The following is a 548,029-nucleotide window of genomic DNA, read 5'->3' on the forward strand; positions in this document are numbered from 1 at the left end:
TTACGAAACTACTCCTACACAATGGGAAGATCAGTAAACATACAATTGAGTAAGTTAACTAAATCCTGTAAGTATTTCCACATCGTCAGAACTAAAAAGGTGTCTGTATTAAGGCAGCGGGGCATTTCTGGCAGAACCAAACGCTCCTTTTCTGAAAGCAAATTTTGAGCAATTCAAAAAATATGACATCAACACCAGAGTAAGTTTTTCTCAAAACTTTCTGTTCTGACAAATTCAATGCCAACTTTTTTTCAGATCACTTATCTTTGTTGCCGATGGCCCAAAATCATGTGGAAAGAAGGTCGACCTGATCTTCCAATTCACGTTGAGGAAACTTCAATGCATCGCCCAAACCCTTGGTTTGAACCTTCGAATTGCATGACAGGGGATTCGTACGACATAACCAATAACTACATGCTACATCTCCATCCTTCCAAGTCAATGAATAGAAAGGTATGTTGAATGGTATTTTGTCGTTTTGCTACAACCTGTTACCCGACCAATTCCTTCCAATGATGCTAAGGATTTTCACAAAACATTTCTCTTTTTTTCAAACTTAATGCGATAATCTTGGAGAGTAACTGATGTAACTCTTGTGCCAGTGCAGTGCCCAAAAAACTTGAAAATTTTTTTAAACTAAAGATCTTTCCAGTAATTTTTGTCCATAAAATTGTTTTGTTACGTCCCACAGGCAAAAACACCTGTTGGCAGAAGTTTACATTTCCTTTTAGGACAAAGACCACGGCGTCGACGAACTTCGAGTAATGGATACGACGTATGGAGCAGCCGCTAGGGCGGCGCTGTTTGGAAGTCAGGACCTGGTTTTTCTGATGGACGAAAAAGAGAAAGCTAAAGATCGTAAGGAACCGAAAGCAGTTCTTCCCTTTACAGATTGATTTCAAACAAGAGACAGACATTTATCCAACGCCTATAGTTTCTTTATATAGAATTTATAAACAATTGTATTTTCTTGCGCAACTTTCTGTTTATATTTAGACCATAAGTATGTCACGGGAAGTTATAGCAAAATATTATTGTTTTATATGTGCAAAAAAATCATATTATTGCAAAACTGCAGCTTTGCAATTATTGTTTTAAATCCATGATTTGTGTCTTTATGGTTAAACAGAAGTACCAAAACGTATATTGTGAAGAGTCAAACCATGTGCAGATCTTATAAAAAACTTTCTTTAAAGGTATTGCGTTGGCCCAATAGTTACTCAGGGTTTACTAGTTCGAATGCCTTAAGTGGTATTTACAACGTCGGAACGCCATGTAAACAAAAAACGCAACAAATTGAATCGTTCAATCTTAAAGATTGTGACGACATCCTGGCAACGTTTGTTTTATGGAAAATATTGGTTATTTTGTGTCCGAAAACATGAGTTGGCGGATCCAAGTGAGATATTTCAGTACACGGGACTTCAGTCAATATTCTCGACCAAAGTTCACCTTCAGGCTCAAAGTCCAAGTGAAAAATGATCTTTTCGGGATTCTGAAAGGAAATATAATATTCTGCAGCAGTTTTCCTTTAATTTTTTTGTAGATTTACCTACCGAGCGAATTGAAAGATAATGAAAAATGGTTAGAATTATATGTAGTCGGGATCCGCTTGAAATAGCGCTTGTAACATTCGTTTTGGCATGTTCAGTTGCAAACACGTAAGACACAAGATTGGGCACAAGAAGAAATTCTCATTTCTGTTTGGTTAGAAACATCACAAAGTTCAAAATTCGTATATTAATTAGATGATCGCACAACTCTATATGTACGTAAGGGCATGTCGATGACAGTCTTTCTGGGAAGGCATGCACATTTTTTTGAAACGGAAACATACGTTGGGTTTATGGCATGGAGTACCGCTGTTCTCAAGCCTGTCTACGTGTACAATTACAGAAACTGAGTTTGGTTAAGAGCAGTTTGATTTGTGGAATTTTTTCAAGGTTTTGTATCATTCGTAATTGTACGTATGAAGGAAAGACCATATAAAGACCTAACAAAATTTAGAAGGCCTATGCATATCTACATATTTTAATTGTAGTATTGCATGATTACGCGCACCAGTATTATTATGTTTTGGCCATGTATGTCACTGAGAAAAACGTTTACATAGATCAGAGATTAGATATTTTTGGTCTAGGCTATTCATCATTTTTCATTTCAGATTCCTCATAAAATTTAATCTACTTTTTAGGTCAACTATACAAAGAAATGTTTTGTCAATCAAGATATTTAACAAAAACTGTGGCGATTGGCGTTGTATGTGTCATAACTCTTTTTGGCTTGTACAGTATTCTTTGCTACGAAAATCGGTAAGGCATAAAATTTGTTTCATTAGGTGTTAATTTGGGAAGTTGTGTCTGACAAACGCAATCCAGCATATTTTCCTTTCACGTATTATATTACGTTAAAAATTTCACAAAAGAGATTGGAAGCCGAAAATCCTCAATATTTTTGTAGTAGGATGAATACAAATACTGATGATCGGCTTACAAATATCGCTCAAATCATGCCTGGCAACAAAGAACCAACTTTAAATTGTAACCAACATTCCAGCAGTCCCACGCAGACGGAACTACAGAACTGCATCAAACCACCTAATGCAAAGACACACGTCATATGCAAACATTTGCCGTATACAGAAACAACATGTTCAAGTAATAAAGGCTATGAAAACTGTACTTACTGTATACGTAAAGATCAAAATAATTTCATAAATAAGTGATTGAATATTTTTAGGTAAGAGCAGGTGTCCAGACTGCGTTGTTCCAAATGTTGTCCACTATGTATGGTTTGGGAACCGGAAATTTTTGTTTCTTCATTATCTTTCTGTTCGGTCGGTATCGGTTTATCAGGTAAATTAAAGTAACATTGTAAGAAATCGAAAATAAAATCTAGGAGGTCGTTTTAGAAACCCGAAAAGATCATTTTTCACTTGGACTTTGAGCCTGAAGGTGAACTTTGGTTGAGAATATTGGCTGAAGTCCCGTGTATTGAAATATCTCACTTCGATCCGCCAACTCATGTTTTCGGACACAAAATAACCAACATTTTCCATAAAACAGACGTTGCCAGGTTTTCTGCTCAATCTTATAAAAAAGCAAATATCACAGAAAATTTGTTAATGTCAACAGCAATTCGTTTCAGAAATAAAATTATTTTGGAGCATGGTGGTATTTACTTGGATTCGGATGTTATAATTCTTAAATCGTTGGACTCCTTAAGAATGTATTCCTACACAATGGGAAGATCAATTCGTATCCAACTTTGTAAACTTCGGCATGCATATGCTGGTAATTCCCTCCACGTTTTTACAAACTTGTTTGTTTTAAGGTAATGGCGCATTTCTGTCGAAATCAAATGCTCCTTTTTTGAAGGCAAACGTAGAAGAATACAAGAACTACAATAAATACCAAAAAGTAATTTGTCCCTTAATAAGTTTTGTTCATGGCGTATTGCTTCACTTAATCGATTTAACATCAACACAGAATTTTGCATACCTCAGTTGTCAGTGGCCGAAAACCACGTGGAAAGAAGGTCGATCTGATCTTCCAATTCACGTTGAGGAAACTTCAATGCATCGCCCGAGCCCTTGGGTTGAACCTGCAGATTGCATGACAGGGGATTCGTACGACATAACTAATAATTACATGCTACATCTACATCCTTCAAAATCTATGACGCAACGGGTAGATCAATTGGTTTTGCGTATTTTAGTCAGAGAGCAGACAACTGACAGCACAAAGTCCATTTAAATATGAACAAATTCCATCAACAATAATGTCAGTAATTTTATATTTTGATGAGCTATGTCACGTCATTGATTATATGAGCATTTTCTATTCCGTTCAGGACAAAGACTACGGCGTCGACGAACTTCGAGTAATGGATACGACCTATGGAGCAGCCGCTAGGGCGGCGCTATTTGGAAGTCAGGACCTGGTTTTTCTGATGGACGAAACAGAGAAAGCTAAAGATCGTAAGAAACCGAAAGCAGTTCTTCCCTTTACAGATTGATTTCAAACAAGAGACAGACATTTATCCAACGTGTATAGTTTTCAAGAACGAAATTAAAATTAATTGCATTTTCTGGCTCATCATTCTGTTTACATTTAGACTTTACGTATGTCATGGAAAGTTATACCGAAACATTGTTGTATTAAATCATGTATTTAATACAACAATGTTTTGTTATAACTTATTTTTTGTAAGGTATATTGAGTTGTTTCAGTAAGCTGCGCAGTGTTTACTAATTTGACTGCCTTAAATGGACTTTAGAACGTCGGTACGCTAAGTCAGCAAAAATACAACAAACTGAATCGTTCAATCTTAAGGCTGCAAAACAAACATTTTATTTCAATAATAAATGACATAGTAGTTTCAGGTAACAGTTAGTTTCGCAATGTTTACTTTTTCACAACAAATAAATCTTGTTTATTTATTGCTGTCGGGCATTTATCTCAAAGCAACAGAAACATATAGCATAGCTGCAGGCATTTACTTGACGATCTCAGCTGTCGTATTCCGATTATTAAGTTGACTGGGATCACAGCCAATAAGAAAAAATGTTTCTTTTCGTGTCGGAGGTTTGATAAATGGTGATGGTCAGAATTAAAGTCGGGATCCACTGTAAACAGCTCTTGAAAAACCAACGAATATATTGCTGATGGTGGTGGAAGATGCAGAGCGCGGACGTGTTTGCGATCATATTTCCTCAGGACGACTAAAAGAAGCAGTACAAAATTTAGGTTACATACTAACCTACGTTTTGTCCTGCATCTTTTAGCCAAAACAATATCCAAATGGAGGTCCAAGTGCTAACTATACGGTGGCTGCAAAATTAACTCTCTATTAAATAAATTAGATCTTAACACCTAAGGTATAGACAAAAAGGTGGAACCAACAGAAAAAAAAAATTTGTTGACAATTTGTGATTAATTTTCTACAAAATCAGCCTCAAAGTTTTGGTCCATTTTCAGCCAGAGTTGCCTCATTCGCAACTCAGTGCAGTTCACAACCATTCTCGTCAGAATAGTTGACAGATAACTACTATTCACTAAAACACACACACGTCCGCAAGACTATCCAGCACACCATATAACAATAAGGAAGGAAAAATCAGATTAATTGCATTTGGTTCGATACTGACGTCACGAGCCTGCGAGCGTGTCGGACTACAACTAATTTACTGGTTAATAGCAGTCTAGCAGTCAGCCATGTGTTTGCACAAACACTACAAACCATCAGTATACATCAGAGGTCGCCAGCGTGAGTTAGGATGATAATCTGAGGAGTATTTGAAGAGTATTTTAAATTGCATCCTGTTGAGATAAGCTTGGTCGGTCTCATGAGTTAGTTACCAGATACGAAATTTTTAATACTCGACACGCACGACAATTTTTCTGAAGATGTTCGACACGCAGAAAAAAATCGATGCCCTGGTCCTGACAAAGAAGAAGAGAAAACGGCCTGGCTGTGCATTAAAACAGTTACAAGATGATTACCTCGATGCTGAGAGGGTTATGCTCAACCGCGAAAAGGAAAAAATGCAAGTAGCGTTGCTTGCCGTAGAAGCAAGCTACACCAAGGTTATGAACCTGTGTGAAGATATGTCCGATGAGGCCACGATGCCGGGAAGTGTCTCTCGAATGAGGGATTGTGTTTGAGGCTAGAACGAGTTCGACATTCGAGTCAGGCAGTGGCTGCGAGACATTTCAACACCGGTGCCTGTCTCGGAAGCCTGAAGCCGTTCCCCGCCCGCAAGTAGAACGTCGAAACGATGTGAATCCACTATTCACACTGGGAGCGTAAGATCTTCTAGGAGCTCGACATACAGTATTAAGTTAAAGGAAAGTCGTGTGAAGCTAAACCTTGCTCGATTAGCACGCAAGCAAGATGAAGATAGAAAAGAAGAAAGAAAATTGGAAGCTGAACGAGAATTAGATAAAAGAAAATTGGAAGCTGAAATCGCTGATCGCGAATCTCAACGGAAGTTAGAATTAGCAGAAGCCGAACTGAACGCATGGGAAGAAGCTACTAGTGTTTGTTCGTTAAATTACGAACCCCAAAAAGACACAGTGTGTCCCAAGACAGAGTCGCACGTTTCGTAGAGTCGCGCGTTTCGTGGATTTTGCGAATTTCGTTGTAAAGCAGAGTGAGGAAGCCGACTCGATATATGGGAAAGGTCTCTTTCCTTCAGTGAGAAACGGCTGATGAGTGAGAAACGGCTCTGCTGGACACTCATTCGGACAAAACCTTCTGTGAGAAACGGCTGATGAACATGTTGGATGTTGAGGTTAAAGGCGAACCAGTTTGTATGCAGCTCGGGTCGATCAATGCTGCAAAGGAGCTGAACACCGTAAAAATCTCCATGTCAGTGCTACCCTTAATGGGAGGAGAGGAGTTCAATTTACCGGAAGTGACGCTACCTGACGAAATCCCTGTTACGCCTGAGCATGTCCCAAAGTTTAGAACTCCTGTTCGTCTGCAGGGAGTAGCATCTGCAGGGGAGTACATTTACCGCAAATCAAAGGTGGGTCTGTCACATCACTTATTGGTACAGACAACTACTTAGTTCATCGATGTTTGGAGAGTCGGTTCTCTCCTGATCCGGAGTACCCGGACGCTGCCAAAACACCTCTAGGTTGGTTGCTAAGAGGTTATGCTCCACAGAAAACCTCCAGTGGCTGTAGTTTTCTGTTGCAAGGAATTGAACGTTTCAATTCCTTTAATAACATAAATGACATCATCGTAACCGATGATGGTGAAACTTATCCCATGCGAAGTGGTGATTTGGGGATGCTGAATACTTTCTCCAGTGGCTCCGGAGCAACAGGGAAGCAATGGAGTTTGGATTGAAGTTTTCAGCAGAGGACGTCATTGCATATGACATCATGGCCAAGCAAGTGGAACACAAAGATGGACATTACCAGTTACCACTGTTGTGGCGAAATTCGGCAGATGTTCTTCCCAACTCTTTGAAATTGGCACAGAAACGACTGTCTGGTCTTAAGAAGCGTTTGTCACGTGATTCAAGTTTAAGTCAATAGTATGTTAAGCAGATGAAAATCTATCTGGAAAAGGGTTATGCCGAACGGGTACCAGAAGAAGAAATTAGTACCGACGGTCGGAAGTGGTACCTTCCTCACCACCCCGTGGTCAACCCAAAGAAGCCGGATAAGCTTTGAATCGTTTTTGACTGTGCCGCAAAGTGCGACGGTAACTCCATCAACGATCACTTGATGAAAGGACCAGACTTGATGAACTCGTTGGTTGGAGTGCTTCTAAAATTCCGCAAAGAAGCCGTGGCTTTGGTTGTGGACATAGAAGCCATGTTCCATCAAGTACGCGTCACGCAGCAGGATCGTGACGCCTTCAGATTCTTGTGGTGGCCAGGAGGCGACACACTGAAGGACCCTGTGCCGCACCGAATGACTGTTCATTTATTTGGCGCGAAGTCGTCCCCAAGCTGCGCCACATTCTGCCTACGAGAAACTGCACGTGGATTTGGGAAGTTTTTTAATCCTCGTGTCGCCGAGGTTGTGAGAAAAAAACTTTTATGTGGACGATTGTTTTTTTCAATCCCCACAGAAGCAATGGAAAATAAAATGGTTGAAAATTTGAGAAGTTTACTGTCCATGGGAGGTTTCAGGCTGACATCGAGTGACGCTGTGATTACCACTGTTCCTATCGGAGAAAGGTAAAAATCAATCCAGAACATTCCGCTTGACGGAGAGGTACAGAAACGTGTTCTGGGAATCAGCTGGCGTCTGACGGGGGACGAGTTTGGATTTAATGTCGTCCTGCCGGACAAACCGATTACGCGACGTGGAATGCTCTCTGTGACAAACTCCCTGTTTGACCCCTTGGACTCTTTGCACCCGTGGTCCTAGAAGCAAGATTGATCTACAGGGACGTGTGTCAACAGAAGATTGGATGGGACGATGTCGTGCCGACCACGGATCAAGCCAGGTGGCGAAAATGGCGAGAAAGCCTATGTGAGGTAAGAATACCTCGTTTTTATCGAATGACTACCAATGCGTCCAAAAGTACAGTTACATGGTTTTGCTGACGCTTTGTCAGAAGCACAAGGTTGTGCTTGTTACCTGAGGTCGTAGATGACCACTCGAACGTTACGTACTCGTTGGTGATGGCCAAATCACTGCTTTCCGGTTCAGGAAGGCAAACCATACCACGACTGGAACTGAAGGCTGCTTTGGATGCAGTGAAAATGTCACGAACAGTAAAGGAGGAACTTGATTCAATAGACTGTCCTTGTCTGTTTAGGAGACACTCATCCATCGTGCTGCAGAGTTTGCACGCCGACAGCAAGAACTTTCCTATATTTTCGCGAAATCGAATTACACAGATTTTGAATCACTCAAGTGTCCATGATTGGATGCACGTACCATCCAACGAGAATCCCGCTGATGCAGCGTCTCGCGGTATTACTGCCAATGCACTGTGCAGTGGAATGTGGTTAACCGGTTAAAATGGCTGAGTCCGAACTCGTCAAGTTTTTGCAGCGTCAGCAATTTGCTGATTGGCTTGCATCGCTACCCACTGGTAAACTGCTGCCAAAATTTGCGCTCTATAGGCTCGACCCTATATTGAAGGACGACATAGTTCGTGTTGGCGGCAGTCTGCGAGGTTTGGCTACGAAACAAGGCTTCCGGCGATTCTGCCCAAAGATTGTCGCCCATCGGAATTAATTGCCCAAGAAGTGAACGCCCAAGGCGCGGGACATTCTGGTATCAACTACACATTGAGTATATTGTGCCAGCGTTACTGGATAGTGAACGCCCGAGCGACTGTTCGTCGGGTTATACTCCATTGCTTGTTTTGCCGACGAAGAAATGCCAAGTCAGGTCATCAGCTGATGGGAAGAAATGTCCAGATTGCAGGTTGACGAACCACCATTCTCACACATCGGTGTGGAATGGATCGGACCTTTGCTGATCAGACAACGCAGATGCGAAATTAAAAGGTACAGATGTCTGTTTACGTGTATGACGACACGTGCTGTTCATTTAGAAGTTGCCGCCGACCTAACTACAGACGCCTTTCTAAACGTCTTGAGGCGATTTCTTGCACGATGTGGTTTAATATCACACATTTACTCGGATAACGGAACCAACTTCGTCGGTGCTAACCGCGTTATGAAGGAAGACGAGGAAAAATGAAACCAAAATCAGATCTGCGTCTACTTGCGCCAGCGGAAGGTGAAGTGGTCGTTCAACCCACCAGGAGCAAGCCACATGGGTGGAGTGTGGGAACGGATAATCAGAACCGTCCGAAGAATTATGATGGCGATTTATCCTGAGGGAAAACCAGACGATTAGGCCCTGCACACGTTGCTGTTGGAGGTGGAGAACATCACAAATTCACGACTTCTAACTAAAGTCTCCCTGGAAGTTGGTGAAGACATACCCTTGACGCCAAACCACCTATTAAGAATTAACCCATCGGTGGGATTGCCGCCGACGACGACCTTGTCATGCAATTTGCAGGTTCAACCAAAGGGTTCGGGCGATGCATTGAAGTTTCCTCAACGTGAATTGGAAGATCAGGTCGGCCAACATTCCAGATATATTTGGGCCACTTGCAACTGAGGTAGGTAAAACTCTGCGATGAAGTTAAATCTGTTGCGTGAAGCAATACGTTATGAAGAAAATAAAGGGGCCAATTAATTTTTGGTATTTATCGGAGTTCTTTTATTCTTCTACGTTTGCCTTCAAAATAGGAGCGTTTGGTTCCGACAAAAATGCGCCGTTACCTTTAAACAAACAAGTTTGTAAAAATGTGGAAAGGATCATCAGCATATGCATGTCGAAACATACGTTCAAAAGGATTTGATCTTCCCATTGTGTAAGAATACATTCTCAAGTCGTCCAAAGACTTTAGAATCATAACAACCGAATCCAAGTAAATACCACCATGCTCCAAAAGAATTTTATTTCGTTTTTTCTCAGTGACATAAACTGCTAAATAATAATTGAAATGTGTAGATATGCATACTAAATTTTGTTTGGCCTTTATATGGCCTTTCCTTCGTGTGAATAAATACGGATGATACTAAACCTTGTAAAAATTCCACTCACCAAACTGCTTTTAACCAAACTCAGTCTCTGTAATTGTACTCGTAGACAGGCTTGAGAACAGCGGTACTGCATGTCATAAATTCAACGTATGTTTCCGCTTTTATACAGTGTGTCTGCCTCCCCGGAGATACCGTCATCGACATGCCCTTACGTCCATATAGAGTTGTAACAGCATCCATTTATTATGTGAATTTAAAACTTCGTCAAACAGAATCATAATTTCGTCATGTGTCCAATCTTGCGTCTTATGTATTTGCAACTGAACTTGTCAAACGAATTTCGATCGCAAACTAATACGCGCTCTTCATCGTCCACCACCTACATTACCAATCCATCATATGCAATATATGCGATGTTTTACAAGCGCTGTTTTTAACGGATCCGTCACCATCAAATTCTAACCATCACTATTTCCTCGGACACAAAATAAAAGGTTCTATGATCCGAGGTGTTTTCGTTATGGTGGGTTTTTCCTCGATCTGTAAGTTGCCGCAAAGCGCGACCGACTGTCTTAGATAGTATTGTGATCAACACTCATTGAAACATATAAACATGGTTTATTTGCTATTAATGTGAACAAACCAACATTACAAAGCTTTCTGTTACCTGGAACTGCTACTTTGTTTATTATACAAATGAAATATTTGTTTTGAAGCATTGCAGTTTTGTTACTTCGAATTTAAGAGTATTATTTTGTTGTGTTTTCTTTGACGTGACGTACCGACGTTCTAAATGCCCTTTCAGGCAGTCGATTTGGTAAAGCATGCGTGATGTCGTTGTCAACCCAATATGACTTCAAATAACTTTTTTTGTGGTTTTCAAACATCTGCACTTGGTGTGACACTTTAATAAACGTTTTGATCGGTATTTTTAACTTAAGAAACATACATGATGGACTTAATGCAAAAATAATTTGGCATAACTTCTAATGACACACGTATGGTCAGAGTGTAAACAGAAAGATAAGCAAGAAAATAGAATAGATTGTGATTTCGTTCCGAAACACTATAGGCGTTGGATAAATGTCTGTCTCTTGTTTGAAATTAATCTTTAAAGGGAAGAACTGCTTTCGGTTTCTTACGATCTTTAGCTTTCTCGTTCATCAGAAAAACCAGGTCCTGACTGCCAAATAGCGCCGCCCTAGCGGCTGCCCCATAGGTCGTATCCATTACTCGAAGTTCGTCGACGCCGTAGTCCTTGTCCTGAACGGAAATGTAAACTTCTGTCAAGAGGTGTTTTTGGCGCTTGGAAGACGTAATATAACAATTTTATAGTGATAATTTACTGGAAAGATCGTTGTAGCAAACGACAATATACAATTTAACATACCTTCTTCTTCATTGAACCGGAAGGATGTAGATGCAGCATGTAATTATTAGTTATGTCGTACGAGTCCCCTGTCATGCAATCTGCAGGTTCAACCCAAGGGTTTGGGCGATGCATTAATGTTTCCTCCACGTGAATTGGAAGATCAGATCGACCTTCTTTCCACATGATTTTCGGCCACAGGCAACTGAGGTATGCAGAAAACTGGGATGAAGTTAAATCGGTTAAGTGAAGCCATACACCATGAACAAAACAGATCAAAGGACAAATTACTTTGTGTTTATCGTAGTTCTTGTATTCTTCTACGTTTGCCTTCAAAAAAGGAGCATTTGGTTCCGACAAAAATGCGCCATTACCTTGAAACAAACAAGTTTATAAAAACGTGGAGGGAATCATCACCATATGCATGCCGAAGCTTACTCAGTTGTACATAGATTGATCTTCCCATTGTGTAGGAATATTTTCTTAACACGTCCAACGATTTTAGAATTAAAACATCCGAATCCAAGTAAATACCACCATGCTCCAAAAGAATTTTGCTTCTGAAACGAATTGCTGTTGACATTAACAAGTTTTCTGTGACATTTGTGTTTCTTTAAGATTGAGTCGACAACCTGGCAACGTTTGTTTTATGGAAAATGCTGGTTAATTTGTGTCCGAAAACATGAGTTGGCGGATCCAAGTGAGATATTTCAATACACGGGACTTCAACCAATATTCTCAACCAAAGTTCACCTTCAGGCTTAAAGTCCAAGTGAAAAATTATCTTTTCGGGTTTCTGATGGTAGCGCAAGTTCAATGGATGTTTAAACATTCTTATGTAATGTTACCTGATAAACCGATACCGAGCGGACAGAAAGATAATGAAAAAACAAAAAAATTCGCTTTCCAAACCATACATAGTGGACAACATTTGGAACAACGCAGTCTGGACATCTGTTCCCACCTTAACATAAAAAAAACAAAGACTCTGTAGAGAAATAGTTGGCTCCAAAATTGCATCATTTACTTGAACACGTGGTTTGTACGTATGGCAAATCTTTGCACACGACATGCGACTTTGCATTTGTTGGTCTCGTACAGATCTGTTGTTCTGCTTCTTTTGTCCCGTTGAGGTTTGTGGCACCCAATGTAGCTGCTTGCTTGGTGGTTAACTTGGCATGATCAGAGTTTATGAGCGGTATAGCTGTAATCGGATATGGAGGAACCCTAAATAGATGTTTATTGACTGAGGCTTTCAAATGCAACTATAACAAGGGCGCAGCGATTCAAATTACGTTGCTTGCAAGAAGACTGTATAGTATATAGGTGGCCTTTATATTACGTGACCATAATCGGGTTTCAAAACCATTAAAGAACGTTACACGTCTTCTCACCTTTTTTCGTAGTTTCCCCGTCGGAAATTCATATTAAGAAAGGAAAACCAGACAAAGATACTTACACCGCAAACTGCCACGATCTTTCCCAGGTATTTTAGCTTATAAACCATTTTCCTGTTTCTGGATAAGCTTTTTAAGGTAAAAGGTATAGCAGAATAGGTTCATAACTGGAATGCAATTTCAAAAGTTCTGAAAATAATCCTCAGATTACCAACCTAATTCATGCTGTCGACCTCTAATAAATACTGACGGTTTCGAGTGTTTGTGCAAACACAATGCTGACTGCTAGACTGCTCTTAAGCCAGTAAATTAGTTGTAGTCCGACACGCACGCACACTCATGACGTCAGTATCCAACACAATACAATTAATCTGATTTTTCCTTCCTTATTGTTATGTAGTGTGCTTGATATCCAGAATAGTCTTGCTGACGTGTGTCCGTTTTAGTGCATTGTAGCTATCCGTCAACAATTTTGACGAGAAGGGTTGGCAACTACACTGAATTGAGAATTAGTAAACTATGGTTGATAAAGGAACAAAAATTGAGGCAGATTTTGTGGAAAAATTAAGCACAAACATATTTGGACTTGTCTGTTGGTTACACCTTTTGTCAAATTTATGTATTTAGGTCTAATTTATTTAATGACGAGTTGATTTTGCTGTCACCGTAGCACTTGGACCTCCGTTTAGATGTTGTTTTAGCCTCAAAAAGCAGGACAAAATGTTGGTTATTCTTGTGAAAAAATGATCGCAAACACGTCCGCGCTCTGCATCTTCCACCACCATCAGCAATATATGCGTTGGTTTTTCAAGCAATGTCTCCAGTGGATCCCGACTTTAATTCTGACCATCACCATTTATCAAACCTCCGACACGAAAAGAAACATGTTTTCTTTTTGGCTGTGATGTAAGTATACCTAAAATTTTGAGTACGATAGCTAAGATCGCCAAGTAAATGTCTGCACTGTGCAGCTATCCTACCTCATCATGTGATCGCAACACTTCTGTAATATCTATATACCTACAATGTTTAATTGTAAAGACATAAAGATAGCAACAAGCAAATATAGTTGTAACAGATTACCGCTCGTACAGGCGCAAAAAATGAGATTTCCTAGAATAAGATCACAAATGTGCAGCACATATTTCATGCACGAATCGCCTTCCAGAATCCAAAATAGCACCCGTTGAAGAATCTTGTTCTATATAGACTTGATGTATCTCCGTGCTCAATGTACGCAAGCTTCTTGTAACTGAGCTAAGAAATCGAACTTAAGCACCTTGCCCAAATTTAATACCTACTCTGCCATCTCGCATTACTCCTTTCAATCAGACATGACAAAGTGTTTAAAGTGCAAATGACATGGCCATGACAACTTTGCGTAAAACTAAAGGTACATCTACAACAAACATATATCCAAAGTTTTTCGGCTTTTACGCCAACCAAAAAATGTAGAAAACTGCACGAAAAGTAGCGGCGACAAAAAATCGTAAACCTTTTTCGCTGAAGGACATCACATAAGGCGCTTGCGTCGAAAAATGCATTGTTTAGATAGGAGAAGGCGCCTTTTTTTGCAGATATCGAATAGTTTCAAACATTGGAGAATCCACAGATTACGTAACCTTAAAGGTCAGGACAGGGTTTTGCATCACACAAAAATATGCCATTGTGACGTCACAAACCAAAGGTTATTTGTCCCTAATTAACGGAAGACCATAGACGGGAATGGTTCGATAAGACGGGAATGGTGCGTTTCTTTGCTAAGTGACATTACATGACGCCATTTTGGATGTGATGTCATAACTTTAACCTCCCCTTTGTGTTGACTTTAATTTAATGATTCCAACATTTCTAGTTCTGAACTATATTGCGAAAAATACATTAGTGGTTGATTGTGGCGAATTAAATAAATCATTTATGACGCGAACTCGTAGGCAACGCTACTGACAGAATAACTGTGTTGCATAATGAGCTAATTTGGTCGGTTTTTCTCGGCGGTCTTTGCCAGGCTCAAAATTCAATTAACCTACTTCTATCTTTTGCTGTGAGTGGACAAAACGACTACGCTAAACTAACGGTTTGTTTCTGTCGTGTTTTCAAAAGTTCATGTATCACGTTATCAATCATAAATGCTGTAACAACAAGAACACCCTGTCCCAGTAACTGTTTTATTATTACACAACTAAATAACACATAATAGGTCGAACGGCGGCCATCTGTCTTCAGCTTAAATTAACATGAAATCCGTTTATTGCACTTGCTCACTTTTTGTCCCCTGTTTAATGCAATATTATGCTAAACCAGTTTTACAATGTTTTCCATTCCTACGCGTAAGGCTTGCTGCCAGCACTCGCGCACGACTGAAGCGCCTTCTATGACGTCACGCAACAATATCTCGCTTTCGCACGAATTCGTTCGCAGCGGCAAAAGTGCGAATTGGATCAGCTGTATTTCAGAAACCAGTCGCCGTATCAAGCTACTTTATTCGCCAAAAATGTTCTAAAGATATGAACATCTCTTAGATTGATTATTAACATGTTTTATTTTTACGTGCCATGTGCACTTTAATGGTCAAACGACTTAGGATTTTAAACAACAGTTTATACGTTCGTGAAAAACTAAGCGTTGGATAAATGTCTGTCTCTTGTTTGTAATCAATCATTGAAGGGAAGAACTGCTTTCGGTTCTTTGCGATCTTTAGCTTTATTTTCTTCGACCATCAAGAAAACCAGGTCCTGACTTCCAAATAGCGCCGCCCTAGCGGCTGCTCCATAGGTCGTATCCATTACTCGAAGTTCGTCGACGCCGTGGTCCTTGTCCTAAAGGGAAATCGAAGCTTACGTCACTAGGTGGATGACTTGGTCTCCATCAGAAAGTAACATGACAGTTTTATCGATAAAATTTACTTTGAACTATTTTAGTTTTGTGAATTTATTTTGTATTAACTCCACAAGCAAAAGAGTTGCTTTCGGCTAATTTCCAAGATTATCGTAGTACGTTTGATAAAGGCGAAATATGAAACTTTTTTGAAAAATTCGAACACCAGCATTTGAAGGAATTGGTCAGATCACCGGTTGTCACAAAAAGAGAAAATACCATTTAACATACCTCCTTGCTCATTGACTTGGATGGATGTACATGCAGCATGTAATTATCAGTTATGTCATACGAATCCCTTGTCATGCAATTTGCAGGTTCAACCCAAGGGTTTGGGCGATGCATTGAAGTTTCCTCAACGTGAATTGGAAGATCAGGCCGGCCAACATTCCAAATATTTTTGGGCCACTTGCAACTGAGGTAGGTAAAACTCTGCGATAAAATTAAATCGGTTAAGTGAAGCAATACGCCATGAACAAAACTTATCAAGGGAACAATTACTTTGTAGTATTTATCGTAATTCTTGTATTCTTCTACGTTTGCCTTCAAAAAAGGTGCATTTGGTTTCGACAGAAATGCCCCATTACCTTGAATCAAACAAGTTTGTAAAAACGTGGAAAGGACCATCAGCATATGCTCGGTACTTACTTAATTCAAAAGGATTTGATCTTCCCATTGTGTAAGAATACATTCTCAAGTCGTCCAAGGACTTTAGGATTATAACATCCGAATCCAAGTAAATACCACCATGCTCCAAAAGAATTTTATTTCTGAAACGAATTGCTGTTGACATTAACAAGCTTTCTGTAATAATTGTTTTTCTTTAAGATTGAGCAGAAAACCTGGCAACGTCTGTTTTATGCAAAATGTTGGTTATTTTGTGTCCGAAAACATGAGTTGGCGGATCGAAGTGAGATATTTCAATACACGGGACTTCAGCCAATATTCTCAACCAAAGTTCACCTTCAGGCTCAAAGTCCAAGTGAAAAATGATCTTTTCGGGTTTCTGAAACGACCTCCTAGATTTTATTTTCGATTTCTTACAATGTTACTTTAATTTACCTGATAAACCGATACCGACCGAACAGAAAGATAATGAAGAAACAAAAATTTCCGGTTCCCAAACCATACATAGTGGACAACATTTGGAACAACGCAGTCTGGACACCTGCTCTTACCTAAATATATTCATTCACTTATTTATGAAATTATTTTGATCTTTACGTATACAGTAAGTACAGTTTCCATAGCCTGTATTACTTGAACATGTTGTTTCTGTATACGGCAAATGTTTGCATATGACGTGTGTCTTTGCATTAGGTGGTTTGATGCAGTTCTGTAGTTCCGTCTGCGTGGGACTGTTGGAATGTTGGTTACAATTTAAAGTTGGTTCTTTGTTGCCAGGCATGATTTGAGCGATATTTGTAAGCCGATCATCAGTATTTGTATTCATCCTACTACAAAAATATTGGGGAGTTTCGGCTTCCAATTTTTTTTGTGAAATTTGCAACGTAATATAATACGTGAAAGGAAAATATGCTGGATTGCGTTTGTCAGAAACAACTTCCCAAATTAACACTAAATGAAACAAATTTTATGCCTTACCGATTTTCGTAGCGAAGAATACTGTACAAGCCAAAAAGAGTTATGACACATACAACGCCAATCGCCACAGTTTTTGTTAAATATCTTGATTGATAAAACATTTCTTTGTATAGTTGACCTAAAAAGTAGATTACATTTTATGAGGAATCTGAAATATATTAGAGAACTGATGAATAGCCCAGACCATATCAAACAAAAATATCTAATCTCTGATCTATGTAAAACGTTTTTCTCAGTGACATACATGGCCAAAACATAATAATACAGGTGCGCGACATCATACAATACTACAATTAAAATGTGTAGATATGCATAGGCCTACTAAATTTTGTTAGGTCTTTATATGGCCTTTCCTTCATATGTACTATTACGAATGATACAAAACCTTGTAAAAATTCCACAAATCAAACTGCTCTTAACCAACTCAGTTTCTGTAATTGTACACGTAGACAGGATTGAGAACAGCGGTACTCCATGCCATAAACCCAACGTATGTTTCCGTTTTCAAAAAATGTGCATGCCTTCCCAGAAAGACTGTCATCGACATGCCCTTACGTACATACAGGGTATCGATTTTTTTCTGCGTGTCGAACATCGTGAGAAAAATTGTCGTGCGTGTCGAGTATTAAAAATTTCGTATCTGGTAACTAACGCATGAGAACGACCAAGCTTATCTCGATAACAGGATGCCTGTACTTGCATAAGTTTGGAATACACGTTGAAATAACGACAAAACAATTAAAAACCTTGCATGTTGTAGGCTGCTATGTCTCTTTTAAGGTCCGATTGAACGAAAAATGGTACTTGTTTCGTTACAATGCCACGTGTACAATAACAATGCTCCATGTTTGTAAACAATGGTCTGTTTTAGGTTTAACGAGCTTATTCACTGAACGTAAGCAAGTTTTCGCTGGTTTTTGCATAGAGTTTGTCCAAAAATTTATTGCTGTTGCATTTATTTAGCAATCTAAACATACAAATTTATTTTGGGTGGGGATCCCAAGCGATGATGCCATTGAGTTTTCAACACTACGTAACCGTTCAGTTAAAAGCTGTTGTTTGATAGAGACTCGAAATACAAATTTCTCCCCAAAAATTTTTTGGCGTTTTGAAATCAAACGCCTTATGCTGGCACCAACGTCTTCGAACCACTTTTGCCACCAGTATGTGCTGCAAAAAATTGACAACTACATGTCAATAGGAAAATCGTTGGCGTCCAATCTTCGAAAAAAATAAAACTAGTGAGATCGATGTGAATGTTGCAAGATTGGCGTGACCGATATGTTGGACTTAATTAAGTTATTATAGTAATTCAGTTTATGGACTTTGGTAGATAGCAATGGTCTGTTGTGGTAATGTATACCGGTAACTTAACATTTATTCACGCCGCCCGTGTCGAACAGTGGCGTCGCGTGTCGAACACTTAGAATGGCGAAAAAGGCATAAATCGACACCCTGGTCAGGACAGGCATGTTGTGACGTCACAAACGGTTGTAACAATGATGCAGTTCGAAACTTGTGTGTAACGTGCTTTTTCTAGCCGATCGGTAGCGCTACACGTTGCACAGCGGTTCAGCACAAAATGTCTCGAAAAGCGCTCCTAGCTTCCCAGGTAGTCACCAAGCACAAAACACAGTTGTATTCAATATGAAAGGAATGACGGGCGCAACGTCAACGCGCCGGAACAGGAGCGGTTTCTAGTTAAAGAAACACAATTGTACATTCAATATACAGACAAATTCACACTATGGCAAATTCAATTGCACTTTCCGAACTGTTTTGCGACCGATCTTATTCCGTAAATTATCAGTAGTGACAACACATCTTTCATTTGCATTAGTATAATCCAGTAAACTTTTCAATTGTTGCAAAGCAGTCAACAAACTATTTCGCGTTTTGCAAATAAAACCTTATTAAAATAGAAAGTATTATTAAATGTGCCACAATAACTGGCAACACAACTAGCAAAGAAAAACAAAACCATGCGGTCTGCACGCGCACGTCTACTGCGCAGCCTTTGTTACATAATAACGAGAGTTGTGCCAAACATAGAAAACATAACGTGAAAGAATTAACGAAATTGGGTGTGGGAATCTACATTATCGGTAAGTGACGGGTGCAACATTTCGCATGAACATTGTAAAATCACTATGACGTCGTTGTATAGATTAATACACGAAAAGTTTTGGAAATCGGGAAGCGAGATGCAAGTGGAAGACTTCAAATGCACGTGGTAAGCTCGGAACGTAGCAAATATCGGTTGAACCAAATGGACTGAATTGAAGGCCGCATACCTGTGTTTTTATTAAAATACGTTTCGCCGGCGGGAAATGCCCACTTTGTAGTCCTCTGGCGGCACAATATAAAGAGGACGTCACAAAGGAAAGTTTTTCATAATTGTTTGTTGCTGTGTGCTCTGCAATGTAGCTGCAATTACTTTTTCCTCCTGTTGACAAATTAGAGGGCCCTTAATGAGTCACCAGTCCTAGGAATTGTTTAAACAGAGGATTTTTGGATTTACTTGCCATGTAGGTGCTTAAACCGAGTTTAAGCCAGGTTGTATCGCAACGATGCGAAAACACACTCCACATCCCAGCGGTTTGGAAGCAACCTTCACTATTGAAGATCTCGATGGTGGTTTTCTTGCCGAAACCCGGCCAAGTTTATTACACCCGAGGTTTTCGGCGAGACAATTTTTGGGATCTTGTCGTTGATCATTAGGTCGCTGGATGTGGTGATGCCAGATCTATCTTATTTGACAAAGTTGAAAAAGCTGATTGTTGGGCACTAAAACCCGGTGACGGCCCATCAGTCGCTGTTTCTCTTCAAGACAACAACATCATTGACTCGGAGCGACATACAAAATTATCACCAAGCAAACTCGGCCGCTCCTCTATTACAACAACCTGTTATCCATCTGGCGTAAAGGCTACCAAGTCTTCAGGGTACAAACAACTCAGTCCACGTAGTTTGATGGAAATCATCAACAGAGTTGGAAACGACTCGAGTAATGGCGTGGGCGAAGATTACGTGCCAGCATGTGAAGGTCCAACAGAAGTGGATTGGCTGGGAGTATTACAAGGCAGAAAAAGCTGCGCAACGTTCTCACTCCATGAAAAATCTTCGTCGAAAAGTAAAGGAATTTCCTGATCGGTTGATGCACAGTCACAAAACAGTCGTTCATTTTATCAGGTACCTCCAGTTGAGACACATAAACAGCACGGTGACGTAACCGGCAAAACACTTGAGAATGAAAAGACTCCAAATATCTCCGTCACGTTGGGTAAGCCATAAGCAAGGAGGATAATTGTTTGTGTTTTTGCGATGGTAATAAAATTGACTCATTAGCCGCCGTGTTGGCAAAGAACAAAATTAACGTCACCGGCGACCTACGGTAAGTTCGAAATTAGAGATAAAAGTGGAATGTACACTTGCTCAAAAATTTTCTCTTCTTCTTTGTCAGGACAGACATGTTGTGACGTCACAAACGGTTGTAACAATGACAGTTTGAAACTTGTACGTAACGTGCTTCTTCAACGGATCGGCGGCGTTGTACGCTACACAGCAGTTTTGGTCTTTAGCCCAAATGTGTTAAAACGCGTCCCAGTTCTCCTCGGTAGTGGCCAAACCCGCAGAACACAACAGACACTTGTATTCAATACAACGGAAATGACCGGCATAACATCAACGCACCAGAATAGGAACGGTTTCTATAAACAAGAAAGAAACACAATTGTATACGGTATACGGTTTGCAGACATTCTGGTACACTCACCAAACTGTTTAGCGACCGATCTATAAGCATGCCTGCAGGCACAGGCTGCCCGTTGCGAAATCACATTCACAAGCTGCATCAATCAAATGCCGGCAAAACTTCCAACTGTCACACAGTTGTCAGACGTATACATTAGCCACGCCTTATTCAAATAGAATCCTTATTTTTAAAATTGGTAAATACATGACAAAAAACTGCCAACACAACAACAAGCAAACATGACCACGCGGTCTGCACGCGCACAGCTACTGCGCAGCCTTTGTTATGAGTGTTGCGCCAAACATAGAAATCACAACAATAACGAAAAGAACTAATAAATTTTGGTTTGTGAATCCACAGGTGAAACCAACAAATTCAAATAGGTTTGTGCTTAATTGTTTCACAAATTCTGCCTCAATTTTTGTTCTTTTATCAACCATAGTTTACTAATTCTCAATTCAGTGTAGTTGCCAACCCTTCTCGTCAAAATTGTTGACGGATAGCTACAATGCACTAAAACGGACACACGTCAGCAAGACTATTCTGGATATCAAGCACACTACATAACAATAAGGAAGGAAAAATCAGATTAATTGTATTGTGTTGGATACTGACGTCACGAGTGTGCGTGCGTGTCGGACTACAACTAATTTACTGGCTTAAGAGCAGTCTAGCAGTCAGCATTGTGTTTGCACAAACACTCGAAACCGTCAGTATTTATTAGAGGTCGACAGCACGAATTTAGATGGTAATCTGAGGATTATTTTTAAGAATTTTTGAACTTGTATTCATGTTATGAACCTATTCTGCCATTAACGTTTGTTTTACCTCAAAAGGTTGCCTACAAACAGAAAAATGGTTTATAAGCTAAAATACCTAAGAAAGATTGTGGCAGTTTGCGGTGTAAGTATCTTTGTGTGGTTTTGCTTTCTTAATATGAATCTCCGACGGGCAAACCACGAAAAAAGGTGAGAAGACGTGTAACGTTCTTTAGTGGTTTGAAACCCGATTATGGTCACGCAATGTAAAGGCCACCTATATACTGTACGGTCTTCTTGCAAGCAACGTAATTTGAATCGCTGCGCCCTTGTTATAGTTGCAATTAAAAGCCTAAAGCAATAAACATATATTTAGGGTTCCTCCATATCCGATTACAGCTATACCGCTCATAAACTCTGATCATGCCAAGTTAACCACCAAGCAAGCAGCTACATTGGGTGCCACAAACCTCAACGGGACAAAAGAAGCAGAACCACAGATCTGTACGAGACCAACAAATGCAAAGTCGCATGTCGTGTGCAAAGAATTGCCATACGTGCAAACCACGTGTTCAAGTAAATGATGCAATTTCGGAGCCAACTATTACTCTACAGGGTGTTTTTTTTTTATGTTAAGGTGGGAACAGATGTACAGACTGCGTTGTTCCAAATGTTGTCCACTATGTATGGTTTGGAAAGCGAAAATTTTTGTTTTTTCATTATCTTTCTGTCCGCTCGGTATCGGTTTATCAGGTAACATTACATAAGAATGTTTAAACATCCATTGAACTTGCGCTACTATTAGAAACCCGAAAAGATAATCTTTCACGTGGACGTCGAGCCTGAAGGTGAACTTTGGTCGAAAATATTGGCTGAAGTCCCGTGTATTGAAGTAGCTCTTATGGATCCGCCAACTCATGTTTTCGGACGGAAAATAAACCGAATCGTGCCCAAAACTGACGTTGCCAGGTGCGAGATTTTGACATCAAGATATTAAAAAAACAAATGTATTTTTGTGTAAATTGATAGAGAACAAAACGGTTGTAAATAATTGTTTGATATGTTTCAGAGATCAAATTCTTTTGAAGCATGGGGGTATTTACTTGGATGCTGACGTAATAATACTTAAATCGTTGGACGCTTTGCGGAAATACTCCTACACAATGGGAAGATCTTTGGAAAATCTGTTAAGTAAGTAAATTCGCATTGCACATTAAAGTCGTTTCATTTAATTGTATTAAGGCAGTGGAGCATTCCTGGCAGAACCAAACGCTCCTTTTCTAAAAGCAAATTTTGAGGAATTTCGAAATCACGACATAAACAGCAAAGTAAGTTTTTGCAAGATTTCGCGTTGAAACGAGTTGGCTGTCACTAGTTTTCCTACAGATAATGTATCTTTGCTGCGAGTTGCCCAAACTGATGTGGAAAAAAACTCGACGAGATCTTCCGATTCACGTTGAGGAAACGTTAATGCAGCGCCCACAACCTTGGGTTGAACCTTCGAATTGCATGACAGGGGATTCGTACGATATTAGCAATAACTACATGCTGCATCTACATCCTTCAAAATCTATGAGTCAAAGGGTAAGGCTTTTCGGTGGCGTCGATATTTCGCTGCAACCAATTATTCGAGAAAAATAAACTTAGGCCATTTTTTAATACATTTTTGCACAACTTAGGGTCAAACTTGCTTTCTTGGTCAAAGACAAATACACATTACATTGATTAATAACGTGTTACTTCGAAAACAAGGAAATGGTTAGAGCGAATAGCCAATGCTGATATCCAGCGATTTCGTGAGAGCCAGTTGTTTCAAACGTGCACTGAGTCAACATATTGACTTTATTAGAATTTTTCTCCTAATATCATTCTAGTTTTTTAACGCAGTATCATGTCCTCCCATGAAAGCCAGAAGAATCGATCATTTGCGTTAAAATGTAATTTAATTTCCATTCTGTTTTAGGACATTAACCACGGCGTCGAAGAACTTCGAGTCCAGGACACGACATACGGCGCAGCCGCTAGGGCGGCGTTGTTTGGAAGTCAAGACCTGGTTTTTATGATGGGCGAAAAAGAAAAAGCCAAAGACCGCAGGGAGCCGAAACAAGTGGCACCCTTTCAAGATTAATGACGCACGAAGGTCGGCAATTTATCCAACTCTTAGTGTTTCTGTACCAGTTTAATCCTCGTCCACGTATATCACAACACAACTGCACGCGGACTTTTTGAAAGTGTAAAATAAAACCAACAATTTCATGTATGAGTTTATTTATGCTCACGCTTATCTTAAAGTGCATATGACACGTAAAAACAAAACATGCTAATAATCAAACAAAGAGATGTTCATAACTTTAGAACATTTTTGGCGAAAAAAGTAGCTTGATACGGCGACTGGCTTGTGAGATACAGCTGATCAAAGTCGAACTTTTGCCGCTGCGAACGAAATCCTGCGAAAGCGAGATATTGTTGCGTGACGTCATAGAAGGCGCTTCGGTCGTGCGCGAGTGCTGGCAGCAAGCCTTATGCGTAGGAATGGAAAACATTGTAAAACCGGTTTAAGCATATTATTGCATTAAAAGGGGACAACTGCAGAACGAAGTGCAACAAACGGATTTTGATGTTAATTTAAGCTGAAGACAGATGGCCGCTGTTCGACCTATTATGTCTTATTTAGTTGTGTAATAATAAAACAGTTACTGGGACAGGGTGTTCTTGTTGTTACAGCATTTATGATCGCTAACGTGATACATGAACTTTTAAAAACACGACAGAGACAAACCGTTAGTTTAGCATTGTCGTTTTGTCCACTTACAGTTATGTCGTTTCTGCTATACCCTATGGTCTTCAGCTAATTAGGGACAAATAAGCCTTTGATTCGTGACGTCACAATGACAAATTTTTGTGTGATGCAAAACCCTGTCCTGACCTTTACGGTGACGTAATCTGTGGATTCTCCTATGTTTGAAACTATTCGATATCCGCAAAAAAGGCGCCTTCTCCTATCTAAACAATGCATTTTTTCGACGCAAGCGGCGTATGTGATGTCCTTTTCTCCTCAGCGCAAAAGGTTTACGATTTTTGGTCGCCGTTACTTTTCGTGCAGTTTTCTACATTTTTTAGTTGACGTAGAACCGTGAAACTTTGGATATATGTTTGTTGTAGATGTACCTTTAGTTTTACGCAAAGTTGTCATGGCCGTGTCATATGCACTTTAACGATGGCAAGCAAATGGATGTTAAGAACTGTGACTTAAGTTGTGTCCGTCGGATACCATTCTTTGTTTAGAGTTGGTTTAGCCAAAGGGCGTTAAAAGTGTTTGGGGTTTGAATTAGCCGGTATTGTGGCAGGGAATTTAAGCAAAGTCCACAGTTCATATTTTCACAGAAATTACTGGTACAGTACTCTGCACTGCACCCGATGTTTTATTACATTATAGTCCTACGGTTTAGGTTTTCTCCGAAATGAACATGGGGGGCAACACTGACGTGAGCTTTTTCCTAGTAAAAGCATAGTTTTGAAGCGTTACTTACTTGTTTTGCTGAAGTAGGGCTTGACCTCAAACATCGCACTAGGAAAGGAAAATCCTTTTTCACTCCAACTCGTGTGCACGGCAGCGAGCATCCTTCCAAGAATTTTTCTTTGAAAACAAGGTTCCTAACTCCCAAGTAATGCCAATATTTCGTTCATTAGGGCAGTTGGCATCCGGTTACCTAAAGTTGGCATGTGGAGTAATTGTTGAGCTCTTTGCGATAGTGTCAAAGTAAAGGTAGTCAGCAATCCCTCTTTAATTGCTGCGTATTTGTCTTTTTGCGGCAAGTAAGTCGATCAAACGACTAGTGTCCTGATCGAGAGTTGACACCACGTAAAAAGACTCTGTTTCGTCAGCTGTCAATTTCTTCAAAGCAAATTGAGCTTTTGCTTGCTGAAACCAAACGCTTGGCTTTGACATACAAAACGTGGGAAGCTGGATCACGCCAAACTAGCACAAATGAAACATGACGAAAAAGGCAATTAATCCGCTTCGTTACAGTGCGGTAAAGTGAGCGCAACAACAGAACATTTTTCGAGTCAAATGACTCGCGTTGTTTTTATAAACGCTTTCTTTTACATAAAACATAGCGCTTTGGGGTATAATGATCAACAACAAATTAATGCCAAGTCTATTACGAAATTGGACGAAACCTCACGCTTGTGCTGTGGTAACAAGAATGGGTGCGTCACCAGTTTATGGCAGTTGGAAAATACTGACGTATTATGTTGAAGCGACAAAAAGAACTATGTTATAAACAACGCGCATTGCATCGAATCATATCAACATAACGTTATTGGATGCACTCTTATTATTTGATTGTTTGTTTAAACTCTGATATTTAAGAAGATATGAGTTTCATGATGCCAAAAGCAAATTTCAGCACTGACCTACACTTGATTTGATTGTCTTGCATGCAGTTTGAAGGCAAATAGTTATTTCTATATTAACCATGCGGATATTTTTTTTTTAAAAACATTTAAAACTTGTTCGACCGCTGCGGGGTATGTTTCCAATCAATATGAGAAGTAATTGTGCAATGAAGTTGTCTTTCCATGCGTTTAATACATGTTTTCACGTTATTTGAAATTACGTAGGCCTGTTGTCTCACACTAGATTCGTGTCCGATTTGAAATGGTTGATATGAAATGTAAGAATAGTTGAATAGTCAGTCAGGCATATCACAGCGTGTTAAATATAGGCTAGTTTACATAGAAAGGAGTTAAATGCCGCAGGCTATGCATAAAAGTAGCGAAAAACACATATAGCCAGGGTTGGCTGTTTATACATATCTCAGAAAGTTTAAATTGCTTTTGAAAATAGGGACAAAACGAATGTGGAGTTACCCAAGCTTTATAAATTGCATTGCCAGCAAAGAACAATAATTCCGTTCAGGGTATATATATATAGCGGTGTTACAAAGATGTTAGTCTCTGCAAAACTGTTTAGAATTAACATTTATACTCACAGAGTAAAAAAACAAAAGCGTTGGCGAGCGGGAAAAGCAATAACATAAAGGCTGCTGTACTAAACTTTATACGTACGTAACATGATTTAGTTTGCAATAATGATAAGATTGAGCAAAGTGGTTATGGCCAGTGCTATATGCGCTGTAGTCCTAACTTGCTATTGGTTACATGTAGCCTTTTACAAGTCACATCATAATTTACGGTAAGAATGTGCAATTTTATGTTTAGGCAATATAGTGATAAAAAACAATGTTACCATATATTTGTTGCGAAAATTTATGCCACAAAATACTTGTGTTTGTTGAAAGAAAATGGTAAGCAACACACCACGTGCGAATCATTTTACACAAGTATATATAGCCTATAGTGTTCGGTATCAAGTGGTTAGTGTTTGCAAGCATTTGTTGATTGCCTTTTCCAGAGTTCCCGAACATGAAGGTTTTGTAAATCCGGTAAAGCGGCCTTGGAATAACGATCCGGGTGCAAACGGGTTTATTCTGTCCGCCACCGAAAAAGCAACCACCGGTGAAAGCACGTCTGGTTCTGCAAATACTGTTTCGCAGAACTGCATGAAACCATCAAATGCCAGGACACACGTCATCTGCAAAGCATTGCCGTTCAGTAAAACACAGTGTCAAAGTAAGCTGTGTAGTCAGTGTACAATGAGCTCGTAAAGACAAAAACATCTTTTTTTCATTTTCAGATGTAGATACATGTCGAGATTGCGTTGTTCCGAACTTAGTCCATTACGTACGGTTCGGTAATTTCCCGTTTTTCTTTTATAATTATCTGTCACTCCGCTCGGTTGCCACGCATCAGGTATGTCAAATATCAAAAATTTGCAATAAAAAAACAAAAAATCCATGGCAATTTCGAACAGTTCAATCTTGTTTTCATAAACAGTTGCAACCATATCACACGAAAGTATTTGGACAAAAACCTTGTTAGGGCAACTTGGTTCGGTTTGACTAAAACGTAATAAACAAAATTTACATTCTTCGCGTGTCGCAACCTTGAAAAGTTTCACACGAATCAAACACCGCGAAATTTAAATTTTTGACAGAAACCTAAAAAAATTATCTTTCACACAAATGCGCCTCCTCGTGGAAAACTATGGTCCAAGATACTTTCCGAGGTCCCTTGTCTTGAAGTAAGTCACTTGGATCCACCAACTCATGTCTACGAACACAAAATAGCTAACGTTTACCATCAAACAGACGTGGCCAGGTGGTATTTTCCTCAATCAGAATAAGCTCATAAAAGTTGACCACAATACATTACAGAAACAAAATTCTTTTGAAGCATGGTGGTATTTACTTGGATGATGATGTCATAATTCTCAAATCATTGGACAGGTTGCGTAAATATTCGTACACAATGGGAAGATCAGTAAAATTTCAATTGAGTAAGTCCTGTTTATACATACAAGTACGTAACTCTCTCCCGTGCTTTTAGAAGTACTTTTGTTTCAAGGTAATGGGGCATTTTTGTCGGAACCAAATGCTCCCTTTTTGAAGGCAAACATGGAAGCATACAAAAACTACGACAAACACAAACAAGTGATTGGGTCCCTTCAATTTGTCCCTGACGATTTTCTTCACTCAACCCATTTACCCTTTTTCGTAGATTTTTGCCTACCTAAGTTGTCAGTGGCCGAAAATCATGTGGAAAGAAGGTCGACCTGATCTTCCAATTCACGTTGAGGAAACTTTAATGCATCGCCCAAACCCTTGGGTTGAACCTTCGAATTGCATGACAGGGGATTCGTACGACATAACCAATAATTACATGCTGCATCTCCATCCTTCTGAGTCAATGAGCGAAAAGGTCCACTCTGTATCAACAAGTTATTGTTTTGGCATAACTGTTGCGAGTCAATCGGTGTATTCAGTTTATAACAGTTGAAGCGGCCTGCAGATTTTTAAAAGTTAATAATATTTCAAAGGAACTAATTGTAGAAGTTTTGGACAATGAAAGTATTTCCGAATGCGCATTTGCATTGTTTGAATTGTTATGTATTGGGCGTTTGGTTTAATTATAGGTTTTGCAACATGAACATGCAAATCACTTGGCTTGTTATAAACCATTAATTTCCACGCGTGCCAAACTTGTTTATGTGTTTCTGATGATTCACACGTGTTAAGATTGAAATTAGTTTGGTAACTTATTATGTCCTCTACATTATTGACCTAAACTATTGATGTAGGTTCGTAACTACGACGTTGACAAACTTCGCGTCCAGGACACGACCTACGGGGCAGCCGCTAGGGCGGCGCTCTTCGGGAGTCAGGATCTGGTGTTTCTAGTTGGTGAAGAAAAAAAAGCCAAAGAGCGCAAGAAACCAAAAGTCGTTCTTTCGTTTATGGAGCGTCAAAGGATTCGTTCCGGTTAGTTTGTTGAGACATTCGGAGATTTTTCTGTAACACTTCTGAACGCAAATTCATATAACATGTACTTTGCATCACATTCTGCTAATCAGTGGGGAAACTGTGATATTGTGTCAACTATGTTTATGTTGTGTGCAATGTATAAAAAGCTTTGAGCGACGTAGGCTATTGACTCGAACAATTTTCCTTATTTCTGAGGTGAATGTTTGTTTCAAGAACACCCTGATTTCACTGTCCCCCAAATTTCGGTTCCGACCGCTGTGAGTTCTTATAAACATTGCCCTTAATCATAAGCCTGTAACATACGTCACAGAAACCAGTGCTTGTATTGCGTAATGTTTTGTGTGCAGCTTTGCACAAGTATTGCATAGTCCCATATAATGTGACCCAAATGATTTAGCCATCGAATATTCTCGAGTAGAGTGATTCATTCAACATCCTGTTTACCACATAAAATGTTCTCCTATGCTTATGACATTATTGACCAATCAGCTCTCAGTATGGAGAGCTTTAAAAAGCCCAGGTTAGACCGGTAAATGCATCATAATTCATTCTATTTGATTCCATTCGATTCTACTTGTTTCATCGTATTACTGCTACACTGCTATTATTACTGAGACTCTACAAGCTATTCGCTGGCTTGGGAATTATTCCCACAGCCTGATAATAAACTGTTTATTCGGATACAACGGTTTGCGGGCAAGGCAAAACCTTACAGCGGTGAGAACGAGGCAGAAGCAGATTTAACAATCAAAGAGACTCAATTCGCGCTCAAGCCATCGAGACACTGTTAAATATCTCAGAAACACTTCGAGTTATTTACAAGCCACAGGACTACATTATAAAAACTGTTTTTTCTGTTCTTTGATATTTGATATCGTCTGTACGTGAGTGTTGCTGAATGCGTTCACTGATTTTAACAGAAACTTGCACTGTTGTTTGGTGTCGGTTGCTGGCTTTAGCAGGTTTTATTTGTGTATGTCCCTGTAAGGTAGTTTCTCAAAGCTTCCATCCGTGGTATGGCAGGTTTTAAGTTGTGTGCAGGATGAGCTGTGAGGTAGTGGTGAGCCTTTTCATTTTAACCAACTTCCTATGTTGTTTTTTATAGACACTTAAAATCCTTTTTCTTTAAAAGCGAAATACATTTGTCTTATGAGCTACCGCAAGACTGACTGATTTTAGCCAAATAAACGTTTCCGTGATGGTGCTTATGCGCTTTTACGTTATGTTTTTAATTTTAAGAAATAGTTTTGTAACTTTAGGTGGATCCATAAAGCTCACCGTGCCGGAGGGGGGAACTCAAGCATGAACAAAGGGCCCCATACAGGTAAAAAAGGGGCCTGCTCTTCAGAGGGGCTTCAGAGGTTACCATGAAGTCCCATTTTTTGGCAATCTTTTCGCGAATACGACCTAAAACTCGACATTCCAGCAGCCGACAACCCATGGCACGCGTACCATGTTGGACGCGCAAGATATACTGGGACACCAAGTGATTTACAAGTTTATGCTCCAAAACTTTTGCATGCTTCCGGCATTGTGTTGCTTCATGAAAAAAGGTTAAAATGTGCCTAAATGTTCAAATGTTGTACGAGTTTACCTGTTAAATTTAAAATTTTTGTGCTTTCGAAAAAAAAACACCGTGAGGTGATGCTGTCGGGTAAGACAAAACTGACAACGGCGGCAAACTTGGAATAATTTATTTTGGGTCTAGTGTACTATTTTGAGATTGTATTACCAAATTCTTTTTGTTCGTTTTAAAGACCAAAAAAAATGTCAGTTGCTATAACAGAAACATTTGACAAACACTACATAAAATATGAAATTGTGTCAGCAATTTCGAAGTGCAAAGCGCATGGACTAACGGCCACTACAAAATGGTAAGGGCCATTTTTTGCGACTTTTACATTTTTTGGTAGACATACAATAATTTAGCATACGGGCCATAAAGCTTTATGTCGTAAAAACTTCTAAAAAAATACAGAAACAAATGGTCGGATTTGGTGCCTCCATCTAGTTAATAAATGTGTAGGCTATATGGTCTATATTCTATAATACACTTTACTATTGCAGCAAAATAATTAGTTTTTCTCTAGGTTGGCAGAGCTGTGTACTGCCTTGAATTGTTGCCCTCTGAAACCACCCGATGAGTACATATGTTCATACTACGGTTCTTCTGAAAATTTTGAAAGTGGTGATAGGTATATACATAAAGATGAGTTTTTGCTTTTGTGGATACCCTATTATGATAAACGTTTGATTCTAGCTTTTTATTTGACAAAATTCCACTTTTTTTGATACTTTGACCTGTTAGTGTGAAAATGTGCTGTTCAGCAATATTATCATAAAATTGTTTTTAAACAAGATAAATATTTTCCATTACACGTTAATGATATATTTTGACATGCGACTTGACCAGGATCTTTATTACAGTTCTGACAACTATCAGGAAGTTGATCGATACAATCTTGCCAAAGCATACTTTGATGTAGCTGAATTTGATCGGGCAGCCCATGTTGTAAAAGATGCAAAGCATGGTCCAACTTACTTCTTACATGTTTACTCACGCTACTTATCTGCAATGAAAAAGCACCAGCTTGACCACATTTACAGTCACAGTATGTATTTGTATTCAAGCAAACACACAGAAAAATACTTTTTTTCTGAAAATACTAAAAATTAATTTTCCGGTTTAAAGCTATTAATATCGATGAAGCTAACTTCATCGTGGGAGAAATAATCTTATTAACTTGATGACGACCAAGATCTTAAATTCTATAAAATCTTTACAAATAATGAAGTAAGAATAGCACTATAGTAATGCACTGTCTTATTTGATTTAAACAAGTTTAATGCATTGTTAGACTGTAGTATCACACGCTATAAAAGTGTAATTTTAAAACTTTAATTGTTTTGTTTGCATAGAAGTTGTTGATAGAGCCATGGGAAAAAATGATCACCTCAGAGTGCTGAGAGCAGAACTTTCCCATCGATATAAAGAGGGCAAAATGGACGCATTTGTATTATACCTCTATGGAATTATAATAAAAAAGACCTCCGAAATGTCAACATCTTTACACAGAAATGAGGCAATATCTATTCTCTGTGAGTCAGTGAGAAGATATCCAATGAACTGGGGAGCCTGGCATGAGTTGTCATCATTGGTTACTGACCAACAAATGGTAAATATATGGATTGCTGTTACGAAAGATTATTTTTTGCATATCTGTTAATAGTTGTCAGCGATGGATGTTCCCAAGCATTGGATGAAAGACTTTTTTCTTGCACAAACTCATGTCGATCTGATTAATGCTGAAGAAGCTTTGAGTCTTTACGACAATTTAAAGAAGTCCGGGTTTGCAGAGAGTTGTCACATCAAAACACAAGAGGCTATTGCCCAGCACAACCGGAGAGGTTGTTATACTTATGCAGTTACTGAAAAATGTACAAATTTAATACTTGAATGCATTTGGTTTATATTTTTTTCATTACAACCTAGCTGCACAGACATATACATACTTTTTAAATGTTCGATTTTATCAAGTCAATGTGATTATCTGTTCAGTATTCGATGATTCTATCATCTTGTTGGAAGAAGTAAGGGAACAGGACCCGTACAGATTAGATGATATGGACATCTTATCCAACATGTATTATGTTAAGGGTAGACGTGCTGACCTGGCCCACCTTGCTCATCAGTGCACTCAAGTGGACAAATATCGGGTGGAAACTTGTTGTATCATCGGTAAGTGTTTGTTCATTTGCATGCAAAAAAAAACAAGATCATTAACCACTCATTTATGTGCATTACACATGTTATATCTTTTACCAGGTAATTACTACAGCATTCGAAGTCATCATGACCGTGCAGTGTTATACTTCCAACGAGCTTTAAAACTCAACCCCAATTATTTGAGTGCCTGGACCTTGATGGGTCATGAATACATCGAAGTTAAAAACACGTCAGCAGCCATACAAGCTTACAGGTAAGATGTTTTCTCTCCTCTGTATAGTCAGTTGGGGTAATTATCGGACAGTTAAAGTTATGGGGTAATTAGTGGACACCACCGTAGAAAAAAAATATGGTTCCCTCAAACTTTATCTTGCGCATGTGGCAAGCTGGAAGCCTCCCATAGTTAAAAATACCATGTGTTATTTCTTCTGTGAAACACTAATAAAAAAAAATTGTAAGGGGGGTTTATTTCACAAACTTTTTCAAACTAAGTGGACATAGTAATTTGTAAGGATTTAACAGTGTTTTAATGATTTGAAATTTCTTTTATAAAACACTGGCAGGTCAAGCCCTGAAGTTTTCAATGAAGGTTAACTCAAACCTCTAGCTAGTCTGTCCTCTTAGAAAAGTCCGTCCAAAATTTACCCCATGCACATTTTTGCATTCAGGGGTAATTATTGGACACTGACACTACATATTAATATCATAGTACCAACTGTTTTGAGTGGTTACAGCTGGGATTATATTTAATATAGGAATGTGGGATGTGGATGTGGGCAATTTAGAATAATAAATTTGGATGATACGAATTCAAAGCTATTCGAATCCAAATTCTAATTTTAAACCGGATAATAGGATTTAGTTTTATAACTTTTCCTTATATTTCATCACATTAATTGATCACCTATTTTCTTAAATCATAAACCTGGCTTCAATGGCATGTAACAATTAAGAGATTTTATTACACTCATGCAGACCTTCGAAAACAGTCAATTAAATTATTATGCAACAAGCTGAAAAAGAATATGATGCAGTATTTTAGATTCGATTTAACTATTCTAGAATAGTGTGTTATTCTATAACTTCCCCTCTCTGTATGTAATGCAATAATCTTATTGGGAATGCCTAGAAAATAGATACAAAAACCAACAAAACTTTGGAATAGCAGGAATTTATGAGGTGCATAGACATTAATAAATCAGCAGTGTCAAGAAATTAGCAGACATAAGAATATTGGCAAATAAGTGAGTAAACCGTAATATGTCAGTGTCTGCACTTAATTTCCACATTTCATTGAACAAAAGGTTGTAAACCTGTTTTAAATTCACCTGAAACAGCATAGATTTGGCGAGTTTAGTACACTGTCCAGCAATTACCCCACATGTGTCCAATAATTACCCCAATTGATAGGGTAATAGTTGGACAGTAAAAACTATATCTGCCAACATAGTTGCAAATGACTGATGCTTTCATTTTAAATCACAGCAGTGATGAATAAGGTTTGACCCAACAGAAAGCAAAACGAAGTAACTCTAGATTTAATGTCAAAATTTGCAACGGTTTTGAAAAACGTCCGTTCGTTACCACATTTGACTATACTTTATTAAACGTAACAGACATATCGCTAGGTCTGTTCCTTAATATTGAACATTGAAGTTGAACAGATCTGAATTTTTTTTTACTTTTTGGGAAAGTCGGCGATGTTGCTCACGTATGCGTCCGGTGTTTATGCGGTCTGACGTGGTGTAGCGCACGACCAGCAAGTTTTGTCAAATATGTTAGACCACACCGCCATTACACAAGTCAAACTACACCGCTCAGTTAAAAACGTCATCATTTGCATCAATTATATTACGTGCTTACTATTGAATATTAATTTTTGAAATAGATCAGACTTTACCAAAAGGTACATGCCAAGACTCTTTAATAGGCGGGAATATTCACGCAACAGAGTCCAAGTACGTCGGAGTGTATGATTTCCTTTAAAGTGTATGAGTTCCACTTTAAATCATATAGTTATTCCACCAGCCTCGACCGTAATTTGTGGTTTATATTTGTAAAATGGAACTTGCTGACTATAAATGAGTTAATATTCCAGACCCAAATTCGAGTTCAAATCTGTTTTTGACTCAAATTGAAAAATAGGCACTCTTGCAACCAACCATCATTATCCTTAGGAATGCCGTTGACCTGAATCGTCGTGACTACAGGGCTTGGTACGGACTCGGTCAAACCTACGAGCTGCTAAAGATGTATTCGTACGCCCTTTACTACTTCAAACAGGTAATTCTATACACCGCATCGAGTAACTAAACGTAGGACAAGTACTTGGAATATGCTTTTTCTTGAATGTGAAGGTCTTAATTTTTACATGAAGTGTTTTCGTTCTGCACCGTCCCGTAACTTTAGTTTCGTATCTTAATAGTCGCATCGTTTACGTCCATTCGACTCACGGATGCTGATGGCGGTCGGCGAAACATACGAGATCCTGGAACGACCGGAAGAAGCAAAAATGTGTTATCGGAAAGCAATCGCAGTTGGCGACATCGAGGGAATGGCCAACACCAAACTTGCCAAGTCAGTAACCGCAGAATGAAGAGATTGTCTTCAATAGAGCCTTTTGTTGTATTTTCTCCGTGTATTTCCGATTTCACGCTGATACCAACCGTTAATTTTTCTCACAAAAATATTGGTATTTTGTCACACTTACACAGGGGTTCAGCTCAAATTGCACTGCATTTACATACAGTGCCATATTTTTATTTATTTCTTCCACCCGGCTGTACAAAGTATTTTAAATTTCCCTATCGTAGACTATACAGGAGTGAGAATTCGAATGAATGGGCTGCTCATTACTACGAGCGATTTGCGCGGCAATCTGAGGAGCGCGGTGTGGTGGAGGGCACAACGTTTCACACAGAAGCTTACCAGTTTTTGGCGCGCCATTACCTCCGGCCTTCAATGCTTGACAGTGCAGCGTACTTTGCACATAAATGCTGCGAATATCCCGAGGTAGATGCTATTGTTGTGTTTACATAGCATATGGTCCAGCGATTTTTTCAGCTGTCACATTGGTGTTGAATTTGAATGTGAAGTACGATTGAAAAACACATTGAACTGTAGTGTAACAGCACTATAAATACCATGCAACAAATATATGCAGTGAAAACATATGATAAATAGCATACAACATTCGTAGACTATTTCGTATCTTACCACTGTTGATTATTATCAAAATCCTCCTTTATTAAATCAAACAATAAATGTGACTTTCCGTCTCATTGAAATTAGGTGCGAGAAGACGGAAAAGCCATTCTGCGCCAAATCTCCCAGCTCCGAGGCATCGGCGATGCGAAAGATTTATCCGAACTCGAACTCACGCAACAACCGACGCCGGCCGCTCACATGCAACGCACGAGGGCGCACGAGAGCAGTGCAATGGAAGCTGATTCGCCGGCTGGAGGCAACGTGGGACCCATAAAGCTGAGCTTTTCTCCGGGACACGCAGAGTCGGATACGAGTAACTTAATGTGAACGTTATCCATCACCTCGATTTCAATTCACAGCATTCATGGATGATGACAGAGCTGCTGAAGAAGATGTGTGGCTGATGTGATGCAAATGGCTTTACGTGACGTAACATAGTTGGAAATATTTTGCACTTTTGGATAAGTCGGCAATGTTGCTCACGTATGCGTCCTGCCTTTATGCGGTGTGACGTGCTGTAGCGCACGACCAGCAAGTTTTATCGAAAATGTTAGATCACACCCCCATTACAAGTCAAGCTACAGCGCTGAATTGAAAACGATCATGTACATCTATCATATTAGATGCAACAGACCTATGAAAAGGAATAATATAGAAACTTACCGAAGATGATTACGATTCACAATTTTAGGCTGACTGATGTCTTGTTGTGTAGGATTTGGAGAAAGTACTCTTTGTGCTAAACAGTAGTTGGCAAGTATCTTGACATCGAAAATTGCCGCCGGGCATAACACGTAACAAACAATTGTTTCCTGCGGGCAAATGGTATTGTGTCTGTTAAATACGAGTTTGGTAATAAAATTTAGACACATGGACATTCACAACATTTTTGCATACATCAGGTTAGATAAGTACAGATAAAAGGACTTATGGGAGTATTTAGCAGGAATTAAATACAGCCTGCAGAAAGAACAATCCTCTTCTATTGGGTCTTGTACGGTTGACAAGTAAATACATTCACAGGTTTATTTGTTTGTAAAGTTTCCGCTGTAACTAAAATTCGCAGAAATACTCATAGAGATCGTAGTTTCCGAGCGGTGACGTAACACGCAGCCAAGCGGCGAGCGATGAGATAATTTGCGAAATGTGTAGGTGGCCGAAGTTACGAAGCTGTTTGTGCTTGTTTTAAACTTTCTTACGTTGATGTTAACAAAATTTTTACCTTTTGGTGTAAGGTTTGTAAAAAAACAGTTTCTTAAATCTCGGTTTTAGAAGCAGTAAATTTATGGTGGTTTATATACGCTGTGTTTCAGAAAAGGTTAGAAGATCCTCGGATCGTATATATTAATTTTCATCTGTTGCTAATCACTGAAACAAAGCAGCATGATGAATAACGTCATTCCACAGTTATGGAAGATAAGGGAAGTTGCTGACAAAGTGTGAGTATATAAATGTTTCATTAATTTCACTTTTTTTTGATAAAGAGATAGAAAAGACATTTAACCAGATTGTATATAAATCTGTCACTCACCACAACCTCAAATCATGTACTGTAATGAATTTGTTGCAAGTTGATCTTTTTAAATTTGGCCAATAGGCTATATAAATATTTGTCATGTTGTTTGGTTGTGCTAAATAATCCTTTAAAAAACTGTTAATATAATCTTTTGGCTCATTTTTCAGGACAAATGTTGTCATGAACTATTCAGATGTTGAGGCCAGAGTGCGCGAGGCCACAAATGATGAAGCCTGGGGCCCTGCTGGTACCCTAATGCAAGAATTGGCTAGAGACACATATATGTATGAGTGCTTTCCGGAGGTAATGGGAATGATGTGGAAAAGAATGCTCCATGAAGGCAAAAAAAACTGGAGAAGAATTTACAAGGTCGGTGTCATTTTGTCAGTTATAACTATAAAGTTATTGACTGATTTTTTAGGCTATAATTGTTTTTTCCAACTTTTTGAAAGGGATTAATCAACTTAGCCATTTTGCCATGCCCTGTAACAAAGTACACAAGTAAAAGCATGTTTCGTACAAAATCACATTTATATTTCGGATGTGACTGTGCAGTGCAACAAAACTATTTTTTGTTTACTTATTTTGCAGTCTTTGCTTTTGCTGAGTTATCTCATTAGAAATGGTTCGGAGAGGGTGGTGACAAGTGCAAGAGAACACTTATACGACCTCAAATCACTAGAAAACTACACATGTCATGGTAAGATTGTTTTAAGCAGACATCCCTTCTCAGCCCTAGTTCTTGTTCATCAAAATGAATGTTATTTTAACCCAGATGAACTAGGCAAGGATCAAGGAATTAACGTCAGGAATAAAGTAAAAGAAATAATCACCCTTGTTCAAGACAATGACAGGCTCCGAGAGGAAAGGAAAAAGGCAAAGAAGAACAGAGACAAATATGTGGGACTTTCTTCCGATGATGCACGTTTCCAAGCTGGAAAATACAGTAGGAATTAATGATTTTTGCTTATTACTATCTATAAACAGTGTGCAAGGATATTAATTTTATGTTCACATTGGGAGTTAGTGGATAAAAACCAACCAAGCTGCTTGTCATAGTTACACACATTAATGAAATGTCCCAAACACTTTTCAGGACACCCCGAAAATTCAGATTATTGTGAAGTGAAAAAGACTTATACTTCAAGTGTGATTTTTATCTGAAAATTAATTTGTCATGGTCCACCAAAAATGTATATACGATATAATTTTAATCAGTGATCTGTTTTAAAATTGATATTTTTAATTTCAAAAACAATGCAAAAAGTTCAAACTTGACTTGAAACTGATGAATGTAAGCTGCACCAAAGCTGGTAGTTTGTACAACCAAGTGCTTTTAGAGCTACATGGGTTTTGTGTAATTCATGCTCTCAAATACCTAAATCTGCCAATATTTTTGTCAATCAATAGAAGTATTTCCATCCAAATAGTATGTGATAGCTGCAAATTCACAGTGTCTAAAAAATAAAATAGAGTCAAGTGCTTGTTGCTAAACTGACCTGGGGGCGTAATTCACTTAAAACTGCTAATAGTGGTGCCACCTAGTGGTTTGGACTTTCCTATGTATATACAATGCTCTATGCATGTGGCTTATAAGCAAGAAGAGTTTGTCGATTTGTAGATTTTTCACCACCTCCTTCACCGGAGAGTGATGGGAGATACGGTAGAGGTAAGGGGCAGCATGAGTGTTTGTAGTCTGCTGCATAATGTTTAGCAAACTGAAACACCAATATGTGCTTTGTAGTGTGCCTACTTCAAAGCTGCTGCTAATTTGTTCTTGTGCAATCACACAAATGGTTTTTTTTATAATTTATATATAAAGTTAGTGATCTGCCTAATTTGTTGCAATCTGCATGCAATCTTATTAGAATTAGCTGATAGAAATGCTGACTACACAACAAATATAATTTAAAGATCATCAAATCTTCAAGAATCACAAAACTTGTTTTCTGCCTTTTTCAAGCAGTTGTTTTTAGTTTGTGTAAATGTACTGATTGTTGTCTTTACTTAATTCCTCCTGATTTATTTCTAACAAAAAATAGTAAGAGAAACCCATGTAAGAGCTGACAGGGCTTTTTGAATATAATTCAGTTATGGTGAGTAAGTTGTCAATAGCGGTGATTGTGACTTGGAATATGACTTTTATGAAGTAAATTGGTTTATCCATTTTCCCTGAAGTTGACAGCAGTCCAATTTGTACCAAACTATTTGATTTTTTTACACACGCCATAATATAGTTTGAACATGAAAGTGCAAAAATTATCACATAATGTTAATCGATTGTATTTGTCCAACTCCAGTGTGAAGTGCCATATAATATGTGCAGTGAGGACTCTTCATGTTAAGCTTGGCCCTGCTTGGAGCTTATTGTCAGTATTCTGTTTTCATCGATCATGTCATTCCTGTTTTGAAAAAGCTAAATAACTTATTTTGTGATCTTTAGTACATCTGTTTCTGTACTTTGGCAAGACCTCAATGCATTATGTTTTTTTTTTATTTTCTGTGGATATTTTAGCTTCTAATATGCATGCATCATGTTTGGCCATTTTCATTCATCATGTGTTTCTTTAAACCATTTCAGGCAACCATATTAAAAATGTCAGTGCATAAGTTTATCTGCAAAGATTCTTGTTTATAATGACTTGCACAATTTTGTTTTGCTTAATTTAATCAAATCTGAATTCAGTTTAGTTATACATACAGTAATTTCCCCACTATTGTCATCATATCCCATACCTCCATTAAACACACAAACCAGAATGTTTGTAACATAACAAATAAGCTTATTTCAACAGTGTAATATATGTAAGGTTTTTTTTAATGCACAGTGTTTTGCAGGTGGTGGTAGCAGAAGAAGTGATCGATCCCGCAATGACTGGAGAGATGCTGATGAATATGAAGATGAACCGAGGTCAAGTCACAGAAGAAATCGTAGTTCAAATGGATCTGTGGGATACAGGTTATTTTTTAATATTTCAGCAGCAATATATTTTTGCAATAGTTACTTATGGAGTGTAGCATGTAGCATAGGGCTGCACAACGGGGTATACTCCATCCAATGGAAAATGTCACTTATAAAATATTACACTATGTGCAGCATAAATTCTGTTACCTTACAATAGCTTCATTGTTTTAAGTGCCTTCACAATCCTAATGTGTAAAAAAGTGTTCTTGAAAGAATATTAGTTGTTTACAATAAAGTGTGGCATGTGACTTTATAGAGTAGAAAATATTTTGGCACCAAATCTAATTCTGTAGTATGAAGGGTGATTCTATTGGAAATATGCAAAAAAAAGCTAAATAATTTTCATAATGACCATACTAGTATGTATGAAGTATTGATGGTTAATTGACATGTTAACCACTCATTGACGGTGGAACTAGAGCTCTTGATTAATTCATTTTCAAAAACTCTGTATCAACTTCAAGTGTGGCATTTAGTGCCAAAATCCTTATTTGCTGGCATTAAATACAAGCCATTGTGATTCAGTGATGACTCAGCGCCGTCAGATTCTGAAAGCAACAATAGATACGGAAGAATTGGATCAAAATCAAACTACACAGACGAGGAAACGGTCACAAAAACAAGCACAGTCACAAAAACAGAGACAAGACGAAGACAAATGGAAAGCAGCAAAAAGGTATACTAATCATGTTTTGATTTTACTCGAGTTGGTCAGAGGTGTGCACATGAACAATGTAAACTACATACAAAGCATTAAGTGCAACAAGGTGTATAAACACTTTTTTATACTGAGCATTACATCACAAATACCTTTCAGCACCTTGATGTGTTTTGTCAATGCTCATTTGTTGCAAACTGTGTGTAAGTTAGTAATCAGTTATTTACTGTTGTTATATTACCCAGGTTGATCTCGGTGCTGCAGCCAATTACAAAGGTGATTCAACAGCTGGTGGCACCCAGGCCATCGCACCACCAACCCCAACTATCATTCAAGTGAGAAATCATTTCTATGCAAAATTAATCACTGTTGAGTTCTACCAGTTTTTTGGTGTGACCTACAATGTAATATAATTTACAGCACATTTGTTGTAGGTAGCATAGCCATGACCAAACATGTTTGACATTGTATTTTATGTTTCCTATGTAGCAACCTGTTCAGACGCAGCCAAGTGGTAGCAGTGACCTTCTAAATGACCTCTTCAGTCCCCCACCTGCGCAGGCTACAAATGTTGATCTCATCTTTGGTGTGTTGCTTTTGCCAGCTTTTCTGTGATTTTGACCTTTGCGTGTTAAGTTTTTGCTGGTGGGTTATAACTTTATTGATATTCATATATCTGTTACCCCACCAGGTGGTAGTAATGACCCGATGCCTGCAGCGGCACCTCCACAATCTCCTGGTGGATTTGCTGACTTCACTGGATTCTCACAGGCATCTGTTCCACCTGCCCAGTTCGGCCACCAAACAGGTATTATTACATAGTTGTTATGTGTTTCAAAGAATATTCAGAAATGAAATATAAAGTGTATTAAGCCTGACAGGTTTATGTACAACTACCAAAAAGCGAACTGATTATTAAGAGTGGAAGTTGTTCATTGTAACTTTGCACAAACTAATATTACTTTCTAATTTCCATACACTATTGCAAACAAATCTACAGACACTTATTGCGTCAAGCCAACGTTTAATAAAAGCATTGTAAAAAAAATAGACAAACTACCAATACATACAAATGATACTAGTATTGTTGTTGTTCCTTATATGTGTTTTCAATATCTTACAGCCACCCAACAACAAGATGACTTCGCCGCATTCCAGTCTACACCCACCGCCGCGCCAGCGCCACCAAGCGACAACCTTGACCCTTTCGCTTCTCTCGCCGTCATGTCGAACTCGCAAACGCAACCGTCGCAACCACAGGTGGCGCCGCAGAGCAACATGATGGGAACAAACGTAATGTCTCCGGTCGGCGGGAACCAACAGTTCAGCTCTCCTATGATGCCCACGTCTGGATTTGCGTCTATGCCCATGTCTGGACAACAGCAACAACAGCCAATGATGCAAAACGCAATGGGCATGATGGGCGGGTCAAGTATGATGCAGCCAACGGGTGCAGCGGTTCCGACCCAGCTAAACGGCACCGGTAAGTGGTGTTGTCAGAACCGTGCACAGACTTCCTGTCGGTGTATGGTGTTTTTGTCGTTTAACTGCAATTAGATGATTTGCAATTTCCTTGCGCTGCAGTAGTTAAGTAGCACTGACCTCCGGTCGTTCGTTACATTTTTTCCAAGATCTTCGTGCGTTTTGGGCCTGTTTGAACGAACCGCTTTGTTAACTTTGGGAATACGAAAGTTTTTAGTTCAAGGGCTGCCATGGACGTAAAACCGATTGGCCTAATTTAGTTCTCTGCCACAATGCTTAGGAAAACCAGCACCGACGAACTTTCGGGTCATATCTTAGCTTTTAATTCTTATATCAACGGTTAATTGCTAAAGTTGAGTTGTAAACTTTTCAATACAAAAAAAACGGTAACGCCAGTGATGCCCACCAACTACTACCACATACTTACACCACAGTTTTAAGTTTCAAAACGTTTAGTCGGTTCGTCGCGTGGTTTTCCGTCTCCGTACAGTAGTTGTTTACAATAACCCGACCTAACACTAGAGTGCAAAACCGCTTGAACTAACGCAATATGCTCCCGCCATGTTGTGCGCAGCATCACACAAGACCCAGCAACCGTCGACGATGGCAAACAAGAGCAACCTCTGGTCTGACGTCAAAGGAGTGAACATCAGCCTCGACTCGCTCGGCAAAAGGCCGTCGGCCCAAAAGCACCAGTTGTCCATGAAGCAACTGCAAGGTCTGTATGTTGCGCTTCACGAAGTGTTCATTGTGCCTACAGCTCTTCCTGTACGCCTCAATGCTGCTTCCGACTTGGTGATGTATTTGCTTACAGGCGTGTAGATGTCGAACGTAGCGTTACAGAGTTGTGATTTTGCCATTTAAAACCGCTTGATGTAGTTGGCCCAACCCATAAGCCGTTTTAACGTATTTTTACCTTTCAAAGGTTTTTGTGCTGTCCCTTTTCAGTTATTTCATATTATCAAACAAACGAAATAATCTTATTCTGCCCATCTACTAACGATCACATTTTTTTTTTGCATCTCAGAGCAAACCCAGCCTACCCACCAGTCCCCGCAAGGTTTGTCTGGACAAATGGCGGGCATGAACTTAGGAGGAATGGTATCGCCACAACAACAACAACCGCAGATGACGCAACAACAAATGATGATGATGCAACATCAGCAGCACCAACAGAAACTGATGATGTCTAGTGGTAAGTAGGGATGCACCAAGAGTTCGGTTTGCCGAAAATATTCGTCCAAAACTAAGGTTTTTATGATTATTCGGTTTCGGCCGAATATTTTTGCAAAATTCGGCCGAAATCGAAACTTTTTTACTGCATGCAACGCTAATACGCAAAGTTCAGTATAGAATAGAAATTTAGTTTCGGTTTATTCGGCCGAATTTATTCGAAAAAAAATTGCTGTTTCGGTGCATCACTAGTGGTAAGTTACGTTTTGAGAGAGTTTAAGCAACTCCAAGTTCGGTTCCATTGGATGACCAATGACATTTTTCGTACTACTTTAACATTGACGAATAAATGATGGTCACAAAAAAAGGGCAAGCGTCAAGTCACCATAACGACGCCTGTAAAGCAACCGCTGTAATTATTTCGGCCACTTCTTAACGGGTCGTTAGTCTGAAATCCCGCGTATCATCTGATGTTAATATTTACCAACTATTTCCTCTGTTTGTTCGCCCCTAATCAATCTCAGTGTCTTTGTTTGCACGCCCGTTAGCTGTGTTCTCGCAACGGGCGTATGTACGATAAAACCCAGACCATCGCTAATCTAATCTACTGCTGTGGGTCGACTGCTTTTCCATTGTTATGAAAGTTTGTTCTCACTTGATTTTTTTTTTGTTATGATGTTGCTTAACAGCCGTAGCGAAGATTGCGTAAAAAACTAATTTAGTTTCACTGCTACCAGGCTGTCTATTAGTTATACATACCTCCACTACTTTCACAGCGTTTTTTTTCGCTTGTGTAACATCACCCCCATCTTGCATACATGTACATTGTACACCTCACAAACTGTAACAAAAACTACAGAACTCTTTCCTTCTCGCGTGCATTTAGAAGAAACAACTGAGTTTACCCCTTACATTTCCACAGGTATGACCAACACCAGTTACGGCTCGCAGATGGGAATGGGACAGTCCCCAATGGGCGCACAAGGAATGAGGCCACAGATGGGAATGGCGCCCCCAGGCGGAAACATGTACGGCATGGGAGGAATGCAAGGCGGACAAATGAACATGGGATCGTATGGGTTTATGAAATAAAAGACACCTCGTCTGTTTTAACGCCAAACTTCTCGTCACCGCTGCTTTTTTTCCGGGGCTGGCGGGCGCGCGCGAGCTCTTGGTTGGTTGTGGTTAGATTTCGCCTTGCTTTTTCGTTCGTTCGTTTTATTTAACGTGTTTCATAGAGCGTTTCATTGTGCCTAATGCTCAACAGGGGCTACTTTTACTAGGGTGGCCAAGGTTAATGCGTCCTGAGGTCGGAACTAGAAGAGTCTCAATCTGTATTAGGTAGAAAAGAAGTAACCGCGTTCAATTTACCTTTTTCCTCTACAGTGACTCATGTGCAAGCTTAACAATAATATTGTGGCCCATCTAAGTAAAACAGTTATGGTCATGCTGGAAATCATCTTATGTTTAGAAGCCAATTTTCACACCAAAAACTCAAGTGCCGTTTTCTTGGCTGATCCTTCTATTCGCTTGGTGTTCGTAACTTTCTGCATTAGATACGCCGCCCACTTCCGATTTCTGACAATATTTTGCTGGAAACTTCGCAGGTTACCGAAAAGCCCTACGCGTATTTTTCAACCAAGTATATGCCCCTCTTTTTTCACAAAATTCTTGTTTAAATGTCAAACAATATGATAAGAATAAGTACAGGCTTGGACTATCTGCGTGATCCATGAATTTTTACGTTATATTGTTATTGCATAAGAATGTTGGCCAAACGGTCGTCGTTACCCCTTGTAACTGTCTCCTGTCAGTGACGTAGTGAAACCTCTTGCTGTGTTCGTCTTGTCCAGTAGAGATACAAAAACCAAATACTCGTAGCAAAATTGTTTCTTTTTTTTTCGCTAACTTCCATACGAATTCATAACCGTACTCCCAAAATACCAGTATTTTATTAACTTCGGAATTCTAAAAAGTCTGTAATACTTTCAGGCACCTTCCACACCACGAAACTAGCCTCTATCCGCCAGTTGCCCGCCCAATTTTCCTCTTGTATTTTAAATGCACTTTTCCCTTCTTGTGCGAGACATATATACCGACGTAGTTAGACATGACCTTTCCAGTGAGTCGTTTTGTGTAAATAACCCTCACATTGCTATTGTTTACCCCTCACTTTCTCGTACCCTCACCCAGATGGGAAATCTATTAGCTTTCTGCACCACACAACACACAGCGGTACCTCTGCGAGTGTATTACTCGAGTATGCCAACGATTGGCACGTCACGCTAATGTGATATTTTATGTGGTTTCCTGTGGAAAAAATTCAAGCCTCTTTCACTTTCCGTCTGACAGATTTTATTTCTCATCACATTTACTCCACTAGTGTGACTTTTCGTCCAATGCGGTGAGCGCCTCTTGTAAACGCATTTTTCCACTGGACAGTGTACAGAACTTCGCAAGGTCTACTCTGCGTAATCGAGTAATTAGCCTTTAATCGTCTTACCAATTGATCAATAAACGAAACATTGGGTGTGACATGATTTTGATTCGTATCAGAAAGCTATGACGAATTAGGTTTAAACAACCATGGCAGCAAAGATTGACAGATACCAAAATGGCAGGAAGAACTTCTACATTGGCTAATTCAAAAATATGTGGTGTTTTTCAAAAAAGAATATTTTCTAAAGGAGTTTCTGGAGAAAAATACTTCGCCCATCAAGAATACTTAAAACACGTGCTGCTTATAATCAATGAACCGTATCACAACACATGTTTTGTTGTTGTAAAGTGCAGTGAATACGTTTATCACATAGGTTAGGATTAGGATGGAAAGGTGAGTTTTGCATTATTTTACTCAACACCTTTTATCTTGAAATCGTTCTCCGTGCAGTGTTGCATTGGAGAAATTGGAAGATGCCGAACGTTATTTGCGAGATCTTGATTTAACTTCAGAATGGAAGGATGAAGTTGAAGCGTCTATTCTAAAACATTTGCGTTTTCTGCGCGGGACATGTGTGAATTCCAGAACAAATCAAAATGTAGTCTTGTAAGTGTTTCATGAAACATGTGTTATTTTTGGGAATCATACTTTGATGTCATTAAGAATTTTTTCTCACATAGATTCAAGATTTGTTTATCTTTTCGTCATCATGAATTTCACAATTTTTCAAACGCTAATATGGGGGCCTTTGTGAGACGAAAGGGTACAGCTAAGAACCAAATAATGGTTGTCGAGTAACATAATACATTTTCACAATGAAAAAAGTAATAAAAAACTAATTTATTTTAACTTCAAGAAATTCTGATATTCCTCAACTTGTGGTGAGCAGCCTGACTTTATGCTTAAAGGAATGGAACTCAAAATATCATAAATGTTGGTGAGATTTATGTCTGGTAAAGTATGACCATTGTGCATTATAGTTATTTAATTGTGCAGGTGTGGTATGTGGAACACAGTTTCTCGGCAATTTTGTAGCTGGCAATCTGGATTCTCAATATTTGGTATGGTCTCTGGTATACCCTTCAGTGTTAAGGTATAATTATGAGCTAGACATATATGGATATTTTTTGTCGCACGAAGTAAGAAACTGCAAGTAAAACAGATTGGTATTTGAAACAATAATGTTTGGCATTTAGTAATAATATTTCCAAATGCTGATGAGTTTAGTCAGTGCATTTTCGACTGGTGTCTGTTTTAGTTGCTATAGTCACTAATGCAAGTTCATGTAAATATGTCATGTTGTTCACTGTATATCTCTTTACTTGCCATATGTGTACCCCAGTCCACTGGTACATATCGAAGAGCTTTTGCCAGTTGGGATATTTCTTACAAAGCTAAATTTAGTGCTTTTATATCCCACCAGAGTATGTTGTGTTTTTGTTGGCAGTGTAGTTGCAGTATTTGTGAGTTAATACGGTTTTGAATTTCAAATGTTTATTCTTACATTTAGACAACTGCTATCTTTACTGGATGCAAAAATTTCTGAAATCACCTCCATGATCATCTACAATTGTTTGCAGTCATCTGAAGTGAACTGTGAAAGTTTTGTTAAAAACATAAATGATGGTGACAGTGGGGCAGTCTTTCTTTTATGTGAAAATTTAACTGTGGTGAATGATCAAGACTGGATGTATGTATTTGTGTGTTTATTAACGCTTCCATTGTGTGTGTATGTGTGTTATTTTATGAATGTTAAAGTATTTTTTGTTGTTTGGCAGAATGTTGTGCATTAATCAACACCTTATTCATGTTGAACTGTTTTTACCAAATGTCTTTGAATATGGATCATACAACTGCAGGTAAAAATTATTGAAACGTTATTTACACCTCAAGCCACTCTTATATAAGACAAGCTTGTCAAACAGCATGAAAAAACATTAACAGGTGCAATGTACTCGATGTTTTGTCACAATCTTGTGAAAATATGCCTAACTATGTGATAAAGTTCATGACCGACCAGTTCATTATTCAATCAGAAGGAATTGATAACAAGGAGAAATTTACCAACACAGTAAGTGCATGTTTTCAAATTACTTTACATAATACTGTGGGTTTTTTTTATCTGTTAACTTCATAAAATATTGGCATTTTGCCATGTGAAACAGAAAGCAAAACATGCTGTTAGTAATTTGTCTGACCTTTAAACTACACCCACAATTGCTGGTCTTGTTTTTGAAATTAGTACATTTTTGGTATTTTTAATTGGCACATTTTTTATACAGCAAGCATATGACTGATCATGATTTAACTTTCTTCTAGGATGAAGTATTGGTGACAGTGAAGGTGCTGGAGGTTTTGTGCGCAGTAACGTCCAAGGATGGTAGTATCAGAAATCTTTTTTCTGCCACAAACCTACTTCCTACAATCATAGGTATGTGTTTGTTTTGAAAGAATTTGAATTTGTTACAAATTCTCTTTTGGCAGCACACAGAAACATACCTTTTTGGTGGCTAGCGACAGTTTAAAGGTTGTGATTGATTTTACAATATTTGATAATTTTCTGATGGGAAATATGTTGTATTTATCAACCAATTTTCTTGCTTTTGAAGATGTACTGCGAAAAGTAACAGTCGCGGGAAAGATCGACACCCAGGGAGCTTTCGGTCTCGCGCAAAATCGCTCGCCGTCAGTGGGCGCTCTGGAGACCGCAGAAAATCCCGTGGCTGGTTTCAAAAGAAACCTGATACGAGTGATCGGAAACTTATGCTACCACAACCAACACAATCAAAATAAGGTTGGAATTTTAAAACCATTTTATTATACCTCAGTGGAGCTTAAATATTAATAAAAAATATGTGACCAATGGTACAACGAAGTTGGAAAGCGTTAGTGTAGCCAACTAACAGTCTCGCCGCACGTTTGTCAGTATGTATTTCGAAATGGATGTTGGCGGAGCCAGGGGCACTTCCTGTTGTTGTAGCCAACTGCTCCCGTTAGAGCAGTTACTGAAACGTTGCGCCCAACTTCCGCGTTTCGTTTTGGGTAAGACTGTAACACTGGATATTTATCTGCCATTTGCGCTCTCAAGTACCACAATGACACGTTTATTGCTTTGGAATAAATAAGAAATTGTGCAATCATTTCACAAATGCCCTTATGGCAGTGACGAGTTGCGCAAAACCGAAAAACAACAATAGTATCGCCCTACCACGCTCGATGCACGAGAGTATCGCGAGGCGCGCGTGATTATGTGCAAAACTTACGCTTCCTCGCTTTCTAGAATAATCGGTGCAGCAGAGCACGCCCGAAAAACCCTAGTCATCCCGCTCGTCAGACTTTCGTCCCAAAGCTGTTTACCAAACAACCTCGGATATTGTTCGTTGATCGATTGTTGACACCCACTCTTCCCCTAAAGCTCGCTGTCCTTCCGTTACTCCCCCTCTCCCCTCAATTCTGTATCTAAACCCCAGTGTAGCTCGCGTTGCCTAGCGGGTTTCGAACTAAGCTCTATGTTGTTCATTAGTTATCGCTGTCCCGCATGTTTGCGGAAGTGGAGATACGATGCGTGCGACGGTTTGTTGTTTATGCGTTGTGTTGTATACAGCGATATTACCTGTTAATTTGTGTGATTAAAACTGTTGACCACACCCTATATTGTTCATAATGGATAAGACTATTCTATGTAAAAAAATTGCTGCGAAGGTTCCAGCAAGCCTGAAACTTGTTGCTGTAAGAGTGGATACTAAATCATTCCTTAATACTCTGGCAAATGTAATCACGTGGACGTTTTCGTCCAATCAGAGGTTGCGATCTGACCACAGAATTATTTTTAGGTTCAAGGGTTCGCAAAAAGTGGCAATATATTTGAAATACCATTTAAACGTTTGAGCACATGGTATTGTCATTATGGGGAAGTTTAATTGTACACCTGTGTTGTGCATTCAACACACCAAACCTTACAGAATGCAAGTTTTCACCGAACTAACCACAAACGTGGCATGCAAATGACAAAACATGCAAATTCTTGCTTAAGGACATAGGGTTGGGTAATGTTGTAAGATCCAACGCGGAACCACTGAAGGAGGCAGGAACAGTGCGGCGGCACCTGTACGAAATCTCCACTACGTCAGCCAATAGCGCCCGCCTGTATGTATAATCAGTCACTGGCATAACGTAATCGCGGCTGGCGCTTTGTTTTGCTTGACATGAAAAAGAACCTACCTGTCGATGGCGGCTGACGCTTCGCCACAACTCGCATCTTCCGGTTTACTCTTGCATAAAGCAAGGCTGCGCGTTTAACGGCGGACAAAGTTGGTTTTGTTGCTGTGGAGCTCGTTTGGCAATCGCTGTTTTCAGTTTAGTTCCGCGTGGGTGTGGTTTTTGCTCATACAGTGTTTAGGTGTGTTTTGGATGGCTTGTGAATTTGGTTGCTTGTTTCTGTCTTTAAGTCTCAATGACGCTGGTATGTTTGTATTGTCAAACCGCTTTCCCGCATACAAAATATTGGATGGTGCGTTTCTGTGTGCGTTATCTTCCTTCTAATGCAGATTTCCGAAACTTGATGCAGAGAAGCTTCGTAAATTTAAACAAGCTGACAACTGCCTTTGTTCCCGCAACTTTGCCTGTAAGTTGTAGCGCATATCGCTCCATGCTCAGTGGATAGAGGTGCTTGTGCATTGTCGGGCGGCATACGCTTCCTCACTAGCTTCCTGCTTTGCAGCACGTTTTCCATCTATTGCTTTAGAGTTCTCCTCGTTAAGTTGTTCGTCTCTCGCTCGCGCGCTCGATGAGCTTTCCTTATGGGCACTGCTGCCAGAAGCGTTTGTTTCAGAGAGATTTGTGTGTGGTTTCTTACAGACTCAAGTATTTTTAGAGGTTTGAATGAATTTTGGGCCAGGGTAACTATTTTCTGATAATTAGAATGTTAATTTTGGAAGGTTTGCATATGCGGATGCAGCCATTAAGGCTTTCTTTCTGCTTGTTAAATAGTGAATTTAATGACGAAAATGTATGTGTGTTAAACTTGCTTAGTGCAGTCCTTTTTTGTTGAACTTCGGACTTGTGAGTTGAACGAATGACGTGTGTATATGCTGCAGTTGTCGCTATAGCCAGTCTTATGTAGAATATTACGCAGTCACAGTTTAGTTCCTATTCCGTAGATAGGTGCATCCCCGACGGCGAGACCCGTTGTGCTACAGCGTAGGCTTGGCGATTGTAGCACAAACATAAAGACGAATGTTTGCTACTATCACCAAGATCGGCGCTGTTATGTCTAATCTGCCTCGTCAAGTGAGTTTTAATATCGCTCCACTCATAGTCACAGTATTAAACGCTCGTATCGTCCCCATGTTAGGTACGTTGTGTGTTTCTACATGCCAAGGTAAATGGAGGAGTTATTTTCTTTTGTGTTTCAGATTCGGGAACTTGGTGGGATTGAACTGATCTTGCAGCACTTCGATCTGGATGACAACAACCCTTGTATCCTTTTTATGTCGTATTTTTTGCCATCTGTGTTGTTTCATACCAGCGTGTATTTAAAAGCGTGAAAAAACGTGCGTGAAAAATTTAAACGCCTGCAAAATGATGGCGAAATGTGCTGAATTATTGTGTGCCTTAAATATACGCGAGGATGACACAGTGCAGGCCCCCTAATGTACAACGTCCGAAACGTGTACTGTAGTTCCGCAGGCGGCTAAGGTCTATAGTTCCATGCACTCACTTAAAAACAGAATCAACGCCCAGGGCGTTAACTACTCAAACTCTTCAAAACTAACCGTTTGCATTTTTTCGCCCCCAAGTGTCAGTAAAACACGCCAACACTAAGCTATCAGAGTGCGTTGCGCGCGCGTATTTGAAACCCTTTGTGAGGTCTGCCTTCGTCTCTTTTACTTCCTTTCTCGCCCACCCATTGCTCGTCTGCCTGTGCGCACTCATATGCGTCATTTTCCGTAATGACTGCCAGCAACGCTGTCGCCGGCACAGCTGTGGACGGTGACCTGCTGGATTATTGGGAGGCTGGTGCATGGACCTTATTCTGTTAACGTTCGCTAACACCGGAGCCGAAAACTATTGGTATCGTGAAGTATATTAACGCAGCTTCACTATATTTTACAGGTGTCGATTTTACCAAATTTCTTATTAATTCTCACGAATTTGTATCAATCCCTGGCAAAGTGACGAAATTCTTTTTTTGCCGTGAATGAAAAATTCTTATGTCAAACCGTCGTTCAAACTCAACCCACGTGTCTTTTGCCTAATGAAAAAAGCAAATATTTTGCCCATAATCGCGGTGCGCCTTATCCCTTCTTGCGTTCCCGCGGTTTAAACCTTTACAGTCGCCGGCTTAATTCAATCAAACCGCCGGATTACGTCTGTCGGTTGTCAATTATCCGGTCTGCGCAGAACTGCCAGATAATATCTTTTGCTTTCGATCTACGCAAATGATGTAGCCGCTGAGTTAACTTGCATATCTTGTCAATAAAGTGGTCTAAACTACGTGCACTGTTTTCATCTGTTGTAAAAGCAATGTTCCTTAACCTTTTTTGTGTCCAGTCATTCAGCAATGGTCGGTTTTGGCAGTGAGGAACTTGTGCGAAAATAATCTTGAAAACCAGGTAACGTGCAACAGTTAAATATTCGTTAAAGTTTAATAAACGATTACAACGAGATCATTCTAACCAGAGTTTGCCGAAATATACTTTTAGTCATGCCTTTCCAGGCATTACATGAATAGACCTACAAGTGTATATTAGCAAAATACTGTTGTTTCATTTCTCGACTTAATGCTGGTGAACTCGTTCCAGGAGATTGTGGCGCGGTACGAACGACTTGCAGCCGCCGAAAGTCCAATCCTGCGTCGGGCAGGTGTCGCTGTTGAGCTGTCCGGTGACTTCAACAGCAATCGACGCTCGGCCACGTGACCAAATCTGCAAGCAATGTTTTCTTCGCCAAATTAATGGAATGTGTTACTGGGTGGGTAACTGGCAACACGGTACGGCGCGTGAACGCTGGATAATGTCAATAAATCCTTCCTGTTGTGGTTTGCGGCGTGAATTGCTTAATAAACAAATACATCCCGTCTGTTGTGCAATGTGTCGTGTATAACGCTTTTTGTGCATAGGAAATTTGCCACCAGGTGTAGGGAGTGTGTGAACAACAGGGTTAACGTACATTTAGTCGTTGCTGAAAGCTTACGTTTGCATAGCGGGGGCATTTAACCCCTGTTACTCTTTGTGTACGTTAGCCGAGTCAATACACACACTTTCTCGGTTCACGTGTTCATCTAAACGGTTTTGGATTCACCACTAACTGCATAATTACTCCTTACGCCATTGAAACTCTAAACGATTTCCACCGAATCAGCGGTTAACCTAAGCTTGTTGTTAAACTCTGCTTTGATCCTATGGGTTTGAGTCGATGCTTAGGGGGCGAAAATCCTGTGGGCAATTAACGAAGTCAGTGGCCTGTTGACAATTGCTGCAGCAGCTTCCAAATTAGGTTAGCGCTATGGGTGACAGTGACAAACGGTGTATGGTAAGAAGCTTTTTAAAACCGCCGTTTGCGCTGAAACAGACGAACTTTAGCTCCATACAAACATGCACCATAACCTTTTGCTGTTTTCCGGATGCTTGTGTTGTGTCTTTGTCTCTTGGGTTCAAATTACAGTAAAACACAAAAACCAGTCAAAAAACTGCGCATGTCAAACAGAAGTCTCGCGCAGAAGCGAAATTGACCTCAAATTTAATTTTCCGCTTCCCCGGCGCAGGTTTTTTTCAAGTGCAGCTGAGACACAGCAGATATGTAAAATACCATGGCCGCACTGTACTTTCCTACCTTCACCAACAACATCTGCAGCGCATCCACTGTTTAAGTTATTTCTAATTGGGAATTAGAAAAAAAAAAAAAATTTATTTGAGCGAAGCTGTCACAATTTTTGCATGTGACCGAAGTCTGTTTGACTTTCAACTTTTTCCAAAGCTTTTAAAGCCAGTGAAAGATCCAACTGGCACTATCAGTTTAAATCCTTATTTATTTTGCAAAGAATACTTCTGTATGCTAAGAAAGAATTATAAATAGTGTTTTTTTGTCCATTTTTATTCGGGCTCGCGTTTTTGTACCATTCACGGTTTGCGCCGCTCATCGAAAAGTGTAAAAAAAAACAAGGCGAAAATAAAACTGTAGAAAAGGTTTGATGAAGATAAAATAAAAAAAGTCTTCGAGCGGAAGGGTGTGAAAATAAAAGTTTCGTCATTTGCGGTGTACATTACGTCCATGTCTTTTATACGCAAAAAAGATGCACTCTATAAAATCTTTAGATAAATAGGAACCAAGACAAAATGGTTGAAAATATTTTAAAACGGTCGACAACAACTACATCGCACGCAACGGAGTCGCTGGCGTTTTACCATACCGTCCCAGCAGCCTCGCCGACTTATCTGGCCTCCTTGTACCCTGGCCTCGGCGTTGCAAGAGCTCCCTCGCGTGGCCAATTTAAAACCCAATGCTAACATGACGCAACATTGAAGTCACTCAGAGGCACGTATAGTTCTTCATTTGCGTGACACACGTGCTTGCACAATGCACAGAGCAGCACCAGAAAAAGCGACACTGGCACTGCTCCTCGATCGTATATGCGATCGTTCTGTATCCCCGGTTGCAGCAGAGGTGGCCGCAGTTCCGTTTACTCTTCTTCTCCCGGTCACATTGGCGACCTCGTGTGCCGAACGAACCCCAGCGATTGTTGTCTTCGCAGAAGGTGGGCGAGCTTCGGAGGTAAACCAACTCACGGTCGAGAGGTTTGTTAGGGAGAGTTGTCTTCCCCGTTTCCTTTGGTTGTTTTAACACGAGGGACAGAACTTTCTTGTTAGACGGATCGCGGTACAATGTTACTTTCTTTGCCGTCTTGTACTTTTGCCAGAGAATGTTTCCCACTTGACGGAAAGTTGGCAAGGTGATCCAGCATGTACTCATTGCACATGAGCCCGAAACACCGTGGCAGCGACACTTGGGCTTCAGGTTGCTGTTTACCACCTGGAAATAAATGTTTAACTCTTTAGATCGAATGTCCGAATGAAAGTTATATGCGAAAATGTACATATTGCAGAGGCACAAACATACAAGCCACAAATAAATTAGGCAAAATTGAGTTAAACTCAGTCGTTTTACCACCGATTATAGTGAAAAATTCAATGTCTGCGAGTTTAATCGTATGTACGATTAAAGAATAATACCATGCAGGTCACGGCATCATTCACTCTTACATGACAATCTCAGCACAAAAACACCCTTTTTATATCTTCTTACAAAAACACACCCTTACCCTCAGTCCTACGTGGTAGTTGTGGATGTTCATCAGTGAGCGGTCGTTTTTCCGGATTTCCCTCGCGTTGACGAACTTGGCCGAGTAGTTGTTGCCGAACCTCATGTCCGCCGAGCAGCCGCCCCACCTCCAGAGATGAACATCGCGCTGGACTTGTGTGGGATGCGGCGAGCGTCGCTTGGGCGCACGGCGATACCGCGTGGAACTCTTGCGAGGATCGCAGCCGCAACCACTGTTTCGAGTGATGCAAACAATAGAAATCAAGCGCGGCTCAGAAAAGTTTAAGGAGCTTTTAGGGCATTTTCAGGACAATTAGCGGTCGTGGTGGCGAGCGACTTGAGAATAAGTAAGAGGTTTGAAACAACGCATAATTGTGAAGCTCTTGTTATTGGGATGCATGGTGATCCTACAATATCCTGTTTTGGTCGTTTATTTTGTCGTGGGGGCTGCAATCAATGTGGTTTTTATTGGTAATACGTTGAAAGCTCTTTTCAAATATCATTTATTTTATGCCTTAAGGTTTGCTAACGTTTCGTATAATTGTTTTTATTTTAATCAATTTAGTGTTAACTTGACCATATGCCAACTCTTTTTACTGTGAAAGAATGTGTGTTGCAGAACTTTCACAACTAAGTTATTTGCCTTTTGTTTAGGTGCAAGATACTTACTTTATTTTTCCTCTTCCACAGGCAGTGACGATGGCATGTAATACCCCAGCTGATTTAATTGCTCCGTCGAAAGCTGCTTCCTTGGATGCTGTGAAAGAAACAGTATAAGCTAAGAGCGAGAAGTGGACGAAGCAGTTCTTCGAAAAGTAGATGCGTTTATATGTAATTTAACCATGGCACGAAGACTTGCAATTTTTACATGATTTAGGCGCATATATGGAACAACATAGCAGTTCTCCAAAATAACACAAATGTTTCATTTCACATTTCATGGTTTCCAACAGGTGTGGCAAAATAATCCAATGGCACCATTCCAATGCAATTCGAAGAACGAAGGACACAGACAAACACAGGAGCTCGAAATGAACAGTATTTGACCTGAACTTGGATGTTTATGTGTATAGCTCAGCAAGCGTGACAGCTTCGCGTGCTTTGCAATTTCGCGGTAAAATTCAAGCAAGCTCTTGTTTTCTGAGTTTGCTGTTTGTCCAAGGTCGGGATGTGTTGGCAAAAAAAATTACTTTTACATTTCAACTGCAAATTGAAACTCTCTAAATTCCTCTCTAGTTATTTATAATATAATTTCAGGCAAACTTTGATCAATAAAATTTGTGAATTATTTTTTATGTTCCTCTCTGGTTAAAAAAACGCTTATTACGTGCTGTTTTTGCAGTGCATAATTGAAGTATTTGCCCCCAATAAACGGGATTTAAAGGTTTGTTTTTTCTCTCTGTGCGACAGGGAGACCTGACAAGCATCTGCATGTGCGACGTGATTGATTTGGCTCGGTAGTTTTGAATTCGGCGACAACATGTCGTTTTGCTGCTGTCAATCTTGGGGCATAACATTTTTTCGGCGCGGGGATGCAAAAGCCAATCCTAGATGTGGAATGCAAAGATTTGTCAGAGATTTTGCGTTTGAAAGTGAACATTATGTATAGGTCCTTGGCCTTTCAACAGTGGGTAGGACTGGCAAAGATTAGAAATGTGATATCGCACTCTACTTGGTTACTACATTTGACACAACAATAAAATCTCTAATTGTTACACTTTTAATCGTATGTATTTTTCTTTGAATGAAATTTACACTTATTATCAAGCCAGTTGATTGATTTTCTTTGGCTTTCAGGTATAGCAACACCTCAAATGTGATCCGCCTCCCATGTACAGCAAATGCGTATGTTGACAAATTTTGGCAGAGATCTAACGGAAGACACGCCCACGTGGTTAAGTGCTGAAAGACGAAACTGGTTCAAGGCCAGAAAGACTTCCATTACAGTAAGCGGCCAACACGGTATTGCTTTCGAGATCGATTATTCATTTACGAATGGGGAACACCTGCGAGCTACGTCGTATGGGCGTGCGATACAGGCCAAGACGATGCACGCATTCAGCGTCTTGGGTGGCACAGCACCGCTGCGCATAATCCGCAAGAAATTCGGAGGTTTACACAAACACTTTGCCGTGGACAGCCGCGCCGTAACCGAACACACATGTTATATTGCATGCGGGTAACTTGGCTAACACCACAGGAACCTGAGTGGGATTTTACGTGAATTTTACTTCACGAGTCGACCAACAGCATAAAGCGGAGAGGGGGTGTATTTTTTTTTGTTGCATGGTAAATTAGTTTGGATTTTTTAAAGACGAATTTGGTAAAACACAAATCAATTTTGGGTCATTTTGGGCACAAAATGCTATTCAACATATTCTACTTCTATTAAAAACAGGTTCATAGCCACGCAACTGATCAAATCATTTCACAGCGGATTTGAATGTAGAAATAGACATTTACAACAGGAGAGCGCTGAAAAGCAACTTCGGCGTTTCTTGTTGGCAACACATGAACCCACACATAGTATCTCCAATCTTATTCCACAGCCCTGTTGTTTTTACATTGAATTCGCGCGGTTTTTGATGAAAAGTTCGTCGTCTTTCAACGGCTCGTATCTATAAACGTCTCATTTTCCCTATCAGGACTGATTGGCTCGGGTTCGTACTACCGATAAGGCCCTGTTTTTGGCCCATGTTCGACGTTCCGACGTTGGCTTATCGAAACCCATGTTTGATTTGTCGCCGCCACCAAAAAAACAGACCAGACTAAAGGGAAAATTGCATGGGACGCTTCAAAACGTTGGGACTGTGGTGGAACTGCATCCTTTGTGGCCTTGATCACCGATAGTTAGTTTAATTTTGGATCTACATTCGCGGACATGCGCTCGTGTCACGTATACCGAAAGGGTGGAGTGAATTGATATCCGTGGTTTTGGGATGAAGTGAAATTACCCATGCTTTCCTGAATTCGAAAAACTTATTTTTGTTTAAATTGCCTCAAAATTTACGATTAATCGTTAAATGTTTTACATTTACACTGGAACAAAATTTAATACATTTTGTTTTATTTGAATTGTGTGCCACCAAAAGCATCATTACATGTTTGGGGATCCCAAATTACCTTTCATTTTCTATTTCCCATAACTGTGGTATTTTGTTTTCTGTTACCCAAATTCTATACTGTAGAGAAGTCTTTTCTTCATATCAATTCCGGAAATTCCACATAAACAAACTCGCAGAGTAGAAAACTGGGGCAAAGCGTTTTGTTTTCACTCAACCGAAAACTGGCGCATAATTACTGTCATTTTTCAGTCACAGTCGGACTGAATAAAACGAATGAAAAGCAGGCCAGAGGTTGGATGTTATGGCGCCTATGGGGTGAAAGAAAACAAACAAAATAACTAATATCAGACTTTCATTACCCAGCTTCTCCTTACCTACATAGATTCGATTTTCACAGATATTCTTTTTGATGGTGTAATTTGAGGGAGACGGAAGCTTGTCCGATATAATATTTACTCTTTGTGAATACATTTTGTTTGTTTTAAGGGTTTGCTGGGCAACTACATTTACCATCTGAGATTAAACACCGTACATTTCGAACCCCCCGATTTTTGCGCCAACGTTTTGTCGTACATGCTCCAACTGCTGCTTGGCCGAAAGACTTATTGGAAGCCCATACAAGCGACTGAACTCACCGAGTCGAAGTTCAGGTCCAAACATGGAAGTATTTCCCTTTGTCGTACAATTCCATCTACTGTTGCGAAACTGGTGTCGACATTCCCTCTTCGCCATGGCCATTCCCTCGCTGATTTTTATAATTGCATCAGGTCGTTCTTCGCACATAGAAATTTGTGGCGGAGTGATACCGCGAATGTTGCTGCAGATCTCGTACTGATTTTGACCGTGCGCCGGCGTTAGAATCCTGTAATGTAATGCCAATTAATAATCACAGGTTACTCCAAAAGTGGTGTAGAATGCAAACGGTAGTCATGAAAACTGGTAATTTTTTCCCCAAAAACTTCGGAGCTTTTCAAAAACAAAGAAAGATGCAAAAATCGTAGCATTCAATACAACTATACGTGAATACATTTCAACTCCATATTTCAACAACTAAAAGCGGTCACAAAAAGCGCCAAACCCTTCAATACCAAGCATTTTGTGATAAATTTTTACTGGCGGGTTTGGCAGGTTAAGTTATTTTAGACCACGACAGCCGATGTTGTCAGCTGTGTTGCCTTCGCCGCTACGTTCAAAGGCGATTCTTGACAGAGCAAAAACAGAGAAAGTCGAGTTCCACGACTTCAGCTCGTCTTACGCCTAGCGATATTCCCGCATATCTCACAGTACGTGTTTCCACGACAAATATGCAGTCCCCCGTCCGCTAATTGCCACCCCGACCGCTTTCCTGTCTCCAGTTACCGCGTTAAAACAATTTTCCGACCAAGACTCCGCGACGGAGGAAAGTTAGCCGAGCCGCGCCCGTGCATATTTTGACAGCAGAGTTACAAGGCTTTTAGTAGTTACTATAGGGTTGCACTCCCAACCTGTCTCTGGTCGCACGCCACGCGTCCCAAAATAGTCAAATGCTTTTACAAGTAGTGGAGTTTCGTGTGCATTTAAAAATCAACTTTTTGGCATATGTGGTGCATATTATAAACTCTCTGCGGCTAACCTTAAAATGCTTCCAATATCCTACCGTGTTTTATTATGCGTATCGATTGGTGCCGGTTTTGCGTCAACATAGCGAAATATATTTTGCCACACACGAGGATTTTTGAAACCAAACGAATCGTGCTTTTCCCACCTTCATAATAGCAATAACGGGGCGTACTTCGCCGTTACAGTTCGTTGCCATGGCAAGAAAGCAAAGCTTGGCACTAAGTAATAGCCTAAACGCCATTGTTTTTGTCTGTGAATCGCCAGACGTGCCATGTGTCATTTGGCGGCCATGTAGCCAGGTAGCGCCGTGAAGTTTGACTTGACAGCCCGTCGAAGCCTCGGCAGGCCATGGTTCAGCGGCAAGTGGGAGTAGCCTGGATAACCTGATACGCATGGGGGCCGGGAAGGCGGATACGACAGTAAACAATGCACTTTCCTTGTACGCTTGCTCGACTACCGCCACTCACAAAGGAAGCAATGTGGTCTTCTGGCTTGCTCGGCTCATTGACACCAATGCCGCGGTCCGTCCGCTAACGCAAGTAATGCGGTAACGGTGTTTGGATGGACGAGGGGTCGATACCGGCGCAGTATCAGCTTACGCTCTGACGTAAATGCTTGGATAAATTCGGCAACAGTCGTGATACATTTGGGTATCGAATACACAGTAGATGCTTGTCTTTAGGGAATGCGGCCCACGGTTATGTACAGTAAACGTTTACACGTCGGCTATTTTTATTCTTTGGGAAGTATGTAATTTTCCCGCCACAGAACAGATGGTTAGTGTGCAATTTGGGTCTTTTGCATTTTTTTAAATCGTTATCCAAAATCGTAATGAACGTTTACTTCTTGTTTGAAAATATAACCGTGACAAATTATCAACCTTCTGTGCTGAAAGTAATAGATATTTGGTGATATCAAAAAGTTAAAGAATTCTTTGAAACGTCGTCACTTAAATTTTTTCAGGAACCAACAAACCGATCCAAACTAATAATTCAAGTCGCCGACGAATCCTATTTGAATCCAAGTTGTCACATCTGTTCGCGCGGCCCCATATACCGAATATTCGTGACGCGTTTTATGTTGGAATTTCGTAGATTTAGGGCCCGTGCTTGCTTGTCGCGCGGTTTGTACACAGGGGCGCACAGAAGCGGGGATTAGAGGCGGTTTGGGTCTTTTGTCGCGAGCTAAAACCTCGCCATGCTTTATATGCAATCGTCAGGTTAAGCGGCCAGATGAAAGCCTTCTGACGCTAGTAGGTATAAAACCAAAAGACTGGTACGATATGCGAGCAAGCAAGCGTTTTAGGGGGCGGTTTTGTGTTCTATCCCCAGCTGATGTGACCATGTGACATAGTCTTTCATGTACCGCGTTCGCTTAATATTAGCGAGATCGGCCAAGGAGAAATTTGTTCTCTTTTCTGTGACGCCACAACAGCATTTTTTGGGTTTGACAACAAGAATTCATAAAAAAATAATATGAAAACATACTACAAAAAATGTGTGTAAGCTGCAGACAGATGGCCACTGTTTCGACAAAAAAGGTCTCCTCAGTGCAGCTGGTGTGACTATAAGACGACTTTGCTGACCAAACGACCATATTACATAACATATTCGCATTTTCACTTGTCACGAATCGATGAAAAAAGGACAGAGAAGCACCGATCTCGTGTATTTCCAGGGAGTTTGTGGAACCGTTTTTGCGTTGTCACCAAAGTCAATATATTTTTATCCATCAACATGTTACAGATGAACATTACAAACGTCTCCAATTGCTCGGCGACGCGACGGCAAGTGACCTGTTGTGTTTGCTTAGTTGCTACACACGTCTCCGAGAGGTTGCGACACCCTTTCTTATCTCAGCAGAAAGTAACGATTCTGTGGGACGGCGCGTCTGATGCCCGGTTGTTGACATAAAGAGTTTTGCTAAAAACGCCGAGGGTTTCTGTAGCGACGAAACCAAAGAGAGGGAGATGAATTCTTGCTAATATTTTGTCTTTTTGTTGGAAATAGCTCCAGTTCCTTACTGGGACAGTATTTTCTTACTTGGGTTAAAAATTGCTCGTTCAAACATATTTTGTTAAAAACTACACGCACGGCCGTGTGGAAGCTTATTGTTTTTGTCTAGTTTTTAAAAAAAATATTTCGAAATTTGTCAATTTCGAAATTTGTTATTTGAAAATATTCTGGAAGTTGTCGCTGATATATTTATGCAAAAACAATGATTTTAGTGGATTTATGAATATTTTTTCATCGTTGGCAATTCTATTTCACGTCGCTGTCGAACTGTCGTGAATCAGAACTAAAAACGACTTTTTAGTGCTTTTGTACTTTCTCCTCTAACCACCCCTTACCACTACCCGAAGACTAACAATTTCACACGTGACCTAATTTTAACCCCGCTCCCGCCCCCACGTGTGATGAAAAGATGTCAAACCTTCTATTAACCCCGGTCGCAAGTTGTTGTCGCCAAAACTTACCCCAGCTGTCCACAGTGTGAAAATAGACCCCACGAAAGAGCAAACACCATCACTTTACAAGCACACGTGAGCTGATCTCACCAGCCCACGGACTTAGCTCGATCACGCAGATCTTTTGATGTGGCGTCGGCAAGCCGCAATTTAGCGTAATTGCAAGACACACAGGAGCTACTGAAGCGATGTTGCTCGCTGATTCGGCAGCGCGTAAAAAAGACACGATGCCGAATCAAGCTTAATTAGAAAAAAAGGGCGATGCACGTCTTATTCTCTATTAGTTGACAAAAGTTGTTGACAAATATGCGTCAACAGCATAGGTGTTGTTCCAGTATGAATTACCACTTGAACAAATTTGAAAAAAGAACAATTCTGACCAGCCACAGCTGATTTTTATTTTTGAAAAAGATTCTGTTTTTCGGTTTTACTTTAGCGATCTGCTTTTATATTATCATTTCATTTTGAGCAGATCAATGGACGCTACGCGTGATCTTCTCCCATGGAATACAAAACCACTTGAAAGGGGCATATTCGTTACTATGCCAAAATAGCCTGAAACTTAGAGAAGAACACAGCAGAAAAATGCTACAAAAACAACTCACAAAGTCGACATGTCTTGTAAACGTCTTTCCAACAAAGCAAGCTTACGTAGACGAACAATGCACGCGACTCTGACGAGAACTATATCTAAGCGACTTCAGTTTACACAGGTTTATCGTTCTGTCTCCAGTCATAACAGCAGGAACTTCATAGTTAAGTCTTCGTGATAACCTTTACCGTTTGGGTTGAAAACAGTGGATTCCATATACCGCGCCTGGGGGAGATTTATAGCTAAACGAACGATTATGATTTCCAAAACTTCAGGTTATTATTCTTTGCATGGAACTACCGCCCACGTATTTTTACCATTAGTATGTTCTTAACATGGAAAAGTTTGTTATGTTTGAACTCTGTAAAATCGGCCGTGCCCAATCTGGGCCGAAAATTGTTTGAAGGAGAATTACACATAACTACATGTACTGGAAATCAGAAAAGTGGTCGCTACCCATCCTCTACGCAACGTACACTCTCTCTGTAGACGCGGGGTTTAAGAATGCCGACTGGCCAAGTGTGTTTCGCCGGCGCGCGAATTTGTTGATATGGCCTTGGTAATTATAAAATAGGCCCCGGGGCCAGAATGGCGGGCGACTTCACGAGTATACACAAATAACGATCGAGATTATCCGGATTTCGCGCCTTCCCAATCGTCTACCGCGATTCACTGCTGTGTATGTGGTTTCTTTGCGGAAAATCTCGATCGTTTAGCGTGCAAATTCCGCGACAAACTGTTCCAGGGTCTTTTGCCCAGCGCGGCGAATTGCTCGTGCATATGCGTAAAACGACAATAACCAAACCGTTTGTTCGTCGGAGATGAATCCTCATCAAGCACCCTCACCACACAAACCGTTTACCACGATGCATATCACGGCTATGATATCTCGGGTAATTCCACTCCCCCCTAAATATTTCGCACAATGCGGCCAATGCGATTTGTATAAAAGGCGGACTCCACTTGCGTTACACGGGATATACGAATGTGACCTCATGAAAACCGACATGAACACAAGGGTCCAAAACACAGCCGTTTCCGATTTGCGACAGTGACACTGGTCAGAACAGGTGTTTTCGCATCCTAGGTGCGAAAAATAGATCTTGTGGGAAAATCCACAACAACGAGTTCGATCTGTGGGATTCGATAAGACGGTGAGTAATACACAATGGTGTCGACATGCGAAAAAAGTAATTATTCTTGGTTAAGTTCTCATTACTATGTATGTTGTTTGTCAAAGGTTGCTTAAAGGAATGCTGAACCAGTGATTTCTATATAGTAAACAGAGCCTGTATAAGTTGGGTTTTCATACAAGATATTTAAAGTAGATTGTGCCTGCAAACAGTTTACCAAAATTGTTGGAATTTCGTTTTACAAACTCACGTACAAGAAAAGTTAGTTGTTTTTGCAACTCGAACGATTGTTTTGTGAGTGGAACGAGAAAGTTTACAATAAACAGCCCCCGCGTTTTACGTCAACGAAAACTTCCAAAGACGCCTTGCCTGCGCTCGTAACATAACTTACGGTGACTTCTTCCGTGCGCCGGTCGCAATCATCTGCAGGTAAAGTAGAACGACGCAAAGGCGTCTCGAAAGCATTCTCCACTCGGCGACCACAAACCGGAGGCCACCGACCAAATTCCTTTCCTTACTTGGAGGTCGGAGTTTCTTTGAAGCCCTGACTGAAACGGTCGCAAAGCAAGAAATCCTGAAGACTCTTCGGGCGGAAAAGATTCTCGCGTGTTCGACTTAAATTGTCCGGATCTAGTTCGATGGCTCCTCGTTTAGCCTCGGGATCAGCCAAAGCCCTTTTGTCCGTCTGTCCGAAATTCGCGATCGGAGTAAGTTGAGTTCACAATTTTGCAGAATTCACCGAACTGTGGGGGATTCTTGCCAAATTCCTTCTTTATAGAGCTTGGCAACTGCTTTTTTCGTCACCAGCGCAAATACCTAAGGCGCAGGCTCGGAAGTGGCGATCGGGACGTCGGCTGGTGAAATCGATAAGATCCCTTTCAACAGGCAGTCAGTACACACGCCTAAACAACCCAATGTTGTCCTAGAGTGCCTGGGAAAAGTCTGATGTACACGAAATCAACATTAGTGACTTCACTCGATGTCCAGTGGGCGACTGACAACAGAAACTAACAAATAAACACCGCATCCATATAACGCGAGAAAACTGTTGATGTAGTGGCGCAAAACGGGTAACAAGTCTGTACAAGATGTTCCTGCATCAGAATCGCTAAAACAAGTCAGACGATATTGTTTCATTTCGCACTGCAATACAATTACTGCTTCGGCCTGACGTCTGTTTGTCATTTGCAAAATATACTTTGTTTATTGAGCGGAGGTTAGCATTTAACGCTTGCCCTTGGGGTACCGATTTCTATGCTACGTCACTTAATACTACCACGCATATAGAACCTCGCATCATTCCAACGCCTTGGTTCGAACCTCCCAGCTGCCCGGTATTTCCAAAAGATGTGCAACATTGACGTCACTCATACGTTTGCAACTGTTTAGTTAGACGATCGGCTGATCTCCGTCGTATTACCCGCCTCGATTTAATATTTCTTGTGCGTTTGCGGTCCGCGTCAATCACTCATTAACGGTTGGGTTTTGTTGCGTTAGCGGCTCCGCTGTAATACGCGTGAAGTTCACAACTCTCACGCATGTCTACAAAGACTAATGAACGTCAAGACGTCACGCAAGGGCGTGATTTTCCTCATGGGAATACGGGATCTCCTCCTTCGTTTCTCAAACCATAATAAACCGCCTTTTCACCTATAGCTTGTTCCAAGTCCGCTTAAGACGAAGATCGCTTTGTAACATGCCGTTGGGGCTTGACAGGGAAACGGTTCGCAAGACGGGCGAGCGCTGAGGCTACTACTCTACCAAGCAAAACACGTCAGTCAAGTTAATTGCCCTGCTAAGCCGAAGCAGCCCAGCTGATCCAACTGCAACAAACACAGGGAGAGAGCCAAGTAACTGCATGACCAAGCTTTTCACGATGGCTTTTTTCTGTACGGTTAAATACATTTGCTGGAACGCGGATAATCGTTACCGGAATAGTTTTCACTATATTATGCCTGTTGTTACCATACCTGGGGGCAAATTCTTTTTTTTCAACAACGTCACTACAAATTTTTTTTTTAAATATCTCTATCTAAAGAGATAGAGGCCTTGTCCTCGCAAACTAAATGTAAGATATAAGAACAATTAAACATGTCAAAATAAAACGTTGCTTGCATGCAGCACCCATTCGCACTACCGTAATTCTCCCATTCTTCAAGCATGAACTGCCGGCTACACGCCAAGCTTTCTTACAAAATCGTGAGCTTAGCAAGAAATTCCGAGGCCCAGCTCCGCGTCGACCTTGAAAGGTCGAGCGTTGCGAAAAAAACGTTCTTGCAACATCCCTCACGCTCGTACAATCGCATTAAAACCCCGGTCTCGGTCACTCGTTAAACGTAAACTACCTGTCTGCGGGCGATAGGGTGCAAACTGCCCGTTCATAAATCCGGCTAAGAGATCGGCTCGTCCATCTACATTGAGGTACCCGGAGCTTGGGGGCCGCACGGTTCGGTGCCAAGGGTGGACTAAGGCTCGTTGCCCAATCAACGTGGGTTAAGGTGCGGGAAATGGCCAACACTTGACCCCATGGGGTTGCCTCCGTGTGGCAGCCTTGAAACCTTTAAATAACTGACGCTGATCTCGCAAAATTGACACCCGAAGTAAACGCCTGGATTAGTGGTGCAGCGTTTATCTGTTTTGCGATAAGGCATGGCGCGTTAAAAAAGTCAACCGTGTTTTCAAGCCGCTAAACGTCTATCTACGAATGTTTGAACAAGGATTCGTTACGCACGATATACTGTTTTCAAAGCAAAACTAGTTGACTTTCTTGCAGCACCTCAAATTAACTAGTCGTAACTAATTGTTTAAGCACCCATCTAAAAGACAATAATCTTGCAATTCAAAGTAAAAGTTTCAACTCTCTAATGGGTGCTCCTGTGTAAAAATTCCTGCAGTTGCCTGTACACGCTCTGTACTCGCTGGTAAAACGCGGACTTACCGATTTTCATTCTCCGCAGACTGAGTCCTGCGACGCCGATGTATAACATCAGCCTAGGTGACGCGAGACAATATCATCGCCTATTCTGGCAAGTGCATCGTCGAGTCATCGCAAATCGGGCATTTTCGACCGTTTTTCGTTTCTCTACCTCGCGTCACCTGTCTCGCCAGGTGCCTGTTTGTGGGATAGGTCGATGACTTTTTTGTCGGGGTATGGTAAATGCAATTGAATTTTGATGGTGTTATACGCTGTGTGCTAAGTTTGAAGCTCTGAAACTGAAATAAATTCTTGTTTCTTTTTGTAATGTCCGACTTTGCAACGTTGTTTAGGGGTGTGGGGGTTATATTATGTTTTGAACACAAATTGTTGTTGTTAGTGAAAACCGTGCCTTTATTTAGGATACAAATAAAATTGTACATGAAAAAATGGTAACATGGACCTCACCCAGCTATCGCGCGGCTCGTACGAGAACATTCAATTGGATCACGCAAATCCAGTTCAGGACATTTCTCGGCGAAGTACACGAGCGATTAACTGGTCGATGCGACTTAGCATAAAAGCGCCGTTTTGCAATCGGATATAGGCTCTGATTGGCTGTCAACAAACTCGAAGCTTACTGACGACTATTGACCACAACTCGAAACCTCACAACATGGACACCCAGCCCTCTTGTCTTGAATGCTCAATACGACAAAAGACAAGTGTGAAAATGACGCTGGAAATTGCGTATTTCTATGGAGAATAAATGCCTTCACAGTAGTTAAACTATTTAGCAAGCGAGATTTTCTCTACAGTGAATACATGAATGTGATAAACGTTCTTCGCTCTATGCAAGTTTGCAGTTCGCGTGTAACTGCATTCGCGTGCTTTGTTCATTACGCAACTTATTTTTGTATAGGGGGAGGGGCCCTGCGGTATGGTTACATCACTGTAGCGGCTCCAATGCTGTCAGAATTGAGCGCGGGCCAGCACAAAAGTGGGCCGCCAAGTGTCGCCGCGGCCAGATGACAATGGTGATGGCTCAATGATGAAGTGAGCCACGTTTCCGACATTACTCGAAAGCCCTTGACCTTGAGATCAGTCCTCGCGACCAAGAGATGATCCGCGCCCAAATTTGGCCAGGTTTCAACGGCGCCGCAGATTCGCTGAATCGAAAGTTTGGCTCGATTTGGTCTAACCTATGTGCAGTTCGGGGTTTGATTGATTAGTATGTGGTAAATTACGGTATCGACACTATGCGGAGTTCGGCTTGAAATTTTTTTGACAAGTACCTGTTCAATACGGTTATGGCAGAATACAACGAAAAAACACTGTAAACCGAAGTTCCCATTTTAATGCTAAGTTTAAGAATCGTTGTCATGTTGGCCAAGCTTTTGTGGGAATTTCGTGACACGAATTGGCTTAGCGTAAGAACCAACAGTTTATTCCGTGTAACGCACAATCATTCGCACGACAACTAACAAAATTTAGACCGCATGTTAAATTGTATTTTTTGCAGTAGTTTTAACTAAAAAATTTGGCAGCATACTGCAAAAATTATGCTACGTTTAATCAGTGGAACGGCCATGCGGGCAAAATGGCGTGTCGACGTACCGTGACCAAACCACGGCTCCCGGTAACACGCATAATTCGTGGCCATTTGAAAATCACTTTCTATCGCTTTTTCGCGGCTTCAAGCATCATCCGATGGAACAAGACAAGTTAAAACAACATTAGGCCGCAGCACCTGCAGTTGACCAGCCATGTCGTAGCGAAGCAGAATCGCGCTCTGTTTGTTTATCATCGCATCAATGGAACTCTGCCGGGGATGCGACGCGCTTCGCAACACCCAGTTTTCGGTTTCTCAAGCCGTGGCCTAGGCGGCGGTAAAAGGAACGGAAATACGCCCAAAAGCTATTGCTACTGCCTTATTATAAATATGTATAAATAGTGGGGCACGACCCAGTTTGGAAGCCAAAGCTCAGAGCCGCGAAAGCCGAACATCGAGATGATTCAAGGTATTTCTTTTGACTTTCGCGCTTTGATGTCCGGCGCTCAGGCGGGACCTCAGGTGGGGGGAAGAGGGGGGCATCTTACCCTCCGTTTCCGTTTCGTCACGTGTTTTGGCCAAGTCGAAATCAAGTCGTCTCGCCGCCGCAGGTCGAGCCACTGTTGAACCGAAAACTAAAAGAAACTGCGTTCCACACACGCAAACGTCCCACACTCAGTGATTTTGGACAAACTGGCGCGCGTGCTTGATGATGCGGAATATGTTCAGCCCCTCACCTTGCTGCGCCCAGTTAGCACACTAACAGTGCTGGGTAGACACACGAGCACACATGTATGAGTTGCATTTTGCGGTAGAGTTTATCCCGGCGGGGCGTTCTCTCTCATTATCACCAGAACACAAATCATCTGTTTCCTGCACCTTTACAAATTTTTACTCATTAAAGGTTTTCGTTGAAACGTGTGTGAGGTTTTTCCCACTTCCGACACTTAACTTAAAAAGCGAATAAACTGATCAGACGTAGACAAAACGGCGACCAACAACATATCCTGGTTAAACTATACTCTCCAAACACTCGTCAGCAAATTGACAAGAACCATGTTACCACAGAAAGGAAATATACAATAACCTGACTCTTGCCAAGTGGCACACGCACGTATGCACTTGGCAAACGGACCCATGCAATGCGAGTAGCTATCATTACCATCCGTCACTCATCCCATATCACGATACTGACAGGAGGAAGGGTTGGCGAAACCCCAGAGGCACCAAGCAGTCGAAAACTAACACCGCCTGTTGCCCGGCTGCAGGTCATATGCGCAAACACGAAAGGGTGAGAGATCAAGTTCACAGGATACGGTGGCGAAGGGCCAGCTTTCCTGCGAACGATCATCACCCCAGTACAGAGAACAGAGACCCTATTTGCGGCCCTAAATTGTTTCTTAGACGGTCTTTGTGGGGGGCAGAAATAACGAGCTTTCTGCGTGACGCAGTTGACATTTTTCTGGGAGGAGTCTTTTGTAAAGTTCAAAGGTGACGTTTTTTGGCCGTAATTACAGTCTGAAATATTTGTGTTCAAACCTAAGAATCCTTTCAAGGGGGCGTGTACTGAAAAATCTGTATTTTGTGTTGGGAATAAGTGTGAGTAAGGTACACTTAGTAAAACAGATCGCAACTCGTTTGTTGGATCAGCCTTGGCTCGAAGCCTAAAAAGTTAGAGGTAAAGGGGGAACTTGGCACTCATAAACAGATAATACCAAACGCGTTTTGCTAAAACTGCATGGCGGTTTTCAGTGTATGCCTTATAAGCCAGAAATTGTCGGTTATCGGGAGCTTGTATAGAAATCGGGCTTTATGGTCTAAACGGGCGTGTCAAGCGGCAACGCTGATTACGTCCAAAGAGGGGTTTAATTAAATGCCGCCCTCCCGTCTCCTTTGGGTCGCCTGCCGGGCACAATAGCCGGTACGCGGTCGTCACGCTTTGGAATATCTTGGGGCCACTTTTAATTAAAATCGCGCGTCGTGGGGTCGCGTCGCCTCATTTCAATATCGCGGATGCCGTGTTTCCTATCGCTCAAGTTTAGGATTTTGGCGTTCGAGAATAGAAACGCTATCGAAGGAAGGCTGCCGATGGGGGCATCCTTTTCACACGCCGCCGACAGGAAATGAATATGGCCATTTAATATGCATTTGTGTGTAGTCGGTAGCTTAGGGCCGCTGGCTGCTTTGTTAGTGTATTTATGTTGTTGCATTTTCGCATGACGGAGACCACAAAAAAGGAATCTTACTGCCCGCAAATAACAGCGGTGAAGTTTTGTTTTTCCATTTCGCGTTTAAAGAAAGGACGTATTTTTTTACTTGCGAAGTATGTCAAGCAGTTAAAAAGGACGGGAAAACGAAGACAACTGCGTAAATTAAAAAAAATAATAATGATTTCTTCTTATGTTTTTTTTGGTCATTTAAACAAATTGCGCAACGTAACAGCTATTTGTTTCTCAAAGCAACTAATTGTAGACCAGGCTGTATATATATATATATGTGTGTGTGTCATGATGCAAGCGAAAGCGTTCGGCGTTCTGTAAGGGTCATTACTTAAACAACGTCACCACGTAGTTACTAATAAAATATACGTCATCAGAGCATTCACGTGTTCCGTTGTGGCATTGCTCTCTTGTGACATCTAGGAAATACACAAACGCACCCCGACGGAAAAACTGCCTTCTCGCATGACTTGATGCCTAAACCCCACTGGGGGGCGCAAAGGCTTTCTCAATTAGGATTCATTTAAGCATAACAAATGCGAAAGTACGACCAGGCGCTCGAATTGGAAGCCGACCCGAAAAGTTTTCGATTCCCTGTTACATTCCAATCTCTGGTCGGGCACTGCGCAGTTTGATTGGCAGGACTTGATGTGTTGTTTTTGTTGGAGGGATTGTTCGGCAACTCAGACCAGGTTTGTCCTCTTCAAGCTGCTATTTTAAAGCTCTGTAAGCCGTGATCTACGAAATGTTGCAAGTGTGATGTTTCGTTATGTTTTCATTTAATTCGCCGGGATTGAAACCGAACATTAGCATAACGTGATAACAAAACTTGGAACAGGCAGGACTAGATCTGCCAAAATATCCATTTTAAACACTGAGCCAACGACTTGACGACCATTTGCAAACAGAATGTTTACCCATTCACACACAGTTATTTCTGGCTACCCAAGTCGAAAACCACGCCCCAAGCTAATGCGCATGCCCGCAGTGCATGCTGGGATTGTGAAAATGTCTCGTTCGCATTTTTTTCGAAAACCGGCAAGTGTATGCATAGCGTAGGGCCGCGCCTTGAAACTGGACCGCACACTTGGAGAAGTCGGCGATGCACTCCGGCAATCCATGTAGCGACGTTTGGCCCCTCCAGGGCCAAGGTTACGTCGCCGCGGGGTGTCCAGTTACCCCTCGGGCAGTTGGTTTTTGGGCACATGAGTCCACTAAGCTCCCAAAAATGCGTACGCGCCTATGGGGAAACCCGACACGGCCCTGGTTGAGCCCTTGAGTCTCACGAAAATATGGAACCACAAACCCCGGGTGATGTAAGCCAAGGTGCGTTTGACCTGCGATAGGGAAGCACTTCGCGTATGGGAAAGATGGGTGCGATACACTTTGCCAGTCGCCTGTGACATTGCACTTGGCGTCGTCTTACGCGAAAGCGATAGCGAAGTTGCTACTCTCATTGCTTAATTTTCCCAACACGTCTATGAATTAGTCACGCGAGCTGCACAAACAAGCACTGTTCTAGCATTGGAAGGATGCGACCTTCAAAGGCTCGGCCATGGCGTCTTGCGCTGTGACCTCACTCGAACTTTGGCCCAAAAGATCGAATTTGTCGGTTTTTGCATTCGTCTTCATGTCGAAGACTTCCGTCACAGGAATATTTCAAGTTATGTTAAACTGTGTAACTAAGCGTGGGTAAACTTTAGGCTCAGAATATTGTAGTTTTCCGTGGGAAACAACAAGTCTCTACAAACAAACTGCTGATCGGTGTGTAAGTTACTGGTTAAATTAGGCACTACTGTGCTATCCTTGGTTTTGGACGGAAATCCCTAAATGCCACTCGTTTTGGATTGCACGACTCTCTGTTTTCAGTAATATTTTGTAAAATTAACATGATGTGCGAATAGCATACCGTACTTATAAAGGTCAAAGCAGGAGGATAATTTGTTTCTGTATTTACCACGGTTTGCAGTTTTGTAGACGTGCTTACTAAGTATTGTTTGAACAATGTGACCCCATTTAAATACGCCCTGGGCGTGTCACGTACTAACCCCATCCGCGGAATCCCAATCAATCGCACAGATCTTGAGTGTTGCCACGACAAGCACTCGACAAACAAGCTATTTCTGGCATTCCCCAGCACAAGTAACAAAGACGTAAATTCGCTCGCATTTCGCATTGTCAACATCTTAGGTAACGAACTCTTCACTCGCGCTAATGACGTTGGTCGGCCAGGTGCAGGATCCTCTACTTGCTATTCCTGGCCCCACAAGGAGTTGCCTTTCGCCAAGGGTGAGACTCAAGAAAAAGATTTTTTCAAGGTGTTCGGTTTTGAGTACTGGATCGATTTTTTTTTGACGGGTTGCGAAAGAAGCCGTGTTAAGGGCTGCTTGATTTGTTGCGTAACTATTTGCCATATACTCGTAAGTACAATCAAACTCTCTGGGATTAAATGTAAAAAAATCACAACGGTGGTAAACACATAAGCCAACTATTTTGTATGTTGCGAAATAAACAGAAACAACTCATGTAAAGGGCTAAGTTCCGGCTAAAAGTCCGTCTCATTTAATTTCCATATCACGCACATGCAGCCATACACACACCGATCAGCAGTAATGACATGGCATTTAAACTCTAACATATGTTAATCCCGCTAAGAACCCGGCAGCCGAAAAGTTCTTGAACCCTTTTCCAAGTTCAAGTGCAACAATCATAGGCTATGCATACATAGATACGTCACAGTTGCAAGGGGGTACGACACCCCCGCCATATATAGAAGGGTTCATAGCTGGAAAGTGTGCGTGACGCTGAGCCACAAAGATCCGGAAAGAAAGATGAACGGATGAGCGATAGGGCGCGTTTCCTGTGCTTTGTTATAGTTTTACGTTGCTGGCGATCAGTTTCGATTTGAGAAAAAAGAAAAGTGACTTTGATATCTTACCATGGAACTTAATATTGTATTTAACCAACAGAACGTGTTTTACGCGATAATTTGTCGTAACATTTTGCTTTTCTTTGTCAACTGAATGTCTCAATACACATTCTCTACAAAAAAATCACAATTTCAATACACACTTCGTAACCAACTCACCTGTTCCAGATTTAGTCAAACCACAACTCATTTGTAAAAGTCGCTCCCAGGTCTAAGCCATTGTCCATAGTTGGGTTGATTTAACCCCGCCAACTGGCATTACCTTTAGAGCACGCCCCGTATAGCTTGTGCAACAACCAAGACCCAAAATGACATTCGCGTGCGTTTCAACAATTACCCCCCTGCCAACGCTCCACCTGGGCGTACAATAACATCACCCACAGCGCGACGGAGGTCGTTTGTTTCTCAATAATACGCAGATTTTGAGAGCTCTAAATTAAAAACGGGTTTGAACTTCATGACGACATAGGTGACTGTTTTGTGTCGCAAAGGCGACCGGCAGGTGCTATTGCCGTGCACAAGCGCTATGACGTTGATATTATTTCCTCGTACGTTTCGAAGTTGACGAGATACATCGACGACTGACTCCCGAAGTAGAGAAAAGTCTGGTTGCGGTTCAAGCGTGTCTCGGGAAGGGTGACTGCATACTTTGGGATTACGGGTTTGCTTGCTTTTTAGGCGAGTCACGAAAGTACTTCGTATCCACTATTACCGTATATTTCGTCCGCACGGCGGTTTTGCGTGGGAGGGTCGCACCCGTAAAGAGGGTTTGTATCTAACTTGCGTTGTTGCTAAAACAGACTCATAATTTAAAAAAGGCTGCACGGGTATTTTCGTGTCCCCTTTTCTTTTTTACCAACCAAAACCAACTAAAATCAGCTCTTTTTAGCCAGTTGGCATAAGCACAAGGTATAAGGGATGTATTAATTTCCAACTCCTCTAGCGGCCGATCCCTAGCGGACAAGCCTTCCATTCCGTTACACGATCATTGCAAAGATCATAACAACGCCCACTGGCACGCAACAGAATAAATGCTCTCACAAAATCAAGCCCCAAGCCGGTTTCCCTCGGAAGCGAGTAGTGTTTGTTGTGGCGGCAAGGCGTGAACGTTAAACAGCAAAGGCACCTGGTGCTCTTTTGCGCCCCTCTTACTAGGCATTCTGCGGTGGTGAGTGACAGGGAGCTTGCACCGAGGGACTCATGTGTTTCGTGTAGGCGTGCTCGGTTCGCTGTGGCTGAACCAAGCAGATCGCCTTCCGTAATTGCTTGCATGCCTGTTGGGAGGATGGGTTTCGCGTGGGTAAGGGATCTGGGCGTGAAAACGACGCGAAAGCGCTACAACTCGATTGGCCCCACATGGGTGGTGAAAATGCGCACCGTGCGGCTGTATGATATTCGATAAAGTGGACGGACTTTTTGTTCCACAATTTTTCGAAATATGTAACTCTGTAATTTGTGTTTGATAAAATCAGGTTTTCGTGGGTAATAACTTCAGGTGTTTTTGAATATTTGCTGAAAATCTGCACATCTCACAGCTCATAAATATACAATTCCAACGCACTACACATTTTGTTAAAAATAGAAAATGGTACTCACAAGTCCTGGCACAGGAGCAAATATATCCAGGTCCGCAGCGTAGGCGAAAAGCTCTGTCTCCTTCCACTCCTTACTCTCTGCGATCTTCTGCGACGGTTCAACGAGACTCTGCTTATTCTGTTCCTCGTTTTCGGTGCATCGGCGCAAAGAGACTTCGTCGATGCCCGGGTAAACTTTGGAACGTCGTCAAAGGAGTGTTCTTGGCTAAAAAGCTTATTTTGCTTGGGCGCGATTAAATCGCGAATGTTTGACAGCATGTGCTTGGGTTGAGATCCCCGGGCTTCTGGGGGCGCCTGACTAACTGCACAAGGGAGGAATGGTTGGTTGAAATCCCTCTTCGGAGAGCTTTTAGCGTACCCGTACCCGGACGAGACAAAGATTGAATCTCTAGTGCGGAAGCAGGCACGCGAAAGTGTCCTTCTTAGCAGCAGCCATTTCGACTGAAGGTCGTAGACAGTTCGTTTTCGCGCCGTTACCAGCAAGGCCAAGGCCTCGGCGGCTTGATCTCGACCCGATATTGTGCTTTGATGTGAAATGCTCTCCCACAGACCGAGGCGTTCCATTCTGCTTGCTTTCTGGTTTCGCTTTCAGGCGACCCGGTGGGCATTAATTGCTTGGATCCGATAACTGGATGAGGGAAGCTGTTGACTCACTATGCCCCCCGTCAAGTTTCCCACAGTATCCGTGCAATTACCAAGCTATGATCCGATAATCCGTGCGACGCCAAACATTAAAATGCAAATCTGACTTTTGGTTGAGCTTCACTGAAGAATTGATTCAAGAACTTCAAGTTACTCAGCAGTGCTATATTGACTCAAAGTTTAGAAAGTTCTGAAACAAAATAAAGTGTTATTTCCTCGCTTAGGACATGACAAATTTTAATGTCAAGTAATTGAGGGTCAAATTTCACACATGGTTTGACATAGAATCTAATTCGGCGGAACTCGGGCGTAAATAACGTGCCTTAAAACTCTAAACAGATTCGATTAAAGGGAGTGAACTGGATATGCGCCAAAACCCAGTGTCGAAATCTTACTTTTCGTGCGCTATTATGTTCTTGTTTCAAGAGGAAAATATATTAATCTTCTCCAAATGACGAAAATATTTCTTTAGCATTTTGTGTTCGGTTTCTGATCACAAATAAATTTAACAGATTAAATATCAAACCATGTTCGTTTCTCTTTCCTTTTTGTAATTTATTTCAGCTTCGTGATGACGTATCAAACCCCAACCCTCAGTCAAGCGAGCAATGCCCTTTTGGCGGCATTTTGCCTAAGCGCCAAGCGGAACGAATCGGAATCGATCGGATCAAAGCGATCCCTTGTAATCAAACCGCGAACTCGCTCACCTGAGCTGAGCTAGGGCTGCACACACTCGTCTTCCTAGACTCGCAATTACGCAAAATTACATCCATTATCTGTGACCAAGCGCATGTTCTCTGATTGCACAGATACAACCCACGACGCCCCAGCGGTCGCTGAAGCCTCGTACTTGCCCGGAAACCTTTCGCTGACGCGTGCTACGCGGCCTAATACTAACGCAGGCATCCAACTTCAGACGCAGCCTGATTCACCGGGTTATGCGTCCCCGTGGGCACAAAGCCCGAACTTCTCGGGCGATTTACGTTTTCGATTTCAACGCACGACGCCGCGCCCTCGAGATGTCCGCTTTCGCCAAAGATTTGTTGTCACTTGGCGCCTGAATGCTTTTTACTTTTAGCCAAAAAATTTGCCCTCCTAATTTCGTGGACCCGTGCGCTCCCCTCACCCCACATGCCACCCCTGTCTCAGTCCCTAGGCTTTCAATCACACACAAAGCCCCATCAAACGGAACTCGCAGGCAAAAATATCTTGAATTGGCTATAACCGCTCACAAAAGACGGGGACGTGGAACTGAGGTTTGCCATTTTTGAGGTTATCAATACACTAGATTTTAGGAATCGAGCCGCGGGTCACGAGAGTTTTTGGTTTCAACTCTGAGCAACGTCAATGCCTGTCTCACTCGGCTGACAATACTGGGCGACGTCAACCCCAATTCTTAAGTTCAAAACAATGCCAAAAATAGCTGCACTAAACTTCAGCAAAAATCTTTAAACTCACAAAAATCCTTTCAATTTTCAACAAACAAGTCCCAAACAACACAAGCCCCGCCCTTGAAATAGCAGCAGCCGCGAGCAGTTGTGTCAACACCTCCTCACGAGGATTCCTGACTCGTTCTCGTTCAAGAATTTTTTGCCCGCCCCGGCACCACGCTGGGTCGGACGCGGCCCCCCTATTGTCTTCCACGGGCCCTCGCCTGCCGCGCCGCGCGCCCGAAAGCCTTGTTGATATATATTTACCCGACGACCGAGGCCGAAAACAAAACAATTCGATTAATGACAAGATTCGTTCCCAAGCGTTTGACCTATCAACTCGATTTCGTTGGAGTGCGGGCGCGGTTGCTTTTAACTCGAAGTGGGTCATGGCCTCCCATGTTTCGTCCTACTTCGAGGGGAAATTGCCACGTAAACTGCGGGAATCTTAGGGTTCTGATCTGACGTCAGAATTTTGTTATGGAACTTTTCAGAAAGAGTACATGCTTTGCAGAGTTTGACGTCAGTGTATCACAAGACACAAGGAAGTTTTTTGTACGATTTAGTAAATTTTTCAAAATAAAACAAAAACCCTCGCCACAAGAATACTTTCTATACAGCTTGACAGATCACGTTAACATACCTTAAACCTCGCTGAACAAACTTGAAATAGCAACATTTGTCTTCTACAAGTCTGCAATGCCGCTTTGCCGGGCAGTGGTCGCTAATGGTTTTTTAAAATAAACACGGCTTATCCGCGTAACCAAGCACGCACCTCCACAGACCAATTCACTGCAGTACTTTCGCCGCAATCTAATCCACCCACAATCCCAGGTCGTTATTGTAACTGCGAAGGAATTGAACGTCCCTTTGCAACTCTACACTCATCCCACACCGTCCCATATTACAAACTGCCAACTTTTTCGCTTCACCGCTTGGGGCTTTTGTTCTGCAGCATGTTTTCTGTGTGGCCGAATGCTCTTGTTGTAACCTTTTGCTGATGACTCTTTGCGAATATTGCACAAATACCTTTCAGATTGTGCTATGAATCTTCACTAGATCCCTTGTGCACAAAAAATAACTGTGTGCCGTCTTGGTCGATTTTTACCGCCTATGCTACATGATTTTAATGCGGCCACAACGTGAAAGATCATTCGACCAACCCTGTCCCTTTTTCGGCTGCCTTTTCGGGAAAAGTTCCTTCGCCTCGGTATTTGGCCAAATACGACGGGGGCGCTTAACCGAAACGCTACACCGGCACGACGGCCGAGATCAAATGCGGCGAAACGTCCTTTCGCTTCCCCTTCGTCACTGCGGCACCGATCCGGTGTCGAAATTTCGGCCACCTTGTCAACGCAGTCGTTTCCTGAAACACTTAGATATGCAAGCGCCCGCGCCCGCGGCAACAAAACGCACAATGCTTCCCTGCTAAACTAACAGCAAAGCGCTGAGCGCCGCCTTCCCCGTTGCCTGCATGGGCCCCAACAAGGGCGAGTCGTACACGGTATTTGCGGCCAATTGCACGCGGCGCTTCCACATTTAGAAGCACTGCAGTTTAACCCAACCCGGCGCTCGTATGTTTTGGTGTAAACACTCTGCCACAACAAATACCCTGGTTTCCACGGCCTGACGTCATTTGCCTATGTTAAGACTGGGATCATTGTTCGCCCGTTTTTTTTGTCGGAAATAGGTTGAAGTAAGCCAACTACTCTGCTTTACTGTTACGGGTAAACGCTTCGTGTGCTGGTATGAAATTTTGCAAAGAAGGTCTCAACCTTTCAATACCAAGAACAATAAATTCTGTAACCCATTGTTCAAACTGCCAAAGTTTTCCAAAGCAATTTTTGAAAGACCGGGATTTTTGCAAATACCATACAGCTAACCTTTTCCGCTTGCTGTGTCTTATGGTACTTCCAAAATTTTAACTAAACATCTCGACTTTTATATTTACAATGTTCTGATTCATTCTACTGCCTTGATATTACTTGAATCACCACAAAATGCACACTTCCTTACAGTTTTAGCACCATTTGCGTTTGATGTGAGCGACGCGTCGACCCACCGTCGTTCACATGGCCAGAGCGGTAACAGAACACGCTAATAATCGGTAAGCGCGAGAGGACTTCTCTCTCCGAAACCGGAGTCGGTAATCGGCGGATTGCTACAACGTTTAAGTCGCCGTCACCGCCTTCTGAGCTGTTTTTTTGCGATTCTTCTCAGACGACGTTTTTGACATATTTGCCATGGGGTTTGATGTGATGACGATGAAAGTTGAAAAATCGTAAAATACTAGATATATTTGAAATAAGATAACCCCGTTAATCAGGACGTCATTATCACGCATATTTGTGCAATGACGGACTCAAAATTGCGTATGTAGTGATTTTCGCGTGAAAAATGCCACACACGAAGCAACTTGCAATAGAATATTTTTAGTTTGAGTTTTATCATTGAGTGCAAAATTAGTGGAGTTAGTAACTTTGAAGAGAAAATGAGTTTACCTAAATCTATCTTTAAACCAATTTAAAACTAAAAGTCTAATTTTGTGCGTGATCAACCAAAAGCGAAAATTGTTCGTTTACATTTAACATAAGGTTAAAAAAGCGAACCATCGAACTTTTCTGTTTTATCCGAACACTCAGCCCTAATCCAAAATTTGAGGCGCACGTGTCTTAACATTCAAGTCATTATTAGACCACATTCCATACGAGCAGCAATTGTAACCCATGTTTTAGCACAAGCAAATGCACATGCGCACGTCAATCGGAACTCAGGTTCCTTATCGCATTCGCCAAGCATCAATTTCAGGGCTCTTTACTTTGGAAAGTGTTTCCATTTTTGACCGCGTTTCCGGCGGGCGGCAAAGTGTCTCTGGCGACCCTATAAACTGTAAAACGCCCGACCCTACTTGGAAGGGTTGAGAGTTTCTGCGTAACCAAAATGCGGATAAGCACAAGATGTCGCAACCACCTGAGACCGGGGATTTTAGGAAGTTCGTCGTCTAATGTCATGCGACCGCAACCTTTTTTTTACTCTTTGCAAAGTACTGCAAACTGTGCAACCAAATATACGTCTATTCCACCCCGGTTATGTGGCCAATCGATCAAATCCATTATTTTTGCTTTACAAACCGGAACAAACAACAGCAAGATTTGAAACTACCCAAAGCTTTTTTTTGTTTTTTTCTGATTTTTAGGATTTTTGCAGAAGTAAACCTTCACAATTTCTTCTGTATTTGTTACAAACTGCACCCGCAATAATTTAAAAATCCGCGGATTCTTTCGACATAGTGAACCCAACCTGAGTAATCTATCCACAGCTTATCCATACCACCGGCTCCCTAGTAAACCAACATTGCTAAAACATATCTTCGTGCGTGCCGCTGTCCCTAATCTAAAGTTGTTTTTCGCGGAGCCTGAACTTGAAAGCGACGAACGAAAGAAACAGTTTAGCTTTTCTGCTTTGGATCATCAAGCATCGTTTCATTGGACCGCGACCGCGTATGTTGTTTGGTCTCCGTCAGAAGTAGGCGGACGTTCGAGTGGTTTGCCTACATATTGCACATCGTGCGTGGCCACTCTGGCCGACAATGTAAACTACACGTGCGCGATGTCTCCGATTTGGGTTATTTTGTCAAGAGCTCTGACAAAAATAGATGCCATCGGGGATTTGTCAGTGGGAGATATAAATAAATTAAATAAATTAAGAGTTATCGCTGTATTTAGATGTTTCGAATGGCGTTGTCTATTTGTGATCACGTGAAATGTGAGTTTACCCATTTTTCCTTATTTTTTACATGCCCAGAGCGCAGGAGAACAGCCAAGTTAAAAACTCTATGTAAATTACAAAAACGGCTAATGTCTTAAAACCTGAAAGCATAAAATCTTGCTTGATCGTTGTTGGATTCAATCCAATCCAAAGGACAACACTTGCAAAATAATTTTAACATTCCAAAAGAAAACCAGGCCGCGTGCCATTTTTCCATGGTTGTAATTTATACACAGAGTTTTAAACTTGGCTGTTCTCCTGCGCTCTAGACATGTAAAAAATTGCAATATCGTGCCAAATTTGTCACGCGTGCCCTGTGTTGTTTATCTGTAACAGAATTACATCAGTTAAACTAAAACGATCCACATTGCGAACGTGAATTCGTGCCGAAATGCGTGCTAACTGTATCGGTTGGAATATTAAAACTTAAAAAAAAACGATCGCAGGACAGCGAAAAAAAAACAACCCCCACAAAAACGAAAAATATCCCGCATACAAGCTCCTCTCATCTTAGTTTGACAACGTCCGGTCTCGTGACTAGTTTAAACGAAACCGTCGCGTGGTGTAGGGTTATGCTCTGTCGAATGCCCGTAACCATCCAAAATCTCATATCCTGTCCTCTGCATAAGTTAGCCTCCGTATAAACGTGTAGGTCTCGCCGAAATATTGTGAGAGGATGCGGAAACCCTTGCGCAAATTGAAACTCAGCGTCGACCGGGTCTGCTGATGCCATTCTGTTACCAAAATACACAGTTGACCTATGTCGTCAGACTAAACATAGCCCTGCAACATTTGGATTACAAGTGATAAAAGGTGTTTGCCCGGCCGCAATTTGTTAACAACCGAAATATCTCCATTCCGATCGGCAATTAAAATCCTCGACGACTTTGTTTATGCGACTTTGCTGGAGTGATGGTGGTACGGAATAAATACATCCATTATTGCGTCCAAACAATAGGTTTCACGCTTTGGTATAAAACTGAAAAGAATTTTGTGGAGTTTTCTTTGTCTTAATTGCAAACCCATCGCTTGTTCATCTTTAAAATATTTACAATTATACTCCCTACAAACTTCCAACATATATAACTCAATAAAGTTCTATGAACCAATGAAACAAAAACATAAAAATTTCAAATATAGAAAGTTTAGTATTACAGTCAAAACCTTAGCTAAAAGATTATTCTACAACACGTTTGAGACCAAACACATTCCATTACAGTGAAAAAAGTCACCACAAAACCCAACTCTCGTCAAAAAGCCTCAATTTTTTCTGCTTTCTTACCTAAAGAAACCAGAGCACGCGTAAACGGCAGCAACATGACATCAAATATCGCTCAACGTCGAATGAAAATCGTCAAAATTGCTCGCACTGACTGGAGGCGAGACAACTCGGCACAAAAGCCCAGCCAAACCGACCGAGTTCGGCGGGCACGTCGAGTGGCCCAGCTCTCTCGCTGTGGAACCTCGGGACAAAACACGGCCACTTCATTACTCGCCACGCTGCCCTCCGCCTCTTCCAGGTCCTTCAGTGCTTGTCCCGAACCCATGTAGCTCGCATCACCGCCGAGAGATTGCTCCACTCGACGTGCCGCGGCCTGTCGCGAAAAAATCAGAACGTTTTTGTTCCCGTACTCGTCCCCCCTGATATTTTATTCGGTGCATCCCGACGTAACCGTCATCGATAAGGGAGTTTTTGTATTTCTGTAATGGAGTTTTTTCCGTTCGTTTGCTCTGACGCTGGTTAGATGAGTAAAGAAAACACTTTGCATGCTCACAGAATCAAACGTAAACCTATATTTATTCCGGTTCGGAACATTCGCTACATTAAAAATGGCCAAAATGTTAATTTAGTAAATTGTCTCATGATTGGAATCTAGGTAACCAAGTCAAAATTTGACAAAGATTATTTCGCCAACTTTGCTGATATGCAACTGCTTATACTTGGAATACGCATAGTTGCTTCATTTCGGCTAGGTGTCTTTAACGCACGGACATAAAAAATAAGAAACGATTTCATTGGTTTAACATTATCTTACATTTTAAACTATAGACAAATGCACTCAACGTCCACGGGGTTATAAGACTGGCAAAGAGCAAACGATACTTTGTCCTAACTATCGCTGCATCAGCGCAGAAAAGTCACGACAATTTGCCCTGAACCTGATGCTATCTCCGACCACTGCAAGATCACATTTCTATTCGATTCTTGATGCTTATATATAAAGCACAACGCTTGTCGCCTGTTGCCCAGGTGCGCTCGGGGTGTTACCTTTCATAACGCGATTCATATCGTCGTGCGCCAGGTCTCTCGGGAAGCTGGATAGCATCACCGTCGTGCGTCCCACGCATGTTCTTCTACAGACTCAATCCCATGTCCGCCAGAAGGGTATAAAGGTTGTGAGTTGTCCCGCCGTCCAAACTATCTCCCAAATAATGATGGGCTGTATAAGCCCGACAACACGCCGCAGAGCTTTTACAAGGGCTTACGGTCTGCACGAAACGACCATGTTTTGCCTAAATAAGACCTCGTGCCCAGTCCAAGCATTTTACAGGGGTTTATAATGCTGTACTCGGCGATTCAGCTCCCGTCGCTCAAAAAAATTCCCACCACGCTGTGGGAATTGCACTCCAACATTCCATACTTGCCCTGCTTCAAAGTTGTCAATTAGATTGAATCAAATTTATTTCACTACGACCGAACGCACAGTCAGCTCAGAAAGCGATTTGTCATCGTGTGTTCGAACACGCTTTTGAAGTTGATTTGGAAAGATCAGACTTGCTGGCTCCACCAATTCTCCTTCGAGCCGTTTTGGCAGATTGTGCGTCGCGATTTACCCTGAGTCCTGGGCAGATAAAACGAAACAAAAACCAAAAACGCTTTGGTTTGTTTCAACATATCTTAGCGTAAAGAGATTTGGACCAGGCTACCATTAACACTTCTACTCAAACATGATAAAAGTCAGAGTTTTGTAAACATTACTGTATGTAAGAAAACTGAAATATTTGGTGCTACCTTCTAGTGGTTTGAACATAATTATTACAACTGAAACATTTAAACACATTTTTCTGTCGCTGTAGAAGAAGAAAAATCTTTCCCACACAAGACAGCAAGACCTTTGAAATCCTCACACTGTGTAAATTACGAACTCCTGAATAAACCATCACAATATCCTGTCATTGTTACCACACGCGAATACAAAGATCACTGAACTGACCTTGACCGAGAGCAGTGTGTAACATAGATCGCCGACAACCCAACACGTCCGCGGACACGAACGGTCAAGTGGATGTGATGTTTCCGATTGGAATGTTTTCGCGCTGCTTGGAGCCATACCTTGCCCGCGCACGAGCGGTCATTATAAGATTTGCACGTCGCCGGGCATGCGGTTACTGTTTCTATTCTGGCGACGAGATCACATAACATGCGATATGTCAACAGGGTCGCGTATGTATAAGCAGGGCGTTGGCCAGAAAGATACATTGAGCATTAAACTTCATTCCATTGCATTCGTTTTCGGTTTTTGAACCAAAACCACTGAACAAAAATTATGTTTTTACCCTAAATAAGATTTTATGTAGTTTTTGGGTATTGACAAGCGGCAATACGGAACAGTGAAATTAAAGTTATGACATTTTTAACTCGTTATTAGCATCCACACATTTCGTTTTTACAATTCTTTCTTGAAAGTTTTTCTGAAAATGCAATATGCCAAAAACGTTTGGTTTGGCCAAGGCTCCGAGGCCGCTGCTTTTAACTCTGCATTGCAAGCAAACCGCTCCATCCATGTCACTAAGAATGTTTAGTAAACAATTCCCTCAGTTTTGAACCGCATGCAGTCATCACTGACACTGCAGTCATTTAAACTCAGTCTTTGCATGTTTCAAAACTGGATTGACGGGGCTCAAAGGCGATAAACATCCACATAATTGCTATACACACTTTCCCATGTTTTACAACAAGCCACCTGGGTGGCATCGCACAATCCCTGCCATTACAGCTCCCTATTCATTGACCGCCACAACCCAAAACAACAGCTAACAATCGGCTTCACACTTCCAAGGCCCCACTCCCACATGTACATGCTTCATAGCGGCTGCAGCAGCCCCAAACCACCTCGCAGCGATTGTAGATGGGGCCAAGGGTCCCCATGGGTGTTGCGGAAAGGGGGTGTTGACTTTTAATTCACCCCACGCCGCGCGGCGGCAAGGACAAAGAAAGTGTTGTCGATGACAAAGAGGTTGGCCCGAGACGCTCCACTCAAGCCTGTCGCTGTCCCGTCGTTGAAACGCAACCGCCGACAAGGTTTGACCCTGGCGTGCGCGCGGGCCGACCTTGTTTATCGTCGCTGTTTGTAACATCGTGTTGTTTAGTTGCACTGTGCGGCCCGCACGAGAGTTTGTTGTGATGTTGTCGCTCTGCACTGGGGCGCGGCCGTCGCAAGACATGCACAGAGTGTGGTTGGGAGCCTTTTTTTCGGTCTTGCAATGGGTGGAAATATTTTTGCAATTTCTTTAAACTCGCAGTTTTGCTGGAACTCGCATCAACGAGTCGAATTGCTGCGGCCTTACAGGGAATAAAATCTTGGGTTACACTGACCTAACGGAGTATCTTTAAAACAGAAAACTTTCTTACGCCAAAATGCAACGAAATATCAATCATTTGTGCTTTTCTCCGAAAGGAAGATATCAAAAATAGACAACATGCTTTTATATCCCGAAGGAAAAGGTTATGAATTTCATATTCTTTACAACGCATTGCAGTTTGAAACAAGTGTGTGCGATTTCTAAATTACATCAAAAAGAATACCAATGTTTGCAAGATTAAATCCGACACGCCGTGAGCACAAGACGTGACCGTGCAGCGGTTTTATTCCTTCCATCTCAGTCCAAACTGCTCGTCCCACGTTTTATTGCCTCCGCGTTAGCAACCAGCGTGCAATAACACCCGGGTACGGCGCTCTGCGCAAAACTGAAAGTCGCAATGGTTTGCGCGGCCGCTTTCCAAAACGGAAGCCCGCTCTTCGCGATGTGCCTTGTCGTGCTCGGGCGCACCGCTACAACCGGCCGCCCGCCGCTAAAAGACAAGCGAGGGACGTCGTGGGTGGTTTTGAGGTGATGGGGCACAAAGCGGGGGCCGCCAAGGAAAGAACAACCCCAGCGGCGGCGGGCACACGTGTCAGGCCATAATTTTACGGCAACGAATGTTGACAAAGGGTTCGCTTTCTAGCGTAAAGCGAGCAGGTGGCGGGAATTCAGGCGATTTTAATTTGACCGCCCTTTGCGCTCGACCCACGCTCAATGGGATCCCCACCACTCGCTTGCTCCGATTCGAAAGCCTCTTAAACGTTCCAGCGCCGCGCGGGACTTTTGTGCTTTCACATCTCTTTGAACTGCGACCTACCGTTTCAAAGTATTCCGGATTACGCCGCACAGAAATGCACGTCTTTTCGCCAGTGGATTGTCATGACCGTAAGTGGCTTAAAACTAGAATGTAGGAATTTTGACCGCGTATCCTTTGTTTGTTACACTTGTTATCTTGAGTATATTCCAATTACTATAAATTTTGGTGTCTATTGTACATGACTTGTATAACTGCAACAAAATCCAACCTTAGAAAGCTCTCTGATATTAGACTGAAAGGAAAGCTTAACAACAACTCACCAACACATCAGTTTCTAACCTTCTTTTAAACATTTTGCTCACGCAAAAGACCTATTTTGCGAGTCTGCAAATACATCACTTGCAAGAGTTCCGCGACAATCTGAAATAAGCAGATTTTTCAAACGAATTCGTTAGAATTCTTTTTCTCACTCTTTCCTACATACTTTGTATGTCTTCATCAAAACGCACCAAATCTCTCGAGTAACTTTGTGATGAGAACAAACAAGTTCGCTTCGTTTTCCCGACACATGTTTTACTCCAAATTAGATGACCCATGGCGCTTACACCCGCATAAGGAATTTAATTATTTCTCGCACCTCTGTGGCTGGTATTACCGGTTGTCAGTTGTTTTGCTCCAGCGAATTCCATCCGGAGATGCTGGGCGGCAAAATCCAAACAAAGCTGAATCCGAGCGAGAAAATCAATTTGGATTCCCTTGCTCTGTGCTTGCGTTTAGGTCGGTTCTGGTCGACGCCGTTTCCCATGACTCTGCGTCTCCCCTTGTAAACACACCCAGATGACAAAACCCAAACACGAGGATTCGCCCTAAACCCCCCTCTATCTGCCGCCCTTGTTCCCACCGGTGACATCACCAGTTCACGTGTATGCACAAACCCCCTTGTCTTATTCACCGGTTGGGCTTTGAATTTCTTTATATCCACGACCAAAAACGTTGGCCATTTGTTGTGGGTTTTCTTACAAAAATATAAAACCGCCATGTTTTGTCGGACAATACATTTTTTACAGACCTTCTCAACACTTTGCAAAAAAACACTTTGTGAAACTTTATATATTGCACCAGTAGCACTGGCATACGCAATTTGTTTCAATTTTGACCTTTTTGCTCATTTCATCGCATTTTCTTACGACTTTTATCCATACCAGCAACGCTTCCACCTGTTAAAGTAAAACTAATAGCAAAAAACACTGCACAATCACCAAATAAGCAATAAAACAAGTCACTCTGCATCTAAAGAAATTTCAAAAACTGCATCAGTAAGCACGGCTAACCTCCCTCCATACAAACTGGCCTCACCTATGGTGGTAGGTTCGCACTTCTCCACTAGAGAGAGTTTAATCCGAGAATGCGATCCGTCTACATCGAGTTGTCCCGACCCTAATTCGCATGACGTCTTTGGTCGCCGCAATTGTTTACCCCGATGAGCTCCCGAACTAGGCTCGCAACATCGCTTTCAGCCCCAGTCACGACATGCTGATAAGGTGCATTTTTTATCGCTGTTTATAAGAGTAGTTTTGGACCATTCACCCTGTGCCTTGCTAAATTTACATGATCGAAAGTTACCAATAAATCACAATTTCCGCGTGTGTAAATTATTCCTATTTTGTGTTTAGGTATGTTTGCAGATTATTTGTCCTAGTCTGTTGCAATCATTGCCTTTTTACCAAACTGACAGGACAATATTTACATGAAAACAAACAAATATATAAATTTAATGATTTTATGCAGGGTTGGTAATTTGCAATGCTTTAATTTATTTCCTCGAAATTCGTTTATTTGCCCCGACATAAGATGTAGATACACTTTATCGTCAGACTAGCACAATAGCTTTCAAATGCGCAGTAAAATACGCTTATTCAAATTTCGAACAAAGATTTTGGGCTAAGAAAATCCTCAACCTAATCTCAAAAATCAAACATGCGTAGCGCCAGATTTTCCTCCGCCCTACATTCACATTTCAAGTCGATTTACGCGGCCTTTACACCTTTCGTTCTTTTGCCATCATTGCAGCTCTCTATACGGCGCAAAGGAATCTTCCAGAACAAAGCCCCTGGCCCCATTGCCACCTAATCCCCACAATCCAGTTGCAAATATTTGATTCCTGGGTTAGGTTGGGCCCGTGATGGCCCTAACACAGAAAACTGTGGGACACCTTAGGTCTGCAAGCTGGTGTACACTACCTACACTGCCATAGTAGCGTTTGAGTCAACGACAGGTTGAAGAAAAGACGGGGATTTGGGATTGTCAATCAGCGCTTTGTTTTCTTTCGATTTTCGGCGTCAATATGAAAGCGGCCCTCGGTGATTTATGGTGTGCTTGCCACTGTGTGTGTACTGGGCGAGTCTCCCGTGCAGATAACGGGAGAGGAGCTCAGTCTGTGAGAAGTAGGTGGGCGTTAAACGCAGCGGCTTACTGCTTGTTTGATGTACCACCATTGCGAAGGCTCCCACCAGTTATGCTGATTCCGAGAGACTTCTGCTTCGCGTTTGGCTTGGATCGACATTGTTGTCTGATCTTTAAGGTCAAAATACTCACTATTTGTGGAGTTTTGACGTTCCTCCTTCTGGTTCAATGTTTTATTAGTTTATGTTTCTAAGCCACATCATATATCACAATAATACAACAAACTTCTGACTTTGTAACATGATATTTATTCCATTACTCACTTGCCAGTGACTATTTTACAGTTAGCAAATAAAATCTTGTATTTTTTAATTTTATTGGTAAATGTTTTAGCATGAGTTTTATTAGAATTGTTCATCACTCTACTGCCACTGTGCGGATGCTCTAAAAATATTAGTATTTAACATTTATTCTCTGAGGATGTGTGAATAAAAGAATAAAAACAACAGGTATTAAGTAATAAGGTTTTGTTTCCCACCAAAACCACCACGCCCTGTTCGGCAACATATTTTTAATTTTATGCGCTGTGTATTTTCTGAGAAAGTTGTCCGCATAAAATCCAATTGGTATTTATCCGGTTTAAGTTTACCCTACATGGGTTTCGAACGGTTGAGTTTCTTCGATATTTAACATACGTTTATTCCAGAGTAGTATAAATGCTAATGTAATAAAAGTATTAAACAAAAATCAGTGGGGGATTACGTATAAACTACACAACACAAACACAATCCTTATCCCTTCAACTATCTCGTTATTTAAATTCAAGACGTTCTGACAAGGCAGTGTTAAATATGTATTTGCTAACAAGTAAATCTCGCCAGAGCATGCTAACAGTTTAGGAGAATCGCACAATGACTGGCACGCACCCATGTGTTGCGTCACTTCCGGTCGCTTTTACAGTGAATAAGCCTAGCGAACGTAAACACTCGAGAGCATGCATTGGTTGGTATGCTTTGTAGTCGAGCAAAAATCACTTTTACAATTGATCAAACGCTAAGTTCGCTCGGAAAGGATATCGGTTGGACGGCATAGCGCGTTTTGCTTGTTTTGGGAAGTGGCTTTATTGTCGTGTACCTTGGGTCCTATATATTACACAGCCCCGACGTATCATTGTTTTTCATAGCAAGTCATTTCCTTTATTGAGTCAGCGCTGCGAAGGAAGCATGGAGACAAAGGCTAAGTTTACATTGAAGCTGCCTGATATACAGGACGGAGAGATGTCGTCGGACGGTGAAACTCGTGCCCAGCAACTCAATGCAAACCAACAGCAGCAGCCTCAGACTAACGGCAGCAGCCTTGAGCGCAAGTCGCCGTTTAAGCGAAGCAGGTCCAAGCTTGTGAGACGAAACTCTTACCCCAGGGTGCCTGAAGGTTTCTTTTCGGTAACAAGAACCATGTCGGTGGATTTTAATCTTCCCAACGGCGAAAAGCTGACATTGAATTGCGCTGGAAACCACACTGTGGGTCAAATCAAGAGTGAGGTCATGGTAAGTAGGTTTTTTGAAGGAAATAAGCAAAGATATTGAAAACCTGCGGTACGAATAACAACAGTAAACTTTAGTGTTCTGATTTTATTATGGGTGAAGTAATCCATTCACAGTGACGTAAGTATTGGATGTAACGAAATGTCTAAGTAAGTCAAAAAAGGTTGACAACGAAAAGGTGCCAGTCGTGTACAATAGTCACGTTCAAAAAGATTTTTTTTCATTAAAAAATATTCCAGTCTCCCATTTATTCAGGCCAGAGCAAGGGAGATCTTTCCGGCTTCCTATGAACAAGTGTGGGAGCAAGATGTCCTTCTCACTTACCGGAAAGACGACAAAATATACGAGATATGCGACGTTCACCAAACCTTCCAGACACTCAGGGTGGTCAACACATGGATCAACGCTGAAATGAAGGGGAGTCTTGATGTTGGATTTATTCCGTAAGTTTGAGGCGCGCTGAGTACGTGTTTGATTTTGAAAGAAAAATAACCGACCGATGCTTCATAGACCGAACAGATAGTGATATCAACGAATCAAAAATGCATTGTGCAGGTGGTCGATTGAACATCGTTACTTCGAAACTCGTGTACATAATTAAATCACACAAACTTCATAGCCTAAAAGAGTGAGGTTAAGAAAACCACCAAAACAAGAATAAAAGTAGAACAATGTGTTTAGGATTCAATGTAATAAGTTTCGTAAATTCTTACCTTGCCAACGTCTTTTTAGAAACGAGACAAACGAGGAGCGAATTTTTAACCTCAAGCTCGGCAGTCTTATGGGAGTTATTTGGGGAAAATACGACAGTTTTGCCAGCACATTGTGTGATGATGATGAGGTTTACTTGACAAGACGAAAGCTGACCAATGTCCGCCGGAGAGCGCTGCGCACACGACTCACGTCAAGTTATTCGATGGAACCCAATCTCGAGTACACGAATATTCCGAGCCACATCGCTGCCAATTTGTCCGACAACAAGTAAGAGACAAGATTTTGTTGGTGGTACATGTATATCTGATTTTTGTTTGAGCACAAGAAACTTAACATCTCGAAAAGACTCTTTAAGCGATAGTGATCAATTCTTAATACCGATCAAGTACATATTTCTAAAAATAGAAAAATTTATCGTATTTTGTTCCTATTTTAAACTTCAGTTCATTGAACTTATATAACTTATATACGTATTTTGCACACGCATACTAATGTCGTTTACATTGTTTATAACACAGGGTCACAGTTTGTGTGTTTGGACCAAGCAAAAGTTCTTCTACTTTTCAAGTGGGCATCGATGAATATCCAATCAACATTTTAAAGGAATTTTTTGAGAGGTTTGTCTGAAGAGAACGGTTTTTTACTTTTCGCATTTCAGTAGAAAATCTGTGAATATTTGGTTAAAATTCTTTTGAACGAGAAGGCATGTTGTTCTATTTTTTTAATTTGCTTCCACTCAAATCCAATTTCTCGGTACACGTCATTGGTGTTTTCTTCTTTAATGGATTTTTTAGTAGCACACAACCTTTCTTAAATTTTCATACCCGTTTCTTCAGTTTGACAAACGCGAGACGCGAAGTGTTCGGAATCCCTGAGGATGCGACACCAGAAAGCTTCGTTCTGAAAGTCTGTGGCCAGAGCGAATACATCTGGGGCCCGCACGAAATACTGGACTTTGCCTACGTCAGACACTGCGTGGCGAGGGTAAGAAATAATGGCAATATACCATTTTGATTGTGACTCCTTGTTCCAGAATGTCACACAAATATAGTCTAAAATGTACTTTCTACATATGTCTTTGAAAAATAAGCTTTCCACATACAGGCTTGTTTACATGTAGTTTGCGTAAATGGTTGAGTGATTGAAAACGCAATCCTTTTATGAGTTATATATGCAGCGAAAAGATCCGCAGCTCATACTCTGTGAACCTTTCAATGAATCACGTGACGTACCAGAGTCCTGGCACGATCCCTGGTATCTGGTGGACGACTCAACCGGTGTGACAGAAAATCATCAGCAGCTCACCCTGGTCGGATGCAAGAAGAATCACACAGAAATCGTGGCTTTCTCACTGTGGGACATGACAAGAAAGTTTCGCCTAAAAGTTGTTGGTGGGTGATTTTAATGTTTCCTATTTACTGATGGCATAGTTTGTTAAACAAGAAGAATAATCATATGTAAATTGGCGAGCTGCAGACAGGGGGTGTACACGCACTGTTTCGACTTGTAAGGTCTCATCAGTGCAGCTATTGACAGTGTTGTTGACAGTGGCACTGTGCGAGCTTTTACACTAGCGTGCACACTAATTTATACTTTGTGGTACCTTTCGGTCAATGTCGATCTGTTGGGTACCCTATACTGAGTATCAAACAACAGAGACGAACCAGTGTGGAGCGCACTATGGCCAAACGGATCTGGTTGGTAACCGATAGCGCTAAAGGCAAAAACACCAATATATGTGCAAAAAAAGCCATAATATTGGAATCATGAGTATATTTTCGCAAAAAGCAACTACGCAGATGAACGATACACAAAAGAAATAAAATGGCATGGGCACCGATAAAACCATAAAGTTTAAGTCAGCCGCCCAGTCAAGTCAGGTTATCAAGTTAAACAACTTTATTCATCGCAGGTATCGACAGTTTCAGCACAGGCAAAGATGCCTTTGCAACTCCTGACGAAATTTACGTCGAGCTGTCGTTATATAGAGGGCGCCAAAGACTCGCCGATCCGGTGGTCACCAGCCCTATTCCCTTCAACGAAGACCTACGGTAAACATGCTTCAATAAGCCGAGAATTTTTTTTCTAAAATCATCCTAATCCACTCAATTAATAAAACAATTTCTGGTGGTTTGGATCGGACCCCGCAGTCATAAAAAATGTTCGTATATCAAGTAAAGAGTTTTTATACCACTAGGATAACTATAGCAGTTGTTTAATGGAATTTATGACAAATGAAACACCGCAGGTGGTTTACGTGGCTTGAGTTTGACATCAAGCTTCGCAATATTCCGAAGGAAGCCAGAATCAACGCAAACATCATCGGCATCTTCCGCAACAATTCGAATCGAATCAAAACGGGAGTAAAGGAAGATGTTTCCAACAGCGAACAACAACACGTCATACTGAGCTGGGCGAATATGCAGTTACTCAACCACAGGTGAGTGCAGATGGTTGGAGAATGGTTAATACACAGATTGCTTTGCATCTGATGGTGCATTTAAAGTTGATATCCACAGATGTTTTGTACAACTTTCAGGTCGGTTCTGCGCACCGGTAATCAAGTGTTTAAAACCTGGCCACTCTGTGCGAGTGAAGATGTTTCTGTTGAAACTTACACGGGAACAACAGCTCCAAACGATTTTGCTCAGTCCACGTCGTTTGCTGCTGAACTCTACATAGAGGTATAATGACACAGAAAAGCAGATACGCATAAATCTACCGGCCAGATTTCGTGGATGTTTTTGGACAAACTGAGATGTATAAAAATCCACGCATGGTTATAATCCAGTACTTTCATAGCTTGATTCTTACATGCATCCGGTGGTCTTCCCGAACGGGGGCTGGAAGAGTGAGGATTCCGCTGAGGATCAGCAGGAAGCGGAACCCGTCCACGGATCGTCTGATTGGAAGAAACTGGAGGAGATTATTCAAAGCGACGCCCTCACCGAACTGACAAATGAGGATAAGCAAATCCTCAACAAGTATAGGTCGGAAAACAAATAAATAATTGGTGTTGGTGACAATAATAAGTTTTATTGCAGGCGACTGTTTCATTGTAACACAACAGTCAGAGCTGGATGCAATATCTGAAACCGTTAACTCGACATAAAAAAAATATTTTGCCCATAAAAGGCACAAACCTTTAAACACACATGACCTGTGTGTTCAGGTCCTATTGCAAGGAGAGAACTAACTCGCTACCGAAGGTGTTGCAGTCAGTGGATGCGGCCAGTTTGGACAGCATGGTCAAAATGCACCAACTTCTAAACCAGTGGTCATCAATATCCGTTGAGGTAGACAAGAGAAATTATTAGTATTTGAACCCACGAAAGCAATATTTAGGCCAATCTTGGTCATTTTGTTGCAAAAATTATGAAATTGATGTAATGTTAACATGAGTTTATAACTAGGTTGCGTTGGAGTTACTTGACTCCAAACATGTTGACAAGAAAGTTCGAAGCCTCGCTGTACGGACACTCAAGTCTTTGAGCAACGATAAACTCCTTGCCTACCTCCTCCAACTTACACAGGTACTGCTTGCATATCAACACATTCCTTTCTGCTTTCACTTTCATACTGGACCAAACTATCTGTAGAATTTCTTGCAGAATTGGGCAGATAATCCAAGTTAAACCATAGTTTGTAGATGCTGATAGAAAAAACTAGGTTTATCTAAATCAATTTAGTTATTTGGTGTGTCGTAAAGCTTCACGTATTACGGTTTGCACACAAAATTTTGTATATTTCAATTTTCTTTATTTTTTAATATCGGAAAAGCAATCTGTCAAATACAGTATGTCACTTTGTCCCAGGCACTCAAGTTCGAACCTTACCACGACAGCGCCCTCGCGCGGTTTCTTCTCACCCGTGCCTTGTTGAGTAAACGCATTGGCCACTATTTTTTCTGGTTTTTGCGTTCGGAGATCGAAAACCCGCATGTAAGTCAGCGCTACTCCATTTTACTCGAATCCTATTTGCGTGGCTGCGGTCCAAGCATGATCGACGAACTTAGCAGACAGACTACAGCCCTTTCAGCGCTTCAGAATCTGTCAACAAGGGTAAGTCGTAAGCAGAGATATAAATCACGCTGTCTTTGTTCTTCACGTATTTTGCCAGCTGCAATATCAGTGTTTATAAAGTTGTTTACCAAGATCGGTTGAAAACTTGAAAACTGTTACTGGTTTTACTTTGTGAACACCTTGTTTCTAACTTTCGAATAAAAAGAATGCCTACATTATTTATTTTGACAACGCTCACTTGATTATGACGGTCTTGCAACTTCAAAATCACTCATTCGCCTTGATGTTTATTTACTAACTCATATTTTGTATTTGCAACTTTAAAAGTTTACATCTTTAAAAAATGCTTATTAATCTTCAAACATTCAAAACGTCTTCTAAATATTCTACAAATGCAGCTTTCAAGTCGCACCGGAAAATCGGGCACCAGCAGTTCCAAGGGTGGAGATGGACTAAAAGACGAGATATCGAAAATTAATCTCCCCGATCGCTTTCAAGCTCCATTCGATCCCAGTCTTAGCCTGGGCCGCCTCATCGTCGATAAATCCAAAATCATGGATTCAAAGAAGAGACCGGTGTGGTTGGAATTCGCCAATGCTGATACATCGGCTGTTAGTGATAGCACTAACGTTGTAAGGTTGGTGAGAATAAAACGTATAGTTGGATTGGTTGGTTGCGACTTGTAATATCATTGTACAAAGAGAATATGAAACAAAATGTAGGTGGGGAGCTGATCAAGCAGTCTCAAGTCATTATGGTCTAAAAAAATTTAAACTGTCCTTAAAATAAAGTCTAATAAAAACAAAACTAGATCTCCTTAAACAACAGCATTCGTATTGCAAGCTGTATTTCCGAAATGGTTTGGGTATAGCGGACAGTTCTGTAGATATTTGTGTTTGGGAAAGATTGTGGAGCGTATGGGCGTCACTATAGTGTTCACGACTGCTTCAGTCTTATTAAATTTATGAACCATTTTTCCACATATGTTCGCAGAATTATTTTCAAACAAGGCGACGACCTTCGTCAGGACATGCTCACGATCCAGATGCTTTCGTTGATGGGAAAATTGTGGGCTGAAGAAGGTTTGGATCTCCATCTGTTGCCATACGGGTGCATGAGCACAGGTGACATAAGTTACTTGTATAACTTGAAGAAATTGACCGCTTCTGCGCTTTGATGGCAATTTATGAATACCGTATATGGACTTTCTTATACAGTCCTATCGTTTTGAGTGCCGTGTAAATAAAGATTATGACCAGTGCTTGAGAAATGAATTTTAGCCACATATAACCACAAACATATAAAACAGTGCCCACATAACTTTACTTTCTCTAATCCCAATTGTGCTTACAACAGGCATGCAAGTGGGGATCATACAGATCGTACCGAACGCCACGACGGTCGCTAAAATACAGAAAGAGTTTGGTGGACTTATCAGAGGCACATTCAAGGACGAAGTGTTGAAGAAGTGGTTGGAGAGAAAAAATCCAACTACTGAAAAATTAGACGAGGCGGTTGAAACATTCATGTTGTCGTGTGCCGGTTATTGCGTGGCCACCTACGTGTTGGGTAAGTTGATTAAGAAGTTTGTTCGGAAAATAATTGTTGAAAATGACTACCGACGGTTTACATTTTATTATTCTTTAATATTGTTGAAATTGTGTTTTTGTGTGTTTTACAGTTTTTGGCTTTCGCAGGCCGCATACATGCAAAAAGAAAAATCATATTCAGATTTTGTATTTGACCATTTGAAAATATTGCGTCCAACTTTATAGTTTTTCATTGAATATATGTTTGACACGTGCAGGAATCGGTGATCGTCACAATGACAACATCATGGTAACAGAAAACGGAAATCTCTTTCACATCGACTTCGGTCATTTCCTCGGCAACACGAAGAAGTTCTATGGCATTCAGAGGGAACGCGTTCCTTTTGTTCTCACCCCAGACTTTGCTTACGTTATGGGATCTGAGGACAGTCCCATGTTTCAGAGGTTTAAGGTAAAGATAGAAAGACCAACTTCCAATTGTGAAGGAATTTACTAAGATCTCAAGACAACTTTGATGCATAATTTGGTCAAGGAAAATCGCATCAACAACATTTAAAATGTTTGCACTTTTGATTTAAGGACACTTGTGTTCACGCGTTTCTCGTGATTCGGCGTCACGCAGCTCTTTTCATCAATCTCTTTCACATGATGAAATCCACCGGGATTCCGGAGTTAAACTCCGTTCGAGATATTCGTTATCTGCAAAACGTAAGTTTCAACTTCACTCTCTTCTGCTTTATCAAACAAACAACCTACAGCTGTTATTACTTCCGTAGACAGAATATTTGCGAAAAATATATACTGCAAACACAAAATTTAAAACTTAAAATATATCTCTACAGGTTCTTGTTCTCGACAAAACAGAACAGGAAGCCAGCAGCCATTTTCTGGCTGAGATCGCCGGAGTCTTACGCAAAAACTGGACGGTTCAGGTCAACTGGTTCGTCCACAGATTTGCGAGATCTGGAAGTTCGTGAACACATAAACAATAGCACTCCAGCACTTTCACTATTAACGAAGTTTCTGTAAATAAGTTTCCCACCGATTCTTGGACTCCTTTTTCGTTGCACTTTTCTTTGATATTTGCGCGGTTTCAGAATGCACTTTTTCTGCGTTACTTTTGCTTGTTAGTTTGTTGCTTGCCGCGCATGTCACTGGGAAGGAGATATACCAGTATTTTATGCCGTCAACCGCAACGTTTCATGCAGGGGAGTTCCACACACCTGTTGGTTGGTTTCTTAATTTGTTGCAATAAAAATATTATGATTGCATACATTTACTTGATTCAATTGAATCGAGAATGGAAAAGGACTACCTGTCGATCTCGCACCGTAGGGGAAGCATGCTGTATTTCCGTGAATAGTTTCGATAGCGATCCAATAAGTGTTTCGAATCTTCAATACAACAAATTTGCCGATATAAGTGAACAGTTAATTCGTCAACCAAGCAGCGCTTATTTAAAATACAACCTTCCTCCAGCACGGTAAGTTAGGCACGCAATGCCACGTTGCGCTCAAGTTTATTTGAATAATGCTAACCTGAAATTACTATGTACAGAAGGGAGCGACGAGGATTTTTTGCGGTAAAAGGGGAAAAGCGGGAAGGCGAAAAATACCAACATGAAAAAGGCGGATCGTGAAACAGTCAAGGAGTCGCTCATTTGTTCGGTGAAGAAACTAAACAAACGCGATCGAGTTTATACACAACAACAAGCCAACAATCACAACACGCGCAAAGAATGAGTGCAGACGGATAAAGAGCGCATGGATATGGCGCTGAACACAATGACCACCTTAGGGAGCAGGAATGAACACTAGGGGGCGACAAGGAACACGAGGGGGACGACTCACAATGTGAAGGTCGCATGAGACGAGTGAACCGGAATGCAACGGCCACCGAAAATTCATGAAAATCTGTCGTCAAGATGCTTGAGGAACAGCACCGGTTATGGTCATTTAGCAACACTTGGTGCTGAAAAAGACATTTGATATCTGAGATGAGATCTAACGAAAAAAAATTTCAAATCGCCATATAGCGACAATTACCCGTATGAAGACATTTGAGATTAGCCGAAATATACGAGATTCAATACTAAGCGGTGTGCTACCTTCGTCTATACCAGTGCTTCTCAACCAGTGGGTCCCGACCCATTGGTGGGTCGCGAAGCTATTTCAGGTGGGTCGCGAAGCATTTATGAAGGTTACAGTTTTCTATTAGATCACGAAATTATTGCATTATCATTACGTAACATCGTTTGGTCATATCTCATTGTGGGTCGCACAATAAAACTTGCATTAAAAGTGGGTCGCGAACTGAAAAAGGTTGGGAAGCACTGGTCTATACCTATAGGACATACTTCTTTGCATAAAACATATTTTGGAATCTCACGGTCTCAACAACTTGTGTGGAATTTTTGGGTATCTGCGAATTGGCAAGCGTTAGTCCGGCATATTGACATCCTACAAATCGGCTCCTTTTTCATGGCAACATTACGTGGTGATCTAAGGTCATGATTCGAAAAAAAGGTTGCAAGAGTTCGCTGTGAAACGCCGATAAGAGAAGTAAGATCACTAACGGGAACAGTGCACGAATCGGAAAACGCCCTCCATAGTCACGACGAAAAAAAAGCTTTTCGTGCACGATGTTATCCCCATTTTGTTGCTCGAAGCAAGTCCACGTAACAGGGAAACACCAGGAAATTTAAAAAATATAATTCACTCGCCCGTTGAAATCAACAGGTAGGGGATTGTCTTTACTTCACAATGTCTTTATGTGGAGGTTTAACATCTCCAGATGAAAGCAATTAAAGGGTGTTGCGTTACGTGTGACGTAAGCAACAGATGCACGCAGACGCGTGAAAAGTCGGCTGTGGGCCAAATCCAAACCACCGCCTTGTAAAAAGTGACAGATTGGCGCAAATACGATTAGGATAACTTGGTTAAAACAGAATCTGAGGAATAAATATAGACTTTAAAAACCGAATAAAAATCACAATTTCATGAGTAAAAATTCATTGAAACACTCGCATTGCGTTAAACACTATTCTATAGCTTGATACCAATAGTCAAGTGAAAATGCCGTAAAGATTGGACGTTTGCAATTGCAGACCTTCGTTTGAATCATTAGGGAGAAACCAAGCTTAACTCGCCATAAAAAAAAATCATCATACTATAAACCTAGACACACAAAAACAATAATCTAAACGCTTTTCGGCGATTGTTGAGACAGAGGACACCATCAGCACTGCCGCCATATAAAACAACTTACACAAGGCCATGGAGGATAAAAAGGAGCTACATATCAAAACTATTATTGTCCGTCTTCTTCGTATGAAAATCTTGTGATAGTTCTTCATTTGACAGCTTCAATGGACTTGGATCGCTTTTTTCTCTTCTGCAGTAGTTTATTATTTGCCGTATCCAGGTTTTTGATGGGGGTGACCTGGTCGTAGTCCACTCTCATTGTAGCTAGAGCGTTCGCCATTTCATCCTACGCAAAAAGCGGGTTTAACCTTGTTTTCAAAAGCACCGATAAATGGAGAAGAGTAAGTTTCATTTACACCGGGTACCTACACAAAGATTCCTAGCGTGACGCCAATCATGTTAGGAGACGAGAATAGATTTTTGTGGCTCTGTGGTATTTGATAGTTGGTATTTCTTGTTGAGTTTCTCAATTACTCAAAGCTAAGATTAAACGCCAAGACCAAATTTAGCGCAAGCATTATTTTTAGCTTCAATACAGGGAATTGCACCGGAGCAGAACGAAAGGGGGAATTGCGTCGGTGTCGCAATGCCGCTCATAAATCAATTGTCTTTCTATTTTCGCCGCTGTTGCAACCAACGCGCACAATGCTAAGCATATGCATATGCGTCATTCGAAGTAGCGGGCAACAGATGCGTCAGTCGCCGGACATGGGGAACGTGAAAGCTTGTAGCGAGGCAAAGGGGAACCCCCGAACGCGTTGGGGCAGAGTTTGGGCACTTGCTTGTGACTCAATCGCCTGTCAGTTAAAATTTGCGACGAGTTTTGACGTCGTTTCGCTGAATTGGTACACGGCACTCGAACGCGAGGTTTAAATGGCAGCTCGGTCATATCTCCAGTAACTTCAGCGAAAGAATTTCCCGGCTGCCATAAATATCGATATCAATGCGGCGTGTTTCTAGGAACGGTTGCCGATTAAAAGTTTCGACAGCGAAATATCCCTGATTATAAAAATAGTCGTTTTAAGCTGCTGTGGTGCCACTAAATTTCCCATGCCCTCGTTAAATTATTACTCGCGGCACTTGCATCGAAATTAGATATCGGGCTACTTTTAATTCAACACTCCCACCTTTGCCAAGTTTTCTTAATCTTGAGCAATACAAACTTAATTTTTTTCGGATCGACTAAAAGGCAGTTTTAACTCATTCTGAGGAACGAAACCAGGTTTTGTCGTATAGGTTTCACAGGCTTTTGTGGAACTTGAGTCTAACGTACCTGCACTTCTGGCCATTGTGCTTCCTCCTCTTTCAAAACTCTTGCAGAGAAGAGTGGAGTCTGAGGGACGTCACACACCCCCTGTTACAAAACAAGATCCACGTTAGTACACATATGTTTTAAGCTGCAGATTAATTATATTCAAAAAATAACAAAGAAACATTGCTTGGAAGTTTAAGATTTACAAACTGGCCGAAATCGACTAATTTGCGGTAACTGATCCAAAGCCATAGTGAAACCATAACAGACAGGCTCGGTGGTTAACGTAATTAAATTCCCCCAAAAGGCATTTCTCCAGGATAGTCAAGTCACTTCCCATCCAAATAACGCCAATTCAGCAGCGAACGATTTTCGTTTGCTTTAGTGTGGCAGTCACGCAGAAACGCTGGGATACCAGCAGTGGTTACATATGTTCACTCGCATCATCTTCTGTACTTAAATCCGTACATATCGAACTAATGCGGAACAACAATGAACGATAAAACATTCATTTTTTGTTAAAAAAATAATAGCGAACTTACCGACACCCACGGGTTGGTCATGAAGTCGTTGATGTTCATTCGCTTCTCTGGGTCGGTGTTGAGTAGTTTGCGAATGACGGCTTTACCTTCAAATTGAACAACAATGGGAGTTACTTCAGCTGGAGCGTGGTTTTGCGGTTGGTTACCATGCCAACCAATGTCAGGAAATTTAGCAACAGAAAAAAACGCCAGGAAAAATTGGCGTCAAATGTATGTTTTGTGTAAAAAAGCAACCCTGTGGTTGCCTGTCGATTTTAAACCATTCAATTCTTTCCACAACCACGCCCAACACAAACAAACACACCGAATTTAGCAAGCGGGGGAAAATCGTGCGCATTTCCCGCATTTTTCCGACACGAACATTTGGCTCGTTGAACCGAACATGTGTTGGTACAAGATTATCTTCCCGATGACGTAATACAGGGTCTGCTATCGGCCGCAGTGACGCATGAGGTTGATCACAAACTAACGCGTGACCCTGTTGTATAACTTCGCTACAGACAATATCTCCATCTTTCCCTAATTTTTACATATTTGTGAAGGAAGTTTTGTTTTGAATAGTTGATGGAGGAAAGACTTTTACGGAAACAGGTTCGACATGCACGGCTGCCATTTTATTGTATCGGCTGTTAATCGAACAATTTCGACATGGCAACATGAACTTGATATGGATCAACATTAGTGTCGAAGGATGTTGAATCCTTTGTTTTTTATCAAGCTCGACGAGACCACTGACAATCTCGTAGTACCGGTGGCGGTGTGCAAAACCACAAAACCTCTCGTGTGTAGGTGACTCAATTTGAACGAAAATCAAATACGGATTGGTTGACTTTCTCCTTGTCCGGTTGTGAGAAGGGCGCGACCGAAAATATTAGAGGTATTAACTTAACCGTTTGTCCGGATGTAAAAAAAAGCAAGGTAGGTTGTCAAACATTAGCAAATGCCTCGCGTATCGAGCGCCCTGGCACAGATGGGCTACGGAAATTAAACATCTCGTCATCAACAACCCAACAAGATAAGAGGCGTTAATCAAATTGGTGACATGTGGGAAACGTCCAGGAAAACACCCTAAGGATACTTATTGCTGAAGTCTGGACTTGCTTTCGAAACAACACATTCATGTTTTATGCAAATTCCGTCGACGCGACCATGGCCGGGGACTTGTTGCGCAATACAATTATGAGCTGACGTTTCTATAATTATACGATTACGTCGCCGATTTAACCCTCGTCATCCGAGCACAATTTTAGTCCAGTCCATGTGTTTTGCGCACAGGTCAAGTTCCGCGTCCCAGCGTGGCAACAAAACATATTACCGCGTAATGTTTGACCAGAGAGTCAGAGCAAGGCCGGATTCGGTGCCTAGGGCGACAAAAACCCCAACGCATCGAACAAGCGGAGACGATCTGGTCACGAGCGGAATACCCACGAGCAAGGCAGGGCGTCATGCTTTGAGCAGTTTTGAATCGGTATTTGGCTGAATAAGGTTTTGATAAAACAAACATGAAAGCACGCACATCCTGTTTGGATGATCTAATCATATGTTCGCTAACGAAGGGTGGAAAATAGATTTCTGATTAAACGAAACACTTAAAAAGATGATGGGTCCCTTTTTTAAATACACAAGAGTGCTGAGCACAGGTAAACGAGCGAAGAACTGTTTAGCTGGTTAAGGAATTGGTTGGAGTCGTTTACCACTTTGTTAGGAGACAAATTGCGATTAAGATACACATGTGTTCCTGTTGCCAAACTTGTACGTCACATCCCGTCCAATCTTTACCCGTTAACCAACAAAACGCCCTCCGTAAGCAGAAAATGAGACGGTTAAATCGCAAAATTTTGTTTTTTACGCACATCCCAACTCGAACTTGGAAGGTTGAAAGTATGTATAACGAAGGTGTTCGAACTACATAACTAAAACTACAAAACTCCTTTATATCTGGCATAAAAACATCTCTTGATGTTTCAAATATGCGCCACATTCTACCCTTACATTACCATGTTGCCGAAACAGGGTTATAAAAAAGAGGGTTTTTCGGGTTTACATCTCAGCATACGCACAGGTCAAAGAGGACAAACTTTTGTCTACTATACGATACGTAGAAGAGCGAGGCGCTTTTTGTACTAAGTTGTCTTAGGCCAAAGTTTTCTTTGCGCAAAGGCGCTAAAAGCACGTTGGGACTGGAAGAATAAAAAAAAACAGACATCCAAAGTCATGTGAGTTCAACTTACATTCGTCAGACACATTGCTCCACTCCGGGTCGGGAAAGGTGTATTGCCCGTTGCGTATTCTCGTCTTCATGCCAGGAGATATGGCCAGACCGTGGTAGCTGTAGAACGGCGGAAAGCCGCATATTCTGCAAACGCGTAATAATAGGATTATGAGGTGGTAAGCTTTAAGATCCGCGTTCGCGGTTTGAAATTATCGACATGGTATTATTTTGTTGAACAGCTGTTTACATTCCACCGACATTCAGGTAAACCTGTGGAAAAATTTTTTCCATGATAGTGGAGCATAGTAACACAATATATTCTGAAATGGATACACAGTTTCCAGTATGGAGTTGTTTGTTTGAATACACGCACACACTAGATAAAAACTTCTATTTGCGGTCAACATAAATAATTTTTTTCTAACGCTTATTTTTTTATGTTGGCATGTATTTGCGGCCAACATAAAAAAAGCGTTTGAAACAAAAACATGCAACACGTTTTTATTTAATAAGAAGTAAGGAGTTTTTAACACTCAACGTTTAAACAGAGCAGTGTGAACCATCCAAGGTATATACACAACACATTCACGTAAACTCGTGCTGCGGAAAGCAACCGTTGTTGTAGAACCACAACCAAAACAAACGGCACAAATGCGTAAAAATTGACCCGGACACGCAGGTTTATTTACACAGGATCAGAGTGGACCGATTACAGGTAGACACTGGGCTGCCTCCGGAAGACGAGGCGGACGAAGGTAAATGCGCAAAAGCACCTTTCTCCCTTACCTAAGGTTTGCGGCTTCTGCGCGAAACAGAATAGACTAAATTATATGCTGGCACCGAGGAAACTTCTCGTGTCGGGTGTAAACTATTTATTAGGGAGTGAAAATGAGATTTTCTTGAGTTTTTCTCATGTGTTTTGCATGGTTCACAAAGAATTGAAACTTTGATCAGGTTTAGATAATTAAACGCGTTGATGACATATGGAATGGAAGCAATTATAGACACATGCGAATTTATATGGACTTTCTTCTCTACCACACAAAGCAATGCAAATTTTCGAGTTTCGAAATTCTTTTCTCTGTCCAATTTGTGCACTAGTATTCAAATGGGATGCCAATTAACTTGTATGGTCACAAATACTAGATTAAATTCTCCACTAATGCAGGTTGATTAATTTTACCAATAAAATGTTTTTACTTCATTAAATCTACCTAACCAGCAGCACTTTTTTCACGTGACACAAGTTAACCATCAATTCAATTTTAAATGTTAGATTTTCAAATAGATTTAAATGCAAATCTATTTGAAAATCTATTTGAATAAGAACTGAAGATGCTTTAATAAAAAGCGAAACATGTTTTATAAAATCAGAAGCGTGGACACAAAGTTGTTTTAGTAACATTTAAAATTGATTAATTTTAGAAACAGATAGTCTCCCAATTCCCCCGTACAACAGAAACAATGCGTTACCTCATTATTTCCGGGGTAAAAGAGCAGAGCACTCAGTTTAAAATTATCAGTAATTACAGTATCCTTTTTTCGGAAGCTCATTGTCTGAGAACAATTAACCATACCACATTTGTTGAAACAATAAAGGCAATGCAAAGAGGTTTCCAATTTTGTGGTAATCACTAAAATAGGCTCTGGTTCAAAAGGGCAAAGTAATAAAAACAAAAAACTAAACTTAGTTAACTTTAATGTTGCAACGGTCGCAGCATAAACTCCAGAAAAACAATTGTAATCATGACGAGGAATCACCTGATGCACTGGGGGCGGCAATAACAACACATCAACAAAAACTGGTCGTTCTGCTTGGTTTTAGATTACCGAAGTGACAAAAAAACGGTTGTTAGTGTTTTACCTTACTGGAACAGAAGATAAGTAATTTCCAGTCAAGCCCGACCACGACTTGATTAATCAAAGTTTCAGTTCCGCCTGGGTCAAACCACACCGTGTGGTACCCTAGGTAACGATTTCAGTCACCATACAACGTTACAATGATGAGTGTTTGGTATTACATCAAAAACCCGATTTTGGTCTGATAATGAGGTTTGGGAACTTCATCTGTAACTTACCTTGCAAGATGTATTGAATAAATTTGTCTTTACAACAGCTGGGTGGCAATATACCAGAAACTACCCCAGACTTATCTCAAAACCAATGCGTCCAAATGAGGATAAGTAGAGTCAACAAAGGATGTCAACAATAATATCAACACATAAACGTCTATACATTATTATAAACTTCAGACGCATGTTTTGTACCAACCATAATGTATAGACGGGTTAACAGTACAGTCAATAAACCACAGAGTTATGTAAGTGTTGAACCCGATGGGCCACGCTCTAAAGAGGTGCTAGTGTATCGAACTGAGCGGAAGTTTTTCTAAGCTCGCTCTCAAGAAAGTGTAAGGACGCATCTTCATCATCGTTTCAACGCTACGACAGCTTGCAAAACAAACAAAAGGCGGAAGGCGGCTGAAAAGGAATAATGGGGTTGTTGAATACGATCCTGCGTACTCAATTCACCCACAGCTTCAAATATACACACACAACATTAACTGCGTTCTTCACAGAGCGTGCGATACGTGCAGAAGTGCCAAACAATGTGTTAATCTGTCACACCGCAAATGGGGTAAGCGCATATTTTGACACGACGACGACGTCATCAGAGACCGGCGAAAATGCGTTGTCTGATAGTCAGCAGTCAAACTCCAGGGGGGCAAAATAACAGAATACAATTACTGAACATGTTTATTTCAACGACTTTTAGGCAAATTTGAACTAAGATCATTTACTAACTGACTACTGGGGCAAATAAAACTGTGAAATAACTTCTGAGAAAACTATTAGCATTGAGGAGTTTTTCACTCACAACGAAGCAAATGGAAATAATACGTGGAAATTCCTTACGTTCGTAGAAGACAGCTAGGGTAGATTAGGCAACAATGTTTACTTACAAAATGTACATGATCACTCCTATCGACCACATGTCGCACGATTTGTCGTAGTGTTCTGGCCCGAGGACTTCGGGTGCTGAAACGCAAAGTGAAATGTTAGTGTTACTGCAAAAACCTAAGTATGCTGCATCTTAAGTCAGAAAGCATTTGATGTAAACACCGCTGTACACTGTACAAGGTTTGGTTATAAAAAAATTGCTGTCAAAAGGAAGAGGTTCTAAACGTAGAGTTTGTAACTGACTCTGCGCCCACGTCTCACTGATTTACGTTGAAATTAAAATTTTGCAACACCGACAATTACTACGACGTTTACGAGACGACCGCGCCTTTGCAAGTCATGAAGGTCAAGCGTTTCACACAAGGGCAGCGTGAATGCAGTCGCCGGCTTTTAACTCGTTTAGGAGCAAGGAAATGAATATCTCCCTACTTCTGGGTATTATTGGAAAAGTAAAAGTCCACAAGACAGCTTTTTCATGTATTAAATTGACTTCCGTTGCCACGCCTTAAAAGACGCGTTGCAGATGTTGACAAATAATTGCACGTTACTTTAAAATATCAACCACATAGGCCAAAGCTGTCACATACGATTATATTAAATTGTCATGTATGTCATGTATCATGACAATCGGAGAAATGCATTTTGCGTAACTGAAACTGTTCGATAAAAACTTTGTCTTTAGTATATTATATATCATAGTATAGTCGTTCTATTAAACCTAGAAGGCCAGCCCGTTAAATAATGCCTTTAAACTGTCCATCGTGCAAAAAACAAGCCATTTATTTAGGCAACCTAGAATGTTTTTTACGGAAAATTACAGGTCCATGATTCAGAACGTTGGGTTGGCAATTTGTATCCCCAAAAATCGATACCACAAGGCGCCCGATAAATATAAAAACGGTTGGCTTGGTCAAACAGAGTGCACGTCCTACCGCGAAGCACATGGTCGCCTTCTTCTGTTTTTAATATATCGCTAAATTTAGACGAAATCGATTGCCGCAAAAGTGTTGATTTTTCTTATCAGAAGCCAACACTGCCATGGAAGGGTAGGTATTTCCCTGCAGATTCTACTGTAATTTTACGTCATTCAATTGCTATCTTATCTATTAAAAAGGGGGTGAAACTGTAACGGGACGACGAATATCAGTTCCTATTAAGACATAATACAAGATAAACGGTAAAAAAGCCGATACAGACGCGCAACAACTATCGTCTGGGCAGAGGTTGGCAACCTCGCAAAGACCCAGTATACACTTTGTGCCTATGACGATATGACAAACAACATTAACCTTGATTTCGTAAGCATTTTGCGATCAAATCTACGTCAGCTTCACACTGATTGGACGGAAAAATTGGTACGACACAAGACTGGGTAGCAGAGAACAAACAAATTAACAAATAAGGGTCCGTAGCATAAATTTGCAAACCCTAACTGCAGGTTTCTTAAAACTTGAAGAAGTTGTATTTGTTTAAAAGCAAATGGAATTTTTTCATCAGAAATCTCATACCGTGGGTGATCGTACAGTCTAACCCATTGTCAAACGCTTTATAATTAATGCTTCACGAAATATAGTTTCACGTACCGACGTAATAGGGGGTGTAACATGGCGTGTGGAGGGCATTGATGCTGGTCGTGTGTTTGGCGAAACCGAAGTCCGTGAGCTTTAGGACCGCGCCGATTCCTTTGCACGAATACAGGAGGTTTTCAGGCTTGACATCTCTGTGCGCAATGTTGTTGTCATGGAGATACTTGATCGCACTGCCGATGTCTTTCATGATTTGGGCGGCCTCTGCGGGAAAACACGTTCAACATATGGGGATTTGTTTGCATGGAACGATGCGGCAACGTTGGGGCACAAACAAGGATTTTTACTTAAAAAAGTCAAAATGTTCTGAATCAGCATAACTTTATTAAAAGTAGCATTACAGTTTTTGCCGAAATAAAATGACAGCATTTGTTAATGACCATATATTGCAAAAGTTCATATCAACCGGTACTTCATTACAAAGAAGAAAAGTACTACTTTCGTACTAACCTCGCTCGGTAAAAGCGGATTCGGCGCGTTCCTGGATTTGATTGAATAATTCCCCACCGTGCATCCTGCAGACGCAAAACAACCTCGGTCACATGACGATACGTAAGGTTGGGTAATCATTACGTCATTAAAGGCAAACTACACACGTTTCTATGCATAAGGTGAGTATGGATCACGATGACAAGCATTCCAAATTGACATAATCATTGCAAAAGTTTAAAACTATAAATATATTGGTATGTACAGAATATCTTAGGTAAATATAAAGGATACGGCAGTGATTGCGTCTCCGGTCCTAACTTGCCAACAAAAGCTCAACATTATACATAGATTAGCAAAATATCTTCAGCGGAAAAATTTAAAACAGGTGTATTGTAAAAACGTTTGAAGAAAAGTGAATCGCTGTTATCGATATTTTCGGCTCATAAATTATTTTGCAGTCACAATTGTGAAGTAGTTGTATATAAACAATCTAGTGCCAATCGCATTAACCTAATGTTAGTCAAACAAAGGAAAATCCAACTTTGCCCCCAAAGAAAAAAACAACCATCAATGTGTTACGTACACCAGGAAAAACACGGGGAGTCTGCCATCGGACAATAACCCCACTTATCGCGGTAGCGTCATCACTATACACAGCACAACTTTGGCGTCGACTTACAGACCCAGGTGTTTTATACTCACGAAATGATGTAATGCGTTGAAAATAACGCAGGCGTTTCGTGCAAGTCGGTTTGTGAGTTTGTTTATGGAGGGCTCGCATACAGGGCTGTTGCTAAAATTGGAGCACCACGAGTCGTCTCTAGCTGGTGGTTGAATAGCAACTAGGATCGATGCGTTTAAGATCAACTGGACCTAATCTGGTGGTAATTTAATACTGAATCAATAAAAACCGCTTAAACTGTGAATAATAGTTTAATGCTGGTCAAATAATCAAACGAATTAAAACACACCGAATTTGTTTGCAATGAACCCTAAATACCAGGTTATTCACACTATAAAAACGCGTGTTCATCGTCATTACAAACACAGACATACATTAGAATGGGCGGGGCGGAATGCACGACGCATACAGGTCGTGCCTAAGGGCCGCCTAGCGCACGAAAGAGGCGAACTAAGAACGTTTGCTGCATCAGACAAACCACTGTTTCCTTTCAGTGGGTAGCGGTACGCGCGCGCTGTTCTGTGGATTAATCATTAGACGGCGGGAAAATGTAGGTTTCTGACCGTGTCTGCGTTTACATTGTATGACTACAAGGGAAAGCGATGGGCTATGACGTCACCGTCGGTTCAAGGAGGTTATTGCTGGTTGTTGTCTGGAATTACACCGCAAATATTTTAGGCGTTTAAATTCCAGATATAGGAACAGTCATTTGGTTGAGGTTTTTTGTGTCTTAATTTGAACTTTGAAGAAAATGAAGCATTCAACAAACTGGCATATTTGGGCAGTTGGTCTGATAATGCATAAGCCACAATGAAAATACACTATGCATATATACACATACATGGAATTCCTTATTTTGCAAACTCCATACATATACTCCACAAGACCAAAAACATGCGTACACTGATATTAGATAATGCAGAGAGTGTTTGTATTTGGATGCTGTAAGACAGTTTTAAAGTAGAAAAACAGGCAATGAAAAGGAAGCATAATTTCCTTTAGGGGTGCCAGGATTGGTGTTGACTCAGACAAAGTCATGATATGACTGCAATTACAAGACAAGGGAAAATCTCCTAGTGCATTTTACTTTCCATTTCTTGAAAGTAATTGTATATCATTCTTAGAAAGTGCAATGTCAAATCTAAGTGCGGCCACAAATCTCACCTTTCCATGATAATGACCAGGCACTTCTTGTCATGGAACATATTTTCATAAACATCTATAATCTTGACGATGTGCTCACTGCCAGAGGCTCGCCAGTGTAAATCAACTTCCCTTCTGGCTTTGGGACTGTCATGAAGAACCTACAAAGAAATTACAATGTTGCAAATTTATTTGTGCATCTTCGGTATTTTTACCATTAAATATACATAAATTATAAGATATTTATTGGACCCTACAAGCAAGGTCAATTGCACAAACAGCACAAATTCATGTTTGCTAATACCCAACTCCGACCACAAAACATAAGAACGTAGTAAGCCAACACAAAGCAACAAGAATAGAGTCAACAATTGGCAATAACATGTCATTGTTTAATATTAAGGTATATACAGTATTTGTCATTTACAATATGTTTTTACAGCTAAGAGCAGAGTTCCTCTCATATTTTTGTCATGAACTGTTACAAAATATTATAACCAATACCTTTAAAGCACATTTCTGTCCTGTTTTACGATGTGTGCAGCCAAGAACTTTTCCATTTATTCCAAGTCCAAGCACATCTGTTGAATTGACCTTGTAGTCCTGGTCAAGGGAGTGTTTTTTGACGTTTAACTGATGCATTGTGGCTGGCACAACTGAACTCATTATTATCAAGTAGGATCCTATGTAACTGCAGTTGTTGCAGTTTGATTACAGCTGCTGGCCTTTAGAAGCGTGAAGCATCTGCCATGTACTGAACCCTACTCACACCCAGGCCGTCTACCTAAACAAGTTAACAAATATAGAGCTATTGTACGTCATAATAAATACACTTTTTGTTATAATCCAGTCTTTGCAAACCTACACAAGGTGCCAATAATGTTTATGGTAAAACAACCTTACAGTAGAACAGTGGTTTCAAAACGTTTTCAACTTGCTGTGCACTAACAATGAAAATTTGCTTATGGGACTTAAAAATAATGTGGCAAAAGAGCTTCATGTGACTTTTTAGAATTGAACAACTTTGCCAACTCTTGAAAAATAACAAAAAATCACGAAAGTTGTGGGCTTGCAAACACAGAGCCCTCATCAATAAACTTTACAGGCCCCATAATTCATTTTGCCCATAGATTACTATTTATTTCATAAATAGGTGACATAATGTTAAAAAGCTTTGCTTTGGCACAAATAATTATACCATTGTAACGTTTATACGCAAAAAAAAACATAATAAAACGTAGGCTAACCGTAAAGTTCGCATTAAATTAAGCTACGCACTGGGCACTTGTTGGTTGGCATTATTGTCGCAAAAAAAACATACAAAACGAAACAGCTTCGTTTCCGTCTTAACGTTCAGGTCAGCAGCGCAGCGGCTCATCTTCAAAACTGCTTTGCGTTTCTCTTAAATGTTGTCATAATTGTGATGAAACAAACGACTTTGTCCGTGGCGCCAAAGAGCAAGGATTTTTTTCGTAAGATGTTGGCCTGTAAAATGTAATGATCATATATATGAGTGCCGAAGTGATAGGTTTGAATGCAAAATACCGGGAAAGCGTAGCAAAAAAATTAGAATCCATATTGGCAAATCACAAAAATAATTGACCATTTGAGGTGAAGCCAACAACGACACTTTATTTTTATTTAAGCGTTGCAACTTCTACTCTGTAAAGACAACGCGAATTTTGCTATCGTTCAATTGGATGTGACCCGTGAAAGGCTAAATAGCCTACCACTGCAATTGCAATGACCAATGTAATGGATATTGCGCTTTGAGTTACGAATATTTTAATCTTCCAAAGTTAAGTAACATTGTCAAAGCTCCAGACAAAAATTTATTTCCAAACTGTTCCACAGGTGATTTTACATTGAATTCGGCTATATACGTGTAGTACGGGTTGCAAGTTAATGAAAAATGCTTTAGGCGAACATTTTTTCAAAAAAATGCCGATCAAAGAAAATTTTCTTAAAAAGCCAAATTAAAAAAATCTTGTACTATTAATGTACAAGAAGAATGTATTAAAAAAAGAAAGGTCGTCAGTAGGCTTAATATTTATCCAAGTTTTTATCCACCCCATTAGTCGACAACTAGTCGTTAGGTAGCGCACGTTAGCTGACACAATCAGGGATTTAAAGCGGGAAAATAGAATCTATCGCTCTTTTGTTGGACGCTATCATCATTTCGTGTTCTATTTTACTAATGGTCAACGATCATATCTGTGGATGTGTAATGCAATAATATTGGCGATGAATTAATTCAGGTTATTCAACCATTAAATTAAAATAAAAGATATAACGTGGGAATGCCAGGTAAAAAAACGCATGAACTATGTAAAAAATATACATGGTATTCTCATGTATGCACCTGTACCGACTGTTTCAACTCGTGATAGGGCACTAATATTTTCATTGGAGAATATACAACTTCCTGGAAAACTTAGCGTTGTTATAGGTGGCTTAAACTGCCAAATGGATATTAAAGAAGGATTCCAGGTATATATGTATCTTATTTGATTGTTATTTTGCTGAGAAGAGTTGAAATTGACACTAAATTGCAACAACACTTTTGCCACTCTTTCGGCCAACATATGGCCTAACAAGTTTTGTTTTTTAAACGAGACTGATTCGTTTGCTAATCTCTCCCGGTGTTCATTTTTAACGATACTGAGGTTTCCTCACTAAAACAACGGGAAAGCCTCACTTTATAAGATGTGGCATAAAAACGAAATAAAATTTCCCAAAATATCTTCAGACATCGTGCAAAACTGCCAATGCAAAGGAGGTCAGCATGTGACGGCTGTGGTCCAACGGCATGGCGTGATTTTTCGTGGGGCGTTCACCTTTAAAAAAGGACGACTTGATACCTTACAAAACTACATGCAACACTCGAATCTTACCGACATTTTTCGACTTAGAAAAAAAATCGCCACTGTCACTATCCCGAATCGACTTTTTTCTTGTCGATCGCAGCTTAATCAGGGACGTAGTAAATGTTTACATTGTCCCAGGAATTATGTCAGATCACAGTGTGCTAACCTTAGATGTTGCAATAAACCCATCTCCGAAAGGAAAGGGCTACTGGAAGCTAAATACTATGCATTTAAAAGACGAAAAATACAGGGCAACAATCAGGAAAGTCATCAACAACTTCATTCTTGAAAACCTAGAAACAGACACAAATCCCCACACCAGATGGGACGCATAAAAAGCAGTAATTCGGGGTGAGTCGATCCGATTTGCGGCCGTACTAAAGCGCAAATTAACCGTCAAACATAACGCCTTAGAGAAGCAAAAAAACTTTAACCTAGAAAAGCTCGCGCTGCCAAAAATCACTTGCAAACAAGCGGAAAAACTGAATGAGGACACAGCAGAAGCGGAATTTTTAAATGTGATTAAAACCATGCAAAAAAAAATCGCCAGGCTTGGATGGCTTCCCAGTTGAATTTTACATGATTTTTTGGGATGATATCAAACTGGTCCACCTAAATGCATGAAAGTTTACGGTTGAAACCGGTAAAATGTCCGCGAGCCAATCTGAAGGACTCATCACCCTAATTCCCAAACCTGGGAAAGACCTTTTACAGGCCCAAAATTATCGCCCAATAACTCTGCTAAACGTTGACTATAAGATCGCCGCAAAAGTGATCAGCACAAGAATACGCGATGTTATCGACGATATCGTATCCAACGACCAAAACGGCTTTCTTCCACACCGCTATATATATGAACAAATATCCGGTTGCTGTTCGACATGATTGACAGTACGGACCATTACCGCGTTCCTGGGGCAGTACTGTCTTTAGATATTTATAAAGCCTTTGACACTTTATGGTGGTAATTTATCTACACAACTCTCTCTGCGTTCGGGTTTGGAGTCAGATTTGTCAATCTCATTAAATGCTTTTACCAAAATGCCTCTGCGAGGGTCACCAATAGCAACTTTCTCTCAGAATCTTTTGACATAGAACGTGGCGTCAGACAGGGAGACCCACTCTCCCCAACGTTATTCGTGCTCTGCATCGGATGCCTAGCAACTGCGCTTAGACAGGGTGATTTTGAAGGCATACGACTTAACGAATACAAAACATCCTTATTTGCGGATGATACACTCGTTTTTACTAAAGATTCTGATGCGAATTTCACCAAAATCTTTCACAGGTTGCAAAGTAAATGTGGAAAAGTCCTGTGCCTTTTTCATAGGTCCAAATCGCTCAAACCAACACAAACCATTTCAAAAGGATGGACTTCAATGGCTCTCGGAATCTATTAAGTACCTTGGGGTTATAATACCACTCACAAAATACAAAGATGAGGAACTTATCGAACTAAACTTTTCTCCGGCACTAAAAAAACGAACATAGTAATGAACCTTTGGGCGACCAGAGGATTAACCCTTCCCGGCAAAATACAATAGCTAAGAGTCTCATTATACCTCTATTGACATATAAACTGTGCGTCCTACCAGTGATCATCCCCAAAAAATGTATTTGTAAAATCGACCGAGCCTTATTTAAATTTATATGGGGCCCATCTTGGTAACGAATTAAAAGAGTTACCCTGTGTAAAAGTTTGGATAACGGTGGGGCGGGCATGATACATATTGAGAACTATATGTTGGCTTTAAAATTTAAAGCGCTCGAGGAACTATTTTGCGAGGAAACAAAAAATATATAACGGGTCTTCAAACTCCATTCTTACACCCAAACAGATTGGAGGCACTATTAAACGCGACGGTAGGCCCATCAAGTACAATTTTGAGGAGCCTCATCCCATTGAGAACCCTCCGTTGTATCATAAACATTGCGAAATCAATCCTGAGCAAAACCCCGACCACGCATGCAACAGACCTCTCTGGCTCAACAAAGCATTACAAAAACGCAGAAAACCCCTATTTCGAAAAATTTATAGACACGGGAGTAATGGCCCACAACGACCTTGGAGGCAAATATATAAAAATATACCTCAAACTAAATTAATAAGTTTTCAAATTAAGCAAATTAAGATCAAATCTCAGGGCCATTGTGACCAATAAAAAGTTAAAGGATCTGAAGTTTACAGAAACAGGTGCATGTGTCTTTTGCGAAAATGCCGAGGAAACTGTTTTACATTTATTTGTAAATTGCCCTATTGCAGCACATTACTGGGAAAATGTATGCAGTTGGCTCAGTGCTAAACTTCGTGTACCCTTGTATTTTTCTCCTGCGCATTTACTGTTCGGTAGACATCAAAATAACAATATTTTGGATGCTTTTAAAATTGCGCTCTTCTTTGTGCCAGATTTGTAATTTATCGATGCAAATACGCTAAGAGGAAATCAACAATAACAGAATTTGTAAATATGTTGCAAAAAAACAAGATCTATAGAACTAAACATCGCCAGTGAGAAATACCGTACCGAACCGAATTATTACTAAAGAAAGTGGCCCTACGCTGCTTGACGTGAAGCATATGCACGGTCCCTGCACTTATACCCATGTAACTTGACTCCGCATTGTGTTTAACCATTGTTTTTTGTCTTCATGCTTAGCCTTTTCTTCAATTGTACGCCTTTAGCGTCCTTTTTCAACAACAAAAAAGGACGACTGACCCTTGAAACTCTAACCACGTTTCAAGTAATTGGAAATAATTTGCGAGTTTTCTGTCTCTTCGTGTGCAAAAAGTCGTAACTGATCTCCTGGAAGTTATGCGTGACGGAGACGATCAGTAGGAGCCGTTGCGCAACCATAGAGTATACCTTGCTAAAACTGTTTTCGTATTCTATGGTTCAATAAATATGCTGACAAAACACATTCTAATGGGGGGGGAGTCCCATTACACAACCTCAACCAACACCAGCTGCAGCTTTTCACACTCATTCTGGAAGAATTCTGGCAGCGTATTTACCATATTTTTAAAGGAACAACATGCATATAGAAAAGAATTATTGAGGTAATTGGAAATCAACGCACGAACCTGGAATTGCAAGAAACATGCAAATCCACGTCAAGCAAACCCTGATAGTCATTAAACTAAGTGAAGATACCAAAACAAACACCAAATTTAAAATTATCTTCCAATACGTGGACATAAGTTGCGACCGTAACAAAACATGCGCAGTCCAAAATTTTATCCTCTGCACAGTACATAGAAACAATTCGGAAAAGTGTGCTTGGAATATTTCAAATCATTCTCATACTATGTTTGAACCAGAGCCATAGAGTTTTCTATGGACTTTGGTTTGAACCATCGGAACTAATTTTAGCACGAGGAATTGTTTTTATAAATGCATGTTTTACCTTTAAAAATTAGGTAAACACGCTTTAATATTCTGCCAGAATGAGTGTGGTTTTCTTGCTAGTTTTGCAGTTTAGTATTGGCGTGAAATAAAAGAAATTTAGGACAATGTGTGCATCAATAGAGTGATATACGTGTGCATTATGAATGTTTGTGTTTTGCAGGAATATCATCACAGATGGAGGTAATGGAACCACACTCTGTCACCAAGTTTCGTGAATATCTCCGCATAAAGTCTGTCCATCCTACTCCGGATTATGGTAAGACAATTCCCATGGGACCTATTTTGCCCTGATCTTAAAAACTAAAAATCAACATATGTTAAACACTTGCTTGTCTGCACAATAGGGTAAACGGCTGCAGAAAAATAACCTTTTCCCAAATTACAAACTTTCATAATACCACGAGAACACAAGTAAATCTGCAAATTAAATCATTTTTATTGTACACACAATAAATATGAGAACAATGGCATGGGTAAATGCTATGCCTGCAAACCTATTGGCATGGGTGTGAATAAAAAAACATGACGGGTACATTGAGTTAAAGGTGTGCATATTGTTACAGACTCTGTGGTTGCATTTTTGGATGAATATGGGAAAGATATTGGTCTTGATGTCAGACACGTTCAAGTAAGTATGCAATAAAAATGCTTTTGAATGCACATAAAAACGTCTACTCATTCATGCAAAAGGTCTGCAGTGAGGATACAAAAAACACAGTTGTCATCATGACTTGGAAAGGAAAAAATCCAAAGCTAAAATCTGTTCTGCTTCATTCACACACTGATGTTGTTCCGGTGTATGAGGTGAAATTAAACACCTATTTGCCCTGTAATAACTCATTGCAAAGCTAAAGAGTTCAATTTTGTCTGTGCATTCTGCAATATATCCAAATTGTTGTTGTTACAGGCACATCAAAACACTGTGTATTCTAGCAATCTACAATGTATTATAATTAATTTATGGGATGACATTTGATTATTGTTATAATTATTCAGGTGCAAATAAATTAAAGGAGTTATTTTGAAGATACAATGGCAATCCTTTATTGCTGTTTTTTTCATATAGACCGCCATTTACTTTATTTTTTTTAATTGGTTGTGCAAAAAATATTGTTTCACATTGTTTTTTGTAATTTCTTCCTTCTCCATTAGGACAAATGGAAGTATGATGCCTTTGCTGCAATAAAGGAACCTAATGGTGACATTTACGGTCGTGGCACTCAAGATATGAAATGTGTGGGTATTCAGTACCTTGAAGCAATCAGGAGACTGAAAAAGAAGGGGAAACAATTTGAAAGAGATATTCATTTAACTTTCATGCCAGGTTTTTAAACTCATTTTACTGCATCTATCGTAATCAGTATTTGTTGCATTTGCTGTTAAGTGTTAATTGAAAATCTGTTTCCAGATGAGGAAATAGGTGGCAAGTGTGGAATTGTGCCTTTTGTTAAATCGAGGGAATTCGATGAATTAAACATCGGATTTGCTCTGGACGAGGGCTTGGCCCACCCTGAAAACAAGTATTCTGTATTCTATGGGGAAAGGTGTCTTTGGTGTAAGAATTGTTGTATATGAATATGTGTTTTTGTCATCCCACTTGTCTGATCGTTTTTTCCACACAGGGGTGAGAATAAAGTGTGAAGGCAATCCTGGTCATGGGTCACGATTTATTGAAAATACTGCAGCTGAAAAACTGGTAGGTTATTTCAAAATAATTGATATGTTTCATGTTGTTTATTTTTGATCTGAAATTGTTAATGTCAATTTGATTCACTTAGTGTGGTATTCACAATCTCCGATCAACATTGATCCGCAATCCTGGATCAACCGATCCAAGATCAAGGATCAGAACAAGTTGGTATTCAGAAACCCAGATCAGTTGATCCAGATCTACCAAAATTTTGATCCGGGGTTTCGTGATACAACATTCGCTGTAGCAAAAAGTATCACGAATATTTATCAAATTTTTAAGGGTTGAGTAATTGTGCAAACAACAAACTGCACTGCACAAGTTCAACAGGAAGTAGGGTTACGGGTCTCGGGAGTGATTTGTTTTGACAGCAGTAGTTTTTTAAGTAGGCTTTGTGGTGTGAGTTTTTGCGGGAAGATGAAACATAAGGAAAACAAGCAAGTACAATTAATGTATGAGTGTGTGGGTTGGTAAATGTTTCTGTCCTTTGTTAACCATTTACTTTTACATTATAAAAGCTAAATTGCTAAGAGATTTATATATCTGGCATATGTTTCGACATTTAAATAGTGCAATAAACAACCATTCTTTGCAAGAAAATGCGAATTTTTGATTGTTATTTTGACAAACTTCTGTTTTTTTGCAGGTCCAACTAATTTTTATTTGCAAAGTTGTTTTGAAACTGTTCTAACATTCAAGGCCACCTTCGTCAGAGCAACTAGTAGAATATTTCAAGGCCAAGTGCAAGTTCCTGAAATAATAGTTGTGATAATTTTGTTTTTACCTGTTAATCATTGTGATGAATAAACTAAAACAAGCAAATAATTTTATTTCTCTTGTTAGTGATCAGTTATCTGTCATAAGAATCACATGAACAAGTTATAAATGCATTTTGTTTAAAAACACCAATGCACAAAATAAAACTATTGACAATGTAGTTTTTAAAATAAAAATTAGGATACCAGGGACTCGAACATAAAGTTCAGTTACGGCAAAAACCATACATTCCTATAGTGTAACTGCAATTGCACAATTAAATGTTTATAATAAATTCTCTGACAAGCAAAACTGTTATATTTTGTGCAAATATTACCATATATTCATATTATTCCGGGCATGTACTGTGTCTGTAAAATATTTGGAGCATGTGCTTGGAGCACAATAGAGTGTGTGCAAACTTTCTGTATCAAAATTAGCATTATGGGCAATCCTTGCTGGTTGCATCACAGTCAAGTGTTTTGAATTCTATGTAAAATGAAAAAAAAATAATTTGGAAATTGTATTGGTACTATCCAAAAGGAAATCTACTTTTTCAACTGGAAGTTTTTGACATATGTTGTGTAACAATCTAACCACAATCAGTGATACAACATCCTCTAGGTTAACGCAGGAAGTAATGCCATTGCCATAGCCATAGCCACCATCAGTGGCTGATTCAGCTTGGCTGCGAAGCCTATGAATCCTCTAGGTTAATTTTGAAAAGGTAATTGATAATAAATGTTCAGAAACTGGCCAACCCTAACGTTTTGTTGGTTCTGTAATATTTTTTACAACATAAAACATGGTAGGTAGCAACTAATTTTACTTGTGCTATCTAAATTTACACATTACATACAAAATTCAATACTTCCATGAAAAACGTTCGCTCATCAGCAGAATATCTGGCCGAGTCGCGTTATTACTTTTCTTTAGCCATTAATCAAGAAATGGCAATATTGATTGTCAACACAACAAGAAACAATTAAATTAACAGTCAAATGTAACAAAAACAACGCACAAAAGTAGGATTGATCCACCTCAAAGGTTTGAACAACATTTCAGATCAAAATGTGTCATTCTGATCTACGATCAGGTTTTATCCGAGTTTCTGAATATGGATCAATGAAAACTGATCCGGATTAATTGATTTGATTCTTGATCGGGGATTGTGAATATCACCCTTAACAGTCTGCTTGGATACTATACATTGGTTTAAAGTTAAAGAAAGGTTGTTTTGTATATCATCCTTGTAAGTAACAAAGAGTTATTCTAAATTTTTACTGGAAATTGAACTCTTGTTGGAAATGACAGTGTTCTGTGCATGTGTTTATGTAGAGAAAGATCATTGGGCTTATGCTGGATTTTCGTGAAAAAGAAAAAAATCGTTTGGAGTCAAATAGCACCTGTCTTCTTGGAGATGTCACAACTGTCAATCTAACAATGCTTGAGGTAAAATCATATATGAAAGCTGTTTGCCAATATTAGGTTAATAACTATTGCTTGATCATAAAGTTATGTATTTATGTGTGGTTGGCATGAATAATAATCTGGTCGGTGAAAAACTGATGTTTTAGGGTGGATTGGCTTACAATATAGTACCCGCTGAGATGGCAGCTGGATTTGACATAAGAATTGCACCAACCTTGAAACTTGAGGTATTATTACACCTACATCCTCGAATACAGATATTCCCAACCTTATAGAATGATTTAATGTGAGTAATATTTCCAAGTACCGGCCCCTCAAAAGGTGTGGCAGATGAATATATCATAAATAAAATCAACTACAGTTCTCTCTAGCACTTCATAGGAGACTTGACAAAAAAAAACAATGCCATGCAACTGTTGCGACCTGGATTCAGTTTTCCACCTTTTAGAAATATGCATAAACATGTGCCTAAAGTTTTTCGAAGATGAAAAGTTTTCAAAATTATGTAAATGTCCAATATAATAAAACTGAAAAATCAACTATTTGTAGTGCAATCCATACACATTGCACAATCATCACTGATTTTGCTTGAAGGATTTAGGGAAGATGTTGGATGCGTGGTGCAAAGAAGCAGGTGAAGGTGTTTCTTACACCTTTTTACAGGTAACAAAGATACAAGTAACTTATTTAAATTTTTATTGTCCTAACCATGTTTGTTATTAAAACAATATCAGGTGCAAAATATGTGATAAAGAGTTTATTTTTGAATTGTGTAAGCTGCAGACAGATGGCCACTGTTTCGACCTAAAAGGCCTCATCAGTGCAGCTGGTGTGACTTTCAGACAACTTTGCTGACCAAACGGCCAAGCAAAGACTTCCACTTTGTGGTGACTATACAATCACCGTCATCCATTGGGCACCACAATAGGTGATTGTACAGTCACCACAAAGTGGAAGTCTTTGCTTGGCCGTTTGGTTAGCAAAGTCATCTGAAAGTCACACCAGCTGCACTGATGAGACCTTTTAGGTCGAAACAGTGGCCATCTGTCTGCAGCCTACACAATTCATATTATTGGCTCCACTTTGCTTAGTTAATTTTTGTTTTAGAAAAATACAGATCAATCAACTACCTCCACGGATAAAGCTGACCCATGGTGGAATGCATTCAACTCAGCATGTGAAGAAATGTAAACATAAGTTGCAGAACCTCTTTGTGATAGTGCTGTGATTATGAGTTCATTTTTAAGTGCAATTTATGGGGAGACACTGTTCTAGTGTTTGTTAAAAACATTGTTTAAACAAAAAATATTTTTATCTTTAAGTAAACTTAACTAAAAAATATCATTTATAATGGAAACTGAAATAATTCCTTACGATTTCAATATATTTATATAAAGGAAAAACTGTCACGCAAACAACTTAGGGTTCTATACAGGAGTTGTTCAAAAATTATGTTTCCAATTTTGTGTTGGCCATAAGCTATCAGGAGATTCTGACAATACAAAATTTTATTTACCATTTTTTTGTCAGACTGGTGTCCCTAAATATATTTGTTAATAGTGGTGTGCCCCTGAGTTTGGAAATATTTCCAGCAGGAACAGACAGCAGGAAACTAAGAGAGGTATTTGTATATTAAAAAAAATGCATTAAATTTGTTTACATTTGCAAAGCTGTGATGAAAAACTAAGCAACCAAAATCTACTTTAAATGAGTCTGTTTTTTAAAGGCTGGATATCCGGCAATTGGGTTCAGTCCAATAAGGAACACTCCAATACTTCTTCATGACCACAATGAGTTTCTCAATGAAAACATCTTTCTTGAAGGCATTGATGTGTACTGCAAGATTATTCCATCTCTTGCTAATGTTCCTGAACATTAAATTTATGGAATGAATAAAGTGTTAATAGTGCAATTGCACCTCCAATTTGTAAATTAACTGAGTGTTGTGTATCAGCTTTATCCGACCCTCATAATTTATGTGTTCATATTTTTATGTGTGTTTTTATCAATCTTTGGCCAGATAGGTATAAAGTTAAATGTTTAAATTTGTGTTGTTTGAGTTTCAAGTGAAATCATGTGCCAAATTTGTTGTGTGAAAGCATGAATCTGTAGCTTTAATAACCAGACATGTTTTGCAGGCTAATGTTCCTCAAATAATAAGGTTTGCTTTTTGTGTAACTTCTTGCTTGTCATGGAACCATCTGAAGTTGAAAATACATTCACAACGAAACAGTTCAGGCCAAACCTAACTATGGTAAGAGCTAGAGGTTTTAAATTCAGTGAATATACATGTTCTAAGCTTTTTTTGCAGGAATGGGAATATCTTTCCTAGGTCGATAGGTGATGAGATTGGGTCAAGGTTAGTTATGTTGGATGTGAGTTGAATCTATTTGCTTCTGTTACTTATAAGTTAACATGATAATATAATCTTTGTACTTTTTTGAAGAACTACTGCTTATGTAGGCTGTAAAAGGAGTTAGCTAAAGGATTCTGTCAGACTTGCAGCTAAATTGTTTATTTATTTTATAAATTTGGTAATGTGTTCTCTAAAATATTGGATAAAATTACAGGCATATCTATAAGTCAATTCCATTTTTGTCTCTATTACAATATTATTGCCTCGATTAATATTTAAAGATTGATACATTTTATGCTGCAATATACCTGTGTGGATGAAAACGCAAGTAAAAAAACCTGTTTGACAAAACATAATTTTTGATAATCTGGAAATTAGATTAGATTAACAAGCTATTTTTCTTTAGTTCATTGAACTAGAAAAAAATTATGTAGTTGACTAAGTCTGCATTCAGTAAAAACCAGGTCAGCATAAATGTTAGTATAATAAGAAATGACAGAAAGTGTGATTGAATTTTGTTCTAAAAAACAGCTGGTGGATGAAAGATGAAACAATATACTGTTCATTTTTTGTGGGAAATGAAACTATGCAAATTGAACATACGTTTTGTAGCACTGTATTTTTGTTTATGTTATAGAAGTAAGCGGTTCTGTGAGATGTTTTAATTTTAGGCATTGCAACCCATGAAAAGTATACTTAAACTCTGAATAACACAAAAAAAATTATGAACATTTTGGCTCTGTTAAAAGTGTAGTGGAAGTGGATTATATTACATTAAAATCAGATGACCAAGTATTATTTGATATAGAAAGAATGGGAATAAGGTGCACTGGAGGATGTGAAGAAACAAATGATGACATATAGAACAAAAGTCAGTATTTAATACCTGGAGACAAATTAAGAGGAAAAATGAGGTTTCTGGTAAGTGTCACTTTTTCTTTGTGTGTTAACAATACAGTTAATGTAGGTTTGAATTTGCAGATACCCCTAAGAATCAATATGGAGGCAACCTTTTGGTTGGGAACCTTATTGCAAACTACCCATTATCAGTTGGAAGTCACAGTGGTGTTGCTTGCAAGAATGAAACTATTGTGTTTCTCTAGTGACATGCACAATTTATGAGTCTGCAAGATTTACATTGTATTATTGTTCTGCACTGATTGTTTAAAATACTGTTAAAATATTTCAGTGCTATGACTACAAGGCCAAAAATAATGACTACAGTGAAATATTACTCTTGCTTACAGATGGTCCAGAATTTAGAATGTGTTGGTGTGAACTGACTTATATTTAATGTTTTTGAGGTTGCTATGCCAGTATACATTTTCTACTACTTGATGTGTATGTCTATATAACTGAACTCTTATATTGTCTTACACTAGAGCTTATAAACCATTTTATGTTTCTCTTTTTGCAAAGCAATGTATTTTCAATATTGCTATATCCAAAAATGTTTCATGACCATTTTACAACATTAAGATATTTTCACATAAATATAACAAAAACAACTGCTAAAAGTATACATATTAAAAAAAGGATTTGCATGTTTGCAAGTAAAATGTGTTACCTAACATTGTTGGGTAGAATATTAGTTTGTTTCATCAAATTTGATGTGTGCAATTTAATTGATTAGCTGTTATGAAGTAGCTTTGTTTTTTGGCAGTTGATTTACGTTTTTTATTAAATTTGTTTAAAAATCTATGTGTAAACAATTCAGTGTATTAATTTACACAGTGTAACAGATTTAATTTATGTAAACCTGTTTCAAAAAATTTCATGGAGCCACAAGCTGTAACAAAATTTCGAGAATATGTCCGAATAAAAACTGTCCATCCTGAACCAGACTATGGTTAGTGTTTGTGACTATGTATTTTCATGCACTTCATTTCAATTTTCTGCTACAATTTGCAGACACTGCAATTAGCTTTCTTGATGATTATGCGAAAGATCTTGGTTTGGAGGTTAATCATGTAAAGGTATGTGAAAACAAAATACAGGTTAATTTCTTCAACAAATTGTTATGGTAAACAATTGAACTTGTAATTTTGCAATTTCTGCATGGTATGTCAATTCCTTGTATAGCAAACAGCTACTTTTGGGGTGGCTTTCTGAGGTCAGCTTTCAGAGTAAATAAGCATGATAATTAAAATGAAACAATTTGAAAAAACACCGTGTGTTTAGATTAATCAGGATGGTGTAAAAAGAACTATTGTTGTCATGACATGGAGGGGAAAGAATCAAAATCTGAAATCCATTATGTTGCATTCCCACACTGATGTTGTACCTGTTTATGAGGTAACAAATTTGTGCGAAATTATAATAAACTGAAGTTTTTATTACTTTTTTTGTTTATCCCTTTTTGTTATGCAGGACCAGTGGAAGTGTGATGCTTTTGCTGCAATCAAACAACCTAACGGTGATATATATGGACGTGGCACTCAAGACATGAAATGCGTGGGTATTCAGTATTTGGAGGCAATTAGAAGATTAAAACAAGATGGGCTGCAGTTTGAAAGAGATATCCATTTGACATTTGCTCCAGGTTGTTACAACATATTAAACTGCTTACTCATGTTTGAAAATTTTTTATGTTACAAAAACAGATGAAGAGATTGGAAGTGAGTATGGTGCAAAGGCATTCAGCAAAATGAAAGAGTTTTTTGATCTGAATGTTGGAATCATACTGGATGAAGGACTTGCAAATATCGACAACAAGTATACAGCATATTATGGAGAAAGAAGCCTTTGGTGTAGGTTTTTCTTTTAAAATATTAAAATCAATGCAGGAATCCTTTTTGATCATAAGGTTTAACTTCTTGAGTTTTCCTGCCCAGTGGCGCCAAGTCCGGGGGGCGGGAGGGGGTCATGCCCAATTTTGCACTGCGACATGCTGACGCGCTTGCTAGGAGTGGAAATTAAAGCTGTAAATAACTGGGAATGTCAGTAAATTGACTCGCATTGTGTGAAACCTGTCGTCAAGTGAATTGGATTGTCGTGCTTAAATTTGCCATTGTTGCCAAACATGTTGCATGGTTACCAAACATGTTGCATGGTTACCAAACATGTTGCATTGTTACGAAACATATTGCATTGTTACGAAACATTTTTATTTGCTTAACTTCAAGAAATTGAGAGTTTGATTTCTTGGAATTACCTGTATATTCTCCATGGCTGACAGAGACTCAGTAATGGATAAGCTCAAAATGGTGATGAATAATCCTAAGTCATCTGTCTCCACACAAAGCCGAAGCCGACAGTTCAGTCGCACCTTATTTTAACATTTTTGTTACTGTTGGTTAACTTCGTTGTTTTGTTGTTTTTAGAGATACCGATGATGCCTGCAAGTCAGGCAAAATATATATGTCGAAAAAAAATAATAAAGACAGATGACTTAGGATTATTCATCACCACTTTAAGAAATTGGGTCAAAAGTGGCCTCGTAATTGCAATAGCATTGGCTTTTCTCAGTGTAAACCATTTTTTGCGCTGCGGAACAAAAATAAAAATACTTTTAATACCAGGCTACACTATGTATTTTTTTTGTATGTTTTCTTGACCTCATTAACGCACAATTAATCAATATGTTTTTAGGGATAAGGATAAAAGCTGAAGGTAAGCCAGGCCATGGTTCACGGTTTATAGAAAATACTGCAGGGGAAAAGCTTGTAAGTTCGGAATTAATATATTCAAATTGTTTCATAATTTTTTAACCATTCTGTAACTCTGTATCCACTAACAGATGAAGGTCATCAACACCATGCTGAACTTCAGAGCTGAGGAGAAGAAAAAAATGAAACAAAACTGCCGTTGTCATCTTGGTGAAGTCACAACCGTAAATCTAACAATGTTGGAGGTGCAGTAAAGTTTTCTTACTACAAAACTAATCGCCATTATGTGTAACCTAAGCTAGAAAATAGGCAAATTCCATGGGTATATCAGGGCTGGACAATCCCTTGCCGAGTCATGCAAGGTGATTATTACCAGTTTATTTTCCAATACTGTTAAATTTATTTTAAACTATTACAATTTGAAAGTAATTTTAGTATGCAAATTCATTACCTCTTTGACATAATTACCAATAATCTTACTTGCAGGGTGGAGTTGCATATAACATAGTACCAGCGGAATTGCATGCAGGCTTTGACATTCGCATTCCACCTTCAGTTAATTTGAAGGTTGTATTATTTAAATGTGTTTTTTTGGACAACTGTTGCATATTTTTGACTTTGTTATTTAGGATTTTGAACAAAAACTTTGGAAGTGGTGCAAGGAGGCTGGTGATGGAGTAACCTTTGAATTTATACAGGTTTGTGAAGAATATTACATTATCCATTGTTTATAGAAGTGAATATTGTGAAATGTTGTTACAGAAAAGTTCCAACAGTGATCTGACATCAACTGATCCAAATAACCCATGGTGGAAAGCTTTTACAGATGGAATCAAGAAACTGTAAAACACAAAAATTCTGTTGGATAATTTTTAAAAATGAAGTTTTTTTTACAGGAACATTGAGTTAACAAATCAAATATTTTCTGGAGCTACAGACAGTCGATTTTTTAGAGCAGTAAGTTGTTACATGCACTAACAACTAATGTTTGTAACTAAATTTTATTGTTAAAATAACTTATTTCATTGCCATGGTTGCATTTCATAATTGTAACCTAAGCTCACATGTAGGCTGGCTTTCCTGCAATTGGGTTCAGTCCAATACGGAATACACCAATTTTGCTTCATGACCACAATGAGTTTCTGAATGAAAAGGTTTTTATGGAGGGAATTGATGCTTACTATGCAATAATACCAAGCTTAGCAAGTGTACCATCATTTTGATTAACATATTTCACTTCCGCATTGCTACTTTCGTGTTTATAGCTTTGAGTACAATCCTTTATGGTATGTTTCGCTTTGATAAAAGCTGTTGCCTAACACAATAAAATGTGGTACTTTTGTACTAAACTCCTTTCAATGTATGACACATCTGAGCTTATGAACCTGTTTATGCTTTTCATGTAGCTAAAAAACAATGTATTTCAATGTTGTGAAATGAATAATTTCTACCGGAGTAAGATTTAGACCAAATTCTGTAATATCCAAAATCAGTGACAGTTTTATAACATTTAGGATATTTTCATGCAAATGTAATAAAAAAAATTATTGATATGTGCACATTGAAAATAACACATGATTGTTGAATTTGTCAAAAATTGGTAAAAAGCATATTACATTGTTTTACCAAGCACAATACGAGCAATTATTTGGATTAATTAGCTGTTATGAATTATCTTTGTTTATAATCTGTTATTCATACTTTTGCGAAATTTGTTCCAAAATCACTTTGCAATAAGTCAAATACATGTATTTACACAGATTTAATGTTTGTAAAACTCTTTTTAAAATTTCATGGAGCCACAAGCTGTAACAAAATTCCGTGAATACGTCTGTATAAAAACTGTCCATCCTGAACCAGACTATGGTTAGTGCAGGTAACCTATGTATTTTCATGCACTTCATTTGTAACTTTCTGCTTCAATTTGCAGACACTGCGATTTGCTTTCTTGATGATTATGCGAAAGATCTTGGTTTGGAGCTTAATCATGTAAATGTATGTGAATCTAACAATGTTGGAGGTTTAGTAGTGTTTTCTATCTACAAAAAATTAGTACCATTGTGTGTAACCCAAGCTAGAAAATATGCAAATTCTATTGGTTTATAACAAGGGTCGGCAATCCCAGACTGAGGCATGTAAGGTAATTGATTGTTACATGCCAAGTGATTTATCAGTTTATATTACAATACTGTTAAAGGTATGTGAAAATAAAAAGAAGTTGATCTTTTAAAAAAAATGTAATGCTTTACATTTTGCATGTTAAATGGTGTGATAGTTTATTTGTTTGGCAAACTGCTAATTTTTGACGGGTTTTCAAAGTTTGTTCAACGAAGCATTTGAATATAAGCACGATAATGAAAAAAAAGTTTCACATGTGTTTAGATAAATCAAGATGGTGTAAAAAGAACTATTGTTGTCATGACATGGAGGGGGAAGAATCAAGACCTAAAATCCATTATGTTGCATTCCCACACTGATGTTGTACCTGTTTATGAGGTAACAAATTTGTGCAAAATAATAATAAACTGATGTTTTTGTTTTGTTTATCCCATGTTTGTTATGCAGGACCAATGGAACTGTGATGCTTTTGCTGCAATCAAACAACCTAACGGTGATATATATGGACGTGGCACTCAAGACATGAAATGTGTGAGTATTCAGTATTTGGAGGCAATTAGAAGATTAAAAAAAGATGGGCTGCAGTTTGAAAGAGATATCCATTTGACATTTGCTCCAGGTTGTCACAACATATTAAACTGCCTACTTATGTTTGATAATCTTTAAATACTACAAAAACAGATGAAGAGATTGTAAGTGAGTATGGTGCAAAGGCATTCAGTAAAATGAAAGAGTTTTTCGATCTCAATGTTGGAATCATACTGGATGAAGGACTTGCAAATGTCGACAACAAGTATACAGCTTATTATGGAGAAAGAAGCCTTTGGTGTAGGTTTTTTTTCTTTTTCTACATATTGACCAACTATATTTAAAGCTTGTGGTCATTGTTGTTATGTTTTGTGGTATCTGATTAAACATTACTCATGTTTTTAGGGATAAGGATTAAAGCTGAAGGTAAGCCAGGCCATGGCTCACGTTTCATAGAAAATACTGCAGCAGAAAAACTTGTAAGTTCAGAATTAACATATTTTTGTTGTTTCATAATATTTTTTAACATACTTGCAGATGAAAGTCATCAACACAATGCTGAGCTTCAGAGATGAGGAGAAGAGGAAAATGGAACAGAACTGCCATTGTAATCTCGGTGAAGTCACAACCGTAAATCTAACAATGTTGGAGGTGTGTGGTAGCGTTTTTTAACTACAAAACTAAGTGCCATATATGTGTGACCCAAGCTAGAAAATATGCAAATTCCATGGGTATATATCAGGGGTCAGCAATCCCTTGCCAAGACATGCAATGTCATTGTGTGTAACATGCCAAGTAATTTACTTGTTTATATACCAATACTGTTAAATTTAATTGAAACTATTACAATGTGAAAACAAAACTATTCCTGACGTTTTCCATTTTGACATAATTTTTAAACAGCATTACAATTATATTACCTGCAGGGTGGAGTTGCATATAACATAGTACCAGCAGAACTGCAAGCCGGCTTTGACATTCGCATTCCACCTTCAGTTGATTTAAAGGTTATATCAACTTGAACGTTTTTTGTTTTTAACTGTTGCATGTTGTTGCCTTTGAGCAGAATTTTGAAGAAAAACTTTGGGATTGGTGCAAGGAGGCTGGTGATGGAGTGTCCTTTCAGTTTATAGATGTTTGTGAAGAATATAACATTATCCAATATTTATAGAAATTAACAACATGCATTGTATACAGAAAAGTTCCAACAGTGATCTGACATCAACTGATCCAACTGACCCGTGGTGGAAGGCTTTTTCAAATGGAATCAAAAAATTGTAAAATTCAATTTTTTTCTGTTAATTTTTTACCAAAACAAGTTTTTTTACAGGAACATTGAGTTAACAAGTCAAATTTTTTGTGGATCTACAGACAGTCGATTATTTAGAGCAGTAAGTTGTTGCATGCACAAGCAACTTGTAACTAAATTCTAATGTTCAGAATAACTTATTTTATTGCCATGGTTGCATTTCACAATTGTAACCTAAGCTTACATGTAGGCTGGCTTTCCTGCAATTGGGTTCAGTCCAATACGGAATACACCAATTTTGCTTCATGACCACAATGAGTTTCTTAATGAAAAGGTTTTTATGGAAGGAATTGATGCTTACTATGCAATAATACCAAGCTTAGCAAATGTACCATCATTTTGATTAACACATTTCAGTTCCGTATTGCTACTTTCGTGTTTATAGCTTTTCAGTACAACATTTTTTGGTATGTTTCGCTTCAATAAAGCTGTTGCCTAACACAATAAAATGTGGTACTTTTGTACTAAACTCCTTTCAATGTATGACACATCTGAGCTTCAAGTTGTTGCCGCCCTAAAACACAACAAAAATTATGGTGCTTTAGAAATCGTAGGTCTAGATTGTAGATGTTAATGTACAGAAATTTTGAAGTGTTTTTCTAGCCCAGAGCCTTTAAAACTATTTCTAGCATGCCAAAACAAAGAAATTTGCAACAAAGAATTCGAATACATTCCTGCTCCTAATATGTGTTGTGACACACGAATAATTACTCCACCATTTCATGATGTGTGATTTAGCTTGTGTGACGCCTGAGCAGAAATTTGTTCAATTTTTAGGCGAGCGTTTATTTATTCGCAAAGATAAGCACGATGTTTGTGCTTTATGCGCCAGCAGCCGAAAGCACGTGGTTACGCACGTGGATCTAGGAACTGTTTGTTTACTTCGCAGACCGTGGTATTGTCGTTGTCACAGGGAATACTGAAAAGGTAAGGAATGCTTCGTTGCTCACAGATATTACTGCCAACACGTACATCTTTGAGAAAATGGGCTTTCTTTTGCGCAAACCACGAATCAAAGCCGATCAAGATACACGAAGATGTGCAAAAGGCCTTGCAAAACAACCAACCAGTTCTGGCTTTGGAAAGTACTATTATCACTCATGGCATGCCGTATCCACAAAATTTAAAGTTGGTCTATCGGTGCATATGCCTTATAATTGAGTTAAATTTACCCCACAATTTTATTTGCAGAACTGCAGTAGATGTTGAAAATATTGCCAGAAAACATGGAGTGATACCAGCAACTATTGGTGTTATTGATGGAACTATTCATGTTGGTAAGAATTACTTCAAAAATGTTTGCAAATGGAAATTGCTCTTTCTATATGAAGGTTCAAATAAATTGTTCTTGTTAAAGGCATGAAAAATGAGCAGCTAAAGCAGCTTTCCACAAACAAAGAAGCAGTAAAGTTGTCTAAACGAGACATTCCAGTTGCATGCACAAATATGTGGTCAGGTGGTACAACTGTATCGGCTACAATGCTCATTGCTCACTGGTAACAAATGACCATTGTAATTTATCTTAGTATGGCACTGCTGTTTAATTTCAGGTGTGGAATAGAAATCTTTGCCACTGGTGGTGTTGGTGGTGTCCACAGAATGGGAGAAAATACTATGGATATCAGCACTGACCTCAGACAACTTGGACAAACACCAGTGACAGTTGTTTCTGCTGGTGTGAAATCTATATTGGACATCCCAAAAACCTTAGAGTATCTGGTAATTCTAATTTTGTTGATCTTGTGTGCATATAGGTTTTTGTAATTTTAGAACTGGCCAGTCTAAACAAATTAGTATTTCTGCTTGAAAGTGGTTGAATATTCTAAATTTGTTACACAGGAAAAATCCAAGACAGGAAAAATTAGAACATTTTGTATTTACTTTCCATAACTTTATACTAATTCAATTTATCAAGCCATTTCTAGAGCTCCAAAAGGAGGAAAATACGATCACACCAGTATAAGATCTTTATTTAAAAAATTTTAATTTCGACTATTGGCATCTTCAGTTTCTGTCTGAAAACAGAAGAGCAATAAAAAAATAAATTAAATAATTAAAAAAAAAAACACAACAAAAACAAAATAAGTTATATTGCTTTGCAAAGACAGATCCGTCGGTTATCGATCTGCAAAGGCTGATTCCTGCAGTCAAATTTCTGACGTTTTTTTCTATTTATCAAGCCATTGTCAAATAAGCCAAATCCATTTTTTAAAGGAAACAGAGGGTGTCACTGTTGCAACTTTTGGCAAAACAAAAGACTTTCCAGCCTTTTTTACACAAACCAGTGGATCCCAGTCACCTGCAAATGTTACAACAATCGACAATGCAGTAAAACTAATTCAAATGCACAAAACTTTGAACATGCAAAGTGGTATTTTAATTGCTGTCCCAATTCCCAATGCACATGCAGATGTCGGTAAAGAAATAAACCGAGCTATTCTACAAGCAGTGGAAAAGTGCAGGTACACTCGATTGTCAGTATAAATCTGTAGTGTGGTTGTGTAAACTTCACATTAATCTATACAGAGAATTAGGAATTGAAGGAAATGCAGTGACACCTTACATACTCGATCAAGTTAATCAGATGACCAAAGGAGCCTCCCTCACTGCAAGTAAGTTGTTGTAATAATGTCATTTAAATAAAGACTTCTTTGTTACAAATGCCTGGTTTAGTTTTATTGATGTTATTTATTCATATGGTTGTGCAACTTTGAAAATGTGGATCCAAACCATAACTGCAGATGATAGTCTGACGATCACTACCCATTCAGTGATAATACTACACACATGAATTATGTGAATATATAAGACTGACTGTTAAACAACTTTATTCGCACGAGCTTTCGCGAGATTGATCTCGCGAAAGCTCGTGCGTATAAAGTTGTTTAACAGTCAGTCTCTTATAAAAGCAGTGCACAAGCAAGCATATAGTCATAGATCAGAGACAGACACGACAAACTGAAGAAAGTGAATATATAAATAAAAGATGGGAAGGAGTTCAAATTTATTTCCTTTGTATTGTGGTTGTGCATTTTAATTTAAACAAATTTGTTATTTTGGTAGTACCAAATATTGTGGCCATATTTTTTGCAGATATTGCTTTAATTAAAAACAATGTTGACATAGCTGCCAGGATTGCTTTTGGAATGAAGAATTTAAAACAAAAACAGCATTACACATCAGCGAAACATTCAGGATACCCAGTATGACAATGTTGTTGCATTTCACTCTTGCTTAATCATATTTTAAATTTTTCAACTTGGCAGGTTATTATTGGTGGCTGCAATGTGGACATTGTGTCCAAGTGTTTAGATGATATTCATGGTGAGGGACCTAGTAACCCAGCCACCATTACACAGTCATTTGGTGGTGTTGGACGAAACATTACTGGTATGACACTTAGACACATGACTTTTTCTGCTTTTTATTTTGTGGGTAAAAGTACAAATATCAGTGATAGTATGTATTGTTTTCAGAAACCTTGTGGCGATTGCAAAGTAAACCTGTAATGATCACAGCAGTTGGTAATGACCTTCTTGGTGACATGGTGTCAAAGCATTTTAAAGACATGGTATGGATATACTGTGATAGTTTTAATAGTTTGCAATAAGCCATATAAGGCTATTTAGGAAATTCAAAAGACTCAAGCAAGTCTCTGTCAAAATTCTAGATCAAACCATTTGCTACTTGTAGCACACTTTAGGATATGGTCAACAAAACAAAAAGAAATCATTCCATGAAGCCTACATTTAGTTATTGCAATGACAAGATAACACATGCACTTTACTTATGTTATGCAGGGCTTAACAGAACCTGTTAGAATAGACACACACAACACTGGTGTGTACAATGCTGTATTTAAGAAAGATGGGGAGGTGGAAGTTGGAGTGGATGACTCAGGAGTGCATAAAACGTAACCTTCTGGTTTAATAAAAGGATTATTAATGTGACAAAATCTGAATTGAAAAATATTCAACTAACAACAAAAAACAAGGCTTTGGCTTGTTTCCTACCGTATTTACTGAATTTGTAAAAGTACACAAAAAAGTAATTTTTCAAGGTTGGTAAAACACAAAATTCATAATTTTTAGAATAAATCAGGATTTCCTCGGACAACATGTTAATGAAATGTTGTCAGCTGGAATAATATGCGTGGATGCCAACATCTCTGCTTGTGGGATTGAATTTATTTGTTCGGTTTGCAAACGGTAACATGGTGTATGGTTGCTGTCGTATGTTGGTTAAACTAAATCCAAGATGCTTTATATTACAGCCATAACAAACCATTGCTGTTTGAGCCAACTGGTGAACTTATTGCTGCTGAAGGATACCTGGCAACAAAAATGTACCCCAACTCATTGACATATATGACACCTAATGTGGTTGAATTACAGGCAATGTACTGCGCAGAGACCGGGAAGGGTAAGATTTGTTTCATTGTAAAATCCTGGTTTTGTAAAATTTTTGTCTATGTTTTATGCAGTTGGGCTTATGCATAAAGGGATATCAGGATTGGTTAAAATGTGTGAAACTTTGTTGGATTCTGTTTCTTGTATTTTGGTAACAATGGGTATCAATGGTGTCCTCTGTGCTGAGATAAATGTAAGTAATCCACCAAGTGTTTTTTTATAATCTTTTAAGAAACAAGTCAAAATTTGACATAGTGTTGATGAAAATGATGGTATTGTTTTTACTAAAATGTTTACCACAACATTTATTTTTTCAAGTGCATTTTCTTAAATGCAGAATGGCAAGAAATCTTATAAAACCTACACCCTCTCCAATCCACCAAATTTTAAATGGCTCAAAGATCCAGTGGTAAATGTCTCTGGTTCAGGGGATGGTTTCGCTGGTGGTTTTGTTTATGGTATATTACAAGGTTTCAGCATTGACAAGTCAGTAAGGGCTGGTTTAACTGTCGCCCAGAGGAATTTAAGATCAAAATCTGCTGTTTCTGAGCAAGTACACCCACAAGATGTGCAATTGAGTGAAGATAGTTGGGCAGTAGAAGTGCTGCATGCAGTGTGACTTCCAAGTGCAATAACTTTTGATTTAATCACAAAACAAGGTGTTGGTGGACTGAATTGCTACAACTATTTGCTTATTTACTTTTTTTTGTGTAATCATGTGTTTCGTTTATGCAATACCCCACTTTGCAATATGTCTTACTTCTTTAATAACCTCCACAGTGATTGCCTACTTTTACGTTTGCAAATGGTGTTGTGCTGCTGGAATTTGGTGTAATGCTTTCTCTCAGATGCTATGCAGAAATTAATTGCCACACTATGTTGTTACCTAGGTTAGACTAACCCTATAAATGCATGCACAATAAACAGGCACTGTAAGCAGATTTCTGTTTTTTTATTGCATTGCACAATACTCTTTCCAACCCACCCACTGTTCTGAAAAACTTATGAATAAAATGTAATTTTTCCTGTTTGCAATGGCAACTCAAAAAATATGTTTGGTTGCTCCTGCAAAAACTACATATGCCAGGCCAAGGACTGATTCCAATGGTGGAGAATTAGCTAGAAAACTAATAAACATGGTTTCATTCTGATGTCCCATTGGTCGTTTGCCCCTTTCCGACATCACTGATGCGTGTCCATTCACCATTAACTCCCTCTTTCCACAGGCTTATCTGTACAAGAATAAAATAGGAGCTAAAGCTATTTAGATTTTAATATTTATTTTTAAGCATGACTGTAAAACAAATCAGCTTTAAACTAGCAGGTAATATTTTTTGTGCAAGCTCCATCAAATGCTTGAATATTCCAGTGTTGTTTGCGAATGTGTTTAAAAAAGCTTACATTTTTACGACAGGAGGTTTCAACACGACATGCCAATAAGTATATGTTAAGTGTACATGACAAAAATTCAACAATCCCATTCCACAATACGCTGTAACTAATACTTTCAACTGTTGTTGGATAATTTAATACTTGGCTGATGAAGCAAGCTGAGTGACTGCTAAACTTATCAACAAAATCGTTCCAACAGTGTTAAACCAAGAATAGAAAAAAATGCTGATCTTGCTTGAGCAATTGTCACAGTTACCTTATTGTTGCCTCCTGATACAGCAAGAATGTCACCGGTTATAGACCAGCTTACATGCCACACCACATCATCAAATTTGTATAAAAGTTTTGGTTGCCATTTGCTTCCAGTCGACCCATCAGCAGTCCAGATTATTACACGGCCATCCTGACCAAAAGTTGTTGCAACATTGCTTGAGTAATTAAGGACCAAACTCTTTTGTTATCATCAACATGTTTGTATATTATACATAAACTCAGTGAGCTAGTTTTACTTTCACAATGACAATTTAGGGATAGAAAAAAATAATTATAGTCAGGCAGTTCAGAATGTACCTGTGAGCAACTGGCAATTTTACTGCGAGGCAGACCAATCGATGGAGCCCAAGCACAATCACGAACCCAGTCAGTGTGGCTCTCTAGTTTTTCCTCTTCTTCCCAATGTCCATCCTTTTCACTGCAAAAACATTTAAGAACATATTCTCTTCAAAGCAGACATTTGTAAATATGTTCAAGCCTTGGAAAAATTATTTTAACCTTATTTTTGTTATATTTCTCTTTTATATAATTGTAGTTTTTTGTCTTTAGTTGAGTGATGGTACTTATCTTCTACACATTGGACATTTTGCAGTCCAGTTGCTTGCAAGGTTATAAAATATATACAGTAAAAATTCATGTCCTGAAAGGTACAGAAAGGTAAGTGGACTTGCAACTTACCACCAGATCTTTATAAGGTTATCACAACCACCAGAAACAAACTTCTTGGTGAATGAACTCTGCTGATTCGCAGAAGGTGGTTCTATAAGGGATCCTGGAGCCACGGCGGGAGCCCAACTTACAGCATTGCATCCCACCTATAACATACAGCTTGTGTAATGTTATGTATGACAAGCATTTGTGTTCATCTTTACAGTGTGAGCATTGTTGATTTTATTTGCCTCCCATTGGTTGTCTCCCTTATGTTTAAGCACTGAAACGCTTCCATCCGATGAACCACATGCCAACATCAAGCCAAGTTCATGCGGTGCCCAGCATACAGAGTTAACTACAAAGAGGGTGATTTTGTTATTATTTGAAACAAATTTTTCAGTACAAGTAAAATGCACCTGAAGATTCATGGTCAGTATATTCATACACTTTTGTCCACTGGCCATCTATTTCTTTCCAAATAATTACTTTTCTGTCATACGAACAAGAGGCCAGCAAGCGGTCATATTTTGGATGCGCCCAAGCTACTTGCCATACAGGACCTTCATGGCTACACAAAAAAATAAAATACATAAAATTTCAACAACTGGAATATAAAGTTTAACCAACCCTTGCAAAGTAGATAAAAGTCTTTGGGTACCATTCTTAACTTCAAAAATCTTGACAGTTCGGTCAGAAGAACAAGTTGCTAAGTGCAAACCATAGTAATCCATTTGTGCATCATGCTAAACAAAAGAATCATCATTCAAAATCATTACATGACCAAAAGAGTTTATACAATGCTGTACTTACAATCATGTCCTCATGGGCAGTGTCAACAGTGTTAATTACAGAAACCTGTCATGGAAAAACAAAGAAAGCACTTTCAATATAACAAAATAACACAGTGCCCACAGGGTGTTTCACAAACTTACCATTGTTGGTGTCTCCAAATGCTTTATCTGGTTGAAAAATTAACAGATAAACTTTGCTATATGCATGCCCTAAATGCCAACATAAAGAAAGGCAACCTAAATGTAAAATATGCAATGTTGGTGTCTTTTAACTAGACCCACTTAAAAGTAAACCAAGGGTGCCTGTTTACATGTTCGCTTGGTTTGGATTTGGTATATACCAATTTCAACCACCTCTCACCTTTGCTTGGCAATAGGTAGTTGGGAAAGAAGTCAATTGTTATACTTACTTGCCAACTTGAAACAACAAGTACAAGCACAAAATTATGTTTGCTCATTAACAGTACACAGGCTAGAAATAACATGCTTCTTTCAAGTTCCATTTTTTGTACAAAAGTAAAATGCAGAAAGTTTGTGTTAAAAATTAAAACAAATTGCATGTGAAATCAAACTAATAAAATATAAAAACCTGGCAAAATTGTTAAAAAGCACTTAAGGCAATTTTCAGCTCTTAAGCTGTTCACAAACATGTTATCGTCTTCTGTAGGGACGTTTTCGATAATCTTTATCACTGGGCGAATGGTCTGAAAAACTACGGTTCATATTCCTGTGTCTTTTTCTTCTGTTCTGGCCATCAGGGGTGTAATATTCATCAGACTCATGGTGGCGGTCATTATGCGAACGTTGTCGTGGTGTATGATTTTGATGTTGACCAAACCGCTCATCCATTTGATGGTCTTGCCCCATCCAAGGCGAATTCATTGCAGGAAGTTGCTGATAATAAACAGCATGCATTGGCTGAAAATTAGCATGTAGCATAGGTGAATTGTGAAGCATTTGTTCATTCATAACATGCATTCTCAGGTCTCTAGGTGGGCATTGTGGCCGTTCATCATTCACTGGTTGTGGACTTTCAGCACCATTTCTGCTTTTCTTTTTGTTGAGATTCAAGTGCATGTTGAAGAGCTTTATTCTATTCATGAGGTCGATTGAGTACTTTACAGACACTTCATGCTTAAAAGTAACAAAACCAAAGTTCCGCTGCCTTCCTGTTTTGTTGTCTTTAGGTATGCAAACAGTTTTAACAGGCCCAGCTTGTAAAAACAACTCGAACAAGATTTCTTCGGTAGCCTTTTCACTTAAATTACCGACGTACAAAGTACAATTTGTTTCTTCCATTTTGTGTCAATTACTGGCAAACGCAAGAAGATCGTGAAAATTTTTATTACGCTTTTTCCGACAAAAAGTAAAACCTAAGGTACTTCTTAAAACACTAAAACATATTGACAAGTCAAGATAATAAAAATTTTTTATGTGTTAAAAGAAGACAAACATACACACCAATCCGAGCAGACAATACACGTAATCCGTAATCAGGTACTGCGGGTTTACGAAACTTAATTCTCTACCAGTGTACGGCAACATACTTTAACGCATTACTTTGAGGCATAACAATTTTTTTTTTCAAAAATATTTACACCAATCATGAGCAATCTACATAAAAAATTTTTAACAAACATTAGTAAAAACAATATATTATTCAAAGCAAACTATTTCGTGCATATTTTGGGGAAAATGCGCCAAAAACGAAAGCAATCGAAAAATTGCCAAATTGTATGCACATTTGGCGACGTGTCAAATTAAATTCATGGCGATATTTGTACAAAGCGACATTTGAATCATGTAAAATCAGCAAAAATTAAGTAGTCACAAAACAAAAATTGTTTACACAATTTATCATGTTTTATGACATATATGAGTTATCAGATTTTCACAATATACGCAGGTACTTTCCCCTCATAAGGGAATTTTCCCCAATTTCTTCTGTACTATTTCCCTGTTTTTCGCCTTTGAACGCAGTTTTCGCTATGTCTAGTGGTGGTATCGCACCAAGCAAAAGTACAGTTTATGCATCGAATCTCCCATTTTCTCTGACAAATAATGATTTGAACAAGGTAAGCTGTTATCTGTAGAATTTTGTAATATTTTATGCACTTTTATTTAATTTGCAGATTTTTAGCAAGATGGGCCGAGTTGTCAAGTAGGTTGCCCATACACATAAACAATTGAATTATGCTTTTTATATACCTTCAATAATAATGATTTTAGGGTAACAGTTGTCAAGGACAAAGCAAACAGAGAAAGCACAGGTGTTGCTTTTATTTTGTATTTAAAACGTGAAGATGCTCACAAGGCCGTGGACATTTTAAATGGAAAGGAGGTACTGACATTGCAATTTAGATGTTTGCTAGTAAATTACACATTTATACAACTTGAATTTGTAGATTTTTGGTAGAACTATGAAATGTAGCATTGCAAGGGACAATGGCCGCACAAAAGAATTTATCCGAAGAAGAGAATACAAAGACAAATCAAGATGCTATGAATGTGGGGTAAAAAAATTTAATTTAATTGCTTTGTTGTATTACCTTGACCAAACAGGAATGGGTTTATATACTTCTAGGAGCATGACCACCTTAGCTACCAGTGTCCAAAAAACAAGCTTGGTGACAGACAACCACCCCCCAAAAAGAAAAAACGGTCTCATGTGAAACCATTTTATCAACTCAATCAGTATGTTTATAAATTTCCAAATGAAAACATAAAGTTGTCCAAATGTAAACATAAAGTTGCACAATGATTGTTGCACAGGACCAAACCAAGTTCTTCCAAAACCTACAACCATAAAGCTGCAGATGACTCAACTATTGAAGATGATAACCCTGAAGTTGAGTGGGCAGCAATGGAAAATTTAGGTCAAATCATTGCAGAAGAGGCAAGATTTTTTTTGTCAGCCGTTGTAACTTAACAATGCTTGAAATGCAAACTGTTTTATTTTCCATCATAGTCACATAAGGTTGAAATCAGTCAGAAACAAGGGCCCTCCATGAAGAAGAGGCAGTTCAAGAAAAGCTCTTACTTTAGCGATGAGGAGCTGGAAAGTGATGATGAATAGAAGATTGAGGAAAAAGTGGAATTTTTTGGAGTGCCTATTGAGGCTGAAATGGCTGTGCGAGGTGGCACAATGAGAATCAAAGAACGGTGTCCAAGAAATACTCTGATATCTACACAACTTTTTAGATTGAAAACATCTAAAAATGTATTACAGTTACACGATATATGACAGTAATAATGAGCTGTTTTGGAGAGAGTTATACAATAAATATATTATTTCACAAGTATTCATAACACACCCGAGTAAATTTTCTCTCATTAAAAAATCTGCCCAGTACCACCACACCACTACAAATACGCTCTCAAGATCAAAAGTCCATTTGACAAATTGGGCTGTTGTAGACCATTTGAAGGTCAACTTTGTGGCCAACCAAGTCTCTGATATTATCAATACCTAGTTTGATCATTGTAGGTCGTTCCAGCGAAAGTCCCCATGCAATCACATTCACATCTTCAGGTAGTCCCATGGGCCGAAGCATTTCCGGACGAAACACTCCTGAGTTTCCAATTTCTACCCATTTTCCCAAACCGTTGTGGTAACCGAAAATCTCCATTGAAGGCTCAGTGTAGGGATTATAGGCTGGTTTGAAACGGAGCTTGTAAATTCCCAATTTCCTGAAGAATTCCCGCAAGATACCCATGAGATCACCAAGTGTCACACTTTTGTCAGCCACCACACCCTCAACTTGATGAAATTCAGCTAAATGTGTTGAATCAAGAGTTTCATTTCTGAAAACCCTGTCAATAGAGAAGTATTTTACTGGTTTAAACTCTGCTTGTTGGGCCAGGGCATAAAGCATTCTGGAGCTGACTGCTGTAGTGTGTGTTCGAAGGACATTTTTTTGAGCCTCTTCAATCTTCCAGTTATATCTGTATCCCTGAGAAAAAAAATATTGAAAAATCAAAATATTTTTTATGTTGGAAACATTTCTGTGCCGATATTTAAATCATTATTAATTTAATATTTTTTTCTATATAACACCAACATAATATTTATTTACAAACCTGCGAACCATAACCCCCTTCAGAGTGAACCTTTTTCACTCTTTCCAGATACTCCATTGGAAACTGTCCAGAGGTAGCTGGTTCCTTGATAAAGAAGGTGTCATGTGCATCTCTTGCAGGGTGCTGCTGCGGTTGAAACAGAGCATCGAAATTCCAGAAAGAACTTTCAACAAAATTGTTTGTCGGCATTTCTGAAAAACCCATTTCTAGAAAAATTTGCCTGTATGCAGACCGTACTTTCATTAGCGGATGCAAGTGTCCTGATGAAGGTGGCACCCCCAGAGCATTGTAGTTGTAATCCTTGAAGGTCTTGTTCTTCCAGGAGCCATCAAGCAGCATTTGGGCTGTCAGGTCTGCCTCTGGTTTTTCCAAATTTGTAGTGAACCCTGTTCCTTTTTTCACATAAAAACTTTTTATTGTCGTCTCTGAAGCAAGCTTCCGTTTCTTCAAATCATTCAGAACCTTGGTGTCTATTTTTTCAGTTTTACCTTCATCAAGTAAAATCAAATTAGATCTAATATCATCTTTGACATTTTCAATGTTTCTAAAGCACTTTGGGCCCCCTTCACATTTCTTATCCACTTTAATCCACTTGTTTGACATGGCTTTGCTGAAGCCAATTTTTGAATTAGGAACTAGCTTCATGATTTCTGATTGTAATATTCCTTCTGGTGGTATTACAGAAAAAATGTTAAACTCATAGCTGCCATTTTGCGATATCTGTAACACACAAAACACAAAATATACTACAAGCAATAAAAACTTTGCATTGTAACTTTTCACGTCATACCTCTTTGCCTTCATGGGAAAGTTCCCATCTCTTTACACTTCGGGGCTCGACTTCAATAAGGTCCTTAAAGCATTGCAAGCTCTTGATCACACCAACAACACTTTGATGGTCTGTTTCCAAAGCCGCAGCAAGAACATTGGAGTCAACAGCTTCATACCCATCCAGGTGTTTTAATATGAGCTCCTGCAGATTCTTATCCATTATGAATCAAACCGAAACTTTAATGCATTAAATCTGTAACAGATAAACATAATTGACAACCATTTATTACAGCTAAAAGTAAAACATTATTGAAGTGGCAATAAACCTGTTTGGCCAATACCAAGCAGGCCTATTAGAGATTTTCACCAAATTATTTTATGAAATAGTGTTGCAAAAATACATACAAGTAAAGCATTTTTGACAAATAAAAGAGTTTCAAGCAAATTTATACAAATCATGGTTTTATAAACTTAGTGTTTTAGTTTTCTTCAGATTCGCTTTCCTCATCTTCTTCATCATCATCTTCCTCTGCATCGTAATCATTAAAGCTAAGACTGGACATCCTACCTTGGACGTTACTCATATATTCTTCAGAGTAATGCTTTTCCTTGACAGTGTAATCATTCTGACGTCCGTAGTCATACTGCCTTGTTGAAATGCTCATTGCTTTGCTTTCACATGTTTTATAACCACATTTTGGACAAGGGTATGGTTCATTTCGCTTGTACTTAAACCCTTTTCTCTTGACATGCTCTTCGCAGAAGCAAATCTTGCATTGCATGCATGTGTACTGTCCATGACGGTTGCATGAAACACACTTGCTGCTTTCACCTTCCAAAACCTGACAGGACGCCTGGTGTTCAAATTGATCGTCCTCACATAGGAACCCACCACAAAAGGCGCATTTGAAAATTCGTCCACCATGATCCCAAACACCTCTTTCACACTCTTTGCAGTCAGCATCAAGAAGCGGACATTCACATCCATGAGTTGACAGGCACTTTCGTCCATGACAAATCCAAGCTTCACATATATCGCAGATAGCACCAACCATCTGCATTCCAGTTGTGTGTTGGCTGCCGTGTTTGACAACGCAATCCGACGCCTTCATGCACTTCTGCTTGCCACATTGAGCACAAATCGGCAACTTTTGCACAGACATGCAGAAATAACAAAACGCGCGGTTTTTCTGTCGAATCCCGCATTTGTCGCACTCCATTGAAAAATTACATGGGCGGTCAGCGAGGGGGGTGTTTTCTCGCATGGCCCTTATCTGTCGTTGTCTCTCACTTTGCTTCTCAGCTTTTTTGCGAGCACCAGTCTTTTTCTTCGGCATTGTTTAGTTTGGCAGACTCACTTCACTTGTAGTAGTTGCATCATAAGTATTTTTCACATGCGATTGTTACATAGAAATCATAAATTGACATGTGGCCTATGACGACACAGTCGTGCTATTTTGTGTGGCCGTCAGCAGTTTTTTTTTAATTTCACAAACAGTTTTAAGCATTACTGCACAGAAATAGACATAATATTAAAACAAACGTTAATGCCCGATTTGAATGTAATGGGGAAGTGACGGATCAAGAAGTAGGCAATTGGGGCGATCTCCCCACCAGAACATGTCATGATAACAAACAAACGTTGAAAGTGGGACTGTTAGTCACATTTGTGCATTTGGTGGCAAAATGTTTAAAAAAAATAAGCACGTCTTTTTCTTTTCCGTTAGTTGGGTTTTCTAACCAGAACCTATTTGTTTACTTTAACCTAGCTGTCGGCAACCTCTTCCTCTAACTGCAAACCAAATCCAAATTCTGTATTTACCAACGGGTCGTATATTTGACCACAAAAAATATCGTTTACTGTTCATAATGTTTTCAAACCTCATGAAATAAGGCTATTTAACCCATAAAATATTTGGCCCCTAACTTTTCGGTTGGCTACATTCATTTATGTACAGTTGTTCCACTCAACAACGCACTTCATGAAATGTTCTGACGAAAACAATAACGTTCATTCGCTTACTAATAACGATGATACGTTTTTGTGCAGCTGAAAGGTCACGCAGTATGACATGAAATTTAAATTTGTGAAGTTTCTTTGAAAATCGAGGCATACTCAACGAATGACATACAAGTAATGGCTCGAAACGAGGTAGTCACATCAGTGCACCGTGACATCCCGTTTTGGTTCCTCTAAAGTTTAGAGTCTAAACTACATAGTACATTTATTCATTTACTTTCCCGCTGTGCACCGAAAGCTTGCAAAAAAAGTTGTTAAATTAGCTCGAACAATATAAATATGAGAGACGAGTTTGCGACGAGAGGTTTGCGTATTACAATTTTCACAGTCCTTATAGCAGTTGACAGGGTGTGTAATACTAATGTACAGTCCTTGGACTTTATGTATTATTTTACTTATTTTGTTTGAAAATGCTGTGTTTTTAGTGACATTGACTACGCCTAATTATAGGCGAAATGTAGCCTATATAAAAAAACGACCATAACGTCAAGTTACTTCGGGTTTTTTCTTTCATAACTTCTTCAGAAAAAAATCAGATAGGAAGTCTTTGTTGTACATACGACTTTTGATGCTTCTGATACTTTATCAAAGAGTTTAGAAGAGGGAAATTAAGGTTTTTTTCAAGAAGGAAGAAAAGAATTGGCACAAGCGAACGTTGGACGTACGTATGAAGCGCGCCTTAGGCTTTGACCAAAACCAATTTATCTTTGGCTACACTAGAATTAACGGATACACAAGTATAGTCGACAAGTGAGTCATTTAACGTGGCATGGTTGAGTAACTTCGTTCCAAGAAGGCGTAAGTTCCGGTGTTAACAAAGAGGCGTGTTGATCCGATACTTCGATACAACGCATTAGATAAGCTGTCGTAATTATACAGATTACCTAAATTATGGATACCTCTTCAAATGACAAAGTCAAATGTACTGCTCAATCCAAATCAACTGGCGACATCGCAAAGGAAGGTAGCGATCATGGTTGTGAGTCCCAGTCCAGTTCGTGTATTCAAGTTGTCGAAAACACAGAACAGCTAAGTTTAGAAGCTTGGACAGGCATGGTAAGTCCAGCTCTCTTTCTCTGCAACTAGTTAAAGCAACAACCAACTTTTTTCATCGATAACAGCAAGAAATGCATATCGGAGACAAACATATACACACCTCAGGATCGGTGTACAATGCCCAAGTCGTAATGCAGAACCCAATTGTTATGATGAATGCTGGCCACTGTGGAACTCTATTAGCGGAAATAAAAGAAACTGCAGTAAAGCTGCCTGTTACGTCAATACAGGACAATCAACCATTGTCAAATGTTGATCAAATATGTAAGTACTGTAATGTTTGTTTCCTTTATACGTTAATCGTATGTGGAGAACGATATTTTTTGTAACCACATTACTGACAATGCTAACACCTATTTTATTTATTTTAGGTACTTTTTTTTTATTTTAACTTTACCTATAGGTAGCCTATACTTAATATATAAAATAAAAGTGTATATATATGTAAACGAAAATTGTGTTTAATTTTTATTCCAGTGTGGAGCTTTTTCAACAATAAAATTGTTCCAAATGCATTTTTAGGGATTTGCGCGTAAAAGAATAAATCACAACATAAATAGAAAAATGGACTTCAGGTTAACAAGAAAAGGCCTGGCCCCCTTTTTATGGGAACCTATATACTTTCAATTTATATAATTTAACACGGTTTATGTTGAAAATATCGTTATCCATGTTTCAGGCCAAAACCTCAAGTCGTCGTTAAACGAAAGAGTGAAGACCATAGCCAGTGAGGAGTCATCACTTGCAGAATTTTCCCAACAACCCATTACACCTGTTGACCTCGCGATAGTCGGCCAGCCTCAACGATTAAACGAAAAGTACACAGCAAGAAAAACTGACAACACACACAGAAAAGATGTTGAGGTAACATACAGCGAAGAGACTGGTGAAGAGATTTCTTTTGAACAGCTTTTCACGCAAGCAAAACTAGCAGCCGAAAACGAGTCTCGGCAAAAGTTTCCTTCCAGCAATCCGGACGCAAGGCGTGAATATGTGGAAAAACATGGAAATGTCGTAGGCGTGGTTGGTCCAACCGGCATCGGGAAAACAACGTCCAGTAAGAACTGGGCATTGAAGGCGCTATGTGGTGAAATATTTCAACCCGTGTCGTTTATCTTTTATATTGTCGTAAGATTAATCGCGTTTCGAGAAAAAATGACATTTTTGCATTTTCTTTTATCAACTCTGCTTCCTGACTGGAAGTGCGTTTCCAACGTTACGCACGACATTCTTACCGCTATTGCCGAAGACAGGGACGTGCTTTTAATATTCGATGGTCTGGACAAGGCTGACTTCGAATCGTTCTCTACTTCGGTCCCTTTACCACCTTTGTACGCCAAATCAAAACCGGAAAACTTTCTGAAGCATCTGGCCGGTGGAAATATACTCCCACGCGCTAGAAAAATCTTTACCTCGCGCCCAGATCAAATGTACAAGCTCCATCCCTTGTACCGACCGAAATTTATCGTCCAGATACTCGGCTTAACTCCAAAATCACAGGACCAACTTGGACGCCAAATCTGCGGCCCGACTTATACTCATATACGGGAGCAAATGGTGCTCAACTCCAACACACAAGCGTTCTGCAGAGTCCCTGCCAATTTCGTACTTACCCTGAATTTCCTGATGAACTCCAGCGAGAAAATTCAACCTGTGTCGCTTACTCGCATTTTGACCTTCACAAGCTGTCAGTATTCAAGGACGGGGCATATGAAAAGTCAGGAGTGTCAATTCGCAGAACTGTCTACATTGGCTTGGAACGGCCTACTGGACAAAAAGCTGGTTTTCTATCCACATGACTTTCAAAAGCTTCGGATACGAATACGTTCAGTGGACACCTTCCTGGTAACATCAATTGCAAAACAAGCTAATCTCAAGCACCAAATTTTGAGTCACGACAAAGCATGCCACTTCTCACATCTCATCTGGCAGGAATATTTCGCCGCTGTCTACATAATGCTGCTTATGCCGTTCAAAAAGTTCAAGGGGCACTACAAACAGCTTTGCGAGATGGACAGGTGGGAAGTTGTTGTCAAGTTTTCCCTGGGCATTAGCGCGGCAGTGTCTGTGCTTCACGAGCTGAAGCATCTCGTTGCCGGATGTTCCCTGGATGATTTAGGCAGAAAAACGTCGTTGCTTAAGGAACACATTCTGACGTTGCTCAAACAGCGCAACAAAGATGATGTGGTCAAGCGGGTCCTGAGCTGGACCAGAGAAGCAGAAGACCCGGATATGACGTCACGCGTGTCGGATTATCTCACTGATCGAATCGAAAGGTCATTCGCACAAATTCTGCCAACCGATGTTGAAAACCTTTCCTTCGTACTTCAGGCAGACAGAAATACCAGAGTATGTGCTTAGTTTATTATAACTGTACGACAAATTTGTGAAGGGTGTAAATCGAATGGCACTTTTTAAAGAAATTACGTAGGGCAACTTTTATGAATTTTTTTCTCAATTAGGCATGCAAGTATTTATTTGTTCCTCATTAAATCGTAGGTTAAAACACTCGATTTGTCATGGAACAACGTGGGGTTGCTCGGCGCTTCATCACTGACAAGATGTCTCCATAATATTAACTCCCTAATTCTACGTCACAGCGATATCGATTGTCGTGCCGTGGATAAATTGTCGGAGGCAATATCAGCTTTGCCAAGATCGGTCAGTGGTAGCTTACAACCAACATTATGTCATAAACAATCATTTACAGATGCTGGAAACTACAAAATACTGGTTTGGTAAACATACAATAATAAGGGTAACGTGCAGGGGGATGGTTATATGTTGTTAAACCAAAGACAATGTGGCCAGCCGAAAAGAATTTTTTTGTATAAGCGATATGAGTGTTGGTTTTGGCACTGTTGGTTTTAGCTTTTTCCTGCCCACAGTATTTCCATCATGGTTGGTTTCCGGCGGGTTACACCTAGTTTGGTACCCAATGTCTAATGACGCTGACAAGATCGTTATAAGTCACATCATAGCTGCAGTTATGAGACCTATTGGGTCTGCAGCTCACTATGGTGAGTTTACTGTTTAATTTTGTATTAGATGATGGTTCTTGATCTATCATGGAACTTAATTGGAGACGCCGGGGCTTCTTATCTGTCTAGATGTGTCCACAACGTCAATCTTCTCATATTGTGTCATTCTCATATTGGAGCAGAGGGCGTCAAACATCTGACCAACGCAATAACAAATCTTTGCTTTCCAGTAAATACATTATACCTATATATTTTTTTGCGTTCGGATTTTGGATTATATTTGTGTATAGGCCTACAACCGCCTCAATTATCTGATTAGCAGTTTACATATTGTCTGTAGGCGAAATTTGTGTTGTAGGGCTAAATTGTTATCTCAACTGAACTCAGATATCTTTCATATAGATGAAAAGGTTGAATCTGAGTGGAAACAAGATCGGAGACGATGGGGCCATTTCACTCGCGGGATGCGTTCACAACCTGAAAATGCTGGAACTTGTCGACTGCGGTATTGCGAACAGCGGTGCTCAAATCATTTTTGAGAAGTTGCAAGCGGTCCCTGCACCGGTAAACTGTTTCTTTGTATATAAACATGTGTTTGGATAAGCATCCAAGGTTCGAATGAACGTAGTCCAAAACCTGTTTTTTGTTGCATAACCATTTTCATACACATGGAAAAAATGTTTTTGCGTGACTTACAGGCTACAAACTAGCTGTCACTTCCAGTGACAGTTTTGTTTCTGTTGTAGTTTCTTTAAATGTGATAAAAGGTGTTTTTATTCTCACAACACCACTATCAGACGTTGTTTCTACGTCATTCAGTTTTCGTTCTGTGTTGCAGATGGAATGTCTGAAGTTATCTTACAATCCTGGTATTACAGACGACTGTCTTAGCTCCCTGCTGGGTTGCACTGACAACCTAAAAATTGTGCATATCAGCTGGTGCTCTTTGACCGACAACGGCAAAAAAATTCTGGCTGCGAAGTCGCATCAAAACTGTTCACTCACATTTTAAGCAAATCTTACAGCACAATAAAAAATAACAAGATTTCTTTTGTCGTAAACATTATACATTTTGAAAAAAACGTCATTTTTCAGTTATTTTTTAAATGCAAAAAACTGTGCACTTTTTACTTTTTTTGCCATTGATAATTGAGATATATATTTTACGTAAATCCAATAAACTACTATTGCTCTTATGTGTGTGTTTGGCTTGGGAATATATTGACTGAATATGGCGTGACGATTGCAAGTTAGATTGTGACCCTTGTGACAAATATCTGCTCCACTTTGGCCCCAACTTCTGAGGCAGTAAACGATGGGAATGATATACCGAATAACATTATCACGACCACAAAGGAGCGTTTTTTAAACAGTGACAGCATATCAACACTTTTATTGTGGCAAAATGCAAAGAATGTTCCGGTGTTCTTGCAAATTACTTTTCAAAGTGCAGACTATATTGATGACGTTAAAAAGGATTTAGACATTTTACGTCTGCTATTTCATTTGCTAGTGCTGGCGGCCTTACATGTTTTGCAAACATTCAGTTGAATAATTTTTAGTTTCGATCAAATGAAAAGTAAAACGTGACTGATCGTTTTAGCGCATATTGAAATAAATTTATGTTTTGTTACACACCTGGTTCACGTGACGATGCAAGCGGTGCCAGTGTTATCTATTCCTTTTTCCTTGTGTTTTTCCTGCGTTTTTAGTGTTTTTTTGTGCGTGATGCTTCACTGTTGACATAACCCTGAAGAAGTCTCGCCGGATGGCAGACGAAACGTTGGTTTCCAATAAACACTTTAGAAACTAAGTGCCAGAAGAGCAATTCCGATTAATTATGTTTTGTTGTTGCAGTTCTAACTGATTTTTGTGAGGTGGGTGGTTTCTGCTAGTTTTGTTTGGACTCCCAAAAAGGATCATTTTCCACCTCATTTTCTTTGCGACATAAGACCAATTTAGCCATGAGATGCAGTGGTAAGACATTACTATCAGATAAATATATTTTAACTTCCTGGTAATATTGCGTGTGATTTTTCAGTGATATGTGTGGTATGTATAGAAATTAATGTTGTGTTTACATCTAAATAGGTTAACTAGGCCGTATTTTTTTAACAATGTCTTTGTCCATAGGTGTATTTCGCATATTGCTCGTGGGGGCTATCATGCTACTAGCCTGGTATACCATTCACCTGTATGCTCAGCTGTATGATCGGCTACAAACCAGCGAACACAAATCTGATGACAAAGTGGAAGTCATAGGTTTGAAACTTGTTTAAACAACATAGATGCTTGTGTGGAGTGGCGTGAAAAAAATGATGAGGAAAACTTTAATATTGAGGCAGACTTCTGTGTAATTGTCTTGCTAACTTTTGTAAGCACTGTAGAAAGTTTATCATCTGTGTTTGATAATTGTCCTATATTAATGTGTCCAATCTACAAGCTACAACTCACAAAAGAATATTGACCATAATTTTAAATCTACCTTTCTATTAATAAACTAGCAGGTTGACATTCTTCTGTGGTTTAGTGACTTTATTTAGTAATGTTAACATTTTTATCACATCTTCTGATTTTTGATGGCTGCTAATGTATCTATGTTAAATGTGTATACAGTGTATATTGAAATTACTACTTAATATCCAATCTGGTTTAAATGTTTAGTTGAAAAGAAGGCTGACCCAGTCAAAGTTGAAGATCCTGACAAGTTGGTTGACCAAGAATCGATCAAAAAAGCTGAAGAGGATTGGGACCAGAAGCAACAAGGAAACCCTGGTAAGTGACATGAGTTTCTTCAGTATGTCTGCGCCAATTAGTTCGTAATGTTGCAACATGTTGTATGATATGTATTGGTTTCCCATTCTCTGTGGCTTTACCCGAGCTTGTTAATATGGAATTATATCATACATTGCTAATGGTATAGCTCAATAGCTGCATTATGATTTTGATTTACTGTGTATATGGAGGTAGTATTACTGATAAACACTTCAATGCCAGGCAAAGTTAAATTTTTAAAAATGTTTTTACATTTATCAGACAATGTTCGTATTGATTCACATGTCTACTTTATTAGTTTCAATGAGAAAGCCACTGAAAGATCCATGCAAGGTTGATGTTAGTTGTCATGATGGTAAAGTCAGTTTTAAAATCATCACTGGAGCTGCTAATGTGATTGGACCAAGCATCTGTATAAACAACTCCATGTAAGCAGTTTCCAAGATTTTTTTATTGACATGTATTGTTAATAGATTTGGCAAACCTAAAAATAATATATAACAGTAAAATACTGAGCCAAGGCCTTTTTCCATTTTGTCAAATACAATAACTGATCACATTGTTTAAAATTTACACATATAGTAATCATAGTAAAACCGTAGTTAGTGGGTTTGGTGGAGCATTTGGTCAAACTGTGATTATCCTACCTGTGTCCTGTTGCAGTTACTGGTGCTACGTGGTTGTGTCATGAGTTTCTTCCTGTGGTTGATTCATTTGTTTGTTGTGATGGTAACATTAATTTGCCGTATGTGTTGAGATATATCATAGGGTTGCAAGTATTACTTTTAAATAATCACAATGTACAGCCAGTGTACACAACAAACTCTTGTAATTTCAATATTTATATATATACCAAGTTTAGGATCTTCCTTTTTATAAGTAATTTGTTGATAAGCATCATGTGATATTTACTTGATATGAAGTTAAATTACCAGCAGGTTGCTGACACAACAAGGTCTGAGTAAGCAACAACTAATTGATTTCTTTGGTTTAATGAAAGGGTTTTAAACTTTTAACTACTGAGCATTTGAATAGTAAAGAATCCATTTACTTAACAACTGCATCTATCACGTCATATTGGAGAACAGCTACTAGTTAAAAGAAAAGTTCTCATGCTTATTCTTAGAGCAATCACAGCCCAACAACACAAATAAAAAGGGTTTCAGAGCAACATTGACAAACACATGTGTATATCACTAGCACGATTAATTACTTGCACTCATTAATGACCAATATGCTATATCCATATTCAAGAGATTTATGCTCAATAACTAAAAAGGGGGTTGGCATTTTTATATGTGGTTTCATTTTTTTTTTGTGCTATACATAAACCTTTGTGATGGTGTTATTGTTACTAAGATTAATTGTAAGCAGTACCTTTGCAAATAATAACCAGCTCATTTACGCTTGAGCCAGATTGACAACAGGATGTAACCTTAACGTTTCTTCCTTCACATTTGTGTTTGTAACGTTTTATACAGGCGTGACGGGTAGGTTTTGTCTCCTTTTCTGACCATCTTATGTTATTATTCGAACAACTGGGCTACCGCAGAAAACCGTTATTCAATACGGGTGCACCCAGGCGAATATTATTTTATTGTCAAAACGCGTCCATGTGTCTTTGCAGAGTTATGAGGAATTCTCTGAATAACGTGGACCGTGGAATGAACGTGGCGGTTGTGGATGGAAAGACGGGAAAGTCCACAAAACAACTTGTATTCGATCTTTACGGAAAGGGTAAGACGTTGTGGAACTTGATTGTTTTGCGACAAACACTATTGAAAGAATTTATTTTTGTGACTAATTTAGTTAAATTTATGTGAAACTGCATCAACAGACAGCACAGAGCTCATCAACTTTCTTGATGCATTAAAACCCGACGAAATCATACTTGTAACCACCTACGATGATGCGGCGTTCAAGTAAGCCCGTTAATCAAATACATTTCCTTTGTTTTGAGCAAACGAAAGTACGGCTGTTTGATTTTGCTCGACTGTAGCAGTAGCCCGTCGGCTTAAAAGGTGACGAAGCAACCAACACTTTTGGTTATCGTTACATGCGTCATACTTTCAATATCAAGCGTGCTTGGGGTTTTCATATACACATGAGTGAATTCATATGCACACATGCAGTTAACATTATCAAATACCACCTAAAAACTCAGAAAAATTTAGTGTGCAACGATTCGGTAAATAAACGTCTATTGGCGTTCGATGACATGTTATATTTTATAACAAAAATATGTGGAAATTATGGATGTATAAATACATATATTACATTGGTCAGCAGTTCCTAATTATTTTCCAGACTTGACGACAAGGCGAAACAGAAGCTGACTGACCTGGGAAGTAAACACGCTGCTAAATTATCCTTCAGAGACAATTGGATTTTCGTCGGTGGAAAGAATATAAAAAAGCCAACAGATTTAGAACAGGTAAGTGTCAAATTGGTTAGAATGATGCAAAGAAAGTTTCATGTCAAATAGTTGCCATAGAGTTGTCAAAATAAACACTATTGGGATGTTTAATCTACATGGGTTATACGTGTGAAAATTGCCCACATCCTTCGCTTTTGTTGCAACGGTGCGTTTTTTATTTGCGCTGCCAGCTGACTACTAAATCATTTATATATTTTGCCTTCGTGTTATGTTTGTGCTGTTTATGACCTCATAAACTTGGGAACTATTATTACGGCGAAATAAGTGCGGATGATTAAGACATTTACTTTCTTGATTGTAATTTGTAATTAAAACGATCCGTTTGTGAGGTTATTAAAACCGTCCGCGACTTTCCCAAGCACATTTTACTATTTTGCTTCCGAACAGATTTTGCAAAACGACAAAGAGAAAAACAAGTACGGCGAATGGCCAGAGGCCTTTTCGTTGGAGGGTTGCTTGCCCCTGACCAGATGATGTTCCAAATGATCAGGACTTTGCCCTACACGCATAAGCGTAAAAAGGTTCCGACACCGTTACCAGAGGTGCGGTATCGCATCCAATTAACACTTTTCCACTATAGTTAGGAATGCTTGTGTATGCCCTGTTTACTTTAATGCAAGCCCACCCCTTGCCCGCAAACATGATTGTGATTATGTGTCCCTTGTTTGTAATTTCCAGAGAAATTAGCTCAGAAACAGTGTAACACTTTTCGAAAGTAAAAAACGCTGTTTGATGTTTAAGTGGGCAAATATTTCATTGTTTATGGGAGCCACCCATAAACTTTGCGCACATTGAAAGTTTGTGTTGCCAATTTTTTTCTATTGCCTCTCTTCATGGTGTAAGTTTGGCAAAGACTCGCAGGAGGTTTAGCATTTTGCGGTCATCTGCGTGATTCGCACTTGCGCGCAAATTATAAGAGATTGTAGATTATTAAATACCAATGCGGAATTCGGTTTTTCTGCAACAGATCGTCAAATTTATGCGCCGGCGTAGTTTTAAAACTGACTGCATGCGACAGCGACTTTGCGAGAGTGTTCTACCCACATGCTGTAACTATAATTTGTATGCTTTATTCCTTTCCTGCCTTGTCATTAATTGCGTATGTTAAATTCGTATGTTACGGCCTGAATGCTTTTTTAAGCTGGCAATTCACGACGTTGGACATCGAAGACATTCAGTCGCAAATTGTTTTTGGGCAGAAACGTCCATTAGTCGGAAAGCGTGTACCGTGTACTATTTATCACATCAATATAGTGTGCAATTTCAATGTAATAACAGTAGGTATAGCGTTCGGATTTAGGATTGGTTGTCTCTGATATTTTTTGTGTTCTGTTTTATTTCGTAACCTGGGTAGGTAATGCTCACTTCTCCAGTTTTGCATCACATTTTGACGTTCGACATTTTTATGGCTCTACCACGGTGCTTTCACCCCCAGGAATGTGGTGGGTGCATCGTTGAACAATTCTGCTGCTTACTCGGGGATAGCCCATATGTTTAATTTAAAGTATACGCTGTCCAAACCTTTCCACGCCACGTGCGTTCATTAAATAAACAATAAACTTGAATTATATTGTTCGTAAACGTCAACGACTGGATAACCTTTTTTGTATAACGTATACATCTACTGTGCAAATGTTTTCTTAAATCAAACCTAAATTCTATTGCATTTTTTCTTGTTCACTATGACACGTGATTTGCTGTATATCTGGTGGCAATCCCACGAATGCCGAATTCTTGACAAGAGTTGCTCGTTTCTCATGTAATCATTTACAATGATCACAGCTAAAGCGTGTGTTCGCAACATTTTCATAGCTTGTAAATAGCTGCACACCTGTCAGCAACATATCACAATTAATGTAAATGCTTTCCAGAATGCATTGTAATTTTGCCGGGAGCTGAATGCATTTTAAGTGACATGTGAGCTTAAAACGAATCGTTTTATATTTTGTTATGGTTTGGTTTAGTTGAGTGCATACCTATTAATGTTTGCGACAAAGTGTTTCACATGGAAAAAGTGCTTGTTAAATATTTGACCCTTTGCTAGTTCAAACGGAAAACTGTTGTAATGGACAATATATCTCCACTGCTTTATTCGGCTAAATTTTTGCCAGGAGGCCCTTATCGCTTTTCCATTAATACATACAAAATCTTTTTTTTGTTTGTTGTTTGCAGCAGGTGTTTTGTTTGCCCGCGCAAACAAGCATGTTCATATTTCAGTTTGGAAAGTAGGAAAAAAAGAAACTGACACAAATAAATATGGTCGGTAATTTGTTTTTCGTTGTTCACCAATCTACAGGAATGCGCACGCAATATATTTAGCTTCCAGCAAACCCAAGCTTTCCAAAAGGTAAGAAGCGACTGTGCCGGTCCGCGTGGCTTAACTGTCTTCACGTCACGCGTTCTGCGGATCAGATTTTGGTTGTTTTGCGAGATATTCCCTAACTTCATTCTTGTGTTGATCACTCAGAGCAAGCTGATCAACAGGAGACAAATCTTGTTTCAAAACCTCTCGAAGTGCCATTGTTGCGTAACAGGAGGTGGGGAGGCTGAATTTGATCCGCAAAGCTCGGTAGGGTCCGTCTGAACAATACGGAAACTTTGTAGAAGCAAGTCGAATGGCACGAGAGCGATCGAGGATATGTTGTAATAAAAGCCGAAGGGACAGTTGAGCATTTACAATATATCTGGGATGGGTCTAATATACAAAGACTTATGCTTACAAACAGATATATAGCATTACCTTCACCCTGTTGTTCTGTTTTTCCTTCCATTCTTTCCAAATCTGAAACCAGAAGAGGTGCCTCATAGTCTTGGTAGTTCACAAGATTCCATTCCACCATATCTGGCTTCACTATAAGCTTCCTGTATGCTCCCGGAAGTCGATATTCCCTGTTGTAATACCACAGATACAGAACTTAATGAACATGTGTATTGTGGAACTTTAACACTAACTAAAAACACATGTTGTTAAGACATGTTTATATAACAACACCAAATCTGGAGGACACCTAAGTGACCATGCTATGTTTCTAATGGTACAGTTAGACCTTGTTAATTTGAACTACTTGATTTTCATATAATATCTGTTTAGTGGGGTGTCCGGCATACAATCTCAAAAACAGGGTGAAGTATGCTTTTAAAAGTTTGGTGCTGCATAGCGGATTAGAGATATAAGATAATACAAATAAGCTAATGTTTTTTGGAATAGCAAAACAGTATTGACACTCATGTTACTGTTTACTAAAATTCAACTTACTTGACTCTATGGTCAAAGTCAGTATCTTGAATGTCATCCTCTTTTAGAATTTCTTCATACCAACAGTTCATGCCGCTACCTGGATACGTAATTTGGAAACCAGGCAAAGGCAACACCACATCATTGATGGAATAAGAAGACAGGTCATCCTCTTCCAAATGTTTAACTTCAATTACGTTATCTTTCCTTCGCTTTTTGGTTGGGGGCCCGCTGTCATCATCTTCCAGTGTAAGCCTGTGAAAGAGGAAATTTGTCAATAATTTTTCGAATAATGCTTTCATGGCAAACAATTTTAAACGAATGCTTTTGTTTCTACATACACAGTGACATGTAAATGATACACAATTAAACAGTTTTAATTGTTGCAAAAAAAAAACTTACTGTTGTTTGGAGTTGAGTAAAACCAAGTCTCCAACAACAGGTTGTAAACCACTGTGGCGAATACGTCTGCTTGCTGCTTTATTCCACACTAAACTTTGGTAGCTGTGAAGATACATGGTGCGCACATTTCTTGGCATAAACGTTAGTGCCTGAACTAACTGGGTTGTTCCTAGATAATGAAAATTATTGCACAGTCCAAGGTAACAAACCAAACAAAACTCACCATATTTTTGAATGCCCTGTAGCAGGAGTCTTTCTAAAGAATGTTTGCGGTCCAATGTTTTAAGTATTTTTGTTGCCTTGCCAGCTTCCCTCCAGCCCTTGGCAGAAACCAGGGCATCACCTTTAAGCCCTGCATGAAAAGCAACATATAATGAAGACATGCCACATTGTACTTGCACTCATATATACAGAATAAAACGCTAATACACTTTTGTGGCATATTCATGTTTCTGTAGACTGTAATTAAACAGAGTCAGTGTCACAAAAGTTGGCCATTAACCTGAATAAACTGCAGAAAGGATCTGATCAACAGCTTGATCCCACTTTTTCTTCAGAATTGATTTTCCAATTTCATATGTTGGGAGTGAAGTTGACCCGAATCGCTGCATTCCAAAGTAGTTTATGAAACCTAGATGCTCAAAAGATTGGACAGCACATGAAATATCACTTTCCTTGGCATCTCTTATGTTTCTGCAAAAAAACGTAATATCCATAAAAACATATTTTTCTACATTTTTATTAATTTACATTTACAAAAACATATTGTCTCTATATTAACACAACTCCTGTAAAAGAAGTATGTATACATATAACATGGCCCAGGTGAACATAAATCTGCAATACCTTACAATTGCTGCAAAGTAATTTCCACTAAGGTCTCCTAAACTTAAAGGTTGTGCTCCAAGACTAAAATTTCCAATTGTTAATTTTCCTCTTTGTTTTGTTAAAAACGCCAGTCTGTGGTATGGCAGAGATGTTGTGATCTCCTAAACAAACATCATAAACTATTAGAAAATATTAAAGCATATTAGTGTATGGTATATATATGTTTTTTGTAAAAGAAACTGTTTTTACCTGGACAGTTATTCCTTGCTTGTCTTTGTTGCCAGCGTATTGAAAAGCTTTCGGATGCTTTAAGGATAGTTTGGATGTGATGAGATTGATAGCACCTGAAGTGGCGATATTTTGCTTGTGCAAAACAAATCTGCAATACGTCTTTTTTTCATGTCTTTTGCGCATGTAGTGTCCATCACCTAATGTAAAGTGTATTGTCGTATACAAATAAACATAAAAGAATATTAATTTTTACCTTTGTTAAATTATTGAACAAATTGTAGCATAATGTACATAGTTAAGGAAAGAAATACATACAAAGCATTGACTATCTAGCTACCAGATTTAGATCTGCACACTTTGATTATTTTATTTCCACTCTCAGTATCGTCCACAGTTGAGCTTTCAAGGTTTGGGTAAAGGCATCTTATGGCTTTGTGAATTTCTGCTCGCCCTGTTTTGTCACAATCCACCTGAATTATGATTGTTTATGAAAATAGAAACAATTATTGTTGTTATTTGCTGAAATTACTAATGAATATACCGGTTGTCACATTGATAACTCACTGATATATGTGTACACAGATTTGTTAGGATCAAGCAATAGTTTTGTACCTTTATTAGAACCTGATTAGGTGATTCACTCGTATTTTGGTCTAAAGCCATCAACAACAAGTTGTCTGCAGGGTCAACAATGCTTGGAAGGACTATTTTCTGAAAAAAATTCATGTTCAACAATGTGTATTAGGCTTAGGTACAAAATAGTTGGGGATTTTACAAAAAATTACTTCCGATTCATTTTTATCCGGTGATGGAGGTGGATCAAATGTAGTGAGATGAACGACCTTTCCACAAGACGAGACTTCGTTCACCAAAAAATCTTGGCACCGAAGCTTCACAATTCCGACAAAACCTTTGGCGTTTCCAACAAACTCAGTAATTCCAACGTCTTTTTCTCGCAAAGTATTCATATCTTTCGCATTGCACAATCTTTTCACAAATACGTAAAATTCAAGGACGGTTCGCATTCGCAACGCATATTGCACGTGTTGGGTCACGTGATTAAACAAACTCACAACACATTTACCATCTAGCGGACATATTAAATGCATTATCTGTGTGTGTGTACAAGATAAGTGCGTCTTTAAAACTACCTTTGCAATGACGTTGGACACGGTGTATTTTGTTGAACGGCGTCTTTACAAAGCAAGAATTGAACACTTCAAGAAATTGGCAAAAAGCAAACGCCTTTTTGCGGTTACAAACAATCCTAGGTAAATAAATATTATTGAAAAGTGTAATTTCTAATGTAGCCTATATGCATTTTTATCTGGAATTTAAATCGTTTTTCTTCGGAAAAAAATAATACAGTGAAGCTAAATACTTGGTGGCACAAGAAAGCACCGGAAATGAAGTTGTTGAGTACTTGCAAAAACATCAAAATATTGAGAAAAAACTAATAAAGGACAAATTACTTGTTGATGTTCAATGGTATATTGAATGCCTGAAATCAAGTTCTGTGGTTCCTGTTGATAAAAGGCACATTTTGGAAATTATTGTGAGTTTGCATGAAGTTTGTTTTCCCTTTTGATTTCAAACATTGGTAAACGTTGATATTTCACATTTGTGACCAGAAAACCACAGACAGAAGCGAAGAGCCAACAACCAAAAAAGCACGGTTATCTCAGGAGTATTTTATGTATGCATGCCAAAGGAGTACTCCACTACATCATCCAAATTCCAGGCTCACAGTACGCACAGTGTTTTTAACAAATTTTTTTTTGGCTGATATATATAAAGAATAAAACTATACAAACACAATATATGTACAGTCATTTTGAAACCCAATGTGCATTTTGCAGGATGCATTGGAAATTTTGGAAGAACATGCCATGTTTCGATTGGACTTTAACAGTGATGTAAGGGCTCTAGCATTCCGAAGAGGGTCAGCAACGCTAAAGGCTTGCCCATATAAAATTACATCTGTGGACCAATTAAAAAGACTTCCCTACATTGATACCAGCAACTCTGCTAAAGCTGGTCATTGCAAGAAAGTTATTATGGTATATATCAAGCTATTATTATTATAAATCTCTATTTGAAAATCATAATTTATTTAATTTGGTTTACTGTTTTATTGCAAACATACTATATATCAAATCAAATTGGTTTAAAACATCACACTTTCATCCAAGGAAATACTTTCTGAGGGTTTTTCTGATGAAGTTGAGGGTATACAAAATAGTGATTTTTATAAATCCATGAAACTTTTCTGTGGAATTTGGGGTGTGGGACCGAGTACAGCCAAGAAATGGATTGACGGTGGATTGAAAAAAGTGGAGGAAGTGAAAAGCATGAAACTTAACAAAGACCAAACTGCTGGTAATAATTTTTAGAGTGACCAAGTGAATATGTGTTTATCATATGTGATTACTAGTTTGTTTTGTGCAAAGGTCTAGACCATTATGAAGATTTAAATTGCCCAGTGACGAAAGAGGAGGCTATGTGTGTGGAAAAAATAGTCCAAACATCAGCTATTGAAGTTAATAAAGGTACATATCAACGTTCTTTGGTTGACATACTTGGCATCGTATGTAGATTACACAATTAATTCAGTCACCAATAATTGTCAATTTTCTTAAAATATTTTGTATACGAAGACCATTTGAGAGCCCTTAACTCTTTCGGTATATTGGTCTGTAGCACGAAAAGGTGTGGGACTCCTAGTATAAAGCAATTGGTCACCAACTGTTTTTTTGTGGAGTATATACATTACATATGCAAAATTGAATAAAAATTAAGTCCACAGTATAAAAGCACTTGCTCTGCCATATGGTGACAGCCTGTAATAAGATTTGAACAAGTAACTTGAATTAATACAATGAAAAAAGGTTGCCCTTGTTTAAAAGATTTGGAAGTAACATTGGTTGGTGGTTTCCGGAGAGGAAAATCGTCAGGTCATGATGTAGATTTGTTGATATCTCATCCAATACCTGGGGAAGAAAAGGGAATCCTGCATAAAATTATGGACAGGCTAAAGGTTCATTTGTTTGTTGTTTAAATTTTTCCAGTAATTCTCTGGTTCATAGTAAGCGTGATAATAAATAGTGATGTACCGAAGCTTCCGTTTGTCGAATTTATTCGGTCGAATCAGCGGTTATGACAAAGATTCGGTTTCGGCCGAATAATTTGTTTTGATTCGGTCAAAACCGGATCGTATGGATAATTTTCAATACTTTGAAAGGTGTAGTATTTTGGGCGCAAATGATAGTATTTTGGGCGCAAACTTGTTTTTTTCCGCGTAATTGTGTATCACACACTATTACAAAAACTAACGCGGATTCAACAACGCCTTATGATTTGTTCAGTGACGTAACTGTAAAACTGTTACGGAGACTGGTTGTTATAGTAATGTAAGTTTTAGCATTTACGGACACTAACGACATATCCTTTAATAAAACGGGAGTCGATAACGCGTGACGTCACAAATGCTGCTGTCGAATTTTCGGTTTCGGGCCGAACTAAATTTGGGACGATTCAGTACAACACTAATAATAAAGAAGGTTTACATAATTATTACCATTGATTTTAATCAAAAAATATTCAATCGGACTCTGTTACATTTTCTTGTTCGCCAAAGATTATTCGTAATGTAAAGTAGGAAGCTAATGGTGTCCATAAATCTAGCTAATGCCTCAGTTTGTTTGGAGAACAGTTTTCAAGACTTTATAAGTCCCAACCACGTTATTTCAGGATAGTTTTCTGTACACCGACAAGAAGATGGCGAGCAGTACTACAACCCCCACTATTCCCCAATCATCAGTTATGGATCATTTCGAAAAGTGCTTTAGCATCTTCAAGCTTAAAAGACCGAATCAAGCTAGTTATGCTGAAAGTGGTTGGTTGTTCTATATTAGCAACATGTATTCCCATTCTACACATCCACAATCACCACAGAAAATGCAAGGATATTATGACATATACTGCTTAGTATCTTTTGCTCACTTGTATAAGGACGGTCATGGTTTATTAACCATTTTCTAATGGTGATTAGGAATACTGCAAAAAATTAAAAACTTTCTTTTGCAGAACGCAAGTGGAAAGCGGTGCGGGTTGACTTGATAGTAGTTCCAGCAAAGCAATTCGCGTTTGCTCTTTTGGGATGGACAGGGACCAAGGTTTTGTCTTTTCTGCAATGTTTGTCACAGCGTAACTCCGATTTTATACTGTTGTTTGTAGCATTTCGAGCGCGAAATTCGGCGCTACGCGAAGACGGAAAAGAAAATAACCCTTTCAAGTCATGGAATGTATCACACAGAAACGGTAGTCATTGTAAACCTGTTCTAATCTGAATGTAAACTAACAAATAGCTGTTCTTTAGAAGGGGAGTATTGAGGCCAAAACAGAGGAAGAAATTTTTGAAAAGCTTGACTTACAATATAGACCACCCTCCGAGCGTTGTTGTTAATTTTTCTTTTTTACGCCACATTATTTTTTTTCAACAAATTGCGCTTCGTCATTTCATTTTTAAATGGCTATGTAATATATTTGTGTACGAAACCGTCCATGAAATTATTGTCCATTAGGTCGTTATATACAAAGAAAACTGTATGGTGTTTGTTATCGACAGGCTATAATTGTCAATTTTCAAAGCATAAATTGTTCAATATGATAACCAGATAAACTTAACAGTGAACAAACTGTTATTTTTTCCTTGTCGTATATTTCTTTCTATATTTTTCCCGCAAAAACGAGATTTACCGGAATTTTTCCGAGGCTTTGGGGTTTTTTGCATGTCTATCCCAAAAGTTGTCCACATAAAATAAATAAACATCACTGGTATTGCGCAAAAGAAATATTGGAGGACTATTGACAACTACCAGCGACCGCAATACAACACACACAAATTAAATCTTCGATTGGATGGCGTTGATTTGTGATGATGGTGGATGTTTTGTGGCAACCGATTTGCAACTGACAATTAAGAAAATGTACATTTTAAAGCAAGAATATCACACTTGTTTTTAATCGACTTTCCCCTTGGTACACTTACAAATAAATACAAATATGCAAGATGCGTTTTTATTACATTTTTGCTTGACTTTTCAAGTGTTTGTCAGTTAAATACCTACGCAAACAAGTTCTAGTTTGCCTACTGAACATAGCAATATCACCATACAAGCAATTTCGTAATATTTATGACCTGATAATTAAAGACAGGGCGTTTGAAGCGAGTAAGCCAGTGTGTACTTTATTCAAAACAAGGTGATTTATATAATATTATAACCAGTTATTACAATTAATGCTGTTCGTCTGATTTGAATTCAGTTGCATAGATTTTCACAGATGGAGTTCTAATCTTCTTTGATGATATTCAGACTGTCCAAATATCTATATAGTGACATTAATGTTATCAGCAAAATGTACCTGATACAAATATTGCTTACAGCATTTACGATTGAGAAAAATTAATAAAGTTTACTAAACAAAACAATAAATTCAAAAATGGTTTTCACATAACAATGCAATAAATTTACATTTTAGGTGCTTAATGGTGCTGGTGTAGAAAATTTTGTAGAATTATGTTATAATATAAAAAAAAAACTTTGTCCGTGGAGCAATAACTATTTTCCCTCAACTACAAATTGCATCCATGGAGATGAACAGTCTTCCTCCACTACAAATGAGTGCCTCAGGGCCAATTGTTTTGGGTGCAAAGACATCCAAAGTAAAGAAACCCTCCATGCATGCTGAATTTTACCTCAGTGAACAAGAGATCTCGAGCTGTGATGAGATTCCAAGTCCAAATGGAAATGGTATATATTGTATGTGTCCTAATGTTTAATTTTAAACAATACAATAATTGATTTAAATCTTAATCAGAGAGTGGTTGACAATGAGCATCAATGTCTGGTCTTTTATAAAAAAAAAAACAGTAATATTAATTTCACCTAGTAATTTAGCACCATCAGTAAAAATAAAGACAGGCAACATAGGCTGACTGACTCATATAACCTTGTTGACATATTCTCTTCTACAATAGCATGTCAATTTTTAATATTTGCATCATAAAATGAACCGGGATTATATTATATATTATGCAGTAACTACAAAGAGTTGGGATATGTTTGTTATGTGCTTGCCTTCATATTATTAGAAAGTACCCTATTATTCAGTTAATGAATTCACTCCCTGTTTCTTGGGATATCCTGAAATGAAATGAGAGCTCATTTGCACACATCCTCACTGTGTTTATGTAACAACTTATTCTTGAATATATGTATAATAAGCTTATTTTCTACACCAGATGTTTGCTGCATGAAAAAAACATTTGTTAGCACATTACCACACCAGGTAGCTTTCAAACTGCACTGCATGAAGTAATGTTCCATCGTAGTATTTGGTGAATGGCTAGGAATAATATTTGCCGGCATAGATCAATAATGATCGCGCGCTTTACACTCTATTGTGTGGTCCCTTATCGTAACCCTTTGTTACAGGCATCCACCATTGCCGTGGAAACACAAAGTATATAATGGATATAACAGAACAAAGCAGGCAAAAGAAGGTGTGCCGCTTGAGTGACCATAATAATGATGTACCCCAATATTTGAACAACTCACATTCACACTCCTCTCCAACCAAATGTACGCTAAGAAGAGTTGGGACTTGCTTTGTTATGGTCAAAGAAACCCCAGCAACAGACACTAATGCGACTGGAAGTGTAACTACCTTACCAGGAGAAGTTGAAACTGATGAAGTAACTAGTTTTGTGCAAAGGCCTGCAGCCACAATGAAGCACATCAACAAATTTTGGAACTTTTCTCATCAAATGGAAGATCTGGAAAAAACTGAAAAATTTATGAAGTATGCAAGGCATTGCTTGCTTCAAATTAGGAAGTTTATACATAAACTACAGCTTGCAATTGCGGAGGAGGAAAAATATATCAAAAAAGTTCAGTCAGTGCTTTTTTACAATAAGTCACAGGACAATAATTCAACACATAAAGAAGTTTACCCAAATGGAAAATTATCTGGAGAATACAACTTTCCTAGTATTGAAATACAGTCCCTGCCCAGCAGACTAACTCCACCAAGGCTGGGGAAAGTATATGCTGAATTTCAAAATCACTTCAAGGTGTGGGATGACTTGTTGCACCATTGGCATGATTTAAGGTAAGTTTATGTGTAACTGGCCGCTGTGTAAGTGCATGTAGTTAATCAGGGTAATGTGTGGCATTCTATGCTCTCACCAAACATAGTATAAGGGATATATACCACTTATTGGGTAAAAAGTTTCTATGTTCATAACATATCGAAAATAAAATTTACACATCACAATAAATAACAGATTTGCCACCTACCACATGTATCCTAAACCCTGATTGTAATGTTTACAGAATGGACCTGTATTATGCTTCAAACTTACTTCCACCTTTGCAAAGTAAGATCAAACGCTACCAAACCGAGATGTTATGTTTAACAAGTTCCCTGATTCTGGTTCGTCTCAAGAGTTTAGCCAGCTGTGCAGTTTTTTCCACTGAACCACGTGGTGCCGAATATGATTGGTCAACATTGCTGGGTACTGGATGTCTCAAGCGCTTTTGTAAATTGATTGAAGTGTACAACTCAGCCTTCAGGTGGTTACAGTTTTTGTTTTGTTTTACCATGTTAAATAATTTCAGTCCAGTTATTTTGTCTTGACTCTTTAAGCATTGCTTCCATATTTTGACTTCTTTGTATTCTTTCAATTCAGAAAGTATTGTCAGCGCAGTCACCTCAGCCAATGTCTCCTACAAAACAAACAGCTCTCTTCCTCAGGATCATTAGATGAAATATATTCAGCTCGAGGTAAGTTTGTTTGTTAATTTGCTGCAGCGGACTGACAGACATTGCTTGATAAGGGCGTGCAAGAGAGAATCTGGATATTCCAAAACCAAAATAGAAATCCGAAATGAATAGTAATCATAAATATTTAATATATTTAATTTTCTTGAGTCTGAACTATTCACAGAGAATCCTACATGCAATGTTCTTAACTCATATTCATGCATTGGTGCTTGGAGTTACAGCTATACTGTATTGTTTATTTGATTTTTTAGCCACCTGTTATTTTTTTAACCTCTGGCCTGTTTAATCTTTTTATCTAGTCTGCCAGTCATGTAAATTAGTGGTGCTTAAGAACCCTATCCATACTGCAGTTGAATGTACATTTTCTGGAAGATCCAAAATAACTCTTTTCATGTTGAAGCTATAACATTTAACAATCTCCGCATTATTTCAGGGTCTTCTCAGATAAATCCAGGAAAGTTGCAAGAGTTTAGCACATCTAAAATTCTATCTGAACTGTCCAGCCCAGCAAAGCAAGCCCTTGGCCTCAGCATGTTGAGAATATTATCGTCTATCAACAGAGCAAGCTACCAGAGTATGTCAAGCAAGTGTTATAATTCACCACCTGTTGGTAACGTGGATTGGGGAATGATTGATGACATGGAAATTGGTGAGTTGTCGTTGAACATTGATTGTGCAAAATTTCATGACGTTTTCTACATTTGAAAATGGGACTCATCGAATATAGTCACAGGTGTTTGCTTTTTTTCAAATCTTAGGTTGAAATTTTGTAGTTCTGCAGCATGTTGCCTTTTTGAACTATTGTATTTCCAAATACACAAACAATGTAATAGTAAAATAGTATATATATATTATATCTTACATTTTTATAATTTGTCAAGATGAGGATGATGTGATCACACAGATTATGGGTCATGATGTAATTCACATTTCTGACAGCGATCTCTCAAATGGTAAGATGTAAAAAAAATTAATAGGTACTTTAAAAACCCTTGAATTTGCCACAGTTAAAATAAAATGCATTCATAAAAACACTTAAAATGTCACTTTAGATAACAGTTCATCAAATCATAAATACCTCGCAGACTGCAAACACTTGAATTTATCCATCTGAGATGTTTCCTGCCATAAAATTTATGATTTTCAAGAATGTAGTATGTTTGTTTTTGCAGAAACCCTGTCTGCTATAAAGCACCTCATGTATGGGCAAGGAAGCTTTATTGTTGCTTTTATGAACTGCCTGGCAAGTAACACAAGTCTGATGCGAAACAAGCTACGAAGCAAGAGTCCACGCTCAGTGTCTTCATCACAGGTTTGTCAAACTGTAGTGAGATTGTCAATATATCAGAACACATAACACCATGCATTGTGAACTTTTATGTTAGTTGTTTTCTGTTTTAATGCTAAAAAGTATAAAAAAAACATAACAGCCTTTAGGGAGGATTTATCCATGAAAAAGCGCATGCCAACTGGCATCAATCTGCAAAGTTTTTTTACAATTTCACAGCATTTCCCTGATGAAGCAGCATCAGCCATGAGCTCGGAGGACGACATAAGCAGCATAGCTTCATCATCATTCTTTAGTCAATTAAGTGGTACAGGCCCATCGGTCAGTCACCACAAGCGAAAAACAGTCCTTTGGAGAGATTCGTGGGACCAAGAAGCTGTCAAATCTCTGTCCAAATCATATATGGCTATGTTGGTCACTGAAGGTCCTGTGACAGCCCTTCAGCTTCTCCTGGATCGATTTGTGCATACTGAGCCATTGAACCAGCATGTTGTTGCACTAAAGCCAAGATTTGGCTCAGATTTTGGTTTTCTGATGCTTGATGCATTTATCAGCAATATGATAGCATTGGAGCTGTTGCCAAGGGATGTTTTACGAAGTGTGCAAAACTCAACACAAGCGTTTCTGATCAATAGAGGTTAGAAGTGTTTGTCATCTTTTAGAGAAAAACCTTAGTAAACAAATGTTTTTTTTTCTATTGTAAAGTTTAATGTGGAACATTCATAACAAAGGCTAGTGGCGCTCAAAAAAAAAGTCTTCATGTAGTCAATGCCTTGGAACATAAATGTACACATTTCTGTTAAAATGGTGATTTTGATTGGATAAGTAGCACATAATACACAATTTGTCAAACACAACCAATAGGTTTCATTTTGTCTTAGCACTCATCCACTGGGACAATAAGTTTTGTGAAGCACTGGCCATCAGTGGGACAGACAAGTGTGGCGCCCTCCCAACTCGGGCAACTCATCCACTAACAAAAACCGCCCTTGTCTACCAACAAGCTGTCCAAGCTCTGTTGGCCGTAATGAAGTAAGTGTATTAAAAGATAAGTCATTCATTTCAGTTAGTTTTCTGCCTGCCGACCTGTGGGCCGGTTTGTATCATATGTCTGTATGTAATTGGATTAGGAAATTCAGCCCTCTCATGTTACGTTTTAATAAATGCCCTTGTGTTCTGAAGGTATATTTATTATGTAGCCTACCATAGGCGCCTGGTTTTCATTTTTCAGAAGAGGGGGGGGGGGGGGCTATATTATTATTTTGCATTCCGGCAATAAACGATGCTGTGTATATCCACAATTAGAAACGACTCAGGCCATGTGCGCAAAATATCGACTTCGATTTCACAAAAAATCTCCAGTTTTCGTAAATGCGGTCCGCTGGCAGTCTATTTAAAGTTTTGATTGAGAATTCCAATCCAGCTCTTCGTTGCCAAGCAACCTCAGCACAAACACGTTCCTGTTGATCGCAGGTTCCATGACAGGGAAGATGTGACGCAAAAAGCTCTTCCGCGTCTTGAATCGACCCTCGATTCTTTTTACGTCTGGTGTTACGGCAAAATACAGCAATTCCTTGCAACCTGGTCACTCAGACCGCTGCTTCAGGTAGCCACCGCTGTCATGACATATTTTACCCGAATTCTGTGAAAAATTTAAAATCTTGCGATATGCATAAACGTCACGAGAGGTTTTTTTATAATATTTGTAACTGAAATTTTTGCTATCTTGTTTTTCTGGAGAAAAAAAAAAGCTTTTTAGTGTTTTTCAACAGTTTGATTAAAAAATATCTGAAACGAAGGAAATTCTTGCAGTTAAAACGAATGTAGCGCAAAGTGAAAACAATTAAATGTCGTCTCAAAGTCAAGTGTATTGCGCAGGTGTGTTTGAGTGATCTCGGCCAACTGACGTCAATCGGACTTACATGTTTACCGTTGGTCGAAAAATGTCACAACTTCGTCGAAAGTAGGCGAACCGAAAGTCCTGCAACCTTACATCACGCGACGAAACACCTCCAGAACATAGATCATATCATTACAAATATGCAGGTACACTTATTGTGAGGGTATTTTTGTTGCTCACCTTAACTAATGATGCACATTCCTAATGTTTGCACGTTTGTTGAGTTTAGGATGGTTGATTTAAGTAGTATGGAATGTATTCACATTCTTTTCCTCTTTATTTAGCGCCTGACGTAGTTTAAATTCCTTCTTTAACTGCTAAAGGGGATAAGGTTGTGGTGTATTTTATTTTGGGTCTGTTAAACTACCTGTATTTTAAATTTAAATTGTACTGCTACAATAGGCAAAACAGTTTATTAGTTTCAATGAATGCTGATATAATTTTTTTATCTTGATTATCCATTTCACATACAGCATATATTATGACCTGTGCTTACAGTTTTACATTATATCGTTGCTTGTTTTAGTCGCTAACTGGCGAATGCATGAGGATGTATAAGGAGAAGTGCAACCACCTTGCCCAGCGTTCAATATCTTTAACTTTTCCGCCACACAAAATGTGGAGACAGAAGACTTTAACTGGTAAGAACCAAACTTTTCAAGATTAATTTCAATAATTTCTCCCAGGAATAATGTTTACTGTCTGGCTCTGCTCTGTACCATTCTTGCAGTAACCTGGACAACTAGATAATTCAAACTCTCTAGTTTAGCGAATTAGAGCGAAATGTCGTTAATTCTAATTTAGTTTGAAAAACTCAGTGGGCTGTAATTCTGGTTTCAATTAATTTTTTGGTTTTATCATAAACGCTACTTTGTCCAACGGTTTTTTTTATTCCGTCAAGATTTCACAAACACTGGCGAATTGTGCATCACCAAACGTGTCAATCTTCGACTTAAAATCGCTGCCATTTTGATTCCAATGAAAATTATTTCCGATGTAGTATGAATTTAACTGAACTTGTTTATACACCAGTAGTTGGAATCTAATTTAGGGAAAACCGAAGCACCATTAATTTCAATTCCAATCTATTTTAATGACAAAATGTAGTTGTTCGAGTCTGGCAGTAAGACAGAGTTCTGTGTTCTAATAAGTAGATTATCCACTGTAAAACAAAATGCCACAAAATCTACCTGTTTCATCAGCACGTGATGCTCGGTGGTGCCAGATCTGTCCTGGCTCCTCAAATATCCAATAATACTCAAAAATGTAAACGCGATCAGGTTCGGTCTCGTGTTTTGCAATTTTTTCAAAATAGCTAATTTTAATTTCACCTAATAACATCGTCAGTTCAAGTGTATTCCGTTGTACTTCTGAGAAAAGAAGAAAACATCGCATGGCCTTTGTACCACTGCCGAAAATGGCCCTTTGTTCCACCGCCGAAAATTCACGCTGGCCGATTTAGCACGTACTGTGACGTATTTTTACGGTAGTGACGTCACAAACGGCCTCTGAACGTGCTTGTAATATGCGTTAAGTTCCAACTGGAATTTACCATTTGACAAGTTTTGTCAATGACGTAATACTGTCGACATCAACACAACATCTTGTTAAACGACCGCGTACATTTCCACCTCGATCATGTTAAATCACGTCCCATGTGCGTCATTATTGTTAAACTCAATCTTACATAAGCCTAATGTTGAAAACAGCCTCTACGCAATTCTCAAGTAGTGTAAGTATGAAAGGACTTATTGTCTGTGTTATGTTTGAAAGGGCGTGAAACTGTTGCGATGGGTTTAACATGTTTGCACACCTGGATCGCTTGTTGGATTCCATATTATTGCGCGTATAAGGAGGCATAAGCTTATTTCCAACTTAACAAATTTGAACTTTTCTGTGCCTACCCTTTGAAGTAGGTCATCGACAATTGAACTGCGATAATAATGGAAGAATTTTGTTTAAATTTGTTGTTTCTACATTTGTTGTTGACAAGTTTTGTAAGAAGTTTAGTTTGCAAAGTGTTGCTTCAAACTTAAATTAAAGCGTCTGCGGCAGTATAGTGAAAAGTAGATTGTCACATGGTGTCGCCATAGTTCTTGCATCATACGGGTGTTGTGACGTCATATGTTTGCGTCTACAATGGACAGATGCGCACGAGGTGCAAAACACTTTCAACGAATGCAAAAACAAAGTTGTACTTTACCATCGACTTATTTCTTGAAAACAACATCTAACTTGCGGTACTCAAATCACGATGCGCCACAGCAGTGTTTATCACAGCCATGCTGTTTTAAAATTCAGGCCAAAGACGATTAAAATCTTGAAATTTGAACTTGTATGATTAAAATTTTTGACGGGCATGTGAGAAAATGATTTTTTTTTCTGCATTTCCATGGGTTTTACTATCTCATTTTCTTAAATCATGTTGTTTTTCGGTGTACACTGAAAAATTCCCTCGGTTTTGGCTATAAATTATTCATACAAGTGTGTGGGGGTTCACTGCAACCACAGTGAAGTTCGAGTTCTTCGATTGATTCCTGGCAATTCTGATTGACTCATTTGTGGCATTTTATATAATTCCGACGTCATTTCTCAGTATTTTCTGTTTGCTTTTCACTGTTGCATGGGATTGGAAAATGTTTGGTGCTCTAATAACAGTGGGCATCGAAACACCATAAAGATAATTAAAACTATGTGTGTTTAGAAATAGCTGGTGTGGCGGTAATTATTTGTTTCCTTTCCATGTAACGAAAAACACTTTTTTGTGGTTGAACACGATCTAAATTCACTCGTGGTTGCGGTCGAATTGTTTGCGACTAAGCTATATGGTCCAATAAATGCTGTCGTTTTAACAACGTACAAAACTGAACTGTGACTATAGGATCTGCTGATGTGTCAGAAACAGCTTGACCAAGCATTTGTTTTACAAAATCCATTTTAGCTGAGCAATGCAAATGTTCGAAATGTTGCTGTTGGTGCATAAACACTTGTTCTCCCACACAACTCACTATCCAACCGTAGTTGAATTATCCTGACGAAATTTATGTCATTTAAGGTGTTTAAATCCTTCAAAGCTAAATAATTAAACCATGTCCATTTTCTTTGTAGATCACAGTTGTCCCAGTTCGTACATGGAGGAATCTGTACAAGCAGTGTTAGTTCCAGTTTGTTCGGCTGTACATGTTCTCAACTACCAGTGCCAACTCACTGCCATTCCCCCTGCTGTGTCGGCACTCCTTGACATCACAATTGACCACATCATCGACCACAAGATTAGGTTCAGGTGGGTCATGGTCCCCATGAATTGATTTCATCCTGTGCGTAACTGGCGTTTTAGGTAAATAGGGGCTAAGTATGCTTGATATGTTTATGTTGGCAAGGTTCCTCAAATACTCCATCTAAGTTATATCTGAAACTGAAACAAATCGCGGTAGATTTCTATGAACTGGTCTTGAACGGAAGGTTAAAATTCATTTCTTTCTAAGTGTTTTTTTTATTTATTTAGTAGTTCAAAAAAATGTCTTCGCTAGTATTTTGTTATGTATCGTTACATAAAATGGACATTTATGAGACAAATATGAAAAATCAACACATCCCACACCGCTATAGGTAACCGTATCGTCTGTAGCGGTTTCAAATGCGATCAAAACAGAAAACCGCTCGCCTACGTTACCACCACAAAGCCTTGTCACAAACGCTGCTCTGTTTTGTCAACGAAATCTCCACTGTGTAATTTTTTTGACAAAATCCCTTCCCCCGAAACGCCCCTCCGCTGTCGCAATTGTCGAATGCCGCTGCGGCGGCATCTAATTTCGAACCCTGCGTTTGTGTGTGTGACGTCGGGTTGGCATGTCGTTTAGAATACCGTTAGCCTATTTTTGCTCGTCTTTAGCCGGGCCCTATGAGATAAACTACTCTGCCTGTCGCACACTGAATTCCGATGTAAAAACGTTGTAAAAAAAGACTAAGCGCGTGATTCTTAATTATTGTTATGTTGTTGTTGTTTTGCCGACAATGTTTGAAAACAACCTTTAAACGGAAATGACGTGGCCTACAAGGCTTTAACAGGAAGAGTCACGTAAGCGAACCTTTAGATGAATGTATAAAAGTTTTACATTACAAACGCCCTGTGGCCGGCTCATCGCCATTTAAGTGCTGGCTATTATGTTTGTTTCCGCAATAAACTTGTTTCGTAACGGGCCATAAACCTGTAATAAACAATTGCTTTATTATTTATGGCCAGCCGGTAAAAGCTTTCAAATGTGTTATTCCATCCACTGTAGGTCATTTGGAAACATTGCTTCTGTTTGTTACAAAGCTATAACAAAGAAAATGCAAAAAGCGGGTCGTAACCGGATTTATAGTTGGTTAAGGCTTATAGTGCGACTGCTAGGTGCGCTGAAGTGACAAACAACCTATCGTATTTACTCATTCGAAAACGTTTTCTTGAAAACTTGAAACATTCGCAAAGCCGATCGTAGATTTCGTGGCGAACTGTGCGTCCGCCTGTGTTGGCAACGAACCGTGTTTGTGTTGTTCTGGGTATCCTCCCCTTAATAACCCCTTGTCGTTCCGTGTAAATGGTCATGCTTGGGACTCCTTTACTTCTTTTTACCACACATCAACTGTGTCGGTGGTTAAACGCCCTATAACTGTATTAAAACTAGTTTCCATTTATTGTTATATTCCAACCAAGCAGGTTTTCCCGTGACTTGACAGGAAATGCACGTAACACAGGTTGTATGTTTGACATCACCACTATTTGCGCAACTTTCCGCAACTGGAAGTAACCTCGTTACATGACAACACGCAGTACATACATGCGTGCACGAAGCATGCATTCAAACAACAACAAAACATGTCACGGTTTGCAACAAGCGTCAGTTTTTAAACATTTCGATGCCCGACATATTTTTCCACTCTTCTGTTTTCAACCAGCTGTAAACGTAATAGGGCGCTGAAACGATTGCCTATCAACTATGTCATACAACAAATATGCTATGGTTGTGTTTGTTTTCGGATGGGGTTTGTGTGCATGAAACCAAGGGAAATAAGTCGTGTCGTTTTTCTATTAAAATAAAGTCTAGTTACTTTTCTCAAACGAACGCGAATACGAAATGGCAGGTGAGCCCAAAACGTGACCTCTTTTATGCCCGTCTTTGTAGAACATCAACTACCAGGTTTCGTCTATCCTCCATGTGTCAGCATTTTTGTTACATGACGAATTTACATGATAAAGTTTGTCGATAAAACACAATCTTTTCGCAACCAGTGATACACCGACAGATTACTCACGTACAAACTTTGTCTTGTAAAGGCCATCCGTACCATACGTGTTCTAATTGTGCACTGGAGAAATGAATGAAACCCACCGTGTTTATAGTTGTGTACCCGCGTTGCATTGGAAATAGTTAATTTTGTGCTAGCTTCGTGTTTGCGCAGTCCGGACATACAGGACCGCGCCCATGTTTGCCTTGTAAACAACACCCCGATGATCTAACGTGTATGCGACCTCTTCACTGATGATAAGTTAACTCAGCAAACGTACCAAAAAATATTTTGCGATTAAGTTGATGGACCAACAAAGTTCCCATTAAGAGTAAAGCGCGAGTTACGTTACGTGCGACCAAAAATTTGTAAATTACTTGCTGTTGTTTGTTGCTTCCATGAAAGACGAGCAAACAAATAATATATTCCTGACAGCAGGGACTAATAACGTAGGTCGTAATGTCTAGGTTTTGAAACAAGCCTTCACGTTCTGCCGTTCTCTTTTCAATTCACTTTGCAATCATAGTCTGCAATCTCGAGCAAGATGGCACAATTTTGTCTGTCGCGCCGTAAATGTCCAAACTTCCGCTTATCTCGACCTGAATCCACACCATGGGAAAATTTTGTTCAGCAGGAGCGTCAAATATGGATCATGCGCTTGTTCCACCCTGAAATTTGTCAATGCCACCTTGTCTTACTCAAAAGATCCGAATTTTGTTTAAGCGATGACTAAAATTTTTTCGAAAATATATTCATGGACAAAGAATATTTACTCCCATCTGCTTGTTTTCCCGTAAAATGCCGTGGGGAAGAAGGAATTTTTTAACTACTTGTTATGTAAATTTGACCAAAGACAATTTCCCATTTAAGGATTTTTACTATCTCCGTTGTCTTTTACGACGACAACTTTTAGTTTTCCAACTGAGCGTTTTATGGCCTTGAGTGAATTCCGTTGCCAGTTTCGTATTTTTCAAATATCACAAGCATCGCCATCGGCTCTGTAAGAGCTTTTTGTCCAGCTTGTGTTTGAGTGCAACACATAATCCCCGGAGCGCGCGACCCCAGCTGTTAATCGCGTGTACAAGGACGTCCGCAGCGTTACTCCCTTTTCCTCATTAAACCACATCACTCCTAACTCAACATTGCACTGATCGCAGCGTACAAGGAGCCCTGCAACTCCAGCGGGACTTCGAATACGTGGCCGAGTTCGTCTGCTCGTCAGAGGCCAATCTGTGTGGGGGCGTGACGAGGGCGGTGCCCAACCTAGCCGCTGTGAAGAAAGCAATGCGGTCGGCTGGAATTCTACAGAGAACTGACGGATTCGGCGAAAGAATCGGTAAAGGATACGCGGTCAACAAAGCCAGAGGTGACTATAGTTTAAGTTGCTGTGTTTTATTTTCGTGTTTGCTGCTTTTAAGTTTCTTCATTTACACTACTCTTTAATGACCCCAACACCACTGGGTAATAACAAAAAAGTTAAGTGTCACATATATACGGTAAGTGTAGTGCGCTTCTGGGCAAGTATGTTGACGGCATTGTTCGACCAGAGGTCACATTGACATTGAATTTATATCTGGTGTCAATATTTGACAGTTGGTGGGACAAGTAAACTTTTGTGCTTCTGTAGCCACTTTAAATTGTCTTCAATGTGAAATTATGTAAAAAACACTGCTATACCCTGTAAAATACTGAAGGGAATTTTGAAACATTTTATTGGGACAAACTTTAAAAATGCTATTGTTTTGTTTGTAGGTCGCCGAACGTCTCGCGTCTCCGCGTTCAACGCCGATGATCCAGACCATCAACATCAAGATGAAAACGCCACGTTGGAAATGCAACTTCTCGCCCTCAGATTTCAAGGAAAGGCGGCTAAGAAGTGGTTTGCCCTCCCCTGCGCCGACAAAGCTGAGAACTAAACAACGTATTCGTGGCTCTGGCGAAAAGTTCGACTCTCAAGTTGCCGAGTCTGTCGACAGAGCTGTATTCCTGTATTGTGTTCCACTTGAAAGGAACCTTGGCCTGTTTGCTTTGTTCAACATTTGGAAGCGCTTTCGCTTCCTCGTTTTGTTGTTGGGGTCTGCATTGAGGATTTATAGGGTACTGTGTGTGTTCAATCACCACAGCTTGACCCTGCTTTCCCACTTCCCGTTTGTAATAAGTCACTTTGTTATTGTTGCCGACTATGCCAGTGAATTTAAAATTCATTACGCCGCAGCTGTACTTAATGTTCCTGGTTTGGATATTCTGCGTGAATAAGTACTTTCTTTAGTAAACCTTATTTAATTTTCGCCGAATATCATTTGTATTTGAAATAAAACGTATAGATAACGACTATCTATGCTGTTGTACAACTTTGTAGTTTTTTTATTCGCACAATTAAAGCTATGCCATATTATAAAGTAACACAGTACACATCTTCTTAGGACTTCTTGTATCTTCACATGAATATGAAGGTTGCATCAACCAAATGTTTTTTACGCAACAATTTCACGAAACCATTTTGACATCAAAACTGTGCTTGTTTTTGTGTTTTTTTATTGTTTTGTAAAATCTTTTTATTACTATTTCAGCAGTTTATGAACGTCATTGCTGTTCTCTGCAACCATGCGTTGTTCTCTGTCTCTGTTGCGTATTGTTTTACACTGTGACAGCGTGCTATCCGGTGCAGTATCGGCCTATGCAGCGTATCGAAGTTCTGCGTTTTATCGAGGCGCTAATTTGCTGCCACATGACCTACGGTTTTGCCGTTTTGTATGTCACCAATGTAAAACTTGAGTTTGAATAAATCTTTTTTGAGTCCTTTGAAGTCTTGGTTTAGTCGTTGGGTTTAGTGGAGGTGGGCAACGTAATGTAATTCAATGTGTCCCTGTACGGTTTGTTTGTCCCCTGTTCGGAATACCTGCTTTCGTCAGCCACAGAGACAAATGTGTTTGCTCAAGGGAAGGCAGCAAATTTATTTGACCTACATTCTGCAGAAAATGTCAGATAAGGATGGTTTTTCAGCATCGGCCTGTGCTGCTGGCGCGTTAAGTTTTGCAGGAAGAGAATCGTGAACGATTGAGAGCAAGAAATTACATTGATAGTGTTTTGGGGAAATGCGGTGCCTATTGTCAATAAAGTTTTATTTGTGCAATAAACACAAAAATATATGAATTACCTTGGATTGCACAACTTCAACCGCGCTTTCGTGCGGCTTAATTACGAATGATGTCTGGCAGGATTTTGTTTTGTGCCCTGCGCAAAGAAGCACCCGCAAAGTCTGAAAGCACAGCGCGATCACGCATGTAGAGCGTGGCCGCGTTGGAGTGATGACGAGAAGGCTTGAAACAAGTTCCTTCAGTTTGATGAAAGGACCAGAACGTCGCAGAAAGGTTGGGTGCTGGGTCTGATTGACGAAGTGTGTTCTACAGAAAACCTGGCCTGCCTCTCGCATGCGATTAAAGTACTGTTGCTCTAAAGGGCACTAGGCACAGGGAAAGAAAGTCAAACTTACAGCACTCATGTGGTTTTTAATGTTTGTTCGATCGTGGTGCTGTTTTTCTGTGCTTAATCATTGACGAAAATGTTTGCCAAGCAATCCGCTTGTTAAGTTTACACTCCATCATAAACAAGTTGTACCACAGACAAGCCTACATTAGAATATATTCAGTCAGACAGTGTATATGTGAATGTGGTATTAAATGAAGTGCCTGCATCATTTTTTGTAGGAAAGGCTACAAAAAGGTGCATATACACAACTAAAACTACCTTAGTCTGTTTGTGTTAAAATGAAGATAAAAATTAACCAGATTCGGACATATGATGATGCTGGCTTTCGAAGACGAGCCGCTTGTCTGTGTTTTAAAGCAGAATGTGAAACAGAGGTGAGTGAAATATAAAACCCAATGATGTAACTTTACCCCAGCTGACTGTTGTGTTTCAAAATAAACAGTAACATTTCATCCAGTTTAAAAGAATTCCTGTTTTAGGTCATGTTGGTCACAAGCAGTCGATTTCAAGACATGTGGGTTGTTCCTGGGGGTGGGCTTGAACCAGGAGAAAGTCCAGAGACAACAGCTAAAAGGGAAGTGGAGGAAGAAGTAAGTTGCAAATTTTGTTTTTTGGGAAAGACTACAGACAATATACAACTTCCATCACATACACTTTAATTTTCAGCTAAAGATTTTTTTTTATTAGCATACTTAAGGTATATATCAACCTGGGCATGCATTTAACATTATGTTTAACTGTGTTATGTTTTGCAGGCTGGAGTAGTGGGAGACCTAGGACGTCTACTGGATGTGTTTGAGGTAAGTTTTCACTTCTAGATTAGCCATCTTTGTTTATTTATGTGTGCAAATTCATGGTAATTTATGAGGTTAGATGTCACTTGCCTTGCTAAATTTTGATAACATCTATGTGAAGTCTAATGCACTTAGCAATAATCCAGACTAATTTGTTTTGTTAAATAATGTCAAATTTGTGGATGGTATCCAAATGAAAAAAATAATCCGATATATAAAAGTTTGCTAAAAGTTTTGTATCTGATAGCGAGGCTCCCAAAGTTCAAGCTTTAGATTAACGAGGTCTGACTGCATCAAACTTCTGAATGTGTGAAGACCCACAATTTCTGTGGATCTTTGAATGCAACAAATCGTCTCTGCTTTTCTCAGAATGAAGAGAGGAAAACACGTACCTATGTTTATGTGCTCATCGTCAGAAAATTGAATGATGAATATGAAGACCGTAAGGACATTAATCGAAAAAGAAAGTGGTTTACATTGGAGGAAGCCCTCTTGAAACTGAGGGAGCACAAACCTGTTCAACAACTGTACCTGCAGAAGTTAATCTGTGACAAGGTAAAACAAAACACACAGTTACTAAGTAATTTATTAAATTGGTCAACTAGAAGCTATTTTCATTGCCCCAGTCCATGTTACTGTATATTTATTTGTATTTAAATGAACAGAATCATCAGCAACTATCTGCAAATTGCAAACTTCACTGTGTACACCACAACGTCTCTAGCCTCACAGCTTCAGTTTGCCTGCCAGCTGAAGTCGCCAAGCGTGGCCAGGGTGACGAAGTTAACGACGATGTCACAAGAAATGGTATGGAAAACGCTATAAGGACTCCTTTAGCGAAAAATGCCTTTTGGAAAGACTCTGCCGTACTTTCCCTTGGGAGCGACCCCCACATTAAACAGAAAGCAGTTAACTCCAATTAATGCGGGAACGGAGTTGCAGCTTGTGCATGGTGTGCCAACAACAGGTTTTTATTTCATCGCGCGTTATTGTTGATATTTTTCTCCTTTTTCCTGTTATTGTTTTTTCACTTACTGTTATGGATGGAAATTCAGTGTTGTCATTGTGCGTTGGAGATCAGCTATATTGATGTGGGTGTGATTCACTATTTGTCACAAGTTTTTACGGCGGGAAGGTATTAATTCAAGCACATTGCAGTTGATCTACTACTAGTTCAATAATTTCGAAGCAAAACATTGACGCCCATATACGGACACAGCAACTTTCACGAAGTGAACAACCCCCGGGGTACTCTTGAAACATGAAAAGTGTCGTTGCCGAGAACATGCGTGTTTGATGTGTTGCTTCTCGCTTGCGTTGCGCTTGTACTCTCATTCCTCGAAACGTCAGTCGGCTGACCAATGGCACACCTTGCTACATGTTTACTCGCTTCGACGTAAATCAACACTTTCAAAACATGCGCTCAACGGAGGGCGAAGGCAACATGTCTAATGGACCGTGAATAAATATGTTATTCCTAGCTATGCTGGAATTCTATACCACCAAGCATCCCCATAAGTACTTTGTAGTGTAGTTATTTGCCCTTTTAACCACAAGCGTGTAAAAGTTGGCCAGCCGATCGACGCACAGTCGTACTGAGTGCGCACCCTGTCATCTCCACACCTCTAAGCTTTTTGAAATGTGTAAGTTTTCGCACCAGTGTCACACGCTTTGTTATATGCGTAGACGTTTGTGGACGGTCACTGTAGCCGCGCTTGCGATGGCGCCTGTTGCATGCTTTCCGAAATAAAATTAAACGTAATTTGCAACCACGGAACAAAAACAGTTGGTGGTTTACTACAAGCCATGCGCATTTTACGACAGAGAAGTAAGATATATTTCACCGTAAGATTTTCGCGATTATCGTACTTTGTGTGTGATCTGGATTGAATTCCCTCGTTTGACATGTGATGCGAGTTAGTTATCGCAGGTGGGAACCCCAATTTACTTTTTGCAAAAGTTGAAAATTCTTCACCAATGACCAAATGTTAATTTGGCGGCTCTAGACATCGATTATGTCAGCGTGGCGCCGACGAACAGTTAATTGAAATCGATTTGGGGTTGCCCCACTTGTTTAATTAAGTAGGCCTACAGCAGTTCAGTTTACTTTCATACCATTAAAAAGTACCGCACTGTTATTAAGATGTTACATATATGTGTAGAAAAATGATCAAGCTTACCAGCATGCGGAAGTACTTGCAGAAATAGGATACTGAAATCATGCATGCATTCAGCCATTGGCATTCCTAGTTGGTCGAAGCGGTTATGCCCTCAAGAGGGATTCTTCCCTGTTTCATGAAATATTATGTGTGGCCAAATCTGGAAAAAAATATATCTGCTGTCAAGTCGTTTTATTCTTTCGCGAGGCGATGTTCAAAACAAAAACTTATATTTGCTTCAACCTATAGAATATTAGACCCACATCACAACTGGCCACTGCTCGCAAACAACATGCAGTGTATTACAAACGCACCGACATTTATGGGAAATAATACAAATACAAGTTGAGACTTGAGAGGTGCATTTTGCCTATTCCACGACCGTACGGTAGAAGGTTTTGACTTAACGAGATCACGCGTTAATGACGTAGAGATTATGTAGGCATATCTGCTCACCCTTTTACTCTTGCTCTTTGAATTGAATTTGTCGTAAAATCACTTTTTAAAGTCCTGATACAGCATATACAAAAAATATAGTCACATTGCTTTGCGAAGATAATCACTTGTTAAATATTCTGATTATTGTCAGTTACGTGGACAAATTTTTAAGGCTATTATCAGTAACCCAAGTGAATGAGGCCGAAGTTGGTTAATTTTAGCTCGAGCCTAGATGGAGTTGAAATGAAATAGTTTTTCGATTACCGGGAGCAGGAGTGGATTGGGAGTAAAACAATTTCGACCCTAATTTTTGTATTTTGAAACAACTTTACTGGTAAAGACAGACTTTTAAAAATCGTCTGTTGGAGAATATCAGCAGTAGTCAGGTTTGGCGATCGCTGGAATTTTTTTGGCACCGTCCCTGGAAGAGTGAAGTTACCGTAGTGCCAAAAATCATTGCTTGGGCCAACTGGATCAAAATATACGAAATGGTATACGTAAGTGTTTTTTTTGTAATGCAGGCATCAAACACCGCGAACGGTTTGTATTTCAAGTCGTGGGCAAGGGCAACAGGCCAAAAGGGATTGTGCTTAGATGACAACCATCTTTTTATAAGTTTTTGATTGCCCCATAACAGCATTATTCAGTAATGTATGCTGGTACGTCAATTGCCTGTCTTTGTCGCTACATTTGCTAGAAGTTGTCCTTTTATGTTATAATTTATAGATATAAAATAAACCATATTAAATGTATAATATTCATGTAGGCCTGCAAGTTGTCAGGCAAATATCGGTTAAAACCGATCTCGAGCAATTTATATAGGCCTACTCTGTCAAATCAATTTGTCTCAAGTTTTTGAATTGTTAAATAGAAAATGCCTTTGCGCGGGGTATCAATTTTGCGCTTGCACCCAAACACTTGTTGGAGATACCAAACAGTAGCTACGAGAGGATGGAAACCAAGTGATTATGATGTGGACCGACGAAAATATGATAGAAAAGAAGTGCCCAAGTCCTACAGATCCCTCCCACTTTTGCCTAAAACGCCCAATATTCCACCAAAAGAAAGAATGAGAAAGTCATATTTAGCAAGAGGCGCTTGCACTGGAGAAAAAGCTGAACTTCAACTGAAGCAATTTGGAGTAATAGCCTTGAAAGGTGGACTGTTAAAGTTCAACCATTTACACAGCATACAAAGTTCTGTGAATAAGTTCATTAAGAACAAAGACCTGCAAGCTATTTGGCGTGTTGATGCACCATATCGTGCAGTAACAAAGCATCCATTACAAGCTGTTATGGGTGGAGGAAAAGGCAAAATTGATTACTATGTAACACCGGTGAAAGCCAGACAAGTTATCTTTGAACTTGGTGGTAGAGCAGAATTTTCTTTTGTTTACCCATTACTTCAACACTTAGCACTTCGTATGCCATTCCCAGCAATGGCTGTTGAGTATGAAATGCTGAAGTCCATGTATGAAGAGGAGCAACGCATTGAAGATGACAATGAGAACTTTTTTACATTTCGTGAATTGGTGACTAAAAACATGCAAGGGATTAAGGCGTATGTCACAAAAAATGATTTCAAATACTTTGGAAAGATGAGATAATGGTAGTAGATAACAACTATTTGTCTTTGGCATGATTTCGATTATTTTTTTAGCTGTATTTGCATCTTGCGACCCAAAGTGGGCATGTGGTTGTAATTGCCAATATTCATTTTCAGCCATTTTTTCTGATAATTGCAAATATTTGTGTTGTTTTAACTCATTTTTTTTTCAATTCAGGCAATTATACAAATTTTCGTAAAAACCATAAGATGACTGTACTTGAGATCTACTCCCATCCTATTGTCAGTCGTTACAAGTCCAGCTTATGTACAAAAGCAACTCTGTTTATACTTGTAACCTTAGTGCTGACATTTATACCTCCTTTACTGATTGCCTATAGAAGTCAAGGATTCTGGATTACAACGAACACATACACAGAGCAACCTGATATAAAGTTCAAAAAGCAAGCACTAGTTATTCTTGACACTCAGCAGCCTGGAGAATTTCTTGCTTGGAGCACTTACTCCAACTTTAACTCATTGCTGCAGAGCAATTTAAGGATTCCTATGGTCCAATCAACTGAAACTGATGTAAACGGCGATGGAAAATTTGACCAACTAAATTTTACCATTCAGTTTCCACTCTCAGCCACAGAAGCTGTAACTTCCATTCAAATGCTACTGATATTTGATTTTAAACTCTATCGCATGTCTACTTTTCAAATGGAAAGTCTGGCTTACATCACCCATTCATGTTTGACTCCAGGTGCCCTTTTCACATCTTCTGGGGACTTACGTATGTATCAGAAAACTCCACTTAGACACAGAGGCACTGATACCAGGTTTAACTCCAACATTATCAACTCCACAAGTGTATTTGCTACTGATTATGACCTGACAACTATACTTGGGGGCTACGCACAGCGCAACATTACAACAGTATATGCTCCTAGCTATCCAGTGTGGAAATCAGGGCGTGGAGCAACACAACCATTTAAAATTGAAATTATTATTACTTACCCAACAGAGACCATTACCTACACACCGGGTTTTTGGGAACTAATTAAGTGGGGCTGGATTCAATATGTCACAATTTTGCTTCTCTTTCTCTGGGTGTTCAAGAAAATTAATGTTGCTATTTTTAGCAGTCAGGTATTTCAGACAATAATTGAAAAGCCAAAATTAAAGCAACAATAAACTTGCACTACTACATGTACAATTTTTTTGCAGAGTACTCTATTTTTATAGTATTGTTTTATAGTTTTGAATGTGTGTTATTTTGCTGTTCAGCGGGCATGATATTTGTTATCAGGCTTTATGTAGTTTTGTACAGGTAAATTCGTTGTATTTTTGTAGTTTCATATATTTATGCATTTGCTTTATGGCAATAAACTTCAATATAACATGGAAATGTTGGGACACTTTCCTGAAAAAAAATCATACTTGTAGTTATTGCAACTGTGTGAATATCTATTTGTGACTGCACCAACATCAGTATGAGTTATTAGAAAGATGAACTATGCATTTACATAAGGTGTCGAGGATCTATTGCATGTCTAAAATTGCAAGCATATACTGTAAATTAGGTCGTGGCAAGAACAGAAATGTAGTGAATGTTTGGTGAACCACTTTTATCTGATAATTTAGTGTTCTACTTTGAAGGTTTAAAAAGTTTTTTAACAGTCGTTCGCTGGTTATATCGTATGGGGCGAAATCTCAAAAGTTTGCGGATGCTGTTCAATCCTAGGGCTATGAGTTTTGGTTAGTGCTCGGTAGATGGGGAAAATACTACACAGGGTCACAAAGTTTTCGCAAAACTGGATCCACATATAAGTTTGTATAAAATTAAAGTCTGTGCGAATTTAAATTGTAAGGCGTAAACCTGTTATTTTTTGGTTGTATAAAAGAATTGAAATACTACACTAAATTACACCGTTAACATTCACACGTGGATCGAGTTTGCAGGAAACTTTGTGACCCGGTCACCCGGTATAATAGTATCTTCTGGTGTGGTAGGTGGCCGTTGACACCTGCGGTTAAAAGCACACCGGCGTGTGCATGCATGACTGAAAACCACTGATCTCTACTAAATCAGTGGTGAAAACCGGTTTATTTGAGTTTCTATGTTTACAAACCTTGTAACTCGTGTGTTGTGGTGCTAATAATATTTTGCATGTATTGTATTCATTAAAAATAAAAAAAAAAAAACACTGGTCGAGCAATTAAAAAATTTATGACGCAGTGGTGTCGTTAATATTTTTCTGTGGTATATCATAGCATATGAGGAGTTTCATAACATAGGACGTAAAACAACACGAAAAAGCCGCATCGAAAAAGCAATCCAACTGTAACCAGTAATGCGAAGCGGCATTTGCGTTGAGCAAATACAAGCTACAGCTACACCCCCTAGTCGCGACCTTGTGAATGGCTGGAAGAGAATAGTTGGAGGCGTGTGCGTATCAAGCTATCGTGTGTCACATTGTAATGCTGCTGGAAAGATATGTGGTGGAAGTATACTGTTGTATAGTAAATAAATGCCAGTTTTTATGTTACCTACTCAGAACTTTTAAGTATTTATTGTCAGTAATTTGTCATATTGATTGAAAATGTCAGACGATCTATCAAAATCTCTGTCACAAATTGATTTGACCAAGCCCAGGTGGAGCCAACAAACATATGGTGGGAGGGCCAAACACTTTTTTACAGGTAACATGTTGAACTTTAGTGATAAATATAAAAAAGCAAATATCAATTTGGCAGTTAGCCTACTATGTTTATTTGAGTTTGGCTGCATTTGAAAATTAAATAGCTTTAGTAACAACAAATAATGGTAAATGAATAAATGTTAAAAGTTGCAATAATAACTTGCATTAATCTGTACATTATATTTGCCAATTTCCTTTTCAGTTACCAACCCCTTAAATGTTTTGTTATCCAACAAAGATTTGGAAAATGCAAAGCAACTTGTTTTAAAATCACGGTTAGTATCGTAAAAAAAACTTTCTTTTGAGTACAGTTTTCCCAAATTTTAAAATTTTAAGTGAAGGGACCCCTTTGCCACTCGGGACAACTGCAGAAGACCTATGGAAAGCAAAATATAGATATGATAGTGCTTATCATCCTGACACCAAAGAAAAGATGTTCATTCTGGGCAGAATGTCAGCTCAAGTCCCTATGAACATGTCGATCACAGGATGTTTATTAACATTTTACAAGTAGGTCGTGGTTATAGTTTGCATTAATTTTCATTATAAAACCTCAATCATGTTGATCTCTTTTATGAAGGACTGCACCTGCTGTTATATTTTGGCAGTGGGCCAATCAGACTTTTAATGCCATAGTCAATTACACAAACAGAAGTGGGGATGCTCCAATATCAACACAGTATGTTGCATTTTTATATCGCGTTTGTTAAGTAAATATTTTTCCAACTTGTAAATTGTAAAGTAACAAACGAATTTTATATTGTCTCTACACACATTGCATACTTCATATACCAAGTGTGCTTTTTGCAGGAGGCTGTTGACTTCATATACATTTGCTACCGGAGGTGCTGTTGCCACTGCACTATACCTCAATTCATTGACAAAGGTATGGATAGTGTAGATAAGGTTTTCTCAACTCGTTTGAGTCCTTGGATCACCAGGCCAAACATTGTGGACCTCCATAGGCTAAATTGAATATTTATAGAGGGACAAAACTTTCATAATAAATCAAAACCCAGTTGACCACCCATGGATCTTGATTTAGTGTGATCGGTATTTTTTCCTTATTTGTGTGCATTTGTCTACGTGAAAAAAGAAGAATTTAAACGACAAATCAATGCACAGTTGGCGGATTTCAATTTTTTTCTCGTCAAACAGTTTATCAAAAATCAAGATATTTATAGTGCCCAATATATTACAACAGACCCTACCGTCTTTGGTGGGACGTTACGTTCCCTTTGCTGCAGTGGCCGCTGCGAACTGCATCAACATACCCATGATGAGAAGCCGGTAAGTAACCGCGTTTATTATTATTTAGACGTCGTGTGGACTGTAATAAATAACGATGCGTTTGTTTCCGCTTCTTGCTTGCTCTTTCAACACGTTTTCGTGATGGAGGTTTTGTGTTACACCATGATATGAACCAAAGATTTATTTCCTGGAAATTTGTTATCTGAATCTGTTTATCTGAAAGAATTTGTTATCGATAACCACCTAAGGTTCAAAGCCGTTCGGTTCTCGTCAGTTCACTGCACATGTTTACGGCGTAATTAGACGGCTATCACGACGTGAAAAATAAAATTATCAAATTATCGAATATTAAAGTGGAGTGTAATGATTAAAATTACATGTTCAATAAACTGGGATTATTCCAACAGAGCAAAAAAAAAGACATCCGATATGACCAATTGACACCAAGTTTATGATATTTATCGCAAACGTGTGATTGGCGTAAAACATGTCTGATATGAAACCGCAATTTTAGTATCAATACCTGATAAAGTCTCGCTGAATGGCAGATGAAACGTCGTAAAAATACAGCACGTATATTTTATGCCAGAAGAGCAGTACGTTTTAATTTGGAAAACATGTCGTAAATTGTTCTTGCACAGGGAGTTGTCGGAAGGCATTCCGGTGGTGAGTGAAAGTGGGGAGAGACTCGGATCTTCGAAGAAAGCGGCTCGAACCGCGATTGTTCAAGTTATCGTCTCGCGGATTGGGATGGCCTTACCTGGAATGGGTATGCGTTACTAATGTACTTTCAGTGAATATGCGGTCGAGTCCACATTAAATCCAAATTTTTGTATCGATCGTAGAAACGACCTGTGACGCTACAAATAGCAGTTTCTGTTTTGCCAATCTAGTATATAAGCATGCTGCATTTAAGATTTTGCTCCACAGTATTGTGTATCCAAAATCTATGTTGTGTACTGGTTGCAGGTTGGTCGAACCTATAAACGTATGTTTTTTTATTTCAGCCATTCCACCCATCATCATGAACCGGTTGGTGAAAGGGAAGTTTCTTAAGGTTTGTGCCATGAACTCACATAACGTATTTGGTGTTGTACTGAAATGATAAATTCTTTGCGCAGAAATATCCATTCATGAACGCCCCCATCCAAGTACTTCTGGTTGGATTCACGTAAGTAATTACAACAAACAAAGTAACCGAGTTTCTTAAAACTTTGACCAAGAATCTCTCTGTGGTCCTAGAAGTTAAAATGTCATTTTTTGTAATTGATTTTACTACAAAAATGATGACATAAAAATGGATCAAGATGACGCTGTATTCAGTGTTTGAAAGTTGTTTTTGTAAATTATTTTAATTTTTTTACAGACTTTCTTTCGCCACACCGCTTTGTTGTGCGTTATTTCCTCAAATGAGGTAAATATGTTTTTATTTGTTTATGTAGTAGTGTCTTGGGTGCAAAATATTTGGAGTTGATAACTTTGAAAATGAAAGCCAAAGCTAAAATGCTGTTAATCATTATAGTAAACGTTTCGAACACTAACTGGGTTCATCATCAGTACTACAATGAGCGCATGCAAGAAAAGCGTCGGGGTAATAAATGAGCATGCGCTCATTGTAGTACTGATGATGAACCCAGTTAGTGTTCGAAACGTTTACTATAATGATTAACAGCATTTTAGCTTTGGCTTTCATTTTCAAAAATATTAGTGTCTTTACCAACAGATTTCTTTCGGCAATTTTTGGTGGTATAACTGTCTATCCTTTTATGTCCATACAGTTCGCTTGCCGTTACGTCGTTGGAAAAAGATCTTCAGGATGAAATTACAGCGAAATGTCCGGAGGTCAAAAGGGTGTATTTTAACAAAGGACTGTAAAATCACCCGGTGTTTCAAAATCCATTTTAGTTTTGTAACCCTTTCATTTCTTAAACAGGATTTTATCGAAAAACTATATTAGAAGGTTTTATCCAGCTATGTTTTTACATATGCACAAATTTGACATCTTTAGGTGGCTCTTTGCAAACGTACCTCTTGTGTGTGTTTTATAGCGTCGATAAGATCGTTCTTTCCGATTGCATGAATCATTCGTTTTAAACAATTCATTTTACCTTTTTAGGACAAATAAACATCTACGGTGAAAATCCTGTGTTTTTAGTGTGAAGGCGGTTGTAGTACATGGCCCTATAGAAATTAGCTCATTACTGGATAACACACCAGGAGGTTTCAGAGTTGGATGGGAAAAACCTGAGAAAATTCGTACTTAAACAATCAAAACTTAAATCCACTTGTTAGCTTCTACAGGAAGGGACATATATTTGCACAGAAAAAAAAGTAAATTTTGATGCAGGTAACATAAAATCATGCAAAAACAGAAAACAAAATGTAAAAATAATCGCGAATACAACAAAAGAAACTTGTATTGTTTTTCGCCAAGTATATGTGCGAAATGGTTAATAAATACATAAAACGCTTTATTCAATCCTCGACAATAGCAAAAGAGTTTGTCAAACGTTAAGACAAGTAAAATCAAAATTGCACAAAAAATAACAGGAACTTAATGTTGCAGCCCAGCATGATATAGAGAAGCAGGTTAAACATTCTAAACGCGTCTATTGAGTAGCGTTATCTGGTGAAGTGGACTTCGTTAGCATTGAGCATTGCCTCGCAAAGTCAAACTGCGGTTTGACCTTGAGTAACCGCACGACCCCGTCGCCACTTCCAGATTGGCTGGATTGCTCACGCCGTGCAAACAAATCTCCGATTGGAGTCCCTCTAAGTGATTCCCTTAGGCGGCGGTTTCGTCGTGAGCTCAGCGTCCGTCCTAGAGCATAGCACAGTGCTCCAAGCAACGCAACGCATGTGATGTTGGAGATTGCGAGCAGAGTTGGAACCATCCATGAAAATCGGGTTTCTTTGCATAGATTGAAAAAACACATTCGATGAGCCGGTGTTTTAAAAATGAATACCGCCCTATTGGAATTGATTAGTTTTCTTACGGCCGATTATTAGCTTGTCGTAACGTACAAGTGTAACCTACTTACGCACCACCATGCACGTAACAAAGTAAACCAACATCTTGTATTTTATGTGGCTATGACTATCAACTAATCAACTTTTGTTTTACATACGCACCTTTGCGTTTTTCATTTTTTGCTCCAGGCTCTATTGCTTGTTTCTTCACAGTGCGTTGCTTGGTAACGTGAATTGGACCCCTTGTTAAGTCTCTATGAAAGTCGGCACTGGTAAGCAGTAAAGAAACCAAGTCTGACCGACGTTGACGGTTCGAAGTGCACTGCACATAAAGTGAAATATACTTTAAACTAACAATAAACCGAAAATTCAGTTGTTGTCTTGATTTGATTATGTGATATGTTTGGAACAAAAATACAACACAATGCCGACAGCCATATGTTGTATAAATGTTTTTGCATTGGGCATATATTGTACTTATTTTCAGGCAGTTAACATTTTGGTTTTATGAACACGTAAATACGAGTTAATGAAAAATTATCCGAACATAAAATTAGTCAGAATATCAACATTTGGTAAAACCCAAATTTACTTTAATTGCTCGTAAGTTACTAAGTTGCTGGGAAAATATTTTTTTAAACATATACCTGGCAATGTTTTTTGCACAACTTGACATGGCAGTGAATATAAATGTCGGCAGTTTGATCGAGTTCAAAGACTTTAAACATAAACAGGCTTCTTCGTCCAGATCCATTCGACAGTATTTCGTGGTGGAACTTTGTCGATTTAGCAGGGCATCTAAAAAAATTAAATCTGAAGAAAAGGAGCCTGTTTGCTGACGCCAAATGTTTCTGCTGTGCATTAAAAGTGTTGACTTTGGTAAATTCTAATTGTTTAGTTATGAACTGAATAGGGCCAAACCAAAGGTTTTGATACAAACGGTGCAACAGAAGCTGCATGACGATGAGATCTGACGAAGATACATTTTTCACAAAACCCTATAAACCTCTAAAGTCTTACCGCTTTAAACTCACTTGTCTTTAATAATGTCAACGGAATAAAAATCTTTTCCTACAACAAACTGCGAAGATACGTAACAATCAAGCAAGGTCAAATGATATCCAAGCGTCCGGGCGCTTTCAACCGTGACGAACAGCTCTTGACCAATTGGAATCGAAAGCGGAAAATCAAACGCAGCGTCCTTGCTTGAATTTTCGCTGGGTAAAAATCCCCACACATCCATCTGGACGTTGACTGACCCGTTCACTGTCAAGAAGGGCTTCGGCTTGCAACATCTGCAGTGCATTGACGTTTGAATATTCTTGGTTCGGAATTCAAATACGCGTATTTTTTTTTATAAACTAGGACCCATGCAAGGTGCCACGAAATTTTTCACGTTGTTAACAAATCTTACACGGGGTTTACGAACGACTTCTCAATGGCCAGCCGCGGGTAGAAGCAACGAACATTCGCAAGAACGATCGGGTATCCGTAAAAGTTGGCCACCGTCTTCTCAAACCAAACTTGGTTCGTGACGACCGCCATTCCATCATCTGGGGAATCCCCGACGATTTTTGCCACAGTATCACAGCTGATAAATGGGGCGGGCAGCGTGAAGCTGAAAGCGTGAAGTGAAAGTTGTTTTCTTTTTCGAAAAAAGCAAGGTTTTTGTTGATAGGCCAACAACCTTAATATTTTTATTTCAAACAAGGATATCAGTCGAAGTTCAATGAGTTTCATTAAAATAGTGTCTTATTATCAAATTAAGGAAGGCCTATTTTACAAAATTATTCATTCAGTACATTTATAGTTTCGAAAAGCTGTAATTGCCTTTACATACCTATATTGAGCATTATTCTGTTTTGTGGTGTCAGAAACCGCTTTGCATTCTGCGTCATTTGGATTAAACTTGTTTGAAATGTAAAGGGCTGTAGTGATGTCATCAAATGTGACGTTGTACTTCAAGGCGTATCGATGCAACAACCAACTGGGCAAGGTTACGCGGATTTCATCGTCGAAGCAATGGACGCCGAGAGCATCTAACGTGCAAAATGTGCTTGTAGTCATTGATGTACTTTCGAACAAACACGGTTTCACTTACTCCATGTGCAACTGTCATTGCCTCCAATGCATCGATATTTTTTATCTTCAGAGTTTGGAACAAGTTGGCACGAGCAGTTGTTTTTACAGGGATTCACAATACAAGGATCATACTTGTCGTCAGCTTCACTGCTTTCTGTCAAAGCAGCAATGCATTTGTGATGATTCGTCGCATGCATGCTTGTTTCAGTCATCATTGCGATATAAACACCAAGAAAATCTGTGGCATGTTTTTCCCCTGCACTTTTTTAAGTTCATAAGAGGCATAATTGACAAGAGATAAATCATCTATGCTATGCTACTGCACAACAAGTTATCTATGTTGTACTAATTATAACATATAATATTACTGACACAATAACAGCTCACCTGTGTAGGCCACAGCAATCAAAAGAATGAACAACCTGCATGCATAAAGTTTGCATCGGGCCATCTTCAAACTACCAAAAAATACCACTGTTACCTTTGAAGCATACTTTGTCACTCGTAAGTTCTTACTAACAAAGTCAGTAGGCTACTGTAGTTGATCAAACAAAAACAGTGCTTGATTGAACCGCGGTAGAAGTGACCGCTGTAGTAAAAACGCAAGAAAACGCAGGCAAATAAACGCACCCACCCTAAGGCTCGTTGCGAAGAAGAAGTTGCCCTTTCGCAACTGCCTGCTGCATGGCCATTAAAAAGTTGCTTTTGGCCACGTTTCATTCAATGTTCATCCGAACTTTGTTGGCACCGCGTCTTATGCAGCCTGCCACAACCCAACACCTCCCAGTGCGACTTGCTGCTATCCGACAGCAACAGGTGTGTGATTGTTCAAAAATACTAATGATTTAATGTGGATTTGGCATTATTGGTGCTGTTGAATTGTTGAATAACTTGATATTGCTACATTGCTACCATAACGTATATAGTGAAAATCATACGTCGAAATCAAACAGATCCTGTAACAAAAAGCCAGGCTGATCCTGTAATAAAAAGCTACTGCTGTTGCTTTTTTTAGTATTCAAAATCATACAAATGCAATAAAAAACTTAAATGTATTTGAAGCATACGTTGATTCCAAATACGGCATTGCACAGAAATAAAAAGAGTAGCCAAGGGTTTTGAAGCAATTTACAGATGCAACGAGTTACCGTGTACCATACACCCCGTACACTTGAGTACCGTACGCCTGAGTACCGTACTCTTGAGCGCCGTACACATTTTCAGTAGTCTGTACGTTTCTGAAATATTTTACAGGTTAAGAAACAATACTGTATATGTTTTAACAAACAACAAAGTACAGGAGTACCTTTGGCGTCGTCTGTAGAAAAAGTACAACGTTATAATTACTACAGCAACAAATATGATGGAAGGAATAGTGGCGGCCACTGCTATTAATGTGGTGTTGTCGTTGTTTTTGTCTGCGACGGTTTTGTCTTCGACTTTTGGAACATCTGTGTATAAAAAATATTAAATGCGTCCATAGCAAAATACCAAACTTGGCATCAAAATTTAGAAGTCTTGCAAGGATTTTACAGTGATTCTATACTAGCGATGTAAGGTTTTGGAAAACAGAATTATTTCATTTTAAACAAGCATATGCAATCACACAATAAAGTGAGCTGGCGTGCGTTCAAGTATAAAATCTGCCGAGCTTTGGTATGACTACTGTTTTGAAATTATCAATACGCCGTCAAGCAGACACAAATGTAATCAGTATATAGAAACGCCATATCATGAGATTGTACAAAAGTTCAAATATACGCAAACAGTTTTACACATTCTAAATCTGAAAATATAAAGAGTAAAGAGATTGGAAATTTCTACAACCATCAAACAAAATCGTTAACTGCAAACTTTATGCTAGGAAAAGTAGCCCATATAAAAAGGTTGAAAGTCATGGAAAACTTACACGAGTACGACCTTTCACAGATGTACCTTGCGTCACTTTCACAATATGCGTCAACTAAATCTATATTTTTCTCCCAATCGCGGAAATACCCCATCGTAACGCAATTGTCACGAGTAACTCGATTATTTGGTTCATTCCACCTCCACATATTACTGGTATTACTTAATATGGTGCCGTCCGTCCATCTGAAGTCATACCCACCGGGTAAGGCCTTTGCACCGGTTAAGTATGAGAATGGATAATCTGCAAAAATACGACCATAATACCCAATACATGAGTGTCGGGTGTACATAAAATACAAACGACCAAAACATTCAGGTTGGGAACTACTGCATTAGACGTTCTGAAAATGTATACATGTTACCTATCGACTTAAGATCTGTGATATAGTCCGATCGTTGCCTGGGATTTTGTTTGAACATGTCATATAAACTGGTTGCCGTAAAGCTCTTTAATTGGCTTTCAAGGTGCCGACAGCAAACATTGGGTGTGGCAATGTTTATAGATAATAGAGAAAGTGTTACTTTACCAGTTACAGTCTCGATTTTGATTTCATTTTTGAGAAATTGCAATATTTCTGGTGTTTTGACATTTGCTAACTGTGCATCTCTTGCGGTACACGCACTTTCAGCTTGTGCATAGCCGGCAGCGTATGTTTCGCTGGAAATAAAGTACTCCAAATCTCCCAAGTGATGCCAAGTTTCAGCAGAAGTCTCTGTGAAAAATGTACAACTGGAGAACATGCACAAAACAACTGCACTTTTGACGACTTCCATTTTCGATAATTGCCATACACTGACGATGGTAAAAAAACTGCTACTCCATCGCTTTTAACTTTGAGTTACTTCACTCACAGTGAAATTAAAAATTGACACACAAAGCTACCAACAATCACAATTTCCCTGTCTCCAATATCAACTGAATGTCTTTATTGCGTCACAAAACACTTTTTTACACACAAAGGTTGAAAAAAGGGTACATTTAGATTTTCCGTTTGTCCAACGGGCCCTTTCTTATCATGCAGTGAAGTGTTTTAGTGTATGAAACCAACTTACTTATTGTGTCACTGTTTCTTATTATTACTTTCAAAATCATTGCACAAGCAGCAACACAGGTGCAACTAGGTAAAACATAATTTTTATGGATAATAGTAACAGCAACACAGGTGCAACTAGGTAAAACATAATTTTTATGGATAAAAAGTACTTATCCCATAGGAATTAACGTTAGGGATGATTTAAAAATAACTTACTGCGCATAAAACTTGTCCGCCAACCATCTGAACCCCGTCAAGCTAGAAGGTGCTTATTATGTTTTTGAAATGTAACTTACAAAATGCAGCCTAACCAAATCAACTGACAAGATAGATATTGTAGATTCTTGATGCCGTAAAAGTTGGCCACCGTCTTCTCAAACCAAACTTGGTTCGTGACCGGTCCTTCTAAAATGTGCTCGTGCAACTATGTGTCGATATGTGAAGCTATGTGCAACCATGTGGAGCTATGTGTCGCTATGTGCAACCATGTGGAGCTATGTGTCGCTATGTGGAGCTATGTGCAACTTTGTGGAGCTATGTGCAACTATGTAAAGCTATGTGTTGCTATGCGGAAATATGTGCAACTATGTGAAGCTATGTGTCGCTATGTGAAGCTATGTGCAACTATGTGCAACTATGTGGAGCTATGTGTCGCTATGTATCGCTATGTATCGCTATGTGCAACTATGTGAAGCTATGTGCAACTATGTGGAGGTATGTGACATACGTCATTAATGCCCGCAAGGCTTGGATGCCCAAAACAAGAAATTTTGGATATCTTGTTTATGGATTCTGCTTTTCTAACACTGAAATTTGAATTATTGCTTTTGAATTCCTTGTAGGCTATACAAGAAAACGGTTGTCCGCCTCCCGAACGTACTTACATGTGCGGCGCTTGGTAAAATGTGTTTGGCGAACCTTGTTTTATGCAATATAGACCAGGTGTATATGTTGTTACTTTATTTTGGCATTGTCTTGTATTGTTCTCCTTAGTTTTGTTATTGTGTCATCGATTCAACAGTGTGTATTCTCCACATAGTTGCACATAGCGACACATATCTTCACATAGCTTCACATAGCTTCACATAGCTTCACATAGCAACACATAGATCCACATAGCTCCACATAGCTGCACATAGCTTCACATAGTTGCACATAGTTGCACATAGCTCCGCATACCTCCGCATAGCTTCACATAGCTGCACATAGCTGCACATAGCGACACATAGCTCCACATAGCTCCACATAGTTGCACATAGTTGCACATAGCTTCACATAGCGACACATAGCTTCACATAGTTGCACATAGTTGCACATATTTCCGCATAGCAACACATAGCTTTACATAGTTGCACATAGCTCCACAAAGTTGCACATAGCTCCACATAGCTCCACATAGTTACACGTAGTTGCACATAGCTCTACATGGCGGCACATAGTTACACGAGCACATTTTAGAAGCGCCCGTTCGTGACGACCGCCATTCCATCATCTGGGGAATCCCCGTCGATATTTGCCACAGTATCACAGCTGATAAATGGGGCGGGCAGCGTGAAGTAAAAGTTGTTTTCTTTTACAAAAAGGAAGGTTTTTGTTGATAGGCCAACAACCTTAATATTTTTATTTCAAACAAGGATATCAGTCGAAGTTCAATGAGTTTCATTAAAATAGTGTCTTATTATCAAATTAGCCTATTTTATAAAATTATTCATTCAGTACATTTATAGTTTCGAAAAGCTGTAATTACCTTTACATACCTATATTGAGCATTATTCTGTTTTGTGGTGTCAGAAACCGCTTTGCATTCTGCGTCATTTGGATTAAATTTGTTTGAAATGTAAAGAGCTGTAGTGATGTCATCAAATGTGACGTTGTACTTCAAGGCGTATCGATGCAACAACCAACTGGGCAAGGTTACGCGGATTTCATCGTCGAAGCAATGGACGCCGAGAGCATCTAACGTGCAAAATGTGCTTGTAGTCATTGATGTACTTTCGAACAAACACGGTTTCACTTACTCCATGTGCAACTGTCATTGCCTCCAATGCATCGATATTTTTTATCGTCAGAGTTTGGAACAAGTTGGCACGAGCAGTTGTTTTTACAGGGATTCACAATACAAGGATCATACTTGTCGTCAGCTTCACTGCTTTCTGTCAAAGCAGCAATGCATTTGTGATGATTCGTCGCATGCATGCTTGTTTCAGTCATCATTGCGATATAAACACCAAGAAAATCTGTGGCATGTTTTTCCCCTGCACTTTTATAAGTTCACAAGAGGCATAATTGACAAGAGATAAATCATCTATGCTACTGCACAACTAATTATCTATGTTGTACTAATTATAACATATAATATTACTGACACAATAACAGCTCACCTGTGTAGGCCACAGCAATCAAAAGAATGAACAACCTGCATGCATAAAGTTTGCATCGGGCCATCTTCAAACTACCAAAAAATACCACTGTTACCTTTGAAGCATACTTTGTCACTCGTAAGTTCTTACTAACAAAGTCAGTAGGCTACTGTAGTTGATCAAACAAAAACATTGCTTGATTGAACCGCGGTAGAAGTGACCGCTGTAGTAAAAACGCAAGAAAACGCAGGCAAATAAACGCACCCACCCTAAGGCTCGTTGCGAAGAAGAAGTTGCCCTTTCGCAACTGCCTGCTGCATGGCCATTAAAAAGTTGCTTTTGGCCACGTTTCATTCAATGTTCATCCGAACTTTGTTGGCACCGCGTCTTATGCAGCCTGCCACAACCCAACACCTCCCAGTGCGACTTGCTGCTATCCGACAGCAACAGGTGTGTGATTGTTCAAAAATACTAATGATTTAATGTGGATTTGGCATTATTGGAGCTGTTGAATTGTTGAATAACTTGATATTGCTACATTGCTACCATAACGTATATAGTGAAATTCATCAAAATCAAACAGATCCTGTAATAAAAAGCCAGGCTGATCCTGTAATAAAAAGCTACTTCTGCTGTTGCTTTTTTTAGTATTCAAAATCATACAAATGCAATAAAAAACTTAAATGTATTTGAAGCATACGTTGATTCCAAATACGGCATTGCACAGAAATAAAAAGAGTAGCCAAGGGTTTTGAAGCAATTTACAGATGCAACGAGTTACCGTGTACCATACACCCCGTACGCCTGAGTACCGTACGCCTGAGTACCGTACGCCTGAGTACCGTACGCCTGAGTACCGTACGCCTGAGTACCGTACGCCTGAGTACCGTACGCCTGAGTACCGTACGCCTGAGTACCGTACTCTTGAGCGCCGTACACATTTTCAGTAGTCTGTACGTTTCTGAAATCATTTACAGGTTAAGAAACAATCCTGTATGTTTTAACAAACAATAAAGTACAGGAGTACCTTTGGCGTCGTCTGTAGAAAAAGTACAGCGTTATAATTACTACAGCAACAAATATGATGGAAGGAATAGTGGCGGCCACTGCTATTAATGTGGTGTTGTCGTTGTTTTTGTCTGCGACGTTTTTGTCTTCGACTTTTGGAACATCTGTGTATACAAAATATTAAATGCGTCCATAACAAAATACCAAACTTGGCATCAAAATTTAGAAGTCTTGCAAGGATTTTACAGTGATTCTATACTAGCGATGTTAGGTTTTGGAAAACAGAATTATTTCATTTTAAACAAGCATATGCAATCACACAATAAAGTGAGCTGGCGTGCGTTCAAGTATAAAATCTGCCGAGCTTTGGTATGATTACTGTTTTGAAATTATCAATACACCGTCAAGCAGACACAAATGCAATCAGTATATAGAAACGCCACATCATGGGATTGTACAAAGGTTCAAATATACGCAAACAGTTTGTTGCTGATGCTGCCAGGCATACTACTTAGTAATTATAAGCTCTCCTGGCAAAAAAACGCTTGTTTGTACGACGTTTCGTGAAACGCCAACACGGCGATAAATAGTCACGTGCGCGCAAAAAGGGCGAAAGAACCACAACAAGCTAAAAAACGGGGAGGGAGGAACACCATTAATAGAAAATGCGCGCCAACAGGACGACACCAGGGTCTAAAGCATAGCGCCCTGAGGTGCGAAAGACCATCACGTTCAACCAGGGGGCGTGTCGCGCTGACCGTTTATCAAATTGCGATAAACGGGTAGAAAGAAGGTTTCCCTCTTATCATTCAGTGCAGACCGATGTGCATTTATATGAACACACTCAATAAACATCCTCTTGTACCTGTCCTTTTCCCGGTCCAGAATTTCTGTATCCTCAAAATTAACCGTGTGTCCTGTTGCTGCAACATGTTGCGACAATGCCGTCCTTGCCACCTTATTGGGTTTGCCCAAACCTACTTTCTACCCGTTCATCGCAATTTGATAAACGGTCAGCGCGACACGCCCCCTGGTTGAACGTGATGGTCTTTAATTCGCACCTCAGGGCGCTATGCTTTAGACCCTTATCGTCCTGTTGGCGCGCATTTTCTATTATTGGTGTTCCTCCCTCCCCGTTTTTTTAGCTTGTTGTGGTTCTTTCACCCTTTTTGTCTTTTGCGCACGTGACTATTTATCGCCGTGTTGGCATTTCACTTCGATTATCCTGATGAAGGTTGGATAACGACCGAAACGTCGTACAAACAAGTGTTTTTTTGCCAGAAGAGCTTTTAATTACTAAATACGCAAACAGATTTACACATTCTTAATCTGAAAATAGTAAGAGTAAAGAGATTGGAATTTTCTACAACCATCAAACAAAATCGTTAACTGCAAACTTTATGCTAGGAAAAGTAGGCCCATATAAAAAGGTTGAAAGTCAGCCACCGTATATACTATGGAAAACTTACACGGGTACGACCTTTCACAGATGTACTTTGCGTCCGTATGACAACGTACGTCAACTAAATTTATATTTTTCGCCCAAACGGGGAAATACCCCATCGTAACGCAATTGTCCTCATTAACTGGATTATTTGGTTCAGTTCGCCTCCACATATTACTGGTATTACTTAATATGGTGCCGTCCGTCCATCTGAAGTCATGCCCACCGGTTTTGGCCTTTGCACCGGTTAAGTATGAGAATGGATAATCTGCAAAAATACGACCATAATACCCAATACATGAGTGTCGGGTGTACATACAATACAAACGACCAAAACATTCAGGTTTGGAACTACTGCATTAGACGTTCGGAAAATGTATACATGTTACCTATCGACTTAAGATCTGTGATATAGTCCGATCGTTGCCTGGGATTTTGTTTGAACACATCATATAAACTGGTTGCCGTAAAGCTCTTTAATTGGCTTTCAAGGTGCCGACAGCAAATATTGGGTGGGCAATGTTTATAGATAATAGAGAAAGTGTTACTTTACCAGTTACAGTCTCGATTTTGATTTCATTTTTGAGAAATTGCAATATTTCTGGTGTTTTGGCATTTGCTAACTGTGCATCTCTTGCGGCACACGCACTTTCAGCTTGTGCATAGCCGGCAGCGTATGTTTCGTTGGAAATAAAGTACTCCAAATCTCCCAAGTGATGCCAAGTTTCAGCAGAAGTCTCTGTGAAAAATGTACAACTGGAGATCATGCACAAAACCACTGCACTTTTGACGACTTCCATTTTCGATAATTGCCATACACTAACGATGGTAAAAAACTGCTACTCCATCGCTTTTAACTTTGAGTTACTTCACTCACGGTGAAATTACAAATTGACACACAAAGGTACCAACAATCACAATTTCCTTGTCTCCAATATCATCTGAATGTCTTTATTGCGTCACAAAACACTTTTTTACACACAATGGTTGAAAAAAGGGTACATTTAGATTTCCCGTTTGTCCAACGGGCCCTGTCTTATCATGCAGTGCAGTGTTTTAGTGTATGAAACCAACTTATTTATTGTCACTGCTGCTTGATTAGAATTTAACATTTATGTTGCAAGAATTCGTAGTATTGTGTAGAAAAACTTATTTTTAATGCATGCTTTAGTTACTATGCCATGTGGTCAATTAGTTACACTAATTTACTATGGTAACATTTTTGTTTTTTGAGAAAGCAGAAAAAATGCATTAATAAAATCAAGATATTGAAATAATCCAGAAGAAAAAAGAAAAAAAAAAATTTGTGTCACTGTTTCTTATTATTGCTTCAAAATCATTGCACAAACAGCAACACAGGTGCAACCGGGTAAAACATAATTTTTATGGATAAAAATTACTTATCCCATGAGTAACGTTATCTGGGAAGGGGAATTCGTTAACATGGAGCGCTGCCTCGCAAAATAAAACTGCGGTTTGACCTTGAGTAACCGCACCACTCCGTCATCACTTCCTGATTGGCTAAATTGCTCACGCCGTGCAAACAACTCTCCGATTGGAGTCCCGCAAAATACTAATGATTTTATTTGGATTTGGGATTATTGGATACGCTGAATAACTTGAGATGTTGCTACATTACTTCCATAACGTAGTAAAAATCATACGTCGAAATCAAAACATTACAATAATGTGATGTATGATGAAAACAACTTGAATGTATTTGAAGCATACATTGATTAGAAATACGGTACGGCACACAAGTAAAATGATTAACCAAGGATTTGTAGCAATTTTCTGATGCAACGAGTTACCGTGTACCATACACCCCGTACGCCTGAGTACCGTACGCCTGAGTACCGTACTCTTGAGCGCCGTACACATTTTCAGTAGTCTGTACGTTTCTGAAATATTTTACAGGTTAAGAAACAATACTGTATATGTTTTAACAAACAACAAAGTACAGGAGTACCTTTGGCGTCGTCTGTAGAAAAAGTATAACGTTATAATTACTACAGCAACAAATATGATGGAAGGAATAGTGGCGGCCACTGCTATTAATGTGGTGCTGTTGTCGTTGTTTTTGTCTGCGACGTTTTTGTCTTCGACTTTTGGAACATCTGTGTATACAAAATATTAAATGCGTCCATAACAAAATACCAAACTTGGCATCAAAATTTAGAAGTCTTGCAAGGATTTTACAGTGATTCTATACTAGCGATGTTAGGTTTTGGAAAACAGAATTATTTCATTTTAAACAAGCATATGCAATCACACAATAAAGTGAGCTGGCGTGCGTTCAAGTATAAAATCTGCCGAGCTTTGGTATGACTACTGTTTTGAAATTATCAATACACCGTCAAGCAGACAGAAATGTAATCAGTATATAGAAACTCCATATCATGAGATTGTACAAAAGTTCAAATATACGCAAACAGTTTTACACATTCTAAATCTGAAAATATAGAGTGAAGAGATTGGAATTTTCTACAACCATCAAACAAAATCGTTAACTGCAAACTTTATGCTAGGAAAAGTAGCCCATATAAAAAGGTTGAAAGTCAGCCAACGTATATACTATGGAAAACTTACACGAGTACGACCTTTCACAGATGTACCTTGCGTCATTTTCACAACGTATGTCAACCAAATTTATATTTTTCGCCCAATCGCGGAAAAAACCCATCGTAACGCAATTTTCAATAGTAACTGGATTATTTGGTTCATTCCACCTCCACATATTACTGGTATTACTTAATATGGTGCCGTCCGCCCATTTGAAGTCTTGCATCGGTTTGGCCTTTGCACCGGTTAAGTATGAGAATGGATAATCTGCAAAAATACGACCATAATACCCAGTACATGAGTGTCGGGTGTACATAAAATACAAACGACCAAAACATTCAGGTTGGGAACTACTGCATTGGACGTTCTGAAAATGTATACATGTTACCTATCGACTTAAGATCTGTGATATAGTCCGATCGTTGCCTGGGATTTTGTTTGAACATGTCATATAAACTGGTTGCCGTAAAGCTCTTTAATTGGCTTTCAAGGTGCCGACAGCAAACATTGGGTGTGGCAATGTTTATAGATAATAGAGAAAGTGTTACTTTACCAGTTACAGTCTCGATTTTGATTTCATTTTTGAGAAATTGCAATATTTCTGGTGTTTTGACATTTGCTAACTGTGCATCTCTTGCGGCACACGCACTTTCAGCTTGTGCATAGCCGGCAGCGTATGTTTCGTTGGAAATAAAGTACTCCAAATCTCCCAAGTGATGCCAAGTTTCAGCAGAAGTCTCTGTGAAAAATGTACAACTGGAGATCATGCACAAAACCACTGCACTTTTGACGACTTCCATTTTCGATAATTGCCATACACTGACGATGGTAAAAAACTGCTACTCCATAGCTTTTAACTTTGAGATTCTTCACTCACGGTGAAATTAAAAATTTACACACAAAGCTACCAACAATCACAATTTCCCTGTCTCCAATATCATCTGAATGTCTTTATTGCGTCACAAAACACTTATTTACACACAAAGGTTGAAAATAAAGTACATTTAGATTTCCCGTTTGTCCAACGGGCCCTGTCTTATCATGCAGTGCAGTGTTTTAGTGTATAAACCAACTTACTTATTGTGTCACTGTTTCTTATTATTACTTTTAAAATCATTGCACAAACAGCAACACCGGTGCAACTAGGTAAAACATAATTTTTATGGATAAAAATTACTTATCCCATAGGATTTAACTTTAGGAATGATTTAAAATAAAAATAACTTACTGCGCATAAAACTTGTCCGCCACCCATCTGAACCCCGTCAAGCTAGAAGGTGCTTATTATGTTTTTGAAATGTAACGTACAAAATACAGCCTAACCAAATCAACTGACAAGATAGATATTGTAGACTCTTGATGCCATTGCTGATACAGGTGCTGGGAGCACAGTCCTTATTTACGTAATGCGTGTATACGTTCAGTGCCATTGTCTTGGTCTGGTGGCCGGCTTTTTTCGTTGCGTTTTAATTGTCGTCTTTGACTCTGCTGCACGTGCTCTCTGTCTAATCTGCTACTTTCTTATATTTCATGTGTTAGGAGGCCGTAAACTATCGAAAATTGAGGCCCGTTGAACTGCATGCTCATGTTTAAGGCTTGCCTACGTCACAGTTTGATAAGTTTTGTTTAGTACGTTGTGTTGTGTCATGCATAAATTTTTATTGCAAAAAAACGCGTTTTTGGGACCCGCGTATTTCCACAGGGAACCTGTCACGAGCACTGGTATAGCTGTATAGAAAGCCATGTCCATATGTAACAAATATAACATCATAATTTGCTGTTTAGAGTTTTTTAAGCGTATGTCTACAGCAGTAACCAGACATCACACGCACACGCAAATAATGCATTACGTTCGGAAAGTAGGCATGATACAGTGAACTTAAATCACGTCATTGTGACCTTATTCCTTGAAGATTAATGGCATTGCGAATATTATTTTTCGTCAAAAATTGCAAATTTCAGCTTCGGGGTAACGGGACGACATAGTGTAAAACAACTATTGCACAAATAACTGCTTAAGTTGTGAACCCACGCATTTGCAGTACAATATATTGCTAGTTTCTTGTGCAAGCAAAATCAAATGCAACAATAGTTTGAAAAAGACTCATCTTTTCATGCGCAACGTAGTTTTTTCTTAAAAAAACGAGTGATGTATGTTGTTGTTCATCGAACATTCGATGCACGAGAAAACTGCTTTTGGGTCTGAATTTTTACTTCTTGTGCAATCGCAGGTAAACGATATAAAATAGGGCCTACAGTCAAAACAAGGACAAAAGTTTGTAGACCGTGTCAGTTACAATTTAAAATAGGTGTCTCTTCATCGTCATCATCGATATTTACAGTGTCAATTTCCAACCTATAGTTTCTCGACGATATAGGTAAAGTCAGTATAATTACCAGGAGGAGGCATCCGCACTGAAATCCGAGAACACCTTCGTTTCCCAAATAAATTAAAAATTCCCTTCCAATGATTCCCAGTAACATGGCAATAGTGCTCTGAATCCCGGTCATCCAGGTGCTCACGAAGGTTTCATCACTTGGGTAGGTCAGTTGGGTAATCATTTCTAGAACTACAACAATTGTGATGCCGATGAAGACGCCGTACAATCCGTTGCTGATAAACAAACCAAAAATGTTTCTGTACATCGTGCTCAGTAGAATCCCGATCGTCGAAACGAGGGCTGACATTTCGGAGGAAATTGCCAGGATCTTGTACCTCTTGAAAACGTCCACAATTTTTCCGCCGACCAGCAGTCCCATTGCCGCCCCCACAGCATATACGGTCATTATGTAGCCACTCAAAGTGTCCGGCTCAATGGTTTGAGTTAAGTTTAGGTTCCTCACAATTTCGGACATCATCAAATTTTCAACCAGGCAAAGTTGTAAAGTTAAACCCATGACTACGCACAAGACCAGGAACGACCAGTTGGTGAATAGCACTCGTGTCTCTTTCCAAAAATCTTTTATCGATGGTGACTTTCTAGTCTTTTGCATTAGTTTAAGTCGTTGTGCATGAGTTGGTGGTATCTGTGGCCTGTCTGTCAGTGTAACGGTAAAAAATATTGTTGTTAAAGCAGAGATTCCAAAGAAAGATCCGTACATGATTTGCAGCAAGTGTTTTCCCGAATTTAGGGTGTCATCACTTAAGATCTCTGTCGAACGTAAACCGTGGCTTGTTGAGTACACGAGATACGCTGGCAAGTTGTAACCGCACATATCTCCAGCGTACGTACCAATCACATTGAGGGCAATAGCGGTGCCCACCTGGTTTTCCCTAAACCAATAGGCAGCAAATGTTCCTGGGACTGCCATAGCTACTGATTGAGACAACCCAGAGAGAAATTGTCCTAGGACAATTAATGGAAATAAGGAGCGGCTTAGAAACGACAGAGTGACCAACAGCAAACCGATTGCAGAGGACCCGGCTACCATCAAAATAATTGTCCTTAAGCCAATAGTTTTCCTAAAAACTAACCAGGCCAAAGGCATTGTTACAAAGAGGGCGCTCAAGTTCCGTGCATTTGTAATCCAGTCCACAGTTGAGCGCGAGACGTTGAAAAACTGAGTGTAGAAATTGTTAATCTCGCCGTAACTGCTGAACGAAATGCCGGAAAAGAATTGGAAGACAAAGAGCCCGAAAAGAAATGCCCATCTTCGCTTGAAAACTTTCAGCTCATCCATTGCTGTAAAATACAGAGAATGATCTACTGCATGCATGGATAAAATTCCTTTAAAGCGGTGCTGGTTTATCTCTCAAATTTCTCACTTCTGCAACAAAAATACAGGCCCTTGTATAATCCTTTCTAAATTTATTCAGTTTATTTTTAATAAGGTGTCAAATTAAATTTCTACATTGAGAATAACAGGTAAATAAACTTACCTGGTTTAAAATACTATGTACGACGTATATTTGAGACAAATATTTACTTTTACACTTATTTAGATCGAAGAAAAAATGCCGGAGATTTAAACCATGCAGCTACATACTTACATTGCAGTTTTTCGCTGATCAAATCAGTCAATTTTAAGTTAACGTTAAGCGTTCCGCTACAATCTGCAACAAATGTGATACATTTACATTTCTACTTCGACGAAAAAAGTCGACAAAAACAGAAAAAACATCACTCAAAATGACACCGTCGTCCGGTTAAAGTTGTATGCGAGCATTGCTTAACCCTTAAACACTGTGTTTTCACAAAAGCATCAAACAAATGCTCGAATTGTATTCGAGCAGGGGTGTGGAACGTTCGCAAAACTTGACCAAAAATAAAACATCGGTATTACCTTCCCTAATGGGGCGGAAAAAAATCTTTCATACGCTCTTGTAGTTTAATAAACAGCGACTTGGGCGGCAGAATGTGAAACTTGCCTGGGTACAAAATGAGCTTGCACTGCATAGTATAGAGTCCATAGTAAGACAACATAATAATAATAAATGAGTTATCTTTGGTCAAAATGTACTCTACGCAAGCTTATTGAATATCAATCTTCTGCCTTTCAGTCCTTTATTAACCCGACGCTTTTCTGCAACCAGTTCAATGTAGAAGTACTGATGATGAACCCAGTTTGAGTTCGAAACGTTTACTTAGAATATGTTAACAGCATCCTAGCTTTGGCTTTCCTTTTCAAAGAAATCATATGGTGTTGCACAAAAATACGAATAGTTTGATTCATCGAATATCACTAAACTAAACGTATGCCAATTCATTTACAGATCTCACTTGTTCTGTCATAAACGTTTGTTTCTACATAATTAACGATACACAAAATTCAATCATCATCAGCCACGGTTCTTGACGAAGTTTTATTGTCCCGCTAAGGGTTGACACACGGTGTCGTTTTGCTCCAATTAAGTAACTCGAGGTTAGGTAAACCAAATTTGTCGCGGGCCAGCTGGCCGGAAGTTCCCCATATTTAAGTCTTAAACTCGCAAACGTAAGCGTATCCTGCAGTTTACCAAACAACAGTACTCAATTAAACTGACTGGGAGTAACTAGCTGTAGTTCAAATCGCAAGAAAAAGGAAGCAAAAAAGGCTCTTTACTCACTGCTAGTAGCGTTGCTGTAATTAACTGCTGTTGGTCCATTTAAACAGCAAGTTAGCATTCTGTTGCATGCCAATTTTATTGCTGATATTTGTGTAGGAATGTTAAATCAGGCACGTGCTGAAACAATACTTTGCACATAAAAGGAAAGAACTTCAAAAACATAACACTACATTTAAAATATGCATTTGATTACAAAAATCGTAACCCAGGATTTTTAAGCTGTAAAATACTCGTTTATTGTCTACAGCAGTGCCTCATTTAACAAACCAATGTGTGTGTACGTCACTGCCTTTGTTTAGCGCAAAAGTGCCTTTGTCTAGGTCCTAAGGTGGGTTTTCTTCATTTTGTTCAGTTCAGTGTTTCAGAAATTTTTTTGTCCGCGCAACCTTTAGTGCACACTAGACCTGCTTACACCGGCGTCTAAAGCGGGTTCGTGGCACGCTTCTTATCCGCTTCCCGCCATTATCCGAAAAAGCGTCACGCTAGCTAGTTCCAGAGCGGTAGTTGGACGAACTATAGCTTCTTTTTGCCCATCAGCTGATCGATATATATGGCGGCAAAGTCAAGTTTGGTTACATTTTTATCACGTAATTGTAATGTAGTTGGATATTTAAAGCGTTTTTAGACTTTTTTCTAAATTTTGAATCAAAATTACTAATTTAAATGTAAGTAAAAATGGGCAGTGACTTGGACATTTGGAATAAATCACCTTGAGACAATTGACTGCAATAGAATGCTATGATAAAAAGACTATTTATATAAGGTGTATGTTGTTGCACTTCTCTAGCACATATGCAAAACAATTCAATTACCGTTTTCTGAAATAGTGCTTTTTATTAACTATCATTTTTGTCCAAATGCCAGCAAAACGGAGTAGATAAAAAGTATTGAACAAATATTTTGGTGATGAATGGCAGTAAAGCACCACAAACAGCCCAAAAAAACTTTTCTCAACCGGCATCGCTTTTAATGATTATGAACTTCAACAGTCATTTCACTACAAACCCCATTTTGCAAGAACTTCACAGCACGTATATTGAGGCCCGAAGCTCGCTCGTTATTCTGTTAGTTCTTCATGGTTCAAGACACAAGCTCGCTCGCAAACCATTTAATGTATACAGGGTTATTGTTTCAGTCTACAAGGTCTTGCAACGACCTTACAATTACAAAGCTGACATATTCTACGTCATCAACATAAAGGCAACCGCCGAATTGGGCAATATGTTCAATGCATGCATGTGTAAGCAAATCCTGTTTTCCATGTGCACAGTAACTTGCTAGTTTATAGTATAGCGTCAAGTATTTCCTCTGCTTTGGACTGCCTGTGCTTGCGATCTAGTACTTGGTCATTCTGATTCTATCGGTTGTCACGTAAACTACTCATGTTAAAAGGACTGAAGTTAACGTTGTCTGCCTTGTGTTTTTCAGCCCCATGGCCTTTAAGGGTCAAGGATCATAAACTCTAAAATGACGTTAACTAAGGAACTCTGCGCCTAATCTACAGCGTTTGGTAAACAGTAAACAAATTTGTCGCGGGCCTGATAAAATAGCCCGGCGGCACGAATGCGGCAGCTGGCTGGAAGTTCGCCATATTTAAGTCTTAAACTCACAAACGTAAGCGTATCCTGCAGTTTACCAAACAACAGTACTCAATTAAACTGACTGGGAGTAACTAGCTGTAGTTCAAATCGCAAGAAAAAGGAAGCAAAAACGCACCAGTCCTCAGGCTCTTTACTCACTGCTAGTAGCGTTGCTGTAAATGGTTGCTGTTGGTCCACTTAAACAGCAAGTTAGCATTCTGTTGCATGCCAATTTTATTGCTGATATTTGTATCGGAATGTCGGATCAGGCACGTGCTGAAACAATACTTTGCACATGAAAGAAAAGAACTTTCAAAAACATAACACTACATTTAAAATATGCATTGATTCCAAATACAGTAACCAAGGATTTTTAAATTGTAGATTCACGTTCGTAGCGCTTTCATTGTCTACAACAGTGACTCATTTAACAAACCAATGTGTGTGTACGTTGCTGCCTTTGTCTAGGTCTGAAGTTGGATTTTCTTTGTTATGTTCAGTCCAGTGTTTCCCAAATTTTTGTGTCCGCGCAACCTTAAGTGTATACTGTTTCGGTCTACCAGGTCTTGCAACGATCTTATAATAATCAAGCTAAAATATTCTACGTCATCACCATACAGACAACCGCCGAGTTGGGCATTATGTTTAATGCATGTATGTGAAAACAAATCCTGAATCCCATGTACACAGTTTTGCCGTATAAACTGCTTATGTGAGAAGGATTGAAGCCTTTTTCGACACGCGGCGCCACTGTTCGACACGGGCGGCGTGAATAAATATTAAGTTACCGGTATGCAGTACCACGAACAGACCATTGCTATCTACCAAAGTCCATAAACTGAATTACTATGATAACTTTATCGAGCCCAACATATCGGTCACGCCAATCTTGCAAAATTTACATCGATTTTCCTATTAACATGTAGTTGTCAATCTTTTGCCGTAGATACTGGTGGTTGTTACCAGTATAAGTCGTTTAATTTCAAAACCGCAAACAATTATTTGGGAAGAAGTTTTCATTTTGAGTAATTATCAAACAACAGCATTTAACTGAATGGTTACGTAGTGTTGAAAACTTAATGGTACCATCGTTTGGGATCCCCACCCCTAATAAATTTTTCTGTTTAGATGGCTAAATAAACGCAATGGCAATAAATTTTTGGACAAAATCCATACAAAAACTTGTCAACACTTACTTTAACGTTCAACGAATAAGCACGTTATACCTAAAAGTAACCATTGTTTAAAAACATGAAGCATTAATTGTTACCGAACACGTGGCATTGTACCGAACATGTTGCATTGCTACGAAACAAGTACCATTTTTCATTCAATCGGACCTTAAAAGGGACATAGCAGACTGCAACATGCAAGGTTTTTAATTGTTTTGTCGTTATTTCAACGTGTTGTAAGCACAAGAGTCCTGTAATCGAAATAGGGCCTGGTCGTTCTCATGAGTTAGTTACCAGATACGACATTTTTGCTATTCGATACGCACGACAATTTTTATCAAGGTGTTCGACACGCAAACAAAAATCGGCGTCCTGATGGGAAGATTGAATAATTTCCAAACCAGAAAAAAGGCAAATTGCCAAATTTAAGCCCATGGCTCAGGCCTTTAAAGGGTCAAGGATCATAAACTCTGAAATGACTTTTCCTAAGGAACTCTGCGCCTAACCTACAGCGTTTGGTAAACAGTAAACAAATTTGTCGCGGGCCTGATAAAATAGCCCGGCGGCACGAATGCGCCAGCTGGGTGGAAGTTCTCCATATTTAGGTCTAACGTATCCTGCAGTTTATCAAACAACAGTACTCCGTTAAACTGACTGGGAGTAACTAGCTGTAGTTCAAATCGCAAGAAAAAGGAAGCAAAAAACGCACCAGTCCTTAAGCCCCCTTACTCACTGCTAGTAGCGTTGCTGTAAATGGTTGATGCTAATAAAATTAGCATTCTGGTGAATGCCAATTTTATTGCTGATATTTGTATCGGAATGTTGAATCAGGCACGTGCTGAAACAATACTTTGCACATAAAAGAAAAGAGCTTTCAAATACATAACACTACATTTAAAATATGCATTGATTCCAAATACAGTAACCAAGGATTTCTAAATTGTAGATTCACGCTCGTAGCGCTTTCATTGTCTACAACAGTGACTCATTTAACAAACCAATGTGTGTGTACGTCACTGCCTTTGTTTGGCGCTAAAGTGCCTTTGTCTAGGTCTGAAGGAGGGTTTTCTTTGTTATGTTCAGTCCAGTGTTTCCCAAATTTTTGTGTCTGCGCAACCTTCAGTGCATACTGTTTCGGTCTACCAGGTCTTGCAACGATCTTATAATAATCAAGCTAAAATATTCTACGTCATCACCATAAAGGCAACCGCCGAGTTGTGCAATGTGTTTAATGCATGTATGTGTGAACAAATCCTAATTCCCATGTGCACACGAATTAAGTGCTAAATCATGTTATAGCGTAAATTATTTTCTTTGCTCTGGGCTGCCTGTGTTTGAAATCTGGTATTTGGCCATTGTAATTCGGATTCTAAGTTATTTCTTTCAGTTGCCACGTAAACTGCTTATGTGAAAAGTTAACGTTGCCTGTCTTGTGTCTCCAAATTGAAACTTGGTAAGAATAAAATTATTCATATTAATTGGAAGATTGAATTATTTCAAAACCAAAAGAAGAGGAGCTTGCTAAATTTTAACTTCTTTGCTTCTTGGCTCAATTTACAATGGAACAGGGAAACCTTTTTTAACTGAAGTTTTAATAATTGTGACAATATGAAGCCTTTATTGCCTCAAAAATCACTTTGATTATGTTGTGCTGACAAACAAAGAATTGTCATAACTGTAATTCAAATATTTCATACCACTGCTTTTGTGTCCAAGCCACTTTTTCGGAAACTGATGGGTACATTTTCAAGCGCTGTGGTCCCTACAAAAGTATAGTGTTGACATTTAGTTCAATTGCAAGTGAACGGTGCAAAATATAATTCAAAACGGAAATAAACAGGCGACGTATTCATTGGCAACGTCAAAAACTCACTGAATGAGCAAATTTTCCAAAACAACCAACCCACGAAACCTTTAATCAACTCAAACAGTGAAGAATGTCGTGGATGAAAGAAAATGTCGTGGATTTAAGAACGAGCCACTTTCATGTACTGAAAGAGCAGGTTGTTAAACTGACGCAAGCAACCAACAGTTGGACCTTTGCACGTCTTCCTTATGACAGACATCGGTGAACGTGAAACAAAACTCTTTCCGGGACGATTGAATTTACTCAAAAATATAAACCATTATGTTTTTGTATTAGGTAAAATTTCCTAATATGTGAATAGTTTACTAAATTTAAGTTTTTAATAACTATTTGGGACACACCAGCCGTTGAATTGTTAGCACCCTTCTCGCATGGTCATCGCATGCCTGACGACGTACGTAACGCAAACCATGCATAGGTACTAGGTACTATTCTCATTAAAATAGAATCCCATTTGAAAATTTATTCGGCTTCATGGTTTGGCGCCATCCCTCTATATATTTGAAGGAGCCAGGTATCAAACATTTTTGAAATTAGGTGCCTTGCTTTAAACAGAATTTTCACGAAAGAATCCTACCATTTTATTTTTGTATACTATAGTATCTCACCTACAGGTAAAATTTATTAAACGTACCACAGTTTCGGCTTACTTTCAGTCATGCATGCTTTTAAAAGTTTGCACCAAACCATTCAAAGACGGCGAATGCAGCTGTACACGTTTTGTAGCACCAATAAAACACCAAATATGTCTTTTATCTGGTCATGGACTGTAACTTAGTTAAAACGAAATCGCTTTTAAACACACACATTAACTCCACAACACATAATTTCACTGGCCTGCAACACACTGGGACAGTTGTTGACTTTTCGCAGCTTTTTTTTAAAGAGCAGGAAAACTACACAGCACGAGAAGAGACCATTGGGAGGATATGTTACGTCACAATGCGCAATGTCTGTGACGCAAGACCATTTTGACCTTTACATGCTGGTAGGCATTGGTAACATAAATTATTAGAGCCAATACACAGCGGCGTCGCCAAGCGGGTTAGTTGACAAGACCGTCACAGTCAACCCAAGCTGCATCATTGAGGCTTAATAGGTCACAGCAGTATGCACTTCTTATTACCATGACCTTTTCTACCTTCAACACAAATATACAAACACCTGGATTAAAAACAATCTAACACTTAGAGCAGTGCTTCACAACCTGTTTGTAGTCTATTAAATCACCAAGTCTACAGACCAGTAAGTTAACTTACCTAGCCCTCTTGTTACGAAGTAATTAGGTTTAAAGTTACATAAGGTTAAAAAAAATTTGTTCGACGTAACAAGTATGAAAGTTTAGAAAAAAACTTAAATTTGCTTAAAATTTTCACAGGTCTTTGCAACCACACACTCCTTGGATGTCCGCGAAACCCATGCCGGTTGGAAACCACTGTCTTGAAATGTAATTTGGTATAAAACAAACATATATTGCACAATGGGTGGACCAACTCGCAGAGGAAATTCATACTATGAAGCCAAGTTAGTACCTGTGCAGTGGGGCAATGCTGTCTTGTTCAAGCAATAGCATGACACATTTTTTTGCTGACAGATTAAGGGTAGAAGAGATTCCTTACGTACTTAAAGTTCAGCGATGGATTAAGCATCAAAGTTTAGCGATAGAGTAATTTCTTAAATTGTCGCGTTCGTTTGTAATTCACGAGGTCCCTGCGAACGAACGTATCAGCAATTTTGGGGGGCTGTGGTATGTTTTACCCGTCATTAGGAAAAAGTTTTGGTTCAGTCGTCATTTTATGATTGTGTAAAGTGTTTCCTTTGCACCCAAAGCCAGCAACGTCCAATTATTACGTTAACTCCTTATAAAGACCTACCGGGCAAAGCCAGCGCTTACAAATAGATCGCTACAGTTCAGTAAACTCACGTGGGCGCGAACACAATAACATGCATGAATGAACACAAATATACGACAGATTGCACAATACTTCCAGGAGACAAACTTTGAGGAGCACGGCGGAAAAACTGCTGCGTTTTGAAATTTAGTGAGGTGTAGCGAGTGCCTTTACGGATAGCAGCAAACACAAGTGTCTAGGCGAAGTTTAGGAGAAGAAAATTAATCTTAAGTGAATCACTTTGTTGCAAAGCCTCCAAAACGTTTTCGAAAAAATTTGTGGAACGAAAAACCATGCATAGGTACTACGAAAGGGAGAATTTAGTGGAAGACTATTGCAAGTACAGGCCAACTTTTACAAACAAGGTAAAAGATATGGTTTTGGGTCACCTTAAACAAAAATCTGGCCGCGACGTGGACAAGTACGATATGCTGCTGGACGTTGGGTGCGGAGGCGGACAAGCCACGCTCGTTTTTGCACCTAACTTTCACAAAGCCGTAGGCATCGACGTCAGCGAAAATCAGATTGGTAGCGCTTGAAGCGTAATACTTATGAGCATGTCACGTTCCAAGTTGGCAAGGCCGAGAGCCTAAACTTTGAAGACAACACCGTGGATCTCGTGATAAGTGCGATGGCCGCTCATTGGTTTGATCTTCCAAAATTCTTGAAAGAAGTTTTTCGCGTACTGAAACCCGGGGGTTGCGTGGTCTTGTTTGGCTACCCAGCTGCAAATTATGCCCCAAAATCCTTCGTGGGGAACAGGGAGGAACTTTTTGTTAAGCAGAGGGATTTTTTTATGAAATATTTCACGGTGCCGCCAGATAGACACGAGAGCTACAAACGCTGTTTCGCCAAATACCAGGGCATTCTTGAGGCGATGCCAGTTGCAGACAAATGTCGTCTGGCTGACGTAAACATGACATTTGAATGGAGCATAGACAGGATGATTGGCTACGTAAAGTCCTTAGATTTAATGGATTTCTGCAACCGACAGCAGAACGACCAAATGCCTTCTGATAGCATCCCAGTGGCAACGGATGTAGAAAAAACGTTTGCTACAACCACCTGGTTAAAGAAACTGGCAAAGGAACTGTGGGGATTGGAAAATCAAAGTATTGATAATGTTGTCCTTGACGTTATTTTCCCAGTGTTTTTTGTTGCGGGCACAAAGCCAGAAACTGTAGTAAAACGTTAAATGCAATTTGGGTAAACCAATATTTTTAGAACAAGTTCTTTCGTACGAGCATTTATAAAATTAAATAGGCTACACATAAGCTATAACGTAAATGTATAAAATTTGACAAAATTCTAAAAGATTATTACATATGCAGCGTACCAAATGAATTCTGCCGGCTGCTACAACACATGACATAAAAAAAAGTAGCAGGTTTGTTAGTCATAGTGAGATAAGGCAATATCTCCAGACCCAAATTTTGTGGAAAATAACGAAATGATGGCAAACCACCGCAAACACGCTCCAGTTTATAATGTGTTCAGTTTCCTGGTTTTCGTTGCAAATAATCACCCAAATATCACATTTTCCTGCCGGGTCTTATCAGTGCAGCTGGTTGACTGACGACGGGGTTACCGAACAACTAGCCAAGCAAAGACTGCTGTAATTGTGGATACTTTGCTGCCGACGTCAATCCCTATTTTAGTGATCATATACTTTTGACAAAAATAATAACGGCTTACAGTTTTTAGCAACCAACCTCTTGTCACCAGTGACCAAACAGCTTCCAAAGCCGATGCCTAGAACTCATCAACAGTTTGAACAGAACGCTACATTGTTGTCTATAACCAAGCGTAAATAACAATGCAGAACAAAAGTTTTAACGTTTATTGAACAGAAAACAGTTGAAACGAAAAGCTGACTCAGTGGACGTGGGCAGTGAAAAATCATAATAGGGCGAAAAGTAAAACGACACACTGTGAAGTAAAAATGGCGGGCGGCAAGAATCAACATTGGCAAGTAGATTCAAATATCCGCCAACTGTTGGAAGTTTGTAGCATGCACTCCCAGAACCAACAGTGAAGGCATGCAAAGCAATGTTATGAACACAAAGAACGACATAGTGGGTATAAAACACAGGCAGTTTGTGGCGAAATCCAATCCAATCAGTCACGATTTACGAACAACAGGGGTTAAATTTGTCTCAAAATTTAATCCTCGCCAAGTTCAAGGTCTATTTCAAACAATCGTGTTTCGGTCAAGGGCTTTCGACCAAGTTTCGCTCTCTCGTCCAAGTTGAGTTCTGTCCCGGACGTAACCTGCTTTTCCAGCAATGAGATCTGCGAAGGTAGTGAGATTATTGGCTGTATTTAACATATTTCAGATCAAATGGACAAGCACACGCATGTTAATTAATTATAGGAACCACCAGAATGAATTAATTACTTCGAAAAACCTTAATACTGGCCTCCATGGGTATGTGTCTGGCCGAATCTACATACTCAGAATAGAGGAAAGCTATGAAAAAAGAATACGACGATACCTGTTTAAGTAACTTCAGAAGCCTTTTCTTTTCTTTCCGCAAAGCCATCCCGGGTTCCTCCACAGATTCGCTGCTCGAGGTAGCGCTACCTGCAACGAACAGTTTCTTACCACTGACTATCAACAACATTTCTAACTTACTTTCAGTACTCATGGTGTGCTGAGTCATGGCCTCCAGAGTGACAGAGATCTCTTTGTCTGCCTCGCGACTGACTATCACGTGATCGGCCTTCTGTGGCACGTGATTAGGTCCCGTACGAGGTCGACGTCCCAGACCTATACCTGTTCAGTGATTTGACCCAAACGATTTTGGTATCCACGATTTTTGTCAATCGAATTTTATAACTAAACGAATTTGTCACTAAATCATGTATGTGATGTATATAAGGACAGTGTCGAGTAACTTTTTATCTGGGTTTGGACATAAAAAATTTCCATAATTTTTGGCGAATTCTGAAATAAAAATGTTTTACCGTTCTCTACACATGACTGAGTGATTGGTTTGCGTGAAAAGTTGGCAGCAAGTTGTATTCCACTTGTTGGCCTATGGTTGGGACTGAAAAAATTCAATACTGTATTTTATTCCCGTGGATGGAGACATTGTAAGTGTAAAATGACTAATTTTACCGAACAGATGCAGAACAAAAGACATGCAATACTTTTATAATAATGCCTGGAGTATAATAGTTACCACAATACAGTATATACAATTGAGGAAACACAGACTTAATTTTCATGGAAAGACGAACACAAAAAATAATTTGCAATTCAGGTTGTAGGACATGCCCTATTTTTTTAACATTTCAAGTTTTTACCGATAGAAGTTTGAAGCGAAAACAAAAAAAAATGTTTCAAACCGTATTTGTTCTGAATTGTTGTCAGCGTATTTCTGTAAATTCTTTCCTCTACCAATACCAAAAGCTGGTCTGTCCTGTAGTGGTCTCCGTTCAGTTGTTGGGACTCTTGCATTCAACCTGATCATGTAGAATTTACAATAAGTATATACAGTTTACACTTCTCACAAATACTGAAACTACATCAATAGACAAATGCAGGAGTGCGCATCTCCAGTGGTTATGTGTGCCATTTGTATAACATACATCCATGAGTCAAATATTAGTGTGACTTTATTTATGAGTGATACATTTCGGCCGAGCTGATTCATGTTGTGCAAACAACTTACAACTAAGAACAACACAATATTTTCTAACATTCTAGGTCAAAATTAGCCATGTGCCATTGCCAAAACAATGTTGTGCCAAATTTGGCCTCTACACCCTGCATTGTGCACATCTGGTCAAATACAACAAAAACCTTTGTGATTCTTGCAGGTGTTGGTGAATTTCTTCTTTTCTTGTGTTGGCAGTGTTGACTTCCTGCATACTTTGTTGAATCTAAAGTATGCAGTGTTAAGCACTAAACAACAACTAAAGTTTTATTCAAATTTTTCTTTGATAATCCAGCTTATTATTTTATGCATTTCTTGAATCGGAATATGAGGGTTTAGTTATAGCCAGTGGTGGGATTTCAAAGTCTTAAGATCAAATGTGAGCCCTGACCGCTTGTAGCAATTACGCCAATACACTATAATAATTTTATTGGAGTACTGAGTTACCACTTACCACTTTAACTGATTATATGATTAATCTTACCAAGCATTAATATTTTCAATCACTGGCTGAATACCAATGCTGGCAACAACCCCAAACTTAGTATTACAAAAGGCAAAAATTATTTATTGACATAATATACAAAACCCTGATCATATTTAGTATGTTTACATGTGATGGACAAAATTGCTTGCTCTACATCACTGATATTCATGGTTTTTAAACTTGGTTATATTTAATAAAAACAGACAGTTGATAAAAACTCAAATGCTACAAAAAAACACAATAAAAAATATTACCTCCTCCTCCCAGTCTTCATTTGTACCAAAGTCCAAGTCTTCCATAGAAACATAAGGTGGAATGGAGTTGTCACCTCGAAGCTCTGCTTGTTCGAAGGCCATTCTTTCTACAAGATTGGCAATAAAAAAATTCTGAAGCCACAAAGTAAATATTTTACTCATATATAATATTACAGTTGGAATAGTTTTGTTACAATGCTGCATTTTTAACACCACAAGTGTTCAGCTGTCATTTTATATTATGCTTTCTTGTATTTCTACAAAAGCTGGTTTGTACATGAAATAAATATCCAGCTTGTGTCTAAAACAGTGGTTCTTAGTCACACACAATTTGCAAACCCAATGAGATACATCTGTTAAGATTAAAAACAACCTTTTTTATTTTAATGTAATAAATCAGTTGGTATAGAAGTCAGGTAGACATCGAACAAATCTTCGCAGAACATTACGTCATTTGGTGCAGCTTATACATAAATGTTAGAAATAGCAAAATGGCAACTAAATAGTTAACCTCATTGTTTTAGTTTAATTTAAATTAAGTGGCTAATATATATAACTTATTTGTCAAAATATTTGTAATTATGTAACTGATCAGACTATAAATATGAATTTTAAGATGTCAACTGTGTTTCTCAAAAATACATACCACAATTGATCTCATTCTCAAGCAGTCTTTTGTCTGGACAAGTGCTTATATGCATCTGAAGCTCAGGCTTGGGAATAATGTGTCTCGCATTGAATGGACATACTTTCTAAAATAATGATTAGCATATGTATCAACACTGACAAGTGAAAAAAAAAATAATAGGACACCTTGTCTGACTTCGGGTGGTTTTTCTTGCATTTTAGGATGTGTCTTACAAATCTCTTTGCAGTAATGCGGTGGACAGGATCAAATGGGCAAACAAACAGCTCATCCTTGTCTGTTTGTTGCATGTTCTGCTGGTACACGTACACATCCGGGCGCATCATTTTTACAATGTTGTGAAAAACTCAAAAGGTAAAAATTACATTAAAATCTGTGAAAAGTTGAGCAGTCACATAAAAATCATTGTAACGTATATTTTGGGTAACGGATCAATCAGATGTTAAACAATTCAACGTATGCCTAGAACAGGAATACACTGAAGTGTAAACTACACTCCAAGTAAAAACTTAACCGCAGCATCGTGATTATCGTCGAATAGGAGGTCAACATTGAAGAGAAATATATCCAATGACCTGAGAAATAGTATCCCATTAGATTATTTTATTTTTTCCTTTTTTTTGGAAGGGGTCAATTTTACACCACGCAGCAGTAATCGTAGACGCAGATTTAACGATACATGATGAATCTGTTGCTTTGAAGTTTTTCTTAAAAAGACAATTAAAAAAAAACATAATTCCAACAGTGTGTTTCTTGGTCAATTGGATTTCAAAGCAAAGTTTCCGCGTTGCAGCCATAGCGTTTAGTAGCGTCTTTCTGCAACAGAATGAGAAAATTTCGTTTCTTGTTTCTTGTTAGACGAATTTCATTATATTTTATGTTGTTTAATTTTATGTTACGGTAATGAAGTCCTCAACATGTTACGCCACTTTCGCAAATATGGCCATTAATGCTTTAAAAGACTTCCGGGCTGGTATTTTCTTCTTCTGAATTGGGCAAAACCACCTGGGCTTCACGATAGCTAAATTTTATATTAAACTGAAAGTAGTTTGTTATTATAGTGTGGTGGGACCAAACGGATTGTTTGCTGAATGAAATTTGTAAATGTTTGACTAACTGCGCAACAAATGTACGCATGTGGATTAAAGGGCAATCTCAGTTAGATGATCGCTATGGCTGAGAGCACGGAAGATTTAGGCTACCGTAAAGGATCGTGTTTGCACGCAAGCTCATGCAATTACCAGATAGACAGTCAACGAACCAGCATGTTTGGGAGATATAGCCTATCAGTCTCGGGGAATGTATCAGTCAAATAGTAAGGCACCCATTACAATTACAATTTTTAACAAAATTACGCTTCAATTAACACCTTTTTAGGAAAAAATGTTTGCGTTGTTACTTAGTTCAGACACATTGGAAGTCGAGTAAGGATTTGGGAAAGCGACTGGTTTTGAAGTAAAAAAATCAAACCGGCCTGATCGATGGGAACCATTTGCCAACGTAATAACATCTGCACAAATTTATTAGTGGAAACCAACTGGTATTTTTGTTGGATAGACACTTCTTTGTTGCGTTGGTTCTATCACGTTCCGCAACTATGCAATGGGACAAAAGTGTTTTGACCCTGATACCGGGTCGGCTTTACCTACAAACCTCGCGAAGTTAATAATTACAGAGCTTATCCGTTGTGATCATTGAACATCGTCAAGTTTATTGGAGGCGGTAACTATTTTTATTATGCAATTCTTTTTAATTTGTTGTTCGGTAACATTAGGTATGCGAGATGTTTACCTTCTGTTCAACGCACAAGAACCGCACAACTTTCTAAAACTGTCTTGGTTTGGTCGCTAATATTTGCTGTAAGACAAGCTTAGCCTATACACTGCTGGAGTAAAAATCAAAGCGATGCATTACAATGGTTCCAAATTTAGGCGCAACTGCACTTGGCTAAAATAGTTGGATCCAAATTTAATTTTGATCGATATATCAAGGCCAGCATAGCGGCTTTCTATTTATATAGTCATGCCCGAACCGAATATTATGTTCTGAGTTACTAATGCCCAAGGTTATTATCGCCACACCTTTTGATAATCGCTTGTTGCGAGTAGCGTTCTTAGACTTCCACGAGTGGATAGTTGCGTCATAAAAGTGGCAGAGACTTGGCGAAATTTAATTCTCTGTACGTCAGGAGATGCGCTTTAAAATAAATTCAGTGTTTAGCCAAGTGCCACGGAGGTGTGTAGGCAACTTCGTGGTAGGAACAGTACTATCATGGTAGACATGTCGTTGGACATCGAAAAGTCGATTTGAGTGCAAGGGGTTGACTGTACCAGACTGGCCGTTATTTAAATGTATACAGCACGGCAGTTCATTATTTGAGCATTCCGGTATTCAAAGCATAGTCTGGTAAAAAGCCCATTCAAATTTATTTTCTCTTCTGGCGAAACCCTCAGTGAATTTGTTGTGTTTATGGTTGTTCTAATTCTGAGGTCAAAAAGTTTAAATTTCATCCAAGTTTTGTTTGCACACGTGACAAGATGTCAGAAGTTTAGCAGCCCAGAACAATGTATTTCCTGGACTTTCCTTGGCAAAGTTTTTAATCAATCGGGAGGCATCGTGCGTGCGCTGACTAGATAGCGGCCGCGTAGGGTCGTTCTTAAGGTTTAATTGAAGCAGCATTCAAATGCTCTGTCTAGAGATACGCATGCTAACGATAAGTCAACTGTCTGAAAATTACCCAATAAGATCGACGTTTTACAATAAGAACCGAATAATGAAAGTTTATTATCGAAAAGAACAGGAAAACTGCATTATCGTGATGATGGAAATGTACTTAGACATCCCAACCACCGTTGTATTTTGCACACAATCGATGTGTGCCTAAACAAATATGGAGTGCAAACAGAATTTAGTCAGGTAGTTAGGCCTACATAGCGGAGGTAGATTGAGAAAAAGGACGTTGATTTAAAAGCCAAATGAAAAGTGGGTTCTTCGCCAGGAAACCAAATAAAAACGAAAATTTCACGATTTGTAAATTACAGCAAGATCCAAAAGATGCATTGCGTTTTAATTTTTCAGAGACACCAAATTAATTTAAAGATTGAAAGATTGTATGGCGGGTGGCGTCATGGCATCGAACGAAGACACAAAACTTGACGGGAACTCGGAAAAGTCGGATGAAGTGTTCGAGGTAACAGGCGAAGTTTCATCAGCGCGCGATGACGTAGATACTACACAATGCAACGGGGAAGTGCTGACCGCGGAGAACAATGAGGACAAGGAAACTGACTTTTGCCCGGAAGACGACAGACAGAATGCCCAGTTCACAGAAGCAGAGGTAAAATGATAGATTTTTCTCTAATTTACCAAACTGCGTGAAAAGGGTTGGGTACGGCGTTCCTTTGCTGTTCTAAAAAGTATTTTTATCTTGGTTTACCGACCAATCCACATCATACGATGCCTTTTGTGTGTGTAATCGGATCGAGAATGAAAATGCACATTTAGAAGTTTTGATTACGTATTCAAAACTTTTATATATCTTCCAGAATAGTTGGAACTGTGTCTTGTGTGCTTAGCCGAATCCATAAACCACGTGACACTGTATGCATGCTCAGGGGATTATGTCGGTTATTGTCGATGCTTGTTCGCGGTTTGATGCCGCGTTCGCGGTTCGAACCATCGAACTGTGTGAACCGCTAACGACCCCTACTAAATACATCTTGCTGCTGGTCACAAAGCATAGGTTTACCAGCACAAAAACAGTTTTTTTTTCGGAAAATAGTGAGACACCACAGACATGCTTCCAACGGAAAGCGAATGACAAAAATTTTCCTGTAAACGGTGGGCCACAACATAGGCTTTTACTGACGTCACATATGTTTCGATTTGTCAGCGAGCCCTTTGCAACACATCTGGGCATATGCGGTTAGAAAGTGTAATGAGAGGTCCAGCGACTAGAGGAGAAATTAAACATGTTTAGAAAATTTAACGACAAACCCAACAAGCAACAACGGGGTCTTTATAGCCCTAACAGCAACATTCAATTTTTGCAGTACGTTGAGCAGAACAAACGCCTTCACGAAGTGGAAGCAAAGTTACAAGAATACGAAAGAAGTAAGTTTAAACCAATCCAATAAATTGTATATCGAAGCTATCTACTTCTTTTGACCACGAAGAGAAGTGGTCAATGTTGGTGGCTTTGGGTTTGTGTTTACAGCGCAGCTGTGTGTAAGGCTGCTACAGACATATTGCGAAAGTAAACTTGTACGACGTGAAACAACTGAAACGTTGTTTTCAAAGCTATAAAAGTGATTTTCGGTTGAATTGTGGGATAGTACGCATCCTGTTTGATCAAGAGACACAAAACGTTGGTTATGGCCTTAAAACGAAAGTAGTGCGCTGTACAAACTGAGGGCGATGTTGTTACAGCGGAACTGTATTAAGTTTAATTGAAAAAGATTTTGATTAAGGATGAATTTAAAACATTTAGTGGTTAAGTTGCCATGGTGAATAAAGTCGCACACATAAACGACGAATAAACAGTGCTGGATTTAGGGTTAATACATTTTAACCCAAAAATATATTTCTGAACTGAGGATTTATAGTAATATTGCCCGTAAACGTCATGTCTTTATATTTTTTTCCAGGTTTCAATGCTGTCTCCGAACAGGTCCAACATGAGTTTGCTGAGATGCAAAACGAGATTCACCTTGAACGGCAAAAAAGTGCCAAAGCTGTTAACATCGCCAGCAAAGTGTACAGACAAAACACAATACTGAGGGTAAATAAAGTCGTAAACTTTGTAGAGCGAAAATTTCGATGTCTGTGGACTCTGCTGGTTTCAACAATATCCTTTACTCTATTTACTTTCACAAATGATTTACTGCCTTTAAAACCCTCGTGTCTCCTGCCATATGTTGGAAGTAGAGACGTAACAAGAACATATGCGAAGCGAAACTGAAAACTGAATAAAATCAAGAACAATGGGTTTGCGACACAAGTTGTTAAATAATTTGATTTGAAAGCACCACATGTACGTGGACGTAACATAACATTAAAATTTCTGTTTAAAATTTCAGTCGTCGAGATTTTCGCCCACTTTGTTATATTTCGTCAAACGTTTTTCGTGCTTTTAACAGAAATCGCGAAGATTTAGTTCGAGGAGTGACACGCGCCGCAAGTGGGCGCGAGAGGGTTCTGTCGAAAATGGCCTCATGGTCCCGGCGGTGGTCGTGTACGAAAACCAGAGCCTGGAACCAAGTTCTCCCGGCCCTACTTCTATATCCCAGGATGATCTTGATGACGACATTGTTGACAAAGAACTTGAACAATTACAAAAAGGTAGACTCTGCGACGATAGAGAGAACACATGTGAAATGTCACGCTCTTCTCTGTTTTGCATTTTCTTATTTGCTTGATACAACAAGATCGTTGCGCAAATTTTATTCCCAACCTGTCACTGGTTTAACGAAAGCGGAAGTGTTGGAAAGCTTTTGTTTAAAGACGACACTTTTAAATCAAACGAAAGTTACACATTAAAAAATATCATGTTTTCCACAGATACTAGTAGGAAGGACCTTCCCACTGAGGTAAGCAACACGATGCTAAAATTACTTTGGTATAAAAACTGACAAACGATAAAATAAATACAGAACGACGAACTGCGACGACGATTGGTTCATGCGGAAAATGAAAATAAATCGTTAAAGGAACGTGTTGAGCATTACAAGAAGCGTAAGTTTTTGTATAATCAACAATACTCTCCGACAACTATTGCAAACGTCAACAAATATTTTTACCAGCAACTTCCTTATTGTTTGGACAGAAAGTTAAACTGCTACGTGTTATTAAATCAAAGCATTTAAATTTTTATTGTGTAACCCCACAAAAAAGACTGCAGCTACCATTACACTGGACATTAAGCAAGTCATGATTTTGTCAAAGAAAATGTTGGAATTACGAAGCTCTGAACTTTTTAATTTGTTTTTTTTAGTTGAGGCTTCAGCTACAAACGAGCTGATAGCAATTAAAGACAGACTTGAAGTGGAATCTCAAGTTCGCAAGAAAGCTGAAACTTTTGCCGCCCAAATGTACGGAGAGAACAGATCATGGGAGGTTGGTGAAAAACTATTTGTTATTCGTTATAGAAACGTTTTCTGCAATTGTCTTTCATCCAAGTGCACGAGTGAAATATTTTAATTTTTGCTATGAAATAGAATTATTATCAGATTAAACTGACTTGTCAAACACGCCTAAAATACAACGAGTTCACAGCGTCAGAGCATGATGCGAAAGAAGAAAAAAGACAGCAGCGGGGAAGACTCGAAACTGCAGGAGGCGCTGGAAGAGAACAAAGCACTCAGCGAAGAGTTAGAAAAGCTGAAAATGGAGCACAGGCAGCTGGTGGGTTGCAATAGAAAAACAAATTACGACTTGTTCTCGCAAGTCTTTTTCCAACTTGGATGTTTCTTCCAGATCGAGGAAATGGAACAAACACAAGGAGCCTCGTCTACGGATGACAAGACACATCTTCTCAACCTTAAGATCCGACAACTGACCGACAAAAACGAAGAGGTTGAAGAGCGATGTAGGGAACTTGAACACAAGCTTGCGCAGCAGAGCAACGGCACAAGCGAGGTCGTCTCTGAGTCGAAAGTGTCCATACCACCACCCCCACCACCACCACCTCCCCCTCCACTTTCTTCAATTCCACCACCGCCTCCGCCATCAGGCAGTGTCGCATCAAAACCAGCAAGGGACCCTTTACAGTAGGTTTTATAGGGCAGAATACATCCAGCACTAACACATTTGTAATGTAATAGTCCGCACAAAACCTTTACGCTTGTTTGCAATTATGCCTTTGTTCTGTAGTTTTTTGTGTTAATCAAAAGAAACCAGAAATAAAAGCATTGGCCAATGGTGACCACCCGACAACTTCAAACCAAGCAATTTGCGACCAAATAATCACACATTTAGGTCGAGTAGATCCACAATATGACAATATGATTTATTAGTCTGTATCTAAACAAAAATCCCAAATATAGAATTTCCTTTAAAAAACGGGAACTGTTTTACATTAGCCTGAATTTGACAGCTGTTTTTAGTTCCAATTTGATGTACATTTTCATGCAATTTTTCATGATAAAGGGATTTGAAGGCCCTGGTCAACGAGCGAAAAAACGAACGTATGAAGAAAGCCGGTATGTCCCCAATGACCTCACCTGCGTCACCAACCAGAAGCCAAGGCTCCTCACCAGCGAGCTACGCTGACGCAATGGCTGAGATGATGAATAGGATAAAGTTAGGCAACGTTGCGCTGAAGAGTCCAAAGAGAAGAATGACAGATATGTCGGAGTCGGGGGAGTCGACACCTTCCACCGACTTGGAATCACCCGCGGCTGACGATACCCAGCAGCCGGATATTTTTGACAAGTAAGTTAATAGGGCGACGCGGGAACAGCTGGTGATTTTTGACGGGTTATATAGATTTAGGATAGGTTTAAACACATATCTTTATGTTTTAAGTTATGCACTGTTCGTTGCACGTTGCTGGTGTGCTGGGGGTGTTTAAAGTATTCAGCTTTGATTAATCTATAGCCAACCAAAAATGTCTACAGACAATTTTCCGTTTGTTGTCCTGCATGGTCAAATTAGTGCAATGAACAACTGTCATGTTTTAGTTGTGTATATACATTTTTGTTATGAATAACGCCAACAAGTGAATCATTTACACATTTTAAATGTTACATGCACAAACCAATAGATTTAGAATCGGACTGAAACCGGCAAACGAACGGAATCAAAACCGCAGAGTGTCGGAACCTGCGGCCCCGAGCAAGTTCTTCTTTCCAAAACTTCAAAAAGTCGGTTTATCGATGGACCAGAACAACGACGAAGAAAAACCCACCAACAAGTTCGTAAGTGGATCTGTTGTTTATTCAGTCCGTTTATTCCCAGCGACGTAAATGATGAAAATTTGTTAAAGTAAATGAAAAGACTTCCTACGGAGCCGTACGTAAGACATCAGTAAGTTGGTGGCAATATACTTTCTCGTGTTGTTATTTGTTTTATTTGACAAAATATGTTTGCAGGCCACCCTAAAGCCACCAAAAGTTGCCAGCAAATTTGATCGCGCCAAGTCAGGGAGTGTAAAGCACCCCAAAGAGGTTTCTTCCGAACTGAAAGCCATCTTAGACCGAAAGAGGAACCAGTCGAAGCAGACTGTTAACAAAGAGGATACATAAATGAAATGACATATTTAAACTGTTTCTGGACTTGTTTATAGAGTGAATGCAAAAACACTCTTTGAGCATTCATAAATGATAACTTTTCTTATGATTTCACTTTGATTTTCATTTGTAAATGACGATGTACATTATATGACGTTTGTGATAGTTTTCGTATAGCGGTGCGTCGATGCGAAACGTATTTGTTTTTTTACCGAACCAGCTACAACAAAACTTACGTAATTGACTTGAAACCCACTGACATCGATTTCTAACCGTTGTAAATACATATAACGCCTGGTACAAACGTAGACACACAAATGAAACATGGAATTTATGAAAGGGAAAAAATTATCTAGGTTTTGGTTTGCAACAAAAAAGCTGCACAAAAATGTATATTTAGGTGCAAAAACTTAAAAGTTAAGTAGTTTGAACAGAAAAGCCAAAGCAAATATTCTAGTCATTGAGCAGACGTTTCAAATAGTGATGCACCGAAACAGCATTTTTTTTTATTCGGCCGAAACCGAATATTCGGCAAAAGTTGCCGAATAAATTCGGCCGAATAAACCGAAACTAATTTTGGTGTCCATCTCTTTAAAATCGCAATAAATTTAAACAAAACATCTGCTAGAATGCATCTGATCCTATCATACAGCCTTTTATTGGCACTTAAAGAATGCTGTACCAACTTCGCGAAGTTGATTTCGATGACAATTAACAAATAAAACACATTAGTACAGTTTGAACAATGATTCTAAACTATACTAATCTTTGCGTATCAGTGTTGCATGCAGTAAAAAAGTTTCGGTTTCGGCCGAATTTTGCAAAAATATTCGGCCGGAACCGAATAATTTTTAAAACCTTGGTTTCGGCCGAATAAATTCGGCAAACCGAACTTTCGGTGCATCCCTAGTTTCAAACACCACTGTGTTCATCATCCGTGTATTTCTTTCCTCACACAACGCTAAAACGATTGTCAAGTTATAATATTTCATGTTTTGGGTCTTTTTGACATGTGGCACCCACGAATTCCAAAACCTTTGCGACTAATGGCACAGATTGGTGCATTCTACCAGAGCAGCTTGTCGTAACTGGTATCGACTATGGGGTAACTGGTACAATGCGTCCTTTAGTGAATCTGCCAAATCTAAATTCCTCCCAACGAAATGATTCGTTTCAGTATTACCCATGAAAACTGAACTTCCATGATCACTACGCACAAGAAGCAGACCTAACATTTAACGAATCGCACTTTATTCGAGTGGTGGCGCTCGAGAGCAAAGCGACAACAGCACACGAATGACGTGACAACGAACGCAAATCCAATACGCGTAAAACAATCAAAAACAAGAGCAATTGCTGCTGAAAGAACGGGGCAAGTCACAGGACGAGAGTTGGCAATAATAAAACGGTACGTTGAGCAGTTCGCAAGGCCGTTGAATTTGGTCCGCATGGATTATGCAAGTTAGTTATTTTGACGGCCTTGATGGGTGCAATATTATCAAAAAATTGTTTCTTTCTGTTTTCTTCACAGGGAAGTTCAAACGCACAGTCGCGGGATAGTTGAAATTCTCACAGCAACGCGTCAGGTTAAACTAATAAACTGGGAGCGGATTTTACAATTAAACACGATTTGGGGATGTATATATATATGAGGAAATGGGCGACCGCAGCCAGCTGGGTCACCCGTTCTAGAGAGTACGGCGGATTACCACATGATGCTGAACGCTCGTAGGCAGAGCAAGAAAACAACAAAACGTAACACGGTTAAGCAGTAGCAGCGGCGACCTGCAAGGCTCGCGTGCCTACAGTGTGTAAATTAAATAGTCACAAAACTCGTAAAAAAATAGCCCAAGGGCTGACAAACGAACGAAACAAGGAAACAAATAAGAAACGAAAGTTTGGAACTCAGTGTCAATGGCTACGTCACTTCCGCGACCACAAAACCTAAGCGGACATCTCGAAATCGTCGCCGCGCCAACGTAGTCCGTCGCCGTCCAATACTGTGACGTAATCGAGTGGTTGTGACGTTGCCGATCCTGGATCAGCGCAGACGCGATCGACCACGTCATCCAGAAATGTTGCAATTTCGTCGGTAGCGCAACTGCTGTGCACTGCACTCGACTTTACAGCAGCTGGGGATGGATTAATGCTAGTATGCGCCCATGTGATGCTCGGTTGGATGAGCGGTAGGCAGTTGAACGACGAGAACGATGGTGCTGACGAATGACGAGTCGGTGACGCGGTTGTAATAGATTTGAAAAGCGGAGAAACCGATTCTTCTTCGACAATGGGGAAGTTTCGTGACGTGTCAGAGGCAGCTGGGTGCTGCGGTGAGTCCATCAGCAAATTTGGAATCAGGTGATGCCTCTTGGGGTCCACGGACATCTCCAGTGGGGATTGCATCACGGACACTTCGACCTCTTTTTTCGACGCCTCCAGACTTTCGCAAACCTGTTGAAATTTTCTAGCATCCGAATTTTTTCTCTCGGTGTGCGGTGAACTGGAAGCAAATGCGGAAAGATCTGGTGTGGATCTGGTGGGATGCAGACGAGTGTGAACCTGTTTACCAGGACCCTCTCCTCCCGGAGGACGGGAGCTGAAGATGGATGCGCTTCTTCCGCTTGGTGGTTTGGAAGTACAGCTCTCACTCCTGGCTAAGGAGCTGTTGGTCTTGGAAGAGCGTCGCGGTAAAGAAGCAAGCAATGTGATTGGAGAAGATGTCAAGCTTCGGCTCCTCCTGCAGGGACTGCTGTTTTTGTTAATCACTTTGGTTCTCAACTGGATATCGGAGGAAGCTGGTTTAGGAGCAAAAGGTGGAACATCCGGACCATTTTCTTTGACAATCGTTGTGTTGCTCCTCCTCCTGGCCAAAGGCGATTCCAACTTTCCAGAATTCATTTTCTCTTTGCTTGAACTCCTAGTTACATGGTTGGTGGTCATGCTGCGTCCTCTCCATCCATGCTCGTCGCTCTTCACCGACGAGGAGCGTTTTACGCTGCCATCGGACGATCTGTTCGATTTTGCCGACGCGTTTCGGCGGGAGCTTGAGGACTCAGATCCCGTGGAAGATCGCTTGTTCTCCCGGAATTTGGTGACCGCTTCTTGTAGCGAATTGATCCACTGCTTGCGATCGTGCTCGTCGGTGGCAATCAATGTGTAAGTTGCGTTCATCTCTTCAGAGCGAACACGGAAAGAGTGTTTTGCTAAAATTTACAAAGCAACGCGTGACCACAGTTGAAAATCTTATACAAATACTTTCGAATATATTTGGTTGAGCTCGTTATTGTGTGATGTAGTTTTATGGTTAAATACCTTCGGCGTTCTTCTTTAATTACATCAGCGTACACAGCAATTAACGTAAGGACTGCTGTATCGCAATACACCACATCATGCTTACCTTTGTCGCTGCTTAAAATTCCACCCCTGAACGACCCACTGAGTTTTCCGCCCTCCTCCGTATCGATAGTGAGGGATTTGAGAGGTATCGGCTGTCTGTAAACCTGGTAAGTGAGCTTTCCTCCTCGTGTTGCGTTTCGCGTCAGAACAAGAGCAAGATCGAACAAAAACACGTGAAGTTTCTGTTGAATGAAAACAAGTAATTACTAATTGTCGAATATAAAACGAATGTTGAACTAAATTCGCTTTTAGTATCAAGTGGTAAATATCTAAGAAAATTTTGCCTTTTTTAGTTTTCGCTCAAAATACCCAGCCAGAACACTATCACGGAAAGTTTCAATTTCTATAAGGTCTCAATCATGGACATCCAACAAAATTACTGCCTCGTAGCGGTTCTGACTTACCGTTCCTCTGTTGGTCTTCAGCTGTCCCGAGCACAGAAGGAAACGACTTTCCTCAACGAAAGGAGTTTTTTGCTTATCATCCAAGTATTCCAGTTTACTTTGGAAGAAGCGAGCCTGACGCTCTCCTGTGAGGTCATCCACCCTCGCGATTGTGTCGTTGATAATATCAAGCTGTTGAAAATGACAAAATGTAAAAAAGAGTTGAAACAAACCGTTCAATTCGCTTATTTGGACCCAGAATAGTTGACATTGAAATAAAAGAATTTATTTTCAGGTCATTGTGACATGACAATAACGATCCAATGAGATGCACAGAACCAGGTAATTGTCAACGGAACATATGGCAAATATTACGCAATGCATTATGCATGTCCGATATCAGGCAGCAGGGGATGTCAGGCGGTTTAACGTAACCCATATTCCACCTCTGCAATATTAATTTCACAAAAAAGCAATCATGAAGTGGAGTCCCAACTTCACACTTCCGTGTACTTGTTGTTGGTCCAGTCTAAAGCGACTAATTTGTCACATACATATTAGTTTTCGACAGGCATTTCATAACCTTTGGCGGGTTACCTTCGACAGACCAAGACTAGCAGATGGTGACGTCGTTTGCCATCAATCAAGGACACATAATTGTAGGATTTATTACAATTACAATGGACAAATGTGCGTCGCGTCGCGCCATGATTAACGGAACGAGCGGTTTCAACCAAAATCGACGAGCGTGGGCAACAATTAAGCTACAAGTGATGTAGGCCAACTAAACGAATATGTTTAAAAATTATGTCAAAATCTAGACACTTAGTGACAGTTGACAGGAAAGTGGATTATGTCGTATAACGATGTCTGGAGTGTGACCGAGAAGATTCTAGAGGCGTCTGCTGCTTTCCGTTTGATCAAAGACCCACTAATACCACAGGGAACGCCCTCCCCTGTCGCGTCGCCGAAGACAAATATATAAACATTTTTTTCCAGCGTAAAAAACATCGTTTCTCCCGAAGGCAGTAAGTCACGTCAAAGACAGGACGCGCACACAAGTTGAAAACCCCAAGTACAGTTGACTAGTGTATGGAAATTTGTTTCTATTGTGGGCGAGCTCAAGAACAGGCTCAAATTACCCACAGCGCAGGGGTCTTTTCCGAGTAATCCGTTTCGCGAAACACACAGGTTCGACCGTGCGTTAACACAAATTAGGTTTTACATTAAAAGCCCTACACACGTTCGCCGATAACGGAATAAAAGAAAGCGTTTTAGATACAGGTCACGCAAAGGACTTAAAACGCGTCACATCCCCCGACACCCGGCAATGCATGGCTGTGCGTCACTGCGGTATCACGTGACTTAAATTGATTGTTAGACGCGAATTAGGTCAAAATATTACAAACGTGATAAACATACTTCTTGTTGCGCGTTGTTGGTAAAGTTATTAGCATTAATTAATTAGGTTCCCTTAAAAGTGTGCACACAAGACGGGTCCAAACCCCAAAGTGGTGTTGTAATGCACAATGTGCAACGCCCATAAGCAATAAACTCCAACTTACAGCTCTTTCTAGACGTTCGTAATCCGGGTGGTCTTCGGGCGTCGACTTGAGAATGTTTTTGAGAAGCAAAGGGTATTTTACGAGTCGTGAGCGTGGCAAGTCAAGGTATGACCAGAGGTCAAGCTTGCGACTGAACGGTGACGCCAAACAGCGCTGCAAGAAATCGCGCACGCGGGCCTCGCGGCTGATCACGGCGTCCAAGCACTCCTTGGCGTCCGACTGATTTGCGCAGTATTCTTCGTACGATGAAAGGGTTGGAAACTGCAATATAAAAAGTTATATGTTAAAGCAATACAGTATTCTGCACACAATACAGGCAAAAGGAAACGACCCACGCAACACCATGACGTAACACTACGCGCGCAAAACGTTGCGGGGAGCCTATATGTAAGTTACATTGACGCAAGTACCTTGATAGGTGGGCCACTGTAACATGTAAATGTTTTACGCGAGTTACGGGTGGGCCGGGCTAATTAAAATGCCGAAAAAAACACCTCTTTTATCACGATGTCGTGGTTATACCCGTGTGAGCACGCGCATGAAAAACGCATACATTTGGGACCAAGGCTTCGTACCCCCATACAGCGCAAGAATACCACTTACCCAGTCTATGAACACGTGACCGATCTCTTCGCTCCTTCCATCTTCGGATCTTCCACTTTCCAGGTGGTTTAGCAAGTCCTCGTGGAGAGGAAGCAAGCAGTCGAGTTTGCCGAAGATTCGATTTACCTCCTGCTCGGAAAGCATCTTCAGTGTCACCATTGAGTCCCGATAAGTCTTAAAAAAGAAGCAGGATAATTAGTAAGAGTAATAGGTATCCCATATCATAATGGTTGGATCTTGGGCAGGAAAAAGCACATTTGTGACAGTAAATCCACATATTAAAAATTTTTTTACAACTAATTAACGATACATATACTCAAGATGTGACTTCAGACAGTCATAAAACGGGCTGCTTGGTAATATGATTAAATCAGTTTCGCAATTATGCATCTAGCGGTGGAGTCAGTCAACGACTATCGGATGATATTCATAGATGATGCAACGAAAAATACGTCTCGGTGATTATCTGGTGTTTTCCACCATACGATCTTAGTTTTCGTGTCTCTAAACTACATTTTACATATTGCGCGGGCGGAACAAACCTTTTTATTCACTCTAGCAAAGGTAGACAAAAGGTCTATGTATGACTAACTTACAAAGTAGCCAAACCGACGAAAAAACAATAAAACACAGTGGTACAGAGGAACGCGGGACCCTGAAACCCATTGTCATGTAAAAGTGTTGACCTCACTGCTGTTTCATACACAAAAGAAATATTGTTCACACCTGCTTAGCAAGTCGCAAATCCTGCACTGTGTCGCATTCGCCCTGGAAGAGTTCAAAGATGGCCTCTTGACGTTTCAGTTCTACCTCGTTGAGACCAGAGTGATCGAAAGTCTCGCACCACAAGCGACTGCGTCGGTTTTTGTTTGCACTGCCGCGCTTTCCCGGCGTATTGTTTGAGTTCTGTTCACCATTGCTGGGTGCACTTCCTGGGGGACGGTAAGGTTTGAAGGCAGCCGGACCCGAGGATTCTTTGAAGCTGGATGAGCGCTGCGAAATGAAATAAGTGGTTAAGATACTTTACATGACGTAACAGAATAAACTCGCTACATCTTAAATAACATTCAAACGTGTCCGGGAGCTACTGCAAACGGCCAGCGTTGTGAGCATGGATAATCCGCACTGAGCTTACGATCAAGGTTTTAACGTATATAGCTAACCACAAAAATCGCAAAAGTTTACAATTCGTCATAAGCGCGAAAAAAAGCCGTATGTGCACCAAACATTACGTAACGATATTGGCATCAGAGTAAGATACTGTCAGTTAATCAATTCCAGCAGCGACCGAGCATGAGTGATGCAGTAACAGTTGCCTTATACGGACACGGGTTCATCACTTACTGCCCATGTGGTCACAAAACGTTCGCCCGAGCTTTAAACGACTTTCAGTGATGAAAGCAACACCCTGTAGGTCAAGTACCATGTAGAATTTACACAAATAACGTAATTTCGCGGGGGTTAGCATTGTTTGGCTCGTAAAAAGGTTTTCCCAAGTAGCTGCACTTTAAATTTGCTTTTGACCAATGCTAGAAATGGGGCCTTTGTTATTGTGTCTGACAAAAAGCTGTTTTAGGCACATTTAATACCGAAATTGTCTCCTCGAAAATTCGCTCTTCGTGAATGGTGACAATCTGCGTGAATGGTGACAAAGTCTTCATGAAGCCTTTGATGCTGCGCGCTGTGCTGTCGTTGATCAACATCAACAGTATTTAAACTTCCTAATTAAAATCAACGCACTATTGCGAAAACCTATACGTTCTCTGCAAAAATAACACACTTGAGTTCTAAACCGCCATGACCACAGTCTGTACAAACCGGACAATCTTTCACGCTAAACACTTTCTGAATTCGCTGAATACAAAAACAAATATCTTGAAGCTCTTTACTGTTGGTTTAAAACGGCTGTAGTGAATGGCTTATTCGTAAGTCCATGGAAACTGCTTCTCCTTTTCGAAACCAACTTCAAGTATATTCTTGATCAAAACCGTAACAAAAGCGTCACCAACCCTGGAAGTTGAAACTGATAATGAAACTGTGATACGTCAAAACCAAAACCTATCTACGATTTTCCATTTGAACCTGCCTTGGTGCATGTCCCCAAACTCTTAACCCCATAAATACTAGCTTTCCTAGTGAATTTTCTCGACATCTGTCAATCAAAACAGAGCGCATACAACACGCTTCCGATTGCTTTCAAATGCGCTGAGAAAATAAAAGGAAAAAGTCCCGTTTCTGGACACATGACGTACGGCTTACAGGCCTAGGCTCTAGATTTCTGTTGCCACTAAAATGACACACAGAATGGTCTGGGCGGATATGTCGGGCTTGTAACATTTCTAAGACTACTAATCTCACGACCTTCGCGGTTTGAGGCTCATCTCACGGCTAAGATTTCGTCCGCCCCGCTATCACGACTTCGACTAATCGCTGTTCGACTACCATCCGAAAAAGTTCCAACTATCCTGATAGCGTTGTTTAATTGGCAGCCTGGTGAGATCACTTGTACGTAATTGATAAAACTGTTTACAGTCGACCAGGAGCAAATAAAGAAAAGTGGGTCGTTTGAAGCTGGGGACTGCGGTGATGACGGTGGTATGCAAACCTTACGACTACGCACGTAGATAGTATGCGGGTTTCCAATTTGAGGTAGCTTTGCATGCAAAGCGGTGCCTCATGCAAACAGATCTGAATAAATTTATGACACACTGGTCTGCATTTCCGTCTAATATAAATACGGCTCCTAAGCTATCTACAAAGTTTCCTCATCTAAACAATCCGGGATCAAAATAAGCGCATGCGAAATCTTATATTTGCTGCTTAACAATAAGAGCTCTAAGATCAAATGCAAATTAACTGCTATTTTGAAGCGCATTAAACTCACAATAGCACCAACAAGTAAGACGTCTCGCTCGCAAACTCGACAAAAGACAAACACGCCTCGGGTGTTCTAAGGCGCCACAGCACACTGCAAAACGTGTGTTACGTCACAAACAAGAGGTAGACGACGCGCGCGTGCCAACCGCCCACAATTTACAACGTCAAAACAACATGTCCATTAAGCCTGTCGCGCTCGGTCACAACGAGCTTAATGACGGTCGAAGGAGATTGTGGTAACTGGTCGATCGCCCACAATCGGTGATGTCACAATGCGATTTGTTTACTGGCTCCGTTATGTGGGTGGTTTTTACCTGCGCGATTATCACCTGTCGTTGTTCAAAACACGAAGCTATTGCGAGGGCGCGCGGGTACATTTATAGATCATTATAACGTTTATCATTATTTCCGTGATACCCGCCAGTTTTGATTGCGAAACAAATATTGTCAGTCATATCGCTCTACGGATTTTAAATCACACACACTTAAGAAGTTTTCCCAGAAAAACGAAAGAAATGATCGTCCCTCTTCCCCTTACGTCATTCTCGACGACTCAAACGACGTCATCGCCTTGTCCAGCACGCACAAGTTACCACAAGCATGATGTTAACTCTCGAGCAAACCCTTTTAAAAAAACAAGCCCAGGCTAGCCAACACCATATGTCCGGCTATAGTTGGCAGTAAACAATACCTCGACCTTGGGTGACATATCACCTGCGTGCGTTCAAATTTTCGACGTATAATCCCCTAGGTTTCAGTTGACTGTCGGGTTACAAACGCGTCTCTTTAAGGGATTACGACGTTTATCGACAAGCAAAGCTTACCTGTATTTTCTTACTGCCCGGTTTTCCTGGGGAGATGAGGTTCGCGAAGGACGCCACTGACTTGCGTAAGGTCTTCACTCGCTTCGAGCTGGGTTCCTAAAAATATTTCGGGTTAGGTTTCACGGCAACAAAAACCTGCTAATGTGTTTGTGATCAAATTTATCGACCTATTGAAGTATGAAGACAAACTGAACATGCTTTACAGATCCCGATTGGGCTTTTGTTGGTGATATGTTCTTATCCTTCTATATTCACAAGGGGATAACCAGTGGTAAGCTTCGATATTAACCGTTTTTCTATTTATTTGCATCGACTCAAGTGCAATTTTGCAGCCAGTTGCTTGCAAAACTAGGCAGAGTCGTGACCTACTGTAACGTGATTAGGAATACACTTGGATATTTGCGCAAGAAGTGTCCATAAAAAATATTATATTTTACATTGTCAGAGTATACAGAAAAATCGACCCTGTCACGCTCCAGGGATTAGCCACAGGTTGGAATAGCTCAACATTTTTTTGTGGTTTTTGTTGTTGTTTTATGCGTTCCAAGCTGCATGGGCAACAATAAGGTTATTGTGTTCATGCGGGTGGCGGTTCCACAAGCACCCGTCAACCCTCCTCGCAAGGCATTTTTCTCCCATATACTTAAGTCGGTAATAAACACTGGTTCATCATCTAATACGTTCGTGTTTTGGCCGCAAATTCCACGATCTTCCACCAATTACGTCAACGTGATTGCTCGACGCATGATTAGTTGGGATAAAGGACATTAAAGATAACCGCGAGGGGACGCATGACGTCACACCACGTATTACGTTCCTAAAGTCGCGCTCCACTTGATAATTTGACCAATAAATCAATCGTTGTACAGTCATTACACATTTTGTTGAACTCATAAACTCAACTTATTCCTGGACACAATTGGAGAAAGGACTACTTGGGACTTCACCAACTTTCGGCATGTACCGATAAATTATGAGTCTTGGTGGAAAATTTATCAATGCCGAGAATCGAATGTCAGTAACTCGTCACGCGCTGCCAAAAAGCGGAAGCCACTTTCTGTCATTCTGACGTAAACGCAAAAGTAAATGCTCTTTCCGGCACGCGATGTCAATGTACTGCTGCACGATGACTCAACACGGCCATTAGACCTTTACCACATTACCACATACTGGTATGGGGGAAATAATTGTTTCAAATCCCGATCACCCTCTAAAATAGAGAAGCAAATCTTTTGAATGACGACGGCACGTATTTGGAAAGTCTATTGCGAGGTTTGAACAATATTTCAGCTGATTGCAACCGTCACGATATTGTGTTTAACGCACTAGAGATCATCAGCCATGCAACCACAACGATATGGGAGTTACCGAGCGTTTGTTACCAAAACAACCAAGTTGTCGCCAATTACGCCAATCGATGATTTTCTCTGCCTTAATTGGTCCAAAAACACAAACCGGATGAAGCGAAGCCACTTTGCTTTTACATGTGAGGCAATAAACAATCGACCTCAAACGTATTTCGTTGCCAGAAAAGACGGGCGCCTCAGCGTCGGGGGGAAAGCAGGTCAATTGTCCTACACCCAGGGGTGGTCCGTTGTTTCGTAAACGAACGATGACGTGGGCAGTGCTATCGAATATGGAATGACGTAGGTACCAGCGGAGATCGACAGATAAGGGCATTTCATAATCCTGGACGCACAATGTGGGCTCGTTTTGGGTATTGGCCCCGTGCGTAAGGTCACAAGAAAAGTTTGCTTGGCTCATTTCAGACCACAGGTGAACAAGCTGCGTTGGACTTGCGCACACCATAGAATTTCTTAAAACAACAAGGATAAATTATTTTGATAACTTTAAAAATGCATTTTATTTTCTGTGACGTTTCGAAGCGTGCTGTTTTTTAATTTAAGGATCTAGTTGGAAAATCCAAAAGCAGGCGGTTACGCAATTATGTTGGTAAACGTTGCAGAGGCTAACGAGGCGCCACCCTTTGAAAGAAGCCAAATCGGAAAAGACCCATTAAACATGACGTCAACTAGAAAAAACGATGACGTAGCACAGATGAATGCGAGGTTAACTTGATACCGGGATGAATTCCCCATGCTATAAGACACATCATAACGTAACTAACATGCGGCTCACTCTGGAGACTTAACCACAAATTCACCGGAGGGCTTGGTTTAGAGAACTGTCTGTGCAGTTTTGAAGGTTATGTCCAGCCTGTTTTACTGACAGAATGTAAATTTTTTATTTTAAATCAAGAGGCCTGCGCTGACTCAACAATACGAATGCGAGGAGGAAATCTGTTTCTGGACTGACGGCCGCCCAATAAACCTCATTTGCATTTCCTTGAAAAGATGAAATTGGGGTTTGATAAAATATTCTTCCTTCAATATGTTTCAGGGATTTGACACATGGACGAGGAAGCTAGTTCAAAAAATAATATAATGACAGAAACATCAGGTGACGAACCCCTGCTGTCCTTATGAGACCAAATTAAACTAGAAGGTCTAACGAAGACAAACTTCGGCTAAACATACACCTATTGGTTGCAAGTTAACTATGTTTAAGCAGAGACTGAACCCCATTGGAAGGTTTTTACACATTGTCCCACGTTTTAGTATACATCTTATTCAAACGTTCTATAACAGTAAGGGTTTAACAGAGTACTGTTATGAGTAGTTAGGTAATTGTTCCTTTATGACGTGAACAGGAAGTAAAAACGTCATACGAATAAGTCAATAGGACCGAAACAAGCATCACACAAAGCAAATCAATACGACTCCGAAAGTACCTATAGCTATCCCATATGTTGTTTGGTGTGGCCCACTAGACACGCATGGAACAATTAATAAATAGGTTGAATACGGAGCAGCAAAATTCGTAAACAACAATTGGCAGAATTTTTGAGGTTCATAATGACATGTTCTCGTTGTTGTTTGTGCCGCAGCAAAAAAAATCTTCAGCAAATTAGTAGACACACTGCAGGCTATGCCACTTATAGAATAATCCATTAACATTTTTAAATAAAAAAAGCGGAAGGTAGTTGTTGTTAACAAAAAATAGTCGATTTTGAGAGCATTTTTTTGTGCTACCCGCTTTACGCAAAGCACAGGAAAGTACATACCGGTACCAGGATAGCGTTAACAAAACCATCCCAAGTACAATTACCTGATTTTGACTCGACTTATTCAATTCGCTGCCTGATGGTACACTGTCGGATGAGGCCAAGTACATATCCAAAAATTCGTCATCGTCCAAGTTGAACATGTCTTTGTACGGTTTTCCACCACCGTACGTTACACCGCGCACGTCATCCACACTGGTACAGTGTGAGGAGTAACGTTGGTAAAGCAAAGCTTCACGGAAGCGAACTCGACCCTCCAACTCGCTAAAAGGGATGTACGTAGTCTTACTACCGGGCTTGGTAAATAAAGATGTGGAACGCCAGCGCAGATCGTCGGCACGCATCTCGCCGTACGTTGGCAAGTCCTCCATGTTGAGAGACATCACCTGCTTACGACGTTCGCTCGCAAGCATATCGGCGCTAGCTGACTTGGGGTTCAGTTTCTTGCGGCTTTGGTTATGGTGTCGGCGCAGCACCACGCCGGGATACGCTATCGCTCGCTTTATTGGCGAGTCAACGACCGCCGCGTCTGGCTTTGGGTCAGAAACGGCGGAGGAACGCAGACGCATTGAAACGTTGTCGGTTTGCGTCCGATCTGTGTCCGAGAAACGCACCGAACTTTTGGTGCTGCAACTAGAAACCGTGCTGTCTCTGTTGCGCGTGAATTCAACCGCCGGTGCCGCGAGATGAGGCAAGGAGGCGCACATTTGCTTGGAAATAGTCGATTTTCGAAGGCCACTGTCTCCATGATGGCTGTGATGATGGTCCAGCCGACGAGGTAGGGTTTGCGCCGATACACTGCTTCTCATCGCCCGCTGGTCAATGGCGGTCAGTGAGCCGCCGAAGATTGCTGAGGCGCCAATTGTGGAAGCGTCTGAAGTGCTGTTTGTGCTGTCATCGTATATCTCGCGTGATCCAACCCCACCGTACGTGGACGTGGAGTTGTATGAGGAAACGCTGCATGGGGTAGAGAACGGACGATGACTGGATGAGGATGCTCTCGTTCGGATGATGGTGGTGATGGGGGGTGCGGGAGGATCGGTGTCCACAATAGAGATCTGGTAGTCTGACAGTTCTCTCGACTCTCCACTGCCGCTTTTTCTCATTCTGTGACACTGAGAGCACTCGCTTGCAGAACTTCGCAGACTACAAGCATCATGAAATGTCACGGATCCAGAGTTGATGCGGCCAACCGACTGATGACGAGGAGTGACTTCCTCCTCCTCAATTCTGTCGCAGACTTCATAGGCACGGAGTGTTGAAGCACTTGCCCCGTCCTCCGCGATAGAAGAGTTAGATAAAGTCCTCTTCTCCTTTTCACTGCCGCTTGATAAGTTGGAACGGTCGCTGCGGATGGAAGACTTATCCCCTTCCGAACGTTTCTTGCTTCTTTTACCTTTCCGGCCCTTCAAGTCCTTAAGGCGGAAAGATCCACGAGCGCTCCCCGGGAGAGAGGATTCGGATTCTGCATCGCCGTCGGGCGATCGTGGTGCGTTCGATCGCCGAAAGAAACGGAAGATGCTGAAATCCATTGCAAGAGTTCTGGGCCGACGATCGCTGTGGCTCTGGAGCAACGATGGGTCTGTTCCTCGAGGCAAGGTGCAGATGGCAGGGGGAGCAGTGACGTTGTGGAGGTCGGGGCGTTTTGGTACAAGGACATCGCGAGGTTCAGAAAACTCCTCGAGTGTTTGGCGGCCGCCGAAGGAGTCCACCAACGACCAAGGCCTCCGTGAAGACCAGCGGCTGTGAGAGGAAGAAGATGCCGAGGACGCGGTTCTAGAACTGGACTCGGATCCGGGAAGGCGCGGGTCGCCGTCTTTGGCCTCGTTACCCTTTTTACTGGGCGAGCGCAGGTGGGAATTACCGTCCGAATTCACGGGACGAGATGGGCGACGTAGAACAACTCCATTTGAAGCCAGAACTGCATTGCGCCCGTTGTTAACCACAGTCAAACCCTCACCGTCTGGCAGCCTTTCTTCAGGAATTTGAAGATTTTTGTTCTTCTTGCCCCGTTTCCTCTGCTGCCCTTTCTTACGCGTATCCCCACCGCTAGTGGGCGTAGGTTCGCATATCTCCTTGCTGTCAAGGCTCGTGCTTGACTTCTTTTTCTTGGTACGGTTGCTGAAGAACTTTTTCATCTTCATGACAGAACAGTGATTGCTGTTTGAATGAATTCCTTTCGTTTCACTTGAGTGAGGCGGTTCTTTAGCACGCACAACAGTAAGTGCTTATATGCGCTGCCTAGTTCAAAATATATTGGCTATCGGTCGAAACCTGTATAATTTACACAAATGGTTTATCAGTGGAATCAACAGCAGAAGCATACGCTTTCCATGCATGTAAACAAAAAACATGCAAATTCAAACTACCCACGGCCTGTACTTCCTTCTGATGGAAGCAACAACAGACACGATGCGTATGCTGAGACACGATTTACAAAAATTGTCAACTATCCCCTGACCAGCAACAGTGGCGGATAACATAAGCGATCGGAAACCCAGCCAACATTGCAGAAAACTCCTCCAGTCAATGCACGTTTTGTGCGTCACGCCTGAAACCATCCAGGGTACCAGTTTTCAGTCAAGCGCACGCCCAAGAATATTCACAAAACCTACTGTTGAACTATGCAAAACAGATTTCCAAAGGCACTTTCGCTCGGCAATTCTTTTACGCAGCTGACTGCAGACAATTGTTTTGTGTACGCGGAGCAAAGAAAGAGCGAACTCGCGCGGAAGTGACGTCACAGTTAAGCCGGAAGCGAGGGCGAGCTCTCTGGTGTGACGTGGTCAGTGATCGGCGCGTGTTGCGTTGTTTACCACTGTAAGCAAACGCGATTTCACGGTGGAATGGACTATGTGGTTGGTGCTTCCATTCTGAACTGGTTATTTTTACAATCTATTCTTTCCGTCTATACTTATGGCCCCTTGGTCTTCCTCTGCCCTGTTGGTCGTTTATAAAAAAATATGCTGCTGTGCCTTGCACGCTATTGCTGGGTGTAAAACAGCGGACGCTCTACTAAAAAACAATCAATCATTGAAGTAACGTGAAACAATAGCGCGTGCAGTTATAACACAGCCTTGTTTGCTGTATTTTCTCCCGAAATGCCGAAAAGATTTGTCTTAAAACTAGAATGCGATAGTGATGATGAATAAATCACGCCTTAAGCTAGACACGCTAAGAAACTCTGGTACTGACTACCTTTAACCTTTAAAGCGCGGCCACAATTGCTGGGTCGCGTGGGCGGACTGAATCACTGACAACTTTCATAGTGTAACTTGCGTTTATGACGAACGATGACATTAAACAAACGAAACGGTCACAGCCCATGCGAAAACACGACGCTGTGGGGTTTTAGAATAGCGCGATGCAAATACGTGAGGTCTGTGTTTATAACCACCAGGCCGTTGTCACAGCCAACCGGCGCTTTCCTTTTTGCGGAGACACTCAAGAAGAGCGAACTTCATTCATTTTTAACGAAGGCTTCGCAGTTTACCGATCGAGACTCAATTGGGCGAAACGCAAAGAGTAATTCTCCTAACAGACTAGACGGCTTTGGGCTCCTGACGATATGAACGCGCAAGTATTATTCAACCATGCCCCATGGTGACTGACTAAGCTGCTCGTGCGACTTGTGGCAGCATTTCCTTCTATAAGCACAACCACTGTTCGTACAAACAGCCAAAGCAGAAATATCCACAGAGGGCATCCTTTAGACTTTAGAAGATTGTATCATAAGGTTATTTGGACAAAGAGCTGGTTTCCTAACCTAACAGACTTAAGCTAATAACTACGGACACTATATGTTTTAAACACCCTGTGAACTTTTGTAATCGATTCTGTTGGCAGTTCCATGGTTGTTAAGTAGTTAACAAAAACAAACAACAATTGGTTGTGACCAAACAAAACTAGATAGGTGCTGAAACTACGGAATCGTAATCTTAAATATAACAACAGTTGTTTAGGCTCCTTTTCAGCTAGTCGCAAAGCTCATACAAATACCTTGCAATTAGGTTCTCACAAATTGGATACAACATTGGTTACAACCCCCCTGACCAAAAAGATTGACTCAAACAGTATTTTCACAAAATACACCAACTAATTTCGCATCAATTTAGTTTTCAGTTTTCAAGTTAAACTAAACCAACTTTGCAAATATGGCAACGGTTTTTCCGATATGCTGCTATTGCCTGCGTGTGAATCAGGTTCTGGCGATAGCACGTTACTTCCCTTACGTAAGCTAAACTCTATAAGACGGGGTTCGTAGGTAATTTTAGTGACGCGCGCAAAACCCAGCTCAACTTTGACAACTACGCGCATGTTTCTAATTAAACATTACGGTTCCAGGTACGAATAAGTACGCAAGTGGCTGTCATGCATTTCTTGGACAAGCTCTAAACATAATGAATTATTGTGTACCTTACATGATCATCTTTTCGTTCAACCTGAACCGGGTATTTTTCAAAACACGGTATAATAAATGTTCTGTGACGTATTGCACTGCCCTTATAACCTGCTCTGTCACAAATCTGGTCGATTTTGTGAACTACAACACACATTCTCCAAGAGGTTTGCCTGCAACATGTCGCCTGTGACAACGTTTTTGAACCCCAGTCTGGCAACGTGAAGAAGTCCAGGCTCTAAAAGTTAAAGGTCACGTGCACACTACATTAGACAGCGGCACAAGGCGCGAGAACGTTCAAACAATACAAGCCGCGCTGTCATTCTCGACGAAGGCGCGATGCGCAAAGCAAATACTTTCGGCTGTGGACAAGGTCCAACTCCAACTCAACGTCTAACGGAAATTTAGTCTCAAAATACACATACACTCGCAAGTCGGCGTCTGGCGCGGCGATTATCAAAGGCGCGGCCATGATACACCATTGTAAGCGTCTTGCTCAAGGCTACATAGATGCGCTATGCCTACGAATGAACTATTTTTGTGATACATATTGAAATGCACCCGACCATGTCCGTACAACTGCACGCCTGTGGACAATAAGTTCAAGCAGACTTTAAAGGGACCCGGATGCGGTCACTTGAACTGTGTAAACTGAAACTCAACCGAGGCCCAGGTCAACCTGTGGGAACTGACAGTAGCGGATAAGGCAACATCTTGCCACTGTTTAGCGTTTCGACAGACAGGAACAACGCGCCCCATGAGATCACGTGCTGCCGAAAAAAGCGCTGTGGCCGCCGCACTCGAAAGGCGCTGACGTCATTCGTAAACAAAGACACTCTACTAATGGGAGGTTTGTGGGACTACAAGTAGGTAAGAATAGAAAAATCACTTGGTTGGGAAGAAAACGCCCCGCCACGTGTGTCGTAATGCTCCAAAAAGCGCCGCACAGCGCAGATTATGACATCAATAGAATTTAAGCCCTGGGGAGTTGTTACGCAGCAGTGATGACGTCATCGGTGGTTATCGCGTATTTCGCAAAAACGGTGCGATTGCTTTTTTTTACAGAATGAAAACATACATATGGGTGCTCTGTTCAAAGCTCTATTTTCATCATAAATAATGCAGTAAAGAATCACAACAGACGAAATCCAGACGCACTCAAACGCCCGCAGATTGTTCCGCTAAAGCAATGTTGTCGTACAAATGTTTGGAAAATAGCCCTGCCTTTACAGCGGAAGCGAGCAAACAGAATCACGCAGACAACCAGAGCTTGTGCAACGGGCGGCCCAAAACAAGAGCCTTTGCTGACTCAGTGCATTTATACTTTCTACTAAACAAGGTTGCACCAGCAGTTGCGATCAAACCTGCTTTGGACATTTTGCCTACGTGGTCCTTCTGCGAGACTCATTGCAACACATAAAAGGGGTTTCACCAGTGATTATTATTTTGCTTTTTTATAGCAAACCTTTACTAATCATTATCCAGACTGAAAAGGCGCTGATCATAAACATTCCCTTCTTGTAGTTACGTTTTGGTGATTCAGTCCAACGTTCAGTGTCGTAAAAACAACGGAGTACTTTTGGGCCATCTACAAGAAAAAATACTACAAAGATGGCAGTACTGCGACACACGTTTGGCCAATACATTCTAATACAAAAAAAAATAATAATTTGCCCTAAGTTTGCAACAGTAACAGTATAACAGTAGGATAATGGATTTACAATAAAAAAAATCCTAAAGTGCCAATAGCCCTTCTAGGGGTTCACAACTAAAACACAAATACTTAATATCCATTAAAAACACGTGATCAAGATAGTTAAAAAATCACTGCTGCAGTGTTCTATGATGCTGGTTAATCTGTACATCCACTTTGTCGTCGTACTAAATATCTTGTAGCCACGTACACTCCGATCGACTGTTTCTAAGTACCCAATGGCAGGTTACGTAGACATGGGGTATATCGCGTTTCAAAGGAGTAGACCGCCTGCGCGTTTTAACCAGGGGCCAATTTCTGTTTCTCGTAGCAGACGACAGATGGTAGGCCACGGTTTTAGTCTTCTGCTTAACTGCGGGACAGGGAACCCTTTTAACGCCTGTTCGATCAACTGAAATCACCCAATTCAGTTGTATTAAACGGAAGGGCGGCATTCCCCGTATTGTGAAACTGAAAAGTCAACAGCCGCCGTCGACCGCGGAATTTGGGCGATACCACAGTCACAGGTGCAATGTTCAACTCAAACGAGTGAAATTGTTTGTCTGTATGCGTTTATAACCGTCTCCCGGTATTTACGCATTACGTGTGACAGTGTAGGTCATGATGTACTACTGACCAGAAATATTCACTGAGCTGGAATACATTGCTGCGACCTTGTAACGACCTTAAAAGAGTAACAATAATATTTTGGCAGTAAATACACCATGTTTGTCAGCACTGTGCGTCTCCTTTGCTGCTGACAAAATTTAAATAGCTGGGTTACGCAATTGGCCGAGATACTAGCCAGGCAATTAAAACTGATAATACTGAACAAGGCTACTGCTGTAAGTTCCGTCTGTACACAATTGGACGACTACGCAAGCGCCGATTGAGCTAATTGGTCCACGATTTTTGGAGTAGTCGACTTAACAATTAATCACGTCAAACACTCGTATGTCATGCGAATAGCTCGCCGTACAACGCTGCGCGGTGTTTGAGAGCCAGGTTTTCGTCTGAAAACGTATCCAAAGCCATCTGGCGCACTCTGCAGGGTATGGTTGACGAAACGCGTCTGTCACAGTGATGCCATGCATGACTGGAGAACAACCGTGAGCTTCGTTGCCAGCTTTGCAATGCTTAGTGTTGTACCACTACTAACTGTACCGACTGCATAAATATGGATGAAGCTTTTAAACTAATTATCTGTTGAAATGTGTTAGTATGAAATTATGTTAATTTGTTGTTTATTTGCATAAGATTTGACAAGGTTTTGGCTGTGAGAGCTCCACTTAAACCCAAAGCTAAGTCACGGTAAGCTTATCACAACTTACAACCTCGATTAAATTTCGCGTGTCTACAAAAATCTGTCACTATAATACAATTAATGAAAGCAAAACAAATTTCCTCAAGGCCCTAAATCACTGTCTGCACTGGACAAAAAAATCACGTGACTATCGTCGAACTGATCAACCTTCCGGCATAAAAGACACCAAAATCAGGCAAAGGCAAAGCAAGACAAATTGAGTGATGAAAAAACTCACAATGGCTTTTGGGCTTCTTCCCTATGCCAGCCCGCCGAACGAATTGCACAATGATATCAAGCTGCCACCGCTCGGATTGGCGCGAAAAAACAGCGAACAGTACTTCTTGGAAATCGCATTGCAACAGCGGCTGGCTTGGTTTGATTCAAGCCAACAAGCGTGTTATACACATGTGCTGATGTTGGGGTGGGGCCAACGCAAAGCGGCTGTATACCAGTGTGTGACCTGTGCCAGTTTATTCTCTTGGTCTCTTGATTCACATTCTACATGTTTTACTCGTGTACTGCTTCTATTTATAGGAAGCAGTTTACTGTCACTTCGCGTGTGCCGACTAACATATGATAACGAAATTCCTAAAGTTGGCCCAATGTGGCTCCAGCCCCTAGTTATGCTCCCAATCACTTTCTTTCTTAACAATATTCAAAATTTACGGAGTTTAAACACCATTAGACTATTGCAAAAACTTGTGGTATATTAAAAAAATACTGTCTCAAATGCTGCAAAACTAAGTAACACAGATAATTTCATACGAGCAGTACAAATAAAACCTTGCTTTCGGAAAATAAATGTTGAACAAAGTTTTCTTGTAAGAAAGAAGACCAACACAGTATAAGCATACACCATCGTTTAAAGCTTCTTCGCCCACACAGCAGCATTATTTACACAATTTACATTCACGAGGAAGACTTAATTGCGTAAACGTGTAACTAGGTGCGTTGGGCTCAAATTTAAATTTAATCGCGGTCGACCTTTTATACCACGTCGTCCAAACCAACTACGTCACGACCGAACTTCTACAAAGTACCAAAAGCGCCTTACAAAGGGTTATTAAGTTACTGGGTAAACCGTAAAGGGGCACGTTTCGAAACTGTGCACTATTTTCACACTTCAATAGAGAACTCATTGTGTCAAGCTTAACTGACTACGAGATGCTTACACTAGCATTGTCCAACATCCCTGTTCTATTTATGATACAATGAGGCGTCCGATCCAAGATATTCGCGCCTGAGCTTCGAAATGTATCTTTGGAGACGATTGACCCAAAAAGCAAGTCGGCGTGGCATTGTCTCGAGCCGCAGGCCTTGGAAAGTGACGCGCGTTGATCCGCTAATTGCCGCTGTCCAATCGGGCGTTGACCGACGGAGACAAATTCATCTACGCTCCAAACTAGAGACCGTCATTTTACCCCCTTGTACAATAGATACCCACTGACAGACCCATCGCTACGTTTGCTACTTTCAACGCCCTGGTAGAAGAGCGGATACGTTGCAGGGAAAACCCTTCAGAAATCTTATATCCCTGATACACGGAAAGGTTTCACCACTGTTGCGTTTGTTCAAGCATTCGTTGTTCAAATCTAGGAGATTCAAAGAGCTTGATTGTTGAGGCGCAATACCCTGATCTTTAGCCCTGTGCGATCGACTCACGAGTTGATACGCATGACGTTGTTACTCACACTCACGGCTTTTTCATCGGTAACATACCCAGCAAACTATTTTTACAATGAGAAACCTATACCCCTACTTTCGTAATGACAATATTCTGAATGCTCCAATCACTTGGTTTACACCACGCATCTTACAACCTCTGCTACCATGAAGTGGTGAATGGCGTCGCCCCACTTTGTCTGAAGTGGATAAGATACCTCAACATGACCTAAACGATATCGCTCTGTCCTATCATTTGGCTGTAAGTGACGAATTAAAGCGATCGGTGACAAGCGACAAATGCTGGTAATTAGTAATTTGGAGCGGCTCGTTAAGTATTAAGTTAAAACCAATCCAAGACACAAGTATGCTAACAAGGTTGGGTGTAACAGCCCTTACTGCCTTCCTTAAAAGTACAACAAGCTGACTCTGCTGTACATTGTTGTTTTCGTATGATTCGTTCGTCAGTACCAAATTTCCGGGGTATACAAAATCGATTAAACTGCGAGTTTCACAAGCCAAAAAAAATCCAATAATACCAAACAGGCGTACCAAATGCGTTAGCTCTACATACACAGTAAAGACTTTAGTTGCGACCCTAAAAAGCTCTTTCCAAAAATAAACCGAAACCTCGTTTGTACAGAGAACGGTTATTGTCTATGAAGGCAGCGCCATTCTAATCTTTGCGGCCGCTCACTGCCCGCATGACCTCCGGTTCTTGTTGTTGAGTCGAGGTAATAAAATGCAGATCAACGCGGGGAGCGTTTCATCAGCGGCCATTAAATACGTTTACGAGATAACGTGCCGCTGTGACACCGAACAGCGCGAATATCACGCCTTTGTACAAATTATCATTTTTTTTGGTTTTTTACTTCGTTCAAAGAAAAACTATAAAAGTGCAGCCAAATATGGACTTTCTGACAGACCACACGCTTCTACAATCACATTTTTCTTATTGAAGCTTTAATGGTCATAGGATAACATAAGCATCGTCAAGCACCAAAAGTCAACAGGCCTGACGTGTGTTCATAGAGCCTAGTTTGGTCAGAAATTTTGAAGCTGTTTGTAAGCGATTGGGGCCCTGAGACATATTGTTGAAATAAACAAAAGGATCTGTCGTCATGGCAACGCCTACTGCCGACTATAGGTGCTACATGGTTTTCTTCCTTGTTTAAAACGCAATGGTATTTACACATGGATCGTTGAACTGAAATATGCGAATGCTGAGCGACACCTTTAGAAATACAATGGGAATAATTATACGCCTCGAAGGCTGTGTTACATTATTATCGCGTGTCTGACATTTACCTAAATGCGGGAGTGTCTTCAACGTGACATCCCGTCAAAAACCGCACGCGAATCGACAAAGAAAGGAAAACAATAATGTCCATCGCGTTCCACAAGACTACAACTCGCATGCGGTAATTAAACCAATTATGGCGAGGCCGTGTCAAGTGCATGCGGAAGCGGCGCATAGTTTGCCGCATACATAATGCTCCACAAGGATAGTGAAGGACAATCCACCGAACACCAAAACGACTGCAGGAATAAACCAAATAGGGTTTAGAGCGCCCCCTGTGGCATCATTTAAATATAGAGACATCTGTTCTGATTGTGGCGCACGATTTTAAACTTCCCGGATGTTATGGATCAGCAGCGTGAAGTCGACCCAGCTGTTAGCATTATTTCAGGCAACAAAAACACCTGTTGTCATGTAACCACACCGCAGTTGAAACAAAATGTTCCCCCTTTCTAATGCTTGTGAATTGATTCTGGGAATCATTTCCCATTCTGTTGCAAGTAGCCCTGAGGATTTCTATCTATCTAAGAAACTTTCGGTTCAGGCTGAAATCTGTCAGTCTTGTTATATTTCGCTTTGTCAAAAAGCATCATCAGTGTCTATAAAAAAGCAAACCTAATTTGCTTTACCCCTTTCTAATGGGCTGTATTTTTGAACTAATTGCTTTTGCAAATGTGTTTTAACTTACGGTTTACACAAACCAAACATCAGAACTTGTATATCAGTAGACATTCCTATGAGTGGCAGAGCAGGCAAAACATACATACAGTTCGCTGCGAATTTCTGGAACTTACTTTGCCATCATAACATACAGCTCTCCTACATGAATAAAGACAGCCTTCGTTATTTCATACTAGACAAAAAGGACCAAGCAAAACGTGGAACCGCTAATCAAGTGGGGCAGACATTCGTGACGGGGACCTTTTCTGACCAGAAAACACACGCCTCAATTCTGTTAAACAATAACACAACTCCTCAGTTCATACACAACAATGCGCGCAAAACGAACCGCAAATGAGACGCAAAAACAAAAGCGCAGTAATACACGAGGGCAAATAGCTGGAAGAGAGTTCGCCCGGGCGACACGCACCAATTAACACCAAGACACGAGTAGGAAATCCTGTATTTACTATGAGCGCTTGAAACGAGATTAGTTTCAATGTTGAGCGGGCTCACCCCTTCACAGCCAAACGATTCCGGACTATCGCAATCGTATTGATTGGGCAAGCTAGAGCTTTTAGGTCCAACCGACGCACATTGCTTTGATCCAATTAAAACAAATTCAAAGTGTACGAGTCGATGGCGCCACCTACAGGTAAAATCTCATCATCGGGTATGACCAATAAACCAGGTGAAATAATACACGGGTTTACATAAAAAACTGTTTTGTTATATATTTAACGTGATGCTGTGTAATATGTGAACATCTGGACAGTCGATTCTCAATCATAAACCTAATTAACCCCAAAAAGTAAAGAGAGAAAAGGAAGTCAGTTCGTTGTACTGTAAAGTATTAGCATTGTGTCACTACAGTAAATGCTCTACGTAATGGAAACCACAATATAAACCAGGGTCAGTGACAACATTGCTTAACAGGGTAAAGGGCATCGTTTTCACTGCAAGGGAGCGTGTCTCGGCCGATTCCCCGAAATCACGTGCGGGTGAAATGACAGACGTCTGTCCAAATCGTCTGCCGCGTGTGTTTATTTGCATTAATTGCAAAAACACGAGCACTTGGGACTGCACCATGAAACTAAAATAAATACCGTATTCTGCATGGGCCGACTTTCGCATCATTAACTGCTTTTGTCGAAATTTCGCCTTTGAACGAACCCGAAATTTCTTCATGCACAGATATTATGAACCCGAAACGGACCGAAAAAGTACTTCATCAGACTGTGGTCTAACTTGAGCGCCACTTCACGTGAGTCATTGAAGCCCTTTCGACACTGAAGTTGAAGGCCAGGCGCGCCCACAGCCTATTGACCTCCGTTTAAATCGCTAAACGTGGCTCGCGCGTGCAAGGGTTTTTGAGCACAATTGTCAAATCATGTCACTGCATCTTTAAGAAATAATGTAGGCGAGAAAAAAAAAATATTTGGTTTAAAGATACGACTGCATTTAATTGCCGCGAAATACATTGCAGTTGCACATTGCTAAACAATAAAAATACATGCAAATGATATTGCATAACTGACAATCTAACCATTAACATTAATCACAGTATGCAATTGAACTACGTAGAGACTGCTGGTCCAATTATACGAACTATCAGAGCGTTTGTCGCCCAAAATAAAACAAACGCACCAGCACAGAACTCGCACACTGTATAGGAAATATTCGACAGTTTGCGTGCAGGTCTTTATAGCTGATCGATGAACACAAACGCTTACGAAACATTATAACCCGAGCTGCGTCTGCCCTCAATCCTAATTAGTGGCTAAGCGACCGATCAACCGCGATTTGTCTTCATTTAGTCCGGTCTGTAGGGACAGAGATAAAATATGATACGGTTCACCACCCCAATGAACAGAGTACAACCTTACATCTGGCTGCACGCAGACACAAGCTGCCACAAACCTTTTTATAAGGGCGACACATTCGAAAAAAAAACTATCCACAGCGAATTTTACTTTATAACACTGTCATTATTAAGTATTTAGGCTTCAAGTCATCGATTTTTTTGCATAAAATTACTACAAATTTCTTCTGCAAACGTCATACGCAAAAAGTAAGAACAGAACAAACAGTCTTGACGGCCACATCACAGCATAGTCACAGCGGCCCAACTGCCCAAACACTTGAAACCTCGTGAAATATCAGAGATTTCAACAGGCCTGTCAATAAAGCTTGTTTACTTGACGACGCCGAATGATTCCCCGAATCACTCGCCTGTTTTCGAACGAATAAGGTTTTTTCACCTCTTCAGTCTGTAATATTCCACAGGGACAACACTTAAATTTCTATTTCATCTCTCAAGGCTGTTGTATACACTTACAATAAAACCTTTCGCTGTCATCTGTGCTTTCGTGTTGTAGCAACAACGCTAGTGACGACGTCAAAGCTGGGTGCGCATTACCTGCGTCACTCGCCATACACGTCGACGTTCCAGTGCAGGCTTGAACAAAATGCCAACCAAACAACATTGAATAGCCCAGGGGCAGTAAAATCTCCGGCATGTGGGTCACTCACCGAAACAAACGATATCAAAAATAGCCGCATTGACGCATGCCCCGTAACTTTTCATGGTGCTTTTTTTCAAACGTGTTTCAAACCAGCAAACAAACCTCGCCGATTAAAAATGCCACAAATGCTTTTAAAAAGGACGAACTTTGATGTACCCCCTGGTTAGCATTCTATGTGAAATTCTTAAATCTGATTAGCCGTGGGTGCATACCTATGTTAACGCTAATATGCAAAACCAAATATGTCCATTTATGAATAGCTATTGTAGCAATTGCAAACAAAGTATCTGTTAGAACCCGATTGACATCAAGGTGCAGATAATAAACATCGCTTCACAGATGAACCAGGGCCATCACGCCAGATGAACCTCACATGTAAATATTTTTCGAAGTCCTCTAAGCAGACTCTAAACCTTGGCGTGTGCGTCCTCCACCTATCGCACAATCGATCTCGGCCTGCCGGTGGATGATTGGTCTCCTCTCCGCCAAAGCAGGAGGGACGATCGCTATCACAACAACGCGATGTTGACTCGAGTCAAGTGACGGAACGACGCAATGCTTGGAAACAAGCCAGGAAAGGCTGGTGGCGCAGGACTGGCGTCGCGGGTGTGTTGACATGACCTGACGGGTACAGCGATTTTGCATTACTAGTGTACCAGGAAAAAACCTATGGCGTATACCGATACTGAGTAGAGGCTCATTGAAATATTGTGAAATGTAAAGTTGGGATCAATGGTCGATAACACATTCGGAAAACGGAACACCGGGGAATGTTTATTATCAGGTGAATCAGCTGTCAGGTAAATCAACAGGTATGTGTACGAGTTCTATTGTGCAGGATTACTGCTGTTTATTATTAATATTATCAATTTCGTCAATGTCGATCAAGTCATGTTAGACAAATGTAACACTCACAAGATGCCAAATGACTTAAACATGTGAGAAATCCCTACTGCAAACAAGTCAAAAAAGCCGGTGAACTTAAACCTAGTTTCTGATTTCTAATACAGCCTTTAGGAATAATAAGAACATTGCAGTTACCAACTAAACAAAATGTGCTTTCAGACAACCTGGATTTACCGACCGAATCATCCGAGAGAGTTTCAAGCACTCCACATAGCAAAACCACGAATGCAAAAAATCGATATTAATAACCGGAACAACGACCTACTTATTTCATTCTCTCCCAAAACTTAGCAACGAAACAAGTTAGGTAGGTATTTAAAAATACTTGCGAATTCCAAAAGTGGGGTTCACATGATGACATTCATTGGTCGCAAAAAGTTTACCAAAATACGGCATAGAACTCCGCCTGGTCCCTATGTATGCCAAGTTTGTTGTTTCATTCTGGGTTTTTTTTTGTGTCATTTGTCTGTCATTGACCCAATTTTTTTAGAAATGTCACAAAAAATAAAAGCCATTTTGGACACAATGTCCCAAAGGAAATTGGCTGGTAGATTATTCAAGTTGCTTACATTTTTGCGAACGAAAGTATTATGACGTAAATGACCAAAATAAATTGAAAATGTCCTAAATTTTTGCTGGCATTTCGGTCATTTGACAGAAATTTTTTAGTGAAAAAAAAACCCAGGTTTCATTATCATTCTTGTAATCCTGTTACATATATGAAAACTAGATGACTGTGCAACACCGAGGGTCGACGAAAAAACTTGAAAAGTGTCATTAGGAAAAAACAACACAGCAAAGCCCTTACACTGCAATAATAACTTGTATATCTAACAAAACAGACCCAACTTAACCAACACTTAACTGATACCCAACCCAACATTTAGAACCAATTTCTGATCACTGGACACACAACGTGGCATATGAAGATAGCAAAACACAACTTCTGTAGGATTTTGGCTTAAATCGTTTGTTGTTTGCTATCAACAGCTAACCTACTTTGAGCTATCTATAGTCAGCAAGCAGTGCATATACATAATTACTGCAAATACAATTTACCACAACCTTTTTTCACTGCACAATTTTTTCCAGAAATAAACGATAAAATTCCAGAACGACTTCATTATGAAATGCTGTGCACTGGTATACTCAAACAACGCTACTTCGGTTTGACACAACAGTGCAGTCAGCTGCCCGAGCGGTAATTCTGATTGGGTTGCATCCTTCCTGCTTTGCAACAAGCGAAGCGCGGAAGGCCGCGGGTTCAACGTGACAAGCTCGCCGCACAATTATAAAGCTTGGGATTTCACGAAGCTCGAAAAGCTCCATCAATTTGATGGAAAATCTGTGAGGGACTTTTCACAAAATTTCCCTGGTGATTAACACCAGAATCTCAGTGCACGAGTTAGTCAATAGATACCTATATACATTATTGGACAAACAAAAAATTGGAGCAAGGGTTCTGATTTCGGCGTTCTCGTGAAACAAGCCACAAGCAAATTTAAACAGTATTAAACCCCATAGTGAAATAACCGCTCAGATTATAAGGTTGCTTTTTTGGCAGGTCAGCAGCATGGCGCGCGCAGAGTTGTTTTTTATATGTACGCGTGGTACTGCTTCCCTCACAATTCTATTGACGGATGACCAGCTGAACGAGACACTATAATTCGACTGCAATTACGCTGAACTTCGCTGACCGCAAATGCATGCCGCACCATCTATTTACCTGTCGCCCTTCACAATAAACCATTCGGTTCATACTACCTCATCCAGTCAATTTTTCTGCCAACAGGCGTGATAGCTTCAACTTAAACGCTTGGGATACAGCTAATTACAACTTTAAAATTCTTGAATGGTATCAACATACCAGCAATCGTGCAGATTTGTGGTGATAGCTTCACAATGCAGACAGTGCACGATCACCTTAACAAATGAGTAGATCTCGATCAAGCAAAAAACGCACACTGCCCCAAGCGCCGCTTGATTGGCGGAATTCAAGACGCGTAATATGACGTCATGCCATGGAATGAACAGAGAAACCAATCAAGAATAACTTTATGGAAACACGCGACGATAAAACTGTTGTTTGGGTTTGGTCTTTCCTCAAAACAACATCAATTAAAACTGATTTGTACGGAAGCTGCAAAAGCAACCATAAGAGTGAACTTAGCTCTCAAATGACCTCAAATTGGAATGATAACCATGCAATAACAAAATAAGAGTAATGTTTGGTCGGATATGTGCTTTATTAATCACCTAACATGAAAGTAGTATTTAAAGCAAGTCATCAAGGACATGTTTTGAGTAATTGAGTGGATCAACAATCCAATATTGGAGACGGTTCAAATACTTGTTCAGAACAAATGCATGAAATTTGTGGGAATTCTATTAAATGCATAAATACACAACAAATAGTATATAAATCAAAAGTAACAGCTCAAAAACTGCAAATATTCTTTCTAAAAAGAAACTTTGAAACAATTAAGACAGAAATATTTTTGAGTTACCCCCACAAAATGGTTTGGTAATGTTTTTGTGTTTTCTGCTTGTGTACTGACAACAAACTGCTTGATGCGCATCCAAAGTAAAGTCAAAATCCCATAGCCCAGGTTTTCATGGTAATTTGATTACTTTAAATTGTTTCAAAAAGACCTCATGTACAATCACTTTTGATTGTAGGGCACTTTGACAGAATACTGTGGTTGTGTAACCACAACATACAATGTATATATATATCGTTAAAAAAACAATTCTTATTTTAACATTTTAGTTTTTACTACCTTAAATTCAGCAATGCTGCAAACACTCGTGCTATCATCAACTATAGGTTTTTTTCTCTTTTTTCGGCGATTGACCTAAAAAAGTAAAAAAGCGATTAATATTTTAAAACCCAAATATCACTAGTAACTTTTACCATGTTATTCCAGTTTGATAAAGGGCTCATAAATGAGGTTGTCCTGGTAAGTTTCCTCTGTCCTCTATAAAAGCATACAATGGAAATATGAAGCACAAATATACTTTGATTTGGGTTTTTTAGTCCAGTGGTTCCCAACCTTTTTCAGCTCATGGACCCGTTCTAATGGTATTTTTGTAAGATCTGTTTGAGATGTATGCCACAAATTTATGTGCTGTTGCAGTAGCAACTTTTCTCACACCCAGGATATAACACATTAACAATCTAGAAGATGCATTCACATAAACTGTGATTTTACATCTGACCCATCTGTAAGGTAACATATTTTACAGCCCACACAAAAGTGACCACTAGATGAAAAACACCATTTTGGTGTACCATGCATCACTTATTCGAGATGGTATAAATGATTATTTTTACTCAAGTAAAAAAATTGTAGCTTTATTCTGTTTGGCACAACAACCCACCCACTGGTAATTTTTTCTGGTGTAGCTGACATTGCAGTATGATTTCCATTACCCTCAGCAGCTTTTCGTTCCAGTTTCATGGGTGTTTGGTTATTAATGTCTCTAATAATTTAAGTAATTGTTATACCATTTGATGAAAATTAGATTTGTAACTGTAAATGTTTATGAAAAATGTATATGTTTGGAGTTTTGTCAAATTCCGGTATTATACAGGACCAACCTCCTTAGTCAGTGATACTGTATCACTGTTGGCTGTACTATTTCAAAAAAAAATTCGCATTAACTAGTGGATATTTTTACTTTTGTGAAACGGCGTTTGTAGTTTTGTGTAAAAACAAACTATTTTAAATGACTGTATATTTTGCTGTAATCAAGTTTTCAATAAACTACACAAGTGAACAAACACAAATCGCATTGCTTCTTTAGTTGTATCCAAAGATAACAATATTAGCAACGTTAAATCTCCCGCACTTTTTCAACCTTTGTTAATTATTCGTATACAATAGAAATCATTTTCGGTAGGTATATTTTCGGTAAAAATTTAGTCAGGCAACCTGCAAAAATAAAAAAGCAACAACATTTTCAAAAGATAAAAAACAGTAAACAGCTGCCTACGCATAAAATTTCTACAAGCGAAAAGGTTCGCTTGGAATTCAAAGAAATAAATGTATTTCAGAGGTTCCCAAACATTGCGTCCTGGCCCTGCGTTTTAATGCAAGCAAGGGCTTTGGACAAATAATAAACCCCGTAACCTGTTGCACGGAGCAAAAAAACGATTTATCGTAGGGATGATTGTGTCAACTTGCAGTTCAAGAAAGTTGCAAATCACTTATCTATTATGATCGTATGGTGACTTGATAGGAGCGTCGAGTATCAACACAATCAGCACTTTTTAAACAAGGAACCAGTGAAACCAAGGCTATTTACGTCTACTGCTGATTTAACGTTAGGGTATTAAATTGTACGTACTACCGAGCTCAGTTGTAAAACAAATAAGTTACGTGGCCTACCTTGGTGTATACAGGGAGGACCTGCCGAACTTCAAGTTAAAAGGCAAGCAAGGCATGATTAAGGGTGATTTATTAAATTTTCATTCAGTAGCAAACTAGTATATAGACTATGAGAAAACAGAACGGGCAAAAACGACACAAAAAATAATATAGCCTATAGCTTATACCAACTACTTATTTGAACGAAAACTTGGATTAGACGAACATCCCATGCTTGCATACTATCGGCGACACAACCAAAATTTGGAAACACAAATTACGCGTTTCGTAACAGTTAAGATCGCGTTTTAACACAAATAACCTGCTCCACTCTGGCAGTAGCACCATGCGGCATGCGCATGCCATGCGGTTTGCAACCTGGCAGCAGAATAAAGCAAAATTACTGAACAATCATTTTGGAAAAGTAGAAGAATAGTTAGTGTGACGTCATTTTATCAATAAGAAACCTCTCTATGAATGTGTTTATGACGACGATCTGACTTTTGTCGGGGCAATAGGCATCATCAAAAACAAATATATTCTACATTAATGTTTGCAGTGAGCAAAAAATATGAAGATGCACAAGAAAATATTTACATGCATATGTAGGCCCAAATGTTGAAATAACAATTTTGTTAAATGTGGCGCTAGTGAGAGAGCGAAATTGCCACGACCATACCAAAAAATGGGAATTAATACATGATTTAACCCTACTGTGGCCTCACTCACTTTCGGTGTGCAAATGTTTCCTTGGTATACTGTATACCATATTACACTTCAAGTTAGATAATGTTTCACTATTTTTTTGTTTTGGGTAACGTAATAAGTTTTATAAATTAAACGTTTTTGTCAGTCAGTACCGGTATTCAAAAAAGTGTCATGAGATGCAGGCTGTAATCGTCCTGACGATCAATAATTATCAAGATATTCGAGGAGTAAGAAAGTATTCTCATTGTTGAGTTTGGTTGCGTCGATCGTTTTTGAGGTTAGGATAGCAGAAGCCTATATATGGATGCGTGAAAGTTATAAGACGGATCGATACAAAAAGGCTCCTTAATGTCAAATCAAACATATAAGCATGTACTCTGTCTCTATCACATCTCATAGAAAGGTAAGCGCGCATTATATGTGCCTAGTTATGAAAATTTGACAGTTGAAGATCACAAATCCACGCCATTTTACATACTTTACAACTTTTCGGTGTATTTAAGTTTCTTTTTTTCGTAGGCCAGGATCAAAGATTTCCAGCATGGAAATTTTTTAAGGCTGGTGATGAACGATTGCAAGAATTCCTCATGTTTTCAAAGTGTACAACCACACCTATTAAGCCAAACCGGATTGCAACAACTACTATTGCGTCTCAAGGCGTGCAAGGGGTGGGGCAGCTCGTAAAACGCCCAACATTTTGTCCAATCACAGGTTAGTATTGGTGTCACGCCGAAGACTCCATTTTCATGAAAGTGGCTAAACCGGTATCATGCCCATGTCACGTCGGCATCATCACGGTTGGATAATTTGTTAAAGTATTGTTTTTTTACGTACAATAAAACAAACTTTAACAATTTTTTAAAATTATTGCTAAGTCAAATTATAATGGATATATCATTTATGTTCAAATTTAGCAGAAAAATATTTTTTTTTGTAAATTTTACTCCGATTTTTATGTTTAAAGTTAAATAACCTTTAACTCACCTTGCTCGTTCTTGCGCAGCTGCGTGACCAGTCGCATGTTGAGTTGAAACATAGGAGGTGCGAGAACTTTGCAGAAGTTCAAATGGTGGCAAAGGTTTGGCACTGTTACATCTGTTTTTGAAGTGCTAATCTTACACCCGAAGTGTATATAAACACGAAAATTTTATGCCAACGTTGTCATGGAAAGTATCAGGATTGCCGATCAATCTAAACATGCCAGTGTTTTTTTTGTAGTAGCTTACAGTTTCCTCTTCCTGCAGATCAATGATATGCATATTTATCGTGGCGGTTTCAGCAATGATTTTAAAAATATTCGATTTAATTCGAATTTTGTGTAAAAAGCATAGCATGAGTTAACAACGAAGTAGCATCGTCAGCGTGAATCGGCGTAATATACTATGTCGTGTCAGACCAACGGTCTCATTTTTATCTGTTTAGTTTCGGCACCCAGTGTTTTTTCAAAATTAATATTTGTTGTATTTTTCAGGTATATATCTTTAGTTTCTTAACAACTCGTTGCAAACTATCTGTCAATATGGTAATCAAGGTTGGAATCAACGGATTCGGACGCATTGGGCGCTTGGTAACACGTGCCGCGCAAGCCAACACAAATGTTGAAATCGTGGCCATCAATGACCCATTTATTGACCTTAACTACATGGTGTACATGTTCAAGTATGATTCAACCCACGGGCCATTCAAGGGGGATGTTTGTGTGGCAGATGGAAAGCTTGTGATCAATGGCAAAGCTATTGAAGTTTTTGCAGAGCGCAACCCAGCTGATATTCCATGGGGTAAAACAGGTGCCACATATGTGGTTGAATCCACTGGTGTTTTTACAACTCTGGAGAAGGCTCAAGCTCATATCAAGGGTGGTGCCAAAAAAGTTGTAATTTCTGCTCCTTCAGCTGATGCACCAATGTTTGTTATGGGGGTCAACCAAGATTCTTACAATAATTCAATGGACATCGTCAGCAATGCCTCCTGCACTACCAACTGTCTTGCACCTTTGGCCAAGGTCATCAATGACAACTTTGGCATCGTGGAAGGCTTGATGACAACCGTGCACTCCTACACTGCAACTCAAAAAACTGTTGATGGTCCCAGTGGCAAATCCTGGAGAGATGGCCGTGGTGCAGCCCAAAACATAATACCGGCTTCTACTGGTGCTGCAAAGGCAGTTGGCAAGGTCATTCCTCAACTGAATGGCAAACTCACTGGAATGGCTTTCAGAGTGCCAACCCCCAATGTGTCAGTTGTTGACTTGACTGTCCGCCTGGATAAAGCTGCATCATACGACAAAATAAAAGAAGTAGTGAAGGCTGCTTCTAAAAGTAAAGAAATGAATGGAATTTTGGGCTACACCGAGGATAAAGTTGTGTCCTGTGATTTCAATGGGGATGTTAGAAGCAGCATCTTTGATGCTGGGGCAGGCATTGCATTGAACGACAACTTCGTTAAGCTCGTTTCGTGGTATGACAACGAATTTGGGTACAGCAACAGGGTTGTTGATCTTCTTTGCTTCATGGATACCAAAAAATAAATGAATTGGATTGGGTTTTTACAGCCAGCAGAACTTAAACAATACATATATGCCTGTACAGATATTTGATTTCAAATGGACATACTAATACACATAGACTATATGATTGCTTTTCGAAATTGTACTTGGTTCAATTTAATGTAATGTTAAAGAGTGTTTTGCTTGTTTTCTTCAAAATACAAAGTTCACAACTTTAATACACGTGCAGTAATATTGAGTTGTTTTTGCAATGTTCTAGGTTCAAGTTAATTAAAATGTTTCATTGAATTGTTACATTAAAGTGTTGCAACAATGCCTGTGTGGTAAAATCTAATGGAGAAAGTTGAACGCGACTCTTTGCAATTGGCCAAGCAGTGGCTTGGTGCAGATCCTCAATTGCGGAGGGACCTTATTATACAATACTTACAGGAACAGAATTTCTTATTTTCATTACCTGAAATTCCTGTAGGTAGGTTGCATTCTTTTATCTCACTTTGAACAATTTATTTGGGACACACACAAAACACTGGCAAGTGGCAGTAAATGCCAACAATAACTTTTTTAATTTATCATGATAGATAACAAGTGGATCAATGTTCCTCAAAGCTTTAGTTCTGATGAACTGCTTGGTAAAGTTGTTTTATTGGATTTCTTCACATACTGCTGTATAAACTGCATACACATGTTTCCCTTTCTTCATAAGCTTGAGTCAAAATACACAGTAAAAGATGGGTTTGTGATTGTTGGGGTACATTCGGCAAAGTTTCCAAACGAAAAGGTAACCATACCATATGTGGAAAGTATTACAAACATGTAACGTTGCAATGATGTTTAACAGTGACTGGCATTCATGAAGAGTAACTAAAAACTAACAACCACCTTGCAGGAAGCAAACAACATTAAACATGCTTTGCAACGATATGATATACTGCATCCTGTTTTAAATGATTCGAACATTGAAATGTGGAATTCCTTACATGTAACCTGTTGGCCAACATTGGTTGTCCTTGGGCCTAAACATGAGGTAAAACAACAAAATTGCATTAAGACGTATTTCAACAAAATCTGTCATTTGTGGTTTAAAGACCATACGTTGCAAAAAGGTTATTATCTAAAAAATGGTTCAGGTGTTGTTATCTCTACCTGGAGAAGTGTACACCTGCGTTGTTGAGGCATTTGTTGATGAAGCAATGAAATTCTATTCTGATTCCTTAAACAACCATTCGCTGCCACTTGAATTGATTGAAACTGTAGTCGATTCTGGCCAACAAATTCCATCAAAATTCCAGTTGTGTTTTCCAGCCAAACTGTCCATCAGCAACGGTATGCGACTCTACTTCACATCCATCCACAAAAAAATGTACCTTCTGTCAATTTAGCGAAACTCTTAACAATTGCAAACATTACCATGATATTTACTATTGCAAGAAAACCATGTTTTAGTTGTTGGTCATCTTTATACAGAGAAACCGCTGGGAACAGAATTTTGAGAAAAACAGGGTACAGTATTGGTATTACATATAATTATATTTCTTCAGTTAATCAGCTTGGTATCGCGGATACTGGAAATAATAGAGTCATTTTGTGCAATAAAAATGGCCAAATTGCCCATGTTGTTGGCACTGGTGTTGCTGGAAAAAGAGATGGGGATTTTAGTACAGCCCAGTTCAATGCTCCACATGGTTTAGTATGGAATGGTTTGCACTCCCTATTTGTGGCAGACTGTGAAAATCATCTAATCCGAAAAGTATGTTACTGTATTATAAAGGTTTTTGCTTATAGTTTTGCTCAACACTATTGATTTGCATATTGATTTAACTGCAGGCAGCTTTTATCCGTTTGGGTAATCCATTTTTGAAAGGTATAAAGCACCTAAACTTTAAACACTGTTTTGGACTTTACTGCTAATTTTGTTTATGTCCACATATCATAAAATATTAGTGCAGTGTCAGACTGAAAATTAAAAGTATAGAATCCTAAATTTCAGTTTTATTCGCAATGTTACTTGTGTGCATTTAGATTGATATGACTGTGCACCGTGTTGTGACCATCACTGGAACAGGGGAGCAGTGCAATGACTTGGAAGGTGGAAAGTTGGGAACAGAGCAAGGCATCAGCTCTCCTTGGGATGTACAGGTGTGTATACATGATGTGAGGTTTATAGCACTAATGTGCTAAAACAAAAAAAGGAAAAGTATTTTACATTGAGAAAAATTCTGTCCTAATTTGTTACATTAATAAGACCAACTACACAGAATCAATCAATGTGAATTATTATAGTGTTTTATTAAAGACAAAACTCTGGTCATTTTGTGCAAACTGTATTCATTAAACCTCAGGTTGCTGGAAGTCCCAGCTTTCCAGATCAAAATAATATTCTCTATATTGCAATGCCAGGAATTCACCAAATTTGGGCATTTTTTCTCAAAGATGCCGACTGGCAAAAAGGTTAGAATACTTTTTATGTTTGTTCATTAGTTGTTAAGTACACCTGGTAAATTCTTAAACATGTGACATATAAAAGATATCATGCAGAAAGTATCAGGAAGTGCATGCATTGACTTCAGTGATTCACAACAACATAATGCACCCCTTCCATATTACAGGAAGTTGTGCAGCATTGATTTAAAGGATCAATATCTTGTATAACTTTGCAGGTACTGAGCATGAAATGATGACATGCCTGAGGTTTGCTGGAAGTGGCCAAGAAGAAAACAAAAACAACAGTTACCCACACAAGGTAAAATATGTTTGATTTGATAAAATCGCTATTAAGACAGTCTGAAAATATGGCATTGCAGACTAGAATTGAGATTTACATTTTTTATTGAAGTCAATCAACTTCAGAAAACTGGAATTGTAACCCCAATCTGGTTAGTTTGGTTTTAAATACATAACCCTCAAACTTCATGGATTTGCACAGGCTGGATTCGCACAACCATCGGGTATCGCAGTGGACAGCGTCAACCATAGAATGTACGTGGCTGATAGTGAAAGCAGCACTGTAAGAAAAATCAACCTCGCCAACGGGGCCGTGGAAGGAGTTGTCGGTGGCCACTTCGATCCATCTGTATGAACTTTAATTATACGTTGTGTAAGCTGCAGCCAGATGGCCACTGTGGCTTTTTTCATTCATAGCATTGGCTCCACTTTGCTTATCTTTAATTATACGTTGTAAAATATAACTCATGTAGACACATATACGTGGTGAATGCCCAAATTAACAATATGTTAGGGGTGGGTAATCTGTGTCGAGATAAGAAAGCGTGTTTTGCACGAATTTTGGAATGTTTACACAAGAAGGTACGTGCAATATGTGCGCGCCTCGTGTCCGGTTCGGTGAACCGGCGATTGTTTGAGGGCACAACTAGACCACGACGTGCGCTAGTCACGTATACTGTAAATTACGTAACTCCTAAAAGCAATTGTGACAATAAAATTTTAGAAGTCGTGATATATGACTTTATGAAGTTGCTTTAGCCTATACTGGTACTACTTAATTACTTTTAAACAATAATTTCTTGATTTCAGCAAATTTTTGTTTTTCAACAAAACGACAAGAATCTGGTGTCGTAATTGTATGTTTTCGTGCATAGAACCTGTTTGCCTTTGGTGACGTGGACGGCAAAGCTCGTGACGTCAAACTGCAGCATCCACTTGGTGTCGCATGGGATCACAAAAGGTCCCTGTTGTACGTCGCCGATTCCTATAACCACAAGGTTTGAAACACAAGCGATTGAAGTAGTGAATACAATTACTTTTTGTGTAACCAGAAAAATAAACGTTGTTGAAGCGATCATTGTGATTATCGTTGCTAAAATGTATGTGGGCCTTTGGTGGAAAGTTTGACTTTATTTTGTTCATCATGCATCCAGATCAAGCTGGTCGACCCAAGCAAAAAAACCTGCGTCACTATGATTGGTCCACGGTCTACCGATTTCACCGAAATAAATGATTTCAACCTCGGCAAATTTCCTGCAGTTGAGTTGAACGAACCGGGAGGGTTAGCGTTGGACAGCACTTGTGAACATTTGTACGTGGCTGATACCAACAACCATCGCATACTTATCGTGTCTCTTCAGCAGGGTATCGTAGAAGAGGTATGATTTATTTCACTACCGTCTGTTTCAGCTCACTGACACGGATGTAGGCAAATCATAACAGATCATATAAAGTCGTATTGCATGCACGCTGCATTTACAGGTGTAAGATAATGTGTGTGTGTTACTGGAAGTTTGGATGTTACGTTTTCGTGCCAAAGTGTTTGGAAGTTGCAGTAATGTCTCATTTTCATTCAATTTTACTGTATTGTTCAATAAAAAATTTTGCTCATAGGACGTTTTAGATAAATGCAAATGGTGACGAGAATGGCTGCATTTTTTATTTATTGCGAATATTAACCAACTTGCATTTTCCACAGCTTACACTGGAAGCAGACAGCGTGACTGTGGACTCAGTTGTAACCAACGACAAAAAACAAACATTCCAACGCCTGGTGAACGTTAACCGGGCATTTACGAAGCACTTGACATCGTACGACGTGTCGCCCCACCAAGTCCTTGACGTTAAATTCCAAGTCCAAGGCATAAAGCTTACAGACCAGGCGCCGTCGTCCTGGCAAGTTTCACTGCAGACTGAAGGCCATAAGTTGGGCTTGCTCGAAAACGGGAACTTCATGACAACTTCAGCGTCATTCGAAATACGCCTTCCCGTGAAAAAACTGCTGACTAATTTGATGACGTTGCAAGAAGTGGTCGATCCTACGGCTGCTCAACCGGAACGAGTCACGGCAAGACTGGGCATCGAGGCAAACCTTTATTTCTGTCTAGACGACACCGATTTGTGTACTCTCAAAGGAGTATTGGTCAATATCCCTTTGTCAATACATCCTTTTGAGGGAAATGATATTATGGACCTAACCTTGCACTATACCAAAGCCGAACTTTCAAAATAATCCTATCAAAACCATTTTGCTGTTTTCAGAGGTTAAGTTGTGTTCATTAAAATTCAGAGCCACAGAATGTGGTTGATAGGTATGGTTGAAATCAAAATAATGTAAGGCGGTTTGAAAAGAGGATTTTAACTTTCAAATTACCTTCTTTGCATAATGTAGTTGCTGCTGCTTTAAGTGCATAAGTACGAATCTGTCACGTGCCAGGTAGAATATTTACATTGAATTTTCTATTGAGAAACCGAGTATCTTTCACTTTTTTTTGAAACAATGTGCAAATACGAACTGTAGACTTCATCGCAAAAAACGACCAAAGTAAGTGCTGGCACTCTGCCTGAACCCCAGTGTAATTTCTCATGCTGTTCCGCTTTTCTTACTATCTTTATTCGTATGTGCTTTTAGCAAAATAAAAAGCAAACTGTGACGCTGTCGGATTTTGGCGTGGGGAATGTTGTAATTGTTTTGGTATTCAATATACCTTTTTCCTCGAAAAAGGCCTACGCACATGAACAATAAATACGCAAAGTCAAAAATTGAGGGTTATCGAGTCAAACGCCAATGTGAAGGTGATCTCTCACAGAGAAACCCCTGTCGTTTAGAATCGCAATCATCCGCATTAGGACAACGGTTTCCAAATTTTAAACAAGAAGTTTTCACTGCAAGCAGTTTTGTTTTGGAACGGTTACTGTCAAAAAGTGATGTATATTTCGTACGTGGTCGTGATCACCTGTAGGTTTACGTTTGTTGCATCATCGTAAATCTTGGATATGCAAAATGGAAGGATCTGTTTCCTACCATATTTTTAACCCGTCTTATTTTAGCATGTGTGAACCCATGGAGGTAAAATAAATTCTTTCCTGATGTAGGCCTATTGATTGTGGATAATATCGATACTGGTGCTGGTGTCGTTGTGTGGACATCGTACATTACTTTTACAGTTTAAGTTGGTAAAAGACTCATTTTCATGTAAAAATATTTAGAAAAAATGATTTTTTTGTTTATTTAAATCCAATCCCGTCAAATAAAAATAAAGTTTTAATAGCTGGCCTTAAAATTAATGCTGTATTTCGGACAATGAACTTGTGATCTCTATGTTATAATGACGTCAGACAATAATAACATATTGTGGAAAGCACCTAGTTAAGTTAAATAAGGAACTAGTAATGTAATTTGAAATGTTTGTAAAAATGTGTTTGTACTGAGGAATGGTATTTAAGAAACTAATTTATTAGGGAAAAAAATATTTTTAATAATTTGCTGTTAGCCGCAGACGCCTGCTAAAGTAAAATTTCGATGTTATGTTTAGTCAATGACGATTTTGTGCTGAAAAGATAGAAAAAGTTAGATAGTAGAAAAAAAACGATATCACAAAAGATGAATAATATTAATAATATGCTTCGATTTCAACTTGAGTCACTCAAAATTAAAATACTTGAAAGTTGATGCATGTGAATTAAAAGTGAAAAAAATTAGTACACAAAGCCAAAGGAAACAAATGGTTGTTAGTTAAGATATTCTATGCTTCACTTAATGTTTATAATTATAAAATCATTTTTCAAAACATCACTTGAGGTTTTTACACTCTATGTTGCAGAAAAACATACATAACATATTGATGACCAAAATCAATTCACCTTTGAAGTAATGAATGCCAACTCATATAACATTGACATTGTGGTTGAATGTGGCCAAGTGGAAGAAACGGTAAAAAGTATTTTTCACACTGTCCTGCTGCATAGAACAACTGGAAAATTCCACTACAAACATGAAGGGACCTATTCCATTGGTACAGTCGGAACAGAAGATGTTGACTGTGAATTCATTGATTTTACATATGTTTGTGTTGCGTCTGAAACTTTGAATAAGCTGGTGTCTGAACATGCTGCCCAGTTCTGTGAGCAGTTGCAAAAAAATGCTGGGGCTGATTGTGCGATGGGAACAATAACTTTGGAGTTCTTTCAAAAGAGGCGTAGTCGATGGCCTTTTAATGATGAGTCGGTACCGTGGGAGATGTGGAATCTGCATATCACAGAGAGAATGCTTCAGTCAGAAGCAGAGCGTACAATTGCCAGGGAAACAGCCGGTGCAAGACTGTGTGAAAAAGTGACGTCAATTGTTGAAGCTGTTGGACGTTATGACTTTGTGCCCAAAATGCCTACACAGAGTGACTTATCCCTTGTTTTCGAGACCTCCATGCCAGACGTCCAGCCATACCTGTTTAAAATTAGGTACAACTTTGGGGATGTGGGGTATACTAACACTCCTGACATCAAAGGCAACAATGTTGGTTTTACGGTTAAAAGACTTTTTAGAGACACTTTGACTCTATAGATGAGCTAACTTTGGATTTTATAAATAACATTGTTTTTGTCATATTTCTTTCATTTATTACCAAAATATGCTGTGAAGACATTTATGTTTGTTTTAAATAAGAAAAATACGTTTGTGGAAATAGAAACAAACAACATCATTGATTGGTAAAAAGTTTTGAAAAGATGAAGATTTGTTCTACACACATTCTTTGGTGAAATGTTTGTATAGTTTCTTGTGGCTATGGTTTTTCTATATATACCTATATACCAAAAAAATGCTAAAGTTCGTTTTTGTTGTCATTTAAATTAAAATACTCAACTGAGAAATTTGGCAATGTACAGGTATTAATAACATATGTTTTTTATTTTTCTTATCAATACTGTTTTAAGAGATAAAAACTGTAAGTTTTCCAATGATTTTTGTTGGTTCAGTGGTGACATGTGTTATTTCAGTTTAAATATATTTTACTTATTTGAATTTTTCTTTTAAGTTGTTGATAGGCAATGTGTTCCATGTGATTGACAACCATGACAGAAATGCTTAAAACATAGCAAAAGAAGGGTGTCCAAGCCGGTTCAAGTGAAAAACAGCACAAGATGTTTGCACAGACTGTTCCTGTGCTGTATGGAAGCATGACCCTCTTCCTTACTATCGTGCACAATGTATTCCTGTTGTACTATGTTGACATGTTCGTGTCAATTTATAAAATCGACAAAGTTGCATTCTGGGTTGGTGAGGTATGCCACAATTTTAATCTACCAGATGAAAATATATATTACTCAGTGTTGTTTGTGTTCTGACTCACCATTGTGACTGTTTCGCCCTTTCGCCATTGTATATTTGTTTGGATGTATGGGATAATGGTGAGTGTAACTTCCTTTAAAAGTACTGCTGTTAACTTCTAAACATTATTCAAACAATTTTTGCCAAAGAACCATACAGTTGTGTGTATGCATACGAAAAAATTTGTTTACAAAACCCAATTTTTTTACATTTAGATCCTGTTTCTCATCTGGAATTCTGTGAATGATCCCTTGTTTGGTTGGATTAGTGATCGAGCACTACTTCAATCATCATCCAGTAAAGGCATGCAGCAAGATGTCGTACAAAGCCGCTTAGTGAACTTGTCACGATCGGGTCCACTGTTTGCATTCTCCTTTGCACTGTTTTGGGTACCATGGCTTCCTCCGGCTATCCAGTTTGCGCTTTGCTTATGTCTTTATGATGGCTTTTTAACTTCAGTTGACCTTCAGCATACAGCACTTTTGGCTGATCTGGCTGTCCAGGCTAAGGACAGGTGAATACACAACGTTTTGATTATAGGCACATCAAGAATGTTTTTGAAGGGGTTTTAAATTTTTACGGAAATTCTTCTTTTTGCTATTACATATGAATGTGATAATGAAAAAGGTTATTTGCATAATTGTGTTATGTAACCGAAACAAGGCAAATAGTGCATTTTGGGATCCCGCTGGATACACACATGGATGTGATATTGCATACATACACTCAGACTCTTGTTTCACAAAATCATGCATTACTGTGTGTATTAGTCCTTGTCAAGAAATTTTTTGTATAAGCTTGATAAACCAATAACGTTAATTTTAACATCACCTCTTTGTTTCAGGGCCAAATTGAACAAGTGGTGTTCCATTTTTAGTGTATGTGGGTCTGTCAGTGTGTTTTTATCATACATGTTTTGGAACAAGCAAAACATTTTTAGATTTCAGGTACACACAAAACTGTGTTTACACATATAGTAACTAGTATAATATTTTATGTTGTTGTTGGATTTAAGGTGTTTTGTACTGTGCTTGCCGCTGTATCTGTCATTGGATTTCTATGCATAACTCGCATGCTACTAAAGCTTCATCTCTCCAAGCAAAGTCCAAACTCATACTTTGCTACAGAACAATCCAGCTATAAACGTAAGCAGAAAAAATATAATTTTGTATTATGGTTCAGTGTATGCTCTTTTTAAATGTGTTATATTTGGTTGATTAGGAAATGGAGGCAATGGAAACCAAACATCAAATGTCGGTCTAAGGAAGTATGTTGGCCAGCTGGCATCAAACCACAATTTTAGATGCTTTACGTCAATGAACTTGTTTCAAGTTAGTAAAATATGTGTTATGGAATGTTACAATTGGAAATATACATTGCTTTTATAAGCTCCAAACTTTAGTTTATTCATTTTGCTTGTTCTTAATTTCAAAAAATGCACAGTTACATTACATTTCCTTTTTGTAAAGGTATTCCACTGTCATTTCAACAGCAACTTTTTTCCTTTGTTTTTGGATGCGTTAGTGGGAGATGCCATTGCTCCTGGAATTGGACCTTTCCTTATTGGTAGGAAAATGTCAATACAGAGCATAAATTTTTACAGTGGTGCCACTAATTTTTGCTTGATGTTTTTCATACAGGAATATCGTTTGTCCTTCCTCACATAAACAACTTATATTTTCTTGGTCTGTGTGAGCGTCATGGTGTATATTTGGTGATCAGATGGCTCTTCTACATTAAACTAGGCCTTGCTGTGTTTATGCTTATTGTGGGTTCAAAATACATTTGGCTTTTATGCCTGTTCATAGCAAGGTAACAGTTTGTGTAAGTTCTCTTAAAACACTGTGCATCTGGCAATATAATTTTTTGTTTTGCTACATACGAACAAACTAAACCAAAAAAATGAGGTTTTATGAATAAACTTTGTATAAATTTTTGTGACAATTTTTAAGTAAGTATTGAAATAAAAAATGCCATGGAGCCTATAATGAAATATTGATTTTACTTCTGTGCAATCTGTTTATTTTGTGATATTCTACCATTTTCCAGCAATCGAGTGTTTACTGAGGGAACATGCAAACTGCTCAACCTTGTGGTCTCTGACTTGGTTGATGAAGATTGTGTTCGTTACAAGCGTGATCAGGCTGCCTCTGCAGTTCTGTTTGGCATGTCCTCTTTACTTGCAAAACCAGGACAGACTCTGGCACCCCTTGTGGGAATGTGGCTAATTGCATTGTGTACAGGTAATATTTTGACAAATTGAAATCCTGTCACCAAAAATGGTATTGTAAGCAATACTTATGTAAGCCACATACAAGTTATTTATCCACACAATATGCTGACATGCACACTGTGAAGTGACATAAATTGCACAAAGGTCTGTCTATTCTACCAGAAAGGCAGCATTAGCGAAATGCAATGTATAAAAATCTTCTTTCATGGCCAACTGTGTTTAATGTGTCTTTGAAATTATGGCTTTCTATATGATGTCAACATAGAAAATGTACGTTCTTCTTCAGGTGAGGACGTTTTTCAGAGCAACTCCGCACAAGTGAAAGCTGGTCAGATTGAAACAAACACAAGCGAAGGGTGGATGTCAAAACGTGATGCCTGTTTTTTGATACTGGTCTGGGTACCTATAATATGTTCCCTGTTTCAACTTGTAGCATGGAGTAGGTTCACCTTGAAAGGGGCACGTCTGAGTGAGATTAAATCCATTCGTATGCAGTTAGAGGACATTTGTGTGTGATAATGTTTGAAATTTAATTGTTGCAGTGATGGAAAGCGAAGATAATATCTCGTTTTGTATTTATGTTATGGCCACATGAGGTTGATTTTATCGCCACAGTAAGACTGAAATTTTCCTTTAACATGACGTTGACCGTTGTGCTGAAGCTATGCAAGTCAATCGTTGTCATTACCTTTTGGTTTTATTTGTTGTTTTTATTGATCTGATTTTATTTAATGATATTTTTGCTTAAATGCTTTTAAATTATTTTAACCTATCGAAGCAGGCCTATTTACATGTTGTGATTTGATCTGTAAGATGATGATGCTGACATGTGTGTTTGGCGTGTAAAGCTTACATTTGTGTATGGTCGTGAAACGTTTCAAGAACTTTGTCAACGCATTTTGTAATAATTTGCAAATGAAGCAAACATTCCCTGAACCCATTTATTCCGTTTCTTTTGCTTAATGAAAATAGTCAGCATCCTGTGGCAAAATCCATCCTAATACGTTTGATGTGTCTTTGACTTGGCTTGTGATTGCAGTGAATCGCCGAGATTTCCTATTTAACCGAGATATCGCTGTTCCAGCAAAATTTTTCTATTTTGGGAATGTTGTATGCATTTTTGTCATTACTTCGTGGCGTTGCAACCTTCGCGTTGATTTTGTGATGCCTTTTGTGCCTTGTTGGAAAAGGATTTTGTAAGTATTTTGTTTCGTGATGGTGCAATACAAGAAATGTGTGAATTGGACGTGGTAAAATACGGAATAATTTTGTCTTATTTGACACATTGTAGTCCATTTTATGCTAGGTCTTCTCACAGGCTGTTTTTATGACCTGGATTTATTTTTGTCTAGACTCTAGAAGTATTTGCCAGGCGTGTGGTTATAAAGATGGCATCTATAATAGCTTGTGCAATGTATTCCTACGTTGCGAGAACAACAACGGCCACCAATTCACAAGATCAAACTGAATTGAAGTAGTCCGTTTTTGGTGAAGTACGCTTTCCGCATTCCTAGGACCGGCCTTGGATACCACGATTAAAAACTAATCAATAATATAGGTTGACACTTTGAATAAAAAATAACATGTTTAAATTAATGCTTGTCTTTATGCCTATTATAAATGCGCACACGCTTGACTGACTGCCCTACGATTTCTATGTTGTAAACACATGGCAGCGCGTCCCGTAGCCGAAGAATAAGAAAGTAATAAGAGTGTAATTGCTCAATATTTTGTAAAGCAAAGCAAACGCAATTATGGCCAAGAAAAAGAAGGGTTTAGCCGACAAAGTTAGGCAGTCCAAGATGAACAAAAAATCATCAAATACGCTTGAAAAAGTTCGAAACAATCCATTTGAGATCAAAATAAACAAACAGAAGCATAATATCCTCGGAAGGAAAACAAAACACGACCGGGGTCTGCCAGGTGTATCCAAGTCGAAAGCAAACAAAAAGGTTGATCACAAAACTGTAGTGGTGTAACTGTTGTTAATGCCTGGTTGGCCTTTTAAAAGATACACCTTGTGTTGGTTTTACAATCTCTATACATTTTGTGACAGTATTTTTATGTTGCAGAGAAAGGACACTTTGTTGAAAGAGTATAAGCAGCGGAATAAGACAAATTTAATCAAGGATGAGCGATTTGGAAATGATGACACCCAAACTAGTCTGGAGGAAAAAATGCTGCAAAGATTTGCACTTGAGCGGAAACAAAAACATGAAAAAATGGCACAGTTTAAGTAAGTTGATTAATCATCAAAAAAGTCGTGGGTTAAAAATGTGGGTAGTATCTGGTAAGTGTTGATTTTCATGTTACCACACGTATCAAGCAAATAAAAAACAATTTTTCACTTTTGACAGTCTCAATGAGGATGAAGATCTCACACATTTGGGTCAATCACTTTCAAACTTAGACAAATTTGATGATTTTGAAGCAAGTGATAATGAAGATGACACTGGAATTATATCAGGTTATATTAGAAATGTCATGGATTCAATCTGCTAGGTACCTAAACATGATGTGTATTAGGGGAGTATGTAACTCATGCCCACTTTGGTGGTGGCATCTTCAGTAAGAAAGATTCCGTAGATGAGGAAAATCAAGCTGATGCTCCCCGTTCTAGAAAGGATGTAATTGACGAAATAATTGCAAAGTCTAAGCAAGCAAAGGTTAGTTTACTTTTTTCTTACAACTGTAGTCACTTGGTCAGACAAAGGTGAGATTACAATTGGATGTTGCTCTTCAGTATGAAAAACAGGCAACCAAAGAGAAGTCTGATGAATTGTGTGACAAGCTTGATGATACATGGAAAGATTTTGAGAAGTTGCTAAAGTCATCACTACGGACTAATCAAGGTAAATCTTGATGTGTAAATTTTTAATTTATTACATTTGCTTTCGTTCAAAGATAAAGAAACTGCTCGAGATTGCTCTCGACCAGATGAATATGATATTGCCGTCAGGCAAATGCTTTACGAAAGAAAAGCAGCTCCAACTGAGAAGTAAGTTTAAACAAAGTGAAAAATACTCCAAAATGCGCATACAAGCATTGTGCTCCTACATTAAAAAGTTTGCCGTAAATTTTTTATTGATCTGTTAAACTTTTCTGTATGCTCTGTCTTGCTTATCAGTCTTTGCTAATTGCTATTTATAAAACCATTTTTGTACTGAATGTGCGTTTAAACCAGGGCCAAAACAGAGGAAGAGCTGCAACTTGAAAGAGAAGCTGAACTGAAGAAAGAAGAAGAAGAAAGGTTACGAAGGATGCAGACTGAGTTTTCTGGTGGTCAAAACAAGTATAAACATCAATCAGCTGATGCCCTGGAGGAAGAGTGAGTTTCTGTTTGTCGGATACACATGTATATATATCTGACATTAAGCGTGAAGTTTGCCAATTATCCATGGTGGGGTGTGTGTGTGTGATGTAATCCTATCGACAAAAAGCTGTTGGAGATGTTATGTTTCTTGCACACCCCTTGCTGCGAATTAGGTCACTTTATTTCATTGATAGTTGACATTTCCATCTCAAAGATATTGCCACATAGACTTGACTGTAGCACAATATTTTCATTTCATGATTCGCATGTGTGTAAAACAGAGCCACATCAAGCTTGGCTAAATATAAAAAATACATGGAACAAAACATTTAGTTGTATTAGAATTGATGTTTTCACTATGAACTAGATACTCAACCTTTCCCATTCCAATCAATCAACTTCTTCCTTGAATGTGCTTCACCCACAAATATGAGACAAATGAACTCTTGTCGGTTGCATTACGGGTGTATTTGGACCAGTAAAACTAATCAAAGATGTGATTATGTCTCCAAAAGGCATTTAAAGTAAAACTTTACATTTCTTTTTTCAGTTACTTTGTGAGTGAGCCAATGGGTGAAGACATTCAACCTCTATCATTTGGGATGCATGGATCAGATGATGAACAATCTGTGGGTGATGATGAAGAAGTTAAGGTTTTTTGATCAAGATTATTTTGTCAATTTATACTGCATGAAAACATGGGCACTCTAGTCTGGGGTTAGGTTGATTTAAATTAGTATTCCATTCAGCTGTCGCCATCTTTGTAAACATGTTGGTTTTCTCCTGCTTGGATACAGAAATAAGATAAAACCTTTGTAAAAATACAGAAAAATGACAAGTCGGAAGATGAAGACGAAAATTTCCTGCAGGAAGAAGAATCAGAACTGGGTGATCTTGGCATTGAGGAAGATGACAAAGAAGAGGTTGACTCTAATCATAGTGATGAAGATGAATCAGATGACTACTCTGACATCGATTCTGGAAATGAAGATGATGCAGATCTTACAAGTATTGATACTGAAGAAGGATCTACAAAACAGAAACTGTCACCACAAAAGCAGGAGAGCAGGAAAATTACTACAAGTTTAAAGTGTGAGTTGCTTTTGAGTAAAAATAAACTACTCAAATTGTGTGTGTAAGAAAAAAAAATGGCAAAAGAAAAAACTGCTGGACGTGAACACAAGTAGTTGGTTGCAAAAAAAGAAGGTTCACATTATATAACAAGTTACCGAAAAATTCCACTGTTCATTTTATCATTTTTTTGCTTCCTAGTTCCAGTTTCCTATGCTGAGTTTGCGTCACGGATGTCGCTTTCTAGTGAAGAAACTGCTGCATCTTCTCTTACTTCCCAGCTGCGAAAACAATTTGCACCAAGCCTTGCAAAAGGAAATAAGGCCAGGATGGTTGAACTGTTTGCTTATGTGTGGGAACACTGCTGCAAGATGGCTTGTCACTCACCACCCCAGTTCAAAGTTATTGCCACACTCACAAAGTAAGCGTTTATTGTGTTGCTACAGTTCATTTCAACAACATACCATGTATAACTGGTCAAAAATCTTCCTGGTGGTTCTTTCTGTTATTAAGTGTAGTGTATCATGTCTGGCCATTGATATTTTTTGAAAAATTTATAAAACATTTTCTTTACATTGGAAATTTTGTTATATTATAATAGTTTATTAAACAAATGTTTTAAATCACTTTTCACAGGGTAACTGACAAACTGTAATGCTTGATATTTTGACTCAGGCATTTGCATGAACTTTGTTCAGTCAACAGTGAAGTATGCTGTCAATGTGTTGTCGAAAGGATGAAGAGATCTTATCAGACTTGTTTTCGTGCAAATAAATCAATTGTCCCATGGCCATCTTTAGATGTGGTGAGACAGCTCAACAAATTAGTGCGTTTTTTACAAGGAACGCAATATTTGGTTATCGTAAATGTTGTCACAATATGCAAAATGTTAGATAATGATATTGCCAAAAAAACTGGCATACACATTTTCTTTTTTGTAACTTTCTGAAAATTGTTTGTCTGATCTGGCCTAAGCAGATGAAACGGTAAATCTTCAAAAAATTATGTTTTGTTTAAGCTCATACAGTTCAAGCTCTTCAAAAACCTGTTTTCAACGAGCGACTTTCGCCACCCAGTGGTAACACCCGCATTCTACTTCATGTGCAATCTCCTCACCAAATCTTGTTTGAACACTGTTAGGTAAAGTGATGGACAATTATTTACCTTCCGGCTTTCCTGCTATTTGTTTTCTGTGCATTCCTGCAATATTGCCTACATGTTTTTTAGTGACGTATCCCGCGGCTTGTTCTTGTGCACGATGTTGTACGAATATGTTTCCTTCTCAAAACGCTTCGTCCCAGAATGCATCAACTATCTTGTGACAATCCTGTGTCTTGCCTTGCCCAGAAAATCTCATTTGGAAAAGCGTAAGATATCGTGTTGCCTTTATTGCTTGCCTTAGCAGACTGGACTGTTAATGCACTTCGACTTCGTGCAAATTGTATAAAAACAATGTTTATTTTTCAGGTATTCCTGGTGTCGCGTCAATTAGATTCAACAACAAAAACGTAGAACTTTTGAAATGGAGTAACGATACTACACAATTTCACGAAATCAAAAGACCGAGTTTACACTTGCTTGTTGCGTCATCAAGTCACAACACCAGTGATGCTGACAGGTTGTAGACTATACCCTACAATTATTGTTTAGGAGCAAAAAAACATGAGTTAATTACACGCAATAGAAAGGTCAAAGCTAATATTCTAATCGTAATAAAGCAAACATTTCGAACACTGTTGTAATATAACTAACTAAGCACCCACGAAAGCGGACAAGCCAATACAGAGCCCAGCGAAACAAACAGGAGTAAAATATCACGTGACAGAAACTATTCTCAATGGTCCTCTGCAGTGACGTCATCACCTCACAGCACTGGTGATCACCTCACAGTGTTCGAAACGTTTGCTTTGTTATGATTAGCTTTGTTTTCTATTTCATGTAATTATTATAAATTTTTGGATTATGTAACAGGTAATTTTTGTAAAATAATTTGAAGCTACGAATTCCTATTTTTTGAATGTTTGCATCATGTTTTGATCAGAATCGAGCTGCTCTCTGTCGCCCTCACGCTCACGACGAAATTTCTCGAGCTCTATTCCGCACTGACGTCATTCAAGGAAATTGCAGCTCCAGTGCAGCAAGTTATGGAAGGACTGTCAGACATGTGCGCACTTTCGCCACCCGCCATCGTCAAACTTTCCGACCACGTGTCTGGCTTGATTCGCGATTATGAAAACAAGCCACGAAAGCGTATTTCGTTCGGGAAGAAAAAGGCCAAAGTTCTTCGTCTGATTGACCCAAAAATCGAAGACACGTAAGTTAAAGCGGAATCTAATTTCAAGATTTACAAACTTTGAAGATCCTGCAATTATACCCAACGTGTTAAACGAGAATTGCTGTCAGGTCAACTGTAGTAAAACTCACCCCAGATTACCATTAAGTATTTCCCGAACTTGGCAATCCATTGGTAACGGACCTTCTGGTGTCCGTAGTGCCTTAAAGTCTGTAATATACTTCACCATTACTAAAAGTTAGATAATTGTTACTGAAACCATATCAGGGGGGAGCCGTTCCAGAAACGGTCCCGCAAAACCAATCCGGCTAAAAAGGAGCGGGAGAAGCTTCTACACAAACACCGTCGGGAAATGAAAGGAGCTGTTCGCGAAATACGCAAGGACGGTCGCTTCATCGCCCGACAAAAACAAAAGGAACAAGACGATTTGTGAGTTTGTGGTTTTATAGCTTCGTTTTCAATGCCAGGGTTGCTATTACCATGGATAAGTATGACTGTATAGAAACATAATTTTAGTTACCATGGCTATACCAACAGCACCAAGTTCAGAGACAGTAATTTTACCAAATACGAATCGGACTGTCAATGATGTTTTTGCCCGAAACCGACAAACATGACAAACTGTGAAAATTACTTTATCATGTTCCGGATCCCAATTTACCCGTTAAGCACCACCAGTTACGCCGGTACAATGGTGATCGTGTTTGTTTAATCTTGATATGAAGAGCTATGTGGGTCCAAAACCACCAGCTTATTTTATTCATGACAAACAACATGTAACTGCTCAGAAATTCATTAGCAAACGTTTCGATTGTATCCACAATCATTGTAAATGCGAAATGCAGATACAACCGTAACGTTTGCTAACGAATTTTGTGGCAGTTATATGGACTATATAATTTGTCTTGAAGATTTACAAAGCCGTAAGTTCCTAATTTTTTTGTTTATATTTTCAGGGATGCGGAGAGAGCTGCACGAGTTAAACGTCTTTATGGTTTGCTTTCAAACCAGGAAGGCGAAGTCCGTAATATCAAGCACAAAAAATATAAGCTTGAAATCTGAATACAACCTTGCTTCGGATAAAACGTGTGACCTTTTGTTTAAGTAGAGCCTTGCAGAAGTTATTGGTAGTGACGTCTTGTGCCGGATCCGAGTACCCGGAACCGGCCGGATATTTACCAATTTTCAATACCCGGGCCCGGCCGGATAATACACTTAATTTTACCGGATAGTTGGGAAAGCATTTTTGTCCTAAAAACGGACAAACATTTCGCAAATTACTCAATTTTGGGACCCAGTCTGTGATACTCGCCGACTTCAAATTTTCTGTTGTTTGTTATTAAAGTTTTTCGTGATGTGTTATACCATATTAATAAATGCCCACGCTGATTTGTTCCACTCATGATAAGATAACCTTAAAATAGCTTTCTGTTTGGCAATCAAACACTTTTGCCATACCGATAAAATACACTAATCGGTGTTAACAAACTGCCGGATCCCAAATATAGGAAAAGCCAAATACAGTTCTAACTTTTGCTCGGCCTGGTCTTATTAGCCAGCCTTTCTCACACATTTCGACCTTCGTCCACAGGAATGACGAACTTAAAAATTACCGACACCTGGTCTGGGTCAACCATGAAGTAATCAGTCTGGCAACCATAAACATTTCTTTTCTAGTACCCCAGTTCAAAATACATTTAATATAACCTCTAGCTCTATCGTTCGGATAATAATTAATATAATCCCACACCGGGATTTGAACTCAGGATATCCTGGGCACGAATCCCGATCAGGTTTTCTTCTTGGTATATGGGTCTAATCCTTTTGCTCCACGGGTGGTATTTAAAATAGTCCTCTAGCTCTACCATACGGGTGGTATTTAAAATACTCCTCTAGCTCAACCATACGGGTGGTATTAAAAATAGTCCTCTAGCTCCACCATACGGGTAGTATTTAAAATAGTCCTCTAGCTCCACCATACGGGTGGTATTGAAAATAGTCCTCTAGCTGCACCATGTGGGTAGGATTTAAAATAGTCCTCTAGCTCCACCATACGGGTAGTATTTAAAATAGTCCTCTAGCTCCACCATACGGGTGGTATTTAAAATAGTCCTCTAGCTGCACCATGTGGGTAGGATTTAAAATAGTCCTCTAGCTCCACCATACGGGTAGGATTTAAAATAGTCCTCCAGCTCCACCATACGGGTGGTATATAAAAATAGTCCTCTAGCTCCACTATACGGGTGGTATTCAAAATAGTCCTCTAGCTCCACCACACGGGTGGCATTTAAAATAGTCCTCTAGCTCCACCATACGGGTGGTATTTAAAATAGTCCTCTAGCTCCACCATACGGGTAATATTTAAAATAGTCCTCTAGCTCCACCATACGGGTAGGATTAAAAATAGTCCTCTAGCTCCACCATACGGGTGGTATATAAAAATAGTCCTCTAGCTCCACTATACGGGTGGTATTCAAAATAGTCCTCTAGCTCCACCATACGGGTGGCATTTAAAATAGTCCTCTAGCTCCACCATACGGGTAGGATTTAAAATAGTCCTCTAGCTCCACCATACGGGTGGTATATAAAAATAGTCCTCTAGCTCCACCATACGGGTAGTATTTAAAATAGTCCTCTAGCTCCACCATACGGGTGGTATTTAAAATAATCCTCTAGCTGCACCATGTGGGTAGGATTTAAAATAGTCCTCTAGCTCCACCATACGGGTGGTATTCAAAATAGTCCTCTAGCTCCACCATACGGGTGGCATTTAAAATAATCCTCTAGCTGCACCATGTGGGTAGGATTTAAAATAGTCCTCTAGCTCCACCATACGGGTGGTATTTAAAATAGTCCTCTAGCTCCACCATACGGGTGGTATTTAAAATAATCCTCTAGCTGCACCATGTGGGTAGGATTTAAAATAGTCCTCTAGCTCCACCATACGGGTGGTATTTAAAATAATCCTCTAGCTCCACCATACGGGTGGTATATAAAATAGTCCTCTAGCTCCACCATACGGGTGGTATTTAAAATAGTCCTCTAGCTCCACCATACGGGTAGGATTTAAAATAGTCCTCTAGCTCCACCATACGGGTGGTATATAAAAATAGTCCTCTAGCTCCACTATACGGGTGGTATTCAAAATAGTCCTCTAGCTCCACCATACGGGTGGTATATAAAAATAGTCCTCTAGCTCCACCATACGGGTGGTATTTAAAATAGTCCTCTAGCTCCACCATACGGGTAGGATTTAAAATAGTCCTCTAGCTCCACCATACGGGTGGTATATAAAAATAGTCCTCTAGCTCCACTATACGGGTGGTATTCAAAATAGTCCTCTAGCTCCACCATACGGGTGGCATTTAAAATAATCCTCTAGCTGCACCATGTGGGTAGGATTTAAAATAGTCCTCTAGCTCCACCATACGGGTGGTATTTAAAATAGTCCTCTAGCTCCACCATACGGGTGGCATTTAAAATAATCCTCTAGCTGCACCATGTGGGTAGGATTTAAAATAGTCCTCTAGCTCCACCATACGGGTGGTATTTAAAATAATCCTCTAGCTCCACCATACGGGTGGTATATAAAATAGTCCTCTAGCTCCACCATACGGGTGGTATTTAAAATAATCCTCTAGCTGCACCATGTGGGTAGGATTTAAAATAGTCCTCTAGCTCCACCATACGGGTGGTATTTAAAATAATCCTCTAGCTGCACCATGTGGGTAGGATTTAAAATAGTCCTCTAGCTCCACCATACGGGTGGTATTTAAAATAATCCTCTAGCTCCACCATACGGGTGGTATATAAAATAGTCCTCTAGCTCCACTATACGGGTGGTATTCAAAATAGTCCTCTAGCTCCACCATACGGGTGGCATTTAAAATAGTCCTCTAGCTCCACCATACGGGTGGTATTTAAAATAGTCCTCTAGCTCCACCATACGGGTGGTATATAAAAATAGTCCTCTAGCTCCACTATACGGGTGGTATTCAAAATAGTCCTCTAGCTCCACCATTCGGGTGGCATTTAAAATAGTCCTCTAGCTCCACCATACGGGTAGGATTTAAAATAGTCCTCTAGCTCCACCATACGGGTGGTATTTAAAATAATCCTCTAGCTGCACCATGTGGGTAGGATTTAAAATAGTCCTCTAGCTCCACCATACGGGTGGTATTTAAAATAATCCTCTAGCTGCACCATGTGGGTAGGATTTAAAATAGTCCTCTAGCTCTACCATACGGGTGGTATTTAAAAATAGTCCTCTAGCTCCACCATACGGGTGGTATTTAAAATACTCCTCTAGCTCCACCATACGGGTGGTATTTAAAATAGTCCTCTAGCTCCACCATACGGGTGGTATTTAAAATAGTCCTCTAGCTCCACCATACGGGTGGTATTTAAAATAGTCCTCTAGCTCCACCATACGGGTGGTATTTAAAAATAGTCCTCTAGCTCGACCATACGGGTGGTATTTAAAATAGTCCTCTAGCTCCACCATACGGGTGGTATTTAAAAATAGTCCTCTAGCTCCACCATACGGGTGGTATTTAAAATAGTCCTCTAGCTCCACCATACGGGTGGTATTTAAAAATAGTCCTCTAGCTCTACCATACGGGTGGTATTTAAAATAGTCCTCTAGCTCCACCATGCGGGTGGTATTTAAAATAGTTCTCCAGCTCCACCATACGGGTGGTATTTAAAATAGTCCTCCAGCTCTACCATGCGGGTGGTATTTAAAATAGTCCTCCAGCTCTACCATGCGGGGGGTATTTAAAATAGTCCTCTAGCTCCACCATGCGGGTGGTATTTAAAATAGTCCTCTAGCTCCACCATACGGGTAGTTTTTAAAATAGTCCTCTAGCTCCACCATACGGGTGGTATTTAAAATAGTCCTCTAGCTCCACCATGCGGGTACTATTTAAAAATAGTCCTCCAACTCTACCATGCAGTTACCATTCAAAATAGTCCTCTAGCTTCGCCATGCGAATAATAATTATTGTAGTCCTCTAGCTCTATTAAAATATCTATGATTCCAGAAAAATATTTTTTGTGTCATGTATTCCTTATCCTAGGTTACCGAATACTTAAAAGAAAAACTTGTATTTTGATGCCATAAAGAGTGTAAGTAACTTTCAATTCGCGGTCCTGTAGGAACTTTGTTCCATACTGGTGGAAATTTCTGTTCTGGAGTGACTTTTATCACGAGAGCATATTAAATGTTGCTTTCTCACGAGGTCATGTCTTTAGCTGTGAACACTTCCGTTCAATGCTGTGGGAAAAGAGACAAATGCTCTCGTAAATTTTCTCAGTGCTCTCCAACCGCGCGGCTGAATAATGTCTGGAAAGACGCTCCGTCACGGCAAACTTTGCTCGCGTCACACAAATTACAACATTATTTATTTTTTTAACCCAGCGATTCAAAATGATTTTATGTGTTACACTTTTGTGCTTTAATAAAATGTCCCTAAGCGCAGCTTTTTATGGCATTAAAATAGTTGATTCTGATTCAACTTGTAATTAATTGTAAAAAATGTCCCTAAGCGCAGCTTTTGATGGCATTAATTCGACTTGCTTTAAAAAAACGACTCAGCGTGTGGCTCGCATACAGTATAAAAATAACGTTTGTGGAAACGTGATTGGTTGACTGGAAACCACGAGCCTGCATCGGTGCTTCCACCCCCACACAGGATGTAACATGATCCGCGGTTTGACATCATTTCATAAGGCACATGTCTCTATACTTTGTGTGGCCACTGGTTCAGTGTGGATGGGCCTGAAACAGTAGGGTGTGTATTTTTAGAAACCCAGCGTGAGACAACTTGGACAAACTTATTCTGTAAATGTTTCTGATAGTAATGTAAGGTAAACCCATATCCCTATTTTTGATTAACGACCGAAAGGTTAGTGAGGACATTTTTTCCAGAGGAGCCCTTTGTCAATTATCAATATACCTGGCAGCTTCAGTAACAAATTAGGTATGCCCATCTTTAGTGAAAACCTGTGCTAGTTGCGGTATAGAGTATATGGTGTTGTATATTTGCAAGAATGCTTGTGAAAAATGTTGGTGGATTGGCTTTTTGTAAAGACGCGTCACTTACTGTAGTTAGTTTTCAGGCAGCCTGTTTAAGTCCGGCTTTATAACACGTGTAGCCGTGATTTCGTTCCATAATCCTATAATCTCGCAGTTTTTTGATAAGAAGGACATTTGGCGAACAGACGTGACACACATTGTAGTGGAACTTTAATAAACTTTTCAATCAACTTCCGTCCTTCTTAAAGCGGGGTTGGCGTCTCTAAGCACCAATTACTGACGTTTTGTGTGTCCAGATGTTCATTGGTTTGTCTCTAAGTGTCCACCACCCTGTGTTTAAGTTCCCATTGTGTGAGTTAAACTCCGGTCGGCCTTTTTTCGAATCTATGGGTAAATGCAGAAACCAGCCACGACTTTCAGTGAAATTAACTCTGTTATCATTTCGCAAAATGTGAAGTTCCGAACCATAAAAAGAGTTCAAAATTTTTTTTCGTGTAGAATTGGAAAAACAATCGCATCACATAACACACAAAGTAAAAATAATGGAGCAAATACTCTAAAGCACTGGGCTGAGCGGGAATCGTAATTAGGCCATATCGAATTTTTAAAAGCTTTCTTGGAAGTTATGTAAAAAAAAACAACATGTGAAAACACGCGCTAGACAGACAAACCTAAATATTGCGTGTGAGCATTCTGTGAACCACCTTCAAGATAATCACCACTCTGACGAAACTTTTGATTGCAGCTTATAGAAGTTTGAACGGTTTACCGCGAAAATTGCGCGCGCCGCTATTACAGATGTTCAATGAAAGACCATTGTGTTGTCTCGATGTTTTCGTTGAACCCGAGGTGCAAGGAGTTCTACACACCCGTCTTATCGCTGGTATCAGTCTCGGAGCAGTATAACAATACCACGCTAATAAGGTTTAATCGCAGCGCTTTCTTCCCTAATGGCCTGTTTGCTTTTGTTAACGCGCACATGCAAGATAACCTCGCATTGCTGCCGATTGATAATAGTCGGCACAATCGCTGTCTTGATCGACATCTTTGTGTTGCAAAGCTTTTGTGTCGATCCTCGAAAGACACATATCTTCGGGCTAAGTGGTTTTACAGCCTTTTTGTTTTTATCCACGCATGGTTGGGTCCCTTGTGCGAATGCAAATTATGTGCTTGTCGTTCGGCGTGAGATCAATTTAACAGTTAACTGTCTTTGTGGTCGTTCCAGAAAATGCATTTCTGCAAAACCGAAAATCGACCGTGTTGATTTTTTTCTACTATAGGTGGTTTATTTCCAAGAATAAATTATTTTCTGTTAATCGCCTTAGAAGTGCAGTTTAAAATGAACGAAGACGACAAAGTGCATTTTGATGACAAACAATCCTTTTTTTAAACTGCAAGGTTTTCCGCATACAAAAATCAACAAAAGGTCAAGGGTTCATATTTTACCATATTTTGGCGATACTGTGACAAAAAGTCCAAGAGTCGATGGACTGTTCTCGGACAGGTGCAATCACTTGTGCAGTTATTAATTTACGACAGGTGCGGCGATCGCAACAACAAACATCCCATTCCATCTGTAGACGTGTGGCCACAAACCCTCTTATGACGCAGTAGAGAGGTAATCCACTTGCTTCCTGCCGTTGTAGAAGATAACATCTATGCAAAAGTTTTATGACACAGTAATCCGGGCCGAGACTCGGTTGTCGATGTCATAAAACGCCGCAGGATCGTTCATTTCAGTGACCAACCCCATAAGACGACCCGCGCCGTCTTTTAAGAAGATCTAGAGCGCGAGAAACAATGGATGCGATATTGCGCGCCATGTCGATCAGGTCATAATCTTTATATTGCGTTATTTCTAAAACGCCTTTGGTTTGGTAACGGCTGTTGGTTGAACTTCAGAAGGAATTAGTAGACTTCCCTGTGATAACTGCCCTTTACACTGGAATGAAATATTACCGAACCAATATTCTATAAAGAGCCCAAGTAAACATTGTAGTGGAATTGTTTAAATCGTCCAGGGGCTTGCGCCAATCGTTTCCTGGAAGTTTTACGAGGAAATGCTCCCCACTCACCAAACGACCTGCTTTTCTTAGACGTTTTGCGGAAGGAAAGACATCTTGCCGTTATCCGCGATACAGTTGGTCATATCTTAATCAAATTTACAAAAAAGCAAAAAAAATACACTGCAGAATCACCATTAGCAAAATTGTAAAAATTCCAGTGCATTGGAAGCAATGTTAGCGTGTTTGTTCGGCAAGGTGATACATTTACCGTTATCCTGCAGGGCTGATGCAGGTTCGATATGGTGTTATTTATTTTTTGCACCGGAATAGCCCTTTCCGAATTGCCCGAGTTTCTCAACGCAAACAACTTTCTTCGATCCTTGTGTACGGCAATAGATAGCTTGTGTTTAGCTTTTGCCCGGATGTTTCAGTTTTCGCGGCTTCGAGGCGCAGAAAAGCGCGAGTGGCGTTCATCCCTCGGTGTTTGCAGAAGATAACCGAGAACCGAAAGTGTGGTTCCAGGATTTGGAGCGTCGCCACCCGTTGTGGAAATATCTCACACAGTAAATAAGGTTACTTGGCTGCGCCTTGCCCTGGTCATGTTCATCAAGCTTCTTGCGCCTTTAATGTTAACATCCTGTGATTTTGGGCTGTCGGGGACGCGCATTTTCTGGCACTGTTTATGAGATTAAACCAATAATATCGAGCTTTTTGAAATCTATTCAAATGAGTTTTTGCGGAGTCGAAAATGTATCAGTCGCTTTTTTTGTTGTTTAATATTTGAGAACGGATGAAAAATTTTCCTAGTAACGTTGTGGTTTGAATTTTTCTGCAGCTATAATGTCCATTAAACGTTTTATGACCTCACAAAGCAAGGCGATCTTTTCCCACCCTCTTTGCTCGACGCGTTGAGCACGAAATCCGTTAAAATTCAATTAACAGCGTTCCCATCACGTTAACGCCACTGGTCGGCAACTGCTTGCTGTAAATGTAGGGTGTCGCGGATCGCGAATCAACGAGGCCATGCGGCAGAAGGCGAAAGCATATGTTGCCCTTCTATAGTCCTAGCGAAGCTTATCTGCGAGCGGAGAAAGTCGTAGTCAACGGCAGATTGTGGCTATTGTTAGTCGACAATCTGTGCACCTGTGACAAAACAATTGTGTACCTGAGCTTTTCTCTTGTGGGGTGAGAGTAAATTTGAGCTTCGAAAGGGGGGATTGTGCTGCAAGGCTTGACCAAGCTGGCGAGCGTTATCAGAGCGAAAAAGGCAGCGCATTGCAAAGCGAAACCCGGCGCCGGCGCGTTATCTGCAGCGCTATGAAAACATTGCAACTGTAGTCGCGTAGAAAGAAAGACAGCGGGCGATATAACGACTGCTGCAAGTGCAGCGACCAAGCATTCAGCTACCTGCTGTTGAACTAGCTGGGTTCTCATTGTACTTTCGGCAAGGTTGTAATGTACATTTAATTTGTAGTAAGGTGCAGAGAAAGTGGCTAGCATGTCTGCTAAAAGACCGAGTCGACTGACTTTGCAGTTAGTTTGATGGAAACGGTCGTGCAGGTTGGACAGTCAATCTGTATTGTGGAAACATTTTCTGTCAGTTTGCAGTTTACGAATCAAGTTGGTACCGTGCGATATTCATGCGACACGTCTTGCATTAATTCTGCAACTTTGTCAGTCTTTAAATTAAAAAAGAATTTAAAAAAAAGGTAAAAAGAAATAACTGAGCACAAATGCAAGTCTCTCGTTTTTGTAACGCACGGTATTAATATTAGCATGTGGACGTTGACAATAAATTAGCTTAGATTTCTCTTGGCATACGATCAGTACAATGGAGACACTCAGATGTGCCAACCGACAAAACTTTTTTCTTCGCGCGTGACGTCACGACGGGTAGAGTAGGTGCGCCAGGTAATGTTGACAAAAGCGATTTGGTGCCGGGCTGCATCGCGTTCGGTTGCGTTGCGTGAGCTTCCTTTCAGCAAATCCCGCAAGGTAAAAGAAGGACGAGGCCAATCGTTAAACTCAGTTCTCAGGTAAGCAGGCAGATCTCACGCAGTTCAGGCAATCTGGGACAAGGGCCGAGGAACTAGTTTGTTTTTCGGCAAGCCATCACAATAGGACAAATTCAGTTTCAGCGTTGCCAGTCAAAGGTGATTCGATTCGCCTCGCAGTTGGCTACTTTCTCGTTGCATATCCGCGCCACCAAATTGGAACAGATTTTGAGTATTAGTAGCAGAGAAAGACTGTGAGAACGGTTCATTCAACAATGAGGTGTTTGCGCTGAACAGCTATCGATATCTTAGTATAAAGATTTTAATTTATTCACTGCTTACCGATCATAAACGCTATTTAACATGCAATTGAATAAATGTCAACTAGGTTATCTTGAAAAGCGTGTTTAGTTGAGTTGTGTTGACACAGTGGCAAGCAAATTGAGCGAACAGCCCTTTCTATTGAAGTGTCCAAAACTTTACAGAAGTTATGTGGAGCGTGTCGTTGAGGCTGTCGAGTGGTTCGCGCTGCTTTGTGATGAAGCAAAACTGGCTCCACTGTGGCCGGCAGATGTTCAGTGCATCTGACATGACCAGTAGGTCTGTTAGTGCCGGTTTAATTTTACGTTGGATGTCGATACTGGCAATAATATGGATCGATGTGAGTCATTTGAACTAGGTCACAGAAGTTTCACTTTTGGGATTATCTCGCAAGCGTGTGTGTTAATAATGCAATTTATTCCTTTTTGAACAGCTTTAATCTCTAGAGATTTCCGTAGTATTTATTAAAACTTTTTATGACCGCAACTCAAGTTTGTTACCACACACAAAGCTAGTGGATCACAATCGACAAGGCAAGAAACCATATTGACAAGTGTCAAAAATGACAGACTCTGGGTTTTCCTCAGCGGCCTCAAACAGATCAGCACCTTCCTTGGTTAAGCCTTCGCTGCTTAACGCTTTTGTGAGATCATCTGTTGTCAATGATGGAGAAGACAAGGAAAACCACCCAGCCTCAACTGGTGGTTTGAGTGGTCTGCCAAAGCCCAGTGCATATTTTAATACATCTGCTACCCGACCGGTCATCCCAAACAGGTAAATATGGCTGCATTACTTGAGTATATATTAAGTATATATAGTCTGATGATTGTGCACTGATATATATGGGTAACACAGAAGCGAAAATGCCATTGTTTCTAATGTACACTGCTAAACTAGTTGTTGTTTTTGTGCTTAAAAATTGTTGTATGTTTATTGATTTATTTGTAATTTCCCAGGTTGCTGTATGGCCGAAACCATGGTGGGTACTCCCCTGGTCTATATTCGCCAAAAGAAATGTCACCAATGTCCAGCTTGGCTTTTGACTTTCGTGATCTGAACACCAGGTGGGAAACTTTAGAACGGTAACTATATGCAAGTGCCTGTTTGCTGTTGTGATGTGCTGCATGTCATTGTATCATCAAGCCTAATCAAACAAATTCAAAAATGTCGAAAACCTATCTTAACAATCTTTACAAATGGATATACTTGATGTTTCTTCGCGATATGTATGTCTATGATTGGTTCTACTTTCGTAATAAACAATTTCTGCATGAATGGGTGGTATGGTTTGTTTAAAGTAGTGTTGTTTCCATGGTGTTATTAAGTATTTACTTTTTGCAGTCAAGAAACATCTGACACACCCAGAAAAAGATTGTCATTGTCAAGTGTGTCTAGTGTTGATTCACCATTGGCCAGCAGCCTTGGCCAGCCTTCTCCGGCTGGGGTGCTCTCTTTTGCTTCACCATTAGTCAACGCCAGCCAAACCAGTGGTAAGCCTATGTTATAACTAAACATTGTACTTGTCAAAACCAAGTAAAATGTGCTAAAGTATTTGTATTGTTTTAAATTTTTAGTATATTGGAATTATTTAGCAAAAATATATTTAGACTAAATAGAAAGTTGTTAGAATCCACATTGCTCATTGCAGTAATATTTTTACACAGCAAACCAACAGTTTCAGGCCAGATAATTTTCAGACAGGTGCACTTAAATTATGCATCTGTTCTAGGAGGTGAACTAGACTGCCAGGATAACAGCTTGCTTCCATTGTTAGCACACAATAGTGTAAATGACCAGGTGGAGGACGTATAACCGGCGTTAGGTTTTGACCAAGCTGCCCCAGTAATTAAAACCAGTGCAGCTCATCCTGATAGCAAACGAATCCAGCTGATTGTGTCAAAGTGAGCGTAGTTAGCAAGTACGCAGGGAGTCACAAAATTCCATTAGCTTGGGAATTGTACCAGCGAAGAATTTGCTTAACCGCATGCTTTGCGGCGGCGATAAATCGGCCCTCCCACAATTTTGCGGGACATTAGCGCTAAATCGCATTTAATTGCAGCGACATTGGAAACATTGTACACTGTTTCGATTTCTCGAGTAATGCGATTTGTAAAATCCGGCACAACAATTCGCGCGTATAACGTGATCAGCACAACATATTTCTGTCGGCACCAGGCAACACTAAAAAGCGTAGCAACCGATGGTCGGCATGCACAAACATTGTAACGAGGGTCGTGGTCGATGATGCGAGCAATAATGTGCAGTTGCGACAGCTGCGTGCGACAGTTGGCCCAAACCACGCGCATGGGCACTTTTCCCTTGTGTCATGTAGCGCGTGACATATGGTTAAGTGATGTATTGGCATGGCTGTCTTGGTTTGGACTCAAACCTTCACCTGCTGCTGGTACATTATCCCATGGCAACCATCTTAGTCACGTGGAGCTTCTAATCAGCGAACCTGTGTGTTGGGCGACTGGCGTCGATATTGCACTTGCGTTGTTTATGATCCACGTCGGAAAAGGCACTTAAAACGTCCTGTCAGCAGTTCCGCGACACAAACAAGATCGGCTTTTGTTTGTGTAAGTCGGTGTAAACAACATCCCTTGGGGCACTGGCCACTGCAAAAACACGTGTTCGCTTGTGTATATTTCAGCCTGTCGTTTTGCCCCTGCAACCGGAGCTGTGGGTTTGTGTTGCCGAAGCGTATAATAAACTATTCCGCCGTTGCGATAAGAAACAAAGCGTCGTAATGTGTTTCGCGTCTAATCCCCTTAACCGGTCGGCTCGGTCGCCTGCATGTCGCGTACGCTTGTAGGAAATACGGGATGAAATGGCTTTAGAATGGATTGGGAGCGATTTTTAATTGTGTTACTTTCGCTTGCGATTGAAAACGCTCAAGTGCCGAGGAAACGCGGTCAAATCGCTCTATGCACACTGGCCAAATGTTTGCAAACACTTTCGCTTGGTCGCTAAGCGCTCGCGAAGATCGTCCTCGGGTGGGAATTGGTCAGGCTCACGCCTAAAGATTTTGTGTAAATACCGCATGTGTCTCGCATGTAGATGGTTGCCGCTGCAATAACGTTGGTCTCAACGCCTGCTAGTTTGTTGTTCCTTCTGACGTCACAGTCGCACTGCCAGTACGTCATACGCCTAGGCCCAAGCCCAGACGCGTTAGCGTACCAAAAGCCAACGTGCCCAGGCTGGCTTCGCGCTTGATTCATTTTAAATACACAAGGGAGTAGTCACTTTGAAGTTTCAAAATTGTGAATATGTAAGTGGTATTTTATGCAACTTCAAATCGCAACACATATACCAGTGGACCTGCCAGTCGTTAAACACTATACCTTGTTATTAGAAAACCTGCTTGAAAACTGTCGCATTTCGATATTTATGGCCTTGGGCTTTCGGGCGTCCGTTATTGGAACATTTTCAAAACCGAAGTATTCGTGCACGGGCGTTTACGCGGCGATTCCGAATATTTCAGCGCCCACGCGATTTTGTATTTCGCGCGCCCGTGCCTTGGTATTTGCTCAAACACGAACAGCGCGCGGCGGTTGGCGTGCGCACCGTGGCGTGACGGGGTGGATCACAACGCCCAGGCGCTCGTTTTCTCTTCTCTCTCTCTCGAAACTGTTCATTCACAAAGCTGCTCCGGAAACTATTCAAGAGACGGCGCCTTGATACGCTATCGTAAAACGTGCGATGGTTCAAATTTTTGAGCCTCGCGTTTGTTGAAATTGTTGTTTGGATTGGGAAAGGTGCGGTGCGGGAAACAGAAGCAAAATTGCGTGGCAAATATTGGCGTTAAGTAATGTTGCCTTAACTCGTAAAACAGCTGCCTCGGCCCCGTTTACAGTGTGATTTTTGGCACGCCACCTTCGGTTTGCGCCGGTATATTGAAGTTTGTCACATTGTTGCCCGATGGGAATTGCTTCACGCCCTGTTAACCGACAAAACACGTTAATTGCTAATTGCCCACCGCCCGAAAGATTCCTGTCGTCAACAAATAAATACCGCGCTCCATTTGCCCTATTGTATTTACTGCACTGTGCGAAGGTTAATTGACCCCAGTTCGTAACACAACAGCATCCAATGGTGACGCGAAAAAGAATAAATATCATCATGCTGTGAGTCGGTCCTCCGCAATTTCGACCATAAATCAAACATTGAAGATCTTCCTCGACTCTTGAGTGAAATAAGCCGGGAATTATTGCGTTTGCGGCGCTTCTAATTGCTCGTCGCTTTGTTAATCATGCTTTGTAGCGAACGGGCCATGTTTATTCGCTCGACGGCGACCCACATGCACGAAATAATGGCGACATTTTCATCTTTTACAATTGCTAGAACGTGCGCTTGGTATCTACTGTTTTCCAGCAGTGTGAATTTTTGGTCACCGTGGGATGCCCCAGTCAACACAATACATTCACCGGTGCGTCAAAAAAATCGTTAAGACGAATCAATTGCTATCAGAAAGCTGGCACGTATCGAGTGTCCGAATTCCTTGAAGTCCCTTGTCGACGATTCCTCCATTGTACGTCGCTTAGCATCGGTTACTGAAGCGATCAACCGTCTCGCGATTTAAATCGGCCGCGCTGCCAGCCTAGATCAACAAACTCCCGATCCCGCGTCACCAAAGTGCGCGTCTTCGGCAATGCCGAGGCAGGTCACAACTTGGTCATTTCGCAGTCTCGATTTTGAACGAACACAAAAAACCTTCGCGGTGCGTTTGCGAGCGGTGACGCGACGCTCTGTGAAGAATGGTATTTAGAAGTCGCGCGATTTTACTATACTCTTTATTCCCACATTTCAAAACCCAAGCCGACGTTTTACGACCTTCATTTACCTTTTAAAACGTTCCGGTGTCCCTTGCATCTGCTCCGATTCTTGGAAAATTATTTTATCGTTTAAAATTGGTTCACAGAAGCGGTGGTTTGAGTTCGTAGAAGTCCTGCATGTACGTTCGCAAACGATAATGAAAGTCATAGCGGCCGCCCGTAATTGTCATGGACAAAGGGGATGAGGTCATGAGGCAGAAGTTCTCCCTGTCGTGTAGGCCCGTAATTAGCAACGTGGGAAACGGAAGCTGGTCAATTATTTCGCCACAGCACCAGACCATATCCGTTGTTTGGCGCGTTTTGGTTGATATCCACGTGATTAAGGTGGTCATGTAAAATCCATATCGGGTTTAATCTAGTTACTGACGCTGCTGCGATCCATTTCCTAAATGTTCCCGCTACGAATTTCTTCCTGTGCCTTGCACGCCATGTTTGTTAACACATAACATGTCCATTGTCCGGCGCATTACCCGCTCAGCGCACGTGAATTTGCGTCGGTTCGCGAAGCTGCTGTCTGTCGGTGGTTCCACACGTGTGCGCACCGTTTGTTACGAGCGCAAACCGGAAAGCGCTGCACGGTCAAAACGATTAACGCAACACCGCCAATTACATTCTCAAACAAAGGCCCATCCTGCTCAAAACCTCAATCCCAGACCACGTCCACCATCACCATGTATTGTCAACGTTTAGTTTAACGATTGTTGGATGCAGGTGTGCAAAAAGGAGCACTCAAAGCGAACAGGCAGGCAACGAGAGGGCGCCAGATGTTCAGGTTCCATTTCACTCATGGAACAACGACCAACAGAAGTGGCAGCATTGATAGTCAGCAGTGTGAAAAGGCCTCATGCTCAACCGGTCAAGGTCATATGAAGGGCGAGAGGTCAGCGAGCTATGGTCCGCCGGTCGGAAGAGCAAAGGCCTTCAAACGATCGCTGAAGTTGAGCGGTCAAGTGTTTAAGCCGATTTGCGAAGGTGCTTTGAATAGGATCGCGCAGTTTGTTCGGCCGCTTCAGACGGCAAACACAGAATAGGATGTAAGGTTCTAAAGAAAAGGGAGTTGTTTCAAAGTTTAAACTAAAAGGAGATACATTCCCTAGACAACAGCTCGATTTGTAGTGAATCGTAGAAATAGTTCGAATATACCACATGATAATTACAACGTATGTCAAAGCCATGAAATGGAATGTTGTTCCACGCGTGTTACCACGTCTGACGTTGCTCGCAGAAGGATGTTTCGCGGACGGTTCTCCACTTGCTCTGCGGGAGCGCGACGACAACCTTTGCGAGCCCCTGGGCCTTTCCAGTGGCAACAAGCTGCGTCGCTTCAAATCTATGCCTGCCACAAAGGTAAGAAAACTATGCCTTATGTGCTGGGATGTAGCAACTCGAAACTAATTCATATTTATTATATAGTCTCGCTTTCGTCTTCGCGCGATGAGCAACGACCATCGAGGCGGCAAAGAGAACAGTCCGCTTCTACAACGAAATCAAACCCAGAACCGCTTTGGTAGCCCCATGTCACCCATGGCCACCAGCCCGGCCGCAAACGCCTCTTTTCGGCGCCCAATGGGTCTCCTGATGTCACCTAATATGACGTCATCGCCTATGGTGCCGCACTTTACATCGAGTTCCTCGTCGGCTTTCAGTGCAGTGAACCACGCACAAGAAGAGGCGGAAGAAGAGCCTGAATTGCGTGTGAGCCCTCGGGACGGGAGTTCGACACCTGAAAAGAGCGTTGTTCCTGGCAGTATCGCGTCGTTGTCAGCACGCAATGTCCCTATGCCTCGACCGTCGTCGTCTGTGCCGTTTTATCGTGCCAAGTCTTCGCCTTGCTTCATGAGCGACGATGCCGTACCCCAGATCCGCGCCAACAAGCGTTCGTTGGACTCCAGCGTCAACACATCTCTGGCGTGCGCGTCCAAACGCGTGAAGTGCAGCGAATCAATGATCGAGAGCCGCTCAACCCGCCGCAAGATGGCGTTTGGCGCAAAGGAGCGCAAGACGAAGTCAGCCGACGCAGCTTTCTTTCATTCCTCGCCAATTTCATCCCTCAAGGCCAGCTTCCGGCCAATTTCGGCTCCTGCTCAAATGGTAAATTTTCACTTAAAGGTTTTAATGTTAAGCTTTATTTCTCGGTCGTTAAAATTGTTTTGTTATGTAGCTTTATGCTGGTATTCAAATAGAATCAAAATAAACAAATGGTTCAACTTCCACAGCTCGGTGTTGATGATGACGCGCCGCTCTCTCATTCACGTCTCTGCAGCACCAACGACTCGGACATCGAAGATGACGTCATGGAAATGTCGTCCGACCCCGACAACATGTTGGAGGAGATGCTCAACGAAAACGTGCGCGACGGTGCGCAGAACGCTTCGGTGACGTCACAAGCTCCAGCCGGCCTCCACGGCCTCATCAGCGCGCCGTTGTTGTTGTTGGACGATTCAAAGAAGGAGGCTGACGATTCGTTCGCTAACTCTTTGGTAGGCATTTATTCACATTTGTCTCTTAAGAGTACGAAATTTCGCAATCCATGCAAATATACAAGTGATAATTCTTATTTTTATGAAATATTTAATCCAAAATTTGTTTGTAAGTATTTGTAACCTTGCACACTTACACTGTACTAAATTGTAATTTTGTTTCTTCAGCCGAAACCTCGCGAGCTCTTTCGCTCCCCTTCAGCGCCCCCAGTGGTTGCCTCCCGTCGCGCTTTGCACGCCCTCAAGCGGGCGGAGATGCGGGCTGAGGATTCGAACACCCCTCTGGGCGTCGTGCGCTCACGTAGTGCCATCTTGCAGGAGTCCGTGCCTGAAGTCGCGTCACCATGTGGTATGACGTCATTGGATGGCGACGACGAACATAACGCGTCCCTTAACAGGTTTGTTGGCAAACACATCAGTAACATTACTACCTCAGTTATACCGACAACTATGATGCTCAATAGAGACAGAAGATTTTGCATTCATTCAACCGACGAACTTTTTAAATAACTTTCCATCTACTTCAATTCATACTGGGCCACCATTTTCGACAGTTATCAAAAAACTTTACATTTTTATGAGCAGATCTCGCTCATATAACGAACTCGACGTCATGCGAGCTGTCGAAGTCGGTTGCAGTGATCCCAACCTGATTGGCGACTTCAGTCGCGTCTGTTCTCTCACCACCGTCCAAGGCAAACATCAGGACCTCAAGTACATCTCCCCCGAAACGGTGAGCCGACTTCGCGTTAAGAGTTGCCCGGGCAACGGTTCGGTCGAGCAATGACTTAATGCGTGACGCGATGGGCTGTAGTTTACGGAGTTTTACTGTATAGCTCATCTCGCTGGTGAACAACGAACACGATTGTTGCTTCGAGGTAATTGATTGTCGCTACCCATACGAATACGATGGTGGCCACGTGCAAGGAGCCAACCACATTTGGCAGGAGGAACAACTCTACAAGAGGTTGGTTGAATTAGATTTTGTTTTTCTCGTTTTGTCATAAGAGAAAAAGTTTAAATAGTGCGTGGTTCAATTCGACTCGTACAAGGACTAACCGTTTTTTGCCGTTATCCAGGTACTTCCAAAACGCGAAGCCACTGTGGACCTGTCAAAAGAGCGGCAGCTACAAGCCACCAGTGCTCGTCTTCTACTGCGAGTTCAGTTCTGAGCGTGGCCCCCGCATGGCGCGTGCACTTCGAAGCAAAGACCGTGAGCTTAACCGCTATCCTCATCTTCACTATCCCGAGGTGTACGTTCTCAAAGACGGCTATAAGAATTTTTTCTCTGGGATTGAAAATAAGGTTCGTATTTCTCATTTTCCAGTATTTCTTCTGCGTGTTAAACTTATTGAACCAACAGATGGGTACATTTTTGTGTATGACGCGTTTTGGTATGTATTTTAAAGTGTTTTACTATTTTATAGAAATACTGCAACCCGCAAACTTACCGCCCGATGGCGCACGAGGACTTCCAGCGCGAGCTTCGCATGTGTCGCGTGAAGAGCAAAACTTGGCACGGCGAACGCACCAAGCACAATCTCTACAATCGGCTCAAACACCTGTAAAATGTTACGTAACTGCATTGTGACGTGATAGACCGAGGCCGACCGAGGGGATGCATTGTGACGTAGTCGGCACGGAGGAAAGGCCGCAAAATACGTCGACGTGGTGGATTTGCTTTCATTGCCCATATGTGGACAATACGTGTAGTCGTGCCAAAATATTGTATTTCTATTTTTCCCTATTTACTTTTTATACTCGACGAGCAACCTTTTAGAAGCTTTTTTTGTTGCAACGTTCGCTTTTAACTCACCCGCAGTTCGTCTCGTCTTCTACCCCAAATTCGCCGCGGGAGATTTTTCGATATTTTTATATCCATCCGTCCGTTTCACCAACTTCGCATCTATTCAGATTCTTGCAACGCGCCGCCCTATTTTATTCAACCTAAATATTTTGATATATTGCGTGGGTGTTTGACGTGCAGGTCGCGTCATTCCCCTGCGCATGGCAAATCGCATCGTAACCGAATCATTTGAAATTCGCCACACGAAACAAAAGGCGGCGCGACCAAACGAGCAAGTTATACGTTTCAAACAACAGTTGTGGGAGATTTAACGGGGTGTTTTCTGTTTCTAAGCGTTACTTGACATGTACCTGAGGCGCTGCGAATAGATATCTATATCTTAGAGAATAGAAATACCCTGTTCGACTTTGACATGGGCGTAATTGTGCGTCACAGTGGCGTCGGCGCGATTACGTTTCGTTGAAGCTGGTCGGCCTTTTCGTCATTGCTCTATCCTCCTATTTCCTTCTTTCAGCGATTGGAACCTTTTTCCATGCATGAAACTTTTTAAATCGCTGAAAAAACACGACTGCAACTTTTTACCGACCTCAGCGAAACAAGGGTAGCGCCGCAAACGTCGATCTTTGACGATTTGGCGAACGCCCACTTGTCCGAGCCCCATAGTGTAAAATGCGTAACATGGTGGTATTTAAATAATAAAATGTTTTATCACAACTTTTGTTTTTCGTAAAATCAATCATTAAGAAAGGGGAGTTATAAGGTAATGTTGTAGAATCAGTGCAGTCGTCATATACAGCTTTCCAAAACTTTGCAAGAATTTTTTCAAAGCAAACTGGTCTATACGTATAAACAGGAAACAATTCCCACGCCCGAAGCATCTGTCTTTCGCCTGCTGGCTTCACTGTAGTAAAACCACTAAGTGCAGGCTTGTTTGTACATAGAATGGCATGAAGGCCTAAGTGGTTACTCCTTTGTGTTTAGCTTAAACTATGTGCGGCAGTTCAGGAAGTGTTGTGCGCGAAAGTTTAATTGTCAATGAATGAGTTTAGTCCTTTGCTAAGGGGTTGCCTGAATAATGAAGCTTTGCCAGGTAGATAAGGTTTATGAGATTCAGTAAAGACCTGGCTTGTTGCATTATTTTGCGGTACGGAGTTCTTGCTCCTGTAATCTTTTTTTGTAAATTGTAAAGAGAACAAGAAACTTTGCCGATTGTTGGAAATAAATCTATTTAATCTGTTCTTGGTTATTTTTTTTTTCTTGTTTTCAGGCTTTTTCAGTTAGTCAAATCTTTATTGAGGATTGGCAATAATGAGACTACCCATAACTTAGGAAGCGCATAAAGGCTGCAAGGGTTATTCACATGGATTCTTTTGCAGAATACTTTGGCTGAACATCAATCATGAACTTAACTAAAAGTGACAGCATCCGCCATCAGCAAGACGGGTCTAACAACGCAAACATAGATGTGATTATGGCTATGATTGGGCATCCGCCTGTTAAAAACGATGTTATCAACCAAGTGTCTTATGCGACTGAATACACACCTCTAGTCGTCATGAGTATTGCTGTACTTGCTATGATCGTCTGCTACGCATTTGTGAAAGCCTGCAACCGCATGGACGAGGCGGTTGAAAATTCTGAATCTTCGTCAGTTAACCTGTTGAACTACTGCAACAATTGTTGTACGTGTTGTAGACTGAAAAGCAACAGTGAAGGTGAAAGAGACGTGGTCAACTACGGCGCCACGGAAACTTTAACTTTATTTCCCTATCACCAAGATTATCCAAGATAGTGTTTTTATCCGCGTATATTTTCAGCGCTTGCAGTTATTAATTGCACCATACTCTCACAATAAGAAGTTTGCAACCATAAAATTGTTTTATTTGATTCTAATTCCAAATACACAACCGTTCTTAAATATTGGAGCCATGATTATTGTGCGTAATCCGAAGTATATTAGATATAATAAAATGTTACAGTGCTTCGAATCAGTTGCGCTGAATTTTTTGCCGATTTTTTTGTTATTTTATAAATTGCTTTGCACTTCTAGCAAACAATAATTTTCTGAAGCACACAAAAAGATTCCCTGGCGCTAAGGGGCAGAAACGAGCTTAGTTTTTATTTTTTTGGATTTCTATGTTGGGCATACCATCCGGCTGGGTTTTCTTCGTCGTTAGCTCGCTGCACTTGTTTTACTACATAGTGTGTACTACTACCTCGCACTCGCCGTGGAGGCGTAGTTGCAGTTGCAGTTGTTGCAGTTGTTGCAGTTGCAGTTGTAGTCGCAGTTGTAGTCGCATCTCCCTTAGCTACTGGACGCGGGTAGTGTATAGTGAAAAATACCAGTGTTGCCAGATAAACTCACGGTGTAAAATTATTTTTGGGAAGATTAGGTACAAAAATTGTTTTTTGTGCAAATTGTTGATGAAATAAGTGTTAGTTATTAGGAAAACAATAAGTTTGAAAAAAAAAGTTCCATTGTTTTCATACAGAGGTTTATATGTGCTATATTACTAACTGCCTATATATACTGTAGCAAGAATTGTCAGTTCATAAACATGCCAATAAAAGCCACACAGTTTGTGACAAAACACATACCTTACTAACCACATTAGTTCGTAGCTAATTTAATCACTGCACTTATAAATAATTGATTAGCCAATGTGGTTTGTTTTCAGTCATTTCTTAACTTAGCTTGGTGATGTGACTGAAACTGTAATGGATTTTGGATTTCTTGGTCTCAACAACTCATCATCATACAAACCTTTGGGATAGTAGAAAAGTATCCACCAATCGAGTCTACACTAGAATGAGTGCTGAGAGTGGTCAGGTTTGACATTTTTGTTCAGTTTAACATTTACAAATAGAAATATAGAGTAGAATAGAATTATCAATGGGTTACATCCAATTTCATTACAAACCATTTGTAATATGTCATATTTTATTAGGCAACAGTTTCCTCCCAAACACAGCCATCAAGTGGCAAACTTTCCTTTACCAAAATGCTTTCCAATGATCATGGTTCCAAGGAGGTGACAAGGAAAAAAACAGTGAAATATGAAGACATGCGAGTGCATAAAAAGACTAAAAACAAGAAGCATGACAAAGCCATGGTGCAGGAAGCACAAAAACGAATCACAAAAAGCAAGGAGTCCCAAGACAAACAACTGGACTTGAGTCGACTCGACTTAATTTCTTTGCCAGCTTCAATCAAGGATTTGTCCCATCTCACTGAGATTTATTTGTACAAGAACAAACTGTCCAAAGTCCCTGATGAGGTTGGCTGCCTTATAAATTTGTCTACCCTTGCCCTGTACGAAAACCACCTTACTACATTGCCGTCGTCTCTTGAAAACCTAAAGCTTGTGAAAATGCTTGATTTGAGGTAAACAACAAAATATACTCAAGAGTTTTTGTTACACTTGAAATTTGTGAAGTATAATATGTTATTTTTTTGAAAATGAAAGCCAAAGCTAAAATGCTGTTATACATTAGTATTAGTAAACGTTTCGAACACTAACTGCGTTCATCATCAGGACTACAATCAGTACTAGTACTAGTATCATCAGTACTAGTACATCAGTACTAGTACATCAGTACTAGTACATCAGTACTAGTACTAGTATCATCAGGACTACAATCAGTACTAGTATCATCAGGACTACAATCAGTACTAGTACTAGTATCATCAGGACTACAATCAGTACTAGTACTAGTATCATCAGGACTAGTACTGATTGTAGTCCTGATGATGAACGCAGTTAGTGTTCGAAACGTTTACTAATACTAATGTATTACAGCATTTTAGCTTTGGCTTTCATTTTCAAAGTTATGAACTCCAAATATTTTGCACCTAAATAATATGTTATGTTGTTTTAATGCTTGGAAAAACTATTTATAGTGTACAAAACTGAATTTTGTTGTAGTCACATGTTTACAAGGTTTTATCATAAACAATTTAGCACACACTTTTATTGTTGGCATGCTTTAAAATTTTGGCAATTTGCATCTATTTTTACTGTTGGCAAATTTGCATACAGGTTTGTGACATTAAGCGATAAACAACTTGGAAACCATAGTGGTTTTGTTTAGTTTAACTGCTCATTTTATTGTAACATAATGCACTTTTTTTGTCAAATGTTTTTACACGTATTGTTTTACCAGGCATAACAAGCTAAGGGAAATTCCATCTGTGGTTTACCAGATGATGTCACTTCGCAAACTGTATCTGAGGTTTAACAAAATCACCACCATTGACCCAGCCATAGAACAACTGGAAAATCTTGAGCAGCTTATCATTCGTGAAAATAAAGTAAAGGAAATTCCAGCTCAGATTGGTATGTATAAGCACTCCTGTAAAACTGTTTATGGCACCGCTGTACCAACTCCTGTTATGGCTCAGTGAGTGTAGAAGTGTGAGTAGGCGGTTCATCGTTTAGAATTTGTTCCTTTTAATAACCTGAAATCACTCATTGAATGCAGCAATTTAATGTCCCTGGAGATGTGCCTAAGCTGTTGCTGATGTCATTGTTATAAGGTTATGCAAGTTTGCGGGCCTTACTCAGCCATTAAAGTTGTGTTAACTTGCTGATGCCCATTTACCATGTTTTCTTTTATAGGAAAGTTATCACAGCTGGTGACGATAGATGTATCCTACAATGAACTGGAGTCAATTCCCAGTGAAATTGGCCACTGCCGTCTGGTGACATTCCTTGATTTGCAGTATAACAAACTTACTGTCCTTCCTGAGTCAATAGGTATAAATTACATACTTACATTTATTTGACAGCATAATCTCAGTGGTATTTAACTGTGTTCATTATTGTCATTTGAGGTTGAAAAGTCTTTTTGTACACAGCAGAATTACCACATTTCGATTAAAGTTTGGTATTGTTTTGTACACACAGTACGAGTTAAGTTGTTTGTGGTGAAACTGCAGTAACATATAGTTTACACTGTAGGTTGTTGGTTACAACTAGTACTGTTAGAAAATCTTCTTTTTGTGATTGGCATGTCTGTGACAGCTTCGTGTGAACATCATTAAAAGTATCTGCTAACCTGCCATTAACTCTTCCTTGTAACCCACAGGAAACATGGTCAAACTAAGCAGATTGGGTTTAAAGTACAACCACCTGATCAGTCTGCCACGATCATTACAAAACTGTGTCTTGCTTGATGAGTTAAATCTGGAAAACAATAACATTGAAGCTCTACCTGATGTAAGTTATACTTGCTGTTACAATATTCTTGTGAATTATTTGGTAATGTAGTTTTATGTTGAGAAATGGTATATTGTAGGGTTTTCTGACAAGCCTCACGAACCTGAACAGTCTGACGTTGGCCAGGAACAAGTTTTCTACATATCCTGTTGGGGGACCTTCCCAATTCACTTCCCTTGTATCATTAAACATGGAGCACAATCAGGTTAGTGGTAAAATGTTTTGTGTATGCACATAAACAAGCTTGTTTAATCGAGCTTGAACCTCCAGATTAAGTTTCCTTTGTTATAGTTTTTTTTGTTCAACTAATGAGCATTTGACTTTCTTGGTACAGAAGGGGCAAAGAACTGTTCTCGGTCACCATATATTTTTCGTGTCGGAAACATCATTAGAATGCAGTCTTTAAAATGTAGTTTTAACTTGTTACGAAATCCCCTTTTGTCTCATGTATATTTAATGCCTCCACACCATAAGAGGATTAAAGGCAAAGCTAATTTTAAAGCGCCCCTATCCTTAAATCATGTTTGGTGTAATTTACTTGTTTGATATATGAGGAACACTGAAGTTGCGAAAGTTGTGTTTATTACGCATTTGTACATTGATGATTGGTGGAATGTTAGCAGGTGACATAGGGGCAGGGCATTAGTTATTTATCTTATGTAGATATGTACACATCATTGCTGTAATATGGCGAATGCATTTATTGTAATGTTAGCCTTGATGTTTTTAGTTTGGAAACATACTTTCCAACATTTTATACTCTACATAAAATTACTATAACTTTTTGTCCGCAGTACAAATGGCTGTAATGTAATTGTACTTTTCTTTGTCTTGTAATTAGGCAACAGCATGTTAGTGCTTTGCCACAGGCCATATTCTTTTCTTGCTCTAGCCCAGCTCAATTTGCTCATAATGATAGAGCAGAAACATGAGCCATCTTGGCAGAGGTGACAATTATGTTGCACCAGTGAAACTGGCTGAGTTTTGCCCAATAGGCCTTGTATTGTACCAGCCAAATGGAACATATATACCTTTTCTTGCACACTCTCAAACATTCTTTTATCTAAAATGAAAGTGAACTGTCTTGACCGTTTCATAGGCTTGAATGTTTACACTTGTATGTTATTTATGCCCTTTTGTATTTTTAAACACAGAAGGCATCCGATAGATTAAAAATTTATGATTTAGGTCCATGTTTAGTGGAATATGTGTGTAATTTTAAATATATTTTTTATGCTTTTTTAATATTATTCATCACTAAATTTTTTGTCAAGCATTTGTTTAGCTGTAATATTATGCTTTGCTTTTTCCAGGTTAGCAGAATACCGTTTGAAATTTTTTCGCGTGCCAAGCACCTCTCCAAGTTGAACATGAGAAACAATCAGCTTACCTCATTGCCCCTCGACGTTGGCTCATGGAAGAGCATGGTGGAGCTATGTCTTAATACCAACCAACTGACCAGGCTCCCAGAGGACATCGGAGAGTTAGAAACCCTACAGGTGAGCTCCTTGCAGTTTCTTTGCCATAATTATCTCCATTGTGGGTATTTATGTGCGTTCTCCATTTTGAAAAATACCTTTTCCTGTTCTTGATAAATGCAGCTGACAGCATATTGCACAACCCCTGTTAGGAAACGTCTATCTGCTGCCAGTTTGAGCCAAACATGCTAAAATGCTATGTTGTTGCTTAGTTGCTATGCGTCTCTTCATATATGTTTGCTTTTCAATACCTTTGTCACAAAAGGATGGATGCAAATTATGCAAATTATACATGAGTATGTGTTAAATTGAGTTTCCCTTGTCAAGTTTATTGCATAGTCATACGACATTTAATATTACTACAGATAAGTAGCTAAACGTACTGAGGATTTATTAAGTGAAAATGGCATTCTGATTGCGGCGGTTATTCACATTCTATTCCAATGGCAGCAGAATGAATAGTTAAACAGGTTTTCAGCTCCTTTCAGCCAGCCCAAGCACAAATTCAGGCCAGGCCCCCCGAAAGTGTAAACAATATGAATAGGTTTATTGCCGCATCACAAACCCGTCTGCACACAGCCCAGCTGCGAGCTGTCCGCCTCTAAATTCAGCTATAAATAGAAACATACGAGCCATAACCACGCATGTGATGTCATAGACCCTGTATTGTGATGCTACGGCGGTTACGAAGCTGTTGCACTTTTGGGTGGGTGTACGCCTTGGGTCTTTTGTCGCTCGTTAGGAGGAAGTGGCAACGGTTGAGGACTTTTTTGTTTCGGTTCGTTTGACAGCGGTGCCTATGTGTTAAAACCGCTACATTACGACTTACTGCTGCTTACGATTCAACTGAAGACTGTTGTATTTTCTAATCGCTTCGTCGCTTTTTGCGGCTGAACAAACTCTCTCAAATGCGCTTAAAGCGCTTTGGGTGCAGCCAGTTGGTGTGTAAATGAATGGCCTCCAAATAGGACCACCCCACACAAAACTTTGAGTTTTCTTTTCCGACTCTTAACCCATATGAGAAAATTTCCAAGCCATTTAAAAATAGCAATTCCTTCTTGCAGTTCACCAAATTTGTATCACTGATGCGTGTAAGGTGTAATCGATTCTCTATCAGTGTTTAAAAATATCGCCCTTTAATGCGTGTGTGGACGAAATTACTGTCCGTGCGTTAATTTCTCTCCCGCGGCGCGATCGCTTGACCCATGCCTAACGCGATTTCACCAAGGTTAGCAATCGGTGCAGACCCCACTTAGTCGAATTGATGCGCACATCTGACGCAAACGGCTGCGACATTTCCTCTGCTACGGTGTTTTATGGAACCGAGTGACGTCAGGGACTCGTCAGTGAATACCAAAGTTATAAGCGGACATCGCGACCTGAAGTCTCGTGACTTCTAGCGCTGTAGTTCCGCATGTTCCTAAAAGTTCGCGCGCCGCTTTTTTCACGTGCGCGAGGCCTTGAGCTGTGGCTATTTTCGTTGCTTTTGGTCTCGCCCCGCGTACGTGGCAAAAGTTAAACGAGCAATTGGCGGCTGGTATTTGGCGTGGTGCACCAATTGACTTGCCACGCGAAAACTGGTTACTATGCGAGAATGTGCTCAGGCGTGGTCGAATTGATTGCAACTGTTCTTGGCCCGACCAGAATAGGACACAGCCCGAACCTAAGTCTGACGGTTGCAGGTAACAATCGGAATGATTTGGTCGTTGCTGGCAACAAAATAGGTTGAAATCGCCGAACGTTTTTCACAGACACGGGTCGCAGACTTTCTTTTCAACAACCTTTTCACTATGACAAAAAGTCTTTGTGTGGTGTAAAAGTGAGAGTTTTTCCCACATTTGCCACAGTTTGTTCGTATAGCAAGGACGTCAAAGGTCTGGTGGAGAATGTTGTTCTAGTTAGCATCGACAAAGTTGCGCGGTGTCGGCGGTGTCACTTTCGACTGGCGGTGCGAAATCCGTGTCATCCACACAAACCCTGCTTTGTGCGCTCGGCGGGAAAAGGGATTCCTTGTGCATCGCATCACTCCTAAAAGCTGTGGAATCTTGTTTGCTTTGCGCGTCGAAGCAAGCGTCTTGAACAGCTCGGAATGGCGACCAAGTCAACAGAACCTTTGCACACTTGATTGAGATTTACGGTGGTTTATAACATTGGATGTAAAAGAATATATATATTTTGGGCGCTTGTCTGCATTTTAATTGCTGATAAGTAAGAATTATATTTGAAAACAGTCACACATATACTTTGGTGCGTACATGTGAGTTATGGTGTTGCAGGTTATATGCGATTATACGGTAACATAAGTTGGCGCAAACTACAACGGACGGTTGCCATTTCTAAGGGTTGTAATTCTAAACTCATATATCTGTGAACAACTACCAGCCTTGGTGCCAGAAAAGCGCGAATTACGAACACTGACCTCACTACTGACGTTTGTACAATCGACCGCCGGCGAGCAAACGGCAACAACTGGCGAGTTCCAGACAAGCTTACAATTGCACTGTTACGTCACAATGCATTGGCGCCCCGGAATGTTTTTGTATGGCGGCGAATCTGGGCTTTTAGCAAGTGGGGAGAAAACCGCCGTTGGCCTGAATTAGCGTTTTACAACGATTTGCCGCCACTTTTTCCGTTCTTTAACTTAGCGAAAAATCTTTCCAGACATCGTTGCCCGTAAAGAACTGGGTTAAATGAGAACTTCTGGTGAAAGCCCCTGTGCGGACCGTTCATATTTATTCAAATATATATTTTTTTTACCTCGACCCCATGCGATTGTGTTTCAATAGGCATGGGTGCTCTGAAAAACATTCATTACGTCCAACAACCAACCTCAGCTCAACCGAAAAAGCACCCGTCACATCTTAATCGCGTTAAAACAGAGTCCCAAATCCCAATTGTCCCTGAAGACAGCGAAGTACTTTAATAACAGGGGCCTTATGCATATTTCATGGCAATTACGGTGAGTGGCGGGCAGCCGACGTAATCATAAGGCGCTTAGTCCCACCCCAGAAGTCACGGTAAATCCAATATCGGTTCGTCGCACGTTTGATTTTTAATCTCGAGTTTTCTGTTCTATGACGCAGATGCTCCTTTTGAAAGCGAACTTTAAGTGCAACGCACTTCGGTAGTCGGACGATCATACCTACTAAGCATTACCGAACCGTGCAATTTCCGAGCAACTAATTTGTGCTCGTTTCCAAAGCACTTCTCGTTCGGCCTTGATCGTTTCTTGGCCGAATACCGTTTATTTAGCTGTTTTTTCTTGACGAGTTATTAAATATTATGCACATGTTCATTTTCCGCTTCGGTGAATGTTACTCAAAAATGTATCATTAACAAAAAATAATGCAAACCTTGAATTAAAAGTAAAAAAATATTTCGCGGACCATTTTGATCTCCTTGATTTGCAACAAACAGCAAAGCAGTAAATTTTTACCGACAGTAGGCGATAAAGTTTTAACTATCTCCGTAAAAACGTGTTTGCACATATCATAACCTGTCAGCTGTGATTAATGTCTAACAATTCAATGTAACTCCTCATAAATTTCCCATATCGTAAACCCCCGTGCCATTTACCCCCATGCCAAATGTTAATGTCTTATACAAGGTCGCTCTGGGCGTGTCTATGTCAGGACGTGCTATTTGGCAAACAATGTGCTTTTGTGGTTGATTTTTGATAAAAGTTTGTTAAGACAGAATTGCGAAAAGGAAAAATACCAACATATATCCGCATGTTCGTGCAACATTTTAGAAACTGCTGAAAGAAAGTATGTAAAAACTGCCGTTACACGTGGTTTTGTTTTATATTATAAGGTGTTGATGGTGAGTAACAATCTCCTTCGACGAATTCCATCCACGATCGGGAAGCTCGTCAATCTACAGTGTCTCGATTTGGAAGAAAACCAGCTGGAATCACTGCCACCAGAAATCGAACATCTAGCCCAGGTAAATCTGATTATGATGTTTAAACGTTTACCTGATGTTTGAGGCTCTTTGTTCACGGTTTTCCACAACATTTTATTGTGTACTTACTCAAGAGCAAGCAACATAATTTATCTTTGATTATTTGTGTCGTTGTAATTATATGTAGGTTTAACAATCAAGCGGGGTGCTTAAAAAATACCTCCCTCGATTTTTTTGTGTATCGCTACCTTGATAAGTTACCCGTTAAAGAATTCGTCATTGTCGGTGGGCGCCACGGCCAGGATTTAAATGTATTGTGGTTCATTTATTATTTATTAATATTTTTCTACACTTTCGGTTGTGGTTGACATAAGGTACAATCGATTTTAATAAATCTACTAATCCCCAAAGATATTCAATACAAATTAACTTCCTGAATTTTTCACAATCCACATTTTCAGTATTCCAGTCAAACCGGAAAATATTTCACAATTTCAAAAGTCGATATTCCGTTCCCTCATTTCATCAAACCTAAACCTCTAACTCATTTAAATGTCACTCATAGTGGAACTTCTTAACCCCACACCCGTTACGCGGACATCATGGTCATAAATTTCAAACAAAATTCCAAAGTCCTTTATTTTGTATAAACCATGACTTATTTGAACTAAACATGTAAAAACATAAACTTGGAGCACGGCCTTGAGATAAGAGCTAGGAACGGAACAATTACATAAAGGTGTTCGTATCACCGATGGTTATTTGTTATTCGCGCGACAGTGCGTTGTCTAATTAGTCTGATCATATTGTTTAACATAATTATTTTGTATTATTTAATTCTGATTCGCCAAAAATGCCTTCCTTCTACCGCGTTTATCATTTTCTTTGCAGTTGCGAAAGTTGAAGTTACAGGGCAACAAGCTGACGGTACTTCCCCGAGGTTTGGGCCACCTCGCCAATCTCACTGTACTTGCCGTCGGCGAAAATCAAGTCCAGAATCTGCCCAACGAAATTGGTAAGTATACCACAAAACCTAATACCTAACATTGCGTAGACACTGGTCTTTTTGGTTTGTGTCACGTGAATAATATTTGGATACCATTGGTAATGCAAAAATTTTATCTATTCATTAAATTGTTTATGTTGTACGGTTCAGTTTTCTTAGCTCCAGTGTTGCAGTAGCGCGATTTTAATGCACTTAGTCTTACTGTGTTTTGGTTGGGTATGTGTCACTGATGTAAACACTAATTTCCTTTCGTTGCCCGAAAATTAGCTAATTATAACGACGACCAATTACTTCCCTGAATTTGACCTGAACGATTGACGAGATTAATGTTCATCATTACCATTTCTACATTCAACCTCGCGTTATTCTTACAGGCAACCTCCAGAGTTTGGAGGAACTTTATCTCAACGACAATCCGCTGCAAGTACTTCCATTCGAACTGGCTCTCTGCACCAAGCTTGCTCTTATGTCGGTTGAAGACTGTCCTCTATCTCAAATCCCCCAGTTGGCGGTAGAGGGCGGGCCCAGCACCATTATGCAGTACTTAAGGGTGCAGGGACCTTATAGAACTATGGTCTAACCCATTTTTTCTGTAGACCTATATGAGTCGGCTGCGGAACAATGTGAAAAAGTAGGCAATGGCACTAACTTGCCGTTTACTGAATTATATCAAGGACATATAACTGTCCTTACTTGGCTTCGTTGATTTGTTTTTTTCGTTTCGTTGCAGTTTTAACTGAATTTCAAAGAGGTTTTCACAGCGCTCAAAACCAACAGTCGCCTAATTTTTCTTCTTGGTCTGGTAAATGCTTGGCGAATCAACTTTTTCCATCGTCAACGGTTTTATGTAAAGGATTTTATGACCCCACATCATGAACAACACGAAGACTGCCAGTTTGCCAGTGGGTCTATTTTTGTACGTCGTAAAACCCTGTAATTTCTGCATCGCAAGTTACAAAATCTCATTACATTTCAATTAATACGAAGCCTCGGTTTTAAAGGCGCCAAGAACGTCAAAGAAACAGAAACATTTTTACCAAAGCAAGTTCAACAGCCTCTAGTGTAATTCCGTACCCCCATCAAACTCACCTCCTTATAATCGCTTTTTGCACGTCACGTCATCAACAAAGTTCGATCGAGCTCTTTGGTGCCACCTGCCGCCCTGTGGTCTTAACAACATCAAACTAAATGAAAGAGGCTGTTGGAGGTTTCGTAAAAAAAATATTCCGAATAATTATTTACCATAACGGATATGTTTTTTGGCCCCTTGACACCAACCTTTCACTTGAAAAAAACGTATCGCCGCTAGCATCTTATTCGTTCGTTTGTTCGTGCGTTCAGTCATGTTCTTTACTAACGTCTTTTGTACGCGCCTGCTGTGTTCGCGCCTATTCTTAACTAATTTTATTCGTGCAGTTTTGTTCTTTTTCGCACCAAACTCATACAACCTTGTTTTATGCCCGCCTGGATTTTAATCACCCCGTTTTTCTATTTGTTCGATCCACAGGTTAATATGCGATAAAACTTTTGATCAGCGACCTGTGATGGCATGTCTCTTTGGATAACATTCCCACGCTGCTGGCCTACAATATATCGACGTAATAGTTCTAAACCTAGCGTCATATTTTCCACCTGAACTATTTCGCATTAGCCAAAATCCGGATAATGTGTGGTTACTTTGGTGCACATCGCTATCCTTCCGCCAGATGGCGTTGGTGTGTAATACCGATCTTTTTCACAAGTTAAGCGATTGTATAACAATACCACACTTACAATTTGCCAAACCTTAATAACGTGTTACAGGTTAGTAATCCTTAAATCCACTTACCTTCGTCTGGCATGCCCCAATTTCGCGATCAAGTTCCATATTTTCGTCCCAAATTTGAACTTGACAATGTCGTGTAACTAGGTATTTGGAATGCTTACACCCATGCACTATATTTGCGGGTTGATGTTTTTAGCGACATGCCCGACCACATTCTTCCTGGCACCCTCCCAGCTATAGTGTTCAAACCGTTTCGTGTAGTTTTTAAGCATTTTTTGGATCTCGCTTGCCTTGTTTTAATACACGAAAATACTACTTTCGGAAATGCTGTCTTGTGAGCCACGGGTGGAGGTGATGTTGCCATGAAGCGGAATATGGACTTGCGTTCATTTTCGACTTGAAACAATCATCGGAAAATTCGCTCTGCATAATGCATGAGTCACTGATTGTGTTGGCATTTGGACCTTCTAAATAGGGCTTTCTTTTCGGGAGTCCATTGTTTGCAAACAATCCCACTTTTGACTGGGTTATTATGAGTAAATGCCGTCCTTCCGCGTTTTGTGTTTGCGAGGCGCTTATATAGCATAGAGTAATGTTGCGTGGGTGCAACTGCCTGACAGATGCAGCAAGCTCCTTTAAAGTTGTTTTGCAAAGGTAGACTCAGTGTAACGTCGTTATGTGCTTGTATGTTTTAGACAAGGTAGTCGGGGCCCATTAGGTTGGTGCACATAAAACCGAAACGTTATATTTGCGAGATCAACTTGGCTGCAATGGAGAGTCTTTTCGGCGAAAACTGGTCGGCAAGGAACATATTTCGACGTTTAACATGTCGCCCTGGTTAGTGACATCTGTAATTAAAAAATGTAATAAAACGGAAGTTATAATACTATGGAACATCTTAAGTTGACCATAAAACATGTTGCTACACGTGTAGACTTTTTCGACCTAAGTTTGTAGAATCATGCATTCGTTGATATTGCTGCATATTTGATGTCCAAATAGAATTAATTATAACACGTATAAACACACTAGCGTGTGTCCTCAACTTAAGAGTTTTTTATAATCTGCTATTTGCTGCCGCATCACAGAAAAATGCTGTCCAGAAAAAAAACGGAACAGTCGAAACGTTACGTTAGTCACGTTATTTTGTAGCGATCAAGAAACGGAAAAAACCCAGGGTGGGGTTCTTTCCATTGCCTACTGGCAAGATTGTTCCTTTTAAGACCTACGTGCAGGAAATGGGAGAAACGCCCGACCTCCTCGAGGCGCGCCCACCGGGCTGGGATGAAAACAAGGAGGAGAGGAGAGTAAACAGAAAAACAAGGTTGTCATTGCTGTAACCTTATAAGTGCGATGCAGTGTTCAAATATTCACGGTATTGCTTCCTTGTATACGCATTTGTTTCATGAGCGATGAAGTTATCTTCACCGTGAAGTTTTGCGCCATTGCCTTTGCATCACAAATCGGTATTTATTTTAAATTTACGGAAAGGCCAATTATAATTTAATCGAATTTTATATTTCTACCCAAGAAGCCAAGAACTATTGTTGTTTAAATTACGTTTCAAAACTGTCTGCTGATTTGCATGTCGTTTCCTATGGCTGCGGCGTAACAAAATAGAATAAGCGATCATTAAAGCGCACTGGCTAGTTCGTTTGCATTGCGTTTTTCTTCGCCAGGAAATCGCTGTTCAATTCAATCAGCTTCGCTTCATGGGCTATATTCTTCTTCTCCTACGGCTACCATCAGCTTTCCATGATGCAGAACTACCTACATGAGAGTCAATTCTTCATGCAGATCAAGTACATGCCCGACTTCATGAACACCTATGGCCACGTACAACTGGGCGCCAAATACGGGTAAAAAGCATTTTATTGAAGCGATTTTCACCTGATTAATAGCTCATCCCGTTTAACAAATTCACGCCAAATTTACCCTTTTCGATACACGTGAAAATATTGCTATAAACACCAGGGTCCTTGAAAGAGAATAATATGCCGGTGCGAGGCCCCTTTTCTTTTAAAGATCGCATGAAATTATAGGTGGAACCTAGTCTTTACGATAAAAATCTCTTTGTCTTGACTCAAATAATAATGTCCGAGGGCCCCACTTGCCTCTTACGAGCCCCTAGATTGGCATGGGCCCTGGCGCCCTGCACCCTTTTTGTGGGGTCCTGGTCACACCAACTTTATACACTGCAATGTTAAAACAACTAAGAAACTTTAATTAAAATACAAAACCCTTTAACACACAACTCTTGTCATTAGGATTGCAGCAGTGTCTGCTGCGTTCGTGCCATATTTGATTCGATCATTCAAGGACAAGTGGATATTGTTTGTTTCGACCGGCCTGTATTCCATGTTCATCTCATTGAGCTTCCTGGACGCCAAATACACGATCATGCCAAGTATGGATAGAATAACCTTATTTGTTATGTTTTTGTCACTCTGTGTTATACATTTAACAGGTGGCTTCCTGGCTGGTTTGGCTTGTATGCCTTTCACAATCGCGTTGAGCATGTACATGGTTCACCTTGCACGTAGACTGGGTGATCTCAACCAGAAGCGTCCGTACAATGGTAGAAAATAAAATGCCTATAGTTTCGTGGTGTTTAAACAAATTTAAACAACTTGCAACCGGTTGAACTATTCCTTATGTAAGATCGGTGACATTACATTAAATAAGCGTTTCTCTACTTCCGCACTTGTTAAAGACATTTGCTTAATATTAATCGACTAATAAAGTACGGAATAGTGCAAGCTTTTGGTATCAGCATTTGCCGAAAGCTGTCACAGTCAAAGGTATTGTTTCCTTTGTATTGTGTTTCATACCTGAAATTTCACCATACGTATTTTTCACAAGGTATACAAGGCGATTGGTTGCTGGTCAAGTTTAACGCGTTCTGCTTCGTCGCATGGTTTTGGGGATTCGCAGCTGCTGCAGGGACCTGTGCGTACGTTTTTCACGGCTCACTTCGAAGAAACGACACGTGTAAGGCAATCTTTCCTTTTCTGATAAAAGTAGCTAAAAGGAAACAGCTTCAAAAGAGGCGAAACCGCTTCCGTTTCTTGTAATTCAACCTTCCCATTAAAGTAAAAAAATGGCCTTCCTTTGTTTGAAATTTGCGTTGGTGGCTCACCTTAAATGCTACACAACTATAGACGTGTACGCGAACAATTTGACGTGCGGGACGAAATACTGCGATAAACCGTGGCCGAACTGGTGGGATGTATTAATGCAGCAAGACGAGATTCCCCAAATCAACAACTACTCTTATGCCAACATGTGGGTCCCTTGAAAATAAATGATAAAACGAAAGACTAATCATATTTGTAAGCTAAAACGTAAACAACAAACAATGGTGTAATTTTAATTCGGGACATATTTTACAGCGCAAATGCTAGTTGTGGAATTATAGCTATGATTTTCTTTCTGTTCGGTTGCTTGGAGGGGCAAACCGCCAAGATCTGGTCTCACTTCAAAGACGATAAAGGATTCGAAGTGAATTTTAAGCTGGGTTGGAACGCTGTGTTTAGCTGGTCACGTTCTGTGCTTGCTCCTTTCTTCATTTTTATTGGATGGTCACTCGATTTTATCTGCTACTCCTTTACCAGGGTACGCTTTGGTAAACATATTTTATTGTCCAATTATTTAAAACGTTTCGTCAGAAACGAGACATATTCCGAACTATTATAGGTAACGGTTTTCTAAACGGTAATTTTTCGATGTTATAACTCGATGCCTAACATTCTTTTTATGTTCCAGGCTTATGTAATATGTTCGGTGGACAGTTGGAAGCTTTTCGTGGGTTTGGCGGCTTTTGGCCTCAGCGCTACTGTGGTTGGTGGCGCTGTACCCTGGTTGATTGCACGAAAACATTCTGTGAAACTCTTAATATTAATTGGAGGTGGGGCTTGCTTAACTTTTAGCCGACCAATATCTTTCAGCATTGCATGGCTAAACAAATTATATGGTACACGTGTCGCCATCTTGATAATAAATGAACCAAATACTAATACGCATACTATACGTCATAAAATTAAGTGATATTTAATTGAATAGAGAATACCGTACCTACTATACCATTGTTTGTAAATTTGCTTACAGTTTTGTGCTACGCCCTAATTCTTGGCTTTCTGGTGTTCTGGCAACCGGTTGCGGCGATAGAGGGTTACAAATATCCGCACAGGCAGCCACAGGTTTGGGAAAGGATCATGTTCTACGCTGTGCCCGCAGTGTGGGGTATAGCCTTCTCAACCTTGAATTGTGTGATCAACAGTAAGAAGTGTTAACCATTTTGTTTTTGAGGATTTAAAGCGCATTCTCTAATGGTATTGTTTTTTTGCAGTGAAAATTGAGTTTGAATACCGCGACCCAGACGAAATGCTGAAGATGTTCACTGTTTACTACCACTGGAGGGCTGTAGGTGTTCTCATCGGTTGGGCAACCAGAAACTCATCCACGTGCACAAACGTAATACATTTTGGAAACGGCAATTTGTGGCAATATGACATAAAATACTACTTAATATGTTTCAACAGTCTAAATTGTTCGGCCTGATTGGAACATTTGCCGTGGGGCTGTTGTTGTCTTTGTGGTACGAAAAACGACGCCTGAAAGGCGAAGATGCGATCAGGGTGGGGATAATGTTGCAAAGTTAATTGTTTTCCAGCAACCTCTCATAATCATGATTTGTTGATACTCATTTTCCTTATTTAACTTAATCGGAACGTCCAGGTATAGTTAAGAGTCAATAAATCAAACCTAATTATGTACAATTAATCTTATTTTGTTACGTTTTGTATGTTTGTGAACAGCTTGAAGACATTAAATTTGTACGTTTTGTTCCCAATCCGAATCCCGAAAACATGGCCAATGAATCAGATGTGGCTGATGAAGGCACATCCACTTCGGATGAGGAAACGCCAGGCACGAGCAGAAGAAAAAAGGTATGTTACGTTCCTTGCCTTTGTAATACGTTCCACTAACGTTCGAAACTTATATCTTGGTGCATATTTGACGTTAGATTAAATACAAGCGAAGACTGCCACCAAACGACCCAAGATTAGGCCAGGCGTGGCGCACTCCTTTTGTTCCCCCACATCTTAATATCCCGCGCAAATACATCACTCCTGATGGCAACATCATGATCATGCCCAAAAACTGTAAACCGCCGTTTGAGGTTCAGGTAAGTGCTTAGATGGCGCATTATTCAGTGTGACGTAAGCAGAAGCAATAGTATTATATTCACATAAAGAGCCATAAAGCATAGTTTTCATGTTTCATGTAAAATATTTTGCTGAAATTTTGACAGGACGCTTTTGATGCTAACACAATGCTGAACACGAATCTGGAACATGTGACTCTCGCTGCAAGAAAAGTTCCATTTCATCTGGGCTACGGTGGCGAGGCCTTGTTTTTCGAAATTGACGAGCTTCTCGCTGATCCCAGGGTTACGATTCCAAGCAAATTTGACGAAAGGGGCGACATTGTCCCGGGGATGGAAAACGAGCCGGATTATTTGGAGGAACACCAAGCGAGCAACCCTAAACACAGGATCCCAGAACGGTTTGAACCCATCTTGGTCAACCTGCGAAGAGAAAGGGAAGATGGCGCCAGGAGGGCAGTGGAGGAAGAAAATTTGAGAAGAAGAAACTTTACGACAACAGACGAATCAGTCCATTTGCTCGAAGATGAGTAAATATGTAAACCAGCTTCCTGAAGCAGTTTATTGTTAATTAAAAAAGCATTAGCGAAGGTGAAAGGGAACCGTTTTTGTATGCACTTTTTGTACAGTATCTTTCGGGCAGTATATTCTCATTGCGTTACTGTGTTTTTCCAGTATACCCCAAAAAGGCATTTAAATAATAGTAAAGGACAACCACTTTTCGCTGGAGGCAATACGGTATGTTTGATCTGAAAGTCTGTTATCTGTTATTGAAAGTTATTTCTTTTAAGATGTCTGTGTGAGATTGTGATTTGTTTTCTGCTTGAATAGTTTTGAGATTCATGCTTGCCTTGTTCTCTTGTTCTATTCTATTCTATTGTTGTGTTGGATCATGGATGTCTGTTACATATTCGAACACTTTTCTTCACTATTCTTTGTATTTGGTAACAATATTTTCCGTCACTTGGTACATATTTGTGTATGTACGATATTGGGTAAAACAAATTTAGCTGAAAAACCTTTCAATCCGCAATATCGCAAACGGCAAACGGGTTGATTCTGAAATGTTACGAAATGCATGTTATATACCATTGTTTTGTAGATTTAGAAAACTAAAGCGACTTGTTTGGTTTACTACGATTTTAAATTGTGTGCAAACTTAGTAAAAACGTCCGTCATGCGGCGAGACGAAACGTCGAATAAATACAGCATGTATAATTTTATGTCAGAAGAGCAATATATTTTTAAATTGCAATATGCCTGGCAGCAACAGGAATTTCATATTAGTACTTTGTATTCTTGCGTGTTCTCATGTAATTATTTTAATGTATTTAAAAAACAACATAACATTAGAAAACTTGTTCAGATTGGTTTGTTTATATCAAGAAAATTAAGTATAATTATTATTTCAACAGATATTTGTGGCAATATGAATCACTAACTAACTAAAAGCAATAATGTTGGTATTTTTATGTTTAAGGTAAGTTTTACAACTTTTTTCATTGCAACTTTCAGATACACTATTATACTGGTGCTAAAAATCAAATAATCTACCCTTTATCATTGCTTTTGATCTAAAACAAACTTTACCAGGCACTACTCCGCTAATTGATTTAATTATGACAAGCTATTTTGGACTTTAACCGCCAGAACCAAAGGTCAGCATATTTGTTTGCCACACACTTTCTCATAACTGCATAGGCACAAGAGACAGTTGTCTACACTAGCTCATTTGTAGTTACTTGTACTATGATGCAAAACTTTCAGTATACTTATGTTACTCCTGAAGGGCTGGGCACTGTTGAGTACAGATCCAGGTCTTACAGCTGTGGTGAACTTGAATCAAAGCAGAAACAGTTGTGGAGCGGTAATGTTTTGTGGAGAATAAAGCAACCTGTTGTTTCCCGACCATTTCATGATAGTAAGTATATAAGTGTAAGAGAGCTGACATGTTCAAAATGAACAGTTAGCATGTGTCAAATTATCTTGCATCCCAAAATATGTTTATTGTTAATGTTACAGGACAGCCTACAGTCAGTGGGTATCACCCCAATTGTGAATCAAGATCTGCTGCCTGGTGCAGAAAAGTCGGATCCGGTGTCTGTTCTGCTGCTGGAAAAGTACAGTCTTGCAACATAATGCCTTCTCTTAAACTTCAAGACAAAATCAGGTTATACTTTGTGCTGTAATAGCAATTTTGTGTATATACGCTTATGCTTTTTTTGTAAATTTCTATTACAGTTTAATATACAATGTATTTCCTCAACAGGTATTTGAAGACAGTTCCTGGCTTGTTACTTGTTGTTGCATTGTCAGTTGCACTTTCAAACTTATGGCTATATGAAGCAGAGACAGTTACTCTTGGTATTGGTGCAACTTTTATTGTTATCAGCGTAGTTGTCATTTACTTGGAGTACTATTTTGCATATCAAGCAGGTAGGACACTCCACTGGCTACATTTTTACAAAATTATGTTGTACATTTCACAAAATAAGAATTGAAATGTATTGATAATGCCAAAACAATCATTGTGTATGTATAACTGTAACCATGCCTGTAACATATACAGTGGTATTTGGGTAACATTACTTGGATTATATCATGGCGTGATCAGTGACATGTAACTCCATTCCACAGTGAGCCAACTTGTGGTGAAGTTTATATTCATTATCTTTTTACCAAAGTATATTTGTTTACATTCATAGGTTATTGCTTGTATGTGAACTACTTCTGGTGGAGTTTGCTACTGAGTTTATTAACATTCGGACGTGAATGGTACAGGACATGGTGGTATGATGATCGTGATCGCCTCGCTGACATGTTGATTATGACCAGCACAACCATCAAATGTTGTTGTGACTTTCTGGACAGGTTTTTTAAAAATGTTACCTACAGGTACAAATGGTATATTTTATGTTTTTATTTTAACTTTGCAATTTGCATTCATGCAACCTTTTTTTTAGTTCCATGTTCCTGTCTTCTACTGAAATATTCAGCTTGTTGGGATTTGTGCTTGGGGGTACTTTCTTTCTTAACCTCTACACCAACATTGAGCTTCTAGTAATAGTTGTGGCTTCGTCACTTGTCATCATAAACTTGCGAATGAAGTGCATGCTCGCATTCGTGTACATATCACTTTTTATCATAGTTTCCGGTAAGATACTTTCTCAGTATTTACTTTTTACAATGTTTTTCTTTTGTTGTTTAATTTATTAATATGAAATTTCAACAAATAATATAGATAGAGAATATTTATAGGCATTATGCATTTAATTTACCCTACTGTTACATCTAAGTTGTTTTTAGGGATTTCTGTGTTTGACAACTTTCAAACCTCTCTCAATCCTTATGCACTTGTGTGCTTTCATGTCCGATTGTTTGTGATTCCATTGATTGATTTCTACTTCTCTCCATTATCTGCTGTGGAGCGTTGGACATGCTCATTTAGATCAGGAAGGTTTGTGTTAGACATGAAAATCCTTGTATTACACATTCCCATGATAGGCTTCATTTGAAAAATTTGTCCCTTGTTGGAAAGTTAGCGTTGCAAATTATAATAGGACTGCAATAAAAACTTATTTGTTTTTTGCAATACTTTTAAGTACCATATATAAACCTAGGTTTTTATTTAGATTTTACCTTTACTCAATATGTTTACTAAATAAAACTAAAAGGTTGCTTTTTTAACGCAGATGTATGCAGTTTATGGTTATATCAACCTTATTTCTCATCGAAGCAGGTTTTTGTACCCTTGCGTTTTATGTAAGTGTGCGAAGATGGTCAAAATAAAGACTGTGCAATCAAGTTTTTTTTTGCGTTTAGGTTGTGCGACTTCATCCTGAATATGAACTTGTGGTAGTTGTTCCAGTTGTTGGTGTTAGTGGTATATTGTGGCTCTGTATGCACATGGCTTATTTTGCCACTGAAGTTTTGCTTAGTCGTAAGTTTGCCGAATGCCAAGATTTCATGCACAAGCTTCCAGCATCAGCAAGCGGGACCAGTTTGTCTCACATTATGTCCAGCAGAGGTCAGTAAAGAGCTTGTTAAGTTTGTCACATTCAAATATAATGAAATCATGCGTGTTCATCGCAGGAATAAGGCAAGTGTGTTTGGTCGGACAACAGACCGTTGCTTGTGCTTTTCTCACGACCCTGGTGTTTGGCGCTGTTTGTTGGCGGCGAGAGGAGGCCTTTTATCCGGCTGTTTTGCTTGTGGTTCTCGGCATTGAGTCGTGTTCTTATGGACGTACTCGCGAATTGGCAGTTAAGCTGGGAGGAACATGTGCTGCTTATTCTCTGATTACTCCAACTACTGTAGTTAAGTAAGTAGCCACATAGTAATTTGTTTCTAAGCAAATTTTCTGCGGTAACTGTTTCTGTTGATATTATTTTACGATCAGCAAGTGGAGCCAATAACATGGTTTTTGTGAGCTGCATGCAGTTGGCCACTGTTTCGACCTGCAAGGTCTCATCAGTGCACTTTATTATTTTACGATATTTGTCATCTTAAAATTTGTTTCTAGTCCGAACGCTGCGGTTACAATCCTACCAGCCGGTTCTTTAGAAAAACAGAACAACCGGGCAACTACCTTGATTACAGCATTGCACAGGTAAATTAAAATAAAATATTCAAAAAGAATTGCACGAAACCATGTATCACGCCTATACGAATTAGAACATATAAAACTTCGTTTCATATTGTTGTAGATTTTTTGCGCTTTACCTCATCGAGAACCTTGGATGTGATTACGTCACTGGCAGCATGGCTTCGACAACGGCTGAAAAACGACTTTCTAACTTGTTTGGAAAGCGGGTCAAGGACGCCAGTGGTGCGCGATTTGACACGTATTTATTTTACTTCAGTGGACTGACAAACGAAGACGGTTCTCTCGTACTTGGAGGTAATACTGTTTTAAATACTTATAGTCAAGGACCAAACACTACAAAATGCATTTGGTTTAGAGGGAGCTGCTTTAACACCCGATCACGTGATCGAGATGTGGCGAGAAAGCTGTTGCCAAGACAACCGCGCGACGCGCTCTCGCCTGTTGTTAGTTTTGGACATTGCCACTTCACAGCCCTGGATGAAAACAGTCCGCAACTTACAGGATGACTACGTCGCCATCCAGACATGTCACATGACGTCATCAAGTAGTGACGTCGAATCCTGCGTAGGTGAAATGCCGCCAGAGCCGGGAGCATTCACGTCCGACTGGATCCAGTGGAACTGTGACGTCACAAACGGACTATGTGGGCCCTCGTGTGCCTGGCAGATACCCGACGATGTAAATCACGTGATCCGCCCTGTTTATGCGACGTCACGGCGTTGGACAGACTTTGCCTTAAAGGTGCCGCAAAACGGCGAAAGGCACAGTTTGGCCAAGCACTGGAGTTCGCATTATCCCACAATTTGTCGTCCATGTTTGAGCTTGTCGGCCACCTGCGCTGCCAGACTGCGTCTCGTGAGAATGCTGGGAGCTCCCGGTCGTCGGTACAGACGTCTGAAGATGCGTTGGCTGCCACCACATACACTTGATACTGGACACGGGTTTAGGCTCGTTCGATCATAAACTGCGTACTATGTAAACCCTCTGTTGAGCGTAACTATGTTGTTTGTGCAGTACTGTGAATGTATCTATACGTAGTTGCTGTGTCGCCTTCAAAATAGGTTTGTTTCAGCTGCTATATGGTTGCCACTTGCTTATCCCGTTGAAATACTCATTTCAAGCACTTGCCTGTTATTATATACGAGAAATTTCTATTGCATGTACTTATGGCTTTACCTACATCGGTTTGTCACTTTCTTAACCAAAACACTAAAATCAGCAATACGTTTAGTGAGGGCCATGTTAAGTTCGTGGATTTCGATTGAACCCAATTGATCTTTAAATATGTGTACTTAAACCTTGTATGGTTCAGGGCAGAATTCTTTGATATATAGTGCGTTTGGGCTCCCACATTCACGAATTTTCGCATGACAGGTTGGGCACAGTGACACTTTAAACTTTGATTGTTAGTTCTTTTCGTGATTGATGTTTTTTGTCCTATGTAGAACGTAGTTAGCGAGTTGTTCAATTTTTTTATGTCGACAGTGCAATGCAAATTTTTGACGGTGCTTGGCTACGTATAAATAAGCCAATTGTGACGTACACTTTTATGTTTCTATTTACACCTGCTTGTGCGAAATGTTTACACGCCTTGGTAAAAAAAAAACAATACATATATTCGGCTTTTGCAATAAACAACCTCCACGTTGCCGTGATAAGTCAAATTCAACTAAGCTTACATATGTTGATGTGATGGAAGTAAATAATGCTGTGTTGATTAACAACAGGTGTAGGGTTTAGATCAGTAGTTCTTTCGAGCAGGGGTGCTCGCAAATATGTTCATACGGGTTACGGGAAAATGGCTAAATTTAATGGTTAAGGCGAGTGTTTGTGCGATATCACAGGCCTTATATACCAAATTTATCTAAATTTTCCAAATTAAAGAAGCTTGTTTTGACTCTAGAAAAACGGCACAGAAAAAATATCGACACGATTTCCATGAAACTAAAGCAATACCAGACAGCTCAATAGAGAAAGCCTCTAATAAACTGTATATAAACAAAATGCATGCACATAAGGTAATACGTCAGCGATAAGCCTTGATTATACTTCGAATCGCCAGCGCTAGTGGTAGCGCTATTAGCATTGGTATTAACGCTGTTGGTGCTGGTAGTAACGCTTTCGGAGGCGGTGCTTTCACATTCTTGTTTTAGTTGGTTCGCATTTGTCCTAGAAATGGAAGCTCGATCGTTCAGATCTGCAAAAATTGCAAAGTTACGATTTTAAGTACTTTCGTAAATTTGCTCCTGAAGTAGAAACAATTTATGGAGGAAAAATGTCATTTAGTAACGCCTCTTTGACTATAGTCCAGACTAGACAATAACAGTTAACAACAAATAGTTCGGATTCACACAAGATAGTAAAGCTTTCAGCTATTTGACGTTAAATGCTATGGAGTTTTTTATTGTATAGATGATGTTTGACGTACCTTTAACTTGCACTGATAGAATTACGTTGCCGTGTTTTAGGTAATACCATTTGCTGACAATGTCTTCTGTCTTCATAAAATTATGATATCCTAAACCCCTGGTTGCTCCCTGAAAGAAACTCAGAAAAATTATTTAACCACAGGGAATACTAACGATATCAAGCATAGCACGAATGTTAACAATTATGATATATTTTTTCAACCATTCTTGTCGCAAAAAAATAGCCCAAAAAAGTAGTACGATGGTCACGAAACTATTAACGAACAGACCGTTAAAATACATTTTATCCAGTTGGTTTTGCTTACTGGCGTTGGTTTGTCCCACGCACTATCTTCACTGTCGGTAACGAAGTTCCTGAAGAAGTTTTGTCGGTTAAAAACTTCGGAGGACTGATCGACAATCGAAAATTTAATAAAACGGTTACTGAAGGGCCATTGTAGTGTTTCGTCATTGACTCCTTCTACTAGCTGGATAAAGATCGACATGTACCCACTTTGTGCGTTTCGGTGACCGTTTGGATATACCTGAACAGGCAGATATACAGGTGTAAATGTTTTAAGATATCGTGAGCTCTTTCGAAGTATGTACCAATATTCTAAAAGCATATCCGTCCTCTGTGTAGATTATGTCGCTCTGTAACCAATCACCTTTAGGGGTGTTGCTCAGAACTTGCGTAAAATTTCGAATATAAACGGATGCCGTGTCACAAGCACGATCCACCAAGCTGACGTCATCAATCGCAACAAAATCTCCTTCATCTGTAGGAAAATTTCCAGGAAGTCAGTTTACATTCTTTTTGTGTAAATAATAACTTGTGTGAAAATATCAGGACAATAAAAACTATCTAAAACCTTTTGTGTTAATATAATAGTTTTTATAGGGCTACCTTTACCACACGCATCTTACTTAGCTCGGCAGTGAAAGAGAGTGTGTAATTAGAAGTGGACGATAATGTGGTCCTCATTGTTTCCCAGTTACCGACTCCGGAGCCCGCTATGCTCAATAGCGACGTGGTCACAGTATTGTTACAATTTGTTTCTTCCAAAGTCACTCTGAGCAACAGTTATCGTAAAAATAATTTCGAGACACTTAATCTGGTGTCGCAGATCGCAGTATAGTTTTATGTTTGAAAAACCCACCTGAGCGTAGGATTCTGGGAACTCATAAAATAGGAAAATTCTAGGCATTGTTTGTTGAAGGTCGTCTCGTATAAGGGTGTTCGTAAAATCATGGCACTGTTGAGAGACCCGCTAGTTCGTTGCGCCAACACCACACTACCTGGAGGAAATTTGTTTGATTTAAACCGACGAAGGTTAATTTCGTGGGTAGTTAGACTCCGAAAGAACATACTTAAATTTCGTTGTAAATTTTATATACACAGAATAAAAGGAAAGTGATCAGGTTACCTTTGTTGAATTCTCCGTAACTCCCATCTGTTTGCGGAAGGGATCCATGAGATTCAGAGATTTCATGATACTTCCAACCCACGCTGGATGTCAAAACATATCCACAAATTGCCGGGTTTTCAAAATCACATAAATATGAATATCTCGTTGTGTCCCCTGTCAAACCAACGATGTACCACGATAATTGGGTTAAAAAGAAAACGACTTTGTCTGATTTTTTTGTCTGCACAAGTGCACACAATATCAAGTTTCTACCTTTCAGTTTGGATTTTCTGCAGCTTACAATCATAATTTTTTCATTCAAAATAAAAAAAGTACGCACTTTTCAAGTACAAGACCCATTAAATAATTTACGAATATTACACTTACCACAGTTATACATTCGTTCAATCTTAGTAAGATCACCATGGCTGAGAGTAGTTGTTGTACCAATGATGTTTTGGAAGTACAAGTTATTGGTCGTTATTGTTGTAAGTCCATTTTTGCTGAAATTCAGCAATACGATAAATGTTAGGAACAAATTATCAAACAATTCTGGACCAAATCAAACAAAATAAGTCTATGGTTATGCGGAATGACAAACAATTCAAATTACCTAAACGCGTTGGAGTGATAATGCATCAATGAATAGTAATCGTATGGAACTCTGTGGGAATGTATCACGTTTTCGTCATAGTCGTCAAAATTATGCTCATTTCCTGCACGAAAATGCGGCCTATCTCTCACGTGCATTAACTTCCTATGAATAAAACGTATTACCCGACTGCACGTTGGACAAATTTATTCTGACGTAGTCGTCGCGGTCGGTGCGAGATTGTTCGTGAAGGAAACCAAGTGCATGGACGATTTCATGCTGTACGATAGCAATATTTTCGCATCCCCTACCGATTGAAATGGTTTGTGGGCCTCCTTGGCGCCCGACATACGAATAGCACCTAAAAATAACAACAAAAATAATAAGTTTCCTAATTTACATCACGCAATGTTGCTGGCGGTCTGCTGGAGGTTTAAATAATTCTACGCAAGGATTTGTTTTATTAACTGGCTTTTAAAGTTGTTTTTATAAAGCCATGGTAAAACTGGGATTTCATTTAAAGTAAAATTATAACAAGACTAACAAACCGGCTAACTTAGATATTAACAAGACATAAACAGCAGCTTTTCGGAAATAGTTTGTTGTTTTTTGGTAAAAATGATATTTTATGACATACTAAGCCATATTTAGCATAACGTACGAATATAAGTTTAAAAGAATGTAAATCCTATGCTTTAATCTACTTTATTACCCATCGCCAGAAATAAAATTCAGGTAATCAAACTCAACCGTCCCTTGAACGAAACGGAAACATGTTTTCAATTCGAGGTCTTCGACAGCTTCCAAGATCGTTCCAATTGCCTAGTTAATGTTGTATAAACAGACAGTAAATTTGTGGGATTCAAAAACTAGTAAAATTTGATCTGTGAACCTGTAAAGGCAAGCTCGAAGAGAAACGCATGGCTATAGTTCTGCTCCATCGCCTTTCTTCGTCAATTAATCCGTTCCGCGTCATTGGTTTGCCCTTTAATACGTCATATCGACGCGGAGCAGCGTCTGTTGCAGAAAAGAAAGTGCTCTTACTAAACGCACTTTATCCACATTTGCTGGTTTTAACGAACACATTTTTTTAAATAATTGTGATATTTTTGGCTTTCTTGACAGTATTGAATACCGTAACGTTAACATTATGATCGGTATTTTTTCTGCGCAAATCATGTTGCTTAGGGAAAACCACGTTATGTAATTACTGAAACCCAAACGATAAACAAACCAGCTTCAACTTCTTCCAAATGTTCAATATTTCGCACTTTTAGCACAGACCCCTAAAACAAAGATTGGAGTATAAGAAGTAACGTTTGGTTGCACATAAAAAGCTAAACAAACATGCATCATGTTACATAATCAGACAAAAACAGGGGTTTCTTTATTGTACATACACAGTATTTATGGCCCCGGCAGCATACATAACTATTATTCATTAGAAATAAGTGTAGCAGGAATACACAACACAGGGCACTCCATTGGTTTATAGATGGCACGCGGGCTGACTTATAGTTATAGGTTACTTTGTTAGAAAATTCAACAACGTTCCATCAAGCATTTTTGCAAACAGGCTTTACGACATTACCCTTAAAAAAGGTCACACAAATGGTGGGCACGCGATATATTGTGCTCACTAAAAATTGCAAGCATCCCTGTTTGAATTGTCACCTCAGAAGTATAATATAATCTACAATACCTCTGTTAGTCCAAAATGTCTGATGGAAACAACAAGAAAAACAGACAGGAGATAATGAGTCTTCATTTTACTGTGTGTACAGTGCCTACACTTAATCCCTGACACCTTCGAATACATGACAAACAACTATTGTGCATGTTTGAGTTGCAAGATTTTCACAGAATCACATACATTAGTACAGTACAGAGCCTGTTTGTATTAACAAAATTCTAATCCTCCAACTCTAACAAAAAGTAAATATTTAATCCCAGCACTGTACGCCAAAAAACCCAACCTACACAAAGAAACAAAAGTAGGAGAAATGACTTGTCAAAATATAACACAATGACGGCCGGATCGGTTGACAAATTGATTGTCCTGTGCCTGTTACACCATCAAGACAACGAGTAGATCATATTTCTTTTTGTCTCAAAACTAGTTTACCTTTCATTTTTACGTATGTTGTTTGTATGTATATCGGTACACACGTAGTGCATCTGCAGTGCAGAATAACGCTAAGTGATTTGATCTGATGAGTAAAAACTTAGATCAAATACATAAAATAAGTTCGCGGCGAATCAATAACGTTCGTTTCTACTGATATCCTATGATTGACCACTCGCGCTATTCTTCGAACTCCCAGCTCGGTAGCTTTAGCAAAAGATTAGTTCTCCTAGAACAGAAAAACACGACTTTATTGGATTCCAGGCAAACAGTTGCCTGTCGTAAAAATTGGTACCGAGACTGTTTCTATCATCATCAAATTTATTAACTTTCTCAATGTGCTTTTAACTATGTCCATTGAATGTTTGCGTTGAATGCAAAAAAACTCCTTGATTTTAAATTTGGGACCAATGATTTTCATATTTTATTGTCACTTAAATGTTTCCCAATAAATATATACACACCTGCTTTTTATGTTTCTGTATTCAGCAGTTTCTGGTTAACGTTTTTGTACCGAAACGACACATAACTGTTTCTTTTTTTCAGCATTCAAACCACATTTTTTACTATGGAATTTTATTTCCACCGTGCCTTCGGTAAAGTTTTGCAATGCATGTGCAAAGATTGACATCAGGTGCGATTCTCAATGCGGAACTCGGAAACGTTGGTGGTGGATCGTCGCGGTTTCTGTTTTTTCGAAACCGCTGCCTTGAGGCACTTTTCTTGTTATTCCTGTTTGTGCGTTTCAAGTGCATTAAAGTCTGTACTGATTGTTCGGTCGAATTGAGGCCAGTTTTTTAGGTCGAAAACTTGTTTGTGAATCAGTGATGATTCATTTTTCGGGTGGTTTTAATCCTACCGCAGGTGCTCGAGAAAAAAACCCGAAAATCATGTTTTTTTCCGCAGCGAAACTTTCGGTTGTGGGCTTTCAAATGAAATAATGCAACAAACATGCAACTTAATTAAATATTCGGTGCTTCATCTTTCCAAGAACCTATAGTAAGCAGTTGATCAGAGATGAATTGCATGTCTACCCCAATGCAACAATTTACCATTACAAGAATCACCGACCCAGCAATAACGTAATCAAGACAAGCGTTGCCAAATAATTATAAAATTAGAATGATTAAAATTGGCGAAATTCACGCAAAAAGTACGTTGAATGTCAACAGTTCAAAGATGGCGAGAAACAATTTATTTTCATTTGTAAATACAAGAATTGGTTGCAAGGCTTAGGGTGAATTTCAATAATCGTCATCTCATAGACTTAAATCGTGCAAAACTTAGCACCGTAATGCAAACGTGAAAAACATTTTTTCTATGGTTATGAGATTGGCACTGAAAACTACCTTGCGGGTATTTCGATTTTGCGCAACCACGCGGTCGGGTGGTCGCTGTGGGAAAATGCGTGCAGCCAGAGGGGAACAAACACGAGTAGCAACGCAGTATAAAAATGGAAGAATCATCACCAACAAACCATATATTTGCGTTCGCATAACAAGTGTCTCAAATTTTGTTTCAATTCCGTCGTGATGGTTTTTTCTTGTGAAGCAAGGAAAATGCGCCTCATGTCGAATCTATCTTGCTTCGTCGCCGGTTTGGTGCTTTTATCATCAACTGTCGGACGATCAACTGGTCAAGGTAAGAAAGTAAGGATTGGGGACATCAATAGGTAAAAAATATAAAAATTAATTTGAGAAAACCAGAACATTTTGACTCGAGCGATAGTACTACACACTATACTCATTGGCTTAACTGATAAAACGTCGTAGGCAACACCTTGAACTTTTTTTGTTATTATAGTGCGCTCCACAGTGGTTCGTCGTCTCTGTTGTTCGGTACCTAGTATAGGGTACCCTGCAGATCGACGTTGACCGAAAGGTACCACAAAGTGGAGACTAGTGTGAAAGCTAGCACAGTGCCACTCAACAGCTGCACCGATGAGACTTTACAGGTCGCATCAGTGCGTGTACACACACTGTCTGCAGTTTTGTTATTATATTTTGCAAAAATTCACAATCTCTGTGGCGGTTTGCATAAACGTCTCCATGCCAGCGGTATAAACATAAGACGACAAAACCGTGAGTTAGAAATCTTTGTTGAGGCAAATATATTTCTGTTTCTGAAAGGTTACTCGAAATACATCGCAATCTTGTTTCCCGATAATATGACCTCGGGCGTGACGAACTTTTATCGTTACAAATACGATTCAAGAGATCAAATAGAAGACGGGGGCCACGATATGTATGATTATGGAAATCAGGTATAGTGGGATAGAAATCAGTCAATTTAATTTCAATGGAGGGAATTTTGAAATGAGTTCAGTTTATCTATGCAGGTATTTTTTATTGTGGACGGCAACAAAACAAGATTCCATTACAACACTGTGCAAGTTGGGTAAGTTAAAATTATTACAATTGTGTCTTAGAAATAAATTCTTTCAAATTTGTTCATTAGACTAAAGTAAGGATACCAAAGCGCGACCCTAACGGCGTCCCACGACGAAGAACAAAAAATTACTTTAACATTTTCAAACCTATACCTCTATGCTGGTTCACTTTGTAGATTTTCAAACCTATATATGTATGCTGGTTCACTTTGTAGATTTGATAAGTTTTACAGTCGTTCGTTTAAAATAACTGTTCTATTGAAAGAGGTCGCGGGCACAACAAAGTTTTGAAAGCTCCGTACCAGAACGTCACAAAATTATCTTAAATTGAGGTGGAAAATTTAAACAAAATATGCATTTTTTTCAATTTTTTAGAGATGGCTACAACTTCACATCAAAATTGTGGTATCCATTTATTGCTTATTACCACGTTGTGACGAACGACAGCCGGTTTAGAAACTTTTCGATACAGGTATGTTTTCGATTCATCGTGAAAGGTTTGTGTAACGTCCGTTGAACGCGCCCAGGTTCTTGGCGCGGAACGTCACACGAGGCGGAATTCCCGCAGTTAAAACGCGTATCTTTAATGGGCCTCAAACTCGCTCACTCAGTTGATGTTATTCTTGTTATCGAATGTGCAGTACGCACTCGTACGCATGATAGAATGTATTCGAAGTGTAGACGATACAGACGTCGGGAGGAGACGAAAAGACACGTAGGACACGTGGACCCTTAGAACACGGTTTCTACACAGAAGGCAATGTGTCAAACAAATACACTTCACACGTAGCAAAGTACAGCATAAGGTTCACCAACTATTTGGGAACCGGGAAAACTCTGGACCACAAAGACGGTCCAAGCAGTTACTGTCGCACACCTAAATGAAACAAGCAACAAAAACGATAATGCGCCACTATGACGTAACACACACAATGCTTACCGATAACTTCAGGCGACAGAAGATTGAATACCACACGCTTCACGTGTGTACAAAAGCAAGAGAGTACAAGACGGCGTCAACACCGTGTGTAAACTTAATCACATTAACAAGGGCACCTATACTGTTCAGCGAACTGACTTCTAAGTCATCGCAGTTAAATTTGCCAAAGTTACAATTTACCGTTTTCGGTTATTTGGTACTTCAGTCGTTTCACACATATGTACAAATAGATTCACCAGAAAATGCTCGCTCGCAACACAAAAAACCTTTTGCAGAATAAAAATGACGTAGCACTGTGCCGCACAGATGTCGGACACAAAAAGGACAGAACGACGTTGCGTTGTCACTTAAAACTTGGTCTCTTATTATTACGTCACAGACCGTATGAGATTGCAACACACATTAGTGTAGAGAAAAATGCGCATTCATAGAAATCGGTAATCATACTGGCAAACAAGATGTAACAGTTTGGGTGACGTTGCGAGTAATATAGTTTTTATTATTGTTTACATATAACCTTTTATTTTACATTCTTACCTTCAAGCTGTGATGCAAGCAATTGATTTTTCTGTAACAATTTCACTTGACATTTTGATACTAATCTGTGGTTAGTTTGTAATTCTAATCAGGACATAATGGTATACTTGCTTGTTTATCGATATTTTGTGAAGGTGAAAAGTTGTGAGTAAACAGAAGATAACACAGATGTTTAACTTTACAGGTCGTTTCAGATTTAGGAGCCGACGGAGGCGGCCAGATGAACGAATTCTCCGGCTCTGTAACGGAGAGCGGTCAACGCCTTAATTATTACGGGGTTCAAGCTTACGGCACAGATGACGCTTCAATATGTGAAGTTTATTTCGTTATTCACCTGGTAAACGATTAACACAAAGAATTAAATTTTTGCCCAATTGTTGATGGACTTGGATTATGTAGACACAAAATGAACCTTCGATTAACGAGTTATTCTCCGTGGGCATAAACGGAACAGCAAAATGGAACAACCGATTTGATGTATATGGCTCCCTACAAAATTCATTCGTCGGCTACACGCTACTTTCTAAGTATTATTTCCATCTGTTTCTATCAAACGAGTTTAAATTTTTATACAGACAACAAGACAACCTAAATAGCAGCACGAATCCCTTGCAATAAGATCGACAGCAAATAGTTCATGTTTTCAAAACTCAAAAACTATATTCTTGTCGAGTTTTAGTATTGTACAGGTCATGATAGCATCACAAACCAATGGCTTAAGCATCTTTAATTTATAAGCCACGGCTGTATAAAAAACATCATTATTCCGACTTTAGTTTACATCTCACCAGCAGTGCGATTTTCGCAAATAGCCTTACTTGTCAAGCAAAAGTTTCCAAATGTTCACATATAATTTGCTATTTTGTCAGTTTGTGATAATAAAATTGATAAATAGATTGTTGGCTTCGTTTCAGACAACCAAACGCGAAAATACAAACAGCTGAGATTGAATCTGTCTTGAGTAAAGTGCTTCTTGTGTTTATATCGAACGCCTCAACACCAGTCTCCCAAGCCACCATTGGTAAGAACTCGGCGATTTACGTTACTTAATAGATGTGTTGCCATAAAGCATTTGTGGTTATCAACGTGTACAATTTGAACAAAAATATAACGTTGTACGAAAGTAAATTGGCCATAAAAAGTCAATAATGCCGCAAATGTGACTCAATCTTGTTGACTAGATTTTAGTGACATCCTTCGGCAACGATTGATTAATAATTTGCCACTGGTATCATCGTCAGTTGAAAACTTTTACAACTATCGGTACGATGGCCATTCTAATTTTATTGATGATGGGGGTTATGACATGTATGACCGTGGAAATCAGGTAAAATGTTTGTTGTCGATAATTGACACTGACTTTACAATAGTAATACATTTTAGGTGTCACTGGCAAATTTTGGAGAAGTTGTGTACAATAAATCGTACAGGTAAGAACTATATTCAAGGAACAGGCATAAGTGATTAATAACATGGCAATCCATTGACAGTTCTCCGGGTTACACTTTCACCACCGTTGCAAAACATCCGTTCACAGCATTTTTGTACGTGGATGGTTCACGGAGCATAGATACTTTCATTGAGGTACAACTTGGTAGCCTCATATGACCGGCTTCAGAAGCAATAACATAAATTAATACTGATATCTACAAAAAGTGTTTTGGGTCTAAAAATGGGTAGGCAGTAAATGTATCACTGTTACGACATTTCAAAATATTTTAAAATACTCAAAATTAATAAACAAAAAAAAATTACAATAAACCAGCAACAACAACCGACCCGTTTAGCTCGTAAAAAATGCTCGTACAAGGCAAAAACTTTTTTATGTAAAAAACAAATTTTTAAATATTTTCTCAACCAAAATAAACTCCCTGTAACAGAAAGTGTATTAGGTAAGCTCCAACCTGGGAGCAGACGGGAGTGGAACGTTTCATATCATGGATGGAAGAGTTGTTTATGGACCTTACCTTATGCTATACAACGGAACGCAAGTCTATGGGGCTGACGACCCGTCCGTGTGTGAAATCTACTTCAAATTTGACCTGGAACCGGTAGGAATCTGGTTTTGCAAATAAGAATGATATAATTGAATTCCAATCATTTGCGTTATGAAAGAGTTGTTGCACTCCATTTTCGCAGACCAGCTCACCTGTCAGGAAATTACGACTGGATGTCTTACAAACAAACCGAGACATTTCACAAAATCGAGCCTATATTTCTACTTCAAGAAAAGCCATTTTAGGATACACTCTTCTGTCCAAGTAATTAAGTGTGTAAAACAAGCGGTGAACATCTGTTTTAATTAACTGAATAGGACACAGTGTAAATACTGAAGAAAAACGCAGACAAAACTTATTGTTCTAATTTAGTGCTGGCATACGAAATAAACATGTGACGTAAGTAGTCGTTGGTTCGTTGTTTGCAAGGCGCAATGGAGAAGAGATCAGCAGTGCAGAAATCGAAACAGCCATGATGCAACTTCTGCAAAGTTTTGTTGGATTAGCGGTCACAAGAACAGGTAAGCCTTTAAAATTATTGATTGAATAAAATAATTTTCTAACGCGATCTCTACACAGAAACGGCTCCTCCATTGGTTGACACAATTTCTGATACTGGAAGCGTTGTTGCAGGTAAAAAGTTACTCCTTCAAAAGAAAATTCTTGCAAAGCCAACCATACTGTTATGTTAGAAGCCACCAATGCCACGATTGAAGCTTTGCAGGATTCTCTACCAGCAGTTGTGAATTCCATCAACAACTTCAACCGTTATCAATACTCAAACTCTTCAATCGCTGGTGTTGGAAACTATGTATGTAACTGGTTAAAACCATTTTACACGCCTCATTGTCATTTGACTATGCCTATGAAAGGTGGTTTCATTTTTTGCTCATCATTAATTATTTTGTTTAAAAACCTTCAGGTTGATTGCATCGATGGCGACATTGCATACAGAATATCTTACGGCGTCACTTACGGGTAAATGTCCGTCCAAAATTACTTTGTAATGCTCTGACATAGACATGTTTATGTTTTTTTGTATACCAACGATAGCCGCATGGGAATTGAATCGCTGATAATAACGTTTTTCTTTTGCCAGACAATCAGATTACACCTTTACGTCTGTACCAGGCTATCCTTTTATTTCGTATTTTACCATCAACGCCGATGGCTCAAGCTTCCGTTCGTTTGGTATACAGGTATTATAGATCGTGTAAATTGAAAGAAATTTCCTGTACATTTATTCCAATTTCTATCAAATAGGTTGAATTTGACTTAAGGACAGTAGCCAGGCCCATCTACGGGGATTCGGACTTTGATCTTACAAACAGAGGCGTGAATATGAAAGTCAGAGTCTACCAAACGTACGGTGGATCTCGACCTTCTATAGTCGAAGTGTATTTTATGATACTGCTTAGTGGGGTGAGTGCTTTACCGTGACGTACAGATAATTTTTTCCAGGTTTATATATTGTTATTAGCAACATAGAATCTCCCAGTCCCCATGCAAATGTTTCTCTAACACTCGCTTGTGAAAAAAACGAAGAAACTTACGATTTTGATGTGAACCACGAATACCTCCGAGTTTTTCCTGTCACAAATAATCCATCTAGTTCTAAACAAATTACAGAATCCAAGCGACATCAACTTTGAGCTGTACATTTCCGGTCGAGATTCTAGCGAACCGAATCGAATCAGAATCTCCGGACCCATCGGCCAAACAATATTGGGCTACACATTGTTTTCGACGTAAGCTTACATAGTCGCAAATTTAACACAAGCATTCCAATGACCAATGACTAAATGTTACAAATTGTTAATGTGGTAACACATAGTCAATAACGAATTATAGTGATGTTCGATAAGTTGTGAACATTTCCGCCTGTTCGTAAATTCCAACTTGGTTAAAGGTGCACGATGACTTTTTTGATGTGTAGAAGTGCCTTGGTTTGTATGTGTTTCAGTGAAAACCTATTTTTTGTATATTTTGCAGTTCCGACGGTTCCGGTACATCGATTCAGGAAATTCGACAGGCAATGACTATTGTGCTTCAAACCTTCACTAACTCCCTTGGTATGTTAAAATTATTTAGTTGTAAAATTTATCTCAAGTCATTGTTGACTGGGCTTTTGTGGTTTTGTTTTTAGGTTCGACATTTATACAAGAAACAACAACCACTACTACTACAACAACTGCTACAAGTAATCAACCTCCAAAAATAAAAAGTTTCAAAATTGTTTTATTTAACTCGGTGTTGTAAAACAATAAACAACGTCAGCCAAAAAAACTTATTAAGATGTCAAAATTTTCTGTTTTACTTTTGCATGCAAAGCGATAAAGGACTGTATATAGGCGTTACGTATTCGGCCCATTGTATTGACGATTTGCTTCCAAAAAATTTTTTCACAACTAACTGTCCACAACCGCTAATTATCGTTCTACACAGTTTCCAACTGATTTTCTTTTAACCACCACTTTTACTTATTCCAGCACCATTTGTGCCCCCAATCCTGGATATATTGCAAATATTTGCTGGACCACAACTTCCACAAGGTAATTAGTCAACAATTAAAATATATTAGTTGGTTTAAGCCACGGTTTCTTACACTTTTGAAAAGCCCCCTGAGATTGACGAGAAACTTGTTGTTTGTGGATGAGCAGGCGGCCTCTGGCCCTTGCACGTTATTGTAAGGGGGGCACGAAACATAAAAAATGAGAAACACTGCGTTTATAGCCAGTATTTTAAACCTTTGCTTACAATCTCTTATATATGGATTTTTGTTCAGACTCGGATTTCTTGCCTTCCTGTACTGTGCAAAACTTGACCAACTCTCTCTTCAAATGCGAAACATTTATAAACGAACCTGTAAAATATGACGGGCCAGAAACCTGCAGGTAATTTGGCAATGAACGATGTGACTTTTACACAATTTTTGGCGAAACTTCGGGAACGAAGACTATTTGTTTTTCATATAGTTCTGTGTTGGGCAACGTGTTGCAGTGCATGGCGTTTCAGGTATACAAATGCACTAAAGGGGAAAAAGCAAACGAGCTGGACGGTCTTAACTTGGACAACTTTAATTCAAAGGTAAAATTGTCAAACACATATAGCTGTTGGCATTTATGTTCCTAAATATTTTTTCAACAATATAGTTTCATTGGTTTTGGAAGAAAGTTTAGACGTGAGTTAATTTTGGAAAATAAATAATCTCATCTGTTGTTTAGGACTAACGTTATTGCGCTAATAACTGTCGCCTTTTTCAATAACCAAACATTACCATTCCTTAACAGACAAATACCATAGTTTTTCCTTCTTTTTTGTTCATTTAGTGGCTTATGTCACAACTGCGTGGATTTGTGTCTGACCCGAAGGAAAAAAATTCCATGCTTGAAACATTTTGTTACCACGCGAGTCAGAAGTTATTGTATCCCAGAAAAGTTACCGAATATCCAGACCTGTGTAAAAGCGGAACCATGAACGATTTGTTGAAAGAAGCAATGGATTTCATGTACCAATTTTCTTGGGCCAGAAACAGACAAGAACTTTGCAAGTAAGACAGATGTTTGATGCAATTCAATCTCTTATCGTTTGTAGCACTTTAGATATAAGGTGCAACAACTTAAGGCATACAGAACCAGAAGTTGTACTTTGTTTCTAACAGGGCATATGCACCTCTACGAAAAAAGCTGATTAATCTCAGTCCAAACCAGTGTCCCTTCAACTTGGACAACTACATTTCCAACCTGACTTCTCGTCAGTATGTGAACGAAGTTATCCGCATATTTTTCAAGACGCTTCCAGATGTTGGGCAACTTCTTTGTGAAGGTATAAATTCAACTTTTAATCTGAAGCTTAATTATTTATTGCTGATAAGCCAACACAAAATAATATTGTGATTTGTTCGAAACTGGGTACCTGTAGTCAATATTAATGCATGATAAAATTAAAGCAAGGAACTAATTTATGGATAAGAAAATAAAGAGAGATAAAATTGTGTTGTCTATGATCTGATGGTGGCTTGTCAGAAAACTCCACAAGTAGGAATTATTCTTTTATTTTGCAGATTCCCCTGACAAAAAATTGGGCGAAGCCCCCTTTTTTTTTTCGTTCCACAAAAGAAGGTACGTTTTGGTAACAGCACAATTTCCATCAAAATCGTGGTTTCTAAATTACAAACTAACACTTGTGTCCTGCTGGGATACCTAGATAGTATATCTAACGTTTTCATGTTTTATTAGCGAAGTAATAATGATGGTTTACAATTTGTTGCAGTGATGAACAGCATAAAAGTACACAACACAAACTTCTCGCAGTTTTGTACATATCTCAGCCTCCAGTATTGCTTTCACGGTGTATCGCTACTGAAACAATTGTGAAATTTGTTGTCAAAAAAAAGTTATTCAATAAAATATAATCACCCGCATAATTTACTTTTCATACGTCAGTTACAAACACAGCGGGAAGTTAATTTTGAAAACGAATCAAATAATTGAATGCTTATGTTGTTAACCGAAAGGCAGTTTTCTTCTTGCTCATGAAAGGATGGGAGAATTTGACTGTGCACAATTATTAAAAAACTTGAAATTGTAAAAAAGCACCTTTATTTTACGCGTCATGAAGCGAATGTCGGCAAAACGAGCGACTTAGGAGAGGAAGTAGGAAAAAAAGACGCGTAAGTCTGCTTCGGCGCAGTCTACCGACATAACACGGGCGCCACACTTAATACATTCAAGTACATAAATTGCGTTTCTCCTTCAGTAAAACTAATTACAATATTCGCGTTATCCCGTAAACCTATATAATTACCACGACACAAAACTTTGAAAATACAATACGTAATAAAACAGTATCTTATTGGTAATAGTTAGATGATGTACTCTCATTGTCTGTATTAGGGCCCAACGAAGCGATAGGATCTGACCAATGGACTGAAGGCTTTCTCAAAAATTCTTCTGTTGTATTTATATGATCGGTTTCGGCCGCAGGTTCAGCAATTATCTTGCGTTTGGCGCCTGTGCTGGCAGTTCGAACGTATTCTCTGAGAACCGACCATTTGGAATTATATTTCTTCCACTGTTGTGACTCTGCAGACTGCGCCAAACGATCGCAAAATCCCTTGATCTTCATGTCCACCTCCACGCTTGTCTGTTCGTTTTGAAAGTCTTTAGATATTACTGCCGCTGGGATCGCTGTAGTGGGATTCTTTCGAACTTTGGTTGCGCTTGCAGATGTTAAAAATGCCGCAGGAAGAACTCTGTTGCTCGATATAGACAGTCTTTGTCGCTGTTGCATCCGCTGAAGCTCTAGAAGTGACTTTGCGGTATTGGAGAGTCGACAGGAGGTTCTACGGATTGGAAGAGTTGCGCTGGTCGTTGACGGCCGCAGGGAGTCGCCGCTGAGCTCTTTATCAAAAAATCCTCTGGCAGTCCTTGAACTCTGCACAAAAGCAACAGTTGGCTTATTTACATGTTGCATACAATATCTTTATTTCTTGCGGCGGAAACTGAAACAGACGTTTTAGTTTCTACTTAAATTTAAAAAGTTCGAGTATTAAGTATGGTATTAGTTTCAGCAACGCTTTTGGGGCGAGCCTTTATTACCACTCGCACGTTGTTTATAAAAAGACGACATAACTGAGCACCTGCTGAGTTTGTACGTTACGTCGTGACCCAAAGTCAAAGCTGTCGAACTCGCTGGGACCTTTCATACTATTTTTTCGCTGCTTCCAAATCTCTCGCTTATTGGATTCGCCATCCCGGATGTTGGGCAAAGGTGGGGTCGGGTTGTCGAAAGTTTGTTGAGTGAGGAAAAACGACTGAGACTGTTTCTTTGACGTCTCGACCAACGATTGTCGCAGGCGCTTTGTATTTACCTTCTGCATCATGGCTTGCGAAAGGTAAAGATCAGAAAGTTCCTTCAAGCAAATAAATAACTTTCCCGTAAAAGATATCGCGAAAATTAGATACGAAATGCGGAATCCGAAAAAAATAGTTTATGCAATTACACACATTTAGTAAATTCATAGAACAAAAAGCCCAATGTCACACAGAAATCAAAGATCCGTTTGTCCCACAGCACTGCCAAACTACTATTCGATAATGATATTGGATTATAATCTTCTTCATCGTATCCCAACAATATTTTTGCAAAATACTTTGTATTTTGAAATTAGCTCATTGCACAGAAACCCCTGTTGTAACATAAAATTTAGATTTTCTCTTTTACCTGAATGCGTTGCATCGCTTCTCGGTCCCTGGACGCAGATATTCTTGCGTTTGACTTTGAAGTCGTCGAGTTCTGGTTCAACACATCGATGACGTAGTCACGAGCGGCCTGAGTTCTGTTGTGCCAAATTTCGTCCGCTTTTGGTAAAATACAAACAAAGTAAGTTGCTGCCAATTACGAGAACAATAAGTCACACCTTTCATCTGGTAATCTTGGTTGATCGCTTTTAACTTCTGTTGATGTTCGCCTTTCCACAAAATGGCGTTTTTTGTTATTGCATATTTTAGGTGGGGCGAGAGGCGTTCTCCATCGTCTGTCACTGACATCGCTACAGTTCAGATGTTCAATGTCTATGTTTACAAGAATTTACAAAGCGAAAATTGCAATGAATGTTTTCAGTAAAATGTAGTAAAAGCAAAAACGTGACAGTGAAATTTGATTTGATGTCATTGGTTATAAGTCTATATATTCTTGTGGGAGAAATACGTTCAATAGCCGACGCTTGTTTAGCCAACAATTATTTTATGTGATGGTTTTCGTCAAAAAAAATCATGTTAGTATTATTGTATAAACACGATTGCCAAACTAAGTCGTCTTCACTTGGCTTTCGTAAGAACTATCAGCTGCACCATTACTACCAATATCTGGAGAAAACTTGTCCTGTCTCGGTATCTCGCAAAATCAACCACGACACCACATATGCTTGCCCTGTTTCAACTCGATCCAAATGCACTTGCCAACATCAGCACCACTGTTGTAGTGACCGATGTGTTGACGGGTTAGCGTTTTGAAATTGCGACTTATCGCTTGTTTGCTTTGCTCGGCGTCGATTTTGCCTCGTCGTCCCAGCGTTTTCGCCTTGCTGTTTTGTTTTGATAAACGCGGACAAAGTCATTGTTGCGATCTCCCCAAAAGAACACGCTGTTTGTTATCACAGGGAGGGGGTGCTGCGCTTGCTTATGAACCAAATGCTGTAACGCCAACATTTTGGTGCGCAAAACTAAATAACAAGAATTTGTTAATTTTATCATGTTTTTTCATGTAAACCCTTACAATTGTTTATGTTTAGCTGCCTCTAAAATGCACGAAACTCACATTTTACCTCCTTTCTCAGAGTTATGTTTAAGTTTATATATATACAGTGTACTGAAGTCGAATAATTTCCTCACCCAACGACCCTCCAGATTTAATAAGTAGAGTTTAGGCTAAATGCGTTTTTTCCAAGTTCTGAATACATGTTTTCTTCTCACTCGAACAAATCGTAAAACATGCTCACATATCTTTTCTGCACGTTGGTTGGTCGTGAAGGCACCTGGTCAAAAGTTTTAGCTGCGATATTGGAACTGGGAATAATGGCCAGGAATCGACGCAGTATTTGCAAAAGATCAACAGTTATACTTACGGACAAAGCTGTGTCAATAGAAATAGGATTTTTGTCGCCATTTGTCTGGCCAACGCTTAATCTTTATGGTTTTTTGTTTACGCAAGAGGGAAGTAGTAGAGGGAAAACCTTTTGTACAAATCTTTGGGTTGGCAATTCACGTTATTTTGGTGAGCAAAGCGAGAAATGCAGCCTGGTACAATGGACCAACACGTTACACCATAACGACGGTTTAAAATGAACTCTCAGTTCAAATGAGTTTTGGCGTGCAAACATTGACAAATTGCCAAGATCAGAAACTAGCTATGCAAATATGTTACTCCCTTTATGCGAAAACATTACAAAGGTTTGACTAAAACCAACAGTTGCTTTATTGTGTGCATGTAAGTCTAATTTGTACACTGAACCTCATGACACGTCTGGACAGAAACCAATGCGGTTTTAGATAACATTTTCCTTATTAAGGTTGCACGACAAAAGGAGAAAGCTATGACAACATTGCGGAAGCGCTGTATAGAAACGTTATTAACAATATAAATCGATGAAAATAGAATATCAAAACATAGCGACCGCGACGAATTCAAGGTCACATGTAAGTCATAGTCGTGTGACCAGCAAATGTGACGTCACGGGATTTGGTGGATCTTTCCTTGGTTGACAATTCACTGATGGTTTTTAAGTTGGAAGAAGGGTGTTTTCCACATCCGTGCGGGCCCATGCTCTGAGCGGGAAGATGGCAGCAACAACCGACGCTAACCCCTGATTGAATAAGGAAAGGGAAAAATATATCAGACTGTTTGGCACAAACAGTAAATGAACAGGAAGTCCTTGGAAACATAATTAAAGACGGCAACTGAGCGTGGCAATATTCATTTCATTGCGATCCATTTTTAATTTATATGCTTTGTTTTCTCGTATTTATGATGATTCGTCACCTGAACCGCTACGACTTGCAACGTAAGCAGCCGCCACAGTGGCTAAAACTGAATCCCGTCGTTTAGCAGCTTTCTTTCGTTCACTGTAAAGTGCAAAAAGCAACAACATCACATTTTTAATGGACCCAGTCTTTTGCAATAACAACCTGCGCCAGATCGAACTTGCCGCCCAGAGAAAAACGGAGGCTGCGTACGAAAAAGCAACTGATCCCCAACCGACAAAAATTCCATCTGAAAGTTCCATTGCTTTACCTTCGTCCCAAGCCGAATTAATGACGTCAAGTCCATACCAAGTGCTTGCCACAAGCGCGAATGTTCCTTAAAATAGTGTTGTAAACTGGACAGAATCATTCGGTTAGTTATTTACATACAAAACTGGGTAACTTTGTCAGAAGCATGCGTCATGGGACCAGTTTGCCCCTCGCCAAGCACAAATTTTTAAATAGGATTTCAATACAATGTACAAGTTAGCCATGTGTGAAAATACCTGAGACGAACCAAACGAGTGAGCTCCATCGTGTTAACCTTTCTTTAGTTTTGATGGACAGAGATAGAAGGAGAATACACTTCATGCCAAATACGTTTAGAATGAGACCAACGAAACTGAGCAGACATGCAGTTATCATTAGGCCCCGGCAAACTATTCGCTGCGCTGTAAACAAATAGGCCTAATGAAGAATTTTTGAAATCTTAGAAACCTCGGAAGAAGAGATAAATAAAATTCATAAAAATAGCCCACATTTATTCAGCAACGATTATTTTGTCACTTTTAACTTGAAGCCCATATTGTTCACAACTTTATCTAATTCACCAACGACTCTCCCAAGCAAAATTAGGCATCTTTGCTCGTGCAGGAAAGTTTGCCAAACATATAAATTTATTTGAACAAATAATTTCCAGGTATATACACCACGCTTTGTAGTTTATCGTATTCACAACGCCTACAAGCTTTTTAAATCACAGTTTATTTTTGTAATACCTCCATGGGCACCCAATAACGACCCAGAAAGCCATTTTCCGCACAATCCAGTTGAACTACAAAACTTCCACAGTCCATAACAGTTCTCATACGGGGATATCTAAAATCGAATGTTTTTTCATAATATGAATAAAAAATAGGGCTCTGGATATGTGATGTATGACTAATATCGTTATTTTCGTTCAATCTTAGAAAGATTAAATGAAGTAAGAACAGAACACGAATAGCTTACCGATGCTTCCGCGTAGCTAACATACCAGCAGGGCGTGATGGTAACGAAAACATATGAAGAAGCAGCCGCCAAGCCAAGGAGAAACCCGACAACAGTGCAAGTTGGTGCTGCACTGTTCTGACATTCCCCGCTTCCGTTCATGCTCTCACACTTACACGTTGGCAGCAAACATAAAATACTTCGTTGACAATTTCTAAACGCGTTTACAAACTAAAGCCGTCGGCATAAACATAGAAGCGCAAATGGTTAGGTTGACTTTCCTTTCTTCATCTCACACTTTTCGTTGAAGCGCTTCGCGACACGGCGCTAATGGCTTGTTACGGGTATGTCCCCACCAACATGGTTAAAGCCACACACACTTTCGACTCGATTTATTATGAAGTGTAACATTTTTTGCAGCATATATGAAACACCTCGTATTATTAACAACATTCTGGTTTACAACAAGCTATTTGGATATTTTTTCACAATCAAGACCTCAGTGTGATTACAATGGTACTAATCAAGATAAATACGTAACCCACGGAGAAAGAAGTTAATTTTGAAAGAAACAATATACCTTCTACTTCATCTTCAGCATGCTTAATCTGATACGCACAAAGCAAAAAGGGAACTCCACAGTAACATAAACTAGTACACTGAATAAAACATGCCTTTCACAAAATTGTTATATGTGGACGGACTGCATTGCAAGAAGAATTCCATTTCATATCTGCTTCTCCTCCCACTTTTATGGTTTGTCATAGCAACCAATGTGTGCTTTGAGGGCCTTTTCAAGATAGATGTTTTTACTTTAATCTGTTTGCATTTCACTTTCCATCATATCATGATACTGAGATTTCCATACCATGATGTCCGACTTATCATACAGCTGTGAAGAACCAATAAATAATGATCAATCTTTGCTACTGCAAACAGTATCATTCACAATATTACATTAACACTGTTTTGTGTACCTTTGACACAAATTCAAGTATTTGCCGTTTGCCAATTTCATGTTCAGTTCTCAAGCCCCATCTGTATTCAAACTGTGGTGGGTCACAGTTTGGGATTTTAGTGATGTCCAGGTACCTTTAAAAATTCACGTATTTGATATCTAATGTACAAGAAAATGATTAGTAAGCTAGTTTTTGCATTTTAAACTAAAGTGCATAGTGAGCAACTGCTGCATTTGAGAAATCCAGAAGTCATGTACTTTGTCCAGCAGCAGAGCACATACAACAAAATTACATATTTACATTTGTCTTCCAAACTCTTGATGCAAAATTTTTTTGACGTCACCAAACAAAGCATGTGGTTTGTCTTTGTGTATTCCAAGGCGCTTAAGAGCATTCCAGAGGGGCCCTGCAATAATTATAAACACAAATCAGTTTTACAAAAAAATCCCCAAAATATTTGTAACCCTGAAAAGCATTACCATCAGACATTGTGTTCCCAGACATAAAAATTAGAGTCAACACAGTAAAAAGCAATCCTCTTTTGGCATTTCCTTTCCTACAGAAATAAGAAAAGGAATATAACAAATTTAATCTGTCCAAATCTTTGCCAATTTTAGCAAATATTTGGGGTTTGCTTGAAAAAATAAAAATGATGCATACCATTTCATGACCTCATTTGTATTGCTGAAGTCAAGCAAAGAGACAAGAATGTAGGCTTTTTTAGCTGCTTCCCCAATTTCAACAAGGTCCAATCCAAATATATCTCGAAGCTTTTTTTCAACGAGTTTCATTACTTCTGCATATGATGACTTGTGATCCTATTATTTCAAATGGATTTTGTATAATACAGCATTCACAACAAACCCACATCTGGTATTTACAAAAACAAATACTACTTAAAAGTTTGTTAAACCATGTGCTTGTTGTGGCCTAGCTGGAGCTGATAAGTGTGTTGTATTTGTTTTATTTCAAAGTATAGTTTGCATACCTTCATTACATATTTATTGATATCTGCTCGTTTGATTGGAATTTTTCTTTGTTCCCATACCAGAAGTAAGTGGACGACTTCATTTGCCTGAAAATGTGACATAGTTCGCTACGGTAATTCCGAAATACGTTAGCTTTGGTGATTTAAATTTATACCTTTCTGTGAAGTTCACTCGAACCAATGGCTTGACTTTGACTCATGATACCACAAATTGGGCAACAACTAAGAGATCCACAAAATAGACTCAAATCACAATCAATTAACACAACCAAGCCCCAAAAGAGCAGAAGAGAGCAAAACGTTGCTTGCAATCTGAAACTTGTAAACAAACGCTCGTCTCATGCATTGCCACTTTTAGGCGCAATGGAGCTCCGGCCTTCGGGTCCCTTTCTTGTGTTTGGGCCGTAACTACTAAACTCTACCATGTTAGACCAATCTGTAAAAAGAATATTTTTGTACTGCTCGTTTTTAATCAATTGCATTAATTTTGAAACAGCCAAAACTAAAGTTGCCTGGCAAACTTTTTGCCTTTGCTAATAAAAAGCCGTCAATAGGTTACGTATCAAGTTTCCATACTATTATTGTCTACCGCAGGTTGAAGGGTGGAGGTAGGAAGCAAACGCAATTGTTCGGTGGCCAAGCCCGAAAATTCAAAGCGTTAAATGAACTTCTCTGCGACGAAACAAACAACGCAAAAATCACCAGACACCATTCTTGCACCAAAATAGATCAGTGGTATTTTGAAATTGGTCGGTTGACTCATCCAGCAAAATTATTAAGAGGCTTATAATTGGGTCTGTAAATAACTCTAATTGTCTCAGAGATATTTAACAGTCGGTAGCGTGAGCGCGGGATGAGTCTCGTGAGCGCGGGATGGTTGTAATTACTCCTTCCACCTCGTTCTACAAAGTATAATCACATCTCGGATAATTTCCCGTTTTATTATTGTATTGAAATCTGTCAAATGCTTCATCAAAACGATACTTTACAACCTCTGCAATACGAACGTTGATTCTACCAGGTTCAGAGTTAATAGCAGAATAGCAGGATGATAGAATTACAATAGAATAAGTAGAATGAATTTACAGGTACACCCTGGACTTTTTCAGCTCTCCCCACTAAGAGCTGATTGGTCAATAATGCCACGTGTTATCATGAACCACTTAAACAATCTAACACAGGAACATAAAATACAGGATATTGTAAACTGGCGCATCGTGGTTATGTGGTAAACAGGATATAGTGATTCACAGGTGCTGAAGACGAATGATTCTCTGAGTCACTGCGACACATTCTGGGGGAGCACTGACGGAAGGCGATCCATGATGTGTTGTCTGGGACGCATTCAAATGATTAGTATAATACAAGAGTAAAAATCATGAGCTATAGGGGAACATTTTATGTGGTGAACGGGATGTGAAATGAATCACTTTATTCGAGAACAATCGATGGATAAATCATTTGGGTTACATTATGGGATTACGTTTACACTTGGGTCGGAACTTGCGAAATATCCAATGCCTATGGTAACGGACTTGTTTGGAATTGCAAATGCTTGTGCAATGCTGCAAACGAGATGAATTATGCAATGCTGCAAATAAAACATTACACAAAATAATTGCTGGTTTCTCTGGGAATGTTACAGGTCCATCCTCTCAGAACCCTCTGTTGCGTCATAAATGTGGAAAAATCCATTCCCAAATGTGGCAAAATCTATTCCAAGAACCTACCTCAATGACTTTAATAAACCCATAACAAACGCGGTAAAACGTTTTTCTTCAAAAATTTTACTGAGGCGGCGGTAAATGCACGCAATGACCTGGGGAATACCTGATTTAGGCACCAGAGGGATGTTAGTTGACAAAAAAATCGCCAGTTAACAAAACTTTGAACGTGGGTTACTCAGCCGCCCTACGAGGTAGAAGCATGATTTTTTCACACGTAAATTTGGTTTGGAGCCAAACACGGTAGATTTTGTAAAACTTCTAAACTTAACATAGCTAGTCTACCTCAGGAATGTGACTGCATCCTTAAAAATATCCTAACATACGTTGCAAGAGTACAAAGTCTTTTGTACCTGGCTACAAATTAGACCTATAGGCTACAATACCAATGTACCCACGAGGTTCATGGTATTGTAACATACGTCACAGAAACTAGTGATGCACCGAAACAGCTATTTTTATATTCGGCCGAAACCGAATATTCGGCAAAAGTTGCCGAATTAATTCGGCCGAATAAACCGAAACTAATTTTGGTATCCATCTCTTTAAACGCAATAAATTTAAACAAATCATATACTGGATTAGATCTTATCCTATCACACAGCCTTTTTTGGCGCTTGAAGAATAACCTCGTCTTCTGTACCATAAGTGCTTATAGTTGATTTTTATCATAAAAATGTTTTCCTATGCTTAGGTCACATCACACCTATGTTCTTGTATTATATTACTTCGAGCGGTTCGTGATATCACGTGACATTATTGACCAATCAGCTCTCAGTATGGAGAGCTTTAAAAAGCCCAGTTTAGACCGGTAAATTCATTCTATTTGATTCCATTCGATTCTACTTGTTCTATCGTATTACTGTTACAATGCTATTACTACTGAGACTCTACAAGCTATTCGCCGGCTTGGGATTTATTCCCACAGCCTGATAATAAACTGTTTATTCGGATACAACGGTTTGCTGGTGAGGTTCAAACCTTACAGGATACTCTCTAGATTTGGCGAATTTACCATGGCGATTATTTTCCGAACGTCTACATAAAGTTACAGTGGAGACCAAATATCGAGCTTTCAAGTTAAGCTGGACCTAATGGCTACCGAATATATATATATCTCGTATTGATCGTTAAAAAATGCTTGTAGTAACTGCACTTTTTATTCAATCCTTCAGACTGTCGCCAATCCCTGTTTCGTTTTCTCGTCCCTTTCACTTCCCTTTTGTTTTACAATCACCAAACTCGCACCTGCACCGTCAATAACAACCACTGCTTGGAACCTCTATTAATTCTTTCTCTCTTCTTTTACACCTTCGTCCTTCATAAGCCGTCACATCCCCAATCATGTGGAGAGAGATATGAGATATATGTTGTTATGTTAACAACCTGATTGTCGCATAAATACTGAGGCTTTAAAATACTTACTGTACGAATAAAACATCGCGGATTTTTAGTTACGTTAATCGGCGAGACATATTATATGCTGTGAGTTAAGTTAGCCGGCAAATACACTGTCAAGATATCTATACATATATTTAAACTGGTAACAACCGAGAATATTTTTGTTGCGCCTTATTTGGAGTCGGACTGTTATTATATAAAGGTTCGGTTTTAGTCGCTTTACTAGTATTGGAGTTACTCTGAGTCAGATAGCGCATTAATAATATTAAGGCAATTAATCGAACGCTTTAACCGTGACTAACAACAATTAAAAGAATTTGAATTGATCGCGGCGGGAACAGGAGTATTTTTGCAAAACTGCATTTTGCATTTATGTATCGTCTAGTTGTAAAACAGCACTAAAAATTAGAAGCTGTTGGCGAAGTACTGTGGCAACTTCAAGTTCCCTGCATTTTTCCCCACAGCTGTTATTCGGCGTCTATCTTAATAAAACAATTTACGAATGGTTTTCGAACTGAGCACTTTTTAGTGCCTGATAAGTTACCTGCAGAAATATGTACACCATGTCGTGCACACATTTAAAGGTACAAAAAAAGAATGCACATTGCTAGCCAGAAAAACACAAACTACATAGAAAGTGGTTGTACACTACCAACGTTATTTGTTTTTTTGTAGATTTATCGTCTTTATGCTTACATTTTCTTTCTTCAATTCGTAATTTACGGCAATAAAAAAAATACAGTGTTACACTCAACATCCTTCGTTGCAGCAAATGTATTGTGTTTTGGGGACAATGAAAAAATGAAATACTTACAAAAGTTGCATTACTTTACAAACAAGTCACATGAACTTCTAGGTAGGCAAAACTGCATCAAAGAATTTTAAATGAAATCCATTAAAGTTTTTGGCGAAAAGTTGGCAGGAAACTTTGCAAATAGATACAACACTATAAAATCAACCACTCAAGTTTAACAGAAAAAATTACCACACCAATTCACAGGTATACACTCTGATTTTTGCAACACTCACAAATAGTATTGCTGTCAACAGGAAGCATTCAAAAGCAGCATGAAGATAACGAATATTGTATGTGCATAAGTCAGTCAGGCAGTATAAAAAAATCATCACACATGTTGACAGAGGAGCACCTTGCAGCTGTACAATTTACAATTAAAGATATGACATCAAATTCTCCATACTTACCACAGAATTACACTTGCTGCAACCTGGTACTAATATAATGAAATGCAGCCTGTGGTTTTTTAATAAGACACTGAAACAAAAAAAAAATGTTTACAATCAGTTTTGATATAACTTATTTTTAACCCCACATTTAGAAAACATTGTAAAAAAACAAAATAATTTAGCTTTGCTTACATCACAACATGTTCCACACATGTCTCCAACAGTTATGATGTGTAGATTTGAGCATATCATTCTTGCAAATACCGAACAGATGTACAAACTTAGAACCATTTGAGCTAATGAAACGGCGAAGACCACAATGTTCAGTGCAACTAAGGCCTGGAACTGATGAAGTAAGACATTTTAAGTATATAATACACAAATTATTGGGCAATGTATACGGCTACACCTAATAAGGACATATACATAGATACACAATCATCAGAGAAACTTACACTCGAACGGTCAGCACTTGAAATTGCAGCAGCAAAAGCCAAACTTACAGTGATAAGGTTAAATATTGAAGAGAGTATGGCACTCATAAATGTCCATGTCAGCTAAAAAATATACAATGTTATTTCAGATAGACAATGATTATTACTGTCTTAGTGTAACAAACCAGACATGAAGTAAGTCTTATTCCACATATTATAATGAGAATTCCTGTTGGAATCACCTAAAAATATTGATGAATAATATAAGTGAGCTGTGGGTTAATTTAATGCAATTTACAATGAAATTTTAGCCTTACAAAAATACTGCCCCAAATTCCAGCACCAATATTTGTTAAGTGACATCCACTGCACCAGTAGTATCCCCTTGACTTGCTTACAGAAACTGCAGCAATTGAAAAAGCAATTGTCACAATGGCCAAAATAATTGTGGTGATCTAAACATATCAAACAAGTAAGTAATATTTGTATGTACAATGATTATTTGTTGTCAGTATAAAATGTATTTTCAATTATACAAATCTTTCCATATGGGCGCAGTATAGTGCTATTGTAACTTGATTGCTAGACATAGATACACTATACGTACACCAGTTGCTTTCAAATGTTCTTGAAAATTCCTCTTTCTCTGATTAACAATTACAAGCCCCTCTTCGGTTAAAACTGTTTCATGCATGATAACCTGATATGTAAGTTTACCTGCATAAATTTGAATATTACAACAATAAGCACTTTGCAGAAATATTTGGTTGAAAAGATATTGCACAGTACTGAAGGTTCATCCCATACCGTAACAAATAACATAACAACATGCCGGCGATGCAGCAGCTCGCATGTTACGCAAATTGTTTTGCCACACATTTTTTAGGGATCTTGCGGTATTTGGGGAAATTTGTAGGATTGATACTGAAAAAATAGGCAAAAAGGAGGTAATATCAAAGTTAGTCATTTCTAACAGACTTCCACCGGATTTTTAAATTTTTGCATATTTAAAGTCCTTTTCCACATTTGTATTACAATGCTGTATGGCTTTCATTGCAAAATGTCCCTTATTAAAAAATTTAGCCCGGTTATTCCACAAATCATACTGCGACCTACACACAAAGTGCCCAATTAATTTTTTCGTTTACGACAAAGACAGCTCCGGAGATTGCAGTATCTAGATGCAGAGAAACCACAGGGATTAACGAAGTTACCATACAGTCAGAGAGGCTTATGTGAAAGAAGAATACATTGTTTTCTAAAAAGCATTTTTTTCTTTTCTTCACTATTCGCATCCGTGTAATGAGATTGTTTTACGACGCTGTATAACCATAGTTCGCAAAGTGAGTTTATTACACAACATTATTTCATTTTAAAAAATACACAAGCACTAACAATATTTACATTCAAATTCATAATAAAACATGCGAAAACAGTTCCACATAGGAAAAAAGTATTGCATCGAGCCCACAACACAAGTTCAAGAAAACTGTTTACTCCAGTAGCTCGAAACAAACTACCAACAATTCGTACAGCAACTCAGGTGCAAGGCTACATCACATCAATGATAGTGCGTGTTAGTATAGGTTCAATACTACTGACTGCAGTGACAGCAAACATATGTAAAAGAAATGTCACGTGCCGTCCATATTTTTAAAGAGTGTGTTTCAAGTAAACTCAGCGCCTACTGGTTCCTCCGAATCCTGAAGCAGTTCTTGAAGATCCCGGTGATGAACTGGATGACCTAGAGGACGATCCACTTGAGCTCGACCATGAACCACCTCCCCCTCCCCATGAACTGCCCCCACCTCCCCATGAACCCCCCCAGTTGCTTCTGCCCCAACCTCGGCGACTTCCCCAACCATTGTTGTATCCGCCGTTGTACCCATACCCACCATAGTTGTTGCCAGAATATCCTTGGTTGTTTCTACAAAGCAAGACATTAACATACATCATCAAAAGTCTCCATGCACATAAAAAGTAGCTTGTGCAGTATTGACGATTTACCAAGTTTACACTACACATCAACAAAAATAAAGTTTACAATTTGTTCTATTTGAACATTTATTGCACAATGTTCAAAAACGCAGAAGTAATGCCATGCTTACGCATAGCAAGGCGGGATCGGCCCACTGCGCTGGCCCTTTATATTTGGCGATCACAGCTCTAATATTCTGATCATTAGGTTCACAGGCTTCGCAGCCAAGGCATTGCAGCCAAGCTGGATCGGCCACTTTTCCTGACAAGTCAGAGCGAGATCTGAAAAATCAAGCTCCCGGTGAGGTTTGAACTCACGACCCTGGGCTAACCAGGCCCAACGCTCTGCCAACTGAGCTACAGGAGCTCAGTGGCTTCACGGGGTATATTGTGGCCAAGGTACACTGGTGCGCAAGCGCACAACTTGTCAGGCGACCTTCACATTGGTTCAAAAACATAATTATATCTTAACTGGAATTAAATAACAACAGTATTACCACACATAATATTGTAATATCAAAGGAAAGAACACAACATACCTTGAACCAAACATGTACCCCGCAAGACTACCCAGTCCCATGCCACTCCAGAATCCACCAAATTGGCCAGTATTGGTGTTGGGATTTTGATTTTGTGTTCTTGTATAAGTTGGGGTTCCAGAATAAGACGAATGTGTTGCATGATCAGAAGCTGTTGTGGCTTCGGAGTAGGAAGGCGGCCCAGTTTCTGAATTTCACAATTTGATACATATAAAATTTAGATCATGAGGTTTTCAGGCTTGGCAGCCCAGGCAATGCAGCCCAGCTGGATCAGCCACTTTTTCCTGACAAGTCGGAACAAGATTTGAAAAATCAAGCTCCCGGTGAGGTTTGAACTCACGACCCTGGGCTAACCAGGCCCAACGCTCTACCAACTGAGCTACAGGAGCTCAGTGGTTTCACGGGGTATATTGTGGCCAAGGTACACTGGTGCGCAAGCGCACAACTTGTCAGGCAACCTTCACATATACGTAGGGGATCTCTACCACCGTATCAGATGACGCAGTAATATTTCATGCAATGGCATGATAGGCAGGATCGCCCCACTGCGCAGGTCCTTGCTTGGCGATCACAGCTAACGTATCGCGATCATGAGGTTTTCAGGCTTTTCAGGCCCAGCTGGGCTGCATTGCCTGGGCTGCCAAGCCTGAAAACCTCATGATCGCGATACGTTAGCTGTGATCGCCAAGCAAGGACCTGCGCAGTGGGGCGATCCTGCCTATCATGCCATTGCATGAAATATTACTGCGTTATAAAATTTAGATTGACAATTTATGATGTCATAAGTCACAACAACCAACCTCTTGTATATTCAGACTTAAATCCATATGAAGGTGGTGCAGATGGTCCAGGCCTTTGTGATGGTGAAGGCCCATTGTTGGGCATGCGTTGGTGTGGAGTATCAGCATTGTTGTCTGCTGTCATCTTTCGAATCAAGAAAACAATAGCGACAATAATGATAATGAAGACAAACCAAGATCCCCCGCCACTATTGGATTTGTAAGTGTTTTGTTGATAGTAACTGCTTCCATATGATCCCTCATTCTTGTGTTGTCGCTTGTGGCCTGCCTCAGTGTAATCAACAGTGTACTCAAGGCCACAGGAACCTGAATTTATCAAATGTACATCTGTTAATGCACATAATTCAAAAATGTGTTTGAATTCACCTTTTAGGACATATGGATCATTTGGATGGTTGTAGCCTTCACAAGAAACCTGAATTTTTCCAAATCTGTATGAGTCATCCATATCAGCTTTGCACTCCCACTGGACATCAAATCCGTCAGACCCAACATTTTTACACTGTAAATGAAGCATGAATATAAATGTGCCTCAGAAGCAATATATTTAGCCAAACCTGCACAACAGAAGGTGTAAATTTTGAGCAACCAGCAGTGCCACCAACACATTTCATTTGAGAAACAGGTGAACTACGTCGCCCCGTTGTCATCCGGTTTGGATACAGAGTTATAGCAGAAACATCCCGCAGCAGAACTTTGTCATCCTCTGAATTTAACATACAATGTTAAGTTAAAGAACTGTCAATAACAATAAGCTGATACGTACCACTTCCCATCCATCCATACGATACCACGACCAAAAGACCAACCAGTACAAAAAGGCAACGAAACAACATATTTTGATTTCCACTATAAATTCACACTAATTTCTTCTATAATTCGATACCACCACGTTTTATCTACAACAAAAAAATGAGCATGTCGTTATTGCCGTATGGTGCCTGTGCCTCCAAGACAGGAAGCAATAGGCCTATATATCCAATATCCTTAATTTAAGAGCAGCACTGCGTCTTGACCAACATTTCTTCAAAACAAAAACATTATATTTCTTCAAACCATTACATTCAACAACTTTTGCAAATGCGGGAAAAAATTTATTTAATCTGAAATATAGGTGGAAAAGGACACGTCAGTACAAACGATTTCTGTCCTACTACTTGCATCAGCTTCTTTAAAGGCCAGTCATACAAAATGGAGAATGTAGTATTTGTTTTATTAGTGGCGCAGTCACGCGTAACGTTCGTACTGACGTAATTGTCACAAAGACTTTGTATCCCTGCTGTGGTTATTCATCAGCCTGGGTCACATGTGTATAAACTTACCTTTTAATTGTTTACAAGGTTTCCCCCTTCTACTTGCACAAAACGAGGCAACGGCAAGTTCATATGCCGATTTTTACACCAAACAAATTTTATTAGTTGGTTATTACCACTGATCTCTATCGAACATTTTTCAACCAATCGGTGCTCAATCCAATGTCCTACAGACACAGCGATCAGTCGTTATTGCAAGTTATCCACCCAAATAGTTGTCCAGGAAGCTATATCGTTGATGGTTTAGCACATGTTTTATGCAGAGGTGAAAGTAAGCCGGATCGCCGTTCCAATAAGAATTCCCAAATAGTTATCAGAAGCATAAATATAGTAAATTTATTCAATTTGTAGACGAAAACACGATGGTTTATTTTTTTTGGGGGGTAAATTTATTCGCTCCGGAAAGAAGTTTTTTACTTTTAGCACTTGTTTAAAGAGATGTTATTACACATAGAACTACTATTTACGAACTTATGGAAAACAGAAAATGCGCTTGGCATTCCTATTCAAGGACTTGCAACATGTTTTGCTGTCGCGAGTTTGTTGCAGAATGTTGCAATTGTTCCTCGTAGCATTTTTAGGAATTGTTTAACATATAAATACGGGAGGATATGACTCAATCGTTTTTACACAATGGACAATTGTTTTGGTAAAACATTATTTAATAACCTGTTGTTTGTCAGCAATGAAAAACAAGTTTTTGTTGATAGAATATAAAGATATAAGCGACTGATGCGCTGCATGCGGTAGCAGTTGAAAATGTTCTAAAGTGGATAAGGAACGAATCTATATTACCAATTCGAAATGAAGATGATAGGTGTATTCGTACTTCTGCTCCTTGTGTGTTCCGTCACATCAAAATGGTAAGCACTGTCAACTTGCAATTGGTTTTCACAACTTTGCAATTGGTTTTCACAACTTTACAGGCTACCCAGACCAGGTAAATTACTTGATTTTGACCAATCTCAACTTTCGGAGAATATTGAAGAGGAGGAAAACGATATACCTCCTAACAATGGGTAAATTTCAAGGGTTGTTAAGATTTTGTCACTGCGAAACCGAAGGAAAAACGAAAAACGACAAAACACTTATTGTTATTACTGTTGTTGTTTTTTGAAGAGCAATCGGCCCTACAGAAGAACTGCCTATCTGATCGGGTTCAAATACTTGTTACCTGGGAAAACATTCACCCGGAAAAGTACAGAAAATCATCAATTGGACATTTTACATTCTGCGAAATAAAACCAAAGAGACGCTAGTCGACAAAACTTTTTTTCCAGTCGACAAAACTTCAAACGCACATAACTCTGCTGTTTCTCAATGGATTCCAATAATTTTTTTGGCAAGATTCATATATTGACACAAAATTTATGGAAATGTAAAAAGAAATATTAATTTCGAACGAATTTTGTAACGTATATTAATATGCATGGTCATAAATCCGCTATAACTTTTTTCATAGGTCGACAGGAAAGATAATTCTACCACTGTTGGAAAGCTCTTTAAAATCCCTTTACAGCGATACCAAACTTGTCTTCTCATTAGTGGGGGAAATATGTTTACCGACCGAATATTAAATATTACCGTCATAACAAAAATCAGTCTTTTGCTTGTAACTTTGGCTACAGTTCAACAGGAAAGACAATTCTACTACCATTGCAAAGCTTGCACAAATACCTTTCCAACGACACCAAACTTGTCTTCTCATTCACGGGGGCTATTTGTTTACCGGGCGAATATTGTTCATAACCTCGCCCCCACAAAAACAGTTTTTCGCTCATAACTTTTTTTCTAGCCACAGCAGGAAAAATAATTTCACCACCATTGCAAAGCTCATTGAAAAACCTTTCCAACGATACCAAACTTGTCTTCTCATTAGTGGGGGAAATATGTTTACCGACCGAATATTAATTATGACCGTCATAAAAAAATCAATCTTTCACTTGTAACTTTGGCTACAGTTCGACAGGAAAGACAATTCTACTACCATTGCAAAGCTTACACAAATACCTTTCCAACGACACCAAACTTGTCTTTTCATTCGTGGGGGAAATATGTTTACCGGGCGAATATTGTTCATAACCTCGCCCCCACAAAAACAGTTTTTCGCTCATAACTTTTTTTCTAGCCACAGCAGGAAAAATAATTTCACCACCATTGCAAAGCTCATTGAAAAACCTTTCCAACGATACCAAACTTGTCTTCTCATTAGTGGGGGAAATATGTTTACCGACCGAATATTAATTATGACCGTCATAAAAAAATCAATCTTTCACTTGTAACTTTGGCTACAGTTCGACAGGAAAGACAATTCTACTACCATTGCAAAGCTTACACAAATACCTTTCCAACGACACCAAACTTGTCTTTTCATTCGTGGGGGAAATATGTTTACCGGGCGAATATTGTTCATAACCTCGCCCCCACAAAAACAGTTTTTCGCTCATAACTTTTTTTCTAGCCACAGCAGGAAAAATAATTTCACCACCATTGCAAAGCTCATTGAAAAACCTTTCCAACGATACCAAACTTGTCTTCTCATTAGTGGGGGAAATATGTTTACCGACCGAATATTAATTGTGACCGTCATAAAAAAATCAATCTTTCACTTGTAACTTTGGCTACAGTTCGACAGGAAAGACAATTCTACCACCATCATATGTTTGTGTAATATGTATAAAAGTATTTTATTTCTTGCAAAAATATTTATATAACTTGTGTGTAGCAAAGTTGTTTTTGAAACATATTTCCCCCACTAATGAGAAGACAAGTTTGGTATCGTTGGAAAGGTTTTTCAATGAGCTTTGCAATGGTGGTGAAATTATTTTTCCTGCTGTGGCTAGAAAAAAAGTTATGAGCGAAAAACTGTTTTTGTGGGGGCGAGGTTATGAACAATATTCGCCCGGTAAACATATTTCCCCCACGAATGAAAAGACAAGTTTGGTGTCGTTGGAAAGGTATTTGTGTAAGCTTTGCAATGGTAGTAGAATTGTCTTTCCTGTCGAACTGTAGCCAAAGTTACAAGTGAAAGATTGATTTTTTTATGACGGTCATAATTAATATTCGGTCGGTAAACATATTTCCCCCACTAATGAGAAGACAAGTTTGGTATCGTTGGAAAGGTTTTTCAATGAGCTTTGCAATGGTGGTGAAATTATTTTTCCTGCTGTGGCTAGAAAAAAAGTTATGAGCGAAAAACTGTTTTTGTGGGGGCGAGGTTATGAACAATATTCGCCCGGTAAACATATAGCCCCCGTGAATGAGAAGACAAGTTTGGTGTCGTTGGAAAGGTATTTGTGCAAGCTTTGCAATGGTAGTAGAATTGTCTTTCCTGTTGAACTGTAGCCAAAGTTACAAGCAAAAGACTGATTTTTGTTATGACGGTAATATTTAATATTCGGTCGGTAAACATATTTCCCCCACTAATGAGAAGACAAGTTTGGTATCGCTGTAAAGGGATTTTAAAGAGCTTTCCAACAGTGGTAGAATTATCTTTCCTGTCGACCTATGAAAAAAGTTATAGCGGATTTATGACCATGCATATTAATATACGTTACAAAATTCGTTCGAAATTAATATTTCTTTTTACATTTCCATAAATTTTGTGTCAATATATGAATCTTGCCAAAAAAATTATTGGAATCCATTGAGAAACAGCAGAGTTATGTGCGTTTGAAGTTTTGTCGACTGGAAAAAAAGTTTTGTCGACTAGCGTCTCTTTGGTGAAATAAATGCCTAATTTTTGGTTACTCAGAAATTCGAGATGTTTTTTGCTTTATTGAGGTTTAATAATGTAATCAGGCGTTTAGCAACAGACTCTAGTACAAATGAGGAAAGAGACCCCATAAAACAGAGACAATTACATGTCTGTTATAGTTGCTAAATCTTAGCTTGCATTGTTTCTAAAAAATGCACATGTAGATCCACACGCTATTCATTAGTTTATGTAGCGACAACTCGAAAAGGTAATTTAAGTATGTGATGGCCATATCAATTGAACATTACAAGCCCTGTTCCTGTGGAATAAGGCTACAAGCAAAATACACTGAGCCCCAGCAGATATGTTCCAAAACTAAAGACATTTAGTACGATCCACGCGGATCTTGTGTGTCCGTGGTTCGAAAAGCAACCAAACATTAAAAACAGTTTTGAATAAAACATTGCATACTTGCACATTTAATTGTCGTTATTTATTCACAATCGTTACGCTTCACTTTCCATGGGAACTTATACTGCACAATTCTTCTGGTTGTTGTGTTTAATACGATATTTCGCGGTGCGCTGAGTTCCTCTCGTAAACGAAGATATGGGTTTCAAAATTATAAAGTTTGTGGATGCAATTAAATAACATGTAGTCTACCACATAACTAATGCAATATTCATGTTTTTCGGGAGATTTGGAAGCATGTGTGTTGTCGTTCGTTATCTTTGAATGCTAAACTACTTTCTTGAGTCCAAAATAATCCATGCGTGAGCGTGAGTGCCTGCACAAGACATAAGTTTCTTGCCACGTTAGGTAAAAATGTGTGACCGACTAGCGTCAATGGTCGTTTTAGATTGAGGCAATGCCGAATAGGTTCACAGCAGTTATTTCCAACATTCTGTAACTAGTGACGCACGCATGGGGCGCATTTAGGCGCAGGGGACTTGTCTTACCAATGTTTCAGTCGGTGAGTAATATGATCTGTCCCCACACCGAAAATCTATAATTTAAAATGTTTGGTCTTTAACTCCCTCGAATGTTTGAAAAGGTTTAATTATGGTCGCTTTCTTTGGATCGACGGATTAGTTGAAAGAAATGTGTCCTTAACTCATCGTTTGCCTCTCGTGAGGGTTCGTGTATGCGCTTTCCAGTCCAATGTCGCCAATTTTGTCGTAATATGACCTCACCGTAGCGTGATTATAGTGACACAGACAGCAGAAATGTTAGGTCATTTTGTTCCAACGGAAAATAAGTTTAGTGAAATTATGGTTTTGCCGAAGGTTGCGAAAATAAGTGAATGCTTGGCAAATACTCCCATAATTTGGTTGACAATTAGACTCTGCGTGACGCAACAAAAAAAACTTTTCAAAAACGAGTAAGGTCATTTTTCTGTGATGACCCTGTTTTTCTATGTAAATTTGAGAGGCTCAAATATATGTATAAAGCTGTATTCTCTTATTTATAATTTTTCCGTTACCAAGATACACTTAGCCTCCAGAGAAAGGAGCTTCGTCACGCACCATTATGTATTTCAGGCGCCTTATGTGCGTGTTGCAAACCACTGATTATGTGTACGGACAAAACACATTTTGTTGTAGAAACAAAACTCGGCGTGGTTACCGACTAAGGCATCGCTGAATCATCATTACTGAGCTAAAAATAAACGCGAAAAGTGCAGAATGTAGATTATTAGAAGTTAGACTATTTAGGTGCAGCAGCTTGACCATTTTAACAAACAAGTTTCAATGATTTGTTACTGTGTTTTCCTAAACACAACGCAAACCCAAACACACTCATAAACAGTGGAAGACCTGACCTGATCGTTTTTAACTCTCCTTGAATATTCGACAAATCAAAGATCCGCCGAATACCACCGAGCAGCAATACAAGCGAACTACCATTTCTACAGACGTTTAACCATATGTATGCGATAAAAACTTTCTGCTAAGCGCGACTGCGCAATATGCACAAAATTATACAGTGGTGGTCAAAAATAGGTGTGGCCACCACATGATGTGGCATATGACAAATCATGTTATAGCCTTTTGGGATAAGCTAGTATACGTCTTTCTTCATGGTTCAGGAACTACGTATTATGCCGAGTGATCACAACTTTGCTGAAAAGTTTTGGAGCCGATTTTTCTTCTTCCCAAAAGGTCAAACGTCTACTGCCTAGCAAGGGATGTAATCTAGCACATGTTATTTTTACCCACAAGGGAGTGGAGTCTTTATTAAAATGTTATCCTCATTCGTTTAATTTTGATGTTTTTACTGTTGTTCTCAAACGTGACAACCTTATTGTGCAAGGCAAACGTTGTTATGTTTAGGTGTAAGTGATTGATAGCTATAGCAAGATAGCGAAAAGGAAATTCCGCCCTAAAATATCATGATGTTACATACGGATGTGCGTCATCGACCCGCAACCTGAGTTTTGGTTAAAATGTCGACGAATTCGTTCGTGACCTTTCGTGAGCTCATAGACTTCAAATACATTGGTTCCAAGGAACTCCATGCTTGAGTGGACACAGACAGATAGTGCGAGATAACAATTCTTACCGTTTTCGCAGACCGGTTTCTTGATACAGCAAACGACTGAATTCTAAACAGGGTTTGATGTCAATAACAGGTTATTTTGAGAGCGTGTTAGTTTAATAGAAGTCACAAATGGTTATAATTCTAATTGTCTAGCTGAGTGTTATGGAATCATAGACCCAAAACAAGATGTTTATGAAGATTTATCGGTTTAATGATTTTTTGTTACAGCATATCTAAAGTTAGTGTTACCCTTTACTGATTTCTTACTATACTTTCAAATTTAGCATTATGTAAAGAAACTTTGTGCAAGATGTTGTTACGAGTTTTAAACGCTTGCTCATTCTTCTTTTGTTACTTCTTGTTGAGCAAAGCAGGTATGTAAAACGTTTTGTATTTGCTTCAATCGAAAAACATAAAAAATCTTTCAACATTAAAGCATGTTTGAGTAAACAAATCAAATGACCTTAATAAGCAGTTGGTGGTTAGCAGGTGTCACGCTAACATAATATGCCGTCATATCTGTTGAAACACGAGTGTTTTGCACAATTTCGCTTTTTAGGGTTTCGCTGTCATATTACTTTGAGTAGGTGCAACGTTGTTTTTCACTTCCCTTATGTATAATGAAAATAAAAGTGACGACCCAACAGTTTGAAGGTTGCATGGTTAGAATAATTGCGGTAGTGCGTGCACGCGACTGGAAAACTTCGTCATGGTTCACAAATTCCACGTGCAACTGCAAACACGGTAGCAAGGAGTCACGGATATCCTTACATTTACATGTACACGTGTTGTTTGAATGCTCACGTCAGGGTTGACCAAACCTTTTTTTACCCTGTGCTAATTGTTTCACATTTCATTCAGATGCATCATAACAATCAACCATTTATTTTCTATGTTAATGTTATGTTAGATTCTGTTTTAGCAAAACTCTCTCCTATGATTATTCAGAATCGAACAAATGCTTTGCCAACGAGACAGTGAAAGTATCAAAAGTTTGTGTATGTTTATGCAGCAAGCACCACGCTGGATTTGGTGTTATTGGTCGATAGCACCTCGTCCATTAACAACCCTGACTTTTTAATCTTAAAGACAGCTCTTATAAATACGTCATCCAGCTTTGAAAACTGCATTTCCTCAGGATTACAAGTTGCAGTTGTTCAATATGGAAATCAAAACGTGAGAAAGTGGGTGACTATGCTTTTAACGATTGAACACAAAAACAGGGTAAATAACTTACATTATTTTTATAGCATCGATTATAGAAATGCGGCGTTTTACCAATCGCCAACAAACTTTGGGGATTGCAGAAACGTAAGTTGCTTCAATGACGCCATAAACAATAATATGCCCCACTTATTGGCAGCGAGTACTTTCACATCAACGGCCTTACAAAGAGTGGTTCTGGTAAGCATATTTGAAAAAAATTGTGTGGGGGTTCATTAAATCATGTTTCTCATTAGATTACTTTCAACCAATCAGCGAACAGCAACTCTGCGCAAAAGGTGGTGATTCTAATCACAGATGACCCAGCTATTGATTTCAGTAGTGAACCGTAAGCTTCAAGAAAACTAGTGACATACATTTGGAAACCTGCTATTATTTTTTATTCGTAGTAGCAACCTTTTACAAACCAATAACGTAACCCTTCACGCGATTGGTGTTGGACCAAACATAGATACAGGACAACTTGAATCCTATGCGAATGCGGCGTCGAGAGTTACAACAATCGCCAACTACGCGAATCTTCAAAGTGCTCTTAGCAATACTTACCAACAAATACTACCCGTGGTTGGTATGTAACAAAACTGTTAGTAAACAGAAACTTACATACATCAACCCAAACCTTTGTTCAATACTGTAGTCACAACAGCCATGACAACCGTCGCCATAACAACGGCGCAAACAGACGCACCCATCACGAATGCAAGTACAATGGGAATGACAGAAACAACACTTCACACAGCAATGGATACAACATCATTCACAGCAGAAAAAATGACATCTACTGCTGAAGGTGTGTTTACAACAACGACGAAGGCGAAAGCATTGTTACTGTTTTCGCCCTCAAAAAGTACCATAAAAGACAAAAATATTATTTGCCGCTAAGTTATTATTTTTGATGCTGTTTTACTAACGGCCACAAATGGATTCCGACAGAGACGTTTCATATTTTGCAAAATAAGAAGTGTTTTCAACGACTAAAGTCTTGTTATATCATAAATAATTGAATTTATGACCAACATTGGTTAAAATTCATAAAAAGGTCAACGATAATCTCATTGAGTGCCAGAAGAACAATTCTGATTAATAAGTATGCCTGGCAGCAAAAATAGCAGGATCATCTCATTGATTAAAGAAAAGATTTAGAAATGTTTGCAAAAAATTAAGGACGTATAATTGCGAAAAAAACATTAATCAGACTCAGTAGGCACCATAAGAAGGGACATTCACACTTATATACCTTCATCAACCCAAACCTTTGTTCAATACGATAGCCACAACACCCATGACAACCGTCGCCATAACAACGGCGCAAACAGATGCATCCATCACGAATGCAAGTGCAATGGAAATGACAGAAGCAGCACTTCACACAGCAATGGATACAACATCATTTACACCTGTTGCAGCGACATCGACAACAATTGTGACACAAGAAACGAACACACCCACTATAACTGACGTCACGTCCCCAACAAATGACATCATCTCAACTAGTCTAGAACTGACAACAACAGCGGGAGTAGTTAACAACACAACAGCTACTCAGGATTTACCGGCCGAAACAACAGCAACTGTGCCGAATACGGATTCTACTACATTGAGGATGGCTACTGATTCATCTACAGCAACAGGTGTGTTTACAACAACGACGATGGCGAAAGCAGTGTCACGGTTTTGGTCCTTACAAAGTATTATAAAATTATTGTATTGAGAGACTAAAATTGGTGAAATGGTGTGATTACCAATATCTTACCAAAACGTGATATAGTCTGACAACAATATTTAACTTTAATTTATGATGCTGTTTTACCAAAAACATGCACATATGCCCAAGAAAACTTACTGTTGCACAAAATAAAAAGAGTTAGATTGTTTTCGAAATGTACAGTAATTCATGGAAAAATCTGTCTGGTGTTAAGTACAGTTGTGCGTCACCGACCCAACCTCGGAGTTTACAAGTAAAATATAACGACGCTGACGTTCGTGACCTTTTAGGCGTGAACGGAATTGTGAAATTTGGCATCGCTTAATGTAAAGCTTTGTGTAAATGGCCACAAACAGATTCTGACGCAGACGTTTCATATTTTGCTGAAGAAGAATTATTTTTTAACGACCAACATCTTGTTATATTAAATGATTAAATTTATGACCAACATTGGTTAAAATTGATAAAAGGTTAACAAACCATAATCTCATCCCATCACGGAAATATTGGGAAATGTTTGCATAAAATTAAGGACGTAATTGCGAAAAAACGTTAATCAGACTCACTATAGGCACTGTAAGCAGGGACATTCGCACTTGTATACCTTCATCAACCCAAACCTTTGTTCAATACGAAAGCCACAACAGCCATGGCAACCGTCGCCATAACAACGGCGCAAACAGATGCATCCATCACGTATGCAAGTACAATGGGAATGACAGAAGCAACACTTCGCACAAAAATGGATACAACATCATTCACAACAGAAAAAATGACATCAACAGCTGCAGGTGTGTTTACAACAACGACGATGGCGAAAGCAATGTTACTGTTTTCGCCCTCAAAAAGTATTATAAAAGTCTAAAAACATTATTTGCTGCTAAGTTATTATTTTTGATGCTGTTTTACTAACGGCCACAAACAGATTCTGACTCAGACGTTTTATATTTTGCAAAATAAGAAGTATTTTTTAACGACTAAAGTCTTGTTATATCATAAATGATTGAATTTATAACCAACATTGGTTAAAATTCATAAAAAGGTCAACGATAATCTCATTGACTCATGAAGAGATTTAGAAATGTTTGCATAAAATTAAGGACACATAATTGCGAAAAAAACATTTATCAGACTCACTAGTTACCATAAGAAGGGACATTCGCACTTATATACCTTCATCAACCCAAACCTTTGTTCAATACGATAGCCACAACATCCATGACAACCGTCGCCATAACAACGGCGCAAACAGATGCATCCATCACGTATGCAAGTACAATGGGAATGACAGAAGCAATACTTCGCACAGCAATGGATACAACATCATTCACACCTGTTGCAGCGACATCGACAACAATTGTGACACAAGAAACGAACACACCCACTATAACTGACGTCACGTCCCCAACAAATGACATCATCTCTACTAGTCCACAACTGACAACAACAGCGGGAGTAGTTAACAACACAACAGCTACTCAGGATTTACCGGTCGAAACAACAGCAACTGTACCGAATACGGATTCTACTACATTGACGATGGCTACTGATTCATCTACAGCAACAGGTGTGTTTACAACAACGACGATGGCGAAAGCAGTGTCACGGTTTTGGTCCTTACAAAGTATTATAAAATTATTGTATCGAGAGACTAAAATTAGTAAATGGTGTGATTACCAATATCTTACCAAAACGTAAAATAGTCTGACAACAATATTTGCTCTTAAATTTATGATGCTGTTTTACCCAAAACAGTCACATATGCCCAAGAAAACTTACTGTTGCACAAGATAAGAAGAGTTAGATTGATTTCGAAATGTACAGTAATTGATGGAAAAATCTGTTCTGATGTCAATTACAGTTGTGCGTCACCGACCCAACCTCAGAGTTTACAAGTAAAATATAACGACTCTGACGTTCGTGACCTTTTAGGCGTGAACGGAATTTGGAAATTTGGCATCGCTTAATGTAAAGCTATGTGTAAATGGCCACAAACAGATTCTGACGCAGACGTTTCATATTTGGTTGAAGAAGAAGTATTTTTTAACGACCAACATCTTGTTATATCAAATGATTGAATTTATGACCAACATTGGTTTAAATTGATAAAAGGTCAACGATAATCTCATCCCATCACGTAAATATTGGAAAATGTTTGCATAAAATTAAGGACGCAATTGCGAAAAAACAATAATAAGACTCACTATAGGCACCATAAGCAGGGACATTCGCACTTATATACATTCATCAAACCAAACCTTTGTTCAATACGATAGCCACAACATCCATGACAACCGTCGCCATAACAACGGTGCAAACAGATGCATCCATCACGAATGCAAGTGCAATGGGAATGACAGAAGCAACACTTCACACAGCAATGGATACAACATCATTCACACCTGTTGCAGCGACATCGACAACAATTGTGACACAAGAAACGAACACACCCACTATAACTGACGTCACGTCCCCAACAAATGACATCATCTCAACTAGTCTAGAACTGACAACAACAGCGGGAGTAGTTAACAACACAACAGCTACTCATGATATACCGGCCGAAACAACAGCAACTGTACCGAATACGGATTCTACTACATTGACGATGGCTACTGATTCATCTACAGAAGCAGGTGTGTTTACATCAACGACGATGGCGAAAGCAGTGTCACGGTTTTAGTCCTTACAAAGTAGAGAGAGACTAAAATTGGTAAAATGGTGTGATTACCAATATCTTACCAAAACGTCATATAGTCTGACAACAATATTTAACTTTAATTTATGATGCTGTTTTACCCAAAACAGTCACATATGCGCAAGAAAACTTACTGTTGCACAAAATAAGAAGAGTTAGATTGTTTTCGAAATGTACAGTAATTCATGGAAAAATCTGTTCTGATGTCAATTACAGTTGTGCGTCACCGACCCAACCTCAGAGTTTACAAGTAAAAATATAACGACGCTGACGTTCGTGACCTTTTAGGCGTGAACGGATTTGGGAAATTTGGCATCGCTTAATGTAAAGCTATGTGTAAATGGCAACAAACGGATTCTGACGCAAACGTTTCATATTTTGCTGAACAAGAAGTATTTTTTAACGACCAACATCTTGTTATATCGAATGATTGAATTTATGACCCATAAATCCCACTAAGTGTGTTTATAGAGTAAGAGTAATAAATGTTTGTGTATGTTTTATGCAGCAAGCACTGCAATGGATTTGGTGTTGTTGGTCGATAGCACCTCGTCCATTTCCAACGCTGACTTTTTATTCTTAAAGACAGCTCTTATAAATACGTCATCCAGCTTTGAGAGCTACATTTCCTCAGGATTACAAGTTGCAGTTGTTCAATATGGAAATCAAGACGTGAGAAAGTGGGTGACTATGCTGTTTACGGTTGAACATAAACCAGAGAAAATGGCTTTCTTTGTTCGCAACACACAGATGAAAATCGATTGTGCGACATTCAGAATAATCCATTTATTTGCATTGAAGAAGTTAAACAGTTAAACAATACGCATTCACGCTTGCTTTGAAATTTTTAGGAGACTGCTTTAACAGTGAGATTCATAAAGGTAGCTTAACTCCGCCCATGACGATTCATCAATTAGCGTTTAAGAGTTGCTTCTGTTTTAGTTCGGTATGCGCTATAAGTACGCAGATTCAAGCTTGTCACAGTTTTTTAAATTTTTTTTACATGAGCAATTACATTATGTTTACAGCATCGATTATAAAAATGCGGCGTTTTACCAATCGCCAACAAACTTTGGGGATTGCAGAAACGTAAGTTGCTTCAATGACGCCATAAACAATAATATGCCCCACTTGTTGGCAGCGAGCACTTTCACATCAACGGCCTTACAAAGAGTGGTTCTGGTAAGCGTATTTGAAAAAAATTTTGTGGGCTTCATTAAATCATGTTTCTCATTAGATTACTTTCAACCAATCAGCGAACAGCAACTCTGCGCAAAAGGTGGTGATTCTAATAACAGATGACCCAGCTATTGATTTCAGTAGTGGCGGAAGTGCAGCGTAAGTTCCAGGAAAACTGGTGGCATACATTTTTTATTGTAAACATATCTGTTTAAAACGCTATGCAAGTATGTAAAATATTCTTTATGTTGTTTTTCTTTGTATTCGTTGAAATCATTGCAAAACCATAGAATGAAAAACAAGGCAAACAAACACGTATTTACAGGGAAGTATTTACATTCAAAATACCACACATACAAACGAGAATCACGCAGAATGGACTGCGGCACATTCCACGAATCACGCGGCTGTGGCTTGCAAGCGCACTGTTGCAGCCATGTATATGCAGTCAGGCGTGACCACAATACTTTAGATACACTTCGTTTTGCACACTGTATTAATCCTGCATTTAATTTTTGTTTATAGAATCAACCTTATACGAACCAATAACGTAAGCCTCCACGCGATTGGTGTTGGACCAAACATAGATAAAGGACAACTTGAATCCTATGCGAATGCGGCGTCGAGAGTTACAACAATCGACAACTACGCGAATCTTCAAAGTGCTCTTAGCAATACTTACCAACAAATACTACCAGTGGTTGGTATGTAACAAAACTGTTAGATTCAAAGTTGAATGTTATATACATCAACCAAACCTTTGTCCAATACTGTAGCCACAACGTCCATGACTGAAATATCAACAGTCGCCAAAACAACGGCGCAAACAAACGCACCCAGTGTGACTACAAGTACATTAGGAATGACAGGAACAACATCTCCCTCAGCAGTAGCAACAGGTTTGTGAATAACAAGTTTATTACAAATAGTAGAAAACCTGAACTGCAACAACTGTTGCGGAAGCTGCTGGTTTGAAAAACGACTGCTAATGTTTATCAGGAAATACAACTGGTAAAATGATAAAAACTACAAGTAGAACCACATCGGCAGCGCCAATATCGACAACAATAGTAATACCTGCAACGACGTCCCAAACAAACGACACAATCTCAACTAATCCAGACCTGACCACCACAGTAGATGCAACTGCCAGAGCAACAGCTACTCCGTCTTTACCGACCGAAACATTTGCGGCCATATTAAAAACGGAATTAGCCACAACGACTATGGCTAATCATACAGAATTTACCACCCTTATGATAACACCTGCCAGCAGCCCAACACCTACCAAGGTTTTGACAACAACAGAAACCGCTACCACATCAAGAACACAGAGTGAAACGACGTTGGCCACAGATGATCAGACTACAATGGCTTCCTTGTCTACTGATATAGGTATGATTACATAATGCTGCAAGGTTTCCCAACTTGTGATTTATTGACCCCTAATGGCGCACAGCGACATATTGTTGCGGTGTGCAGCGTTCTTTTTTGACACCACAAAAATATATGATTTTCGCACCAAACATGAAAATCTACTTTTTTTTATTGTGACATAGGTGAAACGACACTAGCAGCAGTGAGTGCAACAACATTTCAATCCGCTGTATCTTCGCCTAAATCTCCAACATTCGCACCAGCAACTGATGAAAGTATAACAGTAAAAGCAGAAACCGGTTTTTCCACAACGTTCACGGAATTATCACCTCTCGCGACATCAAGCGCAAATGTCGAAGATTTATCCAGCGCAAAACCTACTAATACTCCCACGCTACCTGCAGTAGGATTTACATTACCAGTAGGCACCGGTACAATAACGTCAAGCACACAAACGCTTACATTCCCTTTTACAACGATGTCAGCACAAGCAGCAAATGTAACTACATTCCGTCCAAATACAATTGCACGCACGGTACAAGTGACGCAAGGTAAAGAACTGACCACGTCAGAACATGCAACTGCCTCAACGAGACTTCAAAAAAACTCCACTACGTTTCAAGTAGAGACTACTGCTTTTCCAAGCACGAAAAGCTCCACGCCAAAACCTTCGGAAGTTTCTTCAACGGTTGAAGTACGGACGCTTACTAACCCATCAGGAATCGACACGACAGATGAAGCCACCGCAAAATCAACAACTTTACAAACATCAGAAGATGTGGTTGATGCAACAACACCGACAACGGTCCAAACAAACGAAACCAGCATAACCACAAACATGACCACAGCGAAAGAAAATAAAATTGTTGAAATGACAACAGCAACAAATATGCCGATTTTTACAGCAGAAATTCCAAGCAATGGCACCACGGTTGAAGCCATAGTCACAACAATATTAGGAACTAACAAAACAGCTATAGGCGTTGTAATGACAACAACAGATGTTGGTACATCACAAACTACGTTGGTAACAGAAAATCAGAGAACCAATTCGACAACTGCTGACCTGCAGACATCAACAACAACAGCTGCAGCAACCAGCAAAGTAGATGGTGATATCTTGACAAAACCAACAGTGTTCGGAGAAACCACTGCCACCTCACTGGTAACTGTTTCTCCGACTACTTATCCATTCCATCCGAAAGTAACTACAGCCACCCAAACCTACGGACAAACAACCGCACTTCACCCTACTGATGTAACTGTTCTAGGCACATCGGATTCTGGCACAAACACACAGAAAAGTTTTGCAAGTCAATTACCTGGGGCAACAGATACCACAACGGCAGATTCGACAACAGGCTCCACAAGTGACATAACAACAAATGGAGCAGCGCAGAAAACTAAAGCACAACCTACTTTTGCAAGTACGCTGACACTAATATGTCGTTATGTAGTTATAAATGTGAAATGTTCAAACTCACCTTCATGTTCGGAAAAGAAACAAAAATTAAGAAGCACAGTGTTCAACGACGTGCGACAATTAAAGCGATAAAACTGTTATATCCAGCTCAGCAAATTGCGTCCACTACAACCATGAATGAGACAACAACCAAAACGCCAACCCAAGTTGCAATTACAACAGTAGTAGCAGAAACGAGGTATGACCCGACAGCCGCTGCATCAACAGGTACTTCATGACAACGCATCAATATCACTGATATAATTAGAAAAATCTGCCAACACAGATATTTCTACACATGATGCGACGCATGCGGATATTTTAACCTCAACTGCGTTTGGAATGCCTACAACGGCATTTCCAGACGCGTTCCAGCAGACTGGAACTACATCAAAGACTTTAAATCAAACAGAAAAAAATCCAGGTACAGTCACTCCCGCCGCTGCAACAGTAGCAACGTCTGTACCACCGACAACGAACGTATTCGCAACGTCAAAAGCGACGGTGTCACAAATAAACGATGCAATCTCAACTAATAAAGAAATGACCACTGTAGTAAAAACAAGTGCAAGCATATCTAGTGAGGTTTTGACAACTCCAGCGACTGATACTACAACAGCAACGGAATATGTCGTGTCAACGATGACTACTGCTAATCAAACAATGTCTAACTTTAATACAGAACCAGGTACGAATACAAACTATTTTTGCAGAAGATAAATAGCATAGAGATCAGTTTTGATCAAAAACCTTTGAACTTTGAAAGTTGAGAAATGTTAAAACACTTTTTGTATACAACAGACCGGATACAAACAACAGTGCATACAACAACAATACCAACACCCACTGCATTTGAACGAACTGTAACTTCGGCTGAAGCAACCACAGGATCGACAACTCGGTCTCGATCAGATGCATCCACACTTGTTGCACGCACGACAACAGCAGAAGCAGTCATGAGCGTGTTTACAAAGATTACGTCCATATTTCCTCTGGAAACCTCAAGCGTAAATTCCAAAGATCCAACAACCAGAGCAACGACTGAGAGACTTACGTCACCTGAAGGAACGAGCGGAGTGTTAGCCATTACACAAACGCCTCTAGTTTCTTTTTCCGCGGCACCGACACAAATACCAAGTAAATCTACATCTGGTCCAACCACAATCGCTGCAATTCCAAGCGATAGTGCTTTACCAGTTACAAAATCTACCGCAATGCCAACCCTTGCCGTAACAGAATTATCCACGTCGTCAACAGAAAACCTCCAGTTTTTGACGTCCAGTTTTGCAGTACTGGGAGCCACGATGGCAATCGAAACTGTCTCTTTTGGGTCTGAAATATCGACTAACCCCGCGCTTGTCGACATTAACACAATTCCAAGTGGTGAAGGGACACGAGCTATTAATATATCTACGACAGTCGAAATAAGACCTTCAACGAAGGCAGACCGAACAGCCGCCGCCACTGCGAAACGAACAACATTCCCAACGTCAGTGGATATGGGCGATGTGACAGCATCGGGCACAGTCTCAACAAACAAGAGCTACATGACCACAACGAATAAAAATGTATTTGTTGAAACGACAGCAGCAACAAGTAAATCGATTTTCACTGCAGAAATTCCAACCAGTGTCACCACGGCTAGACCTATAGAAGTGATGGCTACAACAGAATTAGATCTAAACAGAACACCTGCAGACTCTGTAATGACAACAGCAAATGTCACTGAATCACAAACATTGTTTTCGGCGAATTCTCACATGCCGACAACGGGAAGAATTGCTGCAGACGCAACACAAACCATCGTTGTACCTGCTGCCACAAGCAGAGCAGACAATAATGTTTCAACAAAATCAGCAATGTTAACCCAAACCACGCCCATGACAACAGTCCCTTTAAACACTTTTTCTTATACATCGAAAGTGTCAAATCCACCTGTAACGTCCCAAACATTCACGGATTCAATAATTGCGGGTGCGACTTCTGGCCTAAACACACCTGATACAGCAAATGCCACCCTTGCCATCACAGCAGTCACGACCAAATCTATAACAACTCCCACAGTCCCGATTCAAACAAGCCCCCTTTTTACGAATGCAAGCACGATAAGTCTTGGTGTGTTGTACAGCAAGTATTTGTGATATTTCTACTCATGATATTTGTTACTTTTGAACATCCAATACCACATGCACCAGCATGGCAAATAAAATAACTCGCGCTTATCAATTAACAAACCAAACTTGTTTCCAGCCCAAAAAACAGAGACTACAACAGTCACGACAGAGGCAACAACAAAATCTGCAACTACGACCGAAGCCACGAAACCCAGCACCGTTGCAAGCACAACTGGAGTAACAGAAACTACACTTCTGGTGACTACAGCAGCAGCAGTCGGTACGTTAATACTGATTGATTCGGTAGTAACCTTCGCCAAGGAAGATATATTTACACAACTATCGATTGCTGATATACATAAGCATTTAGAAGTTATCACAGTATTTACTGCAAACACTACAGCAGCAAATAAATAACACTAATTCGAAAATACGACAGGTACAACCACACCGGTTCCAGAAACTACAAAAACCATGGCGACAACGATCATAACAACAGACACAACTACGCCGCTAACAACACAAGGAACTAGTGCCATACCCGAATCTGCCACAATGACAACTTTTACTTCCACAACAGGTACGGTAAAAATCGCTCTAACGAGAGAATGCAAACAAACACTACAGTATTCAATTTCTAAACTGCTAGTATAATATAAGGCTATGGCTACACATGTCCAAGAAACTTTCTTTGCAGTTAATAAGAAAAGAAACATTACCTGTTTTTTCTTGAAGTAAATTGCATGCGTTTTATACCCCCAAAATGGTAGTACTCCTTTACAGCATTTACCCAACTGGATTTGGTGATACTGGTGGATAGCTCTTCATCCATTAGCGGCGCTGATTTTCTGGGACTTAAGGAAGCTCTCACAACTACGTCATCCATATTTGCAAACTACATTTCCACAGGCTCACAAGTTGGCATTGTTCAATACGGAAATCAAAATCTGATGAAGTATTTTTTCATTTGTTCTGAAACATTGACCTATCTTGCATGTTATATTACGTTGTTCATTAAATGTAACAAATATATTTCGGCAAGATTACAAATTTTAGAAACGTTGAATTGTTTAATTAATGACTACCTGCACATGATCTCGCGTTAGCAACCCTGTTTCGGTTAGAACGTTTTGTTTTGAGACGTGGTTAAAGTCTGCTGTTTCGAAAATACCAAACGAATAACATTTATACTACCTTTTGCAGTATCGACTACACAAACAATGCGTTTTACCAAACGCCAACAAATTTGGGGGCTTGCAAAACCGTAACTTGCTTCAATGACGCCGTAAACAATAACATGCCCCATTTAATGACAACAAGCACTTTCACCTCAGCGGCGATACAAAGGGTGGTTCGGGTATGTACATTTAAAAAACAACCATTGTCGTGTGCCAGCTAATTATGTTTTCTCATAGATTACATTTAATCAATCAGCGAACAGCAACACAGCAGTTCAGGTCATAATTCTGATAACAGATGGCCCAGCAACTGATTTCGATGTGTTGGGCAATGAAACGTAAGTGCAAGACACTGTGCGCGATTTCTTTTGAAGTTTGCGGCATTTCCTTCACCCAAATGCTGTACACAGCGTTTTAGTTTGGTACAATATTTGGTCAGGCTATCTTATATGAAAGATCAATTGTCGCAAGTAAAAAATGCAGACATTAGTTGGATAAAAACGGTGTTGTATTATAAAGAAATAATCAACAGTATTGGTGCTTCTTTAATTCTTGCCCGCAATATTCAACAGTGCAAGAAACGCAAAGGATTAAGGATATATTTTAATCGATGAAGAATACAGTTCTGTTTATGCCTCTGTGAACGTTTACATTTCGATAGTAGAAAACAAAAACACTTTTTATTTTTAGTTCTACCCTCTTAAGATCGAGTAATGTCATTCTCTACGCCTTTGGTGTGGGCCCGCACATAGACACCAAACAACTTGAAACATTTGCAAATGGAGCGGCAAGAATTGTAAATGTTTCAAACTACGATATTCTCCAAAGTGCTTATACCAGTGTTTACCAAGGAGTTTTTGGTATGCATAGTTACAGTGTTGTGCCTTGTGGGTCAAATCTAATGCACTTTGATATCCTCACCAAGTATTTTTTTTAATGTGGTATAACAGCATTAATTGAAGCACCGACCACCGTTACTACATCAGTAGCACCGACCACCGTTACTACATCAGTAGCACCAACAAGTTTACTCACGATAATGACGTCAACAATTCCCTCGTCAAGCACAACAACAGGTTAGTTTATATTGACGGCTTCGCCGTTGACAACATTTGGGCTACAATCAACAGTGAAATTTGCACAGCAATCAAACAAAAAAGCAACCTTTTAAAGCCCTGCAAAGGCGCCCCGGTTTTTCAAAGAGAAGTCGAACACAACTCACCAGTGCATTGACAGAAACGTATTTAATCACAAAAAGGGCAGCTAGACACCACGTTTAACCTGAGCATATTGAACATTTGCCATTGTTACGACACACTAACTGTTTCAGTGTTGACAAATAGCTCCGATAAGGATAAGCAGAAATATAGCGCAATCAATGAAATAAGACATAACAAACCTTACTCTGGAAACTTATGTGCCAGTAACAGGAAAGTATTTGTGGAATTTCCCCAAATTTAAACACACGCACATACATGTACAGAGAATTTACAATTAGTCGTATTTTACACAGCTTCAACTGCTGGAGTCTTAACGCGTCCGACGAGTGCTCCAACGACAACCTCTGCTGCTGTCGCGACCTTGAAAAGTGTTTATGTCGTCATAGTCAGCGTGATAATATCATCAATTCGTATGTTTACTTTTTCTTAAATTTCGTTATTATCTGTCCTATTTTGGCACTTACGGTTATTACAAATGTCAATGAAACCTTTACTGGTGGATAACATGATATTTTATTTCTTTTGTATATGCAATTTGTTTTCTCATTGTGTTTTTTAATGTTCATTATAGCAAGTCTCACATTTCCGCATAGCTGTTTCTTTAACGCACCAGTTTCGCAGGGGTAACTACATTTAAAATATAAGTTTCATAATAGATGTAATTAATATTGCCAACTCAAAACAGCTGGAACTTTAAATGATTTCGTGCTTTTGTCTGACGCAAAACTCTCCTCGTTTAGCGCTTGTAAAGCATTGTTGCGTCACAATGAGTTTTGGATAGTAGTAACTGTACCTCATACAAAAAAAATTATGGATCTTGCTACCAACTACGGCCCTGATGACGCAGGAGCAATGAGTCTGTGGGAGGCCAAAGGTCTTTCAAACAGTTGATGATGACTTGCAACGTGTAAGGCCGCACACCAGGAAGTTTTTTAATCGCAATAGCTTTATTCTATCTCTTGTGACGAAGTAGAACGAAACAGACCCAGCGTGTGACAAGGTTACCGTACCGCGTAAGTCAACAAAAAACCCATCCATTTTAACAAAAAGCCAGTGAATAATTTCCTATTCACCAGTAACATGTGTTATCACAACTGTTATAAAAAACTTGATTCTTTTGTGCTTGAAGTAATTTTTTTAAAAAGTACAAAGTATAGTTAAAGTCATCTCGAAACATTGGGGAATTGTTTCCACTATCAATCCGAAACAACGATAACGGCAAGCACGAACGCCTTCTAAACCGGCTTGCGCACCCCTGTGGGCAAAAGAAAAAAAGGCTTTTATTCAAGCTGGCAAAAACACTGGCCTTTGGCAATCAAACAAACGCCCAAGCGGTCGTTAACCGTGCAGCAATGCATTGTTTGTAAGTTGGTGCTGCTATGTATTGAAAATTCTGATGAGTAAATATGATTTTTTGCCGCTTTTATTATGCTATTGTATTTGCACGATTGTAGTCAATCTAATTCAAATGAAACTCTATACAGTTCTCAAAAGTAAAATTTCTTCTATTGTTAGTATTGTAGTAAATGCTTGGACAACGGAAACTGACCAACTTTAGCAGCACAAAAAAATGCTGTACCAGAGGTGCGTTTTGTTTGGTAATGGGTTGTCATGTACGGGAATAGCGTGAGAGGCAAAGCACCAATTACAAGATGCACTCGTTCAAGAATCACAGTGTGGTGAAATATTAATTGCATGTTTCGCCGACTTTCGCGTGTCTGGTCTTCGTGCGGTGAAATGAACTCGACCGAGGTCAGAAAAAATTTTGTTCAATTACAGCTTTAGGGAAATTCTTTGTCGGTTTGTCATTTTATTTTATTCTCGGGGCGTTTACAAAAGTAATATAAAACTTGCCAAATCACAAAGTAATTGCGTTTGACAGTGGTGCTTGCTTCACAGTAAAGCTGCCCAGAGAAAAAGATTTTTCAGATTGATTGATTTGGTGACCTGTGGCTATGATTGCGACAGAAAGACCCCCTAAATCGAATGTTCGGAAATCTGTGCAAAACAATTTATTTGTTTTAAGCAAATACCGGACGGCGGCAAATATTTTAATTAGTCAAACCTGCTATCACGTCCGTAGTTTAAATTACCACCGGACCGGGTGGTTTTTGAAGCTGTTCGCCTATGAGCTTTGTACTCAGAGCCAAACTGCGCTACTCGGCCAAAATAGCCTCAACATGAAACGGATAGTTTTTTTCGCGCAGCCGTTCGCTTTCGCGCATGTATTTGCCTAATTGAGTGTAAGGGCGGATGCGAGGTGGAGTGCGATCTTAAATCCTCGCACGCAATATTTGAGCTCTTCACACGCACATGTCAGAAGAGCGACGGCGATGAGACGGCTCAAAGGTAATAAACTCGTTCAACAGGTCGTATTCAAATAAGGTAGCTTATATATACGCAAACCTACTGGCAATCTTCGAGAAGGTATAGATAGTTATTGTGTGGGGGGTGCTGAGGTATAACGAAACGTGATGTGGAGTTGCGAGATGTAAAAAGTAAATGTAATGGTCAAGTCTGATATTGAAGAGCGTAAACACCAACTAGTTTGCAAAGTGGTAATTAGTTTTATAACTAAACAGAATTATTTTTCTGTGTTTACGTGAATTGCCGAATCAGCTCCAATCACGCGTGACGTAACTGCAATGGTCGCCTTTTTTCGCGTCGGATTAAATTCTCGAAAAATGTCTGCGGGTAAAATGTAAAAACGCCAGATTTGTTTGAGATGCGACGGCAATGGTTTTGGTCCGTTATTGTGGCTGCATACGTTATAGGTCTCAAACTGATTTTTGTGGATCCGTAAAGTATGAGTTTAGATTTGGGTGAAAGATTTGCTGTTGCGTAAATAAATGGGTCATTTAAGGATAAGCAATATGGGGGTAATTAAAACTATATTGTTTGTCTGTGCAGGTCCACAGTTTCCGGAAGATACAAAATATACAAGTAGGTCATGGATAACGGTAGTGCAGAAATATCCCAGGAGAGAGAGAAAAATGGATCCGATCTGGAGAAAATACCGGTGAAAACCGTTTCAATTGAGGTTGACAGAACGAAGGAGAGCATTGCGCCCACTATATCCTTCCATGATATCCAATACAAAGTCAATACAAACGAGGGTTGCTGTTCCAGATGCAAACCAAAAACTAAAAAGATTTTACACTCTGTGAGGTCAGGAGCCTTTATTTTAGAAAATTTTCTAATTACCATTTATTTAAAGTAATTTCGAAGTTAATTTTGTTGGTGTAAAAGTACTTTTTTGGTATTTTTTTGCATTTTGCAGTGGAATCATGAAACCGGGTCTGAACGCCATAATGGGGCCAACAGGAAGTGGGAAATCAACGTAAGTTTAGTTTAAAACAATACTGCAATTCGGATCTTACAAGGGATGTTAATTTTTTTAACATTACGTACAAACCATCACGCAGCGTAATACAATTAAAATTAATTTTGCAAGGTAATGAATTTTTCTATTGTTTTGTGCCTGAGGCAGAAGCTGTTGCCACGTCTAGCCACAATTAAATAGTTTATCACGCAAACCGCACTTAACAGCTACCATGGCACAGGCCAAGACGTATAAAATTCCATTGTTGTGACAACCATACATCATTGAATGCTGCACTTGCAAAGCAGTTAGAAGATACTGTGTTCCTGCAATGTTTCACATCAAAATTGTTCACACAGTTGATGTCTTTGCAAACTACATGTTTTAGTTTCATTCTACTTTGTGACCCCTGTCCTAGATCAAATTTATAAAACACATGGTTTAGCCATATGGCAACTGGCCGCATGGACGAACAACTAATGTCCAAAACTTCAGCCAAATTATCGTACATGATTTCAGGTTACTTGACATTTTGGCAAACCGGAAGGACCCCGCAGGATTGACTGGAGATGTTTTAGTAAACGGTGCCTACCTCCCCAGCAATTTCAAGCATTTTAGCGGCTACGTTGTACAGGTTCGTTACGTTTCAATAGCGAAAAAAGCTTTAAAACTTTTTTTCAATGTACAAATGTAATGAATTGCATAAAAAATACTTTGACAAAATTTGAAATCAGTCAGGGTGTTTGTAATAGCTATATGTATACCAAGGGCGATTGTACTGTCAATACGTTACATGCGAAAAGAATTGTTTCTTAAAAGCAACACCAGCAGCGGGCAATGAACAGATTCAAAAATCTACTTCAATAAATAAATTTATGCACGTTCATTGTCAACGGTGATTTCCCTAAAACATGCCTCAGGCACGCATAACTCAACACTTTTCTTACGCCGCCAAATCCGTCCTATCCCTGTTTGCGGTATCAACAAATCACGACCTCTTTCTCCCTTGAATGTCGGCGGCATCGAGCATGGCGTCCAAATTGATTAACTTGTATGCTGATTTATAACTTTTCCTAAAAATTTAAGATGGTAATCGCCGTTTACAATGAGAAAATCGGCAGTGCAATGTTTACGATTTTGAGGTAAAACATTTCATTTGCATTTTGGGAACACAGGAGCTCTGTTCAGTGAAGTTGTTTGTCTGTAGAGCAACCTGCTAAAACCATTTGTGTTAAACACAGATATTTGCACATGTAGGTGTATAACTCTTTCAAAGAAAGTTGGACGCAATAATTTAACAATATCTTTCTAGTCAAATCTATTTGTCCAACAGTGTTTTACTACATATATGTAGATGAAACAAATTTGCGTTTATGTCGAATAATTTGATTTAAATTTTCGGCGACAAGTACGCGACAGTGGTTGCACGTGTTAACCTGCTTATAGCCATGGCCACGATTACCGCCTGTGGTTACATAACAATCGTAATCTTTCACCACGTTTTATTTTATTTAGCAAGACATATTAATCGGCACGCTTTCAGTGCGAGAAAACCTTTGGTACTCTGCCAATCTTCGCATGCCCAGAAGCGTTGGGAAAGAAGAAAAACGAAAAAGAGTTGAAGAGGTTTTGTTTGATCTCGGGCTGACCGGTTGTGCAAACACCAGGGTGGGTTGTGTTACATGAAAATTTGAGGTTGTTTATACATAGGCGTATGGTAAAAGGGAATTAACAATACAAACTAATTTTTTGTTTTTCGGCATTTTATGACATACCTTTAGCAACACGATGCGATACTGCATACAAAAAACATAGCCCATTTACTAAAACCATACAAAGCAATGAGACGCAAAAGTCGGGCTGTAACAACCACTGCTGCATTATCACCATGCATAGCAAATAATTCACTTTTGAAACTGTGTTAGATCGGAAATGAAATGATGCGAGGTGTGTCAGGAGGAGAAAAGAAACGAGCCTCCATCGCCATGGAACTTATCACATCTCCTTCTGTGCTTTTCTTGGATGAACCGACCACAGGTCTGGATGCCTCCACAGCCAACGCAGTAATTGTTCTCCTTAAAAGGTACGAGGGTAAAAAGGTCATTGATAAATTAACGACACAACGTACAGCCGGACGCACTTTATCAATGTCTAAAACAACAAGCCTATATTTTGTAATGTGTTTAAGTATTAAAAAACAAACGTTGTTTTTGACTCCTTGAAGTACTTTTTATTTCATCCTTTCATTACCAGGAGAAATAAAATGTTTCATATGCAGGTTGTCGAAAAAAGGACGAACAGTTGTTTTATCCATCCATCAACCACGTTTCTCGATATTTCGCCTTTTCGACACTTTGACGCTACTCTCACAAGGCCACATTGTTTACCATGGACCTTATGACAACGCCTTGCCACATTTCGAAGCTTTAGGTCGGTTTGTGCTTGAGTGCTGTTTTTTTGTGGCAACCAAACTTGGATAATGTTCATAAAACAAAATTATTTCCCCCCAACTCGTCAGGTCTTCTGGTGAAATGTAAAATGGACTCATTAACATAACGTGATTTGTCCCCTGCTTGTTGGCAAGTCTCAGCACATGCATTCAAACTGCTTGTACCGGCATGAATAAATCTAATTTTACATTAATTCTGCAGGTTATCGGTGTGAAGAACATAATAATCCGGCGGATTTTTTCCTTGATGTGATTAACGGCGATTCGACGGCCCTTGCTACGTCACTAGATGATGACGCGGGTAAGCTGCATTGGTTGTTCATCTTGGGGTTAATCTTGTTTTTCATGATACGTCAAATGTTTTCAATTGGGAGTATAGATGTCAAACGTTCACAATAGTTTTTCAAAACAAATACATTTTGTACCTCGAAGAAATCGTGGATAAAAAAGATGAGACGTCTGCATCAAGAATAGCATGTGACCTGGAGGCCAAGTTCAATTCGTCACAAGTCTGCTCAAACCTAAATGAGGAGTTGAGCAGAATCGACGACGCCACCAAAAAAGGTCAGTATGAAGTGTGTGGCTTCGTGTGCACTTGAATTGTGTCACACGACTCATGCAAATAGCATTTAGCCTCAAAACAGGGGCCCACAAGTTGTTTGTCAACAAAGGCGTGTATTTTCTATATTCGACGAGTTGCCAAACATATTTTTAACAGCTCGTCATTCTTTTACAAGCAACATTGTTAATATTTAAAAAAGTAGTTGATTACCTCTTATCAACAGAAAAGAAACAGCGGCGTTCTTCTTTGGTTAACCAGCACGGCTACGCAACACCCATCTACTATCAGTTTTTAATTCTTTTAAGAAGGTCGTTTATCAGCATGATACGAAACCCAATGGCGGCAATTGGAAACGTAAGTGAAGACGAGGAAATGTGATCAAACCTCAGACATATGTTTGTACACTTGATATAAGTCTGAAACAAATTATGATCTTGTTGCAATGTTGCCATGGTTCTCAAAACAAAAGACTTTTCTTCGTAGTTCGTCATCAGTATGTTGATCGGGATTCTGTTTGGCATCTTCTACTATCAGGTGGACAAAGACCCGGTCACAGGACCACAAAACAGGTAAAGTAAATTCGTGCATTTCTCTACCACAGAATATTCACGCAACATTTGTGCAGATTCGGCATTCTCTTTTTCATGACCACAAACGTTCTCTTTACCTCCATCAACGCAATTGAGGTGTTTGTCAGGGAGAGAGTAACCTTTAAGTAAGTGGCAACTTTATACACGAGTGAAGTGAATAATTGTTAACTTACTCTTTGCGGTGGATCGAAATGTAAACCTACATTTTATGACTGCAGACACGAATACGTTTCCGGTTATTATGCAGTGGCCCCTTATTTCTTGTCGTCATTAGTGGCCGATCTCCTTCCGATTCGTACAATAGCACCGATCATATTTGCAACTATTACCTACTGGATGGTTGGTAAGTACTTTTTGTTGCTGACGCTACCAGGCATAAAATTCAACAATTTCAAACCTCTTCTGGCAAAAGTAATTTACTTGATCGACGTTTTAGTCGTTACACAGCCGACTACAGGCCGTGTAAGTCTCAGGTCTATAACTGTAGTAATTGCTGGTGCACTGTTTTGGACAGACTGACTTACAAACAACTTTAAAGGTAGTTGCAGAAATATGTTTCTATAGTTTCATTTGCCGAAAGCAATAAACGTGTCTTTTTTAAACCTAAACAGTATGTCTTCTTGTGCAGCAATGCCATTTTTGAAGTATATAATGGGTGATCATATCTTTCCTGTAGGTCTGAAAGCGACAGCTGGTGCATTTTTCACCTTCCTTCTTTATATCCTGCTGACCGGTTACGCTGCAGTGTCAATTGCTCTCTTCTTTTCATCAACATTCAGCACCTACGCCGTAGCCAACATTTTTACAACTCTTGTTTATGTCTTTTCAATTGTAAGTGCAATCCAACATACTTTCTCCACAGAAAAGAGTGTTTTTGCCCTTTGGCAATTGTTTAACGTTATTGATGTTGTTGCTCACAACAAATTTACGTAAAAAAGAAACAATACAGACATTTTCAAAAATTGCCCCCAAAATTAAAACATTGGGAGGGTGAAAACATTTAACAAAAGGTTTATTTTTAAATGTTTTCATGGCGTTGTGAACATAGTTGCGCAAAACAACTTCACCCTCCGGACTTTTGGTAGAATTTATCAAGTTGATTTGTTGTTGCACAGATGTTTGGTGGACTTCTGCTGAACGTTGACACGGTGATGTCGTGGATTGGGTGGGTGAGATACCTCAGCATTGCCAACTATGGTTACTCGGTAATGGACGTTTTCATTTGAATAAAATTAAAACATGATTTGTTTTGAAAACTTTTGAAGGTTTTGGAAAAATTAACCGTTATTATCTTATGTGAATGTCTTAGTACATACTGTTTATAGGGGCTTAGCGTCAACGAATTTCGAGGACAAGTTTATAGTGGATGTTCCACCGATCCCACTGCCTTGTCGCTAGGATTAGGACAAATCTCTAACAACACATTAAATGTTGGCGGAAATTTGACCACAGAACATTGGTGAGTACACATCAGCTCAAAATTATGCATAAATCTCGACAGAGGAAAAAATATGGTTTGGCGCTGTTTATGTTTTATGTGCTTGTTTGGAAATGTGTTATGGTTAACTAAAAGCTTATGGGCTACTTGAAACTGAAACTGATCCCAATTGTAGATCTTAAAATGATATGGATCGAACACCGCAACATTGTATTTCACTTGATTATTAAAGCAATTTATTTTTTCCTTAGCGTCACAGTTACAGGAGAAGAAATCATCAGTAAGCAGCTGGGCATCGGGACGGACGGTCTGGTCCAGGATTGGGATTTGTGGAAAAATTCAGTAGCTCTCTCTTGTATCACAGTGGGCATGTTAACTCTCACTTATATACAGCTTTCGAGGACAAAAGTTACAACATAAACTGACACACCATAAATAACTAATTTTCGTACATATTCATAACTGTAGCGTGGCTGGACTTATTTTAGGGGGTTAACATATCTTCGCTTATTTTTCGTCAATTAATGGTATTAACTTTTAACAACCCAGTTGTGCTGAAATTTGATGCATTTTCTTCGACTGGTTTCTAACGATAGTTGTTTGTACACAGTATAGTATGATGTCCCTGTAATTGCCAAGTAGACATTTGAGCTCATCACTCTCTTACCGTGCTACATGTGTTGTTTTAAATTCGGCTAACTTGTGATTACAATTAAACTACCGAACTATTACGGTCTCTTAGCAATTAAAGATCGGCATTGCAAGGCATCAGGAAAAAAGTAAAACAATGGAACTGGGAGCGATCAAATACTTGACTGCGTCTACATCGATTGCGCAGCAACTCACTTCCCAATCCCTTACCAGAAACAAGTTAAAATAAAAATTTCGAAAGCGGAAGCTATGATGTGACTTGCTTTCCTTACAGCGACCTACGACAAAGTTCAGACCCCAATACAATAAACACTTTGGTTTTACTGGAAATTCAAATATGCGGTTTTTATAATAAGTGAAAAACAAGCACTAATGCAAGTTCTACTTAGTAACGGACGATATAAAATATTCGCGAGTATTTACTGAAACAGGCGGGGGAACGTTTCGCCAGCTAATGATGCGGAACTTCTGAATATGTCGACAAACTGTATAATGTACACGGGGACGTGAAAACAAGGCACGATTTAAAAATATCAAAAGAAAACCTGGAATTAATTATATCGAGATACGAACGAAAAAGGCGACAGAGACAGGAGACAACAGCAGGTACCGAAAATGCGAAGCACTAAAAAATCTTTGCGCACAACATAACTATAATAGGCCTTAGGCGAGATACAACTACAGCAAGTGGACATTTGACACAAACCGTGTACAGTCAACAAAAATATATTGCTGTGCATGCGCAACGTTTCCTTTTCCTTTGTTTTGAGGGAAGTGCATTCTGAAGAACGTGACCCAAAGAATATTGCATAGTCCGACACATAAGGGAGCCCAACTGCACAATGTTGTATGTGTTTGTTTTAAAACAGGACGGGTGTGATCACGTGCATAGCTGTTGAAGTACACTGAATCCTGCCACAATTTTAAACTTTCACAATGAAAACTACGATGTTCCATTACAACATTGCTTGGTCATAAATGACTTGTATAATCTACCTAAAAAAGGAATAATGATATGGTACCTATGTGGAGGTCTAACAAACGAATGAAGAAATGCAAAATTTGGCCCCAAAGCAGACTTTCGCATATTTTGCAGACGCACTTGATTGGGGCCAAACAAAAAACAACAACTTGGCGTACAGTGCACTTAATATCACTTGATATATAGCGTGACAACAAAGCGATATCCAGAAATGCAGCGAGTTGACAATAAGATAGTAACACAATAGTGTAGGGCTGTAAGAGTTAAGTGCATTTTCATTGCCTGGCCGTGCCCACGATAAAGATTGGCGAAAAATGCTATAAACAAATGATAGAACGTTTGTGGCCACAGCGCCAAAAGAGCAAAAAACGAGCTTGAAGCTAAAAAACGGCCGTTGTTCGCAGCAACTAAGTTCCAAAAACACATGAAAAATCAACACATCTCTCTTGCGCCCTCTGGCGAAGAGTTAACGGCGTGCGTGTCGTCTTGGCGGGAATACTTTCAAGGGCAGCACCTTTAACCGACCGAATGATGTCATCACCGTGGCGTCTGAGCACCCTTGCGGTTTTGCGGGTTAACGAAGCTGAAGCCTCGGAAAAGGTCCTGGTCAAGACTGGCGATGACGTCCTTGTCCGCCTGTGACGTAACAATATTTGGTTATAATAACCTTAACCCAATGATGAAAGCATGTTGTTGGGACAATGGGATGACATGCTGATATTAGCACGTTATAAGAAGTTAACATTTGCAAGCAAACTAGCTCACCTGCGTCAAACGCGTTGTGGCGTTGAGAAATTCTTTGTCGAAGTTGCTGTAATCGCTCGCCGACCTCTGTTAATATTAATGGATGGCTCTAACATTACGTTTACAACTTTTCTGTTTATAAATCAGTGTAGTGACCTGGTCAAATTTGAAGTTGTTTTTATGATTAGTCCATTTAGTGTTATTGTTTTTCAGACGCTTTTTAAATCATTTTATTATTATAAGCAAAGTGGAGCCAATAATATGATTTGTGTATGCTGCATACAGATGGCCAACTGTTTCGACCTAAAGATAAGACATTATAGCTTACACAATTCATTTTATTATTGTTTGTACTGTAACTAAGGAACTGAAGATGTCCACAGGGCGGAATATATATTCCAAACAACAGCCAGGGCTGATCCTGTTGTCAAAAGCTAATATTGTGTAAATATTTTCTGTTTATAGTTGCAATTTCGTCCAACGAAATGAGCAGAAATCCGCCCGCGAACTTATTTGAAAATTTCTCCTCGCGTTCAAAAGCCATAAAACGGGCATTTAAAAATTGAATGTTATGCAAACATCATGCTTGATGCCACAGAAACAAGGTGCGTGATAACCAGGAGTTCACAACACATAATAACGTGCTTACCACTTTGGGTTTGAAAGGTGGATCGATTTGACGTTTTTCGAGTTTTTCGAAATCGATTGAACTGAAGAATTTGTGTTCTTTCACGTCACTGACCACCCCCAAACGCTTCGTGAAGTTTTTCTCCAACAACTATTGAACAGGATTCACGTTATTATTGTTTTTGGCAAATGTGTATGTAAAGTTATTCCTATTTTTAAAATTTAAATCAAAATAACTGGAATCACATTCGGTTACATTAAAAAATTGCAAAACTTCTTTCTTTCGATAAACATAACACATAACTGTCCCAGAATTTAGTGACGGTTTTTACAACAGAAATTGCTGTTTGGTTTACCTTCTGAACACAATCGACGGCATCTCTTGGCATCCAGCGTGGGTAAATAGGTTGTTTTTGTTGGATGGCGTGGAAGAGTTCCTCCTCATCCTCGCCGTGGAAGGGAGATTGTCCAAGGAGCATTTCGTAAAGGAGAACTCCACTTGACCACCAATCCACACCGAAACTGTACTTCTTCCCTTGTAGGATCTAAACCACAAAACTTGTTGTGAAACAGCACAGAAATCAGTCGTAAAACTGCAAAATCTTCCAAAACAACAAAAGCTGCATAAATAGTCCATGCCAAGAATGAGTATTTAAATGACTAAGAGTGTGAAAAACGGCGCGACCATGCTTTACCAAGTGGATTTATATAGTTAAATAAAATCCACTTGATAAAAAAAACTTAATGGTTATAGGTTTTTTAGAAGTAATGTACACGAGATTCGAAATTCCAATTGCGTTCCAAAACAAAGTTGCGCATGGGCAAATGGTTTACAAGTGAAAGTACTGGGATGAGTTCGTTGAAATGGCGAACACTGGGGTTGTAACGATCTTATCAAATATTTGTTCGCTTTAAACGATTTTGTTGCAAAAATATTGTGTTTATACAAGTCTGTTTTTAGTACAAAAAAAATAATCATGTTGGGTCCTGCAAACGGAATTTTCCACAAAAACATATATTTATTTTTCATGCAAGTTTGGGTTAATAATACATTGGCGACCAAATCATTTACCGGCGTTTCGCGACATTTTAGGTCACGGAACGTTAACTTGAAAGTAGTTTGTTTGTTGTTCCAGTAAAGTTTAATGAACTTTAAATTTTAAAGTTACACAGTAAAAGCTCTCACTTCCTTACGCTCGATTCAATCAACTATTGTTCGTATTAAAGCACAATGTATAACATGCAAATAATATTGTGCTTAAAAAAAACTTTTATGGACCAGTACTGCTTTCTGATATTTAAATCGTGCGGAAAGAAACACACTCTCTCAGTTTAAAGAGCTGTGTTTGTTATGGGGACTGTTCTGGAAGATACAAGGTTACGACAAAACGATTTGTTTGCTTTGTGTGGAAAAATATGCCTTCATAGTAACACACAAGATGTATTCCATTGTTTTAAGTTGTAGTTCTCCTAAGGTGGAGCATTCATTTTCCCCGAGAATTGACACTATGCATTTATTTAAATTTTATTATATTTTTTACTTTTAGCAATTTTATTTATTAAACAAACTCGTATACCTCGGGTGCAATGTAGTCTGGCGTGCCACAGAATGTTGACGCTTTGTTCTCGTCATTTGTTCGTTCTCGACACATTCCGAAATCGGCAATCTTGGTGTGTCCGTCACAGTCCAGCAAGACGTTGTCCAATTTCAAATCCCGATAAACAATTCCTATTATGTATACAAGCAGAAAGCTTTAGCAACTTGCTTAAAACGAATAAAAGGCGAACTATTCTAAACTTCACACGTTAAAGGCAAATGCCCACACCATTATTAATGTTCAAACGCGTTAAGTCACAGGCGCGCATTAGTAAATATTTGTCCAAATACTTGACGGCCTTGCGCAATGTTTTCGGTTGCGAATGAATGCCCTCAGTGCGAATTGTTGATAAATCAGATTTCTGTCTTCTACATAAACTTCCACGTTTGTCGAGTGAAGTCATATTGCTTTTGAAGCAAACGTTTACGGTTTCAGCAAATTTTTACTACGGTCAAATATAAAGAGGCCAGAAGATTCCATTACAAAAAAAAAAAATTTACCACTTCCTAAATCCTGTATTCAGGTCAATTTAGGTAAAAGAATTATTTTAATAGGATTTGAACGGATGTTAAGCGAAGAAACTATGCCATACATAGTAAGCAATAATAATCCAATAAAATAAGTTCACATCGTGGCATCTTGATGCTTGTATCGAAACCAATCCGCAAAGGATTTGCAAGCAGTCTTCATTCTTGTCAGTATCGAATTAGTAGATACAAAAGCTGTTGTTTCACATATCGCAGTTAAAGGGGATCAAGCTGTTTTTTTTGCATAGTTATATGTTTGCAAACCAACAGTGTCCAAATCCAACACTTGTTTTTCAAAAATTACGTTTTTACAGTAAGAAATTGGGAACTTTTTCACGATGAAAATGAAATATTTTACCTTTCGAGTGAAGAAACTGGAGGCCAAGAGATATTTCGGCGGAATAAAACTTCGCCCTTTGTTCAGTGAAACGTCCACTCGCCTGAATATGAAACATGAGATCTCCACCATTCAAATACTCCATCACGAAAAACAAATGTTCCTGCACGAAACAGATACAATTAGCTTAATGTTGTTTGATTTCACAACTCGTATGAGCGAAATTAATGACAAACGAATAAATGACCCTATTTTTTGCAATAAAACATTTGGACCACATAGATACATTTCTGCCAACGTTGATTTGCAAATATATTTGCTGTAAATAAGAGCCAATAATATGAATTTTGTGAGCTGTAGACAGATGGGCACTGTTTCGACGTACAAGGTAATCAGTGCAGCTTGGTGTGATTATACGCGATCTTGCCGCACAAATTGCCAATGCCAGGTGACCTATTGGTCAAAACAGTGGCCATCTGTTGTAGGTCACAAAATGTATATTGCTATATTTGCATGAAAAAAAAGGAAATGAATAAAAATTGATCTAAAAAAACCTTGGTCTGGAATGTGCAGAACAGATGTGTGAGGTAGGGATGCGAACAACCGAGAGCCAGCACCCTTCTCTCCACCATCGTACATTCGATGTCGTCATCTTCAACTACAACGTCTTTCTTCAATGCTTTAATGGCGAAAAACTTGGATTTTCCTTTCAGTTCCGCCAGAAGTACCTGGAATTAAACGCGCAATTTAAGGACCAGATTATATTTTGCACTATATTATGTTGCAACAATGCAGTGTTGCCCAGGCCACTTCTAGAGTGTGCAAACCTTGGAAAAATAACAACAACAACAATACAATAATAAACATCGGTCGGTGAAACTTTGAACAGCTTGCTTCATGTAGCAAAAAAACCCGATGGTCATAGCCACAAAATTTTAGTTTATATTAACAAAGTGACGTTGTTTTCTATTTATAGATGCATTGCATGAAGTGACCGGGACGCAAACTTCCAATGACGGGACAACAACAACTGCACTGCGCTTGCCCCAAGCAGTTGTCCAGTGCATAAATACTCTTAAAACGTCACATCCCGTCGGCACGAAAGCTGCATATTTCCAAGTGGGCAATGGCAGCAGGCAAAGGACGATTCTGAACAAACTGGAAACGATGAGGCGCGTAATTTTGTGCGGTTTACTGAGCAAGCACATTTTGTCTCTGTAAAGTTGTTTTGCGCCATTGTACCGTATATTTATGGTATGCTACAACATACGTTAATATCGGTTTGCATCATTTACACTCTCTTTTGTATTTGGTTGTTTCTCTGGTGTGAAATAGTAAAGTGAGAAGTGGATGGAGTTTGCATAAACGTGATGACAACGCAAGTCGGTAAATACGCGTGGGAGGGATTAAGAGTCACTTCAAGCTCATTCAATGAATGGAGAACTCAGTCCACCTGTCAACATATACGCCCACAATAAAGCGCTCAAAACAAAATAGTGTTTGTGGAGAAAGTTTACCAGTATGCAATAAGGGGAACTTATAATACAAAAAGGTTCTTCTGGCAACGGAACCTGGTTCAACGAGACTACTAAGAAGATGACCATAAAAAACCCTTAACGCAGGTGACGACATATCTCCAAACAGCGAGCTCATATTATTCTACTCAACCGGACACCCAAACATCAATTCCCAATATAAACGGGCTTTTTACTAACTTTGACAACTGTAAAGCAAATGTACCCACACGAATGGAAATAAAAACGCACGTGATGGAAATTTATTTTAGGAAACAGAGTTTGACGTACTTGAGTTTCGGTGGTCGAGATCGTCAAGACGTCATCAACCAAACCAGATAAACACTAACCCCACGCTAAGGCTGAGTTACGCCACTCGAGCGTGCCAGAAAACCCAGCAAGGTCGCCGACAAAAATATCCCCCATATAAAGTTGCGGCTATTTTAAGTTTTACCACTTCTATAAAAGTTCCATTGCGCTCTTTTTTTACGTAGCATGGGCATTTGACTCACCGAGCCGCAATCTCATAGTACGCCGAAATGTAATAGATTCCAGGGGTCACAAGTTTGGAAACAACGACTATGAGTCATTTATCCATACTGTGGCGTCACTATCACCTCGAATTGTATGCACGTGAAAGCTGGAGCCGTGCCTACTGCTACATACTGCTTGCGTTACAGTCAACAGTTACTGCTTACGTAACAAAGCGGATACATTGGCTAAGCGTGACGTCACGGTACGTGAGGAGTAAGCTGGCGTGAATAACTAAACCCCCATATCATAATGATCCCGCTTGCAGTTCCGCATAGGCCAATTGGTCGACTTGTATGGTATTTTCGCGAATAGCGGTTCTAACACTTGCGCCAGGAGAAAGTAAGGCTGTAACCAGATTATTAAACACATCGATATGCTGATGCAGAGACATGAAGTGCAATGGCCGCTTTTTTACAATTTTGTTTTGCTCAGCAAATTTTGTTTGTCGTCAACTAATACCAACAAACCCGACAGTCAACAAAATCTGCATTGCTTTCCATACGCATATATCAATAACTGGGGCTTTAGTTAAACATTGAATTACGAAAGTGTTGCAATGTTAATTAGGTAAATGAAAGACATATTGAACTTTACCGAAAACGTTATTACCTGGGCCGGTGGCATCATAAAGTCGATTTATCGCAAGTAGACAGAACACGTTGTTTAACCTGATTCCGTGGGCTAGAGTGAAACCACGGGTAGTATATGGAAATACTACGAGGTTTGACGCGAGTTTTTTTAAGCACCACGTCATCACGCTAATTTTGTGAAACCCACGATGTCACTTTCCAAAACACCGGAAAGCGTGACCAACGGAAGACAAGACGAATACAGCAGCTTAAAAATGCAAATTCCACGATTGCGTTTGGTCCCATTGCCACGCAAAATTTACAACAGTCCATACATCATCGCCCCATACAAATCGGGGATATCCAGCAACCATCCAAACACACACTGTTTAGTTTTGTTGTCGCTCCACAATGCTAGAGTGAAGCCTAACGACACAGACGTTGCTAGTGGGCAGATAACTCACAAGTCATAGACCTGATAAAATGGAAACTTCTTGGCGATTGTTTGCTTGGCACCGCAACGCGCGCTGAGAATAGATCGAAAAACCCCTCATCGGTGTTACACTGCAAGTAATGTGTGCCCGAGATAAGGTTTGTTTGGTAAGTGGTAAAATCAGCACTTGCAATACACATGTTTTGCCCGCCAAGCTAGCGGTGCAAAAATATGTAAATGCATCCAAGGCAATGGGAGGTAACCCCTGAACCATTCGGTGGGCGCACACCTTATAGTAAACCGAATTAGAGGGTTTGGTAGGAGCGACAAAGCAAATTACGCTTTCATGTAGACACGACTGTATGTTTGAAATCCTTTGAATATATATATATAGAAAAGGCAGACAATTTAAAATATTTGTACAAAGATTACAATGTAATCCTTTGAACATTTGTCTGTACTAGTGACAAAAGCCTCGGTAAATACAAATTCCGTGAATGGATAAGGAAAAGGCTTTCGCTTCACTCCATGGCATTTGCCAGACTACGACACGCTTACGCCATCGTATAAAGCAAACACTAGCAACGGGTCGCTTGACTTGCGTTGACACTATGTTGCCACGGCACAAAAAATGCATAAGTATGTTGCATAGGAGGTTTATACGCATGTGGACGATTGAACGAACAAGCAAGCAAGCGGAAACATAGTCTTGAGGGCTAAATAATTACAAATAACAATAGGTATGTTTCGGTGATACAAACACTTCAAAACCAATGATTGTAAACCCAAAGGGAATCCTGTATACCAAATAAAAAAAGCTCGACAAAATTCCATCCGACTTTATTCAGGCTCCTCACGGGCTACATTTTAAACCTGCATAACTGTGCCAGTCCCCGAAATAATCAGTTCACCAACCTTTCCAAAACTGCCCTTTCCAAGAACTTTGAGAAACTTAAAATCTTCTGATGAGTATTTCGGAGTTCTGGGAGCAGGTTTTGGAGCCTGGCGCGCAGAAGGCCGTGGAGCTGCCATAGGAAAATTGGGTGGAGCTTCATGACTAACTGGCCTTTGAGACTGAGATGTCCAGAGTTGGTCATATTCGGACTCCAATTGATGAAGGTCTGTAAGACAACAGTGGTCAGGGCAGTTTGTAATAGGAAACTGCAATATAGTATGATGATATGTTATTTAACACAGAAATACAAACAATGAATCTGACAAAAAATTTTGTTATTCTTGTTAAAATATTGCATTTGTATTTATTCTGTCAAACACACTAAATTGATCAGCAACTACATAACATTGAAAAATTATGCAAATTTTAAATGCTTGAAAAAAACTAGCAACTTACTTCCCATTGAGTTGGGTCGTTCATGTGACTTCGGAGCTTTGAGGAAAGTGACATCTTCATAAAGTCCTTGTTCTGCATTTTCTACTGGTAAATTGTTGGCTGGCTTTTCCTGTAATATAGGGTTTTGTAGGAATTAAAATAGTTCAACTTTATTCAAAGACACAATACAATTTAATTAAATGATTGGACAACAGAGAATTTAGTTTTATACTTCTACTGCATGCATTGTATTGAGAAGAATATCATGCAGGCATTTCAAACTTACAAGAATTGTTTTCAAATAAGTGCTAAAATCGGTGGTTGAAACATAAAAAACAGACGGTGGTAAACATTGGAATGCAAGAAATCACCTCAACTGATGGAAGTTTGTTGATTTTCTCCAAAGCTGCTGCGAGAAGAGCTTGGTTTACACCACATGTGTGAGCCATTTTTCGGTAGCACTTGTGGTGGGCATTTGTGCCACATTCTATCAAAACATGTTTTTTTGAAATATTGAGAAACAGAAAGAAACAATGTTATCAATAAGGTCAGGTTGGATTATCTTGTGTGCTCAGTGGACCCCGACAATTTAGCATGTCTATCTACGCTTTCAGGTGGTGTAAACAGGAACACAAAAACACTACAAGCATGTCACAAGTCACTTTTTGCCACCCCTATGTAAAAGTGTATTACAAAATGTGTAAATCAATTTTATATCATTTAATAAACATAGGTATGTCGTAACGTATGTTGTTACTTATGCAAGTGGTTTTTGGTAAGCTTGCCTGAAGTCACATGGACTCATTAATTGAGATTCAAATCTGGAAAGTGCCTTTGTTAGGGACTATAGTCTGTGTCTTGACTATATTTAGAGGTGTAGGATGGAGTTATTCAGAATATGTAGCAGTATAATTATGACATCACTATACATGGGATTTGTCATAAAGCTATGATGTGACATGGTGTATGTGAGCCAGATGCAGTACACAAGATAGGCTGCATATGTTTAATAAAGCACAACCAAAATAAACCAGGGCAATTATAACTGCACTGTGGGTATTAATCATTTTGTTGCATACTTTGACATGTGCTTCTACTTTGGCTAAAATCTCTTAATTTTTTGTGGATAGACAATTTTTAGGATACATGCTACTTATTTTTAGCCACTAAAAATAGTTTGGGGTTATACAACTTCTATATTCCAGCAAAATTAAATGTTTTACAAGGTACATATGTTGTTTTCCTACTAAAAACTTAGGACATGACCACAAAGTTTAGTTTCTCCTCAAGACATATTAAAGTGGGTTATCTGAAAAAAACTTTTGCACACAGACCATGATTATCACCCCATAAATGTTGTTTAGACTTAAATATAGATAGAGTCCAAGTAACGAATGCTGCAAAATGAGATGTTGCACTTACCTTCACACTGTACACCTTGCTTCATTAGACCATAGAGCATCGAGCCACAGTGGTCACAAAATGTGAATTTCATGTAGCTGTGCACTTTGAAGCGATGGGGCATGTTGATTTTGAAACGTTCCTTCAGATACTGTAATCATGCAATCCAACATTTAGCAAACCGATTGGCCAATATGTTTATGTTTTTGCAATCGAAATTCCACAACTATTAATTGCATTTAGCCAATAATTGTACAAATAAACAATAATAACATATCAATATAACAATGCAAATGTACAAGACAGCATTATCCAAGTCAAACAGAAAAAAACGTAGTAAACATATTGGATCCAATTCATCCAATGTATTTGAACACCCATAAAAAAGCATAAAGCACAATTTACCATTGTGGTGTCAGAACGATGGGCAGATTTACTGCATGTGCTAAGTATGTGCAGAGTACATTTCTTGTGGAGAGCAATTGCACATTCTGCAGACAGAAACCAATCATGCAAGTAAAGAAATATAAACATAAGCCAGTTTGTTAGTATATACATGACCAGTTAGTTCCACAGTCCAATGTATAGCTTGTCAGTGCTTCTGATACTACACAGAATCAACTGCCACAGTCTCTAATTTAGGTATGAAATGGGATAAGTTTAAAATTAACACAAAAACAAGTTTTTAATAGAACCAAATTAACAAGATCCTGTATTACACATGATGACTGATTCTGGGAATCACTCCCCATCCCTGACCCATAGTTGCAACGATTTCCACCCATTTTGATTCTTATACACTGGATATGCTTTTGTGCGAAATATATTTGACTCACACGAAAGCCAATAGATTTTAACCCATATTTTCCAACAATGCCTGTATACCACAGTTATAATACTATTTAGTAATGATTATAAGGCACTGGGTTGATCTGAAGTTGTTGGATAACCCAAGTCACCCAGCAATTGGGTAAAAAAGTAATGAATGGACCGTGCACAAATGGTTAACAATATAAAAGTGTGTTTTGCAGGATTTGGTGGTTGAGATTGAGAGAATAAATCTATGTTAACATGAAGTGTGTGTGTGATGAAATGTGTCATATATTTTTCAGTTCTGTTAGTACGTAGGGGGTCAGGCAAATTCAGGCATTTTGAAATAAAGCGAACTTAAAACAGTGCCGGGATGCAATTTGATGAAGAATATTTACTAGATTTATGTCGTGATCGCATCCCACACAAACACCAAGTATTCTTTCCTTGCACCGCTTGTGCATGGCAGCCTGACAAGCTTCGTTAAAAACAACAACAGGTCGATTGTAAACAAAGTTGTATGTTACATTGCTGATAGACATGTGTTTGCTTAATTAGAGGTGCTATAAGTATGGTTACATAAGTAATTACAAGTAAGTGCTCTTAATGAGTTATCTAATGTTATTTCTACAGACTTAGACGCTGTTAACATTTGAATTCAATGCCTTACATAAACCCACATAATTATATATATATATAACATTTTGTATCATCTGTACCCATTTTGTATGATAAACCCTGAAAGTTTAAAGTGGTTATGTATAGTGATGCACCGAAACAGCTATTTTCATATTCGGCCAAAACCGAATATTCGGCAAAAGTTGCCGAATTAATTCGGCCGAATAAACCGAAACTAATTTTGGTATCCATCTCTTTAAACGCAATAAATTTAAACAACACATATACTGGATTAGATCTTATCTATCACACAGCCTTTTTTGGTGCTTGAAGAATAACCTCGTCTTCTGTACCAACTGCTTAAAGTTGATTTTTATCATTTCTGTGAAAGTCAACAAATAAAACAAACATATTCGTACAGTTTAAACAATGATTTTGACCTTTTCTAAACTTTGCGTTTCAGCGTTATATGCAATAAAAAATATTTCTACAAAATTCGGCCAAAACCGAATAATTGTGAAAACCTTAGTTTCGGCCGAATAAATTCGGCAAACCGAACTTTCGGTGCATCCCTAGTTATGTACATGTCTCTAATAATTTTACCAAGGCATTGCACTCAGAAAGCGTAAAACCAAGTCACTCAGAATCAGTAATAATCCTACAATAATTTTACTTTTTCAGTTGGTGACTTAAAATGAAATACATAAATGCAAATTTTAATACCTTTACACTGGTAGCCCTGTTTGTTAATTCCCCACATAAAGTCTTTGCACACAGAACAGAAAGTAGGTTGGTGAAAAAATCTCGCCGTAAGTTCGTGGCCCTTGACAATGTGAACTTTCGCTTTTTTAATAGCTCCTCTTCTTGCTTGTATGGTGCGCACAGGCAGCTCGTCTTGTTGCTGTTGAGACAAGTCTGTACAAATCCAATAAAAGTGTGTTTGACTATTTTCCAGAGTTGCACATCAACATTACGTAAAAAAAAACATTTGTTTTCTATTCAGAATTCTATGTTGCATTATTGAAAGGAATTATGCTCAGGTTTCACATTTTTCACCATTACACCCGGCATGGATTTACTTTTAAAGCTGGCAGCCGGTTTGGTATTTCACAGTTTTGGCAGCCACATAATATTGCTTGATATTTAGTGCTTATTACAGTCCATCGCCATCGAGAAAAAAAACATCCACTACAGAAGTGAGTCAAGTGTTTTCCAGCGGAACTACATAGAGCGACTAGTCAGAATAAATTCATGCAGGCAACTTCCTGTATCAAGCAAATACTTAGTAGCTTTCATGCTAATGTGTTAAATAGCTTGTAGTTTTGGCGCATTTTGGCATGTTCCCAAGTTTAATTTTCATAGCAGGACACAGCAAACATAACTTCATGGCTGAATTGCTATTGTTTTGTACAATTCTATGAGCTCACCTTCCTGTTCAACAAACAGTTTGACTTGAAGCAGTAGTCGACCATCTGGTTTTAAATCCAACTAAAACAAAGCATAAGCATAGTAAGGATTTGATCCCCAACTACATAGCTTGTCACACACCAATAGAGCAGTTTTAAGGCTTCATTAGCATGATTACATATAATATTATCAATGACATGACAACTTTAAACCATAGAGGTATTTACCCAAACATCAGTTCCTGCGCCTCCAACACTTTGGCTTTTGCACTTGTCTGCCAGCATTTGCAAGCCAATATTGCATTCACTAACCAATTTGTCTGGTTTGGACATTAGCACCATCTGTAACATACACAAGGTTGGTAAAAGGTGATCACAATAAAGGTGGTCACAAGTAAGTCAGATACTTTTGTAAAAAAGTTGCACTATACTGTGTCATTGAACCAACACAATAAACACATTTTATGTGCATTAATCTACTTCACAACTTTTTAATCTAGATTCTGGCCCTAATGTTCTGGGAACGACTCTTAGGGTTCAACCAGCTTTTAAAGATAGATACAAACTTAAAAAACATATATACAGCGAAGTGAGAAAACCAGGAACAGTAATGTATTTAATCATGACATTTAAAACATTAAATTCTACCATGTAATACTGAAATATTCTGTTAACTGCACTACATCCATATGCAGAATATATATATGTTATTAGAAAATCTAAGTTTTTTTCTGTGTGTACAGTGTGGACTAGTTTTTAAAGTTTTTTAGGTAGGAGTTCTGCACTACTCGCCTAACTACCTCAAGGGCTCCATGCTGTCAAAAAGGTTGCACTGATCTACATTCATTCCTAAAGCATTTCCCCACAGTAACAGTCAAACACAATTATTCGCAAATGACTACTAATTTACCTGATTGTAAGTCAAATATAAACGAAAAAACTATTGTTTAGTGCGAAAGTACTATTATTTGTGCAACCCGGTCATTTGTAAGCTGCGAAGAGTTATTTTACTGTTTGTATGGCTTACAAAAGAGGTCGGCTTAAACTTTTTTATCAACAATGATAATTCGACTGCTGTTTCCTGTTCATTGGTTTAACCTTTGCTCTTTCGTGTATATAAATCACAGTTTACAATTCAAAAATACAGTATATCCAGCCCTGCTGTCATGATTTAGTGTTGGAGCTATACAAACCTGGATCACTCGACCATCTTTCAAGTGTGAATCAAAACAACTACCCCATTCTGGATACATCGTCTTCTTTTTTTGAACAAGTGTCCCTCTTACACCTAAATTAGGCATAAGTTAAAAATGATTCCAAATGGCAAATGTGAAGGATTTTTTGTCTTCCCTTAATATTAACTTCACAGTATGCTATCTTTAGCCACTGTATTTATTGTTCTATAATATAAATTATATTGCTTTGGATCAGGTGTTAGACTAGAAGTAGCCTAATGTTAAATCATCTATAGTTTTCAAGTAACATTTTATAAATAAATAGGCCTACTGCTAAATATTGCACAACAAAAAACAAAACAGACCTTCATTGCCTCCCAGCATGCATTCCTTTACATTTACAGCAACGAACGGATCAAACTTGAGACCATTTTGTGTAACAGAGATGCCTGGTTCACATTTGACCACCTTAACTCGAAGAAAAGGAGCCATCCCACTTAAAGAAGCAGTGCAATATAAATCCAAATGACCAGACGGTGCTTATTCGAAGGAAGAGATACAGAACCTAAATTTACGTGTATAGTGACCTGTTTAACAAACGAACTTATAAACAAACTGCCTTATGCTCCAGGCTCTTCCTTATCCGTCCGTACCTTTTCTCAAACGCGGAACTACTTCGCTCGCATGCTAGTAATTTTTCTGCAAAGCCTTTGCCTTTTTCTTAAAATGAGTCCATCTTTGCCCTCCACTTTCTTTATTATACGTCTCTTGTTTCGTCACAGAGTACACAGCCTTTTTCGAGCTCTGCGTTGGACGTGATTCACTTTGTGATGAATATTCAGCGGAATGACATCATTTAGCACGTGACTGTTGTGATTGAACAGGGAAAACAAACTATTTTAGGATTTCAGATCAAACAAATGCGTTTTTTTCTGATCTGTATTAATGTGAATTTTTTTATTACCGCACCCAAGAGAGATCATTCGTCCGTAGCTCCACTTCACGATTGTGACGCCTTCTTTTATTTTTCCTCCGCCTCTCTCAATTTGTGTTAAGTGCGCCGAAGGTTGATGATGACCAAGTCATAGGATTTGTACGTTTTAGTTTTCTATGTTTAACGACGACCCCAGGTCAACGTAGCTGCGTCATCTTTGCATTTGATGCCTGTGAATCGTGTCAGGTGCAGAAAGTTGTAACTGGCAACTGCATGTCTAAATTCAGCTAATTTGCAGAACTTTGAACATTACATTTACATATTTGATTCATTACTAGTCCGTATGTTGTAAGTCATTAAAATGGGAATTATGGTGCAATTGTTTAATTCAATCCTTATTTTAGCTATAGTTTAAAATTAAGTAGTATGATTTAACTAGTGAAATGGAAAAAAAGAGTCCCGATTCATCAAAGAAGAGTGAACAAAAACCAAAGCGACCTTCAGATTTTTCACATGTAAGCTAATTGCAAAATTTCAAATGTAAATTCACTTCCATTGTTTTATTTTACGAATGATTAAGTACAGTTATTTTATGAAAAATAATTTCCCCTTCTCCCATATTGTAAAATATAATGATATGATTCAAAATTTTCAGGATGAAGTGTCACAACAGGAAAGTCAATATCTCACTCGTTGCACAAGGTTCAGACTTTCCACTGAATATGAGGTCTGTTTTTTTTAATTTTAGCTTACTAAAACAGCATTTTGACATTTTTGGTCTGTGTTATCAAAAGACTTTTGTTTTAGTTAAGCATATGCAATTGCAAGCACATACTTCGCATGACGATTGGTGAGCGTCATTCAGTGGTTAACCCCCAACGCTGGTTGTGCAACACCTGTTTTACCACAGAATCTGTCTGGGCCTGTTTGAGTTGCCCTAATGTTGCCTGTGGCAGGTTAGTTGCATGTGGTTTGTGATTATGGACATAGCAGAATCCTCTTACATTTACATATTCAATAAACACAACTTTTTTACACAATTTTTTTATAAATAAGCAGTCAGGTCAGATAACATTTGGGTTTTGCACAAAAACAAAAAAGTGTTTGAAAGGAATAACCATTGTTCTTAAATTAATGGTTTTTTTGTTGCAGATTCATTCATGAACATGCTCTAAATCACTTTCAAGAGTCAGGCCACCCCTTGGTGATAGATGTCAATGAACTCTATGTTTACTGTTATTCTTGTGATGACTATGTTCTTAATGACAACAAGTCAGGCGACATCAAAGTTCTTAGGGAAACTCTGCAGGTGTTGTATAAATGTTGATGTTCAAATTACTAAAACAGTACAAGTATTTTTGGGGGTGACAGTTGCAATTAAAGCTGAAAACCTTTCAATGCAGTAAATAGTTTTTGAAAATGTTCTGTTATTATCAAATGTTTGATTTATTGGTGTATTGCTACACATTTTAAATTGATAATTTGTCATTAACAAAAAGGTTTGTTTTAACATCGTTTTAAAAGGCACCCTTTCGTTGCAGGCTATAAGGTACCAAAATTTTACTGGGACAACCAGAAGTGGGCACACCTTGAGGACTGCCACCATTAGTGCAGATGAAGATGTTCAAATGCGGCGTAGAATGCAGCAACAACAGCTTGACAGAGATGACAGGCTATTTACTGCCATTTGGCATTCCAGGTAGTGATTTGTGTAAAACCGATGTTATGTAAAATTTAAGCGGGTTGTTTGTTTGTTTTACCCTGCAGAAACTTATTTTTCTGTTAGGTTTGTTCGTCAAAGAAAGACTTTCCGAAACTGGTTGTTCTATGTTCGAAACAAAGATAAACTTGTTGCCAGTGATCATGAAGACCAGAATTTTGAAGTTGAAAACAGTCATCCACAGCTCAAAGACGCACAAGAGGACTTCATTGGAAAGATTGACGAATGTCTTTCTGAAGCTACAGGGTTACCAGTTAAATCAACTTCAAGTTTATCTGAACTGGAACCTCTTCAAAATATGGCCAATCAAGAATCAGAAATAGAGACTGAAGATACTATATGTAATTTTGACAAAGGAATTCAAGATCAGTTAATGTATAGTTCACCTACATCACAACATGGGCATATTTCGTCTGTTTCAAGCTCCATTTCTTCAGTGAAAACTGAAGACTTTAAAGAGAGTTTGCCGGTAACCTATTCCAATACAATTAGTGAAGGAGGTGGAAATATTAAAACAGATGTAATAATTTTGCTGACGGATCACATACCTGTTGAAGAATCACAGAAAGACATTTGTCCAGTCATTTTGGAAGAGGGTAGAAACAGTGAACCTTCTGAAATAAAGCCTAGGATGTCACCTGAAAAGGAGAAACATGAACTCCCTATTACAGATAATTTACCTGTAGAAACCCAGGAGAAAACCAAGCCTTTTGTTGAAAAAATAGCTATTGTAAACTCTCGGCCCAAACGTGCAAATGCTGCTAGTCGTTACAAAGAAATAATGACTCGACTTTCCCAATCTGGTGATCCACCGAAGAAAAAAGTTTGCCTGTCAGACAAGAGTCCTGAAAAGGCAGCGGAAAGGAAGGACAAAGTGGAGGATACATCGGTGAGAAGAAGTCTGAGGTTGCAGATACGTGAGGAAACAGCAGCAAGAAAGCGACGCAGACACATTAAGAAGTAAGTGTTTGCTGTTTCCCTGCACTGCAATTTCCTGTTACATTCCTGTCAATACAACAAATGCATGTGTGGTGGTGTAAGTATCAAATAATGTATGATATACCAACTGCTTCAAAGTTTTGAATGTCATGATGTTTCTTGGTTGCATGCTAATATTTATTGTATAACACATACATACTCGAATCACATTCGAGTCGAATGTTTTTATCACAGCAAATTTTAAGTTTAAGTGAAAATTTTAAGTTTAAGTACCTATCTAATTAAGTGCTTTAATTTAACTATTATTACCAGAAAAAGGTCACTATCTCCAACTGCAAGAAAAAAGAGAAAACCAAATGCCACTGTTCCAAAATTGATGGTTCCTCCACGTTCAAGGATCTGCCGGCGCGTCACGTCTGAGAGTGGGAGCAAATCACTGTATGACAGTGTCCCAAATCGGGCTGTGACTTCCCTTATTCCTGGTGTTACAGGACTACGAAACCTGGGAAACACATGTTATTTAAATTCTATTATACAGGTCAGTTTAAATCTTTGCAATCCATAATATCTGCAAAGGGTGCCTAGAAAACTAGAGATGGAAGAAAAAAACAGCAACCTGTTTTTTTTTCTGTCAATTCATAGATTGTAATTGGAATTAATGTTGATTGACTAATTGTCCTGGCTAGCTTTTCTGAAGTAGTTGCCTGTGTTGTTATTATCAGTGTACAATTAGTTGTCCTATTATTATTTGGTGAAATTTCTTTTTGCACCAAAGTTAAACATAGCACATATAATTAATGGTTGATGCCTAGGTGTTAGGTCACCTCCAGAAGTTCCGCCGATGTTTGCTTGCTGTTCGTGATCTTGATATGGATGAATACACTGTGTACCAAGATGATCAACAGCTATCACCATCTACTAAACTGCGAATTGCAGGCCGTAGGTCTACCATAGAAATGTATGAAAGCCAATCAACCACTGCTTCGAAAAAACTGCTTAAAATGCAAGCAGGTATTTTTTTTCATCCAATTTTGACCAGAAAATAGTTTCAAAATGATAGTGGGAATATTGAAGTTAACCTTGTTGTTTCATGCACAGCAAAATTGGGCCATTATTGTAGTTCACAAATGTTAAATACATTATCTCGCTTTCAATTTTCATGTAGCATGCAGGAAGCATAACACTAAAGACAGTTATTGGTCTTTTTCAAAAGTGTCAAAATACTGCCAACATGACCACATACGTAATGTCTGAAAACAAAATTGTTTCAGTATAAATGTGTTTACAGGTCTCAATGGAGGTCAAGAAAGTGGAAACAACAACTTAGAAACTGATGTCGGAACACTGTTTAACCAGCAACAGTTGTGTAGTAGTTCCACCCAAAATCCACTGTCCCTTTGTCATGAGTTGCACGATCTGTATCACATTATGTGGTCTGGGAAGTGGAAATTGGTTTCACCGTACCATTTCTTGAGTTCAGTGTGGCAACTCATTCCCTCATTCCGGGTAAAACACTGTCCATGTCTATTTCTCGGAATGATGCTGTGCATTTTACTATATTTATGCTTAAAGTGAAAGCCTTTGTTTAATTGGTCGTTCCCAAGTATTTAATATCAGTTAAGAAAGATTTTGAAAACACTAGGTGAAGAAAAAACATGTTATTATTTTTCTTGCCCAATTCTAAAAAAAAACATCTAATGAAGGATTGTTTGGTCCTGAGCAATAGTAACCCTACTTTTGGTGGCACCTAATGGTTAAATAATTTTATGTAGGGGTATTCTCAACAAGATGCACAAGAATTTTTGTGTGAACTGCTGGACAAGATTGTTTCAGAACTCGAGCGAAGGCATGTTGCTCCAAGAAACAGGCTTTCAGCTAGAATATCTAGAGTAGGTTTTAAGGAAAATTATCTTTATCCAGCTCTAACTGACCAATTCTTTTTCCCTTAAATTCCTAGACAAATTTCAGACAAAATATACATAGGTAAGCTGCAGATTGTTACGGCCTAACATAGTGGTTCCTAACCGGTGGTATGCGAACCACAAGTGGCAGGCAAAAGGCGTCCAGGTGCTTCGCAAAACATTTGACAAATATGTTGTATATACCATAAATTTTTTAATAAAATGTAAAGGTGGTTTGTGGCAACTGTGCAGGACTTGGAAGTGGTACATAATAGAATTCCTGTTGGGAACCACTGGTCTAACGGGCCTTATGAGTGCATTTAGGTGACTCAAAGGCTTATGTTACAGACTGGCCAACCGAATGTAGACATTTTAACATTGCGGTGTCTGCCACTTACTTGGCTTTATACTGATTGTGTCTCCAAACACCCCATGTTATGATTAAATGCTATATTTTCTCTGTGCAGGTTGTCCACACAGTCTTTGAAGGTAGATTACACAGCAAAGTGAAATGTCTTCAATGCAATCATGTTTCCAGTACCATCGAACCATTCTGGGATTTATCACTTGAGTTTCCACAGCGATATCACACTTCAAACTGGCAAGTGCAATACATTTTCACAAAATATTTGATCTTACAATGTGTAATTTATTAGCCTTTACTGCAACCGGATTTGTGCTAATGATGTGTATTGGGATGCATTAAGTTACACTTGGTATGAAAAATCACATGTAAATACCATAGACAATACAACATCTGATTATTCAACAAGAAGAACTACACTAAATGTGAAAATTAGGAGCAAATTCAATTATGTTCGCAAATTCAAATATACTCTCCTATTTGTTATGCTATACCCATTGTTTATCAAAAGAAATGAATAAATTAGTTTGTGACAAGACATCCTGTTAACTTTATGTAGCTGACTTACGATTTCGTGAAAGGGTCCATTATAGCAAATAGTTTGGAAACCACTGCCTTAGATACTTGCCATTGTAGTAAAAAATTTTAATTAATTTTGTATATCTAGGAACATTGCTTACGGATATGTAAATCTTATAGCCAATGAATTTCAGAGCAGTTACAAGGGCTATATTATTTGCCTTAATAACTTTACATAAATAATTGCAGGAAGAACCACAACAAAGGTTGCTGCTTGCAAGAAATGCTAGACAAGTTCACGGAGGCCGAAAAGCTAGACGGCGGTTGCGTGTACAGCTGTACATACTGTAACGAAACAAGACAAGGAGTCGGCACCGCCCGTCGCCCTCGCGTCCGTCGTCTGTCACACCGGAAGGTCCAGAATAAACTGACCGAAGCCGAAAAGCAAATAAAGATTACGGAACTTCCACAGGTTGGTGATTATTGTGTAAAATTGAACCATTGTTTTGTGACAATCGGATACGAATACAGGCCTTGTGTTACCAAATACATGCATTTATTATAAGCTTGTCTGATAAAAATGACGCATTTTTACATCACGCTGTTGAAATTGGAGGACGTCACAGCCGATGTTATAGCGTGGTCTTTACTGTAGGCGGAAAACAATCTGTCTCGCTTGACGCATTACCTACGAAGTTTGTTGGTCGTTGTAATTCCACTATGTTTATTCGCAGATTCTGCGGTTTCATTTGAAGCGATTCCGATGGAGCGGTCGGAACCACAGGGAAAAAATTACTGTCCCTGTAAATTTTCCCTCTGAGTTGGATATGCGTCAACATTGCTGGGTAGGTACTGCGAAACATTCCATATTTAATTACTTACTGCATACGCCATGTTTCTATAAACTAGGACTCGTTTTATGTAAATCCCAAATGGCACAACCGATTTTGGTACAATATAAGTAATTGTCTACCACACGTACAGAAAAGTACCACGTTTGTCAATCCACAGAAAATCCCTCCTTATAATACAAAAGCCAATGTGAAAATATTGCTTCCTACGTTTCCTATTTGAAAATTTCGCGTTTAACAATATAACATTTACACGATATAACCGTGAAAGTGACTTATTCCATGCAGTTTGTGTACATGGCAAGCAATTTTGCTTTCAGGGGCCGAACGAAAATCAATCAGGGGCGACGACAAGTGGCCAGGAGTTCATGTATGATCTAAGTGCTGTGGTGATTCACCACGGAAGAGGTTTTGGTTCCGGTCATTACACCGCTTACTGTTGGAACGACGTTGGAAGTGCGTAAATTGAATATAATATATTATTGGCTCCACTTTGCTTGTATTTGTGATTTAATACTTACATCGGCGATAACTTTCCTCTCTGCATGGCAAGGTTTCTATAAAATTAATACCACCCTCTTTTTGTGTAGAGTTCTGGGTCCACTGCAACGACTCGAATCTCGAACTCTGCTCAATCGACGACGTCATGGAATCTCAAGCCTACATTCTTTTCTACTCACAACGCGGCTTGGATCCACACCCGCACCTCTTTACACCCCCGCCAACTCCGGATTTGAGTCCACCGCCCTCTCCCAAGGCTCTCGTAGACGGGGATATCCCTCCACCCACCTGAAATTGGACATAGCGGTGGGTAGTCGAACGTCGACTTGTGTGGTTTGCAGTGGGAAGGTTTTGTGGAAACGACCTCTGGGTGGTAATGTACAGCACGAATGCTTTGAGATCGGTGGAATGAACACATGTCGCCAATAGTCTTCACTTGCAGCTGTTACGTGTCTGAGGTCCTTGCTTCGGAGACAGTGACGTGTGGTTGTTTCAAAGGCGACTTGCGTCGACATGTAATTCCTCCTTTTTTTAATTAAATGAACTACTTTATGGCCAGCATAAACAGCTTTTGAAACCATATAGTAAAAAAAAATAATTCTGTGCGTGACGTAGCAAATGCACTGTAGTTTGTGTTCGCATCCACACAGACAAATTGTTGTCTGAAACAGCAACTTATTTTAAGGGACAGGTTACAGGTCACCCGATTTACTTTTTTTTCTTGCCAATCCTTTCCTCTTAAAGTGCTATTTTGTTATTAGCGACGTATTTTTCGCCCTCATCCTTTTATCGACCAGAATTGGCGCTGCCAAATCATATTTCTAGGTTTCTCCATCAAATATAATCGTAATACGTGACGCAATGTTCGTATGCTCTGTGTTGTGAGTTCCAGTAAGTTTTACGTATTGCAACTATATTTAATGACCAATACGATAAATGTTAGCCATAACACTGACAAGGATATTGTAAGAAGAAATATAAAACAATCAAAATAATCCAGCAGTGCCGAACACAAAATCTTCTGCCACGAAACTTAAACTTTGAGTGAACTCTTGTAGTACCAGGTAATTTGATCTGTATCGTATAAAGAACTGAGTGAAGGCAAACGGTTAATACACCTGGATGCAAGTGCGGTTAGGCTTGGGTTGTTTTAATTGGGTCAAGTGCGGTTTTAGAGGAAAATCCTTCGTGATGCGAGATTTTTTCAGAGAACGCATGAGATTGTAGGGGGAAACCGATCTTTCCAAACGGAAATCCTTCTTTCCACTTTGGTGCGCTCACCATAGGCGTCGATTTAGGGGTGAATGGGGTGACATGTGACCCCTTACAAACAAACAGGGATGACAAGGTATGTATTGTCACCCCTGGATTTCGTTTTAAATTAAAAATTATTGTCAGAGAAACCACATACATTGTTATGGACAATACTCTCCCCAGCACGAAATAATTCTTTCCCGCCACCAAAGTGATTTTTGTTGTCGACGTCTTGTGACGTAATAAGCATGTACTATCTTACATTCTTCACTTTTCGGCCAGTGTAATGTTGAGGCTGGTGTAATGAGTCTGTATGTGCTTATAATATCCTTTTTGAATAGGTATGGTCAGAAAATCGTTTAAAATCACAATTTAGGAATCGGTTTTGAAACTGTCGAAATAAACGTGCATATTAAACTGGACCAACCTTATAAGCAACTACCAGTTGGAGAACTGTAAGGTGGAATTGAGAGAGTGCTCGAATTCTTCATACATTATACTATTCGTTAAACTAGTTTCCAACGACCTGTATTATCACCGTCACAATCACGACAAACACAAGTGTCTCGTAGATTGTTACCCAAAGCAGCAGTTGTTGTGGCATAATGGTAAGAATCGACATTCTTGCGTAATAGATTTTTATGTTGATTACTTCATAATTACTAAATTTGCAATAGACTCAGTGAAACAAAAATGTGCCGGTTTCAGTTAGGGGATCCGTAGTTGAAGTGTTTAAAACTTAGTGCTACAACAATGTGGTTCGGTGTAAAAACAAACTGACACGAAATGGAATTTGCGTCGTTTGCCTATGTTTAGGGCGATACAACTGACGAAATGTTTTTTGCGTATTTCTAAAACCTGGTAAAGTCACCCTTAATATTCTACAAAACGTTAGAAAACCGACGCCCATGGCGCTCACCCTCTATGTTTCAGAAACTAAAACATCGAACATTGCACAAATGTAAAGTGATACGTGATTTGCATTTTTGGCACGCTCGATTTTGTGCATTTAATTATAACATACGTCTGAGCATTTAGAAATCATTGAGTGTTAATTTTTAAATCTATTTTTATGAATTTAATTTAAATGTGGACGCATTCATTCATGACGAGACAATATTTAAATATGACGTCACAGCTTAACACAGTGTATCAACAAATACACGTGTTTCCGAGAAAGCGAAAATGATTGCAGATGCATCTCTAAACAATGAAAAACAGTGGATTTCAACAGAGTCGAGGACTTTGTCGGAGGAAGAAATTCAACTGTTACACAAGCAGGTGTTCACTTTTTTGTTTCGTGTCCGCTCTCACGATATAAACGTCGGCTGTGTAAAAATTTAGGACCGAAAACTTGTCACCGAATTCAAACAGCTCAAGCTTGAAGCCGAGGCGGGAAAGTTTTGGGACTTGTTTTACAAACGGAACAGCACCAACTTTTTTAAAGACAGACACTGGACTTCACGTGAATTTGAGGAAATAAAGACAGCTATATCTTCTGTAGGTTATTGAGGCCTAAAATATCAGGTGTAAATCTATCCAAATGTGTTTTGTGTTACATTTTAGGACAGACAAACAAAACTTTTGGAAGCAGGTTGTGGTGTAGGAAATGCATTTTTTCCACTGGTCCAGGAGCACTCAAATTTGTATGTTTACGCATGTGACTTTTCTCCACGTGCTGTTCAGTTTGTAAAGGTAGCTATATCATGTGACATTATCAGATAATTTATGTTTTGTCCTTTTATCTTTGCCAACAGGATAACTCACACTATGATCCTGAAAGATGCACAGCATTTGTTTGCGATTTGTCTTGTCAAAACTTGACAGAAACAATTCATCCCAACAGTGTTGATATTGCTACACTGATATTTGTCTTGTCTGCAATTCATCCTGATCGGTTCCTGTTTGTTCTTCAAAATATAATAAAGGTATTTGCTGCCATGATATATGATAACTAGTCAAGAAGCTGCAGTAAACAGTGTTATTAAACACCCATTACATTGTAAAATATTGCGTGCATTTTTATAGGTTTTGAAGCCAAATGGTCACCTGCTTTTTCGTGACTATGGGATTTATGATTGGGCTATGCTGCGATTTAGTCCAGGAAGCAAAATTTCTGACAATTTTTATGTTCGCCAAGATGGCACAAGAGCCTATTATTTTACTAAAGGTGAATGGTACATTAGAGATTTTGTATCTGATCATGCAACTTTTTATGCTTGCATATTTCAGAGCTACTGGAAAGTATGATGTCGAACGCAGGTTATGAGGTTATCAGCAATGAATATGTTTTAAGAGAGACTGTCAACCACAAGAAAAACATTAAAGTCCCAAGAGTTTTTTTGCAAGGAAAATTCAAAAAGCTTAAAAGTTGATGTTTTTATCAAGTCAATTAAATATTTTTTTATGTTTTATGATGATACTATTTCAGACTTTTCAATATTTCCCTTTATTAAATGCTGCAATGTGTTTAAACTTGGGAGTTGGTTTCAAAGTCAATCTTGTTAGTTTATTGGAGAAAATTTTAGAAGTACGTGTAACATAAAAGAATTAAAATAACAGTACTGCAACAAACAATGTAATTTAAGACTGGACAACACTGCATGACACAAATTTTGACATTTCAAATATGATTGTAATCATACATAGTTACATGTCAGTCATGTATACTTCACAATTATGGCATTTCCTTAAACCTGTTTTGTGGAAAGATCCCAGTCATCAACATTGTAGTCATCCATGTCAATGCAAAATATAGAGACATGATGATCATACACATGGGGTGGATGTGTTGTTGGTGGGAAGACTTTAAGGTACATTGTGGTAGAATCATTTAAATATATTGTGCAACTTCCATTCTTATTAAGTTGTGTGAACATTTGCTTCAATATGTCTGTAAGGCATTGTAAATGTTTGTGTTTTAAAATGATTAAATTGGGACAGGATTTCCCATTTTACTTTTGTGGTTTACTTACTGGGCACAAAAAGCAATACCTGGAATCTTGCTTTTGGTTTTCTCGTTTGACACAAAATGGTCTTCAGCCTCCACTCTAATCATGTATGTTGATAGTTTCTTTATCAACGGAATATAAGGTGAACTCCTGTGTTCAACATCCAAAACCAATCCAAAGTTAAATAAAAGTTGAGTTCTTGGATAATGGGGGCTATTTAGGTAAACTGGACACCCAATGACTTTCTTCCCAACTGCATTTCTATCAAAATAATCAATGTACATCATACACAAAAAAGTAGTCGAATAAAATAAAAAAAATTGTGAGAAGTCAAGTATGTGTAAAAAAAATTTGCTTACACTTTAATAACTTTTTGTTGCATATCTGATTTTGGTATGATATAATTAATAATCGCCTCTCCCAGATCTTTTGTCATACATCCTTCAGGATACCGCAAACAAAATTTATCCAAATCATATTGCTTTCAAAAACAAAACTAGTTTACCTGAATTTAGTTGCTTTAAATAATATTTGACAATTTTAAAAGCGGGCTCCACACTCCCGCTTTGCGCCGGCGGATTCTTTGTTTGTTTCATTATACGCCGGCGTGCGGACAAGCGTGAGTGTGACCCGGCCAAAGGCAATTGTTTCAATGTCCTGAGCGTACGCCCGCACGCCGGCGTATAACATTAAAAGGACTTTGTGCTGCTGTCAGTTGTCTGCTTTCTGACCAAAATACGCAAAACCAATTGACCTACCCTCTGCGTCATAGATTTTGAAGGATGTAGGCTAGATGCAGCATGTAATTATTACTTATGTCGTACGAATCCCCTGTCATGCAATCTGCAGGTTCAACCCAAGGGCTCGGGCGATGCACTGAAGTTTCCTCAACGTGAATTGGAAGATCAGATCGACCTTCTTTCCATATGATTTTCGGCCACTGACAATTGAGGTATGCAAAATTCTGTGTTGACGTTAAATATGTTAAGTGAAGCAATAGGCCATTAACAAAACTTATTAAGCGACAAATTACTTTTTGGTGAGTTGCACGTGAGTTGACAAGCGGTGTCAACGTTCCCCCTTTTTTCTTTTTCTTTTGTGCCCCTGCGTGTTTCAGTGTGATTTAATTGTTGCGTTATACCTGATGAAGTCTCGCCGCATGGCAGACGAAACGTCGTAAAATACAGTACGTCTATGCCAGAAGAGCAGTACATTTTTAATTGCAATATGCCTGGCAGCAACAGGAATTTCATACTTTTTGGTATTTATCGTAGTTCTTGTATCTTCTACGTTTGCTTTTAAAAAAGGAGCATTTGGTTTCGACAGAAATGCGCCATTACCTCCAAACAAACAAGTTTGTAAAAACGTGGAGGAAATTACCAGCATATGCATGTCAAAAAGTTGGATACGAATTGATCTTCCCATTGTGTAGGAGTACATTCTTAAGGCGTCCAACGATTTAAGAATTATAACATCCGAATCCAAGTAAATACCACCATGCTCCAAAAGAATTTCATTTCTGAAAGGAATTGCTGTTGACATTAACAAATTTTCTGTGATAATTGTTTTTCTGATTCGAAAACCTGGCAACGTGTGTTGAGTGAAAAATGTTGGTTATTTTGTGTCCGAAAACATGAGTTGGCGGATCCAAGTGAGATATTTCAATACACGGGACTTCAGCCAATATTCTGAACCAAAATTCACCTTCAGGAAGTCCAAGTGAAAAATGATCTTTTCGGGTTTCTAAAAGTAGCGAAAGTTCGATGGATGTTTAAACATTCTTATGTAATGTTACCTGATAAACCAATACCGAGCGAACAGAAAGATAATGAAAAAACAAAAATTTTCGCTTTCCAAACCATACATAGTGGACAACATTTAGAACAGTGCACTCTGGACAAGTGTTCTCATCTAAAAATATTCAATCACTTATTCATGAAATTATTTTGATCTATTCTATTCACACAGTAAGTACAGTTTCCAATAGCCTATATTACTTGAACATGTTGTTTCTGTATAGGGCAAATGTTTGCATATGACGCGTGTCTTTGCATTAGGTGGTTTGATGCAGTTCTGTAGTTCCGTCTGCGTGGGACTATTGGAATGTTGGTTACAATTTAAAGTTGGTTCTTTGTTGCCAGGCATGATTTGAACGATATTTGTAAGCCGATCATCAGTATTTGTATTCATCCCACTAAAAAAATATTGGGGATTTTAGGCTTCTAATCCCTTTTGTAAAATTTGCAACGCAATATAATACGTGAAATTAACATATGCTGGATTTCGTTTGTCAGACACAACTTCCCAAATTGACAGTAAATGAAACAAATTTTATGCATTACCGATTTTTGTAGCTTGATACTCGAAGAATACTGTACAAGCCAAAAAGAGTTATGACGCATACAACGCCAACCGCCACATTTTTTGTTAAATATCTTGATTGATAAAACATTTCTTTGTATAGTTAACCTAAAAAGTAGATTATATTAATGAGGAATCTGATGTATATTAGAGAACTGATGAATAGCCCAGACCAAAAATATCTAATCTCTGATCTATGTAAACGTTTTTCTCAGTGACATACATGGCCAAAACATAATAATACAGGTGCTCGAAATCATGCAATATTACAATCAAAATATGTAGATATACATAGGCCTACAAAACTTTGTTAGGTCTTTATGTGGCCTTTCCTTCATACGTACAATTGCGAATGATACTAAACCTTAAAAAAATCCACACATTAAACTGTTTTTAACCAAACTCAGATTCTGTAATTGTACACGTGGACAGGCTTGAGTACAGCGGTACTCCATGCCATAAACCCAACGTATGTTTCCGTTTTTAAACAATGTGCATGCCTTCCCAGAAGGACTGAACATCGACATGCCCTTACGTCCATATAGAGTTGTGCGATCATCTAATTGATATACGAATTTTAAACTTTGTGATGTTTCTAACCAAACAGAAATGAGAATTTCTTGAAAAACTTGTGCCCAAACTTTCTGTCTTACGTATTTGCAACTGAACATGCCAAAACGAATGTTACAGGCGTTATTTCCAGCGGATCCCGACTACATATAATTCTAACCATCACTTTGTCCTAGGACACAAAATGATACGTTCTTTGATGCAATAATTTACAGAATAAAGTTGTTCCGTATATTTACGATATTCTGCATTGACAGGGGCCTAAAGAAGGATGAATGTTGCTTCTGCTACCGATCGCCTACAAATACGTTGACTTGTTGTATCGCCGTGCAAGATATACGCAAACTTGTTCCAACTTCGCTATTTGGGGTCACTACAGTGTCACCATTGCATGTACCTTGACATGTCCTGATTAACCTTGTACGAAGTTGTATTTAAGCAATGCGTGTTCTCTCTCTTTCTAGCTTTGCTCTCTGTTTTTTTTAAAAAATAAATGCCTGACAGCAAAAAATAAACAAGATTTATTTGTTGAGAAAAGACAAACTAGCGAAGCTTACAGTTACCTGAAGCTACTACGTCATTTATTATCGAAATGAAATGTTTGTTTTGCTGCTTTGAGATTGAACGATTCAATTTGCTTTTTTTGGCGTACAGACGTTGTAAATACCACTTAATGCCATTCGAATTAGTAAACCCTGCGTAACTACTGGGTCAACGCAATAACTTTAAAAAAAGTTTTTTAAATGATCTGCACATGGTTTGACTCTTCACAATATACGTTTTGATACTTCTGTTTTACTATAGAGACACATATCATTGATTTAAAACAATAATATTTTGCTCTCACTTCTCAAGATATATGTATGGTCTAAATGTACGCAGTAATATTACATGCAATGGCATGATTGGCAAGATCGCCCCACTGCGCAGGTCCTTGCTTGGCGATCACAGCTAACGTATCGCGATCATAAGGTTTCGGGCTTGGTCTAAATGTAAACAGAATGTTGCGCAAGAAAAATCAATTGTTTATAAATTTGTTCTAAAAAACTATAGGCGTTGAATGAATGTCTGTCTCTTGTTTGAAATCAATCTTTAAAGGGAAGAACTGCTTTCGGTTTCATACGATCTTTAGCTTTCTCTGTTTCGTTCATCAGGAAAACCAGGTCCTGACTTCCAAACAGCGCCGCCCTAGCGGCTGCTCCATAGGTGGTATCCATTACTCGAAGTTCGTCGACGCCGTCGGCTTTGTCCTAAAAGGAAATGTAAACTTATGTCAACATGTGTTATTGGCTGTGGGACGTAACAAAACAATTTTATAGACAAAATTTACCGAAAAAATCTATATAAAATTTTCAAGTTTTTTTAGCACTGCACTGGCACAAATGTTACTTGGGTTACTCTCCTAGATTATCGCAGCAAGTTTGAAGAAAAGAGAAATGTTTTGTGAAAATCCTTCATTTGAAGGAATTGGTCGGGTAACAGGTTGTAGCAAAACGACAAAATACCATTCAACATACCTTTCTACTCATTGACTTGGAAGGATGGAGATGCAGCATGTAGTTATTGGTTATGTCGTACGAATCCCCTGTAATGCAATTCCAAGGATCAATCCAAGAGTTTGGGCGATGCATCGAAGTTTCCTCAACGTGAATTGGAAGATCAGGTCGACCTTCTTTCCACATCTTCTTGGGCCATCGGCAACAAAGATAAATGATCTGAAAAAAAGTTGGCTTAAATTTGTCAGAACAGAAAGTCTTGAGAAAAACGTACTTCGGTGTTGATGTCATGTTTTTTGAATTCCTCAAAATTTGCTTTGAGAAAAGGAGCGTTTGGTTCTGCCAGAAATGCCCCGCTACCTTAATACAGACACCTTTCTTCATTTCTGACGATGTGGAATAACTTACAGGATTTAGTTAACTTACTCAATTGTATTTTTACTGATCTTCCCATTGTGTAGGAGTAGTTTCGCAATGCGTCCAACGATTTAAGTATTATTACGTCAGCATCCAAGTAAATACCACCATGCTTCAAAAGAATTTGATCTCTGAAACATAATAAACAATTATTTACAACCGTTTTGTTCTCTATCAATTTACACAAAAATACATTTGGTTATTGTATATCTTTATGTCAAAATTTTGCACCTGGCAACGTCAGTTTTGGGCACAATGTCGTTTATTCTGCGTCCGAAAACATGAGTTGGCGGATCCATAAGAGCTATTTCAATACACGGGACTTCAGCCAATATTCTGAACCAAAATTCACCTTCAGGAAGTCCAAGTGAAAAATGATCTTTTCGGGTTTCTAAAAGTAGCGAAAGTTCGATGGATGTTTAAACATTCTTATGTAATGTTACCTGATAAACCAATACCGAGCGAACAGAAAGATAATGAAAAAACAAAAATTTTCGCTTTCCAAACCATACATAGTGGACAACATTTAGAACAGTGCACTCTGGACAAGTGTTCTCATCTAAAAATATTCAATCACTTATTCATGAAATTATTTTGATCTATTCTATTCACACAGTAAGTACAGTTTCCAATAGCCTATATTACTTGAACATGTTGTTTCTGTATAGGGCAAATGTTTGCATATGACGCGTGTCTTTGCATTAGGTGGTTTGATGCAGTTCTGTAGTTCCGTCTGCGTGGGACTATTGGAATGTTGGTTACAATTTAAAGTTGGTTCTTTGTTGCCAGGCATGATTTGAACGATATTTGTAAGCCGATCATCAGTATTTGTATTCATCCCACTAAAAAAATATTGGGGATTTTAGGCTTCTAATCCCTTTTGTAAAATTTGCAACGCAATATAATACGTGAAATTAACATATGCTGGATTTCGTTTGTCAGACACAACTTCCCAAATTGACAGTAAATGAAACAAATTTTATGCATTACCGATTTTTGTAGCTTGATACTCGAAGAATACTGTACAAGCCAAAAAGAGTTATGACGCATACAACGCCAACCGCCACATTTTTTGTTAAATATCTTGATTGATAAAACATTTCTTTGTATAGTTAACCTAAAAAGTAGATTATATTAATGAGGAATCTGATGTATATTAGAGAACTGATGAATAGCCCAGACCAAAAATATCTAATCTCTGATCTATGTAAACGTTTTTCTCAGTGACATACATGGCCAAAACATAATAATACAGGTGCTCGAAATCATGCAATATTACAATCAAAATATGTAGATATACATAGGCCTACAAAACTTTGTTAGGTCTTTATGTGGCCTTTCCTTCATACGTACAATTGCGAATGATACTAAACCTTAAAAAAATCCACACATTAAACTGTTTTTAACCAAACTCAGATTCTGTAATTGTACACGTGGACAGGCTTGAGTACAGCGGTACTCCATGCCATAAACCCAACGTATGTTTCCGTTTTTAAACAATGTGCATGCCTTCCCAGAAGGACTGAACATCGACATGCCCTTACGTCCATATAGAGTTGTGCGATCATCTAATTGATATACGAATTTTAAACTTTGTGATGTTTCTAACCAAACAGAAATGAGAATTTCTTGAAAAACTTGTGCCCAAACTTTCTGTCTTACGTATTTGCAACTGAACATGCCAAAACGAATGTTACAGGCGTTATTTCCAGCGGATCCCGACTACATATAATTCTAACCATCACTTTGTCCTAGGACACAAAATGATACGTTCTTTGATGCAATAATTTACAGAATAAAGTTGTTCCGTATATTTACGATATTCTGCATTGACAGGGGCCTAAAGAAGGATGAATGTTGCTTCTGCTACCGATCGCCTACAAATACGTTGACTTGTTGTATCGCCGTGCAAGATATACGCAAACTTGTTCCAACTTCGCTATTTGGGGTCACTACAGTGTCACCATTGCATGTACCTTGACATGTCCTGATTAACCTTGTACGAAGTTGTATTTAAGCAATGCGTGTTCTCTCTCTTTCTAGCTTTGCTCTCTGTTTTTTTTTAAAAATAAATGCCTGACAGCAAAAAATAAACAAGATTTATTTGTTGAGAAAAGACAAACTAGCGAAGCTTACAGTTACCTGAAGCTACTACGTCATTTATTATCGAAATGAAATGTTTGTTTTGCTGCTTTGAGATTGAACGATTCAATTTGCTTTTTTTGGCGTACAGACGTTGTAAATACCACTTAATGCCATTCGAATTAGTAAACCCTGCGTAACTACTGGGTCAACGCAATAACTTTAAAAAAAGTTTTTTAAATGATCTGCACATGGTTTGACTCTTCACAATATACGTTTTGATACTTCTGTTTTACTATAGAGACACAAATCATTGATTTAAAACAATAATATTTTGCTCTCACTTCTCAAGATATATGTATGGTCTAAATGTACGCAGTAATATTACATGCAATGGCATGATTGGCAAGATCGCCCCACTGCGCAGGTCCTTGCTTGGCGATCACAGCTAACGTATCGCGATCATAAGGTTTCGGGCTTGGTCTAAATGTAAACAGAATGTTGCGCAAGAAAAATCAATTGTTTATAAATTTGTTCTAAAAAACTATAGGCGTTGAATGAATGTCTGTCTCTTGTTTGAAATCAATCTTTAAAGGGAAGAACTGCTTTCGGTTTCATACGATCTTTAGCTTTCTCTGTTTCGTTCATCAGGAAAACCAGGTCCTGACTTCCAAACAGCGCCGCCCTAGCGGCTGCTCCATAGGTGGTATCCATTACTCGAAGTTCGTCGACGCCGTCGGCTTTGTCCTAAAAGGAAATGTAAACTTATGTCAACATGTGTTATTGGCTGTGGGACGTAACAAAACAATTTTATAGACAAAATTTACCGAAAAAATCTATATAAAATTTTCAAGTTTTTTTAGCACTGCACTGGCACAAATGTTACTTGGGTTACTCTCCTAGATTATCGCAGCAAGTTTGAAGAAAAGAGAAATGTTTTGTGAAAATCCTTCATTTGAAGGAATTGGTCGGGTAACAGGTTGTAGCAAAACGACAAAATACCATTCAACATACCTTTCTACTCATTGACTTGGAAGGATGGAGATGCAGCATGTAGTTATTGGTTATGTCGTACGAATCCCCTGTAATGCAATTCCAAGGATCAATCCAAGAGTTTGGGCGATGCATCGAAGTTTCCTCAACGTGAATTGGAAGATCAGGTCGACCTTCTTTCCACATCTTCTTGGGCCATCGGCAACAAAGATAAATGATCTGAAAAAAAGTTGGCTTAAATTTGTCAGAACAGAAAGTCTTGAGAAAAACGTACTTCGGTGTTGATGTCATGTTTTTTGAATTCCTCAAAATTTGCTTTGAGAAAAGGAGCGTTTGGTTCTGCCAGAAATGCCCCGCTACCTTAATACAGACACCTTTCTTCATTTCTGACGATGTGGAATAACTTACAGGATTTAGTTAACTTACTCAATTGTATTTTTACTGATCTTCCCATTGTGTAGGAGTAGTTTCGCAATGCGTCCAACGATTTAAGTATTATTACGTCAGCATCCAAGTAAATACCACCATGCTTCAAAAGAATTTGATCTCTGAAACATAATAAACAATTATTTACAACCGTTTTGTTCTCTATCAATTTACACAAAAATACATTTGGTTATTGTATATCTTTATGTCAAAATTTTGCACCTGGCAACGTCAGTTTTGGGCACAATGTCGTTTATTCTGCGTCCGAAAACATGAGTTGGCGGATCCATAAGAGCTATTTCAATACACGGGACTTCAGCCAATATTCTCGACCATAGTTCACCTTCAGGCTCAAAGTCCAAGTGAAAAATGATCTTTTCGGGTTTCTGAAAGGAAATGTAATATTCTGCCGCAGTTTTCTTTTATTTTGTTTGTAAATTTACCTGATAAACCGATACCGATCGAACAGAAAGATAATTAAAAAACAAAAATTTTCGTTTCCCAAACCATACATAGTGGACAACATTTGGAACAACGCAGTCTGGGCAAGTGTTCTCACCTAAAATTTAGTAATAGAAAATATTTGGCAAATGGTTTTGACATTGGCTCAGGATATGGTTTTCATCAATTACTTGAGCACTTTGTTTCTGTGTACGGCAAATCTTTACATATGACGTGCGTCTTTGCAGTTGGTGGTTTCACGCAGTTCTTGAAATCGACTTGTGTTGGATCATTGGGGTGTGGTCTAGTATTCAGTGTTGGTTCTTTGGGCGTGGTCATGACTTGAACATATTTATTAAGTTGAACAGCAGGACTTGAATATAGATCTCTGTAAAAATATTGGTTGCTATACTACTTTTAATTCCAAAGTTCGTTACGTTATCAAATGTGTGAAGCTATCAAATTACAGAGCCTGTTTCCCAACTATATTCTTTATTTATAAATAATTATGTAACTATTGATCTATACTATCTCACCGTTGTTTGTAGCTTGGCCATCGGAAATTTCTTTGAAGAATGCAACAATACACTGACACAAATAGTATGAAAAGTGCAAAGTATTTTCTTATGTTTAGTAATTTATTTCTCATTATTCTGTTTTGATAACCTGAGAACGGAAACCTCATTAGAACATTAACATATGAGAAGAATTTCATTAAATGTTATTATAAGGAAATTTTCTCGTTTGATTTGTGACTACAACAATTTTTGGATGCGTATTCATTCACATTTTATTGAGGCTGCTTCATTTTGATGCGAGGCAGAAAATGATTTTTTTTCGGAGCTGTGGCAAAAAAAGGCGATTTCAACATTCAACAGCAGAACGCCAGATTGATATTGTTCGTTTATTGTTAAAACAAAGGTTACAGGTAATTTGTATTGAAATGAGCGAAAGTATTGTCGCAGTAGTGTGGAGTTATACAATATAGTTATTACACAAATAGTATTGTCATTTCGTTTACAGATTTTAAGTTTGAAACAACTTTTAGGCTAATAATACTATATATTGATTTAGAGAACATCCATAACACTACTCTAATTTCAAAGTACTTTTTTTGTCTATATTGTGTTCTACAGTGGTTCGTATTGGGTGGTTTGCACTTAGCACGGATTCCACACTTTACTGCGAAGTACCGTATAGTGGAATCACCTGCTGATTTAGTTAAAACAATGTGCACTTTCTGCAGCTCACTACTCATAATGGCTTATTTGCTGCTGTAATTTATGGAAAATACACCTTAAATCGAAAGCGTAATACTACCTTTGCAAACAAAACCTCTGAATAAATAAGCTTGTTTTTGAATAACAATTTGAGCTTGTAGGGTACGCGGCTGCCATGGCAATTTGTCTCGATGATGCCAGCGGAATGAGCTTCAATGAAGGTCGGCTTCATTCCCTCAAAACAGTTACACACACATCTAAGGCGGTTAACACACGAACACAATTCCAAACGAATGACGCTGCAAGCTATATCAATATGTGAACACCAGCTCTCCAGTAGAACCAGGAAATTTATTTTGGTTTATGCTCCGACTACTTACACACTTGAAAGTGAAACTTAACTGAAAACAACGTGCATAGACGCTGATCTAACAAACTGCCTTCCTAAAAACGCAACTGACTGCCCTTAAGCTAGTAAATTGTTTGTAACTATAGCCACGTGCGCAATATTTGTTGCGTCCGCAGAACACAATGCAATTAACCTATTCATGTTTCCTCATATTAACACAAGACATTTTCCTGATTAGTCGAGGGTTGTGGGTGTGCGTTATAAGCCCGACTATACTGCTGAAAGACAATACATATATTGTGATCAGTAAAGCTTAACATTTTACGTGCCCTGTGTTAATTCTTTTCGCACCCTGTTAAATATTGTACAAGAATGCAGATTGTATAGTAATGTGATTAGCCCATTTCCCTATAAAATCACGTTTGTTCTCTCTTATGACCAGTGCGTGCTGTTGGTTCTTTGTACGTGCTGTTGGTTCTTGCTTTTGCAAATACAAGAATGCAATATTGTCGACGAGGAAGGATTTCGTACTTAACGAGTTCACGCAGTCGAAAAACGATCCAACGAAAAAACTTTCGAAATGCGGAAGCAGATGGAAGCTCAGCATGCAGCGCAAGAAGCACAAGAACGACGCCATCAAGAGCAGGAGCGAAGACATCAAGAGCAGATGGAAGCTATGTTACAAAACAGAGGTGAAGCTATTGCTGCCGTCGATATCGGCGCATACCCCAGGCCATTTCTAATTTCAAAGCTTTCGATTCCACAACGGAGCTGTGGCAGGATTATCTATCCAGGTTTTGCATTTTTCTCAAGGCTCACGAAGTTTCGGAGACAAGAAGAGCACGCTTTTCTGTCGAATCAAACCGGTAACGTGAACAAGATTCTGGCCACCTGGCATCGTAGAGCAAATCGACCAAACAAGCAAACGATTTGAGGATGAAAGATATTAAAGCCTTCATGGATGAACAATATGATCCCAAGTGTGACTTTCCGTCCATTTCCGACCCATTGGACGAAGCAGTAAGGACTTCATCTGCTCTGTTACCAACAAAGCTGTTCTGAAAGCTGTATTCAAGGTAAATATCGGTGAATTGTTGATTTCACGGGCAATTCATATGGCCACGGAGACCGAAGATGCTGCTCGTGTTGCTAAGGAAAACGTTTTCGGTCTGAGACGGGATTCGTGAACAAGGTGGAAAAGTGATGACTAGGACTGGCTTAGATTTCTACTTAATCATCCAATCAAGATGTTTTTTTTGAATATATATATTTCGCCTATGCGGCATCCTAAGTATTCTAAAAACAACAAGAGTAATCGTAGTGATTATCATCAATAGCACACATCAAGACCAACATGTACACACTTAACCTCTAGACCGCCATCCTGTACCAAAACAAATAAAAAAAAGTGGACAAGTTTCGCAAAAATTACAGTAAGCCTTATATTCAAAGGATAATGTGAAAAATAAAGGAGTTGCATGTTACCGATGTGGAAAGAAGAATCACCTTGATTCGAATGCCGTTTCTGCAATTTTGCAATTTTTGCAAGCGGAAAGGTCATCTACAATCGGTTTGCAACAAGAAAGGCAACAGCACGGTCCAACGGAGGTGTAGTAAATTTCTAATAGCGTGCTAAGAAACGGTGATGCACCAGAAACACCAAAGTTGGAGGTACCGGTCCTTATGAACACAATGTCCTGCTCGCTGGAAGTAGATACGGCGGTGGAAAGCAACTTTGTATCCAATCCTGTGTGGAAATTCTTGGGTTGCCCACAACTTCGAAAACCGAATTCGCGCTACCAGTCCGCAACAGCTGATCCATTCTCTGCCAGTTCTCGGCTATTTTACGGCTAATGCAGATATGCTGACCCTGGGAAGACGGAAGTAACGTTTCTTGTTACTGGTTTTCCTCGTCTCAACCTTCTAGTTCGTAGCGGCATCAGGCAACTGAAAATTTATCTTGACCTTCTTCTCTATGGAAGAGAAGAGGCATCGTGACTAGTTAACGCCATTGATAACTTGCAGAATGCATGTCGAACACTTTGTGAAGAGTTTCCACAGTGGTTTGAATCTGATTGGGTTCTTTTTAGGGTTACAAGCTCTATTTCTAAGTCTGGTGCATGTCTAATGTATTGCAAGCCAAGAGCTATCCCATTGCCTTGCAAGTGGATCTAAGCCAAGTGTACGACTCAGGATTGCGCGGAAGGGACAAGCGCCCCGATCAAGTTCAGTGAATGAGGACCACCAGCCGTACCAGTTCGTAAAGCTTTGTTACCTGGTCATCCAGGAAAAATTTGTTCTTCATATATACGACATTCTGCATTGACTGGGGGCCTAAAGTAGGATGAATGTTGCTTCTGCTACCGATCGCCTACAAATACGTTGACTTGTTGTATCGCCGTGCAAGATATACGCAAACTTGTTCCTACTTCGCTATTTGGCGTCACTACAGTGTCATGTACCTTGAGATGTCCTGCGATTATCCTTGTACGAACGTGTATTTGAGCATGTGTGTATTCTCTCTTTCTAGCTTTGCTCTCTGTTTCTGTTGCTTCAAAATAATGCCCGACAGCAATAAATATACACGATTTACTTGTTGTGAAAAAGTAAACATGGCGAAACCAACTGTTACCTGAAACTACTATGTCATTTATTATCGAAATGAAATGTTTGTTTTGCTGCTTTATTGAACGACTCAGTTTGTTGTATTTTTGTAAACTTGGCGTACCGACGTCACAAGCGCCATTTAAGGCAGTCAAATTAGTAAACACAGCACAACTTACTGAGCCAACTCAATATACCTTTCAAAAAAACATTTTATCAAAACATTGTTGTATTAAATGCATAATTTGTTTTTCTTTAGTTGATCATACGCAACTCAATATACCCTTTTTTGTGATATGCACATACGCTTGACACTTGAAAATAAACGTTTTGATGCGTATAATAAACTAAAGAAACACAAATCATGGATTTATTACAACAATGTTTAACTTTTCATGATATAAGTCTAAATAAACAGAATGATGAGCAAGAAAATGCAATTAATTTTAATTTCGTTTCAATAGTCTATACTCGTTGGATAAATGTCTGTCTCTTGTTTGAAATCAATCTTTAAAGGAAGGAACTGCTTTCGGTTCCTTACGATCTTTAGCTTTCTCTTTTTCATCCATCAGAAAAACCAGGTCCTGACTTCCAAACAGCGCCGCCCTAGCGGCTGCCCCATAGGTGGTATCCATTACTCGAAGTTCGTCGACGCCGTAGTCTTTGTCCTGAAACGGAATAGAAAATGCTCGCATAATCAATGACGTGACATAGCTCATTAAAATATAAAAAATACTGACAATATTGTTGATTAAATTTGTGCATTTTTAAAAGGACTTTGTGCTTTGTCTGCTCTCTGACAAAATACGCAAAACCAATTGATCTACCCCCTGCGTCATAGATTTTGAAGGATGTAGATGCAGCATGTAGTTATTAGTTATGTCGTACGAATCCCCTGTCATGCAATCTGCGGGTTCAAACCAAGGGTTTGGGCGATGCATTGAAGTTTCCTCAACGTGAATTGGAAGATCAGATCGACCTTCTTTCCACATGTATTTCGGCCACAGGCAACTGAGGTAGGCAGAAAACTGGGATGAATTTAAATCGGTTAAGTGAAGCAATACGCCATGAACAAAACTTATTAATGGACAAATTACTTTGTGTTTATCGTAGTTCTTGTATTCTTCTACGATTGCCTTCAAAAAAGGAGCATTTGGTTTCGACAGAAATGCGCCATTACCTTGAAACAAACAAGTTTGTAAAAACGTGGAGGGAATTACCAGCATGTGCATGTCAAAGCTTACTCAGTTGGATAGGAACTGATCTTCCCATTGTGTAGGAATATATTCTTAAGGCGTCCAACGATTTTAGGATTATAACATCCGAATCCAAGTAAATACCACCATGCTCCAAAAGAATTTTATTTCTGAAACGAATTGCTGTTGACATTAACAAGTTTTCTATGATAATTGTTTTTCTTTTAGATTGAGCAGATAACCTGGCAATGTCAGTTTTATGCAAAATGTTGGATATTTTGTGTCCGAAAACATGAGTTGGCGGATCCAAGTGAGATATTTCAATACACGGGACAGTCAATATTCTCGACCAAAATTCACCTTCAGGCTCAAAGTCCAAGTGAAAAATGATCTTTTCGGGATTCTGTAGAATACTTCCAAGTTTATATTGCTGTTTTCTTTTCTTTTTTTTTGTAGATTTACCTGATAAACCGATACCGATCGAACAGAAAGATATTAAAAAAACAAAAATTTTTGTTTTCCAAACCATACATAGTGGACAACATTTGGAACAACGCACTCTGGGCAAGTGTTTTTACCTAAAAGTTAATGGAAAATATTTTGAAAATGGTTTTGGCATTGGCTTAGTATATGGTTTCCATCAGTTACTTGAACACTTTGTTTCTGTGTACGGAAAATCTTTACATATGACGTGCGTCTTTGCAGTAGGTGGTTTCACGCAGTTCTTGAAATCGTCTTGTGTTTGATCATTGGGATGTGGTCTGGTATTTAATGTTGGTTGTTTGGTTGTGGTTATAACATCGACAGGTTTAATGAGTTAAACATTAGTACTAGGGTGATGAAGCTGTTTGAAGGCAACACATACACTACTAACAGTCACAGTTGTCTTTGAAACAATTTCATGCATAGTTCATACTAGAACGTAACAAATATGAGTACGGTATATTGAAAAAATCGCAGAAAAGCGTTTCCCTTTGTGATATTTGCAACCTAATAAAATTCGTGCAAGGAACACATGCGGCATACAGGTTTAATTACTTTCGTCAGTAATGACCTCTTAAATTGGCACCAAATAAAACAAATTTTGACGCCTCACCGTATTTTGTACTTCGGCATTCTAAAAATACCAAGCAAGCCCAAAAGCATTATGACACATACAATGCCAACCACTACCAATTTCCTCAAGTTAGATTTATAAAACATTTTCTTGTTCTGTTGACCTGAAAAAAGAAGGAACGTAGTGAACGCTCATTTTATCTTGATTACAAAAGAGAGTCAAATCAAACCTGATCAGGATTCTTGGCCAGGATATTATGGGTTCGAATCCCAATGTAGTATAAAAAAGGAAAATCAACTAAAAAAAATAGCCTACCTGCCAATACAGATTTTGCGGCTCTGAGGATGTTTTAGTGCAAAAAGGTCTACTAGGTCTTTGTAGGTCTGCGCTGATGATCGCCCACGTCTGCAGATGGTACAGACAAGCTTCGAACTGTATTTTAACCTGATCTTAACCAAAGACTGCGTTTGTGATTGGATAAGTATGCAGGGTTGAGAGTCAACAACAATACATGAAGCACGGATTCCGATGAGACATATGTTTCCGTATTTGTCTTCCACTACGAGCGCACGATCAATCATATCCTTACACAGATAAATCGCACGCATTGTATAATTATCTCTTTGTATTCACGTTATAAATTAGTAATGTTTGCAATCAAGGAGAAGCAACATTTTGTGGCTTGCGTGTCCTAATATATGAAACCTCTTGTGCGTTCTGACAAACGTGTTGTTCGCATTCGTGCTGTGAACCATTCCGTGAAATTTGATGAAAAATCGCACTTTGCAAAGTCTACATTTGAACAAATGAAGTGGCATGTGCAATGTATACTGTTTCAAAATGTAAGTTGTTTTCTTTGAATCGCCTATTGTCTCTATGGCTAACCGATATTCAGTAACAGATTAGCACAAAATATTATAAATAATCCTGAGTCGTCTGTTTAACGTTTTTTTGATATATATATTTCGCCTTTGCAGGCATCATCAGTATTGCTTTTTCAAATAGAATTCATTTCAATTCACAGTTCAATAAAATCGTAGCTATAGACACCTGCGAAGTATTAGGGTGAAAACAGTACGTCAGAAAAGCACTTCCATTCCACTGATTTCTTTTAAAGCAACTAAATTCATACACAGAGTTCAAATTTGTTAAATCAAACGTCAACATAACATGTTGCAGTAGACATAAGCAAAGCTGCAATGTGAAGAACGTGAGTTTAGATTACGGTAAATTCCGAATTAAATCCGAAAAGGAATAACAGATTTGCTTAACAGTTTTTTGGTTTATGTCATTTTTTATCAAGAATACAATTTATCATGTTGGGAAAAAATATGTAATTATGAAGTATTCTCACACTTGTGATGTTATGCTTGATTGCTGATTCCAGAAACTTGATTATGAGAGATTGAATGCTGACGTCGACAGTGACGCAATCTGCTATTCAACGAAGCGTTACATTGACGTAGGAGTTTGTTTGTTGTCATTTATCATTCGGATTTCGATCGCTGACCTAAATGTTTTTAATTTTACGGGAGTTTCTCTAAAATATCGAAGTTAGCAAGGTTATCTTTGTCGGTGTGTATTGATGGTTGTTTGGTGTAGGGATATTGTCTGGTGGGGTAAGGAGAGTTAAGGTTATCTGTGTGTCAGTGTCTCTGCGCTTGCGTATTGTTCTTGCCATCTCGGGAAACCCTTGATATTTAAAGGAACCCAATACCATACGTGTTTGTTTATCTTTTGGATGGTATGGATAGTAAACAACTTTTTTAACTGATTGCCTATTTCTATTAAGGCTGTGCAAATTGTTATAGTGAAGAATATGTTTTGCATTACCATACTTGTTCGTGCAATGATGGACGTATTAGGTGGCGCTTAACTCTATAGTTAGGCGTAGAGTTCTGTGAACCTCACTTAACAGTATATTGTTTGTTTTAAAGGCAAATATGCCTCAACAGAACCCATTTTCTGTTACCTAGTCTTGGGACTCAGGTTCTTTTTATGGCCTACATGAACTAGTTGTTAACAATCATATGTGTGGGCCTATGTTTCACTTCAAGCACTGTATTCCCACAGTTACTATGGCTTGCTGCTAGTGAGAGAACCAGGTTCTGAAATGTTTGAAATTCGACCTCTGCTGTTTTTTGCAGTCACATACCAAACTATAAGAATTACAATATTTTTTTTATTGATTTTTTAGCATATTGTAAGCTTAGTATTGCATAAGCAGCACACAAAAACTATGGAAAAATCAAGCCTTAATATAACATATAACCAAATGAATGAGTTGCCATTTGAAGCATGTAGAAGAGAAAAGTTTACTATTACGGTTCACTGCTTTCACAAAATGAAGCTTTCATCGAGTGGACAAGGTAATGAAACACATTGTGTGACATCCAACTGTTTTGTACGTACTAGATGCACTTTCCAACTCACTTCATATTATTGTGCCAGGCAGAAAGTTTCCTTCTGCAAGAAGTGGACATCGTGCAGTAGCGAATGATGACTACATGTGGGTGTTGGGTGGATACAATCCTGACCAGGGTGGTGTGGGACTTGCCATAGGGGAAACTTCACTGTTCAAGTAATTTACATTCTTCAGAATAAATAGTACTTAATGGAGAAATTTAAATAAACTTTATTTACATTGAAGTCAAAACACCTAAACTGAACAATCTTAAATTGTAAATTATTCCAGGGAACTTTGGAAATACAATATTTCAACAAATGATTGGATACTGTTATCGAACAATGAAAACATGCCTCATGAATTAGCTTCTCATTCAGGTAAATTAAATATACAAGAAAACAGGTTTGACAAAGAGCTTGCCTTGGGTCGCAGAAATCAGACCAGACCAGCATCTTATGTTTACCTACGTCTAATGAACAATTACATGCAAGTGTGCTTGCTGTTTGCAATTTTTGTTCTAAATTATGTGCCATGGCAGTAAAAATTATCCTTTGATAGTTTTATTTTATTGGGATTTATGATTGGTCGCAGAGAAAAAGTTACTGTGTATTTTTAGCTATTAGGCACAAGAACCACATGTTAGTGTTTGGTGGAACTGGGTTTCCATTTGGAGAGCAAAGTAGCAACAGACTATCAGCATGCCAATTGAATTTGGGAAAATGGCAACTTGTGGATTGTAATGGTTCAAAGCCAGAGAAAATATATGGCCAGGTAGTTACTCTGCACTATTATTTCTAAGGTTTCCTGATGGTTATACCTGTCTTCTGCAGGCTATGGCTGTTATAGGTTCTAGCTTGTTTGTTTATGGGGGGACAACTGGATATATCTACAACACAGAACTGCATGAGTTAAACCTGCGTACTTTGATGTGGCGAAAAGTACAACCAAGAAACATGAGTGATGAATTGCCTTTGGAAAGGTTTGTATATATTTTTAAACAGTTAAATATATTTCAATGTTCATGTATTTTATTTCTGTAAGGTATCGTCATGAAATTGCATTTGATGATGATCACATTTTTGTACTTGGCGGAGGAACTTCCCAAAGTGTTTATTCTTTAAAAGATATTTATGTGTTTTCAATATCTGAAAATGTCTGGACATTAAAAATTGCCAAAGAGGATAAACATTTAAAAGGTGGGCATCATTTCAGCTTTGGAAATGAGTTTGCATTTATTTTCAATTAGATACATAAAACTCTTTTTTGCTGTCATTAGAATACCCCAGGCCAAGGCGGTGCCACAGCTGTGTCCAGTTAAGAAACAATGCATATATTTGTGGTGGCTATAATGGGGAAGAAATCATTGGAGACTTGTGGAGACTAAATCTTACTGACTTGCAGTGGACAAAGTTATCAGACATGCCAGAGCCTGTTTACTTTCATTCAACAGCAGTTACCACGGTAAACACAAATGTACACTACGTGATGCAAGTTTGGGTAATGTGATGTAATCCAATGGCTTTGTTTTCATAGCAGAGTATTATTTTTAAATGTGGTAAACCAGCCTTTCCTTTGTCAGCCATTAATTAATGTCACACCCAACTTTTACAGAATAGGTCTCTTCTATACCATGGAAAAGCATAACAAAAAGTCATTCACTTTAAATCATTATAGTATAGTCTAGGCCAGGGGTTCCCAAACTGGGGTCCGCAACGACTCAAGGGGGTCCGTAATGATATCTCAAAAACAATTAGTACATTTTATATGATGCACAAGTAGTAATTCATAACTGGATTGGTTTCACAAGCTTCATAATACATACATTGTACAATTACTCTAATTTTGAATGGTTCTTACTCTATTGTTATATCTTACACAGATGTTTAAAAAAAATTTTCACACTTATCGCTATTTTGATATTGTTTGTAGTATTTTCAATGCTGATTACATTGATTACATGGGGTCCGTGAAGAAACCGGTATACACAAAATGGAGTCCATGGCCAAAAAAGTTTGGGAAACCCTGGTCTAGGCTGTAGTTTATGTTGGGCCATACATTCCCACGATTAAGCGGAGATTGCACCAATTAACTTTTCACACAATCGCTTACCAAACTATTGTTTCTTGTGTTTTGTCCAACAGGAAGGATGCATGATTGTTTTTGGCGGAGTGTCCTGCATTATGCCAACGACCAGGACCAATGCATGCTACAAAATCTGGCTTGAAATTCCTTCATTGCGGACCATCTGTTGGTTAACACTTCTTTATTATAATCCCAAACTTCTTCAAATGTCCAGAAGGGAATTGCTTAGCATAGGCCTCAATCAAGAATTCATCAACAAGCTGCCTTGTCCCGAAGGGGCATAAATGTTTTACCTGCCCATGTTTTATTGTTTTTTTTTGCCCATTGTGACAAGATTTTATGAATTTTTTTTATCTATTTTAGGCCATCAAGTACACTTGTCTGCTGTTTATTTCTGTTTTTTTATATTCTTTATTAAGGTATTTTCTTTCATTCTTTAGAACAAAAAATAGCATCTTTGTGCCTTGAATCTGTATGTCCCACTGAAAAATATGCTGCAGATGCAATATCATACCATGTTTGTTTTGAGTTATTGCTTAATTTTGTTTATTAAGCAGCTTGTTAAAAAAAATTAATAAATTCATTCATGGAATTTGTAACTGACCTCACAAACCGTTACATGGTAAACCACTAAGCATTTGGGTTGCTGCAGTACAAAGGACAGTAAAATGATGCAATAAACCAATGTTTTAGTGAAGCAAAAACGTTTTGTAACCTTTCAATACTGCAACAGTCCAAATAAAAAAAATTAACCAAGGTCATTTGGAAATGGAAGCAGCCCCAATTGCCCGTTTTGTTTCGTTAGTCACTGCTTTACTGTCAGTTTGGTCTCCGCTTTCAACTTCAAGCTTCGTTTCTTTGTTAGCAGACAAATTGTCAAGATAATCTGCATTGTTTTTAACTTCTGAGTCAGCATTTACATTCGACTCCCCAGAAGAAGACTTGTAAATGTCTTTATGCTCACTGAGACAAGTTTCCCATTTGACAAAATTGTCAAAGCACTTGTCAGCAAAAGTTGCTTCGTCTTCACGATTCTCCACCCAACACGAAAAAGCTTCACGGAAGTTAGGTCCACATGGTCCATTGGGGAGGTTTCCCAAGCATGGGCACTCCCAGTTTATTTCGCCACTTGGGAGGATAGCACCTGTCATTATTAAAATAGAAATATGATTTTATGAAGGTCCAAAATACATATTAAACCAGACAAATTAAAAAAAATTATCTGTCATTAAGGAAGCATTTTACTTGACTGGTCTAATGCTTAACATCGGTTTCATTTAAGTTTGCGATGACAGTAATGTTAAACCATGAACTGTGTATGGCCTGTTTTTCAGCACAAATCAAGATTGAGAACCAGTCATACTGCATGTATAATATGGTTCATAGCAAAGCATGACACTGGTATTTTTGGGCAATGAACAAGATGTTTTTGCAGTACCCTGACGGCATGCAATTGGATAAGCCCCAATGGGTCCATTCCTGATCACAATCCAGACTGGAAAAAAACTTTTGCGAAAATTTGCCGATAATCCGCGCAATATTAATGAGCTAATGCATTAACATACGAAAAAACGTTGCGATCGTCCGCGCAATTAACGATCGCCGAAACAAAATCCTCCACGCAAAAAACAAACTTTCCAATCTGGATCACAATTATAAGGGAAAATAAAAAGACCGGACACACAAGTGTGACGTTTGACCCAATAACATCAAAAATTTCGATGTGTTACCCACCAACGTTGCTTCTGTCTATATCCTCGGGATTATCGGGTAGAAGATTAACTGTGCTGGGGGTGGACAAATACTCCTCTGTTGCAAATATAATGACGTCTTTGCCTAATAACAATGTCGTTATAGTGTAGTTCGTAGATATGTCTTAGCAACTACCCGGCTTACCTTCTTTTCGACAAAAAGACATTCTTCCGATTTAATTCAATATCGAACAGGAAATTTTATTATTCTCACATGTTTTCCGACCTTTAGAAATGCACCGTCACATATGGTAAAACTGATAAATGACTCAGCAATATTAACGGACAACAAAACTATGCTATTGGCCAAAAAAAATATATTTTCTGAATAAATTGCATTGTAACTAGCATTCAAGTCTTTAAAACGTACGTTATCACTATTTTTGTGTCTCTAATAATCTCATGATATTCGAAAACCGCCCCTGACGCAAACATTATATAGTACTTAATAATGTTTCGAATGAAAACATTATATTGCAATTAAAATATTTTTAAATTTTTTAATACCTAAAACATACTAAAATATTGCAACAATTTTGTTTGAATGTAAAACTCCCCAAAATTTTTTTTGTACCACGTGACTCACACACACGTCTGACGTATTTTTGCAGGCTCAGTCTTTTTCAATTTACCACAACAAGTGAGTTGGTTCGATTTTTTTATCTTCAAAAATCAAATAACTCAACAAGTTTTGGAAGTTTTGTGCATTAGTGATATAGGCAATCGTTTTTTAAGTTTGTGGTTTCAGAAACGTGTGCTAATTCGACGTTTAAAATATAAATTGGTGACATGTTTTCGTCAGTATGGCGGACGCTGCACCAGCCGGTGGATCAGGAACTCGTGGAGGTTTTCGAGGAGGATTTGGAGGTCGTGGACGTGGCCGAGGAAGAGGACGTGGCCGTGGAAGAGGTCGCGGACGTGGAAAAGATGAGGACAAGAAAGTTAGTAATTTATCATGAAATACTTGAAACAGTTATTTTTAACTTTTAACAACACTTGTCAACAAACCAGTTAACCCTGTTACGAGAAATATTACAGCATGTAATTTTTAAACAAAAATATGCGTTGAATAATGAAATTATATCAGGTCTTTGGATTTAGCCAACACCAATACCTTATCCAGTCACAAAAATATTAATAAAATCAATGTATTGTTTCTTGGGACCCCAAGAAAAATTTAAAAACCGCAGCTAGAAAACATGCACCAAAGTAAGGTTTGTCTGGAATGCTTCTTTGTTTTTAGTGGGTGCCAGTTACTAAGCTGGGAAGACTTGTGATGGATGGCAAGATCAAGTCACTGGAGGAGATCTACCTCTTCTCACTTCCAATCAAGGAGTGCGAAATCATTGATTTCTTTATTGGTTCCTCGTTGAAGGACGAAGTGTTGAAGATTATGCCTGTACAGAAACAGACAAGAGCTGGTCAAAGAACTCGTTTCAAGGTAACTGTTAATCTTGAGCATGCTTAGTGCGTTTAAAACACTTTTGTTAAACTTTTTTGTTATTGTTTTCTTTTAGGCATTTGTGGCTGTTGGTGACTCAAATGGTCATGTTGGTCTTGGAGTGAAATGCTCCAAAGAAGTGGCCACAGCCATTCGTGGTGCCATTACTCTGGCCAAGCTCTCTGTTATTCCTATTCGTCGTGGCTACTGGGGAAACAAAATCGGAAAACCCCATACTGTGCCATGCAAGGTATATATACATTTCTTGTGCTTTACTTGTGAACAGAATATTTGATATGATAGCTTAATTGCCAATTAAGGACCCGTGCAGTGTGATGATCATGTCATTGCATGAAACATTACTGCATTGTGTTATGTTCAATACTGTTAGAAAATGTTGTTGTGCCCAACTGATTTGTGATTGGACTCTAATTCAGTTTTGGCCAAGTTGGAAATGTTGTGTTTGTTACAGGTTCATGGAAAATGTGGTAGTGTCCATGTGCGACTCATCCCAGCACCCCGTGGTACTGGTATTGTGTCAGCTCCTGTACCAAAGAAACTACTGAGTATGGCTGGCTTGGAAGATTGCTACACTTCAGCTCGTGGACAAACTGCTACACTTGGAAATTTTGGTAACCCACAAACCTGTTCAAGTTAAAATTTGTCTGTTTTGCTTACTGGTTAGTAAGCATGAATGTTCATATCCAGGACAAATACACCTGTATTCTTATCATTATAGGTACATATCAAGACCTGTAAAAATGGTACAACTAACTATACCATTTTTACGGTATAGTTAGTTGTAAATCGAACATATACAGTAAGAACTACACCCACTGCCAGTGGGCAAAGATTAAAATGTTACAATTTTAATGCTTAAAAGCATACACTTCTGTAATACATCAACTCGAATACAAACTTATTTTCAGCCAAGGCCACTTTCAACGCGATCTCAAAAACCTACAGCTACTTGACTCCCGACCTGTGGCGCGACCAGCCGCTAACCAAAACACCCTACCAAGAGTATACTGACCATCTCGCCAAGACGCACTTGGTTACAGGTGTCCAAAGACAAGAGGTTCGCAAGTACTAAGACGACGGCGCAGCCCGGGGGCATCACCGCATCTTATTGCTGTCGGCCCCACAATGGCGTGTAGCCAAGTTTTTGTCGCTTATGAAATGCAAACTTTGTGTTAATTCCCAACCCGTTTGATTTCGACCGCAAGATTTCTTTGTTTGCATACAATCCGACCGCCGGTTTTGTTTTCGACAGCTATCTCGGTTTTGGCGGGTTAACAACAATCGCTTTACCTTGTTTTTCATTGAGCCGGATTTCAGTTTTTCCGTCTTTTAGTGACGTCTGCTCCTTTGGCGAAATACCTAACACGGTCCTTGGTGCGTTGTGGTTTGAATACAAAGTTGCATCTCAACGTTGCTTGACATGTCGAGTAAATGGGAGGCAGCTCGAAGGAGAACCGGTTATCTGAGCATTCTGAAGCACGCTTTGAAAGTAAATGGAGGGAGTAATAATTTATGGATTTCGTTACGGAAGTAAGCTAAAGTATACGAGCACATGAATATCTAGTACCTTGCCGTTGGATTATTTAGGTGTATTACGCTTTATCCGCTGGAGGTATTTCTTCTGATGTGTGTCTGCTGATTCTAAAATTAGTCCCCGTTGCACCCTTGGTAGTTGAACTGAACCCTACTCATGTTATGTTTTCTTAAGGTAAAACTTTATTAACCATTAACAAGATTCTGGTGCCCGACTGTACATGTGCTTTGTGGCAGCAGTAGGTACATACGAAATCCTATTCATCAAATCTGGTAATCACTGAAACTAGCTGTTCAGAAGGCTAAACATGCCGACGCAAAGGTATTTTCGAAATGCACAGCAAAATACAAGGAACTGAGTTTAAGGCTATTTGGTCAGTTTGTGGATGTTAGATTTGGTGTATAGTTTTTCAAGAATGACCGTGGTGTGTGCAATGATTTGTGTTTAAAACCAATAGCAAATGGTAGGGGACAGACAAGAGCAAACAAGTCAAGCGAACTACTTTCTTTTTAAGAGTAAACGGTAATAATTACCCGCATGACAAGGCCACCTAAATTGTGTGTTTTCTAATGGACTGCAACGAGATTAACATAAAAATAAAAATGTCAGAAGGGAATTGGCGCACATCCAAATATGACTGTAAAATAGGTATAGCCTATAAATTTGAAATTTGGCCACGTCGTTTAGCACTGAATAAAATAGGATCAAAGTAAACAAACAACCAAATCATTCAAAGCAGCCAGTCATGACATTTTATTTGGTATATTGGAAATCTCCAATTAGACTATCAGTTTAACTTGGTTATCTTGTGACAGGGTCACGCTGCATTGGACTCAGTTAAAGTGTGCCAACGATGGGCACAGAAACATTGCAGAACACTTTGTTAAGATAAGTGGGTTGGACTTATGGATCTTGTCTATTTATAATACTACGCAATAGTCGGTTTTCAGGCCCAACGTAACTGATAATTTACATCTTGCTGGTGCAGTTTATTTGAATTTACGTTTCGGCAACAAAGTAAACTCTATCATCATCGTGCTGACAAAATCAACAGAATAAACTTACTGTTGTGCGAAAGATTGACATTAACAAGCAAGTAACAGACATCTTATTTCGAGAAGAAGTTCTTTTATACTAGTCGCGATTGTGCTGTGCACAAAAAGAAGGCGTGTATATAGACGGAAGTTTTTTTCAGTTCAATTCTTTTCCACGCCCAAACGTATAGTTGATGCAAACGATTCAGATTGCCATTCTTTTGTATTTAAATATGGTTCCGGCAGAATAACCTCGCGCTCAGGTTTTCTATAGAATCCCTAATCAAATAGCTAGGACCGACGAACGGCGTTAAACCAGATTCTTGACAGATGTTGATAAAAACCAGAAACAATTTTGGAAAGTTTGGGACTTCACCGTCCAGCATTACACCCGTCGGGCAACAGAAAGTGATGGCTTTTCCGGCCGCACTATTAGTTCAATGCTTAATTGTACTATCACATGACATTAACTAACCTTTTTGACAGTAATGGACGTATGTTTTGCAGCATTTGGAATATAAGGCAACTTGAAACAATTCTACTAAAGAAGATGCATGGCCGACAAACCGTAAGTATGATTTATTGAGAAACGGATTTTACTGTGCGTTAATATTCAGGTTGGCAGACAACAATTGACTCGCATATGGCACATATTTACATTCAGTCTTGAGACAAACCTTTTCCCCTTCCGATCTTGAAGTTCAAAATAGCACGGGCAGCTTTCGCACGTTTGTGTATTTTGATTAGTGTTAAGGACGTATATGTTTACAAACCTGATATCCGGTAAAACAGAACAAGTTGACCGAAGTTAATTGACAGGCATAGTCTTGCTATGTCCCCGACAGTCAAAACCATATGGAAGTTTACATATTTTTCCGAGTTGCTTGAACTGCTGGTTGCCTGAACATGCAAAAACGCAACCACATAAAACGGGTTACGCCTTTTTGCTTTGTTTTTGTCAATTTTCTCTCCAGCTTTTTGCTCCAAGTAATATCTACTAAACGGAATTCGGCAGAAAATGTGTTTTGGAGTACCGTACTCACTTTACAAAGAACTAAATTTGCGTGGTATTAGGAAGCAAACCGCAACTCAAGCAACGGAAAGTCATAACATGCCAGCAACCTTTGCTGAGATCATCGCAAAGCGGGTCACGGGCCGTATAGGAGCCATTGTTTGTTGTTACACAGTTGACGTAACATCCCAGATTTTATAGGAAGGACGAAGTGCGGATTTAAACTACTTTCGATTTACCGCGTTCTGTTATGTGACAAGGTTTCATTCAGGAAGATGGATTTGCGTTGTGTATAAATATGTTGTCGTGATATTAATGGCGAAGCTTTGTCATCGCAATGAATGATTGCAATGAATGCACCCGTAGTGTGTAATGGAATATGTGGGTGTATGCTGCTGTGCTAACAAGGAAATAGATCGCGCCATATAGGCTGTTTTCCTGTAGATTCTGTACATAAACTAACCAATGGTGCTGTACAGAATGTGGCATTTAAATCGCTTACAGCGGTGCCTAAAATCAATCAAGTTATTAAATTACGAAAATAATGCTACATTGTTACCTCATAGCTTGCGTTGTATGTTAATTTTTAAGCGACAAAGCGTATTTTATGACTCTTAAGAAGCAGAACCAGGCCATTAAATCGATTTTTTGTTCTCAGTTAACGTATACGGTACCTTGAATCCTACACAAATTGACCAAATGTGCTTATTGTTGTAATGAGAAAACATTACCAAACCGAATTTTCCATTGTCTTTCAGAACAATAATGCAGCCAATTTTTTGTCGGTTTTATGCCTAGAATCACGAATTCTCGGAACCAAACAGGGTTGTTTTCTAGGTCACTATACCGATATTTGTTGCCAAACTACGGCAAATAGCTTCGAACATAAATGTGCCTTGCTTTCAATTGCGAAGATAAAGATGAAAGCCAACCCAGCAGATTGTAGAGTAATAACTTTGCTGTTGGTTAAGGCGTGTAATGGGCGTTAGATAGTTACTCTTTGTACTTCTTGTGTAGTCTGTGTGCGTGCGTGCAGTCGACTTCCGCGTTAGGGAGACACATAAGATATGTAGCGGCGTCATAGCCGGTAGTGCCACGTTAAAATTACTGAACCTAGGTTAAAGTAAAGTATGCATATAAACTCATCCACGTGTTCTACTGCGAAAATAGCTTTCGCAAATTTAATTACAACTGTCGAAAAATTATTATTGTTTTGTCTTTAGCCTTACGTGTATCACGCAGCGGTTTCAAAATAGTTGTTAGTAAGTCCTTTGACACAACAGCTGTAAAAAGCAAAGCAGGAAGTCAACATCTTCGCGTGGGAGGGTGTTTTGTGCACTATCAAGTAGAGGAAACTCAGTTGTGTTAAACAGAATTTAGCGTTTCGAATTCTCGGTATTAAATTTGCATCGGAAGTTGGTAGTTCGCCTTGTATTCAGGATTTTTTGTCCATAATTACTGCATTAGCACAGGTTATATGTTGCACAATCTGCTGTAGCTAAAAATAGTGGTCTGCTTTGTTAGTTTGGTTTGTCAAAAGAAAAGGAAAGTGTCTTTATTGCACAAAAACATATATTGGGCAAGTTTGGTGTTTGTTAGCCCTGTTTATAACTTTGATTATTAGCATACACTTCGCCACGAAAAGGGGCAATACAAAAGCAATTCAGTCCATGAAATGATTCATGGTCACAAAGCGCGTGGACTCTGTATTGCGGCGCCCACCTTTGTGAGTCTACACCATTTCACATAAGCGCCGCGCTGCATCGCGCAACCAGTAATGCTCCTATTGGCGATGATTAAGTGGTTATTGTTGAGTCATCGTGCCACAGTGTGATGCTTCTCGGTGCGACGAAGTAGTTCCTTGTGTGCCAGAAAAAAAGTATATGTTATCAGCGATAAAATGTTGTAACCACCGTTGATGGGCCTGCAGCCCTTATCAACGTAATTTTTTCCTCGCCAATTGCAAGCGTATAGAAGTGAAACGTGGGCATTTGGAGATCAATATGGAAAAAATTCATGTTAATGAAAAAATGCCAGTTTTAGCGTACGATGTTATAGTGCTTTTATTAGTAGCGTAGTTGCAAGCATTATGTATGTGCTGCTTTGTAGCATCCAACATGTGCAACTACTGAGTTTTATCTCTATATTTTCACTTTGGTCTTACTGTTATTGAACTCCATACATTTAATTCCTAAATTGCATTCGGTTGCAGCTATAATGCTTGGAAGGTTTTGTTGACAACGGTTATTGTTTTTTGTACAGCCGGTTGTATCTGATCTTGTTAAAATGTGGGGACAACCAGGGGCAAAACCATACACCCCCAACAAGCCACCGGTGAGAGAAAGTTTATTTTAATTTATTTTTTACCCCCGCTCTTTGTGCATGGCATTCAATCCCGCCTTGTGTGATACTGTGGATTTTCTCGGCAGACTTTAAATAAACCATGGGAACAGAAGTCTAATGATCAAGAGGATTTTAAGCCAGCACCTAGAAAAGGTTTTCTGAACCAAGCACGCACTGGTGGTGACCCCGGTCGCTCGTTCGGCAACACCAACAGTTCTGTGCCAGCGTGGAAAAGAAATCAGGAAGAGAACGAAAGAGGCGAGAAAATGACCGGTGTGATAAACTCGATAATTGGAGGGGACCAGATAATTAAGCCCAACTATACCACAGCACAAGTTTGTAATGAATACATTGTTATTGTAATTTCAACGGAAAGATGCTGCAGGTGTAAATCTTTTACAACGGTTGCTCTTTAATTATCTGTAACTGTGGAGTTTGTTCGCTAACGACTCATTTATGGTTTTCGCAGGCACTACTGACACGCCATGGAAAAGTGACGGAATGAAAAATCCAGAAAATCCAGACCCACCCCGAAAACCATGGGAGAAAGACCAGCAGCAAAGTGGCAACAATGATCCGCCGTGGAAGAAGCCAGCAGGCGGCAATGCCCCTTGGAAGAAAACCCCGACAGAAGGGGAACAAAAACCGGTTTTGGCCAACAAACCACAGATTAATAAAAAGTCTTGGATGGTTGATAAACCTGAAGAAGAAAAGCCTGTTCCGGCGTGGAAGCAAAAACCACCGACAGCTGAAAACAAGCCTGTGCCTTTATGGAAGCAAAAGCAGGCCGAGGCTGCTGCTGCGACCGCAGCAGATGAAGAAAACACCGTACCCCCATGGAAGCGAAAAACCAACCCTCCACCTGCGGAAGATAAACCAGTTCCTTTATGGAAGCAAAAGCAGGCCGAGGCTGCTGCTGCGGCTGCGGCAGACGAAGAAAAGACTCTACCCCCATGGAAGCAAAAACATGACCATCAAACCGCTGATGATAAACCCGTGCCTTTGTGGAAACAAAAGCAGGCTGAGGCAAATGATATGAAGCCTGCTGTGCCTTCGTGGAAGCAAAAGCCAGCCCCTCCTCCAGCGCAGAAGCCCTGGATGAAAACAAATGAGGAAAGCAGGGAAGAGAAAACAAACCATTGGAAAATACCACAGGTGCGCAAAAGAAATTCTGATATTACGTATATGAAAAAAATATGCTCATTCATATGCAAATGCCACTGTAACATTTTGTATGCTTATTATTGACGTAGTCATATTTTTACATAAATAAACACAACCATAGCTTTTAGCCCTATTGCTTTGTGTTTCAAAGAAGTTTGGCCAATTTTAAAATAGGTTATAAATATAGTTTTGTTAGAGGCTTCACCTTTAGGCGCCAAATATTTGTGTTTGGTTTCTTGTGTATGTCGTTTTCATTAACAACAGGTAGTGGAGAAGCCTAGGCAGGAGGAACCCGAACGACCCCCAAAACCAGCGTGGCAAATGAAGAAGGACATCCCGCCGGCTACCCCACCGTGGAAAAACCCTCTTCCCTCGCCCCAGGAAAGAAACACCTGGAACTCGGCAGATAATAATGACGTTTATGACGACACAGAAGCCGATTTTCAAGCAGAGCTGCCACCGCCGATCGGGCCTAAAGATATTGGTTCGTTTCGCATTAACCGTTAATGAACAGATTGTATTTCGGTCTTTGCTACAGCGCTCTGTTTGTACACATAAGAGAAAACACTTTAATTCTCCCCTTGTACTATAGAAACTCCGCCAATCAATCGTACGGAACGAAAATCGTTTCTACATAAACCTGATAATGCAGGTAATTGACACTGGTAACAAAAATTCAAATCATTCGGTTGAATTGCCTAAAACTAAAACTTGTCTAACTGTGTGGTGCAATAATTTGCATGCCGATATTCCTATTTCAATGGGTTTGTTGTTGCTTTTTTTTTGCAAAAGTTTAATACAAAACTGCCTGCTATCTACAAAGCAAACGTACGTTCCAATTCTTCCAGGGAAGTACCGAAGAAAGCCGATACCGAACCACATCCTCAACAGACCTCCGCCAAGCAAACCATCGAAGCCTTTCACAGTTCAGCTTCCCGGAAGGCCACCAAGTACGCACTCGTAGTTTGGAAGCATATAACCTCTTACACCAGCCTAGTCGATGATGTATATTGTTTTCCAGGCACTAATGATTTAAGTGTCGGGTCACAACGCGCGGACAACTAATGTTAAAAACGTTTAATTTGTCATGGCCTTTTTTATTTGAACGTTTGTGAGACTTTGTACAGGAGTCACTTGGAATGCGGAAACGTAATTGAAAGATTTCGAGCGAGAAGTTTTGGGTCAATGTCATAACATTTGGTAAAAATGAGTGCGCTTCATAAAAGTTGCGAAACTCCAACGTCAATTCATTTCTAAAAAACGTCAATGTCTTTTGTGTGCATCGTCATAACAGTTTGTATGGGATACTGCGTCGATACTTCATAAAATTTAGGTCATAAACCATTGCTTGAAAATCAGGAAGATTGTAGTGGATGTGATCGTGTATAGAAATTTCCTGAAGTAAAACGCAGTCGCATGCCGAACATTGACAATAAATTCCATATTTGTCGAAAGGAAATCTTGGACGCAAATCTTTGCCTAATTCGGACGACCGCGAACTCCCACCGCCACCCGGAGCTATTGGAATGCCTCTTCCTACCCCGCCAGGAGGACAACTTCCGCCTCCGATTCCACCTGGTGGCCCACGTGATCGTGGACTACCCGTCCCACCGCCTTCACCAGCACCCAGCAGTAAGTGCTATAATATTGCCTAATTTATATCAAATTATACACAAAACTTTTTTAAGTTACTATATATATGTACAATAACATAAAACATAAAATGGCATGGTAACAATAAAACCACAAAGGGTGTTCCATGTGGAGATGGCAAAAAAGAATAAGTTTGTATGTTATTCATTTTTGCATAAATAGTGGATAGCATTTTTAGCAAAAGCACACACACACATAGTGCTAATTTCCAATAATTTCCTCAAACTAATAATATTTTTAGGTGGTCCACCTCTTCCGAGTCGAACGGGACCTGCCCTTCCACCTGGTAAGACATTATATACGTCACAAACATGTTACCCTCAGAAAAAAAGACTTGACCTATGACAGCTTCTAACAATTTTCTCGGATATTTTTTTACCTAATCCCCAAAACATATTTCCAGTGCAATTGTTGTGGGTTCACTTGGTATTCCAGTCAAATAAGCAAATTTCACTGCATTTTTTGTCTGTAACTTAACTGCCATTTTAAACTAAACGTTTCCAATATCGTAAAGGTCGCAACCTTCCCCCGGAGCCCATTGCTGGCAACGATATTTACGACGATACGGCAGAAGAATTGAATCCCGATCAACCACCGATTCCCAACCGGCCGCCTCCGCCACTAAACAAACAACCATCAGCCGACATAATGCGAGTTTCTAAATTTGTTTCAAATCTAAACCTACATAAAAATCTTCATGTTCTGTAGCAGCACTTTATCCTATAAGCTGTTTAAAGTTGTATGCCCTAATAACAGATATGAAAATATAATGTAAAGATAGCAAAGTTCAGAAATTTGCTGTTGAAAGTCTTTATCATTAACGTTCAGACCCACTTGGGATGATGAAGACGAAATAGACGAAGCTATATATGACGACACACCTGAAAACGGACCACAAGGAGGTAAACAAAACTGAATAGATATTGCTATTGTACTGAATACATTTTGTCAATAACACCAATACAGTTAAATGAATGCTGTTTATTTTAGGAATGATGCCAACGTTCTCTGGCCCCGCGGTAAGTCAGAATTCGAACTATCAAGTTATTTACTCAAAGTAACAAAAATTATGTTAAAAGGAAAAGTTTATTTTAGATATTGAAACTATTTCGAAGCTAAAATTCAAAATCACATTCTCTGTAAACAGTTTGCTTCGTGCAATTGTCATTGCCTTCCTTCTTTAAAATCTATAAGACTTTCAACAATTTTCAAAACAGCTGGAAAGTGTGAAGCACATTGTAAGTTACATTACTTTTCTGCACAACAGGGTGATGATTTTCACGAGGATCCCAATGCATACCAAAGGCGCAAGGATCTGCAGGCCAAAGCGTACGTTGTACTTGTGATTAAATGCCACCCACCTTGTCGTAATTACCCCACTCACTTGTCTTGCTTTGCAGAGATGCAGCCAGGGTCAAAGAGGAAGAGAAAAGAAAAAAAGAGGCCGAAAAGAAAGAAAAAGAAATGAGAAAGAAGTTTAAGGTTTTTCGAATTCGTACAAGCAGACTAGCTTTTCTTGTGAAGGGTCAAACTGCAACAAATAAGTTTTTTCCTGACCGCATTCATTTGGCCGCCCGCGTATTCTTAATTTGTTGAACGTTTGGGCTCCATTATATCTGAAGTTTGATTTGCAGCTTCCCAAGGAAGGTGAAGTTGTCGCGGAAATGACGGGATACGCTAAGTCGAACGCTCGGGGAGGTGGAAAAGATCTTCAACTGCAGACACAAGAAAGAGTCGACATAATTCGAACCAAGGACAATCCCAAAGGAAAATTCCTGGCACGAAACGGAGAGGGAATTTGTAAGTAAAAACTAACAAAAAAGAAAAGATTCACCCCACGAATCTCGCGATTTAATAAGGCAGTATGTTATGTTATGTTTGGTTTTTTATAATTACCTTGTAAATTTTCTTTAGACGGATACGTGGAGTCGGACAACATACACATCGATTACGACGCCCTTAAGAATACAATGCAGTCCCACGCAAGGTGATAGCATTAGTGTGCTTTAAATTGAACTGTAATGCATTCGTCAAAAATGCTACTGTGTTTTGTATATATTGCCAGGGCTTCCTTTTCATCCTCTGCTGCCCCGCCGCCACTACCGCCATCTAACGGTTATCCAAATAACGGGGGCATGGAAGGCGAAGCGATCTATGATGAAACAGGTACAGCTAAAAAATTCACATAAAAAAACAATAGGATTTTAATACATTATTAAAAAAACAATAGCTATTTTTTTTTGACAATGATAGTTAATTTTTTGGTCAAGTTTTGAAGCAATTTTGCTTTAAATTTTACAATTTTATGTTGTTTGCAGCTGATGACGAACTGGTGTATGAAGAGCTATAAAAAGATTCATGTGCATTTCACCATGTCGTTTTTTTGAATTGGTTAAACCTGAAACTTGTTTTATTTGCAATTCCATTATACAATTTCTTTTTTCATGTTCACACGTTTTGAAGTGTATTGTTATTGTGGCTTGTGTTTCTATGTGATATAATTTTTGTTTCAGAAGTCAAGTAACCACACTCATTTTTAGTCGTTTGTGCATTTGTCAGCATTGAAAGTGTCTATGTAAGGACTTTCTGCGCCCCATACTGAACTACGTATTCACCCAGGGCATTAATCCGAAGTCATGCAAATGCCTAATTACAAGTGTTTATATTAAACCTTGCCATCTTTTAAAAAATACTCGCTTTGCATCAACTTATGGCAATATTAAACTATGACTTAATGTATAAGTAACATGATTTTGTTTCATAGAAATCAATACACTAAATGCAGTCACAACACTTTAACAAGGGTGACAGGTAGGTATCAGCAGCATTTTTATTATTTTTAAATATAATAAATCTTACTAGTTGAATTTACTCTCTCCAAAAACAGTTTTGTTGTGACAAAGCACTTCTATAGACATACACAGGTCATAAGAGTTACAAAGATTTGCGCACAACAGGAATTCAATATTTAACAAAAAATGTTTGCTTGTCCTCTAATCCTTGGATGGGGAAGCCATAGGTGATGCACTCTTTTCCGACAAGAAACTTAACCACCATCCGCTTCACCGTTATATTTATGGGGTAACTTCTATGGAGTCTGCTAGAAACTGCTATTGTTTTTTCTCTTCGTCATCAGACACTTTGTCCCAATCTTTCATCTCATTACCCATCATGTAATCATCTCGGAGTACACTCCATGCTGGCGGTTCCTTGACATCCTGGAACAAATATAAAAACAAACCTGACCAACATATATACAAATATCCATTGGTGACTAAAGCAAATCAATTTCAGGCAGTGCTAAATTACTTCTCTGTTTTTATGCAGCAGCTTAAATGTAAAAACTCTCAAGTGGTTTTTGAGATAATTACATTTACATTTTGCACACTGTTAAAGTTTCATCAGTTTTTGTAGACTTACATTTTGTAGAGGTGTCTTTTGTTTAGTTGCAGTTCCGTCACTCAGCATGTCCATAAACTTTCCCTTATCAATTGATTTAATTACTTTTTCTTTTTTGCCCTCCGTGGATGCCTTGGCCAACTTTCCCTGCACTTCTTTCTGATGTTTTGCAATTGCATTGAAGAGCTGAATGACACCCCTAGATAAAACAAGCAAAAAGTAACAGTTTTCTGTGGCCGAAAAGTTGTAATGTTGTCCAAAAAAGCATGATATAACACAACATTCTACTTTGTGGCTGTTTTTCTCAGCTCTTTTTCATGTTCCTCATCTTTTTCATTTGGCACCACTCGATACATATTCTCCCATTTTCTCTTTTTGTTCAACTGTAAATACATCACTTATTGTCAGAATAGCCTAATACTCAACAAAATGTTAAATTGCCTCATTAAAAAAATGTCATTGCTAATTACTCAAAATACTTGGTTAATATAAAACAACATTCTGAACGTGCAAAAAAATTCAGATACCAACATACACGTTTTCGCCGAGCTTTTTTTTCTTCAGTTTCCTCTTCATTTGCATCTTCGACCGACTTGGCTTTGACTAAAATAGCACTGTCAGTGATGTTTGATGGCTGTTTTTTTAGGACTTTTGCCATGGCATCAGCCCAGCCCTCATTTTCGGCATCTGACATGACTATCTTATGAAGCTACAAAGAAAACCTTGCCGTTAAAGTAAAGAATAAACTTTAAAAACAGACAGTCAAAACAGAACGTGCAGATCGGATTTAAACGTTGCTATCATCCGAATATGGTTACCGAATCCAAATACTAACTGCCAAACGATGGTGCTTAGCCCAACGCTGTACAAATCACAAAACCGAATTTAGCGCATGAATATAGACATTAAAAAAGAATTACGTCTCTGCAGAAATACAAACAATTTTTCACCACCAATTAAATATTTGGATTTGGCTAAAAAGCAAAAGTTATCTGTCTACATGTCTGCGACTGGGATGAAACAAACACTTGTTTCAAACATATTTTTCGTGTATGACAAATATAAAAAGTTTTTAAAAGATGAAATCCTTTGAAAATCTGAGCAACATATTGGATCAAAATATCCCCATTTTTTATTCTTCCAATGAGACGACATATAACGTATGAAAACGAGATGGCTTCTCTCCTGACGTTCTTTACCGATACTACGTTTCTCTGCAACAGCCAAAAAGCTAGCTTCGTAAAGCAAGCATTATATGGTAAAAGTTAAATATTTATAAATACTTTTCATGCTCAATTTGTAACCTTCATAAAAACAATTTTCTATTTACACGCCAAGTCTTCAGTTCTTTGTGGCGAATAAATACCCAGTAAATATATGACCCTTCTACACATTTGGGTTGGCCACACAACTTCGTACACGAGTGCGGTGTCAGAACTGCAAAGTTTACTTTAAACGATAAGGGGAATACAAATCGTTTATTTAAAGCAGTCGAAAAAATGGATATTCTTGAGTACACAAAAGGTTTTCTCACAACAAATATTTGAAACATTAACTAGGAACTTCACACTGCCATGCAAGACGTTGAATGCATCACGAAAACGAGCTTCGATGAAAAACAAGTCATGTCTATCGCATCAACCATCAAGCTCTCCAGACATCAATGCATCCTGATAAGATTTTCCACCTTTTTCTTCTGGGAAAAGCTTTATAAGATCATCAATTCGAAGAATGGTGATTGCCGCCTCAGTTGCCAACTTAATGCTCTTGCTCTTGATGAGTGTTGGTTCAAGGACTCCAGCTGCTCTGTTGTCTCTTACAACTCCTGTCATCAGCTCTAATCCAGTCCACTTCAGATTCTTTCTTTGTGGGTTGCTTTGAGCTTCATTGTGGTATGCACGAAGTTTGGCCACCAAGTCTGATGCATCCTGTGCAGCATTGATTGCCAAGGTTTTTGGTATAACTAGGAGTGAGTGAGCAAATTCTGCAATGGCCAATTGCTCTCTGGAAGCCACAGACGTAGCATAATTTTCAAGAAAAATAGAGAGAGCAGCCTCTACAGTGCCACCACCAGGAACAACACTCTTAGATTCAAGCACACGCTTAACCACACACAAGGAGTCGTGCAAAGCTCTTTCCATTTCATCACAGGCTACATCAGTAGGTCCACGGAGAATTATGGATGCTGCTGATCTCACCTTTGTTCCTTTTACAAAGATTAGTTCATCATCACATATTCTCTCCTGCACGACCTCTTCAGCGTGACCAAGTAGGCTAGCATCGAAACTCTCTTCACCTTCCAAATTGGCCAATGTTGAGCAAACTGTGGCACCTGTCGCTTTGGCAACTCTCTTTAAATCACGTTTCAACACACGTCTTACTCCCATTGCTCCTGCTTCCACAAAATACTTCAAATTCAGATCATCAATTCCACCAGTTGTCAAAATAACATTGGCTCCAGCTGCCATGATCTTGGCAATACGTTCTTTAGTGATGTCAATCTCACGCTTTCTCATTGCCTCCAAGTTTTCTGGGTTGTCAACAATAATGTGAATACCCATTTTCATCTTGGTTTTTTGAAGATTAAAGTCGAGACATGCAATCTTTGCACCTACAATTTTTTGTGGCATTGCTTGTGATGCAACTGTGCAATTAATGGCATAACCATTGACCAAAATGGTCTCTTTGGCACTCTTTCCATGGGCTTTAAGGACATTTACAGACTTTATAGGATATTTTGCCACACCTTTGGAATCAACAAACTTCACAGCATTAGCAGCATCGACAACCATGGATGCAAATAAATCAGAATCTACTCCGATAATTTTGGATGACATTGAAGTTTTGGCACAACTAATGACAATGTCCCTGCTTAACTCACTAGCAGGAATGGTTAGATTTTCATTCATGTACTTAACAGCTTCTTTGCATGCCAAACGGTAACCACTGATGATAGAGGTTGGATGAATCTTGCTTTGTGCAAGTTGATCAGCATTCTTTAATAGTTCTGCAGCAATTAAGACTACTGATGTTGTTCCATCTCCAACTTCTTGGTCTTGCAAATCTGCAAGCTCACAGAGTACTTTTGCTGCTGGATGTTCTACATCAAGCAGTTTCAGTATAGTTGCTCCATCATTTGTGACAGTTACATCACCAACATCATCAACCAGCATTTTGTCTAGACCTGCTGGCCCCAATGAACTCTTGACAATATTGGCTATTGAAGAAGCAGCAAGGACATTTTGGGTCCTTACATTTTTGCCAGTTGTACGCTCTCCACCAACTATCAAAGGGGCTTGCGTTTCTGCACTTGCCATTGTTGGTGATTCTCAAGTTATGACTTAAATAAAAAAGTTCTAAAAAATAAACTAAATGTTCAAGTGTGTATAGTAACAATACTCTTAAAATAAAATTGATGTGATTTATATTCCTAATTTTTTTTCCCAAAAAATTCTGTTGGATCCCAGCACAATATACCACACTGAAACGAAGAATTGTAGCCAGCAAAGAGAGATTACGAATAGTGTGTCTGGTATTTTTTTTAACCACCAGTAACGGTAATCGTCCGATACACAACACGTTTTAAGCACAGTATTATATCTTAACTTCAGGTGTAAACCAGTTACGGACATTTACACAAGTAACACCAACAGAACCCACCCGCAAACTACTCGCATCTAAAAACCGTTTCAAACTAACGCAGCCATAGCAATATTCGAAGCATGGGTCCAACGAGATTAGTCTCGACACAGCCTTGCCATGGTTTCTAGAAACTTCTCATAGAAATAACTTCTCAGCAACGTTGGAGTGCCGCTTCCAAAAGTGACTTTCACAGGTCACCCAGTTCAGTTCACTTTATTCCGCAAAACAACAATAGTAGCACTTAAATTAATTTTGGTTTTATAGTTTTCCGAGGATACAGAATTCCAATGTTTTTTTCACAACGTCGCAGCAAACCACAAAAACACTCGAGTGTGTTGCGCATGAAATACGATTGATTTTTTCGAAAAATACAATCTTAACCTACTGAATTCCAATTTAAAAAGCCATAACAAACTAAAACTAACTTACACTGAAAACTATTTCAAGCCGGTACAACAAAATGCGGGCTGTTCCCAACTTCACAAGTCATCACCCCCTATAAAGTGCATGGCCCTATTAACACTGCTATGATATATTTGTGCATGTCACTAGAGGGAAAAACATCCCACTTTGAATTTATTATTTCGCACTTCAACTTCAATTCACCAGCAGAGGAACACAATGTCAAGTTCAACCCATGTTCAAGGAGAAACGTAGTTGTCGAGCAGCAAATCACGCCATAGTTACAAAATGCCATTGAGCCATAATGCTTGAAAAAGAGCGAACGCATCGGGTGAATAACCAGTATAGTAGCCGGGATACTGGTACAGCAAAGGGGAACAATCTTTGTACAAGCGGGTTGAACTTGGCATCGACCATACGTTGATCAGTGTTCTCGACAAATTCGAAGAGGTCCAAACCTAAAATGTGAAATGCGTTATATTAACGAAGTTACTTGTAAGTAAGTGTTAAAAAAATGAATGCATGAGTTCAAAGGATAAGCGGAAAATTACTGTTCCATAAAATTTTGGACGACTGGCAATCTATAGTAGCCTAATTGCTCCAACATAAACCTCCGCACGGAATGTTTGAGCGCATGTTCTGCTCCTACAATGAATACTTCACGTAACCGTCCGACACCAAAAATCGCCCAATTATCGACCTTTTCAAGGTAATGCCTTAACGTACTTAATTCATGCGATCAAAAACGCAAAAAGGTTCTTTTACCATATTTTTAACGCCTGTGTTGTTGGAAAGGTCGGTTGTGTTGAGTTGAAACGCCATGCCGTAAAAATCTTTTCCGTTAGAAGCGATTGCCTGACCTACAAGAGGTCGAGGAAGAACTTGAGGTGTCTCCTGCAAAAGATTAATTATTTTCTAGTATGAAAGTAACAGTGTCAACAATTTTCAAGCAAAGGATGCCTACTTTGCCAAAACTAATTGGGTTTGTGCACTAATTTCCAAAAGTTACAATAATGGTTCCGCTCTAGACCTCATAAAAGAAATCGTTTATCAAAATGAGCATCTCTAAGATACTAAATATCCACATTTTTATGGAGCTTTTGCACTTGAGCGATAAGGATACAGCCAAAGGTTCACTTACCCCATAAAGGTAAGTTGCATGACTATGAAGTGCACCAAAGAGATTGACAAGCATTTTCCCCCACGTTCGTTTGTGGCTGTATTTTTCATCACATTGTAGCACCATAGTATGGAGATACGGCTTATGCCAGGATGGTGGAAATCCTAAATATGCATGAATGGATTCACGAACTTATTTTGTCATGATAATCAAATGGCAGAAGTCACCTTGCAAGGTGATTTATATTAGAAAACTTCGGTCCTAGTAGGATTGCAGTACATCCCACTGTGAGGGGCCAACATTTGTTTTTTTGTTAGCATTCTGATTCATAATGTAGTTGACAGCTTTTCAGTAGAAATATACTTACTTTTTTGAGCTATTACATGTATCATAAAGTGTTCCCTTTAACAAGGCGGAAAACCTCTTTACATTGCAGGTGACCAACCAGCACAACATGGCAACTATGCAAAGGCATTTTCCAGGAATATAGTTGATTAATTGAACATTAAATAATGGTGATTTGTACCTGTGGTATGTTGTGGTGTATAGTTGTGAGTTGGCTTTATTCCACTGATTGGCAGCTGAGGGTAATTGGAAAAGGCTACTTTGTTTTTAGTATCATCCACCATCTTTTCATCAGCAAACAATGGCAATGGATCCTAAAAATTTAAGGAAAACACATGTCAAAGCATAGTATTTTGTGGAAAATACCAACATGTTTTTAAGTAACAGTGCAACATCTTATTCCATCAGATCAGATTAAACTGTCATGTAAAATTTATAAGTTTGCAATACACTGATCATGAATAGCTTACTTTGGAAAATACTTGCATGTATGGTGTAAGATCTAATGAGATTTTCCACTGCTTTGTCAAATTCAGCAAATCCACATCTTGTAATTCCTCCAGCCCTGTTATTGCATCAAACAAGTATTGGAAGAATGTAAGCTGAATTTACTGGTTGTCAAATCAAACAACTGCAGATTTTTCTTCATCAAACAAAGGTCTGATAATTAACTATTTGCATATTTTTACACAAACAAGCATGAACTTTTTTATCAACAGTTATTCGTCTGTGCTTCTAACTCATGTTAGTAATAAATAATATGTTACAATTTTTCTTAGCTACATTTTTGGGAATACATCATGGTAACAGAAATCAACACACAACAATAACACATATGTAGTTGGTAACGTTAAACTTCACAAGAAAAAAATATTACCCCTTTCAAACCATGTTTTACAACGTAAATTTGGTACATTTGTCCGGTCAAAAAATTTGTCCGATGTTTGGCAACCATGTGTGTCACTTAACCGTATAAAATCCAACAATATCTGAGGGCAGTATCTTAAACATAAATGCACATACACATTAACCAGGATTAGTGTTATTGAGAACAATGCACAATGGAACTTGTTTAATCTGGATTCTGTTTAACTAGATATAAATTTGAAAATTTTTATTTTAAGTTATTTAATTCTGATTTTTTAACTCCACAAAACTTAAGTTGGTTATATTGGTAAATTTAAATTATTGTTCCTTATTTTGGACATATTTGGCAAAACTCACCTTTCCTGCCTTGGTTTTTGGTATTCCATCTTATACCTTTTGTATTTATTACTTCTATCAAGCATGCAGGGATCAAGATCAAAGAGAATGGCATTTTGCATCACCTAAATGTTCACAAATCAGTACAGAGTTAATGCTTGAGGTCATGTAATACCATCATTAAGGTGGAAAACAACATAACAGTTAAACCAGAGTTACTCAGTCTTTATTGGTAGGTGACCCCTTTTCATGATTGTCATTAGTCTAGGACCCACTTGTAAAACTGGCATGGGACTGTTGGCACAGTTTTTTTTATTCTATAGTTTTCCATATATATGCCGTTTTGTCTTAACACTGGGATTGTCAGCAAATTGCTAGAGCATTTTCAAGCTCATTAGGTAAGTTATTTGTATTGCAAACTTACATGTTTTAGAAATTTTTGAAAATACTTATGGTCCCCCCAGATAACAGCTTGGTGACCCATGAGGTGGTCTCCACCCCCAGGTTAAGAAACTCTGAATTAGAAAAACATCAAGGGTACAGAAACCTTAATGACATTGTCCTCTGGGTTTGGTAGGCTTTCTTTTAGCTTCTTTATTTTGTCAGGCAAGCCCCCGGGCATCAAAATGCTTTTGGTGAGTGACAAAACCTGAGGAACACCTGTAGTAGTTTCGATGTCATCTGTTATGTGGTACATAGGTTCCTCATGATAATCTTGTCTTTGTTTAGGATGAATTTTTGGTTTGTACCTGAAACCAAAATGATTTGTATATATATTTGGTTTTAATATTGTGACCAAAAAGGGATTAAATGAAAGTTTACATAGTCAACAAAACATACAAATAAAAACCATTTTGCATGCGGTGGCCCAGAATTCCTCTTTGCACATTTGCATGTGCATACATATTGTTTTCAAACAGACAAAAAAAAGTTCACAAAATAAAAAAGGGGGTCCTTGAAAGTAAATGACGTCATGTGTAATGTACCCAGGCAAATATTGTGCAAGCTTTTCCTCATATTCATAATCAATGGTATGTTTCTCATCGTAGTCTGCAGGCTTCCAAGCCTTTGGAATTTGAGCGGGGTTAAAGTTTACCTGTAACAAAAGTAGACCTTAAATTCAAAACTTGTCTCATTCCAATTTATCAAAGCCAAAATGTACATACCAGTCTCCACTTGATAGGCCAGCGACGACGTGCTTTTTTAGGAATGCCACCACCTTGGTGCTTGTGACCAGCACCATAGAAAATTTTGTTTCTGCATGGAATTACAATAATGGGATGCACAAAATGGTTCAAGGTCTTCTGAACTCCATGGTGAATATGAAAAATCTGCCGTCTGGGAACAATACCGCTCATACTATCCTAAACCGTTGACAAATCAACCTTAATGGGTGTTGATACCAACGATAACCTTACTAATTTTACTTCATGCTATTATAACTGCAAGCAACATTACCTGTAAAAAGAAACATTCATAGGACAGTTCTCAGGTTATCCACAAAATATTGTCATTACAAAGATGGAAATTGCAAGAACCACTTCATTTCAAACTAAACACAGCAACAGTCAGTACGAATATCACATATATACTATAAAATATGTATGTATGACCAATCTTCTGCCACACATGCAGAACTGAAATAGTTGTAAACTAAGGTAATGTCATAATATAGGCGGATATTTTTCAGCATTTTTTACATACTTTGCAAAAGTGGCTAAAAAGCTGGGCCTAGGTTTGTTTTGTTTCATAATCTGATGACGTCTTGGGCTTAATTTAGGAGTTTTCCAAAGTTCATAAACAGTGCTTACATCTTGAAGCACAAGGACATCTGCCCCATATGTCTCTTGAAACACAGCAACATCTCCCACACCACTCTTCCCTTCAATAATATGATCAAGATCTGGATTCTTTGGATCTCGAAAAACAATTGGACTTCCATAAGCAAGTGACTTTCTTGTGTCATTGCAAACCACCACACAATCAGATGGCAGAATTTCCATTAGAAAAGGAAGCATTTTCACAACAATGTTGGGATTCTTCAAGCGACTTATATTTATCCATTTCAACCTTGGAAAAACACGAAAGTAGGAGAAACCCTCAGCTGAAACCTGAGTGCCGCTTATGTCCAAGTATTCCAAAGTGTCAGCAACAGGGTGCAAGCGTGACATACATGCATTGTCAAACAAAGGACAGTCTGCAAAATTTAGGTACCGAATGTAGCCCAACTTTTCCATGTGCATGAGGCCAATGTAGCTAACTAAAGTACCCCGCAGGTCAACAGCTTCTATTGTAAAATCTTTTCGTTCAGGTGTTCGCAGGTTTTTGTGGTTGTCAACCCATCGGTCATCCGTGACTAACTTTAATGCTCCACCTAGTCTAAATACCAAATATCCCGCAGCCCATTCATTTCCATGTTTTTCGCACAGGATATCGTCAAAATTGTTTAGTTTTGCAGATAGAAAAAACTTGTAGGATTCAGCACGCTCCCATGTATTATCATATCTTTCTGGAGATACAAACAATCTCATGGTTCTTCCAAACCCAGTCCAAATTTGATCTTTATACACTTGGCCCTTCTCAGTTTGCCAAAACCCTACTTTTTCATGTACCTCATGGATAAGGTCAGGAAATTGGGGTTCTCCATTCCAAATGGTCACAGCATTTGCATCTTTGTTATTCTTTGTTTTTGTCACTGTTGTTGTTGATTCTTCATCACGACTATGTTTTATTCTTTGAAATGTTTTCTGATTTGTGGACAGATATACACGCTTGGGTAATGTCATGTAAAAAGATCTGTAAACTTGTATAGACTGATTGACAAGATGCAAGGAGTGTTTTCTCTTCACAAACAATGATAGAATATCCATTCCATTGGTAGTTTTTTTTTCAATAAAAAGTAAGTTTCAACAATCACATGTACGTTGGCGTTGTCTAATTGATGTGTGCAATAACATGTAGAACTTATTAACAACAACACAACTCAGTTAAAAAAAACTTTCCACGCATGAACTATAACATGCCTGCTTAATAAGGTGACAGGGAACCAAAACTGAAAAAAAATTTGAAATAACTTTAAAATCGTGCTTTAACATTTTTGAAGTGTAATTTAAGCAAAAGTATAATAAAGGAAATATTTATAGTGGGAACCATGAATATTAAATATTGCCAAATTTCCTAAACCCTGCATGTTCTGACGTTCATTTTGGAATTCTACTCGTTTAACCGACCGCGAACGCGGACACACCGCATTGCCATTGAATGACCGCATGACGAATATACATGGAGTAACCCCTGCATGAATGAAAATATGGGTGCTACGTATTTGCATAACTGATTTTGGCCGGGAAACTTTAGTTGCAGTTGCACGAAAAACGAAAACCAATGCTAGTCGTGACGTAATGTTACCGAACTTCTCTTTTTAAATAAGTCCGCGATACTGCACTCCATAGAAACACTTTTTCTGACTCGGATGTCATCCATGTGCACTGTGCACTCAACCAAAACAAATAGCCGTTCTGGAATTTTGGAGGCACAGTGGTATCAAACTTTGGTCTAATAGCTAGGGATGTGCAGGGTTATTCGGATTCAGCTGAATGATAGGTGTTTTTCGATATACGGCCGAACCCGAAGGTTACCCTAGGCACGCGTCGAAGTGATTATATTTACGACACGCCAAGTGATTTACGAGTTCGTACTGCTGCAGCTGATCAAATGATTCCCGGTCGGCTGCTTTGCTGAATCTAAAGTCTGCTTGCGTGTTCTTGCTGTTAATACTAAATTCGACTCCGAGACCAGACTTATTTTTATTAATTGAAAGACACGTTTGAAAAATCAGGTGGCATAACTTTAAATTTTTCGCGTTAGTGACTGAGCGAGTAACTTTTGAACCACAAATTCCATCGCATAGAAGCGTGTGCAACAAATGCTTACATTTTCTCTGGGGCCGTCCAAATAAGGGCTCAGCTGTATGGCCGTCAAAAAGTATATTGACTCATCTCGTGTAAGAAATAATCTGTACTTATTCAGGTACATGTACGAATAATGAGCTGGCCTAGCAATAGCAATATGCCACAACAAAAGTGGTATAGGAATAACCAATTAAAATCCTCAATGCCAATTATTGGAATAATGCCAAGTTTTAAGACACGTCACACTTTATACTTCCAAACTGGAGGTGATCTTCCTAAAAATATTGGACTTACAAGAGTTAGGCGTATACCCTCGTAAAAATTTACGCAACAAGAAAATGTCAAAAGTAGACGAGGACAGAGTTTGTGGCACTATAGTAGTAAAAATGTGTTTTCGAATAAGACAGCAACAAAAAACAAACAAAAAAAGTGGTAAATTCAGTTTAAGATAAATTCATGTCACAAAAAAATGGGCCAAAACTTAAAACCATGCGTGAGTTATAGGTTAACCAGCAGATTCATGCTCCAACCAGCCATTACAACCCTAGCTAAAATAGTGCAAAGATTACTTCTAAAGGGACGTCAGTCGTGCTTGACCAAATACCATACGCTGGAAGTCATGTCGTCAAGACCAGGGAAGGTCTAACTAAGGTATTCCGACATAATGAATGGAAACTGTATCTGTGTGATCTTGTTACACGAAAGGCGTCGGGTCCCTTAACTGCGCCGCGCCTTTGCTGTGCATATGGTAGACTTTCTAAGTAAACAAAATGGCCAGGCTTAGATTCCACAATTCACCATTAAGTAACGTCAAACACGTATGTCAAAATAAAACTAACGTTTTAGTTACATGAGTTACTTCAAACTAAACAACCCCCTTCTTGACACAAAAAGAATATAATACACACATGCATACTGACATAACCATGAATAGGCGTTTTACTTGCATAGCATATTTAGCATAGTGTAGTTTCATAGACAAAACATGCTTTAGAGCAGTTCGGCTTTAAACGTATAGTGACTTATTTATATTGCGTTAAGAGTTTTTTTGCTTGTGTTCGTCATGGTTATAGAGCGAAGATTCATTCTCTATAATCCACTACGGAATTCACACCTGACAAAGCAAAAGCGATCACGTCTGGGTCACCAGCACAGCTGACCAAATGATTCCCGGTCGGCTGCTTTGCTGAATCTAAAGTCTGCTTGCGTGTTCTTGCTGTTAACACTAAATTCGACTCCGAGAGCAGACTTATTTTATTAATTGAAAGACACGTTTGTAAAATCAGGTGGCATAACTTTAAATTTTTCCAAGCGCGTTAGTGACTGAGCGAAAACTTCCACCGCGTGCCAGTTGTTAGTTAAGTAACCGAGACTGGTTGGATGGCAAAGTAAAAATGACAGAGAATGACAACGAATTGAGACTGAGAAAAGTGCGAATTTAACAACTAACAATGAAGATAAAGGTTTGTCATCGAGCCGGATGCCAGAAGACTGTGGGAGTTCTGTCGGAAAGCCTAACACCGTCTGCAGCCTTCGGTCCGTCTGTGTTCCAAATGTGTGAAGAATTAAGTACAGAAACATGCGTGTTGCTACACTGCAGTACTTCGCTTTGCACCTGGGATTGTGGTGCGAGGGGAAGAAGGGTCAAAACGTCCTAAATCTGGAAATTGTAAACAAATTTTCCCAACCAATGAATATATACATATATATATATACTTTAATGTGGCGGTTGCGACGAAAAATAGTTTGGCATGCGAAGTCATTAGGCTAAATATGACACAATCTTAGAAAACGCAGAAGTAATGCCATGCTTGCACATAGCAAGGCACTGCGCAGGCCCTTTATATTTGACGATCACAGCTCTAATATTCTGATCATAAGGTTCACAGGCTTCGCAGCCAAGGCATTGCAGCCAAGGCATTGCAGCCAAGCTGGATCAGAAACTTTTCCCGACGGAGCGATATCTGAAAAATCAAGCTCCCGGTGAGGTTTGAACTTACGACCCTAGGCTAACCAGGCCCAACTCTCTACCAACTGAGCTACATGAGCTCAGTGGCTTCACGGGGTATATTGTGGCCAAGGTACACTGGTGCGTAAGCATACAACTTGTCAGGCGACTTACAATCTTAGAAAGTTGCGACTCCCGGTCAGGATCAATATGCAATACATGTTGGTTAAGAAGTTTTATTTTACTAATTCGCACTGATTTCAACGAATTATGATCCTTCAGGAAGACCTCAAATAAACTTAAAAAACTTTTTTGTGTGTTCTGTTTGTGAATAATATTCGGTAAGTGCTGATATGCATTTCCAAGCAAATCGAAAATGTGGTACAACCCCTACAGCAGAGGTTCTCAAACTTGTTTTGTGAGACAGCCATGCCGAATGAGGAACCTTTTTCCCTCAGGTTAACCTTAAAGCATTACGTCACCGTTTCGGAACTGTCAGTTCGTACAATTACTGTAAAATAGCATTTATTTTGAGAAAATAAGAACTGCAACAATGCATCATTGTTTTTAATAACTGAATCGGATCACACTAAATCAAACCCACAAAGGTTTGTTTTACCGTCGAAACTTTTACCTTATCTTACATAAAAATACATACATGCCTATATTGGCCATCCTTTGTAAGCGCCCTAAAACATTTCCTACTTGTGTAGTTTCAAATATCGGATGCATACATGACATGACAAAAAAATTACCGAAATTTCTCAAAAGGAAACCATTCTGCTTGGTTGACCACGTTACAGACAAACATGTGACGGTGAGTCTCTCGAAAAACTTTTTCGGGGTATTTCCCGGGTGTATGGAATGGTGAAATAACGGGAAAGACCCGCAAGGTGTTTACCATTACTTTTTCCTGTCAGCAGTGCTACAAAAGGTTCTGCATTCAGATTCAGTGTTTAACATTGGTGAGGACAAAAAATAAGAACATTAGGTTTACATGAACTGATTATGAGCAGAATGATTATGGTGATATTAGTATTGTTTGTCGTTATGAGGTTAGTAACACTCTTCTGTAGCATTATATATTAAATTCCACAAAGCGATCTGTGAATAGTTCAGCTAGATTTTTGTTGAGAAAAATATATTTCGCCTAAAAAGTCATCATCAGTTTCTCCAACTGTATATTCAAATAGAATCTTTTTAGGCGAAATATATTTTTCTAAACAAAAATCCATCTGAGCTGTACACAGATCGCTTTGTGGAATTTAACATATAATTATATTGATACTGTGTGCGATCGACAGCCTGCCAGGGTTTTTAAATTAATCCAGTTTTTTATTCATTTATCACATCTTTCGTAGCATGTTATTTCATATTTACGCTGTTTACCTACAATTATACTTTAAGACCCTAAATTGAAAGCAGGCCTAGAGTTTCAGAAGCCCTAATTTAGATGAATGCGCTATGCCAAGATAACCTAATATAAGAGTAGGCCTATATTCCGTGTGCGTAAGGCAAAGATTGTAGCACTTTGCCAATAAATAATTTGATTCGACTGGATCAATCTAAACTACAGACACTAAACATAATATTTTCGGAATTGTATAAAAACATTTTGGCTGTTTAAAACCTCACAAAAAAACGATAAAGATGTTTCCTAACTAAAGTGTAACTGATGCTGCCAGGCATGTTTTATTGCTGAATACTGCTCTTCTGGCAAATTTTATTGTATCGACGTTTCTCGACGTTTCGGCTGTTATGCAGCAGCCTTCATCAGCCATAACATTGTCCACATTGCTTGATTCGCATTTTATACCCTCTGATAAAAGATGCTGCATAACAGCCGAAACGTCGAGAAACGTCGATACAATAAAATTTGCCAGAAGAGCAATATTCAGCAATATTTCCTATCTTTTAGCGTACTTCTGGCGGGAGTCGTTTACAGAAGAAATGTAGATGAAAAGTGCAGAAGATCAAACAAAAATGTTTCAAGTATTCGGTAAGCAATTTTATTCTTAAAAAACTAATGCAAGTTATTTTGCAACAAAAAATATGTTTATTAACGACGATAGCTTACTTTAAAGCAGGCCATCAACTTCAGACAGCGAGCATAGGAATGACATAGTGTGTGTGATGTCCGCGGAAGTCATACAGACGGACAGCTACAACAACAATAACAACAAAGACGACGATTGCCACCTACCTTTGTTAGAAGGCGGCAAAGCGAATTTGAACGAAATCAACAACCTTCCAACATCCAAACTAACAGTAAGCTAACACAGGTTGTCGGTTCTAGACAAGCATTTTCAGGTTGATGTTACACGCAGGCATTTACTTTAAAGTGGACTTTATATACAATAAAACCTTGATTTGCTTTGTAGCTGAAACAGCCAGAGTTTAGACAAGTTGTTTTTATGGAAGTGAACGAGTGGACGAAGTTGGTCATGGAAGTTGTCTGTTGCGGAACGGATTTACAAGTGTCAGCCTTTTTGTCTAATATCAAAACCAATTCTTCATTGCGAATCTTTACAAACCACAAAATATTGAGGTAAGCTTTGAATTTTGTGAAATTCACTGCTTACTTTTAATCTGCATCGCACAACATCGCAAAGTTACATTTTCATGCTTTTCTAACTTACAGAGTGAGCCCGAAATTTCATTTGTGTGTTGGGGTGTGGAGTGACGAGGTCGGTATACATAAATTAGAAGATGGACGAGTGTTTATACAAAGCAAAGATGGGGAAACTCCGGAAAACAAACAGTTGTGGCTTCGAGTGAGCGTAAATCATCGGAAGAAACTTGAACTACCTTTTTACATTGCCGACATATAACAGAAATGGAACAAGCAAAATAATCAAACAATTCAGAAACATGTAATAATGACTTCGTGTTGGAGTTTTTGTTTCGTTGTAATCTTGTGGTGATTGTAAGTGTTGTTTTCATGCTTACTTGCTATATTTTTTGCTTGATTTTCAATGCTCAGACACATATTTGATTGCTGTTTGCACTAGGCGTTGTTTTTTGGTATATATTGGGGAAAAATGTCCGCATGACTTTACTCGAAAGGGATTTACTTATGTATAACTGCTGATTTATTATAATTGTGTAAGTTTTTTATTACTATTTCTTCTACATTCTTTATTGATTTATTCGTGTTTACAGTTACTCAAGTAGGATATAGTTGTACTATATTAGGAAAACTATTCTAGCTGCAACTTTTTGAATATCTGTTAACATTTTCCTGCAAAGTCTGTTGGCCTACGTTAGGCCGAAGCACGGCGATCCATTCCTGATGTCAACTTACTCGAAGCGCAGGTGGAGTTTTTTCTCGTTTTCTTTGTTTTGACAATACCAACAACTGTGTTTTTTAAGGTTGCGGGACCAAGAAAAGAAGTTAGTTGTAATCGTTAAACCACACAGAAATGAGGAACCGGACGTGCTGATATTGTCGGTCGTATTACTTAACCGAGAGAAACAGACGAGCGACTGCGACGGAAAAACTATATTCACTACACACATAAAAATAAGGTAACTAGGTATTTAAGGTATTTAAATTATATTAGAAATAATGTAATTGAAGTCAGAGCCCTTAAGAGAAGAAAATGTGCGGTGCAAAGACTTTGGTTGGGAGATCACATAAAATTACAGGCAGTTAAACACCTTTATAATGCGCGTCATAAAGCGAATGCCGGCAAAACGCCACATGCGCGAGATAATAGAAAAGAAAATGGGCGAAAAACCCACTTGGGCACAGCATACTGAAATAGCGCATGCAGATTCACCTCTTTAAATTAGCATTGTTAACTCCGCCTACGACTTGAATACTTCGCAGTAAGCAGTCATTTTTTGTGTCAATACTTGGTGTTAAGAAAAATTGTAATCAGAAACGCTGTAAAATTGACATAATAACATAAATGACAAGAACTTTTGTTTATTGTTTGAAGAAACGTTCGGACCACCAATGAACTTTTGAAACTGCGTCTTGAAAGCAAAGAAGTGGAAGTCGACCCACCCGCAGTGCAAGACATAGACGTCACTGAACGTTCTGAAAGGCAATTTCGCATCAGAAAAAGAAATGGAAATTCGATGGAAGCGAAGCAAATATTCCTTTTCCTCGGCACATCGAGATACCTAATACACCTGTCGCACAATCAAGGTGTCGTTGCTTTTGTTTCGTGATGATAACTTGCTAAGGACTGCACAAGTGGTCCAAAACAATTTGGTCAAATGAGACAGTTACGAAATCAAACGGCTGTTAACCATTTTTCCAGATAAAAACAAGAAAATAAGTTACATTTTGGTTGGTCCTTAGGCGACAAATAACACCTTGAACTCAAAAGAAACGCGACAAGTTATTTACCATAGAAGCATGTTTAACATGCTGAACGAAAACATTGAGCAAAACGAAACTAACTTTACCTTTTATTTTAGTGTCAACAATTGAGCCAACAGAACAATCACCCCGGACCACCATTCAGTACACTTTGAACACTTCGCATGTAACCACTGCTAATATCGGCCCTCAAGAACGAGTGGTCGTATGACAACTAAGAATGACGAAGAAAGTTGTGAACTGGATACGAACAAGTTACTTGTGTTGCTTTTTTTTAAGAATTTACTATCCACCAAATCTTGCGTTTATATTTGCGAGATCCGGTATTCGCATCAGTTGCCAGTCAAAGCAATAAGAGTTACTACTTATAGTTTAGATAGATGCACGCAGTGTTTAAAGTTTGTTACATTTCTAAACATGACGAAAAGGTTGTTCATGATGCGTTATTTCTATAACTGACCAAATGATTTTATAATCTGATGCCATACTGAAGTCGCAACCCAGCGATGGGTCGCATAGAGTTCACCAATTATCACACAAAATACTACATTCAACTTTATATGTGAAGGTTGCCTGGCAAGTTGTGCTCTTGCGCACCGGTGTACCTTGGCCACAATATACCCCGTGAACCCACTGAGCTCCTGTAGCTCAGTTGGTTGAGCGTTGGGCCTGGTTAGCCCAGGGTCGTGAGTTCAATCCTCACCGGGAGCTTGATTTTTCTTGCTCCGACTTGTCAGGATAAAGTGGCTGATCCAGCTAGGCTACAATGCCTGGGCTGCGAAGCCTGCAAACCTAATGATGTTCAGCTGTAATATTACCCAAACTATACGTTTCCACACTCGAATGTTCATTCAAGAGGAATGTTTTTCCGCAAAATACACATAATATGCTTTGAAACCTTAAACTAATGCTTGGAATATTTTAGTTCATTGATTTTAAAGTTGTGTACTTCGTTCGATTGATAGGTGCGTATGTTTATTTTGCCTTCTGTCTTGCTCATTACAACATTTAGAAAGTTGGTCATTAATGTTTTTTTACAAGCCCATAAAGTATTTGAGCCACGAAAACAAGTTTATCTAGTTGCCATGCAGCGTGGGGAATAAATTGCTGCTTAAACGAGTGGCCTCGTTCGTTTGGTTCATGATCCGATTTTCGTTCAACCTGTGACCCCCCTGTTTTTGACCTATGGACAGTGCGGGTAACGTATGCCCACATGACTTATTCGAAGAGGATTTACTTATGTATAACTGCTGATTTGAATACCATTGTTTAGTTTTTCATTACTATTTGTTCTATATTCTTTATTGATTTGGTTGTATCAGCAACGCGCGAAACATATACGTGTACGAGTGTTTCGGTTCTTTTACTTATATTGTTTTCCATGTGGCCATGTATGCTTAATGTTGTGTTTCTTTGTATTCGTTTGATTCATACTCGCTAAGACATTCCTGCAAATTGATTGCATATTTTTATTTGAGACAATCTTTCCTGTTAAAGGATTTTCGGATAATATTCGCTAGATCACCAAGTGAGTGGTCTTCGTAGCGATCGATGGCATTTTAAGCATCTACTGAATGTGCGACAGAAAAATATAGCAAAGCAAGCAAAAGCTGCAATTTCCTATCACATCTCATGCATTTTTATTTAAAACGAAAGTGGTAATTGCATTCGCTAGAAAACCTATGTTCTTTTTTACTTTTAAACGTTAATTTTTTTAAGGTGGTGTTTGGCCATTTATCAAATCAAAAATTTTGTTAACCTTGTGTTCGAAACCATGCCGAAGTCCTGTTTACACAGCAGGCAAACACGGACCTTTACAGAAACCGGGTGACGTTCTTGTATGGCACCGTTTTTTTAGATTTGCACGAATGAGTACGGACATGTCTGGTCTTTTGTTCACGACTTAGATCAATTGAACAACTTCTGATATTTCTTGTGCTATCAGCGCATCAAATGGATAATGTGATAAAAAAGTTATTAAAATCCGCACCACGCGATTGTGCAAAAAGGCGTGTGGGCAGAGTAACCACGTGCTGCCAAAGAGTCAAATTGAGCATTTGAATTTAGGTGATCTACTAATGCTGTGTAAAAACCTTGTACAGTTCTACACAATAAACGCAAAATATATGTTTAATAACATTTATGAGACAGTCGTTACTCCACATTTTTTGCAAAGGAAACATAGAACACAAACATGTGGTTAGTAAAAAACACAGCACAACAAAAGTTAAAAACGATATTTTGGACCAAGGACAGCTCCTTTACTCAGGTCCTGTTACCTAGGCTACAAGGATCAACTACTGCACAGCAAATTCCACGCGTCTACCTCGCGATAAAAAAGACAGGAAAATTGTCACAGCAAACATCCCCAAAACCTAGAAGAAAAACGGGGCAACGTGAAATGACGACCTCCAGCGGCAGTTTCAAACAATGCGTTTAACTTCTATGAAACGCATGTCAATAAAATACTTTTCACCTCCACACTGTTTGTCGGTTGTTTTAAAATGCCGCTGGATTCTAATGTTAGTATTCTACGACTACTATGAAAAGATGCTAAGGCGACACAGTGACTGAAAAATGAAAGTTCTCTGAATTGTGTACATACATGGGTAACGATGATATTAGTGTCGCAAATGTTGACGTGAACAACCGATGACGTGAGCATGACGTAATGTTGCCCCGGTGAACTTGAAACGGTACAAAAATAACCCCCCACCCCCCTTTGCCAAAAATAAAGAAAGCACGAAAAAATTGGTTCCCAATATAAAAATCCCTTGTGCAGTTAGTCGTCCAGGCCGCAGAGGAGGGCGGTTCCCCGCTTTATCCAGTGCGACTCGGGTCTGTCGGAGGGAAGGCGAATTGCCAGGACATAGTTGGTTGAGTGGCCTGTGGTGGACAATGTACCCTTGCGCTCGCTAGTTTTGTACACAGGGCAGTTGTAGTCTCGCCCTGGAATAAAGAAACATACGTAGATCTTGTGATGTATAAGGTTCAAGACTGGTAGGAATCGAGTAACATTAACTCCCCATATTGACTGTGTAAAGACCACATGTTTGTTGGACTTAAACTTGGAAATGAGCCTGAAATGAATTGGAAGGACTGGGTTACCTGTCTTGATGTTGTCCACCCGGTTCGGCTTCAGCCAAATAATAGGAACGGTGTCGAACAAGACTTTTGGATGTTGTTCAGCCAAGACACCCCTAAAAAAGAAAATATCACATATTTAGTCTAGGAATTTTTGCCGGAGTGATCTTTATCCAAAAATGGTGTTGGTAGAAAACTAATTTAACTCTCTCAAATAGCACTCGAAGCTGCACCACGAACTGGGTAGAGCACAAATAACGAGATACAGTTACTCAGACTTAAGATCTATGTTTACAACCATTACAAAGTAAGAGGTCGTACGTCACCGGCATTGTGATAAAATGGGAAATGATTCCCAGCAAAATGGATTAACAACAACCAGCATAATTGATATTATTTTTAATCTTGTTATAACTAATGATGTAGTCGTTATACCTCTGCTTAAAAAATAAAAAGTTTTGCTTACTTCTTTCTGTCCCAGCGGGCTCCGTCCAGGAAAAGACCGTGAATGTACACGCCGTCAGTGGGCGCTCCGTCGCTCGTTTCGTCGAAAGGCAAAACCTCAAACTCAAAGTCGAGTTTGTCGATCGGAATCGTATATTTCCTTGCGTAGTTCTGACGAGCTCCGGTCAAAAACGCTTGCGTGAAAAAGAATCCTGACACCCAGAACACGACCGGTTTTCCTTGGTCGTACCAATCCTGCCGGACAGAACCGTATTATAGTTGTGTACTTTTTGTAAGACTCAACTAAATTAAACAAAATAAGAGCAGATTTTTCCGTGTTACTATTGTCAAAAAATGCGAGAGTAGCGTGAAGTTGAGTTCGCTGATAAAGGTAGGCCAATTTCTTTGCAGTTTTAATTTGACAACAAAATCACCAACAGCACAAAGTATGATGCAATTTGTTTGTAAAAAAACGATACCTGAAGGAATTTGAGCCTGGCCAGGAAGTTGGTGATATAACTTCCAAGCGGCTTCAGGTTGGGGTAGGATTTCTTCATCCACAACTCGGGAACTTTACCGATCAACAAACTGCCCGCGACCTTTTCAAGTTCGGCGTTCATCACAACCAAACCTTTGATCGCCTTACGCAGGTTGATGAGCGTTGATCGGATAACCCGAAGCAAGCTGCATAAGAACAACAACTTATCATACAACAAAGTTATTAAAAAGTGCAAGGAATATGGTTTAAAAAACCGTTCGGCCAGTTTAATTATTTTGTTTTGCATCTAACAAAGCTAGAAGTGGTTGATGCAATACAATTATGTTTACGTCGCAATGGTTATACTGGCATCCAATATAAAACCGGGCTAAGCCACTATTACAAGTCGAAAAGCGAGATACAAAAAAACGTTCTGTTAACAATAAAATGGTGTAAAACTGCATAAAGTTTGCGAGTAATTTCCTTACTTGTTAAAGCGTTCCATCTCTTGTACAAGTACAGTGTTCATGCTCTCCTCGTATCTAACCGGATATTTCTCAAGGGCCGTCTCGATGTCATAATCTTTCGGCAACTTGTTGAGAATATCGAGAGCAATTTCGTTCAAAGTGTCATCGGTCTTTCCACCTCCGCTCCCCGACTGTATTGAAAGTAAGAATTGAAATAAAAATTAATTGAAGACATGCTATGTCTAGACAGATCCTTCGGTCACCGACTTGCACAGGTTGATTCCTGATGTCACTTTTGACATTTTCTCTACTATATGTTATGCACCATTTATGGTTATGTCTGAACAGTACTTATCACATCTAACATTGCGACAGTATAACGTGGTTACGTCACAATGAGAAACGTGAGTCTCGGCTTACTTGAGAGCCTAGTGATAACAGAACTGAGTCAAACAGCTGCCTGGTTTCCTGCAGTTCCTTAGAAATGTCGACGTTTTCGTGCATTCCGAACACGTCAGGTTGTTGAATAATTGGAAATGCCTTAAATGTTGGAGGTATAGGTTAGTTTATGTACTAAAACTTACTGAACGTTCGTACAATTAACATGAATTAATGACATACGGTGAGTTACTGATTTGCATGGTCTAAACCACATTAGATTATTCTATATTCGTTTTAACCCAAATAAATCCCTTTCAACACGTAGCGACCATACCTTAATGAATTCCACATACTCGTCGTAACTCATTGAAGGCGGCACGTAGTAAGCTCCGGTGGGCGAGATCTTATATTTGTGTTCGTGTACCAGAGATGGACAATAGAAATCACGCAGAATGCTCCTAAGCAAACGGCGATCCCAGTCATCCGTGACACGGCCACCGTAGTTACATTCGCCAGTCAAGTACGTCACAGCCGTAAACGGAATTTCCTCGTACTCATTGATAAAAATCTGTAACAATGAAGTGGATTATTATAAGTGAGCTAAAGGAACAATGTGATACTTACTTAACCTAATATATTTCCAGAACAACAACAGCTGAAGAATTACGAAAAAGGGTTGAATTATTAAAAAAATGCCTTTCTGGCAATATTTTACAATACAGTTCTCATTCAAACTGTGATTCAAAGATTGTGAAATTCACAAACCAAGTTGGACTTGCCTGTAATTGCCGCACACTGATCCTAAGATCGGATTCGTTAAATCCGTACGGAATGTTCCACCCGAGTGGTCCAAACTTCCTTCTCTCTTGGACCAAGGCGTGGAAAAAGCACAAACCGAATAAAAGTTTCTCAAAAACCTAAAAATAATTTTACATCTGTATTTCACGAGCTTTTTGTCCGCCATTCATCTGCTTTGTCATGTTGGGCGACAAATGACTGCATCATACTAATATATACTACATGCACTTGTTTAGATTTGGTCGGTTTGAGTTTCCGCTTACCGAGGATTTTTCGCCACAGCTGGCAAAGAACTCGGGATCCGATATGGGATCGGTGAGATAAGATTGCAGAATGTTCATCCTTAGACCGGTCGGAGGTTCGTTTGTCATTTTCACGCTGTTCTGCAGGATGGTTACTGGAAACTGCGAAATTAAAAACGAACATGAATCTACTAGATAATATCGGATGACACCATGATGTTGTCGCAGGTTGGTATTGCGGATGGAGTCCACACCAACCTGCATAGCAACATCATGGTGTCATTCGATGTTAAAAGTCTCTTCACCAAGTTACCTTTGGAATTTACTATATTTTAAACATAATAAAAAAATATTGCTCCAACACATTTAAGTAATACCTTTCAAAACAATTTACAACTCTATCGTGGCTTACAATATCGAAGACTGCACATCGGGGAAGTAGGCATCAGTATTCATTTAAAAGCGATTTCAAACACAACTCTATGAAACGTTCCCTAGAACAAACATGAAAATGAAAGACACCCATACCTTATCGGAAGGATAACTGGTCAACCAAAGCCGGAAGTCCGGATGTATCTTATCAGGGTTAAATTCTTCACATATCTTTTCCATGGCTGGCATCCACGATACCGCCAAGTGGCAATTCTGCAACGCCACCCACGACCCGTCCTTCACCGCGTTATCAATCATCTTGGCCGCGATTGGACCTTGACCCTGACCCAGGGAGATGGCGTTGAACTTGTCGCCTTCGAATCCCTTGTCGGCGGCGAACTTGAGCAAGGCTTAGATGTAAAGGGAGGTTGGGTTGGTCGAGATATCGCAGGTGGTTTATGAGCGCGGGGTTTATATTTTTTACGGGTTCTTTGGAAAAGTTTACTCATTTGAGATTATTTTAGACAAAAAACTTTAAATCACAACTAAGTGATACTGAAACATTGAAATAAAAATGACTGGTCCTCACCAGCCATGGGGTCGGCGCCCGGCGATAGAACGAAGATAAGTGGAATGCTTCTCGCTGAGTCATTGTAGGATTTCGCCAAGTCGAAAGGCGGAGGCTCCACAAACTTTCGACCAAGTTTTTCGAGCACGAATTGGCGGATCATCGGAATTACCTGCATAAACAATGAAACGTGTTAAAACATTGTGTCTGGGCCACTGAGCGCATAAATCCACGCAATCGCAAGTACGCAGACAATAAATAACAGAAAAACGCAAGTTCGGGTATTTGCTTTCATCATGTAACTTTTACTTTCATATATAATGCTTCTCGAGCAAATCCGTCTTTCAGCTTTTGCAAATGAACTCAAGAAAAAGAAAACAGAAACATTCCCGACGCACACGCATTTTTGCAATATAGTTTGTCGATGTTAGTAAAAAAAAGTCCGCTCACCTTATCGGGTCGGAGACAACGTATCGCGGTCATCCTCTGGAATTCGTTCAGTTGTCGGTCCCATGGAGTGGGGAGAGTCGCTCCTTGAGGCTCGGTAAGGTCGTAAACTTTTCTCCATTCCTGGACGTGATCCTGGAAGCTGTCCCTGATATTACATTGTTCGAATATGTTACATCTCGATGTACTGACAGACGTCTGCAGCTTTATTACGATGCGACTTACAGAAAGCCATGGAAAGCTCTGAGGTCTTTCATGCGACAGATTTCGTCCCACGATTTATCGCTCAGCCATGACGGGTCGGGGTTTGGACGCTTGTTCTCTAGCCCCACCCCGCCGGTTAGGAAGAACATGAATTCATCTCGCGAGAGGTCGCCTTTGGCCCTATAAAACACAAATACTTTTGCACATACCAGGAATAGCGGCCAAGACGTCAAACCAATATACCAAGTAAAAAACCTAATCGAGATTTAAGGATAATTGAATTCGAAATCCGATGTGGTATAAAACAAACATGCTTTTTTATAAAAAAAAAATTTTTTCGACCATTTTCACAGACGTTTAGAAGTTTGGCTGGAAAGAAACGTTTGACAAAATCATAAAGGTTTGCTTACAGTGTGAGGTTGACGCAGAGCACGAAGGAGAAGAGAAGTTTGTCCTTTTCAAAGAGTGAGCGACAAACGTTGCAATACAAGTTGTAAGTGAAGTGGTCGCTCAGATAACGGAGTCGCTTCTCCAATATCTTTGACTTGTTGCTGTAAAAATACCGGAACACGAAATAAAAATTACCCTTCAAAAAATATCTGCGTTTAGGAAAAATTGTTATTCGGTACTGATGCTGCCAGGCATATTAATAATTAAAAATGGTCTCCTGGTAATAATATATATTTCTCTAGACCCTTCGATTGTTATACAACCAAAAAAATTATTCAAAATATAGGATAAAGGTTGGGTAACAATCAAAACGTCGAGAGAAATATATATTATCGCCAAAAGAGCATTTTAAATAATTAGTGAAATTGTTGTGTTTGTCAGCGGTATCAACCCGCAGGCAAAATACAAACCTGTCCTGAATGGAGTTGATGTAAAGGTTGACGAACCAGGTCAAGGAATATTGGTACATAGGATCAATGTTTGGAAGGTCGGTTATGCTGAAAAACAGGATCGAGGAATGTTTTGCGATTGGTCGATAGCCCTCACGTGACTCGGCAATTTTCTGCTCGGTGGTGTCGGCGATCTACAATAGGAGAAGAGAACTTTGTAATCTGCACTTGGAAAACGGATAAGAATCCGGACGCAGTTTTTAAAACTTCAAAACGACGAAGAAACATAAGCGAGTTATCCAAAAATGTTGGTGACAGCACTCGTGTATAAAAGATTTGAGCAATGTGAAAAGGAGTTAATATATACTGGACGTCCACGTTGTTATAATACAACAGTAGTTTAAAACCATATGATTTTCATGACAACAAATAGTAAAAAAGCCCCCAAACCTTCTGCTTTTTCTGAATTTCATCAGAGAGAACTTTAGAGGAATCGAGGACGACAATGGCGCTTTCATCTTCCAGGATGTTGCCTTCTGAGGATGAAAGTGTGTAAAGAATCTTGTCCTCAATCTCCTTCAGTTGCTTTTTGTTGGAAGCGCTCTGCAGAATCAGGAGGTTTCTTTCCTCCTCCAGCTCTGGTCTGTTTAATAATTGCAATAGAAACTTAACGGCCGTGTACAATTTGGTTGATAGCTTAGAAGCATTTGTCATAAGTTCGAAATTTTAGCGTCCCTTATTAAACTGGTTGAGTTAAAAGTTTTTACGGACAGTTAAAATGTTAGTTGCATGGCTGATATCAGAGTTTTACAAAGTAAAAGGCAGTCTCGCATGTTAATCAACTTGAGAATTTTACAATAAGCCCAAAACTAAAGTCACTTTTAAACAACCTTATCACAATTCTTATCACCTGTCATTGAGTACAGTTTATTCATGTTTAACAGCAGAATAAACATGAAAAAACACTTTACAGAAGGTATAAGCACTTCTAAACACTTTTTTCGGTAAAATATGTTTCCGCAATCTGTTAAAAAAATGTCTCACCTCTCCTTGGCAACCACGATTCCGAGAAGTTGATCTTCCAAACCCTCTGGGGTGATCATGAAGTTGAGGAGGGAAACTTTGGTGGAAAGCTCCGGGAGATAATGAGGATTGCGGAGTTTGGTGGTGATGTAGAAACGGAATTCAGAGCTGTATTCGATTACATTTTCACCGAGTCTAATGCACATCACACCACCTGTGCGAAAACCGCGAGTAAAAATAATTGATGTACGTAACTCATTCAATTAATAGTACTGATGATGAACGCAGTTAGTGTTCGAAACGTCTACTCCACTTAAGATGATTAATAGCTTATTAGCTTTGGCTTTCCTATTCAAAGAATATTTGAATTTGGTTTTAAAATTACCTGAATTCAATCATATACCGAAAATGTAAACGCATTTGCCCGAGGGTAAAGTAATCATTAATCAACAATGTATTGAGATTTTCACTTAAAACTTAATATTAACTAAAATTAAATTATTAATTGTTTATTGCCACTGCCGAAGGTTAATCGTTATGCATTGGGTTACACTGTGCTGACATAAGTAAAATACACCCCCGTTACGAGAACATCCAAAGCGCTTAAACACCTTGTTTGAATGTCTGCTTCAGTAGCAGAGGTTCCAACGACGGATCCAACTCTTCGGCGACGTTTTCGAGTAGCACGGGTGTCCCAAACTGAATGGAGTTCTCCATAACCCGCATGTAGTCAGCGTTACTCAACTTGATAACACTCAGTTTGTTGTCGCGTTCAGAATTTTTCACCCATTTGTTTGCTTGGCCCTGAGGGTCGATCATCAACGGCCTGTGTAGAAAAAAGCAACGTTTGGTATAATGGTGGTGAAAATGACTTTTAGTGTAACAAATTTAAAGCTTTAAGATCTTGTACGGTCTGAAATATTCTCGCCAAAACGTTTGGACGTCGACTATTTTCGACCTACGCTTGTGTTATCAGGCATTGTCCGCTGCTTTCGACCATTATAGTAACCTGAATACTGGCGATCGAAACTTGCATTTAAACCAATCACAAGAAATAATTTAGTGCAACATGAAATGGTTTTTATGTTTGTATAAAAATCACTCGGTACAAACGTCAAAACATTCTAGTAATAACACCGTCTTACCAACGACGGGAATTGTCCACGATCACCCCGTTGTCTATGGAGAAATTATCCGTTGGAAGCCCAGCAATATTCCATGCCCGAATCTTAATCAGGTCACCCAGGGTTGCGCTGAGGGAGAAGTTGTCCGAGCACGTGATTTCGTGTTGCTGTTACGTCACAAAGAAACACATCAAACAATCATTGTAGTTTCGCAGCAGCACACTATGTACTATAAAGGCAATGTTATAATCGGTGTAATACCTGACACGATTTTGTCCAATCGTTTGTACATCGTTTTCGGAAACCTGCAGTGAAGGCTCCGAGATATGCGATGACTCCAGAAGAAATAAGCACGTCGCCTGTTTGTATTAAATGTTAGTGTTAAGTTGTAAATAGACCATGGGTCAAGTTATAATGGAAAACATACCCGTAAGGTTGTCGTATTGAGTTTGCAGATCCTTGGCCGCCTGCGTCCACCTCGTCTTCTCCCCGCCTAAACCTCCAATAAGTTTCTGAGCTCGATCCAACTTTTTGGAACACAGGTCGACCTGAAACGAGGCTTAGCTGTAATATGGTTTCGGCAAATTCATGCAAACTGACGGAGCAGCGACATTAATAATATATTGCCCACATTCCACACAACAAGTTCAATCAAGGTAAATATGCCATGACGGTGCACAATGTACATCTTATAAATAACTTACTTATTGTACAATAGTTTGCAAAACTAACCTGTGTTTATTTTTAATAACAAAAGTTTAATAAAAACACCAACCTGAAATTCGAGTTGTTCCTTCTTCTCTGTTGCCGTCTTAAAATTAAACTGGAGTTCGGCCAAACGATCTTGAACTTCCTTCAGTTCAGCTCTCTTCGCATTGAGGATCGCCATTGTTTCCGATAAAGATTGCTCCGCTTCAGCAAGCTTGATTTTCTTCGGTGCAACAACCTGTAGAAACACGGGGTGTCTCAATGGAAAGCAACACAGACATAAACAACGAAAGTAACCCCTTTGTCACTCGTTCACAAGCACTGATAAACCATCAAACTGGTGAAAAATCTGAGTTTACCTAAATACAAACTACTAAATAAACGCATAAATCCGTTAGTGCTCAAATTTTATACGAAATTTTCTATGGCATACATAAAACGTTAATCGAATATTTGTCAATGAATTTTGACAAGTGATCTGTGCTGTGAATATGTTTTTCAACACCATCTGTCTGAACACACCTTTGCCACTCGGTCGTAGACTTCCATTGCGAGAATCCACTTGCACAAACCTTCGGCAGCCGAGGAAGCTTTGACAACTTTGTTGGGATCGAAATCAGGGTTTGTCATATATTCGGCTCGAATTTTCTTCATGATGGCAACCTTTCCACATAAATAACAAGCATATACTTACACATCATTCGACACAAGTACCTCGTGAAAATGTTTCGTGATGCATCTAAACGCAAAATGTTTGCAGAAAGTTTTACGCTTACCGGTATATTATCCTTGTCATATTGTTGCAGAGCACCCAGAAAGTTCATATCGCCGAGCAGACGCTTGCTGGGTCCCCAGTAGTCCAATATTTTCTCACCCTTGCCTGAAGGATCCGCGATCTTCTCTGGTTTGACGTCACGCATGACGCAAACGGCCGACATGACGAGTTTGACGCCCGACGGAGGATTTTTCATGGACTTTACAATCGTGATGTCAGCAGGCTGCACAAAAGTTTGGGATTACAACATACGACTGTACATACAAACATAAGCAGCCTTTTAAAGACTTGTGTGCAATATAAATGACCTATTGCGTAACTAAAAAACAACTTTGCGAGCCTACAATCTTAAACATTCACGGCTAAAAAGTGTGTTTACTTTTAGTGTCTTCAAAGCAGCCATGGCGGCTTCCAAAGCCGGAATCGCTTCAGCAAGGTCGCTCTCGCATTCATCTTTTAGAGCTTTTGATTCGGCGGCTTGCTCGTTAGCGACGGCTTCATCAGCTTGCACAACCTTTGTACGTTCCTCTACCACAGCCGTCTCTTTTTCGATCACCTGACAATCAAATTTGTGTTAGTACAACGTCGCATTGCTCGTGAAATTAGTGAGTACAGTTTTACAATTTTACAAAAGTTGAATTTGTAGTACACTATACCTAAAATCGTTTCAAATCAATAATCAACTTTGTATAGACCTGCTGGAAAAGTGAGCACTAACATCACCAATAAGTGTTTTTTTTAAATTCTTACACAAGTAAGCAGCTTTGAAACGTCGCAAGTAACTTACAATCAACAGCTTGCTGTTCTCCTCCGCGGTGACAATAAGTTGAGGTTGCAAATCCTGCAGTTCCTTCTGCATTTCCGCAACTTGCCCGGCCGCAAACTTTAGTTTGTCCAAACCACCCATGTAACGTTTCTTGGCTTTCAGCACAGCGTCTCGCTTTTCATTGAGCAACTTTTTAAACGATGCAATCAGCTCCAAATACGATGTGGGTGTGACGTAGTTGTGACGTCCCATTTCGCTCAAAAACCTACACGAAAGTTTTCATTTATCATAAATTGTGTTTTAAATCATAAAAGTACTGTTGGGCAATTTAGGGGAAGTTCCGAAATTTTGAAAAGAAGTCAAATCTATTTTTATATTTATGTCAAGGAATGTTACTTGTATAATGTGGAGAAACTTACTGTTCGGATAGAGTGCGCGAGGAAGTGTGAAAATGTTGGCAAAGAGGAACAATCTCCGTTCTCTCGTGGTCAGAAAGTTCAAGGGTTTCCAGGAACTTGTTCGCCACAAGCTCCAAGGCATCAGCTGGCCAAGGCTGCGATACCAAACAAGTTAAATGACCACAATATTGGACTTCCAAAATCTTTAAGGAGTTTACGCTATGTATTTGTTATACGAGAGTATTTGCCACCGAAGAATATATTTCTTAAATTTTCATGGTTGTTAGGAAATTGCGCCTAAGATTTCGCCATTAAGGAACAATAAAGCTGCTCTGCTAGTTTGTAAGGCAAATAAATTCCGCCTCTTTCTTAAACCTAATAATGGGAAAGTAATTCATATTTACTAACCATACAAGCACTGTAATCACACAATAACAAGTCATGCATGCACGTGTTCATATATTTGCGCACCTGGAACCAATCAATTGTGCAGCAATTGATCAAGGATGGAAACTGACGAAGACGATTTCTGAAAGCGTCGCCGATTGGTGAGAAGGCGATGATAATGTGAAGGTTTTCTCGACATCGACTGACGAAATACGCGAACATGGAGAGGGGACTGAAGTCGGCGTTCTGTCCAAGTTGTTGGGACATGATTGGGCGCACAGCCTAGAAAAAGTTAGGCCAATGTTATCTGTGTTCCGGTTGCCTGAAAACACCCCAAAATACTCGTTTAAAAATACACAAATTTTATGACGGGCAGAGAACTATGTGACGATGATCTGATCAAAATAACACAAAAATACACTTTTTGTTACATTTCTGTTGTTTTTGTTCTATAGACTGACTTCAAAAAGATTGAACTTTACTTTACAGTTCAAAAAATATATTTTTATTTTCTAATAAACACGCGAGCTTTCGCGAGTTCCTCTCGCTTCATCAGGTGTCACAAAACTGATACGGTTTATTATATATGTACATAAAAAGATTGAAATTTGTATTCGAAGTGAGATTGTAGATAATAAAGGTTCGGCAACCTCCATAAGTTCCTGCTTCTCATCGACGGCAAAGAGGTTTGCCACTTCACCAGTATTCAGGAGACTGTCAACATCCTCCAGGAAGGATTCGTCTTTGATCTGAGTGTCGGTGAGAAGGAAGACAGTTTTCTTGCCCTGCGCCCCAGCTCCTCGGAGTAGAGTCTGTGAATACATTCGGTCGTAAACGAGGAACAAATGACGTAAGATTATAAAAATAAGGTTTCATCGAGCAAAGTTGCAATTACAAAATTATTTGATGTAGACGACAACAAGTGGGCTTAAAGACAGGAAATCCAGACGACTCATTTTGATGTTGAAAACATCATTTATTTTTGTATTTGTTTGTGTAATACAAAACCTTTCATCCTTAACATTTATTAAATAGCAGTGGTATTTCCCAAATGGCATCAGTGCTAACCTGCCGCTAATTAACATTTAAGGCCGCCTTGACATTAACCACCATGCATTATAACAAACTATTCGCATGACAACCTACCTTGAGGTCCTCTTTCCACTCTGGAATGCCGTAACTTTTCGAAATCTCCGGTTGGAAGATGATCATTTCGGACATGGCTGCGGCCAAACGTGTGAGAGATTGGCGGCCACTTCCACCGACGCCAACCAAAAGGGCGTTGCCACCTGGTGACTTCAACACACGGGAGATACGCGACAAATGCTCCAGCAAATATCTAGACGAAAAAAATCAAACGTAAGTTTTTGTGGCTAAGTTAACAGAATATGTACTCGGCGCCTTAAAACCTGTAACGAGTGTGTCAAAATACGAATATGCAAATATAATGTTGCTGTTGCTGCCAGGCATATTATATTTTAACAGTCTGTTCTTCTGGACCATTACCCTGAGGAAACCTTGCTGGATGGCAGGCGAAACGTCGGTGAATACAAGTTACGTTTTAACGTGTCAGAAGAACAGAATATTAAAAAAGCACCTGAATACGACGAGGTTCATTTGCGCCTTATGGGTCTGGTTGTATTCGTCCAAGCTTAGTTGGACAATGTTGGTGAACTCTTCGATGGATTTAACTTCCTCGTACATTCTGTCCTCTCCCTGGGCGTCGATGTTCATGTAGTCGCCAAACACCAGGGATCTCATGTCATCCTCGCACAGCTGTAGACACCGAAACGCTCCTTTTAGTAGATTCCAACGCGAAAGTGCATTCTCCATTAACTAAGTGTGCTCAAACTGTTACGTTCGAAACCTTAACCAGGCCGCTATGTAATAGTTGCTGTAACATTACCGGCATGCCAGGTTGGGCAAGGTGTTCAAACAAAGTGTCGTAATTCTCCTTGAAGTTGTCTTTCACCAACGTTCTTGTCAAGTTGTAAAGCCACGTCCGGTCGCTGTCGTCCACCAAACGATCGTAAAACACGCGGAAAACCTCGTGCACGAAAAGTCTGTGAAACACAGAGCGAAACATAATAAACTTCGTTGTCATTTCCCTACAGTTCTTGCGAGCAGTCAGTAACATTTATAGGTGGACCATTTATGCTGATGGGTATGCGATGTAGTTTTTATATGTTGTACCTGATAAAAGTTTTCTTGTTTTCGATTTTTTCCTTTTTAATCACCAAACAACCCAGCACCACACGTGAGAAATCTCTCAGGTTGAAAGTGTAGTGGGATTTTGCGGGAGTGGGAAGAAGGTTCTCCATCGCCTCCTTGTAAACCTGGCGATCGCAAGCAAGAAATAAGTGATGGCAATTAACATTGTTCACGGAAAAAAGTTAGGTTTCCCAAAAAGGATTAAACAGTATTTGTCAATATATTTGTCTTCACTGTATTTGTTTTAAATACCAAAGTGACTGATTTTAACTCGAAAATAAATGATTCCGTTCTTGTGGTACAACAGTACGTAACAATCAACATTTTATAAAACTCTTTGGCGAATACAAACCCCACAACTATATTATACGTCACTCCTCATGCTTACGTGCGTGGTGGCGCTGACAATTTGCTGCGAGATAACGAGCAAGTCGCTCGGAAATTCGTGAGCCTTCATGTGAAGCGACATCAGGGTGCTGAATATCTTAACCATGGTATCGTCGTTGAATTCTAGGGTTGATACGATGTTGAAATGACGCATGAAGCGTTGCGTCACCACGTTGCGAGCGCCGCCTGGTGGACCCATGGCTGCTACTATTATGACGTCAACCAATGAGATCTTTGTCGTGTCTTTTAGGTCGTACCTGTTTGATGGAGTTGGTCGACCATTCAATGTTTTGGATCGATTCATATTTTTAAAAACGAACATTTAAAAAAACGCAAAAACGCTTTTTAAACAACTTTGCTACCTTCCATGAATTAAATGTGTGATTTGAAGTAGTAATGTTTCATGCAATCGCATGATTGACAGGACCGCCACACTGCGCAGGTCCTTACTTGGCGATCACAGCTATCGTAATTTGAAGTATATTCGTTGAATATAATTATCGTACCAGTTTCCGTGGTCAAAATATTGCCGCAGGAGTTCGATTGGGGGTTGAGCTCCGTAAACTTCCCTGGCTGGCATGTTCATGTCGTCAACGAAGATCACGCATTTCTTACCCATTGGGGGTCCATAAACACCTGCAAACACATAACAGATGCACATAATTGCATATGTGGGATGCAGAGAGATTCAAATAACAGAATACAACTAAGCACCTTTACGCCTCTTGTCGAGCTTGGACATGATGAGACCTTGCGTCTGGTTCGCGGTAGTTTTAGCCGAGAAGTTAACAAATGCTGGTAGATATTTGTCCTGGGGTAGGTTGTTCATCAGTTTTTCCTTCACGTAAACGCTTTTGCCTGAAAACATGAATATGTTAATTTTGGTAAAAACATGTAGTGTGAGGTAAGATGCAGAGCTGCCAAAATGAGTGGCGACTTTAGAACAAGAAAGGTAAGTTGCAAAACAGGTACATGATATTTTGTATAAAACAAAAACGGTTCAGTGGTAATGGCAAACAAACGTACAAAGTTTGTAGTATTCATCGTTACTTCATCAAAAGACAATAAACTAAGATCAAGGAGACAAAAGTAGAAAAAAACTAACCAGTTCCGGTTGGACCGACGAACAAGATCGGACGGCTGTGGCTGATGCAAATATCAAGCAAGTAAGCTGATCTCGCCGTGTCCATAGTAGGCACAATCACATTCTGTATATTAACCGACTTGTCGGCAACTAGGTCGGAGCCGCGCAACAAGTCAGTCCATTGACACCATTTCCCCCTTCCGTTCAGCTGGAAGAAGTAATCGTGGACTAAACCATTATCCGGCAAGGGACATTCGAGCTTTCCGATCGAGGAAGGGAGTGGGTGGCCCTCTAACTTGCCGGCTTGAAACTCGCGCAGGTAGTCGCTGAATTTGTGGCGCCCATCCAGGTCAACCACGGCCGCTACAGACCACACCAGTGAGAATAGGAAAACGCTCTGCCAAAATATCAAATTTGTTTTACACTGCATAAGTCAGTCTGGTTTTCAGGCAAACATAAGCCTAACTTCTTAAAAAGATTCAAAGAATGTGAAGTCAGGTTTTAAATTCCTTGGGGAGAAATGGCATGTTTTATACCTGAATCCAAATCCTCATATTTTTGTTATCGGCTGCATTTTCATCGTTTGCGGCGTCGTGGAGTAACATTTCAAACATGAACATAAGACTCCGAATCAAGTTCGCTTCCTGAGATGCCAACACCTACACGAAATAACAGGAACATCAAACCGTGTTTTTTTGTAGTTGTTGTCCGAAATGTTGTGTTCAAATATGAACTAAAGCAATGACACATATCTAACAAAACATCATCTTTTGGGAACAAAAGTTGTTCAACGTGCTAAATATTTACCTCCCTGCAGCTCTTATGCACAAATCTAAGACAGGGTTCAAGCATGGTTTCAAACAGAGCTTCAATCAACTTTCCGTTGTCATCCCGCAGCACTGGAGGAAGTTCCTCGAGCCAAGATACGAACATTGGTCGCCAACCGAGTGAGGACGGTTCCAGGTAAATCATACCACAGCGGCTTACAGTGGCAGGCTATATACAAGAAGATTTATTTTGAATAACAGGGATTTATTTCGGAAGTTTTGCAAGCTTTAGGTCAGTAAATGACCGCGGTAACTTTAGATATGACCTTACATTGTTTGTTGAATGCATAGTATTTACTATCTACGTATGTTCACAAGAAAAACATGCTAACTTCATTAAACACGCTCAGTGGTGCAAATTGCAACAATAAATATCTTTCCCACGGAAAAACCAGTAGTGTTTTAACACATTTCCTCAACAGAAAAACCTACCGACGCCTGCGACAAATCTTGTGTCTCAAAGATGAGACTCATGGGCGGGGACATCTGGATAATTTCACCGGACATGAGACAGAGCTTCTTGTTGTCGTCCAACACAGTGTTCATGCTCTCAATCCACAGAGTGTCGATTGGACCATCAAATAACACCCATTTCCTATCGGGTGTGTCCGTACTCGAAAACTCGCGAAAGGTGTTTGCCACGTTGCCGTCAGTCCACTGTTACGTCACAAAGACAGATAAAGATAAAGCAGTTTAACGTACAGTCTACTACTGTGGGTGCAAAACTAGACTGATATCGCTTTACCTCGTGAGAGACGGCGTCGAATTCGCCGAAAAGTTGTCCCATAGTGACGGCCTTCGGGTTTATTGTTTTGTAAATGACTTTATCTTCTTCATTCTCCCCTCTGTCGTGCATGAAAGTAAGGGCGTCGGCCAATACGTGAAGGCACTTCGTCTTACCGGCGAATGGATCTCCCACCAACATGAAACTAAAAGCGTGTCCACACGGTTAGTTGGCAATACACATGTGGTTTAAACCTCCAGGTACACATTCTTTTGTACATCAAGCATGCACATTATGCGTTGCAGTATGTTGGTTTAGGATAGTTATGATACAAAATTACATTTTCCACCTGGTGGCATTTCTGCACATTCGGCGAGGAACTAAATTATTTGCATGATAAGAATTCATGAAAGCAAAAAAAAAACATCGGTCTGAATTAAATTTGGGCGAAGCTAAAAACTGTGCGAGAAACTGCGATAGAATTCTGATTGTCACTGCTGTATTTTACCCGTGTCTGACGATCATCATCTCGTAGGTCTGTATGATTTTCTCAATGAAGACGGGAACTGGCTGGACGTGGTGTTTGTGGCAAGCTTCCTTCGCTGCGATGAGGAAGAGATCATAATCCGCCTCCGGAAGAGTGACTCCAGGAAAAAGATCGGACGTTATACCGCGGAAGAGCGGGACGTCGTGGGAAAGGAATTTAGGAAGATTTACATCCTGGATGGAGCGGAGAAGCTGCAGATAAAAGTAAGGAAATTGAAGAAACATGAAGTTTTGTGATAGTTGTCGCAAAAGAGGGGAAGTCCAAGTTTAATTTTTCATTTAAATATATTGTAGAACGTGCATTTAACTTAGTTACCGCTTGAACCACGATCATATTTTGCATAACATCAACAAAAAAACAAAAAAGGGAAATCAATTACTCCAAACACATCAGTGAAAATTCTCACCAAAATATCCTCGTTCTCGTCGGGAAATTTCAACTTCAGGTTGCCTGCAGCCACAAGCACGGCTTTAACAGCTCTCATCCCGTAATCGTAGTGGAACTGAGAAGAAAGCTGTTCGGAGCACAGTCTGTAGGTCATCACAATCTTCACAGAAAGGTTCCGAGCATCCAGAAAGCCGCACGAGTACAGTGAAATCTCGGCGATGAGCGCGTAGTCCGGTACCATCATCGCCACAGTACGGAAAAGCACCTGGTCGTGAATGACAGGATATATTAAAATGTATACGTTTAAAATCAGTTATATGAATAATTGGGAATAAAACCCACAAAGTCGTGCAGATTAATGTGAACACTGTCAGTTGAAAAAAAATGTTATCTTGTCCTTATTTCCGATTAGTAACTGAGTTGTTTCTTCGCGAGATATGGTTAAATTCTGCGCATCTTTAATTTGCCACTATTATGCAAACGATAAATCTACATTGAAACTTACCTTAAGATTGTCTGGAAGTTCTGACCGTCCGGCGTAGCCGGGGTTCATGGTGATGGCAACGAAACAGTTTGGTTTTAAATTTAACTCTGAACCCTCGAACAAGAACACATCGACGTGTTGTTGGATCGCACGTTGAATGCACAGCATCTAAAATCGGAATCGTACGACGACTTTTTGATCAGCACCATTATGAAATTTATGTTAATAAAAATAAAAAATAAATAATTCGCGAAATGCGTTGGAAAATGTGGGTTTTAACCGTAAATAAACACATTGGTTGATGAATGTTAACATGTTTTATAACAACAAACTACCTATACTTTTTCTGTTTGGCAGCGGTGAAACAACGTGTATGAAGCAAGGCGAAAAATACACGGTACGACTGTAAAACAACAAGACAAAATAATTAAACGAACCTGCTGTGCGATGACACTCAGCACTTCGAGTTCAATTCGGTTGAATTCGTCGAAACAAGCCCAAGCTCCTGACGAAGCAAGTCCTTTGAAGAACTTCCCCATGGCAAGATAGTCGAGGCCGTCAGAGCAGTTAAACACCACGCACTGGTAGATAAATATTGACGCGAATAAAGGTGGAGTTTTTTTTTTCACAAAATGTTGCATTAACAAATATACGTTGTCTTGTGGCCCACAGGAAAGCATTGAGAACCAACAAAATACAACAGTTTTGATTTAGATTTTGTCATAACTGACCTGTACAGCCAATGCTTTGGCCAAATCCTTTGTAGTTTCTGTTTTTCCCGTCCCAGCTGGACCTTCGGGAGCTCCACCCAGATTCAAGTAAAATGCACCCACCAGTGTTCGGTAGCAACGATCAGTCAAAGGGGTGATGACAAGCCTTGAAACGTGTATTACATTCTAAAACTATTCAATACAGAAAACAATCCACGTGCTGGCCGTAATTGAAACCATTGCATCCAATTTACAAATGGTTTTTATTCACACATCTCACCTGGGGGAGTTTCCCAAGTACTCGTACGCATATTTTACGTCAGCGTTAATGATGTGAGCACGGGCCTGGTCGTTTTGCCAATAATAACGAAGTTGGGCGAGCCAGTTGAAATCGTTGTCAGCGGATACGCCTTAAACACAGCAAGGCCCTTTAGCTGGTTAAGCACAGTACAACTTTGTCGTGGTTACCTTGTTCAACCATCTCGTGGATGACGTCACGTGCGTGTACGTCGATGGTGACGAGGGCACCGAGAGTGATACGAGTCTGTTTGGCGAGTTTGCCTCGGACCAGGTTTACGATATGACTTAACTGCGCGCAAATAGAATGTCGGGTTTTGTTGGTTATTCATAGTTGTGCTTTGATTGTTCACAATGCAATACATTGCAAAGATTAAAACTAAGAGTTGAAGTTAAAGAAAGGGCCACATTCTTTCTCAAATTAATCTGGACTAAATTCTCAACATAGAATCAAAATTATTCTTACTTGTTCCTTCAAAACGTCAATGTAATCCTTAAGTCCCTGCAGCCCGTTGGCACGCAACGCCTCATGAACCTCGGTGGTCCAATGCATTTGAGACACATAGAGGACGACCTGTCAAAAAACATAAAAATAAATATATTTTCCTACCTGAATATTGCGTCTTGTCGTATAACCTTGCACACAGAGGCATACCAATAACATACAATAGAAGCTGTCTCACTTTTACGAGTCTTAGTAAAAATGTTTATGTTAGTTTGTAATTTGTAACTCTCATTTTTCGAAATATGTAAACACCGCTGTGTACCTGGCCTGGCCATTCCGTTACCCACTGATGTCGTTCGACTTCTGGATACGCCTCGTTTGATCGAATTATGACGTCACGAACGGATTTGAGCATTCCTTCTTCAACCTAAACAGTAAAAACGCTTCAGTAATTTTTCAGTAGCGATTTGTTGATTAATTATTGCAAAAAATGTATAAAAAAACATTGCTGCACACTGCCAAAAATACTGGAAAATATATGTTTGCTTTGCTTGAAACGCATTAAAAATCCGAAACAAACAGTTTTATTATGTTGCAGCCATTACCTGCAGCAGCCATTTTTCGACAGACCCTCTTGCCGCTGACGTAGATATGAGATCGACAAGCTCCACTTTCTCCCCTTCACTGCTGAACATCGCCTTGATGTCAAGGTTGTCGAGGAACTGCAGCTTAGCGATACCCTCGAAGCACTTCTTGAGATGAGGTTGAACTCTGGTGGGATCCTTTGTCTCCGAGAGGATCTCAAGCATCTCATCGTTCGAGAGGAAGAAGAATCTGAGAGAGGAGGAGGTTTAGTAACGGACAATTGTGAAGAATTTGTTTAGTGGTAAACCGTAAAAAACAATAGTTTTTGATTCAGGTTAACGATGGGATGTATTTATTAGTTGCACGTGGTGGAACTTGGTTTTTATTGCATCTGCAATTCACTTTTAGGCAAAAAGTTTCAAAAGGATGACTTGAAAAGACACTGGTTCTTTGGTTCCAATCAGTAGACTCTGCATGGTATTAACTTCCCAAAAGTATGAATACACATATTAAAGCGAATGAATCTTCCCCTTTTTACATATTCTGTCGTTCATACCGTGAGAAGAAGAGACGTTTCTTTTCCAAATATGCGTTAAGACCCTTCATGATTTTGTCAAGTAATCCGTTGCTGTCCAGTAACTTCTGTAGGAGGCCTTTCATGGACGTTGCGGCCATCACCTGTAAACATGTAAAAAAGTGTTTTTAATTTTAGGTTATGTAACACGTACGGAATATGTTTCCCTGAATACGTGACCAGAATATTTTTCCCACATAATAAACCAATAAAATTGACACTTTGTGTCACACATCTCGACAAGTTGTTCCCTTCGTTTCATTTTTTGCCATAGGACCAATAGTAGTAAAAACGGTCGACTTAGCAAATTCACAAGATGTTTGGGGAATTGTTTTGAACATTTTTGGAAATTTGCGATGACGTATTGCCATACCCGGTAGAAATTCCAAACCGCACAATGAACTCACGTGTGGATCTCTAATGACGAATCGCATAATCTCCTTCCAGTTTTTGTCCACGGTGGTGAAAAGTCGTCCCTCCTCAGGCATCTGCTGCATGATGTCTTCCGAGCTGAAGATGGGCTCCAAGTAGAGCCACTGTGCTTGTACTTTGAGCCACTCGTCCAACGTATCCTGAATGTTGACCAAGCGTTCCTCCCACAGCTGTGGGCGAGAAACCAAGTTTAAAAACACATATATTTTTGCTTGGTTATTATATTGTGAAGAACTCTTCGTTCTGTTTTAAACCAGTTTATTGGTAAGGTCGGCAAGAAAGCATTTGTGTGCCAAAAAAGCAAAAGCATTCTCAAGAGCCTGCAGTTTTGTTTAACGAGCATTACCTTTGTTTCATCTTCAAAGGGTTTGATGAAGGGGGACCCCCTCATGGTTTGGGTTTTGACTATCTGATCATCGAGTGTTGTCTGAATCTCGTCGAGGGAAGATAAGATCGACACTCCAGAATCCCGATATTCGAGTGTGTTGAAGCAAATCTCGCCCCAGTCTTCCTTCATGCGCGCGAGCGCCTTCTCCAGTGAGAATTCCTATGGACAGAGAAAAATCGACCATATTACGCTCACATTTTGTGAAAAGATGCGCAAGGAAAGGTAATATGCGCGAAATATGAAATATTATTTGAAGTCAAATCTTTGCCAACCGATTTTATCCACAACACGATGTTGGTGCCAATAACAATTCGTGTCTTTAAAGTAGTATCAAGTATTTTGATAACCTGATCAGGGTCGAAGCAATGCTTGATGATAACGAAGGCCATTTACGAAAAGAAAATGTTGCAGTCCTTGACATTAGCTTGCACCTATGTACTTGTAAAATGAACATTCATAAACAAACCTTGCTTGCGGCGCCACTGATCGTCTCAAACTCGTTCATAAACGGTTCGAGATTTTTCTTCAGCATTTTTCTCAGCGTAGTTCCGGCATCCGGAGTCAGATCGTCACCATATATCTCAGACATCTTCACCCAGTGACGAGGTCGAATACCGGGGTTGCACATAGTCGAGATGAGCGGAATGTTTTCCTGAATAAACAACTCACTGCAGAAGACTATGTAGTTGACGCACGTATAAAAATATTTTGGTTTTACGAATCTAAATAAGGTATGTGAACGGTAACTCTACAGACATCTCTTACGTTCATCGGTATTGGAAATAATCGTTTACAGGTGGAAAGAAGATTAAAAGTAGGCAGTGAAACAAGTTCTATTTGTTATGAAACGGTCCTCAAATGCGTCAAAGTGTGGTCCATACGTAAATGTACAAACTTTCACCATTTTGTGTATAGTCTTACAAGTCATGATGCAACACAGAAGCAAATACTTTGGAACCCATTGGTACAAATGAAATACCTTAAACTCTTTGACGTCATCCATGATAGCGGAACAGAGTTCAAGGATGACATCTTTCTTTTCCTCCTCAGCTTCCTCATCCTGTCCAATCTTCCTCCTTCGAGGAGCATTTTTTCTCTTCTCTTCCTCCATTTTCTTTTTCCTCAGAACAAAACTCTTGTTTGCTGCAAAACAGGATTTTTAAGACATGTAAGGATATCTTTTGTCATAATTACCATACACAGTTGGTGGAGATAAAAAAGGTTTGGTTTGTTTGGACAAGGTGAAAAAACGCACAAACATTAGCAACTAACTGACTATAAATATTATGTATTGACGAAATACAACGTCCACCGGTTATTGAACGCCGACCCACCTTTGTAGATTTCTCTCCAAAATTCGTCGACTTCACCTTCGATCGCTTCACTCTCCAGCTTCATAAACTCACCATCCATCCAACGTTTCTCGGCTTTCTGCCACTTCAATACTGTGCTGTACAACTTCTGGAAGGGTTCGATTGAAGTGAGGATGTTGTCCACGAGAGGATAACTCGTTTGATCCCACTTGAAAAGCACCTCTTCCTGTGGTTGTAGAAATGAAAACACGATGAAAGGTTTTTGTTTGTTAAACGAAGTTTAAACAAATATTTTGACATGTGCCTATTGTGGTTGACGAAACCTGCAAAAGTATCATTTTAAAAAGAAAGGACGGCCACAGAAACGCATAATGTTACAACGAAAGGTTTTAAGTCCCAAAATAAATAAAGCCTGCCAGTCACCTATAGCCAAGATTAAACGTACAGTTCTACTATAAATAACAAGACATTTTACGTTAGGAATGTACGCTGTGAACATCACAGTTACCTTGTTGATGAAGGAGATTTGCTCTTGTGCTTCGGCAAGTCGCTTCTGAACAGTGCGAGTGTCATTCACGTATTGTTGCATCATGTCCAGTTCTCCACATTCCTCGAACTCGCTCGCTCTCCTCCATAACTTGTTGAGTTCCATTTCGACTCGTTCGCGTTTCTGCAACAATTCCTGCTCGCCGGCCTTCTTTGAATCTTCAACAAGCTGAAAAATATAGGGGGGGGAATGTAAATATTTGGAAAATGGGCATGCAGTAAATTTTATTTAAACGATTTATTTTTTTCATATTTTACATCCTGACCCACAATCTTAGCCAGAAAAAAATACACATGTCACATATTGTGAGCAAGGTTTAATGAAGACGTTGTTTTTACATTGAACACATTGGCCGAGCAGACTTCGATCGAAGTTTTAAACTTATTCTTATCGGTTGTAACTTTATAAAAGGGGTTACTCAAGCCACAAAATCAACTAGTTTTTATGTAGGTGTAGTATCAGAATCATGAGTCAAACCAGGGTCCAAATAAACCGAAGCACTGATAGTAGACTGAATATTGCGCACCGTTTCGCAATAATTAATTTTCACATTATATATATGCTCAATATTCATTATGTCTGAAGACCACATATAAACACCAAGCGACTCACGTCATCGTTTTGTTCAAAGATAGGTTGGATTGTTTTCGGCCACGTCATCACGGCGCTGTTAAGTTCGACGTCTTCCTGAGTAAAGATGTGGACATCCAGGAGGAAGCTCAGCCTCTTGTGACTCTCTCCGATCCTTTCCTTAAGCTCCGTCACCCCTACGGATAATAAGATATTTACGAACAGTGACTTTTGCGACCTTAGGTATATTGAGAGCTTGACATAAGTTTTTCCAGCGGTAGAGTGGAACCAAAGCGAATTTAATTGTAACAAATTTATTGTACCAGGAAAAATTAATGAAGAAAATATTTCGCAGGAAACTTACCGGTGGTTCGTGCTTCCTTCACAAAATCGATCATGCTCATCATCTCCTCGCTGTTTTCAGGGTGTTTCAGACATCGCTGCTTAATTTGTTCGAAACGTTTGCAGATGCTTAAAACAAACAGCGAAGTCAGTAACACTCACCTTGCACACAGGCATCGGGCTAAGTTTAAATGCAATCCCGACATCAAAACACACCCACACACACACTTACTCCTCATTGTCGGATCTGTGATCTTCCGTGAGTCGGTCGAGCAATGTGTCTGCATGTTGCCTCGCGTAGTCAACAAGTCCACGTTTGATGTCCTCGCAATCCAGACGAACCTAGAAACAAACAAGCTTTACTGTGGCAGTACAAACTGACATTCTTCATAAGTTATTTTGCACCAAGGCTACAAAAGATGCGACACGATAAACTGCCCACCATGTCGAAATGAACAATACTGTCGAGGTCCATAATCTCTGCTGCCACCATGCGGAACTGGTCGATGTAAGTACAGTAATCTTTAAAAGAATGTTCCTCCGATTTGAACTTTTCAATATCGGCAGCTGCCTCGCCGTTCACAAGGTAACTGTATTTCTCCACTGAAAGCAAGTGTGTTGTTGCTGCATTATATTTGTAATTGAAAATTTACATTTTCTTATCCTGATTTTCACATAAAATATATTTTTAAATTATGTTTGTAAACAAATCTTTCAAGGTGATTGGACTTTGCAAAGCCTTTTCTGTGAATTACTTGTGGCACGCTTACCAAAGAAATCCATGTGTTCCTGGACGGACTCAAAGTTTTTGCTTACTGCTCTTCTCAAGGTCACCTTCACCCACTTCGTAAGGTGTTCCGCCACTGTGGTGTCCACATTCACTGTGGACGACGAGCCAGAAAGCCATGATTGTACGGTGGGAACGCTGTGCATACTTCCGCTGATCGTATCTGCAACGAACAGGATGCATTCCTCCAAGTCCTGAAACGAAAATATTATGCTAAATATTGTCATGTTGACATAAAATTATCGTAGTATAAATGCTTGCTTTTCATTACAAATGTCTATGTTCGATTAAAAAAACATTTTCATGTATCTAAGACAGGAAGCGAAAACCTAACATACATAAACCATCCTTGCACAAAATGCTTTGGTCGCTTCCAACATTTTCCATGTGTTGTGGTTTTAAATAATGATTTCTTTCCTCAATGTAAATGGAAGTAAGTTTACCTGGGAACTGGGATAGAATTCCATTTTGCCTTCATCAAAAGTGAGTTCCATTTTGAAGATGGGAAGTTTGAATTTGTATTCCAAATCAAACAGTGACACCCAGTGTTCGAGAGATCGCGCAACGAGATCTTTTAGCTGCAGAACACATTACAAATACATGTATGCGAGTCAATAAGCAAAACAATACAAAACGTTGGTACATACACAGGTAACTTAACAAAAATATTGTTTATTAACCGTGAAGTTTGGGGTGCGCTTTCTGATGGAGTTGTATTTTGGAAAAGCTAATGTTCACAAAAAACTCCATCACAGTAAAATATGACAGGTAAAGCGTTTATGAAAACGGGAAGCACTGAAAATGTAATTGTCCCCATGCAACAACATATGTCCAAGGGACCAATACGACGATAACAATGAAATACAAAAAATAACAGATCAAGTATCTGTCACAACTGTAATTTAAGAAAGGGTCGTGGAACGTTGTATACATAAGGTTAAAACTGAGGGGTGATATTTCGTTATTACAACACGTCTACGAGGTGTTTACAGAAAATTAATTTGCAGAACCATAATCGACAAATCTCTAGGCAAGTCGTCTATATTGATGCACTTTGTTTTTTAAAACTTATGTAACCAATTTACCTGATTGGAAATTAACGTTGTGACACATGAATAAAAGGAATCAAGTTTGTCCTTTTTGATCATTTTGAACTTCTGGTCATCGCTAAATACGTTTATGATCCTGGGATACCACCTCTGCATCAAACGATCCTCGGATTTTTCGCATTCAATTGCTACATGGTTACGCAGATGTTCAATATCAATGGGTCCCTGCGTTCTACATCACAAGATACAGTGTGATTAGTTTTTACCCACAAATTGGGGTTCATAAAAACAACAAGATATGTGTAGAAGAATACAATATATGCGTGAAGATGAAGTCATTCAAGGTACATTACCATGAAGTAGGTAACTTAAATTACAAGTTTTAAAATATATATTGGTGCCTTAATGAGCAATTTTAACAATTGTTTTGTCTTTCAGAAAAACAACTGAAGAATTTATAAAAGGTAATAATGTTCAATGCTAAACAAAATGGACTAAACCCAAAACAATTTCACAAAGCCCAAATAAAAGAGCATTAAATTTAAGTATGCTACTCTCGAGTCCCAAAGTTTGTTTTTTTACCTCAGATCAGACAGATCCACCATGAGGATATACTGTAGGTTTGTCTGACACATTTGCAGAACAGTTTGCATAGACTGATGGGTAATCCATAAGTTGGCTGCAATATCATTTCTAGCTTTGACGAAGGTGTTGTGCCAAGGACTAGAGTAATCAATTCCCCTGATAGGAAAAAGTTTGGTATAGAGTTAAGCTAGATGAGAAAAATCAACAAAAAATTAACATAAACAAATAGCCATGTCACAACTTACAATAAAAATGACCATTTGAAACTGTGAGTCAAATTACACATAAGAAACAACACTTTTAGACAACCAAGACACATTAAATAGTAAAAATTGACCTTGATTAGATAAGGTCTTCACCAATTAAAAGTATGCTTACATTGGTTCAGAGGGTGGAGGTCCGGCTTGCTCCTCATCCAGCCCCTTTACTGATGGTTTCAACAGCACATGTTGAACTACATAAAAATACAATTTTGTGGTTAAGAAGTAAAACCATTGGTTGGTACAAAAAACTTATTGGAAAATATTTAGAAATGAAATGCATTTATCAAGAAAACGTTTAATTTGCTTGAAGGTCAGTGGTAATAAGAGGAAAAAGGGCATTTAACACCTGAGGATGGATATTACATAACAGCTCTCACCCATAGACTTTTTGGAACTTGCTTCAAAGTCTATTTTCACTTCTGCGAACGTGTCATTTATCAGTTCCTTCTGCTGCTTAGATTGTTGCAAATGTTGTGGAACCTTGGCCAAAATGGAATCCAGCCAATGTTGTTGCAAAGGTACAACTGGGCCAGATTCAACACATTTCTTCATGTACATGTACATTTGCTATCACAAGAAAAAAAAGTCAAACATATTAACTGTTAACCATTAAACATTCTCTTACCCGTCTCTTTCGTTCAACGCTCATCATCTAGAATGCAAGAAAAAATAACTTTATCGATATTTATTGTTTTTCACTTATACAACTGTAGATTACAAAAGATAAATGCTGTACATACCGCAGTTGGCATATTTGGCTCTGATTTTTTTGTTGGTGCTCGTCGAACATACTCAGCTGTTTCTTCAGCTGCCTGTTCGGCCTCCTTGATACTAAGATGAAAACAAAGAAATCATAGCATTTCAATTAGGACAAACCTTAATATCTATTTCTAATGAAAATTGCTTTGTAGGTTATACGATGACCTAATTGTCATGGCTGTATTTACATCTCCTCTGCAAAACCTTCCAAAGCAAATGACTTATATCTCAAAAAAAGCTCAAATCTGAAATGTTCACGGCAGAATATAATATTGCCGAAGATTTTAACAAAGTCACTTTAATTGAAATTTAGGATTTTAGAAGCAGGAATTTATTGAAAAAGTTGCATAAAACCTACATTATGTTGTTAAGAACTTGTTGGTAGTGTTTGCTTCTTCTGTATGTCATCAGTTTGCTTTTAGAAAAATCTCGACTTCCGCCTCCCCCTGATGCCATTCCATTGCGCATTGGAATTGGTGGAAGGCGTTGGCGATTGGAGCTTTTCATTGTACCTCCATTGCCCAAAGAGTTGGACATCTTCTCTTTTGAGGAAGATGCCATACTTTGTGGTTACACAATAAACTTTATATCATTATGGACACAGAATAAATATTTTTTTGTTGTGAACTGCAAGAAAAAGACTTTTATATACAAACCATATAAAAAGCTACCTAACAAATGATGATCATCCTACTCACAAAAAATCATAGGTTACTTGTAACATGGGCACCTATAAACAGGACTTAAACCTCACATCTGCAAACTTGAATGTTACTACACGTCTGCATTTAAAATTACAAAACGAGGATTTGACAGGAGGTTATTTAAAAATGTAATTTTAAATGTGAAGTTTCCATCTGTGTCACGCACAACAAGTGGCATGGGAAAAGGAAAGATTTCAGGAAGAAAATATTAAATCTTGTCACACATCTGCATATTAGTAACCCTTTCTATTGTAAACATAGGCCTACACCTTTAGAATAGGTTTTAAGACTACTCTGTAATTTGGAACACTGCATAGAACAAAACTTGGACCATGTTTCTTAACTGGTCCACGGCCTCCAAACGCATATTGCGCACATTTTAGAAACTTTGTTTGGGCTGCCTTCAGCTCGATTTATATCAAGAAGATAACAGTATTTTTCAAATCAAATACTTCCTGTGCAAAACGTATACTTTCGCCTATTTAAGTATTATTTTTCTGTGAACCTGTTATTATACATAACTTAATGTTAGGTTCATAAAATCATCATAAAAGTTGTTTTGAAATATTACCTATCCGCAAATGTAAAATGGTTGAGAATTGAGAACCACTGCACTGCTTTGTTGTGAATATTTAATAAGGCCGTTGTTAGTTGTAATATTTACAAAACACACTAATTTCATGATGAAAGACGTCGCCAAACCTGTTTACAATATCAATAAAACCAACGCAAATGTAAAATCCAGTGTTACTTTTCACAGTTTTTCGCATGATTCGTTTCCTTAGTTACTGCGGAGAGCTCTGTAGCGCTACATGTGGCAAAATAATTTTTGAAAGGGATAAATGCACGGGGTAGTTGAAAAAACTAAAAAAAAACTTTTTTTGCAATCCCAGCTTTAAATGAAAGGTGTATTATTGTTAGCTACCGCCAAACAGACTGAAATACATAAACTTACATTATAAAATAAATTAGGAGGTCAAGAATGATTTTATTCATACCAGCTTGGATATGTTTTGTTTTTGGTTGCATCGCGAATTCAGTCAGCATTGGTAATAACTACTTTTAAACGTCAATTATTGTAATTTGATTGGGTCATAAACATGCAAACACTACACTTTGACGTAACTTTTTTGTCAATTGTTTTTTTAATTTGTATTCACTGCGACACACCTGGCTTCGTCTCGCGACGCATCAATGTGCCGTGACACGCCGTTGCGGTACATGGCAATGCAATACACAAGTGGATATCCCAAAAAAGTTGATAGGCTATCTAAAAAAACGTTTCGAGACTGTCATTCGATCAAAATCGTCTCACCTAAACTGTGGAATCATTCTTTACTTTTTGCTTGAAGAACTTTTTTTGTTCCAGTCAAATACAAATCTTCAACATATCAGCTTTAATACTGCGAAATTTACTGGCGGAAAAACAATAAAATGTACAAATGTTAAACATCATAAACACTGCTGTGTTTGGACGGCACTTAACGTAGGCACTACGTGAAGAATTTTATGTTTCAATACAGTAAACAAATGCGCACAAGTAAATGATACTGTTGGCGTTTTGTTTCGTTTAAGGGAACAAACAGTTGACTTAAAAAAACTTTCCCACTGAAGGAGCTCACTGCGTCGCATAACACGGTTACAAAATTCACGAGGAAGTTCCTTTGCATTTATCCATAAACTTCACTTCAGGAGGTGTTCATTTTCTTTTCTTTCTCCCAGAACCAGGAAAGTGGTCCGGAAGGAATTTCCTGCGCTTCTTTAGTTCTTCCTTCACGTTGAGACCGAACTTCATATTCACAGACGGTCCCCAGATTTCGTTGTCAGCCAGGTACAAAGCCTGAATGATCAAATCGTGAAGCTCCCGACCAAGGGTCCGTGGATCGTCGAAAGTTTGCAATGCAAAGAGTGCATACTGTTCGCGCCGTGCCAAGGCCAATAGGAGACGCAACTCAATAAGCAGCGCTGTGGTGTCGGGCGAAAACGCCTCAATACCACTGAAATGCTCATAGAGCTTCTTGATTCGGCCGCAGTGACACTCCTCGCCTTCTAGAAGCTTCTGCTTCAAACCTTCGTCCGCCCCACCGATGTAAATCTGACTCGTATTGCCTATGTCAGGCAATGTGTCGGAGGTGGTATCGTGGAGTACAAGCAGGTACATGACGTTTTCGGTGCTGGACGGATCAAAGCCATCAGGAATTGGATGGCACAATTTCCTTATGAGAGTCTTTACTTTGGGATGAATCCATTTTAACTCCGATGGAAAATCGAACCCCAGTTCGGTGCAGTCGCTCGATTGAACCACCCACCGCTGCCAGGAGAATTTTGGGTCATCTCTAGCTCTCACGGGGGTGGAGTCGTCGCCTTCTGACGAGTCTTTCGCATAGGGATCTTTTTTAACGTACACGAAAGCTGGACACAAATCCTCTTTTTCAAGTTCCCCCGTAACGTTCAGTGTAGAAGGTAGATTGCTTATGGAGGCCTTGTGCTCGTACAGAACAGTCTGTATGTGAGCTTTTCGGACAATACCCTTGCGAAATTGCTTGGGAAGATCGAAGAAGTCGAAAGGCTTTGATTCTCCCGACTTAGTGTTCCACCTTTTAATTTTTAAGAGAACATTTAAAAGATAGGCAATGCCAGTCTATAAAGCAACACACTAATTGTTTTTCTAATATTTGAAAAGATTTATTGGAAATCACCATACAGTTGACACACATTATTTTTAAATTTTGCGATAACAATAGTGTATGAACATCACGATTCAAAATATTGACAGTGTGGCGCCCTCAGACCATGAACAAACTTAGTAATTCTTAATCAGTGCTAAATTACTGTACGTACCTGATATTGTACTGTTGTCGAATCAAATTGACAGCGATCTTTTTCGGAGTTTTGGGTCTAAACGGCTTTAGGATGTCGGTTGGGCTTTTAGCAGCGCTAACGCATTCGCGCAAGGCAGCTTTTTCTGCAAACTCCATGGTGTTTCCATTTTCTGTCACTTCCTTTGGCATATACCGGGTGAGATCCTTGCACTCAAGAATTTCCTCCAATTTTCCGTCCTTTTCCTCATCGCCAAGTTGTCTGCAAAGCATAGTCACATTATAAAAAGTTTCCATTCATTTGTTTCGTAAAGAACAAAGCATTATTTCAGTCCCAATAGTTATTTTGGTTTAAAACTTCAGATGCAATAGCATGCACGCAACATAAGGTTTGGCAAATTCTAAAACTTAAAATGAATACTAAAAATATGGTGGCGCCTATAACTTAGAAACCTAAAACCGTGGTTTTAGCCAGGTTTGTAACATATATAAAAGCTTTTTTAATGTGTATTTGTTTGCCTTAAATGTTTTATTAACATGCGAAGTTGTGGTACAAATAATACTACTGAAAGCTACGTACCCAACCCATATTCTATTGGTTTTGCAACCATGAAAAGATTATTACAAATATCCTTTATAGCGCGTACAATAAAAGTTTACATTCGACAACCCCTTTTAAATGTCACAGCGCTATTCATTCGTGATACAATCAGCCTCGGTAGCTCGCCAATCCATCTTATTCTCTGTTGACTGAGCGCCTAGGCGTTCTTTATGATCGCACAAAGTGCCGAGCAACGTCACAATGTCTGACAATAAGTTGGCCGAACAAAGCTAGAACGTGTTTGGCATGTCATAAAACAAGTTATCAACGCCTTTACTAAAGTCGCAGGGTTGTGTTGTAACTTCTTGGAAAGATTAAAACCCATTGGAAAGATGATAAAAAAGCTGCTTTGAAGCTATTTTCGTATAAGCTTTGCAAATTTGGATCATTTTGGGTTGATAGGAATTCACTTAACGCAGAATAACTCGTTAGTTTCATATCATGAAAAGTAGCAACGAATTCCTAGAAACCTACCTCAAATCTAACGTCATAGTAATATTATTGTTCCCGAACAAAGCTTCTTCGAATTTCAACAGAACCGCCTTCTTTATGAGTAGATGTTGTTTCTGTTGTTTGTGGAGGTCCAGCGCTTGGAGAAGTTGTTCCAAGTCTGACAAAGGCTTAGTAGTTTTCTTCTGTGAAAAGCAATCACATGATCAAAATATACTTCAATGAATTTGACCAAAGGCGTTGGTCGCAGATTTATATTCCTAATGTAGAAATCTCCACTAATGCCAGTGGCTACAAATCGTCTCAAAATTAGGTTGACTAAAGTGTTTCCTAACAATTCCAAAACGCTTAAAATTAGATTTAAGCCATCGAAAGAAAAACCTTATGATTTGTTTTCTGTTCTTCAGCTTCTTCCTCTTCACTTTCTTCCTCTCCCTTCTTTTCATCTTCACTTTCTTCCTCCTCTTCTTCTTCCTCGCTTCCTTCTCCATCCTCTAACCTCTTGGCCTTGGCCGCAACTTCTTTGTTGATCGCTGCCAGTATTCCAGCCTTTATTCTTTCGCCGATGTACATGAGATCTCTGTACATATCGACCAGCGCAACGTCGCTGTTTTCTGTGTCTCCCATGCTGAGAATGTTTTTCAACAGACTGTTGTCACCCATGCCGCCTCTAATATATATCGGCACGCACGAAAGTGGCCTTTTTTTAAAGCGGAACACGCGGCGCCAATTGTTTGGTCAATATGTACACTATACAGAGTTATGAAAACACGCGACGACGGAGCAGGGCCTGAGGAAAAAGTGTTTGCGTTTAAACTCCGGCCAAGTGTATGGTTAGGTGCGATTGGAAACTTTGGTTTGATCACTGCCCTGACAACGCAAGAAGTGCGTTTGTTTTGCCTTAGAGTCGTGACCAATTTATTGAAACGATTGCAGATAATGTTTTGAGTTCGCGCATAAATTAACATCAAATCCTTACTATATCCGCTCGGACAAAACTTACAAAATCCAGCTAATTAGTTTAATTTGCGATTTATAAACGGAATATAGGTTAACCTCGTGGCGTTAAACGCAAACATGAAAACCTAAAAAAATGCTGTCCCAAGGCATTGGGCTGCAGTTGTTACTCCAGTCAAGAATAATAATCAACAGGTAATAATTGTAACTCTGACTGATGTACAAATAAACAACATTCTGGTGATCCGTCGTGCGTCTATACTAAACGCACCACCCTATAAATTCTTGTGTATCATATACAGTACAATCGTAAATCGGTGCAGAAATGCTACTACAGCTATTTCGGTTTTCCCTCTGGCTAAAGCTATCAATCTCCGCTTACCTTTGTCTACCTGACGATACACAATCTTGATAATTGCTTGCCGTAACACTGCGCTCAAAAGGTTGACTCCAGTTTAGAAAGAACGGTGGCGATGTGGATGCTGAATAGATTCCCTTACAAGCTATTCGTAAGTTAAATCCCATCCCTCCTTTGTTGTGTAACAATACTTTTTATGACACAACAATGCCCAGAGCAGCTTGGGTTGCTCCTCCATGACGACGGGTTTGGATAGTGAAGCCGAAAAACACGTTTGTTGAACTTTTACGAGGAAACGGTTGGCGATAAAATATTTATGAGACAAATTAAACTTGGTCGGAAGAATAAAGGTAGTAAAATTTTTATGCGAACTCAAAATACTCCATTGGTTATGGTTGCTTACTGGAGCTGAGTAATGTAAACAAGTACATGTTCATGTGTAGAAGCAGCTTGAATCAAAACAAAAACTAAAGACGTTTGACAACTCCTAACCTATAACCATTACCGCAAGAATTTGTCCTGAAGTGGCGACAGTCTCAGGGCTCAGAGACCGAAATGACAATAAACCTTGAGTTAGAAATTAGCTAAACGATTTGTTCGGATCAAAGAAATTAGAGATTCTGTATTCTAATTTCTCCAAGCAAAATAATTCATTCTTGCCACTGTGTTTTGGTTTACCTAACAGTACAACTCTTTTCGTATGGATTTGCTGTACAACGAATTTAAGCCCCTAAAGTCTCCCTTTCTTATCTGCCTCGTCATTTCTCGGGACAAACGAATTGTGTATCCTGCGGCCGCAATCCACACACCACACACACATGGTATGTGAGGAGAGGTTTGTTTGCCGCTTTTCAGTTACAAACCAGTTCGAAATCTTAGTCTCTCACAACATCTCAAACCAGGCTTTCCTACTACATGTACCATGAACATCAGATTAAAACAAAAGAATTCACGCCGGCTCATTTCTTTGGTAAGTAAACACTTCATTAGGGAGACAACACTTATCATATCGACCACACTAGTGTTACGATTGGCGCAGGGCCGGCCACACTCAAAGCTTGCGACTTTGAACAGCTTTCTAACGCGCGATAGTTTGCCTAATTGGACAAAAGTCCATCAATCTTTCTAAAGCTCTCTTCAGCGTGGATGAGTAGCAATATGTGGCGAATTTGGAAGCCGAGTGCCTCCCTTGGTGTCTCGCACGGTATACATATTTTATTTTTACTTTGTCGTATGAAGTACGTATAACTTATTGGCCTAGAAATTACACTTTTCCACAATGCTTAGCATAGGCAACGTTTAACAAAATAATCGAATTTTATTAAGTATAAGGTGTCAAGAGGAACTTCTGTCATCTAATACCCAAATGTCGAAACCTCTTTTCTTTTGTATAGTAATCTTGTATCAGTTCGATTGTGTCTTTGCCATGAAACGCTCCAACACGGCTGCCAAACTTGTCCATAAGTGGGCGCCAGAGCTCGGCATTACGAAAGTGGAGGTATTCGATATTTTCTGGATTAACGCATTCGTGGAGACTTGGGCCCATTTCTAGAATCTCCGCACCTCCAAGACATTCTTCATCCTTGTACAGCACAGCATTCTGAAAACAAAAAAAAAAACTTTTGTAATTTTACTTGCTTTTGCAAAGCATATCAATATGTAGGAGAAGTTCTCTCTCCAACTAACATTAATATACACATGGGTATGTGCAAAATTTTTGACAGTTTGCAAAAATTAATTCCTCCATACCTGTCCAGGTGTGCAGGCACGCAACGGATGTTCTAATATTATTAGACATCTGTCGTCATCCAAAACATTTACTTCACAGTTTACTGAAATACGAAAATGCAGAAGTTATAAATTGCAGTGTTGCGACTAAACAAATTATGTTTTACTTTTGAAGAAACGATATATGTACAGTTCATTAAAACACTGTTGAAGAAATTAACTTTCCTATTTATATTATTTCTTAAATCTTTGGGAATGAAGAAATAAGTTGCTTTTGTTTAAAACTAAACCAAACCAGAAAAAAAACACACTGTACCGAGGGGGGTCCGATGATGTAAACGGAACTGACAATTGAACGTTGTTTGTTGTGCCATACTACCTGGCGATACCCAATGTAACTTTGAAGTTATCATACTTCTGTTGTACAGCACTGGATGATTGACACCCTGTACCTGAGGGAAGCAACCAGTGAAATAAAAGCTACAATTCACTAAAATTGTTGCAGTAAACAGCACCAGCAAGACATTGTTAGTTGTGACATCTCTGTGAAGCACCACATACGATGCAGATTGTCCTGCAATCTTGCTGCGCTGACCATCTGTGTATAGGAATATTCCATCATGCTTTCCTAGCACTTTGCCAGAAGAGAAATCCAGAAAATGTCCTGGTTTAGGTGGAATGTAGTTCTAGTAAAACAAAAACTCATTTCATATCAATAGAAAAATCTAAATGCAGAAGTTTTTATAACAGTATATATTTTATTCTTGTATTATTTTTATGCAAAACCCAAAAATAATTAACCTGCCTTTCCACGAAACGTTAGTGTGCATTAAATGCCCTTTTTCATTTAAGAAAAATTGTCCAACATTCAAAACTGCACCTTAAACACACAATAAAAAAGTGAACAACTTACTGATATGAATTCCTTAAATGACCTTTTTCCAATAAAACAAATCCCCATGCTCTCTTTTCTGTCCAGAGTAAATGAAACTTCAGACTCAGAAGCAATACATTTAACTTCACTCTTGTAAACCATGCCAAGAGGAAAGTAGGTTTTTGCAAGTGAATGAGATGTTATCTGAAAGGAGTCCCAACAATTTATAAAATAATATACTTTAGCTACTAAACAAACAAAGTAATGAAAAAAAATTATTTTACAACAAATAACGATGTTTAAAAAAAATTTCGAGATTAAAATGCTAATTTAAACACATTAAATTAAGGTCACACTTACTTGGTGCAGGAAAAAAGTCTGATCTTTCATCTCATCAACTGCTTTAATCAACTTGGGAGCTACAAAAGTAAAACAAACCATGTTAATGAAATGATTTAACAAACTCAGACACAAATTACCTTCAGTGCATTCATCGTTATTAAAAATGCTATCTCCGAGACTGTTGTGAGCATAATGTCCTGTTGCAATTACTATGTTTGAATCACCGGTCAAGCTTTGACATTTCTTGTGAAACGCATCAAATTTTACATGGCGATTGCACAGCACATCTGGATTTGGTGTTACACCACGCGAAAACTTTTCAACCATTGGTTCAAATACATTCACCCAGTACTCCTTCACCAAGTTTACCTACAAGTATATACAGCATTTAAATTCAGGAATGCTAATACTTTAAACAAAAGTGTCAACTAAAAACACAGTCAGTATTGACAAAATACAATCTTTATTACAAATAACAAATACAATATATATAATGCAGTAATGTTTCATGTTTATGCTAAGGTTGCCTTGCAAGTTATGCGCTTGCGCACCAGTGTACAACTTGGCCACAATATACCCCATGAAACTGCCGAGCTCCTGAAGCTCGGTTGGTAGAGAAGAAATTTACCTCATGAAAAGGAATTTTAAGAGCTGAGCAAACTTTTTGTGCATAATGTCGATCCTCATCAACTGAACAGGTGCCAAATTCATCTGTTAGGTCCCAATTGTTCATAAATACACCAACAACATTAAATCCTGAAACACATAAAGACCATCCAGTCTTAAACAAGGTCATACATGTCTTGCATCACAAGAATCCCGAAGTTAACTTTTCACAAAAACAATAGTTTAATTGGTAGAAGGAAAAGTGCAAATATCCCATACCTTTTCGTTTTAGCAGCAACGCGGCCACAGCACTATCTACCCCACCCGAAATAGCACAAACAATTCGGCCTAATGTCATTTGCCTTCACTATTTGTTAAGCGCCTCACCACAACTTTCAAACCAAAGAGACAATCCAAGTTTCCAATCCCGTCCTGTTTTTATTTTTCCCGTTCTGTTGTGAATGAGAAGTTTACGACAGCGGGGATTTCCCGACTGCATTTGGCCACCATGTGGATGGAGACAAGTACTGAAAGTTGGACAAAGTTGCCAAAAAAACACATCATAGAATGCTAAAACACCCATAACACAGCCAGGTTAGCGTTTGCGATCTACAAAAAAGCATCAGTCTGTGATCCATAAAATACAAAAACACCATTATATGTTAATATTCTTAGGGGGAACATAGAAATCTACGTGAACGTTAACTGTAAGAAGTGAGCAAAGCAACCACATGTCATTATAATTTGAAATTATTTCACATCATTATTTGGACAAATGATTACATCAAGGCCACTGACAACTAACGCCCACTCATGTTTCAAGCTCACATATGTGGTGTCATGGACATGGCGGTGTGTTACGTCACAAAATGACGGCGGGAAAGAATCACGTGAATAAGGTCTTTTTGCAGTGAGCGAATGCGTTTGTCTGGTCTGTAAAATGTTTAATGTCTTGGATATTCCGTTTTAATAAACATTTATCTGTGCTTTTGATAACATTCCAGTGAACTCGGTGGTACCACCACCATCAAGCGTTCATCGTGGACATAAAACCCTAAAAATTTAACTATTTGTAGCAGATTCAGTTCCCAAAACGTAGCCTACTGAAATAAGGCGCCAACCAGGGTTTACCCTTGCTTTTTTTGGAGAAATAGATCTTGGCAGCAGACGTTGGGTGTGTGTATGGTGGCAAATCACCTGTATGCGTAAATACGGTTGGTCGTTAGACCAAACAGGACCTGTACCGTTTGTGGTGTGTCACCTCAAGCGTAGAAATGTTCCAACTGCTAGTTTTGAAATGAAGATTTTAATGCAATGAAATAAAAAATAGAAAATTCAAGAGTAAATAAATTTGAAAATAATCCAGCGGCCACAGTGCCACTAAAAAAAAAACTTATTCACAAGGGAACTTATGCCAAATAACCACTGTCAACACATCAGCTGAACGATAACAGATTTACAAAAAAAAGAACAGAAGAAAACATAGCAGCTCGAAACCCATATCACAATTACTATACAAAATATTTTGACATTCACATGGCGGTTTGGTCAACACTGATACCCTCAAAATTTATTTTTGAACTCGCGTTTCCTCGATCTGCGTTTTCACTGCTCTTGCATTCTGGCAAAACTTGCCCCTTGGTGGATTGAACAACTTCGCCTCTTTGGGGCGTGTCGCTGCTACTTCCAAGAAATGTAGAAAACGGGCGCTTTTTCCCAAGTATGGCTCGAGCTTTTGGCCAGTTATCGGAAACTTCTTTCTGGCCAAAGCGAGTTGAATGTAGCCGATCTATCTCCTGCATCAAAGATGTTCTGTGATTTTCGGGCGGCACAGCAACCGAGGCGCCCACAGTCAAGGCAGAAACGGCGGATTTTAGTACAGCAGCTTGTGGCATCGCAGCACGATTGTTGTTGTTGTTTTCTAAAATAAAGTACATTTAAATGATAACAAGGAGAACTAGAAAAAAAAAGTTAAAAAACAATTGCGGATTTTGAGGTGACCTGTGTCTGCGTACAAAGTAGTTCTATCTTGTGGTGTTTGGTTAAATTCAGAAACACTTGCACCTCGACAATACTGGCTTGATGTGTGCCTGTGAAAATAAATGGTCTGTAGAAGTGTTGGTAAACGCTAACAAAAGGTTCGTTGTACTTGGCTATATCGCGGAACCCAACGTGACGAGACATGTAAATGGTTACAACCACGAATGTTAAAAGAAAGATGAAGGTGAAAAATATGAGCCCTGCAAGCTGGTAAGGATATTTGCAGAACGCTGACTGTTCACGAGTGATGTTTCCCCTTGTTGTAACGTCCTCAGCTGCGTAAAACAACGCGAGTTTATATAAATTCGAAAATTTCGTTTGTGTTTTACAAAAACTCTACTTAATATTTACTTGTAACACAGGAACACAACGACTGCAAACATGCAAGTATACATTATCCTCGTAGTTTCATAACGATGTATTGCAAGTATAGAAAAGCGAATTCCTGTTTTTTGAAAACGGATATTACATACTGATATTCTGGTCCTCCACAAGATGGACTTTCACTGTTGCAACGGTGGCTGTGGTGGTGAGTGGGGCTTCGCGTCGTTTACGGTTGGAAGGGCAGCTCTGAAAAAAAAATGGTTGCTTATAGCAATGTGCAATACAATTTGTTATACTTCGTCACAAACACTACCACGTTCCAATCAGCCTGCACTCAGTGTTTATTCCTTTTTCGTACCTTGGTGCATGTCGGACTGCTCTTGAGACACAAGCTTGCAACGCAATGGATGAAGATGTAATCGTCTCCAGGTGTAAGCCATCTGAAAACTGTGAAACTGAACAGGAAACTTCCACTGCTGGTGTTATGGATCGTTGCAGGAATACCGTTTTGTGCCAAGCAGCTGATGTGAAGAAAAAAGATAAAATAGTACGTTTTTCGTTACAATAGCAGGTCAAAAATAGAACGATTTCTGGGATGAAGTGTTATTTTGCATTGCAACGGTGTTATTTTTTGAGCAAATTTGCCTAACTATTTACTTAGGTTTATTTTTTGTGCTGTTAAAAAGTGTTTAATTTCACAGTGATTGAAAAAAAAAAAACATTTCTGTCCCGAGTGGAGAACTGCGACGGTGGGCGAACTCATATTTACGCAAATTGTTTGTTTCAATAAATTAAAATAATTTAATAATCTGTTCTTCTGGCATAAAAAAAAGGTAACTTTATTCCGACGTTTCGCCTGTTATCCAACAAGGCTTCCTCAGGGTAATGATCATTACAAATAAACATGATTGGGACGTTGATCTATTGCGTACAGAAGCTTTGTTTAGTTGCGAAACGAAATTGTTGCGAAGCGAGTATACCGTGTATATAAGCGGTAATGTCACACCCGGTCTGAAATAAATATAGGACAGACCTTAAAAACTTCAGCAGATTAGGCATTGGGCATGTATACAACAGACCTACGTGGAAACTTACTTTTTCTCGATGAGCACAACATCAGTGGGGTTATTTGCTGTGTAAACTGCATCACTGGACGCTACACATTTATCGACATGCAGCATCATTTCACTTGGTATAGGATTGGTAGCGTTGACCAAAACAAACATTTGTTGAGACACACGGACAGTGGGCATATTTGCAAGAGGTGTGGTAAGTTTATCATCATCGTACAATTTCAGTTCGATGTTGAAGGTGACAACTGCACTCAGATCTTTCGTATCATTTCTGTATGGCGAGGGAAAAATATTTTATCCAAGAGCATGGTTCTACGTGTTTATTGCTTTCAGAGCGCCTGGTTTGTGCGTATTTGAAACACACTAAACTATGTGGATGATATTTAATTGCATATCATGGATTTTGGGGAGTTCAAACCAAACAAAATTATGTCAACGAAACAGTCGTTATGTCGAAATTTTTGCTCGATAATACAACTATTCAAATACAACGTTATATTGAAAGATTAAGCTAAATATGATGCGTACAAAATTATAAGGCCTTTTCTTTCAAAACAAACAACTTACTTTCCAAAAAAAAACAACTTACTGGTTAACAATGGGTTTAAAGCCGTTAGATAAGATACTCTGTTCCAAGCTGGACGAAAAATTTCCTCCGTAAGTACAGGATACATTGAATAAGGGAATGGCGTAAGACAAGAGGAAGGAATGGTTGAAGATGTCGGCATAGATCTCACCTTTTACGATTGTTACGTTACCCATTTGGTTGACCATTATCCCACAATTCAGGAATGGTACAGCCACAAACAACCTGCAAGAAAAACGACGTGTCTTTTTATGAAAACATTTGCAAAAAAAACAAGCAGGATTGTAATTTACCGAAATACTGGAATTCCGGCGGGGTTCAGTGTAGTTGTCATACTACTGCAATTCGAGATGTTTTGAAATCCGTAAAAAAACACAACCTTTGTATTGTTGCTGGTTTGGGAAAAACTGGACTCCAAAACGCTCAAGGCCAGGTCCACCGTCATTCCAGAAAGATTACAGTTGATAGTGGTTGCAGCGGCTGTGGTGGGGCCGGCAGTGGTTGCAGCGGCTGTGGTGGGGCCGGCCGTGGTTGCAGCAGCTGTGGTGGGACCGCCCGTGGTTGCAGCGGCTGTGGTGGTTGCAGCGGCTGTGGTGGGGCCGGCAGTGGTGGGGCCGGCAGTGGTGGGGCCGGCAGTGGTGGGGCCGGCAGTGGTGGGGCCGGCAGTGGTGGGGCCGGCAGTGGTGGGGCCGGCAGTGGTGGGGCCGGCAGTGGTGGGACCGGCAGTGGTGGGACCGGCAGTGGTGGGACCGGCAGTGGTGGGACCGGCAGTGGTGGGACCGTCAGTGGTGGGACCGGCAGTGGTTGCAGCGGCTGTGGTGGGACCGGCAGTGGTTGCAGCGGCTGTGGTTGCAGCGGCAGTGGTTGCAGCGGCAGTGGTTGGGCCGGCAGTGGTTGGGCCGGCAGTGGTTGGGCCGGCAGTGGTTGGGCCGGCAGTGGTTGGGCCGGCCGTGGGGGGACCGGCCGTGGTTGGGCCGGCAGTGGTTGGGCCGGCAGTGGTTGGGCCGGCAGTGGTTGGGCCGGCAGTGGTTGGGCCGGCAGTGGTTGGGCCGGCAGTGGTTGGGCCGGCAGTGGTTGGGCCGGCAGTGGTTGGGCCGGCAGTGGTTGGGCCGGCAGTGGTTGGGCCGGCAGTGGTTGGGCCGGCAGTGGTTGGGCCGGCAGTGGTTGGGCCGGCAGTGGTTGGGCCGGCAGTGGTTGGGCCGGCAGTGGTTGGGCCGGCAGTGGTTGGGCCGGCAGTGGTTGGGCCGGCAGTGGTGGGACCGGCCGTAGTTGCAGCGGCTGTGGTGGGACCGGCCGTGGTTGCAGCGGCTGTGGTTGCAGCGGCTGTGGTTGCAGCGGCTGTGGTTGCAGCGGCTGTGGTTGCAGCGGCTGTGGTTGCAGCGGCTGTGGTTGCAGCGGCTGTGGTTGCAGCGGCTGTGGTTGCAGCGGCTGTGGTTGCAGCGGCTGTGGTTGCAGCGGCTGTGGTTGCAGCGGCTGTGGTTGGGCCGGCAGTGGTTGGGCCGGCAGTGGTTGCAGCGACAGTGGTTGGGCCGGCGGCTGGTTCAGTTACTCCTTAAAAATAAAGGTTTTCATATAAACGTCGTATTTCACTCAATCACATGCTGCAACTGAGGTGTGTGTTGTCTTACCGCAGAGAAATCGTTGGAATGGGCGAGCAAGGGTTGTGGCAAGGTTTTGAAGATCCGTGTACAGAACAAAATTTGCATGGGTTGCCAAACTTTGCAAATATGTTTGATTACTTGCCAAAAATCCTATCGATCCAAAAACAAGCGGACAGACATGAACAAAATTAAACCACAATTTTGTTGTTTGTGTTCATTAGAGTACGTACCTAATGCAAATGAAGAACCTGTTCCCTGTAAAGCAGTGCGAAGACCTGCCATTTCTGCTGATACGTCGGGCATAAAAGAAGTGGTTAACACAAGGAACGTGCGAAACGGAGTGCCCTTTATCAGTTGTAGGGATTTGCTCAGTGAAGCTTTGTAGTGGGTTTGTGACAAAGAGAATGTAGGTAAGCTTTCAAACGCAAGGGTTTTGATATGCTGCCAGAAAAAAGAGAGTTGAAAAATGTATACCTGAATAAAAACTGGTATAGTGTTTGGCTTGTTTATGAATAATTATCACATACAAGATTCGTTAAGTAAGGTGTAATTTAGGCTTGTTGACCGCTTCAAACTTCGCCATGGCATTAACGTTAAAACACTTACTCAATACTCCAATCCTAGCACTACCAAATGCGTTTTCAAAAATAAAATAAAAACCCCGCTATCAACAATATACGATTTTGTTCATTATACAGGGCTACAATCGCAACAACAAGTAATTTTTGAAACACATACCGCAAGTGTTGCTGTCTTGTTGGTAAAAGACTGAGGTGAACCCGGACTGATTACAAAAGTGAATGTGATATTTTGGGCCCGCGTAAGTGTGACCATTATTGTCAGAGCTTCCTGCAGCTTTGGCCATAACGTAGTGTTTGAAAACCTTGCAAGAACGAAGATGACCTAAACCAATATCCTTGGTTACTTAGGTTGTGGTACATTTTACTTCTGAAAAATTTTATTGGATAGTGATTTTAACTTTTCGTTACCTCAACAGGGGTATTAGAAGTAAAATACACGGATTCTTTTTCACAGATGACAGGCCTATTATTCGTGCAAACACCATCAAGTATTGTAAACGCTCTCGGTCTCGGTATTGCTCCTGGTTTGGGGCTAGGCCAGTGCGTGGGTAAGGAGGTTTGCTGTTGAGTGTCATCGTAATGTCCGCAGATGTCGAATCCGGATGCTTGGACGGCGGGGATCGTTTCGTTGTTGCTGGATATAAAAACGTATCGTTACCATGTAAGTACAAATATCGTTTCCCTTTTTCCTGGCAACTCCCGTCACGCAATATTCGAACAATAGCCCCGTACAATTGGTGTTGTAATGTCAAAGTATCAAGTTGCATCACTCCTAAAATGGGAGTACACTTACTACCAACGGTAGACATTTTCATGTTTCTTTCTCTGCAAGCCCACGTAGGGATGTGGTTCAGCGAGCTCCTGAGAATCGACGAGGCTAGCCACGACGAACTTTTGTGAAGTCTTGCTGAGAACCGCTGGCGTTGAGGCGTTGCACACGCCCCCGGCAAAATAGTCAGCAAAGGAAAATGTTTGCTGCAAGCTGGACTGAAAACAATCTTGGCCAGCCAACGTCCACCCGATTTCGCAAAATTCTGAGAAAAGGAAAGGTGGGCGAGGTGTACAAGTGTATTAAAACATTTATTAAAACAACGGATGCTTCGTTGCCGCCTATTTTGCCACTAATATTGTTACAGCTCTCTAAATTGCTATTGGTGTTGGTGTTGGTGTTGGTGTTGCAGCTCTGTGAACACTGCGGAACTTGGAATTATAATGGTTGGACTGTATACATGTTTCTAACACCAACACAAAACTATGGTAATTTATTCAGAAGCATATACTACTAAAAGCTATCGGAATCCAACTGCTGCTCAACTCACTACAAGAACAATGGCTTAATCCCACTTCTTTGCGCAGGATGTTGCTTCCGGTCGTAGTAAGCATTACGTTCCTACTTCCCATGTGTTGCGTTCCGCATCCAAACAGCGCAGAGTAGATGGAATAGATGTCAGACACCAGCATCAACTTTTGCCATACTGTGATACCACCGATGTACCCTGCAAGTTGGGGTTGGGGTTGAGAAGAATAACATTATATGCGTATTATTCGTTTTTCCAACACGTGTCCTCAAGACGAAAGCAAGCAAAATCAGCATAGTAAAAATAGATAAAAACTAAAAAATAACTTTCATATTATTGGCTCCACATTGCTTATCATATGATTATTGTGACACGGGGCCTGACGGCACTATTGGTTGAGCTTGCTTGGCCGTAGTGTTTCCACCTTGTTTGCTCCGCAAGGTTGCACCTAGTTTGGTGCCCAACGGATGACGGTGACTGTATAGTCACCACAAAGTGGAAGTCTTTGCTTGGCCGTTTGGTCAGCAAAGTCGTCTGATAGTCACACCAGCTGCACTGATGAGACCTTTTTTTAGGTCGAAACAGTGGCCATCTGTCTGCAGCTTATACATAAAAAATAACTCTTTCGACCATTTAAGGAGAAAATGGTACAATATATTGTCACCTAATATCGGTTCTGGCTGATCGGCCAAATCGGTCACGACAGTGTTATTTTGGGAAACACCTTTTGGATTACATGAGAGGTCACTGTGGAACCCCAGTGGAGAACCCCTTGTATAAGATAGGCAGACACCTCAACCAAGAATTGTGTTAACAGACCGTGAGCAAAATGTTCTAAATTTTCATTTACTCACCTGAAAAGCACGACTGGTTGGTGTCCACAGAGCAGTAAGCGATGCGAAACGATGTATTTGCAGCCATCAAGTTCGTGGCTGCCGCATAAACCGTCGTGGCTACTTTCAAAGTGAAATTAAGGCGGAATCCATCCACATGATAACTTATGCTGGAACTTCCTTCGCCGTGTATGCAGAAGTGGTGCCAATAGCGCCGGGCAATTGCATCCTTTGACAGTGCCACAGATGAAGCGATCTGCAGGAAAGATTGCCATAGACATAAATGCACAATAAAATAAAAAATTGCTCATTTGTTGCTTGTTAGTAAACCTTTTGTTATCGCGCAATTTTTGCCTTGACGGAGGATATGCAAACATAAACGGAGACAATTTCTGTACCTTGGTTCCGTTGAGGAAGGAGAGCTCAAAAATCTTACTCCCATTATTGTCGGCCTCCCGCAGAAGCGTCAAGCTGCCCCCAGCGCTTATCATCACAGTTGGCAACATCACCGACGAGGAGTTGTGAGCTCGAAACCAGAAGCATAATGTGTGCGGGTGGTGGGATGTCATCATCGTAGTAGAAATACACATAGGAACTCCGATCCACGAAGAAGATAAAACTGTTGCTTGGCTTTGAACTTCGTAGCGGGGAAACGTTTCCTGCAACTCCGACGGAATTGAGTTGGACTGATCTGAATACGCATGTACATCTTAGGGAATAAAGTTTAATAAATTTCGAGATTCTAAAATCGTAACTGCATAAACCACTCCAGTAAAAAAAGTATAGATGTTACTGTCTGTGTCTTATGGTATTAGATGGATTTAACATGCAGTGCGCCTGAAACCGGGTGTTCCCCAGGCGACTAAAAAATACATGCGGGTGCTGAATGGCTTTGTGTATTGGTTTCACTTGATATGGGCAAAATAAGATGCTACGATCAAAACCACTTACTAGATGCCAGACGAAAAAGCAACACAACTGCTGGGCCATTATCGTTCAACGTGAACCCGTTGCTGTAGGAAAATAGACCTCCAGTAATTGCGCTGCGGAGTACATATGATTGGGAAGCAGCGTTTTCCACCAGAACATGCCAAGGATGATAACTGAATACATTGCAACAACATAGAAAATTGTTTATTTTCCCCATATTCGCTATGCGCAGTGAGAACAATTTATTTACCCATATTTGCTGTCCACAAAGAAAACAGAAGAATCCGCCAGAACGTTAAGCCAGAGATCGCACTGGTTGCCATTGGGACACCCTCGTGTCGAACGCACTGCAAAATGCTGGCCGAGATTGATAAGTTGCATGGCTATAGACGATGTGGATCTAAAAGAAGAATCGGTGACGTAGTGCACGTATCTAAACCGAAAAAATAACAAACAGAGTTGTACTTCCTATTACAAAGTGCAAACTTTGCTACAATATCGATGACGTCGACGTGAATGAGGGATACAAAAATATGCGAAATAATCTAGCAATACCTCTTTCTGAATGTCTTCACAGCTTGGTTGTTTCCAGTATACAGTAGCTCTAAGTTGTCAGAAGATTCTAATGCATAATTGCCCGTTTCCACCGGCACTGGAACTTCACACTTTTCGCCAGCAAAACCGTTCGCGCACTGACATGTGAAGTTGCTGTAAAGATGAATGTTGCTATTTGGTTAAGTTCTTTTATGACGAACACCACAGCATACCGAAAATTTAGAAAATGTTTATTTTACTCACATTGCATGCTACTAAAAAGTTTATAAATCACTTCCATCAAATGTCAATGTTAAGCAACGTTACCTGTTGTTTCCGGTGCATGTTCCACCGTTCTGACACTGAGAACATGGTAGCGGTGTCGTGACCGCAGCAGTAGCGGTCGCACCAGTCGTGGCCCCTGCTGTAGTGGTCGCACCAGTCATGGCCCCTGCTGTAGTCGTTGCACCAGTGGTCGCTCCATTCGTGGCCCCTCCTGTAGTCGTTGCACCAGTAGTCGCCCCAGTCGTGGGCCCTGCTGTAGTCGTTGCACCAGTGGTCGCTCCAGTTGTGGCCCCTGCCATAGTGGTTGCAACAGTCGTGGCCCCTGCTGTAGTCGTTGCACCAGTGGTCGCACCAGTCGTGGCCCCTGCGATAGTGGTCGCTCCAGTCGTGGTCCCTGCCATAGTGGTCGCTCCAGTCGTGGCCCCTGCCATAGTTGTTGCAACAGTCGTGGCCCCTGCTGTAGCCGTTGCACCAGTGGTCGCTACAGTCGTGGCCCCTGCGATAGTGGTCGCTCCAGTCGTGGCCCCTGCTGTAGTCGTTGCACCAGTGGTCGCACCAGTCGTGGCCCCTGCGATAGTGGTCGCTCCAGTCGTGGTCCCTGCCATAGTGGTCGCTCCAGTCGTGGCCCCTGCCATAGTTGTTGCAACAGTCGTGGCCCCTGCTGTAGCCGTTGCACCAGTAGTCGCTCCAGTCGTGGCCCCTGCTGTAGTCGTTGCACCAGTGGTCGCTACAGTCGTGGTCCCTGCGATAGTGGTCGCTCCAGTCGTGGCCCCTGCTGTAGTCGTTGCACCAGTGGTCGCTACAGTCGTAGTCCCTGCGGTAGTGGTCGCTCCAGTCGTGGGCCCTGCTGTAGTCGTTGCACCAATGGTCGCTCCAGTCGTGGCCCCTGCTGTAGTCGTTGCACCAATGGTCGCTCCAGTCGTGGCCCCTGCTGTAGTGGTCGCCCCAGTCGTGTGCCCTGCTGTAGTCGTTGCACCAGTGGTCGCTCCAGTCGTGGCCCCTGCGGTAGTGGTTGCAACAGTCGTGGCCCCTGCTGTAGTCGTTGCACCAGTGGTCGCTCCAGTCGTGGCCCCTGCTGTAGTCGTTGCACCAGTGGTCGCTCCAGTCGTGGCCCCTGCGGTAGTGGTTGCAACAGTCGTGGCCCCTGCTGTAGTCGTTGCACCAGTGGTCGCTCCAGTCGTGGCCCCTGCTGTAGTCGTTGCACCAGTGGTCGCTCCAGTCGTGGCCCCTGCGGTAGTGGTTGCACCAGTGGTCGCTCCAGTCGTGGCCCCTGCGGTAGTGGTTGCAACAGTCGTGGCCCCTGCTGTAGTCGTTGCACCAGTGGTCGCTTCAGTCGTGGCCCCTGCTGTAGTGGTTGCAACAGTCGTGGGCCCTGCTGTAGTCGTTGCACCAGTGGTCGCTCCAGTCGTGGCCTCTGCGGTAGTGGTCGCTCCAGTCGTGGCCCCTGCTGTAGTCGTTGCACCAGTGGTCGCTCCAGTCGTGGCCTCTGCGGTAGTGGTCGCTCCAGTCGTGGGCCCTGCTGTAGTCGTTGCACCAGTGGTCGCTCCAGTCGTGGCCTCTGCGGTAGTGGTTGCAGCAGTCGTGGCCCCTGCGATAGTGGTCGCTCCATTCGTGGTCCCTGCTGTAGTTGTTGCACCAGTGGTCGCACCAGTCGTGGCCCCTGCGATAGTGGTCGCTCCATTCGTGATCCCTGCTGTAGTCGTTGCACCAGTGGTCGCACCAGTCGTGGCCCCTGCGATAGTGGTCGCTCCAGTTGCACCAGTGGTCGCTCCAGTCGTGGCCTCTGCGGTAGTGGTTGCAGCAGTCGTGGCCCCCGCTGTAGTGGGCGCACCAGCAGTCGTCGCCCCAGCCGTCGTGGTCCCTGTCATTATGGGCTGTCCGGTTGTGGTCCCAGCAGTTGAGGACGCTTTACTGGTGGGCCCAGCCATTGTGGGCGCTTTAGTAGCGGACCCAGTCGTTGCGGGAGCTCCAGACGTGGGCCCTGCCGTTGTGGGCGCAAGAGTCGTGGCTTCGGGTGTTGTAGCCGCTGGTGTCGCGGCATTATTTGTGGTCGCCTGGGTTGTTGCAGGTGCTCTTGTTGTCGCTGCCAAAGTTCCCACGTCGTTCTGATTCGGTTTTCCATAACCTATCAGTAATATGCGGAAATAAATTTAATGTACTATATACATACATACATGTTACTGTGTTGGAACAGAAACAACAGCGCACCTGTTAAGTTCAAATGAATGTATTTCATAGCACCGGGGTGAGCAGCTGTAGCAACACCGCCCAACGCAACCACCTGACTTCCAAAAGTGCTCCCGTTTTTCATGTAATACACGTTCGGTTGGTTAACGGTAAAATAAACAGTATCCGAACCACGTTTGGTGGTGCTGCTAGAGATTGGTAACCAGTTTGTGATGCTGGTTCCCAAACCGTAGATTTGAAAATCTGGAAAGAGTGCAACCAATTGTTTCAAAAGTTACAAGGAAATTTAATTTCGCTGTGAAATGGAATCTTCTACATTCGCACAAAACTAAAATATTTACGAAAGTGCACAAAGTTTCGCAGCGTTCCGTTTCTCGCACTGTTCCCGGAAGCAGTGACCAGTGTTCTCACCATTTGGTTTGTCCGTAGCAAATGTGGCCGCGTACTTCCAGAGAGGTTTGAATGCCGCAAAGCTGTAGTATTCGGTGTACGATCGCACGCCAGGAATGATGGTCATGTAAGGATATCGCGTTGGAGTGCTTGCCACTCGAGGTCGTACAGCTTGCCTTGCGCGTGGGTGTGGGTAAAAGTGATAGGGAGCACCTCTGTACGCTAAAATTCAGTTTGTTACAAGCAAGCTAAGTGGTTAAATAAGCAACAATACAAACAGGAGTTCGTGCAATGGAGTGTGACCGTATCAGTGCATAGCAGTTTACAACTGAACCAAAGAGTATATTGAAGTTGTTTTTCTACGCTTGTGTTTGCACTCCCTGTAAAACGATTTTTTAATCGCTTTTTGTTATTGGCTTACCGTTACTTATTCCACTTTTGCCGAGAACCACTGGGAAAAAAATCTCGTCACTTATTAAATGAACAAGGCTGTCGGAATCCATCATCACGTCCTTGTGTGAAAAGGGACTTACGGTGGTAAAGTTGGTCGCAAAACCAGTCCGAATCTGGGAACAAGTTTTGTGCTCACTTTATCTTAAATTAATCCAATCCAGAGATGCGGCAAACACACTTTTAACCACGAAGGTTTTTGTTTTATCGTTAGTAGCTGTTTGCTGGTAAAACTACCTTCTTTATTAGGCTACATCAACAGCGATTAAAAACGAATTCCCGCGGCAAATTTATCGTCAACTCAAAAAATACAAATAAAAAACGGTAGTAAATGCACTTACCACAACGGTTGTTGCTAGTTTGTAGGCCAAGATACGTATGACTATGCCATTTCCTCGAGAATCTAAATTAATGACATATTCTTTGTCCCATAGTGAAACAGGGAGCAACTGTTCGGCCATGTAGTCCGTCGTTATGTCCTCGAAAGTGTTGTGAGGAACCTAACACAAAATGGTATACAAATGTAAAAGTCACATCGCAAACACCAGCATGTAACGTACTATAGTATTTTGATGCAATCGCGGTTGGAAAAAATTACACAGTATACAATTTCAGCTTGAGGTTAAATTTACTCACCTTAGCGTCGAGCATTGCACTGATCACACTTATTGGGTGATTTGAGGTCACTCGAATTCCTGTTAAGTCGTACATGGCCGAGCAAAGGCCCTGGCCCGCGACCAAATGGACGCTGTTTGCGCTGGATAAAGTAACGTTGATGATTTGTCCGTCAGTCATTGTAATTTGCATCGTTGTGTTTTGGTAGAAGCTCGTCAATATGATGAAGGTTAATCGGGAGGAGTAAGAGGCTATAACGTAATCAGAACCCCAAGCACAAAGAGGAAGGACAGCGAACGAAGCCATTTTCCTGACGTACGACAAAATTGTATTAAGTGACATCACTTAACAAAAATAAAAATTACCCTGTGGAAATCGAGGTAACAAGAGCAACGGCTTGAAATGTGGCACCAGTGGTTATGACGACACCCTTGGCAGTCGGGTTTTTTACGTCGGAGCGGACAGGATTTAACTTCATGCTTGAAGGTACCATGTAAGTCCAAGTGGGGAAATTCATTTCGATATTGCTGATGGTTTGGTTCGTCATCGTTCCAACGTGAGCCTGATATATTTGCACAAGAACACGCCATTATCGAAAATGTATTGTAACTCCATAAAGAACAGAAGCTTAAAAAACCCAAACCACGTTGTCTAAAAGTGTTTAAAATATTTATTCGGCAGGCTATGTAGTTCGATGTAACGATTTACTTAAATCTGGATTTGATGTCTGTAGAAATTCAAAGCTATTGTTCATTTGCTGACTGAAAAGGCAATTGAGTTTACAGTGACATTCGGCGAATTGCTTACAATAAATGGGTTTACCTTATTGCTCGTAACATTTATTGGAGAGGAAAAAAAGATTTGTGTCTTCAAACGACCGACTGGTGGAATAACGAAGACGTTTGTCAAAGAAGAGCAGTTGTCTGTAAAGCAAATCCACTTAAGAACTATAGAGCCTTGTAAAACGGTGTGGGCTAAAAAACACAATAGCCCCAATTATACTTACAAACAGGTATTGTCGAAGGGTAGAGATGCTGGGAACGAGATTCTGAACACAGAAAAAATGTTTTTCTCTTAAAACACAGGCGTTCGGTACTACATATACAGTTTTTTGTTTGCAAGCAACGGTTTTGATTTAAACACCGGTTTGGTTTCAAAAAAAGGTGTTGCAAAATGTTAGGCACTGTTTCACTTACTTAGTAATCCCCGAAATTCAGGACTTTGGGGCATAAAGACGCACTTGTAGTTCATAATATAAGAGAAATTGCCACCTTTTACGTATCCGAAAGTACCAGGGAAACGGTATTCAATATTCGATCCGTCCCACTAGAGAGTAATCACACAGTTTTGACTGCTGCATTTGTGCAGAAAGTAAATCAAACTATCACCGTTAACAATGGCAAAAAAAATATATTTAAAGCAAAGCTAATTGTGAACACTATTTAGGGATTTGCTCATAATTCTGAGAATGAAGAGACTGATCCATACTATTTAAACAGATGATGGCTTAAGTTAAACATGACAATGCTAACTGTATGCTATCAACGCTGATGTGCTTGAAATAAGATACCTTTAGGTCGCTGCCGCAGGAATGATTATAGTACGACCTAATTTCTATTCCAGGAATTCCCACATAGGACACGAGTTTCAGTTTGCAACCTTGTCCATCGATCGTAAATTTTATTGAAACAAGATCTGAAACACGAAAATTCCGAATTTAGGGTTTGCACATGAACTGTTAACCATCAGACCCGGCCATCTTATGGTTCCTTTACATGTTTTATTATAAACGAATGTTTGCATTCATGAGGTACTAGATACACTTACCGTCCGACGCATTAAGATTTTGTAGTAGGGGTAACGGGATAAACAAAATGGATTGTTCAGGGTTGCAGAGCGTGTACACGTAGTTGACCTGGTGCGGAAACGCATGGGCAGCATACCGATAGACAGGAGCATTTAGCGGAATGACTGTCACAGAATCGGTTGGCGTTGCTAGAAACACTGCCACTAGGGCAGATAACAGAAACAGATGACATGGAACATAAATATGGGCATTGTCTCTGTGGTAAGACATCTGCAACAAAACCATTTCGTTTCGAAATACCTGTACCAAATACATCACTAGTTCCTAACGTTGAGACGAATGGAAAGCTATACAACCTTTTCTTAAATGGTTCTAACTAAGCAACATTTTCGTGACAGGTACCTTAACCAAATTCATGATATTTGTTGTAGTTGCCCTGGCGTTTAAATAAATTTCACCCCGTTGTTCAGCAATTTAAAGTATAACCCTACAACCTATTGTCTGTCATCTTACTGTTTCAATCCAAAACCGTTCAACTATCAAGGCTTTGCTGAAGTCCACACGTGTCATCTACATTTACGCCTAATTGATTTGGCTGCAACATTTGTGCGTTCGATACGCTATTTATTTTCAGCTCGATTATATCTTTAATGTTTTGTGATTGCAGGAAAGGCAAGATTTTGACATGTAGAACTAACAAGTGAATTTTGAACAACAAATCCCACAACAAAGTCCCAACTTCGATTTTGACTTTGAAAAGTCGCAGTTAAAAATCCTATATTTTTGCAGATTTCCGACAACTGTTTGTCACCACAATAAAACGCATGACTCAGCAATTAACGCAGCGCGTAGTGCAAACTGCAAACGTGACGGCATGAGTTTTTGCCTGTTCGGATTTGGATACAATGGGTTTCAACAAATAAAAACAACAGAAAAAAGTTTATGGCAACCAGTTAAGCTTTTTGAAGACACTGCGCGCCCTGACCTGTTTTTCGACTGGAGCACAACTGTGTGCATCCATAAAGGTATGTGGTTTTTACATAATTATAATAAAAGCACAAGAATTGTTTATAAATATAGGTGTGGTCGTTTAAAGATAACTAATTTGATTTCTTTACTATATCGTGGCATGATATTCAAATATTTAATGGGTATACATTTAATTCCAGAGAAGACTTGCCTTCTGATACGGGGATTCAGCAGCACTAAAAATGTGTCCACTGAAAAATATTTTGATTTGAGATGTTTACCAGGCAACCTCAAAACCCTAAAGCGTGTATTAATATTGGATGGGGTCCTTTTTGTGTGGTTCGATGATAAAACATTGAGATTGTACAGCTTTGACAATGACACTCATTTAAGTAAAGAAATGCCATTTTCATCAAATATTGAATTGAAGGGGCTTTCATTAGTCAAAATTGAGCAAATTTCTGTTCTGCAATCATCAAACATTGTGGTAATGGTGAAAGGTAAGACATGTACAGTCAATCAAGTTAGCCTACACTGATTTCACCTAAAAATTATAATTTTAAAACCACAATCAACTTTAAAAGTATGAATGCTTGAGGACATCTGCATATTTTGTTGTTAGATGAAAAAGTGATCCAGTGTAAGGTCAGGGAGAAAGAAGTCAGAAAAATCAATGAATTGCACTTTGCGTTGCCTGTCAAAAAACTTAGTTGTGGAAAAGATCATCAGGTTTTGGTAACCAAGGATGGCCAGATATATGCATGGGGTATAGGAAGGTAAAAAACACTGTGCTTGTTGTTTTCTGAAGCAATGATAGAAAGCTTTCGATTGTAATCATGTTTATTATGTGCTCATGAACTAGTTGCTAATTTTTGTTTTGTAGTCGTGGCCAGATTGGAAATGGAGCATTGACATCAATGGAAAAACCTGCACTTGTTGAGGCATTGGACGGTGTAAAAATAATTGATGCATGTTGTGGAGGTTGGCATACACTTGCATTGGCAGGTAAGGGTAACCATGGAAATTGTACCTTCTGCTGTTAAAAATTTGTTGCATTTCGTATTGTTTTGGTGAAAAAATTGTTTTTGAATCTTTCTGTGAGGTTCACTTTTAGTTTTTAAATGTTTCACTTTTGTACATAAAAATAATTTGGAACATAGATGCAAGCGAAATGTTTTGTAGAAAGCCAAGACGTTTATTCTTGGGGTTGGAATGAATCCGGTCAAACAGGATTTCCTGCACCCACAAACTCCTTTGCCACCATCAAAAATAAATCTGCCATGGGAGACACCAACGCACCTTCAACGTATGAACCAATCGCCATGGTAACCACACCGCTCCTAGTCGAATTGGAAAATTACGTGCCTAATGTGGCGGCGGGCGAATTTGTTCAAGTGCGCTCAATTTCTTGCGGAACAAGACACTCGGCTGTCGTGACGTCACGTGGAATGGTGGTCACGTGGGGTTGGGGTGAATACGGACAGCTTGGGCATTCGTGTTGTGTGATGACCCGTTCAGCCGAGACTTCTGTCAGTCACGGTTGTAATTCCCCTGTTCATGGACCTGCGGTCGCAGTGTGGTTCGTTGAAAATGGCCACTTCGTCGACGGCGTCTTCTGCGGTCCCTGGAATACGTTTGTCGTCACCAAAATATCCAGATAATGTTTTTTAGGCCAAAGTGTTATGATGGGTCGAACACGAGACTGCATTTTCTCTATGCAGAAACATTTTAAGTGTTTGGACTGAAAAAGAACGTCTGTTACAAACAACCTATGCGAAACCTTTGCTGACGCGTTGGCCTGTATTTTTTGATACAACTCTGATGTTGTTTTGTTTTCATTTGGAACTAAAATGAAAAATACAGTTTCTCACTCGTAACTTTCAGTTTCAAACTTTGTTTGTTGTCAATTAATGTTGTAAAGGATAAACACGATCACAATATTTCCGAAAACTGCAGTGACATCAAGCGCTTGGAAATTTTGTCTCATATTTCCATTAAAAAAAATATAATAAAACAAACTTAATTATAATTTTTATAAATTGTTGAAATGTTCAAGGCCAACCTGAACCCGTTTCATCGCACATGCTTTAAGAAACTCTATTTTAAAGGTTTGTGAAACTGCCTTTTTGTCTTGCTGTCTGCTGCTGTTGAAGATAAATGTCAAGATAAAAGCTGAAACCCGATTGTTTTACAGCCTCGGCAACTTTTCTGCATGAATGGGCCCCTCGCCGTCGCTCTGCATGGCGCCAATGGAGGTTGCGAGGGGACAAAGAACGTGTCTGTCAAAGCAAAGTCGTTTTGCTTGCAAGACTTTGCAGGCTTGTTGCTTATGGTCAAGAGCAGATGTGAAATCCAGATGTTAGTGGAGTTGCTGCACGCTGAAGTTTTGCAAAAGTCCGAGGAGTTGTTGGTTTAGTTCGGTTGATGAAAGATTTGTAGCGCGACTATAGATGGTCTATGAGTTATGAGGAATTGTGTGTGAAACCATCGGAGACCAGAGGGATGTTAGTTGATAAAAAAAATCGCCAGGAAAAGTTTGAACGCGGGTTACTCGGCCACCGTACGACTATTAGAGAGTGGACGTTAAACGGTATAGTTATACTTATGCTACGTTTACGGAACAAAACTAGACTAAGACAAATAGTATGTTAAAAGGCGTAGTACAATTGAGAATTCTATACAAAGAGCCAAAGAACATTGGGTAACGGTCAAAAAAATACACACGTTTCATTCCAAGCTTGAACTTTAAACTTCAACGCTAATTGTTGGTACTGTTTCGTTTTGTGCAATGCTTTGATGTTGGAGTTATTACTTCCCAACAACTACACAAAGTTTTCGCCTTGTATTTATGTTTTTCAAATAATTTTTGTTTGGGTAATGTGTTGACTTTTGTGCTGTTGTATCGTGTCCGGAGATCAAAATTTATGTTTGGTCATAAACAGCGTCGCTTTCTTGTCAAACAATTAGTGACAATTTACGTGCAGTCGCAGACAGACTTCGATGCCTGTCATGTAATAGTTTTATTGCACAAGGGTTGCGGGCGACAGATGCATTCTCCGGATAGTTAAACAGGTCAAGTGGGTTTCTGGACAAACAGAATAGAATTGCATTACGTGGTGTTTGGTTTTAGTCACGCTTGATTGTGCAACTGAATCATGGATGTGAAAGCGTAAGTTTGACGTTAGTGTTCACTGGGTTGCTCACTAAGTCGAAAAATTTACTAATGCAGAGTAAAAAGGAATGAAATGCTTTCTTGACAAGTTAGTCATAATGCTGCTGGACAAAGATTTATGATTAGTTACTATCGTGACGTGGTCACATCGGTTTATTGCCCTATACTACAGATAAACATGCACATTAATTAAAAAAAAAAATAGGTTAAATTGAAACAACAAACTTTAGATCTTCAAATAAAACTTTCCGTGCTAAATGTTTACGATCAAAAAATAATACAATCATTACTCCGTAAACCAATTTCTCCTGGCAGTTACTTTATCAATGCATAGATTTTAATTAGGCCGGACTGCACAAATATCTCAACTATATATTGGTTGTATCCGACATGGACGTCACATCAGCTGCTGTGACATCTGCCCAGAGTTTTGCAGGTATGTTTTCTCGACAATGTGTGTTTGTTTTTTTGACAATAGCAGTAGTAATTGTATCTTCTCTTTTGTCCTAACTATATGACTGCACTCTGCACAAACAAAACGACTGGTTAGAAAGCAGGTCTATTGTTTTTAGAATTGTCGACTGGTCAACCATGGTCTTCCGAGTCGGTTTTATGGATGTTAATAGTTGGGTTTGTGGTGGCCTTTGTGCTGTCCTTTGCGGTGGGAGCCAACGATGTCGCCAACAGCTTTGGAACAACTGTGGGCGCCAAAGTACTCACATTAAGACAGGTATGTCGAAAAGCAACCGCATTCCTGGAGTATGATCTTTTTCTCAATAGTGTTATTTCACCGCCTCCTTGCATTACTGTGTGTTGTTGCCAAAAACTTGAAAAAACATGCCATCAATGCCACTACAGTAGGCTACATTAAATTTTGTTCACGCGGGTAAGGGTAAACTATGCTTTCATAAGTGTTTCGTTTGAAGACTGAAATGACATACTTTGAGTATTGTTTTATAAAGCGTCCGCCATCAAGGTAATCATTTGAACTTGTTTTCTGACAATTATTGCGACATAAGGATTAAGTAGCTTATTTGTATGTTTTGATAAGTTTACAAAAAATTCTAACTGTATTAAACTATCTTCACCAAATTCAGCCCAACATTTAACAAGATAAGGGAATATTTGGGTTAGATTTGGGCTTGGTATCTGTATTCCGTCCCACGTAATTACGAAGTAAACTCGTACCTTCAATACAGGCGTGCATATTGGCAACGATATTTGAAACTGCCGGGGCTGTTCTGATTGGCGCAAAAGTGGGCGAGACTATAAGGAAAGGCATCATCGATGTGAACGTATATAAAACGGAAGAGGGACCAAAACTTCTCATGTTAGGAAACATAAGCGCAATGTTCGGTGAGCATTATTAGCGTTAAAATGTTTGTTTGTGAAATGTTTGTATGATGGTTCTTTTGAGTTATTTTCTCCTTGTTGGAAAAAAATTCGCAGTGGTAATTTTTTGGTGAACGTGTTTTCAGCCGTTTTCCAAAGGTATCAACATTTGTGCAAGCAAAAGTTTAAACCGGTGTCATCCTTTCTTTAGGATCAGGTGTTTGGCAGTTAATTGCAACAGCCCTGAAACTACCTGTATCGGGCACACACAGCATTGTGGGGGCAAGCATCGGGTTCTCTTTGGTTGCTGTTGGATCGCTTGGCGTCAACTGGTACAACCTAGGCTTCATAGGTACGTGCAGAATGCGTCCTAAGTTAATTAGGTGTACTTGTTAGGTGTTTATACAAAAACTCCGCACTTTGTAGTTAGATGTAGAAAAGCCTGATGCGTAATACCATAATTCACGCAAAAGACGTGTCATGCAGAAAAGGGGATTATTTAACGTTCACGCTAGGCATTGGTTCAAAACAAATTTTGCTTATTATTGCAGGGTTGGCCAATCTTTTTCCTGTTTTCAATTTGATTCAGATGCGCCATAGTGTAATTTAACCCACCTTTAGTTCTTTATTGCAGGGACCCACTGGGCCTCGGACCAGTATTTGCAATGAAAATTAATTTCAATAAATAAAAACTGGTAAAAGATTGGCCAACCTGCAATAATGAGCAAAATTTGTTGGTCAAGAATTATTGAACCAATGCCTTACATGAGCGTTAAATATTTCAGTAAATAAAAATTAATTTTACTTTAGTGGTTAGAACAAGGATCGACAACTAAACGCTGGTGTCAAAATGTTAAAGACTTGAGCTTGGCAACATGTCTCTGCGAAAAACAATTTCATGTGTATAATTAAACTAGACAGCATTCGAGTATGAAATCGTAAATAACTTGTATGCCATGAGTGGTGAGTGTCTGGAGTTGCCGACCCGTGTACTACTTATTCAAGAGCAGCCTTGCTTTTCCTTTGATTGCATCTTTGGGATATATGAGCGCCGCTTAGTAATCGTGCAATGCTCCACGCAAAGGCTGGGCAAAGGTTGCATTAATACGTTATTGTTGGTTGGCCTCTTGCGCATAGCATTTATTTATGTTATGTTTTTTTTATTTTGCAGTGGCAAGCTGGTTTATTTCGCCTATACTCGCTGGTTTGGCGGCTGTTTTCCTCTTCTACATCGTTGAGCGGTTTATTTTAAACACAGTAAGTTTTTTGTTTGTTTGGCGAGCATCATTTTTTTTTTGCACAGACTTTTATCATAATTTCCACAGATATTTGTTTTGTCAATAAAATCATTCGTTTGTGTTATATTGTACCACAGAAGGAACCACTAAAGTACGCATTACGCTGCATGCCCTTGTTCTATGCTATTGCCGTCGGGGTCAATGTTTTTTCGTTTTTCTACTCTGGGGCACCAAGTAAGTATTTCTTCCAGGCGAAGTCAAAGCCATAAAATGTTGTGGAAATGCATCAGAACGTGCAATAAACGTCAACATAACAGTTTGTTCTTAAATTTCAGTTTGATTTCTGCAGTTGAGTTTTATTTTTACAAACATAAATGTTTTATTATTGACAAATGAAAATATAAAGAATTTTAGTATTTCAAAACATAAATGTTTCCGACTTTTACAGTGCTTGGTTTGGATCACATTCCAATCTGGGGAAATATTCTCATCAGCCTTGCAGTAATGGCCATCATCGCGGTTGCAACGCACTGTGTGGCGGTTCCCCGAGCTAAAGCTTATGGAGGTCGGTTTCTCAGTATTTAGAATTAATAAATCGTACCTAGAATTGAAGCGGTGTACTTTACAAATCCGGGCGAGGAACGGATGCGCTTTTTTCTGGTTAAAATTACCGAAACGTTCTATTTGTTTCGCATTCGTGTTTGCTGTGCCCAAGTCCATATTCGGGTTTTTAACCCAGATATTTGAGACAGTAGTTGTTAACCAGTAACCTGTTTCTATGGGTGCGTGATGGGGTAAATTTTGGGGTCGTTTATATAAATACCTAATTACATTTATATACAAATGGTTCGGCACTGCCTAAACGCAAGCGCCATTATAATGGGACAACGCAGCAATGTTTCATGCAATCGCATAATTGGTAGGATCGCCCCACTGCACATACAGGTCCTTACTTGGCGATCACAGCTATCATATCGAGATCATTAGGTTTACCGGGTCGTGAGTTCAAACCTCACCTAGAGCTTGATTTTTCAGATCTCGCTCCGACTTGTCGGGAAAAAGTGGCTGATCCAGCTAGGCTGCAATGTAAACCCAATGATCATTATAGGGGGGTGCTGCTATAGGTAAAATGATTATGGCTTTTAAAGTAACAAGCCTCTAATTTATATCAGCAGACTTATTTAGAAATTCAAGTATCACCACTTTCTTAATCAAACAGAAAGGTTATGGTTACGAATCACTGCCTTAAGCTGTCGTGCGTCAATGATAATTTGCTTTCGTTTTGCAGAGTCGCAGCGTCTCGCGCCGGTGAGCAATTCAAACAATGAGGATGATGTGTCGGAAAAATGCCTCGCACTCAGCAGGGACGAAAAAAGGGAGCCGGAGGCTGTGGTAATGCATCTGACGGTTTTTAGAAGGCACACTTTTTGCAATTTGATATGAAAGCAATAACTTACTGAGTGAATGAAGAAGGAGACCTCTCTGCTGGCATTTCTGTTAAAAGTTACACGCCAAATATTTCGCATCCAAGTTAAAGCAAAGTTTCTTAAAAATTCAGGCGTGTTTAAAATTATTTATGTAGGTAGAATACAAAAGCACCAGCACCTCCGAGAAAAATGAAAGAAGTAACCGAACAGGTTTTTTATTGTTTCTTTCTTTGTGAATATATGCCACACTTGTCAGTTTTTGCATCTTGAGTATTGCCAAATTCATGAAACTGCGCTTGCATCCGAAACTTGGTTTAAAGCACATTATATTTTAGTTAAATGTTATACGATTAATGCTACAGTTTAATAAAAACTTAATATATGTGATGATATACGAAAAAACTTTTTAGCACATATTTTGGGTCAAGTGTCGAGGTTTTTTATTCATGGCAAATATTTTTGGCAATATGAGCAGATACAAGCATGGATGACGTAAATGCTGGTACATTCGACGCTTCTTGTTCTTCTACGGTAAGTGATTTTCTCCAGTTTCGCAACCAACAGTTACTTAAACGAACACGTTGGTGTGCTAGCTGTACCTCCACGTTTTGCTAAAGTGTCGATGTGACGCTGAAAACGCAGTGATGCGTGTGGTCCTTTGCTTGCCACAAATGTTGGCGACTTCTGTACGTGTGGTGTAGCAACAACCGCGGAGCTGTTTTATTTTATTGGTGCTTTTTAGTCTCATGAAATGCAACGCTTAACCGACGCAAAGAAACCTCTTCCACCCATCGAAAAGTTCGACGGTGAGAAGGTAAGAATTTCTTTTTGAACATACACAAGCGAAGTTAAGATGCTAAAACCCGTTTTTGATCGTACGAGGTCATTCAAAACTCCCAGACATTTGAAAGAAACTTTTAAATTAAACTCACACCATCACTGATCCTGGTGTTTTTTATCATCTTGCAGTCATCTCTCTCCCCGGATGATCCGGAGGACCCCGAAGAGGAGGAAAAACAGAAATCTGCTGAAGAATCGAGCGAAGAGGAAGACCCCAGAGAAGTTCGTCACATATTCTCAGCTCTTCAGATTCTGACAGCTTGCTTCGCCAGTTTTGCCCATGGTGGTAACGACGTCTGGTAAGTAAATTTATTATCACAGTTGTTCCAAATCAATGGTTCGAAAAAAACATCATATTTCAAAAAATACTACGGGAAATAAGCAAGTAGCAAATAACAAGTCAAACACATTGTAGCCTACTGTTTTTGTGTGCTTAGTTTTACGGGGGTGTTTATATCTTCTTACCACATAAATACGGAACAACAATTTAATTGGAATTCAAGGGTTCGAAACGAAAGTATCATACTATAATATTTTCCCGTGTGCACCTCGCCAAACCCCCTTTCGTCATATATTATTTCTGTTTACGATATCTGGTTTACTTCATACAATATGATTTACATTGCAATAACTGTCACGATAAACACCCCAACCATTACTATAAAACCTTTATTCCAGCAATGCGATAGGACCACTTATCGCATTATGGTTGATATGTTGGTCTGGAGAAGTAAAACAAGAGAGCTTCACACCCTGGTACTTGCTGTTGTTCGGTGGTCTGGCAGTCAGTGTCGGTTTATGGGTGATGGGTCGAAGGGTGATCTACACCATTGGCAAGGACCTGACTAAAGTGACCCCTTCACGGTAACATGACAATTGTGTTTATAACTTTGATGCATAAAAAAGATTTGGTGCGTCATATGCTTTGCAACCCAGTGGAAAAGGCTGACTAACATGCTCATAATGATATATCGTTAACCTTGTTTTGTCCGATTTTTTCATACAAATCCTGGTTTAGAACAGTTTGTTCACATTTCCCTTCTACTAAATTTCAGTGGTTTCTGCATTGAAGTCATGACTGCTATCACCGTCCTTATCGCCTCCAACGTTGGAATTCCCGTTTCTACGACTCACTGCAAGGTAAGCCTTTGTTCTTCTGCCTAATTATTTCGGTTTTGCATGAACCACGATTTCAGTCCCGAAATTGTTTTGTGCAATGCTGCTGTTAAACAAGGACACATTTGGTCAAAAATTTTGGTCTTGACTACGTGTATCTTTTTTTAGTAACAAAAATTATAAAGAAAAAACAACAATGGCATCGTTTAGCACCAATCAGTGACCGTATCTAAATGTCAGATTCCCACAAGTTATAACCTTTCACGTTTATCCACAGGTTGGCGCAGTTGTCTCCATTGGCTGGTATCGATCCCGGGCCGCCGTTGAATGGAGTATCGTCCGAAACATTGCTTTTGCCTGGTTTGTTACCGTACCTGTGGCCGGTTTGTTAAGCGCCGGAGCCATGTTTGTGCTTATGAAGGTGACTTGATGATGGCATTGATTGTTCCATTTGAGCTTTTAAAGGCGTGGAGTTCTGTGTTTCACGCGTGGCTCGGATTGGTCAAATTGGCAAAATTATCCTATTTCATGTAATATATGTTTTTGATTAAGTGGGACAGTTACCCGATCAAAACATGATTTGCTGTATCGCTAGTTTTGGCCTGAAAAAAACATACAATTTTATATTCCTAATTGGAAAGACGCTTGGACACTGCTGTTATACCTCTTTTTCCATGTATACTTGTATATAATGTGCCTTATTCTTGTGTGATATCGAAAGACAGACTGAAATCTTGCAATGCATGAATCGATCCCATGATGCCACGCTGATCACTGCGTGCTTTATGGTGTTACGTCATTTAATAAAAAGTGATATGAAATACGACACAATATGCTGGTTGGTGGTGGTAGGCAGAAGGACAAAATTGAAATAAAAACGGCTGTCACACACTTTTAGCTGTATGTTTGCATGAAATAGATCGTCACTGCCGAACAAGACAGCAAGTCAAGACGATGTTGGCATTCTTACTCTCGATTTAGTTTTAGAAAAACGAAATGATTTAAAATTAATAAAGCCGTGATGTACCGTAGTTTCGACTGAAAGCTCGTCATAACGCGAGGAGAATTAAGCTGTGTATTCGGCATATTTGGCGAAATTAACCGCTCTTCAATCAACATCGAACGCATATCTCCGTTGGCACTGTCTTAATTGAACCGCTCATATTGGCCCAAATAGCCAACTCGGTCTATTTTCATAGGCACACGTCGCTTATTCGAATTATTGCGATCGTCCTCGAAACCCACCTGTTTATGACGCAACATCAGAAGCGAGAAACCGCACTTCAGACCCCACTTGGTACAAAAACAACCCGTCCCTTGCTCGGGTCCCACGGGAGGGCCCATTCAAGGCCAGATTAGCTCATGAAAGACGAATTTAGAGCCTCGTCGTGACTGTGACAAGCTCGGTGGGGATATAAATGTTTGTTTAACGGCCCGCTCAATGGAGTTTGGCCTTGTAGGGGCCAACGGGTGCCTCTGTTTTGAGCACCAATCTCAAAGCTATACAGGAGTTGCTTTGGTTGCTATTTGGTGAAGATTAATGTATGGTATGGGTATGAGAAAATGGTTTGTGATATTTGAAGGACAAATACTGAATAAAACTTCCTCAAAAGTGTTAAGCAAGGTTAAGTTCAATAAGCAAAGGTTCCAGTTCAAATACGTTGCTTTTAAATAACAAGTTTTACGTATGAACGACTAAGTGTGAAAAACGTTAACCTTATATTGCTGAATATTGCCCTTCTGGCAAACTTTATTTTAGACGTTTCTCAACGTTTCGGCTGCTTCAGCCATAAAAATATGCCTCGCAGGGTCAGCAACAATTTAGTTAACTCTATTATTGATTTCGTTGAAAAGCAATATCAATTAAGTAAAACGTATGGTAATTATTAATTTTACCCAACTGGCAATTGGCAATATTTTATCATTAATTGCTACCGACTGATGCGGTGCATATCTATATTTATGGCCTTGTTTTGATAGGGCTGCGGCCTATTATGCAGCTGCCTACCACAGAAGAGTCAATAAAATTTGTAACGAGGTACCGCGGTTAAGTCAACATTAAGCTGAGGTTCAGTGTTGATAATATGCCATGTTAGTAACTACTTTTATTCGTCATTGAAAGTACGACCGTATCTGGAACGTTCTACAAAATGGTCTGATTTGGTTTAAACTTTTGAAGTTTGTTGTGCTTCAAATGTTAACAAATTTAGAAAACTTCTTTAAAAGCAATCGTAAAAAAAGGAAAAAAGATATACGAATGTATTGTAAATGTGCTTTGTTCTTTTACTATCGCCTTCGCAACGTATGCGTATGATGTGCTGTGACTAATAAAGTATATGCGCGCGTCTAAATTTCGTTCCAAGTTGCTGGCATTATGGTATCCCAATTTACATTGGTATATAGATATGTGGTTGTTCTCGCGACCGTGCAGCTCGCCTCAACACGGCAGTTAATCAGGCCAAAATGGCAATGTGGCCCGAAGTGGTCTCCCCAAGCACCAATCGAAGGCAAGTGGAGCCCCCCATTGAAACACTCGGGGTGTGTGTATTGTAGCGGCCCTCACGCCCCAATAGGGTGGATATTGGCAGAAGAATGAGCACGAGTTTGTTCGGAGCGCAAATATTTGAAATAGACAGAGCGATTTTTAGCGATGTTGATTATGACAATGGTGTTGCCGTGAGCACAGGCCTCGTTGAAGTCGGACAAACAACGCATGGGTGATAGAGGTTTCGGCCGAGTATTGTTTTTCTGATACTGTAGACCCACATCAGCATATACGTTGTTCATTGGATAGACGAATTTATTTCAGGTTCCTTGTTAACTACACAAAAAGGTTCCTGTGTAACGTCAGCCAAGGAATGTAAACACGTGGTATTTGTTGAATAACGTCATACGCTATAGTTGAACAAAGCTTCGTTGTCAATGTCAAAGTTTAATATTGACGTTGATTTTATTTTGGAAAAACACTTGACATGGGTTAAAAGGGCTATGTATCGTTTTAGTGAAAACGTTTCTCCAATGTCGTTCTCACAATAAATGATGTTGGAATTATTGTAATGTATTCAAATGTATCCACATTTTAGCGCCAACTAAAGTTGTCATGCGCTCTACAGCGTATTTATTTTGCTTCAAATCTATTGATTAGCAAATCTGTTTGTAAGTGTCGATTTCTCTTGGCCCAACAATTCATGAAAGAGAGTGCTACATTTCAAGTATCGGCACCTGTGTACAGGGATTAAGGATTTATTGATTTTTTCAAAACCCGGCTACAAACACAGACGCCGGACTTGAAATGCGCTGTCCCGTCGCTGAAGTGATCTTATTCTTGCCTCTGTCCCACAATCGAACGCATCACTGATATGGACCAACGCGCAGCAGTAGCAGGAGTCCGCAGGGGTAAGTGGTGATTGAGTGATAGGGGTCAATATTGTCTCATGTGTACCCACAGCTAACTATGTTTAACAATTTTATGCCCTGCAAACCACATATACAGTAAAACGAATTGTTCTATCCATCAACTGAACGACAAATATTTAAGGGTAAATGCTGTATGTTTTTGGAGGAAAAGCGAAGCACAACGCGCACTTTAGGTGTTACGTATCGCAGATATTTTTTCATTAAAGAAGCACATACTGAATGTACTTTGACGACGAAATTCATTCTCCACAAATGATTAACTTGTTACGTGAAGCAGGGTTCCTCGCAGTGGTAGGCCAGTTCACTCACTCGACAACCGACCTCACCCCACAGTTATATGTCTATTTTGACATAGTTATATTTGCACCGAGCATCCTAGCAAAGCACGTTTGACGTGTGCTTTCTCTAAATCTCGGTTTTCAACCATCGCATACCCGGAAAAATACACAAAGCATCCAGTAATCGATCTCACTGCCTTACAGTGCTCTTGTTCATTGACGTAGTACATTGTACAAAGTCATACGTGTCGTTGACATTGTACGCGGGGTAGGATCGAGCGCAAGAAAATATTTGTTCAACCAACCACTTAGAGCAAGCTATTTTCGCTGGCCGCAATGTCATAACAATGTTATGACACCCAAATTCACAAAAGTTAAAAAAATTTTGGACTTGTTCGAACGCCCGCGACATTAAAAGCGAAATATGTTGAATGGTTTCGAATGGCAATAAGACAGGCGACGACGCGCGTTGTCCGTCAGTCCAAGTAGATTGCTTTCCAGGGTAAGACAGGAGTGTAGCATTCAACAGCTGAAGGGTTCTTTCCAATCGTGCAGTTGCAACAAAAAATGCTGTTTGGAGTTTTAATGTACGTTATGGCAATGTTGCTTCTAGTTAAAATCTTTATCTTATACGACCAGCGTTTTCCATGTTTTGGTTTGAGATGGTTGACAACACCAAGCAACGTGCTAAAACAAAACCAATTCGCTCTTTGTGATGCAACAATGGAGTGGACACTCGGGAAAATCTCCACTTGGCCACTCGGGGGATCGAAAATCGGTTAAGATTTAATAGCGAACGACCGCGCGCGCCCAAAAGCTAACGCTCGACGAGGCATGTGCTTTTGTGATGTAACAATGAGTATTTGTTGGTCTTGAGCAGGAATGAAAACACTCCAACCTACTCAGAAGACTGGTGAAGCGTGCAGGAGATTGGGACTGACCCTTCCTCCCTTGCAGGTCCGAACTCAGCGGCTCTCCAACAAAAGAAACAAGAAGGTAAACCGCCCAAATGCATTTTATTGGAAAGTGTGTCTACGTGTTGTGTCTAAAGATATGACCTCTCTTCTCAAAGGAATAAATAAACATTACTTGCAACCCAAAACTTTTGCAAAAAACAACTTTGTGCCGGTTTAACAGAATTCATCCAAACAGTCTCGTCAAGCCAGACCTACCGTCATATTCGGCCACAGTTTGTCCGATTACGTCACAAAGCCGTCGTACTTCTGCCACCCAGTGGTTGTTCCTGCGCTAGCGACCGTTGAAACTCAGGGTAAAATAGACATTTACTCATACATTTGTAAATGATAAATGTGCTATTCCTCATGTAGTTATTGCGTGTTATAAAATATAAATAGACTCAGGCCTTATATATCTATTACGCTCAAGGCTATATTTAAATGCAGAAACTGCCAAAAAGGTGGCATCCGTTTCAGCAGCACCGGTGCCAATTTCTGCCGAACCTGCCTCTTGCGAAATGATCGTAAGTAAACCGAGGCCGGCTGCAATTCGAGACAAACAAGTGTCTGGGTCAACGTCGCCGCGGCGGACAAGTCGAATACAGTCCTTGGAAAAGGAACAGGCAGCCAGGCGAGTTTCCCAAAAGTTCATGGAGTTCTGCGAAAACCAAGGTTTCGACACTTCCTCGTCTGAGTTCTTCAAAATCTCGCATGCGTTTCGAAAGGTGAAGAAGTTCGGACCCATTTCCAAGGCAACATCGTTGGTGCCACTTACCGAGGACTGTCTTGTTACCGCTACCCGGCGGAATATATGTGACACGACACTTAGACTTCGGCGCAACGAGACCATACAACGAATAAAACAGAAGCATGCGTCCGGACGAAAGATTCGAGAAGACGCGAGACAATCCGCAGCCAAAGGACAGGATGCAGCCACCAAAGCTATAACATTTATTCTTAGCGATGCGCGACCAGCCCCGGCGAAGGCAGTTGTTTTGCCACCTATAAAGAGCGTAACAGCGATGAGTTCAGCCAACGGATCAATCAAGAACGATTTTTTAACTGAAGCGCCGACGAGATAGTCAATAATCTCGGACGCATCTTTCTTTAGGGTGTTGTTTGTTTCTGGTTTTACTCTTCGACATTTTTATTGTTATTTTTGACAAGTAAAACACCTTTTCTTCATACGAAAGCCTATTTAAAAAAACAAACAGAAACAACTAAAAGATTTATTTCGTTTCGAAGATTCGCACGTATTTAAGACGTATTTCAGTTTTTTGGGTCCCAAAGATTGCGTGGGCATAAAATAGTCGTGCGGCTAATGTTTAACACAATGATCTCTATGAACACTGGATAGCGCTACTCCGCGCAAAATTGAAGCAATTTGATTGGCGAGAGATCAGTGGTTTAACACAATCCTTTAGCTCTCCCGTGCGGTTAATATTTAGCGTGGTCCTCTAGCCCCATCATGCGGCTAATGCGTTATTAAAAATAAGGCAAAGAGATAATTGCTGAAACCCGGTGTGTTGCAAGAACTCACATCTAAAAGAGCAAGTATAAACAAAATAATAAGATATTTATATGACAACCTAATTTTTCTACAGTCACTTGTACTTATTTAAATAATTTTGGGTATTTTTTGAACCGAAAACAGTAAATTGACTTTTTAAAAAATGTGATTTAAAAAAAAAATAGATACCATAGAATACTGAAACACCAATGCTGTACAACATTTCAGAAAATTTAACTAAAATCCACCCTGTCGGACAGCAATGCACTTTGTGCGGTAATATTGACTACCGCTCTTCAGCAAAACGTCATATATCGGCTAACTTCCATACGTAAGTTTATTTTCCCAAACCCGAACTGCGAAGGTGCGTGAAAGGTAATTTTCTCGTTTCGTGTGATTGATCTGGCAAATCAGGCTGTCAGATTAATTCGCAAGGTAATATGTTACTTGAGTCAGTTCAGCGTATACAGTTTCCTGTAGCGGAACTGCTCATTGTTTTATGTGAAGAGAAATGATTTTGCTAAAATGCATGTTGTGAGGTGTTGAGGAATCATGAGGATCTAGTATTTTTACGTTTTTGAAAGCATGTTTTGGGTATTTGAAAAGATGATAACCGCAGTTAAGTGTGTTCAATCCAATATGTAGCTGCAAAGTATTTTTTATTGACAAAATCGATCAGTTTTATTTTTGCAAAGAGGTTTTTGATAGAAATTAAATTTGCTATGTAGGCCTATATATGAATTTTTTTTTTATTTTGGCCCAACTCTTAAATACCTCTTAATGTGTTTGCTTGGTTTAGTGTAATTCAAAATAACTGTCAACTGGCTTGTCAGTTAACTAATCTGGTGCTTGGCTGAATGGCGGTAAAGTAGTCATTTTGGATTTTGGGCGAGCATAAAAATATGTCGTTCTTTAAGAAGATTTTGAAAATTGGCCAAGAGCCACCCAAGCCAAAAACATTTTCGAACATAAAACGTGGAGAAAATCCTGAAAATCATTGGGAGAAGATTGGAGAACTCGGTGATGGAGCATTTGGTGTGGTGTACAAAGTAAGTCAGATTAACAAATTTTGGGCAAAATTATGGACCCCTTAATAGAGTAGGTGATAAACTTGCAATCAATCTTGGTTTAGGCTCGCCACAAGGTGCATGGCCGCCTGGCAGCTGCAAAGATTGTGGAGTGTCGCTCCGAAGAAGATTTGGAAGACTTTGCTATTGAAATTGATATTCTAGCTTCATGTGACCATCCAAACATTATCAAGCTACTTGATGCCTACTACTTTGAAATGCATTTATGGGTATGGAGATCCCGCCAAACTGACAATAAAAACTCTCTTTATAACAGACTAAACAATAAATATTTTTGTTAACTTAATAAAATATATTTTATTATTTTTAGGTTTTGATTGAGTTTTGTGATGGTGGTGCACTGGATTCCATTATGGTTGGTAAGTGAGTCAGCAACCTCTTAAACTGTGGGTAGAATTTATTTTAAGGTAGTCATCAGTCCAACTCTGCTATCACAAAAAAATGTATGTATGTTGCAACTTTAAAAGTTATTGCATTTGAAACAGAACTTGAACGTGGTCTGAATGAACAGCAAATTAAAATAGTGTGCAAGGAGGCATGTATTGCTCTAAAGTACCTCCATGAACACAAAGTAATTCATCGTGATCTCAAAGCTGGAAATATTTTGCTGACCATGAAGGGTGGTGTCAAACTTGGTATGTTTCTCATTTTTTTCAATAAGCTATCCACAATTTAACTACGCAGACTGTGAAGTAAAGTTTTTTAAAAATAATAGTATCATTGTCTGCTGATACTGGCAAAGGTAGTCAATGTATTGAGTCAGTGGAATGCGATTAAATATTTGTTTGTGCACAAAAACAAATTGCCCTCCAGCAACTTACACAGTGGTGCAATTCTTGCAACCAGCATGTGCAATTAAATTTTGGAGTTTCGTTCATGTGTAATGTGTGTGCGCAACACGAAAATTCCTTTCAATATTAGCAGTAAATACAGAGCTTTGTTCCAGTTAACTCCCCAGAGTACACCTTTGCCAGATAACGACATAATGGTTGTCTAATGGCTCCTAAATCAACAGTAATCTTCACTTTTATCTTGCAGCGGACTTTGGGGTGTCGGCCCAAAATGACAAAACCATGCAGAAACGCGACACTTTCATTGGGACCCCATATTGGATGGCACCTGAAGTTATCATGTGTGAAACATTTAAGGTCTGTTTGTACTGTCTAACATTCATACATGTATAACTATGTGTATTGTTTGGGAATAATGTAATTGAAAATCATAACCTGTAACTCATGTAGTTTTTGTCAGTGAAGTATTTGCAAATCACTCTGTATTGTTTGTGTTGTAATACATTTTATGTCATGTTAAAACTAACCTTGCACTTTCGCATTTATATAAACAAGTTATTATAAAGGCGTCTTATTACCATGAGTATCATTTTACATTAGTCATATGCAACATGAAATCATTAACAATAAAAGTTAGGTCTATCTGCTGGATGCCAATTCAATGTGATACCAAAACCAACTTGGTTTTATTTTGGCACTTCAGCTGCTTGTGGCCTGCAGATAAGTTGATCCATAGGTACTGTGTGACTTGCACATACTGCCAAGGTGACTCATTCTATATTAAGCCTCTGCCCAATCTATCTATTTATCTATATATATGCTATTGATTATATATTCCCAGGACACACCATACACCTACGCTGCTGATATCTGGTCGCTGGGAATTACATTAATTGAACTGGCACAGATAGAACCACCTAATCACGACCTCAATCCTGTTCGTGTTCTACTGCGAGTTACCAAGTCAGATCCCCCAACACTGGAAGCACCTCACAGATGGCAAGTGCTTTTCTGTAACTTTATTACAAAACCAATGAAGAATAATATTTCTTTAAAAGCATGGAATTATGTATATTTGTAAAATGCCTCTTTGTGTCTCAAAATAAAATTAATAATAAGATCTAAATGGTGTTTTTATTTACTTTTGTCTGTATGTGCAGTTCACAACTCATATACTTATGTGTTTGCATTGTCATTATACATGTAGAGGTATATAATGTTTCAAAAGAAAATGTGGCAGTATTTGTATGTATGTTTGTGGTGTATGTTGTGAACATAATACTGATTACACAAAATTTATATATAAATGCAGTTCAAATGACCACATTTCCACAAAAACAAAAAACATAGGTATTGACCATGCTCTTCTCATCTCTTTCTGTTTTGTTGTTACATTATACTTGAGCTAAAGCACACTTGTAATCATCTGATAAGAATGATGTTCTATTTTTGGAAGCTAGCTGTCAGCGGTTTCATTTAAACGGTTGACCAAATTATTTAACTGACCAGTAACCATGTTTTTAGTTTTTAAAATAGTCAAAACTATCAAATTTTATTACCTCATTTTGAATCTTAGGTGAATATATTTTTACTGACATTTGCAGTCAACACCATGTATTTCTCTCATATGTGGTAATTGGTTTTTCTTAGTTTTCTGGCATAAAGCTGGTGACTGGTGCTGCCAAATATAATTAATAACTGTCTGGCTCTATTTAAATGTCATTTTCAATCACCTATTTACACTGGATATCACTTAAAGAATCTGAAGGCCATTTAACCCTGTTTAATCAGACAGCATTTATCTCAACTGAAACTGAAATAAATTATGAGTTTTTGCAAAAAATGCCAAAAATGCAATATTTTACTGTTCTTTGACTGTGAATTAATTTGATTTGCATTACATCACATTTCAAAAATTTTCTACTTTAAACAATAACATTGTAAAATGGATACATTAATCTATGTAAAATAAAAGCCACAATATATTTCCTGACTTCACACAGGTCAAAAGACTTTGCCAATTTCCTAAGTCGGTGCCTTGTGAAAACCCCTGAGAAGAGAGCAACATTATCTGAACTTCTGGCTCACCCATTCATTTCAACAGTGGATTTCAAAGAAGGAACCCAGAAACATCCCCTTTCATTACTAGCTGCTGAAGCTAAAGCTGAAGTTATAGAAGAAATAGAGGACGATGATAGCAGTAGTCAGGTAAAGATTCTACAGGCGCAATTTGATTTAACTTTTTAGATAGATCCTTTTCCTTTGTAGTTTAGCTTTTATGAGCAGTTAAATGAGAAACTTTTACTCAAATTTTTAACATTTGGTAGGATGGCTCCATGACTCCAAATGTTGACCGTCGATCACCCGCTCCAAGTGAAACCAGCAACAAAACAGAACCCACCCCTGCAGATCATAAAGTTTCTGATGCCAACATCAAAGTAGTGCCTGAAAAATCTGAGGGAAAAGTGGCAAGTGGGACCACTTCCAATGGCAACGCCTTGCAAGAAGTTGGAGTCGCCGTGCAAAAACCTGCAATTGAGGAATCTTCGTCGGACGAAGGAATCGGTGGCTCAAATAAAAGTGAAAAATGTGATAGCACTGAAAAGCTGAACGAAAGTCCAAAGGACGCACCACCCCCTAAAGCTGCCAGCACAGACAGCGGCAGTGTGGCAGATGCAGACAACAAGTCCCTCTCTGTGGAGTACGATCCAGATAATGTTAGTACAAATGGTGATGAAGAAGAAAAAGACCAAGTGGCTGCACTTCCATCATTTTCCTCATCTCCTTCAGCAACGCATGTCAGTACTGACAGTACTTCTACTACTAATGTGATTGCCCCCTCTTTGGTTTCCTCGGTTACCATGCCTTGTGTTACATCCTCTGTTTCTAGGCCTGTAACAGACGAAATCCCAACAGGGTTAGTAAAGTCCAGATCGGGTAGTTTTAGATCTGAGGTAGACAAGTCAGTCGATGCAGTTGTTAAAAGTGAAGAGAATCAGGTATCGAGCCCAAAGCCCCACAAGGGGACTTCATTTCACTCGTTGAACAAGCTTCCCTCGGAGTTGGGCGGGGCAAAGCGAGTTGACAGCAAGTCTGCTTTTAACCGTTCGATTTCAGCCCCTGTTGTATCCCGCCTTGCCCAACAGTCTATGCCACAGGAGGAAGCTGTGGCCCTGGGAATGCTGGATGATGTCCTTGCAGATGCAGATGAAGACACAAAGTCGCTTGCCAGAAATGAATCAACAAGTGTTGCACCTGTTGTTGAAATTACTGCAGCTGAAAGTGAAAAAGTTGAAACCAGGTCCTCGCATTTCTCAGATGCGGGCAATGAAGAAGGTGTCCAGACGTCCCCACAACTGTTCAATGGTTCAGTCAAAAACAAACAGGCCAATGGAACACAGGTATTTCACTCACACGCATGGTTAGCCAGCTATTAAAGCTGTAATTTTGCTGTTTACTGGTCTTAATTTTGGTATAGTCACTCTGTTTGATGTGTTGTGCAAAGGTTGGATCACCAACTACTAGATTTGGAGAAGGCAAATTAATTGGTAATTTGGTTATCGAAGTCGCAATGCTAATTGTTTAATTCAAAAACATGTTTGCCTTCTCCTGTTTAGATCAATTGTTATTTAGTTGTAGATTTCCATTTGTAGTGGCAGCATCAATATACTAGTTTTAGATGTTTTTGTTTTTTATAAAATCACGATTTGTTTTCACCACTTGTACTTGTGTGACAATGGCAACATGTGCTGAAATTTCATTTCCTTGCAATTATAGTAAATTCTGCAAAACATGGCATCATGTTGCATTTAATTATTAAGTCCACTAAATCTGGACAGTAATTGTACATGCAGTGACCAATTCCAATGACCTGTTAACTGAACAACGCTTATCAGTCTAAAATTTTTCAAAATTGTCATTATCACAGACAACAACATGGTTAGGTGTGAATATTGTGCAAAACCCTTTTATTAAGTTATGTTAGAGGGTGGAGCAAACGAATGTACACATTTGCCAATGTATGTTTGTGAACAAACACAACGGGCTGCATTAAACACTGCCATGTTTGGACAATGACGCCTTTTTCCTCACTGATTGGTGGGCGTGAGGGCCTCCCAAGCTGGAACTTCTAATTGTTCGCTGTGAAGTGGCACTTGTGTCACTTCCAGCCTTACAAAAACACCTATTTAATTCATCAACTTCCAAGTTAGACCCATTAGCGCTTTCTTTGGAAGTTCGAGTGCAGTCCCAAGCATCTAGTTGAGATCATCTAGGAATTTTAACTTACACTATTTGCTTGATAGTGTCCTGATTGTGTTTTTAGATACAAATCATTAGATAAACATGTTTCAATAATAACCAGCATATGTCTGCCTGAGATGCAGATTTTAGCCGTATTGTCACTAACTTATATGTCATTGGCCTCTGATTATACAGTTCTAAAACTAAGATATATAATGTGTGATAATATTCTTAGTGGAAATGCATAAATTTGTGTGGGTATAAATACATTTCTTGATTTTATTACCAAGGCAGTCCTGCAAAGCAATTATTTTTAACACATGACAAACACGTCCTCTTTGCATAAGTTACCGACAACACCATCCCAACTGAGTGTAGTCTCAGACGACACTGATGACTCAAACTGGCTCTCCACATCAAACTTTGAACGGACCCCGAGTCGACGAAGTTTTACCGATACATTAAGGGGTGCTATAGAGGACAAGTTCAATTCGCTTAGGGTAACCTTCCAAGTCTGCATGTGGTCCTGTCCCCATGTTGCTGCTTTTGTCCAATAAGCTAATCACTTTGTGTCAAATGGTACACAGGATAGAACTGACTGCCTTGTTGGAAATTTGTAATTTTGCTTTCACCTGTTTGCAGAATAAGTGATGTGTGCTTGTATGCAGGCATGAACACTCAAAGTATGCATGCATATTTTAGTGTTAGAGCATACTTGTTTCCATTTCTTAAAGCAACTCCAACAAACATAAATGTTCATGAATCTCTGGGTGTTTGATACATTTATCAAACTCAAGCTAATTAATAACAAGTATATATACCTATGGAAACACACAACCTAAGGTACAATACAGCTGGTGTTATAACAGAGGTTAATAGCACACCTGTGACCTGCTTAAACTTCTTCTATTTACACTGTTTTGATTTTAAGATTTAAAATTTAGTTTTCAACTGTTAAAATAATTTGTAAATACACATTAGCATTTGCTGTTTTAAACAACCTTCCAACCACACATGTTATGTTTCTAAAAAGCAGTTCTTTATTGTTGTATGAGGTTACAAAGTGTTTTGAATGTACTGTATGTAATGTATTTTTTGTTATCCTCTTGACATATTGTATCCTTTTTTTTGCAATGAATGCTTATTTTGTTTCAGACTCTCTGGGTAATTACAGGTAAGCATCCATGCAGCAAGGCAGAAAATTTGGCATCACGATTATGATGTTCACAAAGTTTGTACAGTGCAGTTGAGGAAAATTTGTTGTCAGGATTCTCACTTATTAGCAAGGCATAGTAGGCAAGGAAAGTGCAATCAGTAATATATATATATATATGTGCAGTCGTGTAAAAAGACAGTTCTATTTTTTTCATTTGGATTCCTTTCCATACTTTTAAGTGACATTGAAATTGTTTGTTTTAATAATATTACTACTATGCTGTGAAAAGTAATATCAGTCAACATACATCCATTTGCATTTATTTCTTTGTGTGATTATTACCTAAAATTGTCATTTGTTTAGAAATAACTTTTTTGGCTGTTAATCATTTAATCCCCACAAACTGACAGCTTGAGTTTTGTTTCATTTAACATTACCTGCATGTTTTGATCATTTAGCTACTGTAGCATGGCATGCCACCTAGTGATCACATTTCATTTATGATAACCTGAAATAGATTGATTTCAATGACGTATTATTTGAAGTGAATATTAATTGGTTTTCATGTTATTTTGTTAATTTGTTATTTGGACATTTTTAAAACATTACAAACTGGGACATCTCAATGCCTTAATCATAAAGATTTACTGCAATTCCCTCATTTGCTGCAAACGGTTTTCAGCTTGCATTATTACTACTTCCTAAAAAGATGATGTAATAACAGAGAACTAAACATCAACACAAGACACTGAAAAAAACACGACGTTATATGATCGATGGCGTGGAGGTCACCACCACATCCTCGAAGGTCATAGATGAACTTGACCTCGAAAACCAGAAGGAAAAAAGAGTTTTTCGGTATAAGTTTTGATTGTGTAACGCAGTGATTATCTTTTTCCTTACTGGCACCCCTTTGAAATCACCAACCATTATTTGAGCCCGCTTCTGATATATGTAGATGTTATCTTTGTAACCAAACCTAGGCATTCACCGTCTACCCATCCCCTGTATTGATGAATATATCTTACCCTAGTCAAGAACCCATGTTGTGATAGATAAAAGAAAAACTGTGTAAAAAGTGTTTTGCGCTATAACATTGTTTTTGTTATGTTTACAACCCACCTAAAAAGTGCAATAAGCATGAACTTCCAAAGGCTGTGTTGGGCAATGGTATGTTTTTCCAAAAACTTACTTTCTATCGCAGACGACAGGAACTGCAAGAACTGCGCAAGTTGCAGCGAGATGAGCAGCGTCAACTTGCCAACCTCACAGCCAAACTTGGCGTTCAGTGGGAGACTATGGTGGGACGTTTCGAACAAGACATGGCCGTAAGCGTCTTATTTCATTTCACAAAATAATTCCTGTTTTAAATCATACACCCATTGTTTGTTTGAACATAATATGTAACATAATGCGCCTGACCTTATGTATATGTGTTGCAAAATATGTTGAAAATGATAATTGTTTTGTTGCTCAATAACTTTTTCCTCGTGCGGTAACGATTTAAAGGGCAGGTGTGCGCACAATTGCTTTTGTTGGCGAAAAATAGGCCTTGCGTTCCAAGCTTTTTGGTCGGCGGTGTTCCCAAATGTTTGCTGTCATTACCAACCCGTTGTGCGACAAACAGCGCCACTGACACGAGACGATGAAAACGGGCGCGTTTCTAAGCAATTCCTGGTCCTGTGTTTGTCCTCCGTTGCGTTAATAAGGTTCCAAGATCTCCTTGTTTGTTTAATATTTGTAGTTTTCACCTATGGCATTTCTTTGTGTCTCTATATCACGTTTAAAAAATTGCAAAATCAATAGTTTAACTCAAGACAGGACAGAGTATTGTGTTTGATACAATGACAACGTCTTTCCTAATAACGTTTTTCATGTGTTTTGTTTGTTTGTATGGCGCGTGAATGCAAAGCTACGCCTACATTTAAATACCTTATAGACGATCTGCTTAAAGCCATATTTAAAGGCAATGTGTAACGATGTATGCGGTCGATGACAATGGGCCTCTACACGGGCACTTGACGGTGTGTAGTATTTACGATATTGTGCCACACAGGCTCTGAAGAGGCGATACCAGACCGACCTCGAGCAACTGGAAAGGTCGCAAAAAACTCAACTCGAAAAACTGGAACAGGCGCAAGAACATGAGCGCAAGGATCTTATCTACACCCTCAAAAAGGAACAAGACAAAGAAAGGTAAAATGGGCCCAATTAAACCACGAATTCCTACTGAAACTCAGACAAACCGTTAAATATTGCCAATACTTGAAGAACGGGTTCAAATCAGAAAAAAATGTGTGACTTTTCCAAAGCTATGACAGAATCTTGCCAAACACACAGTAGTCGTGTTTGTTTCACGTCAGAATTTCATGCAAAAGCTCAGTTGAGCAATCGTCGTACATGTTTGCTGGCTACTACATTTCCCAGAAATCCAAACACTAAAGCATCTCACATCGAGCTATTTTTTTTGTTGATCGCTATTTCTGACGCTTATCGAGTCGTGTTTTGCTGAAAATTGGCAGGAGCGAGTATTTGTATTTGAAACGACAAGTTCATTCAACGAATTGGGAAATATAATGTATATTAATGGATGGAAACATATTATACATAAGGAAGACAAAAAACATGAAAAATTTACCTTAAAAAAATACTTACAGATTATTACTTGTATCTTTTTTCAGGAAACACTTCATCGACTTCCAGAAGCAGCAACAGAAAGAGTTGAAACAACAACTGGAGCAACTCCCAAAACAGAAGAGGAAGGAATTGTCCAAGCAGCGCAAAGAAGAACTGGAAAAACACCAAAGATCTGAAGTAAGCATAAAAACTCCCAATGCCTTTCCACAAAAGCGCCACCAGGATACGGATTAAAAAATATTGAGATTATGAAACTGTAAAATCGATTTGATGTTTTGGCTTCTCGCTTAGAAAGGTTGGACATCCCACATTATGTCCTTGACACGTGACACAGACTGTTTCGCTAGTACGTCGATTTTATTGGCTTTGCACACAATTTAGATTTTCAGCACTTGCCTCACAGTACAAACCACCACACAGTCGTATACTTTATAGCGTTTTTTGTAAAGGAGGTTTCGGAATGTTAAAACCATGTTTGTTGACCAAGTTATCCATTATCTAGGTTGTGTTTTCTTCGCAAAGAGAAACTCCTGTCGTTTCTCCAGCAACCAGTTTATCTACATTCCCAGTCTCCGCGCACTTTCTAAAAATAGTAACAGACCAAAACTCAGTCAAAGGCGGCAAGCTTTTATTTGCCCGAGCAAGACCGCAAGCCATAAAGATTTCTCGCCTGTTTACCGGTCGCTACCCCGTTAACGCCCGGTTTCAGGAAAGCCTAAAACTCGGAATTTGCGTTTGGCGTGGCTAATGACGTCAACGTCCTGAACTCATCTGCGTGGAATGCCAGATATTACTTCCCTTTGTGCATTCCGTTGTTGCGCTCTATCTCGTTAGGTGTGGATTGGAGATTGCGATCCGATGCCTATTCTTTGACGGGTTGTGCTTTTATGGGTACATAGACTTACTCACCACCCGACCATTATTATGTTGGTAACGAACATCCTATTGGAATGTCTTCCTACCACGGCTGAAACAAAAGTACAAAAATGGACATTTCGTTGGCGTGAAATTTTAAGTGTTCTAATTTCAAATTGTTTGTTTACCAACAGCGTTCGACAATAAACCGGTAACGAAAAAAATCATAATGATAACTCTTACCCCCGGCGTTTTATTGCATCGCAAATGAGTCATGTAATGTGGCTTATATGCTTTGCGCAAAGCTTTATATAAGCCGTTACAACGCGTGGTAATAAATCAACCTAAACTATGGTTGTGTTAAACAGGGTGGCCAATTAAATTCGTTGGGTTTAGATGCAGCGGTTTTTAAAACAATGCCTCCGTTCCATGGTTTATATTTTGTGTAAGTGATGCCGTCCGGTTATTGCTTTGAGCAACATTCCTTTTATACGTCAGTTTGTGTTTTGTTGCTAAGTAACACTCGAAAACGCTTATTAAAACCAAACTGACAGTTTTGGAGTGTCACGTATTGTCTGTTTATTTTCCGTTTCATAACAATCTGGGCCGTCACGTACTCACCTTGTTACTCGGCTTTAAACGTCACTCCAGTTATTCCGATGCCATTTCTCCTTGCGTCACCACAATTACGCTAGCGTAACATTCAGTGACGCACTTTTTCGCCACGCCTCGATGAGTCACATATAGTAAATGGGCACGTAGTAAATTGTCGCTTTTTCGTAACCTTACAAATTGTTTATGTTGCGCCAAATGCACAGATGTTTTTCCATTTTGGAGAATTCGAAAAGAAGGAAATTTGAAAACATGCAAAAAATTGTTTCCGTCTGTGGTTGTATCGCGTGGTGTGGTTGGAGTTGTAATCTGCACGCGTGCGTTTGCTTGTGGTTTCGTTCTGATTTGTCATAATATCTTCATAACAGACATTTCGAAGTAATACATATTGCACCACCCACGACGTCAGTAAGTGACATTTTTTGAGTCGTTTTTCCAGCATCCTGATCACGCGTATAGTTCCGTCATCGTCAGTTTGGTATTCACCTTCGCTAGGTATCTGATCGACGAGAATCTGCACTCAATGTGAACTGACAAAAACGCGTTTTCACGCTGACTCTAAACTTCCCCTTTTGCAGGAAGCCCAGTTTAACGAAAAGCAAGCGGAGAAGTTGAGGTTGAGTATCATGGAGCTGAAGGAAACCCACAGACGCAACATCGCCGCTACTGAGAAAATGTGCTTACTGAAAAAACAAGACCTACAACGATGTAAGCAGTAACCATGCCCACATGCTGTTTGTTTGATTAATAGATCCGGAACTTTATAGAATGCGTCATTAAAAAACCCTACGAAACTGCTATATTAATGCACGGTAATCCAGTCTATTGTTGAAACCTATTCTTCTTCTGTGCATTCTATGAATAATTGGTTTGACCTGCTGATTGACCTATTTCTGAACCACATTGATTACCTTTGCGCCGCAATTGCGTTACCCTTGCTGTGATTTACGCACATATTGCCACAACATTAGTTAAACCGTTTCAAATCAACCGCCCACTAAAAAACTGAAAATCTACAACCACATATTGGTGATATAAGGAATAGGTTTTTCCCAACTTCGCATAAAGGTGGCTATGATCAATTTGTTAATAATCTCGTGTAGTTTTTTCAGTATTATTGCTTCTCACGATTTTATTTTCCTTCCACCATATACCGTCGGGTAATACTTGGGAGTCATGCTAACCAGAACTTTCATGTTTCAGCTCGCGAATGTGAAATATGGACATTGGAAGAGCGGCACCTGCAAGAAAGATACCAGACCTGCAAACAGCAAGTAAAGGACCAATATCACTTACAACGTCACCAACTCGTTCTTCGGCATGACAAGGTTTGTTGATACTTGGATGTATGGTAGGCTATCTTAACGGTTTGTATCGTATTCAATGAGTAATTGTGGAATTTAAACTTCTGAATTTTTAAAC

The 548,029-nt window shown here is 39.4% G+C and overlaps 73 protein-coding genes across 100 annotated transcripts in view; 45 read left to right on the plus strand and 28 right to left on the minus strand.

The window, feature by feature from the left end:
- Positions 1-7,241: 7,241 nt before the first annotated feature.
- LOC145888779 (uncharacterized) lies at positions 7,242-8,491 on the plus strand. Its single transcript, XM_082979627.1, has 3 exons — positions 7,242-7,699; positions 7,928-8,002; positions 8,083-8,491. The coding sequence occupies exons 1-3, from the start codon at positions 7,242-7,244 to the stop codon at positions 8,489-8,491; spliced, it is 942 nt and encodes a 313-aa protein (XP_082835753.1).
- Positions 8,492-15,459: 6,968 nt separating this feature from the next.
- Positions 15,460-17,090, minus strand: LOC145888787 (uncharacterized). Its single transcript, XM_082979642.1, has 7 exons — positions 16,907-17,090; positions 16,745-16,860; positions 16,525-16,688; positions 16,331-16,452; positions 16,184-16,269; positions 15,914-16,114; positions 15,460-15,624 (listed from the first exon to the last, which is right to left on the minus strand). Exons 1-7 carry the CDS (start codon positions 17,088-17,090, stop codon positions 15,460-15,462), a joined length of 1,038 nt encoding a protein of 345 aa, XP_082835768.1.
- Positions 17,091-21,880: 4,790 nt separating this feature from the next.
- Positions 21,881-23,927, plus strand: LOC145888794 (uncharacterized). The gene is made up of 8 exons (XM_082979653.1): positions 21,881-22,009; positions 22,176-22,375; positions 22,437-22,552; positions 22,605-22,768; positions 22,869-22,994; positions 23,046-23,127; positions 23,207-23,383; positions 23,763-23,927. Exons 1-8 carry the CDS (start codon positions 21,897-21,899, stop codon positions 23,925-23,927), a joined length of 1,143 nt encoding a protein of 380 aa, XP_082835779.1. The 5' UTR covers positions 21,881-21,896.
- Positions 23,928-26,802: 2,875 nt separating this feature from the next.
- On the plus strand, positions 26,803-29,805 carry LOC145909125 (uncharacterized). Its single transcript, XM_082996442.1, has 8 exons — positions 26,803-26,999; positions 27,219-27,436; positions 27,501-27,616; positions 27,861-28,024; positions 28,081-28,202; positions 28,271-28,356; positions 28,424-28,624; positions 29,004-29,805. Exons 1-8 carry the CDS (start codon positions 26,896-26,898, stop codon positions 29,187-29,189), a joined length of 1,197 nt encoding a protein of 398 aa, XP_082852568.1. The 5' UTR covers positions 26,803-26,895; the 3' UTR covers positions 29,190-29,805.
- A 1,070-nt stretch (positions 29,806-30,875) lies between these two features.
- LOC145901853 (uncharacterized) lies at positions 30,876-36,943 on the plus strand. Of its 3 annotated transcripts, XM_082989677.1 has the most exons (12): positions 30,876-31,061; positions 31,278-31,382; positions 31,615-31,799; positions 32,107-32,363; positions 32,418-32,595; positions 32,747-32,778; positions 32,845-32,926; positions 33,014-33,167; positions 35,092-35,197; positions 35,340-35,491; positions 35,728-35,926; positions 36,206-36,943. In XM_082989677.1, exons 1-12 carry the CDS (start codon positions 30,955-30,957, stop codon positions 36,446-36,448), a joined length of 1,800 nt encoding a protein of 599 aa, XP_082845803.1. In that variant the 5' UTR covers positions 30,876-30,954; the 3' UTR covers positions 36,449-36,943. The 3 variants fall into 3 exon arrangements, with proteins under 3 accessions (XP_082845803.1, XP_082845787.1, XP_082845795.1); XM_082989661.1 differs by having other exon boundaries at positions 32,747-32,926; XM_082989669.1 differs by having other exon boundaries at positions 32,110-32,363; positions 32,747-32,926.
- Positions 36,944-37,432: 489 nt separating this feature from the next.
- Positions 37,433-46,450, plus strand: LOC145895183 (clathrin interactor 1-like). Of its 3 annotated transcripts, none has more exons than XM_082983954.1 (14): positions 37,433-37,560; positions 37,805-38,006; positions 38,229-38,337; positions 38,413-38,583; positions 39,259-39,306; positions 40,476-40,596; positions 41,128-41,278; positions 41,506-41,595; positions 41,750-41,846; positions 41,952-42,068; positions 42,384-42,750; positions 43,267-43,460; positions 43,770-43,937; positions 44,838-46,450. In XM_082983954.1, the coding sequence occupies exons 1-14, from the start codon at positions 37,505-37,507 to the stop codon at positions 45,005-45,007; spliced, it is 2,061 nt and encodes a 686-aa protein (XP_082840080.1). In that variant the 5' UTR covers positions 37,433-37,504; the 3' UTR covers positions 45,008-46,450. The 3 variants fall into 3 exon arrangements, with proteins under 3 accessions (XP_082840080.1, XP_082840086.1, XP_082840094.1); XM_082983960.1 differs by having other exon boundaries at positions 42,384-42,743; positions 43,317-43,460; XM_082983968.1 differs by lacking the exon at positions 39,259-39,306 and having other exon boundaries at positions 42,384-42,743; positions 43,317-43,460.
- A 161-nt stretch (positions 46,451-46,611) lies between these two features.
- LOC145902382 (ataxin-10-like) lies at positions 46,612-53,428 on the plus strand. Of its 2 annotated transcripts, XM_082990327.1 has the most exons (12): positions 46,612-46,748; positions 46,806-46,961; positions 47,212-47,288; positions 47,352-47,448; positions 47,866-48,045; positions 48,134-48,214; positions 48,300-48,426; positions 48,675-48,786; positions 48,965-49,149; positions 51,770-51,833; positions 52,908-52,969; positions 53,159-53,428. In XM_082990327.1, the coding sequence occupies exons 1-12, from the start codon at positions 46,741-46,743 to the stop codon at positions 53,273-53,275; spliced, it is 1,266 nt and encodes a 421-aa protein (XP_082846453.1). In that variant the 5' UTR covers positions 46,612-46,740; the 3' UTR covers positions 53,276-53,428. The 2 variants fall into 2 exon arrangements, with proteins under 2 accessions (XP_082846453.1, XP_082846460.1); XM_082990334.1 differs by lacking the exons at positions 46,612-46,748; positions 46,806-46,961 and having other exon boundaries at positions 47,270-47,292.
- A 1,037-nt stretch (positions 53,429-54,465) lies between these two features.
- LOC145903889 (protein Wnt-7b-like) lies at positions 54,466-76,553 on the minus strand. 2 transcript variants are annotated; one of them, XM_082992077.1, is made up of 5 exons: positions 75,740-76,553; positions 59,374-59,600; positions 56,343-56,430; positions 55,675-55,906; positions 54,466-55,385 (listed from the first exon to the last, which is right to left on the minus strand). In XM_082992077.1, exons 1-5 carry the CDS (start codon positions 76,300-76,302, stop codon positions 54,885-54,887), a joined length of 1,611 nt encoding a protein of 536 aa, XP_082848203.1. In that variant the 5' UTR covers positions 76,303-76,553; the 3' UTR covers positions 54,466-54,884. The 2 variants fall into 2 exon arrangements, with proteins under 2 accessions (XP_082848203.1, XP_082848211.1); XM_082992085.1 differs by lacking the exon at positions 75,740-76,553 and adding an exon at positions 64,921-65,466.
- A 13,860-nt stretch (positions 76,554-90,413) lies between these two features.
- On the plus strand, positions 90,414-98,416 carry LOC145894500 (phosphatidylinositol 4,5-bisphosphate 3-kinase catalytic subunit gamma isoform-like). Its single transcript, XM_082983116.1, has 19 exons — positions 90,414-90,869; positions 91,122-91,309; positions 91,599-91,847; positions 92,099-92,197; positions 92,417-92,564; positions 92,758-92,971; positions 93,493-93,631; positions 93,829-94,020; positions 94,120-94,264; positions 94,383-94,570; positions 94,753-94,876; positions 94,994-95,113; positions 95,396-95,641; positions 96,001-96,239; positions 96,596-96,726; positions 96,959-97,171; positions 97,410-97,603; positions 97,732-97,860; positions 97,995-98,416. The coding sequence occupies exons 1-19, from the start codon at positions 90,546-90,548 to the stop codon at positions 98,127-98,129; spliced, it is 3,417 nt and encodes a 1,138-aa protein (XP_082839242.1). The 5' UTR covers positions 90,414-90,545; the 3' UTR covers positions 98,130-98,416.
- Positions 98,417-98,661: 245 nt separating this feature from the next.
- LOC145895151 (MAP kinase-activated protein kinase 2-like) lies at positions 98,662-116,003 on the minus strand. The gene is made up of 11 exons (XM_082983927.1): positions 113,863-116,003; positions 112,486-112,649; positions 111,669-111,948; positions 111,186-111,325; positions 109,358-109,422; positions 108,905-109,111; positions 107,324-107,399; positions 104,381-104,505; positions 102,150-102,235; positions 101,629-101,709; positions 98,662-100,641 (listed from the first exon to the last, which is right to left on the minus strand). Exons 3-11 carry the CDS (start codon positions 111,828-111,830, stop codon positions 100,504-100,506), a joined length of 1,080 nt encoding a protein of 359 aa, XP_082840053.1. The 5' UTR covers positions 111,831-111,948; positions 112,486-112,649; positions 113,863-116,003; the 3' UTR covers positions 98,662-100,503.
- A 1,469-nt stretch (positions 116,004-117,472) lies between these two features.
- Positions 117,473-121,036, plus strand: LOC145894472 (aminoacylase-1-like). Its single transcript, XM_082983081.1, has 8 exons — positions 117,473-117,694; positions 118,002-118,066; positions 118,129-118,242; positions 118,591-118,762; positions 118,847-118,993; positions 119,061-119,134; positions 119,217-119,292; positions 119,775-121,036. The coding sequence occupies exons 1-8, from the start codon at positions 117,613-117,615 to the stop codon at positions 119,933-119,935; spliced, it is 891 nt and encodes a 296-aa protein (XP_082839207.1). The 5' UTR covers positions 117,473-117,612; the 3' UTR covers positions 119,936-121,036.
- A 2,170-nt stretch (positions 121,037-123,206) lies between these two features.
- Positions 123,207-128,514, plus strand: LOC145894447 (aminoacylase-1-like). The gene is made up of 15 exons (XM_082983045.1): positions 123,207-123,569; positions 123,627-123,674; positions 124,480-124,592; positions 124,653-125,520; positions 125,583-125,647; positions 125,853-125,966; positions 126,042-126,213; positions 126,275-126,421; positions 127,263-127,336; positions 127,411-127,524; positions 127,766-127,846; positions 127,909-127,977; positions 128,042-128,121; positions 128,176-128,236; positions 128,350-128,514. Exons 4-15 carry the CDS (start codon positions 125,448-125,450, stop codon positions 128,500-128,502), a joined length of 1,203 nt encoding a protein of 400 aa, XP_082839171.1. The 5' UTR covers positions 123,207-123,569; positions 123,627-123,674; positions 124,480-124,592; positions 124,653-125,447; the 3' UTR covers positions 128,503-128,514.
- A 490-nt stretch (positions 128,515-129,004) lies between these two features.
- Positions 129,005-131,671, plus strand: LOC145894458 (aminoacylase-1-like). Its single transcript, XM_082983055.1, has 12 exons — positions 129,005-129,145; positions 129,210-129,274; positions 129,662-129,775; positions 129,845-130,016; positions 130,079-130,225; positions 130,331-130,404; positions 130,463-130,576; positions 130,852-130,932; positions 130,992-131,060; positions 131,123-131,202; positions 131,256-131,316; positions 131,425-131,671. The coding sequence occupies exons 1-12, from the start codon at positions 129,073-129,075 to the stop codon at positions 131,575-131,577; spliced, it is 1,203 nt and encodes a 400-aa protein (XP_082839181.1). The 5' UTR covers positions 129,005-129,072; the 3' UTR covers positions 131,578-131,671.
- On the plus strand, positions 131,425-136,478 carry LOC145894413 (pseudouridine-5'-phosphate glycosidase-like). Of its 2 annotated transcripts, none has more exons than XM_082983001.1 (16): positions 131,425-131,508; positions 132,012-132,161; positions 132,216-132,362; positions 132,426-132,511; positions 132,592-132,730; positions 132,785-132,953; positions 133,449-133,696; positions 133,761-133,846; positions 134,328-134,437; positions 134,501-134,624; positions 134,711-134,805; positions 135,035-135,147; positions 135,326-135,442; positions 135,508-135,656; positions 135,718-135,836; positions 135,981-136,478. In XM_082983001.1, exons 2-16 carry the CDS (start codon positions 132,058-132,060, stop codon positions 136,260-136,262), a joined length of 2,088 nt encoding a protein of 695 aa, XP_082839127.1. In that variant the 5' UTR covers positions 131,425-131,508; positions 132,012-132,057; the 3' UTR covers positions 136,263-136,478. The 2 variants fall into 2 exon arrangements, with proteins under 2 accessions (XP_082839127.1, XP_082839135.1); XM_082983009.1 differs by having other exon boundaries at positions 135,962-136,144.
- Positions 136,479-136,580: 102 nt separating this feature from the next.
- Positions 136,581-139,011, minus strand: LOC145894467 (protein SEC13 homolog). Its single transcript, XM_082983067.1, has 9 exons — positions 138,892-139,011; positions 138,770-138,814; positions 138,587-138,702; positions 138,376-138,527; positions 138,181-138,314; positions 137,987-138,123; positions 137,606-137,726; positions 137,292-137,438; positions 136,581-136,875 (listed from the first exon to the last, which is right to left on the minus strand). Exons 1-9 carry the CDS (start codon positions 138,892-138,894, stop codon positions 136,786-136,788), a joined length of 945 nt encoding a protein of 314 aa, XP_082839193.1. The 5' UTR covers positions 138,895-139,011; the 3' UTR covers positions 136,581-136,785.
- Positions 139,012-139,032: 21 nt separating this feature from the next.
- Positions 139,033-144,978, minus strand: LOC145894438 (uncharacterized). Its single transcript, XM_082983033.1, has 2 exons — positions 144,101-144,978; positions 139,033-140,042 (listed from the first exon to the last, which is right to left on the minus strand). Exons 1-2 carry the CDS (start codon positions 144,936-144,938, stop codon positions 139,402-139,404), a joined length of 1,479 nt encoding a protein of 492 aa, XP_082839159.1. The 5' UTR covers positions 144,939-144,978; the 3' UTR covers positions 139,033-139,401.
- Positions 140,701-142,052, plus strand: LOC145894481 (zinc finger CCHC-type and RNA-binding motif-containing protein 1-like). Its single transcript, XM_082983093.1, has 7 exons — positions 140,701-140,825; positions 140,883-140,911; positions 140,980-141,091; positions 141,156-141,263; positions 141,335-141,444; positions 141,523-141,646; positions 141,719-142,052. Exons 1-7 carry the CDS (start codon positions 140,739-140,741, stop codon positions 141,824-141,826), a joined length of 678 nt encoding a protein of 225 aa, XP_082839219.1. The 5' UTR covers positions 140,701-140,738; the 3' UTR covers positions 141,827-142,052.
- Positions 141,686-144,085, minus strand: LOC145894428 (phenylalanine--tRNA ligase alpha subunit A-like). The gene is made up of 3 exons (XM_082983022.1): positions 143,621-144,085; positions 142,831-143,550; positions 141,686-142,703 (listed from the first exon to the last, which is right to left on the minus strand). Exons 1-3 carry the CDS (start codon positions 143,819-143,821, stop codon positions 142,134-142,136), a joined length of 1,491 nt encoding a protein of 496 aa, XP_082839148.1. The 5' UTR covers positions 143,822-144,085; the 3' UTR covers positions 141,686-142,133.
- A 1,167-nt stretch (positions 144,979-146,145) lies between the features above and the next one.
- On the plus strand, positions 146,146-150,854 carry LOC145888804 (NACHT, LRR and PYD domains-containing protein 3-like). The gene is made up of 8 exons (XM_082979665.1): positions 146,146-146,282; positions 146,501-146,677; positions 146,743-146,941; positions 147,357-149,026; positions 149,177-149,338; positions 149,726-149,887; positions 150,061-150,222; positions 150,497-150,854. Exons 2-8 carry the CDS (start codon positions 146,513-146,515, stop codon positions 150,668-150,670), a joined length of 2,694 nt encoding a protein of 897 aa, XP_082835791.1. The 5' UTR covers positions 146,146-146,282; positions 146,501-146,512; the 3' UTR covers positions 150,671-150,854.
- A 576-nt stretch (positions 150,855-151,430) lies between these two features.
- On the plus strand, positions 151,431-157,002 carry LOC145901356 (protein FAM3C-like). Of its 2 annotated transcripts, XM_082989017.1 has the most exons (8): positions 151,431-151,635; positions 151,792-151,920; positions 152,323-152,433; positions 152,732-152,861; positions 154,061-154,170; positions 154,271-154,355; positions 154,741-154,867; positions 155,258-157,000. In XM_082989017.1, the coding sequence occupies exons 1-8, from the start codon at positions 151,623-151,625 to the stop codon at positions 155,342-155,344; spliced, it is 792 nt and encodes a 263-aa protein (XP_082845143.1). In that variant the 5' UTR covers positions 151,431-151,622; the 3' UTR covers positions 155,345-157,000. The 2 variants fall into 2 exon arrangements, with proteins under 2 accessions (XP_082845143.1, XP_082845135.1); XM_082989009.1 differs by lacking the exon at positions 151,431-151,635 and having other exon boundaries at positions 151,776-151,920; positions 155,258-157,002.
- A 184-nt stretch (positions 157,003-157,186) lies between these two features.
- On the minus strand, positions 157,187-160,603 carry LOC145917898 (pseudouridylate synthase 7 homolog). Its single transcript, XM_083003205.1, has 11 exons — positions 160,352-160,603; positions 160,179-160,277; positions 159,904-160,036; positions 159,585-159,763; positions 159,354-159,496; positions 159,010-159,200; positions 158,731-158,859; positions 158,508-158,676; positions 158,127-158,360; positions 157,611-157,759; positions 157,187-157,450 (listed from the first exon to the last, which is right to left on the minus strand). The coding sequence occupies exons 1-11, from the start codon at positions 160,589-160,591 to the stop codon at positions 157,263-157,265; spliced, it is 1,854 nt and encodes a 617-aa protein (XP_082859331.1). The 5' UTR covers positions 160,592-160,603; the 3' UTR covers positions 157,187-157,262.
- Positions 160,604-160,684: 81 nt separating this feature from the next.
- Positions 160,685-164,636, plus strand: LOC145898791 (DNA-directed DNA/RNA polymerase mu-like). 2 transcript variants are annotated; one of them, XM_082987411.1, is made up of 11 exons: positions 160,685-160,837; positions 160,935-161,121; positions 161,198-161,314; positions 161,426-161,626; positions 161,759-161,945; positions 162,017-162,115; positions 162,473-162,603; positions 163,317-163,461; positions 163,653-163,741; positions 163,803-163,886; positions 163,945-164,636. In XM_082987411.1, exons 1-11 carry the CDS (start codon positions 160,725-160,727, stop codon positions 164,029-164,031), a joined length of 1,440 nt encoding a protein of 479 aa, XP_082843537.1. In that variant the 5' UTR covers positions 160,685-160,724; the 3' UTR covers positions 164,032-164,636. The 2 variants fall into 2 exon arrangements, with proteins under 2 accessions (XP_082843537.1, XP_082843545.1); XM_082987419.1 differs by having other exon boundaries at positions 163,948-164,636.
- A 9-nt stretch (positions 164,637-164,645) lies between these two features.
- On the plus strand, positions 164,646-178,625 carry LOC145898784 (uncharacterized). The gene is made up of 15 exons (XM_082987397.1): positions 164,646-165,379; positions 166,064-166,739; positions 166,964-167,203; positions 167,320-167,414; positions 167,848-168,063; positions 168,296-168,367; positions 168,587-168,726; positions 168,922-169,339; positions 169,584-169,734; positions 170,176-170,308; positions 170,581-170,748; positions 171,129-171,243; positions 173,711-173,885; positions 177,028-177,236; positions 177,623-178,625. Exons 1-15 carry the CDS (start codon positions 165,217-165,219, stop codon positions 177,784-177,786), a joined length of 3,135 nt encoding a protein of 1,044 aa, XP_082843523.1. The 5' UTR covers positions 164,646-165,216; the 3' UTR covers positions 177,787-178,625.
- Positions 178,626-179,524: 899 nt separating this feature from the next.
- Positions 179,525-181,922, plus strand: LOC145897031 (diphosphoinositol polyphosphate phosphohydrolase 1-like). The gene is made up of 5 exons (XM_082985192.1): positions 179,525-179,733; positions 179,839-179,949; positions 180,115-180,159; positions 180,523-180,708; positions 180,819-181,922. Exons 1-5 carry the CDS (start codon positions 179,638-179,640, stop codon positions 181,074-181,076), a joined length of 696 nt encoding a protein of 231 aa, XP_082841318.1. The 5' UTR covers positions 179,525-179,637; the 3' UTR covers positions 181,077-181,922.
- Positions 181,923-183,268: 1,346 nt separating this feature from the next.
- LOC145899450 (large ribosomal subunit protein uL16m-like) lies at positions 183,269-184,533 on the plus strand. Its single transcript, XM_082988239.1, has 2 exons — positions 183,269-183,409; positions 183,622-184,533. The coding sequence occupies exons 1-2, from the start codon at positions 183,404-183,406 to the stop codon at positions 184,354-184,356; spliced, it is 741 nt and encodes a 246-aa protein (XP_082844365.1). The 5' UTR covers positions 183,269-183,403; the 3' UTR covers positions 184,357-184,533.
- Positions 184,534-184,565: 32 nt separating this feature from the next.
- LOC145899441 (transmembrane protein 231-like) lies at positions 184,566-185,700 on the plus strand. The gene has a single exon (XM_082988227.1). The coding sequence runs from the start codon at positions 184,566-184,568 to the stop codon at positions 185,490-185,492; it is 927 nt and encodes a 308-aa protein (XP_082844353.1). The 3' UTR covers positions 185,493-185,700.
- Positions 185,701-186,822: 1,122 nt separating this feature from the next.
- Positions 186,823-190,382, plus strand: LOC145887684 (sideroflexin-1-like). Its single transcript, XM_082981905.1, has 11 exons — positions 186,823-187,001; positions 187,203-187,275; positions 187,337-187,510; positions 187,581-187,679; positions 187,811-187,886; positions 188,205-188,290; positions 188,893-189,020; positions 189,259-189,308; positions 189,373-189,422; positions 189,618-189,665; positions 190,030-190,382. Exons 1-11 carry the CDS (start codon positions 186,902-186,904, stop codon positions 190,124-190,126), a joined length of 981 nt encoding a protein of 326 aa, XP_082838031.1. The 5' UTR covers positions 186,823-186,901; the 3' UTR covers positions 190,127-190,382.
- A 478-nt stretch (positions 190,383-190,860) lies between these two features.
- LOC145888813 (uncharacterized) lies at positions 190,861-193,515 on the minus strand. Its single transcript, XM_082979677.1, has 7 exons — positions 193,323-193,515; positions 193,062-193,260; positions 192,636-192,839; positions 192,256-192,516; positions 191,869-192,019; positions 191,384-191,543; positions 190,861-191,162 (listed from the first exon to the last, which is right to left on the minus strand). Exons 1-7 carry the CDS (start codon positions 193,513-193,515, stop codon positions 190,861-190,863), a joined length of 1,470 nt encoding a protein of 489 aa, XP_082835803.1.
- Positions 193,516-202,867: 9,352 nt separating this feature from the next.
- On the minus strand, positions 202,868-204,478 carry LOC145888823 (C-type lectin domain family 4 member E-like). Its single transcript, XM_082979689.1, has 4 exons — positions 204,176-204,478; positions 203,650-203,889; positions 203,030-203,177; positions 202,868-202,961 (listed from the first exon to the last, which is right to left on the minus strand). The coding sequence occupies exons 1-4, from the start codon at positions 204,420-204,422 to the stop codon at positions 202,868-202,870; spliced, it is 729 nt and encodes a 242-aa protein (XP_082835815.1). The 5' UTR covers positions 204,423-204,478.
- Positions 204,479-205,344: 866 nt separating this feature from the next.
- LOC145908822 (putative MFS-type transporter C09D4.1) lies at positions 205,345-207,678 on the minus strand. The gene is made up of 2 exons (XM_082996150.1): positions 207,614-207,678; positions 205,345-207,390 (listed from the first exon to the last, which is right to left on the minus strand). Exon 2 carries the CDS (start codon positions 207,337-207,339, stop codon positions 205,912-205,914), a length of 1,428 nt encoding a protein of 475 aa, XP_082852276.1. The 5' UTR covers positions 207,340-207,390; positions 207,614-207,678; the 3' UTR covers positions 205,345-205,911.
- Positions 207,679-215,473: 7,795 nt separating this feature from the next.
- LOC145888832 (putative methyltransferase DDB_G0268948) lies at positions 215,474-216,375 on the plus strand. The gene is made up of 2 exons (XM_082979701.1): positions 215,474-215,708; positions 215,753-216,375. The coding sequence occupies exons 1-2, from the start codon at positions 215,474-215,476 to the stop codon at positions 216,373-216,375; spliced, it is 858 nt and encodes a 285-aa protein (XP_082835827.1).
- Positions 216,376-217,208: 833 nt separating this feature from the next.
- On the minus strand, positions 217,209-220,588 carry LOC145909893 (uncharacterized). The gene is made up of 9 exons (XM_082997133.1): positions 220,397-220,588; positions 220,230-220,335; positions 219,584-219,690; positions 218,989-219,068; positions 218,532-218,648; positions 218,148-218,230; positions 217,816-217,956; positions 217,676-217,764; positions 217,209-217,472 (listed from the first exon to the last, which is right to left on the minus strand). Exons 1-9 carry the CDS (start codon positions 220,553-220,555, stop codon positions 217,344-217,346), a joined length of 1,011 nt encoding a protein of 336 aa, XP_082853259.1. The 5' UTR covers positions 220,556-220,588; the 3' UTR covers positions 217,209-217,343.
- Positions 220,589-223,322: 2,734 nt separating this feature from the next.
- LOC145908865 (uncharacterized) lies at positions 223,323-228,709 on the plus strand. The gene is made up of 12 exons (XM_082996189.1): positions 223,323-223,566; positions 224,282-224,342; positions 224,876-225,009; positions 225,368-225,569; positions 225,789-225,817; positions 225,881-225,962; positions 226,222-226,343; positions 226,503-226,631; positions 226,704-226,996; positions 227,376-227,660; positions 227,992-228,145; positions 228,320-228,709. Exons 1-12 carry the CDS (start codon positions 223,342-223,344, stop codon positions 228,470-228,472), a joined length of 1,869 nt encoding a protein of 622 aa, XP_082852315.1. The 5' UTR covers positions 223,323-223,341; the 3' UTR covers positions 228,473-228,709.
- A 988-nt stretch (positions 228,710-229,697) lies between these two features.
- LOC145911718 (uncharacterized) lies at positions 229,698-243,499 on the minus strand. Its single transcript, XM_082999141.1, has 8 exons — positions 241,274-243,499; positions 238,106-238,201; positions 235,131-235,397; positions 234,405-234,578; positions 233,802-234,062; positions 232,258-232,428; positions 231,855-232,035; positions 229,698-231,660 (listed from the first exon to the last, which is right to left on the minus strand). Exons 1-8 carry the CDS (start codon positions 243,371-243,373, stop codon positions 230,402-230,404), a joined length of 4,509 nt encoding a protein of 1,502 aa, XP_082855267.1. The 5' UTR covers positions 243,374-243,499; the 3' UTR covers positions 229,698-230,401.
- Positions 243,500-262,233: 18,734 nt separating this feature from the next.
- LOC145911735 (glyceraldehyde-3-phosphate dehydrogenase-like) lies at positions 262,234-263,523 on the plus strand. Its single transcript, XM_082999163.1, has 2 exons — positions 262,234-262,403; positions 262,446-263,523. The coding sequence occupies exons 1-2, from the start codon at positions 262,278-262,280 to the stop codon at positions 263,283-263,285; spliced, it is 966 nt and encodes a 321-aa protein (XP_082855289.1). The 5' UTR covers positions 262,234-262,277; the 3' UTR covers positions 263,286-263,523.
- Positions 263,524-263,592: 69 nt separating this feature from the next.
- Positions 263,593-268,642, plus strand: LOC145911729 (NHL repeat-containing protein 2-like). Its single transcript, XM_082999151.1, has 12 exons — positions 263,593-263,733; positions 263,843-264,042; positions 264,151-264,288; positions 264,392-264,587; positions 264,803-265,011; positions 265,284-265,400; positions 265,604-265,712; positions 265,922-266,004; positions 266,188-266,334; positions 266,861-266,983; positions 267,140-267,364; positions 267,685-268,642. The coding sequence occupies exons 1-12, from the start codon at positions 263,598-263,600 to the stop codon at positions 268,216-268,218; spliced, it is 2,217 nt and encodes a 738-aa protein (XP_082855277.1). The 5' UTR covers positions 263,593-263,597; the 3' UTR covers positions 268,219-268,642.
- Positions 268,643-269,813: 1,171 nt separating this feature from the next.
- LOC145894605 (autophagy-related protein 101-like) lies at positions 269,814-270,548 on the plus strand. Its single transcript, XM_082983227.1, has one exon. It carries the CDS (start codon positions 269,860-269,862, stop codon positions 270,544-270,546), a length of 687 nt encoding a protein of 228 aa, XP_082839353.1. The 5' UTR covers positions 269,814-269,859; the 3' UTR covers positions 270,547-270,548.
- Positions 270,549-271,114: 566 nt separating this feature from the next.
- LOC145894595 (solute carrier family 68 member 1-like) lies at positions 271,115-274,786 on the plus strand. Its single transcript, XM_082983216.1, has 9 exons — positions 271,115-271,265; positions 271,527-271,825; positions 272,156-272,258; positions 272,327-272,456; positions 272,533-272,642; positions 272,781-272,877; positions 272,952-273,123; positions 273,361-273,554; positions 273,831-274,786. Exons 1-9 carry the CDS (start codon positions 271,125-271,127, stop codon positions 274,058-274,060), a joined length of 1,476 nt encoding a protein of 491 aa, XP_082839342.1. The 5' UTR covers positions 271,115-271,124; the 3' UTR covers positions 274,061-274,786.
- Positions 274,787-275,223: 437 nt separating this feature from the next.
- Positions 275,224-281,566, plus strand: LOC145901030 (nucleolar protein 14-like). The gene is made up of 17 exons (XM_082988902.1): positions 275,224-275,496; positions 275,617-275,780; positions 275,902-276,011; positions 276,071-276,210; positions 276,288-276,396; positions 276,449-276,542; positions 276,729-276,872; positions 277,408-277,510; positions 277,685-277,949; positions 278,130-278,349; positions 278,604-278,733; positions 278,947-279,068; positions 279,156-279,295; positions 279,396-279,546; positions 279,970-280,242; positions 280,489-280,650; positions 281,178-281,566. Exons 1-17 carry the CDS (start codon positions 275,299-275,301, stop codon positions 281,281-281,283), a joined length of 2,631 nt encoding a protein of 876 aa, XP_082845028.1. The 5' UTR covers positions 275,224-275,298; the 3' UTR covers positions 281,284-281,566.
- Positions 281,567-291,018: 9,452 nt separating this feature from the next.
- On the plus strand, positions 291,019-300,354 carry LOC145901471 (uncharacterized). Its single transcript, XM_082989171.1, has 11 exons — positions 291,019-291,353; positions 291,536-291,643; positions 291,921-292,069; positions 296,640-296,761; positions 296,828-297,505; positions 297,631-297,894; positions 298,063-298,292; positions 298,480-298,627; positions 298,731-298,861; positions 298,974-299,199; positions 299,322-300,354. The coding sequence occupies exons 1-11, from the start codon at positions 291,142-291,144 to the stop codon at positions 299,460-299,462; spliced, it is 2,409 nt and encodes an 802-aa protein (XP_082845297.1). The 5' UTR covers positions 291,019-291,141; the 3' UTR covers positions 299,463-300,354.
- A 2,030-nt stretch (positions 300,355-302,384) lies between these two features.
- On the plus strand, positions 302,385-313,386 carry LOC145891908 (uncharacterized). The gene is made up of 10 exons (XM_082981966.1): positions 302,385-302,531; positions 302,650-303,086; positions 303,866-304,038; positions 304,321-304,458; positions 304,790-304,920; positions 305,000-305,125; positions 306,234-306,419; positions 310,212-310,343; positions 311,193-311,316; positions 311,682-313,386. The coding sequence occupies exons 1-10, from the start codon at positions 302,511-302,513 to the stop codon at positions 311,885-311,887; spliced, it is 1,674 nt and encodes a 557-aa protein (XP_082838092.1). The 5' UTR covers positions 302,385-302,510; the 3' UTR covers positions 311,888-313,386.
- Positions 313,387-313,703: 317 nt separating this feature from the next.
- Positions 313,704-318,788, plus strand: LOC145896765 (protein unc-93 homolog B1-like). 2 transcript variants are annotated; one of them, XM_082985126.1, is made up of 15 exons: positions 313,704-313,909; positions 314,225-314,396; positions 314,752-314,931; positions 315,340-315,479; positions 315,540-315,650; positions 315,935-316,063; positions 316,234-316,357; positions 316,465-316,687; positions 316,838-316,979; positions 317,180-317,350; positions 317,421-317,545; positions 317,614-317,709; positions 317,890-318,030; positions 318,099-318,260; positions 318,387-318,788. In XM_082985126.1, exons 1-15 carry the CDS (start codon positions 313,843-313,845, stop codon positions 318,771-318,773), a joined length of 2,370 nt encoding a protein of 789 aa, XP_082841252.1. In that variant the 5' UTR covers positions 313,704-313,842; the 3' UTR covers positions 318,774-318,788. The 2 variants fall into 2 exon arrangements, with proteins under 2 accessions (XP_082841252.1, XP_082841251.1); XM_082985125.1 differs by having other exon boundaries at positions 317,890-318,021.
- An 885-nt stretch (positions 318,789-319,673) lies between these two features.
- LOC145896749 (transmembrane protein 168-like) lies at positions 319,674-323,813 on the plus strand. Its single transcript, XM_082985124.1, has 12 exons — positions 319,674-320,160; positions 320,262-320,409; positions 320,509-320,675; positions 320,945-321,134; positions 321,203-321,393; positions 321,546-321,696; positions 321,932-322,001; positions 322,062-322,266; positions 322,332-322,560; positions 322,762-322,848; positions 322,946-323,139; positions 323,201-323,813. Exons 1-12 carry the CDS (start codon positions 319,989-319,991, stop codon positions 323,806-323,808), a joined length of 2,412 nt encoding a protein of 803 aa, XP_082841250.1. The 5' UTR covers positions 319,674-319,988; the 3' UTR covers positions 323,809-323,813.
- Positions 323,814-324,790: 977 nt separating this feature from the next.
- On the minus strand, positions 324,791-329,058 carry LOC145896791 (meprin A subunit alpha-like). Of its 2 annotated transcripts, XR_014402235.1 has the most exons (15): positions 328,957-329,058; positions 328,489-328,540; positions 328,147-328,271; positions 327,967-328,076; positions 327,440-327,615; positions 327,276-327,378; positions 327,050-327,165; positions 326,681-326,836; positions 326,414-326,552; positions 326,181-326,326; positions 325,863-326,032; positions 325,699-325,798; positions 325,580-325,628; positions 325,274-325,382; positions 324,905-325,042 (listed from the first exon to the last, which is right to left on the minus strand). XR_014402235.1 is itself a non-coding variant. In XM_082985128.1 (14 exons), exons 1-14 carry the CDS (start codon positions 329,020-329,022, stop codon positions 324,810-324,812), a joined length of 1,920 nt encoding a protein of 639 aa, XP_082841254.1. In that variant the 5' UTR covers positions 329,023-329,058; the 3' UTR covers positions 324,791-324,809. The 2 variants fall into 2 exon arrangements, 1 of the variants encoding a protein (XP_082841254.1); XM_082985128.1 differs by having other exon boundaries at positions 324,791-325,042; positions 325,580-325,798.
- A 1,792-nt stretch (positions 329,059-330,850) lies between these two features.
- On the plus strand, positions 330,851-339,668 carry LOC145894919 (uncharacterized). Its single transcript, XM_082983636.1, has 28 exons — positions 330,851-331,020; positions 331,509-331,642; positions 331,718-331,776; positions 332,144-332,240; positions 333,430-333,582; positions 333,645-333,772; positions 334,160-334,266; positions 334,427-334,572; positions 334,629-334,675; positions 334,736-334,829; positions 335,138-335,296; positions 335,385-335,506; positions 335,672-335,763; positions 335,822-335,875; positions 335,935-336,053; positions 336,165-336,220; positions 336,342-336,441; positions 336,506-336,664; positions 336,872-336,990; positions 337,235-337,314; positions 337,389-337,442; positions 337,732-337,794; positions 338,028-338,136; positions 338,218-338,329; positions 338,572-338,792; positions 338,904-339,067; positions 339,306-339,363; positions 339,515-339,668. Exons 1-28 carry the CDS (start codon positions 330,912-330,914, stop codon positions 339,654-339,656), a joined length of 3,057 nt encoding a protein of 1,018 aa, XP_082839762.1. The 5' UTR covers positions 330,851-330,911; the 3' UTR covers positions 339,657-339,668.
- A 409-nt stretch (positions 339,669-340,077) lies between these two features.
- On the minus strand, positions 340,078-342,209 carry LOC145894924 (uncharacterized). Its single transcript, XM_082983648.1, has 4 exons — positions 341,664-342,209; positions 341,468-341,604; positions 340,884-341,156; positions 340,078-340,678 (listed from the first exon to the last, which is right to left on the minus strand). Exons 1-4 carry the CDS (start codon positions 341,791-341,793, stop codon positions 340,094-340,096), a joined length of 1,125 nt encoding a protein of 374 aa, XP_082839774.1. The 5' UTR covers positions 341,794-342,209; the 3' UTR covers positions 340,078-340,093.
- A 1,158-nt stretch (positions 342,210-343,367) lies between these two features.
- On the minus strand, positions 343,368-345,193 carry LOC145912206 (claudin-15-like). Its single transcript, XM_082999617.1, has 6 exons — positions 344,995-345,193; positions 344,763-344,862; positions 344,271-344,435; positions 343,930-344,101; positions 343,784-343,866; positions 343,368-343,607 (listed from the first exon to the last, which is right to left on the minus strand). Exons 1-6 carry the CDS (start codon positions 345,133-345,135, stop codon positions 343,435-343,437), a joined length of 834 nt encoding a protein of 277 aa, XP_082855743.1. The 5' UTR covers positions 345,136-345,193; the 3' UTR covers positions 343,368-343,434.
- Positions 345,194-345,356: 163 nt separating this feature from the next.
- On the minus strand, positions 345,357-347,232 carry LOC145906749 (non-structural maintenance of chromosomes element 3 homolog). The gene is made up of 7 exons (XM_082994206.1): positions 347,076-347,232; positions 346,921-347,007; positions 346,593-346,750; positions 346,412-346,488; positions 346,233-346,338; positions 345,951-346,065; positions 345,357-345,865 (listed from the first exon to the last, which is right to left on the minus strand). Exons 1-7 carry the CDS (start codon positions 347,118-347,120, stop codon positions 345,788-345,790), a joined length of 666 nt encoding a protein of 221 aa, XP_082850332.1. The 5' UTR covers positions 347,121-347,232; the 3' UTR covers positions 345,357-345,787.
- Positions 347,233-350,685: 3,453 nt separating this feature from the next.
- Positions 350,686-352,461, minus strand: LOC145911069 (uncharacterized). Its single transcript, XM_082998316.1, has 6 exons — positions 352,272-352,461; positions 351,982-352,119; positions 351,850-351,906; positions 351,686-351,787; positions 351,423-351,575; positions 350,686-351,318 (listed from the first exon to the last, which is right to left on the minus strand). Exons 1-6 carry the CDS (start codon positions 352,356-352,358, stop codon positions 351,256-351,258), a joined length of 600 nt encoding a protein of 199 aa, XP_082854442.1. The 5' UTR covers positions 352,359-352,461; the 3' UTR covers positions 350,686-351,255.
- Positions 352,462-352,994: 533 nt separating this feature from the next.
- On the minus strand, positions 352,995-355,900 carry LOC145903950 (store-operated calcium entry-associated regulatory factor-like). The gene is made up of 6 exons (XM_082992149.1): positions 355,747-355,900; positions 355,538-355,686; positions 355,347-355,482; positions 354,981-355,286; positions 354,181-354,367; positions 352,995-353,591 (listed from the first exon to the last, which is right to left on the minus strand). Exons 1-6 carry the CDS (start codon positions 355,814-355,816, stop codon positions 353,342-353,344), a joined length of 1,098 nt encoding a protein of 365 aa, XP_082848275.1. The 5' UTR covers positions 355,817-355,900; the 3' UTR covers positions 352,995-353,341.
- Positions 355,901-362,742: 6,842 nt separating this feature from the next.
- On the plus strand, positions 362,743-378,119 carry LOC145917756 (uncharacterized). 5 transcript variants are annotated; one of them, XM_083003029.1, is made up of 28 exons: positions 362,743-362,905; positions 363,544-363,715; positions 363,782-363,935; positions 363,992-364,083; positions 364,145-364,323; positions 364,393-364,545; positions 365,027-365,386; positions 366,099-366,251; positions 366,668-367,027; positions 367,737-368,096; positions 368,667-368,838; positions 369,187-369,340; positions 369,396-369,496; positions 369,863-370,041; positions 370,114-370,236; positions 370,337-370,732; positions 370,897-372,141; positions 372,285-372,404; positions 372,463-372,864; positions 372,978-374,291; positions 374,427-374,570; positions 374,730-374,870; positions 375,074-375,245; positions 375,494-375,647; positions 375,706-375,806; positions 376,159-376,328; positions 376,419-376,544; positions 376,982-378,119. In XM_083003029.1, exons 1-28 carry the CDS (start codon positions 362,842-362,844, stop codon positions 377,116-377,118), a joined length of 7,398 nt encoding a protein of 2,465 aa, XP_082859155.1. In that variant the 5' UTR covers positions 362,743-362,841; the 3' UTR covers positions 377,119-378,119. The 5 variants fall into 5 exon arrangements, with proteins under 5 accessions (XP_082859155.1, XP_082859156.1, XP_082859157.1 ...); XM_083003030.1 differs by having other exon boundaries at positions 365,162-365,386; XM_083003031.1 differs by lacking the exon at positions 367,737-368,096.
- Positions 378,120-379,968: 1,849 nt separating this feature from the next.
- Positions 379,969-385,469, plus strand: LOC145888840 (broad substrate specificity ATP-binding cassette transporter ABCG2-like). Its single transcript, XM_082979712.1, has 15 exons — positions 379,969-380,028; positions 380,530-380,644; positions 381,526-381,678; positions 381,936-382,093; positions 382,289-382,440; positions 382,662-382,760; positions 382,859-383,023; positions 383,245-383,375; positions 383,505-383,590; positions 383,647-383,736; positions 383,830-383,954; positions 384,288-384,442; positions 384,727-384,816; positions 384,937-385,070; positions 385,301-385,469. Exons 1-15 carry the CDS (start codon positions 379,976-379,978, stop codon positions 385,467-385,469), a joined length of 1,875 nt encoding a protein of 624 aa, XP_082835838.1. The 5' UTR covers positions 379,969-379,975.
- A 532-nt stretch (positions 385,470-386,001) lies between these two features.
- LOC145887740 (protein kinase C delta type-like) lies at positions 386,002-400,892 on the minus strand. 2 transcript variants are annotated; one of them, XM_082978946.1, is made up of 17 exons: positions 400,671-400,892; positions 400,324-400,418; positions 399,359-399,472; positions 399,152-399,212; positions 398,448-398,639; positions 396,702-396,787; positions 396,318-396,447; positions 395,267-395,382; positions 394,917-395,025; positions 394,481-394,686; positions 391,070-391,243; positions 390,537-390,678; positions 389,631-389,782; positions 388,410-388,598; positions 388,076-388,204; positions 387,448-387,513; positions 386,002-387,318 (listed from the first exon to the last, which is right to left on the minus strand). In XM_082978946.1, the coding sequence occupies exons 1-17, from the start codon at positions 400,795-400,797 to the stop codon at positions 387,220-387,222; spliced, it is 2,187 nt and encodes a 728-aa protein (XP_082835072.1). In that variant the 5' UTR covers positions 400,798-400,892; the 3' UTR covers positions 386,002-387,219. The 2 variants fall into 2 exon arrangements, with proteins under 2 accessions (XP_082835072.1, XP_082835073.1); XM_082978947.1 differs by lacking the exon at positions 396,702-396,787 and adding an exon at positions 397,505-397,584.
- Positions 400,893-401,641: 749 nt separating this feature from the next.
- Positions 401,642-408,868, plus strand: LOC145892769 (ubiquitin carboxyl-terminal hydrolase 44-like). Its single transcript, XM_082982033.1, has 15 exons — positions 401,642-401,754; positions 401,895-401,966; positions 402,047-402,195; positions 402,392-402,548; positions 402,781-402,938; positions 403,026-403,919; positions 404,211-404,436; positions 404,711-404,909; positions 405,187-405,404; positions 405,671-405,787; positions 406,267-406,404; positions 406,936-407,154; positions 407,417-407,527; positions 407,854-407,989; positions 408,124-408,868. The coding sequence occupies exons 1-15, from the start codon at positions 401,683-401,685 to the stop codon at positions 408,324-408,326; spliced, it is 3,069 nt and encodes a 1,022-aa protein (XP_082838159.1). The 5' UTR covers positions 401,642-401,682; the 3' UTR covers positions 408,327-408,868.
- Positions 408,869-410,436: 1,568 nt separating this feature from the next.
- Positions 410,437-412,405, plus strand: LOC145898343 (tRNA N(3)-cytidine methyltransferase METTL6-like). The gene is made up of 6 exons (XM_082986772.1): positions 410,437-410,569; positions 410,633-410,788; positions 410,855-410,983; positions 411,046-411,216; positions 411,317-411,458; positions 411,521-412,405. The coding sequence occupies exons 1-6, from the start codon at positions 410,474-410,476 to the stop codon at positions 411,661-411,663; spliced, it is 837 nt and encodes a 278-aa protein (XP_082842898.1). The 5' UTR covers positions 410,437-410,473; the 3' UTR covers positions 411,664-412,405.
- Positions 412,406-429,652: 17,247 nt separating this feature from the next.
- LOC145897109 (kelch domain-containing protein 10-like) lies at positions 429,653-432,229 on the plus strand. Its single transcript, XM_082985288.1, has 8 exons — positions 429,653-429,820; positions 429,903-430,032; positions 430,147-430,235; positions 430,475-430,629; positions 430,689-430,837; positions 430,900-431,054; positions 431,135-431,319; positions 432,000-432,229. Exons 1-8 carry the CDS (start codon positions 429,691-429,693, stop codon positions 432,222-432,224), a joined length of 1,218 nt encoding a protein of 405 aa, XP_082841414.1. The 5' UTR covers positions 429,653-429,690; the 3' UTR covers positions 432,225-432,229.
- A 467-nt stretch (positions 432,230-432,696) lies between these two features.
- Positions 432,697-433,935, minus strand: LOC145897117 (mitochondrial intermembrane space import and assembly protein 40-B-like). Its single transcript, XM_082985299.1, has 3 exons — positions 433,837-433,935; positions 433,675-433,776; positions 432,697-433,084 (listed from the first exon to the last, which is right to left on the minus strand). Exons 1-3 carry the CDS (start codon positions 433,856-433,858, stop codon positions 432,699-432,701), a joined length of 510 nt encoding a protein of 169 aa, XP_082841425.1. The 5' UTR covers positions 433,859-433,935; the 3' UTR covers positions 432,697-432,698.
- Positions 433,936-434,463: 528 nt separating this feature from the next.
- On the plus strand, positions 434,464-436,567 carry LOC145887790 (small ribosomal subunit protein uS5). The gene is made up of 5 exons (XM_082979009.1): positions 434,464-434,632; positions 434,935-435,132; positions 435,209-435,382; positions 435,605-435,764; positions 436,062-436,567. Exons 1-5 carry the CDS (start codon positions 434,495-434,497, stop codon positions 436,223-436,225), a joined length of 834 nt encoding a protein of 277 aa, XP_082835135.1. The 5' UTR covers positions 434,464-434,494; the 3' UTR covers positions 436,226-436,567.
- A 1,460-nt stretch (positions 436,568-438,027) lies between these two features.
- LOC145896716 (uncharacterized) lies at positions 438,028-446,427 on the plus strand. Its single transcript, XM_082985122.1, has 18 exons — positions 438,028-438,289; positions 440,996-441,067; positions 441,163-441,334; positions 441,546-442,231; positions 442,505-442,724; positions 442,833-442,892; positions 443,089-443,190; positions 443,696-443,872; positions 444,135-444,179; positions 444,408-444,543; positions 444,722-444,795; positions 444,884-444,912; positions 445,161-445,222; positions 445,294-445,375; positions 445,528-445,693; positions 445,808-445,880; positions 445,959-446,059; positions 446,212-446,427. Exons 1-18 carry the CDS (start codon positions 438,182-438,184, stop codon positions 446,241-446,243), a joined length of 2,397 nt encoding a protein of 798 aa, XP_082841248.1. The 5' UTR covers positions 438,028-438,181; the 3' UTR covers positions 446,244-446,427.
- Positions 446,428-446,579: 152 nt separating this feature from the next.
- Positions 446,580-448,031, minus strand: LOC145896732 (RRP15-like protein). Its single transcript, XM_082985123.1, has 4 exons — positions 447,828-448,031; positions 447,581-447,675; positions 447,314-447,491; positions 446,580-447,111 (listed from the first exon to the last, which is right to left on the minus strand). Exons 1-4 carry the CDS (start codon positions 447,984-447,986, stop codon positions 447,004-447,006), a joined length of 540 nt encoding a protein of 179 aa, XP_082841249.1. The 5' UTR covers positions 447,987-448,031; the 3' UTR covers positions 446,580-447,003.
- Positions 448,032-448,751: 720 nt separating this feature from the next.
- On the minus strand, positions 448,752-450,678 carry LOC145896366 (T-complex protein 1 subunit alpha-like). The gene has a single exon (XM_082985097.1). The coding sequence runs from the start codon at positions 450,607-450,609 to the stop codon at positions 448,930-448,932; it is 1,680 nt and encodes a 559-aa protein (XP_082841223.1). The 5' UTR covers positions 450,610-450,678; the 3' UTR covers positions 448,752-448,929.
- A 587-nt stretch (positions 450,679-451,265) lies between these two features.
- Positions 451,266-455,536, minus strand: LOC145895791 (large ribosomal subunit protein mL37-like). The gene is made up of 11 exons (XM_082984576.1): positions 455,463-455,536; positions 455,171-455,368; positions 454,991-455,100; positions 454,552-454,753; positions 454,026-454,129; positions 453,679-453,803; positions 453,272-453,366; positions 452,983-453,115; positions 452,478-452,620; positions 452,102-452,230; positions 451,266-451,794 (listed from the first exon to the last, which is right to left on the minus strand). The coding sequence occupies exons 2-11, from the start codon at positions 455,360-455,362 to the stop codon at positions 451,618-451,620; spliced, it is 1,410 nt and encodes a 469-aa protein (XP_082840702.1). The 5' UTR covers positions 455,363-455,368; positions 455,463-455,536; the 3' UTR covers positions 451,266-451,617.
- Positions 455,373-457,052, minus strand: LOC145895800 (distal membrane-arm assembly complex protein 2-like). Its single transcript, XM_082984586.1, has 2 exons — positions 455,816-457,052; positions 455,373-455,556 (listed from the first exon to the last, which is right to left on the minus strand). The coding sequence occupies exons 1-2, from the start codon at positions 456,872-456,874 to the stop codon at positions 455,518-455,520; spliced, it is 1,098 nt and encodes a 365-aa protein (XP_082840712.1). The 5' UTR covers positions 456,875-457,052; the 3' UTR covers positions 455,373-455,517.
- A 3,726-nt stretch (positions 457,053-460,778) lies between these two features.
- On the plus strand, positions 460,779-463,025 carry LOC145896006 (uncharacterized). 2 transcript variants are annotated; one of them, XM_082984797.1, is made up of 5 exons: positions 460,779-460,918; positions 461,782-461,862; positions 461,948-462,131; positions 462,245-462,411; positions 462,505-463,025. In XM_082984797.1, exons 1-5 carry the CDS (start codon positions 460,872-460,874, stop codon positions 462,692-462,694), a joined length of 669 nt encoding a protein of 222 aa, XP_082840923.1. In that variant the 5' UTR covers positions 460,779-460,871; the 3' UTR covers positions 462,695-463,025. The 2 variants fall into 2 exon arrangements, with proteins under 2 accessions (XP_082840923.1, XP_082840931.1); XM_082984805.1 differs by having other exon boundaries at positions 461,951-462,131.
- Positions 463,026-463,037: 12 nt separating this feature from the next.
- Positions 463,038-465,655, plus strand: LOC145896020 (uncharacterized). The gene is made up of 4 exons (XM_082984816.1): positions 463,038-463,178; positions 463,236-463,391; positions 463,808-464,019; positions 464,295-465,655. Exons 1-4 carry the CDS (start codon positions 463,156-463,158, stop codon positions 464,405-464,407), a joined length of 504 nt encoding a protein of 167 aa, XP_082840942.1. The 5' UTR covers positions 463,038-463,155; the 3' UTR covers positions 464,408-465,655.
- A 142-nt stretch (positions 465,656-465,797) lies between these two features.
- On the minus strand, positions 465,798-494,621 carry LOC145895999 (dynein axonemal heavy chain 12-like). Its single transcript, XM_082984788.1, has 71 exons — positions 494,357-494,621; positions 493,980-494,070; positions 493,865-493,891; positions 493,617-493,806; positions 493,355-493,430; positions 492,974-493,132; positions 492,428-492,623; positions 491,786-491,920; positions 491,326-491,536; positions 490,998-491,158; positions 490,788-490,897; positions 490,578-490,684; positions 490,256-490,410; positions 489,605-489,811; positions 489,118-489,322; positions 488,763-488,926; positions 488,250-488,435; positions 487,742-487,942; positions 487,371-487,565; positions 486,946-487,067; positions 486,410-486,638; positions 486,127-486,231; positions 485,826-485,933; positions 485,531-485,651; positions 485,343-485,472; positions 485,084-485,228; positions 484,790-484,933; positions 484,374-484,520; positions 483,888-484,133; positions 483,443-483,672; positions 482,956-483,139; positions 482,643-482,867; positions 482,191-482,379; positions 481,920-482,042; positions 481,405-481,780; positions 481,014-481,157; positions 480,806-480,935; positions 480,301-480,556; positions 479,895-480,037; positions 479,608-479,764; positions 479,299-479,477; positions 478,848-479,040; positions 478,352-478,513; positions 477,786-477,983; positions 477,336-477,469; positions 476,938-477,181; positions 476,530-476,706; positions 476,152-476,373; positions 475,898-476,038; positions 475,443-475,613; positions 475,095-475,215; positions 474,929-475,026; positions 474,689-474,834; positions 474,155-474,369; positions 473,565-473,757; positions 472,971-473,163; positions 472,542-472,714; positions 472,092-472,232; positions 471,703-471,861; positions 471,481-471,625; positions 471,052-471,202; positions 470,619-470,872; positions 470,112-470,252; positions 469,830-469,967; positions 469,385-469,618; positions 469,090-469,209; positions 468,691-468,860; positions 468,204-468,408; positions 467,747-467,979; positions 467,305-467,396; positions 465,798-467,145 (listed from the first exon to the last, which is right to left on the minus strand). The coding sequence occupies exons 1-71, from the start codon at positions 494,557-494,559 to the stop codon at positions 466,979-466,981; spliced, it is 11,943 nt and encodes a 3,980-aa protein (XP_082840914.1). The 5' UTR covers positions 494,560-494,621; the 3' UTR covers positions 465,798-466,978.
- Positions 494,622-496,084: 1,463 nt separating this feature from the next.
- On the minus strand, positions 496,085-499,358 carry LOC145896074 (uncharacterized). The gene is made up of 4 exons (XM_082984904.1): positions 498,954-499,358; positions 498,597-498,757; positions 497,544-497,783; positions 496,085-497,299 (listed from the first exon to the last, which is right to left on the minus strand). The coding sequence occupies exons 1-4, from the start codon at positions 499,233-499,235 to the stop codon at positions 496,402-496,404; spliced, it is 1,581 nt and encodes a 526-aa protein (XP_082841030.1). The 5' UTR covers positions 499,236-499,358; the 3' UTR covers positions 496,085-496,401.
- A 1,737-nt stretch (positions 499,359-501,095) lies between these two features.
- Positions 501,096-503,880, minus strand: LOC145896084 (mitochondrial tRNA-specific 2-thiouridylase 1-like). Of its 2 annotated transcripts, XM_082984925.1 has the most exons (9): positions 503,717-503,880; positions 503,460-503,587; positions 502,969-503,200; positions 502,850-502,908; positions 502,529-502,693; positions 502,131-502,301; positions 501,932-502,067; positions 501,637-501,719; positions 501,096-501,487 (listed from the first exon to the last, which is right to left on the minus strand). In XM_082984925.1, the coding sequence occupies exons 1-9, from the start codon at positions 503,793-503,795 to the stop codon at positions 501,239-501,241; spliced, it is 1,302 nt and encodes a 433-aa protein (XP_082841051.1). In that variant the 5' UTR covers positions 503,796-503,880; the 3' UTR covers positions 501,096-501,238. The 2 variants fall into 2 exon arrangements, with proteins under 2 accessions (XP_082841051.1, XP_082841041.1); XM_082984915.1 differs by having other exon boundaries at positions 502,850-503,200.
- Positions 503,881-504,969: 1,089 nt separating this feature from the next.
- On the minus strand, positions 504,970-519,541 carry LOC145888850 (uncharacterized). Its single transcript, XM_082979721.1, has 31 exons — positions 519,485-519,541; positions 518,992-519,241; positions 518,735-518,859; positions 518,361-518,490; positions 517,987-518,087; positions 517,530-517,726; positions 517,186-517,474; positions 516,891-517,049; positions 516,521-516,665; positions 516,121-516,321; positions 515,731-515,952; positions 513,565-515,647; positions 513,259-513,411; positions 512,954-513,103; positions 512,725-512,876; positions 512,172-512,464; positions 511,795-512,029; positions 511,037-511,138; positions 510,436-510,676; positions 510,051-510,276; positions 509,800-509,964; positions 509,292-509,502; positions 509,059-509,211; positions 507,754-509,008; positions 507,464-507,685; positions 506,897-507,145; positions 506,160-506,322; positions 505,951-506,047; positions 505,587-505,752; positions 505,439-505,527; positions 504,970-505,358 (listed from the first exon to the last, which is right to left on the minus strand). The coding sequence occupies exons 1-31, from the start codon at positions 519,539-519,541 to the stop codon at positions 504,970-504,972; spliced, it is 8,670 nt and encodes a 2,889-aa protein (XP_082835847.1).
- A 304-nt stretch (positions 519,542-519,845) lies between these two features.
- On the plus strand, positions 519,846-522,002 carry LOC145888861 (uncharacterized). The gene is made up of 5 exons (XM_082979733.1): positions 519,846-519,996; positions 520,141-520,440; positions 520,563-520,716; positions 520,824-520,945; positions 521,123-522,002. Exons 1-5 carry the CDS (start codon positions 519,846-519,848, stop codon positions 521,599-521,601), a joined length of 1,206 nt encoding a protein of 401 aa, XP_082835859.1. The 3' UTR covers positions 521,602-522,002.
- Positions 522,003-523,422: 1,420 nt separating this feature from the next.
- LOC145897801 (sodium-dependent phosphate transporter 1-like) lies at positions 523,423-529,880 on the plus strand. Of its 2 annotated transcripts, none has more exons than XM_082986249.1 (15): positions 523,423-523,548; positions 523,685-523,842; positions 524,312-524,468; positions 524,656-524,796; positions 525,616-525,701; positions 525,820-525,916; positions 526,131-526,247; positions 526,971-527,074; positions 527,265-527,319; positions 527,585-527,640; positions 527,852-527,923; positions 528,079-528,248; positions 528,628-528,813; positions 529,005-529,089; positions 529,343-529,880. In XM_082986249.1, the coding sequence occupies exons 1-15, from the start codon at positions 523,503-523,505 to the stop codon at positions 529,493-529,495; spliced, it is 1,683 nt and encodes a 560-aa protein (XP_082842375.1). In that variant the 5' UTR covers positions 523,423-523,502; the 3' UTR covers positions 529,496-529,880. The 2 variants fall into 2 exon arrangements, with proteins under 2 accessions (XP_082842375.1, XP_082842383.1); XM_082986257.1 differs by having other exon boundaries at positions 527,265-527,307.
- Positions 529,881-530,689: 809 nt separating this feature from the next.
- On the plus strand, positions 530,690-534,907 carry LOC145902549 (uncharacterized). 4 transcript variants are annotated; one of them, XM_082990568.1, is made up of 4 exons: positions 530,690-532,461; positions 533,641-533,756; positions 533,898-534,030; positions 534,164-534,907. In XM_082990568.1, the coding sequence occupies exons 1-4, from the start codon at positions 532,425-532,427 to the stop codon at positions 534,796-534,798; spliced, it is 921 nt and encodes a 306-aa protein (XP_082846694.1). In that variant the 5' UTR covers positions 530,690-532,424; the 3' UTR covers positions 534,799-534,907. The 4 variants fall into 4 exon arrangements, with proteins under 4 accessions (XP_082846694.1, XP_082846702.1, XP_082846710.1 ...); XM_082990576.1 differs by having other exon boundaries at positions 533,913-534,030; XM_082990584.1 differs by lacking the exon at positions 530,690-532,461 and adding an exon at positions 532,477-533,347.
- A 1,123-nt stretch (positions 534,908-536,030) lies between these two features.
- The window catches only part of LOC145917835 (serine/threonine-protein kinase 10-like), a 17,488-nt gene continuing 5,489 nt past the window's right edge, over positions 536,031-548,029 (plus strand). For 2 of the 6 annotated variants that reach the window (XM_083003124.1, XM_083003127.1), the window contains exons 1-15: positions 536,031-536,275; positions 536,359-536,523; positions 536,625-536,673; positions 536,800-536,949; positions 537,353-537,462; positions 537,947-538,104; positions 539,109-539,313; positions 539,433-540,506; positions 541,695-541,847; positions 543,228-543,361; positions 543,708-543,831; positions 544,560-544,699; positions 545,185-545,317; positions 547,186-547,315; positions 547,811-547,935. In XM_083003124.1, coding sequence (XP_082859250.1) covers positions 536,129-536,275; positions 536,359-536,523; positions 536,625-536,673; positions 536,800-536,949; positions 537,353-537,462; positions 537,947-538,104; positions 539,109-539,313; positions 539,433-540,506; positions 541,695-541,847; positions 543,228-543,361; positions 543,708-543,831; positions 544,560-544,699; positions 545,185-545,317; positions 547,186-547,315; positions 547,811-547,935 — 2,997 coding nt within the window. In that variant the 5' untranslated portion in view covers positions 536,031-536,128. The remainder of the gene's footprint in view (positions 536,276-536,358; positions 536,524-536,624; positions 536,674-536,799; positions 536,950-537,352; positions 537,463-537,946; positions 538,105-539,108; positions 539,314-539,432; positions 540,507-541,694; positions 541,848-543,227; positions 543,362-543,707; positions 543,832-544,559; positions 544,700-545,184; positions 545,318-547,185; positions 547,316-547,810; positions 547,936-548,029) is intronic. The other 4 variants (XM_083003125.1, XM_083003128.1, XM_083003129.1 and 1 more) reach the window with 3 other exon arrangements.

The sequence above is a fragment of the Ascidia mentula genome, chromosome 1, assembly GCF_947561715.1.
Source record: "Ascidia mentula chromosome 1, kaAscMent1.1, whole genome shotgun sequence".
Classification (NCBI taxonomy): Eukaryota; Metazoa; Chordata; class Ascidiacea; order Phlebobranchia; family Ascidiidae; genus Ascidia; species Ascidia mentula.

Excerpts from the sequence above, each read along its gene's own strand:
- LOC145888779 (XM_082979627.1), top strand. The coding sequence starts at position 7,242 with ATGAAAGGACCAGACTTGATGAACTCGTTGGTTGGAGTGCTTCTAAAA. Across the intron at positions 7,700-7,927 it reads ACTGTTCCTATCGGAGAAAG|AAGATTGGATGGGACGATGT; the intron begins GTAAAAATCAAT and ends GTGTGTCAACAG. Across the intron at positions 8,003-8,082 it reads GGCGAGAAAGCCTATGTGAG|AAGCACAAGGTTGTGCTTGT; the intron begins GTAAGAATACCT and ends ACGCTTTGTCAG.
- LOC145888787 (XM_082979642.1), bottom strand. The coding sequence starts at position 17,090 with ATGCCTGGCAACAAAGAACCAACTTTAAATTGTAACCAACATTCCAAC. Across the intron at positions 16,689-16,744 it reads GGTCGGTATCGGTTTATCAG|AAACCCGAAAAGATCATTTT; the intron begins GTAAATTAAAGT and ends AGGTCGTTTCAG. Across the intron at positions 16,270-16,330 it reads ATCAAATCCTTTTGAATTAA|GTAATGGGGCATTTCTGTCG; the intron begins GTAAGTACCGAG and ends GTTTGATTCAAG.
- LOC145888794 (XM_082979653.1), top strand. The coding sequence starts at position 21,897 with ATGGTTTATAAGCTAAAATACCTAAGAAAGATTGTGGCAGTTTGCGGT. Across the intron at positions 22,376-22,436 it reads CGTGCAAACCACGTGTTCAA|GTGGGAACAGATGTACAGAC; the intron begins GTAAATGATGCA and ends TTTTATGTTAAG. Across the intron at positions 22,553-22,604 it reads GCTCGGTATCGGTTTATCAG|AAACCCGAAAAGATAATCTT; the intron begins GTAACATTACAT and ends CGCTACTATTAG.
- LOC145909125 (XM_082996442.1), top strand. The coding sequence starts at position 26,896 with ATGATAAGATTGAGCAAAGTGGTTATGGCCAGTGCTATATGCGCTGTA. Across the intron at positions 27,617-27,860 it reads GCTCGGTTGCCACGCATCAG|AAACCTAAAAAAATTATCTT; the intron begins GTATGTCAAATA and ends AATTTTTGACAG. Across the intron at positions 28,625-29,003 it reads CTGAGTCAATGAGCGAAAAG|GTTCGTAACTACGACGTTGA; the intron begins GTCCACTCTGTA and ends CTATTGATGTAG.
- LOC145901853 (XM_082989661.1), top strand. The coding sequence starts at position 30,955 with ATGTCAGTTGCTATAACAGAAACATTTGACAAACACTACATAAAATAT. Across the intron at positions 31,062-31,277 it reads CTAACGGCCACTACAAAATG|GTTGGCAGAGCTGTGTACTG; the intron begins GTAAGGGCCATT and ends GTTTTTCTCTAG. Across the intron at positions 32,596-32,746 it reads TGCCCAGCACAACCGGAGAG|TATTCGATGATTCTATCATC; the intron begins GTTGTTATACTT and ends TTATCTGTTCAG.
- LOC145895183 (XM_082983954.1), top strand. The coding sequence starts at position 37,505 with ATGATGAATAACGTCATTCCACAGTTATGGAAGATAAGGGAAGTTGCT. Across the intron at positions 37,561-37,804 it reads AGGGAAGTTGCTGACAAAGT|GACAAATGTTGTCATGAACT; the intron begins GTGAGTATATAA and ends CTCATTTTTCAG. Across the intron at positions 43,938-44,837 it reads GAAACTGATGATGTCTAGTG|GTATGACCAACACCAGTTAC; the intron begins GTAAGTAGGGAT and ends ACATTTCCACAG.
- LOC145902382 (XM_082990327.1), top strand. Across the intron at positions 46,962-47,211 it reads ACAAATCAAAATGTAGTCTT|AAATTCTGATATTCCTCAAC; the intron begins GTAAGTGTTTCA and ends TTTAACTTCAAG. Across the intron at positions 52,970-53,158 it reads AAAATAATCTTGAAAACCAG|GAGATTGTGGCGCGGTACGA; the intron begins GTAACGTGCAAC and ends AACTCGTTCCAG.
- LOC145903889 (XM_082992077.1), bottom strand. The coding sequence starts at position 76,302 with ATGGAACGCCTCGGTCTGTGGGAGAGCATTTCACATCAAAGCACAATA. Across the intron at positions 55,907-56,342 it reads TGTGGAAGAGGAAAAATAAA|TGGTTGCGGCTGCGATCCTC; the intron begins GTAAGTATCTTG and ends CACTCGAAACAG. Across the intron at positions 55,386-55,674 it reads ACTACCACGTAGGACTGAGG|GTGGTAAACAGCAACCTGAA; the intron begins GTAAGGGTGTGT and ends ATTTATTTCCAG.
- LOC145894500 (XM_082983116.1), top strand. The coding sequence starts at position 90,546 with ATGGAGACAAAGGCTAAGTTTACATTGAAGCTGCCTGATATACAGGAC. Across the intron at positions 94,877-94,993 it reads GGTCATCAATATCCGTTGAG|GTTGCGTTGGAGTTACTTGA; the intron begins GTAGACAAGAGA and ends GTTTATAACTAG. Across the intron at positions 95,114-95,395 it reads ACCTCCTCCAACTTACACAG|GCACTCAAGTTCGAACCTTA; the intron begins GTACTGCTTGCA and ends ACTTTGTCCCAG.
- LOC145895151 (XM_082983927.1), bottom strand. The coding sequence starts at position 111,830 with ATGAGTTCAGTTGTGCCAGCCACAATGCATCAGTTAAACGTCAAAAAA. Across the intron at positions 102,236-104,380 it reads GAGCAATGTGTCTGACGAAT|GTAAAGCCGTCATTCGCAAA; the intron begins GTAAGTTGAACT and ends TTCAATTTGAAG. Across the intron at positions 101,710-102,149 it reads TGACCAACCCGTGGGTGTCG|GGGGTGTGTGACGTCCCTCA; the intron begins GTAAGTTCGCTA and ends GTTTTGTAACAG.
- LOC145894472 (XM_082983081.1), top strand. The coding sequence starts at position 117,613 with ATGGAGGTAATGGAACCACACTCTGTCACCAAGTTTCGTGAATATCTC. Across the intron at positions 118,067-118,128 it reads TTGATGTCAGACACGTTCAA|GTCTGCAGTGAGGATACAAA; the intron begins GTAAGTATGCAA and ends TTCATGCAAAAG. Across the intron at positions 118,994-119,060 it reads TGGGGAAAGGTGTCTTTGGT|GGGTGAGAATAAAGTGTGAA; the intron begins GTAAGAATTGTT and ends TTTTCCACACAG.
- LOC145894447 (XM_082983045.1), top strand. The coding sequence starts at position 125,448 with ATGGAGCCACAAGCTGTAACAAAATTTCGAGAATATGTCCGAATAAAA. Across the intron at positions 126,214-126,274 it reads CCATTTGACATTTGCTCCAG|ATGAAGAGATTGGAAGTGAG; the intron begins GTTGTTACAACA and ends TTACAAAAACAG. Across the intron at positions 128,122-128,175 it reads ACAGATGGAATCAAGAAACT|GAACATTGAGTTAACAAATC; the intron begins GTAAAACACAAA and ends TTTTTTTTACAG.
- LOC145894458 (XM_082983055.1), top strand. The coding sequence starts at position 129,073 with ATGGAGCCACAAGCTGTAACAAAATTCCGTGAATACGTCTGTATAAAA. Across the intron at positions 130,226-130,330 it reads TGGAGAAAGAAGCCTTTGGT|GGATAAGGATTAAAGCTGAA; the intron begins GTAGGTTTTTTT and ends TCATGTTTTTAG. Across the intron at positions 131,203-131,255 it reads TCAAATGGAATCAAAAAATT|GAACATTGAGTTAACAAGTC; the intron begins GTAAAATTCAAT and ends GTTTTTTTACAG.
- LOC145894413 (XM_082983001.1), top strand. The coding sequence starts at position 132,058 with ATGCGCCAGCAGCCGAAAGCACGTGGTTACGCACGTGGATCTAGGAAC. Across the intron at positions 134,806-135,034 it reads CAAAGCATTTTAAAGACATG|GGCTTAACAGAACCTGTTAG; the intron begins GTATGGATATAC and ends TATGTTATGCAG. Across the intron at positions 135,148-135,325 it reads GACTCAGGAGTGCATAAAAC|AATAAATCAGGATTTCCTCG; the intron begins GTAACCTTCTGG and ends CATAATTTTTAG.
- LOC145894467 (XM_082983067.1), bottom strand. Across the intron at positions 138,528-138,586 it reads CTTTTATCTACTTTGCAAGG|CCATGAAGGTCCTGTATGGC; the intron begins GTTGGTTAAACT and ends TTTTTTGTGTAG. Across the intron at positions 136,876-137,291 it reads TATCAGGAGGCAACAATAAG|ATAAGCCTGTGGAAAGAGGG; the intron begins GTAACTGTGACA and ends ATTCTTGTACAG.
- LOC145894481 (XM_082983093.1), top strand. The coding sequence starts at position 140,739 with ATGTCTAGTGGTGGTATCGCACCAAGCAAAAGTACAGTTTATGCATCG. Across the intron at positions 140,826-140,882 it reads CAAATAATGATTTGAACAAG|ATTTTTAGCAAGATGGGCCG; the intron begins GTAAGCTGTTAT and ends TTTAATTTGCAG. Across the intron at positions 141,647-141,718 it reads GTCAAATCATTGCAGAAGAG|TCACATAAGGTTGAAATCAG; the intron begins GCAAGATTTTTT and ends TTTCCATCATAG.
- LOC145894428 (XM_082983022.1), bottom strand. The coding sequence starts at position 143,821 with ATGGATAAGAATCTGCAGGAGCTCATATTAAAACACCTGGATGGGTAT. Across the intron at positions 143,551-143,620 it reads TTTCCCATGAAGGCAAAGAG|ATATCGCAAAATGGCAGCTA; the intron begins GTATGACGTGAA and ends TGTGTGTTACAG. Across the intron at positions 142,704-142,830 it reads AAGGGGGTTATGGTTCGCAG|GGATACAGATATAACTGGAA; the intron begins GTTTGTAAATAA and ends TTTTTTTCTCAG.
- LOC145894438 (XM_082983033.1), bottom strand. The coding sequence starts at position 144,938 with ATGCCGAAGAAAAAGACTGGTGCTCGCAAAAAAGCTGAGAAGCAAAGT. Across the intron at positions 140,043-144,100 it reads TGATGAAGAAGATGAGGAAA|AAACAAATTGTACTTTGTAC; the intron begins GCGAATCTGAAG and ends ACAAAATGGAAG.
- LOC145888804 (XM_082979665.1), top strand. The coding sequence starts at position 146,513 with ATGGATACCTCTTCAAATGACAAAGTCAAATGTACTGCTCAATCCAAA. Across the intron at positions 146,942-147,356 it reads GTCAAATGTTGATCAAATAT|GCCAAAACCTCAAGTCGTCG; the intron begins GTAAGTACTGTA and ends TCCATGTTTCAG. Across the intron at positions 149,888-150,060 it reads TAACAAATCTTTGCTTTCCA|ATGAAAAGGTTGAATCTGAG; the intron begins GTAAATACATTA and ends TCTTTCATATAG.
- LOC145901356 (XM_082989009.1), top strand. The coding sequence starts at position 151,776 with ATGTCTTTGTCCATAGGTGTATTTCGCATATTGCTCGTGGGGGCTATC. Across the intron at positions 152,862-154,060 it reads ATCTGTATAAACAACTCCAT|AGTTATGAGGAATTCTCTGA; the intron begins GTAAGCAGTTTC and ends GTGTCTTTGCAG. Across the intron at positions 154,868-155,257 it reads AGCCAACAGATTTAGAACAG|ATTTTGCAAAACGACAAAGA; the intron begins GTAAGTGTCAAA and ends GCTTCCGAACAG.
- LOC145917898 (XM_083003205.1), bottom strand. The coding sequence starts at position 160,591 with ATGCGAACCGTCCTTGAATTTTACGTATTTGTGAAAAGATTGTGCAAT. Across the intron at positions 160,278-160,351 it reads CGGATAAAAATGAATCGGAA|AAAATAGTCCTTCCAAGCAT; the intron begins GTAATTTTTTGT and ends AATTTTTTTCAG. Across the intron at positions 157,451-157,610 it reads AACAGAACAACAGGGTGAAG|ACGGACCCTACCGAGCTTTG; the intron begins GTAATGCTATAT and ends CGTATTGTTCAG.
- LOC145898791 (XM_082987411.1), top strand. The coding sequence starts at position 160,725 with ATGACGTTGGACACGGTGTATTTTGTTGAACGGCGTCTTTACAAAGCA. Across the intron at positions 161,315-161,425 it reads ATCCAAATTCCAGGCTCACA|GATGCATTGGAAATTTTGGA; the intron begins GTACGCACAGTG and ends TGCATTTTGCAG. Across the intron at positions 161,946-162,016 it reads TAACAAAGACCAAACTGCTG|GTCTAGACCATTATGAAGAT; the intron begins GTAATAATTTTT and ends TTTTGTGCAAAG.
- LOC145898784 (XM_082987397.1), top strand. The coding sequence starts at position 165,217 with ATGGAGATGAACAGTCTTCCTCCACTACAAATGAGTGCCTCAGGGCCA. Across the intron at positions 167,415-167,847 it reads TGAAATATATTCAGCTCGAG|GGTCTTCTCAGATAAATCCA; the intron begins GTAAGTTTGTTT and ends GCATTATTTCAG. Across the intron at positions 169,340-169,583 it reads AGCGTTTCTGATCAATAGAG|CACTCATCCACTGGGACAAT; the intron begins GTTAGAAGTGTT and ends ATTTTGTCTTAG.
- LOC145897031 (XM_082985192.1), top strand. The coding sequence starts at position 179,638 with ATGAAGATAAAAATTAACCAGATTCGGACATATGATGATGCTGGCTTT. Across the intron at positions 179,734-179,838 it reads AAGCAGAATGTGAAACAGAG|GTCATGTTGGTCACAAGCAG; the intron begins GTGAGTGAAATA and ends TTCCTGTTTTAG. Across the intron at positions 179,950-180,114 it reads AAAGGGAAGTGGAGGAAGAA|GCTGGAGTAGTGGGAGACCT; the intron begins GTAAGTTGCAAA and ends TATGTTTTGCAG.
- LOC145899441 (XM_082988227.1), top strand. The coding sequence starts at position 184,566 with ATGACTGTACTTGAGATCTACTCCCATCCTATTGTCAGTCGTTACAAG.
- LOC145887684 (XM_082981905.1), top strand. The coding sequence starts at position 186,902 with ATGTCAGACGATCTATCAAAATCTCTGTCACAAATTGATTTGACCAAG. Across the intron at positions 187,511-187,580 it reads TGTTTATTAACATTTTACAA|GACTGCACCTGCTGTTATAT; the intron begins GTAGGTCGTGGT and ends TCTTTTATGAAG. Across the intron at positions 189,021-189,258 it reads GATGGCCTTACCTGGAATGG|CCATTCCACCCATCATCATG; the intron begins GTATGCGTTACT and ends TTTTTATTTCAG.
- LOC145888813 (XM_082979677.1), bottom strand. The coding sequence starts at position 193,515 with ATGACTGAAACAAGCATGCATGCGACGAATCATCACAAATGCATTGCT. Across the intron at positions 192,020-192,255 it reads GTTGACATTATTAAAGACAA|ATGCCCTGCTAAATCGACAA; the intron begins GTGAGTTTAAAG and ends TAATTTTTTTAG. Across the intron at positions 191,163-191,383 it reads AAAAAATGAAAAACGCAAAG|AAACCCGATTTTCATGGATG; the intron begins GTGCGTATGTAA and ends ATCTATGCAAAG.
- LOC145888823 (XM_082979689.1), bottom strand. The coding sequence starts at position 204,422 with ATGGAAGTCGTCAAAAGTGCAGTGGTTTTGTGCATGATCTCCAGTTGT. Across the intron at positions 203,890-204,175 it reads CAAAATCGAGACTGTAACTG|ATTATCCATTCTCATACTTA; the intron begins GTAAAGTAACAC and ends GTATTTTTGCAG. Across the intron at positions 203,178-203,649 it reads CTGTGAAAGGTCGTACTCGT|ATGTTCCAAAAGTCGAAGAC; the intron begins GTAAGTTTTCCA and ends TTGTATACACAG.
- LOC145908822 (XM_082996150.1), bottom strand. The coding sequence starts at position 207,339 with ATGCATGCAGTAGATCATTCTCTGTATTTTACAGCAATGGATGAGCTG.
- LOC145888832 (XM_082979701.1), top strand. The coding sequence starts at position 215,474 with ATGCATAGGTACTACGAAAGGGAGAATTTAGTGGAAGACTATTGCAAG. Across the intron at positions 215,709-215,752 it reads CGTCAGCGAAAATCAGATTG|TTGGCAAGGCCGAGAGCCTA; the intron begins GTAGCGCTTGAA and ends TCACGTTCCAAG.
- LOC145909893 (XM_082997133.1), bottom strand. The coding sequence starts at position 220,555 with ATGATGCGCCCGGATGTGTACGTGTACCAGCAGAACATGCAACAAACA. Across the intron at positions 217,957-218,147 it reads TCAGTCATGTGTAGAGAACG|GTATAGGTCTGGGACGTCGA; the intron begins GTAAAACATTTT and ends ATCACTGAACAG. Across the intron at positions 217,473-217,675 it reads TTCTGAAGTTACTTAAACAG|ATCTCATTGCTGGAAAAGCA; the intron begins GTATCGTCGTAT and ends CTACCTTCGCAG.
- LOC145908865 (XM_082996189.1), top strand. The coding sequence starts at position 223,342 with ATGGCGGGTGGCGTCATGGCATCGAACGAAGACACAAAACTTGACGGG. Across the intron at positions 225,818-225,880 it reads GGAAGGACCTTCCCACTGAG|AACGACGAACTGCGACGACG; the intron begins GTAAGCAACACG and ends AAATAAATACAG. Across the intron at positions 226,344-226,502 it reads GAGAGAACAGATCATGGGAG|CGTCAGAGCATGATGCGAAA; the intron begins GTTGGTGAAAAA and ends ACGAGTTCACAG.
- LOC145911718 (XM_082999141.1), bottom strand. The coding sequence starts at position 243,373 with ATGAAGATGAAAAAGTTCTTCAGCAACCGTACCAAGAAAAAGAAGTCA. Across the intron at positions 235,398-238,105 it reads CGGGCAGTAAGAAAATACAG|CGCTCATCCAGCTTCAAAGA; the intron begins GTAAGCTTTGCT and ends TTCATTTCGCAG. Across the intron at positions 234,579-235,130 it reads ATTTGCGACTTGCTAAGCAG|ACTTATCGGGACTCAATGGT; the intron begins GTGTGAACAATA and ends TTCTTTTTTAAG.
- LOC145911735 (XM_082999163.1), top strand. The coding sequence starts at position 262,278 with ATGGTAATCAAGGTTGGAATCAACGGATTCGGACGCATTGGGCGCTTG. Across the intron at positions 262,404-262,445 it reads TTATTGACCTTAACTACATG|GGGGATGTTTGTGTGGCAGA; the intron begins GTGTACATGTTC and ends GGGCCATTCAAG.
- LOC145911729 (XM_082999151.1), top strand. The coding sequence starts at position 263,598 with ATGGAGAAAGTTGAACGCGACTCTTTGCAATTGGCCAAGCAGTGGCTT. Across the intron at positions 264,043-264,150 it reads CAAAGTTTCCAAACGAAAAG|GAAGCAAACAACATTAAACA; the intron begins GTAACCATACCA and ends ACCACCTTGCAG. Across the intron at positions 264,588-264,802 it reads CAAACTGTCCATCAGCAACG|TTAATCAGCTTGGTATCGCG; the intron begins GTATGCGACTCT and ends ATATTTCTTCAG.
- LOC145894605 (XM_082983227.1), top strand. The coding sequence starts at position 269,860 with ATGAATGCCAACTCATATAACATTGACATTGTGGTTGAATGTGGCCAA.
- LOC145894595 (XM_082983216.1), top strand. The coding sequence starts at position 271,125 with ATGTTTGCACAGACTGTTCCTGTGCTGTATGGAAGCATGACCCTCTTC. Across the intron at positions 271,266-271,526 it reads TTGCATTCTGGGTTGGTGAG|ATCCTGTTTCTCATCTGGAA; the intron begins GTATGCCACAAT and ends TTTTACATTTAG. Across the intron at positions 273,555-273,830 it reads GCTAATTGCATTGTGTACAG|GTGAGGACGTTTTTCAGAGC; the intron begins GTAATATTTTGA and ends GTTCTTCTTCAG.
- LOC145901030 (XM_082988902.1), top strand. The coding sequence starts at position 275,299 with ATGGCCAAGAAAAAGAAGGGTTTAGCCGACAAAGTTAGGCAGTCCAAG. Across the intron at positions 278,350-278,603 it reads GTTATTGCCACACTCACAAA|GCATTTGCATGAACTTTGTT; the intron begins GTAAGCGTTTAT and ends ATTTTGACTCAG. Across the intron at positions 279,296-279,395 it reads AAAATCTCATTTGGAAAAGC|GTATTCCTGGTGTCGCGTCA; the intron begins GTAAGATATCGT and ends TTTATTTTTCAG.
- LOC145901471 (XM_082989171.1), top strand. The coding sequence starts at position 291,142 with ATGACAGACTCTGGGTTTTCCTCAGCGGCCTCAAACAGATCAGCACCT. Across the intron at positions 297,506-297,630 it reads TTTCGGCTCCTGCTCAAATG|CTCGGTGTTGATGATGACGC; the intron begins GTAAATTTTCAC and ends CAACTTCCACAG. Across the intron at positions 298,293-298,479 it reads CATAACGCGTCCCTTAACAG|ATCTCGCTCATATAACGAAC; the intron begins GTTTGTTGGCAA and ends TTTTATGAGCAG.
- LOC145891908 (XM_082981966.1), top strand. The coding sequence starts at position 302,511 with ATGAGTGCTGAGAGTGGTCAG. Across the intron at positions 305,126-306,233 it reads TAAACATGGAGCACAATCAG|GTTAGCAGAATACCGTTTGA; the intron begins GTTAGTGGTAAA and ends TGCTTTTTCCAG. Across the intron at positions 310,344-311,192 it reads AAATCGAACATCTAGCCCAG|TTGCGAAAGTTGAAGTTACA; the intron begins GTAAATCTGATT and ends TTTTCTTTGCAG.
- LOC145896765 (XM_082985126.1), top strand. The coding sequence starts at position 313,843 with ATGGAGAGTCTTTTCGGCGAAAACTGGTCGGCAAGGAACATATTTCGA. Across the intron at positions 313,910-314,224 it reads ACGTTTAACATGTCGCCCTG|CGATCAAGAAACGGAAAAAA; the intron begins GTTAGTGACATC and ends GTTATTTTGTAG. Across the intron at positions 316,688-316,837 it reads TCTGCTACTCCTTTACCAGG|GCTTATGTAATATGTTCGGT; the intron begins GTACGCTTTGGT and ends TTTATGTTCCAG.
- LOC145896749 (XM_082985124.1), top strand. The coding sequence starts at position 319,989 with ATGATGCAAAACTTTCAGTATACTTATGTTACTCCTGAAGGGCTGGGC. Across the intron at positions 321,135-321,202 it reads TTTAAAAATGTTACCTACAG|TTCCATGTTCCTGTCTTCTA; the intron begins GTACAAATGGTA and ends CCTTTTTTTTAG. Across the intron at positions 322,002-322,061 it reads TTTGTACCCTTGCGTTTTAT|GTTGTGCGACTTCATCCTGA; the intron begins GTAAGTGTGCGA and ends TTTTGCGTTTAG.
- LOC145896791 (XM_082985128.1), bottom strand. The coding sequence starts at position 329,022 with ATGAAGACTCATTATCTCCTGTCTGTTTTTCTTGTTGTTTCCATCAGA. Across the intron at positions 327,616-327,966 it reads AATTTTATTTCTGGCGATGG|GTGCTATTCGTATGTCGGGC; the intron begins GTAATAAAGTAG and ends TGTTATTTTTAG. Across the intron at positions 326,837-327,049 it reads TGAACGAATGTATAACTGTG|GGGACACAACGAGATATTCA; the intron begins GTAAGTGTAATA and ends TTGGTTTGACAG.
- LOC145894919 (XM_082983636.1), top strand. The coding sequence starts at position 330,912 with ATGGTTTTTTCTTGTGAAGCAAGGAAAATGCGCCTCATGTCGAATCTA. Across the intron at positions 334,676-334,735 it reads GTGTACAATAAATCGTACAG|TTCTCCGGGTTACACTTTCA; the intron begins GTAAGAACTATA and ends ATCCATTGACAG. Across the intron at positions 339,364-339,514 it reads TTTTCGTTCCACAAAAGAAG|TGATGAACAGCATAAAAGTA; the intron begins GTACGTTTTGGT and ends AATTTGTTGCAG.
- LOC145894924 (XM_082983648.1), bottom strand. The coding sequence starts at position 341,793 with ATGTCAGTGACAGACGATGGAGAACGCCTCTCGCCCCACCTAAAATAT. Across the intron at positions 341,605-341,663 it reads CCAAGATTACCAGATGAAAG|CGGACGAAATTTGGCACAAC; the intron begins GTGTGACTTATT and ends TTTTACCAAAAG. Across the intron at positions 341,157-341,467 it reads AAGCGATGCAACGCATTCAG|GAACTTTCTGATCTTTACCT; the intron begins GTAAAAGAGAAA and ends ATTTGCTTGAAG.
- LOC145912206 (XM_082999617.1), bottom strand. The coding sequence starts at position 345,135 with ATGAACGGAAGCGGGGAATGTCAGAACAGTGCAGCACCAACTTGCACT. Across the intron at positions 344,863-344,994 it reads TTAGCTACGCGGAAGCATCG|ATATCCCCGTATGAGAACTG; the intron begins GTAAGCTATTCG and ends ATTCGATTTTAG. Across the intron at positions 344,436-344,762 it reads GTTATTGGGTGCCCATGGAG|CGCAGCGAATAGTTTGCCGG; the intron begins GTATTACAAAAA and ends ATTTGTTTACAG.
- LOC145906749 (XM_082994206.1), bottom strand. The coding sequence starts at position 347,120 with ATGAGTCAAAGTCAAGCCATTGGTTCGAGTGAACTTCACAGAAAG. Across the intron at positions 346,751-346,920 it reads TCAATAAATATGTAATGAAG|GATCACAAGTCATCATATGC; the intron begins GTATGCAAACTA and ends TTGAAATAATAG. Across the intron at positions 346,066-346,232 it reads CAAGAGTTTGGAAGACAAAT|GTACCTGGACATCACTAAAA; the intron begins GTAAATATGTAA and ends GAATTTTTAAAG.
- LOC145911069 (XM_082998316.1), bottom strand. The coding sequence starts at position 352,358 with ATGCATGAAACAGTTTTAACCGAAGAGGGGCTTGTAATTGTTAATCAG. Across the intron at positions 351,788-351,849 it reads TAAGACTTACTTCATGTCTG|CTGACATGGACATTTATGAG; the intron begins GTTTGTTACACT and ends TATATTTTTTAG. Across the intron at positions 351,319-351,422 it reads TGTGTGGAACATGTTGTGAT|TGTCTTATTAAAAAACCACA; the intron begins GTAAGCAAAGCT and ends TTTTTGTTTCAG.
- LOC145903950 (XM_082992149.1), bottom strand. The coding sequence starts at position 355,816 with ATGTTGTTTCGTTGCCTTTTTGTACTGGTTGGTCTTTTGGTCGTGGTA. Across the intron at positions 355,687-355,746 it reads GTATGGATGGATGGGAAGTG|AGGATGACAAAGTTCTGCTG; the intron begins GTACGTATCAGC and ends TGTTAAATTCAG. Across the intron at positions 354,368-354,980 it reads TAAGTCTGAATATACAAGAG|AAACTGGGCCGCCTTCCTAC; the intron begins GTTGGTTGTTGT and ends TGTGAAATTCAG.
- LOC145917756 (XM_083003029.1), top strand. The coding sequence starts at position 362,842 with ATGTTGTTACGAGTTTTAAACGCTTGCTCATTCTTCTTTTGTTACTTC. Across the intron at positions 367,028-367,736 it reads TGATTCATCTACAGCAACAG|CCACAACATCCATGACAACC; the intron begins GTGTGTTTACAA and ends TCAATACGATAG. Across the intron at positions 370,733-370,896 it reads TTCCTTGTCTACTGATATAG|GTGAAACGACACTAGCAGCA; the intron begins GTATGATTACAT and ends ATTGTGACATAG.
- LOC145888840 (XM_082979712.1), top strand. The coding sequence starts at position 379,976 with ATGAAACCGGGTCTGAACGCCATAATGGGGCCAACAGGAAGTGGGAAA. Across the intron at positions 382,441-382,661 it reads GCCACATTTCGAAGCTTTAG|GTTATCGGTGTGAAGAACAT; the intron begins GTCGGTTTGTGC and ends TTAATTCTGCAG. Across the intron at positions 383,376-383,504 it reads CAATGGCGGCAATTGGAAAC|TTCGTCATCAGTATGTTGAT; the intron begins GTAAGTGAAGAC and ends TTTTCTTCGTAG.
- LOC145887740 (XM_082978946.1), bottom strand. The coding sequence starts at position 400,797 with ATGGCTCCTTTTCTTCGAGTTAAGGTGGTCAAATGTGAACCAGGCATC. Across the intron at positions 395,026-395,266 it reads ACAAACTTCCATCAGTTGAG|GAAAAGCCAGCCAACAATTT; the intron begins GTGATTTCTTGC and ends CCTATATTACAG. Across the intron at positions 391,244-394,480 it reads GAAAGGGCAGTTTTGGAAAG|GTACTTCTGGCGGAACTGAA; the intron begins GTTGGTGAACTG and ends GTTTAATTCCAG.
- LOC145892769 (XM_082982033.1), top strand. The coding sequence starts at position 401,683 with ATGGAAAAAAAGAGTCCCGATTCATCAAAGAAGAGTGAACAAAAACCA. Across the intron at positions 402,939-403,025 it reads ACTGCCATTTGGCATTCCAG|GTTTGTTCGTCAAAGAAAGA; the intron begins GTAGTGATTTGT and ends TTTTTCTGTTAG. Across the intron at positions 407,990-408,123 it reads CTGTTGGAACGACGTTGGAA|AGTTCTGGGTCCACTGCAAC; the intron begins GTGCGTAAATTG and ends CTTTTTGTGTAG.
- LOC145898343 (XM_082986772.1), top strand. The coding sequence starts at position 410,474 with ATGATTGCAGATGCATCTCTAAACAATGAAAAACAGTGGATTTCAACA. Across the intron at positions 410,570-410,632 it reads TTCAACTGTTACACAAGCAG|GACCGAAAACTTGTCACCGA; the intron begins GTGTTCACTTTT and ends GTAAAAATTTAG. Across the intron at positions 411,217-411,316 it reads TTCTTCAAAATATAATAAAG|GTTTTGAAGCCAAATGGTCA; the intron begins GTATTTGCTGCC and ends GCATTTTTATAG.
- LOC145897109 (XM_082985288.1), top strand. The coding sequence starts at position 429,691 with ATGGAAAAATCAAGCCTTAATATAACATATAACCAAATGAATGAGTTG. Across the intron at positions 430,033-430,146 it reads GGGGAAACTTCACTGTTCAA|GGAACTTTGGAAATACAATA; the intron begins GTAATTTACATT and ends AAATTATTCCAG. Across the intron at positions 430,838-430,899 it reads GATGAATTGCCTTTGGAAAG|GTATCGTCATGAAATTGCAT; the intron begins GTTTGTATATAT and ends TATTTCTGTAAG.
- LOC145897117 (XM_082985299.1), bottom strand. The coding sequence starts at position 433,858 with ATGTCTTTTTGTCGAAAAGAAG. Across the intron at positions 433,777-433,836 it reads GTCTTTTTGTCGAAAAGAAG|GCAAAGACGTCATTATATTT; the intron begins GTAAGCCGGGTA and ends CATTGTTATTAG. Across the intron at positions 433,085-433,674 it reads TATAGACAGAAGCAACGTTG|GTGCTATCCTCCCAAGTGGC; the intron begins GTGGGTAACACA and ends TAATAATGACAG.
- LOC145887790 (XM_082979009.1), top strand. The coding sequence starts at position 434,495 with ATGGCGGACGCTGCACCAGCCGGTGGATCAGGAACTCGTGGAGGTTTT. Across the intron at positions 435,133-435,208 it reads GTCAAAGAACTCGTTTCAAG|GCATTTGTGGCTGTTGGTGA; the intron begins GTAACTGTTAAT and ends GTTTTCTTTTAG. Across the intron at positions 435,765-436,061 it reads TGCTACACTTGGAAATTTTG|CCAAGGCCACTTTCAACGCG; the intron begins GTAACCCACAAA and ends ACTTATTTTCAG.
- LOC145896716 (XM_082985122.1), top strand. The coding sequence starts at position 438,182 with ATGACATTAACTAACCTTTTTGACAGTAATGGACGTATGTTTTGCAGC. Across the intron at positions 441,335-441,545 it reads TCAGGAAGAGAACGAAAGAG|GCACTACTGACACGCCATGG; the intron begins GCGAGAAAATGA and ends TGGTTTTCGCAG. Across the intron at positions 444,180-444,407 it reads GGGACCTGCCCTTCCACCTG|GTCGCAACCTTCCCCCGGAG; the intron begins GTAAGACATTAT and ends AATATCGTAAAG.
- LOC145896732 (XM_082985123.1), bottom strand. The coding sequence starts at position 447,986 with ATGTCAGATGCCGAAAATGAGGGCTGGGCTGATGCCATGGCAAAAGTC. Across the intron at positions 447,492-447,580 it reads CTGAGAAAAACAGCCACAAA|GGGTGTCATTCAGCTCTTCA; the intron begins GTAGAATGTTGT and ends TGTTTTATCTAG. Across the intron at positions 447,112-447,313 it reads AAAAGACACCTCTACAAAAT|GATGTCAAGGAACCGCCAGC; the intron begins GTAAGTCTACAA and ends TATTTGTTCCAG.
- LOC145896366 (XM_082985097.1), bottom strand. The coding sequence starts at position 450,609 with ATGGCAAGTGCAGAAACGCAAGCCCCTTTGATAGTTGGTGGAGAGCGT.
- LOC145895791 (XM_082984576.1), bottom strand. The coding sequence starts at position 455,362 with ATGAGCGGTATTGTTCCCAGACGGCAGATTTTTCATATTCACCATGGA. Across the intron at positions 454,130-454,551 it reads CAGAGGACAATGTCATTAAG|GTGATGCAAAATGCCATTCT; the intron begins GTTTCTGTACCC and ends GTGAACATTTAG. Across the intron at positions 451,795-452,101 it reads ACACAGGCGTTAAAAATATG|GTTTGGACCTCTTCGAATTT; the intron begins GTAAAAGAACCT and ends TTCACATTTTAG.
- LOC145895800 (XM_082984586.1), bottom strand. The coding sequence starts at position 456,874 with ATGGATATTCTATCATTGTTTGTGAAGAGAAAACACTCCTTGCATCTT. Across the intron at positions 455,557-455,815 it reads ATGTCCTTGTGCTTCAAGAT|TTTGAAATGAAGTGGTTCTT; the intron begins GTAAGCACTGTT and ends TGCTGTGTTTAG.
- LOC145896006 (XM_082984797.1), top strand. The coding sequence starts at position 460,872 with ATGAGCAGAATGATTATGGTGATATTAGTATTGTTTGTCGTTATGAG. Across the intron at positions 461,863-461,947 it reads AAAAATGTTTCAAGTATTCG|CAGGCCATCAACTTCAGACA; the intron begins GTAAGCAATTTT and ends CTTACTTTAAAG. Across the intron at positions 462,412-462,504 it reads ACAAACCACAAAATATTGAG|AGTGAGCCCGAAATTTCATT; the intron begins GTAAGCTTTGAA and ends TCTAACTTACAG.
- LOC145896020 (XM_082984816.1), top strand. The coding sequence starts at position 463,156 with ATGTCAACTTACTCGAAGCGCAG. Across the intron at positions 463,392-463,807 it reads ACTACACACATAAAAATAAG|AAACGTTCGGACCACCAATG; the intron begins GTAACTAGGTAT and ends TATTGTTTGAAG. Across the intron at positions 464,020-464,294 it reads ACACCTGTCGCACAATCAAG|TGTCAACAATTGAGCCAACA; the intron begins GTGTCGTTGCTT and ends CTTTTATTTTAG.
- LOC145895999 (XM_082984788.1), bottom strand. The coding sequence starts at position 494,559 with ATGGCATCTTCCTCAAAAGAGAAGATGTCCAACTCTTTGGGCAATGGA. Across the intron at positions 487,068-487,370 it reads TCGTCATTAGAGATCCACAC|GTGATGGCCGCAACGTCCAT; the intron begins GTGAGTTCATTG and ends ACATGTTTACAG. Across the intron at positions 475,216-475,442 it reads AGGAACAACTCGAATTTCAG|GTCGACCTGTGTTCCAAAAA; the intron begins GTTGGTGTTTTT and ends GCCTCGTTTCAG.
- LOC145896074 (XM_082984904.1), bottom strand. The coding sequence starts at position 499,235 with ATGGGTGACAACAGTCTGTTGAAAAACATTCTCAGCATGGGAGACACA. Across the intron at positions 498,758-498,953 it reads AACAGAAAACAAATCATAAG|AAGAAAACTACTAAGCCTTT; the intron begins GTTTTTCTTTCG and ends TGCTTTTCACAG. Across the intron at positions 497,300-497,543 it reads CGACAACAGTACAATATCAG|GTGGAACACTAAGTCGGGAG; the intron begins GTACGTACAGTA and ends AAAAATTAAAAG.
- LOC145896084 (XM_082984915.1), bottom strand. The coding sequence starts at position 503,795 with ATGACATTAGGCCGAATTGTTTGTGCTATTTCGGGTGGGGTAGATAGT. Across the intron at positions 503,201-503,459 it reads TTAAAATTCCTTTTCATGAG|GTAAACTTGGTGAAGGAGTA; the intron begins GTAAATTTCTTC and ends ATATACTTGTAG. Across the intron at positions 502,694-502,849 it reads AGACTTTTTTCCTGCACCAA|ATAACATCTCATTCACTTGC; the intron begins GTAAGTGTGACC and ends GACTCCTTTCAG.
- LOC145888850 (XM_082979721.1), bottom strand. The coding sequence starts at position 519,541 with ATGACACGTGTGGACTTCAGCAAAGCCTTGATAGTTGAACGGTTTTGG. Across the intron at positions 515,953-516,120 it reads TGCTACGGACAAACCAAATG|ATTTTCAAATCTACGGTTTG; the intron begins GTGAGAACACTG and ends CACTCTTTCCAG. Across the intron at positions 505,753-505,950 it reads TGTGGAGGACCAGAATATCA|CTGAGGACGTTACAACAAGG; the intron begins GTATGTAATATC and ends TGTTTTACGCAG.
- LOC145888861 (XM_082979733.1), top strand. The coding sequence starts at position 519,846 with ATGAGTTTTTGCCTGTTCGGATTTGGATACAATGGGTTTCAACAAATA. Across the intron at positions 520,441-520,562 it reads CATTGTGGTAATGGTGAAAG|ATGAAAAAGTGATCCAGTGT; the intron begins GTAAGACATGTA and ends TTTTGTTGTTAG. Across the intron at positions 520,946-521,122 it reads GCATACACTTGCATTGGCAG|AAAGCCAAGACGTTTATTCT; the intron begins GTAAGGGTAACC and ends AATGTTTTGTAG.
- LOC145897801 (XM_082986249.1), top strand. The coding sequence starts at position 523,503 with ATGGACGTCACATCAGCTGCTGTGACATCTGCCCAGAGTTTTGCAG. Across the intron at positions 523,843-524,311 it reads AAGTACTCACATTAAGACAG|GCGTGCATATTGGCAACGAT; the intron begins GTATGTCGAAAA and ends CCTTCAATACAG. Across the intron at positions 524,797-525,615 it reads GTACAACCTAGGCTTCATAG|TGGCAAGCTGGTTTATTTCG; the intron begins GTACGTGCAGAA and ends TTTATTTTGCAG.
- LOC145902549 (XM_082990568.1), top strand. The coding sequence starts at position 532,425 with ATGGACCAACGCGCAGCAGTAGCAGGAGTCCGCAGGG. Across the intron at positions 532,462-533,640 it reads AGTAGCAGGAGTCCGCAGGG|GAATGAAAACACTCCAACCT; the intron begins GTAAGTGGTGAT and ends GGTCTTGAGCAG. Across the intron at positions 534,031-534,163 it reads AGCGACCGTTGAAACTCAGG|AAACTGCCAAAAAGGTGGCA; the intron begins GTAAAATAGACA and ends ATTTAAATGCAG.